This window comes from Triturus cristatus, chromosome 11, assembly GCF_964204655.1.
Source record: "Triturus cristatus chromosome 11, aTriCri1.1, whole genome shotgun sequence".
Classification (NCBI taxonomy): domain Eukaryota; kingdom Metazoa; phylum Chordata; class Amphibia; order Caudata; family Salamandridae; genus Triturus; species Triturus cristatus.
Window position 1 is genome coordinate 906,747,948 of NC_140594.1, and position 537,851 is coordinate 907,285,798.

Sequence of the window (537,851 nt, forward strand, 5' to 3'; positions counted from 1 at the left end):
TCCAAAGAGCAAATTCTAACAGTATGCATCAATGTTTGTGACCGTGAATGCAGTCGCAAACAATTTGCATTTTACCACCGAATTCAAGTAGGTGGTAACCCATTCTCAAATGGGAAGAGGTCCCTTCTCCCTTGTGAATGTTTGTTAAAGCATTTTAAAGAGCGGGCAGTGGTCCCACGGACCACTGCCTGCTATTAACAAATAAATAATAAAAACTTTTCATTTTTCTTTTTGTAAAGCATCTCGTTTACCTTTAAGGAAAAAGGGCTGGTTTACAAAAAAAAAGAGATTGAAGTATATAAAAGCAATCACAGACATGGTGGTCTGCTGACCTCAGCAGGCCACCATCTCCGTGATTTTTGTGATTCCTAGGGGGTTGCAAATTGTGACCTACCTCAATAATATTCATGAGGTAGGTTATTTGCGACCCCTTAGGAATCGCAGAAGGTGTACTACACACTTTCCTGCATGCCGTTTTGCGATTCCCTAATTGTGAATCGCAAAGATTCGCAATTAGGGAATCTCAAAACGTTTTTTTGATACATCTGGCCCTCGGACCCTCAAGTCACAGGTACCAATGCTGCGGGATGGTGTGGTTACTGCCCAGATGAGCAAATAGGCCGAAGCTGGTGTCCCTCTGAGAAGACTGGAGAAAAATTACATATGCAAATTATGCATGGTGTGAGAGGCATGTGGACTCCATGGGGAGTGTGCCCAAGAATGGGCTTTCAATAAGGATGAGCAGAGTAGCCAAAGGTGGTTTAGACGCCGCAATGAATGGCAGATCGAGGCAGAAGGAACAACATTTCCTCTCAGCGCGGGGACACGCCGAGGTGCGTAACCATGCGCTTTATAAAATTCCATAATAATAAAATAATAACATCACAATTCTAGACCTGATATGAGTGCAGGACGTCTGACAGCAAAGAAATATAGGTTCTGGCACCAGGACAAGATCATATACTGACTTTATGAACATATGGAAGGATTAAATAGAGTAGTGATAAAACATTGAACCAAAGTGCAACTTCTGAATTTCACCGTATTACAGACGTCATACCGAGACTGGCAAATGAGGTCTCAAATCTAGGCCTGTCCCTCCCGGAGAATCTACATATACAAAGATGTAATACTCTATGGCGCCCTATCTAAAATGGTATGTCCCACATCACTATGTAGATATCTAATTTATTTATTTCTACGTCGTAAACCTCCTGCACACATGAACCAAACAAAATTCTTCCTCCATGAAGTGCCACAGTTTGTTAATATTCTAAAAATATCCTGGCCTTCAGGTTCTAGACAGTATAATATAATGGCGTTTCTTCTTGAAACTGACACTTTAGCATTACTGGCTTCTCAATACACCATAGGGGTTTCTTTTCACTTAGCTCCATGTGGGATGATGTTCTTTGACCTGGAAAAAGTTCTGTGGAGCTCCCAATTGCAGCATTATGAAAAAAAAACAGAATAAATGTCACAAAAAGTAAATGTTAATGTTTTACAATGTAATATTGCGACACTCACGAAACAGACACTCCAAATATAAAATGAAAAAGGAAAATGCCCTGGTCAGGTTTGTAAAATTAAGGCAGTGCAGCCTCATTTAGCCTTTGCTTTGTTGAGGTCTCATCTACATTCTGAATCAGCCCACAGGCAGCAAACTTACAGTGGGGAGAAAGGTCAGCCCACGTTCGGCTATTGCTTTGATGAAGTCTAGTTTACATTCTGTATCAGCCCACTGGCTGCATCAGCAGGGTGAGAGAAAAGGTCAGGCCCTTCGGCCACTATTTATTTTGAAGTGTTAGTTCCATTTTGAGTCAACCCAAATTATATAATTACCAGGCATCTTTTCGGTAATTGAATAGATTTTTGATTCCAAGCAGGATTTTAACATACCTGCTTTTTGTTCGAGTTTTGTGACCCATTTTGGCGAGATTGATATTCATATATGTGTGGATAGTTTTGTTTCTCTTCACTGGTTTTTAATTATTGATTTTTATTGTAAATGAATTGAATTGTAATAAAGTATGGGTTGATTTAAGGAAAACAATTTCAGGGCTTTGTTCTGAAAAAGTCTTGTAAAAGGATTTTTCTTTACCATTTTTGTTTAGGTATTTAATTCACCCTTTGCAGTAACAATTGTTGGTAGAGTAAAATGTCTCCTCTTGAAGTAAGGTGTGAACTGTCGTTTCAGAAGACATCAGGTTTCATCCATGGCTGTTCCATGTTGGTTTTTTGCGGTAACATGGTATTTTCAGGTAGTAAAGACAGAGCAGATGGTAAACTGCATATTAACCTACCTGCGCTGTTTGGTAATTTGTTTACCTCACTACCAATATACAGATCTGTTACTCCCTCACAGGGACTAACCAGAGCATCACTCCCCTAGTCAGAATCCTTCAGTCCTGAAGTGACTGAAGCGTGGACATGTTCCAGGTTTTCTTGATGAAAATGTAACCGGTAAGGAGCAACTCCCTGCCTGCACCTTGTAATCATTTTCAGGTTTTACTTGTAATAGACCCCCCCAGTCATGCCCACCTGAGACTTCTGCTGTCTTAGGTCTACCAAGTCAGTTCGACAGGGCTTGTACGACTTGAGGGAAACCAAGCAGTCTTCTCAAGAGTGATCACAGGTGTGATCATGCGCGTGAAGGCACATGGGCCTACATGCTAGGGCTGCAGTCATTTGCTTACTTATCAGGGGTGATCACAAGCCATGTTAGACAACAGTTGAAGGCCTCTGGTCTCAGCAGTCTTGGTCCCTCTGAACTTTCTCACAGCAATGTGTTGGCTGCAGGTCTATACACATTTGGCAATTATGTGCTTGTCTTCCTCTGGTTGTAGCAACATAGTATTCTTCTAATTTACTGTGATTTGCTGCCTACCTCCCAAGATTCTTCGAACACATCAGCAGGGAATCACCAGCGTTGGGCGGATTCATTATTATTGTGCAGAGGAAAGCAGTAAATCATCCCAGCACAAACAGAAGCTAGCCAGATTCAACACACTTGCCATTGGTAAGTGATGGCAGACTTTCAAACCTAAGACTCAGAAGGTATGCCTGTAATAGCACAATTCATTTCAGGTGTTAATTCACGAGTATCCAGATGATTAATACACATAGGGGCCCATTAGCATGGTGGGCGGCCTTTTACCCCCCAAACCCTTTAGCAAGGCGGGGGTACAGCGGCGGACGGAAAGACTATCCGCCGCTTTTCCGCCGGTAGGCAATCGTCACAATTGCCTACTGGGCAGAACAGGCCTGCAATATGGGCCATCCATATTATGATGTTGGTGGTTAAATGCCTTTCCATGGCGGAGACTCCGCCATGGAAAGGCATGCGGTGTTTAGTTTGGGTGCCCGTTGCTGGCCCCCGAGGGGAGTGGGTGGATGCACTTGGAGGGTACCCCCTACATTGGCATACACAAGGTGGCAGACAATGAACAAAATGCATTCACAACATTGTGGCGGGTGTTGCTCACAGCACCGCCCGCCACAATGTTGTATATGCGGCATGTGACTGCCACAGTGGTGGTCGCATACTAATTGGCGGTGTGGGACCGCCGCACCACTGGCTGCCTGTCCCAGCACCGCTAGGGTGGCAGGCGGACTGTAGTCCGCCCGCCATCCTAATGGACCACATAGTGTTGTACTTGGCCAGCCACATTTTGGTCCTCAAACAAGATGAGACATTTTCACCAGCCTTAGACTTGAGGAGGCCTCTAAAGAGCCGAGGTTGAAACACATTGATTTTCAAGCGATCAAGGAAATTGGATACTAAACTCCTTTCCAGAGAATCTCCACAGGGATATATCTGTTACTAAGGAAGCCCCAGCATTAGTTTTGGTCAATATCATGACCATCTATCAGATAAAGTAGGGCATTCAATAAAGTGAAAAGTCTTTTCCTCACATGTATTCAGAATCATGGACTAGTGATTGACTAGAAAGAATTTCTGAAAAACATGAGTTTGCGTGTGTTTTGAGTTAGTAGATATATTTTCTAACCACGTTTTGATTTGTTGAGACGTGTCAACGTTCATTCACTTTGGTGCAAGCCGCCATTCTCATGGTCGGATGGGGTCACATGTCTAGTTAACTTTTGTTTATAACTTAGGCACTATAGTTACATTATATCAATGTACTCTGCCCTATGGTTTTGTGAAATATAAAAATGTTTGATGCACGAACTCCATTGACAATTGATATGTGTGATATGACTGATGTTGGCTGTCTTGATCTTCAAAGATTTCTTGAAAATTTAGTGGGAGAGACACTTTCTTTGTATTTGCACCCCTCCAGAAGAGGCAGCGCCAAAGTACCTGTTTGTGGTTCCAGACATCTACCACACAGATATGCAAAGTTTCTTTCAAGTTAAAAGTGCATGCTTCACATTATCAATCTGTAGAGGAAGTGATGTCACTGGATTTCCCATCATCCATCTAAACAAGAAGTAACTACACTGAATTTCCAATCATCCATCTGCACAGGAAGTGACATCACTAGATTTACCATCATCCATATGCAATGGAGGTGAAATCACTGGATTTATCATCATCCATCTGCACAGGAAGTGACATCACTGGTTTCCTGCTGATGTTTCCCTTTGATCCTCCCTCCTACCAGGACCTTTTTAATGGTGGCTGCAGAGTGGACATGCAGTGGACGCGCTGCTGGCATGCCGAAGGCAGGTCCACCCTTACTGGTCCATATCTAGACCGCGCTCAGCTCCAGGAACCCTGGTTCTCCCCCTAGCTGCTGAAACCCTGCTGTGCTCCTCAATGCTCCTAATTCCAGCCGCTGCTCACCGCACTGCTACCACACCATACCATACAACAGAGAAGAAGCATTCACATGCACCTCCTGCAAGTTCTCAAGCACTTTTCCACACCCTATTCCCAATACTCCCACACCAACAGCACCCTATTCGATCAAACACACACAAACCAGCCACGTGCTCATACGGACCAAACACCACCCTAACAACGCTCCACACTCACATGCATGCTCCTCAACACCCGCTTGCTCATCAAACATGCTACAGACATGGGACCTAATGCGAGACCACACTCCAGACCTGCTCTTTCTTGCAGAAACATTGCTAAGCCCATTGTTGGCACTAGACATTGCTAAAGCCATCCGTGCCAGTTACAAGGTCCTTTTCAAAGCACCACCTACCCAGACACCCCCATGAGGTACATGGAACACCTCATACTCAAGCATTACAGCCAACTTCTCCCTGGGCGGAATCCTCATACACTGACCACCAGGACCCCACACCAAATTCGCTATCATCATCATGGATTTTGTCGCATCCCTCATTATCAATTGCAGCACCTTCATTCTCCTCGGAGACCTTAACTTTCACCTAGATGATCACATTCACCCAAAGTCTAGGGCACTTCCAGAAAACATCAGAAACCTTGGCTTCACCCAGCACGTTACCAAACTCACCCACACTGTAGGACACCTATGGGACCCGATCTTCATCAGAATACATCACAGTCGACAAGCCAGCAACTATGAACCGGAAAGACCATGCCATCATCAGTTTCAGAATACTCATTCCACACCATCACATACCTACCACTACCGGAAAACTATCTCGGAAGAAGAGTGGGCCTCCGCCCACTGCGAGGTCCGGCCTGGGCACATTAGTGACTTGTTGAAAGCCATTAAAAACCTCATTGACTAGATCACCGCAGGCACTGATACCCTGGCTCCCATCAAGCACATCCCAATAGCAACAACCTGAGCACAGGTCCTCTGGTACACAGAGGAACTCAGACTGATGAAATGCCACTGCAAGCAACTGATGCACAAATGGAGAAAAAGTCAAGAGACTGCAGATAAAAATGTCTTCAAATTAGCCCTAGGTCGCTACCACCAGCAGGTACGGAACACCAAGTGCACAGCTTTGCAGATCACATCGACACCTACACTAACACCAGCAAGGGAATCTTTGCCATTATCAAAGATTTCACCTTGCCTTCTGCCGCCTCCAACAACATCCCCTCACAAGACACTTACAACAAGCTCCCGGAATTCTTCTGTAACAAATTCACCTCCAGCAACTTCAACCCCAAACCGGATCCATCACTGTCGCAGTTCAGCTTCTCATCATGGCCGATGAACTAATCCTGACCTCATGGCCTGCAGTCACCACAGTCAAAATCACTGTTACCATGAAGACCATTCACTCAGGGGCTCGATCTGACCCTTTCCTCTACCACGCCTTCACCAAAGGACTCCTACCAATCAGTGAAGTACTAACCCATCCTCAGTGCCCCCAGTGGCTCAGCCACATTCCTGGACATCTGAAAACATGCCACCATCATGTCCATGCTCAAGAAATCAACCGCTGACCCAGCCACGCTTTCCAACTACATACCTATCTCCTCCCTACCATACCCAGCTAAGAAAAACTAATTAACTGATTCCTCAGCAACCACCAGCTCCTCAACACCACGCAGATTGGATTCAGGCTTAACCACAGAATAGAAACATCGCTCATTACTGCCATAGACAACATCCACATAATCCTTGACAGCATAGACAAGCCTCATTCTCCTGGACTTCTCTACAGCATTTGACACAGTTTCCCACCCCATCATCATCAGGTACCCGCTCTAAGGTGGATCTGTATCTTCTTAATGGATAGAACACAAACTGTAAGACTGACACCTTATTCTGCAGAAGCCAACAAACTCATCTGGAGAGTGCCTTAAGGTTCATCGCTCATCCCTACACTCTTCAACGCATGCATGATCCCTATGGCCAACGTCATTCGCTCACAGAACATCAACATCCTCTCCTGTATTTGTCCGGAAACCAAAATATAGGAAACTCACATATAAGCTCCTACAACTAATGCTAGTGCTTGCTAGGCATAGGGTAGCTATAATCGGGATGGGGCAGAGGGTCCCAAATGTGCCCAGCTGGCTTGGGGATGTACGAGAGTGGTCTCTAGCCGAAGAAACACACATGCAACTCACCCGAAGGGATGAGAAGCTACAAGAAGACCTCATAGTTTGGCGGAAATTGTGTTCCTCTGGGTTGGTGGAGAGGGAGTCCTTCTCGCAGGATACAACTGATGGCGAGGAGAGTGGGTTGGATGTAGGAAGTGGGCCTTCCCTTGCCACGGAGTGCAAGGACTGACCCCAGTTATATGCACACTGGGAATTACTGCCATGTCCCATGCTCCCTCCTCACTGTAATATGCTCCTGAATACTTATGGTACCCCATGGTACCTCCCCCCCCCCCCCGGATGCGACCACCTGTGCTACGTGCCCTTGATAATATCAACAATATGTCCATGTACGCTGTTTTGATGCCGATTTGTTTCTGTATTTGTATAATGCAAATTGAAACATCATCTCCTGTGCAGACATCATGCAACTCATTCTCCCTCTAGGACAAGACCCCCAACAGAAGAACAGACTGACTTCATGACCAATGTCAATAGCTGAATGAAAGCCAAATGTCTCAAGCTCAACACTGACAAAACAAAAGTAGTGATCATCAGCAAGAATACCTCACCACGGGACTCCAAGTGGTGGCAGGCAAAATTTGGACCCACTCCCAGAGCCACACAAGGAACCTCTGAATAATCATCAACAGCAAACTGGACATGACCACTCAAGTATCCACATCCTGAGGACACAGAGGAAGATCTTCAAATGGCTCCCAAGAACACTAGAAAAACTGTCACTCATGCCCTAGTCACCAGCAAATTGGACTATGGAAACACCCTCTATGCCAGGATGGCCAAGCAACTCACTAGAACACTCCCAACCATCCAGAAATCAGCAGTCTCAAGCTAACACATACAACTCACATCACACCATACTTCAGGGAAGTAAACTGGCTCCCGATGCACAACATGCTCAATTCAAATGCCTCACACACACATACAAGACACTACAGAACTCAGGCATTAACTACCCAAACAGTTGCATCTCCTCCCACCTACCACCCAGATACCTCTACTCCACAGGACTCCTGCTCACCTAAATCCAACACATATACCAGATTAGGAGGACAGGTGTTCTCTTACATTGCTCCTAAAGTTCGGACGACCTCCCACTCCACATCAGAGCCTCCTCCTCTCTTCTTGAATTCCACAAGAAGCAGAAGACCTGGCTTATCAATTGGCCAACCTCTCATAGGCAGGGCTAGGCACACACACCAGCTCAGCACCAGGATACCCTTACGTAATTGATTATATAAATACAAATGGGAACTCTCTAAAAAGAGATCAAAGTTATAAATGAATAAAATTGATTTGAATAACAGCAACCAAAATTTGTTATGAATGCTAATCAAATATGAAAACTTAATTCTTTGAGTGCGAGTGGGGGATGCCCCTCTACGGAGGATAGCGCTATTGTTCAATTATACTCATCCTTTCTCTTATTAACCCACCAGCACCACCCACCTTATCCTACACATCGAAATCAACAACAAACTTGAGTGCGTTTGTTTCCTGTTGTTTCATTTATTCATGCTCCCTAATTCTCACATTCAAAGTTGGCCCCATACTTAAAGGATAAAGTAATCATTACCAGGTGCATTTCCCTCAGGTGGGCTATAGCTCCATGACAGCAACCACCAGGGGAGCTTCTTATTCTAAAGTTGTGAAATAGAAACAATGCAATCTTTGTCCGATCAGATTCTTTTGCTGGGTCGCTGCTTCTCAGGTAACCAATCTCTTTTGTTTAAGGAGTGCAGTTTTGTTCAAGTCCTTGGAAAATTCTTTGTTTAAATGTTGCTTCTCTCAAGCAAAATCGACCCTGATGGTTCCAGAAGAGGTGAAAACAAAGGAGTATCTTTTCTTCATTTAGTAGATGTGGTTACAAAACCAGTCACATACACTTAGGTTTACAGTGGTTCTGGCAGGGAAGAAAGGAAGTGCAGAACAGTTACACAGATAGAGAAGGGAAATAAGCTGCACTACTACTACTATACCATATGGAGCATCCTCCAACCTTATGGGTTCTGCGTTACAACATGGGTATCCCACCTCTCATTTACCAAAGACCTACTGAAGCCCACCACATGCAATCATCAGAATCTGAAGTCACAGGCATGACACACTAGACATATTTACACAGGGAAATCTGTTAGTCAATCTCTCTACTGTGTACAGGAAAAAAGGTCTAGACTCTATGACTGTTAATCAGCTGCCACCACCTGTTAGTCGTGTTATGGTCATGTTGAGGGGATAGTTGTCATCCATTTTAAAAGGATCGCCACTGAGAATAGGTCCCCGTCACTCAACAGATTCTAGCATTTGATTTGTGGTAATAACATAAAATCAGAGAGCATGTAAAATGACTTACCTACACAAGAAACACACTGGGTAGGTCGGAATGAGAAAATGAGGAGCAATAAGTCACAAGGACACTATGCCATGCTCTTCGCGCCCTATACTTACATACAGCTGTAGACAGTGCAGTTGGGATGTGGACTGTGGTGGCTTCTGTGCATTTATTACTGTACCTCTCTCTTTTCTTAATATTCTTAAATAGTGTGCATCACCTGCTCACTGAAAGAGGCAACTCTAGGCATGTGGGGTGCAGCCGCCTCTCTACATACATTAGCCATTTGTAGATGGTCATTTCAAACCTCCACTTCTACCAAAGACCTCTTTAGGCTTCCTACTTCCTGCATGCCCATGCTGAGACACTCAGTTAAGAGCAGGAAGCACTCAAGGAAGATATAATTCACCAATGCATGCACAAAGCAACCAGTTTCAGTGCCTGGCCTAAAATCCAAAGTGGCTGAGCAAGCAATGGAGTAAGACACATGATCAAACCTCAAACCCTTGGCACCTTTGTCCAAAATATGAGCTTGACTTTACAGAAACTGCATCCTCTTTCCCATGCATATGAAATTGTTTCCCTACAGCCACTATTTTTCTATGTAATAACTGTGCCATTGCCTCATGCATTGGCACTGGCACCTGCAGAGCTACTGTGTTCAGAAAATGAGGGAGGCCTTGTGCAACCTAAATACTAAAAGAAGCGGGCACCCGCTGTAGTGTACAAAGGATGCAAAGTGCCCTTGTGCAATCAAAGAAATTGGCTCCTTTGACTACTGTTGAGGTAGTAAAATACAGGTATTTTCAGAGTTCACTGGGTCCCTCAGGGCCCAGTCCCCAGTCCCATTGAATCTGCTGCACTAATAGCAGCTAAGCCCCCGGGCACCAGCCCCCTGCTGCAATGTAGCCACATCTTTGTGCCAACCCACACACAGAGACTAGGAACCAATATCACATGCTGAAAGTGTTTCAGAGTTCAGCCCCAAATTGAACCAGGTGAGCAAGAGTAGCAAAGGACCCGCTCCCATCCCTCTCCTCTATCCAGTGGATTTCATAAGTGTTATAATGAAGATCATTTCTTGGTAAGTATGGGGCAGGCAGCCTGTTAATAAGGATAATGGATAAATAAGTTGCAGAGGTATTGTAAAGACTGATTTCTGGTAAAAAGGGTAGAACTCTCCCCCAGGAGAGTCCAAGGTTAATAGGTGGAGTTATCAATTAAATATAACAGATCCCTTTCTTGATAAAATACCCAACCCTCAGGCAGAGTGATACACTGTGCATGTCTGTTAATCAACACGTAGACTCTGCCTAAATATGCAACTGCTTTCATCCTCTGCTTTGGATGTATGATGTAACAACGCGTACCATTACAACGCGGTATGTTACATCGCGGTTTTAACAACGCAAGTCGTTACATCGACTTGCGTTGGAGGGCGCTGGACATAGGAATAGTGTGAATTACTATTCCAACTCCAGTCTACGTACAGTAGGGAAGGTGTTGGAAAGTAATTCACACTATTCCTTATCCTACAGCGCCCTCCAGTGCAAGTCGGTGTAACGACTTGCGTTGTTAAAACCACGATGTAACCATACCGCGTTGTAATGGTTGCGTGGTAAAGGATGTTTCCCTCTGCTTTCGTCCCACATGATTGAGCATGGCTAGTGTGCAGCCTCTCTTAGAATTATTTGATTATCTAGTTATTAGGCACTCTTCCAACTCAAATACAGGATGTTTTAATCTTTGGCTAGATGTCTGCACAGACCATCTTATCTCTTATTTTTCTTTCTGAGAAGATGGGGTTTAGACAACAGGCGAATGGGCACACCAGTTGTAAATGTCACACGCTCAAAGCTTTCTTTAAAAAGGAATTAGTTATTTTAATTGTTTTCATTCTTTTAGTGGGTTGACTTGCAGCTGTAGTTCCTCTATAAACCAAAGACCAGGGGCCAGATGTATACCAGCCTTATTTGCACTCGCAAACAGGAGATCAACCCGTGTGCAACCGCAAACAAGCATTGGCATAGCCAATAGGTCTCGCCTTTGGGACCTTATAAGTGTTTAGCCATGCAACAGTTGCATAACTAAACACTTATAAGGTCCCAAAAGCGAGACCTATTGGCTATGCCAATGCTTGTTTTAACTGCTGCAATCTATTGAAGCCTCACGGCGAACATCAAAGCGGCCGTGCGGCCGCGAAAGTGATCGCGATCAAACATCAAAGCGAAAGTGAAAGTAATCACTGCAAAGCGCGAATCGCGCGCCCGCGCACATGCACTGTAGGTCTAGGCTGGCCTGGTAGCACTTTTTGGAGGCCTCACAAAATGTCTCGCCAGACCAGCGCATGCGCTGGGTCAGGCGAGACCTAAAAAGGGTCATGGCATGTACAAACGCTATTTTGCGAGTCACTGACTCGCAAAACAGCGTTTGCGACTCTCGCTATTAGGAAGGGGCGTCCTTTCCTAATAGCGAGACTCACTGCCATGTACTATTGTTTTGCGACCGCATTTGGGGCCGCAAAACACTCGCAGTTTACCACCTACTTCAAGTAGGTGGTAAACTACTCGCAAACAGGAAGGGGTCCCCAGGGGCCCCCTTCCTTCACCTTTGTGAGTGTGTGAGAAAATATTTTTCAAGAGCTGGCAGTGGTCCTAGGGACCACTGCCTGCCCTTAAAAACAAAACTGAAAAGTTTAATTTTTCTTTTTTAAATGCAACCAGCTTTTCTTTAAGGAAAACAGGCTGCATTTTTTTTTTTTTAAACTGCTTTATTTAAAAAGCAGTCCCAGACCTGGTGGTCTGCTTTCCCCAGCAGGCCACCATCCCTGGGAGTGCTAGCCATTCCCAATGGGGTCGCAAATCCTGAATATTGATGAGGCATGCAATTTGCGACCCCATTGGAAATTGATAACTGTGTCTGTGACACTGTTGTACATGGCATTTTGCGAGTCGCAAAGCGACGCAATTTGCGAGTCACAAAATGTATGGGTCGTACATCTGGCCCCAGATGTATAAAGCATTTTTATGGTCACAAACGGCCCAATATGCACAATCTGCCCCTTTGCAACCGAAAAAATGCCTTTTCAAATGTACAAAATACAAATTTTGATTCAGTACTTGCTACTGAATCCCAATTTGCATTTGCGATTCTGTATTTGGGAAGGGCGTATTTTGGGCGTCGCTTCCAAATACCAAATGAGTATGGTCTGTATTACTGTTTTGCTACCAAAGTCCAGTCGCAAAACAGTGATACTTTACCACCATTTTAACAGGACCAGCCCTCTTGGGACCACTTCACCTTTACGATTGTTGAAAAAACTTTTTTTAAGAGCGGGCAGTGGACCCACGGACCACAGCCTACTCTTCAAAAATTAAATCTTCCAAGTTTCATTTTTTTCATTTTAAACGTATCCTTTTTTCTTTAAGCAAAATGGGCTACATTAAAAAAAAATGTATAGATTGCTTTATTAAAGATCAATCACAGAAATGCTGATTTGCTGACCTCAGGAGGCCACCATCCCTGTGATGGCTGCGATTCATTATAGGTTTTCAAATGCAACCTACCTCATTAATGTTCATAAGCTAGGTCAATTTGCGACCCACTAGGATTTGCAAATTAAGAAATAAACATTTCATATATTTAGAATACTGATTACCAAACAGCGATTCGGAAAAAAATGCTGTTTTGGAATTGTTATTCAAAAGGTAGGTGCATCTGGCCCCAAGTCCCTTATAAACAAATATCTAGCCATATGTACAAAACCTTTTTTGAGGTCGCAAACAATCCGATATGCAGGATCCAGTCATTTGTGACTGCAAAAAAGGTTTTTAAAATGTACAAAAGCCAAATTGAGATTCGTCACCTGTTACCAAATTGCAGTTTGGGTTTGAAAATCGGTATTTGGAACGGGCATAGCATGTTTAGTGCGTCCCTTTCTAATACTGATGGCATGTATGAATGTTTTGCGACCAAATTACGGTTAAGTTTTTTACCGACACGTCAAGGTTGGTGGTAAGCTTTCATAAATAGAAAGCGCACCCCTTCCCCTTTGTGAATGTGGATACATTTTATGAGTAGGCCCCATGGACACCTGCCTACACTTTAAAAAAAAACATAAACCTTTCCTTTCTTTCTTTTTAAACGTGGTCCATTTACAAAAAACGGGCTGTATTTTTTTTAACCCCTTGCATGCCCGCCCCTTTCCCCGCCCAGTGCCGCGCCTTTCATTAGCGGGCGGAGTTCATGACGAGCTGGACTCGTCATGGGCACAGCGCCACCGCAGCCCATGACGAGTCCAGCTCGTCATGGGCACTGAAGGGGTTAAAAAAGATTGCGTTATTAAAAAGCAATCACAGGCATGGTTGTCTGCTGACCCCAGCAGGCCACCATCCCTTTTATGGCCTCATTTCCTACTGGGTCGCAAACTGTGACCTACCTAATTAATATCCATGAGGTAAGCCTATTGCAACCCAATTAGGAATCACCATTTCCAACTTCTAGTTTTTTTTACATTAGGAGTTGCAATTTCTTTATTGAGATTAGCAATGAATCAAATTTGGGAAATCAAAATCCCTAAAATCTTTACATACGGCCCAATTTTCTTGAATGGAAGTGGTCTTATAACATTTTTTCAGGGCGGCCCAGTGAACTGATCTCTACATAGTGGCCACACTTAGCACCAATTAATCTACATGCAAGGATGCTTTCAAAATATTTACAACACAAGGAGATGATGGATGGATCGCTGAACCTTTTCAGACACACCCCAGTCACTGATCTGGGTTGAATCCATCATCGTTCTTTAGCTCACTTCGCCACCCCAGTTCAGACACAGCTGTATGCAAATCATTCTTGACCCTGTGCCTCATGGGAACAGTCCAGCCCGCAATATTTACAGCATCTGTGAACTCAATCATGGCTTCATCCTGGGGCATGGCCAAGATGGCGGCCCGATGGACATGTTCAGAGGAGCTCCGTCTGTGATATGGTCCACTATCCGGAGCCAACTGGTCTGCACATAGCAAATGCTTGCCTGGATATGGGGCTAGAAGTAACAGGCCTGTTGCTGTGGCAGTGCCGGATCAGAACCAGGCAGCACTTGCGGTCGGCGAGGAGCAGGTCTGCCTGGCCGCGCTCAAGACAGGCCCTGCAATCGTGAATGCAGCCGGTGGGACGTGGCAGCGGGCTGCGCCAGGTGAAACCAGACAACCAGGTAACAAGGGACATGGAGGGCCCCCACTTGTATACGGGTGGTGAGAAATGCAGGGGCCCGGTTACCTGGGGGGGATGAGGACCAGAGCTACCCGCAGAGATGTACGAGGAGGAACACCACAGGTGGCGGCCCAGCATCGATACTGTGTGGTTCTTGCCAAGAGGTCCTCTGAGGCCGAGGATTGCAGGCGGCCTGGTGCGGTGAGGTGGAGGTGTGTGTGAGACCCTGAGTGGACATGGGCGGGGGCGGGCTCACCGGAGGTAGAGAAGTTGAACCTGAGTAGTCTTAGGCCTGGGGAACAAAGATTTGGAGTCACAGATGGGAATCCTGGCAAGGGTAGAAATACCCCACAAACCCTGAGAATGATGCTTGCGCCCCCAATGAACCAACGAGGGCGAGGTCCAGGAGAGAACTCGGGTGTGACCTCAATATGGTGGTCTGGTCCCTGCCCCTCCTCGGTGCCTTCCGGGTGGAGCAGCCACGCAAACTTATACAGGAGCTAGGTGAGGACAGACACAGCCCCCTTGCTCTCTCTCCCAGGCAGAAAAGAGCTCTTGAACCCAGCGAGGAGACAGGCCCCCTACAGGATTTCAAGGCTTGGCAATCTAAACAAAGTGGGGGAAGGGCACCTGCAACCCTAGAGGTGGAAGAGGACCTTACGGACTGGTGCGCTGTCAGAACCCACAAACGAAGAGAGGGTCAAACGAGGCTGGATAGCAGAGGTGCCCCAGTAGCGAAGGAACTGCCGTTGCAGCAGATCATGGCCCAGAGGGTGCTCATGCCTGTAGGGCGGTGTGAGCCGTGGTCAATTGGGGTCCACACTGTGACCCAGGTCAGCAGGTGTCAGGCCTTCGTGGGGTCAATGGAGAGTGGTCCTGACCAAGGCAAAGAGGCCTGTGCACCCCCTGCATCTGGCGGCCTTCCCACAATAATCTTTTGAATACCAGCTAGTGTGATACTGTCTATGCTGGACCCTAGAAGGCCAAGATGGGCCCTGGTTGCCAACAAGGGGATGGTTTGCCCCAAGGTGCAGAAGATATGTGCTACAGCAGATCCCCCCAAGATGGGATGATGAGGTTTGTTGGCGGGTCCTCCAGAAGATGCCAATGGACTGGAGAACCACACAGCCACCACATTAGCGGATATTAGGTATACAAAAACCGCCCTGGACAATAAAATAGATGCCTTGGCCCTGGACCTCTGGCTCCTACAGACAGACCACAGGAAGCTGGCGGAGGTAGTGCGTGAGACAAAGAGTGTCCTGGCTGGTCTGATCGTAGGGCCTCCGGGGGCAACAAGATGATCCGATCCCTCCAGCTGACTGTTGCCCAGCTCAGAGAGAGGGTGGAGGACTCCAAGAGGTACTCCCTCCTGACAGAACAATTTCAGATTGGTGGGGTGTCAGAAAAATCAGGACTTAGCATGGACTTGTTCTTGGAGGACTGGCTCTTCATGGATGTGCTGAGGGGCAAGGGGTCGAAGATGTTCAAGATCGAGAGAACACACAGAGTTCCGGGCAGATTCCTGGCACCCGGGACTCCACCCAGGCCGTGCATGGCATGGCTACTCAACCTCTGTGACGGCTTATGGGTCCTGGCGGATAGGGAGTTGTGAGAAGCTGGCCTGGTATATGATGTCCACTAATGTAAGTGGGTACCTTGCACCAGTCCAGACAACCCTTATGGTGATTTAAGAGGTCTCAGACAACCTTAGAAAGCTATCCAAGTAGTAGCTGTGGAGAGCAGCCTTCAGGCTTAGTCTTGAAGTAGTGAAAAGCAGCTTGTTTTACCAGAATGTAATCTTACAGTATAGATTAAATGAAAAAAAAAAACACACAAAGTATTTATAAAAATATGTATGTATTATATAACACTCTCTAGTAAATTACAGTATCTCCTACATGGAGATAGGCACAAAGCACACAATACTTTAGCAAAGAAATCACAGTAAATAGCACTAATACACAGTGGGACCGGGGGGGGGGGGGGTGGGGGGGGACCAAACCATACACGAAGAAAGGGGTATAAGAACCACAACTCGAGTCAGGACAATGTTGAGAGGACGTAGAATTGCTAGGGACCCAAAGAACCACCCAAAGGTAAGTAGATAGGGACTCCACGGAAAGTGTGTGCAGTGTGTGAACACAACCACGTACTCCGTACAAGTCTATGTGTAAGTCGCGGTTGGAATTTTAAGGATTAGGGACCCTTCCAGTGGACCCTGAGGAAACCCTGTGGAAGACAGAAGGTTGGAGAGCTACCCCACCCGTGGATATCATGGTACCCAAGTTACCTACCCCAGAGAAGCCGGGTTCATAGGTGTGAAGTTGTGTCAGAAACTGCTGTCGAACGCAATGGAGGACTTCAGGAAAGCTCGAGCAGGGGAAGGCAGAACAATACGCATCTGCCATCTGCAATACGCAAGAGAACCGCTGCTGGAAGAGGAGAAAGTGTCCGGAGTAATCCAAATGTGGATTCTTGAAGATGAGTACATGAAAGCAGAGGGGACAGAGTCTATGTCACTCAGGAGTCACCAGGAGACTTGGAAGAAGGATGCCCTCCGAAGTTGGGTGCTTCAGGAAGGATGCCGGTGACCTTGACTCTGCACCTGCGAGGACCAGCGATGCTGAGGATGAACAGGACCCAGATACGAGCTGTCCCACAAAGGATGTCGAGTGCTGAGGGGTCGGTGTCTGGCAGGAGTACCAACAAGCCTTGGTAAATGCAACCCATGCAGGAAGTCTAGAAGGTGCACGGTTGGGACCAGCAAGGCCCAGGAGACACACCACAAGCAGGGGAGTCAGGGCAGGCCCGAGCAATCAAGGGAGCCCAAGGAAAGCAAAGGTGACCCTTAAATGAACCCACAGGCCGAAGGCACAGGAGTCGTGAGAGGACCTCAAGCAGCTCACCAAAAGATGCAGGACACTATGCACACAATGCGGTGTGGCTGAAGATTCTGGTCATTGGAGGTGCCTGAGGTTTGGGCTACTTGGAGCCCAAAGATCTTCTTGCAAAGATGTCAACAAGCCTTTGCAACTGCAAAGGGACACGGTACCCAGGGGTTCAGTTATTGCAACCCCCACAAGGACTACTGGCCTCAAACTTGGTGAGAGGGTAGAGCAGGCCTCAGGAGCTGAGGGAAACTACCACCTGTGTTGCAGAGCCCACAGAGTCTGGTGGAGCTTGGGATCTACAGAATGATTGTCATCGTTAAGGTGCCTGCAAATGAAGGGGAGTGACTCCTTCACTCCAAGGGAGATTACTTCAGGTGTCCTTGATGCTTCATAGGCCTTGGTAGGTTCCTGTATGATGCACAAGCACAGACAATGCAGCCGACTGGAAGGAAGACAAAGTCAGGCCCAAATGGATCTCAGCAAAGTCCATCGTGCCCAGACAGTGGAAGTGCAGTGGTTTCAGTTCTCAATCTTATCCCACGACGAATCGAGGGACCTACACCCAGGTAAGCCCTTAAGTACCCTAAGAAAGGTTTGGAAAGATTCAGGGGACCCTCCCAGGGGAGGGTCTGGAAAGAGGGGAGGTTACTCCATGTCCTTTGTCCAGTTTGGTGCCAGAGCGGGAGCCACCGGCTCCCAGGATTGGTTTGAACTGGACTATGCACAGGGACACAAAATGTGCCCCTCATGCAGACTTTCAGGTGCTGGCAAGTGCACCCACTCAGCCCTAATACACTAAATCCTGTCTGGGAGGTGGTCACACCTCCCTGTGACAAGATGCGTATTGTTCTGCCTTTCCCTGCTCGAGCTTGGCTCAGCAGCAGGAGGGCAGAAATATGTCTCTGGTCGGCAGCAACCATTTTGTGCGGTCCGGGTCTAGAAGGCTGCACTGAGAGTCTAACGGAGGGCTCTCCCAGTGCTTGGAATCATATCTCCCTCACTGTTTACGGTGTGGGGGGTATGATTCCAACATGTTTGATACCAAACATGATAAGATTAGTTGTAGCCATTTTCGAGATGGTCATCGCATGATTACGCAATGCCCCTCTATATAGTATATGGCTGCTTCACTGACAACCCGGTAGAAAGGACTCCGTAGGCTGCAGGGGTGTCCTTCTCATGCAGGGGCTCACTCTTACTTAGAACCAAGCACCCTACCTTCAGGACTATAAAGGCCTGCTATAGGGTGGACTTATAGGTTTTAAGTGCAGTGACCCTTAGATATAGTAAACCTATATCTTTAGTAAGTGGTGAATGAACCAACTTACACAGGCTGCAATGTCAGGGCTGTAGTTCCATTTTGAATGGTCAATCATGGGTGGCATAATGCATGCTTCAGCCCATGGGAGACCTCTGGGGTACCTGTGCCCTGGGTACATGGGTACCATATACTAGGGACTGACAAGGGTACCCCAGTATCCAATATGGGACGCACCTAGGTACTGAACACAACAGTTTAGGGAGAAAGCAGATAGACGGGGGTCCTAATTAGCAGAATCACAGTCAGACTGGTCAAAAACAACATCACATCAAGCAAAAAAGTGGGGGTAACCATAAGAAGCAGATCCTACTTTTCTAAAGGGGTGCTACAGTGAACATTTATCCAGACTATACCACCGCCGTTCAGATGCATCAAGAAACATTCCACAGAGTAAACAGGCACCTCCGATCACTGAACCTCAAATATGCCCTGTTCTTCCTGGTGAAGCTGCAGGTGGGGAGACACTCTTCCTACACAGCCACGGTGAACAGCCTCAAGAGAGTGAGTGGAAACAGAAACCACGATGGAGGGGACTCAGGGGGCTGACTGCGGCCACAACGAGGTCCAAGGCGGAGACCGAAAGAGCCATAGTGGCAGACATTCAACAGCATTGATCCTGGGGGTCAGGTAATAAATGGATGGGAGGCTCAGTTAAAGGACTCAGATTTGAACACCAGTGATTGCGGGCATCAGGAGTGGGCTCTGAGGAGAACAACAGGCCGACAGTCACCCCAATGACGGGTGACTTGATAATATAAGGTTCAAGGCTGATGGTGGCAGCCGTGAAGGGAGCGACAAGCTACCTATATGGGGAATAAATTCCTGAGAAGAGCCTTGTACGTTAGCGAACATTGTTGTTCTTGTTTGTATTGGGGCGACAGACACCTCAGGCATTGGGGAGGGTGGGCAGTTGTGAATCTGCAGCGTGAGGAGGTTGGGTGGGGAGAGGGGAGGATACAGGGCACTGTTAGAGGTACACCGAGCTACCACCAGACACTGGCTCAAACTAGACACCAAAGACAATGGCCACACATCACTTAAAACTCCCAGGCCTCACCCTTAACTTTTCATACTGGAACATCAATGGCCTGGGCAGCAAGCTGAAGAGGGGGGGAGTAATGTGGAAGTACCTAGCAAGACAGAATCTGGATATCATTCTACTTCAGGAGACGCATCTTGCAGGAAACACTTATAGAGTACTTCACCATGGTAAATACTGCCTGTTAGTACACACAGACTTCGAGCCCGGCTCCAGAGGTGTGGAAATCCTGAGTTGTGGTTTGCTCCCCCTGCAGGTGACACAAACATGGGTTGGAATCATGGGCTGCCAGGCTGCAGTGAGTGGTCAGTGGAATGAGGTGAACCTGACTCTTGGCACCTGGTACTTTCCTCCTGGCTTACAGATGGATGACCTCAATAAAATGGAAGCATGACTGGCGGAGGTGCGGGAATCCATACTGTTGATTGGAGGGGACCTTAATCTGATTCACCATGGGGACTTGAACAGAATGGTGAAATCCAGGGAGAGGCCCGACCAGATATGCAGTTGGCATCCTTTCTGGATACCATGGGACTAATGGACATGTGGCAGGAGGAACACGTGGGGATCTGATGGTATATATACAACTCTAGCCAGATGCTCTCCATGTCTAGGCTGGACTACTTCCTGACATCAACAGGGCACATCAAACCATTCACAACCAGCAACAATCTTACAAACTGACATTCAGACATCAAAAGGGGATGCAAGCTAGACCCCTGGGACGTGACTGCATGGGAAAGTAGGAAGCTGGTAGGTGGAGACCTTGACACAATACTTTAAGGTAAATATAAGGACAGTAGACTTCAAGGTCACAGTGTAGGTAGTCTAACAAATAGTCCTGGGTGCCTGCCTCATAGTCCACATCTCAGATAAGCATAAAGAAAGGGACAAAGAGGTTGAGGAGCTTGAATTGTGATTAGCTCAGTGGAAGGCCGAATACCTGCCTAACCCAATCCTAGACCAAGCAGGCAAGATCAAGGCGGCAAGAAAGAAGTTGCGCCACCTACTACACCAAGAAGCAAGTGCGATGTACAGGGCGAAACTAGGCAGACTGTATGAAGTAGGCAACAAGGCAGACAAGCTGCTAGAGTGGCTGGCCAAAAAGAAAGAGGTCTAGAGCTGGATTGTGGCGGTCATGGGAGAGCTGGGGATATAGGCAGTGACCCAAGGGGCCATAGCACAGGCCTTTGCAGAGCATTTTGAGGACGTCTACTGGGCTGGGGAAGACACACTTGTGGAATCTTGAGAGTTTCACAAGTGAAGCACCGGTACCCAAATTGCAGGAAGATTTAAGCAAATCTCTAGATGTGGACTTGTCCAAGAGAGAATTGGCCAAGGCGACAGGCCAGATGAAAAGTAGGAAATCCCCTGGACCAAATGGCTTACCCAGAACTGTTCAAATGCACGAAAACGCAACTATGGGCTCACGTCAGTCAATCTATAACAGGGCCCTGTGGGAGGGTACCTTACCCAGGACCTCCGAAGGGCACCAATTATCTTGATCCATAAACAGGGAAAGCCCAGAGAAGAACGCGCTGCCTAATGGCCCAAATCCCTTCTCAAATTTGAAAACTAAAATTCTGGTGAAGGATTTTGCCAACCATCTCCTACAGATAGTTCAGACACTGGTAGCCCCGGACCAGTTTGGCCTCATGCCGTATAGGACGACCAGACACAATTTCCGCAGGCTGGCTGGCATCATCCGGGTGTGGTGCAACTGGCTTGCTGAGGCAGCACTCTTTCTTTCTTTGGCAGCTGAAAAGGTGCTCCACTCCCTTGAGTGTCCATATCTCATGGCTATTCTGTGGAGAATGGAGATAGGCAGGGGATTTATGTCCTGGGTGGGCTTACTATATAAAGACCTGGTGGCCAGGGTCAACGTGAATGGGGCCTTCTCTAGAGAGTTCCCCGTTGGTTGGGGCACCAGGCAAGAGTACCTGCTCTCCGATCTGCTGTTTGCACTGGCGATCAAACCTATGGCATGCTGGTTGCAAACAGATGCACTAATACGAGGACTGAGATGGGGCCCAGACTGGAAATAAGTTGTATCCCTATTCGCAGACAACATACTGCTGTACTTAGCTGATCAAGATCAATCAGTACCCAGGGTGCTGGAGATTCTGGAGGTGTTTGGCTCTTTTTCAGGGCTGCAAATTAACTGCCACAAGTCTATTGCATTGCCTCTCTAAGGGGATATGGTGGGCAAGGCCTGGCACCACCAGGGGTTCAAATATTTGGGAATATTTGTTGCAAAAGATAAGGACCTGTTTCCGTGTGGAAAATTCTTGCCTCCTATAAAACTAAAGAAGAACTGTGGAATGGCCCTCTACAAAATGATTTACCTCCCAAAATGTCTTTACATCCTATAAAATACCCCATTCAGAGTCCCTGAGGAGTTCTTTTGGGTGATGACAGAAGTCACACAGGCTTACTGTTGGGAACAGGACAAAGAGCATAGCCTAGACATCTGATGCAGCGCAAGGGGCAAATTTACATATTCTCCCTATGTCACAGATTCGTAATCACAACTCATCCATACACTCATTCATTGGTGGGGCCCATAACACCAACACGCACTTGTCTCATTCGAATCCATACACTGGAGAAAAAGCGCTGGACATGTGGGTACCTTATTACCTATCAGGATTACATTTCTTTACATTATATACATTATATACATTATATACACGCGCACCTATTGAATCCTGACCTTGACATCAAGGCACTCCACCACCTGGTCAATGGACCAATTAGTTGGACTGGTTGATGGTGAATTAGAACCAGCTAAAACACAATTAAAGCATAGGAAACATTTGATTATTTTCTGTAATCAATTAAAGAATCACAAACTCATGTCTTATTAATTCAAATTTTGTTTATCTAATAATCAATTTCTCTGCATTAGCATTTATGCACTACAGGTTCATATTATAAATTTGGTTTATTCAAAGGGAAATCGAACATCTGGTAAATGAGCATAGATTTAGAAAGCGCATTTAATAATTACCAAATATCAAACGTTGGCGACCCTCTGAGAAAAACTGTGAATTATCCACATTCTCTGGTACAATCTCCGGGATAAATGTCCAACCCACAGCATAGATGAAACCATCAGACGAAATAACTTCCTGAAAATCAAAGAAACCCAAGGCAAACCATGGAAATCTTCACCAGCTCGATGCAGACCCAACGCCATGAAAGATCAGCCCGATGAACCAGCCCCCTTTGGCGGATGAGGACATTTTATACCTTTTTCTCCCCTTACTTCATTTTAACATGCAACATTTTAGGGGTAGAGAAATGTTCTGATTGGACAGTCCGGGGTTATCTGTAATTTTATAAATGTTTCCCAGGGTAAACTGGTTCTCCATGAGACTTGGCATAGGAAGCAAAAATGTTTATACTATTCATTCGGCTCCCAGGCGAAAGTTTTGAAAGTAGCGTTTGGAGGAAGAGAAGACATTCCAGTACAGGTTCTGTATTGTCTCCTTTGCAGTTCACACCGTCCGTCAGTTGGCAGGCAACCACGCTCATATCCTTGACAAGGAACACGGTGTCACAGAGATGCGGTCACTTGGAGATCTCCAGAGCCATCCGATTCTGCGCAGAAGTCATCGCGCTTACATGGCAGCGGCTTTGTAGGGACTCCATTTTAGGTACTGCAGCCTATTAGGCCCGAATAGCAACTTAAGAAAAAACAGACATAACAGAAATTAAAATATAGAAATAGAGATTCTAATGTTTAAACCCACACTAATCCCAATGTATATTAGTATTTATCTAGCATTTAAAGCAACATTTAAAGCAATAAAACTCACCATTTCATAGTACTGGAAGCACAAACCATCACAAAAGCAACATAAATCATGCATTTTCTATTTCACCACAATCTAAAGTTAATTTGCGTACCATAGTTAATTAATTAATTATTCTGCCATGCAATTTGCAATTTAGTCCCACGTGTATCTCGTGTTTATCAAGGTGTAAATGTTGATTAGTAATATTTCACTTCAAACCAATTAGTACGGGTTAGATTTAGAATAATTACGTAATTAATTTCATGCATCTTCTTATCTTGACCAGCCATATTTCTCCAGAAGATCCCTCTCTTTCTCTGGAAAAGCAAGGAAAGTACAGCCACTTTTTGCACTTTAGAATTTTCAGAAAATTATGCTTAATAGTGTACAGTGGTGGGAAGCATTGTCTGCTATTGGAAACTAATCGCAGTCTTCCTTGGTTCAGCCTCTCCACTTCTAATGAACACCCTGAAAGTCTTAAATGTATTTGCATTTTTATAGCGCTTACTAAACCTGCCGAGACGTTGAAGAGCTTTTTCGGCAGGTAGCACGCTACTCCGGAACCCAAAAAGGATTAGTGGTGAATTAGTATGTGGAAATATTACATTAATTTGAGCAATGGATGTGTTAGTCTGAAATTTGGATTGAAAAGGATAGTGGAGGGAAAGAAGAGGGAAAGGTTTGCATTTATATAGCGCTTGCTACCCCTGAGGAAGTGTTGAAGAGCTTTTCGATGGGTAGCACGCTACTCCTGAACCCAAACAGGATTATTGGTGAATTAGTATAGGTAAATATGAAATTAATTTGAGTGGTGGACATGTTAGTCTGTTATTTGGATTGGAAGGGATAATGGAGGGATAGAAGAGGGAAGGATTTCGAATTTTCTTTTTTCTTTTGGAGCTCGTAGCAGTACGAGGTTTGGGATGAGTAAAGGGGGGTGGAGGGTGGAAGAGTCAGAGGAAAGGGTTTTGAAAGGCTTGTTTGGGAGATCTGAATAGAAAAAGAGGTATGAGATGATGCAAGGTGGGGTAGAGGAGGTATGAGTCTAGAACAGGTTATTTTTGGGATGGTAGTAGAGTGTGGTTTGGGATGAGTGAGAGAGTGGAGGTAGAGGATATATTGGAAGAGGTATAAGGTGATAAATAGGTGAGAGTCTAGAAAGAGTTATATTGGAGATCATAATAGCAGAATGGGGTTTGGGATGAGTGAGAGAGTGGAGGCAGTGGATATATTGAGAGAGGTATAGGGTGAGATATAGGGCAGTGCATTGGAGATGCAGAATTATAAGTAAAGTAATACATATAAAGATACATAAGTCCATGAATGGTATATATGTATAAGGAAGGTAGTATATGTAGATTTCATTTGTATTTAATAAACACAGACTTTCAAGGGTTGTTGTATTTAAAGTTCATTTATTTGTTTTTATTATTTTTTGTTCTAATTCAATAGTGAAACAATTGTAGATAAATAGTTATGATATGATAAAAGATTTATTCATGTAGTCACCTATATACATTTTAAACATAGAATAATATAACAATAAGTAATATGTACATTTTTAAGCAGATCTAACGAATATCTATATATTTAAAAACATATTTATTATACAAGTTTATACAAAGCAATACACATGTGTAGGTACACATCTATAATCCAAATACATGCTTATTTACAGAGGGATATGCTTTATATTTATGTTTGAGTATGGTGGTTATGTGGGAAAGAGCTAAATCTTGAGTCATCTTCTGAAGATAAGATAATTATCTGTGTATCTTATGTTTGGGACTAAAGAGTTTCATATTGTGGCTGCTTGAACAGGGAAGAATGTGCCACCTATGTATCATGGGATTTTAAGGTGAGGTGCCAATCTAGAGTAGACGTTCCTTTGTTGAATGTATTGGTGATTTTATTCCTGATGAAGAGCGGTCTTGTTCCATGTATCACTTTGTGGGGGCAGCTTGAATGTGGAACTTCTGGCTAACGGTAACCAATGTAGGGCGTTCAAGGCAGGGGAGATGTGGGCTTGTGGCTTTATATGTAGGAGTAGTCTGGCAGCAGAGTTCTGAATCCTTTGTAGTCTTTTCATAGTTGTTAAAGATGATTCCTGGTAGAGGTTGTTGGTGTAATTGCTTTTAGACAGATGTAGAGAGATAGTAGCCTGGACCTTGTGTGGAAATCCCAGGTGGGGGAGATGAGTCGCACAGTTTTTATAGTAAGGAAACTTGATCTTACTACATTGTCCACTTGGGCATTGATTGATAGCTTGGAGTCCATGGTAATTCCAAGGTTTCTTACTTCCTTTGATACTTTAGGCAGTGTTCCCAGGTCATGAGGCTAGTTGGCGAGTCGGTCATAATTTTTCCAATCGCCACACATGATTATTTCCGTTTTGGAAGCATTCAATTTGAGATGGCTCCATGTCATCCAATGATCCACATCTCTGAGACAACTGAAAATTTTGAGTGTCTAATGTCTTTTGGGCTTTCCAGTTTCAGGAGTATTTGTGCGCCATCTGCATAGTTATAGTATTTGAGGTGAAATTGATTGATCAGTGTCAATAATGACTTCATATAGATGTTAAAAAGTATGGGTGAGATGATAGGGCCTTGAGGGACCCTGCTTTTGTCAAGTACGGTTGGGATGAGAAAGGTGTTATGAAGATAGGATGTGATCTTGTTGAGAGCAGTCCCCTCTATGCCAGCTTTGCAGAGTCTTTGTATTAGCTTGTCATGGTCAACTGTGTCAGAGGCAGCTGAGAGTTTCAAGAGAAGTATTGCAGCAACCCCGTTCCCTTCAACTGTGTTCTTAAGGTCATCCCAATGGCAATGAGGGCAGATTCTGTGCATCTTCATGGACGAAATCCTGTTTGGAAGTGTGAAAGTATGGAATTATCTTCAATGAATTGTGATATTTGGGCGAATGCTATTCTTTCTATCAGTTTGCCCAGGAAAGGTCCATTGGAAATTGGTATGTAGCTGTCGGGGTTATGCGGGCCCAGGCTTGTTTTCTTTAGTAATGGGCGTATGTATGACTTTTTAAGATCTTCTGGAAATATTCCGGTAGTTAAAGATTGAGGATTCTTCCTACTGGTATGGCAGCAGAGGTAGTTAGAAGAATTGCCTTGAAGGTTTGAGGTAGACATGGGTCATAAGGGCTGCTGGCAGGCCTGCTTGCTTTGACCAGGTCCATACATTAATTGCGTTAAATTTGTTGGAAGGAATTGAGAGGCTGGGTTAACATACTCTTGTATTGTTGTTTTGGTAAGGAATTGAACGTGTCTGCTTTGGTCGTATAATGATTTGCCAGTTTGTCTGTGAATTCTTGAGTACTGGGTTGAGCTCCTTCTAGGCAATTTGGTTTACAATATTCTGTAAGTATTATATAGAATTCTTTATTTGCACATTTAGCATTCTGAATTCTATCTGAATAGTATTATTTTTTTTGATTGTTGAGTTGTATAATCTGTAACGTTTCTGTAGGTGAAGTTTGTCTTGATTGGTGTTTGTTTTTCAGCCAGGTGCATTGTAATTTTCTCATTTGCTGTATTACCTCTGTAGTTCTCCAAAGTGCCAGTTTTCTTTTGTTCTATTGTGTTGTTCTTAGTGGGATTAGGATAACAAAAGCTTCCTGTAGACACTCATATAGTTTTTTAACAGATTTTATTGTGTCTAGATCTGCACTGGATGTTAGCTGTTTTTCTAACTTTTCAAAATTGAGTTTATTCCACAGTCGATAGGTGCGTGCACGTTAGGTGGTTTTAGGTGTGTTGCTTTTTGTTGTTTTATGTTGGAAAGCAATCAAATGGTGGTCTGACAATGCGACTGGAGTCATTGTTTGAAAGGTAACTATTTATGTATTTGCAAAATTGACATCTAGAATGTGTCCAGTGATGTGTGTGGGGTTTTGGCTGATGTGATGTTGGTTCAGTGCGTCTAGGCCAGTGATGTTTTCGGATGCGGCATGTTGGGTTTGTCAAACCAAATGTTTAGGTCACATAGAATGCATAGATTGGAGTGCGGTGTTATAAGGTTTGGAACTGTTTCTAGAAGTGTGTCTGGGAATGTTGCATTGCTAGGTGGAGGTCTGTAAAGGAGCAGGAAGTTACAGGGGGGAAAATGGTGCATCGGGTGAAGAGGGCCTCACAACCTTGGAGACATCGTCAGCTTTATTGATATTTAATGTTTGCTTGAAAACAACAGTTAGGCTAACTCCTCTTTTGCCCATATGATTTTCTGTGATAGTTTGGTAGCCTACAGGAATGCCTTCATGCAAGACTGGAGCCATATCCTCTCCCAAGCATGATTCAGTTATGAAAAGTAAGTCAGGCTGTGTGTCAGTGAGAAGGTCGTAGATATGATGCTTGTTTTTAGAGAGTGATCAAGCATTTATTATTAGGCTGTTTATATAATGTGCTTTGGTGATGGTGTGACTTTGTTTTGTACAAGAGTAAGCAGTATTTTGTTGGTTGTAGCCGGTGTATTATCAGTGCTGGTATTAGCTGTATGAGGATCACAATAGTGTAGCTGTCCTGTATCATGTTCCTAGTCCAGCAGGCTAAGAAGGCATTTTGATGGGTCTGCGTGTGAAGGTGGTGGAGATGGTGGTGGAGTGTAATTTGGTGAGTTTTGTTGTTTTTGTAGAGTAGTCTTGTTGTGCAGTAGATATGGATGCAAAGTTCTGAGGAGTGGTCTGTTGCTTATTTTGTTTGTGTCTGCTTAGGGTGGGAGGTGTATGAGTTAGGGGTGGTGGTGCAGCATGTGGGTCATGTTGTAAGGTTGTAAATTGTCCAATAGATGAGGGGCGGTTAAAAGAAAGTTGCTGTGTTGCTGTATATTTCTTAGGTGTGGGGGAAGAGAGAAAGCTTGGCATTGGAGTTGGTTTCTTGTGTGTAATATTTCTGAAGTCAGAAAGGTGGGAGCGGGTGTATTATTCTAGTTTGTGATGAAAAGTATTATGAGGCTTTGTATGTGACAGATTTTTGTCTTCTGGTGTGGGTTATGTTTTGCTTTTTAGAGGTAGTGAAAGGAGTTGATGATGTATTTGTTTTCTGAGAGGACTTAGTATGTAAAGTATGGTTGGTGAGTGGAAGCTGCAAGGTAAAGGGGTGGTGATGTGTTTTGGAAAAGAGTGTACGTGTTGTGTGAGAGGAGATGGATAAGAGTTAAGAATGTTAGTTTTAGATTTGATTGCTAAAAAAGGTAATATGTATGGTGCATTGGAGTATCAGTGTTGTGTTGTTGTGTTATTGTCGTAAAAAGAAGAGGAGGGTATTGGTTGATGGACAAATGGGAGACTGAGTATGGGTTTGTTGGTGACAGAAAGGGGTCTGTTAGAAGTAATTAGAGCAGGCAGTGTGTGTCTGGATGGGATATAGTGATGTATGGTGTGGATTTGGGTTATGTTTGTCTTGAGCGGATTGGTTGGTGGTATAGCATAGAATTGTGGTTTGTGTGTAATTGAAGGTGCAAATATGTGGTAGTTGGGGTAGAAGGGTGTAAAGGTTTGGTTTGTGGGTTTTTTTTAGTGGGTGCTAAGACATTGAAGTGTGTTCAGGTTTAGTAAGTATTAAATGAGTTGAGTACATTTGCTGTGGGTGCGTTAACTTGGTTGTGGATGTGGATCGGGTTGGGTGGGTGCTGGTGGATGTGAAAATGGGCAGGATCTCTGGCCCTAGGACCGACCAGTCTCGAACAGGGTCAAACAGGCAGCTGCCATTGTCCTCCATTCCCTTAACCTCAATGCCCGGGCTGAGAAGCCCTGAACCCTGACCTGGTAGGCCTGGTGCCCCCTGCGGCCAATGGGAACCCTAGTCCTAACCAATCACACCACTAGCCCTAAGACCAATAGGAGACCAAAACCGTACAGCCAGTCACAGCCCTAGTCCGAGCAACCAATCAGAAATAAAACCCTAAGCCCTAGGTCCAATAGAAACCCTAGCCCCAGAAACTAAACTAAAACAGAGTACAGAAGCATATGCTGAAGATGATTGGCATTCTGTTTCTGTTTCAACTTCTCAGATAGCTTACGTTGTTGTCAGACCTCGTGGGACTTCTCCAGGAAGATCATAATTTTGGAGGAATGGGTCGATAAAGTCTCAGCAGAGCGAGCAGATCTGAGTATCACAACTCTATCCCAGGATCTTGGCAATCATGGGCCGCAAGGGGGGGGGGGGGGGGGGGGGCTGCGCCATCAGAGACATTTGCACCATTTCGATAATTAAGCAGTATGAAAGTGAATTTGGTGTAATCTATGAATGAATCCAGTGTTCCAGAAAGCTCCCTGGAGATAAGCCCTCTGACCCCTTGGGAAGACTTAGGCAGCAGAGGTTACTTCTCCAGACACAGATCTCTGCTTCCTTGGCCCGCTCTTCCAGGATTCGCAACATTGTAGTCAGGTGTGCACATGTCATAGCGCAAGAGGTCACATCAATCCCTACCTTACCTACTTTGCTCTCTAGCGCTGCACTTGAGTCCTTTATAGCCTGAAGTATCACCCTGTTATTAACAGATACCGATTGTTGAGACAGGGCATCATCGGGGCCGGCATGTTTAGGGGTGTCCGAGGCAGGGGTTGTAAACTTGGCTATGTTGGACTGCGCTTAAGAGGAGGTCAGTCTGTCCAAGCCCATGGCGAGTAACTAGGATCATCATTGCTGCCAGGGCCGCAGGCTGGTATTGAAGTGGCCTCAGAAGGTCCCAGGGCCCTCTTCGGATCCCATGCTGCCATCGCAGTGGGCCTGCTAAGTCCCATTGAGTTTCCGCTCCTCTGGGGGCTGCGAGTGGTTCGTCTCCCCACCAAGACTATTTTGTGTATGAAGGGTCACTCCAGGTCTGGGTGGCTATAATGGCTACTAGATGTAGGCCTTGATCCACACAAGCAGTCGGAGACTGGGCGTCAGTGGTCAGCTCGTTCAAGTAGAACGGGTACAGAAAGGAGTTTTCCCGGTTGAGCCAGGCCCTTCTCGCTAGGGGATTCAGCATCGAGCCTGCCTTAGGCTCACGGGGCTCTTTCATACCAATGTAGTCCATGACCAAGGCAGCCCTGGTAATGAAGGCCGTGGGGAATGTGAAAGCATTAACTTCACTGCTCAGGACCCTAGCACAATGCCACCACTGGCCACACCATGCCTAAATGCAGCAACAAACAGAGGGCCCCAACAATTTCCAGCCGTGCCCCACCTGGCATACAGCAGCCTCCTAGGGGCTGCCAGTGCCTGCTGTATTCCTGGAGCTCTACACATGGTAGGTCGCTGTGCCCCAATGTCGGTCTAAGCCGGCAAGAACACTCTAAGGGGCTCACTAAGGTGGCCTTAGAGCGGCACGAAGGTGGCAGAATCCCGAAAGTCCAGGTAAGGGGTCTCCTCCTCTTTCCCAGCCTCTTGGCCAGCAGCACTCCCCTCATCGACAGAATGAGGCCTGAGCAGCACACTACCTGGGACCTGCCATGTCGACTCACAGGCTGATCCGGTGTATCAGGGTCTCGGCCAGAGAAACCAGTACAGAGGAACCACTTGACACTCACCTGAGAGCCCTAATAGTCTGTAACAGCGACAGAAATCAATTCAGGGAAGGACCACCAGCCGAGAGCCTAAAGGAAGACATCTGACATCTTAGCCATCAAAGTCACGACCCCTTGCTATACATTTTTAATCCAAATTAGATAAAAAAGTGTTGTGGTGGGATTTACAATCCAATATAAATCATGATTTGGGTTGAGTCAAAACCCAAAGTGACACAAAGCTATGCAATGCACTGCCTTGTATTACTTTGGGCCAAGGGGAGTGCCATGGGTGGTCCATGGGCATTTCCATTCAACCACCCACAGGTTTTGATGCAAATCACTACCTTCAAAGAACTGTACACGATTTGCACCAAAATCTTGTACCTCCTCGAAGCAGCCTTAACAAGTGGAAATGTTTGAATTTTTTCTTCTTTTCCCCACCTAGCATGTGTGCTGCATTATACAGCACATGTAGAAAGTGGAAAACAGCTTATAGCATAGTTTATTGTCCTGGAAGAGACGCCCTCTAGCACAAAACCTATGCTTCCTACAAAGAAGACACCCTTGCACTATTGCACAAGGATGTCTGCATTGGCCATGGCAGAAAAAAGTGCACCAGCCCAGAGAGAGAGAGCAGAACAGCACTACAACTTAGTAGATATGGTGCTGTTCTTATCTCTCCTTTTAACACAACACAGGGCTGAAATGTTACTTGCTGCCTTCCATTGCATAACTTTTATGTGAATCTACTTCGCAGTTTGTAAAAGCAAGCAGCATTATCTGATCACCATGAAAGTTACTGACAAACGGTAGGTGGCTAATGTGTGCATTTTCAGCACTGTCAGTCACACTGACTAAGGTCAGCCTTGAATATATTTACACATGCAGTGCAGGGCTAGCCTATCACTTTGGGTCAGTGCATGAGCAAATATGTTCATAGATGACTTGCGCAAAAGAGATGTCCTATCGTGGCATGGCTGGGCTGCAATAATGACAAGGCAACATCTGGCAATTATTAAAGAGGCCTCTTAGCCAGTCCACTCATATGGACGCACTGCGACAGAGACCAGTCACCTGGAACTCCCCCTGCAGCCCTGTACACACATTGCCAAAACCTGTTCATCCTGTCTGAACCTGTAGATACTGCAAGAGCCAGCAGGGTCTCATTGGGACAGAAAATAGGCCTGGGCACTAAAATAAAAGTGGCCCTTGTTAGCGAATCAGATATCCAAAAAGCGTCCCACATTTGCAAATCGAGCAGTTTTCAACTTGTGAGAGATCAATCAATGAATCAAAGAATTTGTAAAGCGCACTACTTACCCGTGAGGGTCTCAAGGCGCTGAAGGGAGGGGGGAACCGCTACTGCTCGAAGAGCCAGGTCTTGAGATGTCTTCTGAAGGTGAGCAGGTCCTGGGTCTGCCGTAGGTAGGTGGGGAGGGTGTTCCAGGTCTTGGCGGCGAGGTAGGAGAATGATCTGCCGCCGGTGGTCTTTCGTTGTATGCGGGGGACGGCCGCGAGGGCGAGGTTTGCTGAGCGGAGCTGGCGGGTGGGGGTGTAGAAGTTGAGTCTGTCGTTCAGGTAGGCTGGTCTGGTGTTGTGGAGTGCTTTATGTGCGTAGGTGAGGAGTTTGAAGGTGATCCTCTTGTCGACGGGGAGCCAGTGCAGGTCTTTCAGGTGGGGGGTGACGTGGCTGCATCGGGGTACGTCGAGGATCAGACGTGCGGAGGCGTTTTGGATGCGTTGTAGTCGATGCAGGTGTACAGATAAGTACTTCCTATGTTGGCATGCACTGGTATTTCAACAGTACACAAAAAAAGCCAAGACAAAAATGAATGCAGACCTAATGGCTTTGCTAATACATTTCTTTTATCTCTCATTGTCTCTTCAGATACCATCCATTTGAGTCTCGTCATGGAAGCATACTTTCCTGATTTAGGAGGAAGACTTGTGAGTTGTAAGACAAAATATGACATTTTAGCTTTCTTAAAAAGTCAACTCCCCAAATCCAGTTAAATGGGGTATTCAATAATCAGGATTTCAATCAATACATTTCTGTTTGAGGTGTTGCAAATTGTTGGTATGATGTTAATAGGTGTAGCCCTAAAATACTTTTATTGTACTATCAGACCTCTCGAATTGCTGTGAAGCATGCATGAGTAGCTCGTCCAGTTCAGGAGTCAAGGAAGCCTGAAAAAATGGCCCAGGCAGCTGCCAAGAAAGAGATAGGCAGGTGCATGAGAAATCAGCCCCTAAAACTCCCAAGGTCCTGTCTGAAGGAACACTGAAGGAGGCCACCCTGGAGCCTACCAGGAGGAGACTGCTGCCCAGGGAGACCTGCCTGAGCTTGATGGATGGCAAGTTGAGGGTGGGCCCACCAGGGAAAAGTTCTGTACAGCACATAAAGAGTGCCAGGGGCTTGAAAGGGCAAGCTGAGGCCCAGGCAGCTGGTGACACCCCTGGAAATCACCTGATTTACCGGGAGAAGGCCATCATATATAGTGAGCCTAGGGTTCCAGAGCCTGGGACAACCCCATGAGTTGGCGGCCCCCAGTGCTACAGAGTGTTCCTACTAGGTCTGGCTCATGACTTAACCCTGGCAGGACTTCTGGGCCAGGACAAGACCTTTGCTAGGTTTGTGACCTACTTCTATTAGCCATGGATGAAGACCGCCTCAGATGCATTCTGAAGGCCAAGTCCCACCTGCCAGGCTAATGGGAAATTAAAGAAAAATTGCAGGGCTCCCCTGGTTCTCTTACATGTCATTGAAACCCCCTTTAAAAGGGTGGGCATCAACATTGTTGGGCCCCTGGACCTCAAACTTGCGCAAGAGTGATTTCACCTACCTGGTGGACCTCAAGACTTCTAGGAACTCTTTGTGGGCCGTGCATTTGAACCTCCTTGCCCCACTTTGAGAGGTCTGAGATCACCATGCTTTGGTAACTGATGATAGGGTGGAAGAGGAGAGTAAACCTCTCTCCGACCTCCTAACTTCCAGAGAGCAGGATGGGTCAGTAGAAGATGTCAGCCTCTCCCTTACACTGACCCTAGCTCAACAGAGAGACTGCTGCCAGTTGTTGGGGCAGTTTGCTTCTCTCTCAGTTACCCTAGGGCTCACTTCAGAGTGCACCCATGATATTAACATTGGGTACAACCCATCTGTCAAAAATTTTTTTACAGGTTGTCTGATAAAGTGAGGGATAACATTCAGGAAGAGGCCTCCAAGATGTTGACATTAGGGGTTATTGAGAATTATTGGGATCTTAGAGGCAACTTTAACTCTAATCACCTGTTTACTCACTGACACTGCACAAAAATCCCGCTCCGCTGTAATTCAGGCGTCGACGCGCACCTGGGAGGCACTTGGCATCCCAGGTGGGAACGCGATGATGAAGCATGCCCCCAACTAGTTTGGTGGGTGAGGGTTCTTTTAATAAAAATAATTATTTCCCTGCAACCCTGTAGTTTTCTCTGAAGCAGTAATTGTAAGTATGGAACTAGTAACACTGGTGCCTAGCATGAGCTACTTTAGTGTACCTAAGAAAGGCTTGATGATGTGAACGTTGGCAAACTCCTCAAAGTATTTTCCATTGAAGCGTGGCCCGTTGTCTTACTTTATTATTGACAGTATTCTAAAAGTCAAGAAAAACAGTTTTTAGAACTGGGTTGGCTGCATCTGCAGAGGAGCTGTAAACATCCATGACTTCCAGGAATCAAGTGAAATGACTCATGAAGATAAGGAGGTACTGACCAACAGCAATGGGACTGAAGAGGTCTATGGTAACTTTTCACACATTTTGTGGCAGATCTAACTTCATCCATAGATCAGGAGGAATGTCTGAACCTAGAAGCTGACAAACACGGCAGCCAACAAGTGTTTTGTCTCAAACAGTTAATCGATGAAAGGATACCATACCTTCCACATCAGTAGTTTTCTTGGAGTCACCTCTCAGGGTAATTCAAGATCATTCTCACAAGGGACATTGTAAGTTAGAACAATTCAAATCCTTAACAATACTGTGCAGCGGGATAGAGCAACCAAAGAGCAGCAACATGAGAAACTCCAAGATGGAGATCAAGGAGGACCCCAGCACAGTGACAAGCATCCTTCAAACACCTACATGGCACCTCAGGACAAAAAGAAGTAGGCGCAGAGAGGAGTCATACTCTGGCAAGGAGACACCAACCTGGATGTGTCTAATACTCCAAAAGTTTATGTTTGCATGAGAGTCCTCTCTCTCTCTCTTTATCTCTCTCTCTTGAAGTAGCAGGAAACTTGGATTAGGGCACAGCTTATATGAGTTATTACAACTAGGAACTGCCCAGTCAGGACTGGCAAAGAAGGAACACGTGCATGCTGTGTTACCCAATCCTCAACACTGCACGACATTGGAAAGAAAAGAATTCCTGGATCACGAGGCAGGAGATTTGAATTGTTAAAATTATTTTGTTTGCACATCTGCACTATTACTGTTGTTTTACTATAGCCTATGCTATTCTGTTGTGCGTGTTATTATCACACGATTACCACAGTGCCAAAGAGAGACTTTGAAACTCTGTTAGTGTGGCTATTTCTTTGCTACATTTAGCAGATAGTACTTTGTGTATAATTTTACACAGGAGAATAGACGTTAGAACAAAAACTCTGTCCTGGAACATTGCTGAACATTTACAGTCTATATGGTGTTAAGAAAAGACACCATGCAGAATGTGTCTTGTGCAGTAAAAAAAGCCAGCCTGCAAAAGTCTTCAGCCTAACTCCACACTACAACAATGGTAAGCCAAGGGGAGAAATGGGAAAGTGGCTAAGAGAAAGAGAAGGACCCCTAGGTCAGCCTACTGAAACATATCTTAAAGTTGCAGGTAACATGTTGATAGGCACAAGGGGGACGGGGTGAACTGAGAGATCAGAGCCCCTCTGGTGGAAACCAGGTGCTCCTGGTAGTATTCTCTTGATGGTGAAAATGCCTCCATGACCTTCATGAGCTGATGCAATTGCCTCCCTTCATAGTGTTCATAGAATGGCCAATCGAGTGCCTCGCATAATGAGACCCTCTAGGTCAGAGGCGAGCTCAGCATGAATATGCGGAATGGTCATAGGATCTGATTTAGAGTTTGGCGAAGGATACTCCATCACAAACGTGATGAGTATCCGTTCACCTTCTTACTATTGCATTAGCATTTAATGGACTTGTAATAAGACTGACAGAATATCCATCACATTTGTGACGGAGTGCCCGTCCGCCAACAATAAATCAGGTGGTAGTTTTCTAAACTTGCAGCGTTGGTGTTCCATTTGTGTGTTTCCAGATCAATCCTTCACTGAGTCAATCAGTTCTTTCACTGCTTGCAGCAGGGGGTATTTCTGTGATGCCTTGACATAGCCACCTTGGCTACTGCAAGGGTATGGGTTAGCTTCATAATGTATTGGATGTATTCCTCAGCAATGAAAAGCCTGGAGTGTATTCTGGAAAAGGCTCATGAGAAAAGAGGTCAACAGGACTTTGGTCCTTCTTTGGTCTGTAAATGAGATGAAAGTGATAATCCCACAATATCAACTCCCAGGGTTCAATGTGGGATGACATATCTGCTGGGTAATCTGTAGTCTGTATTGTTCTTGTCAAGATTAATGCATTTTATAATGTGCAGAGTATTGTACATGATAGAGGATGTGTTACTGCTATATTAGGGAAGAAAAATAAGGAGTGGCCTCACACCTGGATCAATATAACCAGTGCCAGGAGGTACCCAATAAAGAAGCATGCCACCACCAAGGTGAATGATGGTCACCCATCCTGTTGATAGGAATTCCAAACTTTTGATTCATTTGACATAATGGTAATGGCTCAAGTCCAGGAATGTGTGTATTAAATGTTTCTATGGTGCATGAACACTTAGCCGCTCCTAGTTACCATTGTTGCCCAAATGGAGGGTTAATTATGGGTTTGTCTTTAACTCTCCAATATAAAAGATAAATGGTGTTAATGGCGAAAACCTATATGTTAGCAGTCCTGGAATAGTCTAGGAACCAAACTCTTTGCTAATATGCAATACATATTTACCACTCAATAACTACTGTAAAAGGATTTAGAGATTGACTTTCTAGCGGAACTGAATGTGTTAGAGATGAAAACATGGACTTGGTATTCATTTTAACAGGAGATATTCACGCCTAGTTAGTTGAGATGTCATCAGACCCTTAAAGTATTGATGTGATCCAGCAAATGTATAACATTCCTCCTATATTTTTTCTAGAAACCTAGATTCCATAAAAGAGGAAGGTTTTTCTTAATGGAGTTGCATTCTTTGTTATGTATGAGGCTGAGATGGAGGATTTCTGAGGATTCCCTGGCTTGTTCTACACATTTCTCTAAAACTGGGCAAACTAGAGTCCTTGATTATACATTTAAAAGTTATCAACATTTTCATCTTATAAAAGATTTTGCATATGCGTGACTCTTGCTAGTGAACATTATGAACAAATAATAGCACTAAAGGTTATCACTAAAGCATTAGGAAGGGAAGGAGAAGCTCTTGGGACATTTCTTTTGGAAAGCATTGCAGCCCTGGTACAAGGACATTTTTAACATTTGGATAGCAGCATTCGTTATTCCATTGTGATGGGCTTAGACATTTTTTCAGTTTCTGACTCTGTGATAAAGTAATGGTGGACTTATCTGACAGATATCTTATTAGCAGATATGTGTCGTAAAAACTTAGTAAGGATGCATGGTTAAATGGAGATAGGGTGATTCGTCGGAGGGCGGCAATTAGGGTGGGCCGACAAGCTCACAAAAATGAGAAATAATGAAAATCTAGAATGTGTATCAATCCAAACAAAAAAAGAGTATGAGTCGTTTAACCCCTTCGCTGCGGCGGGAATTCCACCGCAGCGCTGGGGGGTGCGGGGGGGCAGCGCAGTGGCGCTGTGCTCATGACGGAGCCACTCCGTCATGAGCCACGTTGAGCTGTGCTCATGACGGAGCGGTTCCGTCATGACTCCGCCCAGTTGCGTTGTCCCCCCGCACAGGCGGGGAAACAGCGCCGCGTGGGCGGAGCGGCCGCCAACGGTCGTGGCATGACGGAACCGCTCCGTCATGAGCACACGGCAACCGTGGCTCATGACGGAGCGGTTCCGTCATGAGCGGGGAAGGGGTTAATAAAAGCCAATCGCTCTTAACTAAATCGTTATGGCTTTTAAAACGAAAGTTTACTGTGAGTTTTGGTCCGTGATAGAAAAAAAGTAAACCACATCAGCAGTGAACCATGAAAAGAACATATAGTTACACTCGTTCTTGGTGCAATAATAGACTACTAACTACCAATACATAACAAGCATTGGCATAGCCAATAGGTCTCGCTTTTGGGACCTTATAAGTATTTAGTTATGCAGCACAATATCCTTGGTACAACAACATCAACTTGTGCATGGCTAAACACTTATAAGGTCCCAAAGGCGAGACCTATTGGATATGCCAATGCTTGTTTTTATAGTAAATGTGTTTGCATTATATTGACATTAACATATGAACATGCAATTGTTAGTAACTGTGTATTATTTATGTTCAGATCGACGATACCTAATGTAGATCTGTGTTTAAAATGGCTAACGGTTGCCAACTTGTTTCATGACATGAACGTTTTACTTCTAGGCAAGCTGAATTTCAATGCTGACATCCCAGTGTTCTGTTTCTTACTTTGTCATGTTTTCCTTTGTTGTAATCATTGCAGAATACTTTGATTGGTATTGAATATAGAAAAGCATGTGCAGAGTACAGGTTGAGAAATTACTAAATAGCAAAGTTGAAAAATAGGAGCGAACGAGCTATTCACCTGTAGTACCGGTACTACTTCTGTGTCTGTGAGCATAATAGGGAGACGTTAAGACACAGTCAAAATAAAATGTATATTTCAGGCGTGCATTTGTAGTTGCATCGTTGACTTGCCAAACCTCCCAGGCATTTTAGCGAGGCGTTAGGAGGTACAAGGAGGCACAGAATTTGTTTCATGAATGACAGCAATGGGGGGGGGGCAGGACTGAGCCAAACGCTCCACCTTCTCTTCTTGCAGGCTTGCTCTTTCAAGCCAGGAAGTGAACTGATCCTTTTCACGGAGAGAGCTGGCAAAATCAGTAACAGTGCAGCGAACTGCAAATGGGGGGGACGGAGCAGACAGCGAGAGGGGAGAAGAGGAGAGACAGAGGGGAACCAGCCATGCGATGAAAATGGCGGCGAGCAGCCTCTTCTCTCAATAAAAGTAAGTGATCCTTAAAAAAATACCGATTACAGTCCACTTTCCAAAAGGTCTCCATTTCTGGAGGGGGAGGGTGCAAATCTAAGCTAATGTTATTTTCAGAGGCAGGGTGCAGCTGTGTGCATAGCCAGAAAGTTGCTCTCTTCAACAAAACAAGGGTTTAAGCCTCAGACCCAATGTGGATTTAGGCAGACAGAGCTTTTAGTATTTTGTTTAATGCTCGCTTTCTTTGGGGATGAAATAACAGCGTGCGCAAGCAACCAATGAAATGAAGAAGTGCGTTTGCTTCCAGAACTAATTCACTAATGTCTTCTCGGGGGGAAAGACACTGACAATCCCTCATCGCGATCGCGATCACTGTAAAAGCGAAAGTGATCGCGATGGAATGCGCGCGCAGCAGCGGGGGGAGGGGTATGGTGCTGAAGACTGGTGCAGGAAAGGCAGATGGCTGGGTGAGGTGGGAGGGGGGAATGCGGGGAGCAGCTGTGCGCGTGCACGCCGTCGTGCACTATAGCTTGTCGCCAGCACAAAAATGTGAGTAGCACTTTCTAAACCCACCTACTAAGGGCCATATGTAGGTAGCCCAATACCGGTCGGTAACGGCCGATTTTCCGTAAATATACCGTTACCGACCGGTATTTAGGCTTTTGATATGTAGGGGGATCATTTCTGTATTCGGTAATTTACCGAATCGGTAAAATTACCGAATCGGTAATTTTACCGATTCGGTAAATACCGAATACAGAAATGAGATGTAGGGGGAGTGTGTGGTGGGTGTGGGGATTCGTTATTTACCACCAACTGAAAGTTGGTGGTAAATGACGAATGTCTCAGTTAAGGCATTATTTGGCCCTTAGATGTGTGCAATGTGGCAGACACACATGCCCTCAGGGCATGTATGTGTGCCACATGTGCACACATGCAGGAATCAGGGGTGCAACAGGGTGTCAATGTGACACCCTGCCACCCTTGATTGAGCTCCCCCCATTACCGATTCGGTATTCACCGATTTGGTAATGGTAACTGGCTTCCCATTGATTCCTATGGGCCTCCTGGCCCATAGGAATCAATGAGATACAGGTTACCATTACCGAATCGGTAAATACCGATTCTAAAATACCAACACTTACCGAATCAGTATTTTTGTAGGTAAATTACATTTACCGATTCTTAAATACCGAATTTTACCGATTCGGTATTTATGAATCGGTAAATGTAATGTAGGTAAAAAAATACCGATTCGGTAAGTGTCGGTATTTTAGAATCGGTATTTACCGATTTGGTAATGGTAACCTGTATCTCATTGATTCCTATGGGCCAGGAGGCCCATAGGAATCAATGGGAAGCCAGTTACCATTACCGAATCGGTAAATACCGAATCGGTAATGGGGGACCTCAATCAAGGGTGGCAGGGTGTCACATTGACACCCTGTTGCACCCCTGATTCCTGCATGTGTGCACATGTGGCACACATACATGCACACATGTGGCACACATACATGCCCTGAGGGCATGTGTGTCTGCCACACTGCACACATCTAAGGGCCAAATAATGCCTTAACTGAGACATTCGTCATTTACCACCAACTTTCAGTTGGTGGTAAATAACGAATCCCCACACCCACCACACACTCCCCCTACATCTAATTTCTGTATTCGGTATTTACCGAATCGGTAAAATTACCGATTCGGTAATTTTACCGATTCGGTAAATTACCGAATACAGAAATGATCCCCCTACATATCAAAAGCCTAAATACCGGTCGGTAACCGTATATTTACCGAAAATCGGCCGTTACCGACCGGTATTGGGCTACCTACATATGGCCCTAAATGTCTTGCCAGACCAGCGTATGCGCTGGGTCAGGCGAGACCTAAAAAGGGTTCTAAATTTAATATTACACTTTTTGAATGATGGCGCTTTTAGACCGTAAAGACAAACTTTTTTGCTAAACTTATTCTTAAGCACCTGATTGATAGCATAACAGATGGAAAGAAGATACTATTTTTAGAACATGCAGGATTTAAAACCCATACTTGCATGGTATATTACTGCAATAGATCGTAGCTTTTTTTTTCGATTTATCTATTTCAGGTCCGGAGGCTCTGATTATGCTTCACTTCCTTTTCTGCAAAAATACAGCAGCCAATGAAAAAAACGTTTTACATACAATAAACACAACATATCCCATGAAAATTGCTCTTAACCATTGTTCATAGCCCAGTATCCCTTATAGGTACAGATAACACTATCTTGAGAGCCTCTATCTTTGCTGCTTGGCAGTCAAGATAAGTGCATCTGTATTTTTTCTAGCCATATGTTTGTTGTCATGGTTTGGAGGTTTTCTACTGATGTGACGGAGTATTTTCATTGCATTGCTTAGATTATTGGGTAATTTCCTGACATACTTTTGTTTATTGCAGTCCTTGCTCCATGGCACCCCCGCGGGGGTTTCTGCCCATGTCGTGCTCTCGGTTCTCACGACCAAGACAGGGTTTGCATGTGCATCAGCTGGTCTGTGTGTTCCTTTTTTTGCGTTTTCCTCCCCAATCCGTACTGCACCAACTGCGGCTTTGACTGGCCGCTTATAACTCAGCTACTTCCCTAATCAGGCCAAAGAACAAGAGCATGGGATGTGCATAGTCCAATCAGGCTGCCTTTGGGCTATTTGGGCCATGCGCAGTCCTTTTCTACCTCCTCCTAGCCGACGTATTCTGTTAACACTCTGCACCGCGCTTACTTTAATTGTCTGCACAGCGCGGTCTGGTTCGCTGCCTCGGGCTGAAATTACAGAGCTTTTGCCTTAATTTCAAGCGGTGTGCATGCTCTTGGTATTTATTGCTTTAGGCTCTCGCTGAAGTCCCCGATATCCATAAAGGTGTCAGCAATAATTTTGATTACAGTTGTGGCTGAGGAGGTTAAGTATTCTATTATTCCCTCTGCACATGATGTTGGTTCCCCCTCCCATTATCCATTGGATAGACTTGGCGTTAGCTCCAGTCCCTTCCAGATCCCCTTCAACTTTAACCCTGAGGATATAGTCCACCCAAGGTCGTCTGATTGGGCCCCCACTACGGCGGTGTCAGAATACCTACACGATAAATTACGCAAAGGGTTTCAAAGGAAGTTTGCAACTGTTTCAGGGCGGAATATTCGAGATCAGACCTTGCCTACAACTCCTGAGTTCGATCCTTCCATGTTTACCTTTCTAAAAAATTTGCTAAGGATCCAGAGAAGGGCATCGACTGCACCTGGTGCGGGTATCAGAATATGATGCTAGACTTCAAACGGCCACCCGCAAAAATTCTGTATATGGCCCTGATAGCCACGGATACTGGCTACCCTATTGACCCTGAAATTTTAGCACGGAGGGCCCAGCGGGCTATATGCCTAATGGGTAATGCCAACTATGCTATGTCCTCTAAGAGATGGAAGTCTCTTCTGATATGCATGGACAAAAACTTGAAGGAACTGGCTTCGGACGATGCCAGTCCCTTAGCCGAAGGGCATCTCTTCAGGGTTATATTTGTTAAGGACATCTCTAGGTATAATAATACATTTACATTCCTAGCTAAAGCACAATCCAACTTCCAGAAGGTGTTCCCAGCGGGCCTTTTTGTGTTGGTCGGGGGAGGCACGGGCCGCTCACCGGGCTGCTTCTACTATCATGGCCCTTCCAGGGGAGCTTATGCACATGGCAGAGGAGACTGGCAAGACTCCATGAGAGGGGTACCTCCTTCCCAGTCAGACAGCGATTCTCCTGACACTGCTTTCATAAAGGCAGTCCCAGACAGGGATTCCAGTCTAATAATTCCAAAGGTAAGAGTTATCTATGTCTCTTAGGTTCAATTTTGGGGGGTTGAATACAATACTTTATTCCCAATTGGAGTTGTTTGACTCGGGATATATGGGTACTATAAACCATTCATTGTTTCTGACTACAGTTTTATCAGACACCCCAGCAAATGGGTCCCCCTCAACAGTTACATTTTTCCCTACAAGAGTCCCCTTTTACAGATGCCGAACTAGAAGACTTGCTACGGAAGTGAACGGTTGCCTATTGCGACCCTCATTACACAGGTTTCTGCAGCAACATCTTTTTAGCACAAAAGAATGGGTGGAAACAGATTGGTTCTGAATCTGAGGAAGTTCAACTACAACATCACATACAGACAGTTCAAGATGAAGGGTATCCATTTTCTCACAGACTTGTTGCAGAAAGGGGACTGGATGGTCTGTCTGGACTTCAAAGATGCCTATCTATCCATTCCCATCTTTACCCCAGACAGGCGGTTCATACAATCCAGAAGGAGAGACAGGTGGTTGGAATGTTTGGTCCTTCCTTTCAGGCTTTGTTCTGCACAATGATGCTTCATGAATGTGATGAAACAGGTGATAGGCCACCTCAGGGCGAATGGAGTGTGTATGGTCATTTACTCAGACGACATCCTGATCATGGTACACTCCCAGGAGTTAGTTACTCGGCATCTGCAGATGACGTTGTCTCTCTTACAGGACGTGGGATTTATCATCAACAGGACCAAGTCAGTCCTTTGCCTGTCCAAGACCATAGAATTTCTGGGGTTTGTGATCGATTCTCAATTAGCTCAGCTGAAGCCAAGTTGAGGGACATAAAAAGAGCTGAAATTGGTCCTTTCCCATCAAGTAGCCTCCCTGAAGACAATCGCTCACCTGGTCAGTCTACTAGCTTCTTCCAACCAGGCAATCTTCCAGGGACCCCTTCACTACAGGGCCCTCCAGAGATTAAAAATCCAACAATTACGGAAAGGATTGGCTTAAACGGATCAGGTACCTTTAACAGAAGTTGTGAGAAAACAAGCCTCGATGGAGGCTGAGACAGGTAGATGTGTGGAACGGCAAAACCATCTTTGGATCTCAGCCGGAAGTGGTGATAGAGTCAGATGCCAACCTTTGGGGTTGAGGAACACGTTGTGGTAATATCCTAACGGGCGGCAGGTGGTCTCTCCAAGAGTTACAACTTTATATCAATTGCCTAGAGCTTCTGGCAGAGACCTTTGCCATCAAGACTCTTTTCCCCAAGAAGATGAATTGTTGCATCCACCCCAGGATGCACAACATATCTGTGGTGAGGTATCTCAACAAGTTGGGGGGCACAAGACCATACCTGTTGGTGAAAATAGTTAAGGACTTTTAGCACTATTGCCTGAGTCACAAGATATCTGTGATAGCGGAATACATTCAGGGTTAATCCGACAAAGTAGCGGATTGGAACTCTGGCTACCTGATATATTACAGCAATTGGCAACTCCATCCTCATCTATTCAGATTGATACAGACTGTTTGGGCTCACTGTAAGGTGGACCTCTTTGCCTCCAGACTGAACCACCAATTGGAGAGGTTTTTCAGCTGGAGCCTGGATCCGTTAGCAAAGACGGCGGACGCTTTGTCTCAGGATTGGTCAAAGTCCCTGAATTATGCCTTTGCCCCATTTGCAAAGGTCCCCAGGATAGAAACTTAGATCAAGCGATAGGTAGCAGAGGAGGTGCTTGTCACCCCTGTGTGGAAAGCGCAACACTGGTTCCCGATCCTCCTGGAGCTGACATGCCAAACTCCATCTGTAGGAAGCTGGATTTCTGTTGCAGTAACCCCCCTACTTTTTGCCAGACTACTGATGCACTTTGACTTGATATGCCCTGGGTCCCTGCCAGTCAGGTTCCCAGGGCCTGTGTTCTTTCTCAAAACTGTACCCTTTACCCCCAATTGGCACCTCTCTGGCCACATGTCAGTCCCTTGTAAAAGGTACCATGGGTACCAAGGGCACTGTGGCCGGGGAAGGCTTCTAAGGGCTGCAGCACTTATTGTGCCACCCTTAGAGGCCCTGTACCTTTACACACACACACACACACACTGCAATTGCAGGTTGCGTATTTTGGCGCAGAGCAAAGTGAAGAGTCAACCTGGCACACATCCCTGTGTGCCATGCCTACAACCCATATATGGTTCTGGGAGTTTGTCATTACAAACTCCACAGTACCATAATGGCTGCACTGAATACCGAGAAGTTTGATATCAAACTTCTCAGTACATTAAACCACCACTGATGCAAGTGTGGAATTTAATGAAAAATGCACTCAGAGGGCATCTTAGAGATGCCCCCTGAAAAACAACCAGCCTTTGGTGGGTTCCCTGACTGGTACACACCAGCCTGCTACCAGGAGACATTTTTCTGGACCCCTAGGGTTGGAGCCTTTGCTCCCTGAGCCCAGGAACAAACCCTTTCCTGGGCGAGGTGTCCACACCTCCCCCAGGCCAGGAAGAGCCATCTGTGGCAGGGGAGCTTCAACGGCCTTGCAGCCTTTCTAATGCGACCCTCAGCCTCTCCTGCTAATAGGGGCAGGCCCCCTTCCTGTCTCCCCTCCTTTACGGCGGGAAGACAGGTGGGAAAAATTAGCCAGCCCAGAGTGTGACCACCCCTGCCAACCCCACCCCTCAGGTGGGGAAGGCGAGGTCCACTCCTCAGTGCCCGCCATCTTGCAGGTGGCAGGCACTCCTCAATCAGGATTAGGGATTGTGCTCACTCCCCCACATGTGGTGAGCACACCAAGGGTGTAGTCAACCTAAGGTTAGTAGCCATTGGCTAATGACCTCGAGACCCCTAAAATGCCCCCTAAATACAGTATTTAGAGGGCAGCTCTGAACCAAGAACTCAGACAAGAAACCAGAAGAAGAAAAGAAGAAGAAGGACAGAACAGCGGTGTTGAAGCTAACAAGAGGAGGGTGCCTACTGACTTGAACCCAGCCCTACCGGCCTGTCCCCACCTCGGACCTGCAGAAGCGAAACCCCGGTGTGTCCTGCAGCCAGCAGGCTCAAGAACCATGAGGACCTGCCCTGGCTTCAAAAGAAAAGACCCTGTCTCCCGTGAACACCGGATTTGTTTACCAACAGACTCCAGCTCCGGCAGGATCCATGAGTCTGCACCACTCTGCGCCCGACGCCCATGGCCCGAGTTTGAGTGGCCCAACACCAAGAGGAGGTCTCCCCAGTGATCCTGACTCGAGATCCGGTGACCCCTGACCTGCCTCAAGCCTCCAGCTGACACCTGCAGCCTCAAACCGGAAGGTCCCCCCAACCGCGACTAGGAGCTGGTAAGAAGATCCGACTCTAAAAGGCATCCCTGCACCTGACTCCCCACGGCCTTGGGTGGACCAACCAACTGTGCCTTACCAAACCTCAGCATCCCAACTTACCTCTCCAAGTGGTGGTCGCACCCAGAAAACCTTTGTCCCCGGGCCTGCAAACCGGAGACTCCCCATTGAAAGCTACAGGGCTTCTGACGCCAAAACAGCACTCTGCACCCGGGCACCCCAGTGCCACTGAGGGTGCACCATTTGTGCAAACCCCCCTTTGCCCTGAGCTTAAATCCAGGGGCTTTGCTCCCACAACCAAGTGGCCTGCTCGTCAGCAGCCACCAACCGGAGGCCCCCAATACCCCATTGGATAAAATTGGGCCTTAGCACTCTGCACCCGGCCGCTCTAGTGCAGCTGAGGGTGTAACAAGAGTGTATCCTTGACCCTGGGGGACCCCTGAGTCTATCCCCAGAAAACAAACTCCCACAACAAAGTACTTACCTGCTAACGGATAACACTATTTTTCTCCATAGGATAACATTGACTGTTTTTCTATGAAAAGTTTCTAAGTGTGGAGTTGGAAAATCTATGAAAACCTTTAAAACTGTAACTAAATAACCAAAATGCTTTACTGTTTACAGGAAATGTTCCAGAGCACTATCCAGGTGTGCTGCACTTTGTAAGAAACGTAATCTGTAAAGTAATCTACTTGACATTCTACTAAAAAGCCAATACAAAGTATATATACAGTACATCAAAAGCATTGCATTACCAGTAACTCAACGGTAATCAAACCAAAGTGCATATACAATTGCAATTCAAACTGTTGACAAACTGCATTATACTGTAAAGTATGCATTGCTTACCTGTGCCAGGCTTGCATGGTTCTAGAAAATAATATAACTAAAAGAACATTTTTATACAAAACCAATCGGTCTGAAGTTCAGTCTTTGAGTGTGTGATATCATTTGCTGATTGAGTGTGTACAACAAATGCTTAACACTACCGTTTGATACAGCCTTACTGCTCGACCACACTACCACAACTAGAAAGTAAGGTGCTATCTACTTTTACCTCTGCCTACCTTTGGGGTTCCACTGGACTCTGTGCACACTATTCCTCACTTTGGTATATTATATACAGAGCCAGCTTCCTACACCATCTCCTTATTCCCTGGTCTCTGATGATGCTCCAGGGCCCTCAAGTGGAACTGCATCCAATGGTAATTTTAGAGCACTTGTCCCTGATGACATGGAGTTTGCCAGGAATTTCGGATGCGGCTTCAGAGTTCATCAAATGAGCCTAGCCCCCTCCACCAGGAAGAGGTATTCTTCAGCATGAAGATGCTGGATGGGCTGCTGCCTGGAAGGCATTTGGATCCCTTGGCAGCAGAATTATCCCTCAAAATGAATTTTCTGTCTTAAATGGCAACAGAGGGTTTATCATACAGGTCAGTGAACAATTTTTGTTCTGCTATTTCTGCAGGACAAATGAAGCTTAATGATAAGCCAGTGGGAATGGCCCATGTCATCTGTAAACTTCTTCAAGGTATCGGGGTTACTAATCCTCCCATGTCGAAGTATTCCTTTTTATGAGACGTGACTTTAGTATTAAACCTTTTTTCATAAGATTGCCAGACAATGATCAATTGTCTGGGAGACAATTGTCAGCAAAATTGAAGAAATTAGGTTGTGAGAGTTTTGGACATTGCAAGTAGAGTATTTACTCCTGAAGGAATTTCCTTTATGATCACTGGCAGTATAAAAACTTTTTCAAGGTGTATTGAATATCATGCATTTCCTAATAATGATAAACTATGTGTTGTAATATGTTTTAAAGCTTGTGAAGAATGTACTTGTGCATTGAGAAATGACAATTCTGGTCAATTGTTGATTGCTTTACAAACATCTTTTAAGCCAGAGTCTTCTGCTACAATAGCCCGGTGGTAAAATCGGTGATGGCAGAAGCTGGTACAGATACTCGGGTGTTTGAAGCTCATTCTGTTCAAGGCCTATGGTCTCCAAATCCTTTATGTTAGGTTCCACTATTCAAGACATTAAAGCGACTGATTGGTCATCTGATTCTACTTTTAAGCAATTTTATTCCAATCCATTGGCTGGTACTGCCTTTGTGGTATTCAGTAAACTTTAAACTAGCATAATCAGAGCATTCGGTCCTGAAAAAGATTTAAAAATTTGATAGCATTCGCACTAAGAATTTTCAGTTCAATTAAGGATGCAGAGGCGAGGAATATCCCACCCAGGAACATTAGTAATTTATTTGGAATGTCATGGTTTTGACTGTTCTTTTTTCAATATGTACCCTACCCATCTTTGCCCTCAGTCAATCAATCAATCAGTACTTGTAAAGTGCACTAATCACCATGGGTTCGGTGGAGCATAAACGTTTAAAGATGATTGCCTCTATCAATTCTCACTAATAAATGAGAATTCATGATACTAATATTAATGAAATGTGCAAAATAGATGATGACGAAAAACATGAGACCTTTCACTGCATTGTAAAAGCATGCAGAAGTGTTCTGAAAACCTGAAAATATGAAAGACGTAAATAAAGAGAGAGAAAAACAGTTATTTGCTTATGCAATGTAAACACGTGTTTAAGAAATCAAGTATGGTTAACTAAGAAAATGTGCTGCTGATTACCTAACATGACAAATTAAAAGAATGCTTACATATGGAAACACTTGAAAAATGATTGAAATGCTTAGTTTAAAGATATTTGTCAGTACAAGATTTGCTGTTTTATTCTAATAATATGTGAAAATAAACAAGAATAACAAAAGTGACGCATAGTAATCTGTTTGAAAAATCTAAATGTGTGAAATGTTATTTTTAGTGGTACCTAATATTGATATGTAACTTCTGGAGAAAAGAATAATGGGTAAATTATACTAAGAAAAATGAATTATTCCATATTAACATGTGGTTTATATTAATTACAATGATTTAACAAGTTTTCGTGTAGGCCTCAATGGTTAATTTTCCCCGTTTAGAAAAACAGAACCTAGCTGAGATGCTATGAGAACTTTTCTGAGAGTTTCTTTTTATGCTTATGAACAATAGGTCCTTTTCTGATTCAGCAACACTTTTGACAGAAATGTATCAATCCAATTGCAAACCCAGAGAGAGCGTCTGGAAACAGACAGACAGTAATCAAATGAATTTTCTTGTTTCCGAGGAAAGGATGGAAATTATAAACTTGTTGAAATTGATGATTTAGCAAAAAGGATTACTTAATGCTCCCAGATTTCTTAGTGAGGTATTGATCACACCATGAGCAGCCCACTGTGGACAACCAATGGAAACCATAATGTATGATGGAGCTGATACTTTATGGGTGTAAACTGAGAACTTTTGAAAGTATAAAAGCACCCTTGGAGGAGGAGTCAGGCTGGTTATTCTTTTCAATTTCCTTGCCTGGCATGCTGTCGGACTGAACTTAGATTTTTTTCCCCCTATGCCAAACCCATTTTGAACTGAACTTTCTGAACTGACTCAACTTGTACTTTGCCGACTCGTAAAGTGAGCAGGCATAACTCTTTGGCAGGAGAGTTTATGGACTCATTCCTGTGACTTCTTACGCTTCAACTCTGCATATTTGCTTTGCATAACCTGAATGCTAAACTTGACTTTTCCATATGTCTCTCGCTCTCTCTCTTTATCCTCTAGGTGATCAGCATATGTCAACTTTCTAAATTATGTATGACATTGTGTGACTAATTGTACTAAATGATTTCTAATGAACAAAAACTTACATGTGATTTGTGTGTCTTGACCATTCAAATTGAGGCTTAGATAAACAATATACATGAGAAATGTTATCGTATTTGAGTCATTCTTGGAGTAAAATTTCTTGTTGTAAGAATTATTATTTAATGTCTATAGACAGGTTGTTTGTTGTCAGCATGAATTTGGCATCTTCGATTCCAGCTCCTTGTAAGAATTTGCCACATGTTATCTTAATATCAAAGTCCCTTTTAGCTCACATAAACAATCCATTGGAGGATCTAAGGTTGTTAAGTGGTTTGATATGGTCCCAGAGAGGAAACAGTCCATGAAATTATGAAATGATGTATGTATATGCAATAGTTATTGACCTAGCTTCATGCTGCATTAGAGGTATCCAGGTGTTGCTTGGGCGGGAGCTATTCGAACATCCAGGTCATAAGGTTGCTCTTGAATTCGGCGAGGGAGGAGGAGGTTCGGAGGTGGATGGGGAGGTCGTTTCTGTGGTATATGGATATTATTTATTTTGTAGGTTCCAATAAGAAAGCGGATTGAACATGTTACGGTCTTGTCTCTTGAGGTGGCACTTCGCACTCCTGTTGCTGGTTGAGCTGCTGCTCACAAGTTGACGATGCCCAATGGAGTTTCCATGCAGATGCCGTTGATTCTTGTTGATGTTCGAGTTAGGAGGGACTGCTCTATACAAACAAAGAGGCCATCAAGATGATGGGCCATGATTGGTGGTTAAGCGCAAAGTATCCTGGGATACGTGGTATTTATGTACGTAAAAAGAATTTCATTGGGTGCAGTATTTTTGCAGTAAAGTAAGGGAAGCATTATCCTTGACTTCGTGTCCTTAACAGAATTGAAAATTCTTGATGGGAATGCTAGCTAATTTTGAATTCTATATCAGGACCGGAGGCGAGGATTATGCATCATTTTCTTAACTTTTTATTAACACCACGTCCAAAGATAACGTTTAAAAAACACTGCAACAGAACTACAACTCCCGGGGGCGTGGCTTGGAGGCCGCCGAGCATGGACGCGTGAGCCCTGAGCTCCGTGCTGGCCGTGCGATTTATCCTGAAGTGACCCTCGCTGGCGGTGTCTGCGACCCGGGAGGGGGCTCCCCTGGATGGAGAGGAGCTGGCCGACTGATTGGATCCTTTCCCGCGGCGCCGGGGGCTGCCTAGTGCGGAGACTGCGAGGGCCCTGCCCGGTGGGGACCGGCCATCTTGCTTGCGGCCTGGGGCGGCTCCGTCATCCCCGGAGTTGCGTGGAGCGCGGCCCCGCCGGAAGTGGAGGAGGACTCGGCGGGGGCGGCTTGCGGACCGCGCTGTGGCTTGCTGGCCCTGAGCTGTGCGGGCGGAGCGGAGCCAATCCCGGCGGAAGATAGTGGCCTGTGTGCGGCCGGGGGCAGCGGCGGAACTTCTGGAGCCTGGGGCGCCACCGCGGGACCCGTGGAGCTGGTGCTGGCGAGATCGCGGGTGAGCGGGAACGCGCCTCTTTGGGGCGCTGGCGGTGGATTGTGACCCGCGGCGGAGACGGAGGACCCTGGGGGCGATGGGCGGCCCTGTGGTGCTGAGGGGACCTCGCCCCTCCGGGTGCTGGCGTGCGTGATCGTCGGCCCACGGGAGGGCTGGCGTGGACTGGACCGTTGGTGCCCCCTGCCTCGTGGCCCTTTGTGACGGTGGGTGCTGTGCCCTTGCTGGTGGTGGCGCTGGGCGTGCTGGACCTGTGCTTCCTGGGCAGCGGGGGGAGCCCTCGTTTGGTGGATTGGACTCGGGGCTGTGTGTGCCCTGGCGGCGCTGGATTGGGAACGGTGCAGGACTCCTACTTACCGGCCTCATCTCGGGGTGCACGTGATCGGGGGCTGATCCCCTTCTGCCTCGCTGAGACCGCGGTGGTCGCCCCCTGCCCCGAGTGCGGCGGACGTGGATTTGCCCTTCCTGGTCCCGGTGCTGTGGGCCCGGGGGGCTCCTGGGACTTTTGCCGCTGGTCGAGGAGATCGGGGCTGGACCATAGCCGAGGCCCGAACATGGGGAAGCCGCGACGGGGCCCGGGGGGGGCTCCGGCTGAGCACCAGGAGGGCCCGCCTGACTCTCGGCTCCGGGCGCGGATGGCGCCTCGGCGGCGGGACTCCAACAGCAGCAGCTGGATCAAATTCTAAAGGCCATCTCGGACACGCGGGAGGCTTTGGGCCGTGACATTGCGCAAGTGTCCACAAGTCTTGGATTTCTGCGCGCCGATCATGCCAAATTGGTTGACCGCGTCACAACTGCGGAGCACAAGTTGGAGACACTGGAGCCTGCCCAGAGGGCGACAGAGACCTCACTGAGTGGCTTGGAGCACAGGGTGCAGCTGTTGGAGAAGAGGGCTGAGGAGGCGGAAGGGCGCAATCGACGCAACAACATCCGAGTGGTGGGCCTTCCCGAGAGGATTGAAGGGGACGATATGGTCGAGTTCCTGGAGAAGTGGCTGCGAGAAGTGGTGGCGCGCGAAGGCCTGTCGCAGTTCTACACCTTGGAGAGGGCCCACCGGGTGCCGTTTCGCCCTCCGGCGGCGGGCCGCCCCCCTAGGCCAGTGGTGGCACGCCTGCTGCACTACAGGGATCGTGACCTTATACTGCGGAATGCCCGGGTGTCAGGCCCGTACAAAGTGGATAATGCTGCGGTCTCTCTTTATCCTGACTACTCCCAGGAGGTCCAGCGGAGCCGCTACTCCTTCATGGCAGTTAAGAAGGCCCTCCAAGAGGTGGGGCTCCAGTATGCTCTGTACTTTCCGGCCCATTTGAAGGTGATGGTGGATGGGACTTCGACGTTCTTTGATTCGCCGGATGATGCCTGGCAGTGGCTGGAGCGGCACTGCGCCGGCGGGGATGGCCCTGGCCGGCGAGCCCCGGAGGTGGGGGCTGGGCAGCGGTACGCCGGGGCCGCCGCAATAGGCAACGCGCCAGGAGTGGACGATCGCCACCTGCTTCTCAGACGGAGGTGGAGAGGCGGGCGGCCCTACAGGCAGTCTCTGCTATTTCTGGAGCGGCGGCGTCACCGGTGGGTTCGGGCTCCCGGCGGACGTCCTCGGGGGCGGACTCGCAGGGGTCGGAGGACGCTGGGGAGGCTGTCGCACTCCTGTCGGGGGTGACTCCCGGAACTGCCGATGGCCTTTTGGATGGGTGACATTATTGCCTTCTTTATGGGTTGTGATTCTGATTGACACGCTGAGGTTGGCGCAGTGGGTGATGTCGGGGGTCCTGCTGCTGAGGGGCCGGGTGGGGGTCTTGTGGTCCGGGGGGGCCGCCTGGGTCGGGGCGCTGCCGGGTGGAGGGGAATGTTGTGATTGAGGCCTGACACATCTGTGGGCTGGTGGGATCGCGGTCCGGCTTGTGCTGGTGCTAGGTCACCCCTCTTACCTCACACCTACTGTGAGTCCCTGGTAGCTACCAGGGGGACTTTCATCGTTGGGACAGTGCTTGGATGGGTAACTATGGTTTAGAGCCTGTTCTGGGGAAGGGTGGGGTGGGGGCTTGTTGGGGATGTTTTGCAGGGGGGGGGATATGTCAGTGTGTCCGCTAGGCCGGGTTGGATTGTGCTCAGTTGTATTTTTCGGTATGGCGACCCGCCTTGAGTTACGCTGCGTCACATGGAATGTGCGCGGGTTGAACTCCATGAGGAAACGTTATAAGGTCCATGCTTATCTAGTCCGTAGGGGGATCCAAGTGGCCTTCCTGCAGGAGACACATATTGATCAGGAGGAGGGGCGGGCACTACAACGGAGGTGGAGGGGTCAATTGTTCTACACCACATTCTCAGCCTTTGCTAGGGGGACCTTAATTTGGGTACGAGCTGGGGTTCCTTTCCAACCCCTGACCACGCTGATAGACCCTGAGGGGAGGTTTGTGTTGGTGGCTGGCCGGCTGGATGGTAGGGATGTGACGTTTTGCAGTGTCTATGCCCCGAATTCTGAGCAATCTGCATTTTTTGCGCGGCTTTCTGGGAAGCTGGCGGCGTACTTAGCGGGTACCGTGTTTCTCGGGGGGGACTTTAACTCCGTAATGGATGTGGAATTGGATCGCTCTCACCCCCCGCTGGCTCAGTCCAGGGTGCGCAGAGTGGCTAAGGTGCGACGGGATTGGCAGGAGGCGTGGGGTCTAGTGGATGCCTGGCGCGCACACCACCCTTTAGATAGGGATTACTCCTTTTACTCGGTACCACATGACTTGTATGTTCAACTGGATGGTTTCTTGTGTACCCCGGGGGCCCTAGAGCTCACGTCCTATAGTGAGTACCTGGCAAAGACGGTCTCGGATCACAATCCGTGCTTGATCACGATACTTAGGACGCGGCAGCGACCGGCGATCCCGACGTGGCGTTTGAATCCGGCGCTGCTGGAGGACCCCGTGTTTCATGCGGAGCTGGGGGATGGCGTGGAGCGCTACTTTCAGGGTAACTCGGGGACGGCGACGAGTAGAGCGCACGAGTGGGATGCACTCAATGCGGTAGTGAGAGGGATTTGCATTTCGTCTGTGACTGGGACGCGCAAGGTGCTGCTACGTGATGTCGATCGGGCGGAGACGCGATTGCGCCAGGCGGAGTTGAAAGACCACGCGTCTGAGGGTACCCGTGGAGAGCTGCTGGCGGCGCGGGAGGAGGTAGCCCTGCAGGTCGAGCGGCTCCGCTGCTATGACCACAAGGAATATATGGTGCGGGCACAAGCGGAGCGTGACAAGGTGGGGACACTTTTGGCCTGGCTGGCTGACCCGGCGGCTCGGGGCTCCCCGGTGGTGTCGCTGGCTGCGCCGACGGGGAACCTAGTCCACTCGCAAAAGGAGATTAATGACTTGTTTTTGGGTTACTATTCCCTGCTGTACCAGAGTAGGATGCAGGGTCTACCGGATGGGCTGGACGATTACTTGGAGGCTGCGGGGTTGCCCCGCCTAGACCCGGAACAGGGTTCTGCTCTGGGGTCGGAGATCTCTCTGGGCGAAATTAGAGCGGCGGTCAAGCACATGGCGCGGAAGAAGACTCCTGGGGCTGACGGCCTTCCGGTGGAGTTCTACGCTGTGTATTTGGACACTCGGGCGCCGCGGCTACAGGCGGTATATCGGGAGGCGTGGGGTCTGGGACGGCTTCCGGCCACCATGAGAGAGGCGATCATAGTCCCATTGTTGAAGAAGGGTGGGGTTCCTACCTCCATGGCGGCATACCGGCCGCTTTCCATGCTCTCGGTTGATTACAAGATTCTTAGTAAGATCTTGGCCACGCGATTGTTGGGTCATATGCGCTTCTTGGTTCATTCGGATCAATCGGGGTTCAGCCCGACTAGGAACACTGCGACGTGCATTCGGCGGTTGGTGCGGATAATGGGAGACGAGGGGGAGGGGAGATCGGAGGCCGCGGTGTTATCGGTCGACATTGAAAAGGCGTTCGATAGTGTGGAGTGGCCGTATTTGTTCCGGGTTCTGCGGGAATTTGGCCTCGGTGATAATTTTGTGCGCTGGACCGAGCTGCTGTATAGCTCCGCTACGGCTAGGGTCCGTACGGGACGTACTATTTCGGCGGCGTGCTTGGTGGGGAGGGGCACACGCCAGGGTTGCTCTCTCTCCCCGCTGTTGTTCGCGCTGGCCGTGGAGCCTTTGGCGGCCCGCGCCCGGCAAGGGCAGTACTACGGGGGGGGGTTTGGTGGCGCGAGGAACTGCAACACATATTGTTGTATGCGGATGACCTCCTGTTGTATCTGGCTGATACGGGGGATTCCCTCCGGGGTGCTCGGACTTTGCTGGAGGAATTTGGTCGCTTGTCGGGGTTGCGGGTGAATTGGACTAAGACCTGTCTGTTTCCTCTGTCGCTGGGAGCGCAGCAGCCCTTGGCGCTGGATGACCTGCGGTGGGAGCCTGGCTGTTTGCCGTACCTGGGCGTCCGTATATTCCACACCCCCAATGATCTTTTTGTGGGGAATGTGGGGGGCGCGCTGAGGGGGCTTCGGGGTAGTATGGCGTTCTGGCGCACCCTTCCCCTCTCGGTTGCTGGGCGAGTGGCGCTGTTGAAGATGATAGCGCTACCGCGCCTGCTCTACTATTTCCGTACTTTGCCGATCTGGATTCCGGCCGCCTTTTTCCAGATGCTTCGGTCCTTAATGACAGGGTTAATTTGGGGAACTGGGAGGCGACGAGTGGCGATGTCGACGCTGTTGAGGCCACGGGAGGCGGGCGGGCTGGCAGCCCCCGATTTTGAATGGTACTATTTGGCGGCGCAGCTGCAGTGGCTGACACAGGCCGTGGCACGTGAGTTTCGGGGCCCAGAGGGTCCGCAGGATAGGGTCATTCCGCGCCATGTATTGTCGTTCATTGTACTCCGGCAACGGCTCAGATTGGATCAGCTTACCCTCGAGGAACGCACGCTTCGGCTGTGCTGGATCCGTAGTCAGAAACGGGCAGGGTTTGCTCGGCCGTATGCCCCGGAGATACCGTTGGGCATGTGCACGGCCCTCCCGCACGGCGGGGACTGGTCGGCCCTGGCTCACTGGGAGGAGTGCGGGGTGCATATGATTGGGGACTTATACGGAGATGGCGTTTTGCTGTCGTTTCAGGACCTGCAGGGGGCATATGACCTGCCGCGGGGGGACTACCTTTTGCATGCTGCCTTGGTGCGTGGGATCCAGAAGCACTGGGGGATGGGGCTGTCGGAACCCCCAATTTCCCAGGGATGTCAATACGTTACTATGGCGGCGGGTACGGTTAAGGCTATTACTTGTCTGTATAGACGGTTGTCCACGGAGAGGCTGGCACCCTTGGAAGTCCTGCGGGGTAAATGGGAGGGGGATCTTGGCAGGCCCATTCCTGAGACGACTTGGGCACAGCTTTTACGGCGGGCCTGGAAGGGCACGCGCAACGCTAGATTCCAGTTGATCCAATTTTACACCCTTCATAGGGCTTACCTCACTCCGGTCAAAATTCTGCGGTATTTTGGAGGCTCTCAGTCGCCATGCCCTCGATGCGGAGTAGAAGGGGCTGATTTTGGTCACATGTTCTGGTCCTGCCGGGGCCTGGGCTCGTACTGGGCGGATGTGGTGGCGTGTCTGAATCAGGTGACTGACCGTGAGTTGGAGGTGGAGATGGGGACTTGTCTTTTGTTGTGGTTTCCGCACACCCCCCGCACTAAGGTCACAAGCAAGTTTTGCGATTTGGGGCTGATACTAGCGAAGCGGGAGCTCACTCTGCATTGGAAGGCCAAGTCCGGCCCGAGTTTTCGGAGATGGAGGGGGAGTTTCCTGGCCTGGGCGGGAAGCGAAGGGACGCTTCGGCATCAGATGGCCAGGCGGACCGCTAATGAGAAGGCGCTGGATGTGGCGAGGGCGTGGGAGGTGTTGGTGGAAGAGCTGCGCTCCTGGGAGACGAGGAATGTGGAGGCTGTGGAGGATGGGGATTCTGTAGACGTGGATGGGGGAGTGGAACCTGGACGGGGTCGGTGGGGGCTGCCGGGGAGTGCATGCAGGACGGGGTCACTTAGTTACACTCATGGAGGACTTGCTATCTGCATTCTACCTGGGCAGCGGTTGAAGAGCGCAGGTGGGGACAGGGCTGCGGAGGGAGGCCACGGCGGGGCCCTCTCTCTCGGGCTGACTACTAGCAGGGGTTTGCCCGTTTGCCCGGAGCGGGGATGTCTTAGGCCATAGGGCCAGCTGGAAGGTGGCTGCTGAGGACTCACTGCGGGCACACTGACTGGGGGGGTGGGGGTAGAGGGGGCGGCGGGTGGGGGATGTAGGGTAGACATGCAGTGGAACGGATCTCTCCTGATGTGTATTTGGAGGGGGATTCCTCGTCTGCTGGTCATATGTGTAATGTTGGTCTGTAAGGCCTTGGGTGTGAAAACTTAATAAAATCTTTAAAAAAAAAAAACAGAACTACAACTCCCATGAACCACAGGGAGTAACCATGGCCACCAATAGTCCTATCAAGTAACAGTACGTAAGTCTATATGATCCAGATCATGCTGTAGTCCTTCCTCTTTCTTCACTACTCCTCATCAGTTAAGTCGCTTTTCATTCCTTTTCCTGACTAGTTGGGTTAAAAGGCTTATTGAGCTTTATCTGTCATGTGGTTTTAGTGTGTACTTCTGGGACTGTGTTGTGCAAGCACTCTTTCAGGCAGTGGCACCCGACTGACTCGCTTTATTACTCGCGGTAGGCATTCTGCCCAAGCGCGTCTCCTGATACTGCGTAGGTGCGCTAGGTGGCGCTCTTTCGAGCGCATTCCTTCGTGCCGCAGAGCAGCTTTTCAGCACTCCTGGGTTTGCGTCGTGCTGAGGGGAATCGAGTGGATCCTCCGCTCAGTGCCTGCTCCCCTTCCAACCCTCGCCTGACACTGCGTATGTGGTAGGATTTGAAGGGCTTAGACCATTTGATTACTGCCTTGTTTTTTATTTGTTATAAACACTGTTGCAGTGTTTTTTGCCTTATCTCAGAGCACCGGTGTGGGTCTGCTGTTACTAATTCTCACAGGGTGTGGTAGTGCTCTCACCTTCTTATTAATGCAGTCCCAACGGGACTATTACTGCGCTCCCTCATTTGCCTCTGAGGAGGAATGCCCCCCCCAGTGGTGCATTTCTGCAGAGGTGGACAAGCTCCTCACCAACGCCATTTCACAGGCACTTGCCCTTCTGCAGGAGAGGGTCACCAAACTGTCGGCCCAGGTCCTGAGGGACAGGGGGCTGGGCCTAGAGGGGTAACTTCGGTTCCCACATTCAAGGCTGGCAAGCATGATGCGGGGCACCTGGAGGGCTTTAGCCGTCTGGCAGAAGTCTTCCATAAGAGTGTGCGCACACTGAAAGAAGCACCCTACTGGGAGTAAGACATACCCGGGGCAATGGGTGATGACGTCGCAACTGACCTTGACCCCGAGGAGGGGTTCCCCGGATTGGGGGGAGGATGATGCGGAGGATGAGGTCCAGGACTCAGGCAGATTTTGGAGCCTGCACTCGGCCAACTCAGACTCATACGGGGAGACCCTGCCTCTACTGATATGTTCGACCCAGAGGGCATTCATTGATTGCACTCCACAGAATGGGTCCCTGAGAGGAAGGTGGCAGAGTATGTGGCGATTAAGATCCACCAGCCTCTGAGCAAGGAGGTGAGGACCAACCTCCGAGTGGTGTGTCCCAGACCATCAGTAGGGGATAAGGTCACAGCAACCCCTGAGATTGACCCCAATCTGTGTACTTTTTTTTGCCAAGTACTCGAGGGACCCCAAAAAAGGAATCAACCAATTCTGGAGGGCATGCCAGGACAAACCTTTGGACGTGGTGGGACCTATAATGAAGATTATCGAACTTGCGGAGCAAGCAAAACAGTCAGGGTAGCCTCTCCTCACAGACAATGTAATGGGCTGGGTGCAGAGGGCAGTCTGCCTCCTCGCCAATGCCAACTGCGTCCTCTGCAGAACATCGTCATTCTCTCCTATTAAAAAGAGATTCCAAACCGGGGGAGCTTTTATCTTCTGAGGCAGGACCTATAGCACAGGGCACACTTTTCGGCGAGCCTTTTGTCAAGAAGTTGGAGAAGTTTGTCTCAATGTTCTCAGCTCTTGAAAAGGCACAGGCCTCCATGAAAAGATTTTCCCTGTGAAGGTTTTTGGAGTGGCTGAAAGAGGCAGGGGTCCCTCCTCCGGCCGTCAGTCCTACCAAGGCCCTAACAGAGACCAGGCCAGAAGGAACAACGGCTGGCAGGATGGCCATCAAGGAACCTTCTACCCCTTCCACGGCGGTGGAAGAGGAAAGAACAACCGAACCCGGGGAGGGTTTCACAACAACAACGGATATAATGGTGAGCCCCGTTCTGTTATCACCTCTTAGTTTGGGGGGAGACTGCAACTGTTTACTCGCAAGTGAGATTGTGACTGTTTACTCACAAGTGGTGGACCCTTGGGTGTGGGAGACCGTGTAAGGGTACCATATAGAGTTCTACGGGATGCCAGTGCAGGCAGCAAAGCCCCGCCCACTGTTCTTATCCACTCAGGATGTGTCCCTTATAGATCTAGAAGTTCAAGACCTACTGGCCAAGGGCACGATATGCACTTCCGAACTGCACCAGAGAGGCTTCCTATGCAACCTGTTTTTGGTAGAGAAAAAAACACAAGGGCTTCCGCCCCATCATTAACCTCAGGTCTTTCAATGAGTGGCTGGTCTATCACAACATCAAGATGGAGGGGATCAACCTCCACAGGGACCTACTTCTAAAGGATGACTGGTTAGCGCGTCTATATCTCAAGGATGCCTACCTGACGGTCCCCATCTTTCCTCCTCATTGCCGGTTTCTCCAATTCGAATGGAGGGAGCACATTTTCCAATTTTGGACTCTCCCATTTGGTGGAACATCGCCAGACACTGGGCATCGAGTTAATCATCTAACTGGACGACATCCTACTGACGGACCAATCACGAGATCTCGTGATGACTCACCTGAACACCACCAAATCTACTCCAGAACTTAGGATTCATTATCAACCTGGCCCCACAGCAGTGTATGATATTTTTAGGTTTCTGCATAGATTCCAGAGCAGCAACCCTGAGCCTGCTGGACCAGAAGATATCCAAGATCAAGAAAGAACTGAGGAAGATTCTCAGAAGGGACAGAATAGCTCTGCGTCAACTAGCTAGGATTTTTGGCTTATTATCGTCCTTGATACAGGCCATATTCCCAGGACCCTCCACTACAGAGCCCTGCAGAGACTGAAGGCGGCTCACCTTCAGAGGTGGACTCACATATTCCCAGATGTTGACACTGACATCAGTGGTCAGGACAGAGATCCAATAGTGGATTGACCACATGGAAGCAGGGAACGGTTGGGCGGTTTTCGGCTCCTGCCTGGATCTGGTAATAGAATCGGACGCCAGTCATCTGGGTTGGGGAGCCAGATGCGGATTGACCTCCATGGGAAGCAGATGGACAGAGGAGGAACTAACCCTTCACATCAATTGTCTCGAACCTCTGGCGGGTACGTTTGCTATTCAATCACTTACGAGGGACAGAGTATCATGCTGTGTGCTCCTGAGAATAGACAACATGACAGCAGTGAAATACATCAACCAGCTGGGTGGTACCCGCTTTCGGGCCCTGGCAGAACTAGCCGAGAACTCCTGGCACTATTGCCTCCAGTGGCAGATTTCAGTTACAGCGGAATATCTTCTGGGGGGGCTGAACTCTGTGGCAGACTGGAACTCCAGGGACCTCAGGGACACCAGCGACTGGAGACTTGACCCGAAGGTATTTCAGGCGCTAATGGCACTATGGGGTCCATGCCAGGTGGACCTGTTCGCCTCCAGATGGAACACACAGCTTCTCTGCTAGGTCAGCTGGAGACCAGATCTGGGGGCAGAGGTGGTAGATGCCTTTCTCCAGGAATGGTCGACGGAACAGGACTATGCCTTCCCTCCCTTTCTCTTCATCCAGTGAGTGGCAGCACAAGTCAGGTGCCAGAAAGCCTCACTCATTCTGGTCACTCTGATATGGCGATCACAAACATGGTTCCCATCGCACTTGGAGCTAACCTGGGCCTCCCTGGTACGTCTACCATTGTTCGCCGAGATCCTGACAGATCCACTGGGCTATCCACTCCCCCTGGCTCTCTAGGGCCATCTTCATCTAATGGCATGGAGGATTTCAGGTGACACTGGCAAGCCATCAGAATTTCGCAGGAAGCTGAATTCCTTATCCAACAGGCGTAGGCTCCAGGGACCACCAAGAGGTATAGATCGGCTTGGAGGAGATAGGTTTGTTGGTGTGTGGAGAGACACTTGGATCCCGTGGGCACCAACATGACCGACATAGTAAATGTTTTGGCTGAACTTTTCCAGGAGGGACTGGAATATTGTACCATCAACTCCTTCAGCTTGGCTATTTCAGCAGGACATACACCAGTGAATAATGTCCCAGTAGGGAAACATCCCTAGGTAAATAAACTCCTCAAGGGTATTAGGATTTTATGACACGACACGGAGGCCAACATTATGCAAATCTCCTTTATTACCACAGCTCAGCAGTAACAATGAAGAGAATATAGAACTTCAAACAACATTCCGTTACAGTATATAGTCCATGAGCATGTAGCCATCTTCCTTCTTTGTCAAGTGCTGCGAACAAGAAATAAACTCAGAAAAAACATGACTTCAAATTTGATGTGGAACGAATAACTACTTTCTTTAACAATCCGTTGACGTCTTATTCTGAAAGAAAAAAGACACACCAGGTCAAAATGTAAAATCCCTAGGGAGGGTTAGAAAGTGGAGGGATAATCTTGGCCTCCGTGTCCTTAATAAAATCCAGATTTTCTGCCCACCAGGCTGTGAAAAATCTAAATTTTATGACACAACACAAAGGCCAACATTATGCAAGTGTAAAGTGAAGCAAGTACATTATCAATCACATTATTGATTGGTCTGAAATAACAATTCTTAAACATGCTTTCATTTGACCAGTCAGCGGCCCTAAGGATATCTTGGAGTCCACCACCTAGCACAAAAGCTTTAGAAGGAGAAGCGTCTCTGACTGAGTGTGCACCAAAAATAGAAACATCAACACCACTCTCACTCATAACTTCTTTAACCCATCTAGCAAGCGTGGGAGAAGAAACTGCACCATGAGGGGATCTGTGAGAAATCACCAGTTGAGTTCCAACTCCTCTGAGACTTACCGTCCTTCTTTCATACTCTTTGAGACAATTAACAACACATAGACTTTCATTAAGAGGAAAGAAAGGGTAGAATATAGAGTAAGTCATAGTTTTGGTTCTTTTCTTAAGGTAAAAACAAACTCCCTCGGCTGGTAAGCCCTGTTAGTAACATCTAATGCCTTAACATTCGAGGTTTGCCTGAAAGAAACCAAGCAAAGTAACACAGTAAGTTTATGGGAAATACGCTTGAGAGAGAGGTTAACATGATCTCCCCAAGAAGAAATAAGTTGTAATACCAATTTAACGTCCCATAAAGCTGAGTATTTTGCAGTTGGAGGATTAAGAACTTGCATGCTTCTCATAATCTTTTTTGTTAAAAGGTTTTGTCCAACTGAGACACTATCAACCAAGGAATGACCTGCAGATATTGCTGATCTATAGACATTAACAGTTCTATAACTAAGGCCAGAAGCGAAAAGTTTTGATAGATAGTTTACTACGTGTACTAAATCAGTTGAAATGGGATCGTAGTGTCGTTGAAGACACCAGCGAACCCATTTATTCCAAACCAGTCGATATGCCTTCCTTGTTCCGGATGCCCAAGACTCAGATATGAGTTGGAAAGCATGAGGCGAAAGGCCAGGGATTTGCCTTGTCGCCTGAAATCTTCCAAGCCATCAGAATCAATAGACCTTGGTCCTTGGTCTATGAGAGGATGTGATTCACCGTAAGAACCCAGGAGTAGCTTCTCGAAAGGAGGTATTAGAATTGGGAAGTCCACAGCCATCTCCAAGATGACAGGGAACCATGCCTGAGACCTCCAAAGGGGGGTTATCACCACCATGTCCCGAAGGTATCGGCTAGCGTGTAAAAGGAGACAAGGAAGCATGACATATTGCGGGAAGGCATATGGCTTTAAGCCTTGCCAGACCTTGAGGAAGGCATCAACCCCTATTGCTTGAGGGTCCGGCTTCCAGCTGAAGAAATTCATTAATTGAGTATTCATTCTGTCTGCGAAAAGATCTGTCCCGAAGGGACCCCACTTGTCTTGGATTGTCATGAATATCCCTCTGTTTAATTTCCAGATGCTGGAATCCCTGAAATTCCTGGAGAACCAGTCCGCTACCCCATTGTTCAAACCAGGGATGTGTTCTGCTGTGACAGACACTCCTCTGTTCAGACAATAGCCCCAGAAAGCTTTTGCTATTTTGGTAAGACCCTTTGAATGTGGTCCCCCCATCTTGTTGATGTATCTCACTGCAGAGACATTGTCCATGCATAGCATTATAGGGCACTTTATTGATCTCTGGGTCAAACTCCGAACCGCAAAGGAGCCTGCTAGGAGTTCCAGGCAGTTGATATGTAGTTCCTTCTCTTCGGGTGTCCAAAGACCTCCTGTTGAAGAGTTGCCACAAGTGGCACCCCAACCTTCTAGACTCGCATCTGATTCTATGATCAATTCTGGGGTGTCCCCAAAAATGGCTCTGCCATTCCAGGCTTCTGCATTCTTCAGCCACCAAGATAGTTCTTTCCTCGAATCTTCGTCTAAGCAAGTCATCTGAGTGTAAGAGAGAGTCGACTTCAGCGCTCTCGCTTTGAGTCTCTGTAGGGCCCTGTAGTGTAATGGGCCTGGAAAGATAGCCTGAATGGTTGAGGAGAGGAGATCCAAAATCCTGGGTAAAAGTCTCAAGGGACAGACCTCCAGAGAAAGGATCTTTCTGAGTTCTTTGCGGAGTTTCTTTATCGTTTCCTTTGGAAGTTTCAGTTCTGCAGAAACTGTGTTCACCAAGAAGCCCAGAAATTGGGTTTCTTGAGTTGGAGTAGTGCAAGATTTTTTGGCATTTATCACAAAGCCTAAATGTTCCAGTAGCATATAGTAACATCTGTATGGTGGGATACTGTTGTCTTGGACTGACTCATGATAAGGATATCGTCCAGATATATTATTAGTCTCACACCCCTTTATCTTAACCATGCTACTTCGGGGCGTAACACCTGGGCTGATGACAGACCAAAGGGGCCAAATTGGAATGGTTAAGTAGGCATCCTTTAGGTCTAGACGTGTCAACCAATCTCCCTTTCTCAATACGTTCCTTAGGAGGTGAATGCCCTCCATCTTGAAGTGGTGGTAAGATACCCACCCGTTTAGGTTTTTTTAATTTATGACAGGTCTCTGTCCCTTGTCTTTCTTTTCTACCAAGAAAATATTGCTGATAAAACCTGTTTCTGAGCTCTCTACTATAGCCCCTTTGGCTAGTAAGTCCCTTACTTATTGAGATGCTAGCTTTCTCTGTTCTTGAGAGAAGGTTATCTTGCGAGGTCTCATTGATTGAACGGGGGTATCTGTAAACTCTATTTTGTAACCCTTCACAGTTTCTAGAACCCACGGGTTTTGAGTTACCAAGGTCCAGTTCCCAGAGAAAAGGGCTTGTCTTCTCCCACCTTTATAGGGGTATCTGAAAGGTCTTTCAATATTCCTACCTGCTGAAAATCCTCTGCTTCTTCTCTCGCCTCGGAATGGTCTTCCCCTACTTCTTTGTCTTTGAGGGAAGAACGGTTGGTTTGGATAAAAGGATGATTGGTGGAATCTTGAACCTCGTGCCAGAAAGGGTCTTGAGGTAGATGGCCACGGCTGGGGAACCGACCCCGCATTCTCCCGGCCCGTCCAAAAATGCTGTCTTGGAAGACTTTTTATATATTACGTTGGGACTTTTGGATTGAACTGAATGCGCCAACATATTTGGCCATGTCGCGAATAAAATCCTCTCCAAAGAGGAGTCCCTGAGAGCTGGCTCCTCCCTCTTTGTTCGCTAGTTCTATGAGTTTAGGGTCAATATTGAGGAGTATGCTTTTCCTGCGCTCGTTAGAAATGGCAGTGTTTGCATTGCCAAGTAGGCAGATGGTTCGTTGCACCCATTCACGTAGCTCCTTAGGATCGATAGGAGTTCCCTCGATGTATGCGCTTTCGGCCAAATCAAAGATTTTGGTTAATGGTCCAATGGTGTCCAGAAGTCGGTCTTGACATGACCTTAAGCTCTTGTCTATGCCTTTTCTAGGGTCTTTTGCACCCTTGGCAATGAATGCGACGACCTTAGGGTCGAGTTCGGGGGTCATTGCAATCTTGTCTGGCAGAAATGGGCTAGGACATTCCGACCTTAGTCTAGATCTGACTTCTTTGGGGATCTCCCTTCTGAGCCAGAAAGTAATGTAGTCAGCTACATGTTGGGAAGGTAGCCATTTGGGAGAGAGGGGGTGTTTAATTAAAAGGGGGTCGAACATATTATCCCCGAAGGGGTCGGTAATAGCCATTTTAGACCCTGAGGCCTTACTCAGTCAGTATTGTCTTCCAGATCTTCAATGTCTGTGTCGAGGCCTGATGAGCAGAAGAGATCTATCTCTGCCTCATCAGGTTTGTCACTGTCAATATGTATAGGGAGTTCTGGGTCAGATTGTTACCCTTGTCTGATGTCCAAGGCATCGTTCTTGTCACCACCTGAAAAGCGTGAATGAGCTGCTTTCCCTGTTTTCTTAGTCTTTTTAGCACCTTTAACAGTGTGATCTGGTGCAGCTCTTTTCTTGGGGGCCTTAACTGCCCCTTCTTTTGCGCCAAAAGTATGTGCGGACGAGACCCGTACCGATATCCTTCCTATGTCACAGACCAGACCTCACATTAATGCTTTCACACATACAGTCATTGGTGGGGCCCATAACACCAACATTCACACGTCACTTCACACTGGTCTGCACATACAGGCGAGATGAGCGGTTCCAGCACTCGACATGAAAGGAATACCTTATGACCTATGGAAAGAAAAATAATTTACATATCTATACACTAATACCCTTCCTCCTGAAGATCTCAATCTTTAACATCAAGGCACTCCTCCCATGAGATCGATGGATCAAATTAGTTGGATTGGTTGATGATGTTTTTAGAACCAGCTAAAACACATTTCAAGATTTCGATCTTACCTCCCTCAATAAATCACACTAACGCATTTCTTGTTAATCAATATGTGTTTATCTAAAAGTTATTGAAAAGTTCAAATCAGCATTTAGTAAGTTTATATCAATTTCCATGTAAATCACAGAACACCATATTTACCTAATCTGGCTATTGGGCGTCCTTTAAGTCATTTGCATAGCATAGTCAAAATGGCAGTCAATTGGTAAATAGCAAATCAGAGTTCTTCGCTCAGCACGCTACAGACCCAAAGGATGGACAAGGTCCAGAGACGTGCAAGCATTTACCTATGCCCATAGGTTTAGATAAGTTCGCAGTTCATCAGATGATGGGCAGCATTTAGTCCGTCAAAGATTCAGGAACGCATCAGTCACCCTAGGCAGTAGCGTCACGTAGCGTCACCATCGTCTTCGTCAAAGATTCGTCGATGATGTGATATGATATAATGGAGTAATTCTCTCTATTCTACCACGTAATTTATAATGAAATGGAGGTAAAGGGGATACAAATTGGGCAGTCGTGATTGGTCGGTTTAGATCTTCCGGCGGAGTCTCGGTACAGTTCAAAGATGACATCACAAAGTCAGTTCCCTCTGGTTTTGTTAAGAGTCCTTTTGTTATTCAGCTTGGCTGCGGTCCCACCGTGGCCTTGTTCGGGAACACTAAGGCACAGGTCATGACTAGGCCACAGGGACGTTTTGTCGCAGCTGCGCACTTCACTCCAAACCTCGTGGAGCAGTGACCATCACCTCGTGTCGCTTCGTCGGCCATTTTGGTTTTTAGGGCAAAAGGATAACTTAAGCAAAACAAGCACAAAAGAGTAATTAATACAGAGAAATAATGAATCTAATGTGAACCCCTTACTAATCCCTTTATGTGTATGTATTTATCTAGCGTATAGCGACATTTAAAGCGTTCATATTCACCCCTTTGTTGTCGTCTCGGGCAACATTACAGAGACATCACAAAAGCAACATATATCATGCGGTACTCTATTTACTACATATACTACTGTTAGTATGTGTATGGATTTTAGTCACAAAGGTTATTTGGCCATGCAAAACGCAAATCCCATTTATAATTTTGTCAATTAATAGTGTTGATTAGAAAACATGCAAAACTCATTTAATAATATTATTGTTTAATAGATTATTTAATTAGTATATTCATGCAGAATAGGGGGGTATGCAAAATGTTGTACTACCCGCTCCATCAATCCCCCCTTTGGTGATTTTATCACCACACCATTAAAATTTTGTATTAATTTTTCATGGAGTCGAAATGAATTCTTGCTTTAATTTACATCTCTGTTTCCCCAATTTCTTCTCTTCTGGCTGTTTTATACATATTTTCTTTCATTTCCTCTAACTCTACTTCTTCAAACTCTCTCTCTTGTCTCTTATTCTGTCTTATTCTTAAATTTCCTCTTTTTAACTTTTTCTGGATTTTCTTTCTTTTATGACATAGACATCCTAATCTTAATATTAATACTATAAAAATCACACATGTTAATGGAAGTAAGATTTTACCTAAAAAGGTACTACCTAAGTTTACTAAGAAATCTTTAATAGAAGATATTTTCTTCCCAATCTTTTCCCAAACGCTTTCAGCCTCCAGTGGTGCAATTTCCTCATGCAGATCAGTTATATATATATTTTTTTAAAATATATATTTTTATTGTTCATCATCAGAAAAATGAAGTGTAAACAATTTGTTGCTTTGACATATATATCTAATACACCAGAAATCCTTCAATTAAGGCTTAGTCTCTTAAAATAAACAACATGATACAATACATAATTTAATTATAATTTCCGAAAAAAGAAAAGTTGAAAGATCTGAAAATGGAGGGGAAAAAAATAAAATAAATAAAAGTAAAGAAACATAAAAGTAAAATTCGAGCAATTTCAACACCGCCAACTTTAGTCCTGACAGAGTGAGCATGTACCTATCCCCTTTTAGATTAACCATCTAATTTAAGTTTCCATTTTTCAACTGCGGCCCATATCCGTTTCCCAAGATGTCTTGCATTCACTCCTTTTTTTTCATATAAAGATTTCTCTAGGGTGTAGATAGCTAATAATTTTGAGAGCCATTGATGAAACGAAGGGGGCTTAGAGTCTTTCCATACCGTTTGGATACAAAGCCGGCTCAGCGTCATTGCAATAAACAAAAATTCTTGATGGGGTACCTCCTGTCCCTCCTTTGCCACCCCAAGAACCATAATCTCATTAGTTAACTTAATCGAAATCTCCAATTCATCCATTGCTAGTTTAAAGGGATCTAAATTAGGGCAAGCTGCAAACATATGTGTCGTGTCTGCCTCCAAACTCTGACATCTTGGGCAGGAGATCCCAATCGTACCACCCCAGCGAGCTATTCTATGTGGTGTGTAATATAGTTCATGCAAGGTTTTATAGTATTGTGCTTGCAGGTTTGCAACCTTCAAGATAGAATTTCCAAGCCGAAGTGATTTTTCGCCCTCGTTCCCGACTAGATCTAATTTAGTTCTCCATTTATCAAATACCTTTCCTCTATCATCCTCATTATACTCGCACAATGCACCATATAGTTGAGAGATTGAACATCCCTCATCATCTCGAACAAATTCCATCAGATCTACCCTAGTATACTTACAATTACCTGCCTGTTTCCTCTGCAAAACTGATCTTATCTGTAAGTATTTAAAAAAATCTCTCCGATCCAAATTATATAACTGTTGCGCCCTTTCAAATGATATTAACCCTGACTGATCCGTGATATCTCCAATTGTACCAACCCCGAGATTATCCCACCGCCTCATCACTTGATCATGGAATACTTCTGGGAGGAGTTCATTCATATATAAAGGGGTAGTGAAATTCATTCTCCCTAATTTAATTTTCTTCCGGATTATTGACCAAACTGAGATGGTCGCCCCCAACAGCTTAAACTTTGTTCTTTTGTAGTAGTTTAACTCCTTGAATGTGAGAAGTCCCTTATTAGAGTCCAAAACCAGGAGATCATATATATCCGGAATGCCAACACTACCCCTCCAGATGTCTTTCGTATTCCCGCAGAGGAGTCCTTTACAATACTGAAGGACTGACGCAAAATAATATGCCTTAAAGTCAGGTACTGCAAGGCCCCCCGGTCTTTAGAAAGTGCCATCATCTTTATGGCTCTGCGAGTTCTGCCCTTAGCCCATATGAAGCGATTACAAATCCCCTCTATTTCCTTAAACCAATTATTAGAAAATGATAAAGGAACTGTACGGAATAAATATAAAATCTTGGGCAAAAACAGCATCTTTATAACATTGCAGCGGCCTATGATTGTTAAGCGTAAATTGTCCATCCAATCTAAGTCTAATTTTGCCTTTTTGATTACTGGGGTCAGATTTTCCTCCACAACCTTAGATAGGTCAGATGTTATAGTAACTCCCAAATAAACCGCAGACTCTACAACTCTCTCATCGTTAATCGCAGCAAATTGATTTACAACTATTTGTGTTTTTCCTTGATTTAATTTATACCCTGACAGAAGTCCATATTTTTTAGCTTCATTCTCGATTTCCCCTATCGCTATTATTGGTATTGATGATGTAATTGCTAAGTCATCTGCGTATCCCAATATTTTGGTCTCATATCCATTCAGCACTATTGGACAGATGTTTTTATTTTTCTCTATGTGTCTAATAAATGAGTCTATATAACAGGCGAATAGTAGAGGGGAGCAGGGGCATCCTTGCCTAGTCCCACGCTCAATTTTTATTGCCTCGCTCAACTCCCCCCCCACTCTCAGTCTGATGCTCGGACTTCTATAAAGGGCTTTTAATGCTCCTATGCATATTTTCCCAAAATTATATTTATACATTTTTGCCCAAAGAAAACCCCATGAGACCCTATCGAAAGCTTTTTCAGCGTCCAGCAATATTAAGGACATAGGGTCTCGTGAGGCAGTAGTACCGTCCAGCAGCGCGAATACCCTTCTGATATTATCGGCAGTGCCCCTCCCCGGTATAAATCCGTGCTGCCAGGGTGAAACTATCTTCCCAATTACCAAGCTCAGCCTGTTTGCCAAGATTTTAGAATAGGCCTTAGTATCGCTATTCATTAAGCTGATTGGTCTATATGACCCAGGATCCGTAGAGCTTTTATTCTTTTTTAGAAACACCACCATTGAAGCTTCTCCCCAAGACTCCGGAGGGGCAGCACCGTTCTGTATTAAAACCATGAGTCAATAAATGTCTGCTTCTAAGGTTAGAAAAAACGTCTTATAAAATTCTAACGGTATTAAATTGGGTCCCACTGCTTTCCCTGATGGGAGATCCTTAAAGGCTCTTTGTATTTCTTCTGGGGTAAAGCTGATCTCAAGGGAGTTATTGTCCTCCTCTGTAAGCTTATCTAGGGAGGCAGTATCTAAATATTCCTCAATTTCCGCTACATCTGGATCCCCATTATTCTGGCTGTATAACTTTTTATAAAAATTCTGAAATACAGCATAGATTTCCTTTGGTGTTTTTACTTTTGCCCCTGCCTCCGTAGTCATTTCTGTTATCTGCCCCTGAGTGGCCGCCTGCCGGGTTCTAATCGCTAGGATTCGTCCTACCTGTTCGCTATATTCATGCTGCTCTTCCCTCCTAGCCAAATATTTACCAGCTGCCTTTTCAGCATATACTTCACCCACTGCTGCTTTAACCAGAGCTAGTTTTTGCGTTACTTTTGTCACATCCTCTTTTCTCTTATACTTCTTACCAGTTCTTCCTCTAGCTTTGCTACTAGATTAATGTTCTTCTCTATAGCTTCTTTTTCCAGCTTACTCCATCTAAGAGAATAGCTTAAGGTTTCCCCCCTAATACCTGCCTTCATAGTATCCCAGTTATATTGTTAATGTAAACTTTCAAATCTTTACTTTCATCTGGAATGTAAGTACAACAATGTTGAGCTTTCAGCATTCCACAGACTCCACCCTCTTTTGCCAATAATATATCAAGGGCAAGTCGATTTTGCATTACCATGGCACACATGGCAACCATTTCAGTATTAACCAATAAAAATCCTCCAGCGGGGCTTGTTGACAAGCGATCCGCTACTGTTGATAGCCTTCTAATTTTATTTGTATTCAGAGATATTCCCACTGCTGTTATCAATGCTCCAAAGATGTCACCTACAATTTCTGACCAAGATTCTCTCTTTCTACGCGCTAAATAACTACCTAGCTTATGTACACCATCTTCTCCTCTTCCCATGTGGAATATCTTTGGAAAGACCAGACCTACATAACATGTGCCATACCAATGGTCTGGCAAATGATAGTATGCCTTGTTCCCGCAGATAAAATATAACCGAGGAAAAACTGGATCATTTCCTCCTTTAAATCACCATCCACCCATGATTCGGTATGTATCATGGCACTCACTGTTACCTACAAAGTAATTATCATATGCAGTTTGATTCCTTCTAATACATAATTTTCCTTTCTGAGGCCAATCTAAAGCCTTAGTTGGACTAGTTTCTCCCTTCACATGTTTTTCCATTTCAACATCCCAGACTGTCTTTTCCACTTTTCCCTCAGATGCTTTCTTTTTGCATTTTCAATCTCCTTTCTTCAACCATATCCAAGAACGTCTTTTCCTCTTTCTTTAAACAACAAGTCAGATTATTTCTAAATATGTATTCTAATATTAGTTCTTTAGTTTCTAAGAAAAATTCACCTAATACCTTTGCAGGTTTTACCTTATTTAGCTTGTTAATTGAAGGTACTGGTTATCTACATCTGAAAAATAATATTCTAATTTCCCTGTTTTGTAAAACAGACTAGCTATTACACTACATGTTATTCCATAAGTTACTGGAAGGTGGTGGTAAGTCACTCCCTCCGATACAGATGCAGGTAACTGCATACAAACGTAGCAGTCCTTTACATCCATTGTCTTTACATATTCATACAGTAATTTCGAAAATACATTGTTAGAAAAATCAGTTATAGACCTGTCTTTATGTAAATAATTCTTATCTATTTTAGTCGGAAATACTTTCTGAACCTTCTCTATATTAATATTAGATTTATTCTCACTATGTCCTTCTATTGTGTCTATTGTAACCTTAAATGAAATCACCAGAGCTAGTACACTCCACAGAAGCATTAGTAATGTAGTACAACCACATATTTTACACCATCGCTTCAAGAATACACATCTATCTTTTCTACTATCTGTGTTTGCCATTTTTGTAAGAATGATCAGTGTCTTTTGACCTAGCCTCTTCTACTTCACAACTAGTTTGTCTAACCGAAGGCTCTAAGCACCTACTTGGTTCTACCAGTTTTGTCTTTTTCCATATTTTATTGTCTTCTCATTAACAGCATTTTTGTCTTATTCAGTTTGGCATTTGATCGTCCTTCACCTTTCCTTCGCAATCTTGATACAGAACTTCCTGAACATCTGTTTCTTCTCCAATATCGGACAAGATAACTCTCAGGATTTCCGATTCTTCGTCTTCCTCAACCACTTCTGGTACAGTCACCTCTGGGTTTCCTTGGCTGTCCGCCTCTTCTTTTATTTCAGGCAGGGCCACGTACGTCCATTCCGGCGACTTATACTTCTGGTTAGGTTTTCTGGTTCTTTTGCTTTCTTCTATTACAATTATTTCTTCGTCTTGTGATTTTTCTTGACTAGATACCTCATTCACCTGTTCAGCTCTTGGTGAGTTTACTCGTGTCAGTCGATATCTCAGCCTTTTTATCTTGTTCGGCCAAATTTCATCTCTTGCTGATCTTTTAAATTTACTTCCTTTATCATTCTTTTCAGTTCTCCATGCTCTCTTTCTCAAGACTCGACCTTCTGGTACTTCGTCTTCACTTTCCTCCGTTTCTGTTTCAACTTCCTTTTTACTTTCAACAGCTTTTCTTTCCACCACTTCTTTTGTTTTCCTTACTTCTATCCCTTCTCGGGTTTCTTGCACACAATCTTCCTGCTGACTACTTGTCCCTTCCTCTAACTGGATGTTGGAGTTCCCTACACGTCCTCGGGCGACTTCCGCAAGAATCTTTCTCTCTCTCTCTGTATCTGGCACCTGTCCATCTACCTTTATTATTTCAGTTTCTCATCTGGAACTTCTTTATCAACAATCTCCTTAATTGTCTTTTCACTGTCTTTATCTTTTCTTGAACATAAAGTTATTTGTTCAGTCTCTGAGTCTGAGCTGGTATCAGAAATCTGTAACCTTCTCCTTAAAGAAATACTTCTTGGGGCAAAAGTCAGATTTGGCTCTGTTTCCCCCCTTTCAGGATTTTCTCTTGTTCTCGTTTCATCATCATCTGATTCAGAACTTGTTTCTGATTCATCTAAATATTCTCTCTCTTGGTTATCCACTGGATTTGGAATCCTCAATGTGTGACTAGCATGAATCCAATTCTTTATTACGGCACGCTTCACAGCTGTTGTCGTGGTCAGAATCACCTGTCGTGGTTTTCCCCACCGTGGGACCAAACAGTTCCTCCTTCTGTGTACTTTGATTCTTACCCAGTCCCCTGGGCTCAGATCATGAGCTTGCTTCTTTTCAAGGGTAGTGGCATCCGCTCCAACCTGATGAAACACAGAATGAACTACGTCAGCCAGGCCCTTACAGTAATCCAAAACCAAATCATCAGTTATAGGCAACAGCTTGTTGACTGCTATGAATACATGACGCATTGCTCTTCCCATGATGATTTCATGGGGACTCAAGCCTGTGGTTCTGTCTGGAATTGATCTAATAGTCATGAGTACTAGAGGCAAGACATCAGGCCATTTCAAACCCGTGGCTAAACACATTTTACCTATTCTGTTTTTGATGGTACCATTCACTTGTTACACCACACCAGAAGCCTCTGGGCGATAGGCACAATGTAATTTTTGCTGTACATTTAATGCTTCATAAATTAATTTTACGATCTCATTATGAAAATGTTTTCCTCTGTCTGACTCAATTGTTACTGGGAACCCGAATCTGGGAATGAATTCCCTCAAAAGCAATTTTGCCACTGTGATTCCATCGCTTCCTCTTGTTGGGTATGCTTCTACCCATCTAGAAAACAAACAGACTGTAACAAGGAGAGCGGGGAGGATTGTCGGCACGGGGCTGAGTGGTGGGAGGCTCGGGAATTCACGGGCCCTATGTTTTATAATCCACAGGAAGACGCATGGACAGCTTCAGGAACTGAGGCTCCGACTACAGCAGATGCCTTCCCCTTTAACTGGGATGAGCTCTCGGACTACCCCACCCACTGTGATGACACCCTGGGCCCGCAGCCAATAAAATACGACCAAGAACAGTTGGGGGTGTGTATGAACACCGGAGCGGGAGACCTGGAGAAGGAAAGACGTGAGAAGGAGTTTGGAGACGGAGATCGAGAAAGAGGAGAACGAGGACGCCTTGAGGACCGAGGACGGAGGTCAAGAGGAGAGAAGCCGGAGACAGGAGGACTCCGCAACCACGTATCGCCGAGCCACGCCCACGGAGGAGCGTGGCTATCCCAGGTACGTGACCGTTTCACGGGCTGGGTCGGGAGGCGGGAGAAGGCGGAAAGTTAAGCTAACGCCACTCGCCGACTCGTTTGTCTCTGCACTATTCCCTTCCTCACTCGCACTGGTCCCATTGCACCGCGGCCGTAGCCTAAAAGCGCACCTGAGCACCAGAGTGTTGTCCTCACTTCCCCGTCCCCGTGTGAGAATAACTAGAACTTGTTTTCTGACCGCCACCTTTGCTTCTGTCTTTCTTTTGGGTCGCCGGCGCATCGGAGTCCTCTACGCCGTCACACCTGCCCGAAGGATGGAACATCACAAGGGAAAGACCCCGGCGCCACTCTACCTCGACGGAAAGCAGAGATTCGTTCACCCATAGACTAAATTCCCCATACTCGTTGGAACAATCTGGCTGCGCCCACTAAACGGGACTTTACCAAAATAAAGCCTTCTCTGACTAGACGTAGAGTCTTGAGTCATTCATCTCACCCGCTCACAGTGGTGGAGAATGCGGGCAGTGATCCGTCCATCTGCACATTAAAGATGGATGTTCTAATTCAACATATAATCAAAGGACAAGAGAAGCTGGAATGGGCGGTCGAGCGCCAAATGGCTTCCGCCAGTGCGGATCGTGACGTTTTCAAAAACACGATAACGGCCCAGTTGGAGGGACTCCAGAAGGTGGTAACAGAACCTCAGGCCACCCCCATTCGTGAGACAAGGGGGCCAAGCCAGTCAACCCCCGCAGGCCTGTCCCTCCAAAAGTATGTGCCGGGAGAGGACCCAGATGCTTTCCTCACAAATTTCTAGAGGGTAGCACGGGCCTGTAGCTGGCCCCTGGAAAAATGGCCATTTTTCTTGGCTCCTCTATTGGTGGGAGAGGCTCAAGCCGCATACCAGGTGGCCAACGCTAACGGCGAAACACCGTATGGAACGATTAAAGGCATCATCCTGGATCACCTGGGCCTCGATGCAGAAGCGTATCGAGTGAGGTTCAGGAGAGAGAAAGGGGGACCTGGGGAAAACCCCAAAACGCTATTCTTCAGGCTGAAAATGGCGGCCGACAAATGGCTAACTCCCGGTACCAGCTCCAAAGAAGAAATCATGGAGAAAATTTACCTGGAGCAATATCTAGAGGCATTACCCTACAACACACAACGGTGGTTGAGACAGCATAGCCACCTAACGGTCCATCAAGCCGTTGAGATGGCCACGACTTTTTCTAGAGCCCAACCAAAGGGGTACAGCGGGGAGGGAGAGAAGCCACGCATGATACCGCCCAGACCTGAGAAAAGGCTCAAACAACCGGAACCGATAAGACCCAGACCCCCGAGGTTCGAGGTCCCCGGACTGAAGGGGCCTCAATGCTTTGACTGTGGGGAGTGGGGTCACATTGCCCGTGTCTGTCCCAAGAGAAGACCAACGGAGGAACCCATGGAAGTGGGTTACATACCCAAATCTATTTTATATACTGCGGAGATGGGGACGGCCTTCCATGTGAGTGTGCAGGTAAACGGTCACGTCATTAGAGCCCTCTTAGACTCGGGCTGTAAGCAGTCGGTGATCCAGGGGTTGTGGGTTGCGCACAACCAAATAGTTCCTGAGGCTTCGGTACACATTAGATGTGTACATGGAGACGTGAAACCATACCCAGAAGCTGTCATCCCCTTAGAACACTCGGGAGGGGTCCAAAACCACATAAGGATCGGAGTACTGGATGAACTCCCGGAAGACCTCATTATCGGAACCGATAATCCGGACTTCTTGGACCTATTCCAACGGGTGCTGAACAAACCAAAACAGGGTACCCACCAAGAGGGTGGTTCCTTAGACACATCTACGGCCCTGATCACCCCCGAACCGTGGCTGACGGACCGGAGCTTCAAGTTCGCTCAAGCCAATGACACCTCCCTGTATAACGCCTGGGAACAAGCTCACAGTACCACCGATTCAGAAACACCCAGGTACCCCAGGTTTCTCATCACCGACGGGTTGTTATATAGACAGGCATCCCCTAAGGATCCCCAACAGCTGTTGGTACCCAAGGCCTTTAGGGAGCAAATAATGTTTTTTTCACACTCGCATATCCTGGCTGGCCATACTGGGTCGGAAAAAACAACCCGAACTGTACTCAGGTACTTCTATTGGCCAGGGATCTACCAGGATATCAAAACCCATTGCCAAGCCTGCATAGTGTGTCAGAAGAGGAATACTCATCGTCCTCCTGGAGTCCCCTTACAACCGCTACCAGTGATAGGAACTCCATTCGAGAGGGTCGGGATGGACCTGATAGGGCCTTTACCCCGCACAAAAAAGGGTCACTTATATGTACTTGTCATAGTGGACTATGCAACCCGTTTTCCCGAAGCTTTTCCCCTAAGGACTCCCACCACCCGGAACATAGCCGACTGTTTCCTGGAGCTATTCTCTAGGGTAGGCTTCCCCAAGGAAGTCCTTACAGACCAGGGGACGCCCTTTGTCTCTCGCCTGATGAGAGAAGTCTGCAGACTCCTAGACCTCAGCCACATCAAAACCTCTGTATACCACCCACAGACGGACGGTCTAGTGGAGCGATACAACGGTACACTAAAAAGCACCCTTAAGAAAATGCTGGAGGTGGAAGGATCAGAGTGGGACCGACTCTTACCCTTGGCCTTGTATGTCATCCGTAGTCAGGTGCAGAGCAGTCTCGGATGTTCGGCCTTTGAAATGTTATACGGGCGCCAACCCCGCAGCCTGTTGGAGATGACTAAGGAGGTGTGGGAGAAGGAGGAATCCCTGGAAGCCCGGGAAATGCTGGAGTACACTCAGGCGTTGAAATCAAAGATAGGGAAGCTTCGCGATCTCGCTTACACGAATCTAGCGAGAAGTCAAGAGAAACAGTCCCACTACTACAACCGAGGCAAGAAGTGGAGAACCCTAAAGGTGAATGACTGGGCCTTGGTGCTTCTTCCAACATCCACACACAAGTTCCGGAGCGAATGGAAGGGACCATATAGAGTCATCGCCACCATCGGAAAAACCACATACAAGGTACAACTGACCCCCAGCAGGACCCAAGTGTACCATATAAACATGCTTAAAAAATGGATCGCCCCCCCCCCCGAAAACGACCTCACTCTCACTGCCTACACAAGGGAATGGTGGGACAACGCTACATCAACTACCAATCAACACCGAGCTCAGTCAAACGGAGCGGGACGAACTGTTGGAGGTCCTGCAAGTCCACTCTAGCATCTTCTCAGATCTCCCGGGGAAAACACATCTCACCGAACATCACATTGAGACAACTCCAGGAAAAGTGGTCAAGCAACGCCCTTACAGGATACCAGAGGCAAGGAGAAAAGCTGTCCAGCAGGAAGTCCGAGACATGATGCAATTGGGAGTCATCAGACCCTCCAGAAGTGAGTGGTCCTCACCTATCGTAATGGTGCCAAAGCCAGACGGGAGTATTCGTTTTTGTATGGACTTCAGGGCACTGAATGAGATCTCGTCCTTTGATGCTTATCCCATACCCCGTATCGATGAACTGATAGAGAAACTGGGGGAGGCCCGTTACATCACCACGTTGGACCTGACTAAAGGGTACTGGCAGGTACCCTTACGTGAGGAAGATCGGAAAAAAACTGCTTTTTCTACTCCGGAAGGACTCTACGAATTCACGGTGTTGCCCTTTGGGCTGCACGGGGCACCGGCCACCTTTCAGCGCCTTATGAACACGATTCTACAGCCCCATCAAGCGTTTTCATCAGCTTACCTTGATGATATCGTGATTTTCAGTCCTGACTGGAAGACCCACCTCCAACATCTGCACACGATCTTCCAGGCTCTAAGAGCCGCCGGATTACATGTCAATTCTAAAAAGTCCAGGATGGCATTCCATAAGGTGAACTATTTAGGTTATGTCCTGGGTCATGGCCTAATAGCCCCCCAGTCTGAAAAGATAAAAGCCATCACTGCTACCCCTTTCCCTTCATCGAAGCGTGAGATGAGAGCATTTTTAGGGTTGATAGGGTATTACAGGCGCTTTATCCCTAACTTCTCTGAAGTGGCAACCCCCTTAACTAACACTCTCCTCAACAAGGTCAGACCCTCCGTATTCCACCATCCCACCGAACAGATGTTACACGCCTTTCATACTCTCAAACACATCATCACTTCAAGTCCGGTACTGTCCTCTCCGGACTTCTCACGTCCCTTTATCTTACACACGGATGCCTCGAACCATGGGTTGGGGGCCGTCTTGTCCCAAGAGACGGGTGACGGGGTTGAACACCCCGTTGTCTACATCAGTAGGAAACTGTTCCCTAGAGAGATGAAGTACCCGACGATAGAACGTGAATGTCTAGCGATAAGGTGGGCCACGGATAAATTACGCTACTATCTTGAAGGGCGTCACTTCCTCCTCTATACTGACCATGCACCCCTACAGTGGATGAGCCGGAACCTCTCCAACAATCCTAGGGTTCTCCGTTGGTTTCTGTCCCTCCAGCCATTCTCCTTCACTCTCAAACATAGGAAAGGAAAAGACAATGCTAGTGCGGACTACCTGTCCCGGACCTTTCCTCTCCCCGATCGGGAGAAACCGGTGGTGGAGGAGTGTAACAAGGAGAGCGGGGAGGATTGTCGGCACGGGGCTGAGTAGTGGGAGGCTCGGGAATTCACGGGCCCTATGTTTTATAATCCACAGGAAGACGCATGGACAGCTTCAGGAACTGAGGCTCCGACTACAGCAGATGCCTTCCCCTTTAACTGGGATGAGCTCTCGGACTACCCCACCCACTGTGATGACACCCTGGGCCCGCAGCCAATAAAATACGACCAAGAACAGTTGGGGGTGTGTATGAACACCGGAGCGGGAGACCTGGAGAAGGAAAGACGTGAGAAGGAGTTTGGAGACGGAGATCGAGAAAGAGGAGAACGAGGACGCCTTGAGGACCGAGGACTGAGGTCAAGAGGAGAGAAGCCGGAGACAGGAGGACTCCGCAACCACGTATCGCCGAGCCGCGCCCACGGAGGAGCGTGGCTATCCCAGGTACGTGACCGTTTCACGGGCTGGGTCGGGAGGCGGGAGAAGGCGGAAAGTTAAGCTAACGCCACTCGCCGACTCGTTTGTCTCTGCACTATTCCCTTCCTCACTCGCACTGGTCCCATTGCACCGCGGCCGTAGCCTGAAAGCGCACCTGAGCACCAGAGTGTTGTCCTCACTTCCCCGTCCCCGTGTGAGAATAACTAGAACTTGTGTTCTGACCGCCACCTTTGCTTCTGTCTTTCTTTTGGGTCGCCGGCGCATCGGAGTCCTCTACGCCGTCACACCTGCCCGAAGGACGGAACATCACAAGGGAAAGACCCCGGCGCCACTCTACCTCGACGGAAAGCAGAGATTCGTTCACCCATAGACTAAATTCCCCATACTCGTTGGAACAATCTGGCTGCGCCCACTAAACGGGACTTTACCAAAATAAAGCCTTCTCTGACTAGACGTAGAGTCTTGAGTCATTCATCTCACCCGCTCACACAGACCATTACTAGAACATACCTCAACCTATTGCAGGGAGTCATTTCAATGAAATCAATCTGCATTCTGGTGAAAGGCCCTCCTTCTCGACCTATTGTTCCTAGACTTACCACTGTTTTTCTTCCAGGATTATACTGTTGACATAAGGCATCTTTGACAAAGACTCTCTGCTACAAATCTGAACTTTGCATTGTACCAGGTTTGTTTAAATGACCTTATCATGGCGTCTCTCCCTATGTGTCCCTGTCCATGATACATCTGTGCCATGGCAGATACCATGCTATCAGCCATAACTGGCCTTCCATCTCGATAGACCCACACATGATTCTTCTCTCGGTGCACATCCTGCTTTTACCCATTGCTTCATTTCCTCATCTCCTGCTTCTTCCTGCAATTTCCTCACTTCCTCCCAGGTACCCACAATGTTAGTAAACATTAGGGTACAAGAATTAATATCTCTCTCCTTCGCCCGATTTATAGAATTCTGATTTCGTGCACAGTATTGGGCCATATCGTTGGCATATTTGTTGCCGACTGCAGTGTAATCTTTTGATTGGCTATGTGCAGCACACTTTACAACAGCCAATTGGTTAGGCAGCTGTATCGCCTCAAGCAACTTCCCAACCACTTCAGCATTCTTTATGGGAGTTCCACTCGAAGTCAGAAATCCTCTCTGTAGCCATATTTGGCCAAAATCATGCACAACACCAAACCCATACTGATTATCAGTTATCACAGTCACTCTCACATTCCTTCCTATCTTGCATGCTCTAGTCAAAGCAACAAGCTCAGCTACCTGGGCTGATTTTACTCCCTTCAGGTAGGATGCTTCCATTACTGCTGCAACAGTGCATACTGCATATGCTGCACTCAGCATTCCGTCATCTGTTCTCAAGCAAGATCTGTCCACAGACATCACAAAATCACTTTCTGGCAACGGTACATCATTTATATCAGGACGTGGTTTGGTATAGAAATCGAGTACATCCAGACAATCATGATCCACTTCGTCTCTGACTCCAATATTCTCAGCATCAGGCAAATACGTTGAAGGATTCACATTCAAGCATCTCACAAGGCTCACATTTGTTGCACCTAATATGACTTTCTCATATTTGGTTAGCCGACTATGGGTCATGAACTGAGTGCGACTCATTGTTAAAAGGATTGCCACATCATGAGGTACAAACACTTTCACAGGATATCCCATCACAATTCCTTCACTCTGTTCCAATCTCCTACAGGTAGCAGCCACTGCTTTCAGACACCCAGGTAAGGCTACAGCTACTGGGTCTAGCATAGACGAAAGTATGCAATTGGTCTTCTCAGTTTTCCATGTTTCTGTATTAATACAGAGAGTGCACATCCATTCCTCTCACTGCAGTACAATTCAAACTCCTTTTCATAATCAGGCATACCTATTGCTGGCGCTTCACACAAACCATCTCTCAATGTCTTAAAGGCTGCCAATTCTTCTTTATTCAACTCAATGGGATCTCTCACATCACTTCTCATCAAGCTTACCAAAGATTTTGCAATCAGGGAAAAACCACTTATCCACTGACGACAATACCCAACCATTCCAAGAAACATTCTCACCTCTCTTTGCGTCATGGGGGCTCTCATTCCTTGTATAATCGTGATTCTATTGTTTTTTCTCAATCCTTTTTCAATGTTATGGCCTAAATAATGTACTTCCTTTTGGCAAAATTGTAGCTTTGATGGTGACACTTTAGGTCCTCCATCAGCCAAATGATTCAGCAAGGCTATGGTGTCCATCACGCAAGCTTCACGAGTTTTCGACGCCACAAGCAGGTCGTCGATATATTGTACTAACACTGAATTCTCGGGCATTTCTAGGCTTTCTAAGGACTTTTTCAATATCTGATTAAATATTGAGGGGCTTTCTGTATACCCTTGTGGGATTCGGCACCAAGCCAAAATACGTTCGTCAAAACGAAACGCAAATATTTGCTGGCTGTCATGGTGCAATGGAATGGAAAAGAAAGCATGGCATAAGTCAATCACTGTATACCATTCTGCATTATGGGGAATCTGATACAAAATCACAGATGGATTTGGTATAATGGGACAACATGATACAACAATTTTGTTTATCTTTCTCAAATCTTGTACTATCCTGAACTTTCCATTAGGCTTTTTCAGTCCCATGATTGGTGAATTACATGGACTACTCATTATTTCTCTCAAAATGCCTTGTTTTGTCATTTTCTCGATTATAGGAGTAATTCCTTCAATTATATCAGGTGTCAGCTTTTATTGAGGAACATTTGGATAGCTTATTCCTTGTTTCACTGTTATTTTTACTGGGTCCACATTTCTCATTAGTCCTACATCTTCTCCTGTGAAATCCCAGACTTCTGCTTTTACAGTCTGTTTCAATTCTTTTGGTAATTTATCAGGGTTAAATACAGCATAGGCTTCAGTAATCTCAGTTTCCCTATTTGCCATAGTCATTGTATACAGTACGTCATCATCAGGGGTCACAAATGCTATACCATCAGGGGTACAAAATATGGTGCAATTCATTTTGCACAACAAATCTCTACCTAACAAATTCACAGGACTTGAATCGCACACAACAAATCGGTGCATTTCAGAAAACTTCCCTATACTAACTTTGACTGGTTCTGTAAGATGTGTTTTAATCTGTCTGTTTGATACACCAACTACTTGGATTGTTTCATCCGAAAGAGGAAGATTTTTAATATCAGCTGACTTAACAGTTGATCGAGTAGCACCAGTATCTACTAGGAAAGTAATATTTTCATTATTCACTTTTCCGTCCACAAATGGGCCTGTCTGGTCTACTTCTAGAGTTGCGCCAAGTACGCACTCTTTTTCCTCCCCTCGGCACCGTCAATAACCTTCTTCTGAATCACTTTCATCGCGTTGTAGCGGATACTGTGAAACAGCGCTAGCGCGCGGCAGCTTAGTTACCTGTTCTTTGTTGTAGAATCTTGTCTCATTACTGTATTTCTGTGAGTTTACGCTCTGTGGAAAAGGCGGTTTTGGCACCTGATTCTGTTGGGTAACAACCTGCTGCTGTGGCTGCGGTTGACCACTCACCTCATTTTGCACCTGTGGATTCAATGATGCATTTTCATTATTAGTACTTGGGGGAAATTTACACTCGGATTTCCAATGCCCTATTCTTCCGCAATTATGACATGGCCATTTCTTTTTAGCTTCTTCTACATTAAACTGTCCCTTACCTTTCCCAGGAGTGAATTTTGGTCTGGGTCCTGTATTATTTACTTGCTCCATTAACTGAGCTTCTTGTCTTTCTGCTACTTTTACTGGTGCCCACATAGCTTTCTCTTTTAATTTACGCTGTTTGGCTTCAATTTCATAACTAAAATATTTTGCATGTCTTAATACTTCATCTATTTTCTTATTTTGCCAATCTACAGTGTGTTGCTTGATCATTTCACTGATTTCAGGGCGTAGTCCATATACAAATCTGTATACAAAATGACTTAAATCCTTTTCGCTCAAATTTTCATCCCCACTGAATTGCTTAAAGGCAAGAATCAACCTTTCATAATATGCGTGCACTGACTCCTTACTTTCCTGATGAGTTCGGTCAATTTTTACCCACTCAGTCCTTTTGGGAGGTACTTTGTTTTTCAAAAAGGTAATTACTTGTTCATATTTCTTCATCACTTCTGGGTCAGGGGCACCTGTCTTTGGATCTCTAGGGTATTCTTTTGTAGGCCAATCTATTACTATCTTACACTCTGTCCATAAATCTGCCAATACTATAATGTCAAAGAGGGCTGTTTAAATCAATCCACAAAACTTTTGATAATTTTACAAATCTGTCCACTTGCCTATACCACTCGACTGGCTTTTCGTTTAGTCGGGGGAAATCATTCGTAAATGAAAAAATATCTTGCCTAGTTCAAGGAACATGTACATATCCTCCTTCTGGAATTTCTCTCATAGGGCATTCTGTCACTACTTTTTAGGTCTCGGCTAGCGAAGGCTGCGCTTGCGCAGTCTCGCTCGCGAGATTTAACGTTTTAGAAGTGGGGCTTGAGGAGGAGCCAAGATGGCGACCGGGACGGCAGCGTAGACTCCCGGCTCCGTGAACCTCCGCATCCCGCACGGATATCCTGCACGAGATCCTCAGTCTGCGCCATGAGATCGTGTTCGTGAATGAGAGTGGCAACCGATCGTGTGACTCCGAGGTTTCTGGCTGCGGTACCGCCGGAGAAATATGCAATTGAACTTTGCGGCCCGTGCAGCCCCGGAGCCGGGACCTCGAGTGGATGCCTTGGCCGGGTGGCAGTTTAACAACAGCGGCCTGTGGTGACTGGGTGGAGTCGGTCCACCGGAGCGGTGCTACCCTCGGCCTGCATTTCGCCGTGGTCGCTCCCACTGCTAAGCGTAGCGGACCGAGGGCATGCCCGGGGGTGCAATTCTCAGATTCTCCGGTGCTTGCCCCTGCCTTTGACGGTGAGCTGCCCGGACGCCGCCCCTGGCTCGCCCTGATCCTTGCGGGCTGCTCCTGGATTTTCGCGGGAGCTGGTCCGTGGTGGGGACGACTGTTGCCCGTGACCACGCAACGGCTGAATTTTTGCCTGCCCCCGGACCCTGTCTCCAGCGACGTGGACCTCGAGGCGCTTGTCCCTGGGTCCCGGCCCCAATACGGGTCGGGCCTCCCCGGCGGCCATCTTGTTGCGATGCAGCCTACCATCCTGTCCACTGGGTCGCAGCAGGATTGGGAGTGTGTGACTTTTGGGAGTGTGGCGGAGCGGTCGCAGAGAGCTGTGCTCGGGTACGGCGACCTCCTAGAGGCCCTTGGTGCCCTTCATTTCTCCTTGGCTCGTGGCATCGGGGTCTTGGGGAGTAAGCTCGATGGTGTGGCATCAGCGTTGGGACAGTGGCGGCCTGCCAGTCCACAGGTACACAGGGCCTTCCCACACTGCACACAGGAGGACAATGTCGCGGCCACCCCTGCGATTAGTGCACAGCTGGACGCTCTGGACAGTATGCTACCGTGTGTTCGGCTAACTGAGGGTTTGATCTGCTCCGGAGGTATTGGACCTGAGTGGAAGGTGGTGGCCTCGTCCCGTGCTTGGCCTCCGGAGACCCAGGGACAATTCCAGCAACAGTTGTCTGCTTTGGCTGATTCAGCCTTCCTGGACCTTGTGTGCAGTGCAGATCCTGGGGCAGCACTGGGAAAGACGTCCCTCCATGATGCGGACTGTGTTGGTGCTCGGAGACTTCCACCCCACCTGTGTGCGCCGCTTCCCGGTCGTTTTTGGACACTCCTTTGCCTTGGAACATCGGACATGGCGCTGGGTCGAGGGGTAGGCATGGGCAGAATTGCAAAGAGTGGTCAAGGATGAGGCTGATCCTTCGGGGGTGGTCATCTGGTGGACGGGCGGACTCATGGTTGCGTACTCTCATGACATAGCTATTAGCATATTTGGTGCATAATGCTCCCCATCCCTCTTTTGATATGGTCGATTTGGTGCTGCTTATTGTTTGCTGTGGGGAGACCTCACCGTGCGGGAGGGAGAAGCCGGGGGTATGTTCTGAAGGCCCTCCTCCAGTTTATTATAATTTCTCTACCCCCCCGTCTGGTGGGGTTCTTTCTTACTCCCTTTTCCCTGTTTCTTCTATATTTCGGGTCTAGTTCCAGGGCGACAGGCACACTGCTGGGGGGGGGGGGGCCGTACTCATTTGCAGAGGTGCAGGGTGGGGGTTGGGGGAGGGGATTCTTTAGTCTTTATCTCTTTTTCCATGGCCTCCTTTTTCTTCTCCGCTTCTTCCTGTTTTTTCTTTTCTGGGATCAGCGCGGTACACCTCCTCTGTTGTGAATCGTTGCCTTTTCATGTGTGCCACAGTTTCCGGGGTGTTCTCTGGGCGTTAGGTACGGGGGCCTGCAGGCGCAACTGTTTATGATATTCTTCCCCATCCTGAATTTCCTGTGTCTGCACCATTGATCCAATAGATTGCTGTTTATTGCCTACGTCTCTTATTCTGCCTGCCTCTTATCGCTGTTGGGAAATTGTTTGGCACCTGATCCTACTGTCTTGTTCCCTTATAAAATGAAAAACCCTTTTCTCCTGGTGTCCTACCTACGCGGCTCACTGGCCGGACTACATTAGCATGAAGACTCTGCTCTCTGAGGTGCCGCCTGTGTTTACATTTGATCTTCATTGCTCTGATTGCTTAGCGGCCGGCCCCGGGGGGTTGTAGGCCCATACTTGTTAATGATTGAAATGTCAATAAAGGTTTTTAAAAAAAAAAAAAAAAAAAAAAAGAAGTGGGGCTTTAACCCGCCCCTCTTCTTCCCTCTTCTCCATTGGCTGGCCTCTTAAAAGCTGGTCAGCCATTGGAGAAGAGCTTTGTCTCTCCAAAGAAGCCCCGTCTTTTTCGGATTCGGGGGCGTGTTTTTTACTTTCTTTCTCTCCTCTGGAATGTAAACATTCCAGCCAATGGCAAGAGGAGAGAAAGAAAAACACGCCCCCGAATCCGAAAACGCCGCTGCGTTTCTCCGAGGCATTTCTGCTTGACCTCGGAGAAAGGCGGCGGTGTTCATGGCTCTCGCGAGGTAAGGCGCTGGGACATGAGACACTTTCACCCGTCTCAACAGAGTCACAGAGAGAGTAGTGGTTCTAAACCGCAGTGAGGGGAAGGGGCGCAAGTATAGCTCCTTTACCCACCAAAAACATGTGCGTGGTGTTCCGTTAATACCGGCACCCCACCCCGTTCTGGAAGTTGTTGCCTTACTTGGCTATTACTGTGCCAAGGGGACTCACAGGCCACAACAAATGTTCTTTAGCGCAAAAAGCCTTGTGTATGTCACGGGGCTAGGTGTCAACCAGTATATTGGGCTTGAGCCTGCCTCTGCCCACGCACCACAACCAGCTGTCATTTACCACAGAGTGCCAGCCCCTGGTGACGGCCTTCCAACGTGGTGGAGTTTAAGACTACTTAGATGGCCCCACTGACAGTGGAGCAGCCCCACTGGTCCGAGCGCAGGGCACACGAAGGCCACAGTGTCTGACTCCCGGTGCTGGTGCTTATCCCCCTCTGACCCTGGCCCTGTGGGACCCGGAGTCGGGGCTGCAGGCGGCACCAGCCGCCCCAGCAGCCCACGCACACATGCTGGTGGATTTTCCGCCGCCGGGCAGCGTGCGTGGGGTTTTCTTTTCAACTTCTCGTTTCTGTTAGTGAAATGAGAGAGGGGCGGGGAAGGAGGCTGGCACGGAAAAGGCTGCGCCGGGAGCCTGTGGGGTTTCTGTTGCTTTGTTTTCGGAAAGCGCACAAGTGTTTTCCCGTAGTCTTGGAGAGCTGCCTTCGCATTCAGTTTTAATTCTGTTCGCGAGACGTCCTCCTAACTGGTGATGGCACAGGGAAGCTGACCCAAATTTTAAGGCATCTATAACCTTGATAACCGTGCTTTTTATTCCTCAATATTCTAGAAATGCCCGGAAGTGTCCTTTTTTCTTTTTCTTCAGACGTGTCTACCCCCGAACGCACTCCCTGCCATTAAATGTGCTTATTGTATTGTCGACTGTTTTTCCTCGCTGTATACAAGCTTTATCAGAATTTTTTTTTCTGCTCTGTAAGTTACTTGGTGTCCAATTTGAAAAATGTCACCCGGTGCCCGAGGGTCGGTTTAGAAGACCGAAGTCCGAGGCTGCATGGTCCTGAATCTACTGCATGCCTCTTTAATCCGGGGCTACTGCTTTTCTCTAAATTTGCAGCCTATTGATAACAAGTGCTACGTGATTGTAAAGCGCAGTTTTACCCATGGTTTAGGTGTAGTTCGCTATAAACACTGAAGACGCGGGGACGGCCATGCACTGCCCCCCCACACCTGAATTAAAATGGTTTCCTTACAAGAGGAGGGGGTCCTTGTCCAACTAAAAGCAAGGCGTGGACCCACCCCCAAACTCCAGGGGGTCATCTTGCGCGGCTACACCCAACGCCATCACCCCAAACCGCGTTCCTTTTCCCGTGGGGTTTCCACAAGATCAATCCTCCCCAAAAGTTCATGTCTAGCTCTCCAAGCACGCTGGAAGGGAGGGGAGGGTGTTGTACACCGTCACCTTCTCAACTGGATCTCGGTTTCCCCACTAAGCTGTAATGAGGGGTGGGGGAGGCACCCATGACCAAATGCAGCTCTGCCACTAGAGGCTTATTATTATTATTATTATTAAGCATTTATATATCACGTAGTACCCTTGGGCATCCCAATGCTTACTGGTTCCATTGATGGGCCCTGCAGAAGTTGAAACCTGTTTGACAGTATGTTTTGTGTCTGTGTTGGGGAACGGCATATAAAGCACGCAATGACCTTGCCCCGAGAAGTTTGCCGTGAATCATCTGCCCCTGCTCTCGTGCTGTACCACCCCCTCGCCATCTGCCTCTAAGATGGCGCGGCCGGGATCGGAAGCCGTGGCTCTGTGCGCGATGAAGGATTTGATTTGCCCGCGGCGGGGAGGAGGGCGAGGCGCCTGGAAAATATTAAGAGCAGCAGCGTGTGACCTCCCGTGTGGCTGGCTCATCCACGGCAGCAGCTCCTACGAGGGTGGAGGAGGCGGGGGCGCCCACCCCCTTTCACCGTACTATGATTAAAGCAGGATGCGCGCGTGTGTGGCGTACACACCAACCACTCATTTTAAAAGTCCGATCAGTTTTGCGCATCAGATTTTTTGTGTCGCCCTGCCTCTGTGACTTGTAGACTGAACCTCGGGCAGGGCCGCCAGCATGCAGCGTGACAACTAGCCAGCAAGACTGGGGCATTTCTGGGCTCACAGGCCGGTGTTGCCTGGTGTAGGCGACAAAGGCACAGACACTGCCGGGAGGGACCCTGACCAGGTTGTTTCAAGGCGGGTCTCACTCTCAATGGGGACGCCATTGCTGTGCCGTGTGTTTCTGTCCGTGCTGCTAAGAAAATGTCAGTAGCAGCAGAGTCCAACGTGAGAAAACAGCCATACACTAACAACGCCACTTCCTGTCCAGCATCAAACTGGTTTACCTGTCACTCAGAATCAACTTTATTCAGCTAAAAATAGCCACAAAAGCTTACAGGATATGTGCAAAAGAACAATAACATCAAAATACACAGCCCACTGTAGAAATTAAAACACAGGAATAAAATGGATAAAACATTGTTATATCATATCAGATAAAACAACAGCGTTCAAAAGTGTGCTAGACCCGCATGCTGCATAGTTGAGCAACCTTAGCGTGATCCATCAATACAATCATTCTAAAAGCACGGACCTCCTAGTGGGTTCTGGAGCTTGGAGAAACACAACTACACAGCCACAAGTTTCATCATCTGACAGAAGTTTGTAAAAAAAAAATGATAGCCCTGCGAACAGGATCGTAACTTTCTAAGCCTCCTAAAAGGCACAAGGAATTGTTTGGTATACAATTTATAATAGCTGCAGAAACAGACAAGAAATTGTTTGGTATACAACTTATATTAGCCACAGAAACGCACAAGAAATTGTTTGGTATACAATTTATTTTAGCTGCAGAAAAAACAGAAAGTGCAACATAATTTGTTTAAACAGATTACATGGGCATATTATCAAGCTTGTGCTGGTATCCAAGCCAGGAGCATAGGAAATATTTCATTGTGCCAGCCCTAAACAGTAGAAATTGTTCCCAGCTCCTACTTGTGTTCCACAAATAATTTGTGGGGGCCTCCCCTGGGTTAAGGTACAAATACATGATAACACTTTGTTTCCCAAGGAGCTGCCTGTCACTCATAGAGACAGTGAGTTGAACAGCTGACGCCATCAGAACTGTAAGTGTCTCTCACAACAGACTTGTGCACAATGTTTCAGGTGTTTTCGTGTGGCCTTTATTACCTAGGAGGATCACTAAGTATATTTTTCTAAAACTGTATACTTATGATTGATGTTTAATGTTCTTCCTAGAGAGAGATCGGAGTTTTGTCTAGTGGAAGTTTTGACTCCTGGAAAGGTAGCACATAGGGTTAACGTGCCTGCAGCAAAGAACATGTACCATGCAGATCACAAAGTTCACATAATGTAAATCGGTCAGTGGGCTACTGCGTGTGTGTGTGTAGGTGGCTCTATTTGTGTGTGGGTTGCTCTATGTGAGTGGCTCTGTGGGTGGCTCTGTGTGTGTGGGTGGCTTTGTGTGTGTGGGTGCAAATGCAATAGGTCTCACATTTGAGAGTGATTAAGCTATTGACATTGTAAATAACAATGCCGTTTCTTTAAATGTTTTAAAAACATAAACAAAAATAATGTCATGACCAATGCCAATAGCTCTAACTTTAACAATGCCGAGACCGTTGCATTTTAAATGCTTGTTCTTTCTCTCTTACGGGAAAAGCTGTAAAAGTTTTATCTGAGGCATCATCTCGTTTTCAGTACCACCTGCTCCTCCATTTATCCACATCTCCCCATTTTCTTAACAAGATGATTATTTCCTTAATCTGACTTATCCGTCCTGTGGTATTCAAATTTTCAATATCTTTTTCAGTGAAATCTATTCGATATGGTTTTTGTAGAGCCTTTACCTTTTCAATATCTATACCCATTTCATTTTCTACTTCTTCTAATCTTTCATGCAGATTTTTTGCTCTCCAAGTTATACTTTTGCACAGAAATTGTAACTCCTCATCCTGATAAGTTTTTAACTTCTCTAGTTCCTACTATTAATTCTTCCAGCACCATTCGTAGCTTGGCTACATCTATCGATTGGGATTCTATGTCTTTTCTCTGTAAACTCCTCAACCATTCGCTTAATTCTTCTGAAGTAGGACCCACTGGTTTCTCTTCATTACTTCGTTCTAAGTCCTTTGGAGTCTCTAATACTGATTCCATAGTCATGGTATGTCTTTCTGCTATATTTGGACTTAATGTCAGTTTTCTTAGAATATTTGGCTCGATCGTACTCATTGTTTGTCTCCATGGGTTTTCATCTGAACTTTGCTTTGGCCTCTCAGTCTGTTTATTACTGTTATAGGGAACCGTTAGACAATGTTCACTATCTTTCTGTTTGTCAAAAATAGGCATCACGGGGCTTATAGTCACGGGAACAGTCAGAGCTTCTAAATTTTTAGTCAATTCCCATATCTTTTCAGTTAATTCTAAAGTTGTTTTTGCTAATTCTGTCGAATTTTCTCCACTCACTTTATCATCTGATTTCTTCTCTATCTCTCTGAAGTAATTATTTTCCCTATTTCAGTCTTAATGATTCGCAAAGTTTCTCTCATGGGGCACTTGGTGTCAACATTTCAGATTCTGGTTGATACGGAGGTGGATTTTTATAAAACATGTCGTCAAGAACATCATCCTCCGATTCATTCACTCCATACCCTCCTGATTCTATATTATGTCTCTTTTCCGTACATTTTCTACCTCCAATTTCTTCAGCATTTCTTACAGGAAACAAACCATCAGTCATACTCGCATTTCCTCACCTCTTCATTCTGTCATCATGATTTTCATGCCCATATCTACCAAACATGTATCTATATCTTCCGCCACTCTGTCTCTCTCTGTCATGCATCTCATCTTCCCATTCTGTCAGTGCTTCAAACTGTGTTGGTCTAGGTCTTGGTTCTAGATTCATCATTTTCTCTCTCAAATTTCTCAGAACTGCTAAATTAAACGAACCATGCTCTGGAAATGCCAAAACTTCATCATTCTTTGTGTACTTTACCCAATTATCTAACCAAATACAAGTATGATATCCTTATTTCGCAACCATAAAGGATGCGGGTGTTTTCGGTGGGGGAAGCAACTGTCCCTCCCTAGTCACAATTGGTTTATCCTTTTTAAATAATTTCTTGATTTTCCCAAACCAGGACTTTTTCTCCTTTTCAGGTAGATCGTAATACATCATTTTTGTCTTCCGTGTATCGCTAGTCTTTCCTTACGACCGTTCTGTGTTGTTCTAACCAATCGTAGCGCGACTCACACTAACGCACCAATCCGGAGCGTCTATGTCACTTCTGCAATTCTCCAATCCCAGCGCGTCTCACACTTACGCACCAATCAGCAGCGTCACCGTCACCCTGTAATTCTCCACTCCTAGCGCAGCATACACTAGCACATCATTCAGGGGCATCTATGTTTCTTACTGACTAGCCAATGCCAGCGCGGCTTTTCTGACGTCAGCTTTTCTCACTATCGCAGCTCCTGCTGACCCCTCCTTTACAAAATCTTATCGGTAACTTTTCTTACGTTCTTTTATTTACAAATCTGTTAGTAACGACATAAAAACGCCACCATTGTCCACTTCGCTAACCAAAGAATAGTTAATGACCTTTCTCACAAGAATTCCGTCTTTCCCGAGAGCAGCGCTTACCTCTGCCCTACTACGGAATCGTTACTTCCATTGGTAAAGTAGCACATCCCTCGACCTTACCCTTCTAACAAGCATCAGCTAACCATTTCTCCAGAATTAAGACACCTAGTTGGAGACCCAATGCTCCTGAGAAATAAAACCAGAGTTTCACAATTAACCTGAATGCTATTTCATTCACGCACTTTCATACGGAAAAATGTAGTTAATTCACACAGAATTCTGTCTTTCCCGAGAACAGCGAACAGTCTGTCCTACTAAAGAATTGTTAGACCTGTCAGCCCTTTGGGTGGTCCCTCCTCATCATTATTTATTTTGTCCCACTTTTGCCTCAAACCCTGTTAGAATTTTCCTTTTTGGGAACCACCAGACTTTTTAGTGTTGATGCAGATTCAGGGAGCCATTTTAGCTACCCCTGGAACTTCTGTCTGAGGGCCTGGAGCACAAAATGGTGGCCACCTGTGACATCATCAGAACCCACTGGAACCTACTAGAACCTTCTGCAACATTCTGGAGCCCTGTGACAGTTGGAGGCGGTTTAGAATGTTGGGAAGCTAAGACAGAGAGTTGGCAGTTGGAGCTGGCAGTTGGCACCTGACTGGTGAAGAGAGAGGAGCAGAAACCTGAAGGAGGAAGGAGTGAGGCAGCAGGGGTGGAAACTTGTGCCTGGAGTGGGGTCCATAAACCCACCCTTGATACTAGTCCCTACTGACTGAGCCCAGCCTGGAGCCCTGTGTGGGAAGAAGCAAGAAAAACCATCTTAAGGACCTGGACAGCAGGAACAGGCCTTAGAATCAAAGAACAGCAAGATCCTGACCTGGTTACTGGTATCCCTGGAGTCCGACGTCGAGAAGCCTGAGACCTGGAGCCCGAGGTGGAGAAGCGGCGCTGACTGGAAAGCAGACGTCGTACCCGGAGCCGCCGGAGGTCGAGAGAGGGCGCCGACGGAGGTCGTAAAGAGTACCAGAGGTCGAGGAGGAAGTCACCCGAGGTCGAGTGAGCGTCGTCGTCGGAGGAGTGAAGTCCGCCCTCCGGAGACGCCGGAGACCGAGGTGAAGCGTGCCGGAGGTCGGGAGTGGAGATCGCACTCCGGAGTCGCCGGAACCTGAAGAGAATCGTGCCGGAGGTCGGGAGTGGAGGTCGCACTCCGGAGTCGCCGGAAACCTGAGGAGAGGAGCACCGGAGGTCGGGAGTGGAGATCGCATTCCGGAGCCGCCGGAAGTCGACATCGAGCCAAGGCCGGCCGACGTCATCGAACCTGAGGTCGCCATCGGACCGGAGCCGCCCGAAGTCGACATCGAGCCAAGACTGCCCGACGTCATCGAACCGGAGGTCGAGATCGAGCCGAGGCCGCCGACATCGAACCGGAACCGCCTACCGGCGTCGTCAAGAACTGACATTGCGCCGAGGCCGCCGACATCGAACCGGAACCGCCTCACGGCGTCGACACGACTCCAGCGGCGTCGGAGCTTCAGAAAAAGGGCAGTAAGTGGAATAGAGGGCGCCTAAGGCCCTGTGGAGCCCTAAGAGACTACCCTAGGGGCTAGAGAGGTGCTGGAACCAGCTTGATTGTGCCAGGGGTGAGCTGAGACTAATACAGAGGGGTTGTGTAGAGTGGGAGAGCCAGATCTCTAGAATCCCCCCTTGATCTACCTCAGTTTAGGCCTCAGCCTTGTCCAAGCCAGGGAGTAGACACCCTCAAGCCATCCACCTAACCACAAGCTGTGACTGGGCCAAATCAGCCCATAGAAATCTAAATGTGATCTGATTCTATAAGTGTCACTGTCAGCTTTTAATTATTTATTGAGAGCACTGTATTTATTGTATTTAACCTATTTATTGCTTCACTGTATTTATTGTTCCACAGTATTTATTGTCGCACAATATTTATTGGCTTGCAGTATTTATTGCCTCAAAATATTTAATTGCCTGTTATGTAATGCACTTATATTTATGCCTTAATTATTTATGATCTCCCTTATTTATTGAATCATTAAGACAGTATTTATTTGACCTGCACTTTTTAAGAACAAGCCTTGTGTACTGTGATTGCATTATTATTTATTTAATCAGCAACTAAGAGAAAAAGAAGATAAAGAGAGATATTTTCATAATTTTTACGGTGTAGAGTCGTTTTTGGAACGGATGCACGCATGGTTATTGTATGGGTATGACGTATGCTTAGCACGGTGCCTGATTCCTGACCACTCGAGCCAAGCTACCACAGTGTGTCTAGGAGAACACCACCACCCTTCCAGTGTGGGAGTGTGTTTTTCTAACATGATTGGTGTTCAGTGGTGGGATAGAGCTGTGCCTACGTATACTCGACAATAACTGTGGGTAGTCCATAGGCCTACACCGGGAGTTTTCTCAAAGCGGCCTTCCTAATTGAGGGTTTTTGTTTTTTCCAAATTTACTCTGGTGGTGGGAGGAGGTATTATATAAGCTACCCCCCTGCATAGTTACTGCAAATAACTGTCCTCTGACCTGAGTGGGCAAGATGGAGTTTGTACTGGAAAATTTAGAAACGTACACTGTGGCCCAACTCAGGGAGTTTGGTCAGCGGGAGGGGGTGTATTGTCCCCCAGGAGCAAAGAAGGGTGCACTCCAAACCAGCTTAAGGGCTTGGGGGGAGGCACGACGAGAAAGCAAGGCTGAGGAGGAGGACAGGGATAGAGAGCCCGACAGTGAGGGAGCTGGTTTGTACCAACCTGAGGTGGGGAACCTGTCAGCGGGGCCCAGGACACTTTCCAGGAAGGGCAGCAGTGCCTCTAGCGGTGGCTTGTCTGAAGTGGAGTTAACAGACCGGAGGGAGAAAAGACAGCTCACATGGGACTTAGCAAGGCTGGAGAAAGAGAAGGAGGAACAGAGGATGGCTCATGAGATAAGGCTGAAAGAGATAGATCTTCAGATCCTGAGAATTGGGGCACACCCTGTACCTAACGGTGGCAGCGAAGAAAGAGAGTACACCAGGGAACCCAAACCCTACCTGCCAAAGGACATAGTAGCTAGCTATGGGGCGGGTGATGATATCGCCAAGTGGCTAGCGGCCTATGAGGTCTCGTTAAGGGCCCATGGGGTTCCAGAGAAGTACTGGGGAGGGGGATTGTACAAGTACATGCCTCCAGCTGGCAGGGATGCTTTATTGGCCCTCGAAGAGGATGAGCAGACCTACTACCCCACCATGAAAGTGGCGCTCATAAGGAAGTTTGGACTAACACCTGAAAAGTACAGACAGAAGTTCCGGGGTAGTCACAAACTGGGCACACAGAATTGGGTGGACTTCCTGGACTATGCAAAGAAGGCACTAGAGGGTTGGATTCAGGGCAGTGAAGTGAGGGACTACGAGGGGTTGTTTGATCTAGTACTGAAGGAACACCTGCTCGAGAAATGTTTCCCTGAACTGCGTCAGCACCTGGTGGATAGCAAGCTGACCAGTCCCCGGAAGCTTGCTGAGGAGGCGGACATTTGGGCTAGTACCCGGGTGTCCACAAGGGGGACAGGAGGGGATACTCAAAAGGCCGGACAGGGCGCCCCCCAGAAGAAAGAGGGAGGGGAAAAGAAAAAGGAGTTCTCCAAAGGCCCCCAAAATAATTTCCAAGGAAAGGGAACAGGATTCACCCCTAGGGCTAACCCACCCAGAAACCCTAATCCTGGCCAGAGTCAGCAGCCAAGGGTTGTCCATTGCTACGAGTGCGGTGGCGTTGGACACTATAAAGGAGATCCGAAGTGCCGGAAACGACCACCCCCTCTCATTGGAGGAAAGATCCCCGGAGTAGCTAGTGTAGTGCTCGGGGAGGAGATGCCCTTAACTAAGGGAAGGGAGTGGGCGGGTGTCACTTTAGTGTCCCTGGGAGAACGGGAGATGGTTCCTAAGATCCAGGTGCCCGCAAATACTGTAAAGTATGGGCAGTGGGTCACCATCAACGGCCAAAGAGGGGAGGCTCTGAGAGACACAGGAGCCAGTATGACTATGGTACGTAGCCAACTGGTGTCTCCAGAGCAGGTAATTCCCTATATACTCCACCCAGCCGCGATGGCTGACGGCAGAACAGGCCACTATCCGGTGGCCGAGGTTCCCTTTGAATGGGGGGGGGTTGCAGGTTCACTTCGAGTTGCCGTAAGCCCTGCCGTGCCAGTTGATTGTCTGCTGGGGTAATGAAATGGAGCACAACGCTTGGAAGGAGGTGGAATACCGGACTCATACTGAGATGCTGGGTACACCTGACTGGGCCTGTGTGAGCACAGGGTCCGCGACTACCCGGAGAGGGAGTTCGTTTCGGCTGGAGCCTGGAACAAAGGCCCAGCCAGCTGCTAGTCAAGGGAAGAACCGAGGACAGGAGGAGCCTGCCTCGGCGTCCGCACCCCGTAGGACGGATAGGCCACCGGAGGTGGTGGACCAGGAGTCTGCGGTGGGGGATGTTACCAACCTGGAGGACCTACCCATCCCGGCCGAGTGGCACGTGGAGGGAGGCCCGTCCAGGGAGGAATTCTGCCAGGGCCAGAGGGAGTGCCCTACCCTTGAGGGTCTGAGGCGACAGGCCGCAGCCCAGGCAGCAGGGAACGTTGAAGGGAACTACAGTGTTTACTGGGAGGATGGCCTCCTCTACAGTGAACCCAAGGCACCCCTACATGGATCGTCACGAGCCTTGGTAGTCCCTCAACGTTATCGAGCCTTCCTTCTGGAGTTGGCTCACGAGATCCCATTGGCAGGACACCTGGGGCAAGACAAGACCTTCGCCCGTCTTGTCCCACACTTTTATTGGCCTCAAATGAAAGTGTCGTCCGATACCTACTGCCGGACATGTGTGTCTTGCCAAGCCAGTGGGAAAACAGGGGTGAAGCTGAAAGCTCCCCTGGAACCACTTCCTGTCGTTAGCACCCCCTTTGAAAGGGTGGGCATCGACATTGTGGGTCCGTTAGATCCGCCAACGTCAGCTGGTCACAGGTTCATCCTGGTTCTGGTGGATCATGCCACGCGGTACCCAGAGGCAATACCTCTGAGGACCATAACAGCACCTGTTGTGGCTAGGGCCCTGATGGGAATCTTTACCCGAGTGGGTTTTCCCAAAGAAGTTGTGTCCGACAGGGGGACCAACTTCATGTCAGTGTACATGCGGGCGATGTGGAAGGAGTGTGGAGTGACATACCGGTTCACCACTCCTTACCACCCCCAGACCAATGGTCTGGTGGAGAGGTTTAACAAAACCTTGAAAGGCATGATCAGAAGTCTGCCTGAAAGCATGCGGAGGAAATGGGACGTCCTCCTACCCTGTTTACTCTTTTCTTACAGGGAAGTGCCACAGAAGGGAGTGGGCTTCAGCCCCTTCGAGCTTCTGTATTGGCACCCTGTACGTGGACCTCTCAACCTGGTGAGAGACGGATGGGAAAGAACTCCCAGGAAACTTCCCCAGGACGTGGTGAGCTACATGCTGGCCTTCCGGAGCCAAATGGCTAAGTTGTGGAAGCAAGCTTCTGACAACTTGGAAGCCAGCCAAGCAGTGATGAAGGCGTGGTATGACCACAACGCTCACCCGGTGGAGTTGGAGCCTGGCCAGAAGGTGTGGGTGATCGAACCGGGAGAGCTTAGTGCCCTCCAGGATCGCTGGTCAGGACCCTTTGAGGTGTTGGAGAAGAAGGGTAAGGCTACCTACTTGGTGGACCTGAAGACCCCTCGTCAGCCCCTACGGGTGCTGCATGCCAACCGCCTCAAACCCCACCACGAGAGGCCCGAAGTCATCTTGATGATGGTGACTGACGGAGGAGAGGACGTGGAAAGCGAGCCTCTCCCCGATTTGTTTGCGTCTCAAGAGAAGGATGGGTCGGTGGAGGGAGTGATTCTCTCCCCATCTCTAACTCCTGAACAGCAGGAGGACTGCCGCCAGGTCCTGGGACAGTACTCTTCGTTGTTCTCCCTTGTCCCGGGTAGGACTCACCTGTGCGTCCATGACGTGGACACAGGAGACAGCCCACCTGTGAAGTCCAAGATCTACCGGATGTCAGACAAGGTGAAGGCCAGCATTCACAGTGAAGTCACTAAGATGCTGGAGCTAGGAGTGATTGAACCTTCTAGCAGCCCCTGGTCCAGTCCGGTGGTGTTAGTACCGAAAGCTGCACCACTGGGTGCCCAACCAGAACTGAGGTTCTGTGTGGACTACCGGGGACTGAACTCAGTGACCAAAACTGATGCTCATCCGATCCCTAGGGCGGATGAATTGATTGACCGGCTGGGAGCTGCCCAATATCTAAGTACCTTTGACCTTACTTCTGGGTACTGGCAGATCTCTTTGACTGATGGAGCAAGGGAAAGGTCAGCCTTCTCCACGCCCAATGGCCACTACCAGTTCTGTGTGATGCCCTTTGGGCTCAAGAACGCACCTGCCACATTTCAGCGCCTGGTAAACCAGATCCTCGCCGGAATGGAGAGTTTCTCTGCTGCTTATCTGGATGACATAGCCGTCTTCAGTAACAGCTGGGAGGATCACTTGCGTCACCTGCAAGCTGTTCTCCAGGCCCTGAGACAAGCTGGATTGACGATCAAGGCCAGCAAGTGCCAGATCGGGCAGGGGTCGGTAGTGTACCTTGGACACTTGGTGGGTAGGGGAGCGGTGCAACCCCTCCAGGCGAAGATCGAGGCCATCATGGCCTGGGAACCCCCCAAGACACAGACTGAGGTCCGAGCTTTTCTGGGCCTCACAGGATATTACCGCCGCTTCGTGAAAGGGTACGGTACCATCGTAGCCCCCCTCACGGAGCTCACGTCCAAGAAACAACCTCGACGGGTAGTCTGGACGGAGGCTTGTCAGCAGGCCTTTGTGAGATTGAAGAAAGCCATGTGCGAGGCCCCGGTCTTAAGGGCCCCAGACTTTTCCAAGGAGTTCATTGTCCAGACGGATGCATCAGAACATGGCATTGGGGCAGTGTTATCGCAACTCAACGAAGAGGGTCTGGATCAACCCGTGGTCTTCCTATCCCGGAGACTACTTCCCAGGGAACAGAAGTGGAGTGCAATAGAGCGTGAAGCCTTTGCAGTGGTATGGGCTCTGAAGAAGTTGCGGCCATACCTGTTTGGCTCGCACTTCCTAGTTCAGACCGACCACCGACCCCTTCGTTGGCTGATGCAGATGAAGGGGGAGAATCCCAAGTTGTTCAGGTGGTCTATCTCCCTACAGGGAATGGACTTTCAGGTGGAACATCGGTCTGGAGTGGACCACGCCAATGCAGACGGTCTCTCAAGGTATTTCCACCTTAGTGATGAGAACTCCCAAGGGGTTGGGTAGCTCTCCCCACTTTCAGCTGGGGGGGACGCGTGTTAGACCTGTCAGCCCTTTGGGTGGTCCCTCCTCATCATTATTTATTTTGTCCCACTTTTGCCTCAAACCCTGTTAGAATTTTTCCTTTTTGGGAACCACCAGACTTTTTAGTGTTGATGCAGATTCAGGGAGCCATTTTAGCTACCCCTGGAACTTCTGTCTGAGGGCCTGGAGCACAAAATGGTGGCCACCTGTGACATCATCAGAACCCACTGGAACCTACTAGAACCTTCTGCAACATTCTGGAGCCCTGTGACAGTTGGAGGCGGTTTAGAATGTTGGGAAGCTAAGACAGAGAGTTGGCAGTTGGAGCTGGCAGTTGGCACCTGACTGGTGAAGAGAGAGGAGCAGAAACCTGAAGGAGGAAGGAGTGAGGCAGCAGGGGTGGAAACTTGTGCCTGGAGTGGGGTCCATAAACCCACCCTTGATACTAGTCCCTACTGACTGAGCCCAGCCTGGAGCCCTGTGTGGGAAGAAGCAAGAAAAACCATCTTAAGGACCTGGACAGCAGGAACAGGCCTTAGAATCAAAGAACAGCAAGATCCTGACCTGGTTACTGGTTTCCCTGGAGTCCGACGTCGAGAAGCCTGAGACCTGGAGCCCGAGGTGGAGAAGCGGCGCTGACTGGAAAGCAGACGTCGTACCCGGAGCCGCCGGAGGTCGAAAGAGGGCGCCGACGGAGGTCGTAAAGAGTACCAGAGGTCGAGGAGGAAGTCACCCGAGGTCGAGTGAGCGGCGTCGTCGGAGGAGTGAAGTCCGCCCTCCGGAGTCACCGGAGACCGAGGTGAAGCGTGCCGGAGGTCGGGAGTGGAGATCGCACTCCGGAGTCGCCGGAACCTGAAGAGAATCGTGCCGGAGGTCGGGAGTGGAGGTCGCACTCCGGAGTCGCCGGAAACCTGAGGAGAGGAGCACCGGAGGTCGGGAGTGGAGATCGCACTCCGGAGCCGCCGGAAGTCGACATCGAGCCAAGGCTGGCCGACGTCATCGAACCTGAGGTCGCCATCGGACCGGAGCCGCCCGAAGTCGACATCGAGCCAAGACTGCCCGACGTCATCGAACCGGAGATCGAGATCGAGCCGAGGCCGCCGACATCGAACCGGAACCGCCTACCGGCGTCGTCAAGAACTGACATTGCGCCGAGGCCGCCGACATCGAACCGGAACCGCCTCACGGCGTCGACACGACTCCAGCGGCGTCGGAGCTTCAGAAAAAGGGCAGTAAGTGGAATAGAGGGCGCCTAAGGCCCTGTGGAGCCCTAAGAGACTACCCTAGGGGCTAGAGAGGTGCTGGAACCAGCTTGATTGTGCCAGGGGTGAGCTGAGACTAATACAGAGGGGTTGTGTAGAGTGGGAGAGCCAGATCTCTAGAATCCCCCCTTGATCTACCTCAGTTTAGGCCTCAGCCTTGTCCAAGCCAGGGAGTAGACACCCTCAAGCCATCCACCTAACCACAAGCTGTGACTGGGCCAAATCAGCCCATAGAAATCTAAATGTGATCTGATTCTATAAGTGTCACTGTCAGCTTTTAATTATTTATTGAGAGCACTGTATTTATTGTATTTAACCTATTTATTGCTTCACTGTATTTATTGTTCCACAGTATTTATTGTCGCACAATATTTATTGGCTTGCAGTATTTATTGCCTCAAAATATTTAATTGCCTGTTATGTAATGCACTTATATTTATGCCTTAATTATTTATGATCTCCCTTATTTATTGAATCATTAAGACAGTATTTATTTGACCTGCACTTTTTAAGAACAAGCCTTGTGTACTGTGATTGCATTATTATTTATTTAATCAGCAACTAAGAGAAAAAGAAGATAAAGAGAGATATTTTCATAATTTTTACGGTGTAGAGTCGTTTTTGGAACGGATGCACGCATGGTTATTGTATGGGTATGACGTATGCTTAGCACGGTGCCTGATTCCTGACCACTCGAGCCAAGCTACCACAGTGTGTCTAGGAGAACACCACCACCCTTCCAGTGTGGGAGTGTGTTTTTCTAACAAGAATTATGACACTCGTTAACAAAGTAGCACTTCCCTCTACTTTATCCTTCTAACAAGCTTAGGGAACACCTATTACCTTTCCAGTGATAAGCGTTATCAGAGCTCCTTTTCTGGACTCCTGGTACCTAAGAACAAAATTTCACAGGTGACCTTCGCTACCATACACTTCTTTTATACAGTAAATGTCCCTAGCAGTAACACACATCGATGTTACCAAATCGAACCCAGACAATGTGTAGTGCAACTCCAATCGTTACACGTTTCCCCTGTGTACCTACAGGGTAACAACCATTCCGTCTTTCCCGAGAGCAGCGCTTACCTCTGCTTTACTACGGAACCGTTACAAACTTCCGACTTCCTACATCCCAGAAGCCGTCAAACAACATAAAACTTGACGCGACTCAACATAGAGTGTTAATACATAAACCAATACCAATCAATGATCAATAAGCAATCTACAAGCAATATTCATCGAACCAAAACAATAAAAACCATCATCTTGCTACCAGAAAAACTGATGGAGCGCGGAAACCTGGGTAACGGGGAAACGGACGAGACCCGTACCGATATCCTCCCTTTGTCACAGACCAGACCTCACATTAATGCTTTCACACATACAGTCATTAGTGGGGCCCATAACACCAACATTCACACATCACTTCACACTGGTCTGCACATACAGGAGAGATGAGCGGTTCCAGCACTCAACATGAAAGGAATACCTTATGACCTATGGAAAGAAAAATAATTTACATATCTATACATTAATACCCTTCCTCCTGCAGATCTCAATCTTTAACATCAAGGAACTCCTCCCATGTGGTCGATGGATCAAATTAGTTGGATTGGTTGATGATGATTTTAGAACCAGCTAAAACACATTTCAAGATTTCGATCTTACCTCCCTCAATAAATCACACTAACGCATTTCTTGTTACTCAATATTTGTTTATCTAAAAGTTATTGAAAAGTTCAAATCAGCATTTAGTAAGTTTATATCAATTTCCATGTAAATCACAGAACACCATATTTACCTAATCTGGCTATTGGGCGTCCTTTAAGTCACTCGCATAGCGTAGTCAAATTGGCAGTCAATTGGTAAATAGCAAATCAGAGTTCTTCGCTCAGCATGCTACAGACCCAAAGGATGGACAAGGTCCAGAGACGTGCAAGCATTTACCTATGCCCATAGGTTTAGATAAGTTCGCAGTTCATCAGATGATGGGCAGTATTTAGTCCGTCAAAGATTCAGGAACGCATCAGTCACCCTAGGCAGTAGCGTCACGTAGCGTCACCGTCGTCAAAGATTCGTCGATGATGTGATATGATATAATGGAGTAATTCTGTCTATTCAACCACGTAATTTATAATGAAATGGCACAGGTCATAACTAGGCCACAGGGACGTTTTGTCGCAGCTGCGCACTTCACTCCAAACCTCGTGGAGCAGTGACCATCACCTTGTGTCGCATCGGCGGCCATTTTGGTTTTTAGGCCAAAAGGTTAACTTAAGCAAAACAAACAAAAAAGAGTAATTAATACATAGAAATAATGAATCTAATGTTAACCCCTTACTAATCCCACTATGTGTATGTATTTATCTAGCGTATAGCGACATTTAAAGCGTTCATATTCACCCATTTGTTGTAGTCTCGGGCAACATTACAGAGACATCACAAAAGCAACATATATCATGCTGTATTCTATTTACTACATATACTACTGTTAGTATGCGTACGGATTTTAGTCATAAAGGATTTTTGGCCATGCAAAATGCAAATCCCATGTATAATTTTGTCAAATAATAATGTTGATTAGAAAACATGCAAAACTCATTTAATAATATTATTTTTTAATAGATTATTTAATTAGTATATTCATGCAGAATAGGGGGGTATACAACATTTTGTACTACCCGCTCCATCACTAACTCTCTGCTGCGCTCCAAGGGGGACTTATGGGGTTATCTCTACATTTATTCTGGAAGTTAGAGAACTGGAGTCTGTGAATAAACAGGGAAGTACTTTAGGTATACTCATTACCCGTATATTGGTATCAGCGGCGTAGCTAGGGGGGGGGGGCGGTGGGGGCGGTCCGCCCCAGGCGGCACTATTTTGGGAGCGGCCGCGCTGCACTGGTGGCCCGTTGTGGCGGCCTTTATCATTTATATGGGTACACTCACTGACACTACTGTCATTACAGTAGTGTTAGTGTCCCCAAATAAATTATAAATGCGGCCGCAACGGGCCACCAGTGTCGCGCGCGGCCCCGTTCAAAAGTGGGAGCGCATCTGACTGACCTGCTTGTAACTGTCTGCTGCCAGTGCCAATTGCCGCCGCGACGTACCGCGGTAGTGGTTGCTTGTGGTCCGTCCCAGGGCCGTCAATCATGTAGCGCGCAAGCGCTACCAATGACGGCCCTGGGCATCGTTTTGGCCAGCCCTCGCGATGACAACGTAGCGTGGGACGCGTCACGCGCTACGCGCTCTCGTGAGGCTTCGATTCTGGGGCAATGGCAGTGCTGGGCGATTTGCTGGCCGATTTGCTGGCTGCTGCAGCAGAAGTGAACCAACCCCTGCCCTGCCATAGAGACCCTGGCTGCCACGGGGCTGACTGATGTTTCCGCCACAGCTAACAGGATTAAGCTGGGATGTACGTGGAACTCTGTTGTGAGTATTTTCATTAAGTTCGTGGGGGTACCGCAAATTAATAATGAAGCCGCTTTCGGACAGTAACTACTTCGTCTAATACTGCCTTTGGGGAGGCATCTTTTTTGATGTGGGGTTGGTGTCTAGTTTGCACAGTGTGGTGATGAAAAGTCATCTATTGTGAGAAATGTTGGGTGTTGGGATGGGTCTTGTTCATATAGTGTTTTGGGCCTCATTGTACAGTATGTGCATGTGATTCACCATTCCATTTTGTTGTAGGGTTAAATATTTCACAGGTGTATTAAAGGCTTTGTCTACCCATTGTCTTCACATTGCCATCTATGACAATTAAGAACAACATCAAAAAAATGGTTACTCTATCACTTGCAGGCCCCCAGTACATGGGAGAGTTTCAAAGCTATCTTTTTTGGGCCCTAATGAAAACTGATATGGGAATGTTTACTATTTTCAACAAGTCTATCCTGAGCTTGAAGAACTTCACAACCCCTTGCGCTTTATATTAATAGAAAATCTTGAATTTGGAATGAGATTTTACTCTTCTATTATGATCAAACCCATGTTGTGCCTTCAATTCCCATAGTTTACTGTGCCATAGGGACTCCAGCTTCACCTTAGTGAGGAGGTCCACGGGGTGCTGAATGCAGTCTGGGATTGTTTTTGGTTCCAAAACAGGTGATATCGCCAGGCAATTTGTGTTCACTCTTCCTTCTGTGGTGGGCTCGAGACTTCTTTTCATATTGTTGGTCAAGCTCAATAATAGCACATTAAGTAAAAACCAATGGAGCATTAGGCTGCACAGACCAATACCAGTGGCTATTTTTAAAAAGAAGCATTGGGCCCATCACATTTGTTTTTGTTTTGCATTAATTTAAGGAATATAAACATGCCCCAAGGAAACTATACTAATCGTGGCTTCTACGAGCAGGATTCTCAATCTCAAGTTGGTCATTCCAGAGTTCTTATGGGAAGGATGGAGAGGATGAGCCTTTGCTGTGGCTCCATCCAAACTCTGGAATAAGGCTTTAAAGACCTGGCTCTTTTCCATTTAATGCCTCCCTAGGGCTGGGACTTTGCATTTCTTCTCCTTACACCCAGTAGACAAACAGCATTAGTGCCTTGACGCCTTCAGGCATTCGTTCGCGCTTAATAAGTCGCCAAATCAAATCATAGGATTAGAAGTCTCAATCCTAAACAGAGTTTTTCTAACTTGTTTGTAAATCAAGTGTAAGAATTATTTTAGATACCAGATCATGAATGTTTAGATGTTTCAAAAAAGTGTATGAGATTCCCAAGTCAGTGAACAGATATTTACTGGGAATGATTTTCATGTTCTCACGCTATTGTACATGAGTCAGAAGTAGTAACGGGTGATGACTGGACTGACCTGATATGCTTAGTGATCTACTAAGAATTCAGAATTGAATTTATAATTACTGAGTTATTTGACAGATATACCGCAAAGACCTCTCACCAACAGTAAAATTGGTGATTTTAACACCTTACATATTGCAATACAGAAAGTATAAATGCAATAATCTAGAACGTTTCACATAGCAAGAAAATAAACTCCATACACTGAAGTTCTCAATGACTAGGGCTTCTCCCCAGGAGTGAAATTGCTTAGAGTTACTGGCCAAATCGGAATCATATGTGGTGATTGTGCACCCTCTGGCATATCTATGCACATATTTTACCACGAAAAAACCCCGTAAATTATGGCTGCAGAAATACCTGAATTTTTAATGTGATTCCATTGTAATTCCCCACTCATAACAGGAAAATGTATTATAAAGCGGTAATTCCACTCTAAAGTCTACTAAACACACAAGAAATCAAGGGCACAAACATAACACAACCAGCGGTGTAGCTGGGGGGGCGGTCTGCCCCAGGCAGCACTATTTTGGGGGCGGCTGCGCGGCACTGGTGGCCTGTTGTGGTGGCCTTTATAATTTATTGACTGTCCTAATCCTCCGCAGTTGAACGGTCGATGGCCCCTCCAATCCCCTCCCCTCCCACACCAGGGGCTGAAGGTGACCCCCACCCGGCAGTGTGCGAGCCTTGCCGTACTAGACACATTATTATAATTTTACTGTTTTTGTGGACTTTAAACACTGTTGGTTACCATGAAAGTAATGTGAAAACAAAATTGCAGAAAAATGTAATGTTTCTGGTTTCTTCTGAATATTTAAGGAGTGCAGCAGTGCCGGAACAGTTTGTCCAGGGCCTTGGATAGAGTTGAACATGTTCCCATGGCCCCTACAGCTGTGTTTAAGGATTGTGATGATAATGTGTCGCCCCTCCCTGTATTTTAGCTTTGAGCCCCTGGGCAGGCTGTGCATCATGTGTGCTGAGGCTACTCTGAAGGAGAGATGCACTATTACAAGCTGGTTTTGGGTCCCAAGAGCACCCGTCTTTTTATTCCCAGGGAGTAGGTTGCTGCTGCTTAGAAGTAATGACAGGGCGCGACCCCTGGTTGTTGCCTTTGTACCACCAGAGCGGGCTTTGTATCTGGTCTGTGTTGGCAAGGTGGAGCTGACTGACCCCTTTGTGTTGCATTTAATTCTAAGGGCTCCAGTGAGTCATTCCCTGTGAATAATTAATTTGCTGTTTTTGAAAGCTAAAGCATCACAAGCTTCAACACTGTTAACTTGGTTTTGGGTCCCCAGAGCACATCACATTTGTGCAGGTCCCCACTGCTTTAATGTGGGGACCATGATGTATGGTCATTTAATGTCAGCTGTAGATGATGGATCCCTGAACAGTGTCATGTATGTGCATGTTTGCAATGTGCTGAGGGGATTACCAGGTAACCGTTCACGCAGCTCTCTGATGGATGTCGCATGCGGTTTTTCTGAGTCCCCAGATAGATCATGCAGTCTGTGTGTTCTCTCTTGTACTGCCAGTCACTGGTGTATTCAACTGTGTAGCCTTGGTCTGTGTCATGTATGTGCATGTAACTTGCATGATCTAGGTAACTATTAGCGACGATACTACGTTTCTCTCGGACCTCTTTCAAGTGCTCACCGTCCTTTTTCCTCAGCAACCCTCTTCCCCCGGGGGCGGCAATCTGAGGGATAGCCCCGGGCGCCACCAGCTCTAGCTACGCCAGTGATTGGTATGTATGGTTGTTCTCAAACATTGTTTTCAACTCAACTGACATATATGTTGTGTAAGGTATTATTCAATGGTGGTATTGGAGCCCCTAATGTACCAGACTGGTAATAATTGTCATATTTTCTCCTCATAATAGTTGCTGAGCCATTAAGTGTAGACGATACGTTATGTGAAAGATTATTAACGTTCTTTCAATATCCTTTTAGGATTCAGAGACGAAATAATGTCCAGCATGCTCAACTTCCTTCAGTGAAGGAGAGGAAGGACTACAGCATGATCTGGATTAGATAGACTCACTGACTGTTACTTGATTGGGCTATTGGTGGCCATGGTTACTCCCTATTGTTCATGCGAGTTGTAGTTCTGTTGAAGTGTTTACTTTATCTTTGAACATGCTGTTAATAAAAAGTGAAGAAAGTAATTACATAATCCTCGCCTCCGCATCCTTAATAGAAATGGTACTTTCCGTCCTGTTAACTAGGGAATTTTCATTCATTTGCCGGGGGACGCCGTCTCCCACAAACCTGTGGTACACCTCCAGCTTCCTGTTTACACGTTTAAGAGCCACGTGCACCAACCAGCAAGTGACAGGAAAAGCGTTTCGAGACGAACACATTAAATGTTAATTAAAATGACTTAAATCCTTCCCTACATATACATCACCAATCGGGCAGAAACATTTTCATACGTTCAGAGGCATGGCAAAAATGAAGGATTGTAGACTGTTCTTTTCCAGCAGCATGTAGTCTAACGCTAGCATAACCTCTAACTTCGGTTAGCAGTCTAGTCCTCCATTAGAATGCTCTGCGCTCCTCTGTGAGGTAGCGCCTGGTAGACAGAAGGAAAACCCGAATGCTGCTTTAACTTCCGGGGTAGGCGGCCGGCATCAGCAGCTCTAGCTGCTCAGTTCTGCTTCCCCCTACAACAGCAGCCTCTCGCTATGAGCTACGACCGGAGAGGGAACGCTTACCGCAGAGGCGGCTCCAGGGGAGGATGGGGCGGCTTCGGACAGAGCTCGTCCCAGCAGCATGGAGGGTACGGATCCCGCGACGAAGACAGTGGAGCCCAGCGGTCCCGACCGCCCCCTCACTTGAAAGGGCGAGAGATAGGATTGTGGTACGCCAGGAAGCAGGGGCAGCGCAGCAAGGATAAGGAAAGGCTGGAGGTAAATAGGGGATCTGGGGGCGTGTAACACAGATAGGGGAGTGTTGTGTGTTGTCATCTACAGCTTCCATTACAAGTACTCCTTTACATGATTGACATAAAGCGATGTTAATTGAATACGTTTGAGATGGACTTCATCATTGTCTTCCTTTTTGTCATTATAGGGTGTCAGTGCCCCGTGTACGTAACTGTGTAGGACCTGCATGATGGACTATATTAGAGTCATTCTTTGACCAGCAATTTGAAGCAGATCTTGTTGGTCTCAGCAGACCTGTCTGGTTAGTTTTGAGGGCTTATTTAAGCGTGCTATATAGCATGTATCTGTGCAGTCCAGTTGCCAGCAAGGTTCCACACATCCCTTCATACATTATATGTCCGTCCCGTTGATGATGAGTGCTGAGGTGATGAAGTGGGATGTAATAAAATGACATGGATTTCATCAAATTGGTAATTGGATGGCCGTCATTAAGACTAGAATAACTGCCCTCCATCATGTGGAACGAAGTTGTAGGTAGAGTAGACATAGTTTACTGTGTCTGTGAAGTCTCAGCAGTAGAGCGAGACTTAGGGCAGGGCTTGCTTACCAGTTGAGCCTATATTTATTCCCTCTGATAAATAACGATACCACAGAGTACAGTATTCACCTGGTGCAATAAATTACACCTATTATGAGTTTATGGGGAATTCATCATCATCATCAAAAATTCTTTATTTCGGCCAATTTGGCCATAAAAGAGTACAGAATAAAACACAAAAGGGAAGAAGGGGGAAAGGGAAGGCAAGTAACATTAAAATTAATTTATATACACATGGCAATATTTTCGTACAGGCAAGAATACCCTCTCATCTATACAATATTTAAAAATACGTTAGGTTACAAGCACTCAATTCATTGACATTAAAGCTAGCAATCAATATCAATTAATTTACGCCGCTTGCACCACATAGCTAGCAAAAATTTAGAAAGTGTAAAAACAATAGGGCTCGATGTACTGGTTTTAAAAATTCTAAAAGCATTCAGACAATGTTTAAAACCCAGATTTCTGCACAATGGTATCAACCAATATTTTCTTGATTTGGTATATGCTGGGCAAAAGAAGAGAACATGAAGCTCATCCTCTAAGTCACAGCTGCAGCCCGGGCAAGACTTATTAGAGGAGGCCGTCCACTTGCTTGTGACGGCCTTGAGGGGTAAAGTGCCATGTCGCCATTGGATAAAAAGTTTGCGTGCTAAAATCGGGAAGACAACATCCATGAAGTCCTCGAAATGATAAGAATTTTTGAATTCTAAAAAAAAGTTCGTGAGCGAACCTGCATTAGGGACCGTGATTAAAAATTCCAGCTTATGCCCTTTGTAAATTTTGGTAAACATCTTTCGTGATATCCGGCCACATGCCCTCTCTGGATCTTCCCACATGGATTGTAGTCCTAGATTTAGAAGTTCACGCTTAATGAACGCAAGCCAGGGGATTTTGCATACACAATTAAAACTAAGGATCTGTTTAAGTTCGTCCCTATAGTTTAGAAGATCTGGAGTGGTCCATAGTCTGTGCCAGAACCTTAGGGGCTTTACTGCTAGCTCATTTGCAATAGGCGTCAGTCCCAGGTCTAACCTCAGCGGTGTTGATGGAGTACACTGAGGAAGCGACAGTAATCGCCTTGCAAATTTAGACTCAACTTTTGTGATTTCAGGGGCAGCACAGTGACCCCAAAGCTCACCCCCATAGAGAGCAGCTGCTCTTGCTTGCGTCTTATAGACCTCCAAGGCAGGACTCACTGGTCTAAAGCTTGATGAGTTGGACACCTTTGAGATAGCACCCGACAGCTGTGATAGTCTCATGTGGGATTTGGCCTTTTGCGGACCCCATGACAAATTTTCATGAATAGTAACACCCAGGTACTGGAAGGTCGTAACCCTTTCCAGACATACATTGCCCAGTGATGGATTTGCGCAGGTATACACTGGCGGGTTGAAGATCATGAATTTTGTCTTGTCAGTGTTGATCTCAAGGCCTCTGCTCCGACAGAAGTCCCCAAAGCCATTCAATATCCTCTCGATCCCCATGGGAGATTTGGAAGGTAGAGGGTGTCGTCCGCGAACGTGATCGCCGGCACCCTCCTACCAGCCAGCCTTGGTGCATCATTATCGGGGACACTGTCCAGATGTGAGATGACCCCACTGACATAAAGGCAGAACAGGGTCGGTGCTAAGACACAACCCTGCCTCACCCCCCTGCCAACGGGGAACCTTGGTGACAGCGTCCCATTCTTGCCACAGCGAACCTGGGCGAAGCTCCCCTCATGCAATCTCATGAGTAGCACTAAAATCTGATGCGGGAGGCCCAGATCCTGAAGGACAGCCCACAGTTTCCCCCTAGGAACTAGGTCAAACGCGGACCGGAGGTCCACGAAGACCATGTAGAGGCTGCCACCCTCTACCTTTACCGTCTTCCAGTACAATAGGATCAGTCGGAAAATTTGGTCCATAGTGGACGTATTCCTTCTGAATCCCGCCTGGAAGGGGCTCAGTACGTCGTGATCCTCCATCCACGTCAACAAATGGTCCAGGACCAATCTTGCAAATATTTTTTGTTGAACATCAATTAAGCTGATTGGCCTGTAGTTGACTGGGAGCAGAGGTGACCCCTTCTTAAATATCGGGACTATCTCTTCCCCCAGCCAAGTACTGGGAATTTCCATGCCTCTCGAGATAGCGTTAATACAACAAGGAGATAGGGGCCCCAGATTTCAGGTTGATGTCTAAAAAGATCCCCCGGTAATTTATCAAGTCCCGGGGCCTTTCCCACTGAGAATTTGCCTATTGCGTTTATCACCTCCCCCAAGGTAAACTCCAGGGGCTCCTGCTGATCTTCTGGGGCTTGTGAGTCGAACAAACTACACAACGCGGCTTTCCCCCCATATAATTTTAAAATGGGCCTCCCATGCTGATGCCGCAATATTCGGTTCTATGGCAGATTTTGGGTCACCCGAACCATGGTTAACAAGTGATCAAAATCTGTGCGCATCTTTTGTGTCCAGGGCTAACTTTAGGTTCATCCACCTTTCCATGTCCCATTCTTTTCTTGCATGCCCCATAACCTCCTTGTACTGCAATCTGCGATCTCGAATCGCCATTTTGCTGTGCCCTGCCTTAATTGCTATAACAAGATTGCTCTTTGCTCTCCTGCATGCTGAGTTATACCAGGATGAGGCAGGTTGTCTGGGCCTTCTCATGGGTGCCTGAGGGTAGAAGACTTCAGCCAGATTATCGGCCAGTTCTGAATGGATTACACTAAGTTCTCCATTGAAGTCACTGGAAGCATCTTGGGAGATTAGAGTTTCGACCTCCAGGAGTCGTGATAGAACTATGTTGTAGATTTTAGCTAAGTTCTCTTCTGAACCTACTATTCTCCCCCACTTTACCCTACGCCTGTTGCTTGATAAGATCAGAGCAGTACCCTCACCATCTCCTTCTACATTAAGTGAGTCTGTTTCTTGTTGCTCTGGATTCACCAACTCCAGGCGTAATGCATTGTGGTCGCTATCAGCCCTCTCAACTACCCTAAAATCAATGAGCATCGACCACATCCGGGTTTCCACCATGATGTAATCGATTCGGGACTCTTGCCCCTTCTTGTTATAGGTGCATACTGACGGGCTATCTGACGCCAGTCCATTCCCATTGGGCCACTTTAGCACTAAACACTGCACATCCTCTGAATGAGTGGGCATATTTTCCACCACTCAACCCAAGTGAAGAGCAACCCATATGGCCAGTCCCCCAGAAGGTCTTCCTTTCCCTCCCCACCTTGCAGGTACATGATAAGTGGCGAATCCCACTCTTGAGTGTTCCTCCCTGGCCCATGTCTCCTGGAACAAGCATAAATCCATCTGGTCTACCAGGGCACCCCACTCTGTGCAATGTAGCTTGTTTGTTATACCCGCCACGTTCCAGGACAGTATTTTAATTGATGTCAATGCCGTGGCTGCTTTGGTTACTGCAGCACTTCCTAGTGATTCACCTACGCTTTGTGCCCCACAATCAGGTTGAGCTTGGTGCTGTAGCACCACACTTTCTTGAGTAACAGGCCCCTCTGCCGTTTTAGGCACCCAGGTCTGGATATTTGGAAACGCACTTTGTGGACCACCCTCAAATTCCTCTACACTTTCAGTGGTCTTTTTAGGGTCCATAGTCTGGGAATTGCCCACCCTCAGTTCCCTATCTGCATGAAGTCAGTCCACCATTTCAAGGGAACTAAACCTACTGTGGATCACAGGGTAGTTTTGGGTGATTAGATCTCTGTGACCGCCCCTGTTCACCCTTTGACCCCGCCTTTGCATCACCAGTGACCAATCCGATGCGCAAACTGGCGTTACAGGTCGAGGGTAAAAGAAGGACAGGGGATAGGGTTTGATCCTTGAGCCTGCACTGTCGTCAATCTAATTGCAAATGTGTTCTACTGTGCGGGGGTCCCTAAAATTAACCAGAACACAATCGCCTGGGATAGTTTTTCTACTGCGTCCCACCCAAGCTATCCTACGTACCATCAGTACTTCACTTTTAACATTGTACGGTAGGGGCCTATTATGATTGAGCCACTGGGTCACTTTATTTTTTAAGGGCATAAATGATTCCTGACCTGAGTTTCTAATTTCAGGAATACCTGTCAATACCACCACATACGGACTGGTTTCAGGTGGTAAATCAATTCTTTTCGCAACCTGGGATGTAAAATTAGGTAGAGACTCTCCCTCCTCTGGTGCTATCCCATCTGAGGTGGATGTACTCAAATTGACTGCCGGTACTGCCCCAGCACCAACTCCTGCAACCGCAGCTGTCATGTTTGCAGCTGTTATAGGAGGCCCGGCGGTAGGAGAATGAGCAAGACTCGTGACCCCAATGGACACAGAACTGGTTTGGGCTGTATCCGCCGCCTGCATTTTTTCCTTTCTTTTTACCCCATTCCCAGCCATAGCCTGTTGTAGCTGGGAGAGCTGAGATTCCATGCGAGCTAGTTTCTGAACTAACGGATCAAGCGCTATCTTTAGTAAGGACCCCAGTCTCACTAGGAGGATATCGTCCTCCCCCTTAGCCTCCCCCATGCACTGAACATGCTCCGGAGTCATGGGTCCTTTTGAAGCTGGAGGTGACAGGGATAAGTCAGTGAGCGAGCCAATCGAGACGTTCAAGGTAGGACCTCCCTTGGGTTTTAAGGATGTAACACTGCCAGTCCGGCCCTTCGCTGTTCTGGTCTTCCTGTGACAAATCACTTTGGAGGCAACCTGCTTCCTCTTGCATTTTGCTGCTCTTTGATTCCCCCTCGTCGGATTTGCCGGTGAATTCACGTGCGAGGTATGCAAAGATGAAACCTCTGGTACCACAGTTGCCACAGTTGCCTCTGGAATTGGTGAGCCTATAGTTGGAGAGATGTGGCCATCGTCCTGAGGAGCATGTACCAGGGCTGGGACGCAGATGGTATTGGTATGATTGTCGTGCACAGGCGTCCGAGCACTGGCAAGGCGGCCCAAGGAAGATCGTTTAGCCATTGCTAGGTCCTGAGACACTCTGCGCTCCATAAGGATAATACCCTGGTCAATCACTGAGTTTGCTCTAATGATAAAATTGTCTAAAGTGCCAGTAACCAACCCTCTACTGGCCATTGTGTTGCTCCTTGTTCCCCGAGCAGACATATTGGTGATATCCCCCACAGTACTTACTGTGGCATATGGCAGATGTAGTACAGTTCTGGAGCCACAGGCGAAAGAGGAATAGCCCAGCCCGGCCTCTCCGGCCTTGGATGGCCACAGACGGCCCCGCCCTTCCCCCGTGCGCGTAGTGGTGGAATAAGTAGCGTCAATAGGGGAGGCGTTGCTCTATCCCGGGGGAAAGTATGTACAACAAAAAGAATTCCTGGGACTTCGAGTCCTTAATTAAATAATGCGCCTCTTTTGTCTTTCGTGCAGCGAGCCCCCAGTGTACTCCACTCAGCCTCCGTTTCAGCAATCACCCCACCTGGAGCCCCCCGCTAGCCTCCTCACAAACGTAACGAGCATAAGCTCAGCACTCCACAGGACGCAGCGGCACATTGAGCCCTCTCTTTTGCCTTGACGGAGTCCGGAGTTTCTGCCAGCCACACAACTCGTACCAGTGTTGCGAGCCGTATCATCCGAGGCAGAGGCAGAGTTGGGGAGTTGTAGTTGTGGTTGTGGTCCCCCTGTGGCTAGGTGCTGGGCAAGGCCGAGCAAACTAGCGGTGGCTGTTCTCCTCACAGCGGTAGGTGAGTAAATATGTCCCCCATATTTCAATGACCTGGCCCCCTTGGTCCTACTTGTAGCTCTTGTGGTTGCATGGGTTGCTATGCGCTAAAGGAGCAAGAAGCAAAGGAGCGAAGGATTCTGGTGTCAGCAGTCCCGTAGCAAACCCGCAGTAGACCCGAGCAAGAAGGTAACCAACAGGAAGAACCCAGGAATTAAGCAGCAAAAGGCCTCACTGCCTGCCCCACCTAAGATGCCGGGCCCGCTCTTGACTCGTGCCCTTCCTCTGCCGTTAGCTCTGTGAGTCAAGGTGGCAGTGTAAGTCAGTGTGGCAAGATAGAGTGGCAAGACAGCAGCATCAGCCGTGGGATAGTCACAGAGGCAGCGGAGGCAGTAACTCACAAGGTACACCCCCTTCCACCGCAAAAATAATCGTTGTCTCGCTACTCCTCAGGGTCTAAAAGTTAGCTAGGAGTCAGCAAGAAATAGCTTGTCGCGGCCCACTTACTGCTTTCTCCAGGTTACTTGAGGCTTGAGACTGCATGCGGACGAACAGTGGTAGTCGGTAACTGCGGCAAAGGCTCCACGAGTTTCAGCTCCCAACTTGACCGGGTTCTACTGCCGGTTGCCAGTTGCCGGTAATATCACTGCAACACCACTGTGATACTGCGGGAGCCCCCACCGCCGGACAAACGAAGAGACACTTAGAACCGGCGGTATGTCAGCAGAGAACAGGGCCGTAACCGGTTCTCAGCGTCCTCCCGTCCTCTGCTCTGTTCCGTAGTTGCTCTTAATTCTCACTTCACTTCCTCTTCCCAAAGATCGTAGTGGGGAATTACATGCAGATTTTAGTATTTAACGCACCAAAATCTTCATGATACGGTAAATACTGTATGTTTTCCCCTGCTAAATTTTGGCATGTGTGACCTGATGAAATTGAATAAATGTTGGGCTATTTAACCTATCTGATAATTATCGGATACTCTAAATAAAACCAAACTCATCATTTTGTTCTGTTTTTAAACAGGGGGTTATACACGGGGCAGTATTTAATGAGCCACTCATAATTAGGCCTTTGGAGTCTCGAATATCATTAGGGAGGTTGCTGGTATTCAGGTGTAGAGTGGCAATGGGTACTTCTAGTGTTGATTGAAGGGGGATTATTATATAGTCCATCCATATTTTGAAGTCATTGTAAGGTTTTGTTTGGTGGAGCTCCCCAACTTGCCTGTGTCTGCCATCTTATTATGTAGTTCTGGGCCATACTGTTCCATAGCTCTCAACCACACTTATATTGGTGGGATTATCGTTCTTGTTGTGTGCCAGTGTCAATTGTTAATGTAAATGTGTTGGAATAACCATGTTTTCACCTCTCTTCTGAACTTTAAATGCTCCTGGGTGTTTTGAAGGGCAATGAGTTCCAGAAATTGGTGACTTGTACCAAGAAAGCAGAGCCTTCGATGGATTTCTTATTCTACGGTGGTATTATGATCTGTCGAGTGCAGTGTCAGAGGTGTAGAATGTAGTAAAATATCTACTTGTCCCATTGGCACCATGTAGTCCAAATTATGACAGCAGTCTCATTATATAAGAGCACTGATAATAGCCTCTCTGATTGTGCCAGACCCCTACCATAGTTGGGTTTGAATACCAGCAATTCCCTTATTTTGCCATATTTCCACAGATCTACATACTGGGACTGGAGGTAGTGGTAAGCAATAGTTCCCCATGGTTAGAATGCCCTATCCAGTCTGTGCAAAGCTACTAACTTGCATGTTTTATGGGTTTTCATCAGCTTGTCACCATTATTTCCCCATTCCCATATAGAGAAAGATTGGAAATGTACTCCTCACAAGGACAGAAGTAAAAGTTCTTCTAGGGTTTGGAGAAAAAAGTTGTTGGTGGGGAAGTGAACCTGTTACAGTGTAGCATATTTTCGCATGAGGAAATCTACACATGATTATTGTCCAGTGGTAAAATTTAGTTCACAAATATTTTCTAGAAGTTCGAATTCCTGTCCTACTTATGTAAGGTCATGTGAATTCATGAAAACCATAAATCTGCAGTGCTGCAAGGACATATACCATGGGTGCGCTTTTGTGACTTTCTTTAAGAATTGGGACCCTATTTAGGTCTGGCGTTTTTGTTTTTATTAAAGTTCTATCTCTCTATCGGCTGGCTTCACTGTGAGTGACCAAATTCTACTCTTTCACAAGGAGCAAATTGACATGCAGAGTAGTTTTGTTCAGTGCAAGGAACTACTGAGGCAATATGTAGTTTTTGAGACTAAAATGTTGCTTTTGCCACTGTTTGTTTTAATGATAAGAGCCACTGTAGCTCCGAAAACCTAATAGTTTTACAAAATTCTTGTCCTAATAAGACATACATTGATATAACCAAAAGGCTGACCACCAATGTCATACCTATTGGCTTTGTCATTGCTTGTTTATTTTCATGTTTCTAATAATTTGTTGCAACTGTCTACAGTGATTTTCCAGTATGAATATGTTGGGGAAGTACTAGCATGCATCAACACATTTTGCTAAACAATGCTTCAAAAAAATGGTACCAAAAAATTTCACAGTAGTTTATCAAAAAGTTATTTTTCTAGTTGCATTTTTTTATATGAACCATTTTATTTTGAAAGCAAAGAATCCTCAATTCTGCTTTCAAGCCTTTGCATATATTTGCATCTAGTCTGAGAGAACCCTGGAAGCGTTATCCATAGCCTTATATTGTTAAACTTTGCAAACGTGTGCACACATTTTCATACTGGAACCTCTATCAGTAGTGCTGTCTGAACGTACATTTCCTTAGAGCGCTCACTATAATAATGAAGGCTTTTTATTAATGAACCATAAATACAAATTCGAACAGCATCAATATATATATATATATATATATATATACACACATATTACCTGAACTGCAGACAATGCCCTTCCCTGATCCATTATGTGGTAGGGGAGCCGCTCGCCAACACTTTGCCTGCCGCCAGTGGGGCCTCCAACCCCCAGCCTGCCTTGCTGTCATGCCTGGAGGCGCTGACGGCGTTCTGCGTGCCCGGGGGCGCTTAAATTCAACTCGCGACCCCTGCTCCGTGGGGCGCGCAGGGGCGAAGCCTGGGCCAAGGACGGGCTTGTCTGCGCCCGTCTGTGCCAGTCAGCGGCCGGGCTGGGTCACCCCCCTTAGCTTTCCAAAGGGAGATCGACGGATTTTAGAAGCCAGGATCCAGCATCAATAATTGTTAAGGTTAGTGAACTCAGCTACAGACGCATAACTCTCTTGGGTATTACTCTGACCCCACTGCAAGCATGGGCAGGCAAATTGGTGCAGGGAAATCTCATGCGGCACCAGCGCAACTGGCTTCTCTCTCCAACCAACTCCAATAGACAGGATGTTACACAGAGCTATTGGTGTAGTCGCAACCGAGATTGAATTAGCTGAAAGACGATTGTCACTTACCCTTGATCTAGTCCAACCCTTCAGTCTCCATGACAATACAGGATCTTCACTGTCCATCGCTCAGGAACCCCCCCCCCCCCCCCCCAATTTTTCACTCAAGGACCCGTGCAGCGGACAGTGTGGATGGGCCACATCCAGAAGGTGCTCGCCCCCAAAAAAAGAAGACCAAAACTGCTGCACCAACGGGGCTTAAACACATCAAACAAATCATGGACCATGCGACTTCTGGTGATTTGGGGGAGGCTGGACTAGGAACACCACTCCAAGCAGGCCTGGAGCAGCCAGTTTGGGTTACGGGTGTGGTGGTGGACATACAGGTCCAAGTAGGGACTATTGTGAGGGACGAGTTAAAAGAATTTGTGGGAACGGGTAGACAAGCTCACCAAACTGGTCGAATTATGGGTGGTTAGGACTGAGGCAGCTCTGAGGGAAAAGCAAACGGTTAACTCTGTGAACTTAAAATCAATCCCCACAAGATCTAACCCTGAACCCCTAATAATAGATAATAGGCCCGCCTCCAGCATGGCAATCCACCCTAACCAGGAGGGCGAGGGTAAATGATGGAGTATTTTAGAGGGGCTAGGAAAAGGAAACAGTACTCATTGCCAGGAGCCAAAACAGGGGGCACAGATGGAGAAGAAATAATGATCTAATCGCAGCAAGGTCACGAGCAAGCAACTCTCCTCGCGAGAGGTCTAGGCAGAAGAGTGTCCCACATGAGGGAAATCATGATCCAGGGCTAGCTCTACCGTGTATAAACCTACCCCGGCCTCAACCCCTTATGCAGTTATATTAGCAGGAATACCGGAGCTGAAAAAGGGGAGTAGAGAATCGTATTTCGACCTAAGAAACAAATCCCTACACTGGCTAGCCAACCACAAACAAGTCTTACATAGAGATGTAAGCGAAATCCTCATGATTCGTAGGGTGGGCTGGAGACTGGAAGATATCACTGGTGACTGCGTTGTGATTAACTTCAGAAATACAATGATTGCGGAATTCCTTTTAGATCGTGATCATCACAGGGATAGGGTGTGTATCAGTTGATAACCATTAGGATATTTCAACTGAGGGGGGAGTGGCCGCAGACAAATCCATTCTTCCCATTAGGTCAGGATCAATCATCCCCCCCTTATTTTATAACATTCCTGTATCAAATAGATTCAACCCCCTTGAGTCAGTAGATTGACTAATGGGCATTGAGCCCCCACTTGAAAAATCCGATTATCCTAGAGAGGCTCTCCCCTAGTCGAAGGAGACTCCACAGAGGAGAGGCTCCCTGAAGCAGAATGAATGTCGGTCCGGGAAAAGGAGGGTGGAAAACATAGACTAGTTAGGGGTAAACAGAAGTTAGTCATTACTAGCACATCGATCCTTGATCTATCCCAACAGCATTTGCAGATACCTAATCCAGAACTGCGGGATGTAGTAAACCCCTCATCTATTGCAAAGGGCCCACATGATCCAAACACCAGATTAAGACCAGCGCAGCCTATAGAGATCCCTCCGGGGCACCGAAGAGAGCCAAGACACCAAGTCCCCTGGTCCAATAAAGCAAGTGGGCTCCCTAAGTCTAAAGCTTCTTTCTTGGAACATAGCTGGACTATCCTCTAAATTGGATATCCCGGAATGGGGACTCTTATAGAGCAACATGAGATCTGTATGTTCCAAGAAACATGGGCCAGGGATGAAACGCACAGAATGGGCTATGCGTCGTTTAGCATTCCAGCTACCCATGCGGGGAAGGGCAGACCATCTGGGGGGTTGTGGTACCTGGGTTGGAGCACATCTGGGCTGTGAAGCAAAACAACTAGAGAGCTCCTCACGTGACATCCTTTGTGTTCTTTTATCCTTCCATACGAAAATAAGCATAGTGTTAATAAATGTATATTCTCGACCAGTACCACAAGGCCAAGAGTCCACCACTTTTGAACAGCTTGCTACCTTTCTCCCAACCATTCCTAGTTCGCTGGGGTGAATTCTCTCAATCACAAGAAAAACTGGCCATGCTTTACCACAAAATTATTCCATACCTCATGGTCGCAAACCAAGCTGTAGAGATAAAGAGAACCTCCAACCTCCACTTGAGAATTTTTAACAATCACCAAGGCCTGGTTGCCTCTATGGCCGTTTTCTTTTGCCAAAATACATTGCCATGGGTGTTTAACAAACTCAAGCACGAATGGTTTAATGCAAGTTGTTGAGCAGCTAAATCTGGCCTTATCTCTGCCAATAAAAGCAATGTCAGGACAGTGATCAAAGAAGCAAGGGCAAAATATAAGAGTGCTATTGTTAAGGCCAAAAGAAGCTGGGAATCCTAAAAATAGGAGGACCTTAGAAGTGCTTTGAATAATCATGACTTGAGGACATTCTGGAACATCATCAATTCAGGTTCCCAGGATGATAAAACAGCCATAGAACCCAATATAGGTGCAGAAGTATGGAAGGCCCACTTTGAATCTCTTTACACAAGGGATGAGGATGGGGAAGGGAAAGTGACCGGACGAATATTGTCCCCTGGCACAGTATCTGCACATATCCACCCAATTTCTCTGAAAGAGGTCTCCGACGCCCTAGGCAAGATAACACCAGCTAAAGCCACGGGGCTGGACAAGATTCCTGGTGACCTCTCTGGCTCTGACCCCACTATTTGAGCTCCTTATTTGTGCATTCGGTTTAATGCTATTTTACAAGGCATGGCGATTCCTACCACCTGAGCAGGGGCCGAAAAATACCAATTTATAAAAAGGGCTCCCCGCTTCAGCCTGTCAATTATCACCCTATTACCCACCTAGATGTAAGCCAGAAAATATTTGTCCGTGTCTTATTGGGGCGACTCCAGAATTGGATGGAGGAATTTAACACCCTTACCCCCCTTCAAGCCGGGTTCAGAGCAAGGACGTCAACAACTGATCACATTTATAGGCTTCAACTGATACATTGGAAAACCGTATGCATAGAGGGTGGCAGCCTCTACCTTATATTTGTAGACCTTGAATCTGCTTTCGATCTGGTACAGAAGAACAAACTATGGGCAATTCTACTAGCCATGGGAGTCCCAGAGTACCTTTGCTATCAGTTAAAATGCTTACACAAAGGTCATTTTGCCCAAATTAGATCTGGCAAAAATGGCGATCTTTCATCCCCTCTGCCTGTAGAGAGATGTGTCGGTCAAGGCTGCGTCCTGGCCCGACTCTCTTCTGCCTTTTTATCAATGGCTTAATCAATGGCTTAATAGAAGCACTGAATGCCGGGAAGAACATCGCTTCACCCAGGCCGGGTAAAGCGCAAAATACCAGCCCTGATGTTTGCAGACGACACGCTTCTGCTTGCAAAATCCCCAATGGGAATACAGAGGACCCTTGATAACTTTAGTGCCTTCTGCAAACACCAGGACTGGAGATTAATCTCCAAAAAACAAAGTATATGGCCTTCAATGTAGGTAACGCCACTCGCCCTAATCCCTGCCTGGATGGAAGACCCCTGGAGAGGGTAACTATCTTCGAGTATTTGGGAATTACGCTGACAGAGAGAATGGACGGGGGTGCCCAAATCAACAAAGCAAGTCTGAAACTAACTCGGACAACAGGGGTATTTTAAAATTATACAGGAGCTGCACTGAAAAATTGGTTGGTCCAGTGGTGGAAATTTATAAAGTTCAGGCCAGGAGCGTTGCCCTATATGGAGCATAATTATGGGGACACTGTGCATCTGGCTCGTGAGCATGCACCGAGAACTCATTCTCAGGGTCTCCCTTCTACACCTCTAACACCTCTCTGCATGGATCTTGGGATTAGGCCCATTGCGGATTAAGTTGCTCTTAGTCCTTATTATATTGGCACCGCCTGTGGAGCACCCTGGAAACTAGCCCCATACAGGGAAGAACTTAGAGACCACAAACTCACCCAGCTCGAGAGGAGGCCTACAGCGGGTCGACTGACTGCTGAGTTTCTGGAAGTAAAAAATAGATATAGTCTCAAATCGGTGTTGGACGACATACAGCCACTCCTCGCCAAGACAAGAAGCTCTATCTACAATTTAGACATGGAGTCCTTCCGCTGCGCTCATTCACAAAAAAATGGGAGGGCTCTAACAATGGGGAGTGCCCAGCGTGCAATAGTGCAAATGAGACAGAGCTTCATGTGCTATGTTTTTTGCCAGGGCTATAGGAGGGCAAGGTCTCGGCTACTTCAACTTTGTAGGAATATGGGGTCTAGACACTGTAGTGAAGTGTACAGGCTGCTAAAATCCGATACACATGACCATTGTGTTTTTATTTACTATGTGGTGCACACGTGGAGCAATTTAAAAAAAAAAAATTGCTAATGGGAATGGAAATAATACAGGATCACCTCCTGATTTAATCTCCTTATTGTTGAATTTCGCATATATTGTTTTTACCTTGTCTGTGTCAAAATGATTGTACACTATTTAATGAATAATTCTCGTCCACACTTAATGTTATATATATTGTTGCCCCTCAAGGTTGCAGCACTAGATAATTTTTTAACATTGACCACCAGGCTACAGATAGCCAGTGAATTGTTTGCATAACTAGCTTACTGAGGTGGAGTAGTCTTACGGCAGAAGTATGGATTTGTTGAATTATTCATATTATGAAACAGGAGTGCAGAGGTATAGGCCAGTGACATAGTCCATCTGGGAGACTACAAGATTAAGGGTAGCTTGGATTTTTTTGTTGGGATCCAAGGTATAGGAAGATGTGTTGCAGCCTTTTCATTATGTAGAAGGTGCTGCTTGTAACCTCCTTGACATTTGGTAACCCTCATATCTGAGTAAATGGTTTCTCCTAGGTTTCCTTTTTCTTTTGACATAACTGGCAAGCATAAAGTTCTCTGGGCTAAGTGTCCATAGCTGGTGTTTGTGCCATTATCCACTGATCACGATCTCTGCTTTTGCAATGTTGAGCTTTAGGGTGTTAACCATCATCCATGCATCTAAGGCATGGAAGCAGTCGGCAAGTCTTGATTTGTAGACCTCTTCTGGGCCTTTCATTTTTAGAATGATTTGAGTATCATTTGCAAAGTTGTAACATGTATGGTTGAATTATCCCATCATGTCTGCTGGGGGATTAGAAATTTTGCAGAGGAGAGGTGTTTGGCTCCTGAATAGCACGGTAATGTTAAGTGTGAGGGGTAGGCATGAAAGGTGGAATGCAAACCAAGCTTTCTCTGTCTTTGTGAGATGAAGCAATCCTTTTTAGAGCGTTGTTACCTATTTCAAAATGATGGTGGCTGCGTAGTAGTGTATGGTGTGGAACACTGTCAGATTCTGCCTATATTTCTAGACGCACTAAGGCAGCCACTCCGTTCTTGTCCACTGTTCTTAGGTTGTCCCATATGAATATGAGGGCTTACTCTGCGAGTCTACCTGTCTGAGTCTGGATTGTCTGGTCAAAGTATTTTCGCTCAGTCAAATGTTCAAATAGTTTACCTCAGAATGGGTTGTTGGAGTTTACACTGTAGTTTGCTGTATTGGATGGCTATAGATTTTCCTTATAGAGCAGGAGTGTGATGTAAGAGGTTTTTAGGATCCTAGTTACAAACACTTGTTAAGTGAGCTTCTTTTTAGCTCTCCTGCACAGGCTTTGCAACGGATAGCTTTGAAGATGTATTCAGGTTTAATTGGGTCTTATAGGTCTTATGGTGATCCTAAGGGATTGCTTGTATCGATTAACATTGTAGATTTGTAGATTTGTTCTATCAGCGAAGCTTTGAAGGTGGTGAGAGATGTGACCTCGGCAATGACCTACACTTTTCTGGGATATGAACCCTGGGGTATACACTAACACGAAATGCTTTCATCAAACTTTCTGACCCACCCAGATAGATGGCACACAAACTCCTGATTCTGCAGTAATTAAATGTAAGATATGTTTAAAAAATGCAAATCCAGACAATGCCTCTTTTTAAACTTTACTTTGAAAACGTCACTGTCCTTTTTCTGAAGTAACTTCTGAGGTGGCACATTCTAGTAACATGTAGTTCATTTTAGGAAAATTCCCTTTATTAAGTTTCACAGTGTGCAGTTATATATGAACATAGAGCAAAACAAAGTAATCTCATAACGCACTGGATCAGTGCTAGTGAAAGTTTCAGTTGCTCAAGTGAAGATATAACATTTCCAGTACCTACATCCAAGTCAATTGTCGTTTTGTTCACAATATAAACATTACGATAACACATTTTCACACTTGGTTGAAACCCCCACCCCCTTAAGATAAAACAAAAAAACTGTAAAATATGAGTGAGTGTGATAGATCTTTAGCTCATGGAAGTGGTGTATGGGAGTCAGTACGTCAGGAGATTCAAATTTCTATTTTCAAGAATAGATCCCCAGGACTCTCAAGTGGCTCAATATTGGGAGAGGTGCAATACCCTTGTGCGGGTAGGACAGGCTGTGAGTGGGAGGCCTTCCGAAAGAAAAGGTAGTAGTAGGCCCCATTGATATTCAAAATTCTTATAATTATCTGCCATTTGTTCCATCATTGGGGCTTGCCAGAGTCTCACATGGCACTGTGTGATGGAGGGTGCTGTGTTTTTTCCCCATACTCCTGCTACAGTCATCTTAGAAGCTCCCAGACACAGCCACAAAATAGCTAGACCTCCAAAAGTCTGGCGTTTTTAGTGTCTCATCCTGTATAAACAGCAGTACGAATCCTGGAGTAGTTGGGAGAGGGTATCCCAATATGGATTTTATTTGCTGTAAAATTTCCACCCAAAACAGCTTCATGGTAGGACAATCCCACCAGAAGTGTCTGAAGTTACCCAGTAATCCGCATCCACTCTGACAAAAGTCCTTTATGTTAGGATAATATCTTTTCAGTTTGGTGGGGTATAAATACCAATCAAACACCACCTCATAGTGTGCTTCCCTCAACTTTATAGAATGTTTGATTACATTTGCGGATGTCCTTCCATAAGTTTTGCCACTGTGAGTTGGAAATAGGGTCATCTAATAGTTCAGCTCAAAAGTTCCTGTGATGGGACTTACCCTTTGGGAGGGGGCTAAGCAGGTAGACATAAAAGAAAGAAATGGAGGCTTTCAACCCCTCTGCATGACATACATATATCTCAGTGTGGTTAAGCTCTCTGGTTGCCGCTAGGCGTACATCAGAGTGCTAGACCCAATGCCTTAGTTGAGTACAGTGGTATATCTTGGAAGCTGCCAATCCAAAGTCTCTTTGGCAATTCACAAACGTAAGCACTTCCCACCGATGGAACAAATACAAAATCATTAAGCATCAGCCTTCCCTCCATGAATCAAAGGGGCCATGGTGAAGCGCCAGCGTGAAGGTAGGATTAAAGTGTATCGGAGTATATGGGAAGGAAATGTTGCCCATCCTTGTCACCGAGTACCACACTCGAAGGGTCATTTGAGTAGGTGTACTGACTTATGCGTTGGGAGAACTGTCTGATTTAGGTCCCAACCATAAGTCCCATATACATCGTCCAACCACCGCTCTGTCCATATGGAGCCAGTGTTTATCTGACTCTCTCATAGCCCACTCAGACATCACCCGCAGTTGTGCTGCTTTGTAATAAAAATAATAAACAAGTTTATAAAGCGCCTGGTTACACTAGACTAGTGTGTCCCCACGCTACGGTGCAGCCTAGAAGATAATAGAAGATAAAATCAGGCAGTGCCAGGCCTCCTCCTTCCTTTTGTGAGTCGTCGTTGTTTAAAAGGAAGACGCCTTACGACCCTGCCATATAAATTGAAGTATCAATGATTTCATTTCCGAAAACAAATTGTGAGGAAGTTCTTTTGGAAGGCCTTAAAAAAGGTATAAAACTTGGGGTAAGACAGTCATTTTAATGACAGTAATACACCTTAGCCAAGAAAGGTTCATGGGGGCCCATCGCCTAAGGTCAATTTTGAGTTGTCTAATCATTGAGGGGAAGGTGGCTCGATAGAGGTCTGCAACTCGAGGTGTGATTTGTTCCCTAGGTAGGTAATGTATTTTTTAGCCCATCTGAAGGGTGTCGAATTGACCCGAGTTTCCGTCTCCCGAGTGGGTAGGTTTAGATTCAAAACAAAGGATTTATGAAGATTTATGCAAAGCCTGCAACTGCCTTGTAGCTATGTAATTCTTGTTGTAGGGCCACTATAGATGTAGCTGGAGAAGTGAAGGAGAGCAATATATCATCTGCGAAGAGTGACATTTTGTGATCTACTGAACTAAAGGAAATGGAGCCACTGGCTGGGGTAGCCCTGATTTTAGCAGCTAGCAGTTAAATACTGAGAGAGAATAAAAGTGAAAATAATGGACATCCCTGGCGTGTTCCACGTCCTAGTTGGAAAAAGATAGACCACACCCCATTAACCACTACCCGCAAGAGCAGATGTGCATAATTTGTCTGTATCTTAGCAATGAAGCGGTTACTGAACCTAAACTTGCAAAGGGTATGAAAGAGGAAGGACCACTCCACCCGGTCAAAGGCTTTCTCAGCATCTAATGCCACCAAAACAGCTAGAATTTGTTTCTTGGTGACCTTCTCAACCAGGTGGATCACCCTCCTTAGATTATTATGTGTTTACCTCCCCAGAATGAATCCTGATCTGGACGAATCAATTTGATAGTATTTTTTCCAGTCGAGTAGCCAGGATTTTCATGTAGAGTTTGAGGTCTGGACAATGGGTCTATATGGTGGGCAATAGTGAGGGTCCTTACCTGGTTTGGGGATGACTGAAATACATGCCTTGTTCATTGTTGATGTTACCTTGTGAGTAGAAGCCATGTAATTAAATAGTTGTGTGAGAGGAGAGATTAGGTCGGAACCAAACGTTTTATAAAACTGAGCTGTAAACCCATCGGTCTGGGGGATTTTTGTAATTTGAGTGCATTAATCGCTGTACGTACCTCATCTTCATCAATGGGGCTACTCAGTGTTTCATTCTGGTCTGCAGTTTCTTGGGTAGTTACACCTCTTGTAAATATAACTGTGCCCCTTCCCTTGGCGATTTAGAGGTGCATATAAAGTAGTATATAAGTCTCTAAATGCCCTGGCTTCATCAATTTCAGAACGGGCTGTCATTCATGTTTTTGTAGTAATATGGGGTATATAGTCTTTCTGATGTTGTATTCTAAGTTGTCTTGCCAGTTGGGTGGCAACTTCATTCCCTGCATCATATGTCTTGTGTTTCAAGGCGTAACAATGTATATTCCACTCTGTTGGTGTTTATTGCTTTCAGTTTTCCTCGAAGGGCTGTATCTTTCCTTTGGAAGTGAGAGTGGGGGGGTTTCTTTGTGTTCTTTCTCTGCTAATTGAAGCTCCTTCTCAAAAGTGATTCTGTCTTTAGTTTTCTGTGTATTCAATGCAGGTGACAATGAAGTACATGTACCTCGAATTGTTGCATTAATGGCATCCCACGTAATTGATGGATTAGTACCTTTTGAATAGTTTATTTGTAAAAATTCTCTAATTGTTTTCCATAAATCCTCTTAGTAAACAATCCTTGGTGACGGAATTTGGAATAAACCAGCGACGGAGCTTAGGTGGAGGAGTAGTCCAATCCAGTGTAAGCTCTAGCATGGCATGATCTGACAGAGTGTTAGGGTGAAAGTTAATCCCCAAAGATATCAATACTAGAGTAAGATCGATGGAAGTGGGAGAACAAAGTATAATTTCGGGTGGACGTATGTATCTTTCTCCATGCATCGAACAGACCTATAGATTGTTCAGCTGCCTGACAGCCTTCGTGAAATTGCCAGTGTCTGCTCTGTATGTGTGAGTGCTATCACTCTGCCCAGCCGCCGCTCCCGCTACGGACGAAGTACGTTGGGCTTTCCCTCCTCTGCCACATCGCCCCTGGTTGCTTGAAGCTGTGTGTCTCCCCTGCAGCCGCTGGCCGACATCGCGCGGCCGTCGCAGGGGGAGACTACAGCTCCCAGAGGGCTCAGCGTCTCACCAGCTGCCTGCAATCTTCGCGCCCGGAGGCGCTTAAGTGAAGGCTCACTCCTCGGTGGAGCGGGTCTCTGTCCAGCCGCCGCTCCCGCTACGGACGAAGTACGTTGGGCTTTCCCTCCTCTGCCACATCGCCCCTGGTTGCTTGAAGCTGTGTGTCTCCCCTGCAGCCGCTGGCCGACATCGCGCGGCCGTCGCAGGGGGAGACTACAGCTCCCAGAGGGCTCAGCGTCTCACCAGCTGCCTGCAATCTTCGCGCCCGGAGGCGCTTAAGTGAAGGCTCACTCCTCGGTGGAGCGGGTCTCTGTCCAGCCGCCGCTCCCGCTACGGACGAAGTACGTTGGGCTTTCCCTCCTCTGCCACATCGCCCCTGGTTGCTTGAAGCTGTGTGTCTCCCCTGCAGCCGCTGGCCGACATCGCGCGGCCGTCGCAGGGGGAGACTACAGCTCCCAGAGGGCTCAGCGTCTCACCAGCTGCCTGCAATCTTCGCGCCCGGAGGCGCTTAAGTGAAGGCTCACTCCTCGGTGGAGCGGGTCTCTGTCCAGCCGCCGCTCCCGCTACGGACGAAGTACGTTGGGCTTTCCCTCCTCTGCCACATCGCCCCTGGTTGCTTGAAGCTGTGTGTCTCCCCTGCAGCCGCTGGCCGACATCGCGCGGCCGTCGCAGGGGGAGACTACAGCTCCCAGAGGGCTCAGCGTCTCACCAGCTGCCTGCAATCTTCGCGCCCGGAGGCGCTTAAGTGAAGGCTCACTCCTCCGCGTCGCGGGACGCGCGCGGGTGTCGCCGGGCTGAGCCCGGGCAGAGGGCGGGCCGTCTGTGGCCGTCAGGGGCCAAAGGAGGCCGGGCTGGGCCACCCCCCTAACTCTGGGTCTGAAATTTTCCAGTGAACGGACCCATCGTGGAGATCGTTATCAACTGGGTTTGCTACTCTGAAGGTAAATGGGAGCACTGCCACGCTCGTTTGGCTTCTAAGGATTGTGACGAAATCTTCAGCAGTATTTGTGTGCACTACTGCTTAAATTGGTTGTTTCTGTTCCTTGGTCCGGCTAGCTTGCCTTTATGGCTAAAAATATTAACAAAGCTGTGGCCAAGGGGGGCGTGGGGACCTTGGATGCCTTTTTGAAGAAAGCTGAAACTGTTGTTGCCAGAGAAATCGCAAGTGTTGAGAGGAGGCTTTCCCTGGAACCAGTACTATCGTCTAACCATGGATCGCAATCGAACGCTCTTATTGATGACATTGATGTGAGCTTGCCTAGTTGTCCATCTATTGTAGAGACTGCACTAGAAGTGAGAGATATTGTTGTTCCTTTTGTAGTAGATTGTACTGATGGTCCTCATCTCTCACCCCGAACCACTCGCTCTGGACAATCTCGAGTATCAATGTCCGCCACTACTAATTCAAAAAATGGTAAAAGAAAAGCGACCAAGGGTCCAAATGGAACGCGTCAAAAAGTAAAACAATCTAGGACTGTAAAGTCTGCTATTGAGTTAGTTCCACAGGATTCCACATTGGCCCCTTTGGCTCAGGGGAATAAGACGCTTGGGGCAGGTGCGAACGTTGCTCAGGTTCCTGTTGTTTCTGCTGGTTTTAACTTGATTGATATTTTAAAGCTTATGGATGAGCAATTGAAGGTTTCTCTGTCCCCGGTTTTGGATAGACTTGATAAAATTGAGAATAGACTTACTTCGATTGAGCGCCACATAGCTAGTCAGGAAACAATTCTAAGCAATCGTAATTTACTGGAGAGACCCACCTTAGCAGGAGCTATTTCCAGAGTATCCGACCTAGCTGATTCCATGATACTTACCACTGTAGGTGTTACTAACCAATCTGCAGTGGCTGCTGTACCACCTGCTGAACCACCTGGGGGTGTTAACTTGAGTTCTCGGGATGTCCCAAGGAGAGTAAGCTTGCCCCCCACACAGGTAATTAAAGAATATCCTTTGAATTTGCCACCGGAGGCTTATCCGTATACTGTCATTCTGGCAAATGTCCCTCCATCTACTGATGGAAAGGAAGAAAATTGGTCCTCCTTGAGGAACAAAGCCCTACATTTTTTAGCTGAAAAGACAGTTTTGGGGAGCCACCTTTTTAAGTGTTTTAAAATGGTAAGAAGGGTTCCCTGGGTGGGGAAGTTAAATAAGACACTTAAGGGCGACTGTGTAGTCGTGAGTTTTAGCTCTCCGGATTTGGTAGCTAACATTTTTAGGCAGGCAGGAACGTCTAGATTACATGATGAATATGTGAACATCCTCCCTTTGGGGTTCTTCTATCCACCTCACTTACAGAGACGGGGCGGGAATAGTGGTTACAACGCCCAACCTGTCCCTGCGATTAGAACACTGGCCTTGAGTAACAGATATGAGGTCCTTAGTTCTCTGGACACAAATGACTGACTTCATGTAGCGCACAGCCAGACTTTGGATATTGAAGCCAGTGGGGTGTGTATGGAAGACGATGGAAGTGCGATGCCTGCCAATGATAATACCGGTTCTTATGGTTCGGGTGTTAGTTCCGTTACCCGAATGATTGATCGGGAGAATGGTATCAATCGGCCAAAAATTAAGTTTACTCAAGATAACCAGGTTAATGCTACCGTTGGCACGCTTAATTATGCGCCTGTAAGGGCTTTTGCTAGGGAGGAGGTAACGGACTCCTCCCCCCGACCTTCGGTTATGGGTAATAGTGTGGCCAATGTATTAGCAAATAGGGTTACTGCCTTGTCATGGAATATAGCTGGGTTGAGAGCAAAAAGAGAGGATACAGTTTGGAAGTCATTTCTCTCTTCCTTCCATATAATTGCTTTACAAGAGACGTGGGAGGCCAGAGATTCCTTTTACTTGGATGGGTTCCAGTCCTTTATTAAATATGCTGTGCCTTCTTCCTCGGGGAGACCCAGTGGTGGTCTCTTGTTATTATTTAGTCTTAAGCTATTGTATAGCACAGAACTTGTTAAGACTAGTTCACCCAATATATTGGCGGTTAAGGTTGTAGGTCTTAACCTTCCATCAATGTTAGTTGTGAACTTTTATAATTCATTTACGAGGACGGACGAATTGGAGCATTTAAAGGTCTTATTTACCTTTTTAGAGGATTTCGATGCAAATAATGTTACCCCTTATTATGTGTTACTGTTTGGCGATTTTAATATTCATTTAAGACAATCCAATTGTTTTGGAAATTTTGAGCAGGCTTATTGCCCGCAGGAGGAAGCCCACTTTGATTTTTCAAAAGGTGGGATGTTTCTAGACAGTATTGTATCTGCTTTTAATTTATTTGTGCCAATGCAGAATTTAGTATCTCCTGTGCCTACATTCACTGGTCAGGGTCACAACAGTATTATTGATCATATACTAATTTCCTGTACTATGAAGGGACTGATAGGACCATTTTGTGTCACTGCAAACGTCCTTAGTGACCACAATCCATTATCTTTGGAATTAAATATTAATGATGTCTTTAGGCCTAATCATATGTCTACAATCTCTAATTCAAACATAGTCCCCATTAAACAGGGAACTCGTTTGAGATGGGAGGTTATTACTCCTAGTGATTTTCTTGAGAAATTGTATCACAGTAATTTGGAGGATTTTAATATTTGCCTAGCGATAGAATCTAAACCAGGGGATATTCTTGGTGCCTTTGAGCGAATAACCAGCCAGATTATGGATAATCTAACTCTCGTTGGAAAACCAAGACCTAAGAAGCATAAAAACTGGTTCGATCAGGCATGTTGTAGCGCGCACTCTATTCTCTTACTGGCCTTAAAAGACGGCGCTAAAGATATCAGCAGGATTGTGGAGGCAAGAAGATCCTTCAAGAAAGCACTAAAGGCAAGGAAATCTTGCCTGAAAAAATTGGCGTGGGAAGAATTGTCAGACGCTAGTGTCTTAAAAAGTAGTTCCCAATTCTGGAAAGTAATTAACAGCCCACTTTTTAATGAAATGGAAAATATTATTAATGATTGTCTTATTGCCCCAGATAAATGGGTGTCTCATTTTAGTGGGCTTTATTCTGAGATTCCTGACCAGAATCCTGTAAATTTTGGGGATACTAATCTGTCATCGAAAATTAATTTTACTGAGGCTGAAGTTCAGGACGCCATTGAATCAATGGCAAAGGGCAAAGCACCCGGCCCCGATGGTGTCCCTGCGGATTTGTACAAGGCAGATTCAAATTACTGGGCGAAACTTCTAACCTTAGTTTTTAATGCGGTAGCAAAGGAGGGCGTCCCCCGTTCTTGGGGTAAGGCCGTGATAGTACCAATATTTAAAAAAGGTGCAAGAGAGGATCCGGCATGTTATCGGCCTATTTCTCTTCTCGATTCCGCAATGAAAATAATGGGTAAAGTTGTCCTAGCACGGTTAACATCATGGCTGGAGGACAACTCCATTATTTCGGACCTACAGTATGGTTTCAGAAAGGGAAGGAGCACGGTAGGTCAATGCCTTAATTTGTATCTCATCATTGGGAAGTATACGATTGCAAAGCAGGGGGTCTTACATTTAGCATTCATGGACCTATCTACTGCTTTTGATTTGGTTAATCGTCAAAAACTATGGGCATCCCTGGCAACTATGGGTCTTGACCCTGTGCTGATTTCCTTTTTGGCACTTATACATGAAGACACTACTGCGGCGGTCCGTTATAATAAGGACGGGAATCTAACTGATGCCTGGCAGGTGAAGCGTGGGGTGAGACAGGGGTGCATTCTCGCCCCCCTGCTTTTCTCACTCTATATTAATAACCTGGGGGAAGTTTTGTCCTCATCTTGTAAAGACATCCCAAGAGTAGGTACTAAGTTGATTCCCGCTTTGTTGTATGCGGATGACACGGTCTTATTGGCTAGAACTGCAAGAGGCCTTCAAGCCCTTTTAAATGGTTTTAACGATTTTATGGTCTCTTTGGACTTAGTAATAAATTTTAAAAAATCCCATTCTATGACAATAGGAGATGGAGCTGCAAAAAAGGTTAAATTCTTCTGCAACAAGCAGGTGCTAACAAAAGTCCAGACCTTTCCATATTTGGGGGTCACTTTTGATGACCGAGGATCATGGGTTGCGCAACGCGCACAGAAACAGAATATCCTCGCCAGGGCAACTGGAGCATTGTTGGGTTTTGCAAAACGGCTGGGATGCAAGCCCTTGCCCGCGATTTTGAAAATATATAACGCTAAGTGCGTGCCTATGGCCCTGTATGGTAGTGAGGTCTGGGGTTATGCATCGGCAGTGGAGATTCAATTAATTGAGAATGCCTTTTTTCGGAAACTTTTGTCATTGCCTGTTTCTACTTCAATTTTTAATATTCATGAAGATTTGGGGGCTGAGTATCTAGTGGATCAGATTTCCGTTGCCCCATTAATGGGTTGGTTAAGGGTTTGGGCGCAGCATCCACCAACCCTAAACCAGCTCATTATACAAGACTGTCTGGTCCTTGATAAAGCCATGTGTATTCCCTGGCTACGATATATTAAATCTAAGATGGAGACTCTTGGCTGCTTAGAATTATTTGAGAGACCATGTGAGCTGTCCAAATTGAAAATAAAAGACTTAAAGTCTCAGTTCATGTGCAGGGCAAAGTTGCAGAGAGAAGGCGAGGAAGTGTGTAAACCGTCTGTTAGGAGATTTGTCATGTTAAGTATGGGCAATGAGATTCAGCCATACTTGACTTATATAAATAACCCTTTTCATCTGTTTTTATTGATTAGGTTTAAACATGACATGTTACCTTGGCTCCTAGCACACCCGAAGGGCTTTTTTAAAGAGGGCACTTTGGGCCCCTGTCCCTGTGATAACGCCTCCGAACAAAATACGCTGCATATGATTTTTTACTGCAAATTTTACACTCTGTTACGTAAGAAATTTATTTGCCCAATTTTTAAGAACTGTCACTTTGACCAAGTAAGGCCCGCCTTGGTATTTCTGCAAATGCTGGGCTCTCCTTTTGTCTGTTTTGGAGTTGCCAGCTATCTTTCAGGGGCAATTAGAAGTAGAAATCGAATGTAGTTTAATATATTTTAGCTCTATTCTTTTTATAACGTTTGAGAGTCCGAGACCAGGCCTTTTTATCCTTTTTCTTTTGAAATCATGAAATAGTCTTTTAAATTTTGGCCTGTTTTACTTTTTAATGTTCACATTCGCCAATCATTTGTTTAAACACATTTTTATGTATATTTGTGCATTGTGTATTGTTTGAAATTCCTTTGTTAATTATTTCTACATGTAACTATTTGCAAATGAAATTTTCTGTATGCTTTGATGGTTTTAATTATTAACCGAATAAAGCTATTGTTGACTGACTGACTGTGTGAGTGCTATCAATTTCTGGGTCCCACGTGAGATTGAATTCCGTCCCAATTGTTGCGGTCGTCGACTCTACTAGCGTAGTAGCTTGGTTCAGAACTGCCCCCTCGGGCTTTCACAGAGGGTCCCCCACTGTGGACTTCTCCACACTCCGTATTCAGTAGCTCCCAGCCGGGACGGAATTATAACCAGTTTGGAGTGAAGCGTACTCTTGGCTCCACCGCAGGGTCCCGCCTCCAAGACCCTCTAGTCTCCATATTCAGCAGTTCCCAACCGGGACGGAAGTACAACCGGTTTAGAGTGAAGCATATTCTTGGCTCCACCTCGGGGTCCTGCATCCAGGACCCTCGAATCTGGCAGATCGCATCTAACTCCTGTTAGATTGCCGGGATTTGCTACCGGCTCAGAGAACTTGGACACCTCCTGGCTTTGCCTCATAGCCCTGAAGATGTCTTGGGGTACCTCCCCAGACGAAACATGTGTTGGCTGGGCAGTCAACCAGCAGTAAAAGAAGAACACAACACACAAGATTGTTCACTTTGTCTTTATTGCAACATAGATTGTTTGTGTTATTATAGAACCTTGAAAGAAGGAGTACTTACTCTACTTTGTTACGTTGATGTGTGCACAGGCTTGAGGCAATCCCGCTAGACCTTGGTCCAAAATTGGGTGGGTTCTGGGTGTTTCCCCCTCCTGTCAGCACAGTCTCACCCACCTTAAACTCCTATTAATACACGTATACCCATTGCAGACGCCCTCTACAGACCACATCTGACCAAACCCTACCCTTTGCTTGTAGCCACATGACATTGAATTTCCCCATTAGTAGAATTTCGCCCTCCGCAATCTCTCCCAAGAGTGAATAGCGAATAAAGAAAGATTACTTGGGCCGTATTCTGGGTTTATATCATGACAATTGTACTAATTTTGCCTGAATTCCTTTAACCACCACCACTCTAAGTTGATTCTCCTCTACACAACAGAAGAGATAGAGGCAGACCGATATCGCACTTCCTTGCTGTGGCTTGAGCTGGTGTTAGTTAAAAGAGACATCACCAGGGCGTGGAAGGACCGCAACCCTCCACCATTGGAACAGTGAAAACAGGAACTGGACCGTTGTATGAGCATAGAAATCCCCATATACATGGCCTGGGGTTGCCCGCTAAAACAATTTAAAATATGGGCGGCATGGTGCAAATACTTAGGCATCGTACTGCTGAGAACCGAGAATCCTGACCACTGCCTGGAGGTGGAGGTTGGTTCTTATGAAGGGAGGAACTGATTCGAGGTGTTAAAATATGTTTTCAATGTAAAAAAAAATTGATCTATTATTCATTTTTAATCCATGAGTGCTTGCTTGAAAATCTAGAAAGATGTTCCACTCTAATTTAGGTTTGCAGTTCAAAATATCCTTTTTACTGTGCTAGTAATCTTTTTTTGGTTGTTTTAACAGAGAGCAGTTGTTCGTATGGATGAATCCAGAGAGCAGCATATTACACAACTTCTAAATTCAGTCCAGACAAAACCTGAAGTCAAAGAAGAAAAGGAAGAACTCAAACCATGGTCCTGGCGTGCTACTGAGAATAAAAAGTAGAGTATCCTTATTTTCAGGCTATGTGTCTTTAAGCTCCTCGTGTTCACTACTGTTTTAGGGTGAATGCTTTGCCATGAAAGCTTTGGTGTATTTTGAGAGGTGATTTTGGAGTCTATCATTATCTTCAGTTTTATTTTGTGGTTCTTAGTTTGTCTGGGAGCACGCTTCTTAGTCCTTTATTTTAAGCATCTTTGTGTTGCACATCTCCAATAATCTAACTAATAGTAACATCAGAGTGGCTGCCGCTCATTCATTGGGCATTAGAAAAGTGCAGTTCCTTTATCCACCAGAAGCAGTAGCTGGCAGTTGTTGAATAATTCTACATACAAAAATACTAGGAAAAACTGCAAAAAAAATTGAAAGGGAACGGAGGAAGAATTATGATATACAACTTAAAGTTAGGTATAAGGCAGCCATCAGACTTTACCATAATAATATTAAAGATACTCAGGCAAAAGATTAGACTGGCACAGAATTCATCTAAGGAACTCTTTAAAGTGATCAAAACCTTAACCTCCATAACTCACGACAACCACATCGCTCAAGCCACGGAGGAATGATGTAATGATCTAGCCATTTACTTCCATAAAGTCATGGATATTTATAGCTCCTTGCAGACTGGGAGTGAGACATCTACAAGCCAGGAAGGAAATCCGGTGCAGATCTCCTCCATGCCTGTCCTCACTTTCCTCCCACTCACAAACATAAATTACGTGATATCTCTTATGGATAAGGTTAAATCAGGCTCACCACTCAATCCTGCCCCACCCCATGCTCTTAGCAAGGTGATTGAGGTCCTGCTCCTGACATTAGTCAAAATGACTAATCTCTCATTAGAGACAGGCGAGGTTCCAAGAGCTTGGAAACACGCAATAATTAGACCGTTGTTAAAAAAATCCAATTCAGACCCTGCTCAATTAGGGAACTATCATCCTATATCACTTTTACCATTTATTGGTAAATTAATAGAGAAACATGTAAATGGAGCGCTAACAGAGTTTGCGTAAACTAACCAACGTCTCTATCCCACACAGATGGGCTTTCGTGCGCAATACAGCACGGAATCAGCACTCTTAGCAGTGGCAGAAGAATTTAAAATGACCTTGGACCAAGGCAGCTCAGCCCTAATACTACTTCTTGACCTTAGTGCGGCATTCAACACCGTTGACCATTCTGTTCTACAAAACAGATTGCTGGATATCGGTATCCAAGACAAAGCATTCAGTGGCTTTCATATTTTTTTGAACGGCAGAACTTTTAAGTCGCGGAAGCAAACGTTCTCTCTAATATCATGCCACTGACTTGCGGGGTGCCACAGGGCTCTTCGCTTAGCCCCACATTGTTTAACATCTAGATGGGACCACTAGCACAAATAGTCCAAGAGTTCGGTATCTCTATATCATCATATGCAGATGACACACAGCTGGTGGTCTCTGTGGACCCCAGAACTAATGGTGAATCTGATAGTTTAGCACCTTGCCTGGAAAGAGTTGTGGAACAAATGACAAGCAGCTGTCTGAAGCTGGACAGTGACAAATCAGAGCTGATGGTCCTCGCAAACAATGCGGTCCCCAGGCCTCTGATCAGCTGGCCTAACTGTCTAGGTAGTCCACCAGTTCCGAACGTTACTATCAAAAATCTTGGCTTTTGGCTCATCAGGGAATTAACAATGGAGATCCAAGCTAAGAAACTCGCAGGCACTTGTTTTGGGTTACTCAGAATGCTCCGCAAAATCCTGGAGCGTATCCCCGCACAGCTCAGAAAGACAGTAATCCATTCCCTGGGTACATCACGTCTTGACTATGGAAACTCCCTCTATTTGGGAGCCCCAAAAGATGTCATAAAAAAACCTCAGGCCGTCCAGAATGCTGCAGTAAGACTGCTGTGTAGGGTTCCATTAGAGGCACCAGCTGGGAAGCATATAAAAGCTCTACACTGGCTCCCGATCGAGGCTAGAGTTAAATTCAAGGCACTTTTTCTGATACGCAAAGCCAGACATAACAAGGGCCCCAACAAAATCCGAGACCTGGTGAGCCTTTATGTCCCAAACATAAGCCTTAAATTCGGCTCTAAACGGTTATTAAAAACAACCAGAATCAAGAGACCCAGATGGGGTGGTAGATCCTTTGCGCATCCGGCACCCAGGCTATGGAATTCTCTTCCACGCATATTTAGATTTATGGAGACACAATCAATTTTCCGAAAAAAGATTAAAACCTGGCTTTTCCATCAGTACCACTAAACCCCCTCTAAATTCTGTCTCCCAGCGCTGGGGAGTCCTTGGGAAGCTATGCGCTATATAAAGTCTTTAAACATAAACAAACCTAGCCCATGACTCCATTCAAGTCAAAGAATCCTAGCCGCAGTGAACAGCAGTGGTTGAAGAGAGTTGCCATATTTATCATGGAGAGTAACCTCTATGTTTGCAAAGTAAGCAAGTCATTCACTGAAGTTTTGGGCTGAATGACCAATATTTTTCCTCATGGCAGCTTTTCAGTAACAGTTTTTTTCCCCTTGTAACTTTATATTTGATACAACATGAAAATCGTGTTTTTGTTACTCTCCTCCTGTGTTAAACTTGCTCTATGTCTGTCCTTGAGCATGGTACTTGTCTGCTCTCCTCCTTGTGCAGCCTGCCTTTTGCTTTTGGTCTTCTGCCCTCTGCTACAGATCAGTTTATTTCTCACCGAGTCATCCAGCCATTCCTCTATCCTTGCCAAGGTGTTTCTAAGTTTCCCTTCTTCTTACAGCACCATTGCAGTTACTTTTCTCGTTCAGTTTTCTGTCTCTCTCCAGATGACACACCCTATGTCCTTTTACTCGTGCTTCTTGTACTTCTTTCCACAACAATTCTTGTTCTCCTCAGCTCCTTCCGTGTTCATCCATTTTCTGCTTCCCATCAATATTTTTCACTGTCCAGCTTTATGGCCTGGGAGGCAAAAAATGAAGGTCCTACAAGTAGACGGGTGATCAGTGTAGGATGTGCTACACCTCTACTATCAGAAAAATGTCTTTAAAGAGAGAATTGCAATTGGAAAGGCATCTATGATCTTCCTATTTCTCTTTTCCTAATAAGGTCAGTAACATTCAATTGTTTGAGCACCTGATCTGACAAAACAGCATTACTACCATGCAGGTATATTTTGGAACCAACTTCAGATGAAAGGGTGTTTGCTTTATATATGTCTAACTTGAGGGCCATTCTAAGCTGATGTTAGCTCTAGGAAATCCAAGTGATGTGAAACCTACAACATTTCTCAGCTGTACATCTTTAAGATTGTAGTGCATCCCAAAAGCCTCAAATCTCTTCAAATTCTGGTAACCGCTCACTACAGGTTTTCTCAGTTTCCATGTAGGCAGGGTTGTATGGTATAGTATTTCTATAGTGCAAGCCTGGCCAAAATGCAGTGGAGTGCTGTACAGACAAGCATAAAGTCAATGATTGATAAGAGTTAGATGGTTGAGGATGGTTAATGCATAATAATGTAATGTTCTTTTGAGAGATGAGACTTCAACGCCTTCCATAATTGGGGTAGTGTTTGGGCAGTCATGATGGCAATAGAAATGCTTATGATAACACACGTTGGTCTTGCATATACACAGCAAGAGCTCATAGACACTGTATTTTATTTGAAAGTTCTCCGTTGCAATTACAGTGAGCTGCTACATTTCAGATGTTGTGCCTGTGCATTGCTGAAAAAAGTTAGTACATTTATTTGGTTGAATTATGTATTTCAGATATAATGTGATTACACCAAACGAGACTTCTACAATTCTGACCCAAGATTTGGAGTATTTATTGCAAAGAAATGATCCCAATATGGATTTAAATGAACAACTTAAATCAGATCTGCACAAAAAGAGAACCACCTCAAGATACCTTGAAATGCAGGTAAAGGAATAGGGACTGCACAATTTATGCAGAATATTACTAATGGTATGTTTCAATTTTAAATCTGCTTCAGATTAAAATGTATTATCATGCATCCAATGGTTTCAGCTATATCTATATCCATAGCTTTATTAATGGTTTTGCATGCAGTGAATGGCTGTAATTCGCTTTCATGAAATATGACCAGATTTGGCCCTGCTCTATAACAATAGCTGAATAACTAGGTTTCACGTCCACTGGAATGTACTTTTTGTTTCGCCTGTGAAAGGCAGTGCTGGTAAAAATTGGGTCTCTAGTTGGCAGTTGTTTGTAACCTGTCCAAGTAGGGACCCTCACTTTAGTCATGGTAAGGGAGTCACACAGCTATAACCCCTGGCCAGCCCCATGGTATTTTGGCACAGACCAGTCAGGCTTATTCCAGAGGCAATGTGTAAAGTATTCACACACACACACTGACGCACACGCCTCAAAATATCACTTTTAAATGATTAAGCAAGTTTAGTCCATAGAACTCAATGGATATGTTCATTTTAGCACAAAGAACCTTGAAAGTGTAAAAAAAAATCAAAGACTATGCAAGGTGCAGGGGACGTGAGGCACCGGTAAAGCAAAGCAATGCGTTTGTTCCTTACTACACAGGGGAGGTGAGGCATTGGTGTCTTATTGGCAGGGGAGGTGGTGTGTCGGTTCCTTACTGGCAGGAAAGATGATTCATCGGTTCCTTACTGGCAGGAGAGGTGGTGCATCGGTTTCCAGACACAGGGCCTCAGTTCCTTACTGCGGTGCGGTGTTTGAAGAATCTGCACACGTGGAAGATGCATCAAAAATCAAGATGCGCTGCATCGATGCGAATGCGGCGAAACGGGTGCTGCAGCGATCCCACAGCTGCAAAGCATGAGCTGCATCTGAGTCCGAACTGGTGTCACCGACGTCTGTGACACAGTGCTCGGGACTCGCGCTGCAGCAATCTTTCTGATGCGCTGCGATGGCATGCTGGAGCCCTCGGTAAAAGCTGTGATTGGTGCGTCGAGTGGGAACCACGCTTGGGTGCAGGCAAGGCGATGTGTTGATCTTTTGCGGCAGTGCGTTTTGAAAGCAGGCCCTGGGAGTTTATACATGGATTTTCCGCTTAAGATCACCAGGTTACACTTGCAAGAGCCCAGGAACTGGATTTGGCACCACTTGGCAAGTCAGGACTGTCAGCAGAAGAGCCCAGACACTGGCAGTTGAAGCCTTTGATGGCCCTGAAACGTCTTAACAGGAGGCAAGCACACAGCATGATATAGAAAGCAAAGTCCAGTCCTTTCACTCCCAGGACAGAAGCAGCAAGCAGCAGGCCAGCACAACAAAGCAACAGGCAGAATGGCAGTCCCTCCTACAGCATCCAGCTCTTCTTTCTGGCAGAATGTCCTCAATCCAGAAGTGTTCTTATTTTGGGGTGTCAGAATTCCAATACTTTTCCCCTTTCTGCTTATGAAGTACGCAAACCTCAAAGAAAGGTCTTTGCAGTGCACAAAACCCTGCCTTTCACTGACCTGGCTCCAGACACACTAAAGGGGGTGGAGACGGCTTTGTGTGAGGACAGGAGCATCCCTTTTCAGGTGTCAGTAACCACTCCTCCCACCACTATAGCTCAGGAAGACCCATCAGCCTGGTGATGGGTCCTCAGGATATTAAAGGCACATCTCCGCTCCCTTTGTTTAACTGTCCAGAGTGAATGCACAAGAGCCCAAGTGTCAGCCAACCAAGATTTTCTTTTTTAAATGACTTTAATATATCCCAAACTCGACCTGAAGGTATCTGGCATCAGAGTGCTTTACATGAGCACCAGTTTTGTTACAGGTGGACACATTCATGTTTTTTGTTAAGCATGGGGAGATTAAGTGATTTGCCCAGAATCACAGGACGTTGTGCGTCGTTGCCGAAAATCGAACTTGGTTCCCCAGCTTCGAGGTCGACTGCTCTAGCCATTAGGCCACATCGTACGACAGGTAGAAGTAAAGAAAGGTTAAGCAATAAAACGCCCACTTTCTAAAAGTGGCATTTTCAAACATGCAATGTAAAAAACAGTTTCATCAAAAGATGTGTTTTTTTTACATTGTGAGTTTAGAGACCCCAAATCTCTATTTGCTTCCAATGGGAAATGACGCTTAAAAGATATTTCATGGCAATCCCAATTTTACCCTAGTGGGAGAGAGTCCTTGCAAAGCGAAAAACGAAATTAGCAGTAATTCACTATTAGGACATGTAAAACACAACAGTATAAGTCCTATATTTTAAATACACGGCACCCTGCCCATGGGGCTGCCTTGGGCCTACCTTAGGGGTGACTTTCATGAAGTAAAAGGGAAGGGTTGGGCCTAGCAAGTCAGTGCACTAGGTAGGTCAAAATGGCAGTTTAAAACTGCACTCACTGACACTGCAGTGGCATGTCTGAGACATATTTGCAAGGCTACTCGTGGGTGGCACAATCAATGCTACAGGCTCACTAGTAGCATTTGATTTACAGGCCCTGGGCACACCTGGTGCACTTTACTAGAGACTTACTAGTAAATAAAATGTGCCAATCGTGGATAAACCAGTCCCCAATACATTTTACACAGGGAGCACTTTCACTTTAGCACTGATAAGCAGTGGTAACGTGCCCAGAGTTCTAAAACCAGCAAAAACAAAATGCAACACACAGGCAAAAACAGGCGGTGAGAAGTAAAAATACAGGGGAAATCTCACCAAAAGATTCCAGGTCTAACAAGTTATTTTGGTGCCTTTGTTGATACCTTTGTAAAAGCCATCCATTTTCTAGCTTTCTTTAGCTAAAGTTTAAGAGTGCAAATATGTGAATCTCCTAAAGAATCTATACATGTTTCACAGTGGAATCATTATTCAGTTCTGTTAATAATCAATGGAGCAACTGTGGTGAAATGTTTCTCAGTCTCTAACATGAGGGGCAAAAACAAACATTTGCCTGTAGCATCAAAATATCCCTTCTGTAAAAAATACCAGTCATGTAAAAATAATAAAAAGTAAACCTTGGAGCAAAATAGACTCAAAAAGGACACCAAGCTAATCAAATACATGTTGCCCTTCCCTAGGCAAATTCTTGCCAATGTACAATACCAGTTAAATTCTTTGGTTGGATTTAGGTCCCTCACTTTTGTTTTAGAAATAACCATTGTCTTGCTCTTGATTATGGCAATAGCTCTCAAAGAATAACAGTTGGAGACTCATTGGAGATTTGATTTCAAACTTACACTGTTAATGAATAGCAGAATTGTACAGTCTTTAGCGACTTTCCAAAGTTTTAATAAAATGAATCAACAAGCCTGGACACAAGGTAGGAGTAAGTTCGCAAACCTTTTGGATTTTTTATACCACCAAAATGTGTCTGTATTTCCCTTAACTACCCCATCTTACTGGTTGCACCTCTTTGGGCGGTGCTGAATCTTTCTGCATCCAGCATTCTCACAGATAGAAATAAGCCACGTTTTTTTTTCTCTGACAAAATAAAAATTGTTTTATTGATGGTCAGACTCAGATCATCTACACTACTCAGCAGGTGGAATACATCAGTAATGCAGCACTCTTAACAGCATGTGGTTTGTCCGAACGTCTTTAAAGTGACATGATGTTTCAATAAATTATAGAGGGTTATCTCCTACAACTGCACATTTCACTTCCGGCTTTTTATAAAATACTCCCCTTTCTTAATGGAGCCCTTGAGCTCGTCCATGGCCCCAGCCACCAATTTTTCTTCATAGGGAGACAACTTGCCCAGGCCCAGGTTCTTCTCAATTCCATTTGTCCCAAGCAAGAGAAGTGTTGAAAAGTATGGACCTGCGGTTTCTTCAGACCTTACAAAGAAACATTCAATTACTCCCTCTTTTCCATTCATGGCATCCAAGAGAGAAGACAAACCTGGCACCAGCATATGCCATTGAAAGGGTAGCAGATCCTGCTCCATCTTTAGCTTTTACAACCTCAGTGCCAGCCTCTTGAATCCGACTAGTAAGAGCTTCCAGCTGATCCTGAGGGAAGTCCACTTTCGGTGTGCACTGAGAGATGAGAGGAATGATTGTCTTTCCAGCATGGCCACCAATGACTGGGACATTGACACCGGCTGGATCCAAACCCTTGAGCTGTGTAACAAATGTGCCCTCACAATTCCGAGCGTAGTAACACCAAAAATGTGGTTGGGATTATAGACACCATGCTTCTTAAACACTTCTGAGGTGATGGGGATGGTTGAATTCACGGGGTTGGAAATTATGCAGATCATTGCCTCAGGGCAGCCACATTTATACTAGTAAAAATATTTGTAGATCTTTCAAAGTATGGCTGAAAGACTTTTTAAATAGTTTCACATATTAGTTCTCGAATACTCACAGCCTGAACACTTGGTTGTGTGTATAAAACACTCCTTCCTGTAGAAATGATAATGTTTTCATTTTTGTCTTTCAGCGATTTCGCCAGAAGCTTCCTTCATTTGCGATGAGAGAGGTAAACTGCTTTAAAAAATGTTGCCAGAATGTTTAAGCATCGTGTTCAGTCAGACTGGTGGTTGTTTGAAATGGTTAAATTTGGAGTGTGATTCAACAATAAGGTGCTAGAGAATCTCCTCAGTGACTGAGGCAGTCGAGTTAAATATGAGTATATTTATTATACACTATACCCTTCATGTTTTTACCATTTAATTTGAATTCGGTAGCAACCTCTCTTGTCCTCAGTATGGGTCAGCCATGCCTTGTTGATTTGCATATTCTTTCCTGGAAAGTGGAAAAATGTTGAACTTGATGGCATGGAATATTTTTCAAATGACTTCTCTTTCATTTTTATATTTCTGAGTATACCCTTTACAATCACCAATGTTTATTGTACCACACTAGCGGTGTGAGGCAGGGGACTGTAGCCTAAGCCCGAGCCAATGTGTTTTTTTTTTTAAGTGAATTGCTCATATTCCAACTTATTGGTGTCACCTATTTTGTGTAAATTTTGCATGCTTGAAACTGGCTTCACTAAAAAATATCACACCAATAACTATCAATACGTTGAGCAGGCATCTTGCATGACTTTAGTAACAGAGGGCATACATAGACCACAACTTTCATTCAGAGGGTGCTCAGTATATTGAATAGCTCCAGAATCCACTTCTAAACAAATACAAATTACAGAGACTCACAGAACAACATGAGCAATCCAGAAAAGCATGTCCTGCTCCTTTGATTTGGTGCACGAGTACAAATCCCAAATAACCTTGACAACTGATAAGTTGGAATCAACAACTTTTGGCTTGCCCCCTAAGAATTCACCAAACTCTTGTCCTGAAGAGAACACCCAAAGAAAGTGTTGGTTCGAAACACGTAGACTGGGATCAATAGGGGATCCTAGTTCAACCAGTATCAATATGGACTTATAAATTCATTTGTCTAAAGAAACTATTGGAAGCCTATATTAGATACCTCTGGACCCTTTATACGTTCCAGTACTTAGAGTACTTTCTGTGAATGTAATGCTCTGGTCTTTTAAAATCTTGGATTGTTGAAGATGCAATTTTAGCCTAGTTCATGTATACATTTTGCATTGTCACAATGTATATTTGATTTATCTTTCCATATTTCACGTTTTTCAAATATTTTTCACTGTATATCCATCGAGTTGAATGTGGATTGTCCTTTCTCTTATCGCACCAAATGTGAAAGTTTAAAAAACATTTGTGTTCAATCATCACTAAAAAAAATTTGAGGTCATGATTGAGTAAAATGTACCTCATGCATAAGTATAGATGTGTTTAAATCTCCCAACCACCTGATTTTGTTTTGTGTATACAATTGTCTAAGGCCCAAGGTGGTTGTAGGTAAGGGCCAAACCCCCTAATTCACACAGAACTTTTGTTCACAAAGGCATACCTTGCTTGCTATTTTCGAGGAGCAATCTTATGGTCATGAGTTCGAGGCATGTGGGCTGCTGAATTCATATCTGTGCATAGATCGCCGCCTAGTGTTGGGTCCAGATGATTGCACATTGTTGTCCTGGAAGAGTCTTCGAAGTATCACGAGATAGGTGGCTCCTCCCCTGGACTACAGTGCGCATGGGCATCCCCTCCATCCTTAGATAGTTTTTTTCCGCCATTGGGTTCGGATGTCCTAATCTTAGCTCTTTGAGTATTTAGGCCTTTACATTCGTCGGTATTGTTTTCGTTCGGCGCCAAGTCTATTTGTCGAGGGCGTTCTCAAGTAGATCATCAACGATGGAACCAAAGACATCGAATAGCCCTTTTAAGCGTTGCCCTCTTTGTAACGCTAAGTATGCTCGCTTCGACGTGCACCCGGTGTGCAACAAGTGCCTCTCTCCAAACCACGACGAAGCCACCTGTATGGCGTGTTCCAGGTTTCGATCGAAGAAGACCCTTCGCATTCGTCGAGCAGCTCGGCTCGAGGCGCAGAAAGCGACGCCGAACCCGGACAACCTCTTCGGGACAGAAGATGAGGAGGTCGTGGACCTTGAAGTTCGGGGGGAGCTATCGGATCCGGCTTCGGAGCGAGAATCCGACTATGATGCCGAAGACGAGCGTATAGTAGACGAACAGGAAGAAGGGGTCGTCGAAGAGGTAGGAGACGACGAGGAGGCCCTTGGGGCCGAGGAGGATGGCTCAGAAGATGAGCTAGGCCCACATGTCGGTACAGGGCCCAGAGACACACTCGATAAGGCTCAGGTCGAGGGATCGCCACAAGGCCTTACCCAAGATCATTCTTCTCGTTCTACAGCCCCGCATAAAGGCCCGGCTACGAACTACCCTAAAGAGCCATCGGTATCGAAAGCGCCATCATTCGATCAAACGAAATCGAAACTGAAGGCACAGGCGCCTAACTCGAAACCGAAAGTGAAAGAGTCTCTCATCGGCAACAAGGCCTCTAAGCCCTCGGAGCCGAACAAACAAAAGAAGGCCGTCGACGCACAGAGATTTCATGGGGACGTCGAGCCGAAGGCGTCGCCAACAAACAAGGTCAAGGTTGCCGACCCGAAAAAAATCGGCGCCGAGGATCGTCGATACAAAAATACAGAGCGACTCGCGACGGCCGACCCATCCCAGTCCTCGTGTCGAGAACACGGCGTCTGGTTCGGGGTTAGATGCCACGTCCAAAAGGGTATCGAAGGAACGTGTCGAATCAACAACACCGTCTCCCTTCCTAAAGAAGAAGGTGTCTGAGTCGTTACTCCGCATCCACGACACGGCTTCCATGCTCTGCGCAAAAGCACCCCCGCAGCCGAAGACGGTCAGCACAGTTCATATCGCGTCGACGCACATAAAATTCGGACTACCACCGGCGATACGACCGCCGATGTTCGACGCAAAGAAGGGTCCCGAGCCGCAAAAAGGGGTCGACCCGAAGAAACCTGTCGAAGCACCAACAGGAATGCCAATGGGACAGAGAGCTGTCAAAGTACCTCACGAAGATGAGGAGCCAAGGCAGTTTATCGATGCGGAGACTGGTAGACTTTCAATATATAAAAGAAAGATACTGCCAGAGAAATCAATGGAGCCATACAAAATTCCATTGAAGAAGAGGACCACATCACCAGTTCTAGTAGAACATGTTCAATATTATGACCAGGAGCCTCAGTCATTCTCACCCACACAGTTTGATGTGGATGCTGGTGATGTTGAGGACACTTATCCTGTGGACACTGACCCTGAAGATCAAAACCAACCTTGGGTGGACGATATTTCTCCCGGGGACCCACATACTGCTCCAGACACACCGGCATATGTGGTAAAATCATCTCCTACTGAGGATACTGCTGCTTTCAATGCCTTGATTGAGAGAGCAGCTAAAAATCATGATGTACAGCTCCACACTGATCCTTTTGAGGATGATTTTCTGATGGATACCTTCTCTACCTCAGAAAGATCTGTTAAGACTCTGCCCATGCTGAAGGGGGTCCTAAAACCGGCTCATGACATTTTTAAAGAGACCACAAGGGCGAGAGTACTAAACCCTAGGATTGATAAAAAATATAGGCCAGCTCCTGTGGACCCTACCTACATAAGAGGCCAGTTGCCTTTGGACTCGTTGGTGGTGTCCAATGCTCGGAAGAGAGCCAATTCACAGACAACGGGTGATGCTCCTCCCCCTGACAAGGAGTCTAAGGTCTTGGAAACTTAAGGAAAAAGAGTTGCTGCACAGGCAGCTAACATCAGGCACTTCTGGCTCGATACGACAGGGCGCATTATGATACCCTAGAGATACTGCTACAGCACCTCCCAGATCAGTTTAAGGAAGGAGCAGAGTCGCTTATTACAGAAGGGAAGCTCATAAGCAACGCTTCCATTAAGTGCGCTCTTGACGTAGCGGACACTGCAGCTAGGGCTATTAACACCAGCGTCATGTTAAGAAGGCATGCTTGGTTGAGAATCTCAGGATTCAAACCAGAGATACAGACAACGATACTCAATCAACCTGTCAACCCGGACTCCCTTTTTGGCCCCGAAGTTGACACCACCCTAGAAAAGATCAAAAAAGATACAGAGACTGCAAAGTCTATGGGGGCTCTGCAATCATAGCAGTTTCGGAGTGGGTCCTTTCGTCGCTCTAGCAACAGAGGACCATCTAAAAACCAGAACTCCCAACAGTCGCAGTACACTAAAGGAGGTTCACAGACCACCTATAATAAGAATACTAGAGGTGGATACCGTGGAAACAACGTCAAAGGCAGAGGCCGAGGGAACAACAGCTCCAGGTCCTCCACCACCAACAAACAGTGGCGCCTTGTCACTGCCCCCCGACCACGTAACACCTGTCGGGGGGAGACTACAGGAGTTCCTGCCGGTCTGGAAGTCCATCACTACAGACAGGTGGGTGAGAGACATTGTCCAGTACGGTTATTGTCTGGAGCTCACATCCACTCCACCAAACATACCACCAAGACACCGTCCTATGTCCGCAGAGCACTTGCACTTATTCCAACTGGAAGTTCTCAGTATGCTCCAAAAAGGAGCCATAGAACTCGTGCCAGCAGAAGAACAGGGATCAGGAGTGTACTCACTGTATTTTCTGATCCCCAAAAAGGACGGGTCTCTCAGACCCATACTGGATTTACGACCTCTAAACCGTTACATTCTGTCAGAGCATTTTCACATGCTCACCTTGCAACAGGTGCTGCCGTTGCTCAAACAGGGAGACTTTCTCGCAACACTAGATCTCAAAGATGCGTATTTCCATACACCCATACACCCATCACACAGAAAATATCTCGGGTTCACTGTTCTCAATCAACATTACCAGTTCAAAGTCCTCCCTTTCGGAGTAACAACGGCACCCAGAGTGTTCACCAAGTGCCTGGCAACAGTGGCGGCGCACTTAAGGAGACAGCACATACATGTCTATCCTTATCTGGACGACTGGCTTATCCAGGGAAAGTCGGCCCAGCAGTGTACCAACCACGTAACCCACACCATTCGCCTTCTTCACAGCCTTGGCTTCTCCCTGAATTATCCAACGTCCCACCTTCAACCCACCCACGTACAGCAGTACCTAGGCGCGACCATAGACACTCTGGCAGCCAAGGCACAGCCCAATTCAGTACGGATCAACAGTATGCAGTTGCTCATAAAAAAGTTCAAACCTCAACACTCACTACCGGCACGAGTGTTTATGCTGTTGATAGGCATGATGGCCTCCTGCATCTTCATAGTCTCGCACGCGAGGTTACATATGCGCCCGCTTCAGGAGTGCTTGGCACGTCAGTGGAATCAGGCTCACGGACAATTGAAGGACCTAGTGTTGGTGAGCGGTCGGGCATACAACTCTCTGCATTGGTGGAATCCACAAAACCTTTGCAAGGGCCGACCGTTTCAAGAGCCTGTCCCACAAATCATACTGACGGCGGACGCGTCTCTCCAGGGATGGGGAGCTCATGTACTCAATTACACAGTGCAGGGACTATGGACGACACAGCAAAGGAGGATGCACATCAACCTTCTGGAACTCATGGCAATCTTCCTTGCAATGAAGGCATTCAAAGTACACTTGTGCAACAAAGTCGTGTTAATCCGGACGGACAACATGACTGCCATGTACTACATACAGAAGCAGGGAGGAACACACTCCCCACAGTTGTCTCATCTGGCTCAGAGCATGTGGAAGTGGGACATTCAGAGGAACATCTTCCTCATGGCGGAACACCTCCCGGGCAAGGACAACCAGATGGCGGATCTGCTCAGCAGACACAGCCACCAAATACACGAGTGGGAGATACATCCATCAGTACTCCAACCGTACTTCCAACGGTGGGGTCATCCAGAGATAGACCTATTCGCCACAAGGGAAAACGCAAAATGCCAAAACTTTGCCGCCAGGTTCCCACATCCACAGTCGCAGGGCAATGCAATATGGATGAACTGGTCAGGCAGATTTGCGTACGCTTTTCCCCCAGCACCATTAATACCGCTGGTGGCACGCAAACTGAGGCAACACTCAATGACGCTCGTCCTGGTTGCTCCAACGTGGGCACGCCAACCATGGTACACCACGTTTCTGGAACTCTCCGTGGTACCGCATCAACGACTACGGCTCACACCCACGCTTTTAACGCAGAGCCATGGCGAGATTCAGCAACCAGATCCGCAACAGCTGAACCTGGCGATCTGGCTCCTGAGATCTTAGAATTTGGCTACCTAAACTTGCCTCCAGAATGTATGCCTATCATCAAGGAGGCACGGAGACCCACTACCAGAGCCTGCTACGCGGCTAAGTGGAAACGATTTGTCATTTATTGTAAAAATAATGACATCAATCCGCTGGATGCATCGACTCAAAACATTATCTGTTATCTATTACACTTATACCGATGCAATCTAGCATACAATTCCATCCGTATACTTTTAACCGCACTGGCAGCTTACCTTCAGAACAGGCAGCACCTCTCACTGTTCACAAGTGCCTGCCATCAGAGCTTTCTTGGAGGGACTCAAACGTGTGATTCCTCCAAGACACCCTCCTTCACCAGTCTGGAACCTAAATGTGGTCTTCACCAGACTGATGGGACCACCTTTTGAACCTCTACACTCTTGTGAGATTCAATTTCTAACATGGAAAGTAGCTTTCCTAGTTGCCATTACTTCCCTAAGAAGAGTTAGTGAACTTCAGGCACTAACCATTCAAGAACCATTTATACAGGTTCATGCCAACAGGGTCGTACTATGCACCAACCCTACTTTCATGCCCCAAGGTAATTTCGCAGTTCCATATGAACCAATCCATAGAACTACCAGTGTTTTATACTAATCCTGAGAATGTAGCAGAGAGAATGTTCCACACACTTGATATCAAAAGAGCTCTCCTGTACTATATTGACAGAACACAAAATTTCAGGAAAACAAAACAACTGTTTGTTGCCTTTTCTCCACAGCACAAAGGCAAACCCATTTCCAAAGCAGGAATAGCTAGGTGGATCGTTAAGTGTATACAGATTTGCTATGAAAAAGCTAAGCGCACACTAACAATTCCTCCAAGAGCCCACTCCACACGAAAGTTAGGGGCCTCCATGGCTTTCCTGGGAAATATTCCTTTAGAGGAGATATGTAGAGCAGCCACATGGTCCACTATACATACATTTACCAAGCACTACTGTGTAGATGTACACTCAAGACAGCAGGCAGCTGTAGGACAGGCTGTTCTCAAAACTCTTTTTCAGACTGCTGCAGCTGGCACGGGAAGCCGCCGCTAAATGGAGGGACTGCTATATGATCTATGCACAGATATGAATTCAGCAGCCCACATGCCTCGAACCGAATATGCTACTTACCAGTATGCATCTGTTCTAGGCATGTAGGGCTGCTGACATTCATATCGCCCACCCTCCTCCCCGGCGCCTGTAGCAGCTGTAGCATTCAGTAATTACTAGTTAGCATGGTCATCAGTCACTGTATTACACTCCATCTATGCCACAATGGCGAAAAACAATCTAAGGATGGAGGGGATGCCCATGCGCACTGTAGTCCAGGGGATGAGCCACCTATCTCGTGATACTTCGAAGACTCTTCCAGGACAACAATGTGCAATCATCCGGACCGAACACTAGGCGGCGATCTATGCACAGATATGAATGTCAGCAGCCCTACATGCCAAGAACAGATGCATACTAGTAAGTAGCATATTCAATACTGCTCACGTTATGGGTGGACAACATTACGCGATTTTACTCACTCATACAATAGATCTACACATCACCTAAAGTCTTAACGCTAATGGCTTCTAAGTCCTAATCTCCTATAGTTATGCAGTCAACCTAACTCAAAACTAAGTGTTGAAAATGCAAAACGTTTAGTTTCCTGTTAACTGATCACATAGATTATTACTGTTTTTAGACATCAACATTCTCAAATACCAAAAAATCTTTTTAAAACCAGGATTAAAAAAGTAATACAAGATAAGCAGTCTGGGAACTTTGCTTACCTTGCTCCCCATGCCTTATGTCCTTGGATCTCACACTAGCAACATCGCTAGCAGAATATGTAGACATTTGGTATGTGTACAATATATACCATTGTTTTTGTTTTAAAGCTTATTATTAAAATTTGTGATAGGAGATTCATCCACTATAATTGGGATTACATTCTGTTTTTGTATTTCTTCCACCCACTTCCCCCACCTTCTTTTGATAGCTCAATACCTACGTTAGGAAGTCAGTACTGCAAAACACTAGTGGTCTTCTTTGAAGAATATTTGAGTATGACATTTCGAGATTATGACAGTAACAATCTTTCTTTGCCAGTTAAAGCACATTCTCAGATTCATTCAACCTAATGTCCACCAAATATTAATCTGACCTTTGACAGTCCTTGAAAAATCATAAATTTGTTACTAGGCCTGCAGTTCAAGTAATTTGAATAATCTACTTGACTTAACTGTAATGTACTTGACCAGTAAACTGGTCTCAAATTGTGTGATCCTTGGCAAATGTTTTGTATTACGGTGTCACCTTTTTCTTTATTCTCGCATATGAGTGCACCTTCAAATGTGAGTTCAGCATTTCTGCTGTACAAAACTCTTCTGTTTGAATAGACTAAACGTTTGCTCCATGTGTAATCAGAATCTAGCCCACATATAGGGTACACATGATCCCTGACTACCCTCTCCGTTTACTAATAGCATTGCCATAAGGGCATGGGCAGGAGCATTTCTCAGTTCATGTTTAAACTCTCACTTTTAATAAATATATGTTCGAGGCATATGAGCTGCAGATATACACTGTGCATAGATCGCCATCTGGTGTTGGGCCCGGATGTTTGCAGTTTGTTTTTCTTCTTGGACAATGTTTGGAAGTCACGAGTTCGGTGACTCCTCCTTCGGTCCGTACTGCGCATGGGCTTCGGCTCCATCCTCAGATTGTTTTTTTTCCGCCATCGGGCTCGGATGTAATACTTCGTGCTCCGGCTTCGAACCTGCCCAGTTCGACCTTCGACGAAAAATCCTCATCTATCGAGATTCTTCAGACGGAATCATCTTCTTTATCTCTCTCTTCGGCACTTCCTCGATTCCAGGCATCGGCAGCGGCCTTCGGGCCTATCTCGACTCCAGTCTCGGCTGATGGAAAGGACTCCCTTTAAGAAGTGCCCAAAATGTGGGTCTAAATTTCCCCACACCGATCTACATCAGGTGTGCAACCTCTGCCTCTCTCCCGAACACGAGGCCCGAGACTGCCCCGCCTGCAAGTCTTTTCGATCGAAAAAGACTATTCGGGATCGACGAGCTCGACGCACCATGGCGCACTCATCGACCTCGGCTCCACCTGACATCTTCGGAGAAGACACCGGAGCTTCGGGACAGCAGCACACCGAACAGGAGGACGACATCGTCAGCGCTTCCGAGGCCGACGACTCTGACGTGGAGGAGATCCCACCGGCGCAGAGGGTTGTGAGTACTCTACCCCCTCCCACTCCCGCGCCCATACCGAAAGAGACTCCGGTTACACCTTCGCCTCCGGGCCTAGGCAAAACCAAGCATACCGCTTCCATCACCCCACCTTCGGGCCCGGTGAAGAGGCATCACAAGTCTCCCGGCAGCTCGGGCTCGAGCCAGCCTACTAGCGGCGCCGAAAAACACCCTTCGGCACCGAAGAAAACCACACCAAGCTCCGTTCCGAAGCCATCGGTGTCGAAACCTGGCCTCTCGGTACCGACCAAACCTAAATCCCTTGGCACCGACGCTACCGTGTCGATGCCTGCCTCGGCACCGAACAAAAAATCGGAGGCCCCAAAAAAGCATGGCACGGATAAACCAAAGAAGCCGTCGGCTCCGAAAACATCGGCACCGACAGACGAATCGGTGCCGGAGGAGCTATTCACGCCAGATCCTTGTCAAAAGACTTTAACAAAGGATCCAAAGACTGGACATTTGACTGTCTTCAAAGAAAAGACATTTAGACAAGTCAGATCCTCCTCCACCGCCAAAATGGAAGGACTCTGCCACATCCCCCTTCAGAGTACCCTCCCCACCTCCTCCACCTCCCCCATCTCCGCCTCCACCTTCTCCACCCTTGCCTCATCGCTCTCCAACCCCGTCTCCAGACCCTGATGACCAAGGGGATCCATACTATGATCCAACAGATGCCCCACAGGACCCCACTCCTCCGGGAACACCAGACCCATGGGAGGATTATCACAATCCAGATGTCCCAGATGTGCCTCAGGATGATCTTTATCCATCCAGGCCATCTCCACCAGAGGACTGCCTGAGGTTCCACCACTTGTTACAACAGGCGGCACATTATCATGGGGTGGAGTTACACAGTGATCCAGTTGAGGAAGACTTCCTACTTGACACTTTTGACATTGCAGATAAATCTACTGCATTATTACCCATGCTTAAAGGGGTGACCAAACATGCGGCAGAAGTTTTCAAAGACCCAGTCAGGGCTAGGGTCTTAAACCCCAGAATAGAGAAGAAATATAAGGCAGCCCCCACAGATCCTGACTATATTAAAGGACCTGCTCCCTTAGACTCATTAGTGGTATCCACAGCTAGGAAGCGATCCAATTCTCAGTCATCGGGGGAGGCTCCACCACCCGATAAGGAGACCAAGCTCTTAGATGCGTCTGGCAAACGCACTGCCTCGCAAGCTGCCAATATGTGGCGCATCGCCAACACGCAAGCGCTGCTGGCACGGTACGACAGAGCGCACTATGATGAGCTGGAGGCTATCATGCAACATCTCCCAGAAAAATATAAAAATAAAGCTCATCAATTGATACAAGAGGGAAAGATCATTACCAACACCTCTATTAAATGTGCACTGGACGCAGCAGACACAGCTTCCAGGGCTATAAACACCAGTGTTCTGCTTCGCCGCCACGCCTGGCTCAGAATCTCAGGCTTTAAGCCGGAGGTCCAAGCATCTATACTGAACCACCCTTTTGACCAACAACACTTATTTGGCCCAAAAGTAGACGAAGCCCTGGAAAAAATGAAGAAGGATACAGATACGGCGAAGTCTATGGGAGCATTACAGTCCCACACTCCTAGACGCTCCTTTCGCCGTTCCTCCTTTCGAGGCACTGGCAGAGGTTACTCTGCCGATAACGCCTCTACGTCCTACAAGTCCCCTCCTCAGACTACCTTCACAAAGGGCTATCAAAGAGGTGGATATAGAGGGAACAATAATAAAGGCAGGGGCAAAACCAACACCTCCCGTTCTGCCATACCGCCCACACAATGACTTTCCCCCGCTCCCCCCAGACCATTCCACTCCAGTCGGGGGCAGACTACAAGACTTTTTTCAAACCTGGGAGACCATAACATCAGACAAATGGGTTACCCAAATTATTCGGTCAGGGTACTGTCTCGAACTAACATCTACCCCCCCAAATATCCCACCCAGGCACCGTACAATGTCACAAGAACATACCACGCTGCTGAAACCAGAGGTAATCTCCCTCCTGCAAAAATAGGCTATAGAGAAGGTCCCCATCAATCAGCAAAATTTAGGGGTCTACTCTCTGTACTTTCTGATACCAAAGAGAGACGAGACCCTGCGGCCCATTCTAGACCTCCGGCCTCTAAATGCATACATACATTCAGACCATTTTTACATGGTAACTCTCCAACAAGTTCTCCCACTCCTCTGCCAGGGCGACTTTCTCACTACACTGGACTTGAAAGACGCATACTTTCATATTCCAATACACCCTTCTCACAGAAAGTACCTCAGATTCGTGGTGGACGGCCAACATTATCAGTTCAATGTTCTCCCCTTCGGGGTCACAACCGCACCACGAGTGTTTACCAAATGCCTAGCAGTAGTGGCGGCACACCTCAGAAGACAGCACATTCACGTCTTCCCTTACTTGGCCGACTGGCTAATAAAAGCCGCTTCCTACCACCAGTGTGGGCAACATACAAACATTACCATCCAACTACTCCACCAGCTAGGTTTCACGGTGAACCACCAAAAGTCCCAGCTGATACCGTCTCACACAAAGCAATACCTCGGTGCCACTATAGACACCTCAAAAGCTATAGCCTATCCCAGTTCAGCCAGAATCGCAAGCATACAAGCCTTGCGCCAAAGATTCATCCTTCAGCACTCTCCCAGCAAGAGTGTTTATGAAGCTAATAAGGATGATGGCATCTTGCATCTTCATAGTGCCTCATGCAAGACTCCACATGCGTCCACTCCAAGAGTGCCTAGCACGCCAGTGGAACCAGGCCCAGGGACAGCTGACGGATCTGGTGTTGGTGGACGGTCGCACCCATCGCTCTCTGCAGTGGTGGAACACCACAAACCTTTCCAAAGGGCGACCGTTCCTGGACCCGGTTCCTCAGGTGATTCTAACGACGGACGCATCGCTCTCCGGCTGGGGAGCGCACCTATTGCACCTCACAGTGCAAGGTGTATGGACGCCACAACAAAGGTTACTCCACATCAACCATCTGGAGTTATTGGCGATCTTTCTAGCCCTGAAATCGTTTCAGAAACAAATTTCAGCCAAAGCAGTCCTCATTCTCACAGACAATATGACTGCAATGTACTACATTCAAAAACAGGGGGGGACACACTCTCCACACCTCTCTCGGTTAGCACAGAGCATATGGAGATGGGCAATCCCACAAAAAATCTTTCTCCTGGCACAACACGTCCCAGGGATACAAAACACCATGGCAGATCTGCTCGGCAGACAAACGCAGCAAATGCACGAATGGGAACTGCATCCACAAGTTCTTCGCCCATTCTTTCACAAGTGGGGGCATCCTCAGATAGACCTCTTTGCCACCCACGAAAACAAAAAATGCCCAAGCTTCGCCGCCAGATACCCACACCCATTGTCCAAAGGCAATGCGATATGGATGAACTGGTCAGGAAAATTTGCATACGCCTTTCCACCTCTCACGCTAATTCCATTAGTGGTAAGGAAGCTACAACAGCACTCCCTCACACTCATTCTGGTAGCTCCAACATGGGCCAGGCAGCCGTGGTACACCACACTACTACAACTCTCGGTGGTACCACACCAAAAACTGCACCTGTCCCCATGCCTCCTAACCCAGAACCATGGAGAAATCAGGCACCCTGACCCAGCTCAGCTCAACCTTGCGATCTGGCTCCTGAAATCTTAGAATTTTGATACCTTAACCTTCCTCCTGATTGCATGAACATTATCAGGGAAGCCAGACGTCCTACCACTCGAGCATGCTATGCCGCAAAGTGGAAAAGATTTGTTTACTGCCGTAACAATACAATCAACCCTTTAGATGTATCCATACAGCACATCATATGCTACCTGCTCTATCTACAAAGGTGTAACCTGGCATATTCATCCATCCGTTTACACCTAGCAGCTATTGCTGCTTACCTACAAAACAGACAGCATTTATCACTTTTCAGAGTGCCTGCTATTAAAGCTTTCATGGAAGACCTTAAAAGAGTAATTCCGCCCAGGGCACCACCCTCACCTGTGTGGAATCTAAACGTAGTTCTTACAAGGCTGATGGGTCCGCTTTTCGAACCAATGCATAAATGTGAGCTGCAGTTCCTTACTTGGAAAACAGCTTTTCTCGTAGATATCACTTCCCTTAGAAGGGTTAGTGAAATACAAGCGTTCACTATACAAGAACCCTTTCTACAGATACATCACAGCAAGGTGATTCTTCGCACAAATCCTAAATTTCTGCCCGAGGTCATTTCCCCCTTCCATCTCAATCAATCGGTGGAATTACCGTTTTTTTTCTCGCAACCTCAATCTGTTGCGGAAAGGGCTCTACATACACTTGATGTTAAAAGGGCTTTACTTTACTACATACAAAGAACGCAATCTTTCAGAAAGACTAAACAGTTGTTTGTCTCGTTCTCTCCACCGCATAAAGGCAACCCCATCTCAAAATCAGGGATAGCTAGGTGGATTGTAAAGTGCATACAAATTTGCTATCACAAAGCAAAAATAACATTATCTGTTCCACCTAAAGCCCACTCTACAAGAAAGATAGGGGCTTCTATGGCTTTTCTAGGGAACATACCCTTAGATGACATCTGCAAAGCAGCCACATGGTCAACACCGCACACCTTCACAAAACATTACTGTGTAGACGTGCACTCCAAACAACAAGCTAGTGTGGGCCAGGCTGTACTAAAGACACTGTTTCAAACCACTGCAACGGATACCGGTGGTCGCCGCTAGGGTTGGGTACTGCTATATAATCTATGCACAGTGTATAATCTGCAGCTCATTTGCCTCGAACGGAATATGCTACTTACCAGTATGCATCTGTTCTTGGCATGTAGAGCTGCAGATCTATACACGCCCACCCGGCTACCTGTATCCGTTCCAGCCTATCTTATTTAGATACAACACACATGGGTTTCTTTACTATTATCACTCCGCTCCATCTTTTCCCTGCTGGCGAAAAACAATCTGAGGATGGAGCCGAAGCCCATGTGCAGTACGGACCGAAGGAGGAGTCACCGAACTCGTTACTTCCAAACATTGTCCAAGAAGAAAAACAAACTGCAAACATCCGGGCCCAACACCAGATGGCGATCTATGCACAGTGTATAGATCTGCAGCTCTATATGCCAAGAACAGATGCATACTGGTAAGTAGCATATTCCTACTAAAGCATGATGTGGTAGTGCACTGTCAAAACTTTCCCACTACCCTGCAGGTTTACTGATAAAATTATATAGTATATTAACGATAGTTTATGAAAATGGGGTTTCAGAAAACATATTTATCATTTGCACATCACCAAGTAATCTATTTTGAATTGTTTGTTATCACACAGGAGTACAAATGATGGGCTTTCACAACCTCTGAAATATATATTTTGAAATGTTTGTACAGTTGACTTATTAGCTAGTTAAATATGTTTTAGGAAAAAAACGGATACCCTACAGCCTTTCATTTCATACTTTGTACAATAGGTCAGACAGTTCACTACAAAATCCTGGTACTTTGCAGTTGGAGAAGGAAAAATTATTGTAAACTGACTTCTGACCTCTGTCTTTGAACATTGAGCAAATGTTACAAGATAGAAACCTGATTTAAAGGCATCTTTATTGCTTCTTCACTTTCTGACTGAGGGGAACACCTGTTCTTTGCTAACACGCCAGAACGGGTGAGTAGGTTCTAAATATAGCTCTATATAATCAAATCTGACTCGTCATTGCGAGTAGATTTTTCATGTTCTGCTTGTTCAGCTGAAAAATGCATTATGCCAGCACAATTTACTCAGTTCTCCCTGATAAGTCAGAACCGCCATGATATTGCGGCACAGATTTGCAAAATTTGCGGTAAAAAATTGAAATTAAGCAGCACAAAAATGAAAAGTTTTTGGCGTTATTGCAGCACTTTATTTTAATAATGTTTCAGCCTTAAATCAATGGAACCAGTTTGAGCAGAGGATTCCACTATGAAATAGGCATGTTTAAAGATTGTGCATCTCTACAGAAGCACTGCTCCAGTCCTAACCTCATGAGAGTGGGCCGTATTGCTCCCTGGGATGTACTAGTGCCCATGTATGCGCCCCTGCCGGGGCATGCAAGTTTGAAACGTTCGCCCTCCGCACCACAGATGGAAAGTAAGAATCCTCACCCCATGGTACTACATGTTCCTGGCAAGCCACTGACCGCCCCCCCCTCCCCCCCCCCTCCCCCCACCCTTTGACTACTCCCTGCTGATGTTTACATGATTCCATTGTTTAATGTCTGTCAGGCACCACGATAGTCTCTTGAAAAAGGTAAACAGATAAAGATGAATTTGAGGTAACAATAACTCCGATTAATTGTGTAGCCCCCGATTTCTTTGGCTGCCTGCTGGAGACTTTTTTTCGGCCAAAAAGATACAATTTCTGGTCATCGCGCTAGTCAGCTGATTTCACTATTATTCTGCGCATCACAAAATAGCGGAATTCTGGAGGATATGAATAGCACAACCAGTGATTGAAGAGTCATGCTGCTCCTTCCCTTATGCCACGTCAGGCAAGTATCTGAGTCCATCAGGTTAATGTAGTGGAAGCCGGAAGCCGGCTGCACAATGCCACGTAATGATGTGCGCGTACGACCAACAAAATGTCACATTTTTTGGGGCTGTCAGCTGGAGACCTTTTTATGTGGCCAGAAAGATACTTTTTGCGGTCATCGCGCTAGTCAGCTGATTTTGCGATTATTTCTGGAGAGCCTATCAAGTACAGCTTCATTGAAGGAATGCAAGCACTTTCAGTCAAAGTTTAGTGACGTCATCAAATAAAGAACCACTCACTCTGGTACTATAGATCCCGTACTGGCCCCTGTTACAGCTTGAAGGAAGATTAAAATACTGTCTCGCCAATCGGCTGGATAGGGCTGTCCCATATAGGTCTAAGACAGCCAAATAATTGTCAGATTTACAGAATTTTAATAAAAGATAAATGTATGTGAATTGAATTGAATAGAATTAGAACTCATTTCCATGCTGTGGTTATTCTAATACTGGGTCTAGCCATTGTAGAGCTGTGATAGGCACTTCTGTGCTACAGATACCTTCTTGTCATGCCTTCTGCAACCTGAGATCTACCGTCGTTAGTCTGCAGACGCTTTCTTCTTCTCGTTTATGTCCTGTAATCCCAGGAATCGGCTTCCTTTCTCTATAGAACCCTCCCTCTTCACTTTTAGAAAGGCCATCAATACTTGCACCATATCCTCATTACATCACTTATTTTTCGATCTCTTCTGAAAGACCTACTTTGAGCAGCACCAATACTCACTGAGGACCTTGGTTCAGGCTTTTGCTTATCATCTGTTAACCTTTTGTCCATATTCAGTGGCTTTCCCTATAGTTATTATTTTTGTCGCCCCACTGGAGTATAGCTTCTTTATGACCCTTCTGGCTGAATGGTTTTCACCTATCCGAATGCTTACATTCAGGGAACAACGTTTTTCTTTAGGTTTCAGTACTTCATGAGAGTGTATGGGATGTGTGATTTTCTCTCCCCGTGCACTGCTTACCCCTATCACATACCTATTCCCCTGCACTCTTTATAGTGTTGTTACACTCTCCGAGCTTCTCCATTGCTTCCCCTGTCATCAGCATCTGACTTGTTTGTACACTATCCCCACCCCCTCCCTTGTTCAAAAATTGTTGCGCCAAAATATTCACCACATATGCACAGAATTGCATGGTGACGCATGTACTTTCAAACATCATTACAACCCGGCCAAAATGCCATATACAGACACGCGTTACTATGGCCGGGATTTGATTTGGATTTGTTTCCTTGTCTATGTTGTTCATCTGCAACAGGTATTAAAAAAAAATCTTTTTGCTGATGCTGTTCATAAGGAACAAATATTCGCAAAACCAAAATGTCAACCAATGCCTTTCTAAAACTGTTGAATTGGCGTGTAGGCATGGTTATGTTGTATCCATGTTAAAAAAATGTTTAAAAAATACATAACCATCTTTATGGCCAACAAAAACTTACACAGGGTGCTTATTGTGTAAAAATTACCATGTGGAACTTTTCTGATCTACAGCAATTCATAAATGAATATTTTTCCTTTACTTAAAACCCAATGTGGTTTCTAATGAGGTGCTTAGAAAGTGAATACTACCTTGAGGATGTAAACCCATCAACATTGCATATTGGAAGGAAAACCCTGCCATTTACTGGCTTTTCCTTACAAAAGGAGTTCATCCCTTTTCTCCTGGATCACAGTTTACCTTCTGTACCTCAACTGTATGCTCAGGGACTGGTATCTGGAGGGATTGAGTTCCAAGTTTATTCATACCACTTCACTTAATTGCTTTTTCTGTGAATGTAAAATCTGATGTTTTGAGCAGAGAAATGCCATTATTGGATGCTGTGCTGTTGGGACATGTAGTGCTGCTCCACAATAATCAGGTGTAGAAAGCTGGCTTTTTAGGTAGTGTACCAAAATGAGGTGCACTATATAGAAAGTCCAGACTACCCTTATTGGCTTACAGGGCTTAAATAGTGTGCGTGAGTAGTTTAGACTTATCAGAGGATAGTGTTAAGCATTTGTTGAACCGAGTCAATAAATGAGACCTACTCTCAAGAAAAAACTCAAGACCAATTTAGAACAATAACCGTTTTTAGGTCTCGCCTAGCGAACGTAGCACATGTGCTGCTTCGCCTTGGCGAGGCTATTGTTGTCGGTTTGGTGCGCGAAGGGAAACAAACCATGTGCGCGCACGGACAGGCGATGTGCACGAGCATGGCATCTCCTCTCTGCCTCACACGCTCCCACTGCGTGCTTGATTCAGCTTTTAGTTTCACTGCGCACTGCAACTATACAAGGCAGACACGCGCTTGTTCTATTTTGTTTCTCTTCCCCCTCGGCTGCCTCTCCTTCCAAAGCGTCACTTTACTGAGAATGTCTTGCGGTCCACCCCCTGCAGCCCTCCCGTCGCTGAGGTTGTGTTTAATGTCCTTTACCCATGACCATCCCCGCTACCCCCCCTGCTTCACCCCTACCCCCCAAACTACCTTAATGTTACGGCTTTTCCTCTTGTTTTCTGCTCGATCATCTGACTTTAACCGACCCTACATTTGTTGGAGGATTAAATGACTTTCCCCCGTTTGCTATGCCACCCGCACTCGTATTGTACCACTACCTATCCTGTGCATTGACCGACACCTGTCTCAAGTCTCGTCGCCGTCATTGTATACTCACCTGTGTTCACTTGAATGCGCCCATTTACCTACCTCACAGTGCATGAGAGCTATGTAAAACCGCTACGTAATTATTAAATAATGATATAATCGCTATGAAGAGAACATTGAGACTATTGTTCCTGAAATGTTTGGTGTCGACAGCTATAAAGCAGATGCTTTAGTTTTCTTGATTATGGCCTATAACGTTAATAAAATGCTTTATTAAAGCTCCTCGAAGCAATGCAGATAATGTTGTGCGCTATTGATACAGCCCACTCTGCGGCTCTGTAGAAGTGTAAGTTAAAGGCCGGCTATGCATCCCAGCAGGTGAAGCTTTCTCCTCATCCCTGCCATCCAAAGTCCCCAAACCCCAGGGAGAGCCAAGGGCGTCTTCAAGGTCACCGCTCCCCGCAGCGCTGGCGATGCTGTGGATGTGAAATATTAGCTGCTGCAATGCTTGAGTTACACTCCCTGAGTGAACACCAGTTGTAATTGGGTCATAATTAAGTGCGAGCCTGGTTTGTAAATCGCCCTGACATCCTATTAAGGATAGCTTGCAATACATAAGCGCCCAAATATGAATATTATTTTTTAGTATTATTGCTGTGCTAAATTGTGGCTTGTGCTAATCATAAAGTGACGCGAAACCAAAGGGGATGATTGACGGAGTGTTGAACATTGCAAGCACTCACCCCCAGTCAAATGATCTTGGTTTAATCCATCATCATTCTTTAGCTCACTCCGCCACCCCAGTTCAGACATGGCCATATGCAAATCAGTGACTGCACTGCGAAAGGTCACTTTGCACAGTGAAAACTTGGGTCTGTTGGATGTGGCTATTGTGATGTATCTATGTTTGGCTGGGGGGTAACCCTGTTCTGGAGCTGCTGAAAGTAGATTCATCATCATACATCAAAATGTTTAAACAGTGAAACAAAGAATACCAAACTATCAGACGTGGAAATGCAATGTTATCTAACGATGTATATTGTTTGGTAGTGCCTTCAACTTGGGCTAAACTGTTTCTAGGCACTCTAAAATTTGGCCAACAGGAAAATTGAGCAGTTAGGTGGTAACGCGATTCTTTGGTCGAGCACACGCGGTGGATTTAGAGCCCAGGTGTCCTGGTTTTTATAGGATAGAAGTTATAAATGCGACCAAAACTCGTCAACATATATACGGTTCAGAGAGAGAGAGTAGAGAGAGGGTGAGGGAGGGAGAGAGAGGGAGGGAGGGAGAGAGAGGGAGATAGGGGGAGATAGGGAGAGGGGGAGAGGGAGGGGAGGGAGAGAGAGAGAGTGAAGGAAGGAGAGGTTAGGAAGAAGAAGAAACAACACACTGTGACGCATGGCTGCTGCCCCCCGCCAGGATGTGAAGGGACAGTTCTTTGGCGTCGACTGAATATACTGTACAGGGACAGTCTCTTTTGCCTGGATGCCTACATTCACACTGCGGTAACTGGGCTCTTTCTCTTCACCCTGAATTAATTTGGTGGGTCCTGACATGTTGGACTTGTGTGGTGCATTTTCTCTTTGTATGTTAGTACCTGGAGGTCCAGCTGTTACTTGGATGGTGTTATACACAGGAACATGCAGAACAAGGTAGAGGATCCCCTACATGTTGCCCTTATGGGCCTGGTAACCCCATTTCAGCTTCACATTGCAAGGTTGTGTGGCCATTCTGAAAGGACTGGCCGTGTCTACATTGGCACTGTACCAGATTCGAGCTCTGCCAGGGAAGAAAGCAATGGCTGGTGTGGCTTCCTGGGTAACTCAGCTCCCAGATCTGCCAACCATGAGCGGTCCCAGCTTGGAATGTTTATTTTGTGATTGGTGAAATATATACCCCAGTGATCTCCTGTTTTGGGTCCAATTTAGAAACATGCAAGACAATCCTCAGAGCATCCTGCCAGTCTCTTCAGGAATACTCATCCCTTGACCGCTTGTTGTATTTTCCCACCCCGACTGAGTGGGTGGGACCGGGAGGAGGTACTACCCATCACTTGGTTAAAGTAATACATCTTTAAATTGGCTCTTTGCTGAAAAACAAATGTTTTTTTGTAAAAGCTCCTCAAGCAGTGATTTCATTTTAATGGCGGCCGGGCCCCTTTCTTTAGACGCTGCTCGTCTAAAGAAAGGGGAAATGACCTTGCAAGCGCGGCATAGGGCGCTTGGAAACAAAAATATTTGCAATGCTATAGGTCTCGCATTTGCGAGAATTTAAGCTATTGTCATTTACAATGCCAATAACTCAAACTCTAGTAAATGCGAGACCTATTGCATTGCAAATGCTTTTTTATATATTTTTTAGGACCAAGAACTTTGCAATTGGGTAAGTACTTTTTTAGATCAATTTATACAGGTAAGTAAAACTGTAACACAAATGTGCTTTTACATAGTAATGTTTTTCTATGGAGAAAGAAACATATAATGCATACAGGTACTTGCAAGCATATTTTGGGGTTTCCTTTAGGACCTAAGGTGCTAGATGACCAAGATCCAACGTACCACCAGCAGTTAGAGTTTACCTGCCCTGTCTGGGTGCAGAGGTGCTGGACGGGTTGATAGCCTTGTGCACTACACTGTAGGTAATGAGGGGGTCTACCTAAAAACAGGCTGCGGAGGGGGACTTGGGAGGGGCAAGTCAGGGGGCTCCCAAAGAGGGGCTCAGTCCTTGAGGGTCCTGTGAGCAGGGGAGTACAGTCTGTTGTCATGGACCCTGTCTGGGTGCAAAGGGTTTAGGTTGGATGGGCCCATGCGTAAAAGGCACTCACGGTTCTCTGTTAGACCTGCAGAGGAGGCAAAACGGGGAAGCTGGGCCTCCCTCGCTGCTGGCGTTTACGATGCTGACGTCCCTCGTTGGCTGGTCGGTTGTTCCGGTGTTCGAATCTGAATTGGACAAGTTTTGGTTGCTGTAAGGGGTTGGTACCCTGGGTATTTGAGCAGGGAGGCACTGGTTGCTCCTAGTGTCTGCACTGTAACCTCCTCCAGGGCAGCTGCTGCGTTGGTGGACCCAGCAGTCAGCACAACAGTGAACCAGATGTTACAGTTGGTGCTTGCAGGTTACAGGGGAGATGCTGAAGCCTTGGTAAAGTACTGGAGGCCCTACAAGGCTTTTGGCGGATGCACAGCTGCAGGACCCATCTGGTTGTCATGATTGTCTGGACAAGAGCAGGCAGACAGAGTTTGGTGTCAAAGTCCACCAGTAGTCTGCAGTTCTCACTTCTTCGGCTGTTCTTGGTCCTTCTTCTTATGTCAGTGGAATCTGAGTTTCTGGTGTCAGGGGCACCATAATATTGAATTTAGGGGTGTTAAGGAGAGTGAAGAGTAGTAGCTGATGGGCTACTTGCCCTTGGTGTAGGAAAGTGCCTCTTTTTGACATTGTCGACTCCATTTTTTTTGCCTGCTTTTTGATGCAACTTTGACTGAAGTGAACTGGGTTCCTGCTAACCAGGTCCCCAGTATTAGATATGCCCCTGTGCTCTCTAGGTCAATTATTAGATGTACAAGTGAACAGGGAAGCCATCTTGGGTATATGTACTGCGCACTGGTCATTACGAGTTCTCCAGGTACATGATGGTTTCACTGAAACTTACGGTGTTTGGTATCAAACACCTTGTCATAATACATCCACTCATGCCGGTGGTAGCTTTATTAAGACATACACCCAGAGGACACCTTAGAGGTGCCCCCTGAAAAGATACCAACCTCTAGTGTGCCGTCTCACTAGTTTTGACCAGCCTGCCACCACAGACGCGTTTCTGATCCCCTGAAGGTGAGAGCCTGGGCTCTCTGAGGTCAGAAACAATGCATGCTCTGTTTGGAGGACTTGTCACCTCCTCTAAGCCGGATGGCTAGTATTCAGCTTATCAAGGCAGGAAGCCTCAAATGCCGCTGCCGCTTTTGATATGCGGTCCCTTTCTCACCCGGACAGGCGGGTACATTAGCTAGTCGGAAGGCGTGTTATCTATCAGACTAGGTACACCCCTAAGGTGGGCTACCTGAAGTGAACAGGAAAAGTAGAATGCCACCATCTTCGCTTTTGTGATATTAGAAAGCTGGGTCAGGGTTATGCCTACTCCCTACAGAAAGTGGTCATATAAGGGGTGGAGGCACCCCAAAGGTAAGTAGCCCATTGGCTTCTTCCTTAAATTCCCCTTAACGCCCCTAAATTGAGTATTTAGGTAGCACCCCTGACACCAGGAACTCTGATTCGATGAACACAAGAAGAGGGCAAAGAAGAGCGATGAAGCAAGACTGAGGACCAGCTGTTGTCTTTTTGGCACCAACCCCTACCTACCTACCCCTGTCCCAACAGTCACGAAAAGCCACCTCGTCCTGCGACTGTGCACCTGCCAATAGCCCCGGTGGACTGACAGCAACTTGCCAGCAATCTTCCTTGGAACACGGCTCTGCCTCTTCCCGGTCTCTCCGATCCAGCATCCATCCAGAAAGATGTTGCCGTGCTCCCAAAGGTCAGAGCCGCCTCACCACCAAGTAAGAAGATGCCTGGACCAACCAGAGCTGCACACCACCATTTCCCATGGTACCAGACCCCTTGCTGCAAACAAAGCCTGTTTGAGTCCAATCCAGAATCCAACTACTCCAAGACTGAGCAGCCATCGAGGGACGTCCGCACAACAGAGACCCACTTCAAGAGTGGCCCAGCTGCCCTATTTTACCCCCCTCAACCGGCAAGGTCGACTACGGTTAGCACACATGACTCGCAAGCCTAGCCGACCTAACCAATCGGCACCCGAGTGCCCCAGCCTGGATTCCAGAGAACAGACTGTTTCCCCTTGCTTCCAGGACCCTCCCGACTAGAGCTCCCCATTGGGGGATCCTGGACTTGTCCCCAAGTCCTTCTCTGCATCCCATTTCTAGGTGCCCCCCCACCTTCTCCTTTTGTGTGGCACACAAAGCTCCCAAGGTGTTAAACCTGGCACCATTGGCGTGAGTCTCCCTTCCATTTTTCGCTGTGTCTCCTCGGTTTTTGCTGGTTATAGATGCTCTGGACGCTGTGCCACTGCCATTCAGTGCCACAGCGCAAATTCTCCCTGTGTAAAGTTGACATGTGAATTGGTATATCCATGATTGGCTTATTTGGTTTACCTGTTAGTCCCCAGTAGCGTGGCTGTGTGTGCCCAGGGCTGATAAACCAAATGCTGCTGGTGGGCCTGCAGCGCTGGTTTGCACCACACACAGAAGCAGCTTGTAAAGTGTGTCTCAGACCTGCCACTGCAGTGTCTGCGTGCAGTCCAGAACTGCCATCTTGCTGTGAAGTGCACCCACTTCCTAGCCCCTGAACCTTCCCTTGGCGTCATGTAAGCCACCCCTATGGTAGGGTGCATTGTATGTGTAAGGTAGGACATGCTCTGATGTGTGTAGCATGTCCTGGTAGTGAATTACACCCAATTTAGTTTTTCACTACTGTAAGGCTACCTGTTCTTGATAGGCCAGAATGGGAGGTTTGGCCATTACATTCTATAGTCCTAACTGACCCACAGAACATGGTAGAAAAATGAATTTAGTATGCCTGAGCTCAGAATATTAAAATACATCTTTTAGTGAAGTTTATTTTTATATTCTGTGTTTGAAAATACCACTTTTAGAAAGTAGGTATTTTCTTGCCTAAGCCTTCCAGTGTGCACTGCTGTTATGTGTATTGGCTGTCTAGTTTTGGAGGGACAGGGCAGGCTGAGTCAGACCTGGGTTGAATAGAGAGATCTGCATTGGAGTATGGGGAGGGGTAGCTCCTGGACCCGAATAGGGCTGTGCCTGGCAAGGTGAATGCTGGCTCCACCTCCCACTGTGTGTCTGATGGCAGAGCCCCTCTTTCTGAAAGGAAGGATGCAGCCTAGTAAACAAAGTGCTCCAGGGCTGAGCAGAACTGGTTCTGGCTGGGTTCAGTGACTTGTGACTCTTTAGAACAGACTTTTGGGGTATAAATATCTGTGCCCAAACCCCTACAATTTGTATTGCTCCTGGACAACAAGAAGAACCTCTGTCCGTGTAACTGAAGGAATCTGCAGGAGAGGACTGTCCTTGTGCTTGTGTGCTGTTTCTTGGACTGGCCTGCAGGGGTTACTACTGGACTTGGAAGAAGAGGAAAAGGACTTTGAAGGAACTTCTATTTTTGCTACAGCAATCACCCAAGGGCTAGAAGAGAGCTAGCCTCCTGCTGGAGTCTCAGGCACATCAGACTCCACCACCAGCCTCCTGTTTCCTCCCAGCTAGGATTTCTATCTGCAGGTGAGGCTCCTGTGAGTTCCAGGGCCTCTAGTTCTACTGTGGAGAAGAGAGTGCTGAAAATCGTCGCTAACGCCCGTTAGCGAGCCGCCGCAGCTAAAAAGCGTGAGGAAAATCATGCTCTGCTGCCGCCGAGTGCTCGCTGCCGGAGATCATCGCATCACCTGTCTGTGGGCCTGAAAACGCTCGCTAACCCGAAGATTATCGCATTGCATGTCAGCGGGCCCCAAAACGCTTGCTAACCCAAGTTCATCGCATCACCTGTCTGCGGGCCTGAAAACGCTCGCTAACCCGAAGATTATCGCATTGCCTGTTAGCGGGCCTCAAAACGCTCGCTAACCAAAAATCATCGCATCGAGTTCATCGCTTCACGACATCACAGCGCGGACGCCGAGCGTTCACCATTTTCGTCGCAGCGCACCAGGATCGTTGCTCCCTCGCGGAGCGCCAAATTCTTTTATCGCAACAAGATCGCACACGCAACAGGCTCGGCGCATCATCATCCCTTTGCGGCAAGGATTTTATCGCATCGCCGGCTTAGCGTGCAGAAGTTTGTCACTTTATCCTGCCCACAAACCAGCGCATCATCCTCCCTTGCGGTAAGGATTCAACGCATCGCTGGTTAGCGTGAGGAAAATCATCGCTACAACTCCTTAGCGACATTTTTGTTGCTTTACTACAGAATCCAGGTACCTTGTGAGTAAAAGGGTCGCAGAGACCACTGCCTTGAACTGAACACCTCTTTGTGCACCTTGAACTATTTTTGCAGCCTTTTTTAAGTAACCCAATTTTCTAGTATTGTGGATTTTTACTGTTATTGGTCTTGTGTTAAGTCTATATATAAAGATACTTATTTCTTATAACTACTTGTGTGGTGTCCCTTTGTAGTGTTCTTCACTGTGTTACTGGGTATGGTCATAAATGCTTCACACACTGCCTCCGAGATAAGCCTAGCTGCTTGTGCTACGTTACCACAGGGTTGAGCAGGGGTTATCAAAGGGTGTAGTCTTTTTACTCTGACTTAGGAAGAAGGATCCCTACTTGGACAGTGGCCAGCCATTGCCAACTAGAGACCCCCATTTCTAACACAAGGCATCCAGCCTCTCAGCACCCGGACGCTCCAGGGCAGGTAAAGAATAACTGCTTGTGGTTCGTTGGACCTTGACCCTCTACCACCTTATATCCTTAAGGGGACTCCCGGAAACCTATTGCAAGTAACAGTATGAATTAAATGCTTTTTTCTCATTCTCAGTGTAAAGGCGCATTTAAGTGAACAATTTACTTGCCTGTAAAAATCAAAATCTCAAAAGTACTTGGTTGATCCCGAAGTTCTTGGTGTTTAAATTTATATAAACATATGTGTTATGTTTCTAAGTTTGTCTATCGGACTTATTCTTGTATGTCATTTATTGCCTCTGTGAGTGCGACAAATACGTATCACCACCCTCTAAAAATCCTAAACTGCTCGCCTACACTAGCGCGAAAGAGAGCATTTGGGTTTGTGACTTGTGCATCTAAAAACAATAAGGGTTGCCTGGACTCTGCGCAGTGTACCTCGTTTTGATGCTCTATATAGAGAGCCAGCTTACTACACTTGAGGTCACTATGCCCCCTGTATGACCACGTCTTATGAAGTGTAGGCATAACCCTATCCCAGAGTTCCTAATTCCACCAAAAACAAGATGGTTGAACCCTACTTTCGGGAGCACATCAGGAAGCCCCCCCTTTAGGGGTGTGACTTTCCTGGTAGTGCTCCAAGCCTCCTTGCATGGCTAATTTCTCACCTGTCCTGGGGCCAAATGGGACTCGGGGCAGGGGATGGCATTTCCGAGGTCTGGGAGAAGCCAGGATCACATATCAAAGGTGGCAAAGGCTTTGAAGCCTCTGGGCTTGGTATGCGAATTCTCTAGCCATCCGACTGGAGAAAGTGTAAACACCTCCTGCCAGAGCAGGCATTCTTTCTGACCTTTGAGAGCGTGGGTTCTCACCTCGAGGTAGTCAGAAACTTGTCTGTGGTGGCAGGCTGGACAATACCAGTCAGCCAGCACACTAAGACTGGTGGTAGGTTTTCAGGGGGCACCTCTAATGTGTCCTCTGGGTGCATGTCTTAATAATGCCACTACTGGCATCAATATGTATTTATTAAGACAGGGTGTTTGATACCAAACATCATAGGTTTCAGTGAAGCCATCATGGAGCTGGGGAACTCTTAATGACCAGTGCCCAGTACATATACATGAGATGGCTTCCCTGTTTACTTGTACTATCTAGCAATTGAACTAGTCAGCACAGGGCATATCTGGTCATAAAGATATGTCCTCACATGTAATATAATGCACCCCGCCTTAGGGCTAGAAGGCCTGTTGTAGGAGTGACTTGCGTATATTGCACGCATTGCCTGTGAGCGTGGCACACAGGGTGTGTGCCATGTTGTGTTTTTACACTTGGCTGCACCATTTCACGTAACCTGCAATGGCAGTCTGCATGAATTTGGTGGTGGTTCCCTTAGGGTGGCACAGTACATGCTGCATCCATTGGGGACCCATGCCCTAGGTACCAGTGGTACCATTAACCACTTACAGGGGTGCTAAAGGTTTTGCCAATTAAGGAACAATTGAACAGTTACCCTGTTTTAGGGAAGGAGCACTGGCACTGGGGACCTGGTTAGCAGGAACCTAGTGCACTTCAGTCAAAATGGAATCAAATCCCAGGCAAAAAGTGGGGGTGACCATGTCAAAAAGCGACACTTTCCTACATTTTGTAAACTTAATTCGACTTCCATTAATATATGTCATAGTAGACTTCTTCATGTATCCATCACTGTGTGATGAGATCACTTGCAACAGATAATGTTAGAGCCTACCATCTTACTGCAAAAGTTCAAATATGGACCTGCATTACTCAAGGCAAGCATATTGCTAGTTTATGGTAATGCATACATCTGTGCATATTCTTAAGATTATATTGACTTTTTTTTTATCTTCATTTAATCCCTGGTAAAAAGAGACTCAGAACAATATACTTATTGTGACGTGTTTTATACTGCTGGAGACTGAGAATACTACTACCTGGTTAACACACTAAATTAAGTGAAGCCTCTTTAATTATGGGACTTCAAAAACTAAATTTGTTTTTTCATCATAGTTCCAAAGGAATTTTGCAGCTCTTCACAAATAGAAGTGGAAATGTAATGCTTTCTTGTTCTTTGATCCTCTGCGATTTATCGCAATAATGTTTCTGTGCACATTCGACTTGTCAGCTGCTCACAAGTTACTTGCCATAGAGTGTTTTTCTACTGGTACAAAATAAAGCTGTTTAAAAAAAAGAAAAAAAACGGATAGGTTCACTTTCTTTTTGATGCAGCAAAGAACAATGGAGACATTATACATAGCCTTGAACACCATTCTTTCTTTTAGAAACTAAAATGTAAAATGCCGAATTTCCTCAAGAGTCATATTTGTGACTAACATGGCTATACGTGAATGTTGCACCCAGAAAGTGGATGGATTAAGTGGAAGTGCCGGTCATCTTTAGAGGTCAGGAAAAGTAGTAGACAAGAGAGTGGAGACAGGACCAAGGCTACACCAGGAAACAGCCTTCTGTACCATCAACTCTTCCCTCTTATCTGTCCAGATACCTTATGAAACTCTATGATCTAAACAATTTTGTGAATTTGTTCATGTACGGCAGTGGCAGCCATATGGGTTTGTGATGTCTTGTATGGTCTTTCTTGGCCGTTATACTACCCTCTACAATAGTGGTGCTTTCAATGTTGTCATGCAGGACAGTAGTGCTTCCATATTTGAAATAAAAAGTCCAGGATTCACTGACTGCACAGATTAACTGTGCAGGAATTCATTTCTGACCACTTCATCTTACCTTTTATTCTCTGCTCAATATGATTTATTTTCCTATATGATCTATTTTCCCATTGTAATCCTTCCTCTAAGCTGTTTGAATAACATGTTTTAATTTCTCATAATAGTATAACATGCCATTTAATTATTTGGTCAATCCAGTGCTAATGATCCTGTGTTGTATAAGTCCTGCTGTTAACTCATGTTAGTCTTCCAATCCATCTAAGGACACAGTTATAATTGGTACATGCAAATTGCACATCTTGCATAGATGTTCTACTGCTTCAGCTAGTGCCATGACCAATGGCTATCAGTTAATGTTCCTCTCTGTACCTACATCGAGCAAACCTGATTGGTAAGCAACAGAGCACAGAGTGCAGAACTCAATACACGACCTTACACGACCTTAGCACCTATCTGCTTATGCTCGACATCCTGGCCATTTACTCGTATCTTGATTATAGCCATGCCATGTGAAAATTCTGCCTTCACTACTGTAAATGTAAACAATCTATATGTGTATACTACTGATATGATTTGAAAGTTGTATTTTGTCTCCCTAATCAAAGTTCCATGTGTCACACATTACCTGCATCCAGGTGTCACGACTGCAAATTTCTGTCTGCGTTGCTGCACCTTTTTTGGAGAGGTTAATGATGTCTAATTAATATAAATATACCAAAAGATCGTTCTGCACTGGATGTAACATTCCCAAAAAGATAACAATCCGCTCTATTGAAACAGGAAGGGCATGTTTTTGAGTCATGGCAAAACTCTACAAAACTGTCAACAAGAGCCCTCAGAATTAGATCACCACAGCCATGGACTATGTCGATTTCGATGTTTATTTTAGAACTTGAACATATTGCTCAGTTTGTGGCTTTCTCTAAACTGTTACTGCCCTTAGTGAATCATTGTGTTTTGTAAATGATTAAGAACATAATTTTGCAGTTTTTTCAGTGACCGTTTTTACTTCTAACTGCTTTCGTCTTTACTAATCTTCACCGTTGAGAGCAACCCCTGCTATAGTATTGGCAGGTAGTTGTTTGAGTAAACTTATGCTTTCTTTGCCTACAGGAAATCACCACTGTGATCAACAATAACCAAGTAACTGTAATAAGTGGAGAAACAGGCTGTGGCAAGACTACACAAGTAACACAGTTTATTCTGGATGAATATATTGAGAGGGGAAATGGATCAGCATGCCGTGTAGTATGTACACAACCAAGGCGCATCAGTGCCATCTCAGTAAGTTTTATTAAAAATTATGTTTTTTCACTTTTCCGTATCCCAGTGACTAAGTGATTTGAAGGATCTAATAGTATGTAGCTTGATTAACTTTAATTAAAGAGTAGATATTTTATTTTGGTGTGCACTGTTTCTTGACCACAGTCTGGAAACCTTGACTCATCAGTGTCTGGATTGTGTGCTTTTTTTTCTGCAAACAAAAAGGAAAATATGGAGGATATGGTTTTTACGCATTGATTGAGATTAATTTAACTTTATTTTCAAAGGTACTTTAAACAAACCTACAAATACAATTTCCCACTTCATATTCGGTGCTACTCCATATATTAACGTTTGGGAACCACGGGTGGCACACTTCTGTGTAGCAAACATAGAGTAGCTATGCTGGGTTTTGCTACCTTTATAGATACAAACAAAGGATCTCCCTATGTAAATTAAGGCCCTAGAGGAGGGAGAAGGCACATGAAAAAATGAAATAGAAACCTCTAAACCGGCCTATATGCTTAATTAACTGATCTATTCAGATTCTGCATTACCCAATTAGCATGCCAAAATTCATTTCATGTTATAACATTATTTACATAGAACCACTGTCAGTCCGTTAGAATTTTTATACAAAGAATAATTTTTATAATTTCTTTCTTCTTTTTTTCTGTATAATGTGTTTTATAATTTACACTTAACTTAGAACAGACAAAAACATTTTTTTTGGTTTTACAATTATAATTTTAGTGCAGACATGTTACATAATTAATATATTATTCAAATTCCACTGGATAGATCATTGTATGTGAGATTCAGATTAGGAACCTTACCTCTCAACTCCGTCACGGCTAGTTGGAAGGGTCAGATAAGCATATCATCTGGTTGCCCAAGTTGTGCATCTCCGAAGGAGACTATTCCCCCATTTCCTTTTTGCCTGCTACACTTACAGAAGAGCGAGATCTAAGTGGCTGAGACCAATTTGCAGAATTCTGGGCTCCAGAGACTATGTAACTGTGTTGCATCTTAAAAACAGATACCTCGTCTCTTATTGTAGTATGTGGATTGGCCAAGTATCTGGGTTGCGCTTGGCTGTTGAGGAAAATAAAACTTGCCACTTTTGCACATTGAAATGTTGTTGAGGTCCGGTTTTTATCCTTTTCTACCAATCCTTTTACAATGACATTTGTGTCTCTTTGTATATAGTGCCTTATTCTGAGACATAGTCCATTTTTAGATACATTTATGATCAATTCTTTTTATTCGTCAATGTTTTACTTGATCCTTTTTAACTTGTATTGTATGTTGTGCTTATATGATATTTTTTATCGAATAAAGCTTTACCTACCAATAATTAATATAAGAAATACATCCTAGACATCCGAGATATAATAACCATTTACTAGTCTTTCATTCTTGCATTCATACAAAAAGGGATAGAGAGAAAAAAGTTTTTTTTCCCTAAAAGAAAATTGGAAAAAAGGAAAAAGTATAGGACCCTTGGATAGGTCAGATTTCTCAGATTGACAAGATGAAAGATGTCAATTTTCAATATCACTGTATTGGAAGTAATGTCGCGGTCAACGCGCGGTTCAGTGGGAGACCACCTTCTTCAGGACCAACTGCATAATATTACAAGATGAGATATATATAAAAAAGATGTCTGGGTGTCTGCAAAAAAGACAAAGGGAAATGGCATTGGCAAGTGAGAGGGAATGCAATTGATTTCAAAAGGAGATTACTTCCATGTTTCATAATTATTATACTAGTTGAGTGCTAATCGTGCATCATAGACGTGTGTAAGACAGAGCCGTGTGGATCATTCACCGAAGAGTGAGATGTGAAACAAAGTCCGACTCCTGTGAAGCCCATTGATGTTATAAGGGTAGAGATTGGAAAAAGAGAGGTGGCATAAAAAGACCCTAGATATATAGTGCCAGATATAAACATGCAGCACATAGGTGGTAATGCTTGAGGCAGCTACCTTATGAGTGATAGAGCAAGGGGCATATGACCCGCTGTGAGGTTCATCTGTGCTGTGTAGTACAGCGATAACAATTTCTGAAACAGAAAGTGTTTTAGTTATTCGGACTAATCCTTGTGGGGTTATAATGGCTATAACAAATGTGAGAGTCAAAGTACCTCAAACTGCTAAAATTGGAAGGTACGTTCACACTGAGAAATTTGTTTATGTATCTCCAAATATTTTATGATATCGGCTGCGGTAATGCTAAGGGGAAAAAAGAAGACTTATTTATAAAGCTAATCCATATCATGTTAGTCTATGAAGTTAAGTATAAGGGAGTGGGGAAATATTAATACAACGATTTTGGTTACCTTTTCAAAACATGAAAAAATCATGAGAGTAGAGCCAGGCAAGAGTCCGATTCCGAGTCTCTCTGTGTTTTTTTAGAAATAATTTCTGTTTATTAATTTTGAGTACGTATATCCAATCCCGACTTGTCTGTGGGGAAAGAAGAAGTACATGTCATGGCGGTGTGCCTGTCCCTAAGATGGTACACATACTGTGTAAGTACATAGTAGTTCGAGAGATCAACCGATATAAATGAGGATTTTAATGGCATGCTATCCCGTGGTGGGAGTTGCCCGGAACTGTGAAGCATTCCTAAATCTTTTGTACTTTGTGCATACTATTGATATTACGAGACACATAATATCTCTAATATAGGTTATATCAAAAAACTATTATGTTCCAATATATACGTAAATGTATCGGAGGTCAGGCCCCAAATAATGCTAGAACTTCTGTCACAAATAGACGGCAATTTTTTAGATTATAATAAGCCAGCAGAGTATATAAACTACACTACGGAAACTGACGGGACTACAATAAACTGAATTTGTTACCCATTTGGACTATTGAGTTCATACCTGTTAATGTCGGGGTATTGCCGAGAAGTATCAGTGCCGAGCAGCCGAAGAGTTGGAAAACGGATCTGACGTGCTTTAAACGTGAACGTTTTCTCGCGAGACTACGATCCAGTGTATTGTGATTACGGTGCATCTTCGTATTTTTGGACGCCATTTTTGAAAGGAGTTTAGCCATTCTAAGTCCTATAATGAATAAACTGAGAACGTGTATTACAAAACATTCTGGCTGATTTGAAATTTAAGTATAGCGTTACTATTATGGTGTGTAGATTTGGTCCTTCAACAGTGTCCAAACATGGAATACCTATAAGCAAAACCAGGCGCCATATTTGAATGGTGAAGGGATATCTAGTTATTGTCATTTAGGATCAGAAACCCATATAGCAATAAGAGGAAAATCTTTTCACTGGTTTTTGCTTTAATTCTATAGGGAACTTTAAGAGTCAGCCATATAGGTGGGTCAGCCTATGTGTTTTATTTCTTAAATGATTGCAGCATGGATAGTATGAGTATGTGGACCATAGTCCAGGTAGATGTCATCATGTAATAATCCACGTTATCTCCTCATTAAGGCCCCTGCGAACTGTATCGCAGTGAAAAATCCAGAAGGTCTCTCTGTTTTTCCGCACCTTATTCATTTCTTGTCCTTGTCTCGAAATTACTTTTTCAAGGATCAACCATTTGAGGTCATGTTCACCATGGTTGTGATCAAGGATATGTTTAACCATGGGTGCGTGATCCTTCCGAGTTCTGATGGCCGATTTATGCTCTGAGAGTCTAATACGGAATTCACGGCCAGTTTCGCCTATATAACCCAGGCCGCACGGGTTATATAGGTGAACGGGTTATATAGGCGAACCCTGATACCCTCAGGTCTCACCATTATAGGGCTATATTTACTCCACAACCTTAAGTGTCCTGATTTTTATCAAATAGTGCCTTGGGCTATTCTACACCACTTTGTGCTAACTCCATACTTCGAAACATCATGGAAGGCTTCAAAACATTTGGTTTTACAGATGCTGATTTTGCAGCATTAGTGGGACAACTGGCAGGGACAACTGAAAACACTGGCAGTTTTGCAAAAGACAGTAGCGAATGGAATAAACTCACCAACCTAAAGAAAAAAGCCAAAAGAATGGAGTCTCATGCCCACTACATGTTAGAATACTTGAAAGCAGGAGTTATACCCTCAGGTCTTAGAGTCAGAAACATCCATGCACTCTTTGTACAAGTACGCCAGTTCCTGGAGCGGTGGTCGCACATCGCGAACCGCTGCTCCAGGGACTGGATGATACTGATTATTGAAACGGTCAAGGAAATGATACTAGTCCTTAACCAAGAAATCATGGAACTCGAAGAGAAACTTAAAACCAACACCAGTGTAGAAGAAGGAAAAAACAAGCTTATGAATATGAACCAAGAGCTTCAGGACTTTGAAGACTACCTTATAAAGAAAAAAACAGAAAAACTAAAAAAGATATAAGGTGGTTCTCCCAAGAAAAAATCTGTCCCTACCTACAGAGTAACTTCTTTCAACAAGAAGAATCGGAAGCAGGACAGATGAATATGTACCCTCATAAGAGACAGAAAATAGTGACTTTTTCTGACACCAATTCATCAGATTCGGACCATGAAAGTCCATATCTCAATGAAGAGTATGAGTACAATCCTAGAAATCGTAGGGGATCTACACATAACCATCAACAGTTTGGCCATTCCTCTTTTTTAGAACAAAGCAGGGGCAGGGGACGAGCGAGATTCCAAAGACGAGGCAGGAACAATTACCATCAGATAGAGCAAGCACATCCACAGCCATACATGCGAACGAGAAACCAACAATATTGGAAGTCTTAACAGACAATCCTGCAGAGAGAGAAAGCATACCCATCTTCAATCTCTCTAGACACCAACTGACAGCTGCGGAAAGCACGCTCCTTAGCAAGGGCCTCTCTTTTGTCCCTAGTACCCCTCCTGACATCTTTACCTTGGACAAAGATCTATTCTCCTTCTTTAGGAAAATCCGCTTACAAAAATATATGTCGGATCTAGTCCCAATGGAAGAGGAAGAAAACTATTCAGGATGCAAACCACCATCTAGTTTCACACCCACCTTGGAGATGGTGGGACCTGAAGTTGCCTTATTTGAAAAAACAGTAATTAAAGAACTAGAAAGAATCACCAAATACGTTCGCAAACCCATACCCAACCTTACTAAGCTGGAAACTACAGCTCTCAAAGATCTAGGCAAAAATAATTCCATCATAATCAAACCAAGTGACAAAGCAGGAGAAATTGTTATCATGGACAGTGTCTCCTACTCACAGAAAGTGGAAAACATGCTCAAAATACCAGAGCACTATCAACCAGCCCGCAGATCTGTTTTAAAAGAACTGCAGACCAGAATAGAAGCCAGTACATCAAAAGCTTTTATAGATGGTTACATCTGCCAAAAAGAACTGGCTTTTCTAAACAAAAATAATGCGGTCATTCCAACTTTATATGGTGTTCCAAAAACCCACAAAGACATACTGGACCCTCCGCTGCGTCCTATCATTTCGTCTATCAACTCGTACACAGAACCGCTCTCACAGTATGTAGATTCATTTCTGTGTCCTCTCACCAAATTATATCGGTCATACATCAAGGACACTGGCCATATGATCTCAACTGTGGAACACATGCCCTTCAATAAAGAGAGCCAACTTTTGGTCACCCTAGATATAGAGTCTCTCTATACTAATATACCCCAGGATCGAGCTCTAGAGGCTGTGGCAACCCTCCTCACAAGAGCACAGGGTGAGTGACCTAATACTTTTATCTTGGAATGTTTAGACATAGTACTCCATCACAACTCTTTTGAATTCAAAGACAAACTGTATAAACAAGTACAAGGTACCAGTATGGGTGCTTCATGTGCACCGAGTGTAGCCAATACGTACATGGGGGAGTTTGAGTTAAAACATATCTATAACGAAATGGCTCCCTTTTATGAAAATATCAACACCTGGCACAGATTCATAGACGACATCTTTTTTGTCTGGACAGGAACTGTAGATGACCTTAAACAGTTCATTGCATGGCTCAATCACAGTGAATATAACCTAAAATTCACTGCACAATACGCACCAGAAAAGGTGGAATTCTTGGATATTTGGATAAAAAGTGGCAATGGAAGCATTGAAGTCAGCCTCTATCGTAAGCCCACTGCAAAAAATACTATTTTGCAACATGCCAGTTTCCGCCCTTCCTGTCAAAAGGACTCCATCCCTTTTGGGAAGTTTCTAAGAATCAGACACAACTGCACCAATATACACGATTACAATACACATGCCGAAGAACTAAAAAAAAGACTCCTACTTAGAGGCTATCCCAAACGCCTCATTAAGCAGTCTATGAGAAGAGCAAAGTACTACAACCGTGACAGCCTTATTTCAGGCCAAGAAATAAAGCCCATGGAACGACTAGTATGTGTGGTTAATCTCACAAACTATAATCGGAAAGTCCAGCAAGTATTAAATTGGAAAATTCTCAATACCAATGAAAGCAGCAAATTTCTTGCAAAACCTATAGTTGCTTTCAGAAGAAATGCCAACTTACGAGACAAACTATTCCACAGTAGAATGAGACATACTAGTATTCCAGCTGTACAAAGCACCATTGATGGACTACCTCAGATCCTAGGCAATCATAGATGTGGCACATGCCATGCATGCCCAACAGCAATCACAACGGAAACATGGACATATGGTACAAGAGGTGGTAGGTTGAAAAGCCATACAAATTGCAGAAGTAACAACGTAATTTATCTCATCCTCTGCCTGTGCGGCCTGGGTTATATAGGCGAAACTGGCCGTGAATTCCGTATTAGACTCTCAGAGCATAAATCGGCCATCAGAACTCGGAAGGATCACGCACCCATGGTTAAACATTTCCTTGATCACAACCATGGTGAACATGAGCTCAAATGGTTGATCCTTGAAAAAGTAATTTCGAGACAAGGACAAGAAATGAATACGGTGCGGAAAAACAGAGAGACCTTCTGGATTTTTCACTGCGATACAGTTCGCTGGGCCTTAATGAGGAGATAACATGGATTATTACATGATGACATCTACCTGGACTATGACCCACATACTCATACTATCCATGCTGCAATCATTTAAGAAACAAATAAAACACATAGGCTGACCCACCTATATGGCTGACTCTTAAAGTTCCCTATAGAATTAAAGCAAAAACCAGTGAAAAGATTTTCATCTTATTGCTATATGGGTTTCTGATCCTAAATGACAATAACTAGATATCCCTTCACCATTCAAATATGGCGCCTGGTTTTGCTTATAGGTATTCCATGTTTGGACACTGTTGAAGGACCAAATCTACACACCATAATAGTAACGCTATACTTACATTTCAAATCAGCCGGAATGTTTTGTGATACACATTCTCAGTTTATTCGTTATAGGACTTAGAATGGCTAAACTCCTTTCCAAAATGGCGTCCAAAAATACGAAGATGCACCCTAATCACAATACACTGGATCGTAGTCTCGCGAGAAAACGTTCACGTTTAAGGCACGTCAGATCCGTTTTCCAACTCTTCGGCTGCTCGGCACTGATACTTCTCGGCAATACCCCGACATGAACAGGTATGAACTCAATAGTCCAAATGGGTAACAAATTCAGTTTATCGTAGTCCCGTCAGTTTCCGTAGTGTTTTAGCCAATCTGCAGTTTATATACTCTGCTGGCTTATTATAATATAAAAAATTGCCGTCTATTGTGACAGAAGTTCTAGCATTATTTGGGGCCTGACCTCCGATACATTTACGTATATATTGGAACATAATAGTTTTTTGTATTACTTCCAATACAGTGATATTGAAAATTGACACCTTCCTCTTGTCAATCTGAGAAATCTGACCAATCCAAGGGCCCTATACTTTTTCCTTTTTTCCAATTTTCTTTTAGGGAAAAAAAACTTTTTTCTCTCTATCCCTTTTTGTATGAATGCAAGTATGAATGACTAGTAAATGGTTTTTATATCTCGGATGTCTAGGATGTATTTCTTATATTAATTATGTAACATGTCTGCACTAAAATTATAATTGTGAAACCAAAAAAAATGTTTGTCTGTTCTAAGTTAAGTGTAAATTATAAAACATATTATACAGAAAAAAAGAAGAATGAAATAATAAAAATTATTCTTTGTATAGAAATTCTAACGGACTGACAGTGGTTCTATGTAAATAATGTTATAACATGAAATGAATTTTGGCATGCTAATTAGGTAATGCAGAATCTGAATAGATCAGTTAATTAAGCATATAAGCCGGTTTAGAGGTTTCTATTTCATTTTTGCTACCTTTATAGCACTATATTGAGCTAACACAGTTGCCCAAAAGGCCCTTGTACTGAGACTAAGAATATTTAAGAAATTATCTGAGTTCATGATTTCTTTCAAAAGTCCCTTCCATAGAAGCAAAGAAGCTTTGGCTGCTTTACAAAACCTGGGTTTGGTTACGGTGCAGTGCAATTTTACTCTCATATGCTGCTTTCAATAGAACATTGTTGTCAAGCTTAACAACGTTTTTCTGCTCGAGAAGAAAGTTATTTTCATTTTTCTCTGTGATTTTTTTACATCAGTCTTCTCTGGGTTGTTTCTTTTTATTTGGTATGCCTTCACTATCTTTTTTTATAAATGTGCACTCTTGTAATTTTTGATGCATAATTTAGTACTTTTTGACTTGTATTAAATTGTGTACATTGCTATATGAACAGCACTTTTAGCATGACATATTCGCTTCAAACAACGTTTGATTGTCTCTCTGTGACCAAAAAATGACAAGGTCTGTTTGAAGTCTAGTATTTTAAAAAAACAAGATCATTACTTTGGAAATCTGCTTGTGTATCCTGTCTATTGTGGATGGTGTTAGTCTCAGGTTTTTAATGTGGCATGAACACCATGCATTGAGAACTGATAAGGTAGCAAAGCAACTTTTCTTTCTTGACTTTAGGAATTCACTGTACTATAATTTGTATTTTATGCTTATTTTGAATACAATGTTCATTAATTCACTTGCCAGTGGTGGTTTCAAGTAGCACAAAAATGAACACCCATGCAGTTATCAGTATTTTTAATATGTTAACCTAAATGCTCTTCCAACAGCGAAATGCATCCTAGTTTAAAAACAAAAAAAACCTAGTACTGCCCTCCTAAAGGCGGGATGCTTTATGCACCTGAGAAGAGTATAGAGGTCTTAAATGTGAACACATCTATTCATATGTTTCAAAAATGTATGTTTATGTTCAAATGATCTGGTTGTGCTAGTAACTTATTTTTAATTTGCTTCAGGTAGCAGAGCGCGTAGCATCAGAAAGAGCAGAAGCATGTGGTAACGGCAACAGTACAGGCTACCAAATTCGTTTACAAAGGTAAATCTGAAATTGTTGGTATTTTAATTTCTACTTGTAAATGTTAATTGAATTTCAAGGTGAATCAGTGTAAGGTGGTAAAATGAAGTTTTTTTACTGCAAATATTTTTTCTTTTTTAGCTTACCTTGTTGTGCTAAACATTTGGTGACCAATTGATAGGCCATTACATTTGTTTGGGTTAATTAATTTTGTTTTTGGACCACGAGATCTTTGACATTCATGAACGTTACAATACCTCTGCTGGTGAGCGGCATCTCGATATACTTTATACAAGAGGAAAACTTTACACAAATGAAAATAACAAAGATCAGAAGTCTAAATTAAAATGTTTTCCAGTATTGGATCTTTCACAGATTTTCATTCTGGAATCATTCCCTGTCTAGGTAGTATTCCCTCAGTCTACCGTACTTCAGAATTTCTACCGCATGTCATATGAAGGGAGTCTCTCTTTGCTCTGCTCAGTTTACTTCAGGCAAACCTGGAAATATTCCGTTACTTCACTACTCAATGGGATTGAACTTCCTGAAAGCAAGTTCTGCACCATTATATCAAAAAGAAGACTAAACATCTTGTCAGACATCCAAAAAAGGTCTCTTTAAGCCGTGTGGTACTTCTGGGAAGATAAAACTGCATTCAGAAGATCCCCCCTCAAGGATTACCTTTTCTGCCTACATGCCTCCTGTGAGAAGTTGGCCTGGTATATGCTGTTCACTAGTTAAAGTGACCACCTTGTACCATGCCAAGCAACCCTTATGGTGTGGTTGTAAGTCAACCTTTTCGGACTAGCTGCCCTAGTGGTAGCGTAGGCTAAGCAGTCTTTGAGGCTAAACTCGTTAAAGCGTGTTAAGCAAGCTGTTTTACCATATGTAACCCCCCTTTATACCAATGAAAGGACACCACACAGATATATATTCAAAATATATATGTATTTATTACTCAAAGTATCCCCTAGACTCTTTATGAGCACAGGAGCACAAATCGTTAAACAAGAAAGTATTACAATATACAGAAGTTGCACTTTATATGGATGGGCCCTGGTGGCCACTCAAACCATATACTAAAATAGTGGCATAAGTACCACTAACAGAAAAGGGAAAAGGCCTAGGGCTTCTAGAATCGCTGGGCCTACAAGGAGCTAACTTCAGTTAGTGACCAGGAGGTCCACGGGTCGCGTGTGCAGTGAGGAAAGTTACACGCGGGCTCCCATAGGTTTTCAATGGGTGCGTAAAAGTTCAAAAGTTACTGCTAGAAGGGTCTTCTGGATGGACTACGAACTTAAGACTTAAAACACAGACACTAGAGATGTTTCTCTACACTTGGGCACCGGAGTGCCAGCTTTACCTCACCCACAGGAAGCGGGTGCATAGGTCTCGAAGTGCGTCGGGTTTCGTCTATCGATTCAATGGAGCCTGATGACAAAGATGCTACAGGTGGTCGGTCCAGAAGAGATGCGGTGGATCCAAGGGTGGATCGGAGTTGTAGAAGACCTGAAAGCAGAGGGGACAGTGTTCACAGTCACTAGCCAGTGACCGGCGTGGCACCAGGTAGGTACCAGGCGATGTCGGGTGCAAACAGGTGATGAGGTGTAGCTTGTCTCCGCAGCCACGTGGTCCCTGAAGGTCGACGACGTCCAGGAGTCGGTTCACGAGCTGTCCCACGCAGGCTCTCGCTGTCGGCGGTGTCGGCGACTCGAAGGAAGCAAACAAGCCTTGGCAAAAGCAGAAGTCGTGAAGAATGAAGAAAGCTGTTTACTCGGACCAGCAAGGTCAGAGGGGCTGCTCCTTTGGAGGGAAGCAGGGGCCAGTCTGGAGCAACCAGACCAGCGTCGTAGTTTTCAAACAAGGTCGCCAAAATGGCCACTAGCCAACGGGCCAGGGACCGGGTAGGCGCATTGAGATGCAAAGTGCAGAGGGGCCCCACGCAGATCGTGGAGATGCTGGAGGGCTCACCTTTGGTGCAGATGCTGCTCGGGTGTTGGGCTTCTCAGGACCCAAAGCACAACTTGGAGGGAGCCTCTGTTGTCGCGCTTGCAGCTTGTCGTGGGTCTTTCAAGATGGCTGGCTCCACGTGTCTCGGTGCCTCCACGGGTTCCTTATTTGCAGGGACTGTGGATCGGGCTGTGAGAGGTCTGGAGGTCCAGTTCTTGTCGGGCTCGGGCTCCGGCAGGAGGCGACGGCAAAGCAGACGTCGAGTAGCTGGTTGGTGCTTGCGTTGGCAAGATGGTCACTCCCTGACCATAGGGGAGATTTCCTTCTGTCCTCTGTGCAGCAGAGCGTCGAAGTTCCCGTCTTCTTCTTGTAATTAAGTTGATTCCAGGATGTCCAAAGGCTTAGGACACAGCTCCTATCTTTAAGCGGATTCTAGGGGCCGGACTACCTGCTAGTTCCCTCCATAAGGGTGGGTGGTTACACCACCAATCCTTTGTCCAGCTCGCCCCGGGTCTGGGGCTGGTGTGCCCCAGGACCGGTTTGGACTGGCATATGCACCGAGGCTCCTTGTGAGCCTCAGGCATGTCTGATTCCATTCAAGCCCTACCTGACCAATACACAAAATCCTGCCTGGGGTGGTGCACGCACCTCCCCTGTCAGGAAACCCTTTGTCCACGTCTCCCAAGCTGGAAGGACTCCCAGCAGCAGGAGGGCAGACTTGTGTCTGTGGTGGCAGCGTCCATTTTGTGGAGCTGAGGCTATATCTGATTTTACCCGGGTTTCAGGTACTGTACATGTCGTGTCCCTCTAGAAGGGTGGAATGCTAACCCCGTCGCCAGAATTGGCGAGGGGTTAGTATTCCAATTCGTATGACACCTTACTCGACATGTTTTGATAAAGCCAAACCAAAGATAGCATTTAACCGCGAGGTTCATAATGCACTTAAGAGTATATGGTATGACGATATCTGGAAACGGTAGAAGGAAGTTGTTCCGACCACTGCAGACAGGCTCAGCTCATGCCAGAGCACCATCTCACATGGAACCAAGCACTCTGCCTTCAGGATTGTCAAGGCCTGCCATAGGAGTGACTTATAGGTTACCATGTGTCCCATTTAAGGTTAGGTATAGGTATACTACACCTAAGTAAGAGGTGGTTACACCAACTTACCCCAGCTGAGTGATCAGCCAGTTGTGTCAAATTTGTTAGGCCAGGCCAGGGGTGGCATAATACATGCTTCAGCCCCTGGTAGGCCTTAGATACACCAATGCCCTGGGTACCTAGTGTACATTTTAAAGAGAGAGCGAATAGGCTGAGAGCCTGAATGGCAGGATCTCAGGCCAACTAAGTCGAAAAACCAGCTAGACACTAGGCAAAAAACTGGGGGTAACCATAGTCAGATATCCACCTTCCTACACCTCCCATACGGACTGTAAAATCTGTCAAACCTTCTTCTCAAAAACCTTGATAGAGTGTTGCTAATCTGGCTTCAAAATAATCAAAGCTAAACAAACCCCGGGTTCTGGAGACAAGCATGAGAGTGAGTGTACCTCAGGATCTGGCAAGATAGGTCATAAGAGAGCATTCAGTGGGCCATACATTAAAACATCATGACGAAAAGGAATCTCCCAAGAAGGAATCAAGCAAATCTGATAAAAGGCCTTCCAGAGAACAAAGCTTCTGTAGTAGGGGATCTCTGTGTATAGTCATAATCTATTAATAATCCCCGCCCATGTGCGGGGACCCCGGAGCAATCAAAAATATCTCTTAAGCTGTCCCGCATTTGCAAACCTGCAAAGACACTTAAGAGACAGACAAAATAATACAGCCTAATCACCACAAGGCTGCACTGGCCAGCACTTCCTCTGAAGTGAACACAAAAGCCAAAATAAAGTTGAAATGTCATTTTTATTCACATTTGACATGTTCCTTTATTATCACACACTCCCTTCACCAAAATCCCTTTAAACAATAGAGAGGAAGGGGTGGACAGACAAGCCCTATAGGCTGTCATTATGTGTCTGCTAAAGGGATACCGTGCCTTTAAGAAACTCTCCAGAGACCCCCGGTATCCCAGGATGCACAGCCAACACAAGTTACTTTCAGTTCTTTTTTCCGGCTCCTGCTAGCAGGACCCTGGAGCTTGAGCTCTACCCTTTTGGGTGGTTTAATTGATTAAAATCGGATTTTTTGGATTAAAAGTGGTTTCATTCGACGTCTAAAGCCTTTGTCTACTACTGCCTGCAATCTGGAGCAGTTTTGGCCCACTCTCAGCATGGCTTTATTCGATAAATGCCCTGAGTGTGGGAGGAAGAAGGCTAAGACGGACCCACATGAGGTGTGTATCCTCTGCTTGTCGCCCTCACATGTCCCAGCTGCCTGTTTCATCTGCAGCACCTTTTCGAAAAGGACCCTGAGGGACCGGGAGAAGACTCGCCTTCAGGGACAGGAGAAGCAGAGGACCGGTGAGACTTCAGGGCATGGAGGGTCCCATTCCCCCTCCTCCGCCCATGCTTCAGCCCCTGGAGGGACCTCCGGGCAGAAAAAGGAGCAGAAACGACACCTACCGGCTGGTAGGTCGCGTTCGACGTCGAAGGCGACGACGTCGACGGCGAGAGAGAAGGCACCGGTATGTTCGCCGTCGATCCAGGGCTCTGGGTCGCGGCAGCCTCGGCGTTCGACGTCGAGGGAGGGGCCGGCGAGACCCGGGACCGGGTCGCCGTCGCAGGTGTCACGGTCGACGTCGACAGCACATCGACGTCGTACCGAGCCCCATGGACTGCACTCGCCGCCGTCTACCCACGGCTCGACGCTGACGGAGTCGACGCCGAGATCCCGGCGCCCGCCGTCGAGGCGGAGGCGGTCGACGCCGAGACGCAGGTCGATGTCGAGACACCAACGATCGACGTCGAGACACCAACGATCGACGTCGAGATACCAACGATCGACGTCGAGACATCAACGATCGACGTCGAGATACCAACGATCGACGTCAAGATCGCAGCAGTCGACGCCGAGGCACCGGCGGTCGACGTCGAGACGCCAGAAGTCGGCGTCGAGGAGACAGTCGACGTCGAGGCAGACACCCCGGCGACGGCGATCAAGGCGGGGCTCGACTCCGAGGAGGCATGGGTCGACGTCGAGGAGACTTGGTTCGACGTCGAGAGGACGATCGACTGCGGGGCGGCACTCGTCGTCGAGGGCGAAGAGACGCCGTTCGAGGTCAAGGTACAGTTCGACGTCCCAGACATCGGGGAATACGTCCTCGGTGATTACGATCTCCAGTCGAGGATCGGGAAGGCGCGGACGTTCGCCTTCGGTGGCTTCCCCGCGGGACAGGCCCGCCAAGAAGAGGAGAGTGGCCGCGAGCCCGGACAATGATGATGGGGGCTCTCCGGCTAGAAGTGATGGGGCTTCAGACCATCTGACCCCGCTGCGTACCCAGCGGCCTCCTTTGCCTCCGGTGCCCGACCTTCCACCGGCGCCTCCGCCGGTGCCTGCACTGCCTCCTCCTCCTCAGCCTCCTCCTCTTCCTCCGCCTCCTCTTCCTCCTCCTCCACCTCCTCCGCTGCCTCTGCCCGTGCCTCAGCTGCCTGCCTCACCACCGCAGCCACCGCCTCCTCCCCCGAGGGTGCTTCACCGGCAGAGATCTCGCTCTCGCCCTCGCAGGCGATCACGGAGTAGGCGCAGATCCTCCACTCGCTCTGGACATGGTCGACGGAGGTATCGGTCCCGTTCCAGAGGGTCGAGGGGCACGTACTCTCCGGGGGCTGGCAAGTATTCGCCCTCGCTGTCAGAGACGCCTCCTTCCCGCGTCTCTCCAGTGGATGACATTGCCACGTTCCAGGAGGTGTTGCTGAGAGGGGCTGCGAAGTTGGGGATATCAGTGACTACCCCTATTCCCACTACGTCTGTGATTTTTGAGACTTTGCATAAAGTACATCTGTCGCGCCCCCTCCTCCCGCTGGTCCCAGGACTGGAGGAACCTGCGATGGAGGTGTTCTTAACGCCGGCTGTGGTGAAGCCCTCGAGACTGTCAAAGAAGTACAGGGCCCCTGACTCTGATCCGGCGTTCCTCAGAGTGGACCCCCCACCGGATTCTGTTATCGTGGCGGCGGCTCGTAAGCAACATTCTACGACTCCTTCCTCCACGGCTCCCCCGGATAAGGAGAGTCGCAAAATGGACTCCTTGGGGAGGAGGATGTGCTCCACGTCGGCTACTACAATGAAGGCCGCTAGCGCCTCCGCTCTGTTGGGGCGCTATGACAGGTCTCTTTGGGACTCCCTGCAACAGTTCGCGGCCTCCCTGCCCAGAGACAAGAGGGAGGATTTTCAAGAGGTGCTGAACGAGGGCATGATGGTCTCTAATCAGATCATCAGTGCGGCGGGGGACGTGTCGTTGTTGGCGGCCCATGGGTACTGCCACGGCATACATATGAGGAGGCATTCCTGGCTGCGGCTGACTCCGCTCAAGCCGGAAGCGCAGCAGAAGATCGCCAATCTACCATTCTCTGGCACGACGTTATTCGGGTCGCATGCGGATGACGAGATGGCCCGCATGAAGGCTGAGGCGGAGACTCTGAAGGCGGTGGGGCTGGAGCGGCCTAAGGAGCAGAGGAGGTCCTTCCGTTCCTCGGGCAGGCGCTACACCAAGCAGAGGGGCCAAGGGCGTCAGTCGGGCCCCCAGCAACAGCCCCAGCAACAGCAGCAGTACCAGAGGCAACCCTTTCAGAAGCGCCAGAGGGGCAGAGGCCAGCATCAGTCCTCGGCGGGGAACAAAGGCCCGTCCGGGTCGAAGCCCTGAAAAGTTACTTCCCCCTCATCCGTTACCCGCTCCGGTGGGGGGAAGTATTCAACACTACCTGGCAGAGTGGAGGACAATAACACAGGACAAGTGGGTGCTGAATATTGTTTGCAATGGCTACTGTCTTCGTTTCACCAGTTCGCCTCCACGGATTCCACCAGTGCGCTCCCTTTACATGGTGCGGGAGCTCCAGCGGGAGGCGGACGTTCTATTAAAAAAGAAGGCGATAGAAGCTGTTCCTTTGAGGCAAAAAGGAAAAGGTCTCTACTCACGGTTCTTTCTCGTAAGAAAAAAAGACAAGAACGAGTTCAGGCCTATTCTGGATCTGCGTCAAGCAAACAGGTGGATCCGCCGAGAAAAGTTCCGTATGTTGTCCCTGCATCAGATTTACCCTCAGTTGCATCGAGGAGACTGGCTGTGCGCCATAGATCTGCAGGACGCTTACTTTCATGTGCCGATCGCACCGAAGCATCGCAAATTCCTGAGGTTTCTGGTAGGCAACAACCATTACCAGTATTCCGTACTCCCGTTTGGCCTGAAGTCTGCGCCACGGACGTTCTCCAAGTGCATGGCAGTGGTCGCGGCACACCTGCGGAAGACCAAGGTGTTTGTGTACCCTTACCTGGACGACTGGTTGATCAAAGCGTCCACTTATCAGGAAGCCCAGTGCCATTTCAACAGGACGGCGGCTTTGCTTCACCGTCTGGGGCTGCACATCAACATGACGAAGTCAGTGCCGATCCCTGTGCAGTGTCTCCAGTACTTGGGGTCTTCAGTCAATACCTTGACCGCAAGCGTGTGTCCTTCGGAGGAGAGACGCTTATCGATCCGTGGGAAGGCTCTGCATCTCATCTCAGCCCGCTCTCCTACGGTGAGGACGGTGTCTTCATTACTGGGGTCGATGGCTTCTTGCATCTTCTTCACCCCCAATGCACGTCTGCATATGAGGCCCCTGCAGGAATGTCTGGAGGATCAATGGGACCAGAGGAGGGGCGTTGGGAGGACAAGATCCAGTTGTCTCAGCACGCTCGGCAGTCTCTGAAATGGTGGTGTTCCCCAGAGAATGTCTGCAAGGGGACCCCTTTTCACAAGGACATTCCGGCCCAGACCATAGTGACCGATGCGTCTCTCCAGGGCTGGGGAGCGCATTCGGGCCCTCTTCAGATTCAGGGGATATGGTCGCAGATGGAGACGACCTACCATATCAACTTTTTGGAACTCAGAGCAGTACACTTGGCCTTGAAGGCGTTCCATCCCTCCTTCAGGACGTCCTCCCTGCTGGTTCAGACGGACAATACTACGACCATGTATTACCTCAACAAGCAGGGGGGCTCCCGGTCACGCACCCTGTCTCGGGAGGCACAGGCGATCTGGAACTGGCTGGTGGCCAGGAATCTGACGATCACGGCGACCCACCTGCCGGGAGTGCAGAATGCCCAAGCAGACGCGCTCAGCAGACTCGTTCAAGAGAACCACGAGTGGGTGCTAAACGACGACGTGCTAAGAGACGTCTTCGCAGAATGGGGCACTCCGGATATAGATCTGTTCGCCACGGCAGAAAACAGCAAATGCCGCGACTTCGCGTCCAGGTACTACCAGCCAGGGACGCTGGGGAATGCACTATGGATCAGCTGGTCCAACAGCTTTCTCTACGCCTTTCCACCCATTCCCCTGATTCCGGCGGTGCTGATCAAGCTGTCGCAATCCAGAGCCAGAATGATCCTGATTGCTCCGGAGTGGCCGAGACAATGGTGGTTCACCGACCTTCTTCACCGGTCTGTTCTGCCACACCGGCGCCTGCCGTGCCGGCCGGACCTCCTCACGAAGTTCGGAGGGCAGATGGTTCACCCCAATCTCTCGTCCTTGAGTTTGGCAGCATGGCTCCTGAGCTAGTGCAGTATGGACACTTGAACTTGCCTCAGGACTGTATGGAGATCTTAAAAGAGGCTAAGAGACCGTCTACGAGGACCTCCTACGCCTATAAGTGGAAGAGATTCTGCTTATGGTGCAAGGCGAAGGACTTTGACCCTACATCCTGTAAAGAAGACGTTATTTTGCCTTATCTGCTGCAGTTAGCTCAGTCTGGGCTTAATTTCCAATCTATTAAGGTTCATCTCGCAGCTCTGACTGCGTATAGGAAGGGCCCTTCTCAAACCTCATTTTTTCAAATCCCTGTGATTAAGGATTTTTTGGAGGGTTTGCGTAAGGTGTTTCCCCCTGTTAGAAGGCCTTCTCCACCTTGGGAATTGAATGTGGTGTTATCTAGATTGATGAGGGAGCCTTTTGAACCTATCCATAAGGCTTCGCTGCAGCATTTGTCTTGGAAGGCGGCCTTCCTTGTAGCCATTACATCGGCCAGGAGGGTGAGTGAGATTCAGGCTCTGTGTTGCCAAGAGCCGTATACTGTTTTCCATGCTTCTAAAGTAGTGATGCGTACCCATCCTAAATTTTTGCCTAAGGTGATATCAGATTTCCATGTGAATCAGATGATAACTTTGCCTACGTTTTTTCAGCATCCTTCCTCTCCGGCGGAGAGGTCTCTGCATTCACTTGATGTGCGTAGGGTGTTGAAATTCTACCTGGATAAGACAAAAGATATCCGCAGGTCGGATCAACTGTTTGTTAATTATGGTTCGGTAAGAACTGGTTTAGCTACCTCAAAGCAGTCCATTTCCAGATGGATTGTTTCCTGTATTCAGCTTTGTTACCAAAAAGCTAATAAAACATTAGGGGGTAAGCCTACAGCACATTCGACTAGAGGAAAGGCGGCTACCACCGCTTTGCTTAGGAATGTTCCCATTGCTGACATTTGTAAGGCTGCCACCTGGAAGTCAGTCCATACGTTTACAAAGCATTACTGCCTGGACTCTGATGCTAGGGCAGATGCGCAGGTTGGACAGGCTTCGCTAAGGAATTTGTTTGCACAGTGATTTGTTGGTGGTTGGTCTTACTCCACCGCTTCTTGTTGGTTGGGATGGGCTTGCCATTCTATTCATAGATTATGACTATACACAGAGATCCCCTACTACAGAAGGAGTAGTTTCTTACCTGTAACTCCAGTTCTGTAGTAGGGGTATCTCTGTTATAGTCATAAGCGACCCTCCCTCCTCCCCGGTGGAGTAACCTGACGGTATCAGGCCTGTTGTTATACACCTTCAAAAAGAACTGAAAGTAACTTGTGTTGGCTGTGCATCCTGGGATACCGGGGGTCTCTGGAGAGTTTCTTAAAGGCACGGTATCCCTTTAGCAGACACATAATGACAGCCTATAGGGCTTGTCTGTCCACCCCTTCCTCTCTATTGTTTAAAGGGATTTTGGTGAAGGGAGTGTGTGATAATAAAGGAACATGTCAAATGTGAATAAAAATGACATTTCAACTTTATTTTGGCTTTTGTGTTCACTTCAGAGGAAGTGCTGGCCAGTGCAGCCTTGTGGTGATTAGGCTGTATTATTTTGTCTGTCTCTTAAGTGTCTTTGCAGGTTTGCAAATGCGGGACAGCTTAAGAGATATTTTTGATTGCTCCGGGGTCCCCGCACATGGGCGGGGATTATTCATAGATTATGACTATAACAGAGATACCCCTACTACAGAACTGGAGTTACAGGTAAGAAACTACTCCTTCTTATCTGATGCTCCTTACCAACAGAGCAGAATAGTTAATGTGCCTTCAGAACACAGGCCAAGATCACAGCCTCTGACTCTATTAAAAAAAAAAAGGTATCTAACTTATTTTCTAAACCGTCATCATAAATGTCGACAGTGCCATTATAGATGGAGAAACTGTCAACAGGACCAGGGTTAACTTTGTCAAGTACAGTGACCTTAATGACCACGATGACCTAGTCGGGGTGAACACAGCAACCATACCAGCCACCTCCCCATCTGCATTCTCCATTAACAAGTCCTTCCATATTACCATTGACGGAGGCTCAGATGAAGAAGAAACATTCAACAAAACATCAGAGAGTTATAATAATCGCAGAAAAGCGCATTTCTGTGCCACTTATGCCTGAACATACCTCGCCAATCAATGCTTCGCCTCTGCTGCCAAGTCATCCACTTGATGTTAAGAATTCTGATTAAGCAGGACTAAAGGGCCTTTTATATTGTCCAGCAGATCTTTACATCAAAATCATGTGGAAGATGAGTAGCATATGGAATGTGAACAGTCTGTCTCACCTCAGACTATAACGTAAGAAGCAACCAAAGTAAGACATATCCAATACTTTGTGGACTATGAGCTCTTGGAGCAAGTAATGCAATATCAGGAGGAAATTATTCAAGTACCAAGAGCTTTTGTCACAGATTTTTGACTTATGTTGGCAGATTACTAAACAAGATTCATACAGTCAATCATTTTGCCATCTCATTTGCCAGTTGCATAGGAGAGATCACCTACCCCTCGCACTCCACATACTGTGTCATAGTTCTAAGTTCAAGGTCATAACAACCATTGCAGAACCCTCCATCAGGGCCTACTTTACCCGCAACCAGTGATGACAGTGGCACCTATTCATATCATGATCGAGAAGAAGGCGAAGTACCAGATAAACAAGATGTGTAGATACAGAGTGGGATGTTTCACCACCAGCTGCACTGCAATTAGCAGACTCGCCACCTAAGAACATTGGAGGCAGTCTTGCTGATTTACCAATACCAGTCACCCATTCAGACAGCTTTTTGGAGTATTTCAAACCTCCCTTTTACAAATCTGTGAAATTCTTCAAATAGTGGACTTGATTTGAAATGAAGGCATAAAAGTGATGAAAAATCTGGCAATAGTGTCTGCATTTGTCCCTTGTCTGGGTGAACATTTATGGCTCTGGATAATTAATATGCCTGTCTAATAAGTGATCTTTGTACTGTCTCGTAATGTAATCCTCCCCAAAGATGATCACGGAAATCCAACCGTACCATGTTCTACTGCATCAGACAGGGAAGGAAGGTATTTTGGCAGCACTAGTAAGAGATTCTCTGCCATTGTAGCAACTGCAGTGAGAGCTTCCAATTCTTTAGCGATCCTAGTCTTTATGATGGACAAATGTGGTTGGATATCTGTGCATACATTGACCTTCTGCTGGAAGACAAATGAGCTGAGGCCAGGAACATTCTCCAGGTGGGTAAATGAGCGGCACCTGAAATGATAAACTGTGCCATGGATATAGCGTCTATTGAATTAAGATGGCTAGCAGGTGCGACAATTCTCAGGAGGCAGAGCTGACTGATGCCAACATCTGTCAGACAAGACTTCCAGAGTAAGTTATTGGACGTTCCGGATGACTAGCCCTCTTTTGCAAGCATTTAGATCATGCTCTCTGATCGATTAAGACCGAAACTGATACAGCAAGTTCACTCTGCATCCACCAGCCCTTTCGGCGATGAGAGACTGCTGCCATTGTACATTCAGAGGAGGATATCTACCTTACCAATATCCATCCTATTAACACGCTACGTAAGCTTCCACCAGAAATGCACAGTATCAGTTTAGGGCTCCAGCACTAACCCCTTACACAAAACGAGCTCCACAGAGAAAGCACGGGTCTCATAACAAGTGCTCTGTCAGAAGAATAATGATGTGACAAGGGCCCTTTTCTAGAATATCTTCCTCAAGAACTGTTCGAGATTGATTTGCCAGTTATTTCAGAAGCTGGGAGATTGTGTCTACAGACCATTGGGTCCTAGACCTTATACCATACGGTCACACTTTGGAATTTGTTCAACGGCCTCCTCAAAACCACCTCACAAGAGATTCTGTTGTCACCTTTGTCTGTTACAATTGGGGATTCTATCCATGCTTAACAAGGGAGCTATAGAAATAGAGCCCTTGCCTAGCGAAATACTGGTTTCTGCTCTCACTTAAAAAAAAAAAAAATCCATAGAATGGAAGCCAATCATACATTTGTAAAAGTTGAACCTGTACCTCCAGAAGCAATCATTTTGCAAGGTCAGTCTCTAAAGTATTCTCCAAATTCTGAATCCCAATAATCACATTACCTTATTGGATCTGCAAGATGTATATTTGCATATCCCTATACTTTGAAAAGACCACATGCATTTAAGATTTTAAGTGACCGGCTGCCATTACCAAGTCACATGTGCCCTATTTTTCCTAAAATCAGCCCTTGATATTTTATTAATGCCTCTCAATTGCTGTGTATCTAAAAAGGAAAGGTCACTGCGTCTTTCCATTCCTAGATAAATGGCTGGTGAAAGCTCCTTCTTATCATTCAGTCAAGGCTTGTCTCCAACTCTTCAAAAATGTAACCCTTACTCTTAACAGACGCAAATCTTCCCTTCTACCATTCAGAAAGATAATATTTCTGTGAGCCATTGGAGACACTATCGGAAAAAAACATCCGACATAAGGCATAATAAACCAATAGACCTCCACCTACAGCAGTGCGTGACGTTTGGTGAGCCTATATCTGATAGAAATATATAGCTGCAGATTCCTATCCTTTGAATTATCCCCAGACGCCAGACTGGATCCAGAAAGTTTTCTACAGCAGTACCTCTGCACGTCGAGTGTGTGTCGAGTGACTACATAGCGATGCCGTCCTCCGGATGTGACGTTGACAGAGTCCATATAAGCCCTTCCCTGACACCAGTTTCTTCCCTTCCGTGCTTCCACGGGGATCCAGAGAGCTGTACCTCAGGCCATTTTTGGCCTATCTCGACATTTGTTGATTACGCTGTGTAAGAAAGTGGCTCTGTATATACTGCACCAAAGTAAGGTTCAGTGTGTACAGAGTCCACAGTCCCCAAAGGTTTGGCAGAGGCTAAAGTTAGATATAACCTTACTCTCTAAAGTGGTAGCTTGGTCGAGCAGTAAGGCAGTATCAGAGGACAGTGTAAAGCAATGGTCTCACACACTCAAGAACTGAACTCTAGGCCAATTGTTTTGTATATAAAAATATATAGTTGTTTTATTTTAGAACCACAAGTAGGTATCAAAATACTTTCTTAGAATAAGATGCTCTGGTTGAATACTTTCAAATAGCAATAGACTTTTAGATGCAATAGTTACAGTTGTTGTAATAGGCAACACAAGTTAAACACAATTATAACATTGAGCTCAATGGGAATTTTTAAGTAAAGGCAATATCCATTACTTTGCATAGGTTTTTCTTACTCGGGGCTGGATCCTGGATTCAGCCCTGGTGCATCTTCTGTAACACAGTTGAAAAAAATCGTTTTTGTTACACAGGCGATTTTTAAGGAATATTTGTATGTTTCAAAAAACGACACTTAGAAGAATTTCTGGCAAAAACCAGGCAATGTTATCCTATGGAGAAACATTTGGTTACCGGAAAATCGCAGTTATAATTACTTTTCAGGGTCAGTGCTGGGCACCAAGATCCAGCACTGGGATCTCCCCTGGCAACAGGTGAGTAATTTCGTTTTCGTTGTTCGGCTGATTTTTGGTGAATATTTTAAAGTTTCAAAACTCGACACTTAGAAGAATTTCCAAGTGAAACCAGTCAATGTTAACCTACATTTTCTCCATTGGGTATCGGCTTTCAGGTAAGTACTCGACTGGCAGAGTTAAAGTTCTGGGCATAGACTCAGGGGTCTCCCAGGGTCAGGTAGGCACAGTTGCTACACCCTCAGCGGCACAGGGGCAGCCGGGTGCAGAGAGAGTTACGCCCAATGTTGGCCTATGGCAGGCAGGGGGCCTTTGGTTGGTGGCTGCTAGCAGGCAGGCCACGTGGCTGTGGGAGCTGGGCTCCTGGTCACTCACACAGGGCAAGTGGGGAAGTAAGATAGGATAGATGTTGCACCTCCAGGGGCACTCGGGCGGCTGGGTGCAGGGTGCTTTTGAGCCGTCGGGCGCTCAGTGTATTTCAATGGAGAAACTGCAAGATGAACAAAGGCTGCAAGCTCGGGGACGGAGATTCTTCAGGTGCGACCACCACTTCGAGAGGTAAGTATGGAAGCTGTAGGTTACGTAGGCACCCAAGAGTTGGACACAGGGGGCCGCAGGGGGTCGGGTGCAGGGGTGTCTTTTGGCGTCGGGAAATCTTACCCTCTGCTGGTCGCGGTTAGGGTGGGGTCCCTGGTTCTGAGGCTGCAGGTGTTGTCAGAAGCGTCGAGGGTCCTTGGGTGCTGGATTCTTGGTCACAGTCGCCGGGGGGACGTCCTCGTGTTCTTTGTTCACTCAGGCATAGGCCGGGCTCGGCGGGTGCAAAGTGTGCTGGATTCGCGGTTCCTGGCTGGCACCAGGCGTTGTTGCTGTTTGAGCAGAACCACTGCTCATGGGAGTCCCAGTCTTTAGACGAGCAAGGCAGTCAAGTCCTCCGGGGTTTTCGAGGTTGCTGACCACTGGAGACGCCGGGGTTTAGCAGGAGCAGGTTCAAGGATCGACAGGCCTGTAGGGCAGGGGCCAAGTCAGTTGGTGTTGTCATTCTTGTTAGCAGCTGCACGGCAGGTCTTCTTTCTTCTTGTTCTTCTTCTTGTTTCGGATTCGGGATCTGAGGAAGGAAGGTTCAGGGTGCCCCTAAATACTAAATTTAGGGGTGTTACAGGTTGGTAAAGGGTAGGCACCAATGGGTCTCTTTCCTGGGGTGGGTACACCCCCTATCCTGCCACTCTAGTGGGAGGGGGGGCAGGAGCCTAGTCCTGATTGGGCAGGGCTCCCCATCCTCAAGATGGCGAGAACCTGGAGTTGTGCTTCACCTCGCCTCCCCCACCTGAGGGGTGGGGTTGGCAGAGGCTGGCACACCCCCTTTCCTCACTTGGGCTTTCCCGCCAGTCTTCCCGCCAGAGTGGGGGCTAGAACCAGTGGGGACCAGTTGCTGAGTACAGAAAGTGGTCTGGGGAGGCTCACAAAGACGGCATGCCTTTGAAGCTTCCCCCTGCCCAGCCTGGTAGAGGAGACCTAGCACCTCGCCCAGGACGTGCATTGTTGCAGGCTCAGGAGAGCAGATGGCTCTCTACCCAGGGGTCCAGCAACATGTCTGCTGGGTGGCAGCCTAGGCAGCCTCTCAGGCAGGACGTGGATTGTGCATTTTACATTAAATCCTACGCTGGCATCAGTGTGGGTTTAATGTGCTGAGAAGTTTGATACCAAACTTCTCGGTCTTCAGTGTAGCCATCATGGTGCTGTGGAGTTCGTGAGGACGACCTCCAAGCACCATATACTCTTAATGGCAGCACTGCACTTACAGTGCCCAGTAATGGACCTGGGTACTGTAGGGGTACAGGGCTCATGTACCTCTACCCACACCACTGGCATAGGGCACCCACCTAGAGGGGTGACTGAGGTATGCCAGGGCAGTGTGTTTGTGGGCATGGCACACAGGGACGTGTGCCATGTAAACTCTGTTTTGTTCTGTACCAAGACACTCAGCCTGCCAGGGCAGTGTGTGGGTGTCAGGGTACAGGGCCTCTAAGGGTGGCACAATAAGTACTGCAGCCCTTAGGGGCCTTCTCTGGTCACAGTGCCCTGGGTACCTAGGGTACCATTTACCAGGGGCTGACCTGTGGCCAGAGATGCCAATTAGGTTTTGGTTTCAATACAGTTTTAGGGAAGGAACATATGCCCTGGGCACCTGATTGGCAGGAGCCCAGGGCACACTCAGTCAAAGTACATCAGCAATTCAGCAAAAATTGGGGGCATACCATGCAAGAAAGATGGCACTTTCTCACGTGCTGTGCCTTTTTCCTTTTTGGGGTCCTGTGGATTATGATGTTGACCCCACACATTCATTCTATTTGCATGTGGTGCTCAGTGACTGCTAAGGGTGCAACTCTTGTCTTCAGCTGCGGTTGTCGGTTGTTGCTGGAGCGCCGTATGACACTGTTAGCGGCACAGTGGTCAAAGGTCACTAGTCTGTCACCGTGGTCTTCTCAACCCGAGGGACAGCTCCCGAAGTCCCTCGTCTTTGCTATTGACTGGTAAGTCACGACATAGGCGGTCATAGTGGCGTTCTTCTCAGACTTTACCGTGCAAGTGCGGTGTCTCTGATGCTCTTCTAGTACTTCCCATTGTGGAATCCGAGTGAGAGTCTGCCCCACACCTTCCAGTATTCCCCGGCGCCAAGGCGACTGGATCAGATGAGAAAATACTGTCTCTCCATTATATTTTTGGTTCTCGGCCTCCCTCTGGTGCGCATCTCTTCCCCAAGGAGGCTGGAGAAGCTTTTACTAACTCCAAGCCGACGTGACCTCCCTCGTTGTCAGTGAGGCCCTCTGGATCCGTGATGGAATCTATATAGGTTCTGGTGCACAGAACTTTGGGGTTTGTCGCTATGTCCCTCCTCCCTGACGCTGAGGTTTCCCCTCTTCGACGCCGGTCAGGGGTCGGCGTCGGCTAGCAGAACAATTCTCTTCAGACTACATTTTCCGCCTTCAGAGGAGCCCGCTGCTATTTTTCCTTCGGGAGACAATCATTTGGTGATGTGAGCGATAACATAAGTAACAGTACTCAGGTGTTTCATTTGGTGTCTGATCTTGGTGAGGCTAGTAACCTTAACTCTTCCCCATCCTTGGGCTTGTTTTCTCCTCCTAGCCTCGCTACTCCTCCTAGCATCGCTACTGAGGCTAACTCTGCTTTTGCTGAGCTTCTGCGGAGGGTTGCGATGGTTTTGGAGCTGCCGCTCCCTTCTGTAGAGGTGGCCATGGATGCCACAGATTCTGTTGGGCGAGCCATTGCTCTTTCGAAAGCTCTTCTCCGCTTTACACTGTTTTTGGGGTAGTCTAGGTGGATCGAAATCTTAAGCCCTGCTTGCTATACTGTCTGTACTGAGTTAGTCCCGGGATGATTACTTGGTTTTACTTTTACATGTGAGCCCTTTTGGAACAGTGCCATTGGCTTTTTTCTTTCACACTTAACCTATGAGTGGCACATAGTGAGATGCTCCTGCAACCTACAGGTATTTTTTATTGCTCGAGACATGTCAATGACTAGTTATGGTCCACATCATAAGGGACACATTTTGTTTTATGGCCCTGTTGGCTACCACGTCTGTTGATGCAAGCTATTCTTTTGTTTGTTCTACCTAGGTTCCATTGGGTGTTCTGCTTGTCTTGTGTGGATGCATCTTTGCAGTGTTCCCTGTCCTCCAGGGTACTTCGTCGGGATGCCCTATGAACCTTCCTCCGAATGTTTCGGGAACATTTGGCACCCATTATAGGCGATGTCTCATTGTGTGCTTGGTAGGATGGTGCATGGGGTTTCTCCCTGCTCTTTCCTTACACTTTATCTGGTGCTGACACAAGGAAAGAGGGCATACTTGTTGACCTAGACTACATTGTCAGATGTTCTTCTTCCCTTCCCTCCTTCTTCCCTTCCCTGTGCTAATTCCTGGTATGCACAGGTATAATTCACTCTTGCCATTTCTCTTTCTCTCAAGGTTCTTTGTGGATGTACCTTGTCCGTTTCTTGGCATGGGTGGTCTACTCTGCTGACTCTTTCTCTCCTGTGCCACTGTGTGGTCTGTTTTTACTCGGCTTCTGCCCTGCACAATGTGGTTATTGATATTTTCGCTTTTGTGCAAGGCTTTTGTGCTTTGATGGAAACATTTCCATGACCCTTCCTATACCAACCCCAATATTTAGTTACTGAACTGGTAGTTTTTCTTGAATGTGTGTTCTTTGACCACCCTTTCTATGGTTGGTTCTTACAGAGGTTTGGTACTCCTTTCGGATTCTCCCTAGGAAATTCCTTCCCTTCACGTGAGTAAGGCTAAAGTTCTAACTCCATGGGGGTACGTTGTCTCTTGGACTCATGAGTGGGAATATAATGCTCTCCGGTGATGTCACAGGATCTGTTGACTGGACTCTGGACTGTTTTTCACCTGCATGTTTTCCCTTTCGGTCATCTCTCAGCTGCCTGATTGTCGCCATTCAGTCGGTAGTGTTTTATAACTGGTCGCTTTTCTTTTTCTGGGGTGTGTGATATCTTCCACTTCCTCTATTCTTTTATGCGGTACCATATAGTTGTTGCCGGCCTGCCGCTATCACATCCCAGCCAATGTCCACTGTGGTGCACGATTCTATCCACCGTTCTTGAATATATTTTTTATACAGTGTATATGGTGCATTTCTCTGTATTTTATATATTATACATATATGTCCATATACATTATTCTGTTATGTCTGTAGTCGGCCATCTTTTTTATCGGTGTCTCTACAGACAGTCATTTTATGCTACCTTTCTAGGAAGGAGTATGTTTTTGCTTACGTTGCTGTGTTTTTCCTCATGTCTCAGAGGGCTTTCTATATGGTACTCGGTTGCATGATCCTAGACAGCTTGCTTTTCCCTCGGTAGTGTGTTCTATGGCTGCGGATGGTCTATGGCTGTCCTTGTTGTTGTTTGCCATGCGTTCTTCCGCCTTTTGGTGGTTGTTTTCATCACGTGCATCTGTGGCAAGGAACTTGGGCTCTGTGGTATTAGCCATTATCCTTGGCCTTCAGCCCAGTCCGGTAATGGTCTAATTACCATTGGGGAGTCTGTATGGTGATGTAAAGTGTTCTTCTGACCTATCCTTATTCTTTGCTGTGAGTGTCCTTTCCCATGTTTTCTACAATATTTCGGGTGGGGCGTCTTCTCCCTCCCTCAACTACCTTTCCGAAAGCCTGCCACACTCTTATAAAGGCTGGCTAGTCCTAGTCGGGGAGCATTCATGTGCCAGCTCGCAGACCCTCCTCCAGGGATGGTATTGCTTGGGTATCTAATTCAAAGGTAAGGAATCTGCAGTTAGATGTCTATCAGATGAACAAATTACTTGCCTTCGGTAACACCTTATCTGGTAGAGACAGAATCTAGCCACAGATTCTTTACCTACCCGCCCTCCTCCCTGCCCTGCGTACTGTGATGACCTTTACTTTCCCAGATCCCTTCTGGCATTCTTGTGCCTTTCAGTTTAAAGAAAATAATAATAATATAACAAACATTCTACAAAAATACAATTATTTTTGGGCACACTGTTTCCTAGCAGTGGCTTTGTGTTTTAGCGCGGAAAGTGGTCACAAAAGAAACTGCCGTCAGCGGATCAGGGGAGGGCTTCTATGGACTCTTTCAATGCCCCATCCGGTCGACGACGTCTCTAAAGAAATACTCAGAGCCCTCTTCAGACACCAAGAGGTACTGCCATTGATAATTTTCCAAATCCAGTCTGGTGCCTGGCGATAATTTAAAGGTAAGGAATCTGCAGCTAGATCCAGTCTCTAACATATAAGGTGTTAACGAAGGTAAGTAACTTATTCGTCTGCCCTGGTGTTGCTGCCTGGCACTCCCTGTTGCACATGTCATTGCTGCCTGCAAGGAGGGGCTGCCTCCAATTCCCATGCACCTCGTGCTGAAAAGTGCCCTCCACCTACTATGGCTTAGTTCTGGCCAAGGGCGGGCCCATCCTGCGCCCGTCAGTATTAGGAAGAGGGAGGGCAGGGCCATCCCCCTTAACTTTATGTTAGGACATCTGCAAGAGTGGTAAGATTTTTCAACAGCATTGGCGGTTATTGTGTGTGATATTTGTTTGTGCTAGTGTGTGTGCGTTATGTTTTGTTTCTGAGGAGTAGCGAAAGGAGGTCATGTATTTGTTTTCTAAAAGGACTTTGTATGTAAAGTATTGTTGATGACTGGAAGCTGCAAGGTAAAGGGTGTGGTGATAGGGTTTGGAAAAGAGTGTATGTGGTGTGAGAGGGAAAGGAAAAAGAGTTAACAGTGTGTTAGATTTGATGGCTAAACGAGGTCATATGTGGTGTGCATATGAGTGTAAGTGTTGTGTTGTGTTATCTTGGTAAAAGGAGGAGGATGTTGGGGGAAGAAAAGATTGGGAGACTGAGTATAGGTTTGTTGGTGACGGAAAGGGGTCTGTTAGGAATAATTAGAGCAGACATTGTGTGTCTGGATAGGGTATAGTCACGTATGGTGTGGATTTGGGTTATGTTTGTGATAAGTGGATTGGTTAGTGGTATATGATAGTGGTGTTTCTGTGTGTTAGTGAAGGTGCAAATGTGTGGTAGTTAGTAGGCTGTAAAGGTGTAGTTTGTGGGGTTTTTATGGGTGCTGAGACATTGAAGTGTATTTAGGGTTAGTTTGTATGAGATGAGTAGAGTACATTTGCTATGAACGTGTTAATATGGTTGTGGATGTGGATGTGGATGGGGTTGGGTGGGTGCGGGTGGATGTGAAAATGGGCAACTGCTCTGGCCCTAGGCCCAATTAGGCTCAAACAGGCAGCTGCCCTTGTCCTCTCTGCCTTAGCCTTGATGCACGGGCCACACTACCCTGAACCCTGACCTTATATAGCCTTAGTGATCAGGTGACCCCTTCAGCAAATGAGAACCCTAACCAATTACACCACTAACCCTAAGCCCTAGGACCATTCGAAGACCAGGCCTTTACACCCAATCACAGCCTTAGCCCTAACAGCCAATCAGAAACAAAACTTTAAACCCTAGGTTCAATAGAAACCCTAGCCCTAGAAACCAAACAAAAAGACCCTAAAACCTATCCACCGATCCGACCTCTAACCCGAAGCCCTAAGTCCAATGGATTCACTGACCAAGGGACCAATCCGAACCCTATACTTATCATCCAATCAGAACACTAACCCTAGGCCTAATAGAAACACCAGATACAGCCACCAATCCATGCAGAGATGTTACGTTCAATAGCAGCTCATATAAGGTGCATGTGACCTCAGGCACGGGCTGCTGGGCAGGGGGCTGGGAGCTGCTCCTCAATTCAGAATCTCCTTGGAGACAGACTGGCTCAATCTACACTCTGGAGTTCTGCAGGTAAGGACCTAAACTAGACCTCTAACAATACTGCTTTTCCAACACTTAAGCAACTCATTCTCCTAACCAAAAAAAGGAGTGCTACAATCACTTTCTAAATGGTTTAAACAATAAGAACAGATTACTGGGGCCTCAGAGCACACTCTGCTTTGCCTCTGAGGTATAATATGTGTGTTTCTTGACGGGGTAATCTTCTTTGGCCCACTTGGTAAGGCAAAAGTGAGCTGGGGGTGGATTGCTTACACACAGGTCGGAGCACCGATTAGGGGGAAAACGGGGGTGGGGGGCAGGAAATGAAGCATTCACAGGCAGGTAAAACAGCATTTTTCAGCTACAAAGCGCACAAGCAAACAAGTGAAATTGAGGCAGTCACGGGCAGGTCAAACAGTAGATTTTGAACTACAAACCCCACAATGCAACATGTAAATTGAGACAACCACGGGCAGGTAAAACGTTAATGTACGAGGCATGTGTGCTGTGGCTAGGCATACTTTGCATACTCCTGCCATCTAGTGTTGGGTCCAGATGTTTGCAAGTTGTTTTTCTTCAAAGAAGTCTTTTCCAGTCACGAGTTAAGGTGACTCCTCATTTCGGCGATAGTGCGCATTGGCATCGACTCCATTATTAGATTGTTTTCTTTCCGCCATTTGGTCCGGACTTGTATTCCTGTGCTCCAGTTCGAAACAGTCCTTCGGGTTCTCCTCGGTGCTCATTCCACTGTACCCTCAACAGTATTGTTATTGTACGCGTTTCCCTATTCTTCGCGTATCGATTAAATCGGGAAACTCTATCTTCGGTCGAAAACATCGTGGGCGCCCTTCGGGCCTCGCCGCATCTGTCTAACCTTCTGCCGATGAAACGCACTCCGTTTCAATTCTGTCCTCAGTGCCACTCCAAGTACCCTTGCACCGACCTACATAAAGTCTGCAACTTGGTCCTCTCACCGGAGCACAAGGAAGAAGAATTATGAGGCTTGTCTGTCGTTCCGATCGGAAAAGATGACTCTGGATCTTCGGGCTCGACGACGAGAAATGCAGCACCAAAGCATCCAACATACTCCGGATATCTTTAAACATTAAGTTCCTTCACCAGCCACAAGTGTGCAGAACCAAACACTAAGAAAAGTGACCAAATTTAGTTAAGTCAGTCACACAAAGAAACTCCAGGAGTCTCAAAGAGCGACATCCCAGGTGTATTAGTTAGAAGAATAAGAAGAGATATAGGAGGAAGAAATAAAACACGAAAGAGGAAAAGGAAGAGAGCCAAACCACCAACAGCTAATGCCAAAATAAGTATTAGGTGACCGAAACACAAAGTTACTCAAGCATCACCTAACGCATACACTACACATCATAGTGAAAAGGTAATACCCCTCTACATAACCCATAAAGAAACCGAAAAGGTATATATATAAAATGTATATGTGTCCATAATAACCTGTGCGGGCGATATGTGGATAACCATCCACCCGGTAAGTATCAAATCTGTTAGGCAAAATAGTGCCAAGGTCCAATCAAGCCACAGTTGTGTGAATCCTAAGTCACAAAATATATCAGAGATCAGTGGGCCGACATATAAAACTATGAACCATTGCATATTCAATATATTCATCGTACGCAAATAACAAAGCATCTCCAGTATTGCCAGTACTGCCTCCTATAACATCGGCACGCAAGCGAACATCCGCCTTATCTGATAACAGGAGTGCATATAATTATAAAGGCACAGGCTACATACTAATATATAACATTCCCGGAGTATTACAAATGCACGAAGTGGCGTGTCTTCAATGATATTAGCAGCACCTTTTATAGAAGTATTCCCAAAAATGAGCCTTAATTTTACTTGTTAAAAAAATGCGTAATATCTAAAAAGCACATAAGCACAGAAATATGAAGTCTATTACTATTTAAACTAAACACCCGAATACTATATTTCATTATTTATAGCTGAAAATCTATATCTATTAACTGTGGGAGTGCTATATAAGAACATCAGTTTGATATTCAGTGCAAAGGTGATAACCATTTACAGTGTACTTGCATAAATTTGAGTAAAGATTCATGTCTCACAGGAGAGTACCTAGTCGGGGTCCACCCATGCTAAAAGGCATGATGAGACATTGAGATGAAATCTATTTGTGCCCGCATTTTAACACCTAGGGTTGACAAAAAATACAAACCCCCACCATCTGATCCTATTTTTATTAAAGGATAGCTACCTTTAGACTCACTAGTAGTCTCTAATGTTCGTAAGAGAGCAAACTTACAGACCTCTGCAGGTGCAACTCCCCCAGACAAAGAGTCTAAATTGATCGACGCATCCGGTAAAATAGTGGCCGCTCAAGCAGCTAACCACTGGCCTATTGCCAACACGCAGGGCCTACTAGCTAGGTATGACACGGCACACTGGGACAAGATGGAAGGCCTACTTCAATACCTCCCAGAAGAGCACAAAAACAAAGGACAAGAGTTAGATCAAGAAGGCAAACTCATATCAAATTCTTCCATTAGATGTGCTCTGGATGCTGCTGACAGTGCAGCAAGGGGAGTTACCACCAGCATTCTCCTACGTCGACATGCTTGGCTTCGAATTTCAGGTTTTAAACCTGATGACCAGCAAGCAACATCTTTTCAGACGTCAAGTAGATGAGGCTTTAGAAAAGATTAAAAAAGACACAGATGTGGCGAAATCCATGGGAGCTCTTAAGTCCCCATCAAATAGAGGTTCATATTGCTGCTCATTTTATAGGGGAGGGTTTAAAAGTACATCCTGATTCCCTAACGCTTCCTCATATAAATCCAACACACAGCCCTCTCTCTCTAGAGGCTTCTATAGAAGAGGGTAAAGAGGAAACAATTGCAATGGTAGAGTTGAGAGCAGACCTAAGTGTAACTTCCCTTTCCCCAATAAACAGTGACTTGCTGACACTCCACCCACCCCCCGATCATTTAACACCTGTCGGGGGAAGACTTCAACAATTTCTCCCCATTTGGCAAACCATAACATCAGACAAATGGGTACTAGACATTATCCGACCTGGTTATTACCTGGAGCTCAACAGCTATCCTCTCAATATTGCACCTCACACTCATAAATTCTCGTTAGAGCACCAACAACTCCTCACACAAGAAGTACAGGCTCTTTTATCAAAAGGAGCTATAGAACCAGTTCCATTACAGCACCAAGGTTCAGGGGTTTACTCTCTCTACTTTTAATCCCTAAAAAGGACGGCTCTTTAAGACCAATTTTGAACTGAAGAATATTAAACCTGTACATACGGTCAGAACATTTCCATCTGGTTATGCTTCAACAAGTGCTTCCACTTCTACAGCAAGGCGATTTTATGCCCACACTGGACTTAAGACGCATACTTTCACGTTCCGATTCACCCGGCACAATGCAAAAATCTCGGATTTGTCAAAGCAGGAAAACACTATCCGTTCAAGGAACTCTCATTTGTAGTAACTACTGCTCCCAGAGTGTTCACAAAATGTCAAGCAGTAGTGGCAGCTCATCTCGCTAAACTACAGGTTCGAGGCATGTGGGCTGCTGAATTCATATCTGTGCATAGATCGCCGCCTAGTGTTGGGTCCGGATGTTTGCACGTTGTTGTCCTGGAAGAGTCTTCGAAGTATCCTTGGATAGGTGACTCCTCCCCTGGACTACAGTGCGCATGGGCATCCTCTCCATCCTCAGATTGTTTTTTTCCTCCATTGGGTTCGGATGTGCTATCTTAGCTCAAGTTAGGAAAATATTTGGTCGAGGCCAAAAGGCCTTTAGTTCGCGTCAGTACTGTTTATCGATCGGGTTTCGATAGCATTTGGTTAGTTTACTAACTTTCAGCACCGACTTCTTTCGCATTTGCCTGTCCATCGACTACTTCGACGATGGAATCCAGGACGCCATTCAAAAGGTGTCCGGTATGCAATGCGAAGTACCCACACATCGACGTCCATCCGGTGTGCAACAAATGCCTTTCGCCGGACCACGACGAATCGACATGCATGGCCTGTGCCCGGTTCCGTTCCAAGAAGACTCTACGGAACCGAAGAGCGGCGAGACTCGAGGCGCGGCACGCGGCACCGGCCCCAACAGACCTCTTCGACGAGGCCGACGTCGAAGAATTAGAAGTCATACCCTCCAGTCCCGTTTCCGAACACGACCCCGGATCGGACGAGGGCGACGAGTCACTCTTCCACAGAGGTGAAGACGACACCGAGGTAGGAGACGACGAGGAGGCATTAGGGGCCGAAGAGAGTAGCTCCAATGATGAACAAGGCCTACCTGTTCAAACCGAAGAAACACCAGCGCCACAGCCTTTGGCTCCGGTCGAGGGATCGCCTTCGGGCCTTACCCGAGACCCATCCCGTAGTTCCTCGGCCCCGCCCTCGGGCCCGGCCTCGGACGTTCAGCGGCAGCCATTGCTGCATAAGCCGGCTGGTTTCCCTACCACAAAACCGAAACCGAAAGCTGCTCCGGTTCATACGAAACCGAAACTGAAAGTGGCGCTGGTCGGATCGAGGCCTTCGACGCCAGCGCAACGCGTCGGCACCGACCGCACCAAGAGGGACTTCGGTGCCGAACTGGAATCGGGCGACATCGGAGTCGACAAACGGAAAAAGGCCATCGGCACCGAGAAACCTACTCGGCTACCGACGCCAACGACACCGAGGGCAATACCGCCTGCTTCGCCTCGCGTCGCTCCCTCGACGACGCCGATGCCTCACGTATCGAGGACGTCAACGGTGATCTCCACACCTCGACTCGAGGACCCGCCGGCACCGAAAAAATCCACGCCCGGCTCTACGAACCTGCCGGGTGCCAAAGCCTCAAAGATGCCCCAAGTGCGGCCTGCTGTGACGCAAAGCAACAAAGCCACGGCGGCCCTCAAAGACCCGTCGGGTTCCGGCCCGATCGGAGCTCCAGCAACCTCTACGGGGCCAGCCAACATTACCTTCGGCTTGCCTCCGTCAACAATCCCGAAGATGTTCCAACTCAGAACACGGGTTACCCAGGCTCCGGTTCCACCGGACGAGACGTCTCCGTCACGTGTCATCGACGCCGACACTGGCAGGATGATTCTCCACGACCGAAGAATAACTTCGGAACCGCCATTGGACCCTTTCAGGATCCCACTAAAAAGGAAGCTGCCTGTGGAATCAGAACCTCTCCTTTATGAACCGTTCCGTTCCTCCTACCAGGATCCACACCGGTTCTCCCCCACACGCTCCGACACGGATGCATTGGAGGACTTCATGGATGACCAAGCACCCTACCATGTAGACACAGACCCTGATGACCAGCAGGACCCTGATCAAACTTGGGGCGACCCTGCAGACCCCAGTGCACCTCTCGATACACAGGACCCACAACTCTATGGGGCAAAAACATCTCCCACGGAGGATACTGCGGCGTTCAACGCTCTTATTGAACGTGCTGCAAATAACCATGGGGTACAGCTTCACTCAGATACCATCGAGGATGACTTTCTAATGGACACTTTTGCATCCTCAGAAAGACATGTAAAAACTCTGCCAATGCTGAAGGGGGTCCTCAAACCAGCTAAGGACATTTTCAAGGAACCCACCAGGGCACGAGTTATAAACCCCAGGATTGATAAAAAATACAGATCAGCACCTGGGGATCCTACTTACATCAAAGGACAATTACCACTCGACTCCATCGTCGTGGCGAATGCTCGCAAGAGGGCACACTCGCAAACGACAGGTGACGCTCCTCCCCCGGACAAAGAGTCCAAGGTGCTAGAGACCTCCGGCAAGCGGGTTGCCGCCCAGGCTGCCAACATATGGCGCATAGCCAACACTCAAGCGCTCCTCGCTCGCTACGATAGAGCGCACTATGACACATTGGAGCAACTACTCCAACATCTCCCTGACCAGTTCAAAGAAGGTGCAGAAATTCTTATCAGAGAGGGACAGCTACTCACAAATGCTTCCATCAAATGTGCACTAGATGCTGCAGACACGGCTGCCAGGGCCATAAACACAAGCGTCATGCTGCGACGACATGCCTGGCTACGAATCTCAGGATTCAAGCCTGAGGTACAAAACAACATACTGAACCAGCCCGTCAACCCCGACTATTTATTCGGCCCAGAGGTTGACACCACCCTCGAAAAGATAAAAAAGGACACGGACACTGCAAAGTCCATGGGCGCCCTCCAAACTCAGTCCTTTCGGAGCAGCTCCTTTCGTCGCCCCGGAAACAAGGGGGCAGGTAGAGGACAGGGGTCACAACAAACGTATAACAAAGGCAATACACAGACCACCTACGATAAAAACACCCGAGGTGGATATCGTGGCTCCAGTACAAAGGGCAGAGGACGTGGCTACGGCAACACCAGGTCCTCCCCCAAGAACAAGCAGTGACGCCCTCTCCCTTCCTCCCGACCACATAACACCTGTCGGGGGAAGACTACAAAGGTTCCTGTCCACGTGGAACTCCATCACCACGGACAGGTGGGTCAAAGATATTATAAAATACGGTTACTGTCTGGAGTTAACCTCCACTCCACCCACAATACCACCAAGAAACCGTCCTATGTCCTCAGAGCACTTAACGCTCTTACAGCAAGAGGTGCAAAGTATGCTTCTAAAAGGCGCTATAGAGGTCGTCCCCATCCACGAGCAGGGTACGGGGGTTTACTCCCTCTACTTTTTAATTCCAAAGAAGGACGGGTCGCTCAGGCCTATATTAGACCTGAGACCCCTGAACCAGTACATTCTTTCAGAGCACTTTCACATGCTCACCCTACAGCAAGTCCTTCCGCTTCTCAAGCAGGGAGACTTCCTAGCCTCACTGGACCTCAAGGATGCGTACTTTCACATACCCATCCACCCCTCACACAAAAAATACCTCCGGTTCACTGTTCAGGGGCAGCACTATCAGTTCAAAGTCCTTCCCTTCGGCGTGACAACAGCGCCCAGGGTTTTCACGAAGTGCCTAGCTACGGTGGCAGCACATTTACGGAGGCAGCATATACACGTCTACCCGTACCTAGACGACTAGCTCGTTCAAGCGAAGTCAGCCCAGCAATGTGCAAGCCACATGTCCCGCACCATTCACCTTCTTCACAGTCTGGGATTCTCACTAAATTACCCAAAGTCCCATCTCCAGCCCGCACACGTACAACAGTACCTAGGTGCGACTATAGACACTCTGGCGGCCACAGCTCAGCCAAATTTAGTGAGGATCAACAGCATACAACAGCTGATCTCCAAGTTCAAACCCAATCACTCGCTTCCAGCGCGAGTGTTTATGCAGTTGATAGGCATGATGGCCTCCTGCATCTTCATAGTCCCGCACGCGAGGTTACATATGCGCCCACTTCAGGAGTGCCTAGCACGTCAGTGGAATCAGGCTCAAGGACAGTTGAAAGACCTAGTGTTGGTGAGCGGTCGGGCATACAACTCTCTGCATTGGTGGAATCCACAAAACCTTTGCAAGGGCCGACCGTTCCAAGAGCCTGTTCCGCAAATAGTACTGACAGCGGACGCGTCTCTCCAGGGATGGGGAGCTCATGTACTCCACTACACAGTGCAGGGACTATGGACGACACAACAGAAGAAGATGCACATCAACCTTCTAGAACTGATGGCAATCTTCCTGGCCATGAAGGCATTCAAAGTACATCTGTGCAACAAAGTCGTGTTGATCCGGACGGACAACATGACTGCCATGTACTACATACAGAAGCAGGGAGGAACACACTCTCCGCAGTTGTCTCATCTGGCTCAGAGCATGTGGAAGTGGGCCATTCAGAGGAACATGTTCCTCATGGCGGAACACCTCCCTGGCAAGGACAACCAGATGGCGGATCTGCTCAGCAGACACAGCCACCAGATGCACGAGTGGGAGTTACACCCATCAGTACTCCAACCGTACTTCCAGCAGTGGGGTCATCCGGAGATAGACCTATTCGCGACAAGCGAAAACGCAAAATGCCAAAGCTTCGCCGCCAGATTCCCACATCCGCAGTCGCAGGGCAATGCGATATGGATGAACTGGTCCGGCAGATTTGCGTACGCTTTTCCCCCAGCGCCGCTGATACCGCTGGTGGCTCGCAAACTACGACAACACTCCCTGACACTCGTCCTAGTTGCTCCCACGTGGGCACGCCAGCCGTGGTACACCACCTTCCTCGAACTTTCCGTGGTGCCGCATCAAAGACTGCGGATCAAACCCGCGCATTTGACGCAGAACCATGGAGAGGTTCAGCACCCAGATCCGCAACAGCTGAACCTGGCGATCTGGCTCCTGAAGTCCTAGAGTTTGGCTATCTCAACCTGCCACCTGACTGTATGGACATCATCAAGGAGGCCAGGAGACCCACTACCAGGGCTTGCTATGCAGCCAAATGGAAAAGGTTCGTCATCTATTGCGGTAATAATGACATCAACCCGCTGGACGCATCCATCCACAACATCATCTGTTACCTCTTACACCTATACCGATGCAATCTGGCGTACACCTCTATACGTGTCCATTTGACCGCAATATCAGCCTATCTGCAAACCAGGCAGCACCTCTCTCTATTCAGAGTGCCTGCCATCAAAGCATTCTTGGAAGGGCTCAAACGAGTCATTCCACCTAGTCACCCACCGGCTCCAATGTGGAACCTCAACTTGGTCCTCACACGCCTGATGGGTCCACCCTTTGAACCTCTACACTCATGCGAGATTCAATTCCTTACCTGGAAAGTGGCCTTCCTAGTAGCGATCACTTCCCTAAGAAGAGTTAGTGAACTCCAGGCACTAACCGTTCAAGAGCCATTTATTCAGGTTCACGCCAACAGGGTCGTACTACGTACCAACCCCAAATTCATGCCCAAGGTAATATCGCAGTTCCACATGAATCAGACTATTGAACTGCCCGTTTTCTTCCAAAACCCACAAACTGTTGCAGAAAGGGCACTACATACACTAGATGTACGGAGGGCCCTCATGTACTACATCGACAGGACTAAACCATTCAGGAAGACAAAACAACTGTTCGTTGCCTTTGCCCCACACCACAAAGGTAACGCCATCTCCAAAGCAGGGATAGCCAGATGGATAGTTAAGTGTATTCAAATCTGTTATCAAAAGGCAAAACACACATTAACTATTCCACCACGAGCTTCCATGGCCTTCCTAGGGAATATTCCCCTGCATGATATATGCAGAGCAGCCACATGGTCCACTACACACACATTTACAAAACACTATTGTGTAGATGTGCAGTCAAAACAGCAGGCAGCTGTAGGACAGGCTGTTCTCAAGACACTTTTTCAGACCGCTGCAGCTGGCACGGGTAGCCGCCGCTAATAGAGGGCACTGCTATGTATTCTATGCACAGATATGAATTCAGCAGCCCACATGCCTCGAACTGAATATGCTACTTACCAGTATGCATCTGTTCTTGGCATGTAGGGCTGCTGACATTCATATCGCCCTCCCTCCTCCCCGGCGCCTGTCGCAGCTGCAGCTCTCAGAATTACTGCAAACATGGTCATCACTTTCTGTATCTACTCCATCACTGCCACAATGGCGAAAAACAATCTGAGGATGGAGAGGATGCCCATGCGCACTGTAGTCCAGGGGAGGAGTCACCTAACCAAGGATACTTCGAAGACTCTTCCAGGACAACAACGTGCAAACATCCGGACCCAACACTAGGCGGCGATCTATGCACAGATATGAATGTCAGCAGCCCTACATGCCAAGAACAGATGCATACTGGTAAGTAGCATATTCAATTCATATCTTCCCGTTTCTAGACAATTTGCTTGTCAAAGCCAGCCCACACCAAAAGTGTTTACAACTCACTCAGACTACATTAGACCTACTCCACCAATTGGGTTTTACGGTCAATAGGCAAAAGTCTCTTCAGCCTTTGCAGATGCAGTCCCATCTGTAAGTGACTCTAAACACTCACATAGCTCTAGCCTCTCCCAATGCAGTCAACATTCGAAATATTCAAACTGTTACTACAGTTTCAGACCAACCAATACTTACCAGTCAGGACTTTCATGCAACTGTTAGGAATGATGGCATCATGCATTGCAGTAGTCCCTCATGTAAGATTAAACATGCATCCCCTACAAGAATGCTTAGCACATCAGTGAAATCAGTCTCGGGGTCAATTAACAGATCTAGTGTTGGTAGACAGCCACACCCATCACACTCTGCAGTGGTGGAACACACAAAACTTATCAAAATGGCAGCCTTTCAGCGACCCTGTTCCACAGATCGGGCTAACAGCAGACGCATCTCTCACAGGTTGTGGTGCCCATCACCACAATTTCACAATTCAAGGTCTATGGGACAACAAGCACAACAGTCTCCATATCAGCTATCTAGAGTTTCTAGCTGTGTATCTAGCACTGAAAGCTTTTCAGTCTCACCTCATAGGAAAGGTTGTCTTAGTCCGCATGAACAATATGACAGCTATGTACAAAAACAGGGGGGCACACACTCCTTGCAACTGTCACACCTCTTTGGCATTGGGCAATACATCACAGAATTCATCTTCTGGCAGAGCACCTCCCTTGAGTGAAAAATCAAACTGCCGACCTCCTCAGCAGGATGCGGCAACAAATATACGAGTGGGAACTTCATCCCCAAGTTCCCCTTCCATACTTTCAAGAATGGGGATTCCCACAAATAGATCTGTTCGCCACAGTGGACAATTTAAAATGCCTGAACGTCACCTCCAGGTTCCCCCACCCTCTATCCAAGGGCAATGCTCTGTGGGTAAATTTGTCATGGATATTTGCCTATTCTTTTCCGCCTCTCCCTCTCCTTCTATTCCTGGTTCGGAAGCTCAGGCAAAAATCACTCACACTGATTTTAGTGGCCCACACATGGGCCCATCAACCGAGGTTCACCACTCTTGGAACTATCAGTAGTTCCAAACACAAAGCTGCATCTCAATTCCAGCCTTCTCACTCAGAACCATGGAGAAATCGTACACCCAAATCCCAAGGAGCTCAATCCAGTGATTTGGCTCCTGAAGTCATAGAGTTTGGATACTTAAATTTGCCAACAGATTGTATGACTATTCTTAAAGAAGCAAGAAAACCTACCACCAGAGCATGTTATGAAGTAAAATGGAAAAGATTTGTTGTATATCGTAACAACAATATTGATCCGTTAGATGCCTCTTTCCAAAATATTACTAGTTACCTGTTGCATCTACAGCAAGCGGGTCTAGCTTACACATCTATTCGATTGCACCTTGTGGCAGTAGCTGCATATTTGCAAAAGAGAGAACAATTGTCTTTGTTCAAGGTGCCAGTAATTAAAGCCTTTATGCAGGGCCCTAAAAAAGTATCTCATGCACTTGTATGGAATCTGAACATTGTGCTTACAAGACTCATGGGTCCATCTTTTGAGCCATTACACAGTTGTCCATTACAGTTTCTTTCATGGAAATTTGCTTTCCTCATTGCTATCACTTCATTAAGGAGAGTTGGTGAGCTACAAGCATTCACCTTAGGAGAACCCTTCTTTCAGCTTCATAAAGATAGAGAAGTTCTTCACACTAACCGAAAATAACTTGGTTTCTGTTTTTCGTACCAATCAATCAGTTGAGCTACCTATGTTCTTCCCTCAACCTGATTCAGTAGCAGAGATGAGCTCTTCCCACACTTGATATCAGAAGAGCGTCACTGTACTATATTGAAAGGACAAAAGATTTTTGTAAGACAAAGCAACTGTTTGTTGCATTTGCTACGCCTCACAAATGCAATCCTATCTCTAAATCTGGTATTTCAAGATGGATTGTTAAATGAATTCAAACTTGCTATGCTAAGGCTAATAGAACTTTATCTATACCTCCTAGAGCACTTCCTGCCCGTCCGTGTTGCTGTCACGTCCCACAGTGCCTGTGTCAATTGCCACAACTCTACTCTGGCTGTTGTTTTCCTGCCTTATTGGGTTGCAACTATTAGGTTGTTTGCAATGGGACGCCTGCTCGGTCCAGATGCATTATAGGTGTAGAGGTCTTATTTACTACACCGGGTCTATCCCTTATCAGGGGGTGTCACTCGTCTCCCCACTAGGCCTTGGTGTGACTACTTGAAAGACAACCTCGCATAGGAGTTACACTGAGCCTGTACATACTGGCGGAGCTGGACATCATTAAAGTGGGGCATGCTTTTCTAGCTATTAATTGATCGTTACCTCTATATAGACGGCGCTACTCCTTGACACAATATTCTACTGGACGGGGAACAGCTCTCCTTAGGGAATTCTAGAACCAAAAAATTTTATGTAGATGGTTTGACTCTACCTAATTTTAGTGCCCTGAAGAATTCCTGCATTGGGACGAAACGCGTCGGCTGTTCTGTGTGTTGAACGCTGTGTTTTATCTACGTGAAATGAAAATGAAACAATAAAAGAGAGAAAAAATTCAAGAACTCTCTTTACTGGATATGGGCGTTAAAATTTTCCTTTTTGATAAAGTTTCTTTTGAGTGGTGCACCTGTGCTTTTGTGTTGACCTCCTAGAGCACATTCAGCTCGTAAAATAGGATAATCTATGGCCTTTTTATGTAACATTTCTATAGCTGACATTTGTAAAGCAGAAACATGGTCCACACCACACACATTTGCTAAACACTATTCTATGTATATGTTATCATGTCAATCGCCAATGTAGGGCAAGCAGTGCTAAAGACACTTTTTCAAACAACTGCAACAACTACTGGTTAACCACCACTTTGGGACAATACTGCTATATAGTCTGCAAAGCATGTGTATCTACAGTACACATGCCTCAAACAGATTGTTACTTACCTAGTAAGTATCTGTTCTTGGCATGTAGAGCTGTAGATTCAAATGCGCCCCCCCCCCCCCCCACGGGCACCTGTAGATGATGCAGTTCTCATTATTTAAATTACATACGTATGGACATCTCTGTACTACACTCACTCACTCCATTCTCACCCTCTTCCGGCAAAACAATCTAACAATGGAGTTGATGCCCATGCGCACTATCACCAAAAGGAGGAGTCATCTTACACCGTGACTGGAAAAGACTTCTTTGAAGATAAACAACTTGCAATCATCCGGACCCAAGGCTAGATGGCAGGAGTATGCAAAGCATGTGAATCTACAGCTCAACACGCCAAGAACAGATGCTTACTGGGGAAGTTACATAATCCTTTTAAACTATCAAGCCCACAAACAAAACGGGGGGAAATCGGGCAGTCACAGGTAGAGGAAAATCACTTTTAAAATGTCAGGAAATAGACAGCTCAAAGTCTGTCTCCTTACCATCTACTGGTCCTTGGTTCACTGCAATGTTGGGCACAGGGAAGCTGCAGCTCACAAAATGGAGGTTATTATGCCATGTCTCTTATATACAGCAAAACTGCTCTTAGGGACACAAACCAATAATGATTTGTTATATATTTATTATCCATGTAGTATTGTTCTAACTGGACTCTAATCTAGTTATATGTTAGTACCACTGGCTTAAAATCGTAATACTACTAAGAGACATATACACAGACTTGCGCAATCATTGAAAATTGCTGATGTACAGCTATAAGCCGCAGAGGTCTCATGTTCCAAATCTGCTCTTCTTTGAATACATTGGCAAACTTTGCAGGATTTTCACGGCTCCGACGACCTTCGATGGCAACCTAAGTCTTCGAGTTAAGATGAATGCTGCAAGGGATGCTCAGATGCTCCAAGCGCATAATAAATCTACTTCTGAATTACTTTCCCCATCTAATTCTGTTAAACCATCAATAGTTTAATCACACATTAGTATGTTAGTAAAGGCACATCATACATTGAAACACACTTTAACTTCAATACTAAAAATCATAATCTAATGAAAAAAGATAACTCCTCTAAAGATAGAATATATTCTAGCCTGTACAGAGATTAGTAAATTCATCAATAAACATTGAAATCTTATAACATGGAATACAATAGTGAGCACAAGGTAACATCCATCCGTTATCTGAAGAAAATTGTCTAATTTGAGGGACATGTTGTGCAAGAGTTATTTTGAGACTTTTAAAACGGCTGAAAGAAAGTGACTTCCGTCTAAACCTTTTTTTTTCTTTTAAAATATGTGGGCATTAGAAAATGTGCAAATGTATTCTGCGCTCCACCCAAAAATTAAACAGTGGACGAATTTAACCTGCTGGATATGAGTTATTTGTTCATTAACTGTGTCACAACTTCCTTCGTCTATATTTCATAGAATGCTCATTTGCAACATTAGGAGCTTAAAAGAGCATATTGCTGATTATGCTAGAGCTATTGAAAACAGAGATTTGAGTTGCCCCACCACTTCTCTGAAGCAGGACGTGTAGGCAAAACCGTGTGACTAAAATTCGTTGGTATTAGAGTACGAAAAATATTAGAATGTGGGGATAGGAGTCTTCCATACCTGCTAACGCACACGGTGGCACATTGTGACTCAGGATATCTGCGGCCATCACACTGTCTCCCGGTGAGGAGTCAATATCACAGGTGGCAGAGAGAACCAGCTGATAACCACAGTAAATATGGGGTTTCCAGCTCTTTTCTGAGTCCTTGAACTGCCTACGTCCATTAAGGAGTGTAAAAACACCCCGGGACAATGGCACCAGCCTCAGCCTTTTTTGGGGTTAAAAACTTGAAGGCACGAGCCCCCGCCCCCTTCTGGCACAGTGAGATTGTTCTTCAGTTGGATAGGTATGGTCTTCTCTCGTGAAAAAAAGTGCCACAGTAGATTTACTGGCTCAGTCTGGGGTTAGAATTTGTAGCGAGGCCTGTGGGCTATCTTTATTTCTGTATGTCAGCAGATGCGGACTAAGACACAGAACAAGGTAATTGGACCTGTATGTGGACCAGAAATTATGTACATAGTTTAATGCTACGACCTTTATTCAGTAGATGGTGCTATCACCCAAAAATTCAACTTTTGTCCTCGCTGTGAACGGAGTTAACATACTATCTTTGCTATTTTGGCTCTGAGTGTATTATAATTTTTCATTTTCGGTTCTTTTTACTGATAGTCAATAAAAAAAAAGGTAAGACCTCTGCCTGTACTTCAATTAATTTAAAACTTCAGACATTGCACTCTGATTGGGTAATAGTTATTTCTTTGACTGCTTTATAATGACGTAAGTAAGCGTTTTTTTTACAAAAGGATACCAAATTTCTCAAAAAGAAAGGCCCTTGCTATTTCTACAACACATGCTATCAGGGGGGTAATATTTAATTTCATACCTGACTTGACCCTTTTAGCTGATTCTGCCTTGTTTAATAATGTAATCTTTGTATCAAGAAAATGAGTTCCTTTCATATGCCGTGACGTGGATCTCCTATACAGTCATAAAACTGTGTGGCACGTGCAGTCAGTAGACTTGCTGGCTTAAAACTCCATGCATAGTTAATGTAAATTGTACTAGGTGTTAAGTATTAATACTATGTGCGCAGTAGCAAGTTGGTAACTGTTCATACTCTAATAGTTACCTTCTATTATGGTAATAATTTCACCACACTGTGGTGTCGCTAACACTTGCTGTGGCGCTTACTGTTTCTAGAGCATTGGCTTTCAGTTGGTTATTGTTCACTTTGGTCTGGTTAGTGGCTGCTTTGCTCATTGGAACAATGCATTGGGGTGATCCATATCTTTATCTGAAGTTTATGCACTTTCCAGTCTGTAATTATTACTTTTACCCTCTCACGATTATAGGTCTTAATAGGCAGTGTAATATAAGCGAGACAGAGGCACTCATGGTGGCTGGGGGTACTAGCATTGATAGCCTGAATAGGATGCACCGATACTTTGAAAAGAAACACACTAGTTCCCTTTACAATGCTTGTTTCCTCTTTACCAGACTGCATTTTGAAAAGTCTTTGTGATGTACCACACGAGATCAAGCTTTTGCACTAGACCCTAAAACACGAAATTCCAACTCTTTGCAATATTTTGTCTTGCAGTCGGTTGCCAAGGAAACAAGGATCCATTTTGTATTGTACCACAGGCATCATCCTTCAGTGGCTCCAGTCTGACCAGTATGTATTTTCTTAAAGCATGAGTAGAAATTGTGATGTTTGTAAATGTATTATAACACTATAATGTTAGTAAGATCTTTTGAGTTATAAACGGCAATCATTTTCGTATGTTTTTTTCTTCATTATGTGGTTTACCGTGATGTTCTAGTACAAGTCTGTTTTACTCTGATAGTTGCGAGTTTTTAGCTTTATTTCAATAGAAATATTTTAATTCCATTTTCTACAGACTTTGAATTGCAAAAAAAAATTCGATTAATTTTAGGCGTTTTTCAGTGCAAATTCCCAAATTGTCAACCAGTTAATCCTTAAATCTTGCCTGACAACAGATTGGGTTCTAAAAGTGTATATACAAGGGGAAACAGTCGGAACAGCGCGGGCGCAGCCACACGTGTCTGAACAACGCAAACACAACCACGCTTGCCTTAACCACGCATATACAAGATCATTTATCATATACAAGATCAATTATCTCTGCTTTGAGATGCATTAGAAGTTTTACAGTGACGGGCCAGACAGTGTGTCATGGTATGTGTTTTTTGCAGAACCATGCAACCCTCAGATAATGTATTTTTTGGAGGTTTACCTGGAAACTTTGAAGCACGTCTGACCTGCACGAAGGCCATTTGTTGTCCTTTAGGTTCTAAAGATAGCATTTTGATTTTAGCCTACAAAATGAATGCATATTCTAGAAAGTTAACCATAGTGTGCAATTATAATGCATTGGATATTGGTTAAAACCCTCAGGTAAAAATTTTCTTTCTGGTAATTTTGATAATGAAAATCAAGTAATAACTCAGTTAATGTTGATAACCATGGAGTCCATCCTTTCAATCAGGAGTTAGTAAATTATTATTCAATCTTTAGCGTAAGCAACCAACATTCCTGTTTTACAGTCAGTATAACAAATAAGAGCGTATAAGCAACTACTCCATAACGTGTTTTTAGGTCTCGCGTGGCGTTGCAGCGCAAAGCGTTGCTCGCCTCGCCGAGATTTATTGTTAACGAGGAGTTTCAGTAGAGGGCTTGAAGCCCTGCCCCTCATTTCCATTGGCTGGCGTCACCGTTTATGCTAAACGGTGGCCTGCCATTGGAAATGAGGGTTTTTGGGTAACGCCCTTTCGCCTCCGAGCCGGACTGGGCCGCCTGCTTTACTGCTGTCACAAAGCAGTTTCTTATCTTTATGGGGACATGTGTTTCTAATTGGAAACACATGGCCCCATAAAGACAAGAGATCCCCATGCTTCGGCTGCAGCGCAGTCCTCTTTCACTTTCGATACTGCACTTGTTTATACTGGTTTAAAGAGAGCCATACCCCTGCAGGGATCCAAGTGCTCCTTCCCCATTAGAAACCCAATGATGACGGGTGGTGTTAACTACAAAACCCAATACTAGCCTAAAGTCCCCAACTTAACAGGGGGTCCGCTGATGGCTGCACCTCTCCGTGCTGTATTTCGTAGATCTGTAGTACGCCGGTGCACCGCGGGTAGTTGCCCAAACAAACAAAATGGGCACTGCACGGCAGCGACTTGCAATCAAAGACAGTGTAGTTAAGCGACTTCTGGATGTGAAAGATGATCTGCGGCTTCTCCAGTGGGCTGCACATGGTGGCAGATATGGTCGGAACCTCTATGTCTCGGCTCTTGACAACAATACACAAGCAACACTCCGCCCTCAGCTTTGGACACAGAGGAACGACTTGCAGAACAAGTTGCGCTATCCTACCAGCAAGAACTGGAGCACTCCTCTGTGTCTATGGCCACCGTAGCGACAAATGTACATGACGCAGAATGCTTTAGTCGGAAATAATAATATAAACACTAGACCGCAATAAAATAGGCATACCAGATATCGAGCATGTCTGCTAAGGTGGCCATCTTGAATAGCTGCAAAGTAGCAGGGAAAGAGAAACTGTCCGAAAAACAATAAACTCATATGCATGATAACTCCTATGTAAATGTAGCTAAACGACCATTACAATGGCCGCCATCAGGGGTTTCTAAAAAGTCGTAATCTGGAAATGTTGCTTTAAAACCCTATTTTTTCTGAGAAATTCAAAATAGATAAATAACTTCTTTCTGGGGTCGAACATAGTTTATAGAAAATACATTTAAAAAATCTAATTTACGTGTTTCATTGAGCTACTACACGTTCTTCAAAGTCGTTGGTGACAAGCAAGACTATCTAATGAATGTGTCCTAACATGGACCGTGGGTTTCACTGGATGTCCTTCCTCTATGTTCATGCTGGCACCTAATAGGAGTAAACGCTGGGCTACTTCGGTCTGTTGGGTTGGGCAGGGCTCGTGGTTGTACGCCGATTCAAGCGGCGGCGGATGGAGGCCGTGGGTTCCATGGAGGTGCACGACGGAGAAGGCAGCACCGGCAAGGAATTCACCAGCGTATCTCACAATAAGCCATTACAAAAATGGGGTAACCCAAGGGTGAAGGACCTGGGTGTAATCTTAGTATCAAAAACAGTGGTCCTGGACCAATTATTAATACATCAGAGCAAAACAGTTCTCACTCAGTTAAATAATTTGCTTAATCGCGAGCTCAAAAACAGAAATCTTTTAAAGTGGCTCACAATATTCAATATACCAATTCAAACGAGAAACGAAAAACGAAAAACGAAAAAGGAAATCACCATACATTTATTTACTTTTAAAGGCAAATTAAATTAAATTATTTCGTTTTTGGTAAACCAGTGCGAGGTTGCTCCAGAGGGAACGTGCATCAAGAGAAAGTGATTAAAGGGTGAGTTTGTGAGACAGAAAGTAATAGGACATAGTAATTTGGTACTCGGAATTGTAATTCCGCCGATTTTTGAACCAACCCTGGTTTCATTATTATTTTCCTCGACAGCTTGAATTGATTTCTTCAACATCAAGACATCTTTATGTCTCTCCTCGACCCTTGATATTAAGTCTCCCAGCTATTAGAACGTTGGGCACACGTTTCCAACATCATTGAATTTTATCAGGTAAATGATCCATTAGGCTGTCTTTCTTTCTTTTTTGAATGAAAATTCCTTTAATTCAGGTCAACATCCTTCCCACTTCACCCTTGTTTTTAATGTTCTAGTTGCATGATTTAATCTACAAGCCAGTCAGGTTGCCCCTTTTGGTCCTGATGAAGACCCGCACGACCAAGGTTTAAATCCCCTTAAAGCCATCGAGACGGGTCGAAACGTCGACGCCCTCCCTTAACCGCCTGGGACACATAACCGTCCTTCGTGCTAGACCATTAATTGGGTCTCTTTTTTGAATTATAGTAATTTGTTTTGGCAATTTATGAATGTGGCCAGGTTTTGATTGTGGACGGTGAATTATAACCGATCCCTGCTGTTAACTCAAAAAACATTTTTATTACTATGTCCTATTACTTTCTGTCTCACTCACTCACCCTTTAATCACTTTCTCTTGATGCACGTTCCCTCTGGAGCAACCTCGCACTGTTTTACCAAAAACGAAATAATTTAATTTGCCTTTAAAAGTAAATAAATGTATGGTGATTTACATTCTGGATGTTGCCCTTTTTCGTTTTTCGTTTGAATTGGTATATTGAATATTGTGAGCCACTTTAAAAGATTTCTGTTTTTGAGCTCGCGATTAAGCAAATTTAACTATCTCACAATAAGAGCAGCGGCAATCGTAAAAGAAAACGGGATGCCGGAGCCGCTATGGACATGAGCAACGAACCTGGGCCCTGCAAGAGACCCGACTTTCCTCCGATCAGCAGGGATCGTCTCATGGTGAGAGACTGGGTTTCACATAATGTTAGATCAGGATGGTCAGAGTTGTTCTCTTCAGAAAGTGGGTGGCAGTGCATGATTGACACTGGATTGCATTAGAATTTCAAACCTGTCATGATTAACAGTGACTGAGATTAATTCAAGCATTCCATCCATCACTTTTTTGTAAACTTAAGTGTTTGGTCCTAAATGGCGTGGGTCAGTGCACACTAGGGTGACCAACTGGCATGGGTGCAAAGTCAGGACGATGAGTGTAAAAATTTAGGATAAAGGGTCAAAATTCAGGACAAAACTTCGGGGTAATTTTTACAGTCACATCAGAGGAGGTCACACAATATTATATAAGTAAGTAAATGGACAACCGCTTTAGTAGAAGTCAAAAGTTTATATTAGGTTGAGATTGTGCACTTTTTCAGTATGCACGCAGCTTTGAGCAACTGTGGAGGTCTTTCTGTGGTATTTCATATGATGATAATCTATTTATATGGTTACTGTACTGGGTTGTCCAGTCTGATATTTTGTTTACAATTCATGGTCCTGAGCAGGCATGTTTGGTGAGAGAAATGGTCAGAAAGATCTGCTCGGATAGGCATAGTGAGATGAAAAGCGACACATATAGGATGCAGCTAATTGGGACCTGCATTGCTGAACTACAGTGCAGTCCTCCGAGTGACCAGCTGTATGTGTTAGATCGCTTCAGGTATTCCATTTCTGGTATGGGGGCTGGTACAGTACTGAGTGATGGAAAAGACCCATAGTGGACAGGTCTTGTGTGAGGGTAAGAGCATTAGCCAGAACAAGCAATGAAAATGCTATAGGTCTCGCCTTTGATTAAGTTAAAGCCATTTGCTTTTCTAATGGTATTGTATTCTAGCTTTGCATTATTAAGTGTATATTTGTGATATGTTGTAGTTGTATGTAGTTAGAATTGTTTTGTTAGATGTGTAGTAGTTTAAAGCATAGCGTTAGTAGGAAAAGAGCAGTGTTTCAGATTTGGGAGGTGAATGAATAGAAGAATAGTATGTCTGCTTACTTCGTATAGTGAGGATTACAATAGCATGAGACAGACGAAAGGCGCCAGGGGAGAGCAAATATATGCACATATCACAAACCTACATTAAATAATGCAAAGCTAGAATACAATACCATTAGCAAAGCAAATGGCTTTAACTTAATCAAAGTGGGACCTATTGCATTTTCAATGCTTGTTTGATCTCTCACGGGGAAATTGATTTAACTTTGCATTGCTTTCTAAGTATTGTAAAGCTGTTGAAAGCATTCCCAGACATGCCTTTAAGAGTGTATAGGAATGGGAGAACATTATGGCTATGCTGTACTATTGTTTACAAAAAAACTAAGTGCAGATTCGAATGAAAGTTATTTAAAGTTGGTCTCTGGGGTTTATCACCATCTGAAAAAAATGTGCTTACTTCATCTTCCATTGTTGAAATCTGCTTGCACGAACAGTGCTATAGTTTCTTTTACCTCAGTCAAAATAACATTTTGCCTCTTGGAGCGCTCTGCTTTCAAGGGGAATATTTAATATTTCTTGCTTTCAGTTGTAAATGGTGCCCGAGTTCTTACCATACATTATGTAAGCTCTGGTCGTGTATGCCACAGCGTATATATATATTTTCTTTATAATATTCATGTTCTTGGGACCACAGTTATCATGTGAAAGCTAATCTTAGTTTTACAACAATATGAACCTATACTTATGGAGATACATTCCGCCATTTTAATTAAAACAAATCATAGGTGCTATGCCTAGAAAATCTCTAAAAGTTGTGAACAATTTTTCTGCTGCACCGAGAAAAACACTTCTGGAATGGCAGGCTAACCCCTGGGTGTGTGGTCTTATACATGCATTCAAACTCTGATTTTTTTAAAGAGATGAATGTTTATCAAGGTGTTCAAAAGAGGTTACAAAGTAAGTGGCATTTGTGTAGTGGTGCAGCTGCCATGGGTTTTGAACTGTCATAAAATCTGAGCATACATTTGCCAATCATATGGCAACCAATGGAAAGCCTCAGGAATTCTGGGAATGCATATTTTTAACTAGCATGTCACACATGAGTTTGTGTGCAGTAGCCTTGTATGCTTACTCCTTCCCCTTTCTAGGTAATTGACTTGCACATTTAAGTGCACTCTGGTTTGAAATGGGCTCTAAGTAACTGGGTGACCATAATGTGTGTAAAATTCCAGTGTTTCTCTAGTCCGATCTTCTGCCTGGACCTTACAGGTCAATATTTAACGTGTCCGTATATAAATAAATGAGATGTTTTTTTAATAGAGCCTTACAGTGAACCTGGTGGTTCCTAACAATGTGTCTGAAAGTTTCTAGAGAAATATTAATCTGTGAAGTGTCCATCATTAGCTAGACTAGGGATGTCTACAAGTGTGAGCAAGTGAGTGTCGGCAGGGCTAGTTACAAAAGAGCATTTGTTGGAAATAGTGGTGGAGGGATTGTGGCGTTTTCAATAAACTATTTTTATTTGGTTCCAGTCACTTGACTAGTGTGAGTCACATTGTTCTGGATGAAATCCATGAAAGAAATCTACAGTCTGATGTATTAATGTCAATTGTGAAAGATCTTCTCAAGAAGAGAACTGACCTTAAGGTGATACTGATGAGCGCGACATTGAATGCTGAGAAGTTCTCTGCTTACTTTGGTGAGTTTAACCTCTCTAAATTACTGAGAATTAAAAATGCTGAAGTTTTGTTTCGCATTCCTTGGTTTGTTTTTTGAGGTCTGTGCCCCCTAGGAAAATGCAGGCATGTGGAACTCTTCATTACACTTACACACAGGTTTCCTATGAATCCACACAGATTCTAGTCCTGGTTTCTCCCAAATGGGAGGGACACCGGGTAGTTCCCAAGTGACTAGTGAAGGATCAGCTATTAAGATAGTCTGTTTGTAGCCATAACTGTGTCATGCATTCATTGAATGTGCAATACACAAATATGTTTGAATGCAATAGTTTTGGGGATCCACATGCTTCTGAAGAAAGCTAGGTGACCCAAAAGGGCAGGTAAAAAAGCCAGCTGAAACATAGCGACCTTGATAGACCTGGGGGAAGTAGTTTTTTCCAAGCACATCGTCTTCCATTTTTAATGTACAGGCCTCGACAAATCTACTCGACCACTTGCTATGGAAAGTCAGATTTTATCAGGGAGAGCTATATTTATGGCTGATAAACAGATGTTCTGTTCACTCACAAAGTGAAGGAGCATTAAAGATGCCTTTAAATCTTGTTTTTATCTTGTCATATTTATTCTGTATTTAAAGACAGAGGTAAAACATTACATCTACAATTACTTTTCTTTCTCGGACTGCAAAGTTCGGGGATTTTGTAAAGTAAACTGTCTGACAAACGACTGTACAAAAAGTGTGAAATGAAAGGCAGTAGGATGTCCTGTTTTATCCAACACACATTTAAATAGCTAAAAAGTGACTGTGTAAACATTTCAAAATAAGTTTCATTAGTTATGAAGTACCTGTTTTTGTAATTCTGTGTGATGAAAAAAGTATTTTAAAAGGATGAAAACAAATCGGAGCACATTACTTGGTGATGTGCAAATGATAAAGGTTTGCAGAATCCAATTTCCAAAGATTATTGTTTATACACTATATAGTTTTAGAAGTAAAACTGCATGTTAGTGGAAATATTTTTTGCCATTTGAATGAAAAATTTGTTGTCTGTAAATGACAGTGCACTACCACCTCATGCTTTAGTAATATATTTATTAAAAGTGAGTTTTTAAAGATCAACTGAGAAACATTCCTGCCCCCGTCCTGTTGGCAATACTATTAGTGAACTAAGAGGCAAGTCTGGTGTCATGTGTACCCTATATGTGGCCCGATCCTTATTATACATGGAACAAACGTTTAGTCTATGAAATCAAACCAAATAGGTTTGTTTATTTACACCAGGAATGCTGAACCTGCATATCAGAAGGTACTCTCATATGTGATGATAAATAAAAAGGTTGCTCTGAAAAATAAAATATTTGCGTAGGATGACTTAATGAGACCAGTTTACAGGTCAAGTACATTACAGTTGAGTTGAGTAGATTATTCAAGTTACTACACCTCCTTGTAATGAATTTTCGAAACCTCATGTACTTCAAATACCCTGAAGGTAAAGGAAGGCAAAGGGGCTTGGAAGCTATTTTAAATTGTGATATAACCTGACATAAAAACTTGAGCTCCCCTCTTTGATTATGACGGGTTAGGGTTGAGCCCATCTGGGGGTATTAGACTGGATGAAGACCTGACAATGAAGCATGCTACCCAAATTATGTGTGGGTGAGGGTCCTTTTAACCCCTTCAGCGCGGTGCGGATTACCATGCCGTGCTGAAGGTTCCGTGCGCGGGCGTGGCCGTGACGGAGCAGGTCCGTCATGTGCACAGCGCGACCGACGGGCATGACGGAACCGCTCCGTCACACACATCGAAGGGGTTAAACAATAGGCATTTGCCTAATGAGCTGGATGATGCGAGTGAGGGACAGAATGGCTATAGATTGGCTTAGCTATCATCTGCGGAAGACGAGGCAACTGTCCTTCATATAGACAGTTACCTCTCCCTCTTTTTAGAGTGAACTCAGTGGGACAGACTTTCGTGGGCAACCAGTTTCATTAACTTATTCCTGATTTTTGTGGGTTGCAGTCATGCTGATCTTCCTGCTGCTACTGGTTGGATGGGTTTGATGAACGTCTTGTGCAGCAGAAGGGCTAGTTCTAGCTTCTAATCCTATGTCTCCATTATGGCAATCTTCCTTGAAATCATAAACTACCCACCTGCTGCCCAGTGATCCCATTGGGATAGTGATCCATATTAAGTAGTCTTCCTAAGGTTCAATTCAAAAGAATTAAAGCAGTTGCGGAAACAAAGTATGGTGGGATACTGGAGTGGCTGGATGATTCAATGTTCTCTTGCTCCTTCTCTCTTCAATGTCAGGTAAGCCGGCCAAATGTGCTTATGACATCAGCCATCATTGCATTTGCACCATCATAGCATCTACCATCCTAGTTCTTATCTGCTCACCTCTTACTGTATGTTTCAGCTTGTTTGTTTGCCTCTCGACTAGTTCCGGGCCCACTTTTCTTCTGCTATTTCCCACTTCCACCATCAGGAGCTGCCAGATCTGACTGGGGCGTGGTTTTGTGGTGTGCCTGCTGGGCACCTGGCCTCAAGCAGGTCTAAATTGCATCCGAATAAAAGTGGCCATTTGATTCTCTAACCAAGTGAACTTTGAGTGGCATGTGAGCTGTGGCCTAATTATTCCATTGCAAATGGGATGAAAAAGCAATCTGCACAGCTTGCCACTTTGTGGTATATCGCTCAACTCAACCCTGTCATCTCCAATTCATCATTTCCTTAGCCTATATGTTTGAATGGGAACTGGAAAGGTAATTTGATGAGTCATCTAGATTTATAATAGTCCTAATTTAAATGTGCCTCTTCTAAAATTGAGGAGCAAGTGACTCTTGTTCGTAGTTCTGTATGCAGTTCTGCAAGTCGTGATACTGCTCACAATCCTCTTGTGTTTTTTATTTTTTTACCTGTCCCGTGGCTCGGGCATCTCGTGTAATATGTGCACTTTTGCAATTAGTGCCCAGGAACCTCTAAGGAGGCTTTGTTGGGAGAGATTGGGGTGGGGCTGGTGTGTGTGGACTGTCACTACCGGACAGGTCGAAAAATCCACTCGCTATGGCGAGTCATATTTAATCAGGACAATCTATTTTTAGGGCCTACTCGCACTTTCTGGTGAGCTGGCAACAGATGTTCTGCTTGCTTACAAAGTGAATGAGAAATAATGATGCCTCTAAATCTTGTTATCTTGTCACATTTGCTCGGCTTTCAGAGACAGAGGTCAAAAGTCAGTTTGTCTTCCTACATTTATTTTTCTTTCTGTGACTGAAGTTAGAGGATTTTGTTAAGTGAACTGTGTGACAATCTCGTTGAGACCAGTCCACGGGTCAAGTACATTACAATTAGGTTGAGTAGATTTTTCAAGTTACTAGACCTGTAGCTCTAGTAAAACTTTTATGATTTTTAGAACCCTGCTTAAATTAGCTGGTCAAATCTATCAAGGTGAAGAGCGGAGGTGGCCCTGCTAGGACGCTGTGCGGCCTGCTCCTCCCTAAGAAAACTTAGTGGTGTTCTCCACCGGAGTGCTGTTTCATATGTCACTGTATAAATTAAGAAATTTTCATCACACATTGAACAAGACAGCTGGCGAGTTCTGCCATGTATCAACTATAAGTAGCATGTCAGCTGGCCAGCTATAAGCAGCCAGTCAGTCAGTTGAAGGTGCACGTGCCTACCATTTGGTGTTGCGGGCTCCAAAACTCTCTTGGGCTGCTTGGACAAGATGGAATTGAGGAGGTTGTGCTCTGGTTGCTTAATTACTGCAAACAATCCTTTGAAATTAAAATCTATTTGTAGGAAAAGACCACTGCTGCTCCATCTTAAGTATTCTACTCCATTTTTGAATTTATTTTCTTCAATTAGTAAAGAATTGGATAAATATGTGGATATGGACTTAGATAGGGATGGAGGGTTTAAGGAGCTTAATAACTTTTGAGCTTCTCCTCTTTTTCATTGAGTCAGGGTCCAAGTTTCTCAAAATCTTCCGCTTTTGTTTGCGGACAGAAGATCCCCTTGCCTAAAAGAGGAGGGTGGTGGTGTCCGGGACCTTCGCAATCAGCTGAGTTCTCCAAAGTGGAAAAGAAACGACACAGAGCTGGGTCTGCTGGAGTTGGATTTTGCATCGACTTTGTCAGTTCTGGATCGTCTTGCTAAGTTGAGCTCCGAAAGCAGCCCATCTGAGACTTTTGCGGAAATGCATAAGAGCCCCCCTCTTGACATAGGGAGAACATCATTAATTCCAAGTGGTGTGATTCCCTTGGTAAACTCCATGGAGACACTGGTGAGGGGCTGACCATGAAGACGGATTTTACTTTGCCGGACATAGAATGGACTGGAAGGAATCAGTTGTTCGGGGCATGCTCGGAGTCCCCTGATGTTCCTGGTCGTGGCAGGATGTGTCTGTTTCTGCCAAAGTCCGGCCATTTGTTTGTCCTTTCCTGTTTTACATAGTAATACTCCTGCCATGAGGGAGTTCTTGTACTCCTTGAATTGTGAAGAATGAATGTCTTCTAGTGCCCAATTTTACTTGCATCTGTCCAATACTAGTGGGGGGGGAGCTTAATCTCAAATATCGTTTTGTATTGAGAACGTTTTATCTTCTATTTTATTCTCGTTCGAAATATCTGTGTCTAATTCTGATTATGTGCTGAACATGTTTTCTCCAATTTTATCGGGGGGTTCAAAGTATTTCCTCCTCTGTGCTGCGTCAAACGTCATTCCCAAATGTTAAAGAGTTTGAATCGCAAGCAGTTAAGCTAACGCCGTGGTTAAAGCTGGCCACAATCAAGTGGGGAACTGAGCTTGATTGAGGGTCTTTTATGTAATCAAACTATTGAAAAATCTAAACAATTGGAGGACCAGATATATAATGTGACATCTCTATTCAGGGGGTATAATTGAGATGTCTGAGGATCAGGCTGCTGTAAAAACATTTCCAATTTTCAGAGGGGTAATTCATACAGGCGGGGTTTCTACATCAGGGACCGCACCAGACTCCTCTTCTGTGCTAACAAATGATACGGGGGAACCTTGAACCCAAAGGGCTCGGGGGCTAATAAGCATAGTTAAAAGAAAAAAAAATAAATGCTGTGTTATGAAACAGATTCACAAAATTGAAATTTGCAAGTGCATCAGTTGTGTCCCTCACCCTCATGAGTAGTAATATGCTGGTCCGTGCCTCCAACTAAAATGGGTACAGGGCCTGTTTCTTATTCCTTAGGTGATGATTGATGAGGTGGAAGAGGCTGGAAAAAGAGTAATTTGCCCAAAAAGGGGGCCAATGTTACGTAGCGCCAGAGGCATCAGTAAGAATATTGTGAACCAGGATGCTGGATGTAAAAAGGAGTGAGAGCACTAGAGGCTGATGTTGATCTCACATAGGGTCTCTATGCAGAGGCGGGTTATGGAGGCGATTTCATCAACAGTAGCCCCTACTGAAAAGATGCCTTCAAGGTACGATCCAAGGCCCCCAAGATCCCTAAACGAGAAGGTAAATCCTTTTTTTCAAGCTATCACAGCACCTTGAGTGTAGAAGTGAGTTAAAGTCAAACAAATTGAAAGGAGGCCCAATGGGTCCAGAAATCGAATATGTTGGATTTCGTTATTTTATTTAATCAGCCATTGAGTCCTCTCTGTAGTAGCTTTATTCTACACTCTTTAACTGAAATAGAGGCATTGAAACTGGTGACAAGTGGCGACATTGAAAATGTTTATATAAATTTATATGCTTTGCTGCTCTGCTCTAGAATAACATTTGGCTCAAAGATTATTGTAAAGCTAATATTGGAACACTTGGACTATTTCCTTAAAAGGGGTATTGGTGTAACTTTTGTAGAGCATGAGGTAGAGTTTGATTGTAATACTCCTAAGATGAATTGTCAGAAAACATTTCTGTAGTCAGTATCAATGGGGCCTACTAATCCATTCCCCCTTGGTAGACCTAAGGATTTTACAGCCTCGTAGGCCATGGTGTAGGAAACTGGCTCTGTATATACTATACCAAAGTAAGGTATAGTGTGCAGATAGTCCAGTGGAACCCCAAAGGTAGGCAGAGGTAAATGTAGATAATACCTTACTCTCTATTTGTTGTAGTGTGGTCGAGTAGTAAGGCTTTATCAGAGGGTAGTGTTAAGCATTCATTGTACACACTTGGGCAAGAAATGATGTCGCACACTCAAAGACTGAACTTTAAGTAGTTTATTTGTATACAAAATATTATTTAGTTCTATTTTATTTTCTAGAGCCAAGCCTGGTACAGGTAAGTATATCATACCTTGCAGGAATTAAACTGTGAAATACAATTTTAATGCAGTTGGATTGGTTTACAGGTAAGTAATTTGTTGAGGAAACAGTAGAATTAGTTTTCAGATTACTTTTCAAGTTACTTTGCAGATCACTTCTGAAGTTACTTTTTCCACTCAGTGTGATATGCCTAGATATCACACTTCCTAGAGAAAAGGTAAGGAAAACAGTTTTTATAATTTTGCAGTTTCTTAGTGTTTCATACAAACCAAGCAGTCAATGCAGTCCTATGGGAGAAAACAGTGTAATCGGTTTAACGGTAAGTACTTTGGTTTTGGAGTAGGTTTTCTGGGGTTAGAACAAGGGTTCCCCAAGGGTCAAGGATGCACTCTCAAAGCACCCTCAGCGGCACTAGGGCATCCAGGTGCAGAGTGCTGATGCCCAATGTTATCCAATGGGGGATAGGGGGCCTCTGGTTGGTGGCTGCTCACGGGCACGCCACCTGGATGTGGGAGTAAAGCTCCTAGGGTTTAGCTCGGGGCAAAGGGGGGCACACAGGATGCACCCACAGTGGCACTAGTGCAGCCAAGTGCAGGGTGCTGATTTGGCGTTGGTTGCCATGTTGTTTTTAATGGGAGTTGCTGGTTTGGGATTTTGGCTGCAGGCTCGGTCCATGAAGTCTTCCAGGAGGAACCAACAGCTGGGCAGATATGTTGGAGAGCTCGGGACGTAGGTGCACCTCAGGTCCTCTTCTCCAGGGTGCAGGGCGGAAGGATGCAGTGGTGCCTTTTTGAGGTCGGATTTCACTGTACGGGTCACTCGCGGTTGGGGAGGAGGGGTCTCTGTGCAGAGTCTGCATGCGACGTCGGGGAGTCCTGGAGGGGTCAGCCCATGGTGGACTCAGACTCTGGAATGCTGGGGTACCTTGCTGGGAATGGTGGGCCCACTCTAACTTGGGCCATAGGTGATGGGTGCAGTGCTGGTTCCATGTGTCTGGTTTCTTTATCTTCTTCAGGCTCCTAGTCTTGCTATGGAGATTCTTTTGAACAGAGCTGCAGTTCACAGTAGATCCAGTCTTTGTTGAAGGCAGTCAGTCCTCCCAGGGGTTCTGGAAGTCGCTGGCTGCAGGACTAGCCGACTATTCGCGCAGGAACTCTCGAAACTGCATACGGGCCGGTAGGGCTGGAGACAAGTCAGTTGTTCTCTGCAGTCTCTCCTGCTGGGCGTCTTCTTTTGTGCTTCTTCTTTGTAGGTTGCGGGAATCTGACTTCTTGGTTCAAGGCTGCCCCCTAAATGTTGTATTTAGGGGGTGTTTTAGGGGTCTCGAGGTCAGTAGCCAATGGGCTACTGACCTTAGGGTAACTACACCCTTGGTGTGCTCACCCTACGTGGAGGAGCGGGCACAATCCCTAATCTTATTTAAAGAGTGCCTGCCATCTGCAAGCTGGCGGGCACTGAAGAGAGGACTTCACCTCGCCTCCCCCGCCTGAGGGGTGGGGTTGGCAGAGGTGGGCACACCTGGGACTTTTTCCCACCTGTCTTCCTGCCGAAAAGGAGAGGAGACCGGAAGGGGGCCTGCTCCTGATAGCAGGAGAGGCCGGGGTCCCCGTTAAAAAGGCGGCACGGCCTTTGAAGTTCCCCTGCCACAGATGGCACTTTCTGACCTGGAGGAGGTGTGAACACCTCTGCCCAGGAAAGGCTTAGTTTCTGGGCTCAGGGAGCAGACACCCACTCAAGGGGTCCAGAAACATGTCTTGTGGTGGTAAGCTGGTGTTTACCAGTCAGGGAACCCACCAGAGGCTGGTCGTTGTTCAGGGAGAATCTCTAAGATGCCCTCTGAATGCATTGAATAATAAATCCCACACTGGCATCGGTGTTGGTTTATTATGCTGAGAAGTTTGATACCAAACTGCGGGGATTTCCTGTAGTTTGCCATAATTGCTCTTTTTGTAGCTGATTGGTGGGTCAACTCTGGTGATTGTGATGGTGCTGGTGATTGGCATCCGGATCCCTGTGAGTGGTTGCGGATTGAAGTTACATGTTAAAGTTTGAATGCTGCATGATTGGCACATTGCACAGTTCCTATGCGGCCCATTGCAACTTTGTTGTGGGGGGTGCTCAGCAGGCACCATCTGACCCCATGTGTACACCACATTGTTCCTCTGGGGGTTTAATGCTTAGGGTAATGGGAGGGATTGGAGTCTGGTCATGTACTGCTGTGCCAGCAGTTGGGGGGTGGGGGGGGGGGGGGGGTCATAGTGTGGCTAGGGGGTTGTTTTAGACATGTTGGACTGACCAGACTGCACTGGCGAGTGCTGGTACAGTTGTGTGGCTTGCAGCGAGGGTTTAATTTCTTCATAGCGAGGCGTGGATATGCCTGATGGTGTGGTGGACACTGCTGCTGATTTGGGACATCAATTACCGCTGAACTTCCTCACATGGAATGCCAGGGGGTTGAATGATAGTAGAAAAATCCATAAAGTAGTATTATTTTTGCAGCGTCATAAAATAGATGTTGCCATCTTGCAAGAAACTCACTTGGCCCCTGATAGAAGGCTGCTAGCACAGAGGCGTATAAAGGGTGCTTGTTATGCAGTGGTCTTTACTACAGATGCCTTCAGAGTTTTGATTTGGTCCAGTGTGACCCTGCAATCAAGTTGCAAGATGTTAATGTGGACGGGGGGGTGGGGCGGTCCCTTAGTGGCAGCACGTTGTCATAAGGAGCACTTTGCAGTAGTACTAGTGTGGGTATATGGCCCCAACTACGACGAACCATGGTTTTACTACAAACTGCTTGTTAAGCTAGCCCACTATGGTGACCTGCCCCATATTTGTGGCAGCGATTTTAATTGCACCCTGTCACCCTACCTAGATCACTTCCGTGGTCCACCTAGGCACCCCTTGACTGTGGCTTGTGCTATAGCCGAAGTACCTGAGCATTATGGTCTGGTGGATGTGTGGTGTTATCATTCTCTAATGGGTGGGGGGTATACTCAGTACTATGCTGTCCATGACACACTCTCACGCTCCCCCCACCTGGCATGTATCACGCACCTTGGTGTCTAGGATCCGTTAGTGTGTCCACCTTCGGCGAACATACTCTGAACACTCCCCAGTACTGATGGTCCTGGAACTGTAGGATCTGCGTCTCAACGATGCGTGAGACCCTATTAGTCACCTGCCCAAGCTGGATAAGCCAGCTGGTCACTGTTCATCCTATCGACCAATGTCACGCTTAAATACAGACAGAAAAGTTTTGGTTAACCGCTTAGCACCTTTGATCCCAGGCATAATAGGTACTGAGCAGTCAGGCTTCATACCCGGCCAGTCTCTCTTATGCAGTCTTCTTACCCTCCTTGGTGCGATCTCTCGCATTGACCCTGAAGTGTGCGCCACATCGTTTTATTTATTAATTTTTGTCACCAAGAAAGCATTTGACTCTGTCGAAGTGGAAATTTATGTTTTTTGTGGTATGCTGGGTGGGGGTGGGAGATGTTTTCCTGAAACAGGTCCAGGTCCTTTATATGAACCTGACAACGTGGATCCACGTTAACTGTTTAGTGTCCGCTCCAATACTCATTACAAGGGGCACGCGCCAAGCTTGTCCCTTGACCCCGCTTTTGAACACGCTTGTCATGGAGCCTTTGGCTTGTGCACTGTGGTAGTATCATGCTCCCTGCTGTATTTGTGTCCCACATTATAATCTGATATTGTCTGCTCTTGTACATTTGGAATCAGTAACACAACCTTTTGCCAGTCCTTAGGGAGGTCGTCCTCTTCTGCGGGTATTCTTGATTGGCATAAGATCTATTGGGAGAAATATCTCATACTCCCCCTGGCGGCTACCACATCACAAATACAGCTAGAGTACCCGTTAAAGGGAACAACTAAACTGGTGCGATATTTGGGCATTCAGGTAATCACGGACCCAGAGTTGGTAATGCTGGAGAATCATGGGAAGGTGGTACAACGTCTAACAGAGGCAATATATCATTGGATTTGCCTGCCACTGTCTTTGCGGCCTCATTGTCTTCATGAAAATGATGGTGCTACCTTTATTTTTTATTTGCTAACATCCCTATGCTATTACGCAGTACGGTTTTCTGGACTCTGCATGCCCAGATGGTGCATCTGGCATTGGCTGGTCAGCCACCATTGCGATGAGACCTGCTCACCCTGCTGTTCTTGATGCCCTTGACTACAAAGCTCGTTATAGAGCTGCACAGTGCGAGAACTTACCACATCTTTGGCTGGAGCGGGATGTTGCACTTCCTTTGTTGCTGCCCCAATTTTTATTTAGTAAATTTGAATGACATTTTCATATGGGGGACCTCATAGGCACCACACAATGCCTCTGGAAGAAATCCGTAGACTCCCAGGCTGGGGCTTTGTTCTATTCCCTGCTGCTTCCCCTTTAGTTGTGTGCGTGATTTTCATCGGGGCAGGAAAGGGTGGCTACGGCGGCACTTTTGTGGCTCGGAATACAGAATATGGGCAACTTCTTTGAAAAGGGGGTTCACTGCGAATGGGCTCAGTTAGTGTACATGGCGAACCACCGATTGTACTTGTGCAGTTCTATTATTATCAAGTGCGTTATACTATGCATGCCTCGCTGATTGAATCCCTGGCGGAACACTTGGAGCTACCAGCTCTCACTTATTTACTGCAGGTGATGTTGCCGCAGCAGGCTTTTGCTACACTATATGCCTTCTCACATCACCAAGGCTCACCGTGACTGGCATGAGGACTTCTGTATAGTCATCAGCAACAAACAATGTGCTTACTGTTCCTCTGTGGTTCGTGCTATGTCTTTGAATGGCCGAAATCGACTTGTGCACTTCAAGTATCTTAACCAGGCATGTCATACCCTGACTTGGCTATTTTGTTATGGCCTTTGAGACGATTTCCGCTGTCAGTGCTGTTGTGTGTATAACACTGGCTTTGCGCATGTGGAGTGGTACATTCCCTGGGGTGCAGCGCTTCTGGAATATATCAAGAGCTGCAGTAGATCATGGGGGAGATTGTGGACTATACTCCTAGTAGCACTCCTGGGTTATGACCGGGAAGGCCCCAAGGACTGCCGGTGGCTTGTTGCATTAGGACTTCTCCGTGCGAGGCATAGAATAGCGATGCACTGGATAAAAGGTCCCCTACTCACTATACAAGAGTGGCATACTGACATGACATATTATTATACCCAATCAGATGCTTACCATGACCTTTTGTCACTTTGCGATTGCCCCAGAGAAATATGGGGTCCATATTAAGAGTACTTGGTGCATGCACAGAATGACATTGATACGGATGGAGAGGTGAGTGAGATGTGTCATAGATACCATGTGGGTTCCTCGTTTACCTGTTTGCTGGGCAGGCGTTGCTATGCCTCCTATATATGTGTCATGGTGGGGAGACGAAGTAAAAACTATTGTTTATAATTGTATGAGCCAATGCATTAAGGGAAGACCCACGTTGGCCCCCAGGGGCATCTGCGGGAAAAGCATAGACACCTGTGACGGAAATGCCCTTTTTTAACTATTGCATGTATCCTACTGTGGTGTCTATATCACCTGGATCGTGATCACGCTTGCTGTGAGCCTGTAACGATTTTATATATGTCCTCTAACTCGCCAGTGCTTGAAATGTCATTCTTTGCTGTCTGGTTGGTAAGTAAAATAAATATAATGTTTTAAAAAAAATACTTATCCTTCTTTTACCGAGTTTTGTTTGTGGAGCAGTTGGATCTCATTTTGATACAATCCACTAGTTTGAATGACTGACTTCACAGCACTTGAGATTAGGAAAGTTCTGTAATGTAATTTTTGGAGTGCAAGGTGTCATGTGGGATACTTGTGGTATTACCGATCCAAGTAGAAAGTTGTTTCGGTTGCATCATGTGGTCAATAGTGTAGGTTGTGATTAGCACAATCGCCAGCCCAACTCAGAATACCAGTTGAGCTCAGTACATCATCACTAATCCCACCCTCCAACCTATCAACTCCTCCGGTTACCACCACCTCTTACAAACCACGTCCCCAACCCCTTTGACCTCTCGTTGAACATCGAACGAGTTGCCCATGCCATAATTACAACTATCTGCCTTCTGTGCTCACCAGTACGTTGCCAATCCCATTTCAAAGTGGCCTACACTACTCACCCACCAGACCCGTCACTAACAACAAAAAACTAAATTCATCCCAGATTGCACTCCCACTGACACACACTATCTAACCCAGAACCACCTTACCCTGTACAACATAAAGCGCAACATCTTCTCCCCCGCCTCAAGAAATCAAACATCCATTTCCAAGTTAAAGGAGTGACTAACTTGCATGGAAAAACTGCTAGAAAAAGTATTACAAGGTCTACACAATATCACTACGCCCTAAATAGGTGTCCAACTCGTCACACTCTTCCCCCCCCCCCCCCCACCCATCACACTCATCTCCCCCCTTACAAGCAACTGCAGACAACTCCTTAATCGAACCAGAACACAGACTCCCAGCTGGACCACAGTGCCTCTTCACAGCAAAGCTGAGAGACCAAAAAGAATGAGCTCCACGATGTCTCTCAGCTAGCCAAATCTTACAACCTAACTCCTAATAGAATCACCACCTCCTCTAGAGTTCAGGTGAGCACGGAATTTGAGAGAAACCCACGTGAACAGAAACGACAAGGCCACCAACACACATTTTCAATATACCCATTGTCTTCCTCCCCTCAAGATCTTAAGATTTGCATAGAGACCAAATGCATGCTCATTAACTGCAGATCTGTAACCAAGCATACAACAGAATTAGCAGAAGCCGTCCCGAATCACAGAATTAATTTCTTATTCATAACGGAAACATGGCTAAATTAATCCTCATACCCGATCATGGACTTGCTAGTCCCACCGAGGTTCTCAATCATCAAAAAAGAGACGGGAAGGACCGTCACGGTGGAGGCATCACCATTATCCACAAGCTCAGCATCAACGTGGGTGAAACGGACTCCTTCACCTACAACACATTTGAATATGTCAGCACCACCATAAGGATGAAAGACACCATAACAATAAAATGCCACCTCCTCTACCATCCACCAGGTAATGAACTCTCCTCTGGTGATCATTTATCAGATCTGATAACACACTCCTCATTCTTACACGCCAAAAACATCATGCTAGGTGACCCTGACCTCCACTGGAATGATATTAATACTTTAATCCAATCCTTAAATGACCTCTTAAGCAGTAAGAACCTCTCCCAGCACTGCAAATGTCAAACCCACACCAAAGGCTCAAACCTGGACGCTATCATAGCTCATGAAGCAACACTAAGTGTGGATAACTTCCTCCCTGCTAACTGGCCCTACCACCACATCATTCCGTTTCACATCAACAAAGTGCTTCTCCACCCAACGCGTACAAAAAAAGCATTTAGATGGGCCAGAAACATAAGCCACGTTCCCTTAGTGGACCTTAAAGAAAGAATGTGTTCGAGGCATATGAGCTGCAGATTACACACTTTTGCATAGATCGCCATCTGGTGTTGGGCCCGGATGTTTGCAGTTTGTTTTTCCTCTTGGAAAGTCTTTGGAAGTCACGAGGTCGGTGACTCCTCCCTTGGATCGTATTGCGCATGGGCTTCGGCTCCATCCTCAGATTCTTTTTTTCCGCCATCGGGCTCGGATGTAATACTTCGCGCTCCAGTTCCGAACATTTCCAGTTCGACGATCGAAGCGGAATCCTCGCTCATCGCGGTATTGTCCAGATCTCCTCAATCACCTTCTCTTCGACACATCTTCGATTCCAGTCGTCGACAGCGGCCTTCGGGCCTACCCAAGCTCCGGTCCCGGCTGATGGAAAGAACTCCTTTCAAGAAGTGCCCTCGATGTGGGTCCAAATTCCCCCACACCGATCTTCATGAGGTGTGCAACCTCTGCCTCTCCCCTGAACACGAGGCTCGAGACTGTCCGGCCTGCAAGTCTTTCAGATCGAAAAAGACTATTCGAGATCGAAGGGCCAGAAGAAACATGGCGCACTCCTCGACCTCCGTTCCAGTCGACATCGGGCTCGAGCCAGCCTGCCAGCGGTGCCGAGAAACACACTTCGGCACCGAAAAAGAGACCGGCCTCTACCTCGACACCGAGCTCCGCACCAAAGTCCTCGGTGTCGAAACCCAGCCTTTCGGTACCGACCAAACCCCATAAGGCCCTCGCCACCGACACTTCTACGCTGAAGTCCACCTCGGCGCCGACCAAGAAATCGGAGATTCCCAAGCCCACTGCTGAGCACGGCACGGACAAGCCTAAAAAGTAATCGGCCCCGAAACCTTCGGCGCCGACAGAACAAACATTGTCACATGAACTGTTTACACCCGATCCCTTGCAAAAGACTCTTACCAAGGATCCAAAAACTGGACATTTGGCACTCTCTTCTAAAAAGAGACATTTGGACAAACCGGCTCTGCCTCCACCTCCAAAGAGGAAGGACTCTGCTACCTCCCCTTTCAGAATGCCTTCCCCACCTTCTCCACCTCCTCCACCTCCGCCTTCTCCACCCCCACCTCATCGCTCCCCGACCCCGTCTCCAGACGATGATGATCAGGGGGACCCATATTACGATCCAGGGGATGTGCCCCAAGACCCCACCCCTACAGGATCCCCAGACCCATGGGACAACTACAATAATCCAGACATTCCAGACATCCCACAAGATGACCTTTACCCTTCCAGGCCATCTCCACCGGAAGACTCATTAGGTTTCCACCACCTACTTCAGAGAGCGGCACATTATCACGGGGTAGAGCTACACACTGACCCAGTAGAGGAGGATTTCCACCTCGACACCTTTGATACAGCACATAGGTCTACCTCCATACTACCTATGCTCAAGGGGGTGATAAAAAATGCGCCAGAGGTTTTTAAGGACCCAGTCAGGGCTAGGGTCATTAACCCACGCATGGAGAAAAAGTACAAAGCTGCCCCCACAGATCCTGCATATATCAAAGGGCCAGCACCACTGGATTCCCTAGTGGTTTCCACTGCACGGAAGAGGTCAAACTCCCAGGCGTCAGGCGAATCACCACCACCTGACAAAGAGTCAAAGCTACTGGACGCGTCAGGAAAGCGCACTGCGTCACAGGCAGCCAATATATGGCGTATCGCCAACACTCAAGCGCTATTGGCCAGATACGATAGAGCGCATTATGATGAATTAGAAACCATAATGCACCACCTCCCAGAAAGATACAAAAATAGGGCCAATGAATTAATTCAGGAGGGTAAGACTATAACTAACACCTCCATACGCTGTGCCTTAGACGCAGCAGACCCAGCCTACAGGGCCATTAAGACTAGCGTCCTCCTCCGTCGCCATGCTTGGCTGAGAGTATCAGGCTTCAAACCTGAGGTACAGGCCTCCATCCTAAATCATCCCTTTGACCAAGAACACCTATTCGGCCCAAAGGTAGATGAGGCCCTCGAGAAAATGAAGAAGGACACGGATACGGCGAAATCTATGGGAGCCCTGCAGTCACACCCTCCTAGGCGCTCCTTTCGCCGCTCTTCCTTTCGGGGTACGGCTAGAGGCTACTCCTCAGATAGCGCGTCCACTTCCTACAAATCCCCTGCTCAGTCCACCTTCACAAGGGGTTATCAAAGAGGCAGCTATAGCTACAAATCCCCTGCTCAGTCCACCTTCACAAGGGGTTATCAAAGAGGCGGCTATAGGGGCAATAACAATAAAGGCAGAGGCAAAACAAATACCGCCCGCTCTGCCACACCGCCTACCCAATGACTTTCCCCCGCTCCCTCCAGACCATCCCACTCCGGTCGGGGGCAGATCCCAAATTATTCGCTCAGGGTACTGCCTAGAATTAACATCTACCCCCCCAAACATTCCACCCAGGCAACGCCCAATGTCACAAGAACATTTCACATTACTAAAACAGGAGGTAATCTCCCTCCTACAAAAACAGGCAATAGAACAAGTTCCCGCCAATCAGCAAAATTTAGGGGTCTACTCCCTATACTTTCTAATACCAAAAAGAGACGAGACTCTACGACCTATTCTAGATCTCCGGCCTCTAAACACATACATACATTCGGACCATTTTCACATGGTAACACTTCAGCAGGTACTTCCGCTCCTCTCCCAGAACGACTTTCTCACCACACTGGACTTTAAAGACGCATACTTTCACATTCCGGTACACCATGCTCACAGAAAGTACCTCAGATTTGTAGTGGACGGGCAACACTACCAGTTCAAGGTGCTCCCATTCGGGGTCACAACAGCACCAAGGGTATTCACCAAGTGCCTAGCGGTAGTGGCGGCACACCTCAGAAGACAGCACATTCATGTCTTCCCATATTTGGACGACTGGCTGATAAAAGCCACGTCCTACAACCAATGTGTACACCACACCGCCACTACAATCCAACTACTTCACCAGCTAGGCTTCACGGTCAACCACCAAAAGTCCCAGCTAACACCATCCCACATAAAGCAATACCTCGGTGCCACCATAGACACCTCAAAAGCCATAGCCTACCCCAATCATGCCAGGATTGCAAGCATTCAGGCTTTGCGTCAAAGATTCATACCTCAACACTGTCTTCCAGCAAGAGTGTTTATGCAACTGATAGGGATGATGGCCTCTTGCATTTTCATAGTGCCTCACACAAGACTACAGATGCGTCCACTCCAAGAGTGCTTAGCGCGCCAATGGAACCAGGCCCAGGGGCAACTGACAGATCTGGTGTTGGTAGACGGTCGCACCCATCGCTCTCTGCAGTGGTGGAACACCACAAATCTTTCCAGAGGTCGACCGTTCCTGGACCCGGTTCCACAAATAATACTAACAACAGACACATCACTCTCCGGCTGGGGAGCTCATCTATTACACCTCACAGTGCAGGGCACATGGACGCCGCAACAAAAGTTACTCCATATCAACCATCTGGAGTTACTGGCAATCTTTCTATCCCTAAAATCCTTTCACACACAGATTTTAGGCAAGGTAGTCCTCATTCGCACAGACAGCATGACGGCCATGTACTACATTAAAAAACAAGGCGGCACACACACTCCACAGCTCTCTCAACTACCACAGAGCATATGGAGATGGGCAGTTCCACACACAATCTTTCTCCTAGCCCAACATGTCCCAGGAGTCCAAAACACCATGGCAGATCTGCTCAGCAGACAGACGCAGCAGATCCACGAGTGGGAACTTCACCCACAGGTTCTTCACCCGTTCTTTCAGATGTGGGGGCATCCACAGATAGACCTCTTCGCCACCCACGAAAACAAAAAATGCCCAAGCTTCGCCGCCGGCAAATTTGCGTACGCCTTTCCACCTCTCCCACTAATTCCATTAGTGGTGCGAAAGCTACAACAGCATTCCCTCACACTGATCCTAGTAGCTCCAACGTGGGCCAGACAACCGTGGTACACCACGCTGCTGGAACTCTCGGTAGTACCACACCAAAAGCTACACCTCTCACCATGCCTCCTAACCCAGAACCATGGAGAGATCAGACACCCGGACCCAGCTCAGCTCAACTTTGGGATCTGGCTCCTGAGATCCTAGAATTCGGATACCTTAACCTTCCCCCTGACTGTATGAACGTCATCAGAGAAGCTAGATGCCCTACCACTAGAGCCTGCTACGCTGCCAAGTGGAAAAGATTTGTTGTTTATTGCCATAACACAATCAATCCTCTAGTCGTATCTATACAGCACATCATATTCTACGTGCTCCATCTACAAAGGTGTAACCTAGCATATACATCCATTCGGCTACACCTCGCAGCAATTGCCGCTTACCTACAGAACAGACAGCACCTATCACTTTTCAGAGTGCCTGCCATTAAAGCCTTCATGGAAGGCCTCAAACAAAAAATCCCCCCCAGAGTACCACCCTCACCTGTGTGGAACTTAAATATAGTTCTCACAAGGCTAATGGGACCGCCCTTCGAACCTTTGCATAAATGCGAACTGCAACTTCTCACATGGAAAACAGCTTTTCTTGTAGCCATCACTTCCCTTAGAAGGGTCAATGAGATACAAGCACTTACTATACAAGAACCTTTTCTCCAAATGCACCAGAACAAGGTCGTTCTCCGTACCAACCCAAAATTCCTACCCAAAGTCATTTCCTCCTTTCATCTAAACCAATCGGTAGAATTACTGGTATTTTTCGCGCAACCTCAAACTGTTGCAGAAAGGGCTCTACACACGCTAGATGTTAAACGGGCCTTACTTTACTATATCCAGAGAACACAACCTTTCAGAAAGACCAAACAACTATTTGTCTCTTTCTCTCCACCACACAAAGGCAACCCCATCTCAAAATCAGGGATAGCTAGGTGGATTGTAAAATGCATACAGATTTGCTACCACAAAGCAAAACGAACGCTATCTGTTCCCCCTAAAGCCCACTCTACACGAAAGATAGGGGCTTCTATGGCTTTTCTAGGGAACATCCCATTAGATGATATCTGCAAAGCAGCTACATGGTCAACACTGCACCATTTCACTAAACATTACTGTGTAGATGTGCAAACCAAGCAACAAGCTAGTGTGGGCCAGGCTGTACTAAAAACACTATTTCAAACTACTGCAACAGATACTGGTGGTCGCCGCTAAGGTTGGGAACTGCTATATAGTCTATGCAAAAGTGTGTAATCTGCAGCTCATATGCTTCGAACGGAATATGCTACTTACCAGTATGCATCTGTTCTTGGCATGTAGAGCTGCAGATCTACACACGCCCACCCGCCTCCCCGGCTACCTGTATCTGTTCCAGTCTATCTTATTTAGATACAACACACATGGGTTTCTTCACTGTTATTACTACGCTCCATCTTTCCCTGTTGGCGAAAAACAATCTGAGGATGGAGCCGAAGCCCATGCGCAATACGATCCAAGGGAGGAGTCACCGACCTTGTGACTTCCAAAGACTTTCCAAGAGGAAAAACAAACTGCAAACATCCGGGCCCAACACCAGATGGTCGATCTATGCAAAAGTGTGTAGATCTGCAGCTCTACATGCCAAGAACAGATGCATACTGGTAAGTAGCATATTCCTTTTACTACTACCCCACTCACCATAGAATCTCTCAACAATCGAACTTACTACTCACTACAACCCAATGATGTCCTCCATCCTGGATAAAGTTCCCCCTCAAACTGAAAAGGGTGAGAAGCACTCCATCGAGATCCTGGTTCAATGAAGACCTCAACGTAGAAAGAAGACCGCAATGAGCAGCAGAAAGACTCTGGTGAACAAACCCATCCGCAGCCCACCCTTCCCAGCTCAAGAGGGAACACACAAAAATGAAAAAAACCCAGTCGTGATAGACACCTTGCACCTCTTAAACCACTCTTAGTGCAGCAGCCAGAATGGTCACAGGGATCACAAAATATGACCACATCTCCCCTGCCTTGAAGAACTGAACTGGCTCCTCAATGAAGATCGTTGCACCTACAGAACTGCTCGTCTTTCTCACAAATCCCTTCACACTGGGAAACCAGCCTACCTTGCCTCAAAACTCCAATAGGCAGGTCAGTCGAGAAACCTAAAAAGCTCATCGTCCCACCTAAAGCACACAAACCGTAAACGCTGGCACGTTTCTTCTCCAGCAACGCCCCCAAAATCCTATACATATTAGGACAAACCCCTCCTTCTCGAGCTTCAAGAAACAGCTAAAGGATCTCCTCCTCAACCTGCATCTGCACTAGTGGACGTTAACTGACCAACGGGACAGGACCTTAACCCTTCATTTTCTCCCCCATACCCCCTCTCCCTTGTGCCCAAAAAATTGATTTAATCTGATTCATCTCTTCTGTACTGATTTTACTCGTTATCGTGATATGAGAACGTACTGATGTAAAACGATCTGATACCTTCAGGTCTAGCCAATACTATATAAAACTCTTAAATAATGTCTTTTAGAAATAGTCTAGTCCGTTATAATTGTGTGATACATTTTTTAGTAAATAGGAGAAGTGAGGTAAGCTGTTCTCTTGTAAAAAGGATGTGAGATTTGTGACCAGTTTGTCCAAACATTTGTTCCAGTGAATGTGGGAATGATTTAGTTGGACGTCAGTAACTGATTTATCTCATGGTCTATTCATTCTTCAGCATAAACATAGTTCACATCTGGATCATACTTTGGACTACTTGTAAGAGGATTTGATTGTGAGCATTGCATGTTGAAATGATTTATCCAATACCCATTCTCAAACATCCGAGTTCTTGGATGAATACATTATGAGACTAATAATTGCGTTCCTTTCATCCCTTTTTAGCAGTTTAAAAGAATCTAGGACTTTTCAGCTGCCTGTTCTAAGAAAGGGCCTGTAAATGAATTTACATTTAGATCACTTAACTCTGACTCTTGTAGAGTCTTGTGTGCAAGAATATCTGAAACATTTATAGGTATGAAGTTCAGACTAGGGCTGCTATCCATAACATTTGACATAATGGTACAATATTGAATAGATGCCATACTTTCCTGTTAATCCAAACTTCACTTTTCGTCTCATGGTACTGACTCCACCGCCCACAGTTCACTAAATTAGGTACAAATAAATTCAGAAGATACCCTCCTCAAGAATAAAAATAAAAGATGATTTAAAAGAAAAAAAGTGGTTACTTTAATGTAATAATCAGCAGTATGTTGCATAATGAAATAATGAGCAGTGTTGCTCATTGTAACAGTCTATTAATGTGTGTGCAGCTCAGTTGTGCCACATATGAAAATTAGCTTATGTGTTAGAATACATTTGGAGGAAGATGGCGGCCTTTCGGTTGATAAGCTAGTGCTTATGAATACCCAAATGCACAGATGGTATAAGGGGGAGTGGGAGGGGATTTGTGCTTCAAATTTCCACATACTGCTTTCAGAATGCAGGCTAGTGGAATTTCTGGTGCAAAATCTATATTTAAAACATGAGCTGTAAATTGGTGCGTGAAAGTCAATTGAAAGGGGTTAGCCATCAAAATTGCACATAACATTCAGAAATGTGTAATTTGGACACTATGCGCAAATCATTCTACGTCTAGTTTTGCAACTTAGAAAGCCACTTCTGTTAAAGTAATAACCCTTCACAAGTGTAAAAGGGAAGGCTGGATTGCCTTGCAATGTGGTGATGTGGAAGTGGGTTTTGCCAAGGTGCTAGAGCTGTAATTCTTAGGGTATTCTTTCCCCAGACTTTTTGCCTTTACCTGCTGTTTTTGATGATGATTATTTACCACTGCTAACCAGTGCATGTGCTTCTCCCCTAAACATGATAACATTGGTGTATACCTGATTGGCATATTTGATGTACTGGTAAGTCTTTTGTAAACTGGTATACTATATACCCAGGACCTGTACTTCAAATGTTACTAGTGGATCTAAGTCACCCCTAAGGTAGGCCCTAAGTAATCCTAAGGACAGGGTGCCATGTAAGTAAAAGGTATGTGTGTTTAATCTTTACATGTCCTGGTAGTGACATACACCCAAATTTGTTTTTCCACTACTGTGACGCCTACCAGTCTCATAGGCTAGCATTGGGAATACCTTAATACACTTTTAAGCTATAATTCCTGATCTGATTGGAGCAGCTTTTTCATGTTTTATATCTTTGGAATGGTAATGATAAATTCTCCTTACTGGTGAAATATGATTTAACATTATTATTTAAGAAACTGCACTTTTCGCAAGTGGACATTTCTTTTCACTTACTGCTCTGTGTGCCGGACAGCATGTCTAAAATACACATCTGGGATGGATGACAGCTACACTTTCTACATTGGTTCGAGACTGCCACAACACGGGAAGGGTAGGTGGGTCTCAGAACTCCTCTACATAAATCTGCATTCTAATGGCCTTGCCTGGGCAGGATGGAAGGGAGGGGCAAACACATCACTTGAACAGGCTGTGTCCTGTCCCTCACAGAGGACTGATTACCCCCACCGATAGTCTGACGGACAGGACAGGGTTCAAAGGGATCATTGTGCACTTCAGAGGGCTGTTTTGAAGTCTCCCCAAAATCATAGGCACTTTTGTGTGCAAGTGCTGAGTCTCCGACCCACAAAAATCAGACACTATTGGACTTGTAACTAAGCTGTGCTGGAAGAACTGCTGTACTGCTTAAAAGACCCAGTTGGACTGCTTTTCTGTTTGTTGCCCTGCTGCTCTCTGACTCTACTGAAGGAGAGCTGCCTTCTTCCAAGTGATCTCCAAGGGCATGGTGGCTTGCCTCCTGTTGCTCGAGACTCTGGATATCAAAGTCTCTACCCCTGGCTCACTGTAAGTAGCCCAGATACTTGCACCACTGATTTTGATGCATCTCCTGCCTGCGTGTAGCAGAATTGGCGCAACAACCCTGTTGCGGGAGTAAAATCAACATATGTCCTCCGAACCGGCGGTTTGCCTCCTGAGATAGACGATTTGAACAGTGTATCTTTGCCGCTTTGGTGAGATCGACTCATCCCCTTGACTGCGTGGCAGAATCCGGCGCATCATTCGACGCCTCTCGACTCTGACACCCATCTTCAGACCTGCGCATCACTTTCACTGTGTAGAGAATATCAATGTGTTCGAGGCATGTGGGCTGCTGAATTCATATCTGTGCATAGATCGCCGCCTAGTGTTGGGTCCGGATGTTTGCACGTTGTTGTCCTGGAAGAGTCTTCGAAGTATCCTTGGATAGGTGACTCCTCCCCTGGACTACAGTGCGCATGGGCATCCTCTCCATCCTCAGATTGTTTTTTTCCGCCATTGGGTTCGGATGTGCTATCTTAGCTCAAGTTAGGAAAATATTTTTTCGAGGCCAAAAGGCCTTTAGTTTGCGTCGGTACTGTTTATCGATCGGGTTTCGATACAATTCTGTTAGTTTACTAACTTTCAGCACCGACTTTTTTCGCATTTACCTGTCCATCGACTACTTCGACGATGGAATCGAGGACGCCATTCAAAAGGTGTCCGGTATGCAATGCGAAGTACCCACACATCGACGTCCATCCGGTGTGCAACAAATGCCTTTCGCCGGACCACGACGAATCGACATGCATGGCCTGTGCCCGGTTCCGTTCCAAGAAGACTCTGCGGAATCGACGAGCGGCGAGACTCGAGGCGCAGCACGCGGCACCGGCCCCAACAGACATCTTCGACGAGGCCGAAGACGTCGAGGAATTAGAAGTCTTGCCCTCCAGTCCCGTTTCCGAACACGAACCCGGATCGGACGAGGTAGACGAGTCACTCTTCCACAGAGGTGAAGACGACACCGAGGTAGGAGACGACGAGGAGGCCTTAGGGGCCGAAGAGAGTAGCTCCAATGATGAACAAGGCCTACCTGTTCAAACCGTTGAAACACCAGTGCCACAGCCTATGGCTCCGGTCGAGGGATCGCCTTCGGGCCTTACCCGAGACCCATCCCGCAGTTCTTCAGCCCCGCCCTCGGGCCCGGCCTCGGACGTTCAGCGGCAGCCATTACTACATAAACAGGCTGGTTTCCCTACCACAAAACCGAAACCGAAAGCTGCTCCGGTTCCACCGAAACCGAAACTGAAAGTGGCGCTGGTCGGATCGAGGCCTTCGACGCCAGCGCACCGCGTCGGCACCGACCGCACCAAGAGGGACTTCGGTGCCGAACTTGAAGCGGGCGACGTTGGAGTCGACAAACGGAAAAAAGCCATCGGCACCGACAAACCTGCTCGGCTACCGGCACCGACGACACCAAGAGCCGTACCGCCTGCTGTGTCTCGCATCGCACCCTCGACGACACCTAAGCCTCAGGTATCGAAGACTTCGGTGATCTCTGCACCTCGACTCGATGAACCGCCGGCGCCGAAAAAATCCACGGCCGCCTCTACCAGCCTGGCCGGTGCCAAGGCCTCGAAGACGCCCCAAGTACGACCTGGTGCGACGCAAGGCAGCAAAACCACAGCTGTCCTCCAGGACACGTCGGGTTCCGGTTCGATCGGAGCTCCAGCAGCCTCTTCGGTGCCGGCCAGCATTACATTCGGCTTGCCTCCGTCGACAATCCCAAAAATGTTCCAACTCAGGACACGGGTCACCCAACCTACGGTCACACCTGCTGAGACGTCTCCGGCACGTATCATCTACGCCGACACTGGCAGGATGATTCTCCACGACCGAAGGATAACTTCGGAGCCGCCGTTGGACCCTTTCAGGATCCCACTAAAAAGGAAGTTGCCTGCAGAATCGGAACCTCTCCTTTATGAACCCTTCCATTCATCCTACCAGGATCCACACCGGTTCTCCCCCACACGCTCCGATACGGATGCATTGGAGGACGACATGGATGACCAAGTCCCCTACCATGTAGACACGGACCCTGATGACCAGCAGGACCCTGATCAAACTTGGGGCGACCCTGCAGACCCCAGTGCACCTCTCGATGCACAGGACCAACAACTCTATGGGGCAAAAACATCTCCTACGGAGGATACTGCGGCGTTCAACGCTCTTATTGAACATGCTGCAAATAACCATGGGGTACAGCTTCACTCTGATACCATCGAAGATGACTTTCTAATGGACACCTTTGCATCCTCAGAAAGACATGTAAAGACTCTGCCAATGTTGAAGGGGGTCCTCAAACCAGCCAAGGACATTTTCAAAGAACCCACCAGGGCACGAGTGATAAACCCCAGGATTGATAAAAAATACAGATCAGCACCTGGGGATCCTACTTACATCAGAGGACAATTACCACTCGACTCCATCGTCGTAGCGAATGCACGCAAGAGGGCACACTCGCAAACGACAGGTGACGCTCCTCCCCCGGACAAAGAGTCCAAGGTGTTAGAAACATCTGGCAAGCGAGTTGCCGCCCAAGCTGCCAACATATGGCGCATAGCCAACACTCAAGCGCTCCTTGCTCGCTATGATAGAGCGCACTATGACACACTGGAGCAAATATTCCAACATCTCCCTGACCAGTTCAAGGAAGGCGCAGAAATGCTCATCAGAGAAGGACAGCTACTAACGAACGCTTCCATCAAATGCGCACTAGATGCTGCAGACACGGCTGCCAGAGCCATAAACACAAGCGTCATGCTGCGACGGCATGCCTGGCTACGGATCTCAGGATTCAAGCCTGAGGTACAAAACAATATACTGAACCAGCCTGTCAACCCCGACTATTTATTCGGGCCGGAGGTTGACACCACCCTCGAAAAGATAAAAAAGGACACGGACACTGCAAAGTCCATGGGCGCCCTACAAACTCAGTCCTTTCGGAGCGGCTCCTTTCGTCGCCCCGGAAACAAGGGAGCAGGTAGAGGACAGGGGTCACAACAAACATATAACAAAGGCAATACACAGACCACCTATGATAAAAACACCCGAGGTGGCTATCGTGGCTCCAGCACAAAGGGCAGAGGACGCGGCTACGGCAACACCAGGTCCTCCCCCAAGAACAAGCAGTGACTCCCTCTCCCTTCCTCCCGACCACATAACACCTGTCGGGGGAAGGCTACAAAGGTTCCTGTCCACGTGGAATTCCATCACCACGGACAGGTGGGTCAAAGATATTGTAAAATTCGGTTACTGTCTGGAGTTAACCTCCACCCCACCCACAATACCACCAAGAAGCCGTCCTATGTCCTCAGAGCACTTAACGCTCTTACAGCAAGAAGTGCAAAGTATGCTTCTAAAAGGCGCTATAGAGGTCGTACCCATCCACGAGCAGGGTGCGGGAGTGTACTCCCTCTACTTCTTAATTCCAAAAAAGGACGGGTCGCTCAGACCTATATTAGACCTGAGACCCCTGAACCAGTACATTCTTTCAGAGCACTTTCACATGCTCACTCTACAGCAAGTCCTTCCGCTTCTCAAGCAGGGAGACTTCCTAGCCACACTGGACCTCAAGGATGCGTACTTTCACATACCCATCCACCCCTCACACAAAAAATACCTCAGGTTCACTGTTCAGGGGCAGCACTATCAGTTCAAAGTCCTTCCCTTCGGCGTGACAACAGCGCCCAGGGTTTTCACGAAGTGCCTAGCTACGGTGGCAGCACATCTACGGAGGCAGCATATACACGTCTACCCCTACCTAGACGACTGGCTCGTTCAAGCGAAGTCAGCCCAGCAATGTGCAAGCCACATGTCCCGCACCATTCACCTTCTTCACAGTCTGGGATTCTCACTAAATTATCCAAAGTCCCATCTCCAGCCCGCACACGTACAACAGTACCTAGGTGCGACTATAGACACTCTGGCGGCCACAGCTCAGCCAAATTTAGTGAGGATCAACAGCATACAACTGCTGATCTCCAAGTTCAAACCCAATCACTCACTTCCAGCGCGAGTGTTTATGCAGTTGATAGGCATGATGGCCTCCTGCATCTTCATAGTCCCGCACGCGAGATTACATATGCGCCCACTTCAGGAGTGCCTAGCACGTCAGTGGAATCAGGCTCAAGGACAGTTAAAGGACCTAGTGTTGGTGAGCGGTCGGGCATACAACTCTCTGAATTGGTGGAATCCACAAAACCTTTGCAAGGGCCGACCATTCCAAGAGCCTGTCCCACAGATAGTACTGACAGCGGACGCGTCTCTCCAGGGATGGGGAGCTCATGTACTCCACTACACAGTGCAAGGACTATGGACAACACAACAAAAGAAGTTGCACATCAACCACCTGGAATTGATGGCAATCTTCCTGGCCATGAAGGCATTCAAAGTACATCTATGCAACAAGGTCGTGTTGATCCGGACGGACAACATGACCGCAATGTACTATATACAGAAACAGGGAGGAACACACTCTCCACAGTTGTCTCATCTGGCTCAGAGCATGTGGAAGTGGGCCATTCAAAGGAACATGTTCCTCATGGCGGAACACCTCCCTGGCAAGGACAACCAGATGGCGGATCTGCTCAGCAGACACAGCCACCAGATGCACGAGTGGGAGTTACACCCATCAGTACTCCAACCGTACTTCCAGCAGTGGGGTCATCCGGAGATAGACCTATTCGCGACAAGCGAAAACGCAAAATGCCAAAGCTTCGCCGCCAGATTCCCACATCCGCAGTCGCAGGGCAATGCGATATGGATGAACTGGTCCGGCAGATTTGCGTACGCTTTTCCCCCAGCGCCATTGATACCGCTAGTGGCCCGCAAACTCCGACAACACTCCCTGACACTCGTCCTAGTTGCTCCCACGTGACACGCCAGCCGTGGTACACCACCTTCCTCGAACTTTCCGTGGTGCCGCATCAAAGGCTGCGGATCAAACCCGCGCATTTGACGCAGAACCATGGAGAAGTTCAGCACCCAGATCCGCAACAGCTGAATCTGGCGATCTGGCTCCTGAAGTCCTAGAGTTTGGCTATCTCAACCTGCCACCTGACTGTATGGACATCATCAAGGAGGCCAGGAGACCCACTACCAGAGCTTGCTATGCAGCCAAATGGAAAAGGTTCGTCATTTATTGCGGTAATAATGACATCAACCCGCTGGACGCATCCATCCAAAACATCATCTGTTATCTCTTACACCTATATCGATGCAATCTGGCGTACACCTCTATACGTGTCCATTTGACCGCAATCTCAGCCTATCTGCAAACCAGGCAGCACCTCTCTCTATTCAGAGTGCCTGCCATCAAAGCATTCTTGGAAGGACTCAAACGAGTCATTCCACCAAACCACCCACCGGCTCCAATGTGGAACCTCAACTTGGTCCTCACACGCCTGATGGGTCCACCCTTTGAACCTCTACACTCATGCGAGATTCAATTCCTTACCTGGAAAGTGGCCTTCCTGGTAGCGATCACTTCCCTAAGGAGAGTTAGTGAACTCCAGGCACTAACCGTTCAAGAGCCATTTATACAGGTTCACACCAACAGGGTCGTACTACGTACCAACCCCAAATTCATGCCCAAAGTAATATCGCAGTTCCACATGAATCAGACTATTGAACTGCCAGTTTTCTTCCAAAACCCACAAACTGTTGCAGAAAGGGCACTACATACACTAGATGTACGGAGGGCCCTCATGTACTACATAGATAGGACTAAACCCTTCAGGAAGACAAAACAACTGTTCGTTGCCTTTGCCCCACACCACAAAGGTAACGCCATCTCCAAAGCAGGGATAGCCAGATGGATAGTTAAGTGTATTCAAATCTGTTATCAAAAAGCAAAACGCACCTTAACTATTCCACCACGAGCCCACTCAACACGTAAGTTGGGGACTTCCATGGCCTTCCTAGGAAATATTCCCCTGCATGATATATGCAGAGCAGCCACATGGTCCACTACACACACATTTACAAAACACTATTGCGTAGATGTGCAGTCAAAACAGCAGGCAGCTGTAGGACAGGCTGTTCTCAAAACACTTTTTCAGACCGCTGCAGCTGGCACGGGTAGCCGCCGCCAATAGAGGGCACTGCTATATATTCTATGCACAGATATGAATTCAGCAGCCCACATGCCTCGAACTGAATATGCTACTTACCAGTATGCATCTGTTCTTGGCATGTAGGGCTGCTGACATTCATATCGCCCTCCCTCCTCCCCGGCGCCTGTCGCAGCTGCAGCTCTCAGAATTACTGCAAGCATGGTCATCACTTTCTGTATCTACTCCATCACTGCCACAATGGCGAAAAACAATCTGAGGATGGAGAGGATGCCCATGCGCACTGTAGTCCAGGGGAGGAGTCACCTATCCAAGGATACTTCGAAGACTCTTCCAGGACAACAACGTGCAAACATCCGGACCCAACACTAGGCGGCGATCTATGCACAGATATGAATGTCAGCAGCCCTACATGCCAAGAACAGATGCATACTGGTAAGTAGCATATTCAATCCTGCTCCTGCAGGACTCTACATAGACGCATCTTGTTGTCCACATCAGGACAGGTTCTTTGTTCACCGGGGTTTGCATGGGTCCTGTAGCCGGCTGGCGCACCATTGCAGTGGGTACAAACTTTGACTTTGCCCTGGTCAAGCGCAACCTAAAGTAACCTTTTTTTTAGTGCTGCTTGCTTCTAAGCTCTTTTCTGCATGTATTCCTTTAAAATTCAATATCTCTACTTGTATACTTTGGATTATTGTCATTTTTTGGACTTGCTTTGTCTATAATAATCTATTTTTGTAAACCTGTGTGAAGTCTTTTTGTGTTGTATTCATTTTGTTACTGTGTATGCGTGTTACACAAATACTTTACACATTGCATCTGGAGATAAGCCTGACTTATCTGTACCCGCTACAAGAGGATGAGCACAGGTTATCTTTTAGTGTGTACTTAGCTTCTCTAATATTGAGTCTTTCATAGATTTACATGCTAGTATCTTACCGTCGTCGAGATGGGAGTCCCACTGTAATTATAACTAGCAGTGTTAAAGTCTTTCATCTAGGTTTATAACTGCATTTCCCCATAGGAGTAAGTAGCAATCCACATAGTTTTGTACATGACCAAAGTCTGACCAGTCAGAGCAGAGCTTGTACCCTTCCGTCCTGTACAGTGGCTTCACACCTCAGATTTCATACCGTATGTTGTGGAAAGGGAGTCTCCCTGAGCTCCTGCTTAGTTTTTTCCTCGCATTTACTATCTTTGGAAAGTGACCTTCAGGTGCCCACTTTTCATTTCATTTTACCTTTCTTCCTCTAACATGACACATTCTGTCACCGTGTCCGAGGGGTCAAAGAAGGGGTCATTTTGATCATGTAAGACTTGTGGGAAGATGAGGCTCTTCTCTGTCGACCCTCATAAAGAGTACTTGTATTGCCTGAACCCCCACTACAAGCCCAGAGACTGCAACTATTGTCAGAGAAACTGCCTCAGTAAAATCGAGCAAATCGATGGACAAATTGTCGATGAAATCAACTATGAAGATGATCACACTGCACTTCGCCTTGTCACAAAAAAGCTCCATAAGTTGTATTGTAGTAAGAACCTACAAATCATTCCATTCCTGTGAATGATGTTGTCATGCATCCATCTTATACAGAACTGCAGGGTGTACATGAGACCTCTGCAGGAACAACTGGACAGGCAATCGATGCAGAACTAGGGCTCATTTGACGACATCGTTCGGATAACGCCGGAAATGGTGTCTGAAATGTGATGGTGGACGAAAAATGGAACCATCGCTATAGTGTCCACATTCATTCTGAAGACTCGCAGTCAAATGATCACAACAGATGCCTCCATGGAGGGATGGGGAGCACATCTCCAAGATCTGGAGGTCAGTAGAAAATGGGCACCAAAAGAAAGACAAGAGTCATATCAGCCTTCTGGAACTGAAAGCAGTGTAGTTGGGACTCAAAGCTTTCCTTCAAAGGTTACAGGGGTTAGAGGTCTTAATACCAAAAATACGACCACAAAGTTTTACTTAAACAAGCCGGGCAGTGCGAGATCCAAGTAAGCACAACAAATAGGGACCTGGGGCCTACAAAGCAAGTTTCCCCTGAAGGCAGAACACGTTCAGGGGACAGAAAACCAATGGGCGAACGAATTAGGAAGGTCCTTAAAGGAATGCCACAAGTGGGAGATGTCAACCAACCAATTCAACAAGATCTTCAGCAAATGGGGGAACTCCTCCCCTAGAACTCTTTGCAACTCCAAAAACATAAAATGCCTCCAATACACAAGCTGGTTCACACACAAGGGATCATGGGGGAACGCTATTCAAATGTCTTGGGCAGGCATGTTTGCTTATGCTTTCCCGCCTATACCTCTCGTCCTAAAAATACTACACAAGATTAAACAAGAGCCATGTAGGATATTCCTAATTGCCCCAGCATGGCTGAGACAGTTCTGGTATTCTGCAGTTCTCCTAATGGCAGGACAGGAACATGCTCAACCAAAAGTCCCATGGTTACTATATGAGGACGATGGGCAGGTAAAACATCCAAACTCGAAATCTCTAAATTTAGTAACCCGGATCCTGAATACTATGAATTTCATTTGTTAGATATCCCTCAGCAATATAGAAACATTTTAGCAAAAGCCAGAGCAGAATCTATAATAAAAAAATAAAAAAAGTCCTCCAATGCAAAATGGCTACTATTTTGTAACTGGTGCGCAGCCAACAACTGTCATCCTTTCACTTTAGAGACTGTGCAGTTCTTGCCTTACCTTCTCTCATTAGCTCAATCTGGTCTCTGCCACAGTTCAATTTGAGTCCATCTCTCGGCACTCTCAAGATTCAGACGTTCTCTCAACAAAAGATCCTTTTGCTTGGCTAGATTAATAAGAGTTCCTCAAGGGCTTTATTTAGAGTAATTTTGCCAAAAAGACAATCACCGATAACAGGGCAACTGAACACAGTCCTGATGCAGCCAATAAGACCTCTATTGAGCAAATCCATAAGGCCAACACTAAACACCTCACATGGAAAATTGCACTTTTGCTAGCATTAATGGCTGCCAGACGTGTTAGTGTAGTGAAATGCAATCACTAACTGTGCAGGAACCTTATGTACACTTCAAGAAAGGCAGATTCATCCTGCGTACCAACCCCTGGTTCATACCAAAAGTACCTACTGAATTTCACCTAAATGAACCAATTCTCCTATAAATGTTTTTTCTGAATCAATCTAGTGCAGCGGAAAAATTACTCCACATCCTTGATGTCATGGGTTGCCTTACTATTTAATTGAAACACTCCAAGTCCCTCAGAAAATCACACAAACTTCTGGTTGTTTTTGCACCCCCAACAAAAGGCCAACCAGTTTCAGAAGCAACTGTAGCGCGATTTGTATCCACAGCTATCACTTTGTCATGAAAAAGCGGGAAGACCTCTGGCATCCAAAGTGCACGCACACTCTACCTGAAGTCTGTTAGTTCGCAGGAGTACCAATGTTGGGCATATGCAGAGCGGCTACATGGTGTAACATGCATATGTTTACAAAACCTTATTGTCTGGATGGTGTTAAGGATGCAGTGCTTCAAAGCCTTTTTCAATAAGGTGAGCTCATTGGTATTTATTGCTAATATGTATTTTTCTAAACACTATGTAACACTTATGTATATTTACCACCTCACCATACAGCTTCATTGATGCCTTAATGTTCTCTTCTTAATGGTATAGTGCTCCCTATTCAGATGCAAGCATGTGAATACATGAAAGATTAAATACTGGAGAAAAAACAAGTTAATTTGTACACTGTGGTTCTCCAATATTGATATCTTTCATAGATTCACATGCAACCCACTCGCCTTGCCTTCAGTCTCTCACATCATTGGTGTTTCTTACCTTGTAGACTTGGTGACTTTACCTCTGTTACAAAATCTGAGGTCTGAAGCCTCTGCACAAGAGGGAAGGGTGCAAGCTCTGTTCTGATTGGTAAGACTTTGGTCATGTACAAAACAATGTGGATTCCTGCTCAACCATGTAGGGAAATGGAATTATAATAGACCTAGATGAAAGAATTTTACACTACTAGTTTATAATTATCATGAGACTCCCACCTCATGACAGGGAAGTGCAAGCATGTGAATCTATGAAATATATCAATACTGGAGAACCACAATGTACAGGTAAGTAACTTGTTTCCTACCCTGACTAGAGTGGTGGTGCCTACCTGGCCTGGGTGCATATCTCAGACAACCAGGAATCCCATTTCTAACACAAGGGTTTTTCCCTTGTTGGGGGGCAGGGGGTTAAATGATGTTAAATGTGTAACACCATATAATATAATGATTCAGTCAAATGAATGTTTCAACTAAGGATGCGTATGTGTGAATGCATTTTGGTAAGTTGGAGTACTCCTTTAAATCTGCAGCTTGTAAAGTACTCCTGTCATTGATTGAGTCTCTGAATTTTACAAGCTGTAGTTTTTGAAACTGGTCCACTAGATTGTAGACTCCTGCTGAAAGATGTTTTTTTTTAATTTTTTTTTAAATCCCTTAATCAGGTTTTGATATATTGTGAACTTTAAGACTTTTGTTATTTCTAATGCCTCATCATGCTATGTGTTAAACTTTTATTCTCCTCAACAGATAACTGTCCTATGATGCATATACCTGGATTTACATTCCCTGTCAAGGAATATCTTTTGGAAGATGTCATTGAAATGTTGAGGTAAGTTACGTTGTTACTAGACTTAAAGTTGTGTACCAGAAATGTAATAATATCCTGATAACAAGATTGCACAACTCACCTACAGTGGCTTTCAGTGTTTATATCAAAACATTGTAAGCCACCCAGATAGTAGGGGATACTTACCTTGTCTTCAGGATTATAGCACTGTAACACGCTATTAAATTTCAACCTGTTAGGTTGAGGTAGTTTTCTCTATAGCCCTGCAGTGGTAAAGGACAGGATTCCTATCCTTACCATATAATTTATTGTAATAGGGGCTGATTGTCCCAGGTCAGTTATTGTCTTGTTCTGTGTGTTCTCACTGGCTTTGCCCTCTGAGGACTGTTAGATATTAGATGATGTCAGGGAAATTCAACCTAGTTGTATATTCAGTCATTGTTCTACATAGTGGTCAACACATCATCTATTAGTTTAATGGGGCAAAGGGCTATTGACTAGCAAGGCTATTGAAAAAGACTATGTATTTGTTAAAGTACCCATTCCCCAGTACAGACATTATTAAGAACCCCTCTTAAGCATATTTATTGTAACCTCTCCTGATTTGAAGGTGGTGTGTATGACTTAGGTGGCCCATGGAAACAGTCTAGAAAGACATCTATAAGAGAGATGTTACCATTATTTTAGAAGGACTCTTAATTCAAAATATTTTCCACTTCGGACAGATATCTTATGAAGAGAACTTCAACAACTCCAGTTGATGGTACAGTGACATGAGCCCTGTACCCCTACAGTGTCTAAGTCACTTTCTTAGACATTGGAAGTGTAGTAAAGTCATAAAGAGTATATGCAGGGCCGGACTGGCCGTAGTGAGACTGTACATTTCCCCGGTGGGCTGCCAGGGTGGGGGCTGGTTTTGGGCCCCAGGGGGGCGTTTTTGTTACAGGGTTGCATTTGTAGCATAGCTGCAAAATCGGCCTCTGTAACAAAATCGTCTGGAACCGACCCTGGCAAACCGCTCAGCCGCACCCCCAACCCCCCGGGGGGCCGGCCAAACACTTTGCCACAGTCGGTTTTGGTTCCCAGTCCAGCCCTGAGTATATGGTCGGCGAGTTTGGCATTACAAACTCCACAGCACCATTTTGGCTTTACTATAACTTGGGAAGTTTGGTGGCAAATTTCTCAGCACATTAAACCTGCACTGATGCCAGTTTGGGGATTTCATGTAAAATGTACCCAAAGGGCATCTTGGAGATGCCCCTTGCACAACAACCGGGCCTGGTGTGGTTCCTGAATGGCTACCCACCATTTGCCACCATCAGACAGGTTTCTGGACCCCTGGGTAGAGAGCCTCCGCTTTCTAGGTCCAGAAACAAAGCTGTCCCTGCCTTTTGCTCCCCAGGAACTGGCTCCCACTGGTTCTGCCTCCCACCTTTGGCGGGAGAATCGGTGCTAGGAGGATAGGTGTGCCCACCTTTGCCAAGCCTACCCCTCAGGTGGAGGATGTGAGGTGAAGCACACATCTCAGTCCCCTTCCTTTTTGAAGATGAAGGGACCCAGTCAATTAGGGAAGAGGCTCATGTCCCCCCCCTCCCACTGGAGGGTGGCATAATGGGGGGTTTACCCACCCCAAGGAAGGGACCACTGGTCCTGACCTGCACACCCTTTTAACGCCGCTAAATTTAGTATTTAGGGGCAACCCTGAACCTTGCCTCCTCAGATTTGAGGAAGAAAGAACAATTACTAAAGAGCTGTGCTGACCCAGGAAAAAGCAGACACCTACTGCTTTGGTCCCAGCCCTACCAGCCTGTCCAACTTTGACCTGCCTACAGCAATAACCCCAGTGAGTCCAACAGCCTCCAGAGCCCGGAGGACCTGCACTGCAACCCTCTTCAAGACTGTCTCCCGTGAGCACCGGATTTGCTCAAAGCAAAGACTCACCGACAGAATCCAGATACTGGCTGCTCTGCGATTTTGCACCACTCTGCACCTGATGACCATGGCCCAAGTTCAAGTGGCCCAACACCACAAGAAGGTCTACCCAGCGATCCTGACCTGGGATCTGGTGATCACTGACCTCCCTGAAGGCCAGGCTCAACCTGAAGGGTCGCCCCAACCGCAAACGGCGCTGGTAAGAAAAACCCAACGCCAAAATACACCCCTCACCCGATATCCCATGGCCTTCGGTGGCCCAGCCGACGGTGTCTAGGCATCCCCCAAAACCCAACTTACCTCTCCTGCCTGTGGTTATCTTCAGGAAGTCTCCCTGCCTGAGCTTGCAGCATCTTTACAGAACCAAAGGTCTCATTGGAAACCACGTGGTCCCCGATGTCTTCTTGTCACACTGCACCCAGGCGCCCCTGTGCTGCTGCAGTTCCTGTGCTGATTGTTGGCCCCTGCAGTGCTGATCTTAACCCCAGGTGCTTTTCTCCCACACCCGAGTGGCCTTCTTGTAAGTACTCCCTAACCGAAGGCCACCCTAGCCCCTTTGGCTAACATTGGGCCGCTGCACTCTGCACCCGACAGCCCCAGTGCTGCTGGTGGTGCAATTTGAGTGCCTACCTAGGACTTTGGAACCTTGGTCCTAACCACCCCAAAACTCCTACTCGTAAGTCGTACTTACCTGTCTCCATGCCCGAGCCCGCAGCATCTTTACAGAACCATAGGACTCATTGGAATCCATATGGTCCCAGATGTCTTCTTGGCACACTGCACTTAGCCGCCCCTGTGCTGCTGCAGTTCCTGTGCTGATTGTCGGCCCCTGCAGTGCTGATCTTCACCCAAGGTGCTTTTCTCCCCCACCTCTGTGGCCTGTTCGTAAGCAGTCCCTGACCGAAGGCCACCATAGCCCCATTGGCTAAGATTGGGCCCCAGCACTCTGCACCCGACCGCCCCATTGCCGCTGTGGTGCAATTTGAGTGCCTACCTAGACCTTTAGGAACCTTGGTCCTAACCCCGAAAACTCCTACTTGTAAGTCGTACTTACCTGTAAAACCATTTTTCTCCCATAGGAACTAATGTTACGAGTTTTGTTCCAAAAAAATTTCAGGTGTTGAACTGCTGTTTTGTATGGAAGAAAAATGTAACTGTATCTTAAATCCTGAAAAGTCTTACTTCCCTTGTACTGTGAGATCCCCAGTGTGGTATTTAGGCATACCACCCCGAGTAGTCGATTCAATCCAACAGTAAACCAAAAGTATTCCAGAAGTCCTTACTAAGTAACTTAAACTGATTTTTGAACCAATACAAACCTGTAACGATTTGCAAATCAATTCCCAGTCGCACTTCTTGGAATGTTCTATGATTGAAGGTATATTTTACCTACCTGGACGAGATCTGCTTGGTTCTAGAAAATACATCATTTTATACCAGATTCAGTCTGAGTGTGTGCCATCATTCTTGAGTGAGTGGATACAATAAATGCTTAACACACTCTCTGGATAACCCTAACTGCTCGCCCACACTACCACAAAGAGAGCTGTTAGTACTCACCTAATTTAGTCTCTGATATACCTCGGGGGATCCACTTGACTCTGTGCACACTATACCTTACTTTGGTACAGCATATATAGAGCCAGCTTCCTACTGTTTAGACCTCTGTTCGTCGACAAGGAGAAGTTAAGATGAGCAATCTTAAACGTCAAACACCATCCTTTTGGGGCTCCACAACAATCAAATAAGAGTTTTGTTAACTATTCTAATACATTGAATTTGTTTTATTCAGCAGATATTAGTCTTTAGTCATTATTATTATAAGTTCTAATAATCCATTAATTGATATTTCAAAACAAGATAAAATGGCAAATTAGCAAAGATTACAAATACTATAGGCATAATACAAGTGTGTTCCATAAAGGAATTTCCCTAATCTAAATTAAGGATAAGAATGGCAATTTAAGCAAGAGTAAATGTGTTCGTTTAGAAACCCCAAAAAGAGTTCAGATGAGAGAATAAGATGGATAAGCATGAAGCTTTCACATTTAAGCAAATTAAATTTCAAACTGAAAAGTATTCTCAGCAATAAATCCGCAGACATCTTTTGAAAAGGAAAACAACTATAAGGGAACTCCTCTCCTCAAGAGAAGTAACCCTATGGATCCCACTAAATGAGTCCAAAATGCTCTTGTGTGCTAGAAGCCAGAGTGTGGGAAAGCTAGCCTAGGAACGCATGCTAATATACATTTATAAAAACACAAGTTGAAACAGCCGATACATTCCTGTTCTCTGTGTCCAATAGGATTTCAGAAAACCTGGGAGCTGGTGAACTCCCTAGTTTCTCACATCCTACAATAGACCACAGATTGAAGTCCTTAAAGTTACTTCGTCCACATTTTGCGGTACAGACAGTTCTTCCCATGACTCCTATTTCCTGCCATCTCCCCTCCGACGAGTGAGAACCTCACTATCAATTGTCTAATACATAACAAATGCCTATTCACTTAGAGAAGGCTTCTGGAAAGTTATAGCTTCTGCAGTGGGAGATGAAAATATCTTGTGCAAAACAACAGTTAAACATGAAAACAGGCCTTTCAATGCTAATGTATACATTTCTGTTAGTATGACATCAGTAGTTAGGCTACCATAAATCAGTTACATTTTATTTTACTTGTATGCTTGTAATGCCTAAATAGGACTACCCACTACAAAAATTGCATTTATATGTGTATTCTTTTGCATAGGATTTTGCACTTTTCAGTTCAATGCTTTTTTTTTTTCTTCTTTTTTCCAAAATGAGGACATTTGCTCCAGCAGTAGCCTGACAAAAGGCAAGGCTACCATTTGGATGTCTCAATTGGGCAATAAAGCAATATCTACATCCTTTTCTCAGTAACTGGCAGGAACATATTGGAAGTTGCAAGAAATCTGATGTTGGTAAATATTTAGAATACATTTCCAAAAGAAATCCGAAGCACTGAAGAAAAAGTCTTTGAACTGGTTAACTAAAGACCCAGGTGAAGGAATAGTTAAGAGAAAGCAACATCAGAAAACAAGGTAGTTGAAACCAAAAACCACAAAAAGGCCACTAGCTCCAATAAGTACCTAATTATGGGATGTGACAAACTGTCCTGATCTCATACATAAGTAAATACAAGTAGTGACAACATGATTAACGTAATAGAAGATCGCAATGACTGAGTCAATTCATTGGCAAGAACACTAGTTGGCCAGCTATATGTTACACAAACGAGAAAAACGGAGCAGTGTGGAAGGCCAAAAAGCTCAATACAAATATATTCCTAAAAACACAAGATAAAAATGCCTGTCAGGCCAGACATGCAAAAAAACTGGCCAGCCAATGCAATGCTAGTAAATAACCAATTCAAAATAGAGCTAATCCAAAAACCCAAGATCAAAGGGCTGCTGAACGTCCATCCTTATAAAAGAGGATGGACGGCCAAACAATCTGAAATCATTGCAAGATTAAAGATCTTCGGGAAAAAATCACGCCTGACTAGACTTACATAGATTTGACTCAATGATTTAGCTGTACTCTCCTGGAATATAGTGGGAATAAAGGCATAAATAGGAGCTGCTGACCTAAGAAGCCTCACAAAATAAAAGCCATGGGTTAAAACCAAATAGAATATTTCTGCTTGCAACTCCTACAAGGGACCTGCAACAAACTAAGCACCAGGAAAGGATTCTGGAGAACTTTAAAAAACGTGATGTATGCTGTATTAGTGGAAGAAAAATGTAAATGACACAGTAACAGACTAATGGACGAAGAGGGTGATGTAAAAGCCCTTAGAAGTATACTATACTCTACCTAAAATTGAGTTTGGGAAGACTACCTTAAATAAACTCTTTTATGTGGTGTTGGAGACATCATTTAGTCAAACGATTTAGTATCTTAGAACCTTACTTCCTACCATAAACATTCTCCACATTCAGAAAACTTCTAGAAGAACTTCAGGCGCTACTAAACCTAAGAGTAGCTCACCAAAAGTAATCATCTGCAGAGATGCAAATTCTAAGAATGGGGCCTGCCTCAGCAGTAGAGGATGAACCATGATAACAGAAACGCAGGGCTTGGTCCTTCTATGTTTTTTGATGCTGCTTCCACGCAGTTAATCTGAAGGGTCAAGAATTATTAAAGATGAGGCATTAGACAAATCTAGTTTTAAATGCAGCCTATTTTCTATTGACGAAGTCCCCTTCAAAAATATCATGGGCACAAGGCAGAGTCTGATTGATTATATTTTGAGACCTGGACACATTGATAGTGGCTATTTGCTTAAAAAGCGATAATAATGTGATTACTGCCTCATAGAAGAAGAGGTCTGCTGCATTAGAAGGAAGTGTAGAACTGGACTGGAGGTTTGAGTTTAGACCCCTTTGTATACGAGGAAGGTGGTAATTGAAATGGCCACAAGAAATCTGAGATTGCATACAAGAGAGGGCAAAGAAGCCAGAACTTACATAACTAAAAACTTGTAAACTTGGTACTTGTATAGCGCACGACTGACCCCATAGGCATCTCGGCGCTGTACTCATACCGCTGTAGGAACCCTTCCTGGCTTTCCCTGTGAAGTGTCCACTTCTTGGCCCCCCCCCCCCCCCATGGGGAAGCCAGGCATCCCAGCGCTGTTGGGGCCGTTGTGGAGATTAAGCAAGTTATAGTTGTAGGCCTTAAAGGGTCAAAACCATGGCATCCAAAAATCCTGAGCAGGAGCTGTGAAAGAGCATATGCACCGGTAGTACAATATAGAATGCAACCTCATTAAACAAGAACTTGAGGGCAGGTAAGACTGGCTCCACAAGTTGAGAAATAGTGGAATGGAAGGCTAATTATAAGAATTGCATCAAAATGAAAAGACACCATGATGATAGTTCATAGAGACAGCCAGCAACAAAGGCATTATAAGGTTTTGGCTCATGATCGCAAAAGGCAAAGCAAACTGTCAATATGAAATAGATGCAAACATACCAGCAGGTTAAAATATTATGAAGACCTCTTTTACCCATAAAAAACGCTCCTTGCTGCAGAAGAATCACAGGAACAGTGGTGATTTATTACGTCATAGTAAGAGCTATGTGCAGAGGACTAGTAGACCTTTTTATAACTTCAGAATAGTGATTAATAAAGTGGCATATTGGCCAATAACGTAACTCCCGGGCCCCAAGATGATTCAACATGTATATTTTCATCAGTTAGCAGAATGAGAGTTTTCAGACTGGAGACCTTTACCATAAGTGAAGTATTACCAAGTATGTGGCGCAAAAGTGTAGTTGTATCAATCACTGGCGTATCGAGGGGGGGCGGAGCACCCCAGGCAGTATGAGTTTTGGGGGCGGCGGCCAGCCCCCACTCCCCCTCACTTACCTGCGGCCATCACAAGAATCTGCAGCACCTCCCTAATACCCTCTTACCTGTGGTCCTCGCAGCCACATGAATCACCATCACTCCCTTGCTCTTTGATCAGGCCAGTGCGGGCGGCAAACGCAGAGGCTGCCACGGGCGGCCTAAGGCCTAGCTACGCCACTTGTATCAATTTATTAGAAAGGGGAGGAATACAATCCAAGTTCTTATTTCCCAATCATTCTTCTTGGCATTGATCATAAAATACAAGTCAAACGCATCTTTTTTAATGTACAGTCCTGCACCAATCCATCAGGGGTTTTAAAGCGCACTACTCACCCGTGAGGTCCTTTCTGAATTGGTGCAGTGACTGGCTTCGTCGGATGTATTGGGGAAGTTCATTCCAGGTCTTGGCCGAGTGGTATGAGAAGGATCTGCCACCTGCTCTGGCTTTGTTGATGTGGGGGATCGTGGCTAGGGCGAGGTCGGCAGATCGGAGGTTTCTCTTGGGGGGGTGAATGGAGATTAGTTTGTTGAGGTGTTGGGTTCCAGTGTTATCGAGGGCTTTGTATGCGTGTGTGAGCTGTTTGAAGGTTATTCTTCTTTCGACAGGGAGCCACTGGATGTCGCAGACGTGTTGGGTGATGTGGTCATGTCATGTCATGTCATGTCATGGCATGTCGAGGATAAGTCTGGCTGCGGCGTTCTGGATGGTCTGGAGTTTGTGGAGGAGTTTTTAGTTGATTCCGGCGTAGAGAGTGTTCCCGTGGTCCAGTCTGCTGGTGAGGAGTGCGTGGATTAAGAACACACATATTGTCCCTGTACTGGGTGGATTCAGAAAAGGCCCATCTACTGTCAACAATGGTAGAAAACGGCACAAAAAAAGTGGGCACTATAGTTCTCATTTGACTATAGCCGAGGTTTGAAACCATCACCCTTAAGATCCAGTGCAAAAATATGAAAAACAGGGAATGTATCCAGTATTGAAGTTCATAATAATGAATCTGTGGAAAAACAAACCAGCGCAGGTAAAATTCATACAGAATGGTGAACTATCCCATGATGTGAAAAGCAAAAAACGGTTTAAAGCACAGGCGCCTTTGGAGTATTCTATACACCCATGATATTTACCAGGCCTTGAGCAACGCAACAGCAGATGGATCAAGAATTGGTAGGGATGCCATATGCAGATGATCATCTCTGTGCTACTGGCCAAAAAACTCAAGGCAGCGAGATCACTACTAAAAGCAGTTGAGATATACTGTGCAGAAAACCTACTGATTATAAAATAATGCAAATCCAGAATGATGGTCATGTCGATTGGGGGAACAAAAACAGCCAGCTCACTTTAAATTTTACCTCAGTAATAACAAACTGAAAAAAAACGTAAACTCCTACTCCTGCCTTGGCATAGGTATTGCACACATTTGGACAACCTACATGTTTCAATCGCACAGGCTCAGAATGCTACTAAAGGCATTAACAGTTTTCCCAGCCAATTGTGCTGTAACACAATACCGACTTGGATGACACTGCAAATGCCCAAGTTGTGGGGATAATTGCATATGGAGCGAGATCGTACACAAACTATCCCCTGGCTCTGTAATGTACAAGAGGCATTTCTTGATTTGGGCAGCCAAGAATGTTCACTTGCAATATAGATAAGAAATGCATTTCATTTTTGGAACACAGAGCAATGGAGTTGTCAATTGTCTTTGTTCATTTGTATTCATTGTATGTAAAGTGTCGTCCTCGCCCACGACTAAATTCTTTAGGAACAAAAATTTTTAGAGCAATTTTGTGAGTCACTTTAGGGTGAGAATCATGCCAATGTACTAGTCCGAATGTGCCTCTGGGCATGATGCGACTCCTTTACTGTATTGATCGGTCAGCGCTTACTTTTGTATCTTTTTTTTATTGTAAATGCTTTAATATTTGTTTAAATATGTTTGTATTACTGTATTGTTGTAAATGTTCTTCTGTGATGTAATGGGGCTGTTTTCTGATCGACTCCTTCAAGTCAATTTGTTAGAAGCAGTTTGCCACAATTTGGATGCCTTAGTTGACTTTCCTTTTCCTTTTCTTTATAGTGATGCAAATGCTCCTTTGACTTGAGATTCAATTCTACTAAAACTACAGCATTTTTTTAAATGTACAAGTAGTCAAATTGAGTACATTTGCAGTATCTTTAGGCAATAGGCATTTTGCACCAGCCTCTACTGAAATGTCCTTTTGGGCAGCGCAGACCCCCACATGTTGTAAAATAGCAGAAATAAGCTACCAAGTTGCTTAGTTCAAGAAGTACTATTAAAAGACAACACATATTTGAGATGTAGCTTAATTGATGACACCTTGAAGGATGACAAAGTTATTGTGTAGCACATACCCTCTAATTTCCATACCTGTGCCTGCAAAAACTAACTTAACCTCTATTTAACCTTTGTAACAAAGCTGTTGGAAAAGGGGCCACTGAGAAGTTAGTGATGGTTTGACTGGTAAGTTGGTACATTAGGCATATGTATGATTACACCTGTCGACCTGGAAGACACCCTTTCAAGATTACCTTCTCACTCCATTGTTGGCACATCTGTTCGTCAATACAGCCTCAGCTGAAGCTCTGCCAATCCTTAATTTTGCAACAATTTCATAGCGAGGAATTATTTTGAACTAGTCAAATAACAGTTTAATTCAATTATTTTTCGAGGTATTCCCCTGAAAATCGAGATCGCAGAGCTTCCTGGAAGAAGGGATTCATGCAAGGTCGGACTACAAGACCTGAGAAAGAACAAAAAGAAGCGCTATACAGAACACAGTGGCCGGACTACCTCAGAAGCTTGCAGTCAAGGTAGGTTATGTTTCCTTTGCAGTCTGTAAAGTGGTTGAAACACCTTTAATTTCAGCAATATTTTAAATATTTTTTTGTCCAGACGTGCTTCTACACTGTAGGGTCTTAATTTAATTTTTTTTAAGTTGGTTTTCGAAGGATAGAAAATGGCAAATGGCTGATATGATTTCCATGTAGATATGCCCAACAGTAGTAGGAGCATTTAGAAGAGTTTTTTTTCAGAGGAGCATATAAACAAAAAGCAGTGGTATCTAAAATAAACTGATTGCAGTAAAGGATATGATTGGAGCCGAAATGCTTTGGTTGCCGAAATGCTTTGGTTGTATTATTCAAGGTATTCATTCTCTCTTTACCAATTACAAAATTTAGTCTGAGCCGATATTTTATTGCAAGTATAGCTAGACCTATTTTGAACATATAACTTTCAGATTAACTTTCTCGTTTTATAGATTATCTGTGTAGTAGACATTAGTGTATTAATACATTAGTGAATTATTAGCTCTCTCTGATTCAAAGCCTTGTGTATAAGAGTGCTACCACGTAACATAGATTCATGCAGCCCATTGACCTCACAGCTTTCTAGTGTTCTCCTTTCTTCTTTTGCTTTGTCTCAAGCTTTGTTTTTATGCTTGGGAAGTGCATTTAGTCTCCACTGCAGGTATTCAGAAAAGTGGGAGTAACTGGAGGGTATACATACTGATGGTTCTGTGAGTAGGCCCTTGCATAACCCTGTTAAGTTTGCCAAACAGATTTGCAGGTTGGTTCTAATCCTGCCTGCACTTCTATTTCCTAACACAATTGTTATCTAAAGAATTATAGCATTATGTAGACTGATAGAACGTCTATTAGTACACTGCATAACTTATTCACTTCTGATTGTAGATATTCAGATAGTACCATTGAAGCTTTGGAATCAGTGGATGATGAGAAGATTGACCATGACCTCATTGTTGCACTTATCAGACATATTGTCTTAAGAGGCGAGGTGAGTAACTGCTTCCGAATTATTTTTCAACTCATGTTTAAATGACTAATCTGTTTTGGTATAAGCAGCTATCAAGAAAAGTGTCTTGTTAAAATTAGTTGTTCATCCTTTTAAATGCATAAAATCAAAGTGGCACATCTTCTGATGGTTGGTGATGGGGAGATTTCATTTTAACAACGAGATTCATTTGAAGCATGGATGGATGTGATTGTCTATAGGGTAGTATTTGATACTTCTGTGTAACTACATTTTGCAGATGTGAGATCATGGTGTGTTGCTAGTGAATTGCATGGCTCTTACAAAAGACTAAAACACTTAAACTGATTAGTCTGGTACATTTGAATGTGTTGAAATAGACTAACTGCTTGAATGTGCCCCGTTCGTGTTGATTAGTTATGTTACTAAATGGAGACTTCATTTATTATTGAAAACAATTATGCTGTTCGGCTTTTGCATGCTTGTATGGTTGGCTACCACTCTGATGCAAGAAGTTTATTGGAGCAGTAGCAATTATTGTGGTTCGAAGTCCCCATCTCCAGTTGGTCTAAATTAAGGTAATTGTTCTTTTTGTGTGTTTGTGAAAGTGCTCCGGACTCAAAATTATTGTTTTTAGACCGAGTTAGTGAATGTCATGAAACGGTCTCCTTCTGTTCAGTCTAAAACTTGGACAAGATCACCCATCATTAGAACACATATTTGGTGAATTTTAAAGCAGTTGGGGGCATGAGACCTTTATTAAGCTGGTTTCCTCCCATTAATCTAATCTTTTCCATTGTTCTCCGATTTTCCAAGTTTGAGACTGAAAATTTGCACAGCTGTATTACTATTGTCATGGAAATTTCAGAAACACTCAATCAGTTCTAATTTTAAGAATGTTGGACCATTCAGCTTCAAAACTGTTGACCTGTTTAAATATGTGTTTTAAGTCCTTATGCAATATATTATCTTCAAAATGCAGGATGGTGCCATATTGGTGTTTCTCCCAGGATGGGCTGACATTAGCACTTTAAATGATCTGTTGATGGCTCAAGTCATGTTTAAATCAGGTAATCAAACGTAGCATTTTTTATTAGAATATATTGATGATTACTAGTTTGTCCAGTAGCAAACCCTTAAAATATAATCTGAAATGGTAGACCAGATCAGTACAGTAAGGTCCCAAACAATGCATCATAAAAAGGATAAATGTATATGTCTGTGTCTTGCAACATCATTCTGTGCTTGAGACACATTCTCCACAAAAGTGACAAAATATTTGTTTATTTATGCACATTCCCAATTTGAAGGTGGCGTTTAATCCATTTTGGTTTTTCCATGCACTCATCCATCAAATGTCTGAGAGTTTTGATTCCTGCCATCTTAAATGGGGTGTGCATGCAAGCAGATAAATCTGCAAATGTTCTGTCCAAGCCATGTTGGAATTCTTTTTAAGTCTGTTACCGAACCCCGAATGCCAGGAAAATGAGCATAACGCCACCAGACACTTCCTCTCAGCTGACGAAATGACATTTGAAATTCAAACACCCAGTGAAAGCAGACTGCCTGAAAGTGAAACCCACAAGCACCTTGTGCTGCAGAGGGTCTCTTGCTCTCTGCTGTTGTTGGCGAGAACTGCAAAAAGTCGAACTACTTCCACTCATCATCCCGATAGTGGTTCAACTACCTTGGTGTTTGCAGTGTGCCAGGCGCAGCTGCAATTAAATTGGTGTTCTTATCAGCCTTGTGGTATTGAAAGGGCCTTGTTGGAGCTGTAACTGCTGTGGCGTGCACATCCTACTTGTATAGGCTGCATCTGCGCTGATTACTTCACTGGCTACGATGAGGCTTCAGCTGCTGAACCAGCTCCTGTATGGTGGTGCCAAGACTACGAATGGCACTGACCTAATTCACATGTTTGTGAACAAACCATGCCTCACCTCATTTGTGGTTCTGAGTGACAGCACCTGCGGGCCGTTGGGCTTCCACCTGCCATGCGATCAGCACACCTGGTTCACGCTAGTTGAGTGTGATGGAATGTGAGACTGAATTCTAACCTGCTTCAGAACCCTGGGTAAGAACTTTAGGAATATGTGAGTGTGAGGCACTGAAATCTGCACATGAACCTTATCCATGCATCTACCTTAATATTCTGGGAGACTATTTCAACTAGGGTCACCAGGGTCTAAGATAGCGCGGGAGGAGGAACGGGGTGTAGCACCCTAAGAGAGCCATGACCAAGATCTGTCCCCTGTATATTGAATTGTGTAGTAGTGAATACTGATGTGGTGTTAAAAAGTACTTTCTTGTTTATAATGACAGGCACTGAGCTGGCCATTGAAGTGCTAATGTGTGTAGTTGGTAGATTGTTGAGTGTTTAACTTGTGCTCTCCACACTACCTCCCTGAGAAGCTTGTGACTGCTTTCCTGTCACTACCCTCAGATTCAAATGTGGAAATGGATGCACTTGGCCCAGTTTGCAGAGCCATAGTAGAAAGTGCTCCCATCACACCAGTAACAAACAACTTTTAGCACCATGGTTTGCGTCCAGTAGCTACTGTCTGTCCTGTGGCTGCTGGAACAGTGTTTCACACAGATTATGAAACGTGCTTTCGAATCTGTGGATACTTTTGCCTATTCCATTGGCACTGCAGTCACAGTGCACCATCAAGCCTGGACTTATTGAACTGTTTTTTTGGGAGATGTCAAAGCCACTCTGATTGACTTGCCCTTCAGTAACGAGTAGCTTTCAGAGAGAAGGCCTACCCCTTCCTGGAGCACTTCAAGAACAGCTGAGCTACATCTCAATTGCAATCTAGACACCTCAACAAATGTGCTACTCCTGTGTCTGTGACTGGGTCTGCTGGTCACCATCACCAGCAGATCCAGTCTCTTCTGTGCTCTGCCAGCTCTGCTACTTCAAATCCTCTCAGGCCACCCCATTTTTACACCACCAACTTCTGATGAGGCTCACAGGTTGCCCCTTTTCATCCTATTGGGAGATGATCATGACAGACCAGTAGTCCGCTGATCTGCAAAGACTATCTGTCCTCATCCAGATAGCATTCCCTCCTTCTAGGACATGCTCTCCACCATATGCTTCTATCCTAGAGGCAGATGTTCTTGCCCTGCTGGACTAGGGTGCCATAGAGGTGGTGCCCTTGGAAGAACGAGGCAGAGTATTCTTGTCCCTTTAATTCTTGGTCCATACGAATGACAGTGACCTAAGGCCCATACTAGATCTCAAGCTTCTGAACTTGCTCATTCAGTGGGGCAAGTATAGGATGTTGTTTCTGAGTATTCACGTCTTGCTAGACTTTTATGTGGGAGATTGATTTGTGTTGCCTCATCATTAGGACTCCTACTTACACAATCCAATGTTCCCCGCTCAGAGCTGTTACTTGACCTACACCGTAGGTTCCCAGCAATATCCATTAATAATCTTGCTGTGCGGGCTGGTAACCCCAACTCTTGTTTTGACTAAAGTGTTGGCACTTGTGGCAGCGTCAAGGAGACTGCCCGTGTCCATGTCGTACTTGCAGATTAAGGAGGAATCTCCGGTGCTGGTCAAAGATAATCTTTGACACACGATTTGAGTTTACCAGGCGATACCCAAATGTTACACTTCTGCCTTATGCAAAGGTTGATCTTAATAGATGTGCTGCTGACCAAAACCAACATGAAGGCTTTTTCTTCTGAGAGTATTATGGATGTTTGTAATCTAAACATTCAGATCTTTCAGTTGGTACACACAGACCTGAACTAGTGGATCAACCTCTGCTGTCCCGAGGTGGATCATAAGTACAGCTCTCTGCAAGCACCCTCTACAATAGTCGCAGGCGTCTCTTCAGTGAGTTAGGGGAGCCGTCTTGTCAGGTTCAAATCCACACTCTGGCCTTTGATCTGCATCAGAATTGCGTCTACTCTTAAGTGTGCTGGAGCTACATGCTGTTTACTTTGCCATGAAGACATTCTCTTTCATCACAGGTAGTGCCATTCAAGCACTGTTGGACAACACAGCCACTGTACATTACAAAGTGGTATGGGGGTCATGGACTCTACGGTGGGAGGTACTTGACCACTGGTAGTGGATACAGTGATGAGGAGTTTTCCCTGTAGCAGCCCATTCAGAAGATTACCTCAGTGTGAGGGTAGATACTCTTTTACCCCTCTCTGGCCAACATCGTGGTGTCCTGTTGAGCTGATTGTCACTGAGCACAAAACACAGGGCACTTCTTGCACTGACAAGAAGTGCCCTGTGTTTTGTGCTCAGTGGTTTCCTGGGGGGAAATGGCTCCAGGTTCAGCTGGTTTGTGGACCTCCTGTACCCATTTCCAGAGATTATTCTCCTTCCAAAAGTCCTTCAAATGGTATGGGAGGATCCGGCACAGCTGAGACTGATTGCTCTCGCTTTGGCAGAGACTCTTTTACGCAGATCATTTGGTACTCTACATTCAGCCCCCCTTCCTCTCTCGCACAAGTTGGACCTGCTGTTGCAGCAGGATGCTGCGGCTGCACACATGCAAATTGCTCGGTGCCAGCTGGAGTACTTTGACCTCTGAAATGAAGTTACAAACCTAATCTTTGCTGCCACAAAGCCTACTACAAAATGTATTTATATGCTTTGGTGTTTATATATTTGCAGGAGTGTTAGTTTCGAGGTTTGGACCCATTAAATCATACTTTTCTTACATTGTGCTTTTTTCATTGTCTTGTGCAGCAAGGGTGATCAGTGGCTCCAGTACAAGTTTACCTGGCTGACGTGTCCGCTTTCATGTACCTCCCTGAACAGTCATCATTGTTCAGATAGCAATTAGTGGCGCATTTTGTGAAATGTTTACTCGACTTGTTTCGTTCCACTCTGTTCATGGTACCTCTGTGGGATTCGACACTTTTGATGATTTTCGTGATGATATATACTCTTGATTTTCAACAGAGTTCTCCAGTTAGACTTTGAAGACACTGTTATTGGATGAAATAACTTCAGCTTGCAAGGTCCAAGAACATCAGCTCTCTCAAAGTTTTCGCGCTGATTGTCCTGGCATCCAGCATATGATGTGCAGCAGCAATCTTGAAGCTGCTTTTATGTACTGCTATGAATCAGGCAAGGGGCTACACAGTATCACACTGCATCCATTGCATTTAATGCGCAATTACACCTCAGCCATGTTCTTTACAGATGGGAAATTGCCTGCACTACCACAAGATGTTCGGCAATCGCATGCTGTCTGGGTCTTTTGGCTTCAGTCCAGAAGTCCCTACAGCAAATAGACCGCGCCAGCATAGCAGGTTTCCAAGCCCTTTTAAGGTCAAGGCCATGGATCAGTAAGAGAGCAACTTGGCCATCAGGAGGAGCGCTTCGCCGAGTCTGCCTCCACACGCCTCCAGTAAGTACCTCAAAACCTCTTTAGTGCGCCCTTAGCGTTACACAGCCATCCAGTCGACGGCAGGATCAACCACTTTCTGCAGGGATAGTAAAACATTAAATCCGACAAATTGGTCCTGCAGTTTGTCCAATGAGGCTACGCCCTGCCAGTCCTTTGAAACCTACCACACCCGCCACCTACAGTGGAAAGCCTGATAGCAAAAACTCTGTTCATCCTATGCTACAAAGTGTAGACTTTCTTTGGCCAAAGGAGATATCGGTTGTGCGAGCTGGCTGTTCTTCCTGTTACTTTCTTGTGCTGAAGGACAGAAGCCTCAGTCCTATTCTGGACCTTCAACACCCTCCCCCAACGCATTCATGCATAAAGACATGTTCAAAATATTTACTTTGGCACAGGTTCTTTCAGCCCTGCATCCCAACGACTGGATGATAAGGGTAGACCTGCTAGACGGTTATTCTCCCATCCCTGCTTTGCATCCCCACAGATGTTCCCAGTAGTTCAAGGTGAGTCATGAGCACTTTCAGTTTGATGTGCTCCCTTTCGGCCTCACCAGTGCCTCTCCAATGTTAACAAAAGTGATGGGGGTGGCTGCTGACCATCTGAGGTCGGGGGTACCAGTCTTTCTAACTCGATGACCAGCTGCTGAAGACGGGCTCTGTATAGTCTGTTGTGGACTACCCCAAGATGAGTGCAAACCTCTTGACATCTCTGGGGTTCTCAGTCAACCTTCCTCAGAGGCTCCCTCTTACAGGAGCCATCCTGGATACAGTGTGCTTTCGTGTTTTTCCTCTAGACCGAGTTCAGGACATTCGGGCTATGATTCAGATGTTTCAAACCTTGTTCTTGGTCTTAGTAAGGATGGCCCTGAGGTTTCTTGCCCTGTTTGCCTCTTTCATTTTGTTCACCAACCATGCAAGCTTTATATTGTAATATACTGACGCATTTATACACCGCTTACTACCGCTATGTGGAGTGCTGAAGCGAATGCCTACATGACTAGCACACTACACCATGTTGGGTGTGTGTCTGGAAAGATGTTTTTGATTTGATCCTATGTGGGAAGTGTCTCCATGTTGTGTGTGATGACCACCGAGGTGTGATTATCATTATACGGGACGAAGCACATAGCAGCGTGTTGTAATATGAAGTGTATGAGACAGACACACTGTTTTAAGGTTTTCAGCATGCTGGTAGTTTTGAACAGCTCTGCAGGTCCCTTTATGGTATTTCCTATGGTCTAGTCTGCTTAGCTATTTCTCATCCAGGGGATACTCATCAATAGTCATAATCTCTGAATAATCCCCGCCCATGTGCGGGATCCCGGAGCATATTGAAAATACATATATATACATATATATGCATATGTGAAAACATATACATGCAGTCTAAAATGTTTCAAACATGGCAAAAATGCTGGAATTATATAGGTTTGCATTGTAGTACCCCTAACCCATAAGGAAAAAAGGAAGCACTAAACAATTGTCATACAATAATTCTTTATTTCCATAAACCAAACTTGTAATTGCAGGCATTTGCCTGTAGGCTGCAGCAGATTACTAAGAAAAAAAGAGAACTGACACCTTGCCTTTAAGGCATTAGAGTAGGGGTACCGTGCCTTTAAGACCTGCAGGAGACCCCTTACTCCCATGGTGCACCACAGGTGGCAGTTAGGTCAGTTCTTTTTTCCGGCTCCTTCTATGAGGATCCTGGAGAATGAGCTCTTCAGTTTTTGAAGTGATTTATTTGATATTTTCTCAGAAAACTCGACATTTTCTGACTCCTTAAGGCTTATTCTACTGTTTTTTTGGACTTACCACTAATTTTTTCCAGTCAGAATGCCTGCCTTATTCAGGAAATGCCCTTCCTGTGGCAATAAGATGGCACTGGCAGATCCACACTCTGTGTGTATTGTGTGTCTTCCATCCTCACACAATCCTGACCAGTGTCCCCACTGCCAGAAATTTTCCAGGCGGACTCTACATGACAGAGAGCACATAAAACTTCATGCCCAGCTGGAGGACAGAAGCCATTATGGAGGTGACCATGGAGTCTTCAAACCACCTTCTTCAAGCAAACAACACTGAAAACGGCGACATACCACCTCTCCTGAGTCCAGAAAGAAGAAGGTAACAGGAGATTCGCCGTCGAAGAGGTCCAGACACTCTTCAGCGTCGAGGGACGAATCACCATCTCGACGTCGAGATTCTCCGCCGCATAGAAGTAAGTCGGCGTTGAGGCACAGCACTTCGGGCTCGAAGGCTGTGGGTCCTGACAGACCTGAAAAGTCTCCGTCGACGTCAAGGCTTCCGTCGACGTCGAGACACTCTCTGCCACCCTCGGGGTCGATGTCGAGAGTCACAACGGCGAACATCTCGCCGCAAGTGGGCTTGTCGACGTCGAAAGCTTCGTCGAAGTCCCATCACTCGACGTCAAGAAGATCGACGCCAACTCGATGCCATGGGAGATCGACGTCTCCACAACGCCGTAGGCAATCGACATCGAGATCACCAGGCCGGCGGCGAAAGTCAAAGTCGAGGTCTCCACATCGCCGTAGGCGATCGACGTCGAGACCACCGTCAAGAGCGGGACGGCGTTCCCATAGCAGATCCCCTCGATAGACGCCGATGGTGACGCAGACTTCATCATCATCAAGGAACAAAAGTGCAGCGGCCACAGAGGAGATGTCATCTGGGGACCAGTCATCATCCCCAGGACTGCATATTGTACAAATTTCACCGGAGAAATTTCCTAAAGCTGGAGAGAAGTACGGTCTGTCACCTCGCTGGCTGGAAGGTGTTGGGACAGGTGACTGCAGAAGTCCGGGCTCGGACTACTCTCGCACTTACTCGCCTTCTAGGATCTCTCCTCAGAGAAGCAAGTCTCCCCTCAGAAGACCAAGATCGCCTTCCACGCACCGATCACGGTCCAGGGGTCGTCGGTCTCCCCCCGAAAGACCAAGATCACCTTCTAAGCACCGATCAAGGTCCAGGGGTCGTCGCAGCCCTCATCACGACCGTCCCCATAAGAGAAGACGCACGAGATCGCCCACATGGTCTTCCTCCACGAGATCCTCGGTCTGGGACTATCCGACCTTCTCCTCGACTCCTCCATCGCGGGTGTCTCCCATCGATGACATCCCGACCTTCTCAGATGTCCTGGGTAGGGGTGCGCAGAAACTGAACATCACTTTGCATACCCATGTAGTTCCCACATCTATCATCTTCAACACCTTACACCATCGCACAGCTCCTTGAACGCTGCTTCCTTTGGTGCCAGGACTCTTGGAACCAGCTATGGCCACATTCCTCACCCCTGCTACGGTGCGCTTCGTACCATCCAGGATTGCCAAAAAGTATAAGGCCCCAGCCGAGGATCCCTTATTTCTCAGAGCTGATCCACCAGTGGACTCTGTCATTGTGGCAGCAGCCATGAGGTCTCACTCAGCGTCTGTGTCATCTTCTGTCCCCCCAGAGAAGGACAGTAAGCAGATGGACTCCTATGGCAGGAAAATGTGCAATACGTCGGCTTCTTCCATGAAGGTTGCAAGTGCCTCAGCCCTTCTCGAGCGATATGACCAGTCTCTTTGGGACTCCCTCTCAAGGTTCACTGAAAAGCTCCCCAAAGAAGACCGGCAGGACTTCAGCAAAATTCTACTAGAAGCTGGGCTAGTAGCCAATCAAGTTATAAGTGCGGCAGCAGACACTTCAGATCTCGCCGCTCATGGTTACTCCCACGGTGTCTGTTCACGGCGCTCAGCCTGGCTGCGCCTCACAGGCCTCAAGCCCGATGCACAGAAAAAGATTCAAAATCTTCCATTTAACGGCTCCTCCTCACGCCGATGAGGAAATGAATAAAATGAAGACAGAGCTAGATACTGTCAAGGCTGTAGGTCTGGAGAAGCGCAAAGAATACCGGAAGCGCTTTCGTCAGGGCGAAACATTCCTTCCAGCAGAGGGTTCAAACCCCTCAATGGTCCTCCCAGAACCAGCAGAGGCCCCAATTCCAGCAGAGGGGTCGTGGCAGAGGAAGAGGGAACATCAAGCAGCAACAGTCCACCACTAAGCAGCCTCCCAAACAGTGAGGCATTGCTTCCTCCGCACCCGTTCGCCACTCCGGTAGGCGGGAGTATCGTTTTACACCTGGAAGAGTGGGAAACCATAACAAGAGACAAATGGGTGCTGAATATTGTGCAGCATGGTTACTTGCTAAGGTTCAAGTCTCCCCCTCCGCAAGTGCCCCCGCAATTGAAGCGCCTTCCTCAACTTCATAGTCAACTTTTACAGGACGAAGTATCTATCCTCCTCTCCAAGAGGGCCATAGAGAAGGTCCCACCTCTCCAAAGAAACCAGGGGGTATACTCCTGCTACTTCCTAGTCCAAAAGCGAGGAGTAGCCAAAGAGTACAGACCTATCCTCGACCTGAGCCTGCTGAACAGGTTTATCAGAAAGGAAAAATTCTGAATGCTAACCCTGCACCATATCTTTCCGCACCTTCACCAGGGAGACTGGATGTGTGCCATCGACCTGCAGGACGCATACTTAACATTCCTGTCTCAGTGAAACATCGCAAATTTCTCAGGTTACAGGCATCTCGTCACTACTACCAGTATCGAGTGCTTCCGTTCTGCCTCAAATCCGCCCAACGGACATTCTCCAAGTGCATGGCGGTGCCGGCTGCCTTCCTCCGCATGCGGAAGATCTTCGTCTATCCATACCTAGACGACTGGCTCTTGAAAAGCTCTACACCTGCTGCATTCCTTGGGGTTGCAAGTCAACTACAAGAAGTCGGTCCTCAACCCCACTCAACGGATACACTATCTGGGCGCCTCCCTGGACTCCCCAGAGGCAAGCGTGTGTCCTTCGGAGGAGAGGTTGTCATCAATGCTTCTCAAGTGCCACACTCTTCTTGACACTGCACTTCCCACAGCCAAGCAAGTGTCTTCACTACTGTTATCGATGGCCTCGTGCATCTACATTGTGCCCAATGCACGCCTTCACATGCGGCCTCTAAAACAAGCACTCGAAGATCAATGGTCTCAGAGGTCAGGTCGCTGGGAAGATTGTGTCTCTCCACCAAGCTGCCAGGGACTCCATCAGATGGTAGATGAAACGTTCTCACCTGCTGCAAGGGGTCCCTTTTCATCAGACGCCTCCAACACAGACAGTGGTCACAGATGCCTCAATGCAAGGCTGGGGTGCTCATATGGGCCAGCTTCAGGTACAAGGTCTCTGGTCCGAGACAGAAAGAAGTTATCACATCAACTTCTTGGAGCTACGGGTGGTCCATCTGGCGCTCAAATCCCTGTATCCGTCTCTTCAATCCAGCCACATTCAGGTTCAGACAGACAACACAACAACTATGTTCTATCTGAACAAGCAAGGAGGCACCAGGTCACGAGTTCTGTCTCTGGAAGCCCAATCCATTTGGCAGTGTCTGCTGGCGAGAGGTCTCTCTATCGTTGCAGTCCACCTTCCAGGAACCCTGAACGTGCAGGCAGACGGCCTCAGCAGAGACTTTGTAGAAGCGCACGACTGGGTGCTCAACGAAGACGTCGCTCAGGAGGTCTTCCGGCAATGGGAAGTGCCGGACATCGATCTGTTCGCAGACGCGGAAAACACGAAATGCCCCATCTTCGCGTCCAGATTCCCCCAGCAGAGATCATGGGGGAATGCACTTTTGATCAGCTGGTCGCAGACATTGCTGTACGCTTTTCCTCCTCTCCCTCTAATCCCGGCGGTCATACAGAAGTTCTACAGGACCAACACCAGAATGATCCTGATAGCGCCGGTGTGGCCACGCCAGTGGTGGTACCCGGATCTCCTCCAACTGTCAGAGGTTCCACACCAGAGGCTTCCCTGCCGGCCGGACTTACTGACCAAGAACGAGAGGAGAGTGTTTCATCGCAACCTCCCCTCCCTCCGGTTGACTGCATGGCTCCTGAAGTCATTCAATACGGACATCTAGACCTTTCGGCTGACTGTGTGGACATTCTTAGAGAAGCAAAGAGGCCCTCCACCAGAAAGTCTTATGCTTTCAAGTGGAAGAGATTTTACCTTTGGTGTAGGGACAACACTCTTGATCCGACTCAAGGTCAAGAGCAAGTGATTCTTCCATACTTACTGCCCTTGGCAAGGTCAGGCCTGAAGTACCCCTCTATCAGGGTCCACTTAGCTCTGCTATCACAGCTTATAGAAAGTCTCCTACCCGGACCTCATTCTTTCAACTGCCTGTGGTCAAAGATTTCCTAGAGGGGCTTAAAGTGTTTCCACCAGTGAGGTCCCCTTCGCCTCCCTGGGAGCTTAACATTGTCCTCACCAAATTGATGGGTGCTCCTTTCGAGCCTATTCATAAGGCATCTTTGCAGCATTTGACCTGGAAAGCTGCTTTCTTAGTAGCCATCACTTCAGCCCACAGGGTAAGTGAGATTCAGGCCCTTTGCTGCAAGGAGCCTTACACTGTTTTCCACGCCAATAGAGTGGTGCTGCGGACTCATCCGAGTTTCCTGCCCAAGGTGGTCTCGGATTTTCACATCAATCAGATTATCACGTTGCCCACTTTCTTTCCTCAGCCAACCACTTCCCCGGAGAGAGCTTTACATTCTCTAGACCTCCGGAGGGTATTGAAGTTTTACCTTAATAAAACCCTTCCACTTAGGAAGTCTGACTGGTTCTTTGTCAATTATGGTTCAACAAATACCGGGCTGGCTGCTCCCAAAAGATCTATTTCTAGATGGATCGTCTCCTGTATAGGCTTGTCATACCAACTAGCCAACAAGGTTCTGCAGGGCAGACCACGAGCACACTCTACCAGAGGGAAAGCTTCTACTACAGCTCTCCTTCGCAACATTCCTATATCTGAGATTTGCAAGGCGGCTACATGGCGCTCGATACATACCTTTACACGCCATTACTGCCTTGATTCAGATGCACAGGCTGATGCCCAGGTGGGGCAGGCCTCTTTGAGGAATTTGTTTGCATAACTGCTGTTTGAATGTGATGTTACTTCATGTTCTATATGCTCGGTTGCTCCTCCGCGAGACTTTGGGTATGGGCTTGCTACTCTATTCATAGATTATGACTATTGATGAGTATCCCCTGGATGAGAAGGATTAGTTACTTACCTGTAATCCTAGTTCTCATCCAAGGGTATACTCATCAAAGTCATAAACGACCCACCCACCTCCCCGGACGAGCATTCTCTTCAAGTTATTGTTTGATTGCAGATCTACTCAGGTGCATATGCACCGTCAAAAGAACTGACCTAACTGCCACCTGTGGTGCATCATGGGAGCAAGGGGTCTCCTGCAGGTCTTAAAGGCACGGTACCCCTACTCTAATGCCTTAAAGGCTAGGTGTCAGTTCTCTTTGTTTCTTAGTACTCTGCTGCAGCCTACAGGCAAATGCCTGCAATTACAAGTTTGCTTTATGATAATAAAGCATTATTGTATGACAATTGTTTAGTGCTTCCTTTTTTCCTTATGGGTACTACAATGCAAACATATGTAATTTCAGCATTTTTGCCATATTTGAAAAATTTTAGGCTGCATGTATATGTTTTCACAATGCATATATATATGTATTTTCTATATGCTCCGGGATCCCGTACATGGGCGGGGATTATTCATAGATTATGACTTTGATGAGTATACCGCTGGATGAGAACTAGGATTACAGGTAAGTAACTAATCCTTACTGCACTGGGTTGTCCAATCTGAGATTTTGTGTATGGTTGTGGCCCCTGAACTGGCATGGTTGGAGGGAGAGAAGTGGAGAGCTCTGTTCGAAGGGACATTTTTATTATCATCCCATATTTAAGGGTCTTTGTGACTGGTAAATAAGACATCAGATTGTATAAATATTTGGGACCTGCAGTCAATAAACTATATTAAAGTGCTTCACATTGTCCCTTAATGTGTGTCATATCTTTTCAGTTATTTCATGCCTGTTTATTTGGTGAGGTTTGTTGTATTGAGTGTATAGTGCTGGTGATGGACAACACTCCTAGTAGATATGTCTTAATGTGAATTTAAAAGGTATAAGTTACAGGTTGTTGCTGACCACTGTGGTATTATGTTTTTAGTATTTTTGTTGGCCATAAATGTTATATATGGAAGTAAATACCTATATACTGCCACGAAAACCCATGGGTCAGCTCATTTTGGTTGCCTGCATAATGAAAGCAGTTTGCTGGTTGAGTTGTTTGCAATTCTTGGTTGTAAGTTGAGGATTGCGCTTGAGAGTGCAACAGTTTTTCTGGGTTCTGTTGCCAGGATGCAGGTGATTCTGTTATCTAGGAAATAGTCAAGTTTTCATCTATCTACAGAAGTGTATATATGGTCCTGGGTGCTTCTAATTCTGTCTAATAGTGAGTTCCAGAATTTGGGGGCTTCTACTGAGAAACCAATGCCTTCTACGGATTTCTTAAAGTATGATGGTTTAATAAGTGTTGCAAGCTGGGAGAGCAGTGTTCTGTTTGGTTTGTATTGCTTGAATTTAACTTGTAGTTTCAAGTTTCATTAATGTATACATTTTTGCTTGGTTAATTTAAACCATTGCAAAAACAAATCACAATATAAAACTACCTGTGATAAAATATGCAGACCATGATAAAAATATTTAATATGGACACTGTTGTTGATTTGGTGTAATCAAAAGCAGTCCTTTTAAGTGCCTAAATGCAGTCTCCGCCTTAGTTATAAAAAGCTACAGTAATATGCTTGCTTTTATTTCAAGACTCAATACTAAAATCAATTAAAATGACGTATATTACATTCGCACACAAGGAGAATTGTAATACAGTGCCTAGTCATCCAATCCCTGGGAACTCCTAGCCTCAAGTGAGAAAAACTTTATTAACAATGTCTTCTGTGTCTCTCTGCCCTGCAGTTTGACTGTCGTCTTCTGTGGCTGCTACGGTTAAAATTATGAATTGTTTGTTCCTGGGGTACGATTGCCGTCTGTCACTTGCTGGAGTCTGAGCGTAGTCTTTAATGTGCACCCTGCATCTTGTCTTTTTGTGATCTTTCGACTATCTTCACTTACCTCACCAGTCAACAGTTTCGCTGCAAGTCCTCTGTGGCAAAACATTCTTGACTGCATGTCTGCAACTACGAATGCCTCAGGCATTAAAGAAAGGACGAAGCATGGCTTTATGTTCACTCAAGAGCTCTTTACATCTGCAGATCAAGTGCAGCATATCCTCTCTGCCTAACCCACACAGTCGACAAGGGGTTGTGACTGGATTCAGTTTTCAGAGTGGGAGGTGTAGCAGCAAGGGCAGGACACCCAAACGGTAGCGTAGGTTTTTCTCTTCAATAGTTTTGGTGAATCCCGTACTCGTGTAGGGTTGAGATGAAGCCTTAGTATAACTGTGTAGTAGGAACCAGCCGTTAGCTCTGCCCGCCAGTGATTTCTTGCCCTTCAACAAGGAAACTTGTTTCATGATTTTAACTAGCTGTTTGTAGCATGTGTGAGTTTTGGCGGGCTCCCATAGGCTCTATACTTCCAATCTCTTGAGTGATTCGTGGAGGTAACTTCTTGTGGGGCAGATTTCCCTGGTTGACAGTTGTAGGTATAGCGGTCCTTTTCCTTGGGAGGCTTTGTGGACAATGCAGAGGGCCTTGAATGTTGTTCTTCTAGCTATAGGTAACAGGTATGCTTTTTTAAATAATGGTAAAAATGTAAAAAATAGTTACTTTTTTTTTTTCTTTCCAGATAAATTCATTATTATTCCTCTGCATTCATTAATGCCGACAATAAACCAAACACAGGTATGAAACGTTACCAGCTGTTTTTTGCATTGAATTATTAAATACTGAACCTAACATTAATCACTGAAACAAATTTTATTAATTGAAAAATGTGACTGTACATTATCACATTCCTTCTAGCTACTTGTGTGACTTACAAATGTGCCTTACTTAACACTAACAACGTGAGGTTTGAATTATGCAGTATGATAATGTCTCAATGTTATGTGCGCTTGCAGTCTTGTTAATATCTGTTTGATACAAAATGGTGCCTTTTTTGCAAGTGGTTAGTTATTTTTTGTTGTTGTTAAACTTCAATTTTACTTTCAGCAAACGTGGCTCATTTGCAAAAAAACTGGAGAAAAAAAATAAAATTATGTAAAGGGGGAAAAAAAATAAGGTGTATTTAACCAACCGCAATAACCAGTCCTGTACGATGTGTAAATAATGTAATCAAGTTGTAAAGTAATGTGCCAACATTTGCATAACAACGTATGATCATTTTAAATGCCATTTTGTTTTAACTATTGAGTTTTTCATTCTCATCAAACCACTTTTTAATGTAACATCACCAAATTTCTTTTCTGCAACTTTAGATTCCCCAGTTTCCTACAAGATGGGCAAATATACATCTATTGTTTGGCTTTATGACACTGCAGGAACATCCAAACAGGTTACAAAAAACACCGTAATTGAGTTAGGGGCCCGATGTACTATTCTCATTCGCAAGCCAGGAATTTGCAATTTTGTGCATGGAAGTGCTGTTTGTAACCTCTGAATGAAAAGGTTGCATCTCAAATTGTCTATTCGCAGAGACCTTCAAAACGACCAGCATAATGAATATTAATCAGGCCAGTTGCAGTTAGCAACCCCATGTAAATGGTTGCCAGTGCAAGATTGGAAGCCTGCAATGGAGAGAAGACCTTAGTTGCTGCATTTGCTTTAGATTCCCCAGTTTCCTACAAGATGGGCAAATATTCATCTATTGTTTGGCTTTATGACACTGCAGGAACATCCAAACAGGTTACAAAAAACACCGTAATTGAGTTAGGGGCCCGATGTACTATTCTCATTCGCAAGCCAGGAATTTGCAATTTTGTGCATGGAAGTGCTGTTTGTAACCTCTGAATGAAAAGGTTGCATCTCAAATTGTCTATTCGCAGAGACCTTCAAAACGACCAGCATAATGAATATTAATCAGGCCAGTTGCAGTTAGCAACCCCATGTAAATGGTTGCCAGTGCAAGATTGGAAGCCTGCAATGGAGAGAAGACCTTAGTTGCTGCATTTGCTTTGCAAAATGGGGAAAACAAATTAAGCAACCTGTGTTTATTTAATGGTACAGGTGCTTCTTTCTGTAAAAAATAATAATTTGGGAAGACATCGGGGGAAGCAGGCAGTGCCCCTCTTGACCACTGCCTGCTCCCTCCCCCTCCTCCCCAGGTTGTCGACAAGATTCGCAAAGGGGAAGGTTTCCCAAGGGGAGGTGTCCCACTTTACAAATTAGTTAGCACCCCAACTTGAGTGTCAGTAATGCGTTAGTGGTTTGCAACTGCAGTTGTTGTTACTAACCATTGATACGTTCCTATCAAAATGACATATAGGAGGGGACAACCTTTTCACTCCTCTCCTATTTGAAATTCAGAAAATATCGCAAACGTCCTTTTACTAATTAAAAATAATTTCCTGTCTCATAAAAGGGCTTTCGTACATTAGGGAAATCCCTTGAAAGGTCATTTATGAAATGCATGATTTGTGAGTGCAAAATGGCTTTATACATCGGGTCCCCGGGTCCTTAGTTCTTTTATAAAACTGGCCTATTTTCTGATCTTATAAATCTAGTCATTACATTAGTCCAAAAATTAGTTCTGGTGGTTTATTTGGCCTTAGATGTGTCCTGAGAAATTAAACCAAGTGATCTTGCACAGCTGTGTTGAATGTTCCAGAACAAAATTAACTAAAATATTTCCCTACTGCTACTCTTAATCTCCTGGCTCTAGAGAAGCCACAATTTGGATTATAATTTTAGATTTTGTTTTTGCACTTGAGCTGCATTCCACCTAGAGTCTTTTTTTGGCTTGGATTTTCTTTTACTGCCTCTGGTGTGAAACGGATCATCCCTTGTTTTGGTCTCCAGAGTCATTTTACTCCCAACCTTTGACATAAGATGAGTATTTTTTTTTCAGACCTCTCCATTCCCAATGCTCACATTACTAGGCATTTTCCTTTCCGAGCTGCAACTGTTGGGAATTTTCCCCTCCCTGTTGTTGAGAGGCCTGTGCTCATGCCGTGCTGATCATTTTCAGAGTTATTCTTTCACTGTGAAATTCAGAGACGTCTGCTTAAACAAAGAACTCTATAAACGTGTATTCTCCGAAGAGTCAATTGAAATGCATTTACTGTCTGCACTCAGTTTGCCCTACAAGGTTGTGACATATGTAAGAATTTTCTCCACAGATATCCTTAAAAAAAAAAAGGACTGGTTTTCAGTCTTTGAGCCGTGCCCTCCATTGGGTTGCTAACCAGAGAGCTTCTTTTTCACACTGCCGAAATATGTTACATCGACATTTGACAAGCTGACAGTTTGCTTTCTGAAGAGAAAAGAGCAAATGCTGCCACTATAAAGGTCTTTCCTAGGTCGCCTTTGAAATCTTTTGTAGCTTCCACTAAGTTGTAGATATCAGAAGCACTCTCTTCCTAATTTTCACTGTAAAAATCAGAGGCTTGTCAACTAGATGGCCTCATCTAGAACAACCATCATCCATAAGAGGCTTCACCCTCAAAGATGGACGTTGCGGTTACAATTTCTAAACGTGTGTTTAAGGAATTGTATGAAGGACTTAGACACTCCTTCAATACTTATCATGTGTGCCCCTCACAAACCTATAGCCCCCCTCCCCGTCTGACATTGCAGTGTGAAGTGGGATGCCATTGGTAATGGTGGAGGTTTTTAAGACAAATAACACCCAAAGCCAGCCACAGTAGAACCCATGTCACAACTATGTGGCCCAGAATGAAAGTCCTGCAGATGCAGTTGCTATTGACTCCCACCCTAACGATTTTTTATTAATTGCCTAGCTTGATGGATGAGGTCTCAACAATATCTTCCAGTATCCACTACTGAAAATACATGTTTTGGTTTAACTTCAAAGATAAATCTGCAAGTCATTTAGAGCCATTTCAATACTGGAACATTTTCTTTTTTGCATGAAGCACTCCACCATCTCTCCACCTAATATTGCACACCTGAAAACTGTTAAAGCAAGTAAAGACTGATCCAGTTATTGTACCAACAGCTACCCATAGGTCCAGCAGTTCAGCCACTGTCTGTACAGAGAAGGCAGGAAAATAGGCTCAGTGGGCAAAAGGGTAAATGTCTTTGCAGGCACTTCAATCTGGCTGTTAGAAATGTAGTTATTCATTTGAGAGGGGGTGATTCCTACCAACTTAATAACAAAATGGTTGGGTCATTACACAGTTCTGAGTGAATCTCTGCCTCACCCCCCTTGTAGCAATGGTACACGCAGCAGGTAATCTCCAAAGAAATGTGTTCAGTTTAACTAGTAACAATAAGTTTAAAGTAAAGAGTGTAATCAAATAAAATTCCTAAGCTAATTTAGAAAAATAGGGAAAATTTTACTGAGACAAAAGCACCAAGACTATTAGATTGGATATATTGGATGAAGAGATAAGGTTTGAAGGCAAAAAGTGACAATTTAAAGCTGATGATCAATTGATGACATAGAGGGCTGTATACACCAACTATTTTTCCAACTCAAAGTTTTTACCTTTGGATATAATCTACGCAATGGAAGTCAGAATCCTCCTGCATGGCAAGGTCCAGAGTTTTGACCAATGAGGATCCCTTGAAGTAAGATGAGTCCTGGTCAAGCTTCGGCTGAATCCATTGGTTTTGGTGCAGAAAGCTCAAATTAGGGCAAAGCTGGATTTCATGGCTGCTGAGGGTGGTTTGTGGGTCAGGTAGATTTGTTGCCTCATCTTGATCCAAGGTTTTAGCTTTGGTCATAGTCACTATTTTGAAATTTAGAATTATCCAGTGTGGCCAGCCTGGAATTTGTAGCAGGCAGGGCTCTACAAGGTTGGTAACTTTTACCACAAAGTCTTGTTGAACCTGTTTTCGCCAAAGCTCTGAGAGGCACAAACCTGGTTTACTTGCCTACCCAGGGTGTGATCTTCTTGGGCAAGCCAATGCTTCTTGTCCATTTCCTCTAAATGTAGAAGAAAATGAGTAAGTCCCAATTTTTCACAGCAGTTGGGAAAGTTCATTCCAGTCAATCCTTCAGAACCTGACTTCTAGGTGTTAGGTCTCTCTTCCACCCAGTCTTCTGCTGAATAGAATTATTTGATGGTAAGCTGGATCTTTTTGGAGTCAGGAGTCCTTCTGCTGTTTGTGCCACTAAAGCAGTCGAATGGAGGCAAGGAACAGGCTCTGGAAATTCATAAAAATGTCACGGGATCGTAGCTTTCTGAATGAACAAAACACCCCTTCTTTGCCATCTCAAGGTCTCTCGCCAGAATGGGACAGTAAGCCGTAAAAATAGCTTATCCTAATAAAATCTGACTTGCCATAGTCTGTGGACAATTCGATTTTTCAAGACCTGAGCAGTACTTTTCCCAGGGTGCCAACAGATTTTAGCAATCTTTGAGTCCTTGAGTTAAGGCCATTTCTTCCAGCACGGTCTTTATCAGTGGAAGTCTTCCCAGGCCCATGACTGTTCTGAAGAGGTTGTGCTTGAAGTACCAGAGTTATCCTTTGTACTAGCCAGTGATTGGAGCAATTCTGCCACATAATCATGTTTTCTTTCAGTCTCTCACTTGCAGCATTTCCTTTTTGCTTCAACATAAACATTTCTCCGAAGTTCCGCTTTCAAGATGGTAGAAGCCTTCTGCTGCTAGGCAGACAAATGTTCACCTCCTTAGCTCCTTTTTTTAGATAAGCTGTCCTTTCATCTGCCCAGTTCTAGAGACCAGTTTTCTAGTATGGTCCTAGGAATGATTAGGAGAAGCCTTCCTTTGCATTTCCAAGTTGATAGGTAGTACAAAAGCTGTACTTTTTCTGCCAGTTGTTCCTATGCATTCCCAGATAGCTAATCTCTTCTAAAAGGTTACCAGTTAATACCTCTCTGGTATTTCTGATCTCAACGACAGGTCTTGTGTTCGAGGCCATTCATTTTAACAGCTGAAGATGAGCGTTTTCCAAATAGGCCATGTATGCATGCATGCATTTACAACGCGGGCTATAAACCAAACACGTTGTTACCACACGTTCCATTACAAAGCAAGCCGTTGCAACGACTTGCTTTAGAAAAAGTGCTGGAGTTTGGAAAAATATATTTTAGTATTCCAACTCCAGTCTGTGCAACAGTAGGGAAGGTGTTGAATTTAGAATCCAACACGGAGTTCCCCAAAGCAAGTTGTTGTAATGACTTGCGTTGTAATGGAACGCATGGTAACGCCGCATTTGTTGTAGTGCCTGTGTTGTAATGGCACTGCGTTGTTCTGACAATGTTGTAAATGCTGTTTCCCGTGTTTCCCCACTCTGGAGGTGTGTGTGGTGAGCCGTAGATTTGGTTTTAAGCTTGTTCTGGCACAAATACCCCTAATTATTAAATTTAAAATAAGATATTGTTTTGAAGGACCTTGCTGAGGTGTAGAATCACATATCTTAATCACGCCTAGTACTTTTCTATAGAAAATGTAGCTGGGCCTACACGGTGAAAATACTTTTCTGGTTTCAGTTACTGTGACCACCCACTTTTTATCTATGTATGGTGTAGCACTTTTTTTTTCTTCTAAATATTATGCCCCCTGCCTTTGGGCTTACCAGGCAGTCTATACAGGTGATTTATCAATATATAAAAATAAGATTTCCTACATGACCAAATTAGTTTTCCTTGCCAGGTGTTAATGCAGTGCTTTTTTTTAAAACGCATCCCAACCAGAGCACATTGGAGCTCCTGGCAGCCATATATTTTAGTATATATGTGAGTGGTGTTAATACACTCTGCAGCCCTTGTGTCTATTAACATACCTTTGATGCATTTCTTGTGCCTTCTACAATGACATTATTAGAAATTTAAATAGATAGGTGAAACCAATTCTAGCAATACCATGTGAAGGACGGAGACACACTAAGGCACTGAATAACAGTGTCAAGGTGCACAGAATCCTAGTTGCAGCAAACATAGGGACCTGAAAAAGGCAGAAGGTTTGGGGTAACCATGCAGAAAATGCTAATTTTCAAACCACCTTAAGATAGTATGACATATAGCCATGTTGCAACCTAGTGGTCTTCATAGACAAGCCACTTGAAAGCCAAGATAAAGAAGAGTAACAACCATTACTAATGTGGTACTTATGCTTGCAACCACCAACATACAATGGTGAATGAAGCAGTTCTAAGTTCTGCCCCTTTGGCCTCCAGTCAGTGCCTTGCATATGTGTTACAGATCCACAATTAATCAAATCTAAATGTCTACCTAGTAAAAATACCAAATTATAGATCGTTCTGCTTCACTTTAAGCCGTCATCTAGGGCTGGTGACAAATTCATCAAACAGATCAAAAAGGTTTGTGGGCTTCATGTAAAGGGTCTCTATTTACCATACTCCATCAATGATTTTAACCAGATGCCCACTAGTCACTTTGAAACCGTGCCATTTTAAGATTTCCTTTACTTTGTTCATCAGGATTTCTGTAAACTTTGGGTATCTTGTTGATTTGATTATGGGTGTATTGAAGCTATTGCGTTCTCATTGGAAAAAACTGCTGTCTCCCTTCTTATGATTCTCAGTCATATCTTGGGTAAAAAGAAATTCATTTTTGTGAATTCCTCAAAAAAATACAATGATGGAGAAGGTTGTAGCATACCTCAATAGGTTTGCAGTGAATGACAGACATTTACTTTTCATTAATTGTCATGTTGGCAAATATGATACCAAATTCTTAGACCTTTATTAGGTTCAAACATAAAGCTTTGGACGCCTTATGGTGGAAGCATTGAGATCAAAAAACCCCGTAAGCATGTATATTCATATGAGTGTGGTCCCTAAGTGTAGTTGATATCAATACTACGTTTCCTGATGAACTCAGTCTAAGGAAACCTCTGAAAACTCAGAAATGTTATATGTTGTCCCTTAAATGGGGGCCTTCATCTTTTAGCTGCAAAACCCCATACTGACAGGAACCATGATGCCCAAATTAACTGCCATAAGCTTAAATTAAGTTAATGTAAATATCTTTAATATGGAATCAATAAAACCCTGTGACCTGTCCCTTTTGCCCAAACAGTACTCTTTTAAGTTTGCATCAGGCTGCCTAGTCAGCAAAGGCTTTGATCTCCTGTTTGGCTGCAAAAAAACACACATAGCAGAGGATTTAGTGGTGTTTGAAAATGATGCTCCTGGTAGAAGTGATTGAATCCAAAACCAATTTGAAAGTTTTAACAGTAATTCTTCATCTAGGGACTAGAATCAGAAAGGAGTATGGCACTTAACTCTTACAATTGGATTGGAACTAATTCTCTGTCGCATGTTCAAATGGGAGCCTTGTATCCCGAGAAAAATAATCGGAAGATGGTGGAGTACTGTGGGGCACTATGGTAGATGTTTATAAATATCTCTGGTTGATGTGAATCATGCCATTCTTTTCTCCAGAATGTCATCAAAATGTCCATTCTGGACCCAACCATCAGATGAAGGGACATTGCAACGCCTTTGTATCCACAACAGATATTGAGCTGCAGATATATTCTTCCAATTATGTTTTTCTATTTCTTGTTCTTCTCCCTAACTAATGGATTCTCAGTGATTAGCAGTTTCTAGTAAACAGTAAAAAATAACCTCTCAAACCTACATCTATAGTTCTGCAGTACAAGTTTAGATTTCAATAAGGTAGTATATAGGATACATTACTATTCTAAGTGTTGCACTGATTGTTATGGAACATAGTATTTCCTTTTTCCTTAACCATCATGACAACAGCAGCAATGCCAACCTAGGGACAATACTAGCTCAGCTGTACACAGCCATCTGAATAACACCTGATGAACAAAATATTTATTTTGTGGCTGGTGCCTGTTGCCTACCTAGCATGCTCAATAAGATACATTTTTCTGTTTCCAAAATTGTCTTAAATGTAATGTAAACCCGACCAGGACTAAAGGTACTCTCCTTCTGAGCTACTAGGATCTGAACCATGTACTCTGATGGAAAGTGATCATCTTTGCTTCCTTATTGAAGTGATTCTTGCCATACTGTGTTTTGGAAAGATGATGTTTAATGACTTTTCATAGTGTGTTTTAGCAGAGGTTTCTTTTTCTGGTGCGCTAGTGCCCATCGCAGATTCCAAAGGGTCAGATCCATACCAGATTACAGGTATACTTTTATTAGATGCTCATGTAGGAAGCAGTGGTGGTATATTGAACTTGTTGAGGTAGTCCATGATTATACTGGAAATTACACATGAATCAGACTCTTAGACCTTCTAGACTTGAAGAATTCTGCTATTTTCTACATTGCAGCTATATTATTATGCCTGAAAAGTGCAGAGTTTATTATGAAATCATATTTTATTAATGTGTATTTTTTATACCTGCAGGTTTTCAAAAAGACTCCGCCAGGAGTCCGAAAAATAGTTATTGCAACTAATATTGCAGAAACCAGGTAACCTTCAGCTTATGCTACTCAGAAAATATTTTTTGAACTGTGGATGATTATTACTTGTATTTGTTGGAAAAGACATCACCAGGCAAAACAAATGTTCAAATCTACAGCAAAATACCTTTTTCCCATCATTACAACTAAATCAAAGAGCAAAAGCAGCAAGTTAGTGTGCATTTCTCAACCTAGACCCCATCTAACAGATGTCCGTAAAACAGGCAGCAATCTTTCTACAAAGGACTTCATTTATCATCAGAGGCTTCCTAAGTAGTCATTGATTGGAAAATCACATCTTCCTAGTTGGCTTCAGTTTCCCTGGCAGTGCTTCTCTATTTACCAATGCATCGTCTACCGCTGATAAAGTTCATAATGTAATTCACACACTATAGCTGCTGAACCTTAGTTGAACTTTTGAAGACTTACCAGATCTAATCCTAGAAAAAAATTGAAATGAGAGCAGGTCAAAGGGTACTTCTTCCCTCAAACCACTCTGCTAATAATATTCAAGATACTTTGGGCACTAATGACACTGCTTCTTAGCCTCAAAAACCTTTTCTGGAATCTCTTCTAGTAATTAAAGATTTGCTTCCTCCCAAGCCACCTCCTACACTGAATGCAGAGGAGTCCATGCAATCAGCTTAGAACCAAAAATGGTTGGTTTGGCATGTTGTATGTTTTTGCCAAACATCCGGGCCTGTTTTAAGATCATGACCACACTGTTTTATATGAAGAAGCAGGGAGGAACAAGATCACAAGCACCACTCGAAGATACTGCTGAGTCTCCACTTATGTAGTATAGGTTACTTCCATAGTGGAGTAAGGTTATCCACAGAATTATTTTAGAACTACCAGTGCTTAAGCTGGTGTATCATATGTTTTTGCAGGCCATCTATGGTGTATCCTTAAAGACCATGACTGGCAACATAAACTTAGTGTTTCATTTACAGTAGCTGTCTGTAGTGGCACTGTGAACTAACAATTATGGGTTTTAATGTAGCCCAGAAGAATTTGGAAAGGGTTGATTTAATTTTCTGCATTAGCACAGTGAGGGGAAAAAGTGGACTGACTTGCAATATAGAATAATTATTAATGGCTAACGGCCGCATTACGATGGCTGTGGATGAGCGTCGATCTGCTATTGTTTCGGGCTCCAGACCATGCGACTAGGAGTCGGCGGTTCTGACAGCCTGATTATGGTACGACCACCCGTGCAGGCGGTCATAAACATCTCTTTTTGCATTGCTGTTTGTGTTGCGCCCCGGAAAAGCGCAGCAGCACAAGCCACAATGGAAACAAGCATTTGCAACGCAATAGGTCTCGCATTTACGCGAGTTTAAGCTATTGGCATTGTAAATGACAATGCCTTTTATTTATGCTGTAAAAATGAAAACAAAAATAAAAGGCATTGTCATTTGCAATGCCAATAGCACAAACTCGCGTAAATGCGAGACCTATTACATTGCAAATGTTTGTTTTAAGTTGTGACACTTTTTTTTTTTTACATTTGAAGCACTAATAGCCATATTATACTAAATTAACAAGCATACACAATTATTAAAAGACACAGTAAAACAAACCCTAGATTTATCGCACACAGTAAATCTTTGACCACAACATTAGTAACACAGCACCAGATGCAGCTAACCTCTGCAAAAGGTTTGTAGACAAACGGACAGAAGAGCGATAAAACCCACGCCCCCACTTCACTTCTAAAGAGAACACAAGGAATGTTTACGGTGGAACAAAAGGATCTTATGAAACTTGTGCTTATCTCGAGGAAGCGCATTCCTCAAAGGCTCTGTGAAAACTAGCTGAAACGCGAGAATAAGCCCCCAGTAACAACACAGGTTGTTTATGGGCTGTTAACAGAACTATTATAAACATTAAACCAGGAGAAATTAGAAGTTGACCCCCAACGACTGTTTAAACCTATGCACAAAAATAAAAAAATATGAGACGCACACTGATTTGCAACAGGCACAATAACCTACAAAGTTACATGCAGATTTAATGACTAAAAAGAAACAATGCGATTAAGGTGGTGCAACCTTTTTAGCCCCTTGCACAGAGTAATGTTGGAGAATAAAATGTGAACTGGGTCAAAGTTTCCCTGAGCAGCAGACAATCACAGCTGCACTGATACTGATTTCACACCTATATGTGAAGTAATGGGGATTTCACTCCTATATCTGCAGTGATAGTTACCTCACACTTATATGTGTAGTGATAGTGTTTTATACCAATATCTGCAGTGATGGTTATTTCACATCTGTATGTGCAGTGATAGTGATGTCACACATATAGCTGAAGTAAAGTGACCTCACACTTATTTCGCAGTGATACTGGTCTCACACCTATATCTGCAGCGATGGTGATCTTACACATATATCTACATTAATAGTGATTTCTCAACTTTAGCGTACAGTTATGTAAGTGAGAGAATGGAAAAGTGAAAATATTGTGGCCTAATTTACTAGACCACTGATAATAAGTGCTATATTAGTAATAGCAAATCCTTTTTAATGGTGAAAATATTGAAATTATTTGAAACTCGACTGGTTAAATGTCCTTTATAAAAGCTAATAAATAGTGTTAAAAAAGCCATCCAGTGTCTGAGGTTCTAATTTAGTTTTCCCTCCATAATACAGTGGATTGTATATAACAGTAGAACTGTAATCTTTTGCTGCGCAAACCTATAGTTCACCCTACTCCTGTGTGTTTAGGGCCCAAAAGAGAATATGCATTCTACTGATCAAAATAGCTTTAAATCCTACTGAGAGATAAAACATAAAGCCCCACAGTACAGCGGACATGAGGAAGCATTTGTAAGATAGCTCAGTGAATTGAGCAGATACTGCAGAAAATGGTGTGTAATGTTAACGTTTCAACTTTATCTCCACAATAAGCGGTGTGTCGGACTTAATACTGTGAAGGTTGATTAACTCTCAGAAGCCTGATTATTTGACATACCATTTTCATGGTAGTTTAAAACGCTGGGCCCCAAAAGCAGGCAGATTGCCCAGAGGTTATATGAATTTTTAAACGTGTCGCTTTAATAAAAAATGTTGGAGAGAACACTGAACCTACATACCATGTAGAACAAAATGGGGGCCTGATTACATTTTCTTTTTTTTTATTTTAATAATAATACTTAAAAGTGCATTTAAAAAAACACAGTATTAACATTCATTTGCCAACTAATATTTACGGGTTACCACTGTCCTGGTACTTGAAGCCTTCACTTTAAGTAAATGCGACCAGGCTCCAATTCCACTTCACCCTTGATTAGGCTTGAAGCATGTTAAGACCGTTCCCTTCACATGAGATTAGTTGTTGAGTAAGCAAAGTGAACTGCATAGATACCCGATCAATAGTTACGGGATAGTAAAGTTTTGGTACTGAAATCCTTCCATTATTGTTGAAAATTGCCATAGCCGAAATAAGCCATAAAAACGAAAGTAAAGCATAAGCATTTTAAACCCACATGGTTCCCGTGCGATGTGTTGTTTAGTAACAAGACAAACAGCATTTATAGCCGATAAATATTAACGGGGTACCAAAGTGAAAAAACAATGCATCCCGTGTAATTGAAAAGTGGCACTGGGTAGAAATTGCCTACAAACAGGATTATAATAAAAGCGTTCTAACAGTGCAAGAGTAAATTAAAGGGTATTTAAAACTCATGCGTAATGAGAGCCGCAGCGGTTAAATATGTACCAATTAAGTATTAAGAATGCAGCTGTAGCCACGATACTCGTAATTTTTGGTGTTAACCAAAATGGACATAATAAAAATAGTCTTATAATTTTGTTAATAAGTACGTAGTTTGTACGCTAACTCATGTAGTTAAATCAGTGGCCTTTGCTTTGTTGAAAGTAAGGGAGCCTATAAGTCTGCACTAGTGTTAGAATTCTCCATACCCCCCCCCCCCCCGACAGTTGTGAAAGGAAACCAAAATGAATGAATTGTTAGGCTTTAAGTTGTAAAGATCCAAATCTTTTCTTCAGCAGCATGTGTGAAATGCAGCTAAGTAACTTGAGAGAAACGAACAGCAGGATGGCTAATTAGCGAAACCTCCATGTTTCTGGCGTAGTGTCTGCAGCGTGCAAATCGGTAACTTTAGAAAACAAGCCACCGCAGCATGATGGCATATATGTGTCTAAACTTTATTTACCATGCATAGGCAAGATGGCGAATGCCTATCTTGAAGCAAGCAATACATTTAAATAACACGTGCAAAAGTGGATTAAAGTAAAATGAGAGGTGCAGTAACAAATTGAAGCTATCAAGCACTCCAAAAAAAGACAAGCAGGAAGTGGGATAAGGGAGGGGGTGGCAAATGGTGATCACTTTCGCGGCCGCTTTGATGTTCTCAGTGGCCGCCCGGCTCACTGAGAACATCAAAGTGGCCGCGAAAGTGATCAGGCAGGCTGCCAAATGGTGCGCGCGCCCGGCGCACATGCACTGTATTTGGAGACCTGAAAAGCAGTAGTTTGCACTTCCAAATCCCCTATATACTAAAGCTCTCGCCAGAGCAGCGCTAAAGCGCTGGCTCAGGCGAGACCTAAAAGGGATATTTTTGAACATCCATGCACTATGTGCCAGATGATTTGGGGAGGGGGGCACCGCTTGAATCCTTGTTCCCCACAGCGGAGGCCCATGGGTTACAGGAGCCCTGCTGGGATCCCCAAAGTCCCTTTCCGTCTGCCGTTTACATGGCGGTCGGACTGCCATGCAGCGGCAAGGTAAACGGACATTGTAACCCCTTCGGCGGTGCCTGCGCAGGCACTGTACCCGTTGTTTGGATTATGGTCCGACCACCGCCCCGTCTGGATCCTTGAGCCTGTCTGAGGCGGTGGTCTTTCCCTCTGCCCAAATCACTCTGACCTTCGGCATTGTAATCTCGTGGTTGGACCAATATTCTTGATGTCGGGTGGGACGCCACCGTCGTCCTGTCTGTGGCGGTCCGCCGACATCGTAATCAGTCCCTAAGATTAGTAATGTTTTTGTTGCATAAAGAAGTAGGAAGGTACAGAATCACTGCAACATTTCGTGGAGGCTCTTGAGTTCTAGAGATAATGCAGTGCTTATATAGTTACTCAGTTCATTAGCTGTTACTGTGTGCAGTCGAAAACTGTTGTATTGCTTTAAGAAAAGATAACAAACCTAACATTTAGAACTAAAGGATGTTAAAACAGAGCATCTCTTTGATTAGTATAAGACATGTATCAAATGGAATTATTTGCTACATATGTGCAGAACGGTCTTCTTTGGATCTTGAGTTTTCATTCAAGCAATCTGTGTTTTCAATCCCATGGTCATCTGTGTTAGTAGGTGTGCGCATCCATACCTCGCTGACTCAGAAGCATGCAGAAAATGTGACTGGGGCCATTCACAACAGCCTTCAACACACCAGTGTGGGTGAGAAAAGTGAGGCACACAGACATGTTGTAACAATCAAATCAACTCCCCCCCTACTCCCCTCAAACGCAAGAGCCATCTATGTCTTATAATGGGGCACTATTAAACAGTTCCTCACCTCAACTTATCTTCAATAGCTTGAAAGCATGACAATAGTGTACATGAAGATAGTGCATCAAGGCTTTTTAGAGATGTGTGGAGTGATTAAAGCAGAGAGCGAGAACCACCTATTACTCAATCTGTAAGAAATTAAATAGTTCTATTTTGGGTGTAACAATGAACTCTATCAGCCCATCCACACAAAATATTGCCTACACTGCTGCATGTGGCACACTAGGGACTGTGTAAGAGCTTGATCAAGATTCACCTCGCAGCAATCTCCAAGTTTCGAATTAAATGAAAAAGAACCTTTTATTCTCTGAAAGGGAAGATTTATTTACAACTTATGGAACCTCCAAGGGATTGCTAGACAGCAACACATTTTGGAGCTAAATACCGTTTTAGTGACTGTTAATGACAACCTTTTCGAGCTGATAGAAAGGTTTCGCTTGTGAATCGCTTTAATAATTGGATGGATGTAGAAAAGACTCCTAGATGTCTAATGAGGAGGCCATACTCACTATTCTACAAGGATAAAGGGATACTGAGAACAATCCAGTCTTCTACACCAAAAGATACAACAGACTTTCTCTTGAAGCACCTCATTTCTCTCTCCCCTTTTTCCAGAACCCGACAGCCTAAGAAAAGAAGGCCTTGCTCTGGTCTTACTCGTAAACAATCAAGAAACTTACAAGAGTTACTTGAGAGAGCATAGGTGGATGGTTGGAAGTGCATGCTCGTTTAAACTCACCAGTTGTTTTGTAAAATTTTGATGCAATATTTTTCATCCTGTGTGTTCTAAATAAGAGTCTTCTAATGGAGAATTAGAAATCTAAGCTGCGAGTTTGTTCTGTTATATTAACATGTGATTTGTCAGGATTATTTTAATATACTGTTTGAAATTTGTGATGGAGCACTGGCAGCTCCTTTGCTTGATACAATGTCGCCATGGTGTTTATCCACAACCTTTTGTTCTTCTATCAGTTTTTATTTCTGGGAATCATTGAGAAGATGATGCCCACACTGAGAAAATGTACACTTTTTAGCTCTTGTCAGTTATGCCCCTCTTATCTAATAAGCAGACTCATAGATTTATCATAAATGCTCTTTCCATTTCCTGATGTATCACCCACCTATAATACCCAAATACAGTGCAGATTTTAAATAGGTTTTGTAATTGGAGTATTTAATTTTTGGATTTGCTTCCCGATTGTAGAGTACTATTAATTTTCCAGCACTGATCAGTACATTGTGGATGTTCATTGATTTTAGATCCACATATAATCAAGTAAAAATTACACTTATCCTCCGCAGCAAGCCTTTTACAGTCACTCACTTTGTCTAATGTGTGTTTTTTTAGCATTACCATAGATGATGTTGTTCATGTAATAGACGCTGGAAAAATAAAGGAAACCAACTATGATACACAGAACAGTATCAGCACAATGGCTCCTGAGTGGGTTAGTCATGCAAATGCCAAGCAGAGGAAAGGTCGAGCAGGGAGGTAAGAAAACAGTGGTAAATTAAAACCAAACTTTCTTTTTTTAAATTAAGTTTACTTGGAACTGAGGAACTTAGAACTGAATGGGATAAATGTGTACTTTTTAATTCTCCAGAGTTCAGCCAGGTTACTGTTACCATCTTTACAACAGCCTAAGGGACAGCCTTTTGGAAGACTATCAGTTACCTGAAATTTTGAGAACTCCTTTGGAAGAACTGTGCTTACAAGTCAAGGTATGCTATCAACAATTCTGGTGCTTATACAGATATGTCATTTTCTTTTTTGATCTATGTATCTGTCACTTAGAGGCAGGATTGTAATCAACACTGGTACTCCATAGCCTTTAGTTGCTCTTGTGGCATTCCTATATCCATGCAGATATGCACACCCTTGCCATATTCCTTTTTCTGCCAAACAGTATATATTTCAAACGGCATATATTGTAGCATCCTCTCATTCAAGAAATTTCCTCTGAGGTTCCTTTTCCAGACATCTTGAGTCTTTTTTAACTACTTTTTTTGCTATTTTTTTCCTCTGTCCCCATCTTCCTTCAGATATGATAGATTACACTATACCAGTTTCAAGCCTTGCTAGGTTTTGCTTTTGTCAGTTTGCAGCTACTGATCCACATAATGCCTGCCTCTTTTGCATGTGGAAGAGTCCTCCTTTGCTTCTCTGCATGCTCTGTGCTGCCATGAATACATGAACGCTCCAGAACCATGTGCCATGCTTGCAGAGCAAGGTTGCACCAGTTCCTAAAAGGACTCTTAGTTTCAATGCCTGAGTAAAGAGTCAGTGATTTCTGCCTCAGTGCACAGCTCTACCATGTAACCTAAACTGCTTGGGAGGTACCGATTCATCACGGTCCTAAGCAATAAGAGTGATTAACACGGCAAAGATTAAAGTACATGGTTGAAAAGCCACTTATCCCCTGTATCTGTAGACTTGTTCCAGCTAGACCTTTTTGTCCCAGTAAAAGGAAAAGTTGTAAAGCTGCAAAGAGCAGGAGTTTGACTTTAACAAGAATCCTTCTCTTCCTAAGTGTGGACCCAGCAACTGAGAGTTCATCTGCTATAGTGACCACTTCAATTTGAACTAAAAAGATGAAGAAAGTTCCTCCTTGAGTGGTTTCCGTTGCAGTCCCTGTCTTTTGCATTGCGTCCCTTGTCTAACACCTACACTTTCCTTGTGGCTGTTATCAGTTGCTTTATAGGAAGCTAGATTGCTAGACTGCAGGAGTAGGTAGTCTTATTCTAGGCATACGCTGAGTTCCCATACAGACAAAGCAATGCAGCTTCTGAAAGTAAAACATCGTTTCTGCCTAGAGCATACTCTCAGTAGCTTATCACAAGCTGCAGGGCCTTCATTAAAGGAAAGTGCATGTGATACATATATAGCAATGCCAAAAAAAGTTGCACTTTCAAAATTACCAAAATGATTAAAAAGAATACAGTGAAATGATTAATAAGATATAATTTGATATAGGGATCAGTAGGTACAAAAGTCACTGATATATATGAGTGTGGTTGAACATGTACTGTGTACCCCATTTGACGTACTGATGATGGATCGTGGTCAGGCAAGGCCTAGCAGGTCACCGTGGTCGGGTTGTACTTATAAACTGTCATTCTTGTCATAGTACTTCTGAGGGAAAAAGCATAGTCTTGGATGAAATAGACCCCACAGTGTCAGGTACTTGGAGTACTTTAGGCTTTCTGACGTTCTGAGCTCTTTTGCAGAAGGTCATAGCTAAACAAATCAGGAAATCATATCCACCAGTATCATCCCTGGGCACACTTTCTTCACATTTTGATGACTGAAATCCATCAGTGGGCAAGGCTAGAAAATGCACCTGAAAAGGGCTTCAAGTGGTTTTATAAAATGTTCTCAAGATCCAGCTGAAATCTTAATTTCTGTGGCAAAAATGTTCTGAACATGACCAATAATGACTACTTTTCTTCCAAGGGTACATTTTCATGGGGAAGTCAGAGCACCTGCCCTTAGTCCCCTAGGGATGACAGACGTTCAATTCCAAGCGTTCAGAACTTGTAGCCAAACTTATTAAATTTAATTTTGATGCTTCAGATATCCTCAAATCTCCAGGGACCACTCCAGGACACTTATCCTAGTGAGAAACTTTTCCATGGTCTCCTTAGGGATCAGTAATAGAATATCGGAAACGCAAATATCGGGTGCACAGAATATTGTGTCAAAATTTCGAGGACAAGAATATCGAGTAGATAAGTGCAAATAGGTAAGTATAAATTTACTATTCTTAACTCCAGAACTTTGTACCTTGAAGATATGTATATCGTCAAGGTACATGTATGTGGAGTTGTATATAGTAAAACTTTACTTGCCCATAGAAAGTGATCTACACGATATTCTTGTCCATTATATTTTTGACACAATATTCTGTCCCTCAAAATTAGTGTTTGATTCTTTTTGCCCAAATACCCTCCTTAGACGTTCATGTCTTCTGGGCCCACAACAGGACATATTTCCTTCCCCTGAGAGTATCTTTTCAAAGTCAGAAATTCAGTTGGGGAGCAGTCCTTCACAAGGCTGACAAGAATTATTATTAGCAGCCAGTCTTCTTAGTCCAAACCAGTGTTGGCTGCTGAAATTTGGAAGCACTGGGGTGTAATCCCTTCCTTGAATCTGAGCAAGTTAGTGAATTGAAATAGCTGAACCTCCTATGGAGAGTTGGGTGAAAGGGATTCTCCACTGACAAATGTATATATAATAGGACAGTATGGTGCATTTGACAGCATAATTGTCGCATAAAGAGGGTGGAAACCCAGAGTGTCTGAAAGGGCACTTTTCTGGTATGCCAAGTAAGGCTTAACTTCACACTGGGTGATGGGCCTCGTCCTCCCAAAGAAATTTTCAAACAATGGTGGCAAAACATTTTTTCTTTTTCTTGTAATGCCGCCGAAAATATAGTTAAAGAGCCAGAAAAGAAAATCTGGTAAGGCAAGAGCACGTTGCCTATCAATTTTCAAAACGTATATTGCTTCTATCTTCACTTGCATTTTCCCATCTAGCTCCATTCAAGAAGTCTCAGTTGTATGCCACAGCTAAGCCTATGCATGGAATGGACAGGGAGAGCATTCACAGGCCGTAAATAGCACATTTACACAAACCTTTAGGCCCAGACAGCAATGCTGAGGGGCATGTGGAAAGAGATTGCATGAATAGATGACTCAGACAGCACTACTTAAAGCATTGTAAGTGTTGTCAACATTAAAAATAAAATTCCTCCACTTAAATTGTGACATAACCATGGCAGGAAGGGACGTAAGGTAGCATCAAAGCAAAATATGCATTTAGTCTCCTAACTCAGCATGAATTATTACTTAAATACCCTTGTAAATATATTGTTAAAATGGATTGGTTTTGTCAAAACACCTGTTTGCCAGCTTCTTAAACATAAAGGCATTAGACCACAAAACTCAAAATCTACATTTTGAATAAATGAGTAAAATTTCCACTGAAGCCAAATGCTTGGCTTTTCAATAAAAAATATTTTTGTCTCGGAATACAAGATTTGCATTGAATTCAAATATATTTGATCCCCAGATATTATAACATTTTCAGCCAGCACTTCTACATGTAGGATCATACAGGACAGGTCCTATCTTTTATGTCCATTCATTATGATTACTTTCCAGGGCTACCTATGATATGGCATAGATTTTCACTATCTATATGGCAAGCTATAAATATCTTCCAACAATAAGCCACGCAAAAGTGTGTATTTGTTAAGCTTAGTTTTTGCCTTCAGTCATTACCCGTAGTTCATTATACCTTGATTCTATTCATCCATGCGGAGTATAAAATGTGATGTGATGTTCTCTTCACAGCTCACTTTATTCATGAGGGTCTTTAGATCAGGGTATTCACATTTACGACTGTCTCTCCTACTCAAAGTCCTGAAGAGTCAGTGTCACTTATTTGTTTCTGATATCACATGTGCTCCTGTCTCCTTGAATCCTGAGATTTACAGGAGTCTAGTGAGTTGCCACAACTGGGGTTGGAGTTCCTTATATAGGTTAAAGTAATCTCACCCATATCCCCCAGCCCCTTAAGTATTATGATTGTCCTGTTCCAGTACCCTGATGTTTAAGGAGCCTTGTCATCCTGGAGGCTTTCCTACCTGCCAAAGTCCCTATATGTAATGTCTGACCTGGAAGCAAGAGCCATCTCTTTCAGGTATTTAAAACACCCCTTCTTTAGCAGGATGTAGCTGTAAGAAAGGTCTGTGTTTGAGACAAAGTTGCTGCTTGTAAGCCGGTAAGATATTGTGGCCAATGGGAAAACCGGATGCAGGTTTAAAAAAAAAAAAGCAGTTTAGTGCAGTGAAGCTCATTTCTGTCATCGTATAAACAGCGGCTTCCTGTTTGTACAAAGGGTGCCACCTAACTAACCGCAGAGGCTACAGATGTATCTGTCCTGAAGACCTGGCTGTTTGGGGTGATCTGTTTCTTTTGGAACAGTGCTACTTCTGATTTTGATACAATGGCTTCCACAGTGACCAAAAATATGAGTGGACAGGAAAGCAGCTCCAACTAATTATAAGTGACTGAGATTAATTCAAGCATTCCAACCATCACTTTTTCTCAGTGAGAAGCCATGGACTCCCATGAAAACAGATAGTCACTGTCATTTGTGGTTTGTGTTGCATCATGTATGAGCTTATGATTAGTGGTGTGGGCAATGAAGTGGGCTGTATCGTTTGGATTAGCTAACTGTAACTATCGAATTTCAGGAGGGTTAGGATTTAGATTCTTTTCTAGGCAAATCTCTAGTAGAGGTTAATTTTATTTAAAGATAGAAAATATGTTGGAAATATGTTTTTGCTATGTTGAAGTGTTTTTGGATGCCACACGTGCAGAGAGATACTGTAGTATTTGAGTTTAATAATGATGCCTGTGAGAAATGGTGTTAAAGGGAAAATGATTTCTTAGTCATGTTGCACCACTAAATTGAAGAGCTTGTTATTTTCTGCACAACCTTTTGAAAAGAATTTAAAAGCTATCAACAGTTGACTCATTCACATGACTTAGATAGCTCTCAAGAATTGTCCATATTTTTTTTAATCTTTTGAAATGCTTACTTCTCAGTGCTTTGCCTACCGCGTTTCCTCTTTTTACTAATTCCAGTATTCTTTTCTTTATTTATTCCATCTTTTTTGTTTCCCTGAAATTCTTTTGATTGTATCCCTAAGTGTGTCCTCTCATTATTTTTATTTATTTCACTACGTTATTCTTAAGAGCGACACTCCTGCAACTCCCTTCCCTGTCTCCTTTCATTTACTCTCTGGTCCCTCCTCTGTTTAGTTGGTCCATAGCTAAAGAGAGTATTACTGTCTGCTATCAGTTTTTTTCCACAATTTATGTTTATCATTTTGAAACCTTGAATGCAGAATGAAAACCTTTTAGTGTGTTTTTGAGGTCTGACCCCTCATGTGAGACTGTCCACCACATCCAAGCAAACGTAGGCTTGAGTGTCTCTGAAGCTGAAGTTTTCTCTGTTTCCAGTACAATGCTTCTTTGACATCCATAGCACACACTAGGCAGAGAAAGGGTAATGCATTTACAATGCGGGCTTCTGTCGAAGCTCTTGTTAGCAGGAGATATCAGGCACAGCTCTGTTTCATGTACTGTCAGGCATTCTTCATAATAATGGTACTAACTGCACAACCCCCTCCTTCTAAGACTTGGTCCCAGCCCCAGGAGCACTAATTGATCTCTCTTATTGTAATTCCTTGCTGTTTCACACATCTTTGATTGAAAGAGAATTCAAAGCTAGAAGTGAGTAATAGAATGTCTGGAAACTCTTTGCCATTGTTAACTATAAGCCCTCATGGCATATTTAGGCCACAGAGTGTGAGCAGTTCTCTTCTAGCTAGGCCAGCCTCCTGATTATGAGTCTTTAAATTATTTATATCAATAGCTGTGTGCCCTAAGAAAGGACCTTACAGAGAATTTGACTTGGATTTCTTCATAGAGGAAGGGACCTCTACTATCCTTCCTTGTTAGCTTTTGCTTATTTTGTATTTAGTCTTTGGAGTCTGAGAAATGTGTGCATGATGCAGCTATGTACTGCCTTGTACAGGTTGGTTGTGCTGAAAGAGCCAACAAGTTGCCTTTCTGGAGGTTGTACAGCATGATTTCTTTTTTGATGGTTTCGTTTTTTTTCATTGGACAATCTCAATTGTTTTTCAACCATCCCGAAAACCGTGTTAAAATACTTTTTGTAGGAATGGTTACGTCTGAGGGTAAAGCAGTCATTTAATATGTGTGCCACCCAAAATACATATTGCAACTATTAATTATATCCATGCTTTTTATGCATTAATGTGAACCTTCTTTTTCAGATTTTAAAACTTGGTAGAATTGCCTCTTTTTTAAGTCGATTGTTGGATCCACCAACCACAGAAGCCGTTGACCTAGCTATAAAGCATCTTCTAGATCTGGTAAATTTAATTGTATTGTTCAAAGTTATAACTTATATGTGTGTTTTTTATTTTCTTAAAATTGCTGTTACAACCTGTGGGACCTTTAATACTGTTTTGAGACTAAGAATATTTCTCAGCTCTGACAAACACCTACAATCATATCCGGTATTTTATCCAAACTTGTCACCAGTAGTTATGCAGTACAACAAAATGTTTTGATAATTATTTGCCTTTACTGTTCATATCAAACATGACACTTTACATACACTAAAGATTGTTTTTACATAGGTTCATTAAGTTCTACAAGTATGTGTATGTAAGAAGCAGTTCAACTTCTGGGGACAACGATCTTGTTACAAAAATGATACCCTTTTGGTTGAAGTGGTTTCCAAAACGATCCACTCTGGTACACGATTGGTTGTTCTGTCGAGGCCGTGTGTCGGACCTGACAACTGAAATATTTAATACAATGTAGTTCTTCTGATAGCGACTTACAGCAGCAGATTCCTCAGCTTATGAATATTCGCCAAGCATGAGATGGGTCTGGAAACTTTTTAGCAGTTCTTTAGGGCGCTGTCGGGTGACTCCACACTGGCATGTTCCACTCTGGAGTTGATGTGCAGAGCCTATAGAGGCGCCACCCCTGCGTACGGATGTCTGCTCCTTTCTTTCCATGACACCAGATGCGGATTTAGAGCTACCTTAGTCTTTCAGTGACATTTTAGCTGAGTTACTTTCGAGGCTGTCTTATCCCCCAGACATAGGGCCCCAATATCTAATTGTTTGTGACCAATGTGCAGATAACTAAACTTGGGATATTAAAATTAGGGCTCTCGGTTTTAAGGTATCTATTCTTTTGACATTTCCGTCTGTATTTATCCATATTTATTTTTGGCTAATTTTATCTGTATTGATCCATATTTATTTTTGGTTTTGTGGAAAAATGAAGCTGAAATTAGTATATTCCCGCATTTATTTAACTGGTAAATATGCACTCATACTTGAATGCCTACTAGATTTTAATGCTGTAAACACCCACAGAAGATATATAAATGCATGTATAAGAAAATATGCATAATTCAGTATCAACCATGTGCATATCTACTGCTGTTAAAGCCTCTTTACAAAAAATCTTTTTTTTTTTTTTTGTTTAGTACCCTTACCTATCAATCCACACAGCTATTGGCCTGGCAGTCATGACAGACAATATTTAGAATTACTCAAAAAGCAACCCAATTTCCGTTGTTATCCACATTTAAAAATAAATAGACAAGAAAAAAAAGTTTTCTGTCTGTATTTATCTGTAAAAACGGAAAACAGGGAGCCTTACTTATAATGGATAGAATTCAATTTCACAAAGGGGATGATGGGTTGCTCGGTGAAGAATCTGCGACTAAATAGTTGCGACTAGAAGGTGCATTGCTGAAGGTAAGTAACTTGTTCTTCTAATAGAGATTTACAGTCCCAGGGTCCTCACCTTTTTAATAGATACCAAGCTGTATCTCTCTGGAGATGGGTCTGCGAATTGACTCAAATCAGAAAGTCCTGCAGGATCGAGCGGACATAATGCTACTCTTGGTAAACCTGACTCTCCAGACAGCAGTGCTTTGTAAACCATGGAAGGACGCCCACGGACCTGCCAGGCATATGACTAAGCCGGTGACTGCAAGTGCTAACATAGTGGAAGCAGATTTGACCCTGGTAGAATGAGCATGCAGTCATACCTGAGGCTGCATTTTGACCCATGCCTAGCAGATCTTAATAGAGAGCACAATCCAGTGGAGATGGTACTCTTTTGCACTGGTGTGCCTTTTTCTGCTTCAGAGAATCATCACAAAGAGCTGATCATCCACCCTTGGTCCAGTCATTGTAAAACCTGTGCGCTCTCTTGTTATCCAGCAATAGAGCTTCTCCTCCTCCTTAGAGGGGTGAGGTGGAGCATAGGATTCCGCAGGGTGATAGTTTGACCGACGTGGACTGGCATCACAACTTTTGGAAGAATTTATGCTTGCATCCTTTGCATTTGCGCAGAAGGCATGCTGCCAGACTCTTCTCCCAATTTGCTGTAGATATCCAGCTTTCATAATGTACAGCCTGCTGTGTGCCCATTCTGCACTGGCCCTGTGCCCCTCTGCGTTCAGCTTTAGGCGCAGCGGATGTTAGTTGCTGGTCTTGCCTGGCCTTAATTTGCTAGCTTCTAAATTTCATGCAGAGTAATTGAACTGCAGCTAAGTTATCAGTGTTAAAAATCTAATTGCTCTCCTATTTACCTAGGCCCCCCCACCCTGCGGATCTACTTACAACTTGACATCATCAACATAAACTTGCCAAAAGTCTGAATTATTTTTTTATATGGATTCATCAGACTGGGACAAATGTATTAGCATGTGGATGCTTCTTGTACCCACTGCCTTGAAAGCCCCTCCACTCCCTCCTAGATGGGGCTGTCTGCAATTGAGAAAGCCAAGAGTAGGCTAAACATGTTGTGTTTCTCCCACATTTTGTGCAGGTCCATCAGAAGATGTCAGTTATAAATATATCAAAAAAGTTTTGATCTTCCTCCAGTCTACCTTTTGGTCTGCACAAAACCTGATATACCTGCACTGGGTGTGAGAACTAACTGCCTGCCACATTTGGTGCCGATTTATCAAACCGTGCTAAAGATTTAAGCAATTGAACATTGTATTGTCCCCTTTTAACTGCCCACTCTTGATGGATTGGTACAATACTTGACTTACCAATCAAAAAACAAAACCTTTAGGGCTTCTAGCAGATTTTGTGCTCTCCTGATGCTGTTAGCAAATGACCACTTTTTTTACTCCCTCCTTTTTAACTCTGCCCCCCAAACTTTGCAATGAAGCTGCATGAACTTAAACATATGAAAAGAAGAATAAACATCCTTGGTGGCTGCCCATTTTCCACAGATCCATGAAATGGTGCCAAAGTTATTAGTAAATCAAAAATACTTTTCAGTACAACCCCAATTTTAACGTTGCCCACCTCCCAACTAGATTTTCATGAAACCTAAAAATCTGCACTGGGTATCACTTGCTAACTACTTGACACTCTTCACACCGATTGAGCAAACAGTGCCAATGGTATAAGCAAACAAACATTTTATTGACCTTCCCCTATAAACTATGCTCTCTTATAAACTATGCTCTCTTATAAACTATGCTCTCCTATAAACTATGCTCCCCCATCAACTATGCTCTCCTATAAACTATGCTCTCCCTTCATGGACTGGCACAAAGCTTCACATGCAAGTTGAAAACTATTTCTCTCCCAGGGGATACTCATCAATAGTCATAAGCACTGTATAAGTAGTCCCGCCTACATGCGGGGACCGCGGAGCATTAACAAAAAATTGATATATATATATATATATATATATATATTCACTGAAAAAACCATAGGTTTCACACACGTTATAGTTAGGAATTAGCATTTAAAAAACCTTGCAAATTCAGTGAAAAAACCATAGGTTTCACACATGTTATAGTTAGCTGGACATTTTACTCATAAAAAACCAATGAAATTCCCCCGTTATAGTTAGTGCAGGCAACTATAACTCACGCGACCGCAATCCTCTGCTGATGCTAATACTGTATTTAGACAATTATTTGCCCATGTCTTCTTCCATTAAATTTTAGCTATACATATATTACAAATATTTTTTTTTCATAAAGACACATATGTCATCAGCAGAGGATTGCGGTCGCGTGAGTTATAGTTGCCTGCACTAACTATAACGGGGGAATTTCATTGGTTTTTTATCAGTAAAATGTCCAGCTAACTATAACATGTGTGAAACCTATGGTTTTTTCACTGAATTTGCAAGGTTTTTTAAATGCTAATTCCTAACTATAACGTGTGTGAAACCTATGGTTTTTTCAGTGAATTTGTACGGTTTTTTAAATGCTAAGTTACTTTACGCCATTCGTGGCGAGCGCGCCCACTTAACGCAGTTCGTTCCGTGCGCGCACAGTGAGCACGCGGTGCGCTTCGCGCACCGCGCGCCCACTTTACACAGTTAGTGCCGTGGATGGGCCATGTACACACGATGCGCTTCGCGCACCGTGCGCACATGGAGGACATATTCAGCGCTTCGTTGTGAAAGTTAATCGTTTCGATTTCGATATAGTTATAAGCCATGCATAAATGGTGCACGGCGGGCACCATTTACACACGGGGTGGGGAGAGTGTGGATAATTTTTTTTTTATTATTTATTTTTACCGTACGCGTACGGTAAGCGTAATCGTCGATTTTTCGCGAAAAAAAAAAAAACACATACATCAAAAGCTAGGTGGTTAGAAGCTGTCTAACCAGTCCGTTTATATGTTTTTGGCCTTTGTTTATCCTCTCCCCGTCAGAGTGCAAGAGAGAGAAAATGGCGGACGCCGCTTCCTGGTTTCGAACGATTCGAATGTTTACTAAGATCTAACAGCCAATCAGAATCGCGCTCGCGCACTGCACCGTACGCGTACGGTAAGCTTACCGTAAGCGCACCGTAAGCTGGCTCAGATATATATATTGATTTAAATGCTATTTTCTCAGGAACTACTGAACAGATTTACACCAGACCTACAAAAGGCACTTCCTTGACCTGAGGACTACCTCTCTGCCAAATTTCATGTTACTCTGTTCAGCCGTTCGGGCTGTAGCTGTGTCTAAAGGTCCTATGGAAAAATGCATGGGAAAAATGCGTTTTGGGACCCCCCTTTTATCTCAGCCCCCGCTTGATGAATCCCCCCGAGACTTTCAGGGTAGGAGCGGAGCATAGCGCCCCATTAGTTTTGAAAATTTCGCGAGGATTCGTCAAGCGGCGCAAAAGTTATTCCAAATAGAATGTTGCGGATTTCCTATGGAAACAGGGTCCTAACTATAACTACCTACTGGCGACCGCCAGTAGGTAATATATATATATATATATATCAATCACACCAACGGCCCCTCACATCGGAAAGACCAGGCACACACAATGGATTTGATGAGACCGGCAGCTTTATTGGCATGGCATTATGAATTTCGGAGTCAATCCTTCCTCGGATGCCTTCCTCCAACAAGACAGTGCTTCCGGGGTCCAACGTTGTATGACGCCTGCTTCGCTACGATAGGCGAAGATTACACGGTATATATATTCAAATCTGAGGACTAGTTCTGTGTAAACATACATCAATATATATAATGCATATATAATATACAGACATGTATATAAATATGCAGCCTAAAATGAGGCTCAAATATGCCAGTATTACATTGTATTTTCCATTTAAAATAAATCATATATAACAACTGTTAGACCTGTCAGCCCTTTGGGTGGTCCCTCCTCATCATTATTTATTTTGTCCCACTTTTGCCTCGTGTTGCTGCAGATTCAGGGAGCCATTTTATCTACCCCTGAAACTTCTGTCTGAGGGCCTGGAGCACAAAATGGTGGCCACCTGTGACATCACCAGCATCCACTGGAACCTACTAGCACCTTCCAGAACATTCCAGAACCCTGTGACCGTTGGAGGCGGTTTAGAATGTTGGGAAGCTAAGACAGAGAGTTGGCAGTTGGAGCTGGCAGTTGGCACCTGACTGGTGAAGAGTGAGCAGCAGAAACCTGAAGGAGGAAGGAGTGAGGCAGCAGGGGTGGAAACTTGTGCCTGGAGTGGGGTCCATAAACCCACCCTTGATACTAGTCCCTACTGACTGAGCCCAGCCTGGAGCCCTGTGTGGGAAGAAGTAAGAAAAACCATCTTAAGGACCTGGACAGCAGGAACAGGCCTTAGAAGTCAAGAAAGCAAGTACCTGACCTGGATACTGGTTTCCCTGGAGCCGGACGTCGAGTAGCCTGGAGCCTGAGGTGGAGAAGCGGCGCTGACTGGAAAAGCAGACGTCGTGCCCAGAGCCGCCAGAGATCGTGAGAGGGCGCCGACGGAGGACGTGAGGTGTACCAGAGGTCGAGGAGGAAGTTAACCAAGGTCGAGTGAGCGGTGTCAACGGGGGAGTGAAGTCTGCCCTCCGGAGTCGCCGGAGACCGAGGTGAAGTGTGCCGGAGGTCGGGAGTGGAGATCGCACTCCGGAGTCGCCGGAACCTGAGAGAAGTGTACCGGAGGTCGGGAGTGGAGGTCGCACTCCGGAGTCGCCGGAAACCTAAGGAGAGGAGCACCGGAGGTCGGGAGTGAGGATCGCACTCCGGAGCCGCCGGAAGTCGACATCGAGTCAAGGCCGGCCGACGTCATCGAAGTTGAGGTCGCCATGGGACCGGAGCCGCCCGAAGTCAACATCGAGTAAAGACTGCCCGAAGCCATCGAATCGGAGGTCGAGATCGAGCCGAGGCCGCCGACATCGAACCGGAGCCGCCTACCGGCGTCGTCAGGAACTGACATTGTGCCGAGGCCGCCGACGTCGAACCGGATCCGCCTCACGGCGTCGACACGACTCCAGCGGCGTCGGAACATCACAAAAACGGCAGTAAGTGGAATAGAGGGCGCCAAAGGCCCTGTGGAATCCTAAGAGACTACTCTAGGGGTTAGAGAGGTGCTGGAACCAGCTGGACTGTGCCAGGGGTGAGCTGGGACTAATCTAGAGGGGTTGTGTGGAGTGAGAGAGCCAGGTCTCTGGTATTCCCCCCTTGATCTACCTCAGTTTAGGCCTCAGCCTTGTCCAAGCCAGGGAGTAGACACCCTCAAGCCTTCCACATCCCCACAAGCTGTGCCTGGGCCAAATTAGCCCATAGTAATCTCAAATGTGATCTGATTCTATGAGTGTCACTGTCAGCTTTTAATTATTTATTGGAGGCACTGTATTTATTGTATTTAACCTATTTATTGCATCTGAAAGAAACACGTTAGTTAGATTCCTCACCTTAGAATATCCCCAGGCGTCAGACTGGATCTGGAAGATTTTTTCGTCAGCAATACCCCTTGCGCGTCGCTAGGCGTCGTCTGCGGCTCCGCGTCCGTCGTCGGCGTCGTGCGCCGGGATGACGTCGTCGGAGTACTTAGACGCCGCCCTCGCGCGCTGACGTCAGTTCTTCTTTTTTCCGCGCCAGTAAGCGCAGATCCGGGAGAGCTACCCCTTTTAGTCTTTTTTGACTAAATCTTTTTTGATCATTTTTGATCCTTGTCTGTCGACATCTGGTGCCGGTAGGATGCCTGGGTTCAAGGCTTGCGAGGATTGTCATCGACTGATGTCGGTGACCGATCACCACCGCCGGTGCCTCTACTGCTTAGGCCCCGACCACGACGCGGAGTCGTGCAACGACTGTCAGGCCCTGACTTCGAAGGCTAGGCGGGAGCGGTCCCGCAAGCTTCTCGAGCTTCGCCACTCGGCTCCGCGTCGTGCGCGATCCCGGTCCAGGAGGAGGTCCAAGGATCGCTCGCGGAGCCCTAGCCGACGCCATCGATCGTCCGGCTCCAAGTCGTCGGGTAAGTCCAAACGCTCAAAGAAGTCCAAGAGGCGACACCGCTCTTCGGACTCCCCTCGCCGGTCGCGCGACTCGGCCGAGGGTCAGGGTGGTTCCACCCCCGCGGCTCCGGCGGAGCTGCAGGTGCCGCGTCCGCCCCCATACCTTCCGGTCCCTGGGACTGACGCGGCGCCGGCGGAGATCAGTGCCTTCCTCTCGGCCATGAGGAGCCTGGCCCCGCCGTCGACGCCCGCTGGCGCGCCTTCGGGCCCCGCGGACTCGACTGGGCGACCTCGCGTGCCGGCGGCTCCGGCCCCGGCGCCGTCGACAACTCCGGTCTCGACGCCGCAGGTCCCCGCGGGGCCCATGCCTGGGCCCCAGTCGACGCCGGTTGACCTAGTCACTCCTCCACCGGTGCCGACGCCTGAACCGCCGGCGCCGCCGACGCCTTTGACGCCGCCACCCCAGTTTAGCCCTCATCCGGACCCGGCGCGGCGTCGACCGACGCCGCATCCGACGCCGCTTGAGTCCTACCATCTCTACAGTCCGGTTCCGATCATTCCTTCTGTTTATCAGGAATCGGAAGAAGGGGGCGACTGGGAGGGGTTCGAGGACCCTCTGGCTGTTCAGTCACAGCTTTCTCAGGACTGGGCAGATGAACTGGGGGAGGCCAGTGGGCTGGACACCTCGCCAGACACTGGATTCACTTCTCCTCCGACCGTGGCTTCGGAGGAGGGTGCAGCATTTTCTGTGGTGCTGCGCAAGGCGGCCGAGGCCCTTGGGCTCGAGTTGCCTGCCGTGGCTGTGAGAACTAACATCCTCACTGAGGTGCTTCAAACCTCAGCAAGCTCCACTGAGCCTCTGCTGCCGTTCAACGAGGCCCTCACTGACGTTCTGCAGGGCACCTGGTCCAAGCCCTCCACAGTTCCTCCTGTGGATAGGAACGTTGCCAGGCGCCACCGCCCTGCTCCGGGCGACCCGAGTTTCCTGTCCCAACACCCCACCCCCGAGAGTCTGGTTATCCAGGCCTCTACCTCCCAATCCTCCTTCCCGACCGCTCCGCCGGACCGGGATTCCAAGAGACTCGAGCAGTTTGGCAAGAAACTGTTCTCGTCCCTTAGTTTGGGCCTGCGGTCCTTAAATACCGCCTGTCTCTTGGACCGTTATTCCCATTCCCTGTGGGATACGGTGGAGGACGTGCTGCCCCTGTGCCCGGAGGAGGTCCGGACGCGTCTTACCCAGGCTTTGGCCGATGGGAGGGATGCAGCACGGCACGCCATACGATGTGGGCTTGACACCACGGACTCGCTGGGTCGGGCGATTTCAACCACGGTGGCGCTCCGCCGCCACGCCTGGATGCGGTCCACGTCATTTTCCGGGGATGTCCAGACCACCCTCATGGACATGCCCTTTGATGGCACTCGCCTGTTTGGTGAGAAGGCGGACAGTGCGCTGAACCGCTTTAAGGACTCCCGGGCTACGGCCAAGTCCTTGGGCCTCTCGGCTCCGCGGGCGCACACCTCCGCTTTTCGCCCCTTTCGTGGCCAAGGAAGGGGCGCCTCCTCACGTCCGCAAAGCCACCAGCCGCAGAACCAACCTGCGCGCGGTCGCGGACGTGGCTTCCGCCGTGGCGGAAATGGAGGCCGACGTGGTCAGCCCACTTCCACCCCGGCAGCATCCGCCTCAAAGCCCTCCTAGTCCGAGCTTTCAGGCCCATACCACGCCAGTGGGCGGCAGAGTTCGCCATCACCTGCTCCACTGGCGGTCCATAACATCGGACAGGTGGGTGCTGCAAATCGTCCGAAGGGGCTACTCCCTCCCCTTCGAGACGACCCCTCCAGCCATGCCACCGCAGCGCCACCGTATCTCGGGGGATCATTTGAATCTTCTCCGCGAGGAAGTTTCGGCTCTCTTGGCCAAGGTGGCCGTCGAGCGCGTTCCGAGCCCAGAAGTAGGTCGTGGTTGTTATTCCCACTACTTTCTGGTTCCCAAGAAGGGCAAAGGGGGCCTACGCCCTATCTTGGACCTCCGGAACGTCAATGCCTTCCTCCGAAAGGACAGGTTCAAGATGCTAACGTTGGCTCAGGTTTTAGCTGCCCTAGACCCTGGAGACTGGATGGTAGCGTTGGACTTGCAGGACGCATATTTTCATATCCCCGTCCTGCCGGCCCACCGGCGTTACCTGCGGTTCACGGTGGGCCAAGAGCACTTTCAGTTTACCGTGCTCCCCTTCGGCCTCACCAGTGCCCCTCGGGTGTTCACGAAAGTGTTGGCGGTGGTCGCAGCTCATCTGCGCAGATCAGGGGTTTCAGTCTTCCCCCTATCTCGACGACTGGTTGTTGAAGGCGGGCTCGCCCCAGGCAGTCGTCTCCCACCTCCAGACTACGGCGGATCTCCTGCATTTGCTGGGGTTTTCCATCAACGTGCCAAAGTCACACCTGAGTCCCTCTCAGAAGCTCCTCTTCATCGGAGCGGTTCTCGATTCGGCGCAGTTCCGGGTCCATCCACTGGAACAGCGGGTCCGGGATATACAGGCCCTGACTCCCATCTTTCGGCCTCTATCCCGGGTTTCGGTCAGGCTAGTGTTGCGGCTTCTGGGGCTGATGGCCTCCTGCATCCTACTAGTGCATCACGCCAGGCGGCGCATGCGGGCTCTGCAGTGGGACCTGAAGTTTCAGTGGGCCCAGCATCACGGCAACCTGTCCGACCATGTCTTGATCTCGGAGGGCACTGCACAGCAGTTGCAGTGGTGGCTCACGGACCGCGAGTGGGTCAAGGGCAAGAGCCTCTCCCTTCCCCAACCGGAGCATGTCGTAGTGACGGATGCGTCCCTCCTGGGTTGGGGTGGCCATATGGGGGAGGCGGAGATCAGAGGCCTCTGGTCTCCGGCGGAGTCTCGTCTCCACATCAACCTGTTGGAGTTGAGAGCGATCCGGCTTGCACTGAAAGCCTTCCTTCCCTCTGTCAGGGGAAGTGTCGTGCAGGTGTTCACGGACAACACCACCGCCATGTGGTATTGCAACAAACAGGGCGGGGTGGGGTCGTGGACCCTTTGTCAGGAGGCTCTGCGCCTCTGGACGTGGCTGGAACACCAGGGCGTCACCCTAGTGGTTCAACATCTGGCGGGCTCTCTGAACGCCAGAGCAGACGAACTCAGCCGCCGGTGCATGATGGATCACGAATGGCGTCTGAACTCCGAAGTGGCGCAAGGTCTCTTTCAGCAGTGGGGAGAGCCTTGGTTAGATCTATTCGCCACCGAAGAGAACGCGCAATGTCAGCAGTTCTGCGCGTTGGAATTTCCAAGGCGGCGCTCGCTCGGCGACGCTTTTCGTCACGAGTGGAGTTGCGGTCTGTTGTACGCCTTTCCGCCTATACCACTTCTGCCCAGAGTGCTGAAGAAGATCAGGCACGACCGGGCCCAAGTCATCTTGGTGGCTCCGGATTGGGCACGAAGATACTGGTATCCCGAGCTACTCAGTCTGTTGACCGATCCCCCGATACGTCTGCCCCTTCGGGAGGATCTTCTGTCGCAGCAGCAGGGGACGGTCCTCCACCCGAACCTGTCCAGCCTCCACCTCCATGCGTGGAGATTGAGCGGCGGCAGTTGATGCCATTTGACTTGCCTCCTGAAGTCTGTGATATCATTCTGGCAGCCAGGCGTCCCTCCACAAAGTCGGTATACGCCTGCCGGTGGAACAAATTTGTGGCATGGTGCACAGCAAAGGCTGTGGATCCCCTTTCCGCCCCTCTTTCTGAGGTTCTCCTCTTCCTTCTTTCTCTGGCCCGGCAGGGCTCTGCCCTGGGCACCCTGAAAGGTTATCTTGCTGCCATCTCCGCCTTCTTGCGGCTTCCTGATCAGCCTTCTCTTTTCAAGTCCCCTGTGGTTACACGCTTTCTCAAAGGCATTACACACACGTTCCCTCCTGTCCCTTTTGTAATGCCTCAGTGGGACTTGAATCTGGTATTGACATTCCTGATGTGCGCTCCCTTCGAGCCTCTCCACAATTGCCCTCTTCGTCTTCTAACTCTAAAGACTGCTTTTCTGGTAGCCATCACCTCGGCTAGACGGGTGAGTGAGCTCCAGGCTTTATCTTCAAAGCCTCCTTTTCTATCTGTTCATCCGGACAAGGTTGTCCTTCGGCCTCGTCCCTCCTTTCTTCCTAAAGTGGTGACTCCATTTCACCTTGGGCAGTCTGTCACCTTGCCCACCTTCTTTCCGCCTCCGCATCCTTCCAAAGAGGAAGAGAGGCTCCACCGTCTGGACCCAAAACGTGCGCTCTCCTTTTATCTGGACCGCACAAAACAGTTCCGGGTGGACGACCAGCTTTTTGTTGGGTACGTGGGCGCTAAGAAGGGGAAAGCTGTGCACAAACGAACCATCTCTCGGTGGGTCGTTTTGTGTATAAAAATTTGCTATTCCTTGGCTAAAAAGGACCCTCCTGTTGGGCTGCGCGCCCATTCTACTCGGGCCACGGCGGCTACTACTGCCTTGGGACGGGGAGTCCCTTTGCAGGACATCTGTCAGGCGGCGACGTGGGCTTCGCTACACACGTTTGCCAGGCATTATTGCCTTGACAGCCAAGTCCGGAGGGATGGCTTCTTTGGCCGTTCTGTCCTCCAGGACTTTCTGGTGTGATCTTGGTTCGCAGACCCACCACCGGGGATGGTATTGCTTGGGTATCTATTCTAAGGTGAGGAATCTAACTAACGTGTTTCTTTCAGATGAACAAGTTACTTACCTTCGGTAACGATGTATCTGTAAGAAACATTAGTTAGTTAGATTCCTCACCGACCCTCCCATCCTCCCCGTTCTGCGAACTGACATCTAGGGTTAAGGTTGTCCTTTCAGGCCCCTAGATTTTATTTTTGGCACCAGTGTCGGTCTTTGCATGGCTCTGCGTTCCTGGCGCGGAAGGCTATGTACAAGAACTGACGTCAGCGCGCGAGGGCGGCGTCTAAGTACTCCGACGTCATCCCGGCGCACGACGCCGACGACGGACGCGGAGCCGCAGACGACGCCTAGCGACGCGCAAGGGGTATTGCTGACGAAAAAATCTTCCGGATCCAGTCTGACGCCTGGGGATATTCTAAGGTGAGGAATCTAACTAACTAATGTTTCTTACAGATACATCGTTACCGAAGGTAAGTAACTTGTTCTTCACTGTATTTATTGGTCCACAGTATTTATTGATGCACAATATTTATTGGTTTACAGTATTTATTGCCTCAGAATATTTAATTGCCTGTATGTATTGCACTTATATTTATGCCTTCATTATTTATGATCACCCCTATTTATTGAATCATTAAGCCAGTATTTATTTGACCTGCACTATTTAAAAAGTTTGTATATTGTGATTGTTATTTATTTATCTAATCAGCAACTAAGAGAAAAAGAAGATAAAGAAAGATATTTTCATAATTTTTTACGGTGTAGAGTCGTTTTTGGAACGGATGCACGCATGGTTATTGTATGGGTATGTCGTATGCTTAGCACGGTGCCTGATTCCTGACCACTCGAGCCAAGCTACCACAGTGTATGTCTGGGAGAACACCACCACCCTTCCAGTGTGGGAGTGTTTTTCTAACAACAACATTTCCATGACCTAGAGAAATTTGCCCTTAACTTACTTGAACATAGCCTTTATTTTCAAAGAAAAAGGCAAGGTGAAAGCAGGCAGATTAGCCCAGCAGGTTGCATATATAACACATCAAAAACTGGCGCCGTGCCTTTAAGACCTTCTGGACCTCCAGGCTCCCATCATGCCTCGTGAGTCACAGTTAGGTTAGTTCTTTTTTTCTGGCTCCTTCTGTGAGGATCCTGGAGCATTGAGATCATCAGTTAGTGGATTTCTCGCACTAATTGGTATTTTGAGGTTTAATTTTTTTACTTCATTCAACGTTTTTTTGTACTAGCAGTTCTATTTTATCATATTTTCCGATTTACCAGCTAATTTTCAAGTCCGAAATGCCAGCCTTATTTAATAATTGTCCTTGCTGTGGGAAGAAAATGGCAAAATCTGATCCGCACTCTATCTGTATTGTGTTTGCCATCCTTACACGGACCTTACAAGTGCTACTACTGCCAGCAGTTTTCCAGAAGGACTCTTCGTGAAAGGGAAAAGCTCAAGCTGCATGCCATGCAGGAGAGAAGAAAGGAGGCTAGAAGTGGCCTGGAAGGACATCCCTCTAAAGAGCCCACCTCTCAAGTAAGGTCAGAGCACAAGAAAAGAGGGGGGGGAAGAAAACATTGGTCAGATTAGCCGTCGAGATTACCCCTTTGCTCTCCTTCTGCTTCAAAGTCATCGACAGGAAGACCCTTATCACGGTCTGTGCCGAAGATCGGGTTGCCGTCCGAGCCGACGACGCCAGGCATGGCAAGTAAGTCTAAATCTAGACATGTGTCGGCTTCTCATCCACCGACATAGACCTCCACTCGCCGATGTCCAGGTCAGTTTCTCCTACGACAGCAGAGTGCAGACGATCAACACTGAAGATTCTTTACCGACAGGGGCGGTCACCTTCGAAGTCCCCTGTGCCGACATCAAGGTCTTGTGCGTAGACGCTCTGCTGCATTACCATCATCGATGGCAGGGCGAGCTCCATCATCGCCGTCGGGGAGGTCACCATCGGGGAGGTTGCTGTCGAGAAGAACTCCTTAGAGAGGGTCACCGTCTAGGAGGTCGACGTCGAGAAGGTCGAAGTCAAGACCTCCGGTCCTCCCGTATGTCTCCACCAGCTAAGAGACAGAGCATGAATCGGTCACCAGTACCGAAGTCAAGGGATCCTTCGACGTCGAGGGAGAATCAGGAGGGGGAAACTCAGGACCTTACGTCTAAGGGGATGACGTCGAGGAGTGCTTCATCCTCCCCAGGCCTGAGGATTGTTCAAATCACGCCAGAGGCTTGCCCGGCTCTAGAGAAGCATACGCCTCCAATCAATCTGTCCCCGAGATGGCTGAAGAGTATAAAGGAGTGGAAGATGCAAAGACGCAGTCCTGGGTCTGACTATTCCCAAATGTATCCTCCTTTTCTTACCTCAGATAGGCAAGTGCTTCCATCGACACCAGCCTCAAGATCGCCTCAAAGATCTCCAACTACAAGGGGACATAGATCACAATCACCTCTTGGGCATTCCCAGTCCAGATCTTAACGCCTAAAGAGCAGAGACATAGGTCTCCATCTTGGTCAACCAATTAGTCCAGATCTTCGGTGACAGACTACTCTCCTGCCTTGTCATCTACTCCTCCTATCTAAGTATCACCAGTGGATGACATCATTACATTTATTGAGGGCCTGTGCAGAGGGGCAGCAAAACTCAACATTGAGATGCCTTCCGCGACTCCATCAACATCTTTCATATTCGAGACCCTTCATCATAGGTCTTCCACTATACCTCTGCTTCCTTTGGTTCCTGGGTTACTAGAACTGGTGCTACATACTTTTTGAACTCCTGCGTCAATTTGAGCAGCATCACTGCGTATAGTAAGGGAATACAGAGCCCAGAACAGGATTCACTGTTCCTGAGGTCTGATCCTCCACCGGATTCTGTCATTGTGTCAGCAGCAAGGAAGGGCCACATGGAGGCTTCCTGCTCTGCAGTCCCCCCTGATAAAGAGAGCAAATCCATGGACTCCATCGGTAAGAGGATGTGTAACTAGCGCTTCCGCATTGTTGGGTCGATATGACCGTTCATTTTGTGACTAACTTTGAAGGTTTACTGAAAAACTAGCTAAAGAGGATCGACGTGATTTTCAAGAGATCTTGCACGAAGGAGGCCTGGTAGCGAGCCAGGTGATAAGTGCAGCAGCTGATGCATCAGATCTCTCAGCTAATGGCTATTCGCATGGCCTCTGCGCTAGACGATCTTCCTGACTGAGACTCACGGGCTCAAAACTTGAGGCCCAACACAGAATTCTTAACCTTCCAGTCAATGGTACCTCTCTTTTCAGGTCTCATGCAGATAATGAGATGTCAAGAATTAAGTCAGAACTGGACACCTTGAAGGCGGTCAGTCTAGAGAAAAGAAAGGACTTCAGACATCGTTATCGTCCTTATGAGCGCCACCAATACCAGCAGAGGGTTCAAACCCCTCACTGGTCATCGCAACATCATGCAAGATCGCACTATCACCAGCGGTGACCTGGGCGAGGACGAGAGGTCTCTAGACAAGCAACCGCTTCGGCAAAACAGCAGCACAAGCAGAGAGTTCTTGCTTCCCCCAGCTCTGTTACCCACTCTGGTGGGGGTAAGTATAATGCTTCATTGGGGCGAATGGCACAAAATAACACAGGACAATTTGGTACTCAATATTGTGCAGAATGGGTACGCAATCAAATTAAAATCCCCACCACCTGTAAAATCCCCACCACCTGCTTTACCCCCTCGGAGATCGGCAGTACATCAGCTAAAGCTATTTCGATAGGAGGTCTCCATCTTGTTACAAAAACATGCCATTGAAAAGGTTCCCTTGCTACAACATCGGCAGGGGATTTATTCCTGTTACTTCTTGGTTCCAAAGAAAGGCCCAAACAAGGAGTACAGACCTATACTCCATCTCAGAATCTTAAACAAGTTTGTTCTCCGAGAAAGATTCAAAATGTTGGCATTACACCAAATTGTTCCATAAATTCATCAAGGAGACTGGATGTGCTCCATAGACCTTCAGGATGCTTATTTTCACAAGCCAATTTCTCGAAAGCACTGCACGTTTTTACGATTCAAGGTAAAGTGAGAGCACTTCCAGTTCAAAGTCCTCCCTTTTGGGCTCAAAACGTCTCCTCGCACCTTTTCAAAATGCATAGCAGTTGTAGCAGCCTTCCTACGAAGCAAAAGATCTTTGTCTATCCTTATGTAGACGACTGGCTGCTCAAGAGCGCCTCTCCCAGTCTCCTGCAGGAACATCTACAGTACTGCATTCAACTCTTAAATCAGTTGGGTCTGTGCATCAACTTCAAGAAATCTATTCTCAATCCAACTCAAAAGATACACTACTTGGGTGCGACCCTAGACGCCGAAAACGCAAGAGCTTATCCTTCGGAGGAGAGACTATCATCAATACTCCAAAAATGCTCTACTCTCCTTCGCACACCTCGTCCCGCAGCCAGACAGGTATCCTCTCTGCTGGGCTCGATGGCGCCTTGCATTTTAATTGTCCCAAATGGCAGACTACAGATGAGACCGTTACAACAAGCGCTAGAGGATCAGTGGTCTCAAGTCTCCAACCACTGGGCGGATACCATACCCCTTCCTCACGCAGTCCAAGTCTCAATAAGATAGTGGATGCAGCGTCCTCATTTGCTGAAAGGAGTTACGTTCCACCAGGAACCCCCAAACACTTGTCACAGATGCGTCCCTCCAAGGCTGGGGAGCTCACATGGGACCTCTTCAGATTCAGGAGATGTGGTCGGAAAAGGAGAAAACCTACCACATCATGTTGGAACTAAGAGCGGTACATCCGACTATCAAAGTGTTCTTTCCCTCCATAAAGACACGCTCCCTGTTCGTTCAGACGAACCATACCACAACGACGTACTATCTGAAAAGACAGGGAGGGACCAGATCCACACCCCTGTCTCTAGAGGCTCAAACAATTTGGAAGTGTCTACTGGCAATGAACATGTCCATATCAGCAATTCACCTCCCAGGTATCCTTAACGTGCACGGAGACGACATAAGCCGCAACTTCGTTGAAGCGCATGACTGGGTGCTAAAAGACGAGGTAACACAAGACATTTTTCAGAAATGGGTTTACCCAGACATTGATCTATTTGCAGATGTGGCAAACGTAAAATGCTGCACCTTCCCATCCAGTTACCCTCAACCAGGCTCCAGAGAGAATGCACTTTTAGTCGATTGGTCAGAGAAATTACTATACGCTGTTCCACCAGTCCCTCTCATACCACTGGTGATCAACAATCTCTACAGATCCAGGACAGAGATGATCCTGATCGCGCCTGAGTGGCGTTGCCAGTGGCGGTACATGGACCTTCCACATCTTTCCAAGATGCCATACAGGAGTTTGCCATGCCATCTGGATCTGTTAACCAAGTTCGGTGGCAAGGTTTTTCATCTCAACCTTCCATCACTGAGATTGGCAGCATGGCTCATGAGTTCCTCCAATATGGTCATCTAGGCCTCTCGCAGGACTGTACGCAGATTTTGAAGGAAGCAAGAAGACCTACCAGAAATTCATAGGCTTTCAAATGGAAGCGTTTCTATCTCTGCGGTGTACAGACAACGGACATAATCACATTCTTGGTCAAGAACAGGTTATTCTTTCATACCTTTTGTACTTGGTTAAAGCAGGTTTACACTTTTCCTCTATTAAAGTTCATCCAGCGGCAATTACAGCTTATAGAAAGTCACCTACTCAGGTTTCTTTCTTTCAAATTCCATATGTTAAAGGCTTCCTGGAAGGGCTAAGAAAGGTCTACCTATCAATTTGATCACCTTCCCCTCCTGGGAACTTAATATATTTCTCTCTAAATTAATGTGTCCCCCCCCCCCCCCCCTCGTACCCTATTCCCCCCCTCACAGGGTGAGCGAGATTAAGGCCCTATGTTCTACAGAGCCTTATTTTGTTTTCCATGCTAATGGAGTGCTTATGAGAACACACCTGAGTTTCCTCATAAGGTGAACTCTGATTTTCAAATCAACCAGTCACACTCTACCCACATTCTTTCCAATTTGAGATGTCATCAGTGATGTCATCAGTGATGTCACTGACCATGTCATGAATGATGTAATATGTGACATCATCAGCAGTGCATTGCGGGCGCGCGAGTTATAGTTAGCAGAACTAACTATAACGGAGGAATTTCTATGGTTTTGTACGAGTGAAATGTCCAGCTAACAATAACACCCCTGAAACCTATGTTTTTTTTTCTGTGAATTTCAAAGCTTTTTTAAATGCTAATTTCTAACTAGAACGTCTCTGAAACCTATGTTTTTTTTCCAGTGAATTTCAAAGGTTTTTTAAATGCTAATTTTTAAGTGTAATAGTAGTTATACCTATTTTTTTGTACTGATTTTCTACAGTTTTTTAACTGTTTATTTATAAATATTTTATTCACTAAATAACATTATATATTTTTATGAAAATGGAAACAATTTTAAAAAAAATTAAATCTGAAATATTGTTTATTTTTTGTTTTATTTTTTTATTTTAATTTATTTATAGTATTGTCTTCTGTAACTTTTTTTTTTGCCATTTTTTTTTTTGCGTCGCGCACCCAAATCGTACACCTCACGGGTGCGCGGATTCTAGCCGCCATTTTAGAAACGTCGTGAAGGATCCGCGTACGGTGTGCGACGGCTGCGTGTTTTTCAGTTACATCATATACATTTAATATTACGTGATGTGCGCGATTGGTATGCGACGAGTCCGCAACTCCTGCTCCCGCGCATTCGCGACACATGCGCATTACGGTACGCGATGCTTGCGCGGTGGCGGGTCCCACGTGACGTCATATACGTGCTGGGGTGTGCTGGGTACGCGACTCCCGCAAAATCTTTTTATGTTCTAAAATGATATGTATGTGTGTTTAGTATACATATTAGGGCAAGAGACTATCTAAGATATTCATAAAAACAATATATTTGTACTTCTAATAAACTTATATTATTTTTAAATATATTTTCGCGAAGTGGCGTCGGGTGCGTGCTTCGTGAGCGCAGAGTGCGCAGATCCCATGTGACCTCAAAAAAAAATATTTCATTGGTGCATAACATTTCCCACTGTAACTATTGAAAGACCCCGCCCATTTAAATCATTCTTGTTGAAGCATCTTTAGAGAGATCTCTTTTCCTACAAGAAACCTTTTTGCTTGGTTTTTTTGGTGGTTTTCAAAAAATATCAAACAAAACGACATCTGGACAGCAGCAGGAGGAAGTATCTTTTGAAGAAGGATTCTTGCGGGAGGCACCACGTCCACAGAGGCCGGAATCTGTCGTGTGGAAATTCTTCACTTTTCCACCTGGAGAGAAATGCGAGAAAGGTGATGTGCAAAATTTGTGACCGAGTCCTGTCAAGAGGCAGTGAAAAAAATACTCTTGTGGCACTGCTTCTATGTACAAGCATCTCTGGACCACACATCCTCTCAATCTTGCTCGAGAGGAAATGAGGCGAGCTGCTTTGAACCCCTCACCTGCTGTGGCAAGTACATCGGGAGCGTCCTCAGCAACACCTGCAATGGACATTAGGCCACAATTCGCCTTTCTCGAGCAACACTGCGTGAAGTGTAAGAAACTTGTATGCTTCGGTGAGCAGTCGGCGGATGCAGTTTGTGCTGCGCAACGCAACCATCGTTGTTAATTTTTTTGTTTTTGAATGATAAGTAATTCCAAATGTTTCCTGTTTTATTAGTTGTTTTTTTTGTTCATTTTTTGAAAAAAACACCAAAATAAATACAAGTGTTATACAAAAAAAAAAGAGGGAAAAAAAAGTTTTTATCAGAACTACCTTATCTGGTTAAACTATAATTGCAAGGTAATGTGTGAAAGTTGGGTTGAATATATGTATACAGCATGATTGACGGAAAGAATGCATTAGTAGTGTATGGTGAATTTATCGGTGAAAATTTATGAGGAAGTACTGCAGCGTGACACTGCAAGCTCTTTAGCTGCACTGCACTGTGGCACTTAAGAAGCACAGGGATGTGACAGATGTACATGAATATGTTGCAACTCTGTGCTTCCCGCTGCACTGCTGCTCAAACTGCAGCCATGCGGTGACACAGGCACCCTTACACCATGGTGCAAGGATGTCTGTGTCGTGTGGAGATTGTTTTTGTGCAGGAAGGGACACCTTCCTGCACAAAAACAATCAGTAAAGGCATTTTCCTCTTTCAGTGTATGCTGTGGAATGCAGCATGCATTGACAGAGGAAAAAATGAGGAGAAATGAAAACAATTCTCCTCGTTGCGCCTTGCTACACCAACTCTAGGATGGCGCAGCATTCACACACATCTCCAGATTTACGATTTCTCATAAATCTGGAGATGTCTTGTTCTATGTGTGTTGCGTGGGAACACCCACAGCAACACCTATGGGACGCCCCTTCAACGCAAAGTTCTGTGTATGAAGGGGTCGTATTTACAAGGAGAGGAAAAACCACGCAGGGTGGCTTTTCCTCTCCTTGTAAATATGAAGGAGTGCCTGGCGCCATCACTACGTTACAAAAAGTGACGTACTGGTGGCGCAGGGTGCTTGTAAATCTGCCCCATAAGTGCTTAGGTATTGGCAGACTGATACAATAAGAACATAGTGCTGGATGGGTGATTGAAGAATTGCATGAGAATGACAGGAGGTATCGTACGCTGCATGGATACTACTTCAGTATTTTATGGAGTGGACCAATAGTATGTATCTGCTTAGAGATTTGTAGGGATTATGCACAAAATATTTTATGTGTACTTGTGTTGGTGCCTAGGTCATTTTATAAGAATACCACTAGTAACTGGAATGATGACAGTGCTGCAAAACAGAGTGAACACTTAATTTATAAGTGCTTACGTATTGGTGGAGTGATAGGATAAGTAGATAGTGGTAGATAAGTGATTAAAGAAGTGCATGGGACAGACTGGACGATTCCTACACTGCATGAGTACTAACTGGGTATTTAGAAGAGTGTATCAATAGTATGTAGCTAGTTAGAGGTCTACTTGGATAGTGCACTAAATATTATAGATGTACTTGTGTTAGTAGCTAGGCAATTCCATAAGTTCATGACTAGTAACTAGAATAATTGCAGTATTACAGAGTGTATAGTGAATTTATAAGTGCTTAGGTATTGGTGGAGTGATAGGATACGTAGATAGTGCTGAATGGTTGAATGGAGAAGTGCATGGGAGAGACCGAAGGATTCCTAGACTGCATAGGTACTAACTTAGTATTTAAAAGACTGTATCAAAGCTATGTAGCTGATTAGAGGTCTGCATGCATAGTGCACAGAATATCGTAGCTGTACTAGTATTGGTGTGTCTATGGTTTCGAGAAAGGTAGGCTGTATTTTAGGATGTGAGGAGGTGCATCAGATGATCACGTAGATAATGTCATCAGTGATGTCAATTGAGATGTCATCAGTGATGTCATTGACCATGTCATGAGTGATGTAATATGTGACGTCATCAGCAGTGCATTACTTTAATCCAAAAAGCTGGCGGCCATATTGGCCTGGTCACGATGTGAAAATTCAGGAATTGATACAATAAAGAAAAGAAAACAAGTGTTAATATGCACACAATGTCATTTCAGCATATCTTGCCCCGTTATCGCCATACCTGTATGTTCATCAACGTAACTTATTCATAATAAACATACTTAGAATTGCAAACATCAACATAAACAATGGACTACACATTACTTTAAAGTGAAAGGCTATCGGCCATATTAATCTGGGCACGTTGTGTATTATAATGGTTTTTACGTGAAAGAAAAGGAAATAAAGGGGTGTTAATATACACACACTATCCCTAAATAAAGTTCTAGCAATTATAGTTCCATTCACCGCTCATTTGAGATGTCACAAGTGATGTCATGAGTGATGTAACTGACCATGTCATGAATGATGTAATGTCTGAGGTCATTACCAGTACATTGCGGGGGCGTAAGTTATAGTTAGCTCAGGTAACTATAACTGCTGAATTTCACTGGTTGTGTATGAGTGAAATCTGAGTCTAACTTTACCGTCCCTGTAATCTTTGTGTTTTTCAGCAAATTTCTAGTTTTTTGTTTAACGTTAAGTAAGATGCATATCACAATGGATGGTGGGGGATTGGAAGCAGGGCCTGGCATTGTGCTGCCCCCGCCCAAGCTTGCTGCTCCTGCCTTCCTTCCTCCTAGCCATCCATTGTCCAAGTCCATGTCCCTGCTCCCGTATTACAGCCCTGTGTGGCCGTTGTTCTGCCACTGGCCTTCCCGCCTTCTCTGAACAGTTAGCTTGCTGCCCCATCCGTCTCCTCCCTATCCTCTGTTGTCTGAATCCATGGACTAGCCTCCTCCCTCCTGCCATGCATGGTCTGATGTGCTGCCACTGCCCTCCATTTAGCATGATGTACCAGTCCACTCCTCCTGCCCTCCATTGCCCAATTATATGCCCCATCATTGACCTCCTGCTTAGCCTCTGTGCTTAGCTTGCTGCCCCTATTCTCCTTCCCCCTGCCCTCCGATGTCTTTGTGCGTACCCCTGCTCCATCCTTTTTGCCCACCATGTTCCATGGACCTGCCACTCCTATCTACGCTGAGTGTTCTGTTGAGCTGCCACTCCCCTCCCACCTGCCTAGCATTGTCAGATGACTGTAACCTGCCCCTGCCACCTCCACCCTGCTTGTCCACATTCCATGCCCCTATCCCCTTCCTCCTGTCCTCCATGGTCCATTTTACTGCCACACCCTTCTGCCCTCCCTGGTCTGTTGTGCTGCAACTGCTCCTGCCTGCCTGCCCCACGTGGTCTGTTGTGAGGCTCCTTCACCTGAACTCTCTTGTCTGTGCCCAGGTTCTGACCCTCCCTTCTATCCTCCATGGTCCTCTCTGCATGCCCCTGCACCCTCCTTCTTGCCCATCATAGCCATTGTGCTGCCATTAACCCTCCCGCTTGCCATGCATGGTCTTCTGTGCTGCCACAGCCCCTCCCACCTTCCCTCCATGGTCTGTGTGTATGCCATCATAGTCTCACTGTTGCTCTCCATGGTGTGTCTTGCTTCTACTGCCCATCCTGCCTGAGCTCCATGGTCATCTTGCTGCTCCTGCCCTGCCCCCTTGCCCCCAGCCCTCTGTTTCCATGTGCAGACCCCTATTCCCTCCCTCCTGGCTTGTCTGTTCCATTGTAATACCCCTGATCCGTCCCTCCTGCCCTTTATGGTCTGTTATGCTGCAGCTTTCTCTCCTGTCTGTCCATTATGGTCAGCTAGCTACCATTGCCTCTTTCCCCTCTGTTCCCTGTTGTCCGTGTGCATGGTCCTGTCCCCTCCCTATTGCTTTCTATGGATTGTTGTGCTGCACTCCCGTCCCGCATGCCCTGTGTGGTGTATTGTGCTGCTGCAAACCCTGATGCCTGCCCTGTAGGGTCAGTTTGGTGCACCTCTCCATGTCCCTCCTGTCCTCTGTTATCCGAGTCCATGTCCCTACCCCAATTCCTCCTGCCTTCCATGATCCAATGTACCATACTTGCTAACATTTTGAACTTGGTAAGAGGGAGATTTTGGAAAAAAACTGGGGTATTGATTTTCCCCTTTGAGTTACATTGAAAAAGAGGAGATTGTAGACAGGAGACAGAACAAATAAAGCCCATTTGAGCTTAAAAACATTGGACGTTTCCTGGCTGAATCGCGTCTGTTGGCATGTAGGGTTGTACTACCACTGCCTCTTCCTTCTGCCGGGAAACAGCCTTTACCACGAAGCATTTTCAACGCATTACGTTTACAACGATACACTTACCTCGTAAACGTCTTCACAACGTGTAATGCTTCAACGACCATCTTCACCACGCAAGCAACGTCATCACGGAACAACGTCATCCTAATCCGAAAAAAAGCATCAGTCCGTTTTCAGTGTCGGCGGAGACCTGCGGAAAACGGAAAAAAAAAGAAGAAAGGGGGCTTGGGGGGGTCTCCCCCCCCAAAAAAAGAAAAAGCGGAGTAAAGGTAAAAACAAGGTAACGGCAAAGCGTGGAAAACACATTCCGTTGTAACGCATGCGTGGTAAAGGCATGCGTTGCAATGGAATGCGTAGTAACAACATATATTCCCTTCTGCCCACAATGGTCTATTATATTGCCACAGCCTCTCTTTCCAGTCCTGTATTATTGGTTTGTTGCCCCTGCCCCCCTTTCCACTGCCCTCCATAGTCTGTTGTGCTGCCACTGCCCTTCCTGCCTGCAAAGTGTGGTCAAATTGTTGCCTCTGCACCCTCCTACCTGCCTTCAATTTTCAGAGTCTGTGCCCCTGGCCTCTGCCTCTCAACAGTATCCTAATGAACAACTAGATTGCTAACATTCTATATTTATTACAAAAGTGTGGAACGCCTGACGTCATCTTGATGTAATCAAAACTGTAATACCTAGAGCATTTCCTTTAGAAATTACATATATGAGAGGGTCATATTTGCATCAAAATTAAGGTTAGTGCTCTAAAAAACTAAAATGAGGACATATTTTTTGAGTTTTCAAATAGCGACAAAGCACTTTTAAATTATTTGTTATCTTTGTTTTTTTATCCAGTTGACCACTTGATTAAATGTTGCACTTAGGGGAGAGGATGTGGTTTGCAGCTGGGAAACCAGGTTGGAGTTTCTGCTTCAGCTCGACATTCTGTGATTCTGGTCAAATCACTTAATCTCCCTAAGTCTACAACCAAAATTAATTTGTTCTTGTGTGATGTAACCAATGCTCATGTAAAGCATTCCAATACCTGACAAGTCTGCACTATATAAAACTGCAAAAACACAAAAAATAAGTGTTTTGCACACTTCTGTCATTGGGCTACATGTGGGCTACATCTGGATGATATTTGTGCTACATTTGGGCTCTTTTGTCTCTGGTGGCGATCTTGGGAGACTTATTTGTAATGAAGTTTCCTAATTTCCTCATTTACTGCAATCTCCTCAGTAGGAAATACTTTCAGTTGTTTACTTTGTTTCCATCAAGAAGGCATTCAGATGTGTCACACATTTGCCATAAATTCCGAATATTAGCACTCTAGTTGCTCATTAGATCGCTGTAGTAAAGCTACTGCTCACCAGGGAAGTCTGCTGCTGGTATTGAAAATGCATGTTTCAATCTGCATGTCAGAATTGTTTCATGAAATAGAAGAGGATTTGAGAAGTCACTCAAAATGTGCCCTAATTTTTCATTCTGCAGCACTAATAATACTTTCTATGGCAAAATGAACCCCCTCATTGTGTTCCTTTTTAAATTTAATGTTTTAAGAGTTACCACTTTATTCCAATCAAGATGGCTTCAGGTGTGCCATACTTTTGTCATAAGTAAGGCTGTTAGCGCTCTAGTTGTTCTTTGGAACACTCTGGGAAGCTGCAGTAGAACAAAAAGGAATCAACTGACAGTCTCTGCCCTTGTTGGATGTACATGTTTTACTGAGAATGTCAGACTTCATTCTCACATGACTAAGAAAGATAATGTGAATTTACAGAAAATATGCTCTCAGTTTAGCTTATAGATCACCTTCCAAACCTCTGTGGGAAAAGCATGAGAAAATGGTTTTCTCTCAAACATGATTCATGATATCCCAGCAGAAGGCTTTTTCACATGGTAAAATCACCTTGGAGCACACCACAATTCCTAAAATGAGTATGGTACCATCAACAAATGATTTGTAATGTAACTAAAGTCTTAAAACCTTCTATTAACTGCAATGCTTTTTAATGAGGTGCTATCATGTATATTGGTCCCAAGACTTCTTGGATGAAGTGCTGACAACCAATCAGATCTCACGATGAGATGTGTGGTTAGGCTCCGCCCAGATATATATATTTCTTTTTCCATTAATATTTTAAAAACTACTGAACAGATTTACACCATTTAACTAAAAGGCACGACTCTGAACCAAGGGCTACCTTTTTGCCAAATTTGGTGTAATTCCGTTCAGCAGTTCAGGCTGTAGCTGCGACTAAAGGTTCCTATGGAAAATTGCATGGGGAAAACACGTTTTGGGACCCCCCTTTTTTCTCGGCCCCCACTTGATGAATCACCCCGAGACTTTCAGGATAGGAGCGGACCGGAGCTGGCCAAAAGTTTTGAAAATTTCGCGAAGATTCGTCAACCGGCGCCAAAGTTATTGGGAATAGAATGTTGCGGATTTACTATGAAAAATAGGTACTAACTATAACTACCTACTGGCGACAAATGGAATAAAGTATACCTACTGGCGACAAATGGAATAAAGTAAAGTCATCTTAGCACTTACATCGGGTCTGTGTCCATCTTTTCGGTGTGGATTTTACCGATTGTGGAGACGAAAGTGATATATATATATATATATATATATATATATATATTTTCACTGAAAAAACCATAGGTTTCACACATGTTATAGTTAGCTGGACATTTTACTCATAAAAAACCAATGAAATTCCCCCGTTATAGTTAGTGCAGGCAACTATAACTCACGCGACCGCAATCCTCTGCTAATACTGTATTTAGACACTTATTTGACCATGTCTTCTTCCATTAAATTTTAGCTATACATATATTACAAATATTTTTTTTTCATAAAGACACATATGTCATCAGCAGATGATTGCGGTCGCGTGAGTTATAGTTGCCTGCACTAACTATAACGGGGGAATTTCATTGTTTTTTTATGAGTAAAATGTCCAGCTAACTATAACATGTGTGAAACCTATGGTTTTTTCAGTGAATTTGCAAGGTTTTTTAAATGCTAATTCCTAACTATAACGTGTGTGAAACCTATGGTTTTTTCAGTGAATTTGTACGTTTTTTTAAATGCTAAGTTACTTTACGCCGTTCGTGGCGTGCGCGCCCACTTAACGCAGTTCGTTCCGTGCGCGCACGGTGCGCGCACAGTGCAATGCACAAAAGGTGCCCTGCGGGCACCTTTTGCACACGGGGGTGGGAAAATGTGGATAATTTTTTTTTAATAATTAATTTTTACCGTACGCGTACGGTAAGCGTAATCGGCGTTTTTTTGAAAAAACAAAAAATTGAATTTTTGGCCTTGGGGGTTCTATTGGGACACCTTAATCAAGGCGAGGTGGTTAGGAGCTGTCTAGCCTGCCCCTTTACATGTTTTCAAACTTTGTTTTTCCTCCCCCCCCCCCCCTCAGAGTGCGAGAGAGAAAATGGCGGCCGCCACTTCCTGGTTTCGACCGATTCGAATGTTTACTAAGATCTAACAGCCAATCAGAATCGCGCACGGCACCGTACGCGTACGGTAAGCTTACCGTAAGCGCACAGTAAGCGCACGGAGCTTTGTCACAGATGTATATATTGATTTAAATGCTATTTTCTCAGGAACTACTGAACAGATTTACACCAGACCTACAAAAGGCACTTCCTTGACCTGTAGACTACCTCTCTGCCAAATTTCATGTAACTCTGTTCAGCCGTTCGGGCTGTAGCTGTGTCTAAAGGTCCTATGGAAAAATGCATGGGGAAAACGCGTTTTGGGACCCCCCTTTTTTCTCAGCCCCCGCTTGACGAATCCCCCCGAGACTTTCAGGGTAGGAGCGGAGCGTAGCGCCCCATTAGTTTTGAAAATTTAGCGAGGATTCGTCGACCGGCGCCAAAGTTATTCCAAATAGAATGTTGCGGATTTCCTATGGAAACAGGGTCCTAACTATAACTACCTACTGGCGACCGCCAGTAGGTAATATATATATATATATATATATATATATATATATATATATATATATATATATATATACAAGTTCAAATCGTTTTTCACGTATTTCCTCTGCCATCCAATGGTGGCAGGCTGCCGGCAAGGTCGCGACCCTTCGATTTTAACCACAATCAATCCTCCAGTAAAAGATTGCGCCGAGCCCAAAGTCTTTTTCTTCAGCGTGCTTTATTCAATTAAAAAAGCAATGGCAAACACTGCCCGACACGTTTCGGAACAGCCGTTCCTTTGTCACGAGTCAATCAGAAGTTCGCGTTTACCATGTGATATAGTTCACCCCAGTGTAATCAATACTAGCATAGGACTACTACCCAGAATTGGTTGTATGATTAAACAACTACCTTTGGAATCACAACTGCCTAAACCACGAAGGCTAAACAACGACCAAATCCTAACCACGAAGTATCGAACCACAAGTTACTTAACCACGAAAAAAATTCTATTTACATATAACCCGAATCTAAAGGCGAGAAATCTTGTTCTTGTTTAGTTTTCCATTTATGAACAGTCACTTTCATTAAACTATACCTTTAAACTTTTGCAAATGAAAACCTGACATCTTTGAAAATGCCACTCTTTACATTGTTTTTCTTTTTTAACAATACAGATTTTACTGACATTTTCTACAATGCTACTAACCGCTAATCTCCTGACTTTTTTAAAGAAAAATTATGCTTGTTTTGACGTTTGATTACGGAAATATTTTCCTAAAGCTGCAGTAATAATGGCAGAAAAGAGAGAAGAATGGAGGTAAAGAAATTAAGGAATCCCGCAAAAAGAGTGATCCTAGTGATGAAAAAGAACCTGCTAGAATTAGATGAAGAAAGAGGAAGTGCCGGGTGGTCTGTTCCTAAAATGATATATATTCCAATCGCTACGTGATGCAGCAGGCCACATCATTTTACTCTATTTCTGATTACTGAGTTATATAATCTGAATAAACAAGTGCAAAATGCCAGAGATCATACAGAATGTCACTGTGAAGCTGGGATGTGAAAGTGTTCCTAACTAGAATGCTTACTTAATTGGCAGCACATCAAACGGAAAATTAAATCCAAATGTACTATTTAAAGCGATTAAAAAATAAAATAAAATAAAAAGTCCGCATTAAAACATCATTTGAAAACAATCCTACAGTGCCATCTATTGGCCTCACAGTGTAAATTAAAACTATCTCTCTGTCCAAGATTGTTTATTAAAAATAGTTTTCAAAGTGATCTTTAAATTAATTGCATTTTTCTTTGTGTTTGTAGGTCAGAGTCGTAGTTAAGGCCACTCGTTATTTGATAAAGTAGTTGTTGAGGAGGTCGTGGTTCAGTTCCTGCTCATTGTTTGAGTCGTTGTTAAGGACACTTGTTGTTGAAAATTCGTTGTTCAGGCCATTTCCCATCAGCATTATTAAGGAGAAGAGAAATAGCGAAGGTGCCAAAGGAGGAGACCTATCAAGGATTTTATTCAAGGTTCTTTCTCGTATTATAAAAATCAGGAGGGTGGCGTCCAATAGTGGATTTAAGGAAATTAAACATTTATATAAAGCAACAAAGTTTTCACGTGATCACATTGCAGGATATTCTGCCCTTCATAAGGAAAGGAGATTATCTCCGCTCTATAGACCTGGAAGATGCGTATTTCAATATACCAGTTCACAAGAATTGCAGGAAATATCTGTTTCATTGTGGCAGGAGAACACTATCAGTTCAAAGCCCTACCCTTTTGTCAGAGTTCAGACCCATGAATCTTCACAAAATGCATGTGTCTAGTGGCAGCTTTTATAAGAAGGAAAGGGTATGGTTTTTCCATACCTTGATCATTGGTCGATAAAGGCTACCGCATGGAGTAGAAACAAGTAGGTAACAGAGTTCACTCAAAAACGTACTTCTGTTTTTACGACTGGCTATAAATACAAAGAAGTCGAGAATGGAACTGAGTCAGGATTTGCTGTTTATAAGAGCAATAATGAAGGCAGTAAAGGGGATGGTATTCCAATCACGGGAAAGAAGAAAAAGCTGATGATTCAAGTGGCGACTCCGGCAGAAAGAGTAAGGGAAACACTAAAAACATTATGACGATTGAAGGCAGTGTTAGGGGCAATGTCTTCATGTCTTCCGTGGATACCCCTAATGCAGACTATGAATGAGGGCAATTCAAGAAGAGTTAGCCAGACAATGGCAACAAAAGAATTGAGATTGGAACGATATAGTCAACATAACTCTCAATATGAAAGAAGCATTTTGATGGATGAAAAGCAATAATGTGTTCAGAGGTCAAAGTTGGCAAATGAAAATGCCACAAAAGATACCTGACTACGGATGCGTCAATAATAGGCTGAGGAGCACATGTAGCGAATAAGAGTAGTTGATTATATTTGGTCAGAGTAAGTTAAGAGATTACACATAAACATGTTGAAGCTGAGGGCTGTGATATTGGCATTCATAGCCTTTCAGCGGTTAGTAAAGGAATGTAATGTTATGGTGAGAACAGACAATATGACAATAGTGTATTATATACAGAAACGAGAAGGAACGAGGACATTGATCCTATCAAAAGAGGCACAAAGCTTGGGGAAGGGGCCATTGCAACAAAGTGTTGTTAGTGGCAGAGCATCTTCCTGGAATAGACATTGCCTCTGCAGGTCGTTTCAGCAGGCAGCTTTTTGATTCTCACAAGTTGGAACTAAAGTTTCATCAACTGAGCAAAATGTTTCTGAAATGGGGAAATCCCAAATGAAATATTTTTCCCACTGTTCTGAACAGCAAAGCAGGAAATTTGCGAACAGGTGGTATTGCCCAGGAACACAAGGCAATATATTCACAATAAACTGGAAAGGGAAATTCACTTATGCATTCCCACTAATACAGTTGGTAGCGAGTGTATTGTACAAAATGAAGCAAGAGAGTTACATGCCAATTCTTGTAACACCAGCATGGCCACGTCAACATGTGTTTCAACAGACCAGTACATTTCAGTTTGAATGTGAAGCTGCTTTCCAAGGACCAGGGTCAGGTGCAACATCCCAATCCAGAGTCGTTAGACTTGAAGGCATGGCTCATCAAGACTTATAGTTTGGACATTTGAGATTGCCGAAAGATTGCCGAGAAAAATTAAAGAAGGCGAGGGCTCTTTCAATAGTCAGAACCTTTAATATGAAATGGAAACTATTTGTGATTTGGGCATGTGAGCAAGAGTTAGAATTGATGCACATGGAAGTGCATTAATTCTTGCCTGACTTATTACACTTAGCAAGGTCTGGATTATCATATGGGTCAGTGACTGTTCATCTGGCAGCAATTTCACGATTTCTTAGAAGGCCAAATACAATTTCATTATATTCTCAAAGAATTTATGAGAGGTTTGTTAACAAAATTTCCACTAATCGAGAGTGGCGCCGGAATGGGAGCTTAATACAGTTTTAGCAAGATTGGTAAAAGCTCAGTCTTAAAAGAAACCCAGAGCATCATTAAAGCAACTAACATGGAAGACCGCTTTTTTTATTGGTGATAACATCTGCAAGGAGAGTAGCGGAAATACAGGTTTCAAGTTGCAGCGAGCCATATTTAAAGTTAGCGAAATACAATGTAACACGTATGACAACCCAAAGTTTATATCAAAAGTGCCAAGTGGTTTTCATTTGAGACCGAAGATGACGTTGCCAGTATTCTTTGTAAAGCCTGTAACAGCAGCGGAGAAGACATTACATTCTTTGGGCATTAAAAGGTTTCTGAAGTTTTATCTGCAGGCTGCCAGAGATATAAGACAGACGTATCAGTTGATTGTTGCATATGGTTTGGTAAGTAAAGAAAAGGCAGTATCCAAACAGAAAACTGCAAGGTGGTTTGGGACGTGTATTGCTACAGCACAGACATTGATAAATAGGCCACTGACAAGGAGTGTCACGCCACATTCGACTAGAGCAATGGCAAAGTCAATGGCTTACTTTGCAGGAATGTCTTTGGAAGATATTTTTAAAGCAGCAACATGGAAAACAACACATGATTTTGTCAAGCATTATTGTGTGGTCTTGCAAGTAATCACCAATCGGACAGGTGGTTTTGAGACATTTGTTTGCATAAGGTAAACCTCATTTATTTATCCCACCATCCCAAAAAGTTATTTACTGCTATGTTAAACTGATATTCAAGCATGTGAATCGATGAATGACCCAATGCTGGATGAAGAAATTAGTTATTTACCTGTTACTCCTGTTCTCCAGCATTGGAATCATTCATAGATTCACATGGAGCACTCCCCTTGAATGAGGCTTTCAAATGTGAGACTACAGTGGGAGAACGGCTAGAGGTAGGGCATTGTAATTTGCTGAAGTTTACATCGTATGAGGATGGGTTGGTAAAGATGCCTTTTAGTTAAAGATGTAGTGAAGTTAAAGTATGTACAGCTCTTGCAAAATACTGGGGGTTCCCAGTCTGGCAAAGGGGAACTATTCAAGCATGTGAATCTATGATAGATAACAATGCTGGAGAACCTGAGTTATGGGTAAGTAACTTATTTCCTTCTGTGCGAGTTATGGATTGCAGAGCTAACCATTACTTGTGTGAATTTCACTGTTTTAAAAAACAATTGTAACCATAACTTCAAGTTTTAAAGGGTTTTTTCATCATACATCAATGTGTTATAACCAGTTCTAAGCATAATTTAGTTCAACCCTGCTTTTTCAGTGAGAACATGTATGTAGATATAATTTCCTAATTTTTGCAATGCTCAACAAATCTACAAAAGGAAGCTTGGTGAGCAGTGTACTAGGAATCACATGCTTACTAATTGCATACAAACTTTTGTTTTGTGTTTTTTTTAAACGCCATTTAGGGGCCTTGCCCTGACATTTGTATGCAATCCTAGTGATACACATCTGATGTAGTGGGCATGTGTTTTGTAAAATTATATGCTGTACAAATACGAAAATGCATGTATGGTATTTCTATGGAGCAAACCTAGCCAAAAGATAGACTGCTATGCAGGGCCAAAGACCAGAATAAAGTCAGTGAGTATTAGGAGATGTTGATGCGTTTTGGACTGTTAATACTTTGTAAAGAAGATAAATATTTTCTGTAATGTCAGACATTCCCACTAGTAAGCCTTACCATTCAGCAAGCAACACTATCCTAAATGTTTAAAGTTACACAGAGGGGCTTCTCAATTTTTAAATATTCATGTCTGATTTTACTCACATTATTTAATTACTGTGCTCTGCCTTACCCCCTTTAAAAGAAAGAAAACATTTGTATCTGATGTTTCAGATATGAGAAATACTGTTTCTTTTACAGAATGCTCTGGATAAACAAGAAGAATTAACCCCCTTGGGTTTCCACTTGGCTAGGTTGCCTGTTGAACCACATATTGGGAAAATGATTCTCTTTGCAGCATTGTTGTGCTGTTTAGATCCAGTGCTCACAATTGCAGCAAGTCTCAGCTTCAAAGATCCGTTTGTCATTCCACTGGTAAGAGTGAAAACAGAGCAATTCATTGTTTACATTTTTAATATTGTTCTTTATTGATATTTAAAGAGTGTTCCTCAACTCTGAGTTTTGGTACATTTTCTGAATATCTTTCTCACATGAGATGCTGTATTTCATCACACACAATTTGAAAAATGTTCTTGTCCTGTGTAGGATTTCATAAACACTTATTGAAACAAGCCCATACACGATACAGGATTAATCCGAATTCCTAATGCTTAGCTAAGAATTTCTCCTAGACTCTCATACTTGTATGCAACACTAGCTAGTGGAGTGTTCAGCAGTATACAGTGGCTAGGGCTTGACCACGTTATCCCTTTCAAAAATTATCTCCAGGTGAAAAGAATTTCCATATTAGATTTTTCTTACAGCGGGGGTTCCTGAAGCTCACCTTTGAATTTGAAGGTAGGTAAAGTTTCTTGTAGATCAATCCAGAGATGCCCCTTAAGAGACTTAGTTTGGAAGCATGTCTTCTTTACACACATATAGTACCCTCTCAAAACAATGGCCTCTCCATATCTCATTTCTGTATCAGTAGAGTAAGAAGGCAGAGGCAGATGTTCAATGAGAATTAAATTGATTATACTCAAATGCATTTGATATGTCTATATATGACTGAATATATACTTTAATAGCTATCTCTGTAAATGCATGAAACATGCTAGTAATATGCATAGATCCTCAAAACACTTTAAATACTGCGTGACAAGAAACTCCTTCTATCAAGAAGATACATTGTATCTGATTGATTTAGCATATTTTTGTTTCATTTGTCATCACCAGTAGGCTCATCAGTGGCCACAATCTCTAAATGAGAAGATACATTGTATCTTCTCAACATATGCACACCGACGTGTGATGCACAGCCTTTTTCATAATCTGTGTTCAATTCCTGGCGCACGTCAGAGAAGGCCTGGAGCTTGGTGCATGGAAAGCACAGGCTAAGCTCAGACTATCTACTCGTCTTTGTTTTTGAAGATTGCCACCCTGAACGTGTTGATTTGGAGTGACACCAACACTCTTTTTTATGCTAGTACCCAGACTCTGATGCTACAAAGGTTAGTTTTTCAAAGTTGTTTGCACATCTTCTATTACACATATGGATGAGTGTCCATTATATAATATATAGCTCTCTCGCCTTTTGTGGGTTAATTAATTTATAAAAGACATTCACCCTATTGGAATCATTCTATGTGTCCTAGATGCAACCATTTGGAGCCTTTTGAAAGGTACTAAATGACCATTCGCATGCCATGATGTATTTTATTTTGATCCTCAGAGATTACGAGACTCATAAGCATATTATATACGAATATTTTATTCTATTCTTTTGTTTCTCACATACTTTAAAGTGCTGTTAATTTTTTTGATTTACCTCCCTGTACTTGAGAAAGGGCCGGTTAGATGTATAAATCCAACACATAGGTATACTGGTCGAACCATTGACTGTCTACAATTCTTTACCTGTACCCCACAAGTAAATTGTATGTAGCCAGGCTGCACAAAAATGTGATTGACAAATTTTAGTTGTGGTCTCTCACTCGTACTTTCATGTTGCACAAGCACTTATTCTGATGTCACTACACACGGAGCACCTGGTTTGAGATATATTGCTTATGAACTGTTTACTGTAACAAGACAATATACATTCCACCCGTGGTAGTGTAAAAGCACTGTAGACCTATGTGTGAGTTAATTAATCTTTTAATGTCAGTCATTTACATATGTGAGAATTGTTGCATAGCCTCCGTTGAATTTGTGAAGTTTGGAAAAGGAGTAGATCTATGGGCACTATTGTCATTTTTAGGTCTTGTGTTTGCTGAGACCTTTTGATTTTACAAAACAACATATGTGCAATATACTTTTTTAAAGGGGCTTTCAGCCAGATTTCTTCATCCATTGGTTTGTTGGTGTGTCATTCACATTTGGTTCCGTCCACTACAACATACAGCAGGTCAGCCCACGTCAGGCACTGGATAGCTTCACTTTGAGTGACTGCATTTTTCAATTTCACAAGGAGCACATCCGAACACAAGCTAGTTAGTTGATGCTGCCTTTGTGTTAGAGTCTGATGTGACCGCAGGACCTTTTACCATATGTGAGTACAGACTATATTCCACTCATTATCAGTTCCTGTCTCCTGCCGGTATGGTTGTAAATTCCTTCTGTAGTGTCATTTGTTTACTGTTTGACTGCTGGTATTTTGCAAGCAAACAAACTGTGTCCATTTGAAACTGTTCTGTACCAAGTTATCGAAAGCTTCAATATTATACATGCTAATTCATTAGCTAACAATTCTTCAGAACACGTTTATTCTGTACTCTCATGTCTTCAGCTAATAGTTGTGCATGTTTCAGAATACACAATCATCGATTCCTGCAGTTGCTTTTAAAAATATACATCAACAACCCCAGAAAGTTAAATGCAACACTGGCCGCAAGTAGTAATATGCATCAGTGGCCAACAGTCATCTATGTGACTCAATAGCTCCAGGCAGTACTCTTCATCGTTGGTTCCAGGCAGCATTAGGCATCAATTACCATAGACTCAAATATGCATCAACGACCCAAGGGAGCTATATGCATGACTGGCCTCAGGCTGTAATATGCATCAATAGCCCCAGAAAGTATGAGAGACTTGTGATTTATGAAGCTGTTGAAATGCTCTGTTGTGGTAATTTTCAGAAGGCTGCAAAAGGTGACAATAACTGTCTCTGGATTCTGACTAGCCTACCATGGTCAGCTGATATGCAACTATATCAGTCAACCACTCTACCACATAGCCTGCAAATAATTTATCACGGTGCCATTCTGACTGTCCTTTGTTTCTTGACCCAACATTGTTACAATGTTGCGCTTTGGCAGAGCCTTGTTAAGCAAGACATATATGGACATTTGCATGTTAGATGAGGTGCGTTTCCACCACATCCAAGGGAGTTGGATGAGTGCTGCACCGATGCTCCAGGATGCCCAGAGCTGATCCGTGCTATGTAGAATCTCATAGACCACAGAAATCCTCCTGCACACAAGCAGCTGCCTGACTCTAGTTTCTGACCCATTGTGTGATCTCATCAGCCATACATCTTCGGAGCCAAAAGCAGCTGACCTTGCCCTTTGGGTCTGATATGGGGAGGCTGCAGCTGGAAGCTCACACAGATCAGCATCACTGCATCTGTTATCGGTCATTCTCTAACAAGATGGGTGCCTGAAACCAGATGGGTCACCAGGGCTAATCATACCCATTTGGTTTACAACTATCTTCCAGCTCCTTCATATCTGGTGCTGGCTCACTGAGCATAACAGATGCAAGTTAGAGACCTTTATCCTCTCTGAGTTCCCATTACAAAGCAGCATTTCTGTGGCCAGAGCTTGCTGCCAATGAAAAACTGATTTGCACTTTCTCCATTATGACATCAGCACACTGCCCCACCACAATAGAATGTTTCTTCTTCCTTATTTCCTAGTGAACACAGCGATGCATCAAGCTCTGCTCCTACTCGTTTTAATTACGTAACCGAAGTCCTTATTTTTATTTTCGACTTATCTTGAAACCAGTTTTAAGTGTGTCATTAATAAGCATGTTCTATAATAGAGTATAAGTAAGTTGTTTTTTTATTTTGTGGTAAACTATATTCTGTTTTATATGAATTGCTGTAGCTTTTGCAAATACCGAAAGCCTACACTTTCTGATGCTATTTTTGCAAGAATGTTCAAATTTCATTTTATGTAAACAGCTGACTTTGAAGTATTTATTGAAAAGCACCATTTCAAGGAGAATATTTAATTTAGAGATGAAAAACAGCCACAACTGGCTACATGAATATGAATTTAAGAGTGTTAGTGTGCTATATTTGCACCCATAGCTAGCATGGCATCATAATGAATACGTTATTGGGATGTAGAGACAAAATCTGGAGATTCCAGGGCCTGCATTTCCCGTGTCTTACGTTATACATTTACAAAACATTTTTACCATAGTGACATCACCACGCGCTGAAACATTAAAATGCTAAGCAAGATGGTCAACATTCTACTTCACACTCCAGCCTTAAACTCGCCCACTGTCAAACTTCTGTAGGTAAAAGATATTATAAAAAATACACTAAGTCACAGAGACAATCATAACTCTAACTGGTAAGTAGATGATCTGTATACCTTCTGTTCTTTGACAAATTAATTTGTGCACCAAATCAGTCTCGAGGTCGCCTGCTCAGTCAGTTCACGATAGCCAGTTATTTTGCATGACATAAAATGAAACGGAAGTTTTTATAGTGGTTTCTTTAAATGTACTGTCTGTTATCTGGAGCAGTGATCTTTAATATATTTTCTTTAATCCACAAGGGCAAAGAAAAAGTGGCAGATGCAAAAAGGAAAGATTTATCGAAGAATACTAAGAGTGACCACTTGACTGTTGTGAATGCATTTGAGGTAGGAATGTATCTCTGCAATTTGTTAGGCAGAAAAGAAAGGCTTCATTTAATAAGTAGAAGAAAAACTCAAGGCAGCTGTGTTTTAAATATGCAGGGAAACAGAAGAGGCATCTAAGTCACTGAGATTCAACTTTAGGATTGTATTTGCCTTTCACCGTTTTTACCATATTTAAGGAAACCTCATTTGCGTATTTATTGGTCACCACCAGCACTGTTCAGTAGTGTGTAAAATGCTAGAATTTATGTGGCACTACTGTAAAAAGTTATATCAGGCAAAAGCTTTAACCTTAGTGATGTAGACAAACCTGTAGTTTTCAGCATATTTAATTCATCGCAGTCTGGTAATTTTCTGCAGTACCTACATTAGGAATTTAATCCGGAAATGTAATTCTCCCTGTTATTGTGATGATGCTTTAACTTTCCATTTCCTTCAAATGAGAATAAAGTGCCTTGTATGTAAAATTATGTGTAACATATTTTGCAGTGAACTGTGTAGCACGTTATCCTCTTATACCATAACATCTGTTGTGCTGTTGACACTCCCCTTGAAATGCCACCCATGACTCATAATAGAGTGATGGTGCTAGCTAAAGAAATGCAGCATGTGATGTAGTCCTTTTTTGTAGCCAAACTAATTTTTCAATGCTAATTTCAAAGAGTAAAGTGTGTAAACGTGTAGTGTAAGTGGGTTGAATGGGATGATCTGTCGAACGTTTCAGCAGTCTCAGACACTGAAACATGAGTCCTTTCATAAAGGGCTAGCTTGATAGTTATGTTTCAAGTATTTAATTCCTACTCCTGCATCCAGAGAGAGCTTTTATCTCATCTGCTATCTTGATTTGAAATCCTTATTGTGAGTAATATGACTAATAATACCTTTTCCAACCTTCTTCTAATGTATGCTGTGTTTAAATAACTCTTAATGGGTAACTGACTCTCTCTCTTGAAAGAAATCTAAATTTCTGTACATTATGAGATCCAGACAAAGCGTTCTTGGACCATTGAGTAATAGTTGAAGAAATATTAAGTTCCTCTCTTTGTTTTAGAGGCAAGGGCACATGAGAGTAAAAGAGAACCTCCAAACTCATTTATAGTTTTCCAGATGTCTTCCATTAGTTTGTTCACCCACAGGTGTGCAATCAAGTTGGAAGTTGATAAGTTATTTTTAAGCTAAGAATGGTCTTGTTCCTCACAAGGTGTGGTTTGGACAGGGATCAGCCAGTTCTACAATTTCTAGTGTAACTTGAAGGTTACAAGAGGTCGCCAACTGTAACCCATTATGAGTTGAGTAATTAATTGGCAGGTCGCAGTCCAGCATTCTTGTTTGGGTTCTCTACTGTTCAGGAGTCTGAGGTAACCAAAGTGTTGACAGATTCTAAACAATCTGCCCACCAAAGAACAGCCATCTGGATTACAAAGTTAGCCTGTTTGGGCCTCCACATACAGAGCCATCTCATCCCAACGCTCACCAATACCTCATAGTCACTAAATGTATAATCAGAATTTAAAACACTCTTTCATACCCTTATTTAAAAAAACATGGACAGATTCCTATCTCCATTCCAACTTTCACGAGTATTGGGAATTCACAGGCTAGCGAGACTCGTAATCTGGCGATCTATGCCCAGATTGGGGGAACATTTCTCAAATGATGCATCTTTTATGAAAAACCATGCACCTTTGGGAAAATTTTGAACAATCCTTTCCAAAAATCAGGTCCTGTGTATGAGCCAAACGTCTTCTGACTCTCAGCTCAACTTGCCGATATACTTGAGTCCACCACTTCTGCCTCCTAATAAAATGTCAAACATCAGCGTCAAATTTGCTACTGAATGGTCATTTATTCCTCCAGTTTATGCAGATGTGTTGTTCACCATTGACACATGAAAGACTGTCGCACTGCTGCCCTCCACAATGAATTTTCCATGTTCTCACACATACCACATATCTACGTCTGGTGTGGGATTGGGGGCAAGCCTCTCTCCTAAGCAAATCTGTTATGACTTTTCTAGATTCATGCAGAAATTTTTTCCACATTCACTAGAATTTTACTCAGTTACTTCCTCCTTCCTCTTTAAAGTCCAAATTTTGATTATCTGCTATCCTCTTGGCATCATTGTTTCATGCTGAGATGATCACAACACATTTTACATAAAATGCACGACATAGTTATTCGTAATTTCCATTTTTTCAGAAGTTTGTGAAGTATTTTTGACAAGGATCTCTCCTTTTCCTCACCCGTCACCTCTTTCATCTAAAATGTATTTTCCCATCTTCGTTACCTATGTGATATCTGACCCTCCTACTACTGCAAACTCACGCGTGAATCTCCCTTACCATAAGCATTGCTCTCTCATTGATTACTAAAATGAAATTTGTGTTGGCCTTGCAGCCAAAATTTGGGCCAGACTCCAGCGATCCCAAAATTATGCTTTTCACTTCATGCATGACCAGGGAGGTGGGGCCGTTCTTCTAACTTCAGCCAACCGTGTATCACTCCATGTACTGCCTGTTAAGCAATCAAATCAATTTTAAAAAGCTATGCCTCGTCCATAAAGTCCTGCAGGTCTAAGTCCTGGCCATCCTCGCCAACTTTTCTTTACACTGTACCGCCTAACCAGAAGCCTTAATTTAGCCTCTAACACGCTCTCATATTTCCTTTAAAATTGAAGCAGTTTAGGGGCAGGTTTCATAACACTAGGGCTCCTCCTTTTTGAAACTCTTTTGCTTTGAACGTTTACCAAGAAACCATCCTCTTCCCCCTCACCAACATATGAAGACTACCTTCTGCTAAGCATGTGCTTCCTAATAGCATGTCTTGGTGCAATTTTCACCCTTCTCACACCTTATCACTAGAATTATGTTTCTTCCATTCTGTTGCATAATTAAAACATACCTCCACAATTAAACCCATCCAGCCTTCTTTCTTTCCTTGCAATTTTGTATGGTATTTATAAAACTTAAAATATCACTACACGTATGTGAGATCTGGAGCACTCCTGGAAAATATTTATTCTGGTTCTCATCTCTGGTTAATCCTCTTCATATTGGATCATGCCATATTACACCTAAGCCACAAGGCCCAGTCCTCTAAAACTCACCACATACCACCCCGTTATTAAAAGGTAACACCCCCTAGAGCATTACCCTCACTCAATGGCACAAAAACTTGAACTCCTGCTTCACTCATTGATTTTAATAAAACCCCAAGGAAGGTTTTTAACAACCTTTATTTGTCTTCACACTAACTACTCCTTACCAATCCTGGCTCTATTTGCTCCCTGAAAATAAAACTGCTGGTGCTTCTCAGTAAATGACAATCTAAAGCCACTGAATAACTGGGTGATTACATACAAGCCCTTGTCCTGTTTGCATGCACAATAATCACTGTTAGATCAACATATCTAGTAAGCACACTATTCTCCTCTAGATGTGGTCGCACCTTCAGCAGCCTTCTTGCTCCTTCTTGCCTCCCATTAACCCAATACTCCAATGTGCCTCTAACTATGCAGCATGTTCCTCATGCAAAATCATTAATCTTAGAAGCACCCTAAAGTCACTCATAACAAAATTACCCCCACTGTTAAATTTCTCCCCGAGTGCCATTAATGTCAAACTATTTTACTCTGACATCTCAAGCTAAACCTATACCAATACTGAAGAACGTCAGACGCTTTCGCATAATACGACCCTTTCAGCTCACAAATGTTAGAATAGCCACCCCTACAGTCATAGTTCTCACTTCCAAGTCCTATTAATGTCCAATTAACTTTCTCTCTTTGACATCTAAAGCTAAACATGTACCTATCCAATCCGGCAGATTTCCGAGCGTCACAAATCCCCTTCTTGTGTAAAGTTTTGGAATTCCTGATTTGTAACTATCTCACTGTTTTTCATACTTCTCATAAACCACTTAACCCATCTCAATTGGGCTTTAGAACCCTACACACCACTAAAACTTCATTTCATCACAAGTACAACTTCATTAAATCTGTACATCATAGGAAACTGTCATCCACAATAATATTCGTAGACTTTTCAGCTGCTTTTGGTACTGTCAACCAGACTATTCACCTTTGTACTCTCCATTTTCTAGGGATAACTAACCAAGCACTGAACTTGTTCTCCTCCTAACTTTCTGAGCAATCCTTTAATGATCCATGGTGTTCATCACACTCTATACTTCTGCCTCTTGCACCAGACGGACCGATTCATCATCCTCCAATCTTCCCTCATTACTCTGCATCCCTAGAAGACATCTCATCATTGTGCCTCTATTGTCAGCATGTATGTGCTATGCACATTTTGTTCTCTTTCTCAACATACATCCTAGAACTATAGTCCAAAGTCCTATTGCCTCAGTGGATGGCAATCTATTCCTTTATTGTCTTCCATAACTGAATTATCTATGTTCCTTCTAAATACAAACGCTGACATCTGACCTATCCTAGTTTTTCCTCTTAACACTCACCTTTACTCCATCGGCCATGAATTATTTGTGTTTTTTTAGCCTTCACTGACCCTTGCATTTCACATGTCACCCATAGCTACATGGTTCCAAGTCATACGTAGCTGCAGGATTTGTTCTCATGCCCCCGTTTATACAGCTAAAACACTATTCTGTATTCTTATTCTGAGCACGTTGAACAACTGCAGGCTGGGTTGAAGATTATATATTTGGTCTTTTGACAGTTAATCTTGAGACCCCTACTGTCACAGAAGGATCCTCTGAATGCCCATCAGTGACTTTGAGAGCAATAGAATGTTGTCGGTAAACATCAATGCCGGTACTTTGCTGTTCGCTATCTTGGGTGCATCATTGTTCTTCCCCGCATTCAGTGTGTCAATGAGCGCATTTATGAATATGCAAAAAAAGGTGGGCGCTAGCACACAACCCTGTGTTACCCCTCTATCTATAGCTTTAGGTGTGGTAAGTTCACCATGTTTGCCGAACCTGAGTTGGGCGTAATTGCCATTGAGCAAACACCTGAGCATATAACAAAGATAGGATGGCACCCCCAGATCACTTAGGACAGCCCACAATGTATCTCTTGGTACAAGATCGAACACGGATTTTACGTTCACGAGAATCAGATAGAGGCTGCCACCCTCTATAGTCACCGTTTTCCATAATTATCTTCAGGTAGCAGGGCCTGATAATGAGTAGTACCGGAGTCAGATTTATGACCCAGGGCAAAGAGGTGAAGGACTAAAGCACTGAGGTATATAAATCTTAAATAAAGGTCCTTGTCAGCTCAATATTGGTGGGTGAGAGCTAAATGTTACTGAATGCTTTTAAATGGGAAAACATTTGAATGAAAAGTTACCTAAATGATAAGTTAACTTCATTTAAATTTTCTCCCATTTCAAAGTGTCACATTTACAAACAGCAGGCCTCATGCGCCCTCTGGGCAGTAGACACTGCGATATTTATAACTGAAAAATAGTCCTTTTTTAAATGGCAGTAATTTGAATGAAGAAAAATAATTCTATGCAATATTGAGTCAGTTTTTTCTTCTCTTTCTATTAAGCCAATTTTCTTTATAGTTTATGAAGCAAGTTTCATCAATTTAAATTACTCCCACTTAAACAAATGGCTGCATTTTTCAGTTATAAATATGGCACCATGTCTGCTGGCCATTAGGTGCAAGATGCCTGCGGTTTGTAAATGCGATGCTTTGAAATGGGAGATGCCAGTGAAGCCACCATCATCATCATTCTTGGCCAGACATCGAGCTGGACGGGTATCATCTGATGCCATGCCGAATAAGGGTCACCATGTCGGAGCCAGCTCCTTATCCCTATGACACACCTGGATTGGGTGATGATCGAGAGGAGTCCGCGACTCCATATGGATTTCAGCCATTAGAAGATCCTGAGGCTACATGGCATGACAATCTGGCAGATGCCTGTGGACAGGACACCGCCCCAAACACTGGCCTGGTCTCTCACCCCCTATTGTAGCTACAGAAGAGGGTGTCTCATTTGCATTGGTGGGGCATAGGGCAGCTGAGATCTTGAACCTTATGCTACACTCTGTGGCAGTCAAGACAAACATCTTGACGGATGTGCGTCAGCTGGTGGTTGCCCCCACCAGACCATTACTACTAATTAATGAAGCCCTTACCAACACCCTACATAGGTGCTCCTGTGCATAGGACAATTGCTCGCCGCCTTCGACTTGCCCAAGGGAACACCAGTTTCTTCACCCATCGCCCCATCCCAGAGAAGTTGGTGGTCCAGGCCTCCACCTCCAAAATCAACCTTGGTGCATTCCTTACCACTCCACTGGATAAGGAATCCAAAAGGCTGGATACCTTCGGCAAGAGGATGTTGTCTTCTACCAGCCTGGCACTGCAGTAGGTGAACACCGCATGCTTCTTGGGCTGTATTCCCATATTATCTGAGTCTCAGTTGCACAAGTGCTGCCCATGGTCTTGCCGGAGGTCCGGGCCTTATTGTCTCAAGCAGTTGCTGATGGAAGAGATGCAACCAACTTCACCATAAGATGTAGGCTGGACATGACAGTCTTGCTGGGCTGAGCTATTTTATCATCGGTGGACCTTCTGCACCACGCCCGACTGTCTTCTCAGGAGAGGCCCACGCCTTGCTCATGGACATGCAGTTTGATGGCTCCCATCTGTTCGAAAAGAAGACCCTCTCTTGCAGCCACCACGGCCAACAAGTTTCCCAAGTTCTTTGTGGAGGAGGACGTAGTTGCCACAGATGACGTGGGACAGGCAGCCAGACGATGAGTCAGTTCACCCGACAGCGACAGTCTCCAAACCCCTTTAGTTTGCCCTCCAACCATCATGGGCATTCAGTGGGGGTAAGGATACACTATCACTGGAGGTCAATAACATCTCCCTCATCCTTTCATCGTAGCTGTTCAAGACACAATGCAGCTTCGGGCCTATCCTCACGGGTGGCGCGTCCAGGATATTCAGGCTCTGATACCAATGTTTCAGCCTCTGTCTTGGATTTCGGTGAGAACGACCCTGAGGTTAAAGGGCCTCCTGGCGTCATGCTTCTAACACATGCCCGTTGGCATATGCAGGCTCTGCAGTGGGACCTGAAGTTCCAGTTGGTTAAGCATCAAGGGAATCACTCCGACATAGTCCAGATCTTGGAGGGAACTGCAAAAGGTCTGGCGTGGTGGCTACCGATTCACGATTGGGTCAGCAGCCGACCTCTCTCCATTTCCCAACCAGAGCTGACTGTAGTGAAAAATAAGTCACTCCTGGGCTGGGGCAGCCATCTGGGAGAGGTGAAGCTCAGAGGACTCTAGTCACTGGTTGAATCCATGCTCCACATCAATGTGTTAGAACTTCATGCAATCCAGTTGGCATTGAAAGCCTTTCTTGCTTTAATCAGGGTAAGGCTGGTATATGTGCTCAACTGTCGATGTTTAGCAGATCACAAAATGACTTCTCCATCCAGAGGTGATGCAAGGTCTCTTTCAAGGGTGTGGAGAACCTTGGTTAGATTATTTCCCCTCTGCCCATAATGTGCAGTTTTGCACGCTGGTCTTTCCAAGGGAGCTCTTGCTTGGGGATGCTTTTTATCTCGAGTGGAGCTCTGGCCTCTTCAACACATTTCTACCAATACCACTCCTGCCCAGTGTTCTCATGAAGATCAGGAACGACCGGGCCCAAGTTATTCTTGTGGCTCTAGATTGGGCACAAAGACTCTGGTATCTCGAGCTGTTGAGCCTGAGCATTGTTCCTCCAATCAGTTTGTCTCTTCTGGATGCTCTTCTGTTGCAGCAACAGGACAGGCTTCTGCACCCAAACCTGAAAATGGCTTCATCTTAATGTGATAACAGTTGACGGCTTTTGACCGTACGCCCAAAGTTTGCAATATTATCTTGGCAGCCAGACGTCCCTCCACCAAGACCCTTGGAGCACGTTTGTGGCATAGTGTACAAGTAAACCTTTTTATCCTCTATGTGCACCCCTTTCCCAGGTCCCTTTGTTCATCCTCTGCTTTGACCAGCATGGATCTGGTTTGGGCACGCTAAAAGGTTATCTTTTTGCTATTTAAGCATTTCTGCGGTTGCCAGATCAGCCACCCCGTTTCAAGTCTCCTATTGCACATAGGTTCCTAAAAGGTCTCCAGCATACGTTCCCACCATCACCTTTTATGATGTCCCTGTGGAATATCAAGCTGGTTCTTACATTTCTTATGTGCCTTCCTTTTTATCTTCTCCACAACTGTCCACTCAGACTTCTGACCATCAAAACGGCGTTCCTAGCGGTGATAACATCTGCCCAACGGGTCAATTAGTTACATTCTCCATACCTTACCTTATACCCTGGCAAACTGGTCCTTCGTTCTAAAGCATTCTTCTTTCAGAAGGTAGTAACTACTTTCCATGTTGGCCAATCCAACACTTGCCTAACATTTACACTCCGCCTCACAACTTTAAAGGAGAGGAGAGACTCCACCATCTGGAACCAAAAAGATCTTTGTCGTTCTACCTTGATCGTACTCTTGAGTTCCGGGTGGACAATCAACTCTTTGTGGGGTATGTCGGAGCCAATAAAGGGAACGTGGTGCAGAAGCGGACCATCTCACAGTGGATAGTTCTCTGCATCAAAATCTGCTACGCATTGGCCAAAAAGCAACTCCATGAGGGTTTGCAGGCTCACTCTACCAGAGCCAAAGCTGCAACCACAGGATTAGCCCGCGGAATTCATGTCCTGCATATCTTTCAGGCAGCAACGCGGGCTTTCTTGCACAGGTTTACGAAGCACTACTGCCTAGGCTGTCTGGTGCAATGTGATGGTAATTCCTGTTCCGTGCTACAGGACATTTTAGACTAATCCATAGTGAAGACCCACCTCTTAGGACGTATTGCTTTGACATGGTCACCACCACTTTTTGCCTGGTATTTGATGTGATCTTGACTGAAAGTGCACTGGTTCCTGCTAACAAAGTCCCAAGTGCAGATCTCTTTCCGAAAACTGTACAATTGGTTCCCCAATTGGCAATATCTTTAGCACTCCTGTCAAGTCCCTAGTCAATGGTACCCCTGGTACCTAGGGCAAGGATCTAAAGAGGGTCCTTAAGGGCTGCAACACATATTTTACCACCCTTAAGGACCCCTCCCCAAACACATACAGACTGCCACTGCAGGCTGCGTGTTTTTGTGCAGACAAAAGGGAAAACACAATATGGCACACACCCCTGTGTGCCATACCCACGGACACTGCATGCACCATATGCAAGTCACACCTACAGCAGGCCTAACAGCCCTAAGGCAGGGATCACTATACTACATGTGTGGCCATAACCCCAAGAGCAGATATGCGCCTGTGCTGGTCAGTTCTATTGCAGCCGGTAACAGTGACCAGGGAAGCCATTTTAAGTACATGGGCTGAACACTAGTGAAAACGAGTTCCCCAGCTACATGATGGCTTCACTGAGACAAGAGATGTTTGGTATCCAACACGTATTAATAAGCCCACACTTATTCCAGTGTTGGATTTATTAAAACATGCACCTAGAGGGCACCTTAGCAGTGCCCTCTACAAATCTACCAACTACTTGTGTGTTCACGGACTGGTCTTAGCCAGCCTGTCTCCCCAGACAGGTTTCTGATCCTGAAGGGTAAGGTCCTTTGCTTGCAGGAGGCCAGGAGCAAAACCTACTTGGGCAGTGGGTGTTCCCACAGGATGACCTGCAAATTATCATGCCAAGGCAAGGAGCTTCAAAGAGCCCACGGCCTTTGGTATTTGAATCCGGCTTCCCTTATAGGAGAGGATGCAACGTCCCCCCATCCCCCATAACCAGGGCCCATTTGGCACCTGGACAAGGTGGGAAAGTTAGTAGTCGGATAAGCGTGTTCACCTTCAGGATAGTTCCACCCCTAAGGTGGTCTACCTGTAGTGAAGATGAAATTTGAGTCTGCCATCTTTTTTAGAGCAAACTTAAAAGCTCTGGGACAGGGTTATGCCCACATCCCACAGGAAGTGGTCTTAGAGGGGGCGTAGTGACCCCAGGGGTCAGTAGCCCAACTCTCCCCTAATGTCCCTAAATCTCATATTTAGAGGAACCCCTGGCCCTATGAAATCAGATCCTGTAGACCTGAAAGAAGATGACGTACATGAAGTCACAAGAACAGAAGAAGCAGCAACTGTCTTGGCGCCAGCCCTTCCGGCCTGTTTGATGACTTCGACAATTGCCCCAAAAAATGACTTGTTTTGCAGCTGCTGTGCCCCAATGCCTGGGAGAACTGCTAGCACTTCACCCAAAAACCAGGCACTCCTGTGGAACAGCATAGCTTCTTTCCTGCACCTTGCAGGTACCAAGAAAGAACTGCGAGGCTCCAAGACCGCAAAAATCCAATGGCAGTGTTAGACCCGGCCTCGTGGCATGGCCATCCCTGTCCCCGCACCACATATCCTGACCCCTGCACCTCATGCAGCCCCCGAGCACACGGCCTAGCCGATCCTCCCCACCAGAACACACGCACACCCGACCCGGACTCCCCCCGTCTGTGGCCTTCCTCCTTTCGGCCACACCGGGCCCGCGTGCCCACTTCATGCACCAAGATGGCCGCCCGGCCTCAGCGCGACCCTGGCTTAGAGGCGCCACTCCGGCTGGAGGACATCGCGCGCCCATTGGGATGAGAGAGGGGGGAGCAGTTTCCATCGCACCTCTGAGCTCCCCCGGGAAGGTGGGTTTCGATCGGCCCTCCGGCCTCCCCGAGGGCTGGCTCCACGCCTGCGGGGTGTCTGGGACTCCTCCCAACCCGGCCCTGAAAGGATCAAAAGACAATGGCAGGAAACCCCGACAAGCAACCCCCAGGTGACAAGACCCCTGCCTGCACAGACTCCGGACATCAAAGGGGAGTCGACCTATAACAAGGGGTGCTCTGGGACTATCGAGAGATTCGCCTTTGGAAACACCTGAGCCCTGCTGAGTGACTCGCGGCTCCCTGAAGATCGTAAGACCTCCGAACTTGTGCTTGAGCCCTGCTGAGTGACTCGCGGCTCCCCGAAAGATCGTAAGACCTCCGAACTTGTGCTTTAGCCCTGCTGAGTGACTCGCGGCTCCCTAAAGATCGTAAGACCTCCGAACTTGTGCTTGAGCCCTGCTGAGTGACTTGCGGCTCCCTGAAGATCGTAAGACCTCCGAACTTGTGCTTGAGCCCTGCTGAGTGACTCGCGGCTCCCACAGACTCTCCTGGTCCCGCCGGATCCCGACGACGACAAGCGTATCCCCCAGCTAGAGGATTGTGAGCTGTGCGCCAGGTACGCCCCTGCATTTGATCCATATCCCCAAAGACTGTCCCGCTACCTCCTACCCCCCTCCGAGACTCTGTGAGCCCAGGCTCTACTTGTATATATTTGCCTTGCTGATCATAAAGATCCTACGACTCCGATTTGATAAAGATTTGTTCTTAAGAACTCACGGTGTGGCGTCTCTTTGTCGTGTGGTGCCGAGTGTACGATCCTAGATACGAGATTCCTCCCCTGAGGAGTCTCCCGCCAGTGCCCGGCTACGATACCTCGAGGGTTGGTCTCAGGATAGACAGGGCCCCCTCCGGGCTCCTCTGAGGTCGCCTTCTAACATTGGTGGCAAGCGACGGGATTCGGGCCCATAATCTAGAGATCGTACCGTGAACGGCTGACGCACCACCGACAAAGATGGCAGAAGGAAACGCCATGATTCTCACAGAAAACGACACCAGTACCGTGTTCCAGGCGGAACAACTGGAAGAGTACACGCACAGAGAACTGAAGCAATTCTGCAAAGAACTAAAAATCGCTACCACTGGTCTCAACACCAAAGAAGATATGCAGAAGGCACTAAAAGCTTGGGTGGATTCTGGAGCCCCCCGCCCAGAAGGAGCGGTGGAACTCCACGACGAAGCTGGACCCTCCCAAGGAGAACGCAGCAGCAACCAGGTGCGAAGCTTCGTACCAGACGGGGGCCTATCCCCGGAGGAACTCGCAGACAGAGAGAGAAGTCGCCAACACGAACTCGAATTGGCCAAACTTAAAATCGAGGGCGAGTTGAAATTAGCTGAGAAAAAGCTAGCAGTGGAACAGATGCGAGTACAAGGAGAACTAGAAGAGAAGAAACTCCAACGGGAACACGAAGGAAGGAGACTCCAACTGGAGCACGAACGCAGCTTGAAGGAAATCGAGCTAAAAGCAAATAGCGAAGAAGCGCAGCCCCCGGGAAACCGAGAGGCGGCAGAAGGTCCACATTCCCAAGGATGTGGTCAAAGAATATTACAAAAACGATGACATCCAACAGTGGTTCAGGGCATACGAGGTCGCCATGACCTCCCATCGGGTCCCGCAGAAGGATTGGGGGGCCGGGTTGTGGGGACGATTCCTGAGCGAAGGGAGAGACACCCTGCTCGACCTACCAACCTCCATGCAGACCTCCTACAACCACATGAAAGAGGCCCTCCTCACAAGGTACGGCCTCACCCCGGAGATGTACCGTCAGCGGTTCCGGGACTGCAGGAAGATCCCGGGCACCACCTGGGTAGAGTATGTAAACTTCTTCAGTCGTGCATTCGATGGGTGGATCAAGGGCAGCAAGGTAACCACCCTAGAAGAACTAACCGACCTCATGTTGTGGGAACACCTGGCTGCGAACTGCTTTGTAGAACTATGCCAGCATCTGCTCGACAGCAAGCTCACGGATCCGAGAAAGCTGGCTGTCGAGGCGGATCGCTGGACCAACACCCGGTCTCCCGGGGCCCCGTAGGAGATTACCCCCGAGCCAGTCAGGGACCACCTCGCCAGAGAGGGGGGGGGAACCAGGGAGGGCAGAGAGAGTCCCAGTCCAGTCCCCCGAAAACCCAACCTCCGCCTTTCCCGGCGCCCCCACCAGCTGTATCCGGCCCACCCGTGAGACGGGGGCACCGGGTGACCATCACTTGTTTCCGTTGTCAGAAGCCCGGGCATTACGCCAACGACCCTGAATGCCCCATGGCCCCACACATCACCCCGACAGCACCCCCCGCTAGACAGATAGCCAACGTAGCACTGGGGGAGGAGGTTGAGGAGACTGTAGAGTGGGAACCCGCCGCCATGGCCCTAGCATCATTAGGAGATAGAGAAATGGTCCCTGGAAGCCTCCTGCCCTCCAACACGAAGAAATATGGGCAGCTCGTAACGATCAATGGCCACCAAGTAGAGGCCCTTCGTGACACCGGGGCCAGCATCACCGGTGTCCTCAGTCATTTAGTCCACGAAGACCAGGTCCTCCCCAACGTCTTTTGCCCGGTAATTTCCACTGACAATACGGAAAGTCTGTGTAAGGTAGCCCTGGTGCCTTTTGAATGGGGAGGGGTGGTCGGTAAACTGAAAGTCGCAGTGAGAACCTCCCAGCCAGTCGACTGTCTCCTGGGGAACGACCTGGAAAGTTCCCCCTGGAAACAAGTCGAGCGCAAGACCCACCTAGGGATGATGGGTCTCCCTGAGTGGGTGTGCGCCACCACCCGATCTATGGCAGCCCGACTGACCCCCCTTTGGGGAAGTTGAAGGCGCCCCGACCACAGAAGACAGGATGGTCCCCGCCGAGGGTCCCCACATCCCCCCACAAGGAGGGTCGGTCGCCAGCGACGAACCCCCACCGTCCGACTCCGCACAGGTCACCGAGTTAGGCGATCTGCCCGAGTTGGCCCAGTGGCGCCACGAGGGGGGCCCCTCCCGAGAGGAGTTCTGCCGGGAGCAAGCTACCTGTCCGTCCCTGGTCGGGCCCCGGCACCAAGCAGCGGCCCAGGCCGCGGGCGACCAAACTGGAACGCACCGGGTGTATTGGGAAAATGACCTTTTGTACAGCGAGCAGAAGTCGGTGGAGCTAGGGTCTGCCTGGGTGCTGGTGGTACCCCTACGCTTCCGAGACCACCTCCTGGGCTTGGCCCACGACATCCCCCTTGCAGGCCACTTGGGCCAGGACAAAACCTACAGTCGCCTCGTGACTCACTTCTACTGGCCCAGAATGAAAGCGGATGTAGAAGCCCACTGCAAGTCCTGTCCCACGTGCCAGGCTAGTGGGAAGAGCGGAGGAAAGCGCAAGGCTCCCCTCCAACCCTTCCCTGTCGTCGGTACCCCTTTTGAACGGGTCGGGATCGACATCGTGGGGCCCCTGGACCCCCCAACCTCCCAAGGTCACCGCTTTATCCTCGTCCTGGTAGATCATGCCACCCGATACCCTGAGGCCATACCCCTGCGCACCGTCACAGCCCCCGTGGTGGGCCGGGCGTTGATGGGAATCTTTTCCCGTATGGGTTTTCCCCGCGAGGTCGTGAGCGATCGCGGTACGAACTTCATCTCCAAATACATCACGTCCCTGTGGCAACAATGTGGAGTGTCCTATAAGTTCACCACCCCCAAGGAAATGGCCTGGTAGAGCGGCTTAACCGGACTCTGAAGGGGATGATCGCGGGCCTGGAAGAACCCCTCCGGCGTAAGTGGGACGTCCTGCTCCCCTGCCTCCTGTTCGCCTACCGGGAAGTCCCCCAGAAATACTTGGGGTTCAGCCCCTTCGAGTTACTCTACAGGCACCCCGTCCGGGGGCCCCTCAGCCTGGTCAAGGAAGGGTGGGAGGCGGCGCCCCGAGGCCCCCCCAGAGATGTGTTCCGATACGTCCTGACCCTCTGAAACCAGACTAGGAAGTTCCGAGAGCTGGCCGAGGCCAACCTGGAGGCGAGCCAGGAAGAGATGAAGCGCTGGTACGACCAGAATGCCACTCTGGTCGAGTTCCAGCCGGCCCAGCAGGTATGGGTCATGGCCCCCGTGAAACCTTGCGCCCTCCAGGATAAATGGACCGGGCCCTTCAAAGTGATTGAGCGGAAGAGCCAGGTCACGTACTTGGTGGACGTCCAGTCACCACGGGACCCCCTCCGGGTCCTTCACGTGAACCGCCTCAAGCCTCACTTTGTGCGGACGGAACTGAGCCTCCTGCTGGCCACCGATGACTGGGTCGAAGAGGAGTCGGATCCCCTCCCTGATCTCCTGTGTACCAAAGAGAAGGATGGCTCTGTGGAGGGAGTGAACCTCTCCCCATCCCTCACTTCCCAGCAACGTGAGGATTGCCGCCGGCTCCTAGGGCAGTTTTCCGACCTATTCTCTCTGGTCCCCCAAGTCACCGACTTGTGTGTCCATGACGTGGACACCGGAGACAGCCCCCTGGTGAAACACCGAGCCTACCGAGTCCCTGATCGGGTCCGGTCCTGCATTCAGGTCGAGGTATTGAAGATATTGACCTTGGGAGTGATCGAACCTTCAGACAGTCCCCGGGCCAGCCCCGTGGTCCTGGTCCTGAAAGCAGCTGCCCCCGGTGTCGCCCCAGAACTCCGCTTCTTCGTGGACTACCGGGGACTCAATGAAGTCACCCGAGCCGATGCCCACCCCATTCCCCGAGCCGACGAGCTCATTGACCGACTCGGGGCTGCTCGGTTCCTCAGCACATTTGATCTCACCTGCGGCTATTGGCAAATTGCGCTCACAGAAGGAGCCAAGGAGCGGTCCGCCTTCCCCACCCCGGATGGGCACTAACGCTTTCGCGTGATGCCCTTCGGGATGAAAAATGCCCCGGCCACCTTCCAGCGACTGGTAAATAGAGTCCTGGCCGGGCTGGAACAGTTCAGTGCTGCCTATCTAGACGACATTGCAGTTTTCAGTTCCGAATGGAGTGAGCACCTCCAGCACCTCCGGAGGGTGCTAACCGCCCTGCGCCAGGCAGGCCTCACCGTGAAAGCTAGCAAGTGCCAGATTGGGCAAGGTTCGGTAGTCTACCTGGGGCACCAGGTCGGAAGCGGCCATGTCGCCCCTCTACGGCCCAAGATCGACGCCATCCTAGCCTGGGAACCACCCACTACCCAAACAGAGGTCCGAGCCTTTCTGGGCCTCACGGGCTACTACCGGAGATTCATCCGGGGGTACGGCAGCCTGGTCGGTCCCCTCACGGAACTCACGTCCAAGAAACAACCCAAGAAAGTGCAGTGGACCTCTGCCTGCCAAGAGGCGTTCGATGCCCTGAAAGCGGCCATGTGCACTGCCCCCGTCCTCCAGGCCCCCGACTACTCCAAGGAGTTTGTGGTACAAACGGCCGCCTCCGAGCATGGGATTGGGGCCGTCCTGTCCCAGGTGAATGACCAAGGCCTAGACCAGCCCGTAGCCTTCCTCAGCCGAAGGCTGTTGCCTAGAGAACAGAGATGGAGCACCATCGAGCGCGAGGCATTCGCCGTAGTCTGGGCCCTCAAGAAGTTACGCCCTTATCTGTTCGGCACCCATTTCAAAGTCCAAACAGACCATCGCCCCTTGCGATGGCTCATGCAGATGCGAGGAGAAAACCCCAAACTACTGCGGTGGTCAATCTCCCTCCAGGGGATGGATTTCACCGTGGAACATCGCCCTGGTACTGACCACGCCAACGCCGATGGCCTCTCCCGGTTCTTCCACCTCAGCGAAGAGAACCCCCAAGAAGATGGGTAGTTCTCTCCGGCTTTCAGCTGGGGGGGACGCGTGTTAGACCTGGCCTCGTGGCATGGCCATCCCTGTCCCCGCACCACATATCCTGACCCCTGCACCTCATGCAGCCCCCAAGCACACGGCCTAGCCGATCCTCCCCACCCGAACACACGCACACCCGACCCGGACTCCCCCCGTCCGTGGCCTTCCTCCTTTCGGCCACACCGGGCCCGCGTGCCCACTTCATGCACCAAGATGGCCGCCCGGCCCCAGCGCGACCCTGGCCTAGAGGCACCACTCCGGCTGGAGGACATCGCGCGCCCATTGGGATGAGAGAGGGAGGAGCAGTTTCCATCGCACCTCTGAGCTCCCCCGGGAAGGTGGGTTTCGATCGGCCCTCCGGCCTCCCCGAGGGCTGGCTCCACGCCTGCTGGGTGTCTGGGACTCCTCCCAACCCGGCCCTGAAAGGATCAAAAGACAATGGCAGGAAACCCCGACAAGCGACCCCCAGGTGACAAGACCCCTGCCTGCACAGACTCCGGACATCAAAGGGGAGTCGACCTATAACAAGGGGTGCTCTGGGACTATCGAGAGATTCGCCTTTGGAAACACCTGAGCCCTGCTGAGTGACTCGCGGCTCCCTGAAGATCGTAAGACCTCCGAACTTGTGCTTGAGCCCTGCTGAGTGACTCGCGGCTCCCCGAAAAATCGTAAGACCTCCGAACTTGTGCTTGAGCCCTGCTGAGTGACTCGCGGCTCCCTAAAGATCGTAAGACCTCCGAACTTGTGCTTGAGCCCTGCTGAGTGACTCGCGGCTCCCTGAAGATCGTAAGACCTCTGAACTTGTGCTTGAGCCCTGCTGAGTGACTCGCGGCTCCCACAGACTCTCCTGGTCCCGCCGGATCCCGACGACGACAAGCGTATCCCCCAGCTCGAGGATTGTGAGCTGTGCGCCGGGTACGCCCCTGCATTTGATCCATATCCCCAAAGACTGTCCCGCTACCTCCTACCCCCCTCCGAGACTCTGTGAGCCCAGGCTCTACTTGTATATATTTGCCTTGCTGATCATAAAGATCCTACAACTCTGATTTGATAAAGATTTGTTCTGAAGAACTCACGGTGTGGCGTCTCTTTGTCGTGTGGTGCCGAGTGTACGATCCTAGATACGAGATTCCTCCCCTGAGGAGTCTCCCGCCAGTGCCCGGCTACGATACCTCGAGGGTTGGTCTCAGGATAGACCGGGCCCCCTCCGGGCTCCTCTGAGGTCGCCTTCTAAGGCAGAAAGCAAACGCTGCACCCAAGCCGTCTAGCCCAAGCTGAAGTGGGCCAGCTGTGCCAACGTGGTCCACAGACCCTCCAGACTCGCAGCCAACTTTGGGTTTCCCTGCTGTGGACTTCTCAACACCACCTGCAGCCTCAGTTTGCAGGCCCCCTCTACCACAACCGGTCCCAGTGACAAAAACCAGACACTAAGGACACCTCTGCCCCTGCCATCTCTGGTTCGTGGAGAAGAAGACTAAAGGTGTTTCCACGTCCCCGAGCATCTTAAGGCCTGAGCCCCCCTGTTTGTTCAGCCCGACTGGCTTCCCAGTCTAAACCTGCAGCCTCTTTTCACGAAGACCGATTCCCATAGACCAGTGATACTCAAAGTACCGCCCGGGGGGCCACTTGCGGTCCTATTGATCGTTGCATGCGGCCCCCCTGGTGAACAGCAGCACCAGCTGCTGTTTAGTTTCTGAACACTAATATTCTGAAAAAATGTTTACATACACAGTCAAGCATTTATTAACCTGCAAATAAATGCTTCCCCGTTTATTTAACATTTCTTTTAGACCTCTTTACACAATCACTGGTCCACCCAAACCCTCCTACCGCCACCCTGCTGGCATCAGTGCGGCCCTCGGTCACACCACAGCCTGCCCTTTGTGGTCCCTGGGCAAATGTTTGTGAGTACCCATGCCATAGACCAACATTGGGCACCTGATGCTGTTTTGCCCCCAGCCGCCCAGTGCAGCCAGGTGTGACCTCTTGGTGCTGCCTTGGACCTTGCACAGTACTCACCTGAAGTCCAGAAGATTGGTCTTCTAAGTCGCTGTACTCTATCTGTATAGCATACTTACTTTTCCCCCATAGGATAACCTTGCAGCTACTGACAATTGCACTAAGGGTCAGCTTTTGAAAATGCAAAGAATTTCTCTTGCAAAACGTACTTATATTGTTGGTATTGATTCTGGTGCCCAACTATAAATAAAAAGATGTGTTATTTTTATACTTTGGTGTGGATCTCCTTATTGCGTTGTGTGCAACGTTTATTGGCTCTTGTGTGTATTTTGTAGATGTCTAATACTCCTCTCTGATGAGCCTAAAGCTGCTCAACCACACTACCCCCTAGAAGAGCACCTTGGGATTGCTAGAGCGAGGCCCTGTCCACTCAGAAGGAAATGCATGATAAACCTCATTTTGGTATGTCACATAAAGAGCCAGCTTCCTACATAACGGAAGGAAGTCTAGGAAGTCTCTATCAGATGAACAAGTTAGTTACCTTTGGTAACGCCTTATCTGGTAGAGACTATCTAGCTGCAGATTCCTTACTGACCCTACTATGCCCCCCCTCTACAAACCGATTATAGTGTTATGGATTAACGTCTTTAAGGACACCCTTGGCCAGTGTTCTTCATGGCTTTGTACTGGTGTGGAAAGTTGCGAAAGAAAGTGCTGGGGTAGCACCTATATAGGCACCGTGCACATCACTTCTGACGATGCCACTTGGAGCCGTATGAGGCCACCAACCGGTGCGCTGGGGTACTGCTAACCAAAAGTTTCCCAATCCAGTCTGACACCGGAGGAATATTCTTAGTGGAGGAACCTCAACTAGATAGTCCCTACCAGATGAGGCCTTACCGAATGGAAGTAACTTGTACATCATGGCACATGAGTGTACTCCCTATATTTCCTTATTCCTAAAAAGAATGTCTCACTTAGGCCACTTTCTCAATCTCAGTTCCTTGAACAGGTACATCCTGTCACAACACTTTGAATGACAATCCTGCAGGATGTTATGCAGTTGCTGTAAGAAGGCGACTTTATGACCGCCCTGGATCTGAAGTACGCCAATTTCCACATGTCAATCCATCCAGCTCATCAGTGATACCTCCGCTTTGTGGCAAGTAGACAGTGGTACCAGTTCAGGGTTCTTCCTTTTAAGGTTCCCACAGCCTCGAGGGTATTCACAAAATACCTAGCGGTCATTGCCACTCACCTTAGAAGGGGATGCTTATATGACTTCCACCTTCTAGTTGATTGGCTGAGCTAGAGCACAAGGAAACAGCAGTGCCTAGCATATTCTCAAGTGGCCATCTCTTTGCTTCACAGAATGGGGTTTACAATTAATGCCATCAAGTAGCCCCTACAGCCCTTACCAATTCAACTTTCCCTACGTTTGATTCTTAATGCAATCACAGACAAAGCCTATCCCAATCAACAGAGGTTCCAGGCATTTCAGCCGCCTCTGCCTCTTTTTCTGCCATATTGTCCTCTTCTAGTGAGTGTAATCATGCGCCTTTTCGAGATGATGGCTTTCTGCTGTGCCATAATTTGCTATGTCAGACTCCACATGTATCCATCACAGGAGTACCTGTCAGCATGGTGGTCACAAGCTGAGAGTCATCTACAAGATCTTGTGTTTGTAAGGGCCCACATCCATCGCTTTGAGTACTGGTGGAACGGCAACAACCTGTTGCAGGGCAGGCCCTCTAAAACACGTATTCCGCAAGTAACCATCATCCCAAACACATCCCTAGTTGTATTGTGGGGGCACGTCTACACAGTATAGCAGACCGGGGAATCTGGAAAACACTGCAGTGCGAGCACATCACTAATTGGATTGACAGGGGCACATCTATATAGTATGGCAGACCGGGGAAGCTGGATAGCACAGCAGCCGGAGTACCACGTCAACTACCTGTAACTTCTTGCCATTCAGCTAGCCCTAACAGTATTCTTTTAGAAAATTCAGAATAAAGCAGTACTTCTAAATACAGACAATATGACTGCCATGTATTATCTGCAGAAACAAGGTAGCACCCATTTGCAGCAGTTGTCAACACTAGTGCAGAAAATTTGGCATTGGATATTTCATCATTTTATACACCTCTTAGCGGAGTGCCTTCCCGAAGTGGACAATGACTTTACGGACATGCTCAGCAGGAAGCATCATCAGGTCACACATGGAAACTTAACTCAAGTCCTACTCCCATACTTCCACATTGGCTGGGGGTTTCCACAAATATACTTATTCTTCAAACATGTGAACACAGAATGCCAAAACTTCACCTCCATGTTCCCATGGCTTAAGTCCATGGGCTATGCTTTATCAATGAACTGGTCAGGTATATTTTCCTACACTTTTTACTCTTCCACTCCTTCTGCACATGGTGAGGAAGCTGCGGCAAATGTCACTCACCCTTATTTTAATTGCTTCCACGTTGGCCAGACAACTAGGGTTCTCAGGCCCCCTAAAAATCTCTGCCACTGTCTCATAAGATGCTCCTCAACAGACCTCATGCAGGAACACAGCAGGATCAGACACCTGGAACCCAGGCAACTGAGTCTAGCGGTTTGGCACCTTAGGTCTTAAACTTTGATTTGTTGAGCCTCCCACAGCGGTGTATAGACATTCGTAAGGAAGCCCACAGATTTACTACTAGGTTTTGTTATGCAGTAAAGTGAAACCAGTTCATCCATTACTGCATTTCTAAAACCCTTCTCCCCACTTTACACCAGCTTTTTATGATAGTGTTACTCCACCTACAAAAAAATCAGGGTTAGCATACGATTCCATATGCCTACACCTGATGGCTATTGCAACATACATACAAAATTAGGAACAATCCTAACTATTCCGAATTTTAGTCATTAAGCTCTTAATTTAGGGCCTCAAAAGGGTTAGTTCCCAAGAATTCCACCTGCTCCTCTTTCGAACCTTAATTTAATACTCTAATACTCATTGGTCCCTCATTTGAGCCATTCAAGTCCTGCCCCATGCAATTCCTCTCCTACAGGGATGTGGGATTCCTATAGCCTGACGCCCTGGACATATTGTTTGGGTCAAGACCAACATGTTTTCATGTGTATTTTGTCCTTGGGTCTAGTAGGCCCAATAACCCTACAGCACAAACCCTTTACTCCATTTTACAGTACCACATTATGGATCAGGGAAGGGCATTGCCTGCAGTTAATGTAATATTTGTGTTAATGCTGTTCAAACTTTTATTTATGGTTCATTAATGCAAAACCTTTATTATTCGGGTGAGCGCTCTAATTACATTTTGTAAGCTCCGACTGCACTACTGACAGTGGTTCCAGAATAAAAATGTGTACACACGTTTTCTTTTCTTTTTTTTTTAAAACATAAACATTGTTATTGTTTTTTACAATACGTAGTACTGATTGCTGGAATCCTAAGTTAAAATATTGTACAAAATACACAGCCGTGTCGATCACCTATACTACTCCAAGTTTGCATTGTTCATATCTCACATTTGCGCCCCCCCCCTCTCCTCCCCCCCCCACCCCCGTATACACACAGTATAGACAGGTCTCCTGGAAATAACCCCAGCTGTGTCTATTAACCACTCAGGTCTGGGTCCGACTCTTCAGGGCGTGGGGTACATATATTACCTCCAAAGGCTTTCCACTTTCCCCATACTAGAGTCCATTTCTTGGGGCACCCTCTGTGTACGAAAACTGCTTTTTCAGCCACCATTGCACTATCCATGTCGCTACACCACTGCCGCTTTGTGGGGGTGCCCTGCGCTCCCCAGAGTTGAGCTATGTTGCTTTTAGCCAGCATCATACCCAAAGTCGCCCAGTCCTGAGCTGCATGGTTAAGATCTGTTGGTTCCCAAACGTTGAGGAGACATCTCTTGAGGTCCGGGGAGACAGTGGGTCCACAAACCTGTTTGATTATATACATGATACCCTCCCAGTAGCGCATAATGTTAGGACAGTCCCACAAGGTGTGATAGAAGGTACCCGGTGTCCCACAGCCTCTCAGACACAACGGGTTATCGGCTCTACCCATTTTGTGTAGTGTTGTTCTTGTGTAATATTTTTAGTGTAGTATTTTGAGTTGCACAAGTTGCAATTTAGAAGGTATTGCCACTTCGCGTGGGGATGCTAGCGCCTCCTGCCAATCCGAGTCGTCCAATTCCCCCAGCTCAGCCTGCCATTTCTCACGAAGGTCATCCATGGGATCCCGCTGGCTATTTACAATTTTACGATACGTCAGGGAGACGGCTTTTTTGGTCATGTGGTCCGTCAACAGTCTGTCCTCAAGTGGCGAGGACTCTGGGAGATCAGTGCCTGGTGGAATAGCTTTCAAGAATCTGTAGGTATCGGTAGTGTTCCAACTATGCCATCTCATATGTCTCCTGAAGCTGGGAAAATGAGACAACCCCACCCTTTCGCCAAACGTCCCCTATGCTCGATATACCTATGAGGTCCCATCGGGCGAAACCGTTGCTATTTCTGAGCCTACCTAACAGTCGGGTGTCCCAAAGTGGTGTGTGCTGCATTAAGACCCCCTCCCAACCCAGCCCTCGGAGTACAGTGAACCAAATGTGTACTGTATGTGCGGTAGGCCCCAGTATTGTACTTGTACAGGATCTATTGAAGAGTGCACTCAGAACGCCTCTGGCACCAAGAGTATGTCTGTCCATGCGAAGGGCAGGTTAGTCTTGAGGGGCATGTAGCCACTGATTCACCACAATGAGCTGTGAGGCCAATGTACACACGTTTTCAATGTTTATCAATATGAGGCTATGTACAATGCTCCCAGAATGCTCTCTGATTAGATGCAAATATTTGCAGAAGCTTGAAAGTAATATTGATGATGCTTTGCTTTCAAAATGAAATGTTCACAAAAATACACAAAAACATTTAGTTAAACTACTGTAAAATGTTAGGTGCCATTTCATTGCAGCATCATTTACTTAAGTGTTGATGTATTCTAGTGTTTTCCAAAAATATTGATGGCGGAAAATCAGTGTAACCAGTTTCAATAAGATTATGGGAAGCATAAAAATAAACAAGCATTGGTCAAGCCAGTAGGTCTGAAATTGTTGGGCAGCCTTTTGGTGTTGTCAAAGTGTGACTTGTTTTGGCATGGTTTTTGTAAAACCTTATTGGTGTGGGAGCTGGCGGGCCCTCCCTATTAAAGCAAAAATTGTTTTGGTCTCAAAAAGCACATATTGCCACAGTAGTTCCTGGCAGTGAATAAAACGACTGTGTTGATATGCTCCTTGTGAAACAACAGAATGGTGTCACCTACAGTGAAGCTAGCTCATAGACCAAAAGAGACCGACAGAATTTTAATAAACACATAGGTCCTGGTTAACGTCAGACCAAATTAGGAGCCCAATTATTAAATAAAGTCTCTGGAATCCACAAGACGTTACAGAAGTTGGCCAAGAAATAGTACTCCTGAAAATATTTGTGAACTGCATTTTAGCATGAGCAAATAGCAAGGTGTAGATTTTCTCATTCATAAATCTGTGTGTTTGCAAGTTCACTTTCCCTCCAACCACTTTTTTCCCAACCCTGGAAGAAGTTTTAAGCCTTTAGACCTTTCCCAGTATTGTAAAAGATTAGAGAAGAGTTGGTGAAAATCCTTAAACATGCAAGTTAGTAGGTTTGCACAGACTCAAAAGGGCATTTCAACTCTGGAACTGTTGCTATCCATTACCTTCAGTCCCCGTATGTAGATCTGCGGAAATGAGGCAACATAAGAGAATTGCTATTGTTCAAACCCTACTAAAGAAGGAGCACTGGCATAATCATAGAGGCTATTTCAGAGCTCTTATATCATTAGATTGCTGCCATAATTTGTCGCCGCATTATATGGCACAAAAGGGACAAGTGGATTTTGTTAAAGGGCAAGTACATTTATGAAGTAACCTGCCCCATGGACAAGTACACCCCTGCTCCTAGAAAGTAATTTTCCTTATAGCTATTACCTCACTAAGAAATATGAGTGAGCGCTACAGGCCCTCGCTTTAGAAGAACTTTTCATTAATGTTCATGCAGATAGAATTGTACTCCAGACTGATCCTAAATTCCTCCCAAAAGAGATCTCTCTAGTTCATCTTTCACAATATATTTTACGAACAGGGGCAGAGTGCACATTTTTCTTGCTTTCATTACAGTATATATCACCTTTGTTAGACCATTGGTTATCATCTGATATTAAACCTGACCCCACGAAGAAGACATGAAGATAGCTTAAGATTTTCTCATATGATTACTTCAGAAAACATGCAAGCAAATAACTTGCTGCTTGTCAGTGGGCTTAAATGATGTTAACAGTTGTTGTCTTGGCGCATTGTCACTTAGATCATTCAACTACAAGGAGACTCTTTCAAAATCCATTTGTCTGCAATTGCAACTTATAGGAGCAGATGAACTGATACTTGCATGGTATGAGGTGGGGTAGCACCCTTTGACTGCTTACTTCATACCCATCAAGAATGTGGTCCTCTGCTTAATTGACATGGATAATTGGCTTCCAGATAACTATTTGATTTACTCACATGCTCTGTGAAGTTCAAAGTTTTGCCTTGGGGGGGGGGGGGGGGTCACTTAATACCTAGCATACCAATAATTGTTCACAGGCTACACAATTCAACTCCTTCCTGATGCTGGAATTCATATCAACCCACATTATGCCTGCTGGAACCACAAACAACAAAAGTTTTTTTTATGTGATCCAGGCTCTCCTGTTTGGCTTTGTGAAGACATGCTGGTAAGTAGTGATTTCGTCAGCCTTACACTTTGCAGAGTTGTGCAAGTGATTTATAGCTCATTCAGTAGTCTATTGCATCCTTCGGGCATATTCTTTGAATTAGTTTCTTGGTTCCTTAAGTATTACTGCCCACACTGTCCGTTCTTAAATGACTGTGGCAGCTGTCCAGCAGTACTTGTTCATGTCATTCTCAGAGTAGCTGTCTGGCTTGTGCCACATGCTTCCTGTAAATATTGTGTCAGTCATCTGTACCAGAACTTGGGTCTGTTTTGTTCAGATTGTGCTTAAAATCTTTACTTAGACTTTCTGGACTAGGTAGCTGCCTATCCCCTATGTCTCTTTACATTTATCATTGTTTTGAAGCATCGTATACTTTATGACTAAAGAGGACTAATGGGCACGTCTAAATATATGCTATTCCCCAGAGTAACTTCTACTTGCTTATTTTCTCCGTGTGCTTTAGGCAGAGGGCTTGCCAACAACAATCTTTAAACCTTTCCGCTCTTATAAACCAGGGCTGGCTTAGTGGACATGTAGAGTGTAATGTCCCATCCTGTAAACATTTTGCGCTTCATGTGGGTTGACAGTAAGTACATTTAACTTATTCAGTTATTACTTTTCTATTCAAAAAGTATGAATCCACGTCCCATATTGATATTCCAAGGTCATATTGACACTTTGCTCAGAATGTGGTATATAGCTGTAATGGCTGCTCCTGTCTCTTTGAGGGTTCTGTTTTTATGCCCATCTGATAGACTTTTAACCGCAGTTTCTTTACATTCGAATATCCCAAGGTGCAAGAAGGAATCCGGATGTTTTTCGAGTAGTACCCCTGCGCACGGGGAGGTGGCATTATTTGGCTCCACATTGTCTGCGCCGAAAATGATGTGTGTGGTATCTGTAAAGGTGCCATCTCGGCGCGCTGATATCATTTCTTCCTTTCCACACCATATAGCACTGATCTGAGCTACCCCTTAGTCGTTTTTTGGCTGATCTTTTTCAACTTATTGGAAAATCTTTTTGCGATTTTTACTTTTTTAAATTTTTATATCTGCTGATGTGCGGATGTCGCCAAACACACCGGCTGGCTTCAGACTATGTGAGGTGCATCATTGGCAAATGTCAGTGACAGACCCTTACTTGGTATGTTTGTTATGCCTGGAGCAGGGACACAACTTCAATTAGTGCAAGGACTGCTGCGCCTTGCATCCCAAGGCGCTGAGGGGAGGGATCCCTCAACCTTCTCATCACCCAGCATCAGTCTACTCTGCGACCCTGGAGGTCCTGTTAGCGTGGGAGGTGCCAGGACCATTCGCAGAGCCCCACCTGACATTCATCATCACATTGGTAGTCATTTTGGAAGTCGGGGGAAGTCTCATAAACGCAAGAAGTCCATGTGCTCTTCGGTTTAACCGCGTGTGTCAAAGACATCCATAGAAATGAGAGAGCGTTGGCAATTCAGGGCCGGGTCCATTTCACGCTTAACCTGGGTCTGCTTCATGCTTTTCCGATTTAGCCAGCATGACCCCCGTCTAACAAATAGAATGTTATGAGGCCATGCGCCTCATTTTTGGATGACCTGCCCCTCTGTGGCAACTTTGGCTCTACGGACGTCGGAGGGGTCCCTTTTGGAACAACACCTGTGGTTAAGCATGCGGCGCAGTCGGGCACCAGGGATCCCTTGCTGGATACTGAGCAGAGCTGCCAGCGAGACAAGACCTTCCTATGCGCTCGCTCCAGTGGCGATGCCCCTAGGCGGTGGCATCCCCATCATCATTCCAGACTCGGAGCTGGATTGGTGCCGTCTGACGCAGCCTCTGGCGCTGACCGAGGACATTCCTTCTGGAGAGGAGCCAGTGCCTTATTGGATAGATGTCATGGGGAGCAGGATCGAGACTGATTTGCATATGGCTGAGTCTAAACTGGAATTGCGTGGAGTGTATAAAAACAATGGATTTTACTCAGACCTATGGCTGGGGGTGAATGTTTGATTTGTTAAGCAGGGAGGGATGTGGCTAAGTTTGCCATCTGATGTGGACTTGCCATGACTGACTTGCTGAGCAGAGTGATTTCATCGTCTGCCTTGCAACACTATGCCTGGCTGAGAACATCTGTCTTTTCAGGGGATGTCTAGACTTCCCTCATGGGCATGCCCTTTGATGGCTCTTGCCTTTTTGGAGACAAGTCAGATTCAACCCTAGAGCACTTTAAGGACAGCAGGGCTATGGCCTGGTCCTTGGGCTTGTCTATGGCTCTTTATCAAACCCAATTCACCTTCTGCCCCTTTCGTGGCTATGGAAGGAATCTCCAGCCTCGCCCATACCCTATCAGTCACCAGGGCCAGCAGGCTTCCCAGCCTTTTCGTGGCCGAGGGCATGGGTCCCAGAGACTACATAGGACAGGTGCCCTTCACCCCCCCACACCCTGCCAGCACACGCTGATTTCAAGTCACTTTAGTCTGCCCTCAGCACATCATGACCATCCAGTGGTAGACAGGATATACCATCACCTCCCCCACGGGCAGGTAGTAATCCGCTGTAGTCAGAGTACCACATCAGTCTCTTGGAGCTCCGGGCAATTCAATTGGATCTGAAAGCCTTTCTTCCATCGATCACCGGAGGACTGGTGCAGGTGTTAAAGGACAAAACAACCGCCAAGTGCTACTGCAACAAACAAGGCAGGGTGTGGTTGTTGACCCTTTGTCAAGAGGCCCTGCATCCCTGGACATGACTAGAATGTCAGGGCATTCCCCTGGTGGTTCAACACCTGGCAGGCTCTCTGAACCCCAGAGAGGACAAACTTAGCCGCAAATGCCTAGCAGATTACGAATGGCATCCCCATCCAAAAGTGTTGTAAGGACTCTTTAAAGAGTGGGGAGATCTGTCCCCCCTACAGAGAACGCTCAGTGTCAGCAATTTTGCTTGCTGGAGTTTTGAAGGGCACTCTCTCTCGGAGACGATTTTTGTCTCGAATGGGGCTTTGACCTCCTGTACGCTTTTTCGCCAGTACCACTCCTGTCCAGAGTTCTCAAGGAGATCAGAAATAACCAGGCCCAAGACATTCTTGTATCTCTGGACTGGGCATAGACCGTCTAGTATCCTGAGCTGTTGAGCATGACCATAGATTCTCCAGTCAGGCTGCGTCTTCAGAAAGATCTTCTGTCCCAGCAACGGCAGGGTTCTGCACCTGAATCTGCGCACCCTCTCCCTGCATTCATGGAGGTCGAGCGGCAACAGTTGCTAGCTCTTGACCTTCCATCTGAAGTCTGTGATGTTATCCTGGCAGCCAGGCATCCCTCCACCAAGTCTGTATACACCTGCCGTTGGGATAAGTTAGTATCATGGTGTGCTTCCCACGAAGTTGAACCCTTTTCTACACTTTTATACAATGTTCTTTTGGTTGCCCGATCTTTGGCCCAGCAGGGCTATTGGCACGGTCAAATGGTTTCTTTTTGCAGTCTCTGTATTTCTGCACTCGCCGGACCAACCTTCTCTTTTTAAATACCATGTTGTCTCCAGGTTCCTTAAAGGTCCGTGGCATCTATTTATTTTATAAGCCACCCCATTGCATTGTCTCACCTTGTACATATTTCACTGTTGTGTATTGTTTGTACATCCTGTCACGTTATTTTCACTTGTCTATTTAAATAGAATTTTATTAACAACTTGCTTCATAGTTATTTTATCTAAAATAAATGTATTTGCATCAATAAAATGAATTTTTTATAGTCTATTGTGGTACATTGAGTCTATTGCTATCACCCTAGATCAATGGTCTTAAATTCCACTGAGACCAACTAGTTGCCTAGAGACTGTTTTCATGTATGATTGGACATTTCCCCTCATGCCATTTATCATGTTTCATTGGGACCTCAGCACTGTTCTCCCTTTCCTGATGTGTGCACCATTCGAACCTTTGCACAATTGTCCTCTTTGGCTGCTGACCATTAGACTCTCTTTTTAGTGGCAATTGCATCAGCCAGGAGAGTCGGTGAATTTCAGGCCCTTTCTGTGCACCCTCCCTTTACCACCTTTTCCACACACAAACTGGTCTGCCAGACACATGCCTCCTTTCTTCCAAAGATTGTCACTCCCTTCCAGATAGGCCAGAGCATTACTCTGTTCACCTTCTTTGCTCCGCCTCATCCTTCCTAAGAGGAGGAGAGACCCCACCATCTGGACCCAAAAAAGAGTTGTCATTCTACCTTGATCACATAAAAGAGTTCCAGGTGGAGGATCAACTCTTAGTGGGCTATGTTGGAGCCACAAAAGGGAAGGCTGTGCAGAAGCAGACCATCTCAAGATCTATTGTCCTGTGGATTAAAATCTTCTAAGCATTGGTCAAGAAACATCCCCCTGAGGGCTCACTCTACAAGATCTAAATCTGCGACTACTGTTAACACGTGGCGTTCTTCTCTTGAACATCTATTAGTTGGTGACGTGGGCATCACTACACACGTTCACAAAACATTACTGCCTGGAAAGTTAGGCCCGTCCTGACCGGCTCCTTGCCTGTTCAGTGTTGCAGGACTTTTTGATCGAATCTGGTTCGTTCATCCACCTCTAGGGAGATATTGCTTGGGTATCTATTCTAAGTTAACAAATGTGCGTCTAGAAGTCTCTTTGAGATAAACAAGTTACGTTAATTTGGTAACACCTTATGTGTTGGAGAGACTGTCTAGCTGCAAATTCCTTACCGATCCTCCCCACTCTATACCAGTTAAGGTGTAAGGGACACCCTTTTCAGTCCCTTCAGTCTTTTCCACACATTCCTGGCATGGAAAGTCTCAAAAGTACCGGAAGTTAGTGAGCTGAGGTGGTGCCTATATATTTACAGTGCACGTCATTTCCGGCACGGACTACGCAAAGCCAAATGACACGTACAGGGTTACTGCTGAAAAATCTTCCAGATCCAGTCGAATGCCTGGGGATATTCTAAGGTAAGGAATGTGTGGCTAGATAATTTCTACCAGATAAGGCATTACCGAAGGTACATAACTTGTTCTGTGCTTCACTTGAGTTGCCATGTCACTCTACAATGAGACACTCTTGTCATTTAAGGGTGTAATCCATTCCATAACAGAAGAGCGTCCAAAGTAGGTCTAGGTAGGCCTTGTTCCAGCCAGCTTTTCAGGATATCCCCTGACTATGCTGATAAGTTCAGTGTAGATTTTTTGTGTGTTAATATGTACTCATCCTCTAAGTCCGTAATTTAAATCTGCTGTAAAATATGCACTGCTTTTTTATTGAGGGAGCCTCGGTCTCGGTATAGCACTAATCATTGTTTCATTATTTTTCAGGGTTGGGAGGAGGCAAAGGAACATAGTGGCCGAGCAGAGAAAGACTACTGCTGGGAATATTTTCTGTCTCCAAACACTCTTCAGGTAACCCCAGTGAATGTTGTGGAAATGTTTAAGTGAATAAATATCAGGATCATATAAATAAGTATTTAATACTCCACATTTTACATTGTCATTTAGATGCTTCACAACATGAAAGGCCAGTTTGCAGAGCATCTTCTTGCTGCAGGTTTTGTAAGCAGTAAAAATCCCAAAGATCCTAAAAACAATGTCAACTCAGGTAAATTAAAGGGAAACATTTTATTCTGGGCACAATTATTTTCGTTTTACTTATCTGATGTTTAATGGTTTTTTTGTTTGTTTTTTTAGATAATGAAAAATTGATTAAAGCAGTAATTTGTGCTGGTTTGTACCCTAAAGTTGCAAAGATCCGGCCAAGCTTCAGCAAAAAAAGGCAAATGTAAGGTGAAGTTTTGAGATGTCACTTTTTGTTCTTGCAATTCCAGATATTATACGTTTGTCTTATCGGTAAATGTAATATTAAACTAGATTGTATGACTCTAATATGTTTGTTTCAACTGTTTGGAGGTGATTAGAAAAACTATACTTCTGGCTTCTCTGACATGTCATCAAGCCCAGACCAACGTTGCTTTTGTTAGCATGTTCAAATATGTGATGAGACTAGAGAATAAAATACCTGCTCCTGTTTACAGTTTGATCATTCTCTTTACATCGGTATTATTGTTAATTGATTTTGCAATGTTGAAAATTCTTGTAAGCAGTTGTGAGGATTTTCAGTAGACCTAATTTGAATCGTGATCAGATGTTATGTCACATAGACTCCATGGGCTTGCCACTGCTCTATATATTGTGAGAGCTAACAAGAGCTCAGGTTAACCCTTAAAGACTGTTTACAACCAGGTTTATCCCAACTGTGGCCCTGTTCTTAAAAGGTTTGCAAATGAAACCGTGATAGGTTTTTTAAGAGCTTTGGAATCAAGAATTACAATTTAAGAGGAAACTCATCTGTAATATGCTCGATATGTTTAATCTGATATCGAACACCCAATTAATAAGACCGTATCACTGACAAGTTGTTTCTAAGAGTAAAGATGCATGTATGTCCTTTAAGATCAGTACCAACAAAGACCATTTTCTGTCACTCCAGCTCTCAATGTTCTGCATGTATTCAGATGTACGAATTCAAAGCAAAGAAGAAATCAATTTTTGTTCAAACTAGCATGCCTGACTAGTAGATGTTCATTGTTGTCTCTATAATGCAGTGGCATCTTCCTGGACACTCTTGAAGCTTATCTTGCTGAGAAAGGCCTTTATAAGCAAATTTAAAGACTATTTGGCTGCCCAAGAAGGACAGAGGCCTTTTGTTGTATTCTCAAACTGTGCTCTCTCAAGTTCTTCCTCTAGAAGAAGTTCAAGATGCTCACTCTTTCTCAGGTCTTTTTTGGCCTCACTAGCACCTTTCGGGTCTTCACCAAGGTGGTGGCGGTGGTTGCAGCTCATCAGTGGAGATCAGGGGTGCCAGTCTTCCCCTCTCTCAATGGCTGGCTGTTGAAGGTGGGCTCACCCCACTACGGTGGACCCTCCCGCATTTGCTGGTGTTCACTATCAATGTACCGAAGTCATACCTGACTTCCTCTCAGGCGCTCCCTTTCATCCGGGCAGTTCTGGACATGGTGCAGTTTCAAGCGTATTCATATTCTGGCTTGGAAAGTCACGAAATGTAACTGACGTCAGTGCACTGAGGTTGTCTCTGTATAGACACCGCACACGTCACTTCCAACGCAGACGATGCCATGCAGAGTCGAATGGTGCCATCTACAGGCGCACAGTGGCACTGCTCAAGACAAATTCCCAGATCCAGTCTGACACCTGGGGATAATTCTAAGGCAAGGAATCTGCTGCTAGATATTCTACCAGATAAAGCATTATCTAAGCTAAGTAACTTGTTCTTTAACCAACTGTTAGTTGACCCAATGTTGTTAGGTTTTTGAATCAGCTTGAAAACAGTTTCCTCATAAACCATTTGTTGTTTACTTATTCAACATGAGTTTAGTTCTTGCCTTTCTGATGGAACTTGCATTCAAATCTCTGCATTCTTCCAACATTTCTTTCCCGAAATGAAACCATTTAAGTACATATTACTTCAGCAAAACACATTGGTGATCTCCATGCTCTTTCTGCTTCTCCCTCTTTTGCTACATTTTTGTAAGGCTAAAGTAGTTTTAAGAGTAAATCCTTTTCTTAGTAAGGTGGCATCTGAGGTTTGTTTCTCAAGTAACTTAACTTCCAGTATTCTCTTGGCCTCTTTTCTTCTTTTAAGGTTGAGTAAGAAGCAGAAAGACCTGCTTAGGTCACTTAATCATTTTATTCATAGGTCTGACTTGCTGGTTTCCAGGAGCTCAAAAAGGAAAAGATGTGGGGAAAGCAAAGACTTTCTAGGTGGAAACATTCCGTTCTCCTGATTGTTAGAGTTCATTCCACTGTAGGAGTTACAGCTAGCTCTCGCCCCCCCCCCCCCCCCCCTCCCTCGGTACATTGCTGGAGGAGGTCCGGGAGCGTCCCCTCCCATTTTAGGTCTCGCCTAGGCAGCGCGCATGCCTTGCTCTAGGAGATGACCTTTAGAAATTGGTCAGCTCTTTTCAAGCACTCATGCTTGTGCTGGCATCCACCTTGCGGGAGTGAGCAGCGGCTCGCGGCCCATTTGTTTTCAATTAGCGTGGCCGCGCGTGCCGCTCCTCGCAAGCACGAGTGCTTGAAAAGAGCTTACACTCGCCCACCCCACCCTACCTCACCTCCCTCTCTCTCCTGCAGTTTTTTTTTTACCCGCTCCCCTGGCAACTCCCACAGATAATGTTTTCTTGGGACTCGAATCATAATTGGTCATATAGTTCGGAATGAGTAAAGTTGAAAATATATATATATTTTTTTTAAGTTAACCATGCTCTTCTCCATTTTACTTGATTTCCCCTGCTCTGACTCTCGCCATTTTTGCTTTCCTCTCCTGTTTTCCAGCTCTACTTTTCTTTATTTTTTTTCTGTCTCTTGCACCCGTTTCTCTCTTCTTTGCATCCATTCTTCCCACTGGTCCCCACTTCTCTCATCAGCTTGACTACCATTCTTCCTCTTGTGGGCCGTCTACCATTCACTCATCGGCACGCAGTATCCCTTCACATCTCCTAGCTCTCTGCAGCACTACTTGTAGCACCGCCATTCACAATTTGTGTGCCGTTACTATCATTAACTCCCTCTGTATCTCCCCTTACATCCTCATCTTTACTTCTATACCAGCTGTTTGCTTTGCTTCCTTCAGTGAAAACTTGTTGGCTAACCGTCTTTACTTCCCCTCTTTGCTTCCATTCCATTCATTTACTAGCCCTGTTTTGCACCCTATCTGATTCCCAAGCCCTTCATGATTCCGTATTGAAGTGGCGAACGGTGGTGAGGTGTTTTAATTCAGAACATCACTGAGTGGTTAGGAAGTATCGACAATCCAAAGACGACTGGACGGCAGCGCCGTCGTGTTCCGGATCTCCCTCCAGCCGCAGTCACCTTTCTCAGTCGTCTGTTCTCTTTTCCACAGTGTCCTCTGCCCACTGGCTGTCCCTGTGCTCCACAGCTCTCCTGTCATCTTATCTCTGCACCTTGCTCTATTGACTGCCTCTGCCTCCAGCCCATAAATCACATCTGAAATCCACCGCAGCTGCCGCTCCCCAGCAGGGGCCTGCCATGTAAATCGGGCGGGTACAATACCGCATACTTCCCTGAAAACTCTGATAAATTATGTACAGCGCTGTACTGACATCTAGCAATATGGTAATATACTATGCTTCCATAATCCGATGCATGAGAGATGTCACTGCCCTCCCTGTGCCTGTTTATCTTCCTTACGTTTTAACAGATTACAGTGTTTATCGCCTTTCACTTGATTGTTCACCAAAGGGCACTTCTGTAGTGTTGAAGCTTCATGGCGTTTCCTCTGGTTTATGTTTACGCATTCCCGAGTGGCGTGGTGGTTATTGGTGTGCAGTCTGTCATTGTCACTAGTGTCCGACATGTCATTTAAGAATGAGTTCACAGAGGGCTTCTATCTACTGTGCTGACCAAGTGGTCTGCGAGTGGTAGAGGCTTCCGATATTGGGCAGCTGCCAGACCAGAGTGCTTTTATAAAGACCTGTGTAGTCAGTGGTTTGAGGCGCTGTTTGCTTCTGCAATATCACTTTTGTATTCTCTGACCTAAAGTGTCCTTTTCACTGCCCCTTTCACCAACACCACACCCATTGACATAGTACGGCCTGTCAGTGCTATCCCGTTCGGGTACCAGTAATTATTACTTGCAGTTTTTAGGTTGTGCGTGGCCTCAGAATTTAAAACTCCATTACTTGCACAGGTTTGCCTTCTAGACCTACTTTTGGTATTCCAAGCAGCACCGTGGTTGAGCTTGGAGATGGTGGCAGAGCCTATCTTTGATGTATGCTGGAGATACAGGGGCAAAGTATTCGCGTTCAGACATGGGCATTACTGATAAAATCGTAAAAATCATTACCTCTGCTTGTTGTGAATCAGGTTATAGCAAATTGGTATCATGTACATAATTTAGGGACTGAAGGGAGTAATCTTTGTAGCCTGGCAAGTGGCTGGAGACAATTGATTATGCAGGAGGAAACTTTCTGAACCTTCAATTGGAAGTCGTACAATAACTGTTTACATTGTTTTTACATTAATAAGTTGAAATAAGGGGCGAGTTTAGTGTAAGTGAAAAGCTGTTTTGGAGTAAAAACATTTGAAATGGTCTGGCAAAGCTATTACAAATCAACTGTTACCACACATAGCCTGTACCATGTACCAGTGGCACAAAACGATCTTCTATATATTTGTAAATCAGACTACTTGAACTAGTGTGTAGCAGTTGTGTAGCTCTTCAATTCCTGGCTGCACAACACCCAGGAAAATGTGCTGCACTTACACTTATAAGGTCCCAAAGGCGAGACCAATTGGCTATGCCAATGCTTGTTTAAAATAGCCCTGGGGAGGTAGTGGTCCCCGGGGCAGCGGGGGGGGGGGGGCGTACTCCCTGCTTTTTACTATACTAGCTCTGGGGACGTGGCGGTTTCCCGGGGCTGCGTGGGGGGGGGGGGCTGACTTGCCAGGTCACAGCGCTCACTGAGCAAGTCTGCATGCTGGAGCGCAAGGCTGAGGACGTAGAGGGGCAAAATAACATAAGAATAGTGGGACTCCTGGAGGGAACGGAAAGGAGAGACGTGATCTCCTTCCTAGAATCATGGCTTAGCACGGTAGCCTCTCGACATTCTACAATCTCGAGAGAGCACACAGGGACGCCGCCCGCCCCATCCTGTGGTAGCAAAGCTCCTCCATTATAAGGATAGAGAGGTCCTCCTACAGAAAGCACAAACCAATGGCCCGTTTACGGTGGGCAATAGCAAGGTCTCCCATCTTCCCTGACTACACGGCTGAAGTACAGAGAAGATGTGCCTCATATCCTGAGGTCAAGAGGGCATTGAGAGAAGAGAACCTGCACTACTCTTTGATATTCCCTGCCATGCTCCGCGTTATGCTAGATGGGAAGACGCATTTTTGGGAGTACCCGAGGCGGCTTGGGAATGGCTCGAATCCTACAAATCTGGGGATAAACCCAAGAATGCAGATAATGGTAATCCACGTAGTGCAAGAGGATCCAGAAAGAGGACACGGACCAGGCTGCAATGGAAACAGTCTAAAAGACCTAGCCCATCCCAGTTAAAGAAGGAGAGAGCTGGCTACAGGCTGTGGCTGAAATCATGAGGACCCCTGATCCGGTCTCAGAACTAGGCTCTAGTTCAACTAAGGGACCTGGAGACACAGACAGCTCTCGAGTGCGAAGTGTTACACTGCCGATTGTTCCCCCAAGAATGGCTGATGACCTTTACCGAACTGGGCTTTTCTGCAGGGAGTCATACACCGGGACCATGCGGAATGCCCTGCTATGATTGTAACTGGACATGCTGGAGGCATTTGCTGAATGGGTCGCGCTAGTTGAACTGAGCACAATTGTACAGCCGTGCAGGTGTTTGTTCTTTTTGCAGGTGGATTCTTAGCTCCTTACTTCTGGGATCGTGGGGGATTTCGGGGGAGAGATGGCAGGAATGAGTGCAAAGGTTCTTGAAGATGGCCTCCAATAGCATACATTAAAATATTGGCATGGAACATCAGGAGGACGGGCTCTGCCGTTAAGTGGCACAACGTGCATAGATACTTGCGCAGGCGAGTAGTGCAGTTTGCACTTCTTCAGGAAACTCATCTCGTTTGTGGTGAAGTGGAGAAACTGCGCAGAAGATGAAGACTGCAAATATTTGCGACCTCCAACTCTGCATATGCTAGAAGTGCAATTATCTGGGTATGGGCTGGTGTACCCTTTGAAACCCTGCATACACTAGTAGACAGAGAAGGTATATACGTACTGTTGAAAGGTAAGCTCCTTGGGCGGGACATCACGTTAGGTAGTATATATGCTCATAATCAAGATCCAGTGATATTCCTCCAGAACCTTTCGGCCCCTGTGGTCGAGGTGTTAACATCGGACATACTGTTGGGGGGGGCAACTTTTATTGTGTTACTGACATTCCCATAGACCACTCGCATTCTCCATTACCAGGCATCCAGGCCCACCACACAACAGCGGGATTCCGGGATTGGAGGGGTCATTGGGGACTAGAAGATGCCTGGAGGATGCACCATGTAGGAGATCGAGACTACTCGTATTACTCCCCTTTACACTGATTACACACCAGGCTGGATTTTTTTCCAGCACACCTTGCTTGGGACGCTCTGTAACCCACACAGAAAATCTTAGGTGTACATTCTCAGATCATAGCCCCTCCTGCTGACCCTCCTAGCCCTGGGGAAACGCCTGCCAATTCCATTATTGTGGCTAAACCCGTTGATACTAGAAGATACCTGCTTCAAAGAAACCATAGGCACAGCCATAGACGCTCACTTTGATAACAATACACGAACGGCATCCACAGCACTGGTAAATGGGAAGCGTTTAAAGTGGTGATGAGGCGGCACTGCTAGAGACGATCAATAGGGGCACAGAAAAAACTACATAGGGAATTGGAAATATTGGAGGGTACATTACGCAAGCTGAATAATGAACAGGGAACTAGACCAGATGCACTAGACAGCTTAAGAGTGATGCACGCACTGTACCACCCAGCCCTTGAACGGCTGAGATGCTATGACTACAGAGGTTACCTTACTAAGGTGCAGGAAGAAGACAGGAGGCCTGGTAGTTTATTGGCGTTGCTAGTCAGGCAGGAGACCCATGGATCTCCGATCATGCAAATTCAGTCCAGCACTGGAGACCCAACCCATGATCCTGAGGCTATCAATGATTTATTTCGTGAACATTATAAAGGCCATTATAGGGCTCCTTCTCCGACTTCCCCCAATATTCAAGGGAATTCCTGAGAGTGCTACGCCCTCGTACGCTTGATAGACAGTAGATATGCTGGGTGGTATGGTGACAGTACAAGAGCTCCTAGTGGCGATTAACAGCATTGCCACATGGAAGAACCCAGGTCCCAACGGCCTTCTGGCCGAATTGTACTCAACCTACTCCTCTCAACCTGTGCTGCATTTGGGGGAGATTATATACCGAACCTCTGAGACTGGGACACCTCCCTGAGACCACGTAGGATGCATTAGTGATTCTGCTGCCTAAGAAACCCACGGCTGAGGCACAGGTTACGGATTTTCGACCGTTCTTCATGCTTAACATGGATTTTAACATTCTTAGCAAGGTCTTAGTGCTCCGCTTATTACCTCACATGTCTGATCTTGTTCACATAGATCAGAACGGATTTATCCCAGCCCGGAGTATTTTGTTCAACCTGCGCATACTGTACTCTGTGCTGTATCACCCAGGCGTATGGCACCTACCACGAGCAGCCTTTTTGTTAGTAGACCTTGAAAAGGCCTTTGATACAGTACAATGCGATTATTTGATAGGAAGCATGAAACACATGGGCCTGGGAGAGGGATGGGCGAGATGGGTGATACTGCTCTACGAACGCCCCACGGCCAGGGTTAAAGCGGCTAAGACAGTGTCTACACAGTACAGGATTTTCCGTGGCACACAACAAGGTTGCCTGCTGTCGCCCCTCCGGTTCATACTGGCAATGGAGCTCCTGGCAGTGTTATGTAGACAAGGCAGCGAAGGGCTAGGCCTGATCCTAGGAGAGTGTACGTATACTATCTCCTTGTATGCTGACGACCTGTTGATCTATCTCAATGATGCAGCTGTGGGAACCAGGACAGCAATGGATCTAATGGGGCAGTTCGAGCTACTGTCCAGATATAAAGTTAATTGAACAAAGACCTACCTCTTCCCTGTGTCTGCTGACATGCCCCAACCCCCAAACCTCATGGAGGACCTTGACTGGGCTCCTGCTGTATTTCTTTTCTTATCACCCAACCACCATCCCCGCCTCTTAGTTTAGACAGCTGGACTCGGTCCTGCGAGACCTAATATGGGTCAAGGGGAGGCGAAGGGTATCCTTAGCAACTCTACCGCACCCATCCATAGAGGGAGACATGGGGGTACCGAACTTTAGAACTTTATTTCCTGGCCTCCCGCTGCAGTGGCTAGCACAGTGTCTTACAGGTACAGGCCCAGAGGGGACAGATCTAAGAGACTTGGGAACCTGTACTGATGTATTATCTGCAAAAATGCTTGACACTGGAGTGGCCATCCCTCATTTATCCTGGTTACAAACCACAGCTCTGCGCTTCTGGAAATCTGTGTTTAAGGTGAGAGGGATCCCTTTATACACCCCGGTCCTGCCCCTGGTAGGCCTATCACATGCAACCCAAGAAGAACAGTAATCCCAGTATTAATGAAGGCCTGAACTGAAGCCGGACTAGAATCGGCGGGGGATTGCTACAAGCAAATGACCCTGGCTCCCTTTGGGGACTTGCCTGAGGGCTATGGCCAAAACCAGGACAGTTCCTGATTTATGAAATAGTGCTGCATACCTTTAGGTAGTTGTGGGGAGGAGCCAAAAAGAGCCCAAGACTCGCTCGGTGTTACTCCCTGTTCTCACGCTGGGCATAGCACGGCACCAGGTAAAATGGTTCTACGCTTCACAACTGGAAATGGTCTGTGCGCCCTTAACAAAACTGAGTAATTGCTGGCAGACCATTTTGGATAAAGACTTCTCGGACTCGGAATGGGCCAGAATTCTAGCATACCCTAAAAAGTGTCACGCAACACCAAATTGAAGTATACACAATTCAAATACACATGAGGAGAAGTGGAGGTGGCACCAGGTATGAAGTCACAATTGCATGAGAACGAATCAGTTCACCGTAATATTTTATTCTTCTTCATATGACATAAAAGCAACAGCCAACGCGTTTCGTTACCCTTTAAAGGAACTTCATCAGGGCTGCAAACAATACAAGACAACATATAAATAACAACATAAATATAGACATATACATTTGATAACTGAAGAAAATCATAATCATATCACATGTATGGCACGTAGAGCTTAAATGACCGAAAAATATGTAGAAAGGAAACAATTAAAATGTCAACCGACACATGTAGACATAACTAATAACCAGCACAACATAGATAGTCCTATACATAGAAGGTTAAAAGCAACAACCAATTACAAAATGGATGCTATGTACAATCATATAAAATCATCATTTCTTATTGTAGAAAAAAAGTCAAATAAAGGAAGGAGAAAGGCAGCAGGTAAGGGAAGAAATGAAAAGAATCCAACCATAGCATAGTACCACATGTTACTAACATAAGTACAATAGACATACCCCAAATAAGGCTCATAGAATAAGACACACAACCATATATAATATACAATTTCCAAATTGGTTAAATGCATAAAGGAATATGTGTATATGTATGGAATCTCACCAAAAATAATTCAGAAATGAACGTTTCTTGAGAATTTTCTCTGTAGGTATCCGATAAGATGAGCGTCAAAGATAGGTGAGGTATATCTAAAACATGAACGAATGACACCCATTATGTTTTGCCAAGTAAGCTGCAATATATTAACAACTCATGTTTATAGAAACCCCATCACAATCCAGAAGCGATATCTAAACCAAAACGTTCCAAATGGACTATCACGGGTACTTCCCATATCGAGTCCTGACATGGATCCCAAGCAAACAAAATGATGTAAGCCTATCGTCCCGAATATTGTCAAACAAGGGGGCCTTTCTAGTCAATATGGTTGTATAGTTGTAACGTAAAATATAAATAGACGAGGAGATGTTACCAGAATCACCACCCCGTATCCGACCGTTAATACCATCACATCTACGAATTCTCGTTGTGCAAAAGTATGTTCATATTAGTATTTAAGATCACATTATGCAATATTGAGGCCGTTTGCTAGTACGGTAAAAGAGTCTCCATTATTTGGATGCTATCAGCATAGGAAGAGTCCGTAATAGACCAATGTCGAAAATAACCTCAATAATACAAGGTAAAACCTGGAGGGAACACCGATAATGTGTAGTCCCCATGGTATAAACAAAACAGGGCTTAATATGCAATGGTACGGCGTTAAGGTAAATAAAACACCAACCACGTGGCTTCCGAATTTTGAAAAAATATATTTATAACTTATCAACGTCGCGTGATTCACATAGGAATTTACTTACAAGTTGGCAGCGTTACAATTGACGCCTCTCGAGGAGAGATTCCGCACCCAAGGTCCAGGAAGGAAGCAACCGAATCAATCCCAAGACCGGCTTAAAAGCGTATTACTCACTGACACGTACGGAATGACGTATCGCGTCAGGGGATGAAATCAACAGAGACTCAATGGCAGTGTATTAGCCCGTACATCGCCATCTTTGAATATACAAAGTCCGTATTGGGGAAGGTTGAAATTATATTAGACTTACAAAAATAGGTCGTAAGTTTGAAAAGTGACCCATTGTTATTATCCACTAATATATGAAATTTATAACCTTATACATAATGTCAAAAATAACTAAACATATATATTAATCATGTTGGTACGCCCCGGAGTACTTAAATGTGCAAAACATCCGTATTGTAAAGATGTTTAATTTATATCATGCTCCTCAAGGTAAGTGACCGCCAATTTTAGTATATGGGGTCTCCAAGATTACCCATAACTTAAAAAAAACAAAGAATTGTGAAACATGACGACAACTCAAGCGCCATGTTAGAACGGTCAAAGTGCCCGTTTTGTTAGAAAGGAAAATGTTCTGTATATTTGCAACAAGCTTCGCAAAATCAGAAACCACAATTTGAAATATGACAACGGCCCATTATGTATAGGCATCGGTCACAGGGACCGGCATGAATAACACTCTCAAGAGACCAACACATGATAAAAGAATTCGTAATTCGCACTCAGGTGATTAGTGCCATCATTGAGTGTTAGTAAACCGCATAGTTTGAATCATGATTCACAAAAAGAACATCAGATGTATAGGTTAGGTAACAGGCCATTGGACTCCAGCCCAAAATATACTCAATATGGGTACAACTAATGATAATAAAAGGTCGTTATCCATATCACTAATAATAGTACAAAGATCTATGTATGCGTGTTCTTATAGCATATCGCACAAGCAAAATTGCAACAAAAGAGTGAAAATATCACCTAGTGATAGTGAATGAGTTAAAATTATGTCCTTAAGGGGAAATAGCATCCCAAGTCTTGAGACATCAACAATGGAGTTCCGATCAGTCTTACACAAGACATCAAATTTCCAAGGAGCCCACACTCGGCCCCAATGCGTCAACATGTATTCTCACAGAACGGGAGCTAAGCATATAGAAATTAGCGTCCCAAATCCAAAGCATCTGCAATTGCGTTCCGAACAGGAATTAATTGAGCCCAAATATTTAACAGACCACCAATTCACAAAAAATAGGGCATTTCGCTATCAGTATTGTGTCCCAGTTGGGTGGCCCGTAGGCAACATATCCATTTGGCTTCTGCCCTTCTCAGTGTAAGCTCTCTATTACCTCCCCTCTTACTGGGCGGGATATGTTCAATTGCATGAAACCAAAATGAGTTGTCGTGTGCATGTGTTAGGTTGTAATGTTCTGTAATGGGGTATCTCGAATCCTTACCCCTAATGGCTCGTCGGTGTTCCTGGATTCGTAATTTCAATGGGCGAACTGTGCTGCCCACATAGATCTTTTCACATGGGCAACCTAGTACATAGACAATATGTGTGGAGTTACAGTTGCAAAACTGGTCAATCGTGTATCTATGTTCAGTATTGTAAGAAAAAGAAGTTATTTTATTTCTAGCCATAGAGCATATTACACACATCCCACAACGAAAGAAACCTTTGGGTTTTGAGGGCAGCCATGTACTACCACTAGATATTGATGTAACATAGCTGGGGCATAGGTGATTACGTATGGTCCTGCCTTTCCTATATGTGATGGACGGCCGGTTCCCTAGAGATCCTCTGAAACTAGGGATATCTGTCAACACGCTGGGCATAGCACGCACCAGGTAAAATGGTTCTACGCTTCACAACTGGAAATGGTCTGTGCGCCCTTAACAAAACTGAGTAATTGCTGGCAGACCATTTTGGATAAATACTTCTCGGACTCGGAATGGGCCAGAATTCTAGCATACCCTAAAGTGTCACGCAACACCAAATTGAAGTATACACAATTCAACTACACCTACATGACCCCCCATAAACTTAAGACCGTCTACGGAGGCGCGGTACGCAAATGCCAGAGATGTGATCATAATGATTCAGATATCGTACACATGACCTGGGACTGTGTCACACTCTGTTAGTTTTGGGAAGAAGTCTTGAAGCTCTCTGGGGCAGCGGTGAGATGTGCATTGGAACCTACAGTTTGAGTATGCTTGCGGGGCTTTTTCCCCTGTCCACCTAAGCGAAGGTGGGAAATAGATTATTGGATCTTGCATTGGTCTTAGCGCGGAGGAGAATAACAATGACTTTGAAATCCGTGACTGGGCCAGCAGTTGACACGTGGATACAAGATGTGACTTACTGGGCTGGGGATGAGGGCAGAGCCCTGGCCAGAGAAGAAATGAGCGGGCTGAGACCACACCCAATCGCATAGCACAGGAGGGAGATCCTAGAGGCAGGGAAAACCCAGACTGAGAGCGAAGGATAGGTGAGCTATGACGGTACACAGTCGGGCGATGAACATGGTTAGGAAGGGCAAAGTACAGGTGGACAGTATTGGGAAGTTCTGAATGGGGGTAACTATGATACTCCAGCACCGGTTAAATATAATAAGTGGACAAAGTATAGGTACTGCCTCTAGACATTGCTCACGTCCTCCCAGTATTTAAAGCATACAATTTGAGGGGGGTAGAGGCTTGACGCCAAAGGAGAGGTGGCTGTGTTTCTTCCCGACCTCGCTTGTGCTATATCCTGCGTACCCCAAACTTCTATATCAAATCACTGACATGACTACATAGCCTAGACCCCCACCCCCCCCGCACTGTTAGGTAATAAGTTGTACATGTTACACCGTTCTATGTAAACTGAGAGACATTCATTTGTAAGTCCCCTTTTCATAGATACATACAGACCATAGATAGCTCCTCCTCAGTACTATAATGAGAAAAGCAAGAGTGAGCCATAATATGGTATGAACCAACACTTACCTAGGTCCCTTAATGTATCCTCACAGTTTCACAATTTGGAACTGGGGTTGGTATAAGGAAACGAGCAGTGGCATGTACAAATATATCCTTGTTATTGATATGCTGTAATATTGAAATATGAAGTGCACTGATGTGTTAATACCAGTGATGGATAATGAACCAAATACCAATAAAAATACATTGGGAAATAGAATATTTATTTGCTGCCCTTACCAGACTGGGATTCGGTCCTGCGTTTGGGTTAGACTCCTGTATCAAGACCCATTAGCGAGGGTGAGGGTTAATGGTACACTGCCACCCCCTTTTGTCTTGCATAAGGGCATGAGACATGGATGCCTGCTGTCCCCAATGATATTTGTGTTAGCGCTTAGGCCACTCGCAGCCTGGATCCATCAAGGCCCATTCCTGAGGCGTATTGGAGGAGCAGGGAATTGGGAAGAACAAATCTCCTTCTATGCCAACAACAGCCTCCTCTGCCACGCAACCTCACCTCACAGTCCACAGGAAACTGCACATTTTTCAGACTTTGGAGACCACTCCGGATACCAGATTAACTGGACTAAGTCCCTTATTTCCTCTAGCCGGGAGTGTCCCAGGCCAGTGGTCGAGGTTTGTAGTCCCGATCGTGCAGGATGGTATCCAATATCTAGGAATTTATGTAACGCAAGATGCTGTGGAATTATTGAAGAGAAATCTACTCCCTCTGCTGGAATGCCTTCACAAAGATGCCTACTGGCAAAAGCTTCTGGTGTCCTTGATGGGTACGGCTGTCCTCTTTAAGATGATGGCACTCCCATGCATGTTCTACGCCAGCTGATTTCTTTAAAAAGGTCAATAGTGAACTGCATAAACTCATATGGGATAGGGAGAGTTCGAGAATTGCTCTCTGTAAGCTCCAAAGAGGCGTGTAGGAGGGGGGGGGCTTGCAGTCTCATACATATGTAAGTACTACTGGGCAGCGCAGTTAATAACGATCAATGACTGGGTGTACACTGAAAGAGATGCGCCATCATACCGAGTGGCCATAGGTAGCCATAGCTGTCCATGAATATTGCACAGAAAGGGACGTGAAGGAATGCTGCCGACCCATATTCAAACTGTGCTATGGGCGTGGTTAAAGGCCAGCAGAATCTTGGGATGAGAAGGCAAGTTAACAAACAGGACCCCACTATGGGACACTGAGCTACTGTGGAAAGTTGGGACCCTGAAGGGGTTTCATAAACGGGGGTTTCTGGGCATTGGTTCTTTAGGAGACGTTTGGAGATGGCAGGTTCAGATAACATTTGATGAATTAAGGATGGAATATGAGATGGCTGACTTAGTGGTTTGATGTTTTCAGTTGGGCAACGCACTGAGGTAACACATAGTGGAGGGAGAAAAATTGCCGGAATCAGCGTCATTAGAGGATCTACTACTAATAGATCCCATGATGGACAAAGCGACCTCCATGGGATATAGGAAGTTAATGACCTATTCTCCTGATGACTCTAAGGGAAGCATGGGAGGGAGATATTGGACTCATTGAGGATGGTGATTGGGTGGAGGCGGTCCAGAGCCCCCAGGAAATTTCAATATGTGCCCGCTTCCGCTTAATTCTACTGAGGATACCGCAAAGATTATATTACTCCGAATCACTCCTACACCGCATGACATGGCCTTGTGCATCATGTGATGTGGGCTTCTTTTTCCATATATTGTGATACTGTCCAAAAATCCAACAACGCTGGAAGGGGATGGTACAAGTTATGGTCCAGGTCACAATCCTCAGTATCAGAAGACATGGCTAATGTTACCTGCTGGGGTCGCTAAAAGAAATATAGCTAGGCCCTGGGCATCAAGTCGACCTTCAAGTGTGATGGATTGGTAAACCGATTTGGACTGGTGCCAGCAGACGGAGCAGGTGGTATATCAGAGTCGGAGCTGCCCAAAGAAATGGTAGAAAGTCTGGGGTCAATGGTGCACATACAAAGGAAAGTGAGTGGTTACCACAGAGGTGTGAGTGATCTGTTGAGGATAGGAATAAACGCATATGTTGTCTCTTATCTTACTGTGATCGTTATGCAAATGTATGCTGTAAACTTCTGTCTTATGCGAACAGTTGTTATGAATGTACGGTGCCTTTTTCTCTGTGATACCTATCATGCTCGTGATCGATCAAGTATGTTATTTTGCACTGAGTAATTGTTAAATAAAAAGATTTCCAAAAACAAAATAAATTCAGGCGTAATACACTCGCTATACCAAACACAAAATGACATCTGCATAGAAGCCAATAATCAAGTAGCCAGTCACATTTTTTCCCGAAAAGAGGAAGTAGCCAAGTTTGTACCCCTTCTTTTTTGCCCTTTTCATTAAACCCTTGGGGCAACGTATTTATTCCATTCAAACAAAGAATCATCCAATAAGATTTATATCAAACGGTATGAAGATAATACCACTCTATTTTTTAAACCTTAGAATACAGACATACTGTATGCTTTGCAAGCAACTTAAAATATTCCATGGTAGGAAATTATAACTCAAAAACAATTACTATTATTTAATGCTACTTTCAAAGTTCTTTGCCCTTGTCTAAAGTCCTAACTACATATGTAACCCACCAAGATGACTTGGAATATTTTTTTTCAGAACAATCAAATTACCTTAAGTAAATATCATCATCTGTTAAATAAGGTCAAGAGGATTCTTTCTTGTTGGTAGACCATACCTCTATGAGCAGGAAACCCAGCTCTAATCAGGATGCTGGCCCTCCCTTTTTTTCTTTTTCTTTTTTATATTTGGACTGCTACATTCAGTCTCACTTCTATTTATTTTTTTCCAATCTTTAAAAAAAAAAAATTCTAGCTTAATAAAATAAGAAAACACCCTGAATAAAAACTCCCAGGGGAAGAGTAGGGATATTAGATCTTCATCTTTATTATATGGCTGCTTCATTTTTGCAGTTCATACTTTTTTTCATAGCACATTCATATTTCACCACTGCTATTATTAATATAATGCTTCGGAGCTTAAACATATCAAAATTGCCTAGATGTCTGAAAAAAATCCCTAAATCTCCAAAAAGTAAAGCTTCAATATTCTACAATGGACAGATTGGTTTGTCAGCTCAAGCTTCCACATTATCCTGTTGGGGCTTTTCAAGATTTACACACTTATCACTAACTATTACAAAAAGGCTGGTGCAAAAGTGGAGGCAATTGGGTAGTCTTAAACTAGGAGACATTTGTTTACTGATAATGCATTGAAACATTTTGTGACATTGTCCATCAGAAATGCTTAATTCTCACTGGTATAATTTGTCATATTTATATTTAAAAAATATTTTCTGTAAGTTCCCTAAAGAACTTATTTTGAATTCTGCAGATTTATTGAGTAGAGTATTCTCTAAACCAGAAACTCAATAAAAAATTGTGTAGTGTGGCAACTGTTATCTGACCCTATTCAGTCAAGTAACGAGATTAGACCGAAGTAGATGCATCGAACTGGGGGACCCATTAACGCGAATAATTGGAAAGACTGTTTCAGACTAGGCTACATAGCATTGAGGAGGCTTCCTGGTATAACCGTGTGCTGTTTTTTTAGAGTCTGGATTCTTTGTTACACCCTGTGTGTAATGAAAAAAATATCTCCGACCATTAATGATATCTGCCATAAATGCCATAACCCTACAGATTGCTTACATTTGTTTTGGCTAATAAGGTTTTAGCAAATATGAACAGGGGTGGGAGTACACCGCCACACCTCCCATTGAGGTTCGCCCCTGGAACCATGGTAAATGCAGTCTCATGTTGTTTGCCTTGCCAAGGTTTTAGCAAATATGTTTTCTCCGAGATTAGAAAGGCAGTTGATATGTCTATTCACTCTCTACCAGAAATAGCAATTTTGAGCCTAATTGATCCTCTACTCAACGTGATCAACATTTACATTTTTCACCTCTATGCCTATAGACTGATCTTTAGTAAGAGCAAATTGGAAACCTCACGAGCTCAAATAGTCCCGAATAAAATACTTATAAAGGTTAAGAATATGTCAACATGTTTTTTGGTATTTTGCTTGAATGAATTGTGTCTAAATAAGCACAATATTAGGGCTGTTTTGCTCATAGTGACTCTGCCTTTTAGTAGCGTTCATGCGATACACTCTTATTTTGGAAACAAATTAATAAAGTCTGTGCAATGTATTTCTTTATTATTAAAAAGTTTTTTGAGGAGAAAATACATTTCTTAAACTTAATTTATGGCTTGCTTATTTGCGTTTTCATGAATGTAGCTTAAAATTAGCTGATACTTAAATCCGATTTGTTTTTGTATCAATACTTTTAAGATGGGACTTAATTTAAATGTTTTCTTCACAAAATGTGTATTTTGGGTATTTCTGACATATGTTTTGGATCTTTCATGTATATATTTTCTTTCCGTTTCTCAATATGTTATTCTACATGTTACTTTTTTTTAGGTTGATACATTCAATGAAAAAAAAACTTGCCACCCAAAGTATTCACTAAATAAACCTAGTTCTTTGTTGTTTAGGACTAGGAATATTTGGGACAAAAGTGATTAAGTCAACAGTTAGAACCACCTGTTTACATGGGCCTTTATTACAACATGGGCAATGTCCAGGTGGTTTACCACCTGGACATTGTTTATCTGGCAAGTTTATCAGATTCTTTCTCTGGGACAGATCGTCTTTCTTTGGGCTCTGCAACCCTTGCCCAAGTAATACACCTCCACCAGAAATTATGTGGTGAGGAATCAGAAGTGAATCCTGATTCCTCTAACTCACCCTTACTCATCAAGGAGACCTAAACTTAGCTTTCCTTATGCCAGATGGGAGTACACGATTTGCAAGGAGGGAAGTTGGCCTATCAAGCAGACATTGTCCTCTGTAGGTTTCTCCCTAAACCTATATTCCTAATTCAGGTTTCTTGTTTCTAGGTCGCACTGGGCAGATCCTCCTCCTCGGATCTTACATGCTCAGATAGGTCCCATAGTCTGCAGTCCACCTCCCCCACTTTCTCGTATTGTAACGGTATGCGGGATAGCACTACTGTTCTGGCTTTGGTCCTGCCCTGGAAGAACACAGCTACCCTAGGTTCTGAAATTTGCACCTCATTCCAGCTACAAATGAAGGCTCAGGTGTTTCAGTATATATCCACTGCAGTGAGCTCTGGAGGGAAACTTGGTGTTCATTTGGTTGGGCTGGTTTGTTTGAATTTCAGGTGGCTGATGAATACATTTAAATATGGTTTTTTTTTGCTTCCCTGATGATAAAAAGGAAGGGCAAGGATAGCATCATGCCATATGAGATGTGTATTGTGGCAACACATCTCTGACCCTCATTTGTCCAGGGTTCCTACTGCTGGGCATGTTTTCCTCACTCTACCGATGTTCACAGAATAAGATTTTATATGAAGGGCAGTAGGTTCCTCACACAGTACTACAGTGGGCTGCACCTTTTCAACCAGCTCTCACCAGTCTCTTCATAGCCTGGGAGGCACCGTTGACTAGGGGATACAGGGACAGTTTTGTTGTACCCCTTCTCTAGCAGAGTGTAGAACTGTACTTGACAAAGCATTTGCGGAAAGAATAGCCATTTATTTTATGTACTTTTCTATGAAGTATTAACTTTGAGGCCTGTGGTAAAATTCTAAACCATAAAGTGTAATTTATGTAGGGCATAAAGATCCCAGAACCAGATTATAAATGAAAACGTTAAAAAAATAAATGAGAGCTAATGCCACCCTATCTTTAAAGTGGATCATATCCTCTGCCCTTTATCCAGCTCCAACATAGTAATATGGAATAGGATGAGTTGCAAGACTTATTTTCTGCATTGGGGATCAATTGTCTTTTTCTGCACTAGTTGACCCTACTGATGCATGGATCCTATAAATGATGTTTGATTTCAAATACAATTATTCTCTTCCCCCGTGCATCATATCCAAAATAATAGGAGGGAGGTCTCAGAAGAATCGCTTTCAAGGCTTCTTCGCCATATAAAATGACTTTAGATAATCTGTTTGTCTCTACCAATTAATGTTCAAAAACTGTTTAATTTAGAGGATTTTAGTATAGCAACCCTGCCCCCATATGGTAGCTTCTTCCAGGGAATAATTGTTCAGAGAAGTAACCTGGTGCAGTATTAATTCCTGTGGTCTTTGGTGTTAGCGAGTCGGGCTACCCTCCTGTACCAAAAACGTTTCCATATTTACCTAAACAGCTTTTTGGACATCTTATTGGTCAAAGTTGAGACTAGCCCATAGTCCATTTTCTGGCAATCTTAGTAGTTTTGTTTAGTAATAGTGCAACTTGTTTGCATTAAAGTTTCTACTAGTCCATGACCGTATATATCCCAGATATAATTGGGCTGTCATTCCTTGTTCGCGAAATCTCAGTTGCAGTCCATGCATACTGGGATTTCATTGGAATCAAAACCCAGCGAAGGTGTTGGTGATTCTAAAATAAATAAAACATTTTTTTTAAAGTCCAGTGTAACTATGTTCATATTTGGAGAGTAGTAGCTTTTTGCTATATCTGTAGAACTGAAAACACTTTGCTATACACAGAAGATTGTCTTTTGATGTTTCCTAGATGTTTTTTTAACATTATTTTGTGTCCCTTTTTTCACATGGTCATTTGGCGTTCTTTTTTTTTTTCTTCAGCGTGAAGGTATACACCAAATCAGACGGAAAAGTTTGGATTCATCCCAAATCTGTCAATAGTGAAGAAAGTGAATTCCACTATACTTGGCTTGTTTACCACCTGAAGATGAGAACTACAAGCGTAAGTATATAGATGTGTGCCATCCTGTCACTTATGTTATAGAATTGGCACCAACATCACTGTTTCACTAAATGCATAATATATTAATGAAGATAGGGTATGCACATGCACCTAAATAAGTAAATTATTTCTGCCTTCCAATTCAGACCATCATAAAAGCAATTCATCGTCCCACTGTCTCAACTCCCACTAGCAAGGACCATGTCCTATGCAATCCCAGCTAGTCTTGTGAGTCCCTGGTGACAGCAGTGGACAATGGCTTTTCCCATTGGTATTCAAACACTTTTCATAATAGAAAGTTCTGGTATAGTCATTACTGATTTAAAATCAGTGGTCTTGAAAGCCTGTTACATTACAAAATGAGCAAATCCAGCAAATGAGCTGAATCCTTTCAGAGAGATTGGGGAATGTATTGGGTGTCCCTCACAAAATATACTGCCATCAGAAACACTTAAGCCTACTAGAAATTTGGGGCGGGTGTAGAGATTTTCGCTGTAATAATGCACTTCAGAATACTGGCCCATGGAAGAGTACTTCTTTGTTTCCTAGTAAGCTTCTGGTTTAATACTGAAAACTTTCATATTCACTGAATATGTTTGAGAATTGTGTTTAAACATTCTAGTTTTACGTAAAGTCAGTTTGTTGAAGTTATGTAGGCTTGCTTAAAATGGCCTGTCTGAAAGCTTTTGCAGTGAGTCCGTAGTTTTTCTTAATAGAATGACTTTAGACTTGACACTTAGACATTGGTATATCTCTGCTCTTTTAAGTGTGGAATCATTCATAGTTGTGCTGTCAGTAATACACAGACGGCCTCAGTGTGCTTTTGAAACAGTCACTCAGAACTGTATTCAAATCCTGATTAGAGCCATTACAAACATTGTTTCACAAGGTAGGATTATCACTGATATTCTGGTTATCATAACTTCAATAGTCCTGCTCATGTGCATGATCTTAGGCATTTTGAATAGAAATAAAATATAAACAACACTTTTTCTGCTATTGGCGTATTGTGAAGACTTTGTTCTCTGTCACAGATCGAAGCTCACAAAATTGGTGTGAGAAAGAAAAGTCATTAAATTGTACCATGATCAGACTCCTGAAAGAGTGTTTATGTTATATTTACAGTTTTATAGCTAGAACTAGTTGTTCACTTTCACAGACTGAATATTGCTAATTGAAGTGTAGAAAACAGCCAAGTAGAATCTGAAAACAAATTGAAATGAGCCCATGAAACCAGAAACTGTTACTTTGTGTCTTCCACGCATAAAGACAATCGGTATCTACCCATGCCTCCCGGCATGATGAGGCAAGCAGAGGATATTTTTAAAGAGCCTCTCAATGCCTGAGTTGTCACCCCAATGGTGGACAAAAAATTTAAGGTGGCCACTTCTGACCCACTTTTTTTTTTTATCAAGGGTCAAATTCCACCTGTGTCTATAGTTGCTACTACACCTCGTAAAAGAGCAAACAGCCAGGCTACTGGACGGACATGAAGGATAGGATCTCACTTTATGCAGTTGACATATTACTATATATCTGGGACCCGATCTTCACACTGGATAGGGTAATGCACATATACAGTTCCGTCGCTATGCTGGCTACACCATTTATTGGCATAAATCGTTAATTTATTTCCTGTATGGCCCGCACCGAAACTGGCCAGATTGTGAGGTTCTCATTGCCACGAAAGCATTCCGTTACCCTAGGATCTACATTACCAGAGATCTGAGAGCCTTCCATGCTCAAAAGAGCTTAGAACAGCCACTAGCTCGCCTGTGCAGAGATGTCCAGCACTGGAAGTCCCTACCGCTGCTGGGGAAAGCCGCAATGTTCAAAATGATGGTGGTGCCACTCTGTCTTTTCAGGCCATTGAAAGTGAAATTAGCACACTACTTTAAGATTGAGGTCTTGCACCTATTACCTTGAAAAAACTGATGAGGGACTGGTACAACAGCGAAATTGCCCTGCCCGACATACAAATATAATATTACTGGGTGGCTCAGTTAGTCATTATTACTCAATGGGTTCACATCCCTGTGTATGAGCCCACATATTGAATGGATAGACCAGTTCTGCAGTGAGGCAGGGACCTCAGGGCCCTTTACGGGCGCGCAATGCTTCTTTCCCGAAGCCCACCGCGATGATACTCACCCTGTGGCACACAACACGGAACGCTCTGGGCTGGCGGAATAGGATAACCACGGCCACTCCTTTGTGGGACAAGGCACAGTTGGGAACACTGGCTACACAGAAAGGCTTTGACAAGTTGGACCTAATAGGTTTATCTAGGGTGGTAGATCTGTGGAGGCAAGGAGCAGTGATCCCGTTTGCTGACCTACAAAGCGAATTTTAGCTGGCAGCACCCGAGACTTATCGATACTTGCAAATACAACATGCAGTAGAGACCGCATTGCCAAAAGGCGGGTACCTCTTTGACCCTTCCCCACTAGAAGACCGACTACTAGATAATTACATAGCCAAAAGGGCTGTCTCCCTCACCTATTATAAATTAACAAATAATTCACCTGACTCGCGTGCGGGAAAATTAGGAGTGTGACCTTGCAGACGATGAGTGGCCCGAAGCTCTACTGTCCCCTAGGGAAGTTGCCCTTAGGTCTAGGTTCGGACTGATGCAACTAAAGATCTTACACAATTCTTATTATGCATGCACTACACTTATGGGGATGGGTAGGGCAATGTTGTTGCTTTGTACTAGACACTGTAGCTAGGAAGGGATTTTTTTCCACATGATATGGGGCTGCTCAGTGGTTCAGCAATATTGAAAAGCTGCTTACATAACCTTAGTGGAAGCTGCATGGACACTACGGCAAAGTGGTGTTTGCTGAACATTTGGGACGCTGCTGAGCTCACCCATTTGGACCAAATATGGGTAACGTTGTGATTGACGGTGGCTAAGCGAAATATTGCTCGGATGTGGAGGGCTGAATTCGCACTACAACCGAATTACTGGAAACGGGACATTGTTCAGTGCATGTTGTCGGAAAAGATTGTCTATGAGAGCCCTAATAAATGGACAAAAATATGGGGGAAGTGCAATACCTATCAGGGAGAACTGTGTACCCCTCCGTACAGACTCAGATTTGAGAATCTGCAACATGAACACAGTGGTTTTCATAATACCCTGTGACTTGTGGATGGTTGCCAGGTGGGACCCAGGGACTTTGAGGTTTTATAGGACTCTGATCACCTTTGTCTATAGTCTGATGCTGTAATGTGCATTTCTTGGTGACATTAGTGCTTAGTTTTTTTCACACGCAGTAACAAGATCTGCTAAAAACAGAAAACAGGTAGGCTACTGGGGATAACCCACCTCCTGAGAAAGAAGGTAAAAGAATAGATGCAGCAGGGAAAAGAGATGGGGTGGGCGGAACTCTTCCACTCCGCGGACTACCCCGGAGTTGCCGAAAAACTCTTCGGACTTCGAGTAAGTGGGGTTACCCGCATATTGTGATTCCGCCATTTCAGAACATGGTTTTGGTGAAAAGGCATGCAGCACCTGCTACTACTCAAGGCCCTACGTTGTTTACCATGAAAAATAATCAAGATAAGACTAGCAATTTATGGCATTGGAGTCAGTAGCGCTCATGCCTGCAAGGAAATTGGCACACTCCCGTATTTTATCTGCAGGATGACCGCGCACGTGATTCCAAATACGTAGGTCTCCCTCCCACACAGCACTAACAGCACGCACTGGCTCGCGGCAGCACAGAGAGGACCTCTGCTCGCCCCCCCCCCCACCATTATACACCCTTCTGCCCCATTCTCCTCCGCTCCCTAGTCTCTGGGGAAGAAGTTTACAACCTTGTCTCAGCAGATCCAGTCTTCTCGGGGAACGCTGAGACTAAAAAGTACTAAATATACACAAAGCGCGCACGTGTGAATAGATGCACACATGCACACCCGCGTTGTAAATGGTAGGAGCCCCAACCCCCAGGGTAAAAGGTATGTAACACTTTCCACAAATATTCCCGGCAGCTGTTGCCCACTTGCTGTTTCTGTGTGCGAGTTGACTGCTGCTGCATCTTCCTACTAGACTTTCCAGTCTCCCTACCTGCAACGTGTCCTCCCCACCTCGGTGCATGGCCGGGCGCAGGTCAGCACAGCTGGACGCCTTGGCACAGAGTAGTCCGAAAGCAACAGTCACTTCACTTGTACGGAGATGCTCCGCACATTAGGCTGTGGAGCAAGTTTCCTGGTCGGTAGTTAAGGCGGAAGAAAGCAAAGTCCAGAGCCCAGTCTGGCTGTTGCCCCTTCCCGGCTCCTCCTACCACTACCAGCCCGCAGCTTTTAGTTTAGTTTTTCTGGGAGTGGAGCAGCAAGCAAGCCCGGCAGAAAGACGCAAGTCATTCTTGCGTCAGTGCGGGCTAGGCAGGTCAGAGTGCTGTACCGGGGCTCCATGGAGGTTCACAGTACCAAGTTGGAAGGTGCTGAGCGCCTGACATGTCCATACTTCCTTTCTGAGAGAAAATACCTGTCATAATTAGGGGTGGGCGCCAGTAAACTCTGCTACGCGGTGGAGGTTGGAGTTTTTTTGCCGAACTCCACGCTCAAAGCAGAGCACGGAATAGTGAAAACTCTGCCAGCGGAGCAGAGTTTTTCGCCCACCTCTAGAAAAGAGTAGCTGCACAGGCAGCTATTCATTGGCGTATTGCCAGTTCCCAGGGTCTGCCGGCACACTATGACCGAGCCTATTGGGATAAAATAGAGGAACTATTGCAATACCTCCCTGATGTGCACCACAAAAATGGACAACAGATTGTAATAGAGGGTCAAGCCATCACCAGTAACTCCATTAGATTTGCACTAGATGTGGCAGATACAGCTGCTAGGGCTGTCAACACCAGTGTATTACTTAGACGCCACGCATGGCTTAGGTGTTCTGACTTTAAACCAGGGGTTCAGCTGTGAGTCCTAAATATGCCTTTTGCCAAAGAACACCACTTTGGCCCACAAGTAGACACCACACTTGATAAAATTAAAAAGCTACCAATACAACTAAGGCTATGGGAGTATTACAGACAACAACTCCTATAGGGTCCTTTCGTTGTACAGGTCCCAGAGGTGGATATAAATCTAACAACAGACACCTCCAACTCCCAACAAAAACAAGGTTTGTCCACTTACAGTAAAATGTTTTTTAGAGGTTCCTTCAGGGGCAGAAAAAATAAAGGAATGCGGAGGGGTGCCTCTGCTCGTGTAGCAACACCCTCTGCAAAGCAGTGACTACCCTATCCTTCCCCCAGACAACTCCACACCTGTTGGGGGCAGACTACTATCTCTCTACCCCGTCTGGGAATCCATCACTACAGACCGATGAGTACTAGGCATTATCCAACATGGCTATTGTCTCGATCTCATTACCACACCACCCCACATACCATCTCGCACTCACAGGTTTTCACAGGATCATCTAACACTTCTCAAACAAGAACTCAAAGCCCTTCTTCTCTAAGGGGCTATAGAGCCCATCCCGCTTCAACAGCAGGGGTCAGGGGTTATATTCTCTATACTTTCTCATTCACCCCAGAAAATAGGTCACTAAGATCAATCTTAGATCTCTGCCCCTCAGTCAATACATCCTATCGGAAGATTTTCTTATGGTTACCCTACAGGATGTCATTCTACTTCTAAACAGGGTGACTTTATGGAAACACTGGACCTAAAGTACTCATATTTCCATATACCAATACATCCTGCATATCTGTTGGAAAACGAGGCAGCATCTGTGAGGCCTGCACAAATAACATGACTACATTTGTCCTTCACTGGGAACCAAACACCCAATTGTAGCGCCTGACTCTCAGAGGGTAGCATTGCAGAGCAGTCTGAGGCTTACTCAAGGGAGGTGGTGTGGGCTAGTAATCGTCATTTGCAGGTGCGCAAAAATAACACTCAATAATTGATTGTCCAGTCTGTACTTTGCTTTATAAAAGTAAGAGTACATTTATTAAACACACACACACTGCTCAATACTATGCACCAATTTACAAATATACATAAGCTGTTGGAGTTACTTTGTGACATTGCATAACATCTCCACCCCTCCCGTGCAGCAGCAAGAATACATGTTTAAGCACCACTTTAGAATGATAGTACTCATAACATTTGGGTATCATTAAAATGCATTGCAATTACACCCCCTAAAGGCATCACAGCTGAAATCACAGGATTAGGCACATACAACTAGACATTCTAGCAGGAATGTCTGACAACATAATCCCACTTTACTTATGACATCACCTTACACCAGTACTTTACATTATACATGTGACCTTCAGTCCCTCTTAAAGAAATAACATTAGTAAAAGCATTTCTGGTGCAATTACATCTCTTCAACTCCAGGGGATGCCCTTCTCTAGACATCCCCTACTCAGCCCTTCACTCCAGTATGCACTTCTCAACCCTCCTCCAGCTGTAGAACAAAAGTTCCAGCCCACGAGGACTTAACTTGCTGGCTGAGCCCTTGAGGGGTTATTCTTTTTAAGTCCCCATGTGACTTAGGGTGGGACTTCTCTTCGTGCTGGGGGGTGAGATTGCGCTTCTCCAGCAGCTCCCCCAGCACCTTTGCACACCTATGAGGGTGACCCCCTCCTCTGGAGGCCACTAAGCACAAAAACGATCAATTTCCAGTTGCCTGGCAAGGCATTGTGGGCCGCTTCGTGCTCCTCTTTATGAATATGAGAGCTGCGGCTCTCCCGCTGTTCCGGGGATAGCCGCGATCAACTTTATGGCGCTTTGCGCTTCCTCCGCTCTTCTGTGGGGGCCCGGTCCCACCCGGACCCCCAGGCGAGGGTTATGGGGCCCAGGGAGCCCACCCCTGGCTGCTCCTGCCGCTGGTTGGGGGGCCCTGTCCCACCCGGGCCCCAAGCGCCAAATTCTTTGTTCTGAGGGGTCCCGGTCCCACCCGGGACCCCCGCACGCCATCCTTGGTGGAGGGCAGCCCAGGGAACCCACCCCCGCCAGATCCCCGCCCGGCCAGCACCCTCTTGTACTGCAGCGGGAGCCGGCAGCAGTCTTCTGGTCTGCCCGCTTCCCCGCTTCTGCTGGTCTTCAGGGGAGAAGCCCCCCCCCCCACCTCCTCCACACTCTGGGCCCGGGGATGGGATCCCAGGTCCCGAACATCTTCGGGGGGGGTGGGGGGGCGACGGCGCTCCCCCTCACTCTGCCACCTCGGGGCCCGGGGATGTGGTCCCGGGCCCCATCACCATTTTAGTCTGGAGCCAGGGTGGGCTCCTAGCACCCCGTGGGGGTATTTTCACAGGGAGCGCAGCGGCGCTCCCCGGCTTCTCTCCTCGCGGGGGGCGCGACTGCACTCCCCCGCCTCCGTCTTCGTTCGGGGCCAGGGTGGGCTCCTGGCCCCCCTGCAGGGCTCCTTCAGGGGAGCGCGATGGCGCTCCCAGTCTTTACTTCTACGTGCTTCGTCTGCGATCTTCTTAGGGGTCAAAGGTCGCCTACCATCCGGGGGCCATATCTCAGCCCCTGGGGGTCCGATCAGCCCCATTTTCACGTCTTCTTGCTCCTGGTGGGGTCCCCCAGTCACTGGGAGCACTCCTTCACCCTCTGGGTCTCCAAGAGGGTGCATTCTGCAGGGAGCAGTCTTAACTGGCTTCCTGCACCAGCCTTTCGCTTGGCTGTCCTCCTGGGCCTCTCTTCTACCTGCGCAGAGGCCCCTGCTTCTGCGCACCGGTCGTGAGCTCTTCTTCTGGCGCTGTTAGGGCCCTGGGGGCAGTCACAGGTTACCTCCTTCCAACTGCCCATTGCCAGGCTCCAGCACCTTTTGCCTCAGCAAACCACGCCCCGGAGAGAGCTTCTCTTCCTGTCCAAGCACTTTATAAAAGTTGAGTAGGGGGCTGGCAGAAAGTCTCTGTTGGTCCTATCAAACAGCGACACATCACTTCCCTGCCCCTGCTCCCTCCTTCTTGTCCAGCCTCGGGGTTTGTTCAAAATGGCGTTGTCCAGTGTCTCAGGCCACATGGCCTCTGAAACCCAACTCCTTCCCCCCTCACTGCTCTCCTTGATGCAGCCTGGTGCCTGGCACCCAGTGACAGCTGCTAATGGATGAGCATGTAGCCCACTCTCTTCGTGGAGAGGAGGCCTTAGCTTGTGGAAGAAAGGTTATCAATTCATCTAGCTGAGGTCAGCCCGGGTCTGGTCATGGCTGGCTCAGAGAATTATGACAGTTCTGTATGACCCAAAAGCCTTTACAAATATGACTTTGTACTCTGCAGAATACTTCTTTTCACATCCGCTACAGTGGACTTCAGTGCATGTCTGGAATCTGTAGGCCTTATGGAAGTTACCCTAGTCCATGGGTTACACCTCACCATAAGGGAATAATGAAGTGAAAAACACAGTAAAACACACTGACTTTCCCTGGCATGTTTCTTTCCAGTGTATAAAGCCTATTCCATGTCACCACCCTATTTTGCATCAGTCCTGCCACACCAGTCTATCTGCACCTGCTCCTTGACTGCACACGCTAGGAATCTACCCTGTGCATCCCCTACACACGTGCACACGCAGGTACACATGTGTCTGCATGTAACCAGCCCGGTGTCCCTTACTCCAGCTGCTGCGCAGTGGCCTGGTCAAGCCAGGGGGACACCAGTAAAATCCCCATGCAGTCTCTTACATCCTGAATTCACTGTGGGTGAGTCCCAACATATGAGGCTCCCCCACAGTAAAAGGTCAACAATTAGGTGCTCAAAAAGCGAAAAATCCGGGCAGCCCATTGTGTCAGAACCACCTTCTAACAATACCGCAAATACCTCTGATTTGTCATAGCAGGCAAACATTATCAATTCAAAGTTCTACCTTTCAGGGTGACCACTACACCTCGAGTGTTCACAAAATGTTTGGCAGTAGTGGCAGCACATCTAAGAAGACAAAATATTCACGTATTTCCCTGCCTGGATGATTCTCATTGAAGCCAATATCTACCAATAGTGCCAACAGTACACTCAGTTGACAATGGATCTACTTCACAGCTTGGGGTTTACAATAAATGTTCCCAAGTCTCACCTCCAGTCTCTCCCAGTCCAACTCAACCTACGAGCAATCCTCAACACACCGTCAGGATTAGCGTATCCCAATCCAGCTTGAGTTCAGAACTTTCAGGTAATTGTCTCACATTTCCAACCCAATTTATCTCCGGCATTTCGAACTGTGATGCGTCTGCTAGGGATGATGACCTCTTGTATTGCCATAGTCTTATAATTGAGGTTACATATGCAGCCTCCACAGCAATGTCTAGCTCGCCAGTCGTCGCAATCACAGGGTCACCTCAAAGAACTAGTGTTGATAGACTGCCACACTCACCATTCTTTGCAGTGGTGGAACACCAACAACCTACTCAACAGAGGCGGCCTTTTCTGAACCCTCTTCCCCACCTCACTCTCCACACAGATGCATCGGAGACCAGTTAGGGTGCCCATCTACAAGACCTCACAGCACAAGGTCTTTGGGATGCCAAACATCAATCTCTGCACATGAACTACTTTGAGCTTCAGACGATCTTCCTAGCCCTGAAAGTTTTCCTTACCCACGTATCCTACAAGGTGGTTCTAGTCTGGACAAACAATATGACAGCCATGTATATACAAAAATGGGGGCACGCAGTCTTCTCAACCATCACAACTGTCTCAGACCATATGGAACTGGGCTCTTCACCACCAAATTCATCTTTTGGCGGAATATCTATCTGAAAGAAACACGTTAGTGATAGATTCCTTACCTTAGAATTACCCCCAGGCATCGGACTGGATCCGGAAAGTTTTCGTCAGCAGTACCCCTGCGCGTCGGTAGGCGTCGTTGTGCGGCTCCGTATACGTCGATGGCATCGTTGTCGCCGAGGTGACGTCGCTGGAGCTACTTAGATGCGCCCACACGCACTGACATCAGTTCTTTCTTTTTCTGCGCCAGCAAGCGCAGATCCGGAGATAGCGGTACCCCCAGTCAATTTTTGACTGAGTTTTTGGGGACTTTCAGTCTCTGTTCTTTTGAGTCTGTGACTCCTGGTGTAGAGGGATGCCCGGTTTTAAGCTTGCGAGGCTTGTCTCCGCATGATGTTGGTGACGGACCCACACCGCGAGTGTCTCTACTGCCTGGGGCACGACCACAACCCCTCGTCGTGCCTCGATTGCCGGGCCATGGCTCCGTAAACTTTGCAGGAGCTGTCCCGAAAGTTGCTTGAGGCCCGGGAGTCGGCTCTGCGCCGTTAGAGGTCCCAGTCCTGTGGGAGGTCAAGGGACTGGTCACGGAGCCGCCACCATCGTTCGACAAAGTCTTCGCACTCCGGGTCAGGTAAGGCGAAGCACAAGAAGTCGAAAAAGCGGCTTCACTCTTCGCCTAGCTTGGTGCACGGCTGAGGGTGCGGGTGGTGCCACCCCTGTGGCTCCAGAGGAGCCTATGCAGTTGCCGATGGCCTACCTGCCTTTCCTGGGTCCATCGGCGACTCCGGCCCAGCTACAGGAATTCCTGTCTTCAATGGCCCATCATGTTGGCCTGTCGGGCCCCACCGGGGATCCTCGCCTTCCTTCGGTGCTGGCTCTGGCCCGACGTCGTTGACTGCTCCGGCCTCAGTGCCGCGAGACCCCCGTGGATCCATGCCTGGATCACAGCTGATGCCGGTTGGCCTCTTATGACCGACAACGACGCCGCCGGCCGCCCCCCCTTGCTGACGCCGTCCCCGGCTTCCACCCTGACATGGAGACGGTGCTGGATCGGTGTCGGCCGACGCCGATGGGGAATTTCTATCCCTTTATCCACCCACCTTCTTTCCCACCTGCTCCGCAGGTTGTGGAGGACGGGGAGGAATTGGAGGGGTCTGAAAACCGTCTCCCAGCCCAATGCGAGTTACAACTGGACTGGGAAGAGGATTTGGAGAACGCAGGTGGACTGGATTTTTCTCCAGAACCTGGCGCAGGTCTCCTTCTACGTGGCTATGGAGGAGTGTGGTACTTATTCAGAGGTGTTGCGTAGGGCGGCCGAGGCTCTTCACCTCGAGCTCCCTACAGTGACTGACAGAAGTGCTTCGGCCGGCGTCTTCCTCTGCGGAGCCACTACTACCGTTCAATGATGCACTTTCAGACGTCCTTTTGGACACCTGGTCCAGGCCCAACACCTTACTCCTGAGAGCTTGGTTGGCCAAGCTTCTGCGTCTCCAAGCGCATTCCCTTCCGCACCACCGGACAGGGAATCCAAGTAACTGGAGCAGTTTGGAAAGAATATTTTCACATTCGCCAGTTCAGGGCTGCGGTCTGTGAACCCTGCATGCCTCTTGGGCCGTTATTACCACCCAGTGTGGGATACGGTTGCGCAGGTGCTGCCCCAGTGTCCGAAGGACGCCCGGACGGTGCTCTCCCAAGCTATTCCTGAGGGGAGAGATGCAGCCACGTTCACAATTCGTTGTGGCCTTGATACCGCCGACTCGCTGGGCAGAGCTATTTCCACGACAGTGGCGCTACGCCGCCACGCCTGGCTGAGGACAACTGGCTTTTCCGGGGATGTCCAGAACACTCTGACAGGCCCTTTGAGGGCGCTCGCCTTTTTGGCGACAAGGCAGATACAGCGTTGGAGCGTTTTAAGGACTCGCAGGCTACGGCCAAGTCCTTAGGCCTTTCGGCCACATGCACTCCTTCTGCTTTTTGCTCCTTTCGTGGCCAAGGAAGGGGCACCCAAACACGTTCGTTTCAGAGCTACAGGCCTGCGGAGCAACAGTCTCAGCGCAACGATGGACGTGGGACCTGCAGAGGTGGGTCATGGGGCCAGCGGGCGGGTCAATCCACCACCTCCCCTGCCGCCACTGCCTCCAAACCTTCATAGTCCAGTGTTCCAGGCCCACCAAACGCTAGTTGGGTGGCAGGATTCGCCATCATCTCCCCCACTGGCGCACTATCATTCTCAGACAGGTGGGTTTTACAGATAGTCCGAAGGGGCTACTCACTCCCCTTCGAGACTACCCATCCAGCCATGCCACCTCAGTACCACCATATGTCGGGGGATCACTTGGCACTTCTCCAGCAGGAAGTTGCGGCCCTCTTGGCCAAGGGGGCCATCGAGCGCGTTCCGACGCCAGAAGTAGGTCTTAGTAGTTACTCCCTTACTTCTTGGTTCCAAAGAAGGACAAGGGCCTGCGTCCTATCTTTTAGACCTTCGGAACGTCAATCGCTTCTTCCGGAAGGAGAAGTTCAAGATGCTCACACTTGCTCGGGTCTTGTCTGCCCTAGACCCGCAAGACTGGATGGTAGCATTGTACTTGCAGGACGCTTATTTTCATATTACGTCCTGCCGGCCCACCGGTGTTACCTGTGGTTCACGGTAGGCCACGAGCTCCTTCAGTTCACCGTGCTCCCTTTTGGCCTTACCAGCGCCCCTGATGGTGGTCGCAGCTCATCTGCGCAGATCAGGGGTTTCAGTCTTCCCCTATCTCGACGACTGGCGAGCTCACCCCAGGCAGTCGTCTACCACCTCCAGACAACGACCGACCTCCTGCACTTTCTGGGGTTCTCCATCAATGTGCCAAAGTCGCACCTGATTCCCTCTCAGAAGCTCCTCTTTATCGGAGTGGTCTGGACACGGTGCAGTTTTGGGTTTATCCTCCCAAACAGCGAGTCCGGGACATTCGGGCCATGATTCCGATCTTTCGGCCCTTGTCCCGGGTTTCGGTCAGGATGACCTTGAGGCTGCTGGGCCTCCTGGCCTCCTGCATCCTGATGACCAATCATGCCAAATGGCATATGCGGGCTCTGCAGTGAGACCTGAAGTTCCAGTGGGTGCAGCATTAAGGGGACCTGTCAGAGTACGTCCAGATCTCGGAGGGCACAGCAGTTGCAGTGGTGGCTCATGAACCAGCATTGGGTCAGTGGCAGATCACTCTCCCTTCCCCAACCAGAGCACACAGTGGTGACGGATGAGTCCCTCCTGGGATGGGGCGGCCACATGGGAGAGGCGGAGATCAGAGCCCTTTGGTCTCCGGCCGAGTCCAGGCTCCATATCAATCTTCTGGAGCTCCGGGCGATCCTACTGAAGACATTCCTTCCCTCTGTCAAGGGGAGAGTAGTGCAGGTGTTCAGACAACACCACCGCCATGTGGTACTGCAACAAGCAAGGCGAGTGGAGTCGTGGACACTATGTCAGGAGGCTCTGCGTCTCAGGACATGGCTGGAACATCAAGGCATTTCCTTGGTGGTTCAACACTTGGCAGGTTCTTTGAACGCCAGGGCGGACGAACTCAGCCGCAGGTGCATGATGGATCACGAATGGCTACTTCACTCGGAGGTGGCGCAGGGTCTCTTTCAACAGTGGGGAGAGCCTTGGTTAGATCTATTCGCCAACAAAGAGAACGCGCAATGTCTGCAGTTCTGCACGTTGGAATTTCCAAGGCGCCACTCGCTCAGCGACGCTTTTCATCACAAGTGGAGTTGCAGTCTATTGTACGCCTTTCCGCCTATACCACTTCTACCCAGAGTGCTGAAGATGATCATGCGCGACCGGGCCCAAGTCATTCTTGGGGCCCCGGACTGGGCTCGAAGAGTTTGGTATCCCGAGCTACTCAGTATGAGCGTGTATTCCCCGATCCGACTGCCTCTTCGGGAGGATCTTCTGTCGCAGCAGCAGGGGACCGTCCTCCACCCGAACCTGTCCAGTCTCCACCTCCATGGGTGGAGATTGAGCGCCGACAGTTGATTCCATGTGACTTGCCTCCTGAAGTCTGTGATATCATTCTGGCAGCCAAGCGTCCCTCCACTAAATCGGTATACGCCTGCAGGTGGAACAAATTTGTGGCATGGTGCACAGCAAAGGCTGTGGATCCCCTTTCTGCCCCTCTTTCAGAAGTCTTTTTGTTCCTTCTTTCTTTGGCCCGGCAGGGCTCTGCTCTGGGCACTCCTAGGGGCTATCTTTCTGCAATTTCTGCCTTTCTCAGGCTCCCTGATCAGCCCTCTCTTTTCAAGTCCCCTGTCGTAAATCGATTTCTCAAATGCATTACTCACCTTTTCCCTGCTATTCCGTTTGTGATGGCACAGTGGGATTTAAATCTGGTTCTTACTTATTTGATGTGCGCTCCTTTTGAGCCACTTCACAACTGTCCTCTTCGTTTAATAACTTTGAAGACTGCTTTCCTGGTTGCCATGACATCCGCTAGGTGCGTGAGTGAACTCCAGGCTCTTCCTGTAAACCTCCTTTTCTGTCGGTTCATCCAGACAAGGTTATGCTCCGCACTCGTCCTTCCTTCTTACCAAAGGTAGTTACTCCCTTTCACATAGGGCAAACTATCACCTTGCCTAATTCCTTTCCGCCTTCGCACCCTTCCAGAGAGGAAGAGAGGCTCCACCGTCTGGACCCAAAACGTGCGCTCTCATTTTACCTGTATCGCACTCAACAGTTCCGGGTGGATGACCAGCTCTTTATTGGCTACGTAGGTGCCAAGAATGGCCGGGCTGTACACAAGAGGACTATCTCCCGCTGGGTCATCTTGTGAATCAAAGACTGTTATTCTCTGGCTAAAAAGGAACCTCCGGTGGGGTTGCGCGCCCATTCTACCACGGCGACAGCAGCTACTACTGCTTTGGGACGTGGTGTCCCCTTGCAAGACATCTGTCAGGCAGCCACTTGGTCCACGCTGCACACTTTTACTGAGCATTATTCCCTTGACAGTCCGGTCCAGAGAGACGGCTTCTTTAGCCGTTCTGTTCTCCGTGACTTTCTGTTCTGATCTTGGTTTGCAGACCCACCACCGGGGTTGGTATTGCTGGGGTATCTATACTGAGTTAAGGAATCTATCACTTATGTGTCTCTTTCAGATGAACAAGTCACTTACCTTCGGTAACTATATATTTGTAAGAGACATTAGTTAGTGATAGATTCCTTACCACCCCACCCATCCTCCCCGTTCTGCGAACCGATTTCCTGGGTTAAGGTCATCCTTTTCAGGGCCCTAGTTTCAATGCACCAGTGGTCAGTATCTTGCATGGCTCTGCGTTCCTGGCGCGGAAAGTCGTGTACAGAACTGACGTCAGCGCATGTGGGCGCGTCTTTATAGCTCCAGCGACATCACCTCGGCGACTAAGGTGCCATCGACATACGCGGAGCCGCACGATGCGCAGGGGTACTGCTGACGAAAACTTTTCGGATCCAGTCTGACGCCTGGGGGTAATTCTAAGGTAAGGAATCTATCACTAACTAATGTCTCTTACAGATATATCGTTACCGAAGGTAAGTAAATTGTTCGCCGGGTGCAGACAATGATTTTGCAGACCTGCTCAGCAGGATGCAGCTACAGATCTACAAGTGGGAACTCCATCTCCAAGTCCTCCTTCCCTACTTTCAAAAGTGGGGGGGGTCCTCAAATAGACTTTTTCACCACAGCCGAAAACATCCAAACCTTGCCTCCAGGTACACACACCCACTATCCAAGGGCAACGCACTATGGATGAGTGGGTCAGGGATGTTTTTCTACGCTTTTGCATCTCTACCTCTCATTCCATTTTTGGTTCAAAGTCTCAGGCAAACATTTCTCACCATGATCCCGGTAGCTCCCACTTGGGTGCCCCAACACTGGTTCACACTACTACTAGATCTTTCAGCAGTTCCACACGTAAAGCTCGCCAACAGGCCCGAACTTCTTACCTAAATCAAGGACAGATCAGACACCCGGACCCCAAAACTCTCAATCTAGCAGTTTGGCTCCTGAGGTCTTACAGTTTGCCTATCTTTCACTTACCAGAAGAATGCATGGCAATTCTCAAACAAGCACGCACGCCTACTACTAAAGCATGCTATGCTGCAAAATGGAAACATTTTGTTTACTACTACAAACCTAAACAAATTGATCCTATTAAAGCCATGGTGCAAGACCTTATCGGCTACCTGCTCCATCTGCAAAGGCTAATTTAGCCTATATTTCGATTAGGTTACACCGTGCTGCCATAGCAGCTTATCTCTAAAATAGCATCTATCATTGTTCAAAATACCAGTCATTAAAGCCTTTATGGAAGGTCTGAAAAGAGTCATCCCTCCTATGGTTCATCCAGCACCCTTTTAGGACCTTAACATTGTTGTAACCAAGCTCATGGTTCTCCCTTTTGAGCCTCTTCATGCATGCCCCCTTTTGTTTCTTTCATGGAAAGTGGCATTCTTGGTTGCCATTACCTCACTCAGGCACGTTAGTGAGCTCCATGCTTTAACCTTACACGAACTATATTTCAGATACATACTAAAGTCAAGCTGGTTCTACAAACTAATCCTACATTTTGACCTAAAGTAGTATTTCTATTTCACCTCACTTAGTCCATTAAACTCCTAGTTTTTTCCCCAACCCTGATTCTGTAGCGGAAAGAGCTCTTCATACCCTGGATGTTAAAAGAACACACATGTTCTAGATAGATAGAACTAAAACTTTAGAAAAACAATGCAACTTTTTTTTGTAGCCTCATCTCCACCTCATAAAGGCAACCCTATATACAAATCAGGCCTAGCCAGATGGATAGTCAAATGTATTCAAACTTTCTACATTAAAGCCAATAGACCTTTACCTGTTACTTCCAGAGCACATTTCACTTTTTAGGAAATAGTCCAATAGCTGACATTTGTAAGACAGCTACATGATCTGCCCCACACACATCTACCAATCACTACTATGTGGATGTTTGAGCACGCCAACAAGCCAATGTAGATCAGGCAGTGCTACGTGCTCTCTTTCAAACCACTGCAACTCCCACAGGCTTCTTAGGAGAGACTGCTTTACAGTCAGTGCAGAGCATGTGTATCTACAGCCACACATACCATCAAACAAATTATGTTACCCTCTAAGCAAATGTTCATGGCATGTTGTGCTGTAGAATCACATGCCCCCCCTCCCCGGATGCCTATAGCCGTTGTTGTTTCATTTCATACTTAGGTGAAACATTTTCATTTAGCATGGACATCCTCATTCTTACACTCCTCTCTCGCCTGCCAGCGGGAAAACAGTTTAATAAAGGAATCGATGCCCATGCACTGTATCACCGAGAGGAGGAGGCACTCTGTCTCATGACTCAAAATAATTGTTTTAAAGAAAAAAAACTTGCACAACTCTGGACCCAACACTAGATTACTGGGTTATGCAGAGCATGTGAATCTACGGCTCTACATGCCACAAACAAATGCTTACAGGGTAACATCCATTTGTTACATTCCTACAAGATTGACAATTTTAAATACTATTAAGTAAAACCATCACTGTACATTACATGATCAAGAAGAAAGATTTAGAATAGAGTACTCTCTGTATGCAGCTGTGGGTATGGCCTATGGATAAAATCGTCCACATTTAAACTGTTCATTTGGCAGGAATTCTCAATACAGAGTGGGCAAGCTCTGAAGATTTTCATCTACAAACCATGAAATGCTGCTCAATTAATATTGAATACATGGATATGCCAGAATTGGAGCAAATTCTGTAACAATCCGAAGGAAAAAGACAGCCTTATTTCCCCTTCACTGAAGTATCCCATATGTAGATTGATGTGGGGATATCTTTACCATGAAAAGGAATTTTTAGCGCCACTAGGCATTGGTGCCAGTGCCTGCAATGCAAGGGATGCTATGAAAAGTTGAAGGAATTTTAATTGTGTGCGCCTGGGCAAAACTAATGTGGGACTACTGACCTGCTGTAACTCTGTTAATCATCCTGATGAAAGCTTTTGATAATGTATTATCGATTGTGGCAGCAGAAATGGATGTTGTCACATTTAAATGTGAGAAGTGCAAGCCTGGTGATTCAAACGAGGATTCCTCTGCCTTTACTGCTAGATAAAAGGTTGGATGTCATCCTTGCAGGTAGAAAGCAGTCTGAGTATTTAAGGTGCTGAAACATGTTTTTAGATTTTTATGCCAGTAATAAAATGTATTCAGTAGAACACACACTGTTATCCATATACCCTTTCTCTTGCTTAGGAAGGGACAAGCATCGTCTCTGTCAAAAGCTATTTAGCAGTAATCTTAGCATTCATTTAGCTTGTGAATTAAATACTTTGTTCTGTCTGGCAAATCTATATCTACTTGACCCCTTCATTATACCAAAGTAGGGCCTGATTTAATAGTGGCCTTGTTGGAAGCTGTATTCAAAACCCATGTATTTGTGTACACTACAACTACTTATTTCAAGTCTACCTTGGTAGTTGTTCAAAAGACAGCTAAAGCTAGAAACCAAAAATAAATAAAGCTTTTCCCCTGTTACCCCAAAGTGCATAATATTGAATGATCAACATTTTATTATTTTTGTTGGAGCTAGGAAAATCAAAATGGCATTGAAGAGAGGAATACTAAGATGGGTTGTACTTTGGATGGAGTCTGCTACGAGCTGACATAAGGTTCCAGAACTCATTCTAGTAGAGAGAAGCCAGTTAAAACAAATAACCTTTGAAAAATTGTCACTGGTAATGTGGTCATTTCTGCAAATGTTCCCACATTTTTATTATCTAGACTCTTAAGTGACAAAGCCAACTCTGTTTGGGTAGGACTCCAAAATATCAATGTTTATGATTCATTTCTGTAGGCTTCTCAAAACCATTATTGTAATGTGGCATTCGTAAAGATGAGCAATCTGTAGAAAGAGTAACATTATATAAACAAGGTTTTTACTTTTATATCTCTCTTAATAGTGGATGTTCCTGCAAGTTGCTCACCTTCTTCTCACTTTGGCCTTTCATGGCCACTGATTGATTCTTTGGGAACGCCTTTTATGATTGTATGTTTGGCTTTGTGTTTTCATCCTAAACTCTTGCGTAAATGCATCAATTAGCGGAATCAGCGTAACTGCAGCATTCGGCACCTTTATGGATCCTCTCCGTTGCTTCCAGGGTGCAAGCTTTAGCAAATCCGCAGGTGGTTCCAGAATTATATCACCTTGCACCTTTGAAGGTATAGCTGAAATATTTTCCAGATCCAGTCTGACAGCCCATTCTAAAGATATCAAAACTACAAGAAAGTACTTTCCACTAAAACAAGCATTCCTGAAAATGAGTAGAGCCATAAAGAGTTATACTGTACTGATGATGAGCTGCGTTTTTTTATTGATATCACACATACTGGTGTCGCCCGAGCTCTGGTTTTGAGAGTGCCTGTAGTTTCTCATAGCACTTTAGTTAATGTCAAACTCAGAGCTCTGCTGCTCGTAACACCCATAGTTAATTGGTGTTCTTCTGTTGATGAGAATCGATCACTTTAAAATTGATTCTTAAATATACCCAAGGTCTCTCATAGTTTGTTTAAGCCACAAATAGCTTGGTGCTTGACCAAGTTTCAGAGCTTCAATGTTGATAATATACACAGTCAATGAGTCAATCAATCAATAAGGATTTTGTAGAGCATACTACTCACCCGTGAGGGTCTCAAGACGCTGAAGGAGGGGGTGTGCGCTGCTCCGTTGGGGTCAATAAAAGAGAGCCAGGACTTGAGGTTCTTTCTGAATTGGTGCAGTGTCTGGCTTCGTCGGAGGTCAAGGAGTTTGTTCCAGGTCTTTGATGCGAGGTAGGAGAAGAATCTTCCACCTGCTTTGGTCCTGTAGAAATTAGGGATGGTGGCTAAGGTTAGGTCGTGCTGAGCTGAGGTTTCTTTTGGGGGTGTGGAAGTAGATTCGGCAGTTGAGGAGAGCTTTGTAGGCGTGTGAGAGCAGTTTGAAGGTTATTCTTCTTTCGACAGGGAGCCTGTGGAAGTCGCTGAGGTGTTGGGTGGTGTGGTCATTTCGTGAAATGTCGAGGATGAGTCTGGCTACGGCGTTCTGGACAGTCTGGAGTTTGCGGAGAAGTTTTTCTTTTTGTGCTCTGCCCTTGAATATAACAGGGCACCATCAGAGCTATTCTTTTGTAATATCATGCTGCCTGGTCTGCTTTCTTTATACCTAGACTTCCAAAAATCTTTTCTTCTGATTATAGCCATAATTATGCTGCGGAAAATGCAAACATTCACAAACCACCTCCTCACACGGCTGTCAATTAGAATTATTATTCAGCCATGTCTGTTAATATTTACTTCATAGACTGCACTGTCACCTAAGAACTCTATGCTGGTGCTAATGTGACAAAAACCATCTGGGGTAAGGAAGATGAAGGAAGATGTGAAGAGTTTTTGGGTGTAAGATTCTTCCTAAACTTAGATTGTTGTTAAGAAGTTGGAGAATCGTAAAAACATTTTAGACTTCTTGCTGGCAGAATTGAAAATGGATGGCTGCCCATTGTGGGAGATAGACCTACCTTTGTGATTATAAAGAAATTGTCCACAGAAGATCTGAGAGAACTGAAACAGCTAGGGAAGTGCTGAATCAACTGCCTTCTAATAAATCGATATCATTGATTATACAACTGAACACCAGTAAAGAGATGCTAGGTGAACAAAGTAGTTTTTATTTACTCTTAACAGAAATCACAGCGCTACATTCTGCATCGCTTAGAGACTCGACTCCCAATATAGAGAGGATGAGCAATTCAAGTCTTCTCAGGGAGGTTATTTGGGGACACAGTATTGTATTGTCTGTCCTAGTTCTTTTCTTTTATGTAAAACAAAGTACTTTAATGTTATAGCAAAACTAAACACTACACAGTTGAATAAGAATGCAGTAAAGGGTTTTACCCCTAGGAGAGGTATTTACTTTCAAACCACTGGTGTGGGATTCAGCACTGAGGGCTTGTAATAACTTTTGGGTTCATATCTTAGTCACGGAAAGTGCTAGAGCCTTCTGTTTCTTGTATATCTTCTTTTAAATTGTTCTGTGGGTCTGCTGTTGGTATTTGCATGTGTTAGTTATTTATGTTGTGTTATGTGCTGTTCTATATTATCACATATCATCTCACCCTCCGAGAGCCATTGTGTTTGTGCATCATATGGACTTTGTTTGCCACACATTGTGTTTGGTTGCATACGGTGCATGTTGAGCATAGTGGAAAGCATCTGAAAAATTATGGGTTTTTTTCTGTAGCGGGTCCATATCCTGATGCCTATTTCAAAGTTTCTGACTATAGTGTACTGTTGGACAATGCATTAAAATTGCCAAGTTTGAATCCTCTGTTTGGCGCTGTTGATTTGCACTCAACTTTTTTGTAGCATTGCGTAACTCTGCAATTGTAAATGTAAAGCTCCTTTTACAAACATGTGAACTATATGGGCGATTTTGTTCTGGTTCCTTCTGTAGCAATTCCTTTGTCAAATTATTGCATTTAAATGAGGAAAGTGTGCTCATTCAGTTCACTGTAATGACTATTGATTGATTTCCCTCAATTACAGATCTATCTGTATGATTGCACAGAAGTTTCGCCATACTCCCTTTTGTTTTTCGGAGGCGATATTTCCATACAGAAGGATCAAGACCAGGATACCATTGCTGTAGATGACTGGATTGTCTTTCAATCTCCTGCCAAAACAGCACATCTTGTTAAGGTATGCATCTCCTAAAGCATGTTAAAGGATAGATCAGTAAAGTGTGATGCACGATAACGGACTCCTTACTAATAATACTACCTTTCATTCTCATTGAGGAAATATATAAATCACAAAAGCAATGTTATAGGTGAGATTATGTACCACTTTTGCATAACACTCCTAATGAAACGACTGTAAATATGATTTATTTATTGTTTTGAGCATGTGGTGTTTATTGAGTTTGTTCTTTTCTGTGTTCATTTTTAGTGTACTTTTGTGTGATTATAAACATTACATTTGGTGTACGAGGTATGGTGAATTTCAGTGGAATTTCAATTTCAATTTGTAATTGTGACTGTACTTTAACCTGTTTTGTGATTACTTTGAGAAGTTTTTGTGAACATACATTACCAAATATAACTATCTTTTTTTAAGTGTTTATTATAATCCAACTTCAACGCCTTACAGGCAGCCAGGTGCACCAGTGCCCACAGAGAGTCCTCAAACCTGGGTTTGAGGTCTGTTCTCAAATTAACAGTCCAGATTGCTCTATAATTTATCCCTTCGAAGACCACAAAGATGTTTTGTAATTCTTATTTCTCAAAAACTACCAAACCAATCAAAGGCACTCCTCTGAATAATTTCTAGTTTCTTTGTCAATTTGGCGTAAATGGAGTAACAATTATTTTTTTTAATTCCCCTCTCCTTTTTCTCCTCACAAACCCCACACCTCCACAATAAGCAGATCTGCAGGAAACTCAACATTTAGTCTCATACACTTTTGTGTTTTTTGAAAATAATGTTTTGTGCTGTTTCAAATTCACCATTTATGGACCACGAAACAAGCCTTCACCATGTGATCTTCATTAAGTCGAGAACTAAGTCTCTCTTAAAGTTATGCCTGTTTACCATGCTGACTTACTATGTAAGAGAATACCAAAAGTTATTGATTAAGCTAATCATGCAGTTAGAATGGTGGGTATGAGCCAAGGTAGAATCAATATATACCATAAATTTAAACGGCATTCTTTGTTTGTCAACCGTATGTGGCCTGATTTATTGTTTCAAGCCATCTGATCTTTCTCCACTGTGTAGCTGAAATAAAAAAATACTGACAAATACCTACCAGCTGAATTTCATCCTAATTCAGGATAATGTGGTGGAGAATATTCAGCCAGTGGATGATACTCTGTTTTTATAGTTTCTTCCAGATTGTTGCTGCTTTTCAAGTCATTCATACTATAAATGGAGGTCTTAGTTTCTACAATTCTTGCTATTATATATGGGAATAATAATGCATATCGGCTGAGTTTTATATTTTTTAATGCACTTAGGCAGCAGTGAATATTGTTGGTCTAAGGTATTCATCAGCATCAGTGGCCACAGTGGGTAGTGAACATCATTGGTGCCAAGAAATAACACTTGATGTCGAAAGCTTTATTTGTCCCATCATTAGTAACCCTTCATGGCCCCTGGCAGTAATAAGCGCTAGGGCCTCATGGAGAACTGTGCAGCAGTGATGGCAGGCATTAATGAGAATGAAAAATTTCTTAGCTGTTGTAACCGAAAGTTTCATTTCTGTTAAGGAGATGAAGGCGAGGTTTAGGCTTTTAATTCTTCACTTTTTATTACTAGCAGTCTTCTCAAAGCAACTTCTTAATAAACAAACTGCATTTCCCATGACACATTAGGAACATTAACAGAATACTGTCCATCCAGTCAGAGTGCCGCACCGCATATAACGGTCCCTGTAGACACTCCATCTCCCTCTTTCTTACTGCAAACACAGTATCTCCGTACTTAGTCTTAGGTGTAACATTTCCAGTCTCATATTCCATTTGCATTAGGCATAGAACGCATTTAATCATCACAGGATAAGCCATCTGAGATGTCAAAGCATTAAACAATCCAAACTTGTGAACATTCCCAAATATAGCACACTACCATTATTGCTTCTCTGACAACCAAGCATCAATGTCCGTCTGTCAGGGTGGGTGTCGGTATATGACGAATACCGGATCGGCTAATCCTCGCCTGCATGTTCTTAATAGAATTAAAACTTTGTTATGACAGCTAGAACATTTTTCATTCTATGGCAGGACCCGGAGACGAGAATTAGGCTAGTTTAAAGCTGGTTCACCACTACATATAAAGAATCAAGGGGGAGTGGACCACTTGTCCTGTGTAGCCAGGGTCTTTTTATGTTCTTGGTTCCGTCAAAAAAGAACCCTCATAACTATACACAAGTGCGAAAGCGGTATGAACTGGGTCACCGCTCATGTGTAATTGTACAGCATCATCATCGGGTCTTTATTGTATGTATGCTGTCCTCCGCCAGGAGGAAGACCAACTGGTTGTACAGTAGCGTCCAGATATAAAAACGAGGGAATCAAGTGAGGTTAAAATTCTCTAAATCGTATTTTCTGCTGTGACTTTATTCTGAGAATATTGATAGGAGAAGCTTAAAAATATTCAAGTATGAGTAAAGACCGAGTTACTGGTCCGTCATACTTATCAACTGGTAAGAGTCAACATGTTTCAGCCTTCTGTTAGCATCTAAAGGCTTTCGTCAGGACCGATATGAAGGAGGACGCGTTATGGCTCCTTGTTTAGTGAAAGTTATTCACTAATCTAATTTCATGTGGTCAGATCCTTGGTATCTGTACCTAGTTTGGAAATGGAAAGAATAGTTGTTGTAGATACACATTTTATGGATCCACGTTTCATGGTGCTACCGTTATTGTGCAAGAAAGTGAGGTTAATGGCTTTGTGAGTCATAGGTAAATGGCGCGAAATGAGGGAGGCTATGAGAAAAGAGGGGATGCCTTGAGCAATTGGGAGGTTTTTTAAGGAATCATGCACTAGCCCTTAGAAAAGCGTTAAGGAATCGCTATACTGTGTGGTTAGTTTATTGAGTGATGCGAGAGTATGGCGGGTTGTATCGACGTTGTACATTCTTAGTGAAATCGAAAAGGTGTGATCGATTGTGGCATTGGTTTAAGATTGTATAGCTATCGTGGTGTAGTACAAATGGTGATAAATAATGTCAACAAATATCTTAACATTGCCTCGCTTAAACGATGTTATACTTTTCTGTGAGGTCAAACAGTACAAATTATTCATAACACAAAATTACCTCGTGAGAATGAATATTGCGCTCTCGGAGGTACCGAGAGATGTGAAAGGAACTGCCTTTCTAAGAAGGAAGAGGTAAAAGGTAAAAAAGGATTAGAGGCGTCTTACTTTGGTGTAGCGCGTTGTTCCGCTCTCAGCCGCCATCAGTGCTTACCGATTCCGTCACGTATTGGGACTGGTGCTAGCTCTGCCCGTGGTGCCTCCGATGACACTGAGCCAATCGGTGTTTCCGTTTACATAGGGAACGCTCATGGAGGTAGTAGAAGGACTTGTTAATCGGTAATGGTTGGCAGAAAAAAGGGGTTGGCGAAAAAATATGGTTGGGAAGCAAAAGGAAATGGCATCTTTGTGTGTATATTACGTGTGTGATTGTAACCATTTCGGGATGGTTCTTAGTGAAAAGATATAAGTATCACTTAATTAAATCCCAACAGGATGATTGGTCTCAAATGTAAGTTGAAGTCTTTTTCGTAGTAACGAGATCTTGGTTTCCTTATTTTTAAAGTTTGTCGAGAGTCACAGAATCAGGCCAGTGAGTGCCAAGGAATATTATCATTCAAGCCTCGTTTGTCAGTGCCCAAACGGTGAACCCAGCGTTGTTCTTTTTCGAAAAGGACACGGTCGGCATTGTTGGTTACCGATTGAAGACTTTCCAAAATGACCCATTTGAGATCATTGACGTTGTGATTCTGCTCTATATAGTGCCTGCTCATTTTGGTAGTTAGTCTTTTACAGTTTACATTGCTCTTGTGTTCCGTGATTCTTTGTTTAATTTTGCGGCAAATCATTCCAATATACCTGAGATCACAGGGGCAAGTAATCATGTAGACTACATGCGTGGTATTGCAATTGGTATGTTGACGTAGTGTCCAGGTTAAGTTAGGGAGAAGTTGGATAGTTTTTGTCATTTTCGTTAGATTACACACTGAGCATGTGCCGCAAGGATAATGTCCTGTGATTGGTTCTAGGTTCCAGGCTGCTGTGATGGTCTCTCTTGTGCTCTTAGGAGATGGTCTTGTGTGCACTAGAAAATCTTTGATATTTCTTGTTCTCTTGTTTGCAAACCTGGGTTTCGGCCTTTGTAAAGCGTCTGAGGTTAAGATCCTCCAGTTTTTGTTGATGATTTTTTTCACTGTGTTTGTTATAGTGTTGTAAGTGGTGACACAGGTCAGGAAGTCTTCTGGTTCATCTCGTGTGGTCATTTGTATTAGATTTTCTCTAGGTTGATTACGTGCTCTTTTCTGGCATTTGTTGATTGTTCTTATTGGATAATCTCTTCTTACAAGTTTCTCTCCCAGTTCTTTAGCTTGTGTTTTGTAATCTCTGAGATTACTGCAATTTCTCTTGAGTCTGAGAAACTGACTGTAAGGTAGGTTGTCTCTCAGAGGCCGGGGATGGAAACTTTGGTAAGATAGTAGACTGTTTTTTGCTGTAGGTTTATGGTAAATTTTTGTATGGAGGTTGTTATTCTCAGAGTAGATGGTGACGTCAAGGAAATCGAGTTGTTTTTTGTCTGACGTACAGGTGAATTTCAGGCATTCGTCTCTCGAGTTGATCCAATTTAGAAATTCTAATAGGATTTCTTCAGTGCCTTCCCAGATCATGATGACATCATCTATGTAGCGTTTCCAGAACTTCACCCGTGTGACTGAGATAAAGGTTCTAGTACTGAACCAATACCTGAGACGATAGGTCGTCCTGGCGGGGGGACTCTGTTTTTATGAGTCTTAGGTAGAGTGGTAGAAAATCTGCTTCGTGTTTAGATATCCACTGGTTGATCTGTGCTTCTTCTACCATTAAATCTATGGTTCTTTGTAACCTCTTAGTTGGGTCACTGATAATTATTTCATAGAATTTCTTGTCAGATAGTAGATCCAGACATTGTGTATTGTATCCTTGTTTGTCGAGGAGGACAATACCTCCTCCCTTGTGTGCTGGTTTGACAATTATGTTCTCATTCCTGCTCAGTTCTTCCATGGCTTGTTTCTCTTGCCTCGTGATGTTGATGTATGGTTTTTTTGAGGAGGGTTTGATGTTATTCACTTCTCTAAGGATAGCCTGTTCAAAGGCTAGTACTTCCACAGGAAGAGTACCTTATTTCTACCTCTCTACCTAAGACTCATAAAAACAGAGTCCCCCCGCCAGGACGACCTATCGTCTCAGGTATTGGTTCAGTACTAGAACCTTTATCTCAGTTTGCTGACCAGTTTCTCAAACCCTTAGTACAGCTAACACCTACCTATTTAAAGGACACCCGAGACCTTTTGAACCAACTGAGTAATCAAACCTACAATGAGAACACCATGCTTCTAGTAGGGCTGGATGTAGAGAGCCTTTACACCAGCCTCCCGCAACAGAAGACACTGAACACCTTGGAAAATATTCTGTTCTCAGAAACTTGGAACCACTCCACACCAAAACACTTAGTTTTGGAATGCTGCAGACTAACCCTCACCGAAAATTATTTTGAGTATGACGGCACCCTTTATAGACAGCGCCACGGTACATCCATGGGAAGCACATTTGCTCCTAGTGTAGCGGGTCTATACGTAAGTGATTTCGAAGAACAACACATACAGAATCCCACTAATCTCTACATCACACGGGTGAAGTTCTGGAAACGCTACATAGATGATGTCATCATGATCTGGGAAGGCACTGAAGAAATCCTATTAGAATTTCTAAATTGGATCAACTCGAGAGACGAATGCCTGAAATTCACCTGTACGTCAGACAAAAAACAACTCTATTTCCTTGACGTCACCATCTACTCTGAGAATAACAACCTCCATACAAAAACTTACCATAAACCTACAGCAAAAAACAGTCTACTATCTTACCAAAGTTTCCATCCCCGGCCTCTGAGAGACAACCTACCTTACAGTCAGTTTCTCAGACTCAAGAGAAATTGCAGTAATCTCAGAGATTACAAAACACAAGCTAAAGAACTGGGAGAGAAACTTGTAAGAAGAGATTATCCAATAAGAACAATCAACAAATGCCAGAAAAGAGCACGTAATCAAGCTAGAGAAAATCTACTACAAATGACCACACGAGATGAACCAGAAGACCTCCTGACCTGTGTCACCACTTACAACACTATAACAAACACAGTGAAAAAAATCATCAACAAAAACTGGAGGATCTTAACCTCAGACGCTTTACAATGGCCGAAACCCAGGTTTGCAAACAAGAGAACAAGAAATATCAAAGATTTTCTAGTGCACACAAGACCATCTCCTAAGAGCACAAGAGAGACCATCACAGCAGCCTGGAACCTAGAACCAATCACAGGACATTATCCTTGCGGCACATGCTCAGTGTGTAATCTAACGAAAATGACAAAAACTATCCAACTTCTCCCTAACTTAACCTGGACACTACGTCAACATACCAATTGCAATACCACGCATGTAGTCTACATGATTACTTGCCCCTGTGATCTCAGGTATATTGGAATGACTTGCCGCAAAATTAAACAAAGAATCACGGAACACAAGAGCAATGTAAACTGTAAAAGACTAACTACCAAAATGAGCAGGCACTATATAGAGCAGAATCACAACGTCAATGATCTCAAATGGGTCATTTTGGAAAGTCTTCAATCGGTAACCAACAATGCTGACCGTGTCCTTTTCGAAAAAGAACAACGCTGGGTTCACCGCTTGAATGATAATATTCCTTGGCACTCACTGGCCTGATTCTGTGACTCTCGACAAACTTTAAAAATAAGGAAACCAAGATCTCGTTACTACGAAAAAGACTTCAACTTACATATGAGACCAATCATCCTGTTGGGATTTAATTAAGTGATACTTATATCTTTTCACTAAGAACCATCCTGAAATGGTTACAATCACACACGTAATATACACACAAAGATGCCATTTCCTTTTGCTTCCCAACCATATTTTTTCGCCAACCCCTTTTTTCTGCCAACCATTACCGATTAACAAGTCCTTCTACTACCTCCATGAGCGTTCCCTATGTAAACGGAAACACCGATTGGCTCAGTGTCATCGGAGGTACCACGGGCAGAGCTAGCACCAGTCCCAATACGTGACGGAATCGGTAAGCACTGATGGCGGCTGAGAGCGGAACAACGCGCTACACCAAAGTAAGACGCCTCTAATCCTTTTTTACCTTTTACCTCTTCCTTCTTAGAAAGGCAGCTCCTTTCACATCTCTCGGTACCTCCGAGAGCGCAATATTCATTCTCACGAGGTAATTTTGTGTTATGAATAATTTGTACTGTTTGACCTCACAGAAAAGTATAACATCGTTTAAGCGAGGCAATGTTACGATATTTGTTGACATTATTTATCACCATTTGTACTACACCACGATAGCTATACAATCTTAAACCAATGCCACAAGCGATCACACCTTTTCGATTTCACTAAGAATGTACAACGTCGATACAACCCGCCATACTCTCGCATCACTCAATAAACTAACCACACAGTATAGCGATTCCTTAACGCTTTTCTAAGGGCTAGTGCATGATTCCTTAAAAAACCTCCCAATTGCTCAAGGCATCCCCTCTTTTCTCATAGCCTCCCTCATTTCGCGCCATTTACCTATGACTCACAAAGCCATTAACCTCACTTTCTTGCACAATAACGGTAGCACCATGAAACGTGGATCCATAAAATGTGTATCTACAACAACTATTCTTTCCATTTCCAAACTAGGTACAGATACCAAGGATCTGACCACATGAAATTAGATTAGTGAATAACTTTCACTAAACAAGGAGCCATAACGCGTCCTCCTTCATATCGGTCCTGACGAAAGCCTTTAGATGCTAACAGAAGGCTGAAACATGTTGACCCTTACCAGTTGATAAGTATTACGGACCAGTAACTCGGTCTTTACTCATACTTGAATATTTTTAAGCTTCTCTTATCAATATTCTCAGAATAAAGTCACAGCAGAAAATACGATTTAGAGAATATCTGAAAGAAACACGTTAGTTAGATTCCTCACCTTAGAATATCCCCAGGCGTCAGACTGGATCCGGAAGATTTTTCGTCAGCAATACCCCTTGCGCGTCGCTAGGCGTCGTCTGCGGCTCCGCGTCCGTCGTCGGCGTCGTGCGCCGGGATGACGTCGTCGGAGTACTTAGACGCCGCCCTCGCGCGCTGACGTCAGTTCTTCTTTTTTCCGCGCCAGTAAGCGCAGATCCGGGAGAGCTACCCCTTTTAGTCTTTTTTGACTAAATCTTTTTGATCATTTTTGATCCTTGTCTGTCGACATCTGGTGCCGGTAGGATGCCTGGGTTCAAGGCTTGCGACGATTGTCATCGACTGATGTCGGTGACCGATCACCACCGCCGGTGCCTCTACTGCTTAGGCCTCGACCACGACGCGGAGTCGTGCAACGACTGTCAGGCCCTGACTTCGAAGGCTAGGCGGGAGCGGTCCCGCAAGCTTCTCGAGCTTCGCCACTCGGCTCCGCGTCGTGCGCGATCCCGGTCCAGGAGGAGGTCCAAGGATCGCTCGCGGAGCCCTAGCCGACGCCACCATCGATCGTCGGGCTCCAAGTCGTCGGGTAAGTCCAAACACTCTAAGAAGTCCAAGTGGCGACATCACTCTTCGGACTCCCCTCGCCGGTCGCGCGACTCGGCCGAGGGTCCCAGTGGTTCCACCCCCGCGGCTCCGGCGGAGCCGCAGGTGCCGCGTCCGCCCCCATACCTTCCGGTCCCTGGGGCTGACGCGGCGCCGGCGGAGATCAGTGCCTTCCTCTCGGCCATGAGGAGCCTGGTCCCGCCGTCGACGCCCGCTGGCGCGCCTTCGGGCCCCGCGGACTCGACTGGGCGACCTCGCGTGCCGGCGGCTCCGGCCCCGGCGCCGTCGACGACTCCGGTCTCGACGCCGCAGGTCCCCACGGGGCCCATGCCTGGGCCCCAGTCGACGCCGGTTGACCTTGTCACTCCTCCACCGGCGCCGACGCCTGAACCACCGACGCCGTCACCGGCGCCGCCGACGCCTGTGACGCCGACGCCCCAGTTTAGCCCTCATCCGGACCCGACGCCGGCCCGGCGTCCGCCGACGCCGCATCCGACGCCGCTAGAGTCCTACCATCTCTACAGTCCGGTTCCGATCATTCCTCCTGTTTATCAGGAATCGGAAGAAGGGGGCGACTGGGAGGGGTTCGAGGACCCTCTGGCTGTTCAGTCACAGCTTTCTCAGGACTGGGCAGATGAACTGGGGGAGGCCAGCGGGCTGGACACCTCGCCAGACGCTGGATTCACTTCTCCTCCGACCGTGGCTTCGGAGGAGGGTGCAGCATTTTCTGTGGTGCTGCGCAAGGCGGCTGAGGCCCTTGGGCTCGAGTTGCCTGCCGTGGCTGTGAGGACCAACATCCTCACTGAGGTGCTTCGAACCCCAGCAAGCTCCACTGAGCCTCTGCTGCCGTTCAACGAGGCCCTCACTGACGTTCTGCAGGGCACCTGGTCCAAGCCCTCCACAGTTCCTCCTGTGGATAGGAACGTTGCCAGGCGCCACCGCCCTGCTCCGGGCGACCCCAGTTTCCTGTCCCAACACCCCACCCCCGAGAGTCTGGTTATCCAGGCCTCTACTTCCCAATCCTCCTTCCCGACCGCTCCGCCGGACCGGGATTCCAAGAGACTCGAGCAGTTTGGCAAGAAACTGTTCTCGTCCCTTAGTTTGGGCCTGCGGTCCTTAAATACCGCCTGTCTCTTGGACCGTTATTCCCATTCCCTGTGGGATACGGTGGAGGACGTGCTGCCCCTGTGTCCGGAGGAGGTCCGGACGCGTCTTACCCAGGCTTTGGCCGATGGGAGGGATGCAGCACGGCAAGCCATAAGATGTGGGCTTGACACCACGGACTCGCTAGGTCGGGCGATTTCCACCACGGTGGCGCTCCGCCGCCATGCCTGGATGCGGTCCACGTCATTTTCCGGGGATGTCCAGAACACCCTCATGGACATGCCCTTTGATGGCACTCGCCTGTTTGGTGAGAAGGCGGACAGTGCGCTGAACCGCTTTAAGGACTCCCGGGCTACGGCCAAGTCCTTGGGCCTCTCGGCTCCGCGGGCGCACACCTCCGCTTTTCGCCCCTTTCGTGGCCAAGGAAGGGGCGCCTCCTCACGTCCGCAAAGCCACCAGCCGCAGAACCAACCTGCGCGCGGTCGCGGACGTGGCTTCCGCCGTGGCGGAAATGGAGGCCGACGTGGTCAGCCCACATCCACCCCGGCAGCATCCGCCTCAAAGCCTTCCTAGTCCGAGCTTTCAGGCCCATACCACGCCAGTGGGCGGCAGAGTTCGCCATCACCTGCTCCTCTGGCGGTCCATAACATCGGACAGGTGGGTGCTGCAAATCGTCCGAAGGGGCTACTCCCTCCCCTTCGAGACGACCCCTCCAGCCATGCCACCGCAGCACCACCGTATCTCGGGGGATCATTTGGATCTTCTCCGCGAGGAAGTTTCGGCTCTCTTGGCCAAGGGGGCCGTCGAGCGCGTTCCGAGCCCAGAAGTAGGTCGTGGTTGTTATTCCCACTACTTTCTGGTTCCCAAGAAGGGCAAGGGGGGCCTGCGCCCTATCTTGGACCTCCGGAACGTCAATGCCTTCCTCCGAAAGGAAAGGTTCAAGATGCTAACGTTGGCTCAGGTTTTAGCTGCCCTAGACCCTGGAGACTGGATGGTAGCGTTGGACTTGCAGGACGCATATTTCCATATCCCCGTCCTGCCGGCCCACCGGCGTTACCTGCGGTTCACGGTGGGCCAAGAGCACTTTCAGTTTACCGTGCTCCCCTTCGGCCTCACCAGTGCCCCTCGGGTGTTCACGAAAGTGATGGCGGTGGTCGCAGCTCATCTGCGCAGATCAGGGGTTCCAGTCTTCCCCTATCTCGACGACTGGTTGTTGAAGGCGGGCTCGCCCCAGGCAGTCGTCTCCCACCTCCAGACTACGGCGGATCTCCTGCATTTGCTGGGGTTTTCCATCAACGTGCCGAAGTCACACTTGAGTCCCTCTCAGAAGCTCCTCTTCATCGGAGCGGTTCTCGATTCGGCGCAGTTCCGGGTCCATCCACCGGAACAGCGGGTCCGGGATATACAGGCCCTGATTCCCATCTTTCGGCCTCTATCCCGGGTTTCGGTCAGGCTAGTGTTGCGGCTTCTGGGGCTGATGGCCTCCTGCATCCTACTAGTGCATCACGCCAGGCGGCGCATGCGGGCTCTGCAGTGGGACCTGAAGTTTCAGTGGGCCCAGCATCACGGCAACCTGTCCGACCATGTCTTGATCTCGGAGGGTACTGCACAGCAGTTGCAGTGGTGGCTCACGGACCGCGAATGGGTCAAGGGCAAGAGCCTCTCCCTTCCCCAACCGGAGCATGTCGTAGTGACGGATGCGTCCCTCCTGGGATGGGGTGGCCATATGGGAGAGGCGGAGATCAGAGGCCTCTGGTCTCCGGCGGAGTCTCGTCTCCACATCAACCTGTTGGAGTTGAGAGCGATCCGGCTTGCACTGAAAGCCTTCCTTCCCTCTGTCAGGGGAAGTGTCGTGCAGGTGTTCACGGACAACACCACCGCCATGTGGTACTGCAACAAACAGGGCGGGGTGGGGTCGTGGACCCTTTGTCAGGAGGCTCTGCGCCTCTGGACATGGCTGGAACACCAGGGCGTCACCCTGGTGGTTCAACATCTGGCGGGCTCTCTGAACGCCAGAGCAGACGAACTCAGCCGCCGATGCATGATGGATCACGAATGGCGTCTGAACTCCGAAGTGGTGCAAGGCCTCTTTCAGCAGTGGGGAGAGCCTTGGTTAGATCTATTCGCCACCGAAGAGAACGCGCAATGTCAGCAGTTCTGCGCGTTGGAATTTCCAAGGCGGCACTCGCTCGGCGACGCTTTTCGTCACGAGTGGAGTTGCGGTCTGTTGTACGCCTTTCCGCCTATACCACTTCTGCCCAGAGTGCTGAAGAAGATCAGGCGCGACCGGGCCCAAGTCATCTTGGTGGCTCCGGATTGGGCACGAAGATACTGGTATCCCGAGCTACTCAGTCTGTTGACCGATCCCCCGATACGTCTGCCCCTTCGGGAGGATCTTCTGTCGCAGCAGCAGGGGACGGTCCTCCACCCGAACCTGTCCAGCCTCCACCTCCATGCGTGGAGATTGAGCGGCGGCAGTTGATGCCATTTGACTTGCCTCCTGAAGTCTGTGATATCATTCTGGCAGCCAGGCGTCCCTCCACACAGTCGGTATACGCCTGCCGGTGGAACACATTTGTGGCATGGTGCACAGCAAAGGCTGTGGATCCCCTTTCCGCCCCTCTTTCTGAGGTTCTCCTCTTCCTTCTTTCTCTGGCCCGGCAGGGCTCTGCCCTGGGCACCCTGAAAGGTTATCTTGCTGCCATCTCCGCCTTCTTGCGGCTTCCTGATCAGCCTTCTCTTTTCAAGTCCCCTGTGGTTACACGCTTTCTCAAAGGCATTACACACACGTTCCCTCCTGTCCCTTTTGTAATGCCTCAGTGGGACTTGAATCTGGTATTGACATTCCTGATGTGCGCTCCCTTCGAGCCTCTCCACAATTGCCCTCTTCGTCTTCTAACTCTAAAGACTGCTTTTCTGGTAGCCATCACCTCGGCTAGACGGGTGAGTGAGCTCCAGGCTTTATCTTCAAAGCCTCCTTTTCTATCTGTTCATCCGGACAAGGTTGTCCTTCGGCCTCGTCCCTCTTTTCTTCCTAAAGTGGTGACTCCATTTCACCTTGGGCAGTCTGTCACCTTGCCCACCTTCTTTCCGCCTCCGCATCCTTCCAAAGAGGAAGAGAGGCTCCACCGTCTGGACCCAAACCGTGCGCTCTCCTTTTATCTGGACCGCACAAAACAGTTCCGGGTGGACGACCAGCTTTTTGTTGGGTACGTGGGCGCTAAGAAAGGGAAAGCTGTGCACAAACGAACCATCTCTCGGTGGGTCGTTTTGTGTATAAAAATCTGCTATTCCTTGGCTAAAAAGGACCCTCCTGTTGGGCTGCGCGCCCATTCTACTCGGGCCACGGCGGCTACTACTGCCTTGGGACGGGGAGTCCCTTTGCAGGACATCTGTCAGGCGGCGACGTGGGCTTCGCTACACACGTTTGCCAGGCATTATTGCCTTGACAGCCAAGTCCGGAGGGATGGCTTCTTTGGCCGTTCTGTCCTCCAGGACTTTCTGGTGTGATCTTGGTTCGCAGACCCACCACCGGGGATGGTATTGCTTGGGTATCTATTCTAAGGTGAGGAATCTAACTAACGTGTTTCTTTCAGATGAACAAGTTACTAACCTTCGGTAACGAAACATTAGTTAGTTAGATTCCTCACCGACCCTCCCATCCTCCCCGTTCTGCGAACTGACATCTAGGGTTAAGGTTGTCCTTTCAGGCCCCTAGATTTTACTTTTGGCACCAGTGTCGGTCTTTGCATGGCTCTGCGTTCCTGGCGCGGAAGGCTATGTACAAGAACTGACGTCAGCGCGCGAGGGCGGCGTCTAAGTACTCCGACGACGTCATCCCGGCGCACGACGCCGACGACGGACGCGGAGCCGCAGACGACGCCTAGCGACGCGCAAGGGGTATTGCTGACGAAAAATCTTCCGGATCCAGTCTGACGCCTGGGGATATTCTAAGGTGAGGAATCTAACTAACTAATGTTTCTTACAGATACATCGTTACCGAAGGTTAGTAACTTGTTCTTTAACCTCACTTGATTCCCTCGTTTTTATATCTGGACGCTACTGTACAACCAGTTGGTCTTCCTCCTGGCGGAGGACAGCATACATAAAATAAAGACCCGATGATGATGCTGTACAATTACACATGAGCGGTGACCCAGTTCATACCGCTTTCGCACTTGTGTATAGTTATGAGGGTTCTTTTTTGACGGAACCAAGAACATAAAAAGACCCTGGCTACACAGGACAAGTGGTCCACTCCCCCTTGATTCTTTGTATTTATGAAAGGAAGCCGAATGGACCACAGCTTCTCCTTCCCTCCCCTATGATTATTCTGTCACCACTACATATGCCAGAGAGGACACCGGTTTAAAATAGAACTTATTAAAAGTGGAATCAGATGACCAATCAGCAGCGTTGAAGATAGCCTCTAATCTCTCCCTCAGAGAGAAAGCTTTGCAGGCCATGACACCTCTCACTGAGTGGGCCCCAAAGTAGGTAGTAGTAATGCCTGGTTCCTGCCTTACCCATCTGATCCATCTGGCAATCGTAGGGGAAGAAACCGCTCTGTGAGGTGTAGTCAAAGCATCAGTAACTTTCTATCCCCATGAGGATGGAACTCCTCCGTGACTGCATCTTACATTTTAAGGGCACAAACCACAAATCATTTCAGTACTCTTGGAAACTCTGGGTAAGACGCCATTCTGAAATTGCATTTTGTTCTTCGAGCAATATGAAGGTCACCACTTCCGGAATGAAAATGATACCTGTAATGTCCAAAACACGAACATCCGAGACCCTGCGGCACGAAATGAGACATAGCAACATTGCCAGCTTCGCTGATAACTGCTTTCTAGAAAGATACCTATTAGAAAGCCAGAACCTAAAGGGGCTAAGAACCTTACTCACATCCCATAAATCAGTGTATCTGGGTTCGGAAGAAAGAGTTAATCTGATACCCCTTAGGAGCTTGCACACTAGAGGATGTTCTCCCACCGTATGCCTGTCCACCGATACGTGTCCGGCAGAAATTTCTGATCTGAAAGTGTTAATGGACTGGTAGGCCAAGCCTTGAGAAGCCAGGCTCGCCAGAGAAATCTGAATCTGGACAATTTCTGCCCCCAAGTTATCCACCTGATTTTGGACACACCAGCATAACCACCTAGACCAGGCCGATTAATGCAGTCTGGTGGTGCTATCCGACCAGGCTCTGGCGAGCAACAAGGCAGCCTCTGCTGAAAGTTTCGGGACTTTTCATTGTTCCTTGTAATCCTCCATGCCATAAGGCGAAGGGAGCCTGCCAACACCAGGGATTGAGGGTTGCTTTGAGGGTCCCTCAGTAGTTCCAGAACTAGGGGTAGAGGGATTTGAAAATCCCAGGAAAGTTCCATCATCACTGGAAACCAGGCTTGCAACCTCCAAATTAGGGTGATCACAACTAGGTCTGTCCCCTGCCTGTGCACTTGAACTGACAATCCCATTATCATCGCAAACGGAGGGAACGCATAGGCCCACTCCGTGCGCCACGGCCTTGAGATCCGGTCTCCAGCTGCAATACCTGTCCAATGGGAAGTCTAGGCGGGACGCAAAGAGATCCATGGAGAACGGGCCCCAAGGCTCTTGAAGTTGTTGGAAAATCGGGGGTGCAACTTCCACAGGCTGACATCCCTCCAATGTCGGAAGTCTCAGTCCACAATCTGGTTGGCCCAGCCTGGAAGATGTTCAGCTGCGATGGAAATGCATTTGGTTAAGCAGTACACCCATAGAGTCTGAATGAGATCCGACAGGGCTTTTGATCGAGTGCCCCAGAGGTGATTGACATAACGGACTGCTGCCACGTTGTACATCTTCAAAAGGACTGAACGTTGAACTTTGTCCAGCAGCACAGGGCAAACAATCCGGCCATCAACTCTAGGCAGTTGATGGGAAGGGCCTGCTCTGTGGAAGACCATTTTCCTCCAGTAGAAAGCTCGCCACAATGAGCGCCCCACCCGAGCCACTCTTGTCTGATTCGATCACCAGATCTGGTTGAGATCCGAATATCGATCGCCCATTCCATGCCTCCATGTGATAGATCCACTGCTGCATCTCCCCCTTCACCTCCACAGAGAGCGGAATCAACTGAGAATATGAAGGCCCCTTCTGTATATGCATTTTTTTCAAGCGCTGTAAAGCCAGATAGTAAAGGGGGCCAAGGAAGATCGCCTAAATTGAGGATGAGAGAAACCCCACTGTGCGTGACAGTTGTCGTAAAGAGACTTGAGATTTGGAGACAGTTCTCCGGAGCTTGTGTCAGATCTTGGTCAGCTTCTGAGGTGGAAGACTGAGGGTGGCCTCAACAGAGTTAATGAGGAACCCCAGGAATTTAAGGGATTGGCAAGAAACAAGAGTCCAGAGACTCTAGCAGATCTATGGCCATTTGTAACTGAAGGGAGAGGCTCAGAGGGCACTGATTCATGAGGAGGATATTGTCGAGGTAGAAGATTATATGCACACCATGCCCGCAGGAATTCAGCCACCGGCCTCATCTGTTTGGTGAAACACCAAGGGGCTGACGAGAGCTTGATGTGAGCTATTTAGAGCTCTCCCTAGTGAGAGACGCTAGGGCTGCGAGCGTTTTTACCTGGAACTTACTAGCTGGCATAGGTATCTGTGAAAATTGTGATTTAAAACTGCTAAAAGATCGTTTTTATAACTTTTTACCTGGGGGTTTTAAATTGAATAGTTAGCTGGGGAATTGAGTTAGGCACACTGACATTTCTCCAACACGCTGATCTTCCTCTCTCTGCCTCGCCCAGCCGTCTTGTGTTATTTGCTGTTGGAGGCGGTGGGCGCCATCTTAGGTAGGGCTGGGGGTGCGCTCTAGTCGCTCCGCCCTCCCGCCCTCCCAGGCTATTTAGAGTTGCTCTGTGAAGCCCTCGCTGCCTATTTAGAGCTCTCCCTACTGAGAGACGCTAGGGCTGCGAGCGTTTTTACCTGGAACTTACTAGCTGGCATAGGTATCTGTGAAAATTGTGATTTAAAACTGCTAAAAGATAGTTTTTATAACTTTTTACCTGGGGGTTTTAAATTGAATAGTTAGCTGGGGAATTGAGTTAGGCACACTGACATTTCTCCAACACGCTGATCTTCCTTTCTCTGCCTCGCCCAGCCGTCTTGTGTTATTTGCTGTTGGAGGCGGTGGGCGCCATCTTAGGTAGGGCTGGGGGTGCGCTCTAGTCGCTCCGCCCTCCCGCCCTCCCAGGCTATTTAGAGTTGCTCTGTGAAGCCCTCGCTGCCTATTTAGAGCTCTCCCTAGTGAGAGACGCTAGGGCTGCGAGCGTTTTTACCTGGAACTTACTAGCTGGCATAGGTATCTGTGAAAATTGTGATTTAAAACTGCTAAAAGATCGTTTTTATAACTTTTTACCTGGGGGTTTTAAATTGAATAGTTAGCTGGGGAATTGAGTTAGGCACACTGACATTTCTCCAACACGCTGATCTTCCTCTCTCTGCCTCGCCCAGCCGTCTTGTGTTATTTGCTGTTGGAGGCGGTGGGCGCCATCTTAGGTAGGGCTGGGGGTGCGCTCTAGTCGCGCCGCCCTCCCACCCTCCTCACACCCTACATAATGTGCATCCCTGCCAGACGGCGCAGCGGGCTGGCGCAGCGGGCGCGCCGGATGCGCGCCGAAGCCGCGCCAAAGCCAAGCCCGTCTGCGCCCGTCCGCGACCGGACACGGCCCAGGGCCCCAACCCCTGGCCCTGATCGTAAGCTGACCTGGAGTAGGAGTGACTTAGTAAGTTTATCCTCGATCGTGTGCACCCGAGGCCACCATAGTGTAAGGGTAGGGGAGAATGAAGGGTGTAGCTATTGTCAATTCCGCTTTAGCTCAGCCCTACCAGACACCAGGGCAAGCAATCCCTCGCTGTCCTGCGGCCTCGTTAATGTTAGGTCGCTTAGCCGTCACAAACATGACGTTTATGACCTTCTCACTGATAAACATTATGATCTGCTGTTTATTACCGAAACGTGGCTAGACGCCAATTCTGATCCTGATACCATTCAGGCTTTACCTGATGACTATCAGATGGTGCGCCTGGACAGACCGATAGGCAGAGGAGGCGGGATTGCGATCGCCTTTAAACAACAATGGCCATGCAAACTAGAACTAGTTGACCTGGCGGGATGCGAAGCGGGTGTTTTCACCATAGCAATTGATGGGAGCATGACTATAAAGGGCCTGATAATTTATCGCCCACCGGGACCTATGGCCAGTTTTAAAAGAAACCTCCTAGAGTGGGTCACAGAAACAGCGATCAGGAGGGACAAGTTTTTGCTGTTGGGAGATTTAAATATACACCTGCAAGACGCACTAGACAAAGGAGCAGTGGAGTTCCGGGAAGAACTGCACACCCTACAGCTAGAGCTAAAAGGTCAGCTGCCAACACACAACCGTGGGCACCTGCTCGACCCAATATTCGCCAATTGGGAGGGTGTTTTAGCCGCTCCCCCAGTGCCCTTGCCCTGGACAGATCATTTTCTCGTTCCGTTTACTATTTACTTGTCTAAGCATATAGCTAGCGCTCCCACCCCTCTTAACTACCCTCGACGTAGGTGGACAAGATTCTCCCTGCGAGAGTTTAATAAGGCTCTTACCGTGGAAGGGCCCCCAGGAGGAAATGACGTGACAGCAGCAAATAAATTGCTGAATGACCGTATCATGGCTGCTCTGGACCACACAGCCCCATTGGGTTGGTCTAATAAAGCTGTCCACAGACAAAGAACTGCTCCCTGGTTCAGCGAGGCGCTGCGCTGTGCCAAAAGGGACTGCAAACGAGCAGAAAGACAATGGAGAATGGCTTATGATGATCGGATGAAAGAGGCTTACCTCACAAAACGACGATCCTATCATAATAAAATCCGTAGAGAAAAAGCCACCTACTATGCAGATAAAATTCACGTGGCGGAAAACTCGGCTAGGGAATTGTTTAGCATATATAAATCCCTTTCCACCCCAATAACCGTTACTCGAGATGAAGATCACTCAGTAACAGCATGCAATCGCATTGCTAACTACTTCGGAGACAAAGTGCGCAAGATTTACTCTGCTTTTCCCGACACGCCACCCTTAGCGGAAGAACCTGCAGATTTAGCAGGAGCTGAAACTGACTCAGATCTGCTACTTCATTTCACCACTCCTCTATCGGAGGATCTCGTTAAAATCTGCAGATCCGTCAGATCTGGCTCCCCACGCGATCCTGCTTCCCCAAAAAGGCTGAGTGACAGCATAGAGACACTGGAACCTTACATCAGGCATTTGCTAGATGTCTCCTTTCGATCCAGTTCTCTACCTGTGGACTGGAAACAGGCTGTGGTGCTTCCCCTCCGCAAGAAGCCTAACATTGGCCTCGATAAGCTGGATAACTTACGCCCCATCTCTCTCCTGCCATATTTTTCGAAGGTAGCAGAGAAGGTGGTAAATAAGCAGCTAATGAAATATGTGGAGGACAGTAACCTTCTTCATCCGACTCAATTCGGGTTCCGGCCACGCCACTCCACCGAGTCTGCCCTTCTTAGGGCCTCCGAAACTCTCAGGCAGGGTGCTGACGAGGGTCAAACCATGGCTCTCATCCTTTTAGACCTTAGCGCGGCGTTCGACACTGTGGCACATTCCATCTTGCTACAGTGTCTGAGCAAAGGTGGGGTGTGAGGGGCAGCGTTGAAATGGATTTATTCATTTCTCGCAGGCCGAGGCTTCCAAGTGAGGCAGGGTGACTATTACTCTGAGCGAATTGCTCTGGACCAGGGGGTGCCGCAGGGCTCGTCCCTGAGCCCAACACTTTTTAATCTCTATGTAGCCCCGATTGCCTCCTTGGTAGAGAGCTACGGCCTCCGAATGGTTTCCTATGCCGAAGACACGCAGTTGGTGATCTCCCTGTCGCGCGCACCCGATCTTTCGGCGGACATCTTCAGAGCCTGTATGCAAGACCTAGCTGCCTGGATGTCCGCAAACTGCCTTAAGCTTAACGGAAATAAGACCGAGGTGCTTGTCGTAGGGGGAGACCGATCGGCGTGGACGTCGGCATGGTGGCCTCCATGCCTTGGCTCAACACCTATCCCATGCCTGAAAGCAAAGAACTTGGGCATTTGGTTCGACTCCGACCTGACCTTCGGCCCTCAGATCAACCGGGTGGTCGGATCATGCTTTGGGACCCTCAAAAGTCTCAGGAAGGCATTGAAGTTTTTACCTGTAAAGGCCCGTCAAACCCTTGTGCATGCACTAGTCACCTCAAAGATGGACTATGGCAACCTCCTCTATCTAGGGACTCCGAAGAAGAATCTGAGCCGTTTACAGGTCTTACAGAATGCCGCTGCTAGGCTAGTACTTAGACTACCCAGAAGAGCCGCATCCTCGGTGGCCCTTCGGTCCTTGCACTGGCTCCCGATCAGAAGTAGGGTTGATTTCAAAGCACTCTGCATGTGCCATCGGATCATCAACGGGAGGTCTCCTCTCCCTTTGAAAGGACTGCTGACACCTTATGAACCGTCCCGCTCCCTCAGATCTTCTGGCTCGGGACGCCTTGTTGTCCCCAAGGTGTCCAGAGCACGGATGGGCGGAAGATCCTTTAGGTACCTTGCAGCCGTCAGATGGAACACATTACCCTTAATATTGCGTCTCGAACCATCTGAACTAATCTTTAGAGCCAAGCTCAAAACTACACTATTCGAACAGTAAAGTATTCCACTTCTGTAGGTTCCAGTTAGCAGCCGCTCCTTAGCGCGGGGACACGCCGCTGTGCGTCACCAAGCGCTTTACAAAACTCCCTAAATAGAAATAGAAATAGAAAGGAAGGAAGGTGAACTTGAACACCTGAGATTTCCTCCGGAATTGCAAGAAGCACCTGTGAGGCGGAAAGATTGGCACGGTCAGATAGGCATTTTTTAGGTCAAGAAAGACCATCCAATTCGACTGAAGAGGTGAATGCCTTCCATTTAAAATCGTCGGTAGAGTAGCCACCCATTTAATTCCTTAGGTTTATAACCGGATGCTGACCCCCGTCCCCTTTCTCTGACCACCATCCCTTTTCTCAAAAGAAAGAGGTTGCTGAGGAACTAATTGGGGTGCACTGTCTGGGGGAACGATAGCCCCTTTCTCCAAAAGACTTGCTGTCTCCAGGTCAATCGGGGCCTGTTGTTCCTGTGGGAAAACCAGAGGTCTGAGACTGTGGAACAGGGTAGGGGGTCCAGTAAAATTTTATGCGAAACCCTTGTACTGTCTGGAGGACCCACGCATCTGTAGAAAGTCTCCCAGTTCGGCAAAAATACTGCCAAATGACCCATGCCCAGAGCCCCTCCACGCTTTGCGTTCTCACCTTGTGTATTGCCGTAGTTGTTGTGGCCTCTAGGACCACCTCTGGCTCCCCTGTGGCGGGCATAGGTTTGGGTTGGATAGAAATTCCCAAACTTGTTGGAGTCCTGGTTTTGGCCCGACAGAAAGCTTCCCCTCTGGAGTTGTGATGAAGAGGGCTGCCGGTCGAGTGCCCCCAACCTCGGTTTTGGCAAACACACGGGTGTTAAAAATTCTCTTTATAGAGGTCTGTGCTTTGTCAAAGGAGTTAAACGTATTGACAAATTTCCCTAGCTCTTGCATGAAAGGATCCTCAAAAAGGTTGCCCAGGGCGAGTGCACCTTTCTCTGAGGGGGAGAAGTACCCTAATTTGGGGTCAATCTTAATTAACATTGACCTGCGCTCTTCTATATAAATCGTGCAGTTCGCGTTTCCCAGAAAGATAATCGCTCTTTGAGTCCAGCTTGACAGGGTGTTGGGAGAGATCAATAAGCCGGAGACATTCGCATCCTCCGCCCTGTCCATGATTTTGGCATGAGGTCCTTCCATGTCCAGCAGTTTGTCCTGGCATGAGCGCCAGGACATGTCTATACCCTTCTTGAGATCACAGACGAACTTGGCGAGGAAGGTGGCCATCTTTGCGTCTGTCTCTGGGGTGAGGGCCACTTTCCCCTCCAAGGAAGTTCTGCCATGAGACCGTTCCTCACTTCCTTGTCTAGGTGCCTTCTGGGTCTACTTGCCATATAGGCCGCCACTTTGGGCGTTGGGTAAAACTCTGGTGAACGAGGGTGCAGTAGATAATCAGGGTCCAACGTTTGCTGTGGTAGCTGGGGGCCGCACCGTTGGTGGGGTCCACATGGGGCAGATGAAGAGAGGTTGGGCGCCAGGAACCGGATTGGTCCCCATCGACGTCGGAAGTATTCCGGGGGGTGAGGAGAGGGTGTTTGGGGCTTCCCAGTTGGAGACAATGGTGCTGCACCCCAATCTCAAAAGCCTCTATCTTTGTGCCTGGAGACAGGACATAGACACTCCTTTAGGCTGCCACCTGAGGTGGAGGATGTCATCCTTTCAGCTAGTCACTCCACCGGAAAAAAATCTGTCTACTGGAGATGGGACAGTTCTGTTTCATGATGTGCAGACAACAATGTGGACCATTTGCCAGCCCGCCTTTCAGAGGTCCTCTAGTTTGCACCGGTATTTGTCTGCTTTGTCGGCGTACCCGTCATCCAGGCTAGCATTCCCTATTCAAGGCCCCTGCTGTGATGAAGTTCCTTAAAGTGTTGACCAAGCTGTACCCTCTAACTCGCTATGTTTTAACATTTTTTATGGGCTCTCTGTTGGAGCTCATTCAAATTTGCCAGTTTCAGTTGTTAACCATAAAGACTGTCTTTTTGGTGGCCATCACTTAGGTGTGATAAGTCAGGCTATAAGTGTCTCCGATACCACTAGCTAGTTCCAAAACACTCTCAGGAATGTCTCAAACAAATGTCTGTGACTGACACACATGTGGTTTGCCAGTGGTGCTTGGGGTCAAACCACGATTCCAAAGCGACGTAGAAATTGTACCTTGATGCACTCCAAGGGCATCCTAAACTGGGAAGCAAAGCTCTTCGTGGCATACCAAGACTCTGCGATGGGATTGGTTGATGTCTAAAGGTAGGTCCTGCTCCTGAAGTTGCTCCTGCAACAGGTCAACTTCACAATCCTAATTCCTTGAGCAAATCCAAGAAGAACAGCAAGAAGTCCAAGCCCCACCCGACCTGTCCCACCCCTCTTGATTTAAGAAGGCACGAGGGGGCCATCATGCCTCCAGGACGAGCTCCCGAAGTCTCTCTTCTTAAGAGTCCATTTCTATCCTTGGCCCGCTGCAGCTAGAGTTGCTGGGACCATCAGCGATGCGGCAGCAAATAGAGGAATTAGATGTGACCATGCTGTGGCTTTTTGCTATGTTACTGGCTCTCTCTGTTGCGCCTACATGCCCTAAGGAGCCCAGAGACCTCCCAGCTGAGCTTTAACTGGCAGGTCCACACTGTGCATCAGTTGATCCCTCTGGTTCCACTCGGGGTTCTGGACTGACTTCAGTGCTGGTTCACTTACCAGCACCGCAACATACGTTAGAATGTGATCCACCACCACCAATGCCAGCACTAGCAGTGACTGATGACAATGGCCTACCCAAAGTGCTGTCGGACACCGAGCCAAACACCCCTTACCCACCCATCTGATTCCAATACAGTGCTTCTGCCTTCCAGAAGGGCTCATGTCATTAATGAGTTATTTTTCACAGACTCCAATTATGGGGTCTGTGATGCTGGAGATAATATTATCCATACATACCAGAAGGACAACAGGTGCAAAGTCATCCAAAATGCCAACAATCTGGGGACCCCCCCAGACACTGCATTAGTTTCTAGTCCCGGGGCCTGCAATGATCAGTGAAAGTTCTTGATCACCTACTCTAATTCAAGTGTTTCAGCCTGGCCAGTTTAATTCCGAGCCACTTCTCTCATTCAGTTAGGCTCTCACTGATACACTCCTAGGCACGGGCCAAACCCTGCTCAGGCCCACCTGCATAACGCCAGACACCATCATCCTGCTCTAGCCGATGGAGCTTTTCTTCCCAATCACCCCACATCGGAGAGCCTTGTAGTGCAGGCTTTGGTTAGCAGAGTAAACCCAAACTCATTTCCCACTATTCCTCCGGATGGGGAATCGATAAGAAGGGAGGCTTTTAGTAAGCAGGTTTTTTCCTTGACTGATTTGGTCCTTTGTTCCTTGAATGTCACCTGCCTCTTTGGCCGCTACTCTGATGCCTTGTGGGACTCCATGGCCAGAATATTGCTCATGGTCCCAGAAAAATGCTGGGGCATACTTTCTCAGGCCATGCAAGATGGTCGTGATGCAGCTGTTACTATTCGCTGCGGATGTGATGCCAATGACTCCCTTGGATGTGGTTCACTGGCTTTTAAGGAGACATCCAGGCCAGTTATAGGGACATGCCGTTCGATGCTTATCAACTTTTTGGGGGATAAAGCAGACTCTGCCCTGGAGCGCTTCGAAGTTAGCAGCGCCACAGCACACTCCCTGGGCCTTTCTGCTCCTCCGTGCCAGCCACATCACCAGTTTTATCCAGCCTGTAGCTATTGTAGAGGCTTCCAAAAACAGCCCCTGCAAGTCCAACAATCGCCCCAGCTTTTTTGGGCTTTTTCTCTCACAAGAGAGGGCAACAGGAACAGTATGCAGCCCAGTCTTTTGCCTCCCCAGCTGCCACCTCTCTGAAGCCTCTTTAACGTGACGTTGATGGCACACAGCCACCCTGTCAGAGGCAAGATCTGACATTTTCTACCTGGGTGGCAGGCGATAAGTAGAACAAGTGGGTGCTGCAAATTGTTCAGCTGGGTTATGCCTTACCATTTCTCAAACCCACGCAACAACTTCCACCATCCTCGGAACCGCTGACAGAGGACCATCTCTGTAACAGTGGACTCCTTTGGCCAAAGGAGCAATAGAGCGGCTCCTAGCACCAAAAGAATATCATGGTTGTTATTCCTGCAACTTCCTGGTGCCGAAAATGGGTGGGGTCCCCATCCCATAAGGATAAATTCAAGATGTTCCAGGTCTTGTCAGCCATCGACCCTGGAGACTGGTTGGTAGAGCCACATATGTTAGTAGCTTATTTCTACATTCCCTTCCTGCTTGTCTACAATCTTTGCCTGTGGTTCACACTAGGCCACAAGCATTTTCAGTTTTCTCTGCGCCCTTTTGGCCTTACCAGTGCCCCATGGGTGTTGATGAAAGTGATGATGGTGGTTGCGTCACATCTTCAGATGTTCCAGTCTTTCCCTACCTCCATGACTGGCAATTGAAGGCAGTCTTGCCCCATGTAGTTGTCACCCACTTCCATGCTACAGTAAACCTCACAACAATGTTGGGTTTTACTATCAACATGTGCAAAAGTCACTCCTGACTCCTTTGCTGGCACTCCATTTCATTGCAGCCATTCTGGACACAATAAAGTTTTGTGGCTGTCCTTCAGAGCGGAGAGTCCAGGACATTCAGGCTATGATTCTGATGTTTGAGCGACTGTCCTGGATCTCAGTGAGGTAACTCTGAGGCTGCTGAGATTGATGGCCTCCAGCATTCTGTTGGTCAAGCACACCAGATGGCATATGTGGTCCCTGCAGTGGGATCTGAAGTCCCTGTGGGCACATCACCAGGGGGGATCTTTCTTATCTGGTCCAGATTTTAGAGGAGACTTCAAAAGATCTGCAGTGGTGGCCGCAGGACTGCTATAGGGCCAGCGGCAGATCCCGGTTCCCTACTCCACCCAGAGCTGAAAGTGATTCACCGATGTGTCACATCTAGTTTAGGGCAGCCACCTAGGAGAGGTGGAGATCAGAGATATCTTGTTTCCGCCGAAGTACTAGTTCCCTATCAACCTCCTGGAGCTGAGGGCTGTACGTTTGGCGGTGAACACTTGACATCCATCCATCAACGGACAACGCCACTGTCATGTTATATTGCAACAAGCAGAGCAAAGTGGGGGTGGTGGGGTCATGGACCCTGTGCCAGGAGGCCCTGCACCTTTGAAAATGGTTGGACCATCAAGGAGTTTTCTTGGTGGTAAACCACTTGGCAAGATCTTTGAATGACCAGGTGGACAAGCTCAGTCGACTCTTTGTGGATCACGAATGGCATTTTCACCCAGAAGTGGTACAAGGTCTCTTCAACAATTGGGAGAACCTTAGCTCTGTCTATTCACCACTGCTGAGAACTCGCAACATAAGCATGTCTGCACGTTGGAGTTTCTATGGCGTCTCTCGCTAGAAGACTCATTCTACCTAGAGTGGAATTCAGGACTCCTGTATACCTTCCCTCCGATACCTCTTCTGCTCTGAGTTCTGAAAAACATCAGGACCGACTGGGCCCAAGCCATCCTAGTGGCCCAGTTGGGCACTGAGAGTATGGTATCCAAAACCCCCGGGGCATGAGCATCTGTCCTCTGAGAAGGCTGTCCGTCTGGGATGATCTTCTGTCGCAGCAATAGAGCAGGGTTCTGCATCTGTCTGTTCGTAGTCCCAACCTTCATGCTTGGAGATTGAGGTGTGCCAGCTGAACACATTCGACCTTCCTCCAGAGTTGGTTAATGTCGTCTTGGCAGCCAGGCATCCCTCGACAAAGACAGTATACACTGGTCGTTGGGACATGTTTTTGGGTTGGTGCGACATGCCACCCTTCAAGCTAGAATATCTGGCTTTTTGTTGTTTGTTTTTACCCTCGCTCGACAAGGCTTTGCCCTAGGCACAGTTAATGGGTGCCTGTCAGCTCCCTCTGCCTTTTTACAATTGCCAACCCAGCTCTTGTTATTTAAGTCACCTGTTGTGATATGTTTTTTGAAAGTCCTACAAAATGTGTTTCCTCCCTCACCTTTTGGCAAGCCACAGTGAGACCCAACTTGCTCCCCACTTATTTGATGCGCACTCCCATTTGAGTTGCTTCAGAGCTGTCCTTTGTGGCTTCTCTCTCTCAAGACTGTGTTCCTCGTTGCTAGAACATCGGTGCAAAGATTGATTGAGCTTTAAGCACTGGTAGCTCACCATACACCACTTTTTCCCAGACAAACTAGTTCTGCGGATGCAAGTATCCTTCTTGCCGAAAGTTGTAATGCTGTTCCTCCTTGATCAAAATATCACCTTACGCTGGCACTCTGTGCTCCACCTCACCCCTCTGAGGAGGAAGAGCGATTCCGTCGCTTGGACCCCAGAAGAGCGCACTGAGCTTTTACATTGATCATACCAGAGAGCACCAGTTGGACAATTCGCTCTTTGTGGGGTTCACTAGATAAAAAAAGGCAAGGCCGTGTAGAAAAGTACCACAAGCCAAGGGTGGACCTTGGGCTTGACTCCTCCCCCTCCCCCCACCACTTCCGGGGCACTGGGGTCAAAAACACTGGCTTGGCGAACGCGCGCAGCGGGCGCGCCAAAGGCGCGCCAAAGGCAAGCCCGTCTGCGCCCGTCCGCGCCCAACCGGGACCAGGGGCCACAATCCCTGGCCCCCACATATCCCAGGTCAGGACATACAGTTCATTAGACATTTACAACATTGGGGCCAGGGCGGCTGTCCACTGCGCACACATCTATGCACCAGCCGACCTCCCCCCTCATTGCCTTGGATGTAAACACTCCTTTTATAATACCACAGTACTACCCACGACGCAGGAATACCATATGTATTTATTAAATTGTAGATCACTCCCGAGACATAGTATACAAATCGCTCTATTACTTGAGGAGCGCAAGCCGGACGCCGTCTTTTTGACAGAAACCTGGCTCACCCCCCATTCAGAGCCACACATAATTTCTGCCTTACCCCCTGGTTTTCAAATCCATAGACTGGACCGGATAGAGGGTAGAGGAGGAGGTCTGGCTATTATTCTGAAAGACCAGTACCAGTGCCGCATTACGACCGAAACCATCCCTGAATGCGAGAGCCTAGCTTTTAGCATCGAATTTACTGCTAACAGCTCCTTCTCTGGCACTCTAATATACCGTCCCCCTGTGGTAAATAATTTAATTACCGGTACTTAATTTGATGCGGAAAATTAATAAGAATAGCTCAGTAAATTAAGAGGCAGAATCCGTGGTATTAGAGGTTCGGAACGGGCTTTATTCCAATAACACAATTCGAATTTGTGGGCTTCATATTCCATCACCACGGAGGTTCAGGAAGTGAAGGACTCTACTTTATTGACAGGTAATCATTTTTATAGAAGAGGCATTACAGTGAAACAGATGCAGGAGGCGTAACAGTTGATAACAGAGATAAAGACATACATGCGTAACTAAAATGGGTGTAACTAGGCGTAACTAAAGAACGTCATTAGGTATGATGTCACAAATGGGTGGTTCCATGAAAGAATTTCGCAATGTCAGCAAAAATACTTGGCAGAGATGCGCGCGCGGCAGCATGACGTGTGATTTGACGTGCAACTAGGGGGTGAAGGGGACTTGACATTTAGCTCTACATGTGGAGACAGAAGTCTGAGGTTATGTCAACCTAATCCCAAATCATATCTAATATCCTATGTTTAAAGAACTGTGTTATCCAAAAAGAGAGGTCTCTTAGGATAGAATCTTATTCTATACTAACTATACTGACTGTTAGTGCGTGTACAAGCGTCTAAGTGTCTACACTAGATGCGAGGGGGTAGGAATATTCCATGGTAACAGGGCTATGAATTACTTGCATAAAGACAGAGAAGCCGGGCCCTTTGCTCGGTAGCTGGAAGAATGTTTACTTAAGCTGCTAGACAGGAATGCATCGGATGAGGAGCGGAGCAGAGCAGATAATCTTGAAGGTGAAATACAGTTTTTGGCAGGCAGACAGGCCGAGTCAGGCACCGTTAGCCGCGCAGGGAGTAAGACAAAGTTCATGGATACAGATGCAGGCTCAGACTGGAGCTCTCAGAGGCAGAAGGCAGGAAAAGGCTTGGTGGCAGAATCAGGGCCTACTCGCCTGGACTGTAAAATGGGATAAATGAACCATATAAAGCCGGTGGCCTTTCATACTTAGGAATAGAATATCCGGCCCATTCATGGCGGATCTGAAAGAGGACATGTTGACGGTGGACGCACATGTGTTTGCGTCTTCATAACTGGAACTGGAGGGAACATACATGTACTTGTGACTTATACATGAAACCGTTGGGGTCCAAGATAGGGAACATAACTGATCATAAAAATCCATATTTCCACATTCCCTCCTTGTCCCCTACTTGCCCTTAGGAGATATCAATCTTCATCAATCCGTCGATCTGTTCATATAGCATCATTTGTTCTTCTTTCTTCTTCCGGGATGAATGAAATCTTGGTGGTGGAATACACGATGTGGCACACAGACCACAAATCGCTGGTCCACATTGTAGGCATAAGCAGCAACTGAATAGTATGAGAAAGCCAATACCTAGGAAGGAGAGCATTCTCCATCCCCAGGCTGACAACACGCCCCAGAACCAACCGGACCAAGTCCAGGTGCCTGGACTCTGGTGTATCTGGCTTACAATCTTATGAAGGCGGGTTATGGCTTTATATACTGACGGCGAATTTTCTGGTATGAAAATGCAACAACTTGATCCGATGACCCTACAAGCTCCGCCCCTATCGGCCAGGATGACGTCAAGGACAAGACGATTTTGAAGCACAACAATCCGCATAGCAGACTGCTCTTCTGTTAAATTGCCTAAGGCGGAAATAGTTTCGTTCACTACTGCTTCAAGGGTTCTGGTTAATCTACGTATCAACTTACTATTGGTAACTGTACCTATATAGGGGAAGAAACCTTTATTGAAATCTGTGTATTTTTCCCATGCTGTTTCAGTGTAATCGACGATTGGGAGATCTCTCTGCTGTCTATGGTGTACTAAATGAGTATTTCTATGATAATCAGGAGGAGCTAGGAAAACAGGTGGTAGGAGGAATCCGATGTAACAGGTACCATCCCAATCTAGAGGCAAACGTATATATGCAGTCTGACCACATACGAAGTAAGAATGGCGAGAAGCTCTAAATGTAGACTTGCCTTGATCACTGAATTCTATTACAGTGGTGCATATACTATGGCCCATATGTATGGAACCATTCTTTCTTACACACAATTCACCTTTAACTGGAAATACTGACATAGCGGGCAAAATTGGTGCAGCTTCGGATTCAACATTCAGGATCATGGGATTAAGCGTGAAATTCCCTAATCCATATACTTCATTTTCTAGATCAGTTCCTGTTCTTTTGGGAAGTCCCTCCTTGTTAGGGTAGCAGACTTTAAGCAAAACTAAGTTCAGGTTTCCCCATACCCAGTTGTCTTGATAAACTGCTGAGTTGGAATCTAAGGAATTAATTAAACTAAACCATGCTCCACAGGAGCCATTGTGTGTGAACGGATATGGAAAGAGAGGCAGAATTCCCTTATAGTTCTGATAGGGAGGGAGTCGGCCACATATCCAACAATTTGTAGCATTGCTAGTCTGATGGGAATGATGTAACATACTAATGAAAGTGTTATTGCGCAGCGCAAATCTATAGGACAACTCATGCGGGGGTAATTCACTAAAAGAATGTTCAGCAGTAACATTGTAAACATGTTTAGAAATAGGATAATATATGTGCAACAATATACTTGCAGCGATTATTAAAAAACTTAAGAAAAACAAAATTAATAACGTCACTGTGCAATGACTACGCAGTGATTTACAATACGCATGTCTTTTCAACTGCATCTTTCGGTTTCTTTCTCTATTCAGGTCTAGGGGATACATGTCAGAGACAAATTCGACCGATTCACCTTGGAGAGGACTTAAACAATCAAATTGTCTGACTTATTAGACCGTAATTTTAGTTTGTATAGTTCCTTGTCGCTTTGTTCAACCAAAGGAAGCTTTGAGTCAATCGGTGAAGACACGCGAGGTGTAACGTTTACATCAGACGGTAGTCCATGAAATTTCTTGATATGGCTTGAATGTAGCCATCCTTTGCGACCTTCGATCTTCACGGCTGTCCTCGTGGTGAGTAGTACAAGTTGAGGCGATTTCCACCTAGGATCCAGCTGAGTCTTCCGATCAAAATTCCGCACTAACACCAGGTCCCCGGGAACTACGTCATGGGGTTTCACCTCGGTGTTGTCGGGAAAGGCTGCAGCTACCTGTGAACGACAAGATTGTAGTGCAGACATCAAGGAAGCCAGGTAATCTGTCAGCATATTACAGTCAACATCAGTTATTTTGCGTGGAATAGGCGTCCCCCACATATTTGGTGGTCTGCCAAAGATCACCTCATAAGGGGATAGCCCTGTTCGAGAGTGCGCTACCATTCTCATGTAAAAGAGTGCAACTGGTAAGGCTACTACCCAATCAACACCTTTCTCCCTACATATTTTGGACAATCTAATTTTCAGAGTTTGATTATGTCGTTCCACGAGACCTGCTGCCTCGGGGTGTCGGACACAGTGAAATCTCCATTGATAGCCTAACAAAAGTGAAACGTGTTTCATTAGTTCGGATGAGAACGGCTGGCCGTTATCTGAGTAGACAACACGTGGTAAACCGTACCGTGGGAAGAATTCTCGAACTAACTGTTTGGCAGTAGTCGGAGCAGTGTAATCTGAGACCGGGTATGCTTCTGTCCAACGGGAAAGAGCACAGACAATTACGAGAACATATTTGAATCCTCGACATCGTTCCATCTGGATATAATCCATCTGGAGGACTTCAAAAGGGTGATCAGGAGGCTGAAATCCACCCTGTTCTACGGGAATGCTTTTACCTGGGTTAAACTGACAACAGATCATACAGGTACGAACTTTTTGTTTAGCTGCTGCTCGTAAATGTTTGTTGAACCAAATGTGTTGAATGCTGTCTAGCATAGCTTTTTCTCCTAGGTGCGCTGGACTATGTATTGTATTAATGATAACTTGAACCATAGAGTCGGGAAGAAACCATACAGATTTTTCCTTCGTCATCCATCCTTGATCCGTTTGGATCCCTCCTAATTCAGTCCATTTCTTTATTTCATCTGGTGTAGCATGTGTCTGTATGTCAATTACGTCAAGAGCGGGATCCTTAACCGTCATGCAATGTGTTGGTGTCGGAACTATTGTCTTTGTCATGTCAGGTGTGTGAGTTCGAGCAGTCTGTTTAGCTGTTCTGTCAGCTAGATCATTGCCTTGGGAAATGATATCAGTAACTTTCGTATGAGCTTTACATTTCATAATTGATATTGCAGTGGGTAGATGTATTGCATCTAATAAGGCATGAATGAGGGGTCCGTGCTGAATGTGGGCACCGTGAGAAGTTAAATAACCTCTCTCTCGCCACAGCACGCCGAAGTCATGTACAACTCCGAATGCATAACGTGAATCAGTGTATATGTTGACTTTCTTATTTGTGGCTTGAATACAGGCTTGTGTCAGAGCGATGAGCTCTGCTGCTTGAGCTGACAAGGTATTTATGCAATTTGTTTCAATAACTTCAGTGTCTGTTGTGACTGCATACGCGGCCACTAGCTCTCCTGTACTTGTTCTCATACATGAACCATCTACATACAACGTCAGGTCTGGATTTGATAATGGGACGTCTGTCAAGTCTTGTCTGGGTTTCGTTGTGATAGTAATAACTTCAATACAATCATGTGCTAGTGGGTCTGTTCCGTTTACTGGCAAAAGTGTGGCAGGATTTAATGTACTACAACGTCTGATTTCTATGTGTGGCTGAAACAATGTTAATTCGTAACCGGTAAGTCTTGCTATAGTCAAGTGTTGTGTTTGTGTGCGGTTCAAGAGAACCTCTACTGCGTGTGGTACTTGTACTGTCAATGGATGTCCTAACACTATGGCATCGCTTTGTCTGATTGCTAAAGCTGTCGCTGCCACTGATTTCAGGCACGCAGGCAGAGCCTGAGCTACGGGATCTAATGTACTAGAAAAATAAGCACATGGTTTGTGTGATCCTGCTTGTTCCTGTGTGAGTACTGACAAGGCAGTACCTTCGCGTTCTGTAACAAAGAGCGTAAAATGTTTATTGTAACATGGTGTTGCTAAAACAGGTGCTTGACATAAAGCTTTCTTTAGGCTTTCAAAAGCTTGTGTATGTTCCTGAGTCCAAGGGAGGACAGTCGATGTGGCTGCCTCCTGTGTTGTCAACTGAATGAGTGGTTTTGCTAGAAATGCATACTGAGGGATCCACTGCCTACAATATGAGGTGAGGCCTATAAAAGCCTGTACCTCCTTTTGTGTCTTGGGTATTGGCATGTTAGCAATTAACTGGATGCGGTCGGGTGTAAGCTGCCTTCCCTCCTTGGACAGCGAGTGCCCAAGGTAAACAACTCGCTGGACACAGAATTGCAGCTTAGAAGGGGACACCTTGTGCCCCTTTTCGGCCAAAAATTGTAAAACCGTCAGTGAGGCTTTTTCACATTCAGGTTCGCTTCTAGCGGTGATCAGCAGATCATCGACATATTGAAGCAGGGCAGTGTTGACTGGCATGTGGATACTGTCAAGTTCTCGTTTCAGTGCTTGGCTATAGATACTGGGACTTTCTGTGAATCCTTGAGGTGCGCGTGTGAATTTAAAGCTTCGTCCATTTAAACTAAATCCGAACAAATATTGGCTTTCCGGATCTATTGGGACGCTGAAAAAGGCATTCTTGAGATCAATTACAGTAAAGAATGTTGCTTCGGAATCAATGGCTGTCAGTAATGAAGAAATGTCTGGGACTACGGGGTATTGTGGTACAATACATTTATTTAATTCGCGCAGATCAATAACCAATCGATATACTGGCGGGGCTTTTGGATCAGTTCGTTTAAGAATCGGAATTATCGGGGAATTACATACATTGGAGTCGGTTTCCACAACCACTCCTTGGGTAATAAGCTCGTCAATGATTTGCAGTAAAGCCACTACAGCATCTGGGGGTAACTTGTATTGTCGCATTCGTGGTAGTACCACTCCTGTCTTTAGTGTGACTCGATATGGTGTAATGTTCATGCAACCAACATCTGTAGGGCCTTGTGCCCATAAATGTGTGGGTAAAGTCTGCAGTCGGTGATCCATGTCTCGGGACACATAGTGCCCTTTGAAATCACGTAAAAACAATCTTACTCCTTCCGGAGAACAACATATTATAGCTCCTAGAGCTTTCAATGTTTTTATACCTAACAGGTTTTCTGGACATGATTTAGTAAGCAATAAATCTGTAGTTCGTGTCAAGGGACCAATCGTAAGTGGGAGAGGCTGTGATACTTCGTTAATGATAGGTTTTCCTGAAAAACCAAGGGAAATATTCTGTGAGACTGAGAGGGGTGCCCCTGGAACTTCACTACGTTTTATCGTTGTTCGGCTTGCCCCTGTATCAAGTAAAAATTTTCTATCTTGGCCTAATAGTTCACTGTGTACATAAGGTCCTTCTTGATCTACAGGGACCTCGATAAGGGGTAAGCCAACTTCCCTCTCTAGGCTGTTTCATGAGTATCGTTGATAATCAGGATAGTCATACTGTGCGGTCTGGTACATCTGTCGTGTCGTTGTTTGTGTGGCAGCAATAGGCTGCGGTGGTGGAGCTGGCACAGACTGTTGCGGAGCTGGCATGGACTGTGCATGCTGCGGGGCTCCTTGTTGGTTCTGATCCTGTCTAAGTGGCCGTGGTCTTTCTTTTGTATTGCCTATGGCGATATTATGTTTTAAAACTGGACAATCGTGTACATAATGACCTGGCTGTTTACAATAGTTGCATGTCCCTTTTACAGAACCTGCTGAAACACTGGACTGTGTCATACCCTTTTTATGACCGTCAGCTGGAACTGTCTGGGAAACTAGCATTTTCATTTTCGTGTCTTTCATGCGTCTTTGTTCGTGTTCTTGTTCCTCTCTAATTCTATTGTGATGGTACTGTAGCATTTGTAACATTTGTGACGGAGTGTTACCTTGCCAGGTACTCTCGAATTTCAATACTCTATTCTTAACTTGGGGCAAGGCATTTTCAACTAATTTTGTCACAATCAGATGTGGATACGATTCGCTACTTGCTTTTATTCCACTATTTATACAAAAACATTTTTCGAATCGGGCATAGAAATCACTAGTGTCTTCATCTTGCTTTTGTTTACAGGCTGAGATTGCACCCCAGTCTTCCTTTTTCGTGGTTAATAAACGTGGCAGTACCTGTACTAATAAACCTGGTAGTATTTTGGTCTTTTCCCCAAGCCCTAAACCTGGACCTCGAGCTGTTTCTTCGTTTTCTAATGCTGTCCAATCTATCTTTTGGTCTCCCACCTCCCAATCCTTTTCCTTGAGTTTTTCGTAAATGCCCGCAGGCATTAATACCTTTAATATTTTCATAATGTCGGGATAGGTATACTCTCCCATGAGCAACATGTCTTTAATTTCACGGTGGAAACCCGCTGGGTCTTTGTCATGACTGGGTACCACTTTCTTCATTTCTAATAGTTCCATTTTAGATATGGGTGTGTATACAAACACACGTTTAAACTGATTGTCATCACCTTTTATCGGGTGTACTTCGCGTAAGGGATTCTGTCTATCCATATAATACGTCGTTCTTTCCTTGATGGGCAGTGAGACATGTTCGGGGCATACAAAAAGAATGTACTGCTTTCTGGATTCTAGTATTTCTCTAATTAACTCAGTACCTGAACCTCTCCATTTATTCGTGAGTAATTCAGTCAATATATCAGGTAAGGGACCAGGATCGGAGTGTTGGCTTTTATATAATATAAGGAGTTGTTGAATCATGTAGATACCAGCTAAACGCTGTTCATCTGGGGTGAGGTTCAAAAAACGTGTGCGCTAGTGTATCATCACTATATTTTCCGGGACTATCAACCCAGTGAACGGCTGACCTGGCTAATTCTTGTTCGTCCATAGAATCGAGTATATGATAACCCCTTCGTTCTCAGAGTAATTTGTCAGCGGCTTGGAACGAATGTTCGGGGGACCTTATATTTATTATAGGGGTTTGGAAATTTCTGTTATTATCTGGACGTATCGGACGTATCGGATCAGTAAAGCATCTAGTATTATTACAAGATCTTCCTCTACCTACATAGGCCATTGTTTCTAACTGTCCTGTGGGCAGTTCTAATTCTTCCTCCTCCTCGTTTTGTTCAGGCTGGTCTACCGCTAATCTTTCTTCGTGTATTCGTTCTACTTCTTTGCGGATCTTTCGGCACATAGCTACTATACTTAATAGTTTATCATGTCTCCCCTCTGATATATTCCGACTCCATGTGGTAAGAATTCGCAGTTCTTCCGGATTTACCCCTGGTCGGTCTTGATTTCTGATCACACAATTTATGAGGAAACGTAACAGTTCCCCCTATCTCCACTTTCTGGTACTCCATGGCTCTATTAATACTTTCAGAATCTCGCCCTGACTGGACAAAGTGATGTATATTTTCTAAATGTGTAGTCATTCCTGGTAGCCTCCCTAAATATATTGCAGCTCGTCGGATACGTAATGATGCCAGCAGCATTTCGTCCTCTTTGCCGGGCACAGGGTCATATCTACAATCTACTAGAAGTTCCTTAAGCATGTCGGGAGTTACTAGTTTGGGCGTACGTTGGTGGGCTAATTCTTGAAAGGAAAGTTTATTTACTCTGGGTGGCGTGGAAAAAATGTTTGTCGTACCTCCTGTAGCACCGCCTGGGGTGCTGGATGTAAAAGGATTCGTTGAACGTGATATAGCAACCATAGGTGTGGGTACAGCTGTAGAAACAGATGTGCTTGCCGGAACTTGTGTCGGAGTTTGTTGTTGCGGAGGTACAGACGGAGGGTCTTGGCGTTGAACCCCCTCGGCAGGCGGTCTATGTGGTGCAGCATTAGCATACTCTGGAGCTGCGTCGTCTAAATAAGAGGAAAGGAAAACATCTTCTGCGGTTCTGGGATGCCCTTTGGGATGTGCTTTTATCGGAAACAATGGAGGTGGCAAGTCTTTTGGTATCTCCGGAGTAGCCTTAGGTAACCCTTCGGCCAGAAGAGGATACATACCATTCATAAGGGCATTTCTTTGTCTGTCTACTTGTTCTGATTTTGCTCGGGTACCTTCTTCAATTAATAGCTTTTCTCGGACTTTATTTGAATTCTCCTTACTTTTCTCTTCCTGTCTGAGTGCTTTTTCTGTACGTCTATATGATTCTTTACGCCATAATTCAATGGCATCTTTCTGTGATTGTCTAGCTTTCTTTTTCCATAATTCTTCCTCTACTTTCATGATGCAATCTGCATCCCAGGTCCCAGCTGCGGGCCACCTCTGACTTTCTGGTAATTCCTTGGTGTAGTCTACCCATAAATCAAGAAATAATATGGCGTCTAGGCCATGTTTATGATACATGAAGTACCCTGGAGTGTCCCTAGGAGGAATGGGAACAGCTTCTTCGAGTACCCCTTTTCTAGTTTTGATCTGTCTTAATTTCGAAAAGAGCGGCATATTGAGAACTGATCTGATACCTAATTTTGAACTCGTTTAATACAACAAAACACAATAATGAACAGTCATTCACACCACAATATGCAGAACGTATTTAAGACATTTAACATTTAACATTTAATGAACAACAATGATGGCCATTTAGGGAACTAGTCACTAAGCATAATACTCGGCACTAACTAGGTAATTCTGAATTATATACTAGACATACTAGATATACTGCTAAACAGTACAGATACACTGCTGAAACAGTGCAGACCGGATTTGTGTACCCAAACCCGTCTTGACCGGCACAACCTATGTGCACGTCAGAACGCCTCCCCGGCAATGGTACTCACCGGGTAGCTCGGAACGGAAGGCCTCGGAACTGAACTGAACTGGACTTGGACCGGACTGGACTCGACTCGAAACTTCGGAACTTCGAAACCTGGTGGGCCTCTGTATACCTCGGATCTTGCTCTCTCAGCTAGGCTCTGGTCGGGATACTTCGCACTTCTCACCGCCTCGTCTGGGTGTTGATCGCAGCCTCAGTTACCCCCGCTCGGCAGGAGGGAGATACAGGAAATCCTGTGGGTACGCGTTGTTGTCCGTCCAGCTGTGGCAGGAGACCGGGCCTGCAACGCACCTCCGGCGCGTGAGATGAGAAAGTGTCCCTGTTCGGGCGCCATATATGTGGTAAATAATTTAATTACCGGTACTTAATTTGATGCGGAAAATTAATAAGAATAGCTCAGTAAATTAAGAGGCAGAATCCGTGGTATTAGAGGTTCGGAACGGGCTTTATTCCAATAACACAATTCGAATTTGTGGGCTTCATATTCCATCACCACGGAGGTTCAGGAAGTGAAGGACTCTACTTTATTGACAGGTAATCATTTTTATAGAAGAGGCATTACAGTGAAACAGATGCAGGAGGCGTAACAGTTGATAACAGAGATAAAGACATACATGCGTAACTAAAATGGGTGTAACTAGGCGTAACTAAAGAACGTCATTAGGTATGATGTCACAAATGGGTGGTTCCATGAAAGAATTTCGCAATGTCAGCAAAAATACTTGGCAGAGATGCGCGCGCGGCAGCATGACGTGTGATTTGACGTGCAACTAGGGGGTGAAGGGGACTTGACATTTAGCTCTACATGTGGAGACAGAAGTCTGAGGTTATGTCAACCTAATCCCAAATCATATCTAATATCCTATGTTTAAAGAACTGTGTTATCCAAAAAGAGAGGTCTCTTAGGATAGAATCTTATTCTATACTAACTATACTGACTGTTAGTGCGTGTACAAGCGTCTAAGTGTCTACACTAGATGCGAGGGGGTAGGAATATTCCATGGTAACAGGGCTATGAATTACTTGCATAAAGACAGAGAAGCCGGGCCCTTTGCTCGGTAGCTGGAAGAATGTTTACTTAAGCTGCTAGACAGGAATGCATCGGATGAGGAGCGGAGCAGAGCAGATAATCTTGAAGGTGAAATACAGTTTTTGGCAGGCAGACAGGCCGAGTCAGGCACCGTTAGCCGCGCAGGGAGTAAGACAAAGTTCATGGATACAGATGCAGGCTCAGACTGGAGCTCTCAGAGGCAGAAGGCAGGAAAAGGCTTGGTGGCAGAATCAGGGCCTACTCGCCTGGACTGTAAAATGGGATAAATGAACCATATAAAGCCGGTGGCCTTTCATACTTAGGAATAGAATATCCGGCCCATTCATGGCGGATCTGAAAGAGGACATGTTGACGGTGGACGCACATGTGTTTGCGTCTTCATAACTGGAACTGGAGGGAACATACATGTACTTGTGACTTATACATGAAACCGTTGGGGTCCAAGATAGGGGACATAACTGATCATAAAAATCCATATTTCCACACCCCAGAGCCGGCTAAACTGTTCCATAAATCTCTTCCTGACATCATAGCTAAACGAGCCATGGCTTTAGCTAACTATACTATGTTGGGAGATCTTAATTTTCATTTTCATTCTTCCATAGACCATATTGCTATGGAACTAACTGACGATCTGGCAGCCCTACAGCTAATTCAGCGGGTCACAGCCCCTACCCATGAAAAAGGCAATTTACTTGACCCAATTTTTAGCAACTGTCTCCAATTGATGGTGGGTCATCCCATCTCCCTCCCCTGGTCCGATCACTTTTTAATCCCGCTGACCTGGGTCACCAGCAAACCCTCCACGCCTGCCCCCCAAGTAAAAGCTATGAGGAACTGGCCTAAACTTCCTGTGGAAGTGTGGTGCAGGAACTTAGAATCCACCCGCCCATCCCTCCATACAGGCCCTAACTTGGCGAACAAGGATTATGAGGGCTGGATTACAAACTCACTGGAGACTATTCTTCCCTGTCGGAAAGTCACATCAAAAAGACTGCAGAAATCAGCACCCTGGTTCTCAGACACCCTAAGGGAACAAAAACGCCTATGTAGGAAACGAGAGCGAGCATGGCGCCTAGATTCCCTACCGGAGAAAAAGTTGCAATATAGGGAAGCAATCAAGGCCTATAGAGACGGGGTAAGGGAGGCCCAGGCTGCCTATTTTGCAGACAAAATCATGGAAGCCAAGTCCAAACCTAGGGAAATTTTTCACCTGGTTAAAAAATGCACCAGATTAAATACACCTACACCTCTGCCAAAAACGCAAGATCAGTGCAATGAGCTAGCGGAATTTTTCCATGATAAAGTTTCTCGGATTTATTCCTCTTTCTCGACAGCAACCTCAAATTCTGGAGGTGCGGAGGAAGCACCCTCGACAAATCCTATCCGCCCAGGCCAACCAACTTTAGAACATTTCCCTCCTCTAGACCTCGACACCCTGAACATGCTGGCTCGGCAAGTCAAATCCGGCTCTCCACGCGATCCAGCTCCACCAGAGATTATGCTGCGGACAAGTCTAACCACTTTTCCCGTAATTCTGGAACTATTAAATTCCTCGATCTCATCTTGTATTATGCCCACCGTTTGGAAAAGAGCCATGGTACGGGCACTGTTAAAAAAACCAAATCTTGACCCAGAAGACCACGCCAATTATCGCCCCATTTCATTGCTCCCCTGGGCAAGTAAGATCCTGGAAAAATACATAAACACCCAGCTGATTCAGTTCCTAGAGAACAACCTACTACTAGATATGACTCAGACAGGCTTCAGACCCAGGCACGGAACTGAGACTGCGCTGCTGGCAGTCACTGAAGAGTCACGGAGGATACTGGATCAGGGAGGATCAGTGGCAGTGATCCTCCTTGACCTAAGTGCTGCCTTTGATACGGTCAGGTATACCACCTTACTGAACCGTCTCCTTGACATCGGGGTAACAGGCAATGCACTGAGGTGGTTTGACTCTTTTTTGACTGACAGATCGTTCCAGATCTTTGACGGGGACACAGTGTCTGTCAGCAAATCACTGAGTTGTGGGGTTCCGCAGGGTTCCTACTTGAGCCCTGCGTTGTTCAACATATACATGAAACCACTCGCTGGGATCGTCGAGCCGCATGGTATTAAGATCATATCATATGCGGACGATACCCAGCTAGTGGGCTCATTGACGCAGGAGGGCACAAGGCAAAATTCGTCAGGCTTGATGAAATGTCTGGAGGAGGTCAAAGGTTGGATGACAGCCTCCTCCTTAAAACTCAATGGAGACAAGACTGAGCTCATGCTCTTGGGCCCAGCATCACCAGTACCATTTACCTCCTTATGGCCCTCATGTCTGGGTACTCCCCCTATCCCCAAAGAGAATGTAAAGAGCCTGGGAATTTGGTTGGACAAAAATCTTACATTTACTCATCAGGCCACCAAGTTATCTGCCACATGTTTTGGCCTGCTCAGAACACTCAGAAAAGTTCTGCCTCTTTTACCAATGGAGGCCAAACAGGTGGCAGTACAAGGCCTGATACAGTCCCGGTTGGATTTCAATAACGCCCTCTACGTGGGAGCCCCAGAACTGACTCTACGGAAGTTGCAGGTTGTGCAGAACTGCGCAGCCCGTACCCTGCTTAACATTCCACGTACACAGTCAGCCTGACCTGGACTAAAAAGTCTACACTGGCTGCCGGTGAAGCAGCGAGTGGCTTTTAAGGCACTATGTATCTCACATCATGCCTTCTGGAAAACAGGTCCAGCAATAAATGACAATCTAGTCACCCGCTATCACCCAAGCAGGAATCTACGCTCCACCGAAGCCTTTTTGGCCGTGGTTCCAAAAGTTAAGAGAGCGAGATCTGGAGGCAGAATGTTCACTCTGAATGCCTCAAAACTGTGGAATTCACTCCCTCTTCAGCTCAGATGCAACCCCAACTTGCAATCTTTCCGCAAACAATTAAAGACCCTTCTGTTTGCTAGGTCCAACCTGTCCTAAACTTCTACCGTACCTCCCAACTCTGTCTACATCCTTAGCGCTTGGACGCCCGTGGGGCAGCAATCGCGCTTTACAAATCGATATACAATACAATACAATACAATACAAAAAAAGGCAAGGCCGTGTACAAAAGTACCATCTCCTGCTGGTTTATTCTCTGCATTAAGATCTGCCACACATTGTCCAAAAAGCAGCCTCCAGGAGGACCTCATTCTCATTCCAACAGGGCTAAATCTTCTACCCCTGCATAGGCACGCAGAGTTCATGTCCTGGACATCTGCCAGGCAGATACATGGACGTCCCTCGATACGTTTCTAAGTACTGCTGTCTGGACAGCCAGGTCTACTAAGATGGCCATTACAAAAATGGGGTAACCCTAATGTGGTCGTGGACCTGGGTACAATATAATACAAAAAACAATGGTCCTAGACCTTCTTTATGAAGACATAAGTCAATGCCCTATTTAGGTTTTTAAATAACAATTTTCATGAGCATTCTAAGGTGCAATGCGCCTGCTCATAGTATTAAATACATTATTCAGATCAAAAAACATGAGCAATAGAAATGCAATACCCAAAATTTACTTTAACCATGCATTTAATTTTTGCCAATGGTATACAATTTCAGGTACATTTTTAAAGAAGGAATAATCGTTTATCATTAGTGATAGAAGGTTGCTCCAGGTGGAACGTGCGTAAAGGAATGTGCTCAGGTGTAAGGAGATGTGAAAAGGCTTCAAAGTACTGACACTTTAAGGGAGGTAGATATTGGTAATTCTAAACAGCTGGACCGGTTATGATTCACCGTACTATCCGGACTGGCCACATATATAATAGAGATCCAATAATTTACATTTTTTAATTTACACAGAAGTACATTCTTGCGTGGCACGTTTGGGGAAACATGTGTGGTCCAGACCAAATTATGGGGGCGTCGACGTTTCGACCCGTCTTATGGCCATGAGGGTAATTCCAGCCTCGGCCTTGCGGATCTTCCTCAGGACAGGATAGGGCAACCAACTTAGATATTAGGCTTAGTCATAAACCCGCCAAAAACTTGCAGGGTGTAGATTGATAATAATTAGAGGTCCATGGAATTTATATGTCCCAACAGCAATTTCTCTGTAATTGCGTGTCAATTTAGTTGCCTTACTCGTATATTATTACAGGCGTTGGAAGGCAAACGGTCTCCATGTGCAGTCGACCGTGTAGAGGGCAGTCAATGCTGGTTCGTCTCGGGGGGGGGGGCAGAAAAAGGAAATTAAACGGGGGCACTAAGAGGCCAAAATCCTCCTTGAGGCCCTTTAGAGTACCATTGACTGCCCTCTACACGATCGACTGCACATGGAGACCGTTTGCCTTCCAACGCCTGTAATAATATACGAGTGAGGCAACTAAATTGACGCGCAATTACCGAGAAATTGCTGTTGGGACATATAAATTCCATGGACCTCTAATTAATATCAATCTACACCCTGCAAGTTTTTGGCGGGTTTATGACTAAGCCTAATATCGAAGTTGGTTGCCCTATCCTGTCCTGAGGAAGATCCGCAAGGTCGAGGCTGGAATTACCCTCATGGCCTTAAAACGGGTCGAAACACGACGCCCCCATAATTTGGACTGGACCACATGTTTCCCCAAACGTGCCACGCAAGAATGTACTTCTGTGTAAATTAAAAAATGTAAATTATTGGATCTCTATTATATATGTGGCCAGTCCAGATAGTACGGTGACTCATAACCGGTCCAGCTGTTTAGAATTACCAATATCTACCTCCCTTATGTCACTACTTTGAAGCCTTTTCACATCTCCTTACACCTGAGCACCTTCCTTTACGCATGTTCCACCTGGAGCAACCTTCTATCACTAATGATAAACGATTATTCCTTCTTTAAAAATGTACCTGAAATTGTATACCATTGGCAAAAATTAAATGCATGGTTAAAGTAAATTTTGGGTATTGCATTTCTATTGCTCATGTTTTTTTATCTGAATAATGTATTTAATACTATGAGCAGGCGCATTGCACCTTAGAATGCTCATGAAAATTGGTATTTAAAAACCTAAATAGGGCATTGACTTATGTCTTCATAAAGAAGGTCTAGGAGCATTGTTTTATGTCTTATAGGTCTACTAAGATAGGCATTTTGACCTCTCGGTCCTACAAGCTTTTTTGGTCATTCACATCCCCTCCTCCGAATAGATACTGCGTTGGTATCTATTCAAAAGGTGAGAACTCTAGAGTTAGAAGTCTCTATCAGAAGAACAAGTTACTTAAATTCCGTGCCATTGTTGGTATCGCTCTTTTTGAAAGAGACTCTATCTAACTGCAGATTTCTCACTGATCCTTCCCCGCCTGTGAATTGGGCTCTATAAGGTCCCAAGTTTCGGAATCTGCTCACTGGTCAAGTCAATTTGCTATTGGGGCTGTGGAAAGCCTCAAAAGCAATCGACTTGTGCACATGTGAGTGGCTCCTATATTGGCTCCGCATGTCCGTTCTGGAGTGGAACGGCATCAGTGCTGAGCCGCATGGTGCCACCCAGCAGCATGCATAACTACTGCTGAAAAGTTTCCAGATCGTCTGACTCCTGGTAATATTTAGATGGTAAGTAATCTATGGTTAGGTACATCTCTGCCAGAAAGAACTTTACTGAAGGGATCTTGTTTGAGCAATAAATTGTATATGCCTAGAAAATTGGATCTGTTTTATGATGATTCTGTGTTTTTTAGTTTTGTTTTAGTTTATGTATGGGTCTTCAAGTTATGTTTTTATCACCAAACATGCTGTTCTTTGTATGGTTTCATCCACCCTGAAATTCTTTTCTTTCATGTTTTATTTCAGGATTTAAGAAAAGAACTCGATGTGCTTCTTCAAGAAAAGATCGAAAAACCACAACCTGTTGACTGGGACCATACTAAATCAAGAGACTGTGCCGTTCTTTCGGCAATTATAGATCTCATTACAACACAGGAGAATGTAGCCCCTAAGAACATGAACCCTCGATTCCAGGGGGGCTATTACAATTGATGTTACAGCTTCGGTGTGCAGAGGAGAACATTTTTTATTATCCACCCCTACTGTTGTAGTTTTCATTTGAATTGCCTGGACATTTTTGAAATACTACAATAATCCAATTTTGCTTTGGTAAAGCAATTTCTGACGAGTTTATCAATGTTATTTCTGCAATGTATTTAATAAGACAAATTAAAAGAACCATAAACAGTTGCTTGATGCGCGAAAGCCCATTTTGTCTGAGCATCTTTTTCTTGGATTGGTTCCTTCATCAGCTCCCTGAGGCTGGGAAGAGAATCTTAACATGCATTTCGAATTCACCTAACTTGTGTCTATACGACGTTCCAGTATTTGTTTCTGTGTTTTTCTGTGTCTTGCTACCACAGAGATGACCGTGCATTGTCTTTATCTGCTGAAAGTTTTAAAGAAATGTGTGAAGACAAAAAAAACCTATGCTTTTGTAATTTTCTTTAGACTATATTTTGATATTCTGTGAATTTTTTTTTTTAAATGTTCCTTTTATCCACCAGTTAATACTGTACATATGTTTCACGAGGATCTCCTGCCTTGTAAAAGTCAAAATAATGTAACAAATACAAGCAAGATGGTAGCATTAATAAATTGAGTTCTGTAATTGGAAGACTTTTCTTAGAGCTCACTTGAGAGGGAGTGACTTATTTCAGAAGAGAGTTCTTTAGTGTGATCGTAAACAAAAGATCCTTCAATAGTTCTTCTCTTTACCCTCACATTTTTTTTAGATTTAACTTCCCAGTCCTGAAGTCACAACCACTCGTCAGATCTTGCCACATATCCACATTACAGCTTAAAAACTAAAATAACTTTTTGGGTGAGTAATTTATTGTTCTGTAAGAACTTATTTTAGCGCCACATATACAAATAACGTATTTCGCAAGGATTTCATGTCACTGAACAAACACATTCTAGTCTGATACTGTGAGCGTTTATTGGTCAGGAGATGCAAAAGGAATTGTAATGCATATTTTATTTATAGAAACTTATTGTGAACACGCTTTGCAGAACAGTCCTACTGAAACCTTGTAGAAATGGCAGTACAAATGCCAGGGCGGTTTGAATATGGTCCATTTCATGGATTTTCTTCATTGACCTACTTTTAGTACAATAGTTTTACAAACACATATCTGCTATTTCGAAAAGCTTTTTAGTAGCCTGCCCATCTATTATTGTTTTGTTAGTGGTCCACGTAATATAGTTTAATTTTTTGACTATGCCTTATGAAGATAATGGTTTATATATGGTCTGCCCTGAACAAACCTTACTGCATTTCATAAATGCATTACAAGCACAATCGTATATTTGGTTGCATTTCTCATGGTTTGGATCCAATGTTTTGTTTCTAAAATCGTGCATTTGCTTCTCTGTAGGTCTGTCTAGTGATAACTTGAAATGCAATAAAATGTCTTAAAATGTCAGTTTCTTGAAAATGTGTTAATGCCCGCAGTCTCATGCAAAATACAGCAACAAATCTGTAAGTGCATCACTTCAGCAGATTGTGAATTAATTTACTAAAAACTCCGAATTTTGAAATGCCTAAGAATGAATGTTATCAGTCATATTCTGTGGCATCTTGTCCTGCTGTTAATGCATGTGCTTCTCTTTTGTGATCTTAATAATGTCTAGCAACTGAAGAATAAATAACACTAGCAATGTGATCAGGGGCGGCTCCTCCGGTAAGGTGGGGAGCGTGGCCCTACTAACAAATTGCCCCGAGAGACGGAAAAATAAAATGGTAATAAAGTTAATTTATTATCATTTTATTTTTCGAAAACTGTCCCTAGCTGAGCATCAGGACAGGGGGCTGGGCTTTTTGATTTCTGCTGCTGCCAGGCAGGCTGCAACAGAAAGCAGTGATGGATAGGGCACTTTAAAGTGCTCATGTCTTTTTGGATGGCTGACTTGCGATGGCCAGCCAGACATGCGCATTTTAAACCTCTCTAACCAGACAGCACAGGGATCCAGTGTCCTCAGGAGCACTGCAGGAGGACGCTCCCTCGAATCCTGGTGCTTCTTTCATGCTGCATGAGAGCCACACCAGTATTGGTTACTGCCTTTTGCTGGGGCCTGCCTGCCTAGAGAAGGCCGGAGTGAAGAGGACGTCGCGCAAGGAAGGTAAGTGGAATTATGGTTTTTTTTTTTACTTCTGTTTTACTTTTATTTTTGGCCCACCACCCTCCTTACATGCCAGCTGCCACCGAATGTGATATGTTTTACACTTTACGTCTATATGGAGCGAATGAGACCCTCACTGGTGAGTAGCGCGCTTAATAAACCCCTGATTGATTGTTTGATGTTGTAATTATTTTTACTTACATTTTTTGTATCCATCTACACGTGTACCTCTAATTTCCCTGCACTAATCAATGTGAATCAGGCTTTGAGTATCTTTTGTGTAATATTTTACATCTTAATCGTGACTATTGTGTTTTAAATTGATCTGCTTATTTATGGTTACTTGTTTTCAGGCACCGGTCCATCAAATTTTTGTTTTAAATGTAGATAAAGAGCATTTTTTCAGTCATCTGTTTGAAACGTGTTTTCATTCTAAATGTAGTTTAATTTTAGTCTGATGCATTTTCATTACATATACATGCTGCTTCTTTAATTCATCCATTTAAGATGATTGTGTATACTTTCTTTCTAATGGATCTTATTTACTGTGCAGATCTATAGCTGTCGAGATGTTCCAGCTGTCACATGTGTCACACAACACTGACCATATAAATGGCAGCCTTTATAAAAGCCCTTCAGTTCTTTTGTCCACTCCCACCTGTCTGAACTCCAACACTTTCAACTGTGTCCAATTGTCAGTATAGTTCAAATGTAATCTGCTTTTGTCTAGTTTTCTTGCATTTATGCTGAAGCTTACTCAACAGGAGTAGTCTTCAGGGTTTAAGAGTTGCAAGAAAGCGATGTCTATAACGCACACTCATGTCACTAGCCCACTATGTTTGCGGTTCTTTGGTGTCTGTCATGACTGCCAGAAATGTGATGCAAGTGTCCTAATCAACTATAGATACAACACTCTGGAATGCAATAGTTAATGACTCAAAGAACAAGTCTACCCCAACGCTCATAAGACCAGTAAGAGAAGATCTGTTTTCTCTTAGGGTATCGGATTCCAATTTGAATCCTCTGGCTTGATTAGAGCAGAAGAAGCATAAAAAGATGTTGATGTCTTGTAGTGAATCCCAGTTGTTTAGCCATCCGCATTCCTTATAAAAGGAGATTTCATCACCCAGAAGATAATAATGTGCCAGAACTGTTCATAGAATCGCTTTGATGTATGACGCTGGGAGTTGGTTGAGAGACTACGTACTGTTGTCTTCTGACATGCTACATGGTGCATCAATGTAGGCAATTGATCTAAATTCACGTTTATTACCTTTACACAGTATTATTCAAGCTAGTAGATCTGGTTTTAATGTGGTAATGCAAGCAAGATGCCAGACCACACAATGTTGCAAGTGATGCTCCAGAATGAGCCATTTAACCAACTCTCCCTCTTTTCAAACATTTTCAGAGGGTGATTCTTCTCACTGAGCTCACTGAGTACTAATCATCCTTCTGGAGTCGGAAAGACTAAACATACTTATAAATGTTGTGAGCACTGCCAATGATGGAAGCCAGCTCTGTTTTGAGCCAGGGATCATCCAGCCCAGCAATCTGCAATCCATTCAACACTGGATAGGCCACACTGCTGCTGCTACCTGCTGCACAAGCTTCCTCTGGTCCCTGGACCAGCAGCTTAGCAGCACCCATTACCGGCTGCTGCCAGAGAGATTGTGGTTGCATAAAGTGGTCTGCTAGATCCGCATCTACTTCCTGACTCTTGTATCTTGCAGGTATCTACCGCATATATGGGTTCCTCACCTTAGAATTACCGCCAGGCGTTGGACTAGATCCGGAGAATTGTTTTTTCTCAGCAGTACCTCTGCGCGTCGATAGGGGGCCTCAGTCGACTCCGCGTTCGTCGTTGGTGTCGTGGTCGCCGGAATGACGTCGCGCTATCTACTTAGATGCTGCCCTCGAGTGCTGACTTCAGTTCTTTCTTTTTCCGCGCCAGGCAGCGCAGATCCGGACAGAGCGGTACCTCGAGTCACTTTTTGTCTATCTTTTTGCGACTCTTGTCGACTTCTTTTGACTCCTGGTGCACAGAGATGTCATCTCGGCCGACCGGCTTCAAGCCTTGTGGCTCCTGCCACAAGCTGTCGGTAATGGACCCCCATCTTGTGTGCCTGCAGCACGACCACAACCCGAAGTCATGCTCTGACTGCCCTGCCATGGCCTGAAGTCTTTGTGAGAGCGGTCTCAAAAGCTTCTGGAGGCCTGGCAGTCGGCTCCGCACTGCTCGAGGTCCCGGTCGAGAGGGAGGTCGCAGGACCGGTCACGGAGCCATCACCACCACTCCTCGTCGAAGTCTTCATCTTCTGGTAAGTCAAAAAGCAAGAAGAAGGCAAAGAATCATCGAGCTCTTCGCGTTCTCCCGATCTGTTGACCGACGGGACGGGGCAGGTAGTCGTCCGGCTCCGCCCGCGGATCCTGGACGGTCGATACCGGCCTTTCCTCCCTTTACGGGACCCGGAGCGACTCCTGCCCAGCTCCAAAGCTTTTACGAAGCCTTCCATTCTATCTACAGGCAGCCCGACTCTACCGGCGAGCCTACAGGCCCGCGGACTTGGTTGGGGACTCTAGGCCTTTGATGTCGGCGGCTTCAGCTCCGGCGCCGCAGGGCCCCCAAGAATCCAGGCCTAGATCCGGATCAGCATCGGTCGACCTTGTGATGCTTCCTCCGGCGCCGAATCCAGTGACGACACACTCTGACGCCGGTTGTGTCCCCATCCAGCATCAACCCGGCCTCCCTCTCGATGAGGACACAGAGCTGGATCGGCGGCGTCCGACAACGGTACCGACAACGGTACCGGCGCCGACTGGTACTTTTGTACCCTTCTTCTCTCCTGATGTTTCCTACCACCCTGAGTGGCTCACAGGAAAGGGTGAGGAGGATTGGGAGGGGTCTGTTGACCCTCTTGCAGACCAGTTGGAGGAACCAGACTCAAGAGAGTAGTATGGTGAGGTCAGTGGGCTGGATACTTGGCAAGTTATCTCCTCCTACCGTTGCTACGGAGGAGGGTGCATCGTACTCAGTTGTGTTGCATAGGGCAGCCGTGGCCCTAAACCTCGAGCTTCCTACGGTGGCGGTCAGGACTAACCTCCTGACAGAGGTGCTTCAACGGGCATCGGCCTCCTTGGAGCCACTGCTGCCGGACATCCTTTTAGGCACTTGGTCCAAGCCCAACAGAGGGGCTCCTGTGGGCAGGATGATTGCCCGACGCCACCGCCCTGCTCCGGGCGACCCCATTTTCCTCTCTTACCATCCTACCCCTGAGAGCTTGGTAGTCCAAGCCTCAACGTCCACGGGCGCATTCCCTAACACACCACCTGATAGGGAATCCAAGAAGCTGGACCACCTTGGGAAGAAGATGTTTTCTTCCTCCAGCTTGGGACTGGGGTCGGTGAACACCGCATGTCCATTGGGCCGTTAATCCCACTCGGTGTGGTACTCGGTTGCACAGGTGCTGCCACAGTGCACAGAGGAGGACTGGGCCGTGCTCTCCTGTGCTGTTGCAGAAGAGAGGGACTCAGCAAATTTCACCATCCGGTGTGCGCTAGACACCGCTGACTCACTGGGCAGGACGCTTTCCACGTAAGTAGCATTGAGATGCTACGCCTGGTTGAGGGCCACTGGCTTTTCGGGGGATGTCCAAGCAACACTTTTGGACATGCCCTTTGATGGGCGTCGCCTGTTTGGCGACAAGGCAGACGACGCGCTCGAGCGCTTTTAAGGATTTGAGGGCTACGGCCAGATGCTTAGGCCTTGCTACCACCTCCCACCCAGCGCAGTCTGCTTTTTTGCCCCTTTCGTGGCTACCGAACGGGTGCCCCACTACGTTCCGCCCAGAGCCACAGGCCTGCACTAACTGTCTAGCCTCTGCGCGGCCGGGGACCTGGATCCCACCGCCGTGGGTTGGGGGGGCCAGCGGGCAGGCGAGTCCACCAGCGCCCCCTCTGCAGCTGCCTCCAAACCCTCCTAGTCCGACCTTTCAGGCCCATCAATTGCCAGTGGTTGGCAGGATTCGCCTCACCCACTGGCTCAACAACACATCGGACAGGTGGATTTTGCAGATAATCTGAAGGGGCTATTCCCTCCCCTTCGAGACTACCCCTCCATCCATGCCACCTCAATCCCACTGCATGTCGGAGGATCACCTGGCCCTTCTCCAACAGGAAGTCATGGCTCTCTTGGCCAAGGGAGCCATTGAGCGTGTTCCTGCCCCAGAAGTCTGTTGTGGTTGTTATTCCCACTACTTTCTGGTGCCCAAGAAGGACAAGGGCTTGCGTCCTATTTTGGATCCCAGGGATATCTACCCCTTACTCCAGAAGGAGAAGTTTAAGATGTTGACACTGGTTCAGGTCCTGTCTACTTTCGACCCTGGAGACTAGATGGTAGCGTTGGACTTGCAGGATCCTTATTTTCACACCCCCGTCCTGCCGGCCCACCGGCGTTACCTGCGGATCACGGTAGGCCACGAGCACTTTGTTAACTGTGCTCCCCTTTGGCCATACCAGCGTCCCTCGGGTGTTCACAAAAGTGATGGTGATGGTTGCAGCTCATCTGCGCAGATCAGGGGTTCGTCTTCCCCTTATCTCGACGACTGCCTGTTGAAGGTGGGCTCGCCCCAGTCTGTCGTCACCCACCTCCAGACAACGGCCGACCTCCTGCATTCGCTGGGGTTCAGCCCCACGTTGTCGTCACCCACCTCCAGACTACGGCCGACCTCCTGCATTCGCTGGGGTTCACCATCAATGTGCCAAAGTCACACCTGATCCCCTCTCAGAAGCGCCGTTTCATCTGAGCTGTTCTGGACACAGCGCAGTTTCTGGCTTATTCTCCCATGCAGCGATTCCAATCTTTCAGCCTCTTTCTCGGGTTCCGGGCAGAATGACCCTGAGGCTACTAGGCCTCATGGCCTCCTGCATCCTGCTAGTGAACTCTGCCAGGTGGCATTTGCGGGTTCTTCAGTGGGACCTGAAGTTCCAGTGGGCACAGCATCAGGGAAATCTTTCCGATTGCATCCAGATCTTGGAGGGCACTGCACACCAGTTGCAGTGGTGGCTACCGAACTGAGATTGGGTCAACAACAGATCCCTCTCCCTTCCCCAACCAGTGTTCACAGTGGTGACGGATGCATTACTGCTGGGGTGGGGCGGCCACATGGGAGAGGCAAAGATTAGAGGCCTCTGGTCTCCAGCGTAGACCAGGCTCCATGTCAACCTTTTGGAGCTTCAGGTGATTCATCTTGCACGAAAAGCATTCCTTCCCTCTGTCTGGGGAAGAGTAGTGCAGGTGTTCAGACACCACACTGCCATGTGGTACTGCAACAAACGGGGCGGGGTGGGATCGTGGACCCTATGTCAAGAGGCTCTCCGCCTTAGGACATGGCTGGAACATCAGGGCATATCCATAGTGGTTCAACACCTGGCAGGTTCTTTGAACGCCAGGGCGAACAAACTCAGCCGCAGGTGCTTGATAGATCACAAAAGGTGTCTTCACTCGGAGGTGGTGCAAGGTCTCTTTCAGCAGTGGGGAGAGCCTTGGTTAGAACTATTCGCCACCGAAGAGAACGTGCAATGTCCGCAGTTCTGCACGTTGGAATTTCCAATTCGGCACTCGCTAGGCTACGCTGTTCATTGCGAGTGGAGTTGCGGTCTTCTATACACCTTTCATCCTATACCACTTCTGCCCAGAGTGCTGAAGATCAAGCGAGACCAGGCCCAAGTCCTTCTTGTGGCTCCGGATTGGGCAAGAAGAGTCTGGTATCCCGAGCTGTTACACATGGCCATCGATCCTCCAATCAGACTGTCTCTTCGGGAGGATCTTCTGTCGCAGCAGCAGCCGAACCTGTCCAGCCTCCACCTCCTTGCGTAGGGATTGAGAGGTGGTAGTTGACAGCTTTCGACCTTCCTCCCGAAGTCTGTAATGTCGTCTTGGCAGCCAGACGTCCCTCCACTAAAATGGTATACGCCTGTAGATGGAACAAATTTGTGGCATGCTGCACAGCAAAGGCTGTGGATCCCATTTCTGCCCCTCTTTCAGAGGTTCTCCTCTTCATCCTTTCTTTGGCCCAGCAGGGCTGTGCGTGGCGCATTCAAAGGCTATTGTTCGGCCACTTCGGCCATCCTTCGGCTGCCTGATCAACCTTCTCTTTTCAAGTCCCCTATTGTAAATCGCTTCCTTGAGGGCATTACTCACTGGTTTGCTCCTACTCCTTTTGTGATGTCCCAGTTGGACTTGAACCTGGTTCTTACTTATCTTATGTATGCTCCTTTCGAGACGTTCCATAACTGTCCTCTCAGACTCTTGACCCTTAAAACTGCCTTTCTGGTTGCCATCACCTCTGCTCGCATGGTAAGTGAGTTACCTCCAAGCCCTTATTTGAAAACCTCCTTTCCTGGCTGTTCATCCAGACAAAGTTGTCCTCCGCACTTGGCCTTCTTTCCTTCCTTAAAGTGGTAACCTCTTTCCGTATAGGACAGACCATCACTTTGCCCACCTTCTTTCCGCCTCTGCATCCTTCTAAAGAGGAAGAGAGTCTCCACCATCTGGATCCATAACGTGCGCTTTTGTTCTATGTGGATCTCACAAAACAATTCTGGGTGGATTACCAGCTCTTTGTTGGCTATGTGGGCACCATAAAAGGTCGGGCCGTGCAGAAAGAAACCATCTCTAGAAGGGTCGTTCTTTGCATTAAGATCTGCTATTCCCTAGCGAAAAAAGAACCTACTCTGTGGTTGCGTGCCCATTCCACCAGGGCGACGACAACCACTACTGCTTTGGGACATGGAGTCCCCCTTCTTGAGATCTGCCAGGCAGCTACGTGGGCTTCCCTGCACTTTTACCAAACACTACTGTCTGGACAGCCAAGTCCGGAGAGACGGCTTCTTCGACCGTTCAGCTCTCCAGGACTTTCTGGTGTGAACTTGGTTCGCAGACCCACCACCAGGGTTGGTATTGCTGGGGTTTCTATTCTAAGGAGAGGAATCCGTAACTAATTGTCTCTTTCAGATGAACAAGTTACTTACCTTCGGTAACAATATATCTGTAAGAGACATAGATTACTTATGGATTCCTCACCGACCTACCCTTCCTCCCCTCTTCTGCGAACTGACTTCTAGGGTAAGGGACTCCCTTTCAGGACCCTAGTTTTCGTGCACCAGTGGTCAGTGTCTTGCATGGCTGTACGCTTCTGCCGTGGAATGTTATGTAAAGAACTGACGTCAGGGCGGCCTCTAAGTAGATACCCTGATGTCATTCCGGCAACCACGACCTCAACGACGAACGCGGAGTCGACCAACGCCACCTATCAATGCGCAGAGGTACTGCTGAGGAAAAAATTCTCCGGATTCAGTCTGACATCTGGGGGTAATTCTAAGGTGAGGAATCCATAACTAATCGATGTCTCTTACAGATATATTGTTACAGAAGGTAAGTAACTTGTATTTTACTCTTAAACTTTTAAGTGATTTTACTACTTTTGGCTATTCACAAAACCTGAGCGTAAAGTTACTCAAAAGTGTAGACTTGCATGTCTCAACCCCCTGAAAAGGGAGGTGGTGTAACTTGCAAGTGTTAATAACTTCTGACAAAAAACAGTAAAAGGTCTAGCACCACACAAGGCCAATCCCTGGCCCTGCAACGCCTTCTATAGAAAATAATAGAAGCAGGGACTTAAAAGTAAAACCAATAGGAATTACAGTTAAAATAAATATATATATTTTAATGTTAAAAGACAACCTAGTACAGCGGGGAGTCTATGATGGGGGCCTGGCAGTACCAGACCTCCGAGTCTATTACTGGGCCGCCCAGCTAGTAATAGTGAATGAATGAGTGTTTGGAGACCTGATGAAACCTGCATATAGAATGGACCGCTTGGCCAGGGCTCCTTTATGGCAGGAGGGGAGATAGTCTGCTCCTGCTTCACACGTCGGCGGTACTACAAGCTTGGTATGCAGCCAAAAGATGCCTGGGATACGATGGGAAACTTACGGCAGAAACCCCACTGTGGGATAGCGACAACCTAGGCAAGGTCAAGAAATCGACAGCATACACAAAATGATACACAATAGGGATCGAGAGGATAGGTGATGTATGGAGGTCGGTGCACCCTGGGTACTTTCGAGATGCTACAGACAATCTGACACAGAAAGAAATATTTTGTTACCTGCAGTTGCAACATGCCATAAAAATTCATCTGTCGGAGGGGGAAGTTGTCCCAGACTACTCCCCCTTGGAGGACAGACTGCTATTAGACCCAATGCCCTGTAAGGCAGTCTCCCTGACATATAGAAAGATTATGAACAATATTCCAGATAGCATTGCCTCACCTAGGCCTGGATGGCAGACTTTGGGCCCGTGAATGATGAAAAGTGGAGCGAAGTGTTGCAGAGCCCAAGAGAGATGGCGATGAGGGCTCGGTATCGTCCAGTGCAGCTAAGAATACTGCATAGATCTTACCTGTCTAGGACAAGAGTGTTTAAAATGGGTCGGATAGACTCAGCCAATTGCCCCAGGGGATGTGGTGAGCTCGGCACATTTTACCAAACACTTTGGACCTGCCCCTACACACAAACTTTCTGGTCCAAAGTAATTGAAATAATGAGGGAGGTGACAAGTGTGTCAGTACCATTGGAAGCCAAGTGGTTATTGCTGGGAGTGTCAATAGAGGAAACATGGCCTAATCATGTTAACACCTGGCTTAGCGTGGCGGCAGAGGTGGCGAAGCACAGCCTAGCTAGGCTATGAGGAACTAGCAGGTATTCAACAATAAAGTCTGCTTCAAGGTATGGCTCACTAATTCAAAGAAGAGAAAGAGTATTCAAAACGAGATGGGTAAAAGTTGTCTTTTTATCCAACAGTAGTAATATCTAAAACCACCCTCGTGTAGAAAAAGTGTAGGAAAGGAGTGATGGCGCCTCACGGTAGCAACACCATAGAGGATAAAGCAGGAAGGTACTCGCCTGCTACCTCAAGATCTCATCATCAGCTGCCACCACTCCGTAGAAAGGAAATGTGTGTGGGAAGGTGTGAACAAGAGAATGGGTAGTGACCCAACACGTAAAGGTTGCTAAAGTGTATAACAAAAGAGAGAAAAGTAGTGCAGAGAACCGTGCACCGTAATAGCCCCACAGTGTTTGTACACAGATTTGAGTTGGTTCACACTGGCTTTCTACTTTTTATTCTGTGCTGTGTGACCACTCATATATAAAATGCCGACATGTTTCATTGCCAATCGGAAAAAACTCACGGCAACTTCTTCAGGGCGTGGGGTATTGTCATTTCACCCTTTAGCCTAGCTTGATCAGTTTAAAAGCAGTTCTGTTGGACAAAAGACAAACAAACAAAACAACACATATCCAAAATATTTGGCTTCTGGTTCAAAGGCACCAATTACTGTGTATACCATTCCCAACCCGATGTCCCCCGAAAATATTTACCGGGATGTCGCCCATCGGGGGCATACCTTTACCCTCGGGCTTATGTATGTGTCACAGCGGTCGCTTGTTCAGGGTTCATCCCCTCGACTCCTGTCATGAGTCTGTAAGCATCCAGTGCAGGACACGGAGAAAGACATAATTCGAACAGATAGAGTTAACAGTTTTCTAGAGGAAACAGGTGCTGATTTCCCTCCCTTCCCTGTGTGATGAATAGCTATTGCTCTATCTCTGAATCCATCCCTGTGTTGCTGTGTTATAACTCTGCATGTATAGCTCCTGCTTGGCCGGGGTTACTGGCGGTTCATCTTGTGTTAAAAAAGGTTCTCGTTTTAGGGTTCTATCCGCTATGTGGCATGTTGTCCCTCCCATGTCTTCGCTAATGGTGCGTCTTTTAGTACCTGCTGTATGGCTCATGTTTAATGAGTCTACTTGTATTATGATGATTCCACGCTCCTAATTGGGATTTCAAGACCCTTGGTTTCCCGTAACAGGTCTGTGCGTGCCCCCTTAAAAAGCGAGATTCCCCGACCTAGTCACGTTTACTATTGCGGGTGTCCCTTCGCCTCTGGTCTAAGCCGCTTTGTACGCTGCTCCCTCAGTTTTAGAAGAAAAGGGGGAATAGTCGGACTCACCGGTATTCTGTCCGTGTCTGGCGTTCACTCAGCACTGCAGCAACGCAGCCGTTGTCAGCCGTGATTAAAAAGCGTAGCTTGCCCAGTCACGTGGCTCCGCTGTCGGTCCCGCCCATATCAGGGCCGACAGAACGCGCCATCTTGGAATGGTAATATGTGCCCCTACAGGTAATCAATACCTCATTGTAAGAGCAGCAGAGCACCCGTTTTTTAATATAAATGTGACTCGTAGATGAACAGTTAGGGCATACCTTCACCTCCGGTTCTGTTTATACCTGTCACCTTGTTACATGGTTACACTATTGTGTCAAGTGTAGTCTAGCTCAAAACTGTATTTTGCAATGCTGCAATGAGCGGTGTCAGTTATGCCTGATGTCCCTAAGTTTCCCATTATGTTATCCTGGTATCTCATCCAGTCTACCACCCCCACATTTTTCTTTCTATTCCTACCTTCATACACCAATCATAATGGCTGGAATTATACTGACCATTAGGGAAAAAAACGGCAATGAATGAATGATACATGATTTACATGTATACCTTATTCCACTCAATGGAGTCATTCAATCCAGTCTGATCCACACCCTCCTGATAAATCCAACGGGCTTCTTTGCTGCTTAGTCTGGATTCCATGTTAAACTGATCTCCCATCACTCTTTCTAGTACTATCCAACGTACATCTTTGGGATCATGTTTATGATGCTGGAAGTGTTGGACTAGTTTCGTACTCAGTTTACCTGCACGCAACGTGCTCAGATGTTCTTGAATCCTAACTTTGACCTTCCTTGTGGTAAGGCCAATATAGTGTAGCTCACAAGGACAGGTCAATCTGTAAATAACGTTGGCCAATACTCCGAACAGTCCAGCGTATTGGCTACCAAACTGGAGAACCGGGCGTATCCTAGGAAAGTAATCAGGCAGGCGAAAAAACGAGCATATAACACGCCACGTGCGGCTCTCCTGGAAAGAACGTCTAAACAAAAGGGCGAATGCATACCTGTGGTGACCACTTTCGGCCCCTTATCCACCAAAATCAGGCAGATCATCCGCAGACACTGGCATCTGTTAAGCACTACGAGTATGCAAATGCCTCCTCCTCGCTTTGCATTTAAACGATCTGCAAATCTTCGCGATCAACTGGTACACACCAGACCCAAATCTGACCCACGGGAACACAATATTCCGCAAGGACATTATCCATGTGGGGGCTGTTCTGTATGTAAGCTTACAATCACCACCAAAAGTGTCACTCTTGCAAATAATCGTTTATGGTATCTGAACAAATTCAGCAATTGTAATACAACCAACGTTATTTACAGATTGACCTGTCCTTGTGAGCTACACTATATTGGCCTTACCACAAGGAAGGTCAAAGTTAGGATTCAAGAACATCTGAGCACGTTGCGTGCAGGTAAACTGAGTACGAAACTAGTCCAACACTTCCAGCATCATAAACATGATCCCAAAGATGTACGTTGGATAGTACTAGAAAGAGTGATGGGAGATCAGTTTAACATGGAATCCAGACTAAGCAGCAAAGAAGCCCGTTGGATTTATCAGGAGGGTGTGGATCAGACTGGATTGAATGACTCCATTGAGTGGAATAAGGTATACATGTAAATCATGTATCATTCATTCATTGCCGTTTTTTTTCCCTAATGGTCAGTATAATTCCAGCCATTATGATTGGTGTATGAAGGTAGGAATAGAAAGAAAAATGTGGGGGTGGTAGACTGGATGAGATACCAGGATAACATAATGGGAAACTTAGGGACATCAGGCATAACTGACACCGCTCATTGCAGCATTGCAAAATACAGTTTTGAGCTAGACTACACTTGACACAATAGTGTAACCATGTAACAAGGTGACAGGTATAAACAGAACCGGAGGTGAAGGTATGCCCTAACTGTTCATCTACGAGTCACATTTATATTAAAAAACGGGTGCTCAGCTGCTCTTACAATGAGGTATTGATTACCTGTAGGGGCACATATTACCATTCCAAGATGGCGCGTTCTGTCGGCCCTGATATGGGCGGGGCCGACAGCGGAGCCACGTGACTGGGCAAGCTACGCTTTTTAATCACGGCTGACAACGGCTGCGTTGCTGCAGTGCTGAGTGAACGCCAGACACGGACAGAATACCGGTGAGTCCGACTATTCCCCCTTTTCTTCTAAAACTGAGGGAGCAGCGTACAAAGCGGCTTAGACCAGAGGCGAAGGGACACCCGCAATAGTAAACGTGACTAGGTCGGGGAATCTCGCTTTTTAAGGGAGCACGCACAGACCTGTTACGGGAAACCAAGGGTCTTGAAATCCCAATTAGGAGCGTGGAATCATCATAATACAAGTAGACTCATTAAACATGAGCCATACAGCAGGTACTAAAAGACGCACCATTAGCGAAGACATGGGAGGGACAACATGCCACATAGCGGATAGAACCCTAAAACGAGAACCTTTTTTAACACAAGATGAACCGCCAGTAACCCCGGCCAAGCAGGAGCTATACATGCAGAGTTATAACACAGCAACACAGGGATGGATTCAGAGATAGAGCAATAGCTATTCATCACACAGGGAAGGGAGGGAAATCAGCACCTGTTTCCTCTAGAAAACTGTTAACTCTATCTGTTCGAATTATGTCTTTCTCCGTGTCCTGCACTGGATGCTTACAGACTCATGACAGGAGTCGAGGGGATGAACCCTGAACAAGCGACCGCTGTGACACATACATAAGCCCGAGGGTAAAGGTATGCCCCCGATGGGCGACATCCCGGTAAATATTTTCGGGGGACATCGGGTTGGGAATGGTATACACAGTAATTGGTGCCTTTGAACCAGAAGCCAAATATTTTGGATATGTGTTGTTTAGTTTGTTTGTCTTTTGTCCAACAGAACTGCTTTTAAACTGATCAAGCTAGGCTAAAGGGTGAAATGACAATACCCCACGCCCTGAAGAAGTTGCCGTGAGTTTTTTCCGATTGGCAATGAAACATGTCGGCATTTTATATATGAGTGGTCACACAGCACAGAATAAAAAGTAGAAAGCCAGTGTGAACCAACTCAAATCTGTGTACAAACACTGTGGGGCTATTACGGTGCACGGTTCTCTGCACTACTTTTCTCTCTTTTGTTATACACTTTAGCAACCTTTACGTGTTGGGTCACTACCCATTCTCTTGTTCACACCTTCCCACACACATTTCCTTTCTACGGAGTGGTGGCAGCTGATGATGAGATCTTGAGGTAGCAGGCGAGTACCTTCCTGCTTTATCCTCTATGGTGTTGCTACCGTGAGGCGCCATCACTCCTTTCCTACACTTTTTCTACACGAGGGTGGTTTTAGATATTACTACTGTTGGATAAAAAGACAACTTTTACCTATCTCGTTTTGAATACTCTTTCTCTTCTTTGAATTAGTGAGCCATACCTTGAAGCAGCATTGATGATATTGCAACACTTGCTCCTAGTTTGTCTAAAATTACACGACAACCATAATGGCTATATGAATTGAATGCTCACTTTGGGAACAGGTCCTTTATTGTATACAGACTTCTGAGTGGGGGATGACCTGTTCTCTGCCCCTTCAGCTCCTTTGTGTGATTTGATTTAACAATAAAGGACTGGAAAGAAGATCAATACTGGAGCCAGCAGGCGGAACAGACAATATACCACTCCCAGGGTTGCCCGCTTAAATTCTAAAAAATATGGGGACCATGGATGCAATACCGGGGTATACCCAACCAAACTGAAGGGGGGGGGGGGCTGGAAATATTTTTGATGCTTACGAGAGTGCCACAGAGTCTAAGAACAAGCCAGAGTCGATATTTGAAATGCGCTATGGCCCCCTGTGAGTGGCCTTTTCACGCCAATGTGATCCGTTGAAATTGATATGTCATGAATCAACTGCTAAGTAAAAAAGTTTTTTAAAAACATAAAAATAGTGCTTTTGATTTAATTATTTGAATAAAATGTTGTATTTTAACATTAATGTAAAATACAATTTACTATGTATATTCAAATTAATTGTATTTAATACATCACTTCTTATGATTATTCATGCATCATAAAAAAAATCTTTAGGTGGAATTTATTTGTAACGGAGAAGAGAAAATGTATTTGAAAGAAATTTAATCTTTCAAATAATTTAAGTTACTATTTTTTCTTAAGTTATATGTTTAAAATAAATATATTACATTAATATTTAGAAAATAATATATTTAGAAACATTTACCAAGTTTAGTAACTTTTTTTTTTACTTCTCCCTATGTTATACCATGTGGAGTTCTGCCACTGGTGTCGAGATTCCCCTATGGTTAAGTAAATTGTACAGAACGTTTAATTGTACTTTACCATGTGGAGAACTCTGGCCCAACGGCAGAGTCTCCAAATGGTAAAATGTACTGAAGAGTAAAAAATGTTTTTTATTGTTAAATTTTAATGTAAATTGATTTTATATTTATTTTAAATGTGGAACTAAAGAAACAAATGCTACAACACTTAACTATTTTTTAATACAAAATGTAATGATAAATTCAATTATATAAATATATTAAATGACATTAAAATAGTTTCTCAAGTTTAAATAAAAAAATCTCCACATAAAGTGAAAAATACATTTTTATTATTGTATTGTATTGTATTGTATTGTAGACTTATATAGCGCTCTGTCACCCTATGGGTATCCTGGCGCTGAGATTATCCCACAGGAAATGCAATACTGTAGGTATGCAGGCGAAGATAAAAGTGCAATAACTAGGCTAACTAGTCCCTAGGAAAGAGCCAAGTTTTTAGCTTCTTTCTGAATTCTAGCAGGTTCTCGATTTGTCTGAGAGCCAGTGGAAATGTATTCCATAGACGTGGCTCTGCCGTGCTAAACGCTCTACCTCCTAATCTGGCTTTCTTGAATCTGGCTGTGCACACCAGTCTGGCAGAGGTTGAGCGGAGGTTTCTAGCTGGTACATACCAGGAGAAGTGACTGCTTTGTGAACAATACAGAGCGATTTGAACTGGACTCTTTGTGAGATTGGCAGCCAGTGAAGATCCTTCAATGATGAGGATGCTGAGGATCTGCATTGTCTTTTCAAGGCTAATTTGGCTGCTATTATTTGGATCCTCTGCAATTTATTGATCAGAAACATTGGTGCTTCTAGTAGCAAGGAGTTGCAGTAGTCTAATCTATTCAAGATGACGCTCCTCACTACCTGTGCCCTAGCAGACAGTGGTAGCCGCGGAGCTATCTTCCGCAGTGCTCTAACGATGGCCCAGCAAGTACTGATTGTTCTGTTTACTTGCGAGTCTAGGTGTAAGTTGCTGTCAAAAAGTACTCCAAGATTGCGTACTCTCTGAAGGAGTCAGTGGAGTATCTGTTGGAAGAGGCCAGAAGTTTGCAGGGAGAGGGCTGTGTGTCTTGTTTGTTGTGAAGTGTACAATCTCCGTTTTACCCCCATTAAATTGCAGAAAGTTGTCCCCAAGCCATTTAGAGGTTATTTGCATGCATTCGTGGAATTTTGCTAGAGATACTGCCTGAGAGCCTTCTAGTGAGAGAATAAGCTGTGTGTCGTCAGCTTAATTCACCACTTTAATTCCGAATGATTATATAATGGAGATAAGAGGGTGCATATAAATATTTAATAGGATTGGACTTATTGCTGATCCTTGCGGGACTCCGTGTTTCATAGCTTTATATTTGGAGACAAACGGAGGGATTGCCACTGCTTGCTCTCTTCCTGACCGGTATGATTGAAACCAGTTGAGCGCAGTCCCTCGAATTCTAGATTTCATGAGCCTCTTGAGTAGGATCTCATGGGTCACCGTATCGAATGCGGTTGACATGTCCAGTAATACTAGTATAACCGCTTGACTGGTGTCAGCACGCATTCTCATCTCATCCAGGACGGTTACCAAGGCTGTTTCTGTGCCATGTGCTGGCCGAAACCCGAATTGGACTTCGTCTAATAAGTGGTTTTCTTCTAAGAAGTGTGAGAGAGATTTACTGACTAATCTTTCCACTATTTTTTACCGGATAAGGCAGCAGAGAGATTGGTCTGTAGTTGGCTGGGCATAGAGGGTCTAAAGTGGCCTTTTTCAATAAAAGGGTCCCCATCGCCTTCTTCCAGCATTCAGGGACCATACCGCTACTTAGCGACTGGCAACAAATTTGATGCAGCCGCTGTAATAGTTCTGGATTAAACTCTTTCCATAGTTTATGCGGAAGTGGGTCTAGTGGTGATCCGGAACAGACACTTAGGGCTATTTTGTTAAAGTCTTCCTGTGTGGGGATCTGAAACTGCTCCATAGTTGCCAAAGTGTTAGCCCCTGATCCCTCATTCTGTTTTTCTGATGTTGCCATTTCTAAATAGACACTTGTATTATTCATCCCATTCCCCTTGCTATGTTCCAGACCAGTAATAATTTTATTAACTTTCTCCTCAAAGAAGACTGCCAGGTCGTCGCATAGCTCTTGGGTGGCTACAGTCTTATTTTTCGTACTATCGGATTTGGACAAATACTTTACAATGTTAAAGATAGTTTAAATCCTATCCGGTGCCTGGAGGATGAGTTTCTCTTAGTTTGAGGCATGTGGGCTGCTGACATTCATATCTGTGCATAGATCGCCGCCTAGTGTTGGGTCCGGATGTTTGCACGTTGTTGTCCTGGACGAGTCTTCGAAGTATCCTAGGATAGGTGACTCCTCCCCTGGACTACAGTGCGCATGGGCATCCTCTCCATCCTCAGATTGTTTTTTTCCGCCATTGGGTTCGGATGTGCTATCTTAACTCTAGTTAGGAAAAACTTTGTCGAGGCCAAAAGGCCTTTAGTTCGCGTCGGTACTGTTTTCTCGATTGGTTTCGATACTACCTTTGTTAGTTTACTAACTTTCAGAACCGACTTTTCGCATCTTACCTGCCCATCGACGACATCGACAATGGAATCGAGGACACCATTCAAGAGGTGTCCGGTATGCAATGCGAAATATCCCCACATCGACGTCCATCCGGTGTGCAACAAATGCCTTTCGCCGGATCACGACAAATCTACATGCATGGCCTGTGCCCGGTTCCGTTCCAAGAAGACTCTACGGAATCGGCGAGCGGCGAGACTCGAAGCGCAGCACGCGGCACCGGCCCCGGCAGACATCTTCAACGCCGAGACCGAAGATGTCGAAGAATTGGAGATCCTACCCTCCAGTCCCGTTTCCCAACATGACTCCGGATCGGACGACGTCGATGAATCACTCTTTCGCAGAGATGAAGACGACACCGAGGTAGGAGACTACGATGAGGCCTTAGGGGCCGAAGAGAGTAGCTCCAATGACGAACAAGGCCTACCCGTTCAGACTGAAGAGAGCCCAGTGCCACAGTCTATGGCTCCGGTCGAGGGATCGCCTTCGGGCCTTACCCGAGACCTATCCCGCAGTTCTTCGGCCCCGCCCTCGGGCCCGGCCTCGGGCATTCAGCGGCAGCCATTATTACCTAAACCGGCTGGTTTCCCTTCTTCCAAACCGAAACCGAAAGCTGCACTGGTTCAATTGAAACCGAAACCAAAACTGGCGCTGGTCGGATCGAGGCCTTCCACACCTTCGACGCCAGCGAAACGCGTCGGCACCGAGCGCACCAAGCGAGACTTCGGTGCCGAACTTGAAGCGGCCGACGTCGGAGTCGGCATACGGAAAAAGGCCTTCGGTGACACCAAACCTGCTCGGCTCCCGGCGCCGACGCCATCGACTCCGACACCAAAATTCACACTGCCTGCTGCGTCTCACATCGCTTCCACGGCAACACCATAGCCTCATGCATCGAAGACGTCGACGGCCATTCCCGCCCCTCGACTCGATGACCCACCGGCGCCGAAAAAGTCCACGGCCGCCTCTACAGACCTGGTCGGCGCTAAAGCCTCAAAGGCGCTCCAAGTGCGACCTGTTGCGGCACAAAGCAGCAAAACCAAAACGGTCCACCAGGACACGTCGGGCTCCGGCCCAATAAAAGCTCCAGCAGCCTCTTCGGCGCCAGCCAACATTACTTTTGGCCTGCCTCCATCCACGATCCCGAAAATGTTCCAACTCAGGACACGGGTCACCCACACCACGATTACACCTGCTGAGACGTCTCCGTCACATCTCATCGACGCCAACACCGGCAGGATGGTTATCCACGAACGGAGGATAACTTCGGAGCCACCTTTGGACCCTTTCCGGATCCCACTAAAAAGGAAGCTGCCTGTGGACTCAGAACCTGTCCTTTGCGAATCTTTCCACTCCCCCTACCAGGATCCACAATCATTCTCTCCCACACACTCCGACACGGATGCGTTGGAGGACTACATGGGTGACCAAGTCCCCTACCACGGAGACATAGACCCTGATGACCAACAGGACCCTGATCAAACTTGGGGCGACCCTGTAGACCCAGGTGCACCTCTAGATGCACAGGACCCACAACTCTATGGGGCGAAAACGTCTCCCACAGAGGACACTGCAGCGTTCAACGCTCTTATTGAACATGCTGCGAATAATCATGGAGTGCAGCTTCACTCTGACACCGTCGAGGACGACTTTCTTATGGACACCTTCGCATCCTCAGAAAGGCATGTTAAAACTCTGCCCATGTTGAAAGGGGTCCTCAAACCAGCCAAGGACATCTTCAAAGAACCCACCAGGGCACGGGTGATAAACCCCAGGATCGATAAGAAATACAGATCGGCGCCTGGGGACCCTACTTACATCAGAGGCCAATTACCACTAGACTCCATTGTCGTAGCGAATGCTCGCAAGAGGGCACACTCACAAACGACAGGTGACGCTCCTCCCCCGAACAAAGAGTCCAAGGTGTTAGAGACCTCTGGCAAGCGAGTTGCCGCCCAGGCTGCCAACATATGGCGCATAGCCAACACTCAAGCGCTCCTCGCTCGCTACGATAGAGCGCACTATGACACATTGGAGCAACTACTCCAACATCTCCCTGACCAGTTCAAAGAAGGTGCAGAAATTCTTATCAGAGAGGGACAGCTACTCACAAATGCTGCCATCAAGTGTGCACTAGATGCCGCAGACACGGCTGCCAGGGCCATAAACACAAGCGTCATTCTGCGACGACATGCCTGGTTGCGAATCTCCGGATTCAAACCTGAGGTGCAAAATAATATACTCAACCAGCCTGTCAACCCCGACTATTTATTCGGACCGGAGGTTGACACCACCCTTGAGAAAATAAAAAAGGACACGGACACCGCAAAGTCCATGGGGGCTCTCCAGACTCAGTCCTTTCAGAGCAGCTCCTTTCGTCGCCCCGGAAATAGAGGAGCAGGTAGAGGACAGGGGTCACAGCAGACATACAACAAGGGCAATACACAAACCACCTACGATAAAAACACCCGGGGTGGATATCGTGGCTCCAGTACAAAGGGAAGAGGACGCGGCTACGGCAACACCAGGTCCTCCCCCAAGAACAAGCAGTGACGCCCTCTCCCTTCCTCCCGACCACATAACACCTGTCGGGGGAAGGCTACAAAGGTTCCTGTCCACGTGGAACTCCATCACCACGGACAGGTGGGTCAAAGATCTTGTCAAATACGGTTACTGTCTAGAGCTAACCTCCACTCCACCCACAATACCTCCAAGAAACCGTCCTATGTCCTCAGAGCACTTAACGCTCTTACATCAGGAGGTGCAAAGTATGCTTCTAAAAGGCGCTATAGAGGTCGTACCCGTCCACGAGCAGGGTACGGGAGTGTACTCCCTCTACTTTTTAATACCGAAAAAGGACGGGTCACTCAGACCTATATTAGACCTAAGACCCCTGAACCAGTACATTCTTTCCGAGCACTTTCACATGCTCACTCTCCAGCAAGTCCTTCCGCTTCTCAAGCAGGGAGACTTCCTAGCCACGCTGGACCTCAAGGATGCGTATTTCCACATACCCATTCACCCCTCACACAAAAAATACCTCAGGTTCACTGTTCAGGGGCAGCACTACCAATTCAAAGTCCTTCCCTTCGGCGTGACAACAGCACCCAGGGTTTTCACGAAGTGCCTAGCTACTGTGGCGGCACATCTACGGAGGCAGCACGTACACGTCTACCCCTACCTGGACGACTGGCTCGTTCAAGCACAATCAGCCCAGCAATGTGCCAACCACATGTCCCGCACCATTCACCTCCTTCACAGTCTGGGATTCTCACTAAATTACCCGAAATCCCATCTCCAGCCCGCACATGTACAACAGTACCTAGGTGCGACTATAGACACTCTGGCGGCCACAGCTCAGCCAAATTTAGTGAGGATCAACAGCATGCAAATGCTGATCTCCAGGTTCAAACCCCAACACTCACTTCCAGCGCGAGTGTTCATGCAGTTGATAGGCATGATGGCCTCCTGCATTTTCATAGTCCCACACGCGAGATTACATATGCGCCCGCTTCAGGAGTGCTTAGCACGTCAGTGGAATCAGGCTCAAGGACAGTTGAAAGACCTAGTGTTGGTGAGCGGTCGGGCATACAACTCTCTGCATTGGTGGAATCCACAAAACCTTTGCAAGGGCCGACCGTTCCAAGAGCCTGTTCCACAAATAGTACTGACAGCGGACGCGTCTCTCCAGGGATGGGGAGCTCATGTACTCCACTACACAGTGCAGGGACTATGGACGACACAACAAAAGAAGATGCACATTAACCTTCTGGAACTGATGGCAATCTTCCTGGCCATGAAGGCATTCAAAGTACATCTGTGCAACAAAGTCGTGTTGATCCGGACGGACAACATGACTGCCATGTACTACATACAGAAGCAGGGAGGAACACACTCTCCACAGTTGTCTCATCTGGCTCAGAGCATGTGGAAGTGGGCCATTCAGAGGAACATGTTCCTCATGGCAGAGCACCTCCCGGGCAAGGACAACCAGATGGCGGATCTGCTCAGCAGACACAGCCACCAGATGCACGAGTGGGAGCTACACCCTTCAGTACTCCAACCGTACTTCCAGCAGTGGGGTCATCCAGAGATAGACCTCTTCGCCACAAGCGAAAACGCAAAATGCCAAAGCTTTGCCGCCAGGTTCCCACATCCGCAGTCGCAGGGCAATGCGATATGGATGAACTGGTCCGGCAGATTTGCGTACGCTTTTCCCCCAGCGCCGTTGATACCGCTGGTGGCTCGCAAACTCAGACAACACTCCCTGACACTCGTCCTAGTTGCTCCTACGTGGGCACGCCAGCCATGGTACACCACCTTCCTCGAACTTTCCGTGGTGCCGCATCAAAGGCTGCGGATCAAACCCGCGCATTTGACGCAGAACCATGGAGAGATTCAGCACCCAGATCCGCAACAGCTGAACCTGGCAATCTGGCTCCTGAAGTCCTAGAGTTTGGCTACCTCAACCTGCCACCTGACTGTATGGACATCATCAAGGAGGCCAGGAGACCCACTACAAGAGCTTGCTATGCAGCCAAATGGAAAAGGTTCGTCATTTATTGCAGTAATAATGACATTAACCCGCTGGACGCATCCATCCAAAACATCATTTGTTACCTCTTACACCTATACCGATACAATCTGGCGTACACCTCTATACGTGTACATTTGACCGCAATATCAGCCTATCTGCACACCAGGCAGCACCTCTCACTATTCAGAGTGCCTGCCATCAAAGCATTCTTGGAAGGACTCAAACGAGTCATTCCACCAAGCCACCCACCGGCTCCAATGTGGAACCTCAACCTGGTCCTCACACGCCTGATGGGTCTACCCTTTGAACCTCTCCACTCATGCGAGATTCAATTCCTCACCTGGAAAGTAGCTTTCCTGGTAGCGATCACTTCTTTAAGAAGAGTTAGTGAACTCCAGGCACTAACAGTTCAAGAGCCATTTATACAGGTCCACGCCAACAGGGTCGTACTACGTACCAACCCCAAATTCATGCCCAAGGTAATATCGCAGTTCCACATGAATCAAACTATTGAACTGCCCGTTTTCTTCCAAAACCCACAAACTGTCGCGGAAAGAGCACTCCATACACTAGATGTAAGGAGGGCCCTCATGTATTACATCGACAGGACTAAACCCTTTAGGAAGACAAAACAACTGTTCGTTGCCTTTGCCCCACACCACAAAGGTAACGCCATCTCCAAAGCAGGGATAGCCAGATGGATAGTTAAGTGTATTCAAATTTGTTATCAAAAGGCAAAACGCACATTAACTATTACCCCACGAGCCCACTCAACACGTAAGTTAGGGGCCTCCATGGCTTTTCTAGGAAATATTCCCCTGCATGATATATGTAGAGCACCCACCTGGTCCACTACACACACATTTACCAAACACTATTGCGTAGATGTGCAATCAAAACAGCAGGCAGCTGTAGGACAGGCTGTTCTCAAAACCCTTTTTCAGACCGCTGCAGCTGGCACTGGTAGCCGCCGCTAATAGAGGGCACTGCTATACATTCTATGCACAGATATGAATTCAGCAGCCCACATGCCTCGAACTGAATATGCTACTTACCAGTATGCATCTGTTCTTGGCATGTAGGGCTGCTGACATTCATATCGCCCTCCCTCCTCCCCGGCGCCTGTAGCAGCTGCAGCTCTCAGAATTACTGTAAGCATGGTCATCACTTTCTGTATCTACTCCATCACTGCCACAATGGCGAAAAACAATCTGAGGATGGAGAGGATGCCCATGCGCACTGTAGTCCAGGGGAGGAGTCACCTATCCTAGGATACTTCGAAGACTCTTCCAGGACAACAACGTGCAAACATCCGGACCCAACACTAGGCGGCGATCTATGCACAGATATGAATGTCAGCAGCCCTACATGCCAAGAACAGATGCATACTGGTAAGTAGCATATTCAATATGCTGCCTTAGTTTTAGCAATTGTATCCTTGTAGGTACTCAATTCTTTTCGTAGGATAAGTTTATCCTTTTCCTCATTACTTGTGAAAAGTGATGCATAGAATCATTTATAATTTAATAACATTTTATAACATTCATTGGTGCATTCATTTTTAATGCAAAAATGTTAACAAAATATATTCTAATTAAATAAAAAAAGGTGTGCTATTTTTCAGTTTTTTCACATTAAAATGTATTTGTTTAAATTAGTCGAATTTAACATTATTTCTTATGGGAATTTGCCTTAAGTCCCGAACTCTATTGATTTCTCACCATAAATGCTTTATTTCAACAATGCACCATAAAATAAGGGTGGGCGGACAACTCCGTTCCGCCCACGGAATGTGCAGAGATTTGCCCTTCCGCGATAATAGGCGAAGAAACAGGGCAAATCTCCGCACACTCGGGGCATAACAGAAGTTGGCCGCCCGCCTCCCGCCCGTCTTAAATACATTACAAAAGCAATTGTTAAGTAACCTTACCTTATCGGCGGCATCCCCGGGCTTCGATCCTTCTCCAGCGCATCCTCTTCTGGGAACTGCGCATGCGCGGGAGCCCACGCATGCGCATTCCTCGGCAGGAATGCGCATGTGCGGGCTCCCGCGCTTTCGCAGTTCCCAGAGGAAGACACGCTGGAGAAGGATCGAAGGCCGGGGACGCCGCCGATAAGGTAAGGTTACTTAACAATTGCTTTTGTAATGTATTTAAGACTGCGGGCGGGAGGGAGGCGGGATATGCGTAAGGGAACTATGCAGTGAGTGCAGAGATTGGTTTCATCTCCGTGCCTCTCCGCGTAGGTCCCTTACGCACATTACGCCTACCCTTACCATAAAAGCCTACATAATATTTGATTTCAGTGGAAGGGTGTTGCATAAGTATTGGTTGGCCATGTGTGGTGCTGGACATATTTCAGCTCTGAGCAGTTGAAATTTACTACCGCTCTGGATCCCCCTATGGCTGTAGTAACTTTAGAAGTGCAGATTGTGATAGGAATAGGCTTACCCTTTTGTAGATGGGTAAACGTCCCTCCTTAAACTCCTCTGTGTTTCTCCCTTGACTCTCCTTACTCCTCCCTGTACCTCTCCGCTCTGGTAGTAAATCTTCCCCATTTTCCAGTTCCCTCTTGTATTTACTACTAACATGTATACTTAATCGTTTGAGGCCTTTGCACAGGTAACAAAATAGGAGAGGCAGAGGCTTAAACTCTGCATTCAGGTTTGTGAATACGTTTTTGTAGTACTACAAAATGCAGTTTGTGAATAGGCCCCCATATGTTTGTCTTGCTAACAAAGAAAGCACAGTATTAGCACTGTACTTCATGCTGAACTTTCCACAAGAACAATTGATGGGCAGAATGTTGAACAATGTCAAACATTCACCCTAGTACATGATCTGGGCCTAAATCCATTGTTTTGGATAGATCCCAGGATGCTTGTTTCTGGTCCAGGGAGGACCTGGCTTGGCAGTTCAGGCTGGACATTTCCCATGAGGGGCAGGGTCAAGACTGATTTGCATATGGCTGGGTCCAAACTGGGGTGGCATGGTGAGCAAAAGAACGATGGATTAAACCCAGATCCCGTGACTGGGGGACAATGTTTGCATTCTTCAGCATTCCGTCCATCATTTCTTCCTTGAACTTTCCACAGCTGCTCCATGCGGCTTCCGCTAGTGTGCTGCTGCACACTCTTTGGGCGCCTAAATGAACATCGTCATAAATAATGAGTATGTCCTGTGGTTAAAAGACTATCAATTGCAGTCAAGGAGAGCAACTACTTTAAACGCATAACCAAAGCAACTGTACTCTTTACAACAACAAGTAAATGTCAGCAAAATGCCATTGGCTGATGACAAAGGTTGATGGTAATGCTATAGAGCTGATGCCTGTCATGGGCTCAACCAGATAAACTAGTAGCTTATCACTGGAGGCCTGAAAAGGCAGCCATCAGTGTATTCCCCACGTTCCCAAAATATGAAAGATCGCATGCCGACAATCCTCCTCCCAAGCGCGTTATAGACTTGGGCAGAGAAAATCAGCCACTGAAGCTAAAGCTGTCCTTGGGACCTCAGTCTCGCCACATAGTGGTTGATTTTTTGTGTTTTGTTTTTCCAGACTGACCTTCCAAAGAACTCCATAAAATTGTGACAGATGTCCACAGTCTAGAGTGCCTAAACATAGAAAAACCACGGTGACAGGTTTTCTGTGACAAAATCTCCAATGAATTGATTAAAAAAATTGCAGATATTGAAAATTACTCGAAGGAGAATGGGGACAACACTACAACAACACATGACCTAACAATCACTGAAAGACACCAATAGCCATCTTATTATGCATACCTTAAATACACTTTCAGAAAAAGTATTTGTCAATACTAATATTGCAGCCAATCAGGATCACAATCAGACCCAGCACCAAGAAAAAAACCTTTAATCTCTTCAAGAGAGGTAGCCAGATGCCTAATCAATAAGTCCCTGGAACTAGGTTCATTCCCACCTGGGCTCAAAACCCCCTACATCAGGCCTCTCCTCAAGTAGTAAAACCTCAACACATTCGACACAGCAAACTACAGACCCAAATAAAATGGACGATTCTCAGAAATAAATGTTGATAAAGCAGCGTTTACTCAACTCTCTATATTTAATAACCATTATTGCTTATTGTCAGACCAACAGTCTGTTTTCAGACCAGACAGAGGCACAGAGTCAGCCATTGTATCTACCTGGATGATCTAAAACTCACAGTAGACTAAAACGGAGTAGCTGCCTTATTACTTCTGGATTACAGCTGCATTTGACACTGTTGTTGACCACAGGCTACTGCAGACTCCACAAAATCTGAATCTGTGAGATGCTCTAAAATAGATTGCTTCTTATCTTACAGATGGACAAAGTGTAGTCTACCTACTCCCTTTCACATCACCTCCTCACATACAACACTGGCATTCCTCAGGGGTCCATTATATCCCCTCTATTTTTCAACATCTACCTAACACCCGTACCAAGCCTGATAAATCATACAGCATCACTGGTTCAAATACAGATGACACCCAAACTATTTTCAAAATGGATAGCACCGAAGACATCTACAATTCAAACCTCGATAACTGCCTTTAGGCCATAAACACAGCTATCTGAAGCTCAATAGTACAAAGAGAAAATTATAACCTGCGGACAATGGCAAAGCTACCAGCCTACTGCCATATAGCCTAAGAAACTTGAAGCATCCTCGACAATATCAAGAGAAGTTAGAAACCTAGGAATAACCATGGATTCAGACCTATATTTGATACCACATGCTTATAGTGTCACAAAGAATGCCTTCTACACAATAAAAACACTATGTCCTATCTTCCCATATTTTGCATACCAACATAAACTGCAAGCCATCGTCATTCTCTAAACTTGACAATAGCAACAGCTTATAACTTAGTGTACGTGCATTCATTATACGCAAAATACAACTCATCCAAAATGCTATTGCAAGGCTTCTTTTCCACCTGTACCCAAGAGAACTCATGACTCCAATCCTGCAATCGCTCAACTGGCTACCTATAGCTAGAAGGACAATGTTCAAGTCAGTGTGCATTGTCCACATACACTTCCAAGGAAAAAAGAGCACTGAAACTACAAGTTAAAATCAAGCAATATAAACTAAACGGAACACTGTGCTCCAGACTTGCACCACTTATCAGACCACCTTACCATACGAAATCTTTAGGAGACACTAATTTCTCAGTACAAAACACCAAACTCTGGAGCTCACTATCAGCCTGCATTAAAAGCACCCAGGAGCATATACACTTACAGTTGAAAACATGGCTATTTCCTAGATAACTGCACCGCCCATGTCTCAGCAACAGATCCCAGAAAACAGCCACAAGCATAATCCTCAGCTTATCAACCACGAATTGCAAACAACTCAAACCGCAAACTGCTTTCTATGCATTTGGGGGTGGCAATGGTGATGAAGGGTTGTATTTTCTCAAACATGATGAGGATGACAGTTTTTATCTGGATTCACACAATGGCAGTCGGTGGAACCCTTCCCCAGACACTGGCTTATGTTCTCTGCATTGATCACCAACAGAAGAGAGTGCCTCCTACCCCATGGTGATGAGGCTTACTGCAGAGGATTTGGACTTGCAGTGTTCCACTATGGATGTCCAAACTAACTGAACTAATTTTATCAACTCTTTTGGTCAATATAGCCATAGGGAGGACCCGGCCCAGGAAATAGGATCTGGCTGTTACTTTTGTTATTTCCATGTGGCCAAGAAAGACAGAACCCTTCGTCCCATTTTAGATCTCAACCCTTTGAATGATTTATTGCGGAAGGACACATTCATGATGCTCATGCTGGCCCAGGTTCTGTCTGCCTTGGGTCCAGGAGACTGGGTGGTAGCTTAGGACCTGCAGGATGCTTACTTTCTTGTACCCGTTCTGCATTCCCACAGATGCTACTTGCGGTTCAAAGTGGATCAGGAGCATTTCCTATTTGCCTTGCTACACTTTGGTCTCACCAGTGCCCCTTGGGTGTTCACAAAGGAATGGAGGTAATTGCCGCACACCTCTAGAGGTCAGGATACATTTTCCTCTACCTTGACTACCGGCTGTTGAAGGCAGGCTCATCAGTCGTAGACCACATCTCTAAAAGACAGCAAGCCTCCTAACATCTTTGAGATTCAGTATCAACATGCCAAGTCACGCCTGTCTCCTTCGCAGAAGCTTCCTTTCAATATCGCCATCCTGGATATGTTTTGATCCTTCCCTCCACCACAACGAGTTGAGGATATTCAGGCTATGACCCTGATGTTTATATCTTAGTCCTGGGTTTCTGAGACAATTTCTCTGAAGCTTCTGACCCTTTGGCATTCTACATCCTGCTAGTCAACTATGCTAGGTGGCACATGAGGGCTCTGCAGTGAAACCTGAAGGAAGTCTCAGTTTACCCAGAACCAGGGGAACCTATCAGATTTCATTTGGGTATTGGAAGTCTGTGAAAGAGTACTAGTGGTGGCACAATTGTAATTTGAACAGCAGCACTCACCTATCTCTTCCTAACCCAGAGCTAACAAATGCATTACTGCTGGGATAAAGAAGTTACCTGAGAGAGGTGGAGATCAAAAGACTCTGGTCTCCCCTGAAGGCCTGTCTCCACATCAACCTGTTTGAGTTACAAGCCGGCCACTGGTGCTGATGGCCAGACCTTCTTACCATCCCTCAAAGGGAGGCTGGTTCAGTTTCTCAAGGACAACACCATTACAGTGTGGTACTGGACTGACTGGGGCGACAGGGCATTTCCCTGGTTGAATCACCTGGCATGATCTTAGAACACCAGGGTGGATGAGCTCGGCTAGTTGTGCCTAGCGGATCACAAATGGCAGTTACACTCTGAGGTGGCACAGGGCATCTTCCAGCAATGGGGAAATAATCTGCTTACATCTTTTTGCAGAGTACGCACAATTTAAACATTTTGCATACTAGCATTTCCAAGAAAGTTGTCTCTCAGAGATGAATTACGGATAGGGTGGAGCAGGATACTCCTGTATGCCATCCAGCCACTACATCTCCTGCGCCAAGTTCTGAAGAAGTTCAGGAACTATTGGCCCCAAGTTATCGTAGTTGCTTCGAATGGAAAAGGAATTAAATGTACCCAAATTCTGGGCATTCTCATTGGGCCTGCGATCAAGTTACCTCTTTGCACGGACCTCCTATCACAGCAGCAGGGCTGAATCCTGCACCTGAAATGACACAATTTGCGTCTCCATGTATGGAGGTTGAGCAGTGGCAGTTGATGGCATTTGATCTTTCTCCCACAGTTGTGGATGTCACTGTGGCTGCCAGATGTTCTTCAACAAAGTCTCTCTACTCCGGGCACTGGTAGAAGTTTGTAGCATTGTCTGGCATCCATAATACTGATTCTTTGCATGCCAAACAGTTAGATGTCCTATTCATTTTATCTCTGGCATAGCAAGAACTTGCATTGGATGCTGTTAAAGATTATCTGTCGACCTTTTCAGCCTTATTATGTTTACTGAACCAACAATCTCTGTTCAAATTGCCCATTGTGATGAGATTTTTGAAAGGTTGGACTAATTTATTTCCTCCAAAACCCTTTGTGAAGCCACAATAAGATCCTAATTTTCTTCTCACTTCACTTGTGTGCGCCATTCAAACCAATGCACAGCTGACCATTACATCTCCGGACTTGGAAGACTCTGTTTGAATGTTCCCAGACTGGATCCAGAAACTTTTCATTAGTACATATGCTGGCCAGTAGGTGGTGCCTTGCGGCTCTGCATTGACGTTGTTCCCCTCAGGAAATTACATGGGGAACCTATATTAGCACCATTCCCACGTGCTGGCATCAGTTACTTTCTTTCTGCGCTACCAAATGTGGATCTGGAGCTACTGCACTTCTCTCTGAGACCCCCCCCCCCCCCCCCCCCTTAACTTTAGAAAATTGTATAACAATATGAAGGAGAAATATCACCTCCCAAAACAACAGATTTTAAACATTGTAAGAACCGTCACAAGCAAAAGTCTGACAGACCCTCATCAAGTTTGCCTATGGTGCCATGGGTCAAGTCATTAAGGCCTGCAGTGATTGCACGTTGATGAACTTTAAGGCCATACTAGACCGCAAGGCGAAACTCTATATCGCCAAGCACTGTTAGATTCCACAACCGGACTGTTCCAAGTTGAAAGTTCGAACCCAGTCCTATTTTACATTCAGAAGTCACACAAGTCTTTGTCTCAATCAAAGTTGCCAGGTGATTCGGAGAAAAGACAAGAAATGTAAATGGGACTCTGCCACCTCCCTGCTCTCTCTCCCGAGATGGCATGGGTGGCACCAAACTTCTCTATCTTACTCCTGAAGTTCGTCCGCATCAGAACCCATCCCTCAACTTGTCCCGGCACAACCAGAATTTCGGGGCCTCTACCATTCCAATCTGAAAGAGACAGTTAGTTATGGATTCCTCACCTTAGAATTACCCCCATGCGTCAGACTGGATCCGGAGAATTTTTCCCTCAGCAGTACCTCTGCGCGTCGATAGGTGGCGTCAGTCGACTCCGTGTTTGTCGTTGGCATTTTGGTCACCGGAAGGACTTCGCCGTATCTACGTAGATGCTGCCCTCGCGTGCTGACGTCAGCTCTTTCTTTTTCCGCACCAGCCAGCTTAGATCTGGAGAGAGCGGTACCTCAAGTCACTGTTTGACTCAGTTTTTGCGACTTTTGTCAACACCTTTTTTGAGTTAACTCCTGGTGCACGGAGGGATGTCACGTCTGACTGGCTTCAAGGCTTGCGAATTGATGCCTTTGGTGCTTGGAGCGCGACCACCACCCCTAGCTATGCTCTGACTGCCGGGCCATCACCCGAAGCCTTTGCGGGAGCGGTCCCGAAAGCTTCTTGAGACCCAGCAGTCCACTGCATGCCGTTCAAGGTCCCGGTCAAGAGGGAGGTCGCGGGACCGGACACGGAGCCACCACCTCCACTAGTCATTGAAGTCTTCGGGTAAGTCGAAGCACAAGAAGAAGGTAAAGAAGCATTGTCGCTGTTCGCGTTCTCCCCGTCCATCTGCCGACGCGGGAAGTGGAAGGTAGTCGTCCGGCTCCGCTTGCGGAGCCTGTTGGGGTGACTCCGGCCTTTCCTCCTTTTACGGGAGCCGGTGACCCCTGCCCAGCTTTGAAGCTTTTTAACGAAGCCTTGCTTTCCATCTTTGGGCAGCCTGACTCCGCCAGCCCCCCCTCGGGCCCTGCGAACTCGGTTGGTGCCTCTGGCATTGCGCCGCAGGGTCCCCAAAGGATCCAGGCCTGGTTCTGTATCGTCGCCGGTCGACCTCATGGCACCTACTCTGGCGCCGAATCCAGTGACGACCCCTCCAATGCCGGTTGTGTCCCCAGCCGGCGTCGACCCTGGCCTCTTCCTCCATGAGGACACGGAGCCGGACTGACGTCCGACGTCAGTACCGGCGCCAACCGGTACATTTGTACCCCTGTTCTCCCTGGATATTTCCTACCACCCTGAGTGGCTCACAGGAGAGGGTGAGAAGGACTGGGAGAGGTCTATGTACTCTCTTGCAGACCAGTTGGAGGAAACGGGCTGGAGAGAGTAGTTGGGTGAGGCCAGTGGTCTGGATACCTCCCCAGACCTTGGCATGCTATCTCCCCCCTACTGTGGCTACGGAGCAGGGTGCATCTTATGCAGTGGTGTTGCATAGGGCAGCCGAGGCCCTAAACCTTGAGCTTCCTACGGTGGCGGTCAGGACTAATCTACTGACAGGGGTGCTTCAACCGGCAGCGGCCTCATCGGAGCCCTTGCTTTCGTTCAATGAGGCCTAATGGACTTCCTTTTGGGCACTTGGTCCAAGCCCAACACAGGGGCTCCTGTGCTCTTTGATGACCGTCACCTGTTTGGCGACAAGGCAGACAATGCACTCCAGCGCTTTAAGGATTCTAGGGCTACGGCCAGATCCTTAAGCCTCGCTTCCACCTCCCGCCCAGCGCAGTCTGCTTTTCACCCCTTTTGTGGCTACGGAAGGTGTGCCCCGTCATGTTCCACCCAGAGCCACAGGCCTGCACAAGCTGTCCAGCTTCTGCCCCGCCAGGGACGTGGATCCCACCGCCGTGGGTCGGGAAGGCCAGCGGTTGGGCCAGTCCACCAGCGCCCCCTCTGCAGCAGCCTCTAAACCCTCCTAGTCCAACCTTTCAGGCCCATCAATTGCCAGTGGGCGGCAGGATTCACCATCTCCTCCCCCACTGGCTCAACATCACGTCGGACAGGTGGGTTTTGCAGATAGTCCGACAGGACTGCTCCCTCCCCTTCAAGACTGCCCCCCCCCTTCAAGACTGCCCCCCCCCATCCATGCCACCTCAATTCCATCGCATGTCGGAGGATCACCTGGCCCTTCTCCAAAAGGAAGTTATGGCTCTCTTGGCCAAGGGAGACATCAAGCACGTTTCTGCCCCAGAAGTTGGTTGTGGATGTTATTCCCACTACTTTCTGGTGCCCAAGAAGGAGAAGGGCCTGCGTCCTATCTTGGATCTCAGGAATGTCAACCTCTTCCTCCGGAAGGAGAAGTTCAAGATGTTGACACTGGCTCAGGTACTGTCTGCTCTGGATCCTGGAGACTGGATGGTAGCGTTGGTCTTGCAGGATGCTTATTCTCACATCCCCGTCCTGCCGGCCCACCGGCGTTACCTGCGGTTCTTGGTAGGCCGTGAGCACTTTCAGTTTACCGTGCTCCCCTTTGGCCTTACCAGCGCCCCTCGGGAGTTCACGAAAGTGATGGCAGTGGTTGCAGCTCATCTTCGCCGATCAGGGGTTCCAGTCTTCCCCTATCTCGACGACTGGCTGTTGAAGGCGGGCACGCCCTAGGCTGTCGTCTCCCAACTCCAGACTAAGGCCAACCTCCTGCATTCGCTGGGGTTCACCATCAATGTTCCGAAGTCACACCTAATCCCATCTCAGAGGCTCCTTTTCATAGGAGCGGTTCTGAACACAGCACAGTTTCTGGCTTATCCTCCCGAGCAGCAAGTCCAGGATATTTGGGCTAGGATTCCGATCTTTCAGCCTCTACCCCTGGTTTCGGTCAGAATGACCCTGAGGCTACTGGGCCTTCTGCATCCTGTTGGTGGACTTTGCCATGTGGCATATGCGGGCTCTGCAGTGGGACGTGAAGTTCCAGTGGGCACAGCATCAAGGAAATCTTTCCGGTTGCATCCAGATCTCGGAGGGCACTGCACACCAGTTGCAGTGGTGGCTAAGGAACCGGGGTTGGGTCAATGGCAAATCCGTCTCCCTTACCCAACCAGTGTTAACAGTGGTGACAGATGCATCACTGCTGGGGTGTGGCGGCCACATGGGAGCGGTGGAGATCAGAGGCCTTTGGTCTCCGGCGGAGTCCGGGCTCCATATCAACCTTTTGGCACTTCGGGCAATCCGACTTGCACTAAAAGCATTCCTTCCCTCAGTCCGGGGAGGAGTGCTGCAGATGTTCACTCACGGACAACACCACCGCCATGTGCTACTGCAACAAACAGGGCGGGTGGGGTCATGGACCTTATGTAAAGAGGCTCTCTGCCTTTGGACATGGCTGGAACATCAGGGCATGTCTCTGGTGGTTCAACACCTGGCAGGTTCACTGAACGCCAGGGCGGACAAACTCAGCCGCAAGTGCATGATGGATCACGAATGGCGTCTTCCCTCTGAGGTGGTGCAAGGTCTCTTTCAGCAGTGGGGAGAGCCTTGGTTAGATCTGTTTGCCACTGAAGAGAACGCGCAATGTCAGCAGTTCTGAGCATTGTAATTTCCAAGGCGGCACTCGCTAGGCGACGCTTTTCTTCGCGAGTGGAGTTGTGGTCTTCTATACACCTTTCCGCCTATACCACTTCTGCCCAGAGTGCTGAAGAAGAACAAGCTGGACCAAGCCCAAGTCCTTCTTGTGGCTCTGGATTGGGCAAGAAGATTCAGGTATCCTGAGCTGTTACACATGGCCATCGATCGTCCGATCAGACTGCCTCCTCCACCCAAACCTGTCCAGCCTCCACCTCCTTGCATGGAGATTGAGCGGCGGCAGTTGACAGCTTTCGACTTTGCTCCTGAAGTCTGTAATGTTATCTTGGCAGCCAGGCGTCCCTCCACTAAAACTGAATACTCCTGTGTATGGAACAAATATGTGGCATGGTGCACAGCAAAGGCTGTGGATCCCCTTTCTGCCCCTCTTTCAGAGGTTCTCCTCTACATTCTTTCTTTTGACCAGCAGGGCTCTGCTCTGGGCACTCTCAAAGGCTATCTTTCAGCCTTCCTTCGGCTACCTGGCTAGCCTTCTCTTTTCAATTCTCCTATTTTAAATCGCTTCCTTAAGGGCATTACTCATTTGTTTCCTCCAACACCTTGTGTGATGCCCCAGTGGGATTTGAACCTGGTTCTTGCTTATCTGATGTGTGCTCATTTTGAGCCGCTACATAACTGTTCTCTCAGACTTTTATCCCTTAAAACTGCCTTTCTGGTTGCCAATACCTCTGCTCACAGGGTAAGTGAGCTACATTCCCTTTCTTCCTAGCCTCCTTTCCCGTCTGTTCACATGGACAAGGTTGTCCTCCGCACTAGGCCTTCTTTCCTTCCCAAAGTGGTTACCTGTTTCCATATAGGACAGACCATCACTTTGCCCACCTTCTTTCTGCATCCTTCTAAAGAGGAAGAGAGGCTCCACCATCTGGATCCAAAATGTGTGCTTTCCTTCTATCTGGATCGCACAAAACAATTCTGGGTGGATGACCAGCTCTTTGTCACTTATGTGGGCGCCAAGAAAGGTCGCGCTGTGCAAAAACGAACCTCTAGTTGGGTTGCGTGCCCATTCCACTAGGGCGACGGCAGCCACTATTGCTTTGGGATGTCTAGTCCCCCTAATTGACATTTGCCAGGCGCCTACTTGGGCTTCACTGCACACGTTTACCAACCACTAATGCCTGGACAGCCAAGTCCGGAGGGAAGGCTTCTTCGGCCGTTCAGTTCTCTAGGACTTTCTGGTGTGAACTTGGTTCGCAGACCCACCACCGGGATTGGTATTGCTGGGGTATCTATTGTAAGGTGAGGAATCCATAACTACCTGGCTCTATCAGATGAAAAGTTACTTACCTTAGGTAACGATCTATTTGTAAGAGACATAGGTTAGTTATGGACTCCTCACTGCCCCAGCCATCCTCCCCGTTCTGCAAACTGATTTCTAGGGTAAGGTACTCCCATTTCAGGGCCCTAGTTTTTGTACACCAGTGGTCAGTGTCTTGCATGGCTCTGCGCTTCTGGCGTGGAATGCCATGTAAAGAACTGACGTCAATGCGCGAGGGCAGCGTCTAAGTAGGTACCGCAACGTCATTCCGGAGACCAGGACGCCAACGTGGAGTCGACCGACGCACCTATCGACGCGCAGAGGTACTGCTGAGGAAAAAAAATTCCGAATCCAGTCTGACGCCTGGGTGTAATTCTAAGGTGAGGAATCCATAGCTAATCTATGTCTCTTACAGATATATTGTTACCGAAGGAAAGTAACTTGTTCAACTAGATCGAAGAGTTCTGCAAGGCCATCCTCTGACTCTTGCTTGCTCCCTCTAGCATGCCTTTTGGCCCATGGTGCCGACAGGGCTTCGATCTGGAATACTGCGTAAAAAGATCAGCGCGTTTTGGACCCTCCCAAGCCCACCACGGGCGACCTCTGGTTTCACTTCTGACTTCACCTCTGGTACTACGATTCACACCAGTTCCTGGAACCTCAACACCGGTGCCGACACCATTGGTACCTATTGTACTCTCTGACCCAGAGTCGCGCAAGTACGACCTTGCCGAGCCCGCACCCAACTGATGTTGAGGTCTCTCTTCCTCCACCCGAGCCTTCACAAGCGAGAACACATACTTTGCAGTCCTTGTTTGGCACAGATTTTGACAACTATTACAACACGGGTGATGAGATCGGCTAGTCATTCCATAAAGTGAATTGGTACAAGTTACAAGAAGCTAGTGGCCTTGATAGCTGCCCTGGATCAAGGCTCTTCTCAGTCCCTGGTCCTGCCCCTGAAATGAATTGCTGTGATAATGCACTGGGCAGCCAAAGTCCTTGACCTCCAGCTCAACACCTTGGAGGTCAAGACCAATGTGCTTAAGAAGTCTTTTAGCTGGGGTAAACGTCTGCTGAGCTCCTCTTACCTTTTAATGAGGACCTTAAAGATATCTTGTTGTGGGCATGGGCCAAACCCTGCTCTAGCCCCCCTGTCAACTGCCTGATTGCACAATGCAACACCACTGCCCTGCCCCAGACAACCCTGTGTTTTTATCTCAGTACCCCTTCCCTGAAAGCTTGGTAGTGCAGGGACTGCAAACAAGACTAACTACCAAGTTTGCAATTTGTTGTGGCTTAGACACCTTGGATTCCATTGGACGGGACATTGGCACCATTGTCGCCATTCACTACCACACTGCGGACCACTGGTTTTGCAGGCGGTATCCAGTCATCCCACATGAACACTGAGCGTTCAACAGAACTCTCCTCTTTCAGGGCAATGCAGACTCCACTCTCGAGCAGGGCTACAGCACGCTCACTAGACTCAGCTGTCCCACTTGCATCTGCCTCACCTCTCCTTTCAGGGTTTCGGAAAGGGTACCCCATACCACCAGTCAATCTAACTTCCACAAGACACTCAGCAGTTTCACAGGTGAGGCCATAGTGCCCACTGCCCTTGCAGTCAAGGATAATGGGCCTCCAGTCCACTAGCCCCCGCAGCCACACCTTCAAAACCCCTTTTGCTTGCCCTTAGTGGAGCACAGCCTTCCAGTGGGAGGCAGGATATGACGATTCTTGCCGGTTGGCAGGCTAGAACATGGGACAGGTGGGTCCTGCAAATTGTTTGGTTGGGATATGTTCTTTCATTCTCTTGCGCCACCGCTTCCACAGTCTCCCCCCACCAGATACTGACGGACTAGTGTTTCTCAATTTTGTAGCACGAAGTGAAAGTCCTTTTGGCCAAAGACGCTATCAAGAGGATGCAAGCGCCAAAAGTAGGACATCATTGCTATTCCCAATTCTTTCTGGTGCCCAAGAAGGACGGAGGCCTTTGTCTTGTTTTAGACCTGCGCCCTCTCAACGCCTTCCTACTGAAGGAGAAAATCAAAATGCTCACACTGGCCCAGTTCTTGTCTGCCATTTGACCCTGGAGACTGAATGGTGGCGCTGGACCTGCAGGGCATCTATTTCCATTTACCCATCATGCAGGCCTATTGGCGCCACTCGAGGTGGGACATGAGAATTTTCAGATTGCTATGCATCACTTTGGTCTCACCAGTGCCCCTCGAATGTTCACAAAAGTGATGGTTGTGGTGGCAGTGAATCTTAAGAGGCCATGGGTGCCAGTTTTCCCCTACCTCAGCACGTGGCTGTTCAAGGTAGACTTGCCCCAGGCAGTAGTCAACCACTTCTAGACTACAGAAAACCTCTGGTCATTATTGTTGTTTACTATCAGCGATCTGTAGTCACACCTTACTCGTTTATGTACACACTCCTTCAGTGGAGCCATTTGCTGCACAGTTTAGTTTTGTGCCTTTCCTGGGAAAAAGAGTCTATGGCATTCAGGCTATGATCCTGATAGTTCACATGTGGTCCTGAATTTCAAGTGAGGTCGACTCGGAGGCTGCTGGGACTGATAGTCTCCGGCATCCTGCTGGTCAATCACGCGAGATGGCATATGCAGGCTCTGCAGCGAGATCTGAAGTCTCAGTGGGCCAAGCATCAAGGGGGTCTCTGGAAACATGTTCAGATTTTAGAGGAGACTACACATGATCTTTAGAGTTGGTTAATGGACCATGATTGGGTCAGCGGCAGACCCTTCTTCCTTCCCCACCCACAGGTAACATTGGTGATTGATGCATCTCTTCTGGGTTGGGGTGACCATCTGGAAGAGGTGGAGCTCAGAGGCATCCAGTCTCCAGCGGTGCCCTGGGTCCGTATCAGCCTTCTGGAGCTGCAGGCCATCCACTTACAATTGAAAGCCTTCCTGCCATTAGTCAAGTGAAGGCTTCTTTGGATTAGGTACAGAGAGAGGTTAGTATCCAGAACTCCTGGGCTTGAGCATCTGTCCTCTGGTACCTGAGGGGATTTGCTGTCACAGCAGCAGGGCAGGGTTCTGCACTTCTTCAGAATCCCCACTTTACTGCATGGAGATTGAGTGACTACAGCTGACCACCTGCGACCTTTCCTCTGGAGGTGGTTAATATCTTGGCATCCAATGACAAAAACTGTATACGACTGTTGTTGAGACAAATGTTTGGCTTGGTGCAGTTCTCAGCAGATAGACCCCCCTCCAGACAAGTTATCTGATGTTTTGTTTTTTTTTGCCCCTAGCCTGGCAAGGATTTGCTCTGGGCACAGTTAAAGGGTATGTTTTGGGTCTTTCAATGGTTGCTGGATCAGCCCTCAAAGTTTGAGAGTTATGTGGTTTTGAAAGGTTTACATTTGTTTCCGCCTCTACATCTTTTGCCATGCAACAATGGGACCTTAAATTAGTCCTCACGTTTCTGATGTACACTACCTTTGGGGCGCTTTAAAGCTGTCACCTCTGACTTCTCACCCTCAAGTGTTTCCCAGCACCATAACTTTGGCTCGGCATGTGAATGAGCATTAAGCTCTTCGAGTTCACGATCTTCACTGGCACGCTGGTTTTACAGACATCCTTCTTCCTAAAGCGGTGATGCTATTTTACATTGGTCAAAACATCACCTTTGGGGTTTTCTATGATCTGCTGCACCTCCCAAAGGAGGAGGAGAGACTCTATTGTTTGGACCCCAAGAGAGTTCTTAACTTTTATATTAATAGTGCCAAAGAACACCAGGTGAATGGCCAGCTCTTTGTGGGGTTCACTGGAGCAAAAAAAGGCAAGGCTATGCAGAATATAAACCTCTCCCAGCCTCCTGAAGGACTGTGCTCCTTATACCGGGGCCAAAGCTACTACCACTGCTTTGGCACTTGGAGTCCCGGTTCTTGACATTTGGAAGGTGGCTACGTGAAGGTCCCACTATACGTTCACAAAGCATTATTGTCTAGACAGTCAGGTTCGCTGAGAAGGTATTTTGGCAACATCATTGAATAAGCTCAGGTGGTGCTGAACGCAGCAGCGAGACTGATATAAAATATTCCCAAACATCAGTCTGCCAGAGAGGGGATCCGTACCTTACACTGGCTCCCTATTAGGAAGCGTATTTCCTTCAAGGTCTTGAGTACGGTATATAAGGCCATGCATAGTAAAGATTCACCCCAACTCAAATCCTTGTTTCAATGGCATATTCCAGGGAGGACTCCACACAGAAAAAACTTTCGCAGATCCAGATGGGGCAGACGCTCCTTTTCAGTTGCCACTGTCATACTCTGGAACTCACTCCCCCCTTCCATTGCCAACGCAAGCTCTCTTTTGGTTTTCAGGACACTTCTGAAAACATGGCTATTCCCCTTTTAATCAGCTGTTCGCTTCTCCCTCTGTTCTTGTTTGCGCAGCGCCTTGACACCTTCGGGTATAGTGCGCTTTATAAGTACTATCCTATCCTATTGCTACAGGACTTTCTGTTTTGAGTCCATCGACAGGCCCACTTCCATATAGGGACTGCTTTGGTATCTATTCAAAAGGTGAAGTATCTGTGGCTTGAAGTCTCTATAAGAAGAACAGTTAATTTCCTTCAGTAATGCTGTTTCTCTTAGAGACTTCATCTAGTTGCAGATTCCTCACCTACCCTCAAATCCTCCCTATGTGGTGATTGGACTCTAGCCAATAATAAGCTCCCACATCTAGTAATCTGACCATTTGTCACATTAAATTTTCTTTGGGCCTTTGCATTTGAGGGGGATGGACATACTGAAAAGCAACTGATGTCTGACCTGCAGGAGTGGGTTTTATATAGGTTCCTCACTTCATTTCTGGAGCAGAACAGCTTTAGTATAGAGCCGCAGAGGTACTGCAGGAACTTTTCCGGATGGAATCTGATGCCTGGGGAATATTCAAAAGGTGAAGTATCTTCAGCTAGATAGGGTCTCTACCAAAAAGAGTTATTGAAGGTAAATAACTTTTTCTTCTGGTTACAGTGACCTGAACTAGTCGTGGGAGTGAACTCCAAGTTCTCTTGTTGTACCACCTTAAACCATCTTTTTTTCCAGACAAAGGGATACTGTAAACCAAGGCAGCCGTTTTACCTGAAGTGATGGCTTTTCATAAATTGGACAAGCCATCTCTCTTCCAACATTCTTTGCCCCACCTCACCCCTCAAACGGGGAAGAGAGATTCCAATGGCTTGTTCCTAAAAGTGCTCTGAGTTTGTACATCAGTTGCACCAAACACCATCGGGTGGACGATCTGCTCTGCAAAAAGGTTCACTGGAGGAAAGAAAGGCAAGTCAGTGCTGAAATGGATTCTGTCAAGTAGGATAGTGCTGTGCATCAATTTGTTTTACAACCTGGACATGAAGCAGCCCCCTGAGAGGTTAAGGGCCCATTCCACCTCGGCCAAGGCTTCTACCACTTCACTGGCATGCAAAATGCCTGTACTTGACATCTGTCAGGCTGCAGCATGGGTGTCCATACACATATTCATGGCACATTACTTTGTTTGACACCCAAGTCCGTCAGGAAGGGCTTTTTACTTATTCGATCCTGCAGGAATTTTTTATTTGAGCCATTCCACAGACCCACCACCTAAAGGTAAGCAATCTGCAATTAGAAGTATCCATCAGAATAACAAGGTAGTTACCTTTCATAATTCTTTTTCTCATAAATACTCTAACTGCAAATTCCCTCACTGCCCTCTCGCCTTCCATTTTTTTGGAGCTTGTCTCTTTTCCTATCTAAAAATGTCCCAATCTAGGAATCTGAACAATAGTATTGACTGATTATTCAGAGTCAGGAAAGATACTGACATCAGTGCAAAGGGGTGGTGCTTATATTTGGCTCCATTCGTAATTTCCTGGGACAAGAAGTCTGCACAGAGCCGCACGATGCCATCGATCAGCAGGCAGGAGCAGTGCTTATAAAATCTGATTCTGATGGATACTTCTGCCTGTGGATTCCTCACCTTTTGAATACACCCTGTGCAAGCATTCCGCAGGAAAATTCTTTCCTAGCTCTCCCATGTCGACGAGGACGTCACAATGGACCAGCTCTGCTTGTGGCACCGTATGATGTCATCGGAGCCACAAAAGGACCTCGTCGGCGTGCTGACTTCAGTTCCCTTCTTTCCGCGCCGGTGACACTCAACGTTTTTTTCAGGGCTCTCCATTTTCATCTTGGAAAACTTTGTATCTTGTAGTTTGTCAGAACGGCTACTTCTAGGAAGACCGGATTCAAACCCTGCAGAGTGTGGCGGACACATGTCTATCACGGATCCGCATGATGACTGCCTGTAGTGTTTATCCTAGGACCACGAAGTCGAGGAATGCAGGAGCTGCAGGAAAATGAATCCTAAGGCTATCAAAGGACGTGAAGCCAAATTGTTTATGGCGAAAGCCAAGAAGGAAAAGAGAGGTAGGAAGAGGGCAAAGTCTTCGTCTTCTCACACTTTGAGGTCAAAGAAGCACAAAAAATCCAAGAGGAGACATACCTCTCGACATCGTTTTTCGAAGGCCAGATTCTCAAGATCTAGGTCGCTGACTCCAGCTGCGCGACCTCGGAGAAGGGACTTCATCTCTCCAACTCCTTCTCCTCAAGCGACGCCAGTACCGTCGCCGGCTGCGGCATTGCAGATTTCAGAGGCTTCTTTGCTTCATGAAGCATCACCGGCATCAGCGACGTCACCGGCGCCGGGAGGGTCCTCTCCAGGCCGTGTGGCTTCACCTGTGCAGGCGCCGTCCCCGGCTCCACAGGCTCTAGTGCGACCTCAGGTGACTCCCCTGCAGGAAGGTATGGATCCATATCCTCCTTTTCCTGCTCCTGGGGCTGACTCTTCGCATTTTCTCAATGCGATGTTTGGTTTATTTACAAGAGCCTTGACTCATCCGGTGCGCCTTCAGGCCCCGTGGGTCCTCTGGCATTCAACCTGGGTGTGCCTCAGTTCTATCCTCAGGCACCTTTCATGCCTTTTATGCCGTCGACTGTGGCTTGGCATTTCCCGGCACCTAGATAGTCTACTCCGGCTCCCCGGACTCCTTCAGCTGCTGATTCTGCTCCACCTCAGATTCGATCGACGTCGAGGTTCGATGTCTAGGCTCCTCCATCGACACCGCTGGTGTCTTCTCCGGTGCCGCGTGTGGCTCCACCGACGTCGTTGCCTAAGCAACGCTCCAGGAGAGAGGCTCGGAGATTGCTTGAGGAGGAGTATTTGCAAGAACAGAAGGAAGGAGAAATTGTGGACTCTGTGGATGAGTTTGAAGGCCTTCAGGAATCTAGTGGCCTAGATACTTCCCCCTGAGTATGACTTACCATCTGCAAGTGGTTGTGCTGTGCAGGACCTTGCACCTTATGTTGTGATAAAGAAGGCAGCTGATTTTTTGGGCATTATACTACCCTCTGGTGAGATTAAGTCCAACATACTGACTGAAGTTTTGAATACTTCTTCTTCAACTTCTGAGCCCCTACTTCCATTCACAGAGGCCTTAACAGATCCAATTCTAGAGGTGTGGCAGAAGCCTTTGTCTGCTCCCGCTGTATCTCGTTCTATCTAGAGAAGATACAAGCCTGCCCCTGGTGATCCTGCTTTTTTAGAATCAAATTGGAATGTGGATGCTTCGCACTCCGTTGGTGTATACTTGTAATCAAATTTGTACAAAGGTCTTCAGAGTGGTGGGTGCAGGGTTGGTAACCCTTCTGAGCACAAGGGTGTATAAAATGATAAGAATAGCGTTATTTCCCTTGGGAGTAACGTCCCCAACTTTGCACTCCTTGGGTGTGTTTCAATAAAGTTCCATACAAATAATGATCAATAATTTCTTTGCTTTATTTCGTTTTGTTAGTTTCTTTTCTTAATTTCGTTCATTTAGATTGATTTCATACTATTGCATTCATAGTATAAATGTCTCATTTGTTCCGCCCAATGCATTTCGGGCTGAGCCCTTCTTCAGGGGAGTTACATCATGAAAGTACAAAAATGATATATATAGAAATATTGACGAAAACAATGTTGAAAGATTTATAAGTGTCAATAAGCTGGTGTAGAAGTGCTTGAACAGCCGTCCGTTTAAAATTAACATCTTGATGGTGAATAACAGACTTGTCATATGCTTTACCGCGTAAAAATAAAGTGCTCCAAACAATAGTCGTGTGAAAACATGCTTCCATTGCAGATGCCAGTCATGTGTGATATGTGTATAACTTCTTTTGAAAATTTCAATTGTGCATACTGTCGTGACGGGTGACCACCCGGATGTTGTGTTATTAGCATGATATATTTGAAATATATATAATATATATATATAATATATATAAATAAACAAAATTAAGAAAAGAAACTAACAGAACGAAATAAAGCAAAGAAATTATTGATAATTATTTGTATGGAACTTTATTGAAACCCACCCAAGGAGTGCAAAGTTGGGGACGTTACTCCCAAGGGAAATAACGCTATTCTGATCCTGCTTTTTTGTCATCCCATCCGACACCGGAGAGTCTAGCTGTCCAAGCTTCTTGCTCAAAACTGTGTTCTGGTGCTTTTCCTACCATTTTGGGTGACGGGGACTCAAAAGAGACGGAGCAAGCTGCGAAGAAGGTGTTTTCTTCTGCAAGTATGGCTCTAAAGTCAACTAATGCGACTTGCCTTCTGGGACGATATATACATGCATTGATGGACTCTGTTGTTCAATTTGCTCCTAAGTTGCCTGAGGAGGATCGTGCCAACTTCTTGGAAGTCCTTTCAGATTCGCAGGCCGCAGCACGACAAGTGATTCAGTCAGGCATGGACACTGCTGACTCTGTGGCTTGTGTTATGGGGTCTTCTGTGGCTACAAGGAGACAGGCATGGCTCAAGTCTTCAGGGTTTTCGGCTGATGTACAGGCGACCTTGTTGGATTTGCCCTTTAATGGGTCAAGGCTCTTTGGTTCTAAGGTGGACTCAGCCTTGGAACGTTTCAAAGACAGTAGAGCTACCGCAAGATCTTTAGGGCTCCAGGTGCAATCTAGAGGTTATGGGTACAAGAGATATCGGGGCTTTGGGAGATCTGCTTCCTTTCGTGGCCGCCAACATATTCAGCAGAGCCATCAACAGCAAAATCCCTTGTACAAATCGTACAGAGGGAAGAATAAGAGAGGCCTCAGGGGTGCAAATCGTCAACAGGCCTCTTCCTCTTCCTCTACCTCCCCTCCCGCCACCGTTGGTACATCAGGAAAGCAGGTCTAGATTTCCCATCTTAGAACATGTTGGTCCAGTTGGGGGTCGGGTATCCCACTTTCTACAAGATTGGAGATTGATCACATCAGATCGTTGGGTCTTGAATCTTGTAGAGAATGGGTACTCCCTCCCATTTTTGGAGTTTCCTCCTCCTTACCCTCCTCGCCAGGGTGGTTGTTTAGAAGACCACTTGCTGCTTTTGCAGCAGGAGGTTCTTACATTACTCCAAAAAGGTGCGATAGAGGTGGTTCCGGAGCAGGAAAGGGTTCAGGGTTGTTACTCCCGATGTGTCCTGATCCCCAAAAAGGATGGTTGCTTGAGACCAATCTTGGACCGCAGGATTTTGAACCTTTATCTCAGGCAGGAAAAGTTCAAAATGTTGACCTTGGCTCAGGTTCTACTTGCGCTGCAACAGGAAGACTGGATGGTGTCCATCGATCTGCAGGATGGGTATTTTCATCTTCCCATCCTGAAGTCGCATCGGAAGTATCTCCGGTTCACGGTGGGATCGCAACATTACCAGTTTGCGGTTCTTCCGTTCGTCTCACTTCCGCGCCTCGATTCTTTACAAAGGTGATGGCGGTGGTAGCGGCTCATCTCAGAAGGTCAGGGGTTCCTGTTTTCCCCTACCTAGACGACTGGCTGTTGAAAGCGGAGTCTCCAGAGTTGGTTTTGCGCCACTTGACAACTCATCTGTTGTTCAAATTGGGTTTTTCGATAAATGTACCCAAATGTACCCAAATCTCACCTGGTGCCTTCTCAGCGCAGCCTGTTCATGGGGGCAATACTGGACACTTCTGTGTGCCAAGCATACCCACCTCTGCAGAGGATTCTCGACATACAGGAAATGATTCCTTTATTTCACGATGGAGCGGTTGTTCCAGTCCTGAAGGTTCTTCGCCTGCTCGGTCTGTTCGCTTCCTGCATTCTGTTGGTCAACCATGCACGCTGGCACATGAGGGCACTCCAGTGGTGTCTCCGCAGGCAGTGGTATCAGCACAATGGAAATCACGGGGAAAACATCAGAATCTCCAGAGAAGCTGCAGCGGAGCTGTTTTGGTGGAGTGTGCAGGACAACCTGTCTCAAGGAAAGCCCTTTCAGCCTCCTCCGCCGGTGGCCACAGTGATCACGGATGCCTCCACTCTAGGGTGGGGTGCTCATCTTGGGGTTCTGGAGGTCAAAGGCCTTTGGTCTCCAGAGGAAAGATTGCTTCACATCACCCTTCTGGAATTGCGGGCGATACGTTTGGCACAGAAGGCCTTCCTCCCTTCCCTTCACGGTCAGTCAGTTCAGGTCCTGATGGACAACTCTACCGCAATGTGGTACATCAACAAACAAGGAGGTGTAGGGTTGTATCGCCTCTGTCGAGAGGCTCTGCGGCTCTGGTCCTGGGCTCAGGGCCAACGAATTTGTGTGTTTGCAAATCATCTGGCCAGTGTGTTGAATGTTCATGCGGACAGTCTCAGTCGGCGTTACTTGGCCGATCACGAGTGGCGGCTTCATCCGGAGGTGGTCCATCGCATCTTTCATATGTGGGGATCTCCTCAGTTGGATCCGTTTGCCACTCACGAGAATGCACACTGCCCGTTATTCTGCAGTCTCCAGTTTCCGATGCAGGGAACTTTGGGGGATGCGTTTCAGATAGATTGGAGCTCACAACTCTTTTACGTGTTTCCTCCCATACCCTTGCTTCCTCGGGTTCTGAGGAAGATTCGCCAAGACTGGGCCCAAGTTATATTGATCGCCCCGGATTGGCCAAGAATGGTGTGGTACACAGACCTACTTCACCTCTCGTCGCACCCTCCGCTCCATCTCCCTCTCAGGGCAGACCTCCTCTCGCAGTCGCAGGGTCAGGTTCTACACCCTCACCTCCAGAGCCTGCAACTTCATGCTTGGAGATTGAACGGGGCAACCTGAGTTCTTTCTCTCTCCCGCCGGATATAGTGGATGTTATTTTATCATCCAGGTGACACTCCACTAAGTCTGTTTACTCTTCCAGATGGTCCAGGTTTAAGTGGTGCGGAGAGAGAGACATTGACCCTTTGAAGGCCCGTTTGTCTAATATTTTGGAGTTTTCTCTTTCTTTAGCACAGCAAGGTTGTGCTGTAGCCACTGTTAAGGGCTATTTATCTGCTTTGTCGGCCTTTTTATGTTTGCCGGACCAGCCGTCTTTATTTAAGTCCCCCATTGTCATGAGGTTCATTAAGGGCCTTACAAATAAGTTTCCTCCCACTCCTTTCATTATGCCTCAGTGGGATTTGAATCTCGTACTCACTTTTTTAATGGGTTCTCCATTTGAGCCTCTTCACTCTTGTCCGTTGAGGCTTCTTTCTTTTAAAATGGTTTTCTTGATTGCCATTACCTCGGCTAGGAGGGAAAGTGAGCTTCAAGCTCTTAGTTCGAAACCTCCTTTCCTGACCATTCATGCGGATAAGTTGGTTTTGAAGACCGGGGCTGCTTTCCTTCACAAGGTGGTTACCCCTTTTCATATGGGACAATCCATCACTTTACCCACCTTTTGTACTCCCCCTCACCCTTCCAAGGAGGAAGGGAGACTGCATCGGTTGGACCCTAAGAGGGCTGTCAGCTTTTATTTGGATCGGACTAGAGATCTGAGGCTGGACGATCAGCTCTTCGTGGGCTATGTTGGGAAAATGAAAGGCAAGGCAGTGCACAAGAGGACGCTTTCCAGGTGGATTATCTTGTGCATCAAGATTTGCTACACCCTGGCCAAGAAGGAACCGCCTGAAGGTATCAGAGCTAAGTCTACTTCTGCTTTGGCTAGAGGTGTTCCTGTTCTTGATATCTGTAAGGCAGCAACTTGGGCCTCCCTCCACACCTTTGCAAAGCATTACTGCTTGGACTCTGAGGTTAGGAGGGATGGCCATTTTGCTCTCTTGTTTTGCAAGATTTTTAGGTCTAGTCAGGTGGACACGCTCCTCCGGGAGAGGTATGGCTGTGGGAATCTATTCAAAAGGTGAGGAATCCACAGGCAGAAGTATTCATCAGAAGAACAAGTTACTTACCTTTGGTAACGCTTTTTCTGGTGGATACAATATCTGCCTGTGGATTCCTCACGCTCCCACCCGCCTCCCCGTTGTCCACCTGTTTCTACCAAAAAATATTTTATTTTAATATGTCAATCATGTTTATATTTTAATGATGAGAAATGCTTTTTCTGTTGCTATTTCTCTATGCTTTTGTTGATTTTGCTTTTGTGAATTTATATACATGTATACATTTGGTATGCTATATTTGCATTTGAAAATGTGTCGGTCCGCCCGTTTGCCTCGGTGGCACGTAAAAAATGGGTGGAACTGACGTCAGCACGCCGACGAGGTCCTTTTGTGGCTCCGATGACGTCATACGGTGCCGCGAGCGGAGCCGGTCAATTGTGACGTCCTTGTCGACGTGGGAGAGCTAGGAAAGAATTTTCCCGCGGAATGCTGGCGCAGGGGGTATTCAAAAGGTGAGGAATCCACAGGCAGATATTGTATCCACCAGAAAAAGCGTTACCGAAGGTAAGTAACTTGTTCATCTAGTCTGTTACCTGGGGATATTCTGCGATGACTTTGTAGTTAGATAGAGTATGCACCAGAAAGAGTAGTATGTATTACATTTATTCTTCTGGCCTGTTTTGATGAGCCTTTGGCACAACCCCTGTCTAAGGCCCTTCGATATGCCTCTATGGAAGAACTTTTCAGATCAAATTCTGCCACTCTTGTTATGCCGATAAAGATAATGATCATGCATAGGATGAACTCGCAGAGGCTGGTAACCTCTTCCTTTCTTATAGCACCGATGCTGCCATTTTCTTAGGCTTATAAAATGCAAGTGACTAAAAACATCTTCAAAAGGGAAAATCCCTTATATCTATGGGTCTCCTTCAGTGGAAGTCTCTTCATTCACTTTGGTGATGCAAAAAGCAGCAGAAGCTTTAGCATCAACTTTGGCCGCCACTAAGTTCATGTCTAACATTTGATAGAAATCTTTCAACATTCCTCTGCTATTTCTGGGCCTCTACTACTTTTTAATGATAAATTCTTGAGCTTATGGTTGCTGCCTGAGATAATCCCTCTTTGGCAGTCCAAAGGCAGATCACCAGCCTACATTCCACCGTGCACATACCTTCTCAAAGAGTCTAATGGTCTCTAGCCGCCACCTCTAATGTGAACCCAAATGCCTTTTTTTCTAGGGTCTACGTACAACAGTCTAAGAGGTTGTAATTTGTGGTTCGAAAATACCAACTGGGCATTGTATCTACACTCTGTGGGTATTGACTGTTGTCAGTATACCTGATCACATGAAAAAAAGTTTTCTGTTCTGCTCTATGATGGTTGTGCAGTATGTAATATGTAGATGCCTTACCTTGATGCATGGGGAAAGCTGTCACTATGTTGCCAGACTCGGATGATTAATGAAATTTCAAGGTCATGCCTAGGCATCCCTCATGGATATTCCCTTAAATGATGAGCTTGTGTTAGGAGATAATCTGTCTCCTCCCTGGAGCACTTACAGAAATGGCACTGCCACAGTACACTAGCTGTATTTGAGCCTCCCCAGGCAAACAACCCTTATAACGGCTACTGCACAGCACAACTGTCCTGGCAATGACAACCTTTCTATCTGATCCAAGACCCCAACAAATGTTTTGCTCCCATTGAGCCAGAGGGATTGAAAGGCACTTTCAACATCAGCATTAGCCCCTGCTATCTTCTTCTTGCTTTGCTACTCCAAAATCCCTCTGACTTCTCCCACTGTGCCACTAACTTCAGAGTGGCTGGGGGTGGGAAATCTCCCATTGCTCTACCAATTAGGAGACAATCATGACTAATTAATGGTTCATCTGCAAGGGTCAGACCCTACCCTTTCTGTTGTTTTCTCCAGCCCACACTCTCCGTACTCCAGGATGTACTCTCTGGCTCCCACCTCGATTTTGGAGACAGACGTTTTTGCCCTGCTGAGCAGAGGGGCCGTAAAGATGGTGCTGAGTGCAGAAGATTGCATAAAAAACTATTCAATTTACTTCATGGTCTCTAAGGAGAATGGAGGTCTAAGAACTAGCCGGTGCTTCCCCTCTTGAACCATTTATTCGGCAGGACTTGATTCTGTCTCTTGGATGGATTGGATGGTGTCCCTGGATCTCCATCTGCCTATCCTTTCTGCTACTCACAGCTGTCATCTGATGTGTACTATGCGATAGCTGCACTATCAATTCACAGTTCTGCCATTTGTGCTGATGACTGCACCTTGGGTTTGCTCTTCGGTAATGACTGTGGTATTGGATTAGCTGTTCAAGTCAGTAGTCCATGTATTCCTATGCATGAACAACTGTCTGGTGAAGACAGGGTCTCCAGCTCTGGTCACTGGATATCTTTGGCACACCATGACCATTCTTCATGAGTAAGGCTTCTGATCAGCAGAAGCCGCTAGGTGGGGCAAGCAGTTCTGTTAATTCAGAAATGTCAGAATGGAACTGCATATAAGCACCACCACTGTGTTCTAGTGTCAGTCCTTTTCTTTCTGTGCCTCCAAAGAGGATCAGGAGCTCCGCTCCCAATTTGTTTGGCTATCTGACAAGTCTTGAAAATAGAACAAAATCCACTGCAATAGGCACCAATGTCCCCTTGTAAAACTACAGGTTTTGACCCATGCCACGACTGTAGAAAACATGTTGGTCATGAATCTGCACCAGGTGTGTCACTGGTGCTTGAGTTTGGGATTTCAGGTCTTGCAGCTAGTGTGCTGTCATGCACACTAAGGCGATCCAGGACCAACAAGCAAAGCTGTACATAGGCACACACAAGGAGAAATTGCAGGCTTTGAGTAGGTATCACTCCAAGTCAAGGGCGCAGATTCACTCCCGAGCCCAATTCTGCAGGAATATTAGCTTCATGGTTGAAGTCCTCCAGTAAATCAAAATCAAAATCCAAGCACAAGAAATGCTACTGGAACTCAACCCCATCCCACCACTCTACACCCAAAGAGAAATGTTGACAGCGTCACTATGTCGGTCGTTCTCCCTCTAGATCACCAGTTGCAGAACCAATTAAACAATTGATCCAGGTACGCCCCAAATGTCTTTGGGCATTGACTATAAGGAGGCTAAACTGCAGATATCTATCATTCTACCAGCTCCCTCTGGTGTGCCTTCACGCCCCAAGGATCCGCAGCCACCTTCAGCTGGTTACTGCCTGTGGATCTGTCCTGCAGGCCATCTGGACCCCTTACCTGCCCCATACTGACTCTGGCCTTGATAGTACTGATATTTTGAGAGAAGGGTGGTTGGCACCAGTCTGGTGCTCCACTATAATGCGTGGATGTGCTCCCTAGGATTTCCTGGAAATGTACAGACCTCGCTCATGGATATGCCTTTTGATAGTTTACGCCTGTTCTTTGAGAAAGTAAACTCTGCCTTCCTTGGAACTTTTCTTGGAAAGTAGAGCCACTGCATGTCCCTGGGGGCTTTTTATCCCTGACAAACAGTTCCTTCACCAGTTTAGGAAATTCCGAGACTATTGTTTGGGTCTAGCTTATAGGCAAGGTCAGTGTCACAAGCCACTGCTACTATCACCCCAATTTTTTCGAACCTGAGGATGTGGATCTGGCAAGCAACATGAAGGCTAATAAGTACACCAGTCGTCCCATTCTCCTTCCCCTGCGTCAACAGCCACCAAGCTGCTTTAGCTTGCCATTAGTTCAGCACATCCACCCGTAGGAGACCAGATATAGAACTTTCTCCCACCGTGGGTATTCATCTCCGACATTGGGGCCCTTCAAATCGTTTAGTTTGACTAAGCCATACCCTTTCTTTATGCTCTACCAAAATAGCTCCTCAACATCAGAGCGACTTTCAGAGAAACACCTGCACATTCTGTTGTAAGAGGTGCGAGTTTTACCCTCCATTAAAGCTATTAAAGAGTTCTGGACTCAGAAACAGTAAAAGGTCAGTAGTATTGCCATTTCCTAGTGCCAAAGAAGGATGAGGACCTCTGGCCCATTTTATACCTTTGTCCACTGAATGCCTTCCTTTAGAATGGCAAATTCAAAAAGTTCATGCTCAGCCAAATCTAGTCTGCCCTGAACCAGAGTGACAGGCTTTGGCTGTTTACATAATGCATATGTACTTAATTGAATCTGACTTATTATCAACGTTAGGCCCCGCGTCCCCTATATATTACACACGCACTTTTAGTAAATTACATAATTTTAGACGTGCTTTCTGATCCACTGAGAAAGTCTGGGGGGAAAGTGGAGCGCTGTATGTACTGTATTGCTGTTTTAACCAGAATAACTGCCCGTTTTTCACATTGTAATGTTTGTCTCTTTTTATCTAATGGCTTGTACTGTATTTTTTATTTGTGTTTTTATGGCCGTTTCGGCCAAAATAAAGATTCTTGATGAAGTGATGAAGTGGACAGGCTGGAGTCCTTGACATATAGGATGCATTTATTTATAGACCGGTCCAGCAGTCCCATAAACGACGAGTATATTCAATCTGCCATGCTCCCTCTCGGCCTCACTTGTGCCCCCCCGGTATTCGCAAAGGTGATGGCAATGGTCTCTTCCCATCTTCAAAGGTCATGGACACCTGTTTTCCCCAACCTTGATGACTGGCTGTTGAAGGTGGGCTTGCCACACCCAGTCATAGACTACCTTCTGACAACAGCAAACCTTTTGACTCCATTGGGGTTCACGATCAACAAGCCAAAGTCGCACCTGCCTCCCTTTCATTGGAACAGTCCTGGATCTGGTGCAGTTCAGGGACTTCTCTCCAATTCAATGAGTCGAGAGCATTCAGGCAATGATCCTGATATTTCAGCCTTGGTTTTGGATCTAGGTGAGAGTAGCTCTGATGATTCTTGGCCCTTCATCCTCCTTGTTGACTATGTCAGGTGTCATACGCGGGCTCTGCAGTGGCCGGCCTAGCACCAAGGAAACCCTTTAGATATCATTCACATTTTGAAGCAGACTGCACATGATCTATAGTTGTGACTGCTTGAGAGCAATTGGAACAGTGACAGGCCCTTCCCCACCAAGAGCTGGTGATGGTGACAGACATGTCACTGCTGAGTTTGGGTGGCTGTCTGAGGGAGGCGGAGACCAGAGAGCTCTACTCTCTGATGGATGCCCGACTCCACATCATATTATTGGAGTTGTGAGCCATTTGATTGGGCTGGAAGTCCTTTCTACTGTCCATCAAAAGGAGACTCCAGTGCAGGTTCTACGATAACACCGTAGCCATGCTTTATTGCAACACGGTGGCGTAGGATTCTGGTCCCAATTCCAGAAAGCTCTTGGCCTCTGGAGTTGGTTGCAGTGTTATGGCATTTTCCTGATCACAAACCACCTGGCAGGGTCCTTGAAGGCCAGAGCGGACAAGCTTTGCAGACCTTGACTGGTGGACAACAATTGGTGGCCACATCCAGAGTGGCAAGGGTATCTTCAGGCAGTAGGGAGAGCCCTGAAGGATCTTTTGTCACCTCTTGAAATGCTCAGTGTCAAATGTTTTAGTCACTTGGTTTCATAAATCGGCTGCGCCCTCACTCCGGTCCACAATAGCCATCTCTCTTTTGGCCTTGCTCGTGCCACACCCCTTCAGCTTTGTGGGTCAGGGCACAAGCAATCACATCAGCACCTGTTAAGCCCACATCTCAGTACCTCCAGCTGGGCTCCCGCCTGACATCCAATTGGGTCGATGCCTCCTGCCTTCTCACAGATGGTGCTGGGCAAGCCATATTCCTGACACCTTGTGCTGCCTAGAGTTCCAGGAGCTGACTAGTCTCTTTATTAGGCCCCACATGTGTTCCTGTCTCTCACTGTGATGCAGTCATGCGCCCGCAGGTTGGTCTTTTCAACACCCATACACAGCAGTGTGCTTGGTGATGCTTAGAACTATTGCCACCAGCCAAAAGACAGGTAGAGCACTCAGAGATTCAAAGCAGAGCATTGATCTTGCTCACTTCCGGACCCACCCCCACCTTTCTTTAATTTACCAGTAGTGGCACAACCTTTCCTGAAAAGTTTCCTTTCTTTCCGCCCACTCTGTGTATTGTTCCTCTGTGGGATATGAATCCTGTGTTATCTGTTTTGATAGCTTCCTCATTGGAGCTGATACACAGTTCAACTCTAAAACTGTTTTTAGTGGCAAAGACGTTTTCCCTTAGTGTTGGTGAGCTTCTCGTCCCCTGGGTCTGACTACCAGCGACGGTATTCTCTCTTAGTAAACAGGTTCTTTGCGCCGCTCTTTCCTACCTAAAGTGCTATTTGCCATTTACATGGGCCTTTCCATCTCTCTTCCATCCTCATCACTCCAACAAGGAAGAGTGGCTTCATAAACTGGATCCTGGACATGTGAATGAAGAGGAGGACGGTCAGCTCTTAAGGGGGCGTCACTGAGCCAAGAAAGAGCTCTCTGTGACAATTTACACCATTTTGAGTGGGTTACCCTTTGCATTAACTTCTGCTTTTCCTTGGCCAATGAGGTCCCTCTAGCTGGCATTCAGATGCACTCCACCAAGGCCATGGCTGCTTCCACTGCTCTCACCAGAGGTGTTCTGCCACTTGTCACCTGCTAGGTGGGGACGGGGTCAAGTAGACCCACATTTGCTGAACATTATTGCCTCTCAGCTCAAGCACTCAGTGACAGATACATTGCCATGGATATGCACTATTACTTTCTTTGATAATATGTACTACTCGGTCTGAAATCCCAGAGACTATTACTTTGGGACTTTTAAAGGTTAGGAACCTTCAGTAAGAAGTATCCATCAGAACAAAGTTACTTACCTTTCAGTGGCAATATTTCTTGTGGAGACTTTATCTTCCCACAGATTCCTCATGGCCCTCCATTCTGCACTGTGGAGTAGTGATTAAGAAGATCCCATGTTGGTATCGTTGGCGCTCCCTCTTTCTTTATGTACGCCTTGGTGGGACATGGAGAAAAGCCCCAGTAACTGGCGCCAGAGCGCCGATATGTCCCTTATGTACTCAGTGATCATCACATCCTAGGTTGGCAACGTGCCACCTTGTGCATCTGGGAAATACTGATTTTTTTTTTTTTTTAAACAATTTTTATTAGTTTTTCCCAACGTAGAACAGCATGAAGTCCACATTACATTCAGTATTCCTGTGAAGGATAACCAGGCCAGTGGGAACAATATCAAAGACAGTAAGCTCGCAACAAAACCAGTCTAAACCCCCCACCCCACTCCCTCTCTACCCCCACCCCCCCTTGCCAGTGTGCCCGCCACGGGTTCTCCATCCAATGGGGTGTAAGGTGCCCCACGCAACTAGGGAGCTAAACTAGGAATCAGAGGGCGAACCCCACCCACGTTTCCAAAAGTACCAAAGGCTGTACTCTACCCCTCACATGCATACCACCCCGAAGCCGGACCACCATGCACAACATGACAAATTTGCACAAATAGCGATAGCCCCCGTGGAATATTCAGGCAGTCCCCTCCTGGGCAGTCTCCCCGGGAGTCCCAGCAGGTCCCTCCACACTCCTCCCAGGCCGGGCCGCGCCCGCCTGGCCCTCACCCCCCTTCTCTCGGTCCCCCAAGCGGCGAAGCTCCTCCACCAGCGCCCCCCACGCCTCGGCAGCCTCTTGCGCTTTGTCATTGGAAGTACGTCTAGCCAGCTGTAGGCGAAGCGTCCCTTCAGTCCCCGCCCAGGCCAGGAAGCTCACCCTCCACCTCCGAACACTCGGCCCCGTTCTTGCCTTCCAGTGCATGGTAAGCTCCCTCTTCGCCATTATCAGCCCCAGATCGATAAATTTGCTCGTGATTTTTGTACGGGGGGTATGTGGGAACCAAAGCAGAAGGCAAGTTCCCATGTCCACTGTCAACACTCGGTCAGTCACGCGATTCAGGCACGCCACCACATCCGTCCAGTAAGAGCCCAACCCCGGTCAGGACCAGAACATATGGCCAAAATCAGCCCCCTCCGCGTGGCACCGAGGGCAGCCCGACGAGGAGCCCCCAAAATATTGCAGAATCTTCACCGGGGTTAAGTAGGCCCTGTGAAGAGTATAGAATTGAACCAATTGAAATCTAGCGTTGCGCGTGCCCTTCCAAGGTCGTTGCAGCAACTGCGACCACGTCGTCTCCGAGATAGGCCTGGCAAGGTCTCCCTCCCACCGCTCCCGCAGGGTCGTCAGGGGCGCGAGCCTCTCCGTGGACAGCCGCCCGTAGAGGCAGGTGATGGCCTTCACGGTACCCGCCACCATCACGACGTACTGGCATCCCAGGGACGTCGGGGGTTCCGACAGCCCCGTCCGCCAGTGTTTCCGAATCCCAGCCACCAGAGCCGAGTGGAGGAGATAATCCCCCCTGGGCAAATCAAAATCCCTCTGCAACTCGTGGAACGGCAACAAAGCTCCGTCACGATAGAGATCGCCAAGCATGTGAACCCCTCGGTCCTCCCAACCTGCCAACGCCGACCAGTCTCCGCCATGAGGGAGAGCCGTGCACATGCCCAACGGAATCTCCGGGGCATATGGGGTCGCAAAGCCCGCTCGTCTCTGGCTACGGAGCCAGCAGAGCCGAAGCGTGCGCTCCTCTAGCGTGAGTTGGTCCAACCGGAGCCTTTGCTGCAATAGTATGAATGACATTACATGCCGAGGGATAATCCTACCCTGCGGACCCTCCGGGCCTCTGAACTCGCGTGCCACAGCCTGTGTGAGGCACTGCAACTGCGCCGCCAGGTAGTACCATTCGAAGTCCGGGACCGCCAGCCCCCCCTCCACCCTCGGTCTCATCAAGGTGTTCAACACCACTCGACGTCTGCCCGCGCCCCAAAGAAACCCCGTTATCAGCGCCCGAAGCGTCTTAAAAAAGGAGGCCGGGATCCAGATCGGCAAGGTGCGGAAGAAATAGAGCAATCGCGGTAGCGCCACCATTTTCAGCAGCGCTATTCGGCCGGCCACCGACAACGGGAGGGTGCTCCAAAACGCCATACTCCCCTTGAGTCCCCTTAGCGCTCCACCCACATTGCCCTCGAAGAGATCAGCAGGAGCGTGAAAGATGCGGACACCCAGGTAAGGCAGGCAAGCAGGTTCCCAGCGGAGGTCCGCAAGGGCCGCAGGGGCCCGGGTCCCAGGAGACAGAGGAAACAGGCAAGTCTTGGCCCAATTAACACGCAGCCCTGAAAAGGAGCCGAACTCCCGAAGCAGGAGTCTGGCGCCACGCAGAGAACCCCGCGCATCCGCCAAATACAGCAAGAGGTCATCCGCGTATAAGGAGATGTAGTGTGGCCCTCCACGCAACTGAACCCCCTCGTAAGACCGCCCCTGACGGGCATGCGCTGCCAAGGGCTCTATCGCCAGGGCAAACAAAAGAGGGGATAACGAACAGCCCTGCCGAGTGCCTCTCTCCACCCGACAGGCAGCCGAGATGGTACGCCCCGTGCGGACTCTAGCCACGGCAGATCGGTATAACAATCTGGTCCAGCGCACGAAGTGGTCCCCCAGGCCGAACCCCCTCAGCACCCGAAACAGATACGGCCACTCCACGCTATCGAATGCCTTTTCGATATCCACCGACAGTACCACGGCGTCCGAAGAGCCCTCCCCCTGGTCACCCATGATCCGCACTAGCCTGCGAATACCCGCCGTGGTGTTCCTCGCGGGGATAAAACCAGATTGGTCCGGGTGCACCAGCGCGCCCATGTGGACCATGAGTCGTGTGGCCAAGATCTTACTAAGGATCTTATAATCCACCGAGAGCATTGAAAGCGGACGGTACGCCGATCTGGAGGTTGGGGCCCCACCTTTCTTCAGTAACGGTACTATGATCGCCTCCCTCAAGGTACCCGGCAGCTCGCCCACGTCCCACGCCTCCCTGTACATCGCCTGCAGCCGCGGAGCCAAGACGTCCAAGTAAGCAGCATAGAACTCCACTGGGAGACCGTCCGCCCCTGGGGTCTTCTTCCGGGCCATGTGCTTAACCGCCACTCTGATCTCTCCAAGGGAGATCTCCGCCCCCAGCGCCGATCCCTGTTCTGGGTCCAATTGTCGCAACCCAGCAGCTTCTAAATAGGCGTCCAGCCCATCAGGCAGGTCCCGCATTCTGCTCCGATATAACTGCGAGTAATAGTCCCAGAATTGGCCATTGATCTCCCGTTGGGAATAAACCAAGTCCCCCGCGGGGGTAGCTAACGACAATATAGGGGTGCCCCTAAGAGCCGGATTAGCCAACCAGGCTAATAAGGACCCAACCTTATCTCGCTCAGCGTGCGCACGGACCAAGTACTCTTTATAGTCATAGCAGCGAAGCCGCTCCACCTGTGCGGCCACCTCCTCCCGCGCCGCCAAGACCTCTCCCTGATCGCACCGGCAGCGTGACCGGCAAGTTCCGCCCGGCGTAGTCGCGTCTCCGCTCGGTCAACGTCCCGCGACAGAACCTGGCGTGTCCCAGCGACGGCCGGCATCTGGGAAATACTGATGAGTGAAAACGTTTTAGTATACAGTTTGGTGCCTGGAAAAATTCCTAAAGTGGGTAGTCAGTAGAAAGATACAGTATCCAAGGGGAAATGGTGTTACCAAAGGTTTGTAAATCCTTCTTCTCTCAGAGAGACAGGCAGCACTTTTTAAAAGTTTTCTCACACAAACACAGTGTCGCTCTATTATAGGCAAGTGCACCATGTTTGTCTGAGACTAGCTCTTTGATCTCTGCCCTCTGAAGGTACCTGAAAGTCACACAATTGACGTTTTTCAAGCCATTGGCTCTTTGTAATGAAACCACTGGTTATAACTTTCCAAAGAGGAAACCAGAATGGAGAAAGACATAAAAGCAATGAAAAGAGTAATGGCACAGAATATAAACATTAGTATTTTAAAACACATGAAGTCAGTGCTTGGACAGGGTAAGCAACGAAGCTATCCCTTGAAGTGTGAGGAGGCTGTGTCAAGGTGTGGTCCACTTGAGAGAGAGAGCACAATCCAGGCAAGTCATAAGCTGAATGAGAAAAATGACGTAGAAAACAAGAATGTTACCTTGATATAAATATGAAAATGAGACCGTAGATATTTTCAGGCTGAAGTGCGAACCAGGGGGCATATCATCAAGCCCCGGAGATAAAATTATCGCTGCTTTTGTGTCCGTTTTCGGACGGAAAGCGGCGATAATTTTATCGCCTAATCAGCAAGGTCACGCTATCGCGTGATTCCTTGCATTATCGCCCTTTCCCCCAACGCCCATCCATGCATCTCTAATGAGATGCAAAGGGGGCGTTCCTGCCCTGACATAACTGGAGAAATGTCGCTAAGCGACATTTCTCCAATTATCAATGGTCACGCTAACCTGCAGAGCGGCAAGCAAAGTAGCGATAACCTCGGTTATCGCTACTTTCCTTACGCCTGCTTCAAAACTGACTTAGCCATGATATCCTATGTAAGGTGGATATCATGGCTAAGTATGCCTTACCCTATCAGCAAGCCTTCGCCAAACCTTGTGCGATTATCGCTGTATTTCTAGCAATAATCACACAATTGGCAGCTTCCGCTCTGAATTTTATCGCTTTGGAGATAAGCGTTGCTGATAGCACACTATCTCTGCGATAAAATTCAGAGTTGGCCGGCAATAATTATCCTCGCGCTAAGAGCGCTGTGCGATAATTATCGCATGGCCTTGATGATATGCCCCCAGATGATGGATATTTAGGAATACGTAGATCTCAAACGATAATGAAAATATCTAACAAGAATTCAGCCATCCTGAAAATAGATTATTCTACTGAAGAGGCAGTGGACTGAAACAGTCAGTGCTTTGTGGAATTTAAAATGCACACCTAGGCAAGTGGCTGCAATATGACACTAAATATAGCTGAGGGTTACTAAGCCGCTATGTCAGCTTGATTATGTTCAGTCGAACAGGGCTCATTGCTCCAACCTACAATAGTTGTTAGGTGTGCCCAGGGATTGCAAAATAGGTTCTCCCCTAAGCCATTTCTTGTTTTGGCTTAGGGTGTGAATTTGGCTCCTCCCTTTTCAGCAATTGCACTCCTGTCATCTTACGTTTTTTGGGAAGTGTCATTTTTGGAGGCAGTAAACTCTGCAAGAACGTCTAGCGATTTGCAAGTTCTGTCTCCTTGTTTGCCTTACACAGTTTTATAGAAACACATAGTATTGCTCCAGGCCAAGCCCTCTTTTTAGGTCAGGCTTTACAACGCAGCTGTCAACAGTCCTCATGTAGTGAACATATAAAAAGAGCTTTAATAAGCACTTCAAAGAGGGAGGCTTTGGTTTTGCTCATGTGTTGATTGCAAGAATTTGGTTGGGCTGCAGGTGAAAACGAGTGGCTTTTCCAGTGATGGGGGGGAAATCTCATTTCATTTGTAGGGGTGCATCATCATCCTGTGTAGAGCGCGCCCCCATATAATCTTGTAACTATGTTAAGGTGAAGTGTTAGAATTGTGAAATGTATTAACATAACTGCGTGACATGTTTTAGGTTATTGACAAGTTGCATGGAGATTTAACATGGGGAATGAATGTAACTAGTAGAAGACGCCACCATGAAGAACTTGTGCTGTGAAAACTCACAATATTCATGCACTAAGATTGTTTATTAATGGTGACATTTCATAAGTAGGTACATTTATTAGTTGAAAATGTAATAATTATGTGAATTCGTAATGCTTGCATGATGCATTCTTATGTCAGCTAAAATCATTGGCCTGAAATGCGACTTGCTGACAACTCTCACGTTAAAATTAATAGTTTGAATTTCATGTGCACTTTGGAATCGGTTCTTTCTCACGTTTTGTAGTACAGGTGAAGAAGCGTTCATTTAGACAGAATGTTTTTGTAACTTCTTCTCTCCTTGCCTAGTTGCTAAAACACTTGTGTGACTTGGGTCGATAGAGGAAAGACATCCGGTTTCACACAGGAGAAGACCTGGGAGCCAAGGATGAAATGTTGCGAAGGATGCACATGGAGAACACTATAGAAAAGTATGTTCACTACTGTACCCAGAGTGGATGGCGTGTGCGAGGTGCCCTATGGGAATTCTACCTGTGGATAACTGTTTGTTGGATTTAGGGAAAGAGCCCCACTTCTTTCTTGCCTTCAGAGAGAGAGCATCATAGAACAAGCTCTTTCTTTTGTGATGGTGGCTTTCTGCTACTTGACCCATTGATGGTGGAGAGGCTTCTTAGGAAGACTCCACGTACTGACACCTTTCCTTTCTATTGAAAATGTTTATCTTAGCGCTAGAGTAGGGATAGATTTAATGCTTTTCACCCAACAACCATCAATGGAGGGGAATTTGGACTCCTGCTTTCTGATTCTCTGTATCCTACTTCTTGAATTAATAATAATAGTTTTGTTCATGCTGCACCGTCTAAAATGGATGCGTAGATTTGGCTTCATGCTAATTCCTTTGTATTTCTTTACGCTCGTGTTGAGGTGTCTCTATGTCAAGTTATTTTTGGCTTTGCAATAAACTAACCTTATGTGGTTGTCAGTGGGTTATTATGTATCAAAGAGAATTATTGGCTAATTTTATTGTTTATTAACAACTTTTCTCCCCTTCACACTTTTATGCACCAAAAATGAACCATCAGAGTGTGTCTCCAGGAAAGGTCTAGAACTAATGTGCCCAGCTCTTTCACCAGTAGGATGGATGCCATATCATTACATAAAGAGACAGTGGCATAACCATAGCAGAGAAGCGCATGCTAGGATTTGCAGTAAATTTGTGTGTTTTAAACTTTTAGTGCACTCTCTCATGAAGCTTAGAGCTTTGAAGTCCAGATGTCAGAAGATGCTGTTTTCCAGCCAGCTTTTGGTACTTATACAATGAGTGCTGGTCTTTGTTAGTTTCACATTTCACAGGGTGATGCTTAGGACCAGAAGTGTCAAGCCATAGTTACCAGGAACAGCATTGTGAACCCGGAACTACGACATGTGCTAGTGCTTTGGTCACCGGCTCCTTGTTTGTAGTTCTGTTATGTAGGGATATTGGCTGGTGGTGAATGAGGGGGGCACAGCTCTTAGCACTCCTGGCTGTGATGCACTTCAGAAACCTGCTTGAAAGGAGGGAGTGCTGGACAAAGGGAGCAGCTGCACGTGGGCTCTGTGGCAGAGTCTAATCACTGGCTATCTGCCAAGTATGTGGTTGTGGATAATTGCTGTAATGTTACTTTCCTGCACTGTTTATCTGATACATTTCAGCGTTCTTTGACTTTGTTTTGCAGGCGCTGCTGTCTCATCCCTTGGCATTCAGGAGTGCTGTGATCAGTGGCTTCTTGACAGTTACAGCACTCTAGACCTGCCTGCCTCTGGGATCAGTCTTGGGTCCTCTGTTCTTGAAATAAATCTGCTTCGAGCCAGCATACTTTTCTTTTTCTTAGTGCGATTATACCGTGCAGTTCGCTGCCCCCCGTAACAGCTCTCAAGGAGATGGACAACTGCAATTAGAGTGCTTTAACCAAGAGCGTAGCCTTTTATTCACATAGTCTCATTGCGAAATGATAACCATAGTTAAGCAGACATTATTGTGATGAAAATGCAGGACGTAAGGCAGCAAAACAACTAGAAAATTGTGCAAGCTATACAACAGTTGTCTCTGCCTTCCATTACAGAGGAACGTTTCAGAATGCAAGGTGCCAGAAGGTCCCTTTACCGTATCCATCACCCACGCCTTCAACCAAGGGCATCCCTTATTAGGAGCTTCCCCTCCATAACTCCGAGAGATGGGCAATACCCGCAGTTCCATACCAACACATACACCAGGGCACCACATAGTGCTTCGTCCCTGCCAGGTTATCTGTCACCAAGCAAACCCCCCCACCTCCCCAAATATCCCGCGGTAGGGCAGAAAGGTCCAGGACAACCAGCAGGTCAGTCCCCCCTCTTGCCTGCCCAGTCCCCACACCAATCAACTCCCCTTCAAGGGGAAAGTTCAGTAAATCAGTCCACATTTGGGGCAGCCACCTTTTTTGCTGCAAGAAACTCTGCCACAGGGCAAAGAAGTCACTGGTGGTCTCGCCCTCCCTCCTCAGTCACTGTTGAATGGCCTCCTTAATGACCCCTATGATTGTGCAACTGCCAATTGCAGAGCTTCTAGCCCCCGCATGACAAACACGCAACCTCCCAATGGGATCGTTCTTCACCCCTAGGGACCTCCACTATTTGAGTGCTTCCAGATATGCCTCTGAACCAGCTTCCCCAATGGGTACTTATTCGCTGTCTGACTACACCAGCACCTTAAAAACTGTAGGCTATACCAACCTTTCTGTCTAGCAACAGACCACCCTAGATGCGTGGTTCTCTCCATTCCAGTACTGTAACTATTCCCACCAACCTCAGCTTCCTCCCAAGTATGAGGCTCACATACATATACCCTCATTGGACCACCATTGTCCAGGGCTTATGCCATCTTCATAGCTTACCCAGGACTGTGAATCCCACAGACTGATCCTGCCACTAGCAGATATGCTCAGCCTCCCTGATCCCAGAGGGGCCTGTGAGAATGCTGTATGATGGATACCAGTGCGGGTGGAGAGAAAAGAGGCCGACCTTTCATATTGTAAAGCCCTATATGCTGTTGTCCTGGGTGCCACCCAAAGAGGCCACCCTGCGCTGTTGTGACACCAACAAGGGGCTCTCCACCTTTGCTCCTGCCCTTGAAGAGACCATTGGCACCCATCTGCTGTTTGCACGGGGCTCCTGGCCATTCGTGAAGTTCTTACCTCGGACGTCCCATGAGGTGCCATGGAGGGTTTGATCCTTCTTCCAACATTTGGTAAGGAGGGGTTCTGTAGCACCAGTTACGCACAGAAACTGGTGTGTTTTGATTGCTGTGCTGGAAACTGGCCTCTGCAACAAACTTTACAGGAAAAACATCAGGAGTGAAAACACAATATTGTGTTTTTTGTGTCCCTGATTCTTTAATTGGGACTCGGCGTAATGGATTGTAAGGTGGCCTAGGCAGGCTCATTGACGACTGCATGCTGTGTCTTACTTTCTACGCTGCGGTCCAACTGTACATGTTACAGTGGTAATGTATTTGGGTTGGTTAGCTTGAGAGCCATATTGTTTGAGATGAAATTGATTGAAAGCAATTTTTTAAAATAAATTTCAGTCCAATTTCAAATTAGATCATTTAAAAAGACACATTGAACTTACATAGTGGTGTTGCAGGTAACATTTCAAAATTTTGTGTCAGAACGACATTGAACGTGAAATGGTATTTAGGAAGAAAGACAGCTAGGAATGTTTACTACCCAGCTGGTACTTACTTACTGCCGTTTCCCCACCCGGAAATGGTATTTCATTTTATTAATTTTCAGTGACAATTGGCCCTCTTATAATTTATGTATTTATTGCAATGGCCAATAAACAAAGAGCGAGTATCCCCAGGACACAGCATCCTAATGTGCTGTAGAAATGGAGAGAGATACTATAAAGAAAGGATTCTTTCGTTATTTAAGAAACCCCTCACTCACCAACCTAGTTGGTGACCTGCTTCATCATCGGGGTCCACCCAAGTGACCGAGTGCCACTTAGGTGTGCTTCGACGCCCGTAAATACAGCGGATCTGGGGTTTTTTGGAAAGGGAAAAGGTGTTCTAAGTGAGTGAGTTAAAAATGTCTTTGTTATACTCCCTAAACATTTTATTTGGAGTCACAAGACACAATTAAAACCTAGTAAGATACTTGTATTGGCTAAATTGACCAGGAAGTATCAGTGATTTTGTTAATATATGGTCAACATGTTTCAACCTTAAGAATTGGCAGTGCAAGGTTTTTGTCAGGACCAAGTGTGTGAACGGGGAGGCCTGCGCACGCTAAGGCGCACCCTTCCCTGATTCAACAAATCGCCAGACCGTCTACTTACGGTTCGGCACCCTTACAGCCTTCTGTGTAAGTAAAAAAAATTTTTAGGGGAATCTAAATGAAGTTTCACCCCATGGAGACCGTGGGGGGGCTGATTATAGATGCATTGTCATATAACTCTAGAAATACCTGCAGTGGGGCCTCACGGAATACCGAGGCAATTTAGCCAATACAAGTATCTCACTAGGTTTTAATTGTGTCTTGTGATTCCAAATAAAATTTTTAGGGAGTATAACAAAGACATTTTTAACTCACTCACTTACAACGCCTTTTCACTTTCCCAAAAAACCCAGCTCCGCTGTAGTTACAGGCGTCGAAGCACACCTAAGTGGACCCCGATGATGAAGCATGTCACCAACTAGGTTGGTGAGTGAGGGGTTTCTTAAATAAAGAAAGAATCTTTTCTTTATCGTCTCTCTCTCCATTTCTACAGCACATTAGGACGCTGTGTCCTGGGGATGCTCGCTCTTTGTTTATTGATATATGACCCTAGGGGACTGGGAGTCTCATCCCGACGATTAACCCTTACTCTCTCTGTGTTTAAACAACATTTATTGCAATGGCGCCTGCTTAGAACATGTCACAGCCACGACCATTTTTACAAGTATCAGTCAAAACCACAATTAAATGCATAAAGTGGATGTGGATCTTTGTGAATTATACGGTTGCAATTGATGCAAGCAAGTGTGATCCCGCCAGAAAAAAAGGCTTTACTTTTTAATCATCTCGATCAGGAAGTTTTTGACCATTTGCCAACAAATAGAGCTTAATGCAGTGCCTCCAGAACTTGGGATCATCATCAAGAAGCAGTAATGTTTTCGAGACCATTGTCAACTGAGCCTTTGGTTCTCTTAGAAAAGCACATTTTTTAAAAATTTATTTCAGAAGGAAGCAAGGTTGTGAGAAGACAATTGAAGAATACATAGCAGCTTTGCGAGAATTCTTGCATTTGTGAGTCTGACGTATCCCTATGTGACCAGTTTGTTTACAGTCGTCATTCTAAGAAGCTGCAGAAGAGACTGCTCAGCTGTCAAAACCTATTGTGGATAAAGATTTTGGACATTTCCAAAGGGGTATAGACTGGTTGTTGATTACCAGCTAAATTTTGGCGGAGGAAAGGATAAAACGGTGCTCCCTATACAGTCTGCAGGATGAAGTGACTGTGTCTGCTGTTAACAATCGCAACAAAACATACAAACATAACATTAGTAAGACATCTAGTTGTGCAAGTGGTTTTAGGTGTGGATTTGAAGGACATCTGGGTATAGTAGTTTATGTCCTGCTTGGGAAAAAGTCTCAATTTGTTAAAAGATTGGTCATTTCTAATCAGTTTACAAACCTTGGGAAAATTCTTTGAAAGTTAGTTGGGTTCAAGTACAAGAAGTGTCTGTACCAGAGAGTTAAGAGAATAGTGCTGACTGCTAAGAATGGAATGTGTGAGAACAATATACAGAGAATTACGGGCCCTGTGTGCTTTATATGTTTAAAATCTGCTACACTTACGTTAGGGGAAGCTCAGGTTCACCAATAACATTTATCTCAGAGTGTAACATCAGATAGAATAATTGTGTTAACACATTTTGATATTCATCCCAAGGCCTTTGAGTAATTTAATATAGAAATATTGGTGTATTTCAATGAATCATTACAGTTTATGGATTGAGTTATTAAGCCAAAAATGTATGCAACTCTTAGAGATTGAGACATTTTAGGATGGCAGGATCAGGGACATCTCAGCATTCTTTTGAGACTAGGTACAAACAACCCTGTTGTGTTGCAGGAAACCCATAGGGCTAACATATTTTATTTGATGTGCATGTTGAGGATGCATTGAGCAAATTTCAAGAGGTGTTTGAAGAGCGATTTGGTACAGTCATTGGTTTTGAACATCATATAAAGCCAAACAACATGCAAAACCTGTTGTGCAATACGTTCATCCAGTTCCACTGAGTGTCATTTCTGAACTTATAGATTTGCTGAACAACATGTGTTCACAGGATATTATTCAGCCGGAGGAATCTCCAGAGTAGGTGTTGGCAATAGTTCTTGTATAGAAAAAAAACCAGGAAAGATGTTTGTGTGCCGACCTTCACATGTTGAACAGAAATATCATGGTTGATTGCTATCCACTACTGACGATTCAGGATATGTTCACACATTTAAACTCAGCAAACAACTTTTCTATTATTGACTTAAGGTCCACTTATCATCAAACACCTTTAGCTAAGGAATCCAGACTACTCATCACTTTTGTGACCCCTTTTGGAGTGTGCATGTATTTGTGGTTGTCATTTAAGTTGGTATCCACTGAATGTGCCAATCAAAGAATGGTGGATGTAATGTTTGATTGGGCCATGGGTGTCCAGGATTCCAGGAAAATAAACTCATTTTTGCAGAGGATTCTAGACAACGGAATGAGAGACTTTAGTTGGTTCTCAATTTTGAAAAGAACGAGGATTGACTAAGCAAAGAGAAGTGTAAATTCCATGTTCAGAGTGCAGATAATTTGGGTCACACAGTCTCCTCTGACAGCTTAAACAAGACTTAGTTTAGAGGTAGATTCAGCGATGCTACTACACCTGTTGACACAGATACCTATGCACATTTTTAGGGCTAAGTGAGTATTATGCATGTTTTGTGCAAGTGTATGCTTTGGTTGTGCTACTACTTAGGTGTTCACTAATTAGCGTGTTACATTTACGTGTGTGGAGGAGTAAGATGTGGCTTTCAGAAGAGTCCAGGATTTGATAATAGATGCCCCAGCACTTAAGCTTTTTTTTCTTGGGAAACTTGTGTAGTAACAGTAGATGCCAGTATCATTGGTCTCGGTGCTGTACTCAGTCAGTGGGTTAATGACCATGAACAAACAGTGGCCTTTGCTTCAAGAACGTTGAGGGATTCTGAGTGCAATTACAGCTACATAGAACGTAGAGCTTTGGTTGGTTCTTGGCCAGAGGAACATTTTGAAATCTATATTTCGGGTAGCAATTTCACTAACAAAGCTTCTTCACATCTGGTGGAATTTTTATCTCGTTTGCAGAAGTACAATTTTGATATGAAATATCTGCATTGAGGAAAGAAACTATACAGCAGATTGGTTGTCAAGAATGTCTATAAATGACGATACTCGGAGTGAGGATAAATATGCAGAATAGGGCTGTGTGGTGAATGCAGTGGGAGGATCCACAAATGGCAGTGTCTGAGTAGCAATTACTTGATGCAAGGATGATTCTAATCTACCCTTAGAAAAGAAGTTTGTGAAAAGTGGCTGGCTGCGTGATAGGTGTTTGGATGCAGAATTGAACAGTTCTGCTCTAGTTGCACCAGACCTATCTCAATCAATCATCAGTATTTATAAAACACTGCTTATCACCCATGAGGGTATCCAGGTTCTGTGCTGCAGAGTCAGTCAAAGAGCCAGGTCTTGAGTCCCTTCCTGAAGTGGGTCAGCGAGGGAGAGTTGCGGAGGTAGAGGGGAAGTGTGTTCCAGTCCTTGGTGGCAAGGATGGAGAAGGAGCGTCCTCCGGTGCGGAAGCGGCGTACCTGTGTGAGGGCGAAGTGAGGTGAGCGGACGTTCCTTGGCAATAGGTAGAAATTCAGGTGGTGGTTCATGTAGGTGGGTCCTTGGTCATGGAGGGCTTTGTAGGAGTGGGAAATGGCACCTTTTCTGAATCGGGTGCTAGTGGAGGTCTTTCTGATCATGGGTGATGTGGGTCCTCTTTCACAGGTTGAGGACCAGTCTGACTGTTGCATTCTGGATCGTCCAGAGTCTTCTAATGAGTTTGTTGGTGGTGCTTGCATAAAGTGAGTTGCCTTAGGCCACTCGGCTGGTAATGAGGGCCTGCGTCACAGTTTTCCTGGTGCCGATGTGGAGCTACTTGAAGACTTTGCGGAGAGTGTCGAAGCAGGATGAGGAGATAGCGTTGATCTGACATTTCATTGAGAGTTCACGGTCTAGGGTGATGTCGAGGTTTGGGGTGTGGTCTTTTGGAGTGGGGGTGGGTCCAAGTTCTGATGGCCACCAGGAGTTGTTCCAGAGGGAGGTGTGTCTGCCAAAGATCAGAACTTCAATTTTGTCCATGTTTAGCTTAAGGCAGTTGTTCTTCATCCAGGCCGAGACATTCCTCATACATTTGTGGAAGTTGATCTTCGTTGTGGTTGGGTCCTCTGAGAGCCAGAAGATGAGTTGGGTGTTGTCGGCGTAGGAGACAATGTTGATGTTGTGGGCTTTGACAATGTCCGCAAGTGGTATCATATAGTTGTTGAAGAGAGTTGGGATGAGCCTTGAGGAACGCCACGGATGGTACTCTTGGGTTGAAAGGTGAAGGGAGGGAGACAAATTGTCTGGGTGCCCCCCCATGAGGAATGAGGCCATCCATTTGAGTACGTCATTTGTGATTCTGATCTGGTATAGTTGCTTAATGAGTGTGTCGTGCGAGATGGCATCAAAAGCTGTGGAGAGGCCGAGTAGGATGAGTGCAGCTGATTCTCCTCTATCGAGTAGTGTGTGGATGTCATCTGTAGCGGCGATTAGGGCTGTCTTGGTGCTGTGATTAGCTCTGAATATGGTTTGGGAAGGGTTCAGCTAGTTGTTTCTCTCCAGGTGTTCTGCGAGTTGAGAGTTGATGGCTTTCTCCAGGACTTTGGCGGGAAATGGGAGCAGTGAGATGGGACAGTAGTTCAGGAGCTCGCTGGGGTCTGCTGAGGGTTTCTTGAGGATCAGTCTGACTTCTGCGTGTTTCCAGCCATCGGTAAAGGTTACTGTGGTGATGGAGGTGTTAAGGATGTAGGTGAGCTGGTGGCTGATCTTGCCCCTTTCGAGGTTGAAAAGACGGTGGAGGCATGGGTCAGTGGGTTCTCCCAAGTGGATGGAGTTCATTAGAGTGTTTATGTTCGAATTGCTGAGTTGTTCCCATGCAGTGAGCTGATGGTCGGTGGTGCTGGTTGATGGGTTGCTGATTGAAGTTTCTGTAGATAGTTGCTAACTTGTTGTGGAAGTGTTTTATGAGGGCGTTGCATAGTTCCTGGGAAGAAGGGATTGAGTTTTCAGAGGCTGACTGTCAGGTTAACTCTCGGACAATGGTGAAGACTTCCTGGACTTGATTCAGTGTGTAAGGGCCTCCTTTTTAATGGGTTTAACCTGACGGTAGTAGTTGTTGAGGGCCGACTTGAAGGTTGCTCGGTCTGTGTTCTATTTGTTGTACAAGATATTTTATTGTGCCAGGGTTTGTTTGAGCCACTGTGTAATCTATGGGATGAACCCATTAAAGCAGCTGATGGACATCTGGGTATTTCATCAACTGAGCAGATTGAGCCAATAGTATTAGTGTCCTGCTTTGGGTGCCCAGGTTGGAAGGTTTATTGAGCAATGCAGGCAATGTTTGTTGTCTGGCAAGCACCGCATGACTGCTCAAAAAATTTATATCTGACTGGCTAGTCCTTGGAAAACAATTGTTTGGATTTTACTGGATTTTTCATTATGTTGGTTGTGGACAAGCAATATTTGATAGTGGCTTTACATTACCATTTATGTGCATATTTACTCAGTTGTTAGAAGCTTTAGAACAGATACTGTATTTGCAACTCTAAGCGACATTTTTACTAAGGAGGGCTCACCAAAAACGCTGGTAACTGACAATAGCACCCACTTTACTTCCAAAGGTATGTTGCAATCTTTTCACGCACATATCAGACATCTTAAAGTGTCTTTGTACAGCCCATCTTCAAATGGCTTAGTTGAGAGGGCGAACAGATTCTTTACTGAAGGAATTCAGACAGCGCTGTGAAATAATATGGATGTTAATTTTTACCGCAAACCAAGGTGTGGATTTATATGACCACTCGATATGCAGTTACTGGAGTCTCTCCATTCAATTCACTCTGCTTAGAGGTAGAATATCTAAAACTAAAGTAAGCCTTGAATGGATTAGCAAACGTTCATTTTGGTTAAATGTTTTGCATTTTGCATGAGAGAGAAGGTAGTGTGTAAGCAAACAAAGAAGAGGAAGGCTAAATAGGTAAACTTGCAAAAAAGAATTTGGTTATCAGGAAGCAAATTTTCACTTCAAAAGGTTTTTCTAAACATACCATGCCCCTCAAGATAGAAAGAGTTTCTAAATGTGCTGGTTTGCTAAAGAGAAAGTGGCGGAATATAAGGGCTGTGGCTCATATCTCTCAGAAGCAAGCACACATAATGCTTGAGGATATTTTGCCTCCAGTAGTGGCTGCACTAAATGGGGGTTGAGGGGGAGGGGGGGGGGAATATAAAAACAAAGGACTTACCTGGGTGCCGCCGCATCTCTTCCATTGTCTTCTCCGCACCACAACAGGAAGCACACAGCCTCCTAGAATGCCCTGGCCAATCACAAATGCCTTGCAGCAGTGTTGTGATTGGTCTGAGCTCCGTGGCACAGCGCTCAGACGGGGACAGGGAGGCTGTGCATGTTCCTCACCAGGCTGTATAATGCAGCCTGGTGGGGAATACACAAAGTGCACAGGACTGTTTTGACGGCCCAAGAGGGCCGGCCAAACCTTTCTGAGCACTTTAGAGTATACTTAACACTTCTGGCCCCTGCTCTGGCTACCCCAGCCCCACCCACCCAACCCCTAAGCAGGAAGGAAAACTAAAATCAGAATAACATTAATTATTACCATTTTAGTTTTCCTTTTTAAGCTGCTCGCAGAGCAGTGGGGCGTTGCTCCCCCACCTCAGCGGAGGAGCTGCTGCTGCTGTTTGCCGCACTATGAAGTCGCGTGTGATTGGCCAACAAGTGATTAAAACATGTCTTCATGTTTGATAGTGGCTATCTTTGTGTAGCCGCATTTGTTACTAACAGCTGCACAAAATCTGATTGTTCTTCTGAATTTCGATCAAAGTATGATCAGTTCATAGTCTATTGCTCTCACTTATATTTTAAATTGTTTTATAAAGGGGACGGTGATGTGGTAATTGCCTGGCATTCCCTGCCACCTCCCATAAGTCAGTCTTGATCACCAGCCTGTTTGCCAACTGGCGCATCATGAACACCCCACTTTAGCAGCTTGAGTGGGGTTGGGGGGGGGGGGGGCTCCCACTTGCAGTTCTGTGTCAATTTATTAAATGGATGGTTACAGTTCCTGTGATTTTAACTGAAGATGTGGGTCTCCAAATACAAGCTG

At 46.0% G+C, this 537,851-nt stretch overlaps 1 protein-coding gene and 1 pseudogene across 1 annotated transcript; one reads left to right on the forward strand and one right to left on the reverse strand.

The window, feature by feature from the left end:
- The first annotated feature begins 109,083 nt into the window (after positions 1–109,083).
- On the forward strand, positions 109,084–466,339 carry DHX36 (DEAH-box helicase 36). The gene is made up of 25 exons (XM_085634820.1): positions 109,084–109,447; positions 136,852–136,988; positions 140,731–140,884; positions 145,343–145,381; positions 175,211–175,381; positions 184,612–184,691; positions 222,126–222,200; positions 228,456–228,622; positions 261,815–261,896; positions 271,859–271,999; positions 272,882–272,984; positions 273,943–274,030; positions 288,061–288,116; positions 296,713–296,777; positions 303,655–303,798; positions 303,911–304,028; positions 310,178–310,276; positions 343,312–343,485; positions 347,844–347,930; positions 378,477–378,560; positions 378,657–378,756; positions 378,846–378,936; positions 398,847–398,967; positions 420,247–420,399; positions 464,718–466,339. The coding sequence occupies exons 1-25, from the start codon at positions 109,223–109,225 to the stop codon at positions 464,901–464,903; spliced, it is 2,940 nt and encodes a 979-aa protein (XP_085490946.1). The 5' UTR covers positions 109,084–109,222; the 3' UTR covers positions 464,904–466,339.
- LOC146785597 (malate dehydrogenase, mitochondrial pseudogene) lies at positions 144,452–145,329 on the reverse strand (annotated as a pseudogene).
- Positions 466,340–537,851: the final 71,512 nt, after the last annotated feature.

Excerpts from the sequence above, each read along its gene's own strand:
- DHX36 (XM_085634820.1), top strand. The coding sequence starts at position 109,223 with ATGAGCTACGACCGGAGAGGGAACGCTTACCGCAGAGGCGGCTCCAGG. Across the intron at positions 378,757-378,845 it reads TAAAAACAATGTCAACTCAG|ATAATGAAAAATTGATTAAA; the intron begins GTAAATTAAAGG and ends TTGTTTTTTTAG. Across the intron at positions 398,968-420,246 it reads TGAAGATGAGAACTACAAGC|ATCTATCTGTATGATTGCAC; the intron begins GTAAGTATATAG and ends CCTCAATTACAG.